This window comes from Pongo abelii, chromosome 6 (assembly GCF_028885655.2).
Source record: "Pongo abelii isolate AG06213 chromosome 6, NHGRI_mPonAbe1-v2.0_pri, whole genome shotgun sequence".
In the NCBI taxonomy this organism is placed as follows: domain Eukaryota; kingdom Metazoa; phylum Chordata; class Mammalia; order Primates; family Hominidae; genus Pongo; species Pongo abelii.
The window spans coordinates 143064825-143641540 of NC_071991.2; the positions used below are offsets into that span (position 1 = coordinate 143064825).

At 37.0% G+C, this 576716-nt stretch overlaps 1 protein-coding gene, 3 long non-coding RNA genes, 1 other non-coding gene and 2 pseudogenes across 17 annotated transcripts; 4 read left to right on the top strand and 3 right to left on the bottom strand.

Moving 5' to 3' along the window:
* Positions 1-73427: 73427 nt before the first annotated feature.
* LOC134761727 (uncharacterized) lies at positions 73428-79523 on the bottom strand. The gene is made up of 3 exons (XR_010140796.1): positions 79242-79523; positions 75996-76110; positions 73428-74443 (listed from the first exon to the last, which is right to left on the bottom strand). It is a non-coding gene; the product is annotated as an uncharacterized LOC134761727 (long non-coding RNA).
* A 15736-nt stretch (positions 79524-95259) lies between these two features.
* On the top strand, positions 95260-352475 carry LOC129060513 (uncharacterized). The gene is made up of 5 exons (XR_008527299.1): positions 95260-95789; positions 286615-286708; positions 292434-292554; positions 313911-313955; positions 352196-352475. It is a non-coding gene; the product is annotated as an uncharacterized LOC129060513 (long non-coding RNA).
* A 1212-nt stretch (positions 352476-353687) lies between these two features.
* On the top strand, positions 353688-354130 carry LOC100442657 (small ubiquitin-related modifier 2-like). Its single transcript, XM_054559959.2, has one exon. The coding sequence runs from the start codon at positions 353703-353705 to the stop codon at positions 353988-353990; it is 288 nt and encodes a 95-aa protein (XP_054415934.1). The 5' UTR covers positions 353688-353702; the 3' UTR covers positions 353991-354130.
* Positions 354131-358237: 4107 nt separating this feature from the next.
* Positions 358238-360780, top strand: LOC134761690 (protein capicua homolog; annotated as a pseudogene).
* A 1759-nt stretch (positions 360781-362539) lies between these two features.
* Positions 362540-364323, bottom strand: LOC129060512 (putative uncharacterized protein FLJ44672; annotated as a pseudogene).
* A 24541-nt stretch (positions 364324-388864) lies between these two features.
* LOC112134445 (U6 spliceosomal RNA) lies at positions 388865-388968 on the bottom strand. Its single transcript, XR_002915875.2, has one exon. It is a non-coding gene; the product is annotated as a U6 spliceosomal RNA (small nuclear RNA).
* A 26586-nt stretch (positions 388969-415554) lies between these two features.
* Positions 415555-446757, top strand: LOC129060514 (uncharacterized). 13 transcript variants are annotated; one of them, XR_008527303.1, is made up of 10 exons: positions 415767-415864; positions 416305-416385; positions 416871-417087; positions 419262-419345; positions 420288-420436; positions 422173-422282; positions 436681-436811; positions 437109-437209; positions 440675-440848; positions 442633-446757. It is a non-coding gene; the product is annotated as an uncharacterized LOC129060514 (long non-coding RNA). The 13 variants fall into 13 exon arrangements; XR_008527313.1 differs by having other exon boundaries at positions 416305-417087; XR_008527307.1 differs by lacking the exon at positions 419262-419345.
* The last annotated feature ends 129959 nt before the right edge of the window (positions 446758-576716 follow it).

The following is a 576716-nucleotide window of genomic DNA, read 5'->3' on the forward strand; positions in this document are numbered from 1 at the left end:
TACACTGTTGGTGGGACTGTAAACTAGTTCAACCCTTGTGGAAGTCAGTGTGGCGATTCCTCAGGGATCTAGAACTAGAAATACCATTTGGCCCAGCCATCCCATTACTGGGCGTATACCCAAAGGTTTATAAATCATGTTGCTATAAAGACACATGCACACTTATGTTTATTGCAGCACTATTCACAATAGCAGAGACTTGGAACTAACACAAATGTCCATCAATGATAGACTGGATTAAGAAAATGTGGCACATATACACCATGGAATATTATGCAGCTATAAAAAATGATGAGTTCATGTCCTTTGTAGGGACATGGATGAAGCTGGAAACCATCATTCTCAGCAAACTATCGCAAGGACAAAAAACCAAACACCACATGTTCTCACTCACAGGTGGGAATTGAACAATGAGAACACTTGGACACAGGGAGGGGAGCATCACACACCAGGGCCTGTCGTGGGGTGTGGGGGACAGGGGAGGGTTAGCATTAGGAGATATACCTCATGTTAAATGATGAGTTAATGGGTGCAGCACACCAATATGGCACATGTATACATATGTCACAAAGCTGTACATTGTGCAAATGTACCCTGGAACTTAAACTATAATAATAAAAAAAATTCAACCATTTAAAATGTATGGAAATTATCCTAAGGGCCTAGAGCAAGTGCAGAAACATGTACTCAGGTAAATCTACTACATCTAAGTAAGAATCACTGAAGGTCTATGATGGTGTTCCCTTCCTCCCCATCCAGCACAGCTTGACAAAACTCTACTCTGAGTGGGTGTGGCCAAGAAGATGGAGCTCCATCTTTTCAAAGCTCTCCATTGAGAACTATGGTGTCTTTCTGGAAGGTTCATGTGGCTAACATCTCTCATCCATCTCCACCCCCAGCTCCATGTTGTAGAGGTTAAATTACGGGTGAGGAAAAACCAGAAGACCAGGGACACAGCTTTCTTTACCCGATCGACATTTGTGTGACTAGCCCCAGCTCTCTCATAGGAAGCCTGTTTCAATGCAAGAGAGATAAACCAAGGAGTCTGGAGGCTGTTCCCTGAGAGAAGCAGGCCACCCTTCCCATTTCAACTCTGGAACAGTGGAACACTACTGATGCCTGGCGCAACATCAATGAACCTGGAAATACTATTCAAAGTGAAAGAAGCCAGTCACAAGGGATCACGTATTATATGATTCCAATTAAATGAAAAGTTCAGAATAATCAAATATATACAGATAGAAAATAGATTAATGGTTTCTTTTGGAGTTATAAAATTATTCTAAAATTAATTGTGGTGATGGTTACAACGACTCCGTAAACATTAAAAAAGCATAAAATTATATATCTTAAATGGGTGAAGGGTACAGTATTGTAGGTGAATTACATCACAAATTTGCTGTAAAAATGTAAATGATATAGTACATGTTTATTTGAAACATTTAATGTAATCGTTAAGCATGTAATTATCTACCAGTAATTTTCTATTTCTTGCAACATATGGACAAAAATAGAAAGGAAATTAAACTAAGAAATTTATACATAAGAGATTAACATAGATTTGAATTTTAGTCATGATTTAGCCTATTTTTTTTTTTTTTTTTTGAGGCGGAGTTTTGCTCTGTCGCCCAAGCTGGAGTGCAGTGGTGCGATCTCGGCTCACTGCAAGCCCCGCCTCCTGGGTTCACGCCATTCTCCTGCCTCAGCCTCCCGAGTAGCTGGGACTACAGGCACCTGCCACCACGCCTGGCTAATTTTTTGTATTTTTTTTTAGTAGAGACGGGGTTTCACCGTATTGGCCAGGATGGCCTCGATCTTCTGACCTCGTGATCCGCCCGCCTCGGCCTCCCAAAGTGTTGGGATTACAGGCGCGAGCCACCGCGCCCGGCCTTAGCCTATTTTTTTAAGATAAGCTATGAGTCTATGAATATATTGACAGTACATTTAGGTGTACCTGAGCATTCCCCAATGTAGAAATCAACTAATTACCTTGGCCTTCTATTGCATTTCTTAGCACTATAAAATGTTCATACTTAAGACTATCTCAATGCCTTTCCTGGGTACTCAAGACTGATTATTTGTAGAATGCCATTCTCCTTTTATCAGAAAAAACACACCCTAACACAATTATGTGTACAATGTTAGAGCTTAGAATTTCTAAATGTGGAGTTGCTTCTATGTTGTATATCTTTTAATTGCAATTTAATTGAAATTTCAAAATACCAGTAGAAAAAATTCATTTTTTTTGGAAGTTTAATTGTCCTTGCTAAGCAATATTCATATATTACCTGGAATTTTTCCAGTGCTCTATTAAAAAATCTTCTGTAACCAGGGTCCTAGATTGTTAGGGGGTTAGAGACAGACACAGAGGCCTTCTAAGTAACAGCTAAGACGCTGAGACAAAATCCTGAGATGTTCCAAGGGGGAGAAATGTTTTGTCTCCATTTATTCCCTCCTGTAGACACAACCTGAGAACCAGTCATCATTTTCTTACATTTCTTGAGGATGCTTCATTGATGCCAACTGATCATAAGTACCTTCCTTCAGGTGAAGAAATTTAGTTGAAGAAAGAGAAATTCCAGTGCTTTCTGTAATAGAAAAAGATTCAAAACAAATGAGTGCTTTTTGAAAAAGGGGAAATCATCAAAGACTTTTGTGTATCTTGTTTCTTCTCTGCATTTGCTGCGGTGTATACGTTTTACCTTCTACTTGTTACATGTAGTTCAACAGCCACAGTTTGTTATCATGTTGGACATCAAAGAAAAATCAAAGAACAAACATTGCATGGAAATATCACGACATGGAGCATTTTGGATCCCTTAAGACCCACTTGTGGATAAAGTCTACTGAATACAGGTCAAAATCCCTGCTGTAATACTTTTCAGATTAGGTTTTCCAATGTGTAGTTCTCTGAACATTAGTTCTTTAAAAGTGTGTGTACATCTATATGAGAATAAAAATACCAACGTAAAGAGCTTCTGTGTCCTAAATTTTTGGACAGTGCTTCACATTTTAGCTCTTTCTTGGAGATTTATGATGAATATTAGCATATTAAAGGGTGATATTTTAATGCTTAGAGTTCAACATTTAAAACATACAATCCCTTTATTCCCCAAAGAACAATATTTGTACTTGTTTGTTCCCCATACCAGAAACTAAAAATCAGATTTTAGGATGAATTACTCTAAGGTTGATTTGCCAATAAAATCCATTAGTAATGAATTATGTAACAATAAGGCACTTTGAGAACAACTTCAGATGACTACTATTTAAAAATGAAGACTTCAGTTATCATAGGTGTCAATTAAGCATGAATGCTATTTTATTTGGGGGATAGAAATACAACACAGAAGAGTCAGAAAATATCAATCTCTCACTAATTTCTAAAACATTCTTATATGTCAGTATGCATGAAGATCTGCCTTTTCTGTTTTATGAGAAAAGCCCAAATCTACTGAATGGGAAGAAACTGAAATTGGAATATTGTTAATTATGCAGTGTGAAAGCATTTTAAAAATGTATGATATTGAGTAGAAAATCAAGAGTGGATAATGGCACTGATAACATTTCATAATTGTGATAATAGACATAGTCTTATTGAGTGATCCTATGGACCAGTGTTGGCATCGTGTAAGGTTTTAAATAATCAATATGAAATATGGATGAAATAGTTGACAATGTCGAAGAGAACTAGTAAGAACAACAGCTATGTCCTAAACGATCTCAGATTACTCCAGTAATATAGTCTTTATGTAGTTTGATAACAGATATTGCAACGATCAGCATACTAAAACAAAGTACGTAGTTGTAAAAGGGAAGACTTTGTACTATTCTTTAAAAATGGATTGAATCTTACTAGGTAGGTTATGATTTTACTATTTATTCTGAGTCAAAAAATAAATACTGTACAGATTGCTTTTCATAGTTTTAGTTATAGACTTAAGGAAGGTGTTTTTTAAAAAAAAAATGAGAACCAAATTACTATTAAAAAACAAATTAGGAAATCTTGATTTTAAAAATTCCATCACCAGGACATACAAAAAAACAAACTAAAATGTTTTCTGGGAAATTATCAGTTTACTTTTAATGAAATATTTGTAATATTTAGTCATCTATATGGTAGTTAATGTCTTCCCAATGCTGCTGGTTTTATTTTGCACTTTTAGTCTATAGCTGAGAAAACACAGATCTTGAGTTTTTATAAGGAAGTTAAAATGCTGTAGAGAATTTCGGGGCTATTTTCAAGATTGTCATGAAAACGGAAAGCATTCATTAAACCAGTGAAATGATGCTCCTTATATTCCCTTGTCTTCAATTTTATTGTCTTTTGTGTTGTTTTTGTCTATTTAATATCTATAATGTCACCCTTATTTCCTTTATTGATAATTATATACTATGTTAAAAATGACACTGTCCAGTTAGGGAATTGGAGAAATACAGTATTTAATCAGCAGAGTAGAAACAGCATTCTAGCCTGAGGACTATTACTGTTTCCTCCTATGATTTATGTGAGACTCCCCATATCTCAAATTGACTGTAAGATAGTGAGAATGGAATTCATACTTGTTGAAATATTGATGCCTATATTACGGGTATATAAGAAAAAAGTTTTATTTCTTTCTTTTTTAGCACATCACTATATGAGTACTCTTGTACTTTCCTGTATTATTATCAAAATGCCATTTTGGTAAATTTTAGATTGTATCCATTGCCTCTACTACTGGATTATATCCACTAGATTTGTGGTATGATTTTATCACATATTAATATGAACATGTTTAAACTAGTTTACTTTAAAATTTCATTAGTTCTATTTGAGAGGATTAAATATTTGAATATTAGAGAAAAATTTCATTGTATTTTGTTCGATAGTTTGCAGTTAAACTTCTTTCAATAGCAATATCTTTAATAGTGATTTAAACATGTGCTACGAGAGTTGTATACTGAATATAATTTTTATTAAATTCTGTATAAATTGTGTTCTTAGAAATACCATCATACTACTCAAATATTTTAATATTTAAAGAATATTCAATTTATTTATTTCTTATAAAGCTATATCAGAGTAAAATTCCAGTTACATCTTATTTGGAAAAGCATTGTCTCAGTGATTAATGTGTAACCCTTCTTCAACCCAAAATAATGGTGTATACCATGCACAACTCAATGTCAGGTGTTTGAATGGAACACAATTTTTAATTGTCTACTATTTGGTATACACTTATCACAGTGTACATATATATCTATTAGAAAACAGGCAATAAATTTGTGTTTTAAAAGATACAAATATGCTGATGACATAGTTCTTTGAAAAGTTTACCCTTTACTAACTTATTTTTTCCTAAAAGAAAAAGAAAATACAAGTTCAAAGCAACCCAAGGAAAATGTTCTTTGTTGAAAGATTTTGCGATTGTCATAGGAAAATAAAAATAATAGAATAGTTAATTGAGAGATTTTAATGTCACTATCTTTTAAAATAATAACAGAACATTCTATTCTAACAACTGATGTTGTTCACTTTAGAGATTCTCTCAACTAACAAGTATGTAATTCTGTGAGCTTTATCTGGTTCAAGTTAGCATGTAATTCAGGTTTAATGACTTCGTATTTGTGACCTTTGCACTGATTTTAAATCACTCCTTAGGAACATGAGATTGTTTCTTTGTGGTGTTTTGGGATCTATCACTTCTAAGCAGCAAATATTTTCATGCTCAAATTATCACTTTTGTTTTACATAACACCTAGTTCTCTTTGCCTTCAAATTTCTGATATTTCCTGAATTTCCTTTCTGTGTATGTCTGTCTTAAGTGAGTTTATGGATGAGAAAAGATCAAACAAGAAATAAAAAATAATTCAGAGTTAAACAAAACATCATGAAGTATTAGGGGTGATAAAGATATATTTGTTAAAAATTTTCAGAAAAGCAAACCAATTTGCAAATTGATAAATATAATAAAAATATTTTGAGTACCAGAAGGCAGTGGAAAAATGCCTTTGAAATTTTTACTAAGGCTAATTCTAACCTAGATTTCTAGACTGTCAAATCTTAGTAAAATATAGTGGTCAAATCAAAAGATAGTTTTAGACACAAAACACAGGAAATTTATCTCTCATATATCTTAGGATATTAATGGCGGATATCCGTCAACAAAACAGGGAAGGTATCTTAGGAAAAGAAGTACATGAAAAATGGGATCCACCTTTGGAAAGCATTAATACCAGTCAGTCTGAGAACAGTCCGACAAAAAGCTCTATTAGAGAGAATTGTAGGAAGTAAAGTAGCAAATAATGCTATGCGTTTGAATATTTGGAATAAAACATTTAAAGAATACTAAACCGGCCGGGCGCGGTGGCTTACGCCTGTAATCCCAGCAGTTTGGGAGGCCGAGGCGGGAGGATCACGAGATCAGGAGATCCATACCATCCTGCCTAACAAGGTGAAACCCTGTCTCTACTAAAAATACAAAAAATTAGCCGAGCGAGGGGGCGGGCGCCTGTAGTCCCAGCTACTCGGGAGGCTGAGGCAGGAGAATGGCGTGAACCCAGGAGGTGGAGCTTGCAGTGAGCCAAGATCGCACCACTGCACTCCAGCCTGGGTGACAGAGCGAGACTCCGTCTCAAAAAAGAAAGAAAGAAAGAAAGGAAGGAAGGAGGGAGGGAGGGAGGAAGGAAGGAAGGAAAGAAAGAAAAGAGAGAAAGAAAGAATACTAAACCAAAACAAAACAAAAAACCACAGTGTTTGGCTAGTTGGAGCATTAACTTCATAGAAATGTATATATTGAAATATGATTAAGTTATTAACTCCTGAGTTTAGCTCCTAAGTTATGTAAGAAAATAAGTATAAATGTAATAAACTATTTTGTACTACAGCAAACCATATTTAGTCAAAATTAGGTAAATATTTATCAATGACTTTTCCATAAATTTATATACTTATATTGGGAAGGTGTAAAGAAGGGTTTTTAGCTTTAAATCTTTTGATAATACTTGACGTTTGAAGAGTTCCACATTTTTTTAAAGGCAAAAAAAGTCCTCATTTTTTTAATATCTCAAAAATTGCACCACCTAAATCTTTGTATCATTCACACAGCAGTTTTCCAACCTTTGTAATCAGCCCTATTCCCAAAAGAATTCATTTTCTTTTCTGATCTTATTTTAATTTCAATTAAAAAATTAACACAAACCTTAAAATATTTGAAACCTATTTGTATTTTGATTAACCTTTAGGCAAATAAAGGCTATATACAATTCATTTAAGATATTTGATTAGAGAGTAGTTAACGGCTTAATATTATAATTGAAAGATTGTGTTTAAATATAAAAAGCATTTTAAATATTTTAACCTTTTTATTTTTCCAAATAAAACTTTTTTCAAAATTAAACTAGAAATAGTTTTACATATGTAAAAACAAGACAATAATCAAAAAACTAAAATTAATTTTAATATATTTACAAAAGCATGACATTCAACTTATTTTATATTTTTTAGAAATATTTTATTTCATAAATATGTTTTTCTGGAATTTTATTAAAATAAATATGTATGCAAAACATTTAAAAAATTGCGTAGAAAATAGATCAGACATACATAAAATCTCTATTGTAGCAATATACTTTACAGTTTTCAGTGATATTTCTAAAAATACAATAAGGCTTTTTTCATTTAGCATTAATCAGCACTTAGAAGGGATATAAAGGGAATTTTTCAGAAAATTTTTTTCTGAAAAATATCAAAATTTGCCTATTTTGGATTTTTTTTCTCAAATAAGCTGCATAGTTTCTCTCTTAATGCAGAAAAATGCTGAACATAATTTATGATTTTTTGATGATGAAAAGTATTTTACAATATAACACAAACCACAAGAATACTGAAGCCTGTAGAACATTATAATTCAATAAGCTTGGAACATTTACTGTGTTCTTAATCATTTTATCCATATTAATGCTTTTTATGTCTTTTTCCTCTTCATCAGTGTGTCAGACATAGCTTCTATTTGTTGTCACTGTCCCTGATTCTATTAGAATTCTAGTCTGCCTTCTAAGTTGTTGGTTATTTCCTAATGTGGTAAAAAGACAAACAAACAAACCAGGTGATCAAATTTTCTTTTTAAGAACTAAATGCAAAACAAATACAGATAATCTTTCAGTGATGGCTTAAGTCTTCTGTGTGTAATTGGCATAAGTTATAGCTCTCTAAGTGAATTATATTTAATAGCAATTTTATGATCAATTTCACTTGTTTAATTTTCTTTTTTTTTTTTTTTTTTTTTTTTTTTTTACCATTAGTGGTTAAACTTGTTGAATAAATGACCTTTGAAGACATTAAAAATTTCAAATTTCAATAAATACCTGGAGCAAAAAATAAGAATAACTATAGACCTACTATATTTTAACATTAAGGAAAAGGTCTATCATGGGCAAAGACATGGCTGTCTCTTCAGTCACTTTCATGGCGGGATGTAATTGAAAGGGTTTTTTGGTGAACCTACTTGGCTGCCCACCGAGTACTCATCCTGATTTATCTTATGTTAACATAACTCTGGTGTTCTTCGAATATATCTACTGAACCAGAATTTCCCAACCCTAACTGTATGTTGGATTCATGTGGGAAACTCTGACACCATAGGAATGCCTCTTCCTTTTCCACAAAAAAATTCTGATTTCATTAATTGAGAGCAAATCCAAGGTACTATTTTGTTTTGTTTTGTTTTGTTTTTGATGGAGTCTCGCTCTGTTGCCCAGGCTGGAGTGCAGTGGCACAATCTCAGCTCACTGCAACCTCTGTTTCCCATGTTTAAGTGATTATCCTGTCTCAGCCTCCAGAGTAGCTGGGATTACAGGCACATGCCACCATGCCTAGCTAATTTTTGTATTTATAGTAGAGACGGGTTTTCACTGTGTTGGCCAGGCTTGTCTTGAACTCCTGACCTCAAGTGAACCACCCACCTCCGCCTTCCAAAGTTCTGGGAATTACAGGTGTGAACCACCACACCCAGCGGGTATTGGTATTTTTTAAAAGCTCCTCAGAAGTTGAATTGCTTAGAAAAATTTGCAGATGAATATCTGATTCATAGCCCAATCTGCTGTCAGTGAAATGCTGATTGCTCAAGCCAAGGTTGTCCATTTGACGTCAACTCAGTAACAGGGTCTTTGTCAAGGCTCCAAAGACTGTGACACTAAAAGTTTTCCCAAACATACTAATTAAGCTTATCAGAAATGGTGCCACTTTGTAGGACATCTTTAGAAACAGGGCATCAACAACCTCTGAAGGAGAGCAGCTATACTTGATTCAATACCGAAAAACGTGTTTAATTTTGGCATTGCTGTAAGCTGATTTTTCAACTTATAGTCCTCACCCTTTCCTAATTTTCTGGGCTCTATCATTTGGGCAGGCGTGTTTCTCTGCTTTTGTTTGTGGTCTTCCTTACTGAGGTGGGATATAATAGAATCAGTTGAGCAGCGTTAGGTACACAGCAAGAATGTGCCAAGAGCCTGGCCAACCTTGACCCTTCCACTAGCTCACTGAATGACCTTTGAACTCATTCTCTTTCATCTCCAAGATCCAGGCCATATATCCAAGAAAAAGGCTTAAAAATTTCCTCGTATGCTCAGTCTGTTATGGAAACAGAAGAGCCTCCATTTCTCTCCATTTTATCAAGAACCTCCAAAATAGGTCTCCCTTTTGTTTGACCACCAGTAGACTCTTTTGGGGAACATTGGCAACCGTACAATACACACCTTCCTCATAAGCAAAGAAAGGGGCATTTGTACATCCCTAAATAGTGATTATTTCTGAAATATTTGTTCTCAGTAACTTAACAAGGGTATTTCACATTTTGTTACAGGTGTCCAACTCACCTACTTTGTGTGACAGTTTCTCTGGATGTGCATGAGGTCATCATACCATCAGCAGATTCAAAAGCACACCCATATTTGTACCCACTTCATAGTGTTGTTGCAAGGATTATATAAAAATGCTTAGAAAGTGCCCGGTACATTGTAAGCTCTATATACATATGTCCTATCATTTCTCTAGTATTATTGTTAATAAGAGGGCCCATTTGCCTATCTGGTGTTTTCTACATGCTCTGATGACAACTATACTAATACTGTCGAAATCCTGCAATGACCCAGTCAGGAATCTTGACTACCAGGATAATTTCAGATTTGTTTTGCTCCAGGGCTGGACAATTTTTGTTTCTGGTTCCTGTGATTAATGGAAACCCTATCTTAGTTCTTCTCACTCCACTGCCTTCATCATTTTCAGTAATTGAAAAAAGTGAAAACAAAGTCCAGTTCTATCAGAATGAGCTTGGAATGGAGTGTCATTCAGCATTGCCTCTGCATATACCTGTTTTAATAGCCCATGTACATGCTTCTTAAATTTAAATATCTCCTTACCAGAACACTCTATACCAACTTTTCCAGGTTAGGTATAAATTCAGTCCCTGAAAGAGATTTACAAGACTGATTTGTAAACCTTTATGATTAAAAAAAAAATTCCTAAAGGCTTTTATAAATGTCTCAGATATGTAGCCACAGTGACATGTCATTCATCTAGCATGAATGTAAGATGTGAAAGGTGCCAATCAGCCATTTCTTCAGGTTTTAATCTCAACATCAAAGCAATATGATTATTGAAGCATCTTGGCATTGTGTCTTCACTGACACTTAAATGCCTGTGAGTCTGGTATCAAATTTCTGGAAAGCATCATTTGTTTCTGATAACTAATTGTTTCAGTTTCGGGAAGGCACAAACCCTTCCCACAGTCTGACTCAATGTTATAGGCTATATCTTATGACACATAGTCATACTGAGTTGCACTGAATTACATTAACCACAATGTCTTTTCTCTACAAGGAGAGGTTAAGTTTATTTTAGAAAAACAGAGACTGGGATAGAAGTCTTCAAAATTACTTTCTACTCCAATCCTTTCTTAATGTTCTAGAAATACCTGATAAATTAATGTTGCAAATTTCACTAAGACTGCACTGGTGTTTGGCAAAGTCTATAAATTACCCTAAAATTTCTTGTGTTTTAAATAAATTTTTGAAGGATTTACATACACACATTTTAAAGCTAAATCTGAGCATGTTTCTTGAGACATGCATTGTGAGCTGCTTTATTACAGTGAAATAAACTGTTTGCCAAGCAATGCACTCTGTAAGCAAATGTCTAGAACTTGCTTCTTTAAATTTATTGATACATAATAATTGTACATATTTATTGGTTACATGTAATATTTTCATATATGCATACAATATGTAATGATCAAATCAGGATAATTAGGATATCTATCACCTCAAAGCTTTGTCATTTCTTACTGTTGAGAACATTACAAATCCTCTCTTCTAGCCGATTTGAAATATAGAAAAAGTTGTTATTAACTGTAGCCACCTTGTGACTAAAATTTATTTCTTCTATTTAGTTGTATTTTTGTACCCATTAGCCATCCTCTCTTCATCTTTCCTTCACCTCCACTCTTCCCAACCTCTGGAAACCACCATTCTACTCTCTACTTCCATGAGATTAATTTTTTTAGCTCCCACATATGAGTGAAAACGTGCTATTTTTCTTTCTGTGCCTGGCTTATTTCACTTAACATTATGACCTCCAGTTCTATTTATGTTGTTGCAAGTGACAGAATTTTATTCTTTTTTATGGCCATGTAATATCCCATTGTGTATATGTACCATATTTTCTTTATTCTTCTGCTGATGGACATTTAGGCTGATTCCATATCTTGGCAATTGTGAATAGTGCCACAATGAACATGAGACTGCAGATACCTCTTTGATATACTGATGTACTTACTGTTAGGTATATTTACAGCAGAGAGATTGCAGGATCAAATGGTACTTCTATTTTTAGCTTTTAAAGAAATCTCCATATTCTTTTCCATAATTGCTATACTAATTTACATTCCCTCCTCCAATAGTGTACAAGAGGAGTTCCTTTTACTCCACATCCTCACCAGCATTTTTCTTTTTTTTTGGCTTTTTGATAATAGCCATTTTCACTGAGATGAGATGATATCTCCTTGTGGTTTTGATTTACATTTCTCTGATGATGAGTGACATTGAGCATTTTTTCATATACCTGTTGACCATTCGTATGTCTCCAGATTTTTTAAAGCTTCTTTGGTATATTTTCAAACTCATTTTCAACTGGGTTTCTCCAAATCATCAGATTTAAAGATTCTCCAAATCATCAGATTTAAAGATTCTCTATATATTTTCTGCCATCCATTTTTTATTAATCTGAAATCTATCTCAAAAAAACTCAATGGCTCAAGTCCTAGGAGTTCCGGTTAGTCAGTGTGCCACATACTTAACGTCAAGGATTGTCCGCAATCTAGGATCACTCCCCTCTCTTAATAAGAACAGGACAGATTTCCTCCTCAAAACTAACGTGTAAGAATTATCTCCTTATTTATTTTCTAAAACAAATAATTTGATTCAGTACCCATTTTCACAACTGAAAAATTCTCTATCTGGACGAGATAAGACTTTTTTCCTCTTCCCAGGTAATCTGGGGCACAGATAATTTTTGCAGTGCAGAAATGCATTCCACAGGCTACATAGAAGAGCATTTTAAGTAAATTGGATTCTAGAACTTCAAATTCTATCCTGCTTTTTCGTAAAATGTTTCAGCCTGAGATTGTGCCATACAAAGAGGCATAATGCTTGTTTCCTTTCCCTTTTTCTCACTTTACAAAAATAAATAAATAAATAAACAAAGTAAAACAAAAAAAGGCTCTGGTGTAAAACAGAGAAACAGGTTTTTTGGTGTTGTTTTTGTTTGTTTGTTTTTTGTCCAGAAAGAATACTTTAATTAAGGCAGCATTGTTTGTCTCTGCATAATATGCCTTCTTGTTTCTAAAACGGCCTTAGAAAGAGTGTAATACGTTGGGATTTGAATAAGCATTACAGTAGGACAGCAGAGAAACTGGCAGTGTTCATTTGGAAACTTAGTTCTTCCATTCACCAGCTATTGTCACAAAATTACTCACTCCTGAGAGAATCCCATGAAGGTGAAACAAAGTACTTTCAGTAAGAAACATTGAAGATGGCAGCACACCATTTCATCTATTGAACATATCATGGGAAGTGTCTGTCTTATCTATCTTATAACTGGAATTCAGAAATGAGATGGTTGTCATAGGAATTCATATTAATATGTTTATTTGAGTTGAGAAATGAAGTCAGACTTTCTGTGACAGAAGGAATTCTGATCTGCTGATTAGTTTGAAAATATTGACTGGCTTTGCCAATTAGGTTATATGACTGGCATTTCCAAATTGAATGAGGTAAATCTGTAGGTCCAGGTTTTGACAAACATATATAATAAAGAGTGTAACAAGATTAAAACATTTTATCTAAAACATTTATTGGCAGAGACATATTAAAATGAACAATATTTCAGTCTTCGCAAATCTTTCTGAGTGTATTGATTTATTCAAGGTGTGTCAAGGTGAAAGATTAACATTATAATTAAGAGGTATATTTGCTAACTCTCAGCAAAGTTTTATGTTATGGGTTATTAAAAAATATTCACTAGAAATTGACAAGTGAATGACTCTAATTACAGAGTAATGAATTCAGTTGCAGGTAGGGGAATGTATGCACAGACCATGTCTAACATAATTTAAACTTGTCCATGTAACTGTCTATAGAAGGTTATTTAAAATATTTATCTCTTACTAAAAAATAATAATACATTGCATCTATTTAAACTGATGATGAATAATTTCCAATCCCAACTTAAACACAGTGCAATTTTTCTTTTTTAGTACAAACTAGCAAAAATATTTGAAATAACACTGTTCTGGAAAACAGAGCCCAGATTGTTGTGGGGGTGAGTGTGGAGCAGAAGACAGGTACGGGAAAATTGCCAAAATAGTTCTCTTTCTTTTATGATGAACCTATAGCAGAAAATAAGATATAGTTATTTTATTAATCAGGTTATTCTGTTGCAATGTGCTACTTAGAAGCATTTTTTGAGTTTTTGATTATTTTGTTCTTATTTATTCACATAAAATAATTTATGTCTTATTTACTTCTTTTTAGAATCAGCTAAGATCATGTTTTCTTAGCATGTATTCTACAGGGATTTTTTTAAATTCATGAAACAAATGATCTTGATTCTTACTAGGTATGAATTATCAATATCTGTACACAATGGTGCACAGATACACCATGTCTGTACATGGTGAAATGTATAGTACATTTAATAAATGGACTAAACTTGGTAGAATACATCAGGCAAACAGTTCTATCAAATAAACTTACCGCATTTGCTATCCTCCATCACTTGGTGATACCTTGGAGAGACCTCATTGATTTCTGCTCAGTTTCAACCACAGGAGGATACACAGATTTACGTATTTGAAGTAAAACAAAGCATTATTGAATTTAATGGAAAAAATTATAAGCTACATCATATGACAAGGTACAAATAGGAAAAATGCTTGCCAATCATACTGTAAAGAGCTAATCTTACTACAGAGAGAACATCTAGGTACTGAGAAGAAAACACTACCAATCCAACTGAAAAACGGGCAAATTTATTAACAGAGAGTTTTTAAAATATATATATATGGCCCTTAAACTATGAAGATGATTAATCTCAGTCTTAATTGCAAAGATGCAAATTAAAGCAACACTAAGATATAATTTCTCACTTATCAAAATGGCAAAAAATCCAAAAGTTTAACATGTTCTGTTACAGAGGCTCTGGGGAAACAGACACTCTGATATGTTATTGTAGGGCAAAGTGGTACTATTCCTATGGAAAAACATTTGGCAATATCTATCAAAATAAAAATTGCATTTACCCTTTGACACAACCATGCCAGCTCTGGGAATCTAGCCTAACTCTGAGACTCAGTTTTGTTGCAGCAATCAACAGGCTGGAGATCTCAGTGGTTTACAACAAACGCATTTATTTATTGCTTCTATTACATGAGGGCTGCAGGTCAGCTTTAGATTTGTCTGATGCCTTCTTATTCCTAGACCAGGGCTGAAGTGGCACCTGCTACCTGGGAAATGCTGTTTTTATGGCAGGAGTCAGAAGCTAAAGGGGAACAACAAGGGCTTCTGCAAGTTTCTGCTTGGCATTAGGACAGTGTTACTTCTGCCCATGTTCCATCAGACAAAGAAGTAATATGGCTAAGACCAAAGTTATCAGGGCAGTGATTTATATTCTGCCCACTGGGAAGCAATGCACAGTAACAGGGGGCAGTGCTTGAGCATCTAATCCTATTAAAGGGAGGAAGCAAGGAATTGGAAACTATGCCTGCCTGCCTGTGGATGATGTGAAATATATACAAGGTGGTTCACTGCAGCATTTTTTGCAATAATAAGAGCATTGATTTATAAACATTTGTTGACTGTCTCTCTCTCTCTATGTATATATATATGGCCCTTAAACTATGAAGATGATTAATTTCAGTCTTAATTGCAAAATGCAAATTTAAACAACACTAAGATATAATTTCTCACTTATCAAAAATGGCAAAAATCCAAAAGTGTAACATGTTTTGTTCTGAGACATATATATGTGTGTGTGTGTCCTGTCTCTTAGAAGAATACGTGGCCGACAGTAATGCTCTCTGTGCTAAGAATTTCTATTTCCAGCAGCAATTGTGCTTGAGTTATTTCAAGATGCAAAGTGATCTTTCCTGGACTACAGACCTTACGTCATTTAAAACATGAAACTGTGCTTACAATGTATTCATTTAATAAATATTTATTGAAGGCCTGGTACACTACAGGCTGATTTATGTTGAAGAAATATGCTAGATCAGATATGTGCAATGGTTAATATTAGGTGTCAACTTCACTGGATTGAAGGATGCCTAAATGGCTGGTAAAGTATCGTTTCTGAGTGTGTCTGTGAAGGTGTTGCCAGAGGAGACTGACATTTGCAACCGTGGATTGGGAGAGGAAGACTCACCCTCAATGCGAGTGGGCACCATCCAATCGGCTGTCAGCACAACAAAAATAAAGTAGGCAGAAGAAGGTAGAATCACTTTGCTTGCTGGGTCTCCTGGCTTCCTTCTTTTTCCCATGCTGGATGTTTCCTCCTGCACTTCCTACCCTTGGACATCAGACTCCCGGTTCTCTAGCCTTTGGACTGTGGGACTTACACCAATGGCTTGCAGAGGGGCTTTCGGGCCTTCAGCAACAGACTGATGGCTGCACTGTTGGCTTCCCCTGGTTTTGAGGCTTTTGGACTAGGACAGATCCACTACTGGCTTCTCTCTTCCTAAGCTTGCAGACCAGTTGTGGGACTTTGCCTTATGATCATGTGAGCAAATTCTCCCTAATAAACTTCCTTTCATACATACATATATCCTATTAGTTCTGTCCCTCTGGAGAACCTTGACTAACACAGTACATATAATAGATACAATTAACCTACAGAGATAAAAAAAGTTAATGTCATTCAATCCCAGCTTCTTCTGATTCTTCCTTTGCCAATCTGCCCTAGCCCAGGTTATAGGCATGGGGATTTAACAGCAATAAAGGGTGGTTAGGCTTTTGACACCAGGAACTGGGCGTTTATGACAAGAAACTCTTTACAAGACAATAAATCAATCTAAAGAGTGTCTCTGAGATGTTTGGGACTAATATTACTTCAGGAATATCTGTGGAAATTCCTATCATCAGAGAAAGGACAGCATAAGCCTTCTAAAGCCTTTTTTTTTGAGAATTCCAGACACGAGAAGGCTCTGAAGGAGTATTCTAATTTGGGAAAATGAGCAGAACATTTGTAAGGGCTTTAGAAGTAGAGAATCGGCAAAATTCTGCTTGTTTAGACATAGTTGGTCAAGGGTGGTTCTTAAAAGAGAGAGAAATTGTGTGTGTGGATTAGAAGCCGCTGTTTGGGTATTTTGTAGAAGAATAATTGGGGGCTAAAGTCATGTTACAGAGCAGTTATGAAAGAAAACTATTCCAGATCAGGACATAAGAGAGACACAATGAAAGGTTCGCATTTATTTAGCATTTATCAACATTTATTAGTATGAGAATATTCATGTTCTCTTGATAATATTAAGAATAGGATTCCAGGTATCTGCTGGAAGCAAATTCTTGAGATTTCTTGATTCAAGGCATTATTACCAAGAGATGGTTTTTTGTTTGTTTTTTTGTTTTTTGTTTTTTGTTTTTTTTTAGTTTTTGAAAATATATTTTTATTTTGAAAAGTAATGTCAAACTGTGTTTGTTTGTTTTTGAGACAGAGTCTCTCTCTCTCACCGAAGCTGGAGTGCAGTGGGGCAATCTTGGCTCACTGCAACCTCAGCCTTCCCAGTTCAAGTGATTCTCCTGCCTCAGCCTCCTGAGGATCTGGGATTGCAGGTGTGTGCCACCAAACCCAGCTAATTATTTGTATTTTTAGTAGGGACAAGGTTTCACTATGTTGGCCAGGCTGGTCTCAAACTCCTGACCTCAAGAGATCTGCCCATCTTGGCCTCCCAAAGTGCTGGAATTACAGGCGTGAGCCACCGCGCCCAGCCAAAGTGATGGTTTTTGAATAGGGGTTAGCAAGCTACAGTCCTAGCCTACTGCCCATTTTGTAATCAAAGTTTTTTTTTCTATAGATTTTGGAGGAACAGGTGGTATTTGGTTACATGAGTAAGTTCTTTTAGTGGTAATTCGTGAGATTTCCCACCTTTTCGCCTGAGTGCCCAAAGTTCATTGTATCATTTTTATGCCTTTGCATCCTTAGAGCTTAGCTCCAAATTATGAGTGAGAACATACGATGTTTGGTTTTCCATTTCTGGGTTACTTCATTTAGAATAATTGTCTCCAATCCCATCCAGGTTGCAGTAAATGCCATTAATTCATTCCTTTTTATGGCTGAGCAGCATTCCATCTCATATATATATATGTATATATATAATGTGTATATATGTATATATATGTATATATATGTGTATATATATGTGTATATATATGTGTGTATATATACACACACACACACACATATACATACACATGACTTTTCCTCTGTGTATATACTATGGTATATACACCACAGTTTCTTTATCCACTCATTTATTGATAGGCATTTGGGCTGCTTCCATATTTTTGCAATTGTGAATTGTGCTGCTATAAACATGCATGTGCAAGTACCTTTTTTATGTAGTAACTTCTTTTCCTCTGGGTAGATACCCAGTAGTGGGATTGCTGGATCAAATGGTGGATCTACTTTTAGTTCTTTAAGGAATCTTCACACTGTTTTCCACAGTGGTTGTACTACTTTACATTCCCACCAGCAGTGTAGAAATGTTTTGCAATTCAAGTTTTATTAGAGCATAGCTGCAGTCATTTATTTACATATTGTCTGTGGCTATTTTCACAATACCATAGCAGAGTTGACTAGTTGACACGTTATCTTATGGCATACAAAGCTGAAAATACTTACCATCTAGCTCTTTGCAGACAGAGTTTGCAGGCTTCTGTTCTAGAGGGCAGTAGGTTGGTGGTTCTATTAGTCATCTCAGGCTGCCATATAAAGTGCCAGAGACTGGGTGGTTCAAACAATAGAAATTTTCTCACAGTTTTGGAGGCTAGAAGTCCAAGCTCAAGGTGCTTCCAAGATTGGTTTCTGGTAAGGCCTCTTTTCCTGACTTGGAGATGGCCTCCTCTGTCTGTATCCCCACATGATCTTCCCTTTGTGCGTGCGGCCCTCTTGCTCTTCTTAGAAGGATACCTGTCCTGTCAGATTTGGGCCTTAGCCTTATGATCTCATTTAACCTTAATTACCTGCTTAAAGGCTCTACCTCCAAATATAGTGTCATCGTGAGTTGAGACTTGAACATATAAATTTTGGGGAAACCACATTCTGTCCGTAACAGTAGTTCTAGCCTCCATTCAGGGAGCACATGGGAGGATCATCTCTGTGAGTATGTCGCATATTGGAACTTGGCTAAGGGTTTTCCAATCCCGAAGAGGTAAAATAATGTATTATTATAGACTCGAGCAAAACTAAAAGAAGCAGGTTAACAGCATTTGACCTGTTCTCTCCAATTTTATCTTTTCCCTTTTGGAGAACTCTTTGAGAACGACCCTTTGGAAATTCTCTTTATGTTCATCTTGGTCTGATTCTCTTTTCAGGTTTGTTTCATAGTTTTTCCTTCATGAGGTACCACTATGTTTCATGTTCCCTCTCTGTCTCTCCCTCTCCTCCCTCCCCCTCTCTCTCTTAATTTGGACTATGCAATTTATTCAGCACTTGATATTCCAGACCACCACTAATTATACTCTCAGCAATGTCAACCTTCTTTTCAGTTCATCTATGGAAATTTTATTTAAAATAGTCAAAAATTCTGTAAAGTCTTTTGTGTGTGTGTGTGCTTTACATATCTAAATGTATCTATACATTTTACACATCTATGCATATCCCTGAATATTCTAAGTTTTATTCAGACTTTTCCTTCAGTTCTAATTAAAAAGGCATCCCTTTGTCCTAGATATTTATCTTGAGTTTCATCTGTTATGTTTCTGCCTTTCTGATGTGTGCGTTTCTCTTTGTTTATCTTTCGTCTTCCTGTGATCATTTTGGTAAAGCGTGTTGATAAGATCCAGGCCATCAGGTGGTGAAAACACCATCATTTCTTCTCTTGAGGGTTATCACTAATTTTGATATGCCAATTTTTCCTACCGTCTTCAGAGACAAAAAATAAAAATCTAGTCTTCCAGGGCAGTTCCTTATCTTAGTGTTCATAGAATTGGGGAGTCATGCTAGAGGCATCAGCGTGAAGGTGACCGATAAAACTCTTTCCCAAAAGGGTTTGCAAGGTTCTCTACTAGACTCTGCAGGAGTTAAGAAAGTAAACCTTCTGCCTTAAGCAGTGGTTCTCTAATTTCTTTGCATGTTAAAATAACCCAGTTATTCTTTAAAATATCCAATGCTCAGATCATACCCAGAAGGGCGATGAAATCAGAATTTCTAGACACGGAACCTAGACATCGGTACTCCTTACAGCTCCCTAGTTGATTCTAATGTGCAGCAAAGTATCAAAAGTTCTGGCCAAAGAGCTCCAGAATAAGCAGTCCCTCTCTTCTGCCACTGATAACCACCTTTGACCTCCCCCTGCACCAATATCTATTCAACTAGTAGATGGCATCAGTTTAGGCTCTTATGTTCCTTCAGAGACAGATGGGGAGAAGGGCTGGAAGAGTGTTTTTTCTTTCTTAGAATTTGACATTCTATAGATATTCTCTCTCTCTCTCTCTCTCTCTCTGACTCTCTGTCTCTTGATTGCCTGTAAAATATGACACACATAATCTCTTTATTAATTTATTTTTGGCAAGCAACTCAGTTTCTCTCATTTAAGATAATATTCTTTGATTCAGTGTTTTCATTTTCTAAGTACTTGGACAGCTTTCTTGCTCTCATGAGATATTTTTCAAGTACACAAAAGTTGAAGAGGAAGCCCTATGATTTATATTCTATATGCCAAAATGTTAGAATTATTTTTTAACTTCTTGTCTAGAATTCTTTTTAATTTAACTTACTTAGTATATTTAATTTATACACACAAATAAAATGAAATAATTTCTCAAAATGACAGTTTGACACATTCCTACCACTTTTCATATCTCGATATACTTATTTCATTCAGTTTGTCATGGAAGCACTTCAAGTATTTTTCTTCATCCAATTTTTTATTTTTATTTATTTATTTATTTTTTGTTTTATTTTATTTGATTTTTTTTTTTGAGATGAAGTCTCACTCTGCTGCCCAGGCTGGAGTGCCATGGCAGGATCTCAGCTCATTGCAACCTCCTCCTCCCAGGTTCAAGCAATTCTCCTGCCTCAGCCTCCCCAGAAGCTGGGATTGCCCGCTACCACCATTGGCTAATTATTTTGTATTTTTAGTAGAGACGGGTTTCACTGTATGTTGGTCAGGCTTGTCTTGAACTCCTGACCTCTGGTGATCCACCCCGCCCACCTCAGCCTCCCAGAGTGCTGATTACAGGTGTGAGCCACCATGCCTGGCCCATCCCCCAAATTTTTAACACTGCTTCTTTTTAAACCTTCTCTAACCCTTAATGAACCATTGCTAGACATACTTTAAGAGTCTGGGAATCTCATTGCTTAGTTTTGTTTTGTTTTTTCTTTTTTTCTTTTCTGAGACGGACTCTCGCTCTGTCGCCCAGACTGGAGTGCAGGGGCGCGATCTCGGCTCACTGCAAGCTCCGCCTCCCGGGTTCACACCATTCTCCTGCCTTAGCCTCCCGAGTAGCTGGGACTACAGGCGCCCACCACCACGCCCAGCTAATATTTTTGTGTTTTTAGTAGAGAAAGGGTTTCACTGTGTTAGCCAGGATGGTCTCCATCTCCTGACCTCGTGATCCTCCTGCCTTGGCCTCCTGCTTAGTTTTTAATTTAAGAAAATATTCAGCCTTTATATTATTATTTCACCTAAATTATTTAATCTCTTGAGGATACATCAAATGAGATATAATGAGCCATTCTCTTTTATTAAACAGTGGTATTGCTTTAGAACTAAAACAATCAGTATGATAGATTTTCCATCAATGATTTGAAAAACATTAAAGTGACAACACATATTTTTTTGTTTTATTCGCAACCTTCTACCCTTAGAGAAATCGACAACTCTTTGCTCCTAGCAAATTTATAAGGTGAAAACTTGGTTACTATAACACAGTGAATTCATCTGTTTCCCAAGAATTGTCTACATTATGAGCACACACGGTATTCTAGAAGCCCAGCAGAGCACATTCAAGCAGATTTCTTGCAACTCATATTGGAAAAGACAATTATCCCTAGGCAGCATAAGGGCTTACAGCAGGGGGCCAGCAAACTTAATGCTACTATACATATGTATTATTTGCTGTTTGCATATCAAAAGCAATTTCTTTGACACATATATTGCTTGTTAGTTGATTTGTTAAACTATGGAATAATTCAATAGAAAAATGGCTAAATGATAGTAATCACACTTCTTTACTTTTTGTTGATTTTAAGCGATCTTATTTAAAACATTTCTTAACAGAGGTAAAAATTCTGGTCTCATAACTTCATATAAATTTGAAATTAAAATACAAGTAAACATAATGCAATAATTTCCAGTGGGGCTTTGAAGAGCCTAGAAGTATTACATTTTTGTTTTGAGAACTACATGTTTAATGAGAAATTATTTTGGAAGCTAGAATGCGCTTTTTTAAAATTTTTTTGTTTTATTTTATTTTTTGAGATGGAGTCTCGCTCTGTCGCCCAGGCTGGAGTGCAGTGGCATGATCTCAGCTCACTGCAAGCTCTGCCTCCCGGATTCACGCCATTCTCCTGCCTCTGCCTCCCTAGTAGCTGGGACTACAGGCACCCGCCACCACGCCCGGCTAATTTTTTGTACTTTTAGCAGAGATGGGGTTTCACAGTGTTAGTCAGGATGGTCTTGATCTCCTGACCTCGTGATCCGCCCGCCTCGGCCTCCCAAAGTGCTGGGATTACAGGCGTCAGCCACCATGCCCGGCCTAGAATGCATATTTTTATTGTCATGTGTTAAGTTGAAGATTGGTTCTCTGTAATCGATACAATATAGTTTTATATATATACAAACTAAACTTTGAAAAGTTTTTAGTAAATAGTGTCATTACAATTGACTCCTAATACATTCAAACACTGATTCATAATAGCCAGACGTCACAATCTTCCAATGCTACTGCTCCTATGCGCTTTCTCAGTTATGATATGCAACTGTCAGTCAGGAAAGTGTGTATAGCAACTGCCCAGGATCCACTTCACTCAGAATAAACAACGCAATACTGGGTCTGATCTTAACTTTTTCCTTTAATGTGGTCACACAAGATACTCCGTTATCATATGTGCTGGCAAGACTGACACAGTAATATAAGGCAGAAATATCCAGGTTCACTCTGTCTCCTCTATTTCCCTTTTGAACAATAATGGAAATAAATAATTGTAGTTAGCCCACATTACCATAAAGAGAAAAGTAAAACCATTTTTCTTTTCTATGACTTCTACTGGGATTAAAAACTACTTTTTAAAAAAAGCATAGTTAACATTTACATCGCATACAAGTCTTTTTCAGATTATCTTTTTCTCTGGATGACCCCTAAAGAAAGTTATCTTAGTTATATAGAGAGAAATTTTCACTTGAGCAGTCATTTTCTGAAGGATATTTCATGCTGAAATGTCTTTGAAATATCATTTTTCATCAACCCTCTAAACCTATTGAAAATGTCTCCACAGTACCTGAAACATTTTCTCTGTTGAAATATATCATTTTACATTACTCAGATGTTCCAAAAATTCATAAAGTAGCAATCACAATTTATTGAAATTTCTTTCTGCCAGTCAGAAATGAATAAAACTATATAGTACATTCAAGAGGAAACAGAAAAGAAAAATGAAAAGAGTAACATCAGTACCTTTGGTTTAGAAGTAACATAAGATTGTTCTTGGTAAACAATCTTAATATCAGCAGTTTTCCATAATTCTAGTTTTTATTTCAAGCTGGTGAAACACTGAGCCTAGGATTGTGTGGCAAACTTTATACTGCAGATCTCTAATAGGCTTGCTGTTTTAATTTAAACAACAATTATTTAATATTTGTCCACTGGACACAATGTCTTGACAGTGTACATACGGCCTGGCTTCCTGAAAGTTACATTAGAAGTTGTCAGAATGGTTTTTTCATCATCATGAAATTTATTTAATAACATATTTTTAATAGCCTTTGTCTTTTATTCTTCTCTCATTCGTAATAGAGTAAATGTTTCTTCTTTTATCAGAGATTGGATCTTGCCTTGGTGGTTAGGCTCTTTTCTTTTATGTCTTCTCAGGAATTTTGTTCACCCTTCTGGTCATCTTTCTACCCTCCTTCCCTCATTACTGAGTTCCCAACAGGGCTTGTTTATTTCCCCTCTGGCTCCCTTTTTTCCTCCTTAAATCTTACTTACTGCCCATCTCCTATATTTACAACCTTTATTTAATAAAAGGTTATGTACCAGAATACCACTTGTTCACCTCAATTTATTTAAAACATCTATTAAAGTTATACATAAATATGGTAAAATATCAGAAAGCATAGGGTAAATAAATAAGAAGCAATAAACCTAAACTTTCCTACCACTAATCCTATATAATACAAGCAAAAATATATATAACAATGTTTCTGTATTTTTTAACAATATGCTTATATGATTTTTAAATGTTCAAAATTTTTTTTGTTATAATTTATAGTAATTCACCTCATAGACACCAGTCCTTAATTAATGATATAATTATAGCACCATCTTTATACTTTAATTCTTTCATGATTTATTTAAACCATTTTCTTATAGCCTGAGCTTTACATTGAATATTTTTGCTCTTCACCTTTTATTTTATTTTGAGACAGTCTTGCTCTGTCACCCAGGCTGGAGTGCAGCAGGCAATCTCAGCTCACTGCAACCTCCACCTTCCAGGTTCAAGGAATTCTCATGTCTCAACCTCCTGGGTAGCTGGGATTGCTGACATGCACCACAACACTCAGCTACTTTTTTTTGTATTTTGAGTAGTGATGTGATTTCACTATGTTGGATAGGCTGGTGTTGAACTCCTGGCCTCAAGTGATCTGCCCACCGTGCCCTCTTCACCTTTTAAAATAAAGGTGCCTCTATCTTTGCTTTTGCCTCTTCTCACTACGTTTTAGCTTCCGTGATTTGTCAGTGGTGCATTTACATAAAATTGATAGCATTTACATTTTCATCTTTAAATATTCTCCATCCTTAGCTTTTATGCTGATAGTAATAGTTGGAAGCCTGCAAAGAAATATTCAGTATGATGACACTATTATTAACGTTTCACAGCCTCTATGTCACATGGTTAGGATGTATTTCTGCTATTAGTTTAAAGTAGGTTATTTTGTCTTATGCTTCACTGGTTACTCAAAATTTTGCCACAAACAAGTTTGTTTCATATTTAAAACATTCTTCTAGTAAAGTATTTGAAACTCACTTGTCGTGGTCCATTTTGTGCTGCTATAACAAAATACCGCCAACTGGGTAATTTGTAGAGAACAAAAATTTATTTTTTACAGTTCTGGAAGATAGGAAGTCCAAGATAAAGGCACCAGCAGGATCGTTGTCTCATGAGGGTTTGATCTCTGTTTCCAAGATCCAAGATGGCTTTTAGAACACTGTATACTCCACGTGTTCGCATATGGTGAGAAGCAGAAGGGGAAGAAAGCCAAAGGCTGCATGAAGCCTTATTTATAAGGGTCTTATTTCCATTCACCAGGGAGGAGTTTTCATGGCCTAATCACCTCTTAAAGGCACCACTTCTTAATACTATCATTGGCCATTAAGTTTCAAAACCTAAATTTTGGAGAGGATATATTCAAACCACAGAGCCAGTCTTCATTTCCATATCCAGTAACATTCTTTATAAATCTGGAATGGTTGATTCATAATTAAACATGACTCATATTCCACCTTGGCAATTTTCTTCCCTGCAATCTTGGATTGATTCTTCTGTTTTTTATTCCATGTCTTTGTCTTTCTTGGGTTAGTCATTTCTCCACCTTCTCCTTTTCCTCCTTCTTCTTCTTTGGGCTATGTATCCTTAAATCACTTCTTTAGAAAAACAGCATGAGAAATACTTTCTAAATACAGGCGTACCTCAGATATATTGGGGGTTGTGTTTCAGGCCACCATAATTGTGATAAACTGAGTATCACAGAAAGGCAAGTCATGCAAATTTTGTGGTTTCCCAGTACGTATAAAAGTCCTTTCCCCATTGCTTGTTATTGTTGACTTTGTCAATGACCAGATGATTGCAGGTGTGTAGCTTTATTCATGGGTTCTCTGTCCTGTTCCATTGATCTATGTGTTTGTTTTTGTATCAGTACCATGCTGTTTTGGTTACTGTAGTCTTGTAGTATAGTTTGAAGTCAGGTAGTGTAATACCACTGGCTTTGTTCTTTTTCTTAGAGTTGTTTTAGCTATTCAGGCTCCTTTTGAGTTCCATATGAATTTTCGAATCCTTTTTTTCCCCTTATTCTGTTAAAAATAATGTTGGTAGGTTGATAGGAATAGTGTTGACTGTAAATTGCTTTGGGCTATTTGACCATTTAAAAAATATTGATTCTTTTGATCCATGAGCAGTGTATATTTTTCTATTTGCTTGTATCGTCTATGATTTATTTCAGCAGTGTTTTATAATTCTCCTTGTAGAGATCTTTCACCTCCTTGGTTAGATGTATGCCAAGGGTATGTGTGTGGCTATTGTTGGTGTGATTGTATTCTTGATTTGATTCTCATCTTGAATATTATTGGTGTATAGAAATGCAACTGATAATTGTATGTTGATTTTGTATCCTGAAACGTTATTGAAATTGTTTATCAGATCCAGGAATATTTTGGTGAAAACTTTAGGGTTTTCTAGGTATAGAATCCTATCAATGAAGAATGATGATTTGAGTTCTTCCTTTCTTATTTGGATGCCTTTTATTTCTTTCTCTCACAACGTAGTACTTCTAGTAGAAGTGGTGAGAGTGGGCATCCCTGTCTTATTCCAGTTCAAAGGGGAATGAGTCCAGCTTTTTCTTGTTGGCTGTGGATTTGTCATAGATGGCTCTTATTATTTTGAGGTATGTTCTGTCCATACCCAGGCTGTTGATGGATGAACATATGAAGGGATGTTGGATTTTTTTTTTTTTTTTTTTTTTTTTTTGAGACAGAGTCTCACTGTCTCCCAGGCTGGAGTGCAGTGGCGCGATCTTGGCTCACTGCAAGCTCCGCCCCCCAGGTTCATGCCATTCTCCTGCCTCAGCCTCCCTAGTAGCTAGGACTACAGGCGCCTGCCACCATGCCCAGCTAATTTTTTTTTTGTATTTTTAGTACAGATGGGGTTTCACCATGTTCGCCAGGATGATCTCGATCTCCTGACCTCATGATCCTCCCGCCTTGGCCTCCCAAAGTGCTGGGATTACAGGCATGAGCCACCGCGCCCAGCCGAAGGGATGTTGGATTTTATGAAAAGCTTTTTCTGCATCTATTGAGATAATCATACAGCTTTTAGCTTTTGCTTTTAATTCCATTTAGGTGGTGAATCACATTTATTGATTTGTGTGGTTTAACTGGGCCTGCATCCCAGGAATAAGGTCTACTTGATTATGGTGAATTAACTTTTTGATGTGTTTCTGGATTTGGTTAGCTAGCGTTTTGTGAATTAGCCTGTAGTTTCCTTTTTTGTTTTGTTTTGTTATGTCTTTGCCAGATTTTGAATTGAGAGTGATTGTGCCTTTGTAGAATGAGTTAGGGAGGAAGCCCTCCACCTCTACTTTTTGGAATAGTTTCAGAAGAATAGGTACCAGCTCTTCTTGTACATCTGGTAGAATTTGGCTGTGAATTCATCTGGTCCAGGACTCTTTTTGGTTAGTAGATTTTTTTATTACTGATTCAAATTCTGAACTTGATTTTGGCCTGTCCAGGGTTTCGATTTCTTCCTGACTCGGTCTTGGGAGATCATGTGTTTCCAGGAATGTATCCATATCCTCTAGGTTTTCTAGTTTGTGTGCATAGAAGTGTTTATAATAGTCTCTGAGGATCTTTTGTATTTCTGTGGGATTGGTTGCAGTGTAACCTTGGTCATTTCTAATTGTGCTTATTTGGATCTTCTGTCTTTTTTCTTAATCTACTTAGTGATCTATCAATTTTGTTGATTCTTTTAAACAAAAAGCTTTTGGGTTCATTGATCCTTTTTATGTATTTTGAGATCTCAATCTCATTCAGTTCTGCTCTGATTTTGGTTGATTCTTATACTCTGCTAGCTTTGTGATTAGTTTGTTCTTGTGTTTCTCATTCCTCCATTAGATTGCTAAGTTTAGGTCTTTCTATTGAAATAGGCATTCAGTGCTATAAACTTTCCTCTTAACACTGCATTAGCTGTGTCCCAGAGATTTCTGTAGGTGTTTCTCTGTTTTTATTTATTTCTAAGTTTTTTTTAAATTTTCTGCCTTAATTTTGTTGTTTACTCAAACGAGCAAGTTGTGTAATTTCCATGTTATTATAGTTTTAAGAGATCCTGGTATTGATTTGTATTTTTATTCCACTGTGGTTTCAGAATATAGTAGGTATGAATATATTTTGAATTTTCTGAGACTTGTTTTACAGCAAAGCATGTGGTCAGTCTTAGAGTATGTACCATGTGCAGATGAAAAAAATGTGAGCTTGGTCTCTTGAAGACAGCAGATGGATGGGTCTAGTTTTCTTATCCAATTTTTCACTTTGTGCCTTTTAAGTAGGGTGTTAAGACCATTTACCTTAAAGGTTAATATTGATATGTAAGATTTTGATTCTGTCATAAACTTGTTAGCTGTTTATTTTGTGTTTCCTATTGTGTAGTTGCTTTAAAGTGTTTGTGGGCTATGCGCTTAACTGTGATTTTGTGGTAGTGGACATTGTTCTTTCATCTCCATGTTTAGAACTCCTTTAATGATCTCTTATAAGACTGGGTTAGTGGTAATGAATTCCTTTAGTGATTGCCTGTCTGAAAAAGATTTTATTTCTCCTTCACTTATGAAGCTTAGTTTTGCAGGGTATGAAATTCATGGTTGAAGTTCTTTGAGGATGCAGAAAATAGGTCCCCTCAAAAGGTCTTCTGGCTTGCAGGGTTTCTGCTGAGAAGTATGCTGTTAGCCTGATGGGGTTCCCTTTTTATGTAGTCTGATCTTTTTCTCTAGCTGCTTTTAAGATTTTTTTAAATTTAGTTTTGACCTTAGACAGTTGAGTGACTATATGCTTTGGTGATGTTTGTTTTGTATAGTATCTAATAGGCGTTATCTGAATTTCTTGTATCTGGGTGTCTACCTCTCTAGCAAAGTTAGGAAAATTTTTAAAAATTATTCTCTCCAGTACATGTTTTGGATTGCTTACTTTTTATCTTGCTCTCTCCCTGTAGTGCCAATAATTCTTAGATTTGGTTGCTTTACATAATCCCATATTTCCTGGATACCTTGTTCAAGTTTTAAAATTCTTAGTTCTTTATTTTCTTCTGACTGGTTTAGTTTGAAAGACCAATTTTCAATTTCTAAAATTATTTATTCTGCTTGATTTAGTCTATTGATAAAACTTTCAATTGCATTTTGAAGTTCCTTAAGTGAGTTATTCAGTTCTGGTAGCTCTGAATGCTTTCTTTATAAGATCTTTACCTCTTCCTTTATTTCCTGAATTGTTTTACAGGTTTCTTTGTGTTTATTTTCAACCTTATCTTGGATATTGTTGAGTTTTCCTGCAATTCATGCTTTGAATTCTCCATCTGACATCTTATGCCTCCATTTAGACTAGGAACCATTGCTGGAGAGCTAGAATGAGACTTTGGTGGTCGTAAGTTCAGATTTTTAATGGTGATAGAATTCTTATGCTAATTCCTTCTCATCTGGAGAGGGTTCTGTTGGGTTGGGTCTTTTAACTTTGCTTTTGTAGTCCTATGCACTTCTATCAGCAGGTTTTGTATTGGGCTGTGCAGTTTGACCTACAGGCCAGTAGATGATATTTGCAGATAAGAGCCAGCTGCCGTATGAGAAGTTGGGTATTGATCTGATCTTTGTTTTATATGAGGCACCTTCTGTTATTTCAGGTGAAGGGCTGGACAGTGGGATGCCCTGTGTCCTGAGCTTTCTGTCCCATGGGGGGGGTGGTGAGGGAGCTGGAGCCCCTGGTTTGCCCATGAATATCCCAATGGAGAATGCGGGCACCAGCCCTAACAAGGGTGACTGGGGGTGAGCTCCTGGTGAAATGTGCTGAGGTGTCTGCAGGAGGAGTGAGGAGGCTGCAATACAATCTGTTTCCCTATCACACCCTTGTTTCAAGGCTTATAACTCCCAGTTCAGACACATATTATAGTCTATCTCTGGTCCATAAGGTGGTTGAGAGCCACAGGAAATGCCTGTTTTGCAGCTGTCTGTGGGAGTGATTTTGGAACATAATCTCGTCACTCAACTTGATATAGATAGGTTTAAATCTCACCTGTTCTCCAACGTGGCGGTACTGCTGCTTTTTGTAAAGCATGGGGAGGGGGATCCACCTTTGGACCCATGTGAATGGGTGTTGGTTGTGGTGGTGTCAGCTGCTTGGGTTGGCCTAACCTCAGGCCCTGAGAAATGTGGTCAAGTGCCAGCAGACTTAGGATGGGGTAGGTAGTTCTCCAGTTCCCAGGCTCCTAGATGGCTCGCTGGACCGCATGTATGAGTCATAAAGGGGCTGGATTGGGGTCAGGCTAGCCCCAAGTTCAGGAGCTGGCTGTGTTGTGGGGGCAGGTGAGCTAGTCCCTGGGTCATCAACCAACCTCTCAGGCAGAGGCAAGTGGAATTCTTAGGTGTTGGGAGTTTATGGAAATACTACATGTTAAATGTTCAGCCAGGTGGTTGTTCTATGGGCCTTTCACTGGAGAGGGCAGAAATCCTCAGCTGCATAATGAAGACTAGCAGCTATGGGGCATGTGAAACACTTGCACTTCTCTCCCATCCAAATTATGATGAACTTCACTGTTTGGATCACTTGAAGGTGCCAAGCATTGTCTGTTATGTCTGGGAGTTTTATCCCAGGGGAATGCAGAGTCATCACCCACTGCAATGTTCACAAAGGGGTGAGACTGCTGAGCTGGAAACCTGAGCCTAGCCTTGCCTGACTCAGAAGTGGGACAGAAGTCTCACTATTTGTCATCTGTAAGTTTCTCCAGGGGAATGTTGGGCTGTGCCCACCAGCAGAGTTTAGGTGGGAGCAAGGTCACTGCAGTGGAAGTCTGAGCAAGGAAGAGCAGGGCATTGTGACCACTTCTCTGCACCATGACTACATCCTCTACTGGGGCTGTGGAAGCTGGTGTCAGGCTGCTCAGGGATCCAAGTCCTGTGGGCTCCACATGCACTTGAGTGGTGCCTATGCAAAAAATGCCAGAAGGGCCAGATGTGGTGACTCATGCCTGTAATCCCAGCACTTTGGGAGCCTGAGGCAGGCGGATCACAAGGTCAGGAGTTTGAGACCAGTCTGGCCAACAGAGTGAAACCCCATTTCTGCTAAAAATACAAGAATTAGCTGGGTGTGGTGGCATGTGCCTATTGTCCCAGCTACTTGGGAGGCTGAGGTGGGAGAATCGCTTGAACCTGGGAGGTGGAGGTTGCAGTGAGCCGAGACCATGCCATTGCACTCCAGCCTGGGCGACAGAGTGAGATAATGTCTCAAAAAAAAAAAAAATGCCAGGAGGCCCTTTGTGTTGGTCTAGAGGCCTGGGGTATGGGGGTTGGGAGATGTGCTTATACCCAGGATTGTGAAGGTGCATGTGAGAAGTGTAGATTTCTTGGGGACTTTCACTAACTCATCCTTTCCCCATGTTAGAGAGCTTCTCCTGGCCCCACGCTGGTTTCAGGTCAGTGACTGCCTAACTTCTCTCTGTTCTCTGTGGGTTCCCCCATTCCATGATGAATTCTGACAAAGTCCCTTAGGTGATTCTCTTGAAGCATTGCTCTTTACTCTCCACTTTGTTTCTTCTCCATGAGATTGGTGCGCACTAGCTGCTTCTACTCGGTCATCTTGAACCTCCCAACTGATGTTTGATTCCTGATTCAAAATAAATGTTTTATTTAAAGTATTCTTTTTATATATAATCCCTGCATTAAATGACATTGTTGAGAAACTTGATGTCATTTTGTTTCTCTTTCATTTCTTTGTTTGGGATTATTTTGGATGTTCATTTTCTGTGGAAGCTTTTAATTATTCAATTTGTCTTTGATTTAAAATTTCAAAACTTTGATTTGGGATTTTGTTTCTTTTTTCTTTCTTAATTCTAATATGACCCTTTGAATTGAAGCACAGGCATATACCTTGAGTTTTTGGAATGTTCTGCTATTATTATATCTGATTATTTCAGCTCTTATATTATTTTAGTTATTCATGGAAAGTTACCCCTATGACTTTGGTTAAGCTTATATGATTATTTTATTTTCCTCTTGATCTCTATCACTTTTGATTTTGCTTGTATATTTGAGATAAATAGTTGACATCTAGGTGATATTCCATTTATTTGTATATTATCTTTGATTATATTGTTTAAACAATTATTTCTTGTGCTATACTTACTCCTTTTCAAATATTTTATTTGTTGTTTAAATAAGCCATTATTTTTTACTTTTATAGAATATTGTACTTAATATTTTGTTTTTCTTGTTTCATTGTCTTGTTAAAACATAAACTTAGGCACATTAAAATTTTAAAGAGTTTCTTTGAGCATAATGTCAATTCACGAACTGGGCAGCACTAGAGCACAAGTGGCTCAGGGCTCCCCTGAAAGTGCACAAGGGGAAAAATTGTACCGTGTTCTCAAAAGCCAGACAAAGAAAATATTTGATTGGTTAAAGTGGAACAGTAGCCTTCTTCAGTTAGATGTTAATTGGAAGTTTCTGATTGGTTAAGCTACTCCGAGTTGGGTTTTTGTTTGTTTACCTAGGAGCACAGAACACTGGAGCTGTCTCGACCTTGTGGGTTCCAATTAATTTTTAAAAAAGTTTTAAAGCTTATTTTCTGCGCTGAATCATCTTCATTTCCTTCAAATTATTGCTTACTTTCCTTTATTTGTCCCCTAATCTTTTAACCGCAATCATTTTCTTTTACATTCCAGGCTTTTGTTAAGTATACTGTGATTATTCATTTCAATTTCTTCATTTTATATTACTTTAGTTTTAGAGCAAAGAAATAATAGAGTTGGTCAGAATCTCTCTAAATGTAGGCTTGTTTTGAGACATGAAAAGCTTTTTCTTATCTGAGTGATGAGAGACCTATAACTTGGCAGAATGAGAAGGGCTTCACTCTGTGGTGCAATCGTCCATAGTTATTTGCCATAGTCTTTCTTGACAACTTGCTTTTCTTTAAACAGAGAAAAAAGACTCAGGTTCTTTGCCTGGGATTAAACACTTTGCATAATTTGACTATGGATACGGAATAATGTCATAAAGTCAACTTCCTATATATGGAATGTCGATCTCACTCTTTTTCACAGCTATTTTTACCTATTTTAAGCCTTATTGCTATAAAAGGTAGGAAAGTTCTCAGGGACAAGAGTTCTACCTGAGCGGTAAGGGGCTCATAAGATTTTAATCTGTAAGATACAGACATGTGTGTGTATATATATATATACACATATATACATATATATGTGTATGTATATGTATATATGTATGTGTGTGTGTGTGTGTGTGTGTGTATATACATTTGTATATTCCAGCTGACTCAGGTATTCTTTATTTATTTTATTTACTTTCTCGAAGGTTGCTAAATAACTTCCTGTTGTACTTTGCCATTTACATTTATGTTTGCTGAACATGGAATGGAGATTTTTCTTATCTATGATGAAGACTTTGTGTTTTCTTTTTGTATTTTCAACTGTTTTTATTTCTTTATTAATCCAATTCCATCCAGTTCACACACAATTGATATTATACTAAATAGCCACACTTTTTACTTTATGACACAGTTAAGAATGCATATACCAACATCAGAATATTGTTAAAGTATTATATAAATTAATGACGGCATAAGTATGGCATAACTCCATATATGTTCTTAGCCTTGTTATCATTATTATCACAACATTTTCTGTCATTTCTGAGCAAAGGTTGAAAAACCGTTAGAATTGTTCCGATATTCCTACCTCTTTTACAATGCTTAGTGTCTGTGCATGTTAGAAATTATAAATTTTAACATGACAGTTTCTCAAAAATAAAATAAGATGGTGATCTGGAAATGACAGTATTCTATTATTAAGCTTGAATGATATGCAAGAAACGTATCTCATTAGATGGATTCTCCATCATTTGTTTAACTAGTCCCCTATGGTAAATAATATTTTTAAATATATTTTTTACTATTATCTAAAATTTACAAGTAACTAACTCATGTCTGGTTCTTTGCAAACTTCTTTAAATCTGTTTATAACGTTCAATTCAAGTAATTGGCCAAGGTAAAGAACACGACACTCATTTTAGATTCATATCATTAAATAGCTCTCTAAAGTGTGTGCCAATTTACATTAGCACTGTGAATGAATGAATTCTCTCTAACACTATTAAACATATTTTTTCAATGTCAACAATTTAGGAGATGATAAATGGCATCTAGTTTTACTTTAGAGTTCTCCAAGTATGATGAAAATCTGATATGGCCTCATATGTTTATTAGCTATTTTTAAGAGGAGTGACTGTCTCAGCTGTTCTTCATTTTCATCCCAAAGAGCTCAGGTTGTCCTCCTGCTCTGAAATTGCTTGTGTCTCCTTTGTATATTCTGCTTCTTTTTTCCTTCATCCCATCTGCTTTGGATTCTCCTGTAACAGGATTCCATCTGTTTTCCTTAAAAGTTCAAGTGCATTGGTTGTTACTATTTGTTGTTTTATGGTACATTTAAAAAATATATGTCTTCATTACATTGGCTGTTGCAGGGACTAGATAAGCTAACACAAGCAGAGATTTGAAACATTGCCTGACTCACAGGCACCGGTCAAAGCTTGATAGAGTATTTCTTTTTTTGTAATTTTTTTCTGTGAGCACCTTATACATATGTTGATTACCATATCATACAAAGTTAAAGTTATTTCTTTTCTATTTGTAAACAGCTGCACTTTATTAAGAAAATTATTGTCATATGTGTTAACTTTTTATGTTTTTCTTCAGATATGAATGTTTATATGCTCAAATTGTACTTTATTTTCTTTAGAGTTTTTACTTATGCAATATTTAAAAATGTCTCAAATAGGGATTTTTTTCCATAAAAAGTGAATATATGCATGTAAATAAGTGAAAAAAATAATGAAAAGAAAAATTGAGAAAGGCTAAGGATAAAATTTTAAAAAGAGAAAAATAATAAAAGTAGAAAAAAACAAAAAATTTGTTTAGTTAAAGTATAAAATGGGTATGAAAAATAAGGAATTGAAAAATGGAAAAGAAATACAATAATTAAAATTAGGGCAGATGGAAAAAATCAGAGGACAACGAGTGAAAAAACAATACAATAAAATTAAATATGACTCAAGAAAAGAAATGAAAAGGAAAAGTATGTTGCTCCTCTGTAGCCATTACAATCAAATTCTTTGTTCAATATATCTAGTGTTACTGTCAACAATACACCAGGTAGAATATCCACCTTTCACACTCAGATCATGTACCAGGAACTTCATTGCTCCTCAACAAAACCAGGAACATATCCAGGTTTAAGGTCCAAAATCAGAAAGCTGAAATTTAAATCTTGACAGCTGAGACAATTAAACCCTTTAGCTGCTAAATCCACCTAAATGGAGACATTTATTTTAGAATTTCTCCAACTCACAGAATGTTAACACTCAAATCTAACTATTCATAGGAAATTTAATCAAAATTCCTCCTCCCCCATAAAAAGTAACATATGGTAAAGAATAACCTTTTTTTCCTATAATTTATTATAATATTTTTAAGAATGAAAAAAAATACAACCTGGGATACCATTGTTAGTTTGCATATTAATGTTTCCAGTTGGGTAACCTCAGGCAGGTTGTTTAATGTCCAAGTGGCTCAGTTTTCTCATCCATAACAACGTCATAGAGACACAAAGATAGAAATAGATAATACATATTAAGTGTGTATTTAATATGCCTACTATCACATAGCTAACATTGGCTAGTCTTATAAAACAATAGAATTTATAAAGTCCATGCAATACCAACCATAATTCCATTAAGTAGTAGTTGTTTTTCTCCTAACTCTCATTCTTCACAGATTTAACTTCCTATGAAGAAGGAAATTTAGACTAATTTTCTTTAAATTTGTATATTAAGATTTTCTCTAACAATCAAGATTTCATGATCAGAATTATAATTAAATTTCTTTGAAGTACAGAGAGATTCTTTCCCATTTTTGAAAATCCTACTTCCTTGTTTGACAAATTAGTAATTGTAGTACAGAGAGAATACTGAGATTCCCCAAGTCTCAAAGCTGCTTCGTAAGTCCCTCCATTCATTCACCCAGTGTGTATGGACTCAGTACTATCAGCTGAGGTAATGTGCTGGGTGCTAGGATCACAATATACTTTCTTCTTCCATTTTACTTAAAGTCTAGTGGAAAAGTAGCGCAACCAGGTATATAAAACTACATCCATAGGCTCCCGTGATAAATTCTGCTTGAGTTGCTCTTACAAGTTAGAGGAAAGTGTCTGTTCATATCCTTTGCCCACATATACACCATGGAATACTGTGCAGCCATAAAAAATGGATGAGTTCATGTCCTTTGCATGGACGTGGAGGAAGCTGGAAACCATCATTCTCAGCAAACTAGCATAAGAAGAGAAAACCAAACACTTCAGGTTCTCGCTCATAAGTGGGAGTTGAACAATGAGAACACATGGACAGAGAGGGTGGGGAACATCACACACCGGGGCCTGTCGGAGGATAGGGGCTAGACAAGGGATAGCATTAGGAGAAATACCTAATATAGGGATGGGTTGAGGGGTGCAGCAAACCACCATGGCACGTGTATACCTATGTAACAAAACTACACGTTCTACACATGTACCCCAGAACTTAAAGTATATTAAAAAAAAAAAAGGTAGAGGAAATTGGCAAAAGCTGCATCTTGCTGCATCTTGTAAGATGTGACAGTGAGTCTTACCCCACCTCTTCATAATATGCATTTAAATATTTTTCATGGAGGTTCATTTTATCATTATCATCCTATAATTTTAACAATGAGTAATAATCCTGAGTATTAGGAATTTGCTTTAATTTCATTAGCTTTTTATGTCTGTAATTTTCAGATTAATTTTATAAGAATTCCTTCAGAAGATTAGTATGGGGAAAGTGATTATTTGTACCTAAGAAATTAAAGCAAAATTTACAGAGAAAAGTTAAGCAAAAGTTTTCATTCGAAATAGATAAAACATTGGACTTTATTTTTTATGTCAACTATGGCATGGTTTAGGAATAGAAGAGTTTTTTTTAACTTAGAAGTATTTATAGATATATACTGCCACTTTCTTCTTGAAGTTTTTCATTTGGGGTACGCATGGAGAAGAGAATATCTGATGTGACAATCTTGTTATATTTGTTCATGCATTTTAATGAGTTTTTGACATGTGCTCTACCAAAAAAGATACCTTGTAGTAAATGACTGAGTAATGAAAGACTGTATTTTAATGAGAAAAAATTCATTTTTTTTTTGTTGGGTGGTGAGTCAGACTGTCATTCTAACACTAACCACCTTCCCTTTCTAAGAGGTGTTTTTTTGTTTTTTCTTTCTATTATAACAAAATGCATTTACTGTTGTCCAGAAAGGGTGTTCCTTGAGAGAAATGTGGATGAAATTAGCATTATTATTTAACAAGCTAAATTAAAAAGTAAAATATGTTGTCTAATTTTTTAGTATACTCATTTAGTTTACATTATGTTTTTTTCCAGATATGTAACATAATACCATAAGTATCCCTTTGTTAGCTCTATGACAAGATAGGAAGGCAGACTTAGCCATAGGTTTTAATTTGGAAAACATAGTGTTGTAGATTTAAATAAAACTGAATTTCAATTAAATTGTATTTTTCTATACTTTAAGTTGTAGAAATATTTTTAACATAGCTCTATTATCTCTTTTCTCTTTCTTTTTGTCTTTGCTCCTTCCTTCCCATCTTCCTTTCTTCAAGGGATCTTCATCTCTAATTATATTCTAACTTCTTCCCAATATATGCCTGCAGCTCAGACCTTCCTCCTGTGTCCTAAATGTCTATAATTAGCTTCCTATCAGACTTCCCCAAATAAATGTGACTCAAAAATTTCAAACACAGTATATACAATACTAAACATATGCATTTTCTGTCGAAACTTCACTCTGTTATTCATCTGGTCAATCCTAACAATACTGTGATACTTCTTCCCTCTCATTTATATGAACAGTTTGTTACTTTTCTTCCTCCAACTTGTTTCTCAATGCTTATGTCTTAAATCTCAACCTTATTGCTCTAATGAAGATCTACATTAGCATTTCTCTTCATAAATAGATAATAACATTCTAATATGTCTTTTAACCAGTTCTTTTTCTTGTTACTAAAGATGTCTTTCCAAATTACGCACTTGATCCTCTTGTCCTTCTGTGCATAAGTCTTGTGACTTTCCATTGTGCACAAAATCAAAAACTACTCTTCATCATCACATTAAAAAACCTTTGTAATTCGGCCTCATCTGATCTCAAGCTCAGCCTCCCTCCTATGTACTTTTAAGTATTAATACTAATACTCCCCGAGTACAACTTGTACTATCACGGACACTGCCTGTCTCGTGCTCTTTTTCCTGTCTAGAAAGTCATTCCATCATCACTTAATGACTTTTCTTATTTCAAGCTGTAGTTGCATTGATGAAGCCTCTCAAAAGATATCTAGGTTATTATATTCATTCTCCAGACAAAACTAACACACGTGTAAAGTGGTGCTTCAACCAAACATACTTACCTACAATAATTACTGCACTTTGGCATAATTATTTCTAAAGAAATTCGCTCTCTACACTGTGGCATTTTGAGTGCGGGATCGTTTGTGTATCCCTAGCAGTGTGCGCAGCTCATAGTAGTCGCTGTTATCTATTACCCAAATGAAGAGAGCACGGCTGAAACAATACTTGTTCCATTTCTGTTTCTAATCATATGTCTGTGTTCCAGTTTTATTTCTTTGGATCTTGTGTTTACAACTTTCAAATATAGAGATTTAGTTAGATTTTAATATTCTTTCAACAATGAAAAATAGTTGATATTTTTTAGTTTTTTCTTTGAACTTTGATAATACTTGCTGTTTAATGTATACAGACAAATTTTTAAAATTGGAATTAAAGAATAGACGCATCGACTTAGGTGAATATTAACACATCTATTTCACTTGCAAGCATTTGGCTTTTGCTTCTTTATTAATAAAACATACTTTAAAGAAGAATATATGATTTTAGCATTAATAGATGAATTTAAAGGAAATTTACCACTTCTACTTGTTACTGAAATCCAAGCCAGAGTACTTGGCAATATTTATTATGTTCCATACCTTTCATGGAACTCAGATGCCTTTCCAAATATGACTTTAATCTTTCAATCTTGCAGTGCAATATCAACAGATTGATCAAATCTATTACAGTCTATGCTCCAGAAATTTCTAAAAAATTGAGACAAAAATTTCATTTTTTTTTTTTTTTTTTTTTTTCTTTTATTATTATTATTATTATTATACTTTAGGTTTTATGGTACATGTGCACAATGTGCAGGTAAGTTACATATGTATACATGTGCCATGCTAGTGCGCTGCACCCACCAACTCGTCATCTAGCATTAGGTATATCTCCCAATGCTATCCCTCCCCCCTCCCCCCACCCCACAACAGTCCCCAGAGTGTGATGTTCCCCTTCCTGTGTCCATGTGTTCTCATTGTTCAATTCCCACCTATGAGTGAGAATATGCGGTGTTTGGTTTTTTGTTCTTGCGATAGTTTACTGAGAATGATGATTTCCAATTTCATCCATGTCCCTACAAAGGACGTGAACTCATCATTTTTTATGGCTGCGTAGTATTCCATGGTGTATATGTGCCACATTTTCTTTAATCAATATCATGAAAATGGCCATCCTTCCCAAGGTAATTTACAGATTCAATGCCATCCCCATCAAGCTACCAATGACCTTCTTCACAGAATTGGAAAAAACTACTTTAAAGTTCATATGGAACCAAAAAAGAGCCCGCATCGCCAAGTCAATCCTAAGCCAAAAGAACAAAGCTGGAGGCATCACACTACCTGACTTCAAACTATACTACAAGGCTACAGTAACCAAAACAGCATGGTACTGGTACCAAAACAGAGACACAGATCAATGGAACAGAACAGAGCCGTCAGAAATAATGCCACATATCTACAAGTATCTGATCTTTGACAAACCTGACAAAAACAAGAAATGGGGAAAGGATTCCCTATTTAATAAATGGTGCTGGGAAAACTGGCTAGCCATATGTAGAAAGCTGAAACTGGATCCCTTCCTTACACCTTATACAAAAATCAATTCAAGATGGATTAAAGACTTAAATGTTAGACCTAAAACCATAAAAACCCTAGAAGAAAACCTAGGCATTACCATTCAGGACATAGGCATGGGCAAGGACTTCATGTCTAAAACACCAAAAGCAATGGCAACAAAAGCCAAAATTGACAAATGGGATCTAATTAAACTCAAGAGCTTCTGCACAGCAAAAGAAACTACCATCAGAGTGAACAGGCAACCTACAAAATGGGAGAAAATTTTCGCAACCTACTCATCTGACAAAGGGCTAATATCCAAAATCTACAATGAACTCCAACAAATTTACAAGAAAAAAACAAACAACCCCATCAAAAAGTGGGCGAAGGACATGAACAGACACTTCTCAAAAGAAGACATTTATGCAGCCAAAAAACACATGAAAAAATGCTCACCGTCACTGGCCATCAGAGAAATGCAAATCAAAACCACAATGAGATACCATCTCACACCAGTTAGAATGGCAATCATTAAAAAGTCAGGAAACAACAGGTGCTGGAGAGGATGTGGAGAAATAGGAACACTTTTACACTGTTGGTGGGACTGTAAACTAGTTCAACCCTTGTGGAAGTCAGTGTGGCGATTCCTCAGGGATCTAGAACTAGAAATTCCATTCGACCCAGCCATTGCATTACTGGGTATATACCCAAAGGACTATAAATCATGCTGCTATAAAGACACATGCACACGTATGTTTATTGCCGCATTATTCACAATAGCAAAGACTTGGAACCAACCCAAATGTCCAACAATGATAGACTGGATTAAGAAAAAATTTCATATTTTTTACAGCATCAACTGCTTTTTGCACAGAATTACCCAGCATGAGATAACATGAAGGGAAAGTTTGTCCTTGGCAACCTATGCAGTACATACAGCATCCACAAGGAGGTCTATGTGCATCTTTCTTATTCTTCTCCCCTTTCTCTTCCCCCTACTTCTTCTTCTTTTTTTTTTTTTTTTTTTTTTTTTTTTTTTTTGAGACTCAGAGTCTCATTCTGTCACCCAGGCTGGAGTGCAGTGGCGCATCTTGGCTCACTGCAAGCTCTGCCTCCTGGGTTCACGCCATTCTCCTGCCTCAGCCTCCTGAGTAGATGGGACTACAGGCGCCCACCATCACGGCTGATTTTTTGTATTTTTTTTAGTAGAGACAGGGTTTCACCATGTTAGCCAGGATAGTCTCGATCTCCTGACCTCGTGATCCACCCACCTTGACCTCCCAAAGTGCTGGGATTACAGGCGTGAGCCACCGCACCCGGCCTTCCTCCTACTTCTTTTTCCTCTTCTCAAAAATTTGCTTTTAAATGATATGTAAAATAATTTTAAGTACGTATTTGAAGTAACTGTATCTGTTTATACTGATATTTAGTATTAATGTACTGCATGTCCTTAAATATATATTTCCATTTATTTTATATTAGATTAGGCTATAGAGAGTTCTTAGAATTTACTGGGTAAATTGTATACGTAAATTGCAAAGCATTGAAATTGTTACTTATATTCCAGAACTAATTTGTGTATTTCATTCGGTCACATATTCAAGTACATATTTTGTTTTGTTTTTGAGACTAGCATTTGTTTTTTCTTTTTGTTGGTTTATTCTGTTATAAACTTTAATTTTAGTGATGATGATAAAATACATGCAATGTATTTTAATGCTTTTAATGACAGAAATGACTTAAGGGCAATTTTTGGATCGAACTGTTCCAGTTAATTTCACAATAAGTAAAGCAGTTTTAAAAAAAAACTCTAGGACAATTTTTTTGATATTTTGCACATTTGGCAATGATGATAAATAAATTAGTCTATATTTTAAAGTACACTTTTAAATTATCTATTAATTAATATATGTGGCAGGAACCCAGATCATGCTCAGTCTTTAAGTATCTTTTGGGAACAAACAAATGCCAAGAAATAAGAAGGTGAAAGATAAAAAGGCTATTATTTATGGACAGTCTAGTCATTATTTTCTTGAAGCAAAAAACTCATTCAGAAAAAATTAGCATACAGACAAAGAAAACCCTGAAAAATAGCAGGAAGGACTGACACTGTGAGATTACTCATTTCCCTACAGAATTAGGAGAAAGGCTCTATTTTTCCTGGTAAAGAATTTTTTGAAAAAGCAAATAAGACAGGTTTAATTAGACAATTTAGAAAACTAAGTACATCAATATTCCTATAAATAATCATGATTTTAGAGGCATAAATTATGGAAGAAAAAGGAATTCAAATGTTATTAGTATTCTTTTCTAAGTTTGATGTATTAGCCAAACCCTAAGGACATGTACTAAGACGTTTTATCACGATGCAAACATTCTATATATTTTTAAACACATTTCCAGTACAATAGAGCATCTCTCCATCAGAAGCACAGTCTAAACCAGGCCCCAGTTGTCTTAAATCCTGAAGATTCTGTATACACAATCAGGGAAGATACATAGAAATGCTTGAGACAGTGGTTTGTATCAGGCCAGCTATATTTTAATTTTTTCATTCCCTCAATTTTTATTTGAAATATTTCAGCAGTGGAAAAAAGAGGAGAAAGACTGATTATAATAATATTAGTATTTCCTCCATCTAGATTTAAGAAGTATTAACTATATGTACCTCTATTTTTCATCTCACTTTCTCTCTATAAATATATACAGAATCATTTAAAAATAATTTGAAGACATCATGAAACTTCAACTCTAAATATCTTGGCCTGTATTTACTAAGAATATAATTGTCTTCTACACCATTACAATACTGTTTCTATATACTTGCAAACTGATAGTAATTTGCCAATATTGACTAATAATTAATTTCCAATTCTATTACATTGTCACCCAAATTACTTTATGTTGTCCCTACACCAACAAGAATCCACACTGCATTTGGTTGCTACAACTTTTAAATCTAGAAGCACTTAATTCTTTCATATAACATTGACTTTTTGAAGAGTACAGATTCATTTTCTTATAACATGGAACAAATTCTTGTGTCTGCTGGTTTCTTCATTTTTGTCATTTAACTTGTTCTTTTATCCTCTATATTTCCTGAAAACTGAAAGTTAGGTCTGTCTTGATTGTATTCAGATTACATATTGGACTGGCAAAAAATTACAAATGGCGTTGCATCACATCTGGAGGCCCAGGCAGAACACTTCCATGCTGACTTCTACATCCTTTTATTATAAATGCAGTAGCCTTAGAGCAATTATTTGCTTCTTGGCACTACAAGATGCCCAAAGCTGACCTTTCCCAGACCTAGAATTATTCATGCTGGAAGAAGGTGAATATGTGTGAACAAGAGGGCATATTTTGATAAATTGGATTCTATTCAGCAAACATTCGTTCATCTCTCCCACTCTCTTTTTCCTTGGATCAGAGTATACTTCCCTGCCTCTGTTACTTTGGGCCTAGCCCTGTGATTTGCTTTAATCAATGGAATGTGGGCAGAGATTATGCAAGCAGAAGCTTTAAATGGAATTACATAATTTAGCTTGTCTACTGTGATTGGTGATTCTCCATGAGAATATGCCTTGGGTAGGTTTTAGTTAATGAAAACTGAAGCACTCATAGACCAGATATAAGCTCAATACACAGCCTGTGCTAAACTGAGAAAATCAACAACTTAAAGATGTAACAGCCACAGCCAATGTACATACTGTGAGAAAAAAATGAGAAAAAAAAAGTTCATTGCTTTAAATTGCGAAGTTTTGCGTTCTTATTGTTAAGCAGCATTGTTGTAATATTAGTTGACTGATGTGTAGATCAAGTTATGGCCACAAGTGATTCTGCTACATATTGCCAATTTCCAACCATTTGGGATACTGTCCTTTCCACTCCTACCAGCAACGTAAGCGTGTTTTTGTTTCCATCCAGTCTTGTAAACAGAATGCATCATCCAACTTCTGTATTACAGTGAAGTAGATGAAAAATACTATGTAGTTTAATGTGCATTTTTCTTATTATAATAAAGGAGAAAATTTTTAGTTTTCTTTTTTTATTAAGTTCCACATTTTCATGCCTTCTGGAAAATGTAGCAAGTAAAACAAAAAAAAAAAAGAAAACTAATACAAAAATTTGGGACTTACATAAGACAAAGCATGTACTTCCATAAAATATAAATAAATTTCAAAAAATCGAGAAGTAAAAATAAGCCTATTAAAATAAAGATATGAACAGATATTCTCAGAAAAAAGTATATTAAATATCCTTAACACATAAAGAAAAGTGACATATATCTAGAGAGTTGTTAATAAAACTTCAGATCACCAAAAACAAATAAGAAGATCAAAGTGACTACAGAGAAAAGATAGATTCACTGTACAGAACTGACAATTATAGACAGGCAGTTGATTTTGCAATGGCAACAAATGAAGTAACAGGTGGAGTCGTACCTGTACATTGTGCTGGCAGAAGATAGCTTTCAAGCCAGCAAAATCAATTTTTTAAGAATAAGTGCAAAATAATGATATTCACAAACAATACATACAGCAAAACTTCAGAGAGTTATATATGTAGAGGCTTACAAATTAAAATTCTCAAAAAGAAGCACTTCAGGAAGAAAAATGATTTCAGAAATAAATGTGAAGTAAAATATGAGGTGAAATGGGGCAAAAGGCAATGGTGGATAAATCTAAACATTGACTGTATAAAATAAGAATAATGATATCTACTTGAAGTACTGGGAAATAATAACAAAGATGAACATATTTCAAAGAATTAGTATCATTCAAACCTGTGTTTCCAATAGAATACACATGGATTAGATTACTTAAATTAAAGATGATAATATTACAACAAAACACAAATACATAGACAGAACTTAAAGTGTAGCTAAATTACCTAAAGTTTAAAAGATTAAAATTGCCTTAGAAAATTAATAAAATTGAACATAGATAACATGAAAATATGCATGTTCATTTAATTTTTATTTCTTAATAATTTTAAGTTATATAAATTTCACAGTTTATAGTGCATTTGAAAATAATTTAAAAAGTGTAATTCATTTATTGTATTTTGTAAATGATAAGTCAAAACTAAACATGTATATTTACATATCTACATATGTGTATATGTGTTTAATGTTTAGATTTTTACCTTAAAAGTGTAGAAAAATACTTTACCTATTATATTAATGTTTAAAACTTTACTTGGACATCCCACTTTTTATTTCCTATGCATTTACCCAGCTATAGCTTAAGTTATTTATTGGGACCTAGAAAAACATTAAAGTTATGAACAGCTAGATGTCCAGAAAGTGAGCAGCTCTTTGATATTTTACCTCCTAGTTAATATTTAGAAATTCTTTATCGATGTTCAAATATTATTCACTACTGTAGATACTCAACAAAAGAATTTTTCTAATGAATATATTTATTTTCTACAGCCAGGCATTATAATCTTTAAGGGCGAATAACTAGGATAAAAAAGCCGAATTTCTCATTATTTGCATTTTTCCCTAGATTTTACATTTTGAAATAAACAATGAAGAATTACAATTACACACATCAAATTTTTATAAGATTTAATATAAACTCATTTTTATGAGCACTAATGAAGTTAGCAATGGCTAGCACACTCTCAATATGTTCCAGATGTCTTTAAGTTTGCTACCTGTATTCATTTAATCCTGAAAAGACTGCTATCTCTTTTTTACAAGTGAGAAAAGGATGCCTCATGAATTAAAGTTCCTGGGAACACCTAGAATGAGGTAGAGTTGGAAGTGAAGCAGATAATTTAACAACATAGCCTGTGTTCCTTGTAGTACTACAATGAAGACAAGTCAGAAAATGTATTTCCTACCTCATAACTAGTCAGGGAATAATATAATGGAGAAAATCAGTAGGACCAAGACACAGAATATAGACTTGAATAAAAGCAAGCATTAAACTGTTTTTAAAATCTTAAGGGCAAATAACTAGGAAGAAAAAAAACACAACAAAAACAAAAACAAAAAACAGGCTGGGTGTGGTGGCTCATGACTGTAATCCCAGCAGTTTGGGAGGCCAAGGCGGGCGGATCAAGAGGTCAGGAGTTCCAGACCAGCCTGGTCAATATGGTGAAACCCCGTCTCTACTAATACTACAAAAATTAGCCGGGTGTGGTGGCGCACACCTGTAGTCCCAGCTAATCTGGAGTCTGAGGCAGACAAATCACTTGAACCCGGGAGGTGGAGGTTGCAGTGAGCCAAGATTGTGTCACTGCACTCCAGCCTGGGCAACAGAGGGAGACTCCGTCTCAAAAAAAAAAAAAAAAAAAAAAGTTGAACTTCTCATTATTGGCATTTCTAATGACCTAATCCAGGGATTTACCATAGAATAAAATCAGAGAGAGAGATTCCAAGATGGCCGAATAGGAACAGCTCCAGTCTGCAGCTCCCAGCATGAGCAATACAGAAGATGGATGAGGACAGACTGCCTCCTCAAGTGGGTCCCTGACCCCCGAGTAGCCTAAGTGGGAGACACCTCCCAGTAGGGGCCAAATGACACCTCATACAGCCAGGTGCCCCTCTGAGACGAAGCTTTCAGAAGAAGAATCAGACAGCAACATTTGCCATTCTGCAATATTTGCTCTTCGGCAGACTCCACTGGTGATACCCAGGCAAACAGGGTCTGGAGTGGACCTCTAGCAAACTCCAACAGACCCACAGCTGAGGGTCCTGACTGTTAGAAGGAAAACTAACAAACAGAAAGGACATCCACACCAAAACCCCATCTGTACATCACCATCATCGAAGACCAAAGGTAGATAAAACCACAAAGATGGGGAGAAGCCAGAGCAGAAAAGCCGAAAATTCTAAAAATCAGAGCGCCTCTTCTCCTCCAAAGGAACACATCTCCTTGCCAGCAATGGAGCAAAGCTGGATGGAGAATGACTTTGACAAGTTGAGAGAAGAAGGCTTCAGACGGTTGGTAATAACCAACTTGTCTGAGCTAAAGGAGGATATTTGAACCCATCATAAAGAAGCTAAAAACCTTGAAAAAAGATTAGACGAATGGCTAACTAGAATGAACAGTGTAGAGAAGTCCTTAAATGACCTGATGAAGCTGAAAACCATGACATGAGAACTACATGACGAATGCACAAGCTTCAGTAGCCAATTTAATCAAGTGAAAGAAAGGGTATCAGTGATTGAAGATCAAGTGAATGAAATGAAGTGAGAAGAGAAGTTTAGAGGAAAAAGAGTAAAAAGGAACAAACAAAGCCTCCAAGAAATATGGGACTATGTGAGAAGACCAAATCTATGTCTGATTGGTGTACCTGAAAGTGACGGGGAGAATGGAACCAAGTTGGAAAACACTTTTCAGGGTATTATCCAGGAGAACTTCCCCAACCTAGCAAGGCAGGCCAACATTCAAATTCAGAAAATACAGAGAACACCACAAAGACACTCCTCGAGAAGAGCAACTCCAAGACACATAATTGTCAGATTCACCAAATTTGAAATGAAGGAAAAAATGTTAAGGGCAGCCAGAGAGAAAGGTCGGGTTACCCACAAAGGGAAGCCCATCAGATTACCAGGGGATCTCTCAGCAGAAACTCTACAAGCCAGAAGGGAGTGGGGGCCAATATTCAACATTCTTAAAGAAAAGAATTTTCAACCCAGAATTTCATATCCAGCCAAACTAAGCTTCATAAGTGAAGGAGAAATAAAATCCTTTACAGAAAAACAAATGCTGAGAGATTTTGTCACCACCAGGCCTGCCTTACAAGAGCTCCTGAAGGAAGCACTAAACATAGAAAGGAACAACCAGTACCGGCCACTGCAAAAACATGCCAAATTGTAAAGACCATCAATGCTAGGAAGAAACTGCATCAATTAACGAGCAAAATAACCAGCTAACATCATAATGACAGGATCAAATTCACACATAACAATATTAATCTTAAATGTAAATGGGCTAAACACTCCAATTAAAAGACACAGACTGGCAAATTGGATAAAGAGTCAAGACCCATCAGTGTGTCGTATTCAGGAGACCCATCTCACATGCAGAGACACACATAGGCTCCAAATAAAGGAAAGGAGGAAGATCTACAAAGCGAATGGAAAACAAAAAATAAAAAGCAGGGTTTGCAATCCTAGTCTCTGATAAAACAGACTTTAAACCAACAAAGATCAAAAGAGACAAAGAAGGCCATTACATAATGGTAAAGGGATCAATTCAACAAGAAGACCTAACTATCCTATATACACCCAATACAGGAGCACCCAGATTCATAAAACAAGTCCTTAGAGACCTACAAAGAGACTTAGACTCCCACACAATAATAATGGGAGATTTTAACACCCCACTGTCAACATTAGACAGATTAATGAGACAGAAAGTTAACAAGGATATCCAGAAATTGAACTCAGCTCTGCACAAGCGGACCTAATAGACATCTACAGAACTCTCCACCCAAAATCAACAGAATATACATTCTTCTCAGTGCCACATCACACTTATTCCAAAACTGACCACATAGTTGGAAGTAAGGCACTCCTCAGCAAATGTAAAAGAACAGAAATTATAACAAACTGTCTCTCAGACCATAGTGCAATCAAACTAGAACTCAGGATTAAGAAACTCACTCAAAACCGCTCAACTACGTGGAAACTGAACAACCTGCTCCTGAATGACTACTGGGTACATAATGAAATGAAGGCAGAAATAAAGATATTCTTTGAAACCAATGAGAACAAAAACACAGCATACCAGAATATCTGGGACACATTTAAAGCAGTCTGTAGAGGGAAATTTGTAGCACTAAATGTCCACAAGAGAAAGCAGGAAAGATCTAAAATTGACACCCTAACATCACAATTAAAAGAAGTATAGAAGCAAGTGCAAACACATTCAAAAGCTAGCAGAAGGTAAGAAATAACTAAGATCAGAGCAGAACTGAAGGAGATAGAGACACAAAAAAACCCTTCAAAAAATCAGTGAATACATATGTAACTAACCTGCACGTTGTGCACATGTACCCTAAAACTTGAAGTATAATAAAAAAAAAAAATCAGTGAATCCAGGAACTGGTTTTTTGAAAAGACCAACAAAATTGATAGACCACTAGCAAGACTAATGAAGAAGAAAAGAGAGAAGAATCAAATAGACGCAATAAAAAATGATAAAGGGGATATCACCACCAATCCCACAGAAATACAAACTACCATCAGAGAATACTATAAACACCTCTATGCAAATAAACTAGAAAATCTAGAAGAAATGGGTAAATTCCTCGACACATGCACCCTCCCAAAACTAAACCAGGAAGAAGTTGAATCTCCCAACAGACCAATAACAGGCTCTGAAATTGAGGCAATAATTAATGGCCTACCAACCAAAAAAAGTCCAGGACCAGACGGATTCACAGCCAAATTCTAGCAGAGCTACAAAGAGGAGCTGGTACCATTCCTTCTGAAACTATTCCAATCAATACAAAAAGAGAGAATCCTCCCTGATTCATTTTATGAGGCCAACATCATCCTGATACAAAGCCTGGCAGAGACACAACAAAAAAGAGAATTTTAGACCAATATCCCTGATGAACATCAATGCAAAAATCCTCAATAAAATACTGGCAAACAGAATCCAGCAGCACATCAAAATGCTTATCCACAACAATCAGGTTGGCTTCATCCCTGGGATGCAAGGCTGGTTCAACATATGCAAATCAATAAACCTAATCCATCATATAAATAGAACCAAAGACAAAAACCACATGATTATGTCAATAGATGCAGAAAAGGCCTTCAAGAAAATTCAACAGCCGTTCATGCTAAAAACTTTCAATAAACTGGGTATTGATGGGATGTATCTCAAAATAATAAGAGCTGTTTATGACAAACCCGCAGCGAATATCATACTGAATGGGCAAAAACTGGAAGCATTCCCTTTGAAAACTGGCACAAGACAGGGATGCCCTCTCTCACCACTCCTATTCAACATAGTGTTGGAAGTTCTGGCCAGGACAATCAGGCAAGAGAAATAAATAAAGGGTATTCAATTAGGAAAAGAGGAAGTCAAATTATCCCTGTTTGCAGATGACATGATTGTATATTTAGAAAACCCCATCATCTCAGCCCCAAATCTCCTTAAGTTGATAAGCAACTTCAGCAAAGTCTCAGGATACAAAATCAATGTGCAAAAAATCACAAGCATTCTTATACACCAAAAACAGACATAGAGCCAAATCATGAGTGAACTTCCATTCACAATTGCTTCAAAGAGAATAAAATACCTAGGAATCCAACTTACAAGGGATGTGAAGGACCTCTTCAAGGAGAGCTACAAAACACTGCTCAACTAAATCAAAGAGGACACAAACAAATGGATTAACATTCCATGCTCATGGATAGGAAGAATCAATATTGTGAAAATGACCATACTGTACAAGGTAATTTATAAATTCAGTGCCATCCCCATGAAGCTACCAATGACTTTCTTCACAGAATTGGGAAAAACTATAAAGTTCATATGGAACCAAAAAAGAGTCTGCATTGCCAAAACAATCCTAAGCCAAAAGAACAAAGCTAGAGGCATCACGCTACCTGACTTCAAATTATACTACAAGGCTGCAGTAAACAAAACAGCATGGTACTGGTACCAAAACAGAGATATAGACCAATGGAAGAGAATAGAGCCCCCAGAAATAATACCACACATCTACAACCATGTGATCTTTGACAAATCTGACAAAAAAAAGAAATGGGGAAAGGATTCCCAATTTAATAAATGGTGCTGGGAAAACTGGCTAGCCATATGTAGAAAGCTGAAACTGGATCCCTTCCTTACATCTTATACAAAAATTAATTCAAGAATTAAAGACTTACATGTTAGACCTAAAACCATAAAAACCCTAGAAGAAAACCTAGGCAATACCATTCAGGACATAGGCATGGGCAAGGACTTCATGACTAAAACACCAAAAACAATGGCAACAAAAGCCAAAATTGACAAGTGGGATCTAATTAAACTAAAGAGCTTCTACACAGGAAAAGAAACTACCATCAGAGTGAACAGGCGACCTACAGAATGGGAGAAAATTTTTTGCAATCTACCCATCTGACAAAGGGCTAATATCCAGAATCTACAAAGAAATTAAACAAATTTAGAAGAAAAAATCAAACAACCCCATCAAAAAGTGGGCAAAGGATATGAACAGACACTTCTCAAAAGAAGACATTTATGCAGCCAACAGACACATGAAAAAATGGTCCTCATCACTGGCCATCAGAGAAATACAAATCAAAACCACCATTAGATACCATCTCACACCAGTTAGAATGGTGATCTTTAAAAAGTCAGGAAACAACAGGTGCTGGAGAGGATGTGGAGAAATAGGAACACTTTTACACTATTGATGGGACTGTAAACTAGTTCAACCATTGTTGAAGACAGTGTGGTGATTCCTCAAGGATCTAGAACTAGAAATACCATTTGACCCAGCCATCCCATTAGTGGGCATATACCCAAAGGATTATAAATCATGCTGCTATAAAGACACATGCACATGTATGTTTATTGCGGCACTATTCACAATAGCAAAGACTTGGAACCAACCTACATGTCCAACAATGATAGACTGGATTAAGAAAATGTGGCACATATACACCATGGAATACTATGCAGCCATAAAAAAGGATGAGTTCATGTCCTTTGTAGGGACATGGATGAAGCTGGAAACCATCAATCTGAACAAACTGTTGTAAGGACAGAAAACCAAACACCGCATGTTCTCACTCATAGGTGGGAATTGAACAATGAGAACACTTGGACACGATGGGGAACACTTGGACACAGTGGGGAACACTTGGACACTGGGCCTGTCATGGGGTGGGGGAAGGGAGGAGGGATAGCATTAGGAGACAAACCTAATGTAAATGACGAGTTAATGGGTGCAGCACACCAACATGGCACATGTATACATATGTAACAAACCTGCACGTTGTGCACATGTACCCTAGAACTTAAAGTATATAAAAAAGAATAGAATCATAGAACAATTTACAGAAATCTTTGCAGTCTAAAGAACTAAAACAACAACAACAACAACAACAAAAACCGAACAAAAAAACAAGTGTTTTCCTTAGAAGAATAGAGATACAAATACCTGTTGCTGAGGAATGAAGAGCAGTTGAAGGAAGTCTTATTGAATACACTTAAAAAATAGGTATGAGTGAGTGACACCATTAGGAAGGGAAGAAACAAAGCTTACATCTAGTGACAACAATGCAAAATTAACAAGACCTCAATAACATTGAGGGGCACGCAAACACATTCACTGAGAGCCAAGAGAAAAGTTAGAGCCAAAGGCTGATTTGCATAAAAATATGTTGGAGTGACTGGAGCCAATCGGTATCATTATAAAACTGTATTTTTCAGAGTGCTAAAGCTCAAAGTAGGAAAGAGACAGAAGCAAGTTTATTTACCACTGTCTAGGGACTGGAAAGATTGGTGCAGATAAGAAAATATATAAAGCATTTAATATTTAAAAGTTTACAGCCAAAGAAACCTTAGTAATGAACTTGGTAGGGCCAGATATTGTAAAATAGTTTCTTCTCTCATTTACTGTGAGGAAGCATTTAATGATAAAAACGTCTTCAAATTATCATTTTTAAATATGTAAGTTATAGAAAAATGTAGGCAATTCAAAATGAAACATGCCAATGAACCTAAGAACAAACACAGTTGGAATACTTTTGGGCTTTTGTAAAATTGGAATTATATCTGTTTCTTGTTTTTATCTTATCCAATTAATATATTTAGGAGATCAGGATTTGGTATGGTTCTGGAAAAAGTGTTGCCTACTGGGATATAGAACAGAGTGCACAGACAGTTTGGACCACAGAGATATAGCTGGCAGCATCAAGCTGTCTTATTAAGTTAAGTTTCTTCTACTTTTTTCTACCACTGAAGATAGAGGCTCAAGAGTTATGTTGGAAGAGGTTGGACTTTGTGAAAGGCTACTAAAAGCTCTTTTGTTTATGAAAGATATTTTGGCTGATTCAACTTTTTTGACATGGTTTGCATTCCATAGTTGAGAAGGAAAACACGTGGTCTTTAAAATCTTCCAATAATCTGTTGGCAAAGTCTGTCTTAATTATTCTTACCCCCGATTTTTATATCAGCACTGTTGTAGTTAGAGTGCAGGCAATGGGTATTGGAAAACACTAACAAATAAAATTGAAAGCAAAAATATTTCAGCATAGTTAGTGACAGCAGATTGAATTTTAATCATCTTGCCCAAGCTAAGTGGAGAAGCAAGTGAATTTTCAAAAGGACTAACAGAAGGAACAAACGGTGATGATGCCAAGAAAAATGAAGCCACAATGAATGGAAAATAATAGAGTTCAGTCTTTGAGGATCATAAAACTTAGATTCTAGGGGATTATGGCTAAAGTTAAGGCTTCAACATGAGACAGTGGCATCAGAGTACATTAGAGTTTAAGTGCTCTTAAGGGGCTACCTCGTCCATTTATCAATGTATTAGAAAATTATCTCTAAAGAAATGATGGTCTAAACTTTTATGAACACCTCAACGGATGAAAACAACTGATGGTGAAGCTTATTCTACAGATTTCCAACTCTAATTGTTAAGGACCTAGTGCCTCCTTATACTAAACCATATTTGTTTTTCTATAACTTGCAATAATTGGATCTAATTTTATTTTCTGGGCCAACCTAAAATACATTATTCTTTTCCTCATATTGTAAAAATTTAAGTATTTTTGGAGATCATTTTCTTCCTTCAAGTATCCTTTTTTCATGAGTTTTCTCATTTCTTCAGCTATTTTTCAATTACATCATTACAAACAACCTCACTTAATTTATTCTCTTCTGTATTTTCTACATTTGCCATCAATTCCTAAAATCCTATAAGCCTAAACATTTAAAATATAATCTAGGAAGTACCAGGAAGAGTGACAACTATTTCTCCTCTTATATACAATACCATCTTCAAAGTGGTCTAAGTTCTATTTGTATCATTTATTTAATATTTTGACCCAAACATGCAGTGAACTAAATTCCCTAAGTTATGTTTTCCATACATCAGTCTTTGCCATCTCGCACTTGAACTTTACCTTCATATCCCTATTAAATTTCGTGGTATTTCAATTTTTATCTGTCTTCTCTGTTTTGCTATCCTTCCCAACTTCACGTCATTTAAAAATTAGTTAAGTGTAAATCAGTGTTATCTTCGAAGGAACTAGATAAAAAGTATTGAAATTATTTGACTCCAGGACATAGTAAGGATAAAATCACCAGGATGTACATGTTGACACACACACAAAAATGAATGGGGTGAAACAATGGTGACAGAGAAGAATTGTGTTGTGTCACAATTCTGACATCAAACATGTCTGTCTACTACATATAGTTAAGCTTTTAGGGAGGGTACTAGAATTAAGATACTGTAACACAATTCGACATATTGGAACTTTGGTATGAATGGATTCCAGAGAGAGAAAAGAGAGAGAGGGGGAGGCAGAAAGTGCTATGCAAAATATGTCAAAATATTTTCATTTTAATTTAGGCTTGCTTCTGGATAGCAGTTTTTCTTTTCAAAGCTAAAGTTTGTGGGTTTTTTGACATGGAGAATTATATATTTGAATCAAGGTAATGCCTGAACTAAGTTATGATAAAACCAAAGATTGACATTAGATAATATAATAGAAATGAAATATAAATCAAAAGTATTCCTTTCTTAAATAATTGAATTCATAACTCATGAGTTTGAAATTCAAATTTTATTCACTTATTTTAGGATGGCTTTCTAAATTGGCTTTTCCCATTTGATATGCCAAAAACACTTGATAGCCCAAACTTTCCCATTATAGAATTACTTTGATAAACTAACTTTGAAGTCAATAGGATTATTACAGACAAAAAAGAAATGATACTGCAATGCTTGAAATTTAGGTCAATATACATTATCTTAAAGATTTTGTAATTTGATGTAGACATTTTCACATTGCTGTGATAAATATCAAGAAGGATACGAATAATTAAAGATCTAGAGTCTCCTCTTTGTGTGTTTGAAATCTCATAGGATAAAAAAGAAATGTAATATTCATTTATTTATTCATTCATCATTTATTTAACAAATATTGATAAAACATATTCCATGTGCCAGACACTTCTTAGGTGTTTGGGAAACATTAGTTTAAAAAACAGACAAACATTATGCCTTCACACGCTTTAATTATAGCAGTCAGAGACAGACAATAAACATAATAAAAAACAGGTAAATTAAATTATATGCTAGAATATATTGTAATTTATTAAATAAGAATAGAAAAGGTGGAGTCTGGGTTGTAGAGGTAAGGGCCTGATGCTCTTTTGTATTTGGTCATTTATGTAGGCCTCATTTAAAAGGAAATGCTTAAGAGTTTGTATGAAATGATGAGGTTAGCCATGCAGATTTCTGGAAGGAGAGCAGACAGAAAAATATCCAATAGAAAAACTCTATGACAAGGATGTGCTTGGTTTGCTCCAGGAATCAATGGGTGACCAGTGTGACTGGAGTAGTATAGACAGCTGGAGATAGGTTGGAGATGAGGTAAGATGGCTCACACAAGGCTATGTAAACTATCGTAAAGACTGTTGATTTTACTGTTAGTGAGATGAGACACTTGGGACATAACATGGTCTGATTTCCACTTTTCAGGAATTATTTTGACTGTGGTGTTAATAATGGACTGAAGGGAAGAAGGTGATAACCAGTTAGAAGCCTATTAAAGCAACCTACATTGGAGATAATCATGCCTTGGATCAAAGTTGTGGTAGAAGAAGATGGTGAGAAATGGTGGTCAGATGTTTCCTTCGTTTTGACAACCAAATTTTGTTGGAGACACCCATGTTTAACGAGATAAGACTTGAGTTAAAAAGTTATATAGTTTGGCTCTGGATCCCCACAAAAATCTCATGTTGAATTATGATCATCAGTGTTGAAGGAGTTGAGTGTTAGAGATAAATGAATTTCTCGGAGAAAAGTTGTGAGTTAGAAAGTGATATGGTTTGGCTCTGTGTCCCCACCCCAATCTCATGTTGAATTATGATCAGGTGTTGGAGGAAGGACCTGGTGGGAGGTGATCAGGTCATGGGGGTGGATTTCCCCCTTACCGTTCTAGTATAGTGAATTTTCATGCGATCTGGTTGTTTAAAAGTGTGTAGCACTTCCCTGTTCTCTCTGTCTCTCTTGTCGCCGTGTGAAAATGTGCTTGCTTCCCCTTCACTTTCCGCCGTGATTGTAAGTTTCCTGAGGCTTCCCCAGCCATGCCTCCTGTACAGCCTGTGGAACTGTGAGACAATTACACTTCTTTTCTTTATAAATTTCCCATTCTCAGGTATGTCTTTACAGCAGTGTGTGAACAAACTAATACAGAAACAAAGAGCCATATCAAAATTTTTTGGATTTTTGTGAGTAGTTGAAGGATGGGGTTGTCTTTAACTGATACAAGGAAGGCTATGGATAGAACACTTTTTAGTGGAGGAAGATCAGCAGTTCAGATTTGAATTTGTTATCTTGTGATTCCCATTCCATATCCTAGTAGAGATATTGAACAGTTAGATAAATAAGTGTCAAGGTTTCACCTAGATGTATCAATTTAGAAATGGTCAGGACCAAGGACTGTCTTGAGGTGTTACAAAATTTGAAGTTGGTGAGTTAGAGGATATTATAGAAGAAAAGGTTAAGGAGAGACTAATGAGAAAATAGGATGTGATGTTTTAGAAAGCAAGTGAGGAAAGTGTATCAAGGAGGAATTCCTAATTCATTATTTGAAATGTTCCTGACAGTTCAAGAAAGATGAAGACTGAGGCTTGACCTTTGGGTTGAGCAACATGGAGAGAACTGGTGATTTTGACAAAACAATTTAAGTAGAATTATGGGAGAAAAAGCCCAATTATTGCTTTCTTTGTAAATGTGTGTGTGTGTGTGTGTGAGAGAGAGATAGAGAGAAATACAGAGAGAGAGAGAGAGAGAAGAAAGAGGGATACATTGAGATTAAACGAATGGTGGGGTAGGTTGCTCCTGACACGGCCCCAGTGATTCTTCAGCTCCTGGCATTTTTTCCCCATGTAATTTCTTCCCCTTGAGTATGGGCTGGACATAGGTCTTCTAGCCAAAAGAATACGGCAAAGTGATGAGATGCCATTTCTATGATTAAGTTATAATTTTGTAGCCAAAAGAATATGGCAGGGGGAGGAGCCAAGATGGCCGAATAGGAACAGCTCTGGTCTACAGCTCCCAGCGCGAGCGACGCAGAAGACAGGTGATTTCTGCATTTCCATCTGAGGTACCGTGTTCATCTCACTAGGGAGTGCCAGACAGTGGGCGCAGGTCAGTGGGTGAGTGCACCGTGCACCAGCCGAAGCAGGGGCGAGGCATTGCCTCACTCGGGAAGCGCAAGGGGTCAGGGAGTTCCCTTTCCAGGGGTGACAGACAGCACCTGGAAAGTCGGGCCACTCCCACCCGAATACTATGTTTTTCCGACGGGCTTAGGAAACGGTGCCCCAGGAGAGTATAGCCCGCACCTGGCTCAGAGGGTCCTACGCCCACGGAGTCTCGCTGATTGCTAGCACAGCAGTCTGAGATCAAACAGCAAGTCGGCAGCGAGGCTGGGGGAGGGGCGCCCGCCATTGCCCAGGCTCGCTTAGGTAAACAAAGCAGCCTGGAAGCTTGAACTGGGTGGAGCCCACCACAGCTCAAGGAGGCCTGCCTGCCTCTGTAGGCTCCACCTCTGGGGGCAGGGCACAGACAAACAAAAAGACAGCAGTAACCTCTGCAGACTTAAATGTCCCTGTCTGACAGCTTTGAGGAGAGCAGTGGTTCTCCCAGCACGCAGCTGGAGATCTGAGAACGGGCTGACTGCCTCCTCAAGTGGGTCCCTGACCCCTGACCCCCGAGCAGCCTAACTGGGAGGCACCCCCCAGCAGGGGCAGACTGACACCTCACATGGCCCGCCAGGTACTCCAACAGACCTGCAGCTGAGGGTCCTGTCTGTTAGAAGGAAAACTAGCAGAAAGGACATCCACACCAAAAACCCATCTGTACATCACCATCATCAAAGACCAAAAGTAGATGAAACCACAAAGATGGGGAAAAAACAGAGCAGAAAAACTGGAAACTCTAAAATGCAGAGCACCTCTCCTCCTCCAAAGGAACGCAGTTCCTCACCAGCAACGGAACAAAGCTGGACGGAGAATGACTTTGACGAGCTAAGAGAAGAAGGCTTCAGACGATCAAATTACTCCGAGCTACGGGAGGATATTCAAACCAAAGGCAAAGAAGTTGAAAACTTTGAAAAAAATTTAGAAGAATGTATAACTAGAATAACCAATACAGAGAAGTGCTTAAAGGAGCTGATGGAGCTGAAAACCAAGGCTCGAGAACTACGTGAAGAATGCAGAAGCCTCAGGAGCCGATGCGATCAAATGGAAGAAAGGGTATCAGCCCTGGAAGATGAAATGAATGAAATGAAGCGAGAAGGGAAGTTTAAAGAAAAAAGAATAAAAAGAAATGAGCAAAGCCTCCAAGAAATGTGGGACTATGTGAAAAGACCAAATCTACGTCTGATTGGTGTACCTGAAAGTGACGGGGAGAATGGAAACAAGTTGGAAAACACTCTGCAGGATATTATCCAGGAGAACTTCCCCAATCTAGCAAGACAGGCCAACATTCAGATTCAGGAAATACAGAGAACGCCACAGAGATACTCCTCGAGAAGAGCAACTCCAAGACACATAATTGTCAGATTCACCAAAGTTGAAATGAAGGAAAAAATGTTAAGGGCAGCCAGAGAGAAAGGACGGGTTACCATCAAAGGGAAGCCCATCAGACTAACAGCGGATCTCTCGGCAGAAACCCTACAAGCCAGAAGAGAGTGGGGACCAATATTCAACATTCTTAAAGAAAAGAATTTTCAACCCAGAATTTCATATCCTGCCAAACTAAGCTTCATAAGTGAAGGAGAAATAAAATACTTTACAGACAAGCAAATGCTAAGAGATTTTGTCACCACCAGGCCTGCCCTAAAAGAGCTCCTGAAGGAAGCGCTAAACATGGAAAGGCACAACCGGTACCAGCCACTGCAAAATCATACCGAATTGTAAAGACCATCGAGACTAGGAAGGGACTGCATCAACTAACGAGCAAAATAACCAGCTAACGTCATAATGACAGGATCAGATTCACACATAACAATATTAACTTTAAATGTAAATGGACTAAATGCTCCAATTAAAAGACACAGACTGGCAAATTGGATAAAGACTCAAGACCCATCAGTGTGCTGTATTCAGGAAACCCATCTCACGTGCAGAGACACACATAGGCTCAAAATAAAAGGATGGAGGAAGATCTACCAAGCAAATGGAAAACAAAAAAAGGCAGGGGTTGCAATCCTAGTCTCTGATAAAACAGACTTTAAACCAACAAAGATCAAAAGAGACAAAGAAGGCCATTACATAATGGTAAAGGGATTAATTCAACAAGAAGAGCTAACTATCCTAAGTATATATGCACCCAATACAGGAGCACCCAGATTCATAAAGCAAGTCCTGAGTGACCTACAAAGAGACTTAGACTCCCAAACATTAATAATGGGAGACTTTAACACCCCACTGTCAACATTAGACAGATCAACGAGACAGAAAATCAACAAGGATACCCAGGAATTGAACTCAGCTCTGCACCAAGCAGACCTAATAGACATCTACAGAACTCTCCACCCCAAATCAACAGAATATACATTTTTTTCAGCACCACACCACACCTATTCCAAAATTGACCATATACTTGGAAGTAAAGCTCTCCTCAATAAATGTAAAAGAACAGAAATTATAACAAACTATCTCTCAGATCACAGTGCAATCAAGCTAGAACTCAGGATTAAGAATCTCACTCAAAACCGCTCAACTACGTGGAAACTGAACAACCTGCTCCTGAATGACTACTGGGTACATAACGAAATGAAGGCAGAAATAAAGATGTTCTTTGAAACCAACGAGAACCAAGACACAACATACCAGAATCTCTGGGATGCATTCAAAGCAGTGTGTAGAGGGAAATTTATAGCACTAAATGCCCACAAGAGAAAGCAGGAAAGATCCAAAATTGACACCCTAACATCACAATTAAAAGAACTAGAAAAGCAAGAGCAAACACATTCAAAAGCTAGCAGAAGGCAAGAAATAACTAAAATCAGAGCAGAACTGAAGGAAATAGAGACACAAAAAACCCTTCAAAAAATAAATGAATCCAGGAGCTGGTTTTTTGAAAGGATCAACAAAATTGATAGACCACTAGCAAGATTAATAAAGAAAAAAAGAGAGAAGAATCAAATAGGTGCAATAAAAAATGATAAAGGGGATATCACCACTGATCCCACAGAAATACAAACTACCATCAGAGAATATTACAAACACCTCTACGCAAATAAACTAGAAAATCTAGAAGAAATGGATAAATTCCTCAACACATACACCCTCCCAAGACTAAACCAGGAAGAAGTTGAATCTCTGAATAGACCAATAACAGGATCTGAAATTGTGGCAATAATCAATAGCTTACCAACCAAAAAAAGTCCAGGACCAGATGGGTTCACAGCCGAATTCTACCAGAGGTACAAGGAGGAGCTGGTACCATTCCTTCTGAAACTATTCCAATCAATAGAAAAAGAGGGAATCCTCCCTAACTCATTTTATGAGGCCAGCATCATCCTGATACCAAAGCCTGGCAGAGACACAACAAAAAAAGAGAATTTTAGACCAATATCCTTGATGAACATTGATGCAAAAATCCTCAATAAAATACTGGCAAACAGAATCCAGCAGCACATCAAAAAGCTTATCCACCATGATCAAGTGGGCTTCATCCCTGGGATGCAAGGCTGGTTCAATATACGCAAATCAATAAATGTAATCCAGCATATAAACAGAACCAAAGTCAAAAACCACATGATTATCTCAATAGATGCAGAAAAGGCCTTTGACAAAATTCAACAACCCTTCATGCTAAAAACTCTCAATAAATTAGGTATTGATGGGACGTATCTCAAAATAATAAGAGCTATTTATGACAAACCCACAGCCAATATCATACTGAATGGGCAAAAACTGGAAGCATTCCCTTTGAAAACTGGCACAAGACAGGGATGCCCTCTCTCACCACTTCTATTCAACATAGTGTTGGAAGTTCTGGCCAGGGCAATTAGGCAAGAGAAGGAAATCAAGGGTATTCAATTAGGAAAAGAGGAAGTCAAATTGTCCCTGTTTGCAGATGACATGATAGTATATCTAGAAAACCCCATTGTCTCAGCCCAAAATCTCCTTGAGCTGATAAGCAACTTCAGCAAAGTCTCAGGATACAAAATCAATGTACAAAAATCACAAGCATTCTTATACATCAATAACAGACAAACAGAGAGCCAAATCATGAGTGAACTCCCATTCACAATTGCTTCAAAGAGAATAAAATACCTAGGAATCCAACTTACAAGGGATGTGAAGGACCTCTTCAAGGAGAACTACAAACCACTGCTCAAGGAAATAAAAGAGGATACAAACAAATGGAAGAACATTCCATGCTCATGGGTAGGAAGAATCAATATCATGAAAATGGCCATCCTTCCCAAGGTAATTTACAGATTCAATGCCATCCCCATCAAGTTACCAATGACTTTCTTCACAGAATTGGAAAAAACTACTTTAAAGTTCATATGGAACCAAAAAAGAGCCCGCATCGCCAAGTCAATCCTAAGCCAAAAGAACAAAGCTGGAGGCATCACGCTACCTGACTTCAAACTATACTACAAGGCTACAGTAACCAAAACAGCATGGTACTGGTACCAAAACAGAGATATAGATCAATGGAACAGAACAGAGCCCTCAGAAATAACGCCACATATCTACAACTATCTGATCTTTGACAAACCTGACAAAAACAAGAAATGGGGAAAGGATTCCCTATTTAATAAATGGTGCTGGGAAAACTGGCTAGCCATATGTAGAAAGCTGAAACTGGATCCCTTCCTTACACCTTATACAAAAATTAATTCAAGATGGATTAAAGACTTAAATGTTAGACCTAAAACCATAAAAACCCTAGAAGAAAACCTAGGCAATACCATTCAGGACATAGGCATGGGCAAGGACTTCATGTCTAAAACTCCAAAAGCAATGGCAACAAAAGCCAAAATTGACAAATGGGATCTAATTAAACTAAAGAGCTTCTGCACAGCAAAGGAAACTACCATCAGAGTGAACAGGCAACCTACAAAATGGGAGAAAATTTTCGCAACCTACTCATCTGACAAAGGGCTAATATCCAGAATCTACAATGAACTCCAACAAATTTACAAGAAAAAAACAAACAACCCCATCAAAAAGTGGGCAAAGGACATGAACAGACACTTCTCAAAAGAAGACATTTATGCAGCCAAAAAACACATGAAAAAATGCTCACCATCACTGGCCATCAGAGAAATGCAAATCAAAACCACAATGAGATACCATCTCACACCAGTTAGAATGGCAATCATTAAAAAGTCAGGAAACAACAGGTGCTGGAGAGGATGTGGAGAAATAGGAACACTTTTACACTGTTGGTGGGACTGTAAACTAGTTCAACCCTTGTGGAAGTCAGTGTGGCGATTCCTCAGGGATCTAGAACTAGAAATTCCATTTGACCCAGCCATCCCATTACTGGGTATATACCCAAAGGACTATAAATCATGCTGCTATAAAGACACATGCACACGTATGTTTATTGCGGCATTATTCACAATAGCAAAGACTTGGAACCAACCCAGATGTCCAACAATGATAGACTGGATTAAGAAAATGTGGCACATATACACCATGGAATACTATGCAGCCATAAAAAATGATGAGTTCACGTCCTTTGTAGGGACATGGATGAAATTGGAAATCATCATTCTCAGTAAACTATCGCAAGAACAAAAAACCAAACACCGCATATTCTCACTCATAGGTGAGAATTGAACAATGAGAACACATGGACACAGGAAGGGGAACATCACACTTCGGGGACTGTTGTGGGGTGGGGGGAGGGGGGAGGGATAGCATTGGGAGATATACCTAATGCTAGATGACGAGTTGGTGGGTGCAGCGCACCAGCATGGCACATGTATACATATGTAACTTACCTGCACGTTGCGCACATGTACCATAGAGCCTAAAGTATAATAATAATAATAATAATAATAATAAACAAAAAAAAAGAAAAAAAAAAAAAAAAAAAGAATTACAAAAAAAAAAAAAAAAAAAAAAGAATATGGCAAAATGATGAGATGCCACTTCCATGATTAAGTTATAAAAAAACTTTGAATTTCATCTTGCTAGTCCACTCTCCCTTCCAGAAATTATTTTCTGCTCTCTTGCTTGTTTGCCCCCATAAATGCCAGTTTCTGGATTGTTAGATGATCTATGGAAAGGCCAGAAGGACAAGGAATTTAAAGAGGTCTCCAGCCAACAACTCATAAGGAAGTAAGATCTCTATTCAACAGCCCACAAGGAACTAAACCCTGCTAACAATGTTGTGAGTAATCTAGGAAACAGTACTTACTACCCTTTAAACCTTGAATTGATTGCAGCCTCATAAGATTGTCAGTTAAACAGATGTGCAGTTAAATTTGACTTTCACATAAACAATAATTTTTTTAAGTATACGTATGTAATATTTGTGTTATACACTAAAAATTATTCATTGTTTGCCTGAAATTCATATTTCATTAGACATTCTGTATTTTCTTTGCAATCTAGCAATCCTACTTGTAAAGAACCCAGAGTCAGAGGACCCAGTGGAGATGTTCTCTGATTCTATGTTCACAGCGACAGAAATAATAAGTGTGTTTATTATTGTGAAATTTAGAGGTCATTTATATTAGGTAACTAATATAAGGTAATTTTGATCCATGTCAAAGGAGAAGATACCTAAGCAGCTTTGAATGAAGGCCAGAGGAGTACTAAGTAAGAAACTGGAATTTGTACTGTTTTAATCCATTGGTAACAATGCTAAAACAGACTAAAATATACTTAGAAGTTTAGGTTTGTTTCTTTTCTAATATGGTCTAGAGAATATCAAGACCCTTCAGTCCCCCAATTTCCTTATCTATAGTAGATCATGAAACATGACAAGAATTCATATCTAACACTAAAAATTTTCTTGGAAGACCCTGGTAATTTATTTTTTTTCCTCTCAAACCACAGTATTCTCTTAATCCTTATTCTTGTTATTGTCTGGGGATTTTATTGCTTCTTTCATTTGCAAATTTATCCCACCCTGACTTCTGTTGCATTATCTTATACTTATACCTCGCTATTCTGTTTGACCCTTCCTTTTTCTGCCATTTTAATAGTATTATTAAGATGAATGCATCATTCACCAAGTATTATTAACCATGTCCTATGGTGGCCATCAGCAGGCTGGAGCTCTACAACCTATATGAATGCAGTCAGAATTTTTTATTGACCCTTTCTGTCTACAGGCATTTTCCTAGGTTCTAGGGATGGATACAGTACTGAATAAAAAGTTGTAGAAACCCATGAATTCATTCTAATAAGTTATTCCACAAAGAAAGAAAAAATATCCAAACCATACATATACCAGACCTATAGGGCAAGGATCATTAGTGGTTACTTAGGTGCCCTCTTGCCCATTTTTACAGTAGGGTAGGGAAAAGATCTGGCCAAGGTGAACACAAGACTCTTAATTGTGGGGATTTCAAACTATGTGCACATCTCCATAGACTGCTCAGGGGCCAGAATATGAGAGCAATTTGACATACCATTGGTTTTACTTCAACCCTCTCCTTCTAAATCAGTGCCAATGATTTCAAAGACAGAGATGGGCAACAATCCCATGTGTGACACAATTGTGGGCTGCAATTCAAGGCTTACTATTTAGCAAGTCTGATTGCTCTAAGCTCTTGAGAAAAAACAGCCTATTGCTTTTCTGGTAGGCCAACTTTCAAGAGATGAGAAGAGACAAAGTAACCCTTACTTTTTGTGGGGAAACAAGATGCATTAAACAAGATGCGTTAGAAAAGCACAAAACATGCTAGACTGTAATCAGTACTCATGGGAATAAACGAAAGAGGGAAAAGGGAGAAGGGAGTAGAGAGGGTACTCAATTTTAGATACAGTGGTCAGGAAAGGTCTCAGAGAGAAGTTTGCATCTGTATCAACAGGAGGTGAGGAAGGAAGCCATATGAGTTTCTGAGAGAAAGATCTTCCAGCAGAGGAATAGCAACCGCAAAAACTTTTGGCATGGTTATGAAATAGGAAGGAGGTCGTTGTGTCTAAATCCCAGTGAATAAGAAGTTAGAGATGAGTATGAAGCAAAAATTAAGACTTAATTCTTCAGGAACCCTACATTCTGTGGGACACAATTGAACTTCCCTTCTAAGTGCAATGATTTTATTCACATTTGTTAGGAGACTTCCTTGGGGTTTTTCACATTGAACACAGCTTGTATAAATTCTTTATTTAAATGTTAATTCACATTTTACTCCATCAAGGATACATCATTTGTGTATTTGAGTCCCCATCCACTTCCACTCTCATCCTTCTCTAAAGTTGTATGTTTTAAAAAATTGTGTCAAACAATTTGACAACACATTTTAAACTACCATTTTAGGTGCCATTTATATGTGAGTATAAATTATACTTGGAATAAGTAATTGCTTGGTGATTTTTCTTGGTATTGATCACTGTGGAAACTGGTCAGCTACACCTTTAATCAAAGACCTGTTCCAGCCAGTCCTTTAATTGGTGCCAGCCATTTGAATCCCTCTCAATGGTTGTTTAGTCCATCAGAAATATCTTAGCTATAGACACAGTATGAGTCATTCTGGAGAGGATTAAACTTAGGGTGTGAGTGCCCTGAGTTAGGTGCTCTCAGCCACAGGCAAATCATGAAGGGCTGGCATCTAGCAACCGTTTCATGGCATCTGGGGGCAGCAAGCCCTGCCTTAAAGGGGTATGAGCAGCATTTCCCACGTCCACTGCAATATGATTTGCAGAGATGCAGACATATTGTCCGCATGGCCATAGATCCGTCCACGTATGTTCCCCCTCCCTAGACCTTGTGTGCAGTATCCAATATTTCTGTGCTTAGCCCCCTTGGCCCAACCAAAAAAGCCATTTCAACACTGCATAGAAGTCTGAATATATCCTGTTTTACAATACATGCAATGTGAATAATCAATGTGCTACTCTGGACTCTGCTAACAGAGAATCTCTTCCTGTACTCCCACTTAGGTTTTGTGTAACCCATTTTTGACTGCCACAAAATATCAAGCCAATTCTGCCATCTGCCAGGCTTGCGTTTATAACTCCTATGTTAGCTGCTTGTGGAGAAGTTTCTATCACGGTCATAAACATGAGTTGTGAGAGTGCATTGATATAGTCAAGGTAGGTGACAGAGGAGGATGGGCCACTTTTTTATTCAATTTGCAACATTCTTCAGAATTCCTTCATCCTTACCTCAAGTGTATCATTTCCATCATTTGCTGGGTGGCTCCTTTGCATGCCTAAGTATATATATTGTTGGATCTGACCCAACTCATGACGTGCAACTCTATTTGCATGCTCACTTTTTAGTTCATTGTCAGTTGCTCTGTCCCTACCAGTGTCCAGTAGCATGTAAGAAACTATTTTTTAAAAGGATTATGTATATATATCTTTTATGTTAAAGTCTAATTCTTGCTTTGGAATTGTGTTCACTTGAACTACAACTCTCCCCTTTGGGCTTTTCAGAGACCTCAAATGGATTCTTTCTCTACCATGAATATGTTTGTAATTATGAAATCTGCAGGTAACACCATTCAAGATGTATGGAAGCTTAATACACAGATCTAATGCCATCAAATCTCTTTCTTGATCTTGGTCCTACTCAAATTGGAAGTCTTGCAAGTTGCATAATAAACGGGTGATATGGTTTGGCTCCGTGTCCTAACCCAAACATCATCTTGAAGTATAATCCCCACATCTTGTAGAAGAAACCTGGTAGGAGGTGATTGGATCATGGGGGAAGTTTCCTCCATGTTGTTCTCATAATAGTGAGTTCTCATGGGAACTGAGGGTTTAAAAGTGTGGCACTTCCCCCACCCCCTTTTCTCTATCTCTCTGTCTCTCTCTCTCCCTTGCCACTATGTAAGATATGCCTTGCTTCCCCTTCACCTTCTGCCATGATTGTAAATTTCCTGAGGCCTCCCCAGCCATGAGGAACTGTGAGTCAATTAAACCTCTTTTCTTTATAAATTATTCAGCCTCAGGTAGTTCTTTATAGTAGTGTGAAAATTGACTAATACAGGGAATTGATACCAGGAGTGGGCCATTGATATAAAGATACCTGAAAATGTGGAAGCAACTTTGAAACTGGGTAACAAGAAGAGGTTGGAACAGTTTGGAGGGCCTAGAAGAAGATAGGAAAATGGGGGAAAGTTTGGAACTTCCTGGAGACTTGTTGAATGGTTTGGACCAACATGCTAATTGTGATATGGACAACGAACTCCAGGATGAGGTGGTCTCAGATGGAGATGAGGAATTATTGGGAACTGGAGTAAATGTGACTCTTGCTATGCTTTAGCAAATAAACTGGCAGCATTTTGCTTGTACCCTAGAGATCTGTGGAACTGTGAACTTGAGAGAGATGATTTAGAGTATCTGGTGGAAGAAATGTCTAAGCTGCAAAGCATTCAAGAGGTGACTTGGCTATTTCCAAAAGTGTACGTTCATATGTGTGAAGAAAGAGATGGTTGAAAGCAGAGCATAACAGTTTGGAAAATTTGCAGCCTGACCACGTGATAGAAAAGAAAAACCCATTTTCTGGGAGAAATTCAAGCCTGCTACAGAAATTTGCATAAGTAACAAGGAGAGAATGTTAACAGATAAGACAATAGGGAAAACGTTTCCAGGGCATTTCAGAGATCTTCATGACAGCCCCTCCCATCACAGACCCAAAGGCCTAGAAGGGAAAAATGGTTTTATGGGCCAAAACCAGGGCCCTGTTGCTCTGTGCACTCTTGGGACATGGCGCTCTGAGACCCAGTTGCTTTAGCTCCAGCTGTGGCTACAAGGGGCCAAGTTACAGCTTGGACCATTGTTTCAGAAGTTGCAAGCCCCAAGCCTTGGCAGCTTCCACATGGTGTTGGGCCTGCAGGGGTGCAGAAGGCAAGAATTGAGGTTTGAGAATCTCCACTTAGATTTCAGAGGATGTATGAAAATGGCTGGATGTCCAGGCAGAGGTCTGCTGCAGGGGCAGAGCTCTCATAGAGAACCTCTACTAGGGCAATGTAGAGAGAAAATGTGGACTTCGAGTGCCCCCCCCCACAACTGGGGCACTGCCTATTGGAGCTGTGAGAAGAGGGCCACCATCCTCCAGACCCCGAATGATATGTCCACCTACAGCTTACATTGTGCACCTGGAAAAGCTGTAGGCATTTAATGCCAGCCTGTAAAAGCAGCCACAGGGGCTGTACCTTGTGGAGACACAGGGATGAAACTGCCCAAGGCCTTGGTAGCCCACCTGTTGCATCAGTGTGCCCTGGATGTGAGACATGGAGTTTAAAGAGATTATTTCGGAGCTTTAAGATTCAATGACTGACAGTGCTGCCAGGTTTTGGACTTGCATGGGGTGTGTGGCCTCTTTGTTTTGGCCAATTTCTCCCATTTGGAATGGGAACATTTACCCAATGCCTATACCCACATTGTATCTTGGAAGTAACTACCTTGTTTTTGGTTTTACAGGCTCATAGGTGGAAGGGACTTGGCTTGTCTCAGACGAGACTTTGGAAATGCACTTTTGAGTTAATACTGGAATGAGTTAAGACTTTGGGGGACTGTTGGGAAGGCATAATGGTGTTTTGAAATGTGAGAAGGACATAAGGTTTGAGATGGGCCAGGGGTGGAATGATATGGTTTGTCTTTGTGTCCCCACCCAAATCTCATCTCAAATTGTAGTCCCTGTGTGTCAAGGGTGGGGCCTGGTGGGAGGTGACTGGATCATGGGGGTGGTTCCCCCATGCTGTTCTTGTGAGTGAGTGGGTTCTCACAAGATCTGATGGTTTAAAAGTGTGGCACTTCCGCCTTTGCGGTCTCTCTCTCTCTCTCTATCCTGCCACCATGTAAGATATGCCTTGCTTCCCTTTCCCCTTCTGCCATGATTATAAGTTTCCTGAGGACTGCCCAGTCACGTGGAACTATGAGTCAGTTCAACATCTTTTCTTTATAAATTACCTAGTCTCTAGTAGTTCTTTATAGCAGTGTGGAAAAGTACTAATACAATAGGTTTTTTCAAGAGTCATATAGGTTGTCTCTAAATTATTCTACCAAACTCTGAACCTCTTTCTTCACTAAATGATGTGAGGTAGGAGATGTGTTATGCATAATTTTGTCCTTAACTTTGGAGGAAATATCTCAGGATACCAATGATTCTCAGAATCTTAAAAATGCACACATTTTGCTATCCAGGACACATGCCATGTTCTGTTTATCAGGCCCCATTATCATCATCTCATTAATACCTAGACCAGCATGAGATGTTGTGGAATATTATGAGGGCCAATGTCTCTTTAAACTGTACTGTGACAAAGGAAAGACTTAACATGACCGTGAGTACAAGGCAGTGAATTTTCACTGCTGTCTTTTTATATAGAAGTTATATGCTTTTGAAACTCTCTATTGATGCTGAAAGTAGCTGCAATACTTCTTAGCTAAGTTCCCAGTCGTTCACCATTAGCCCTCTCAAATCCATGTAGTTTTTTGAAAGGTCTAAACAAGTGAATTAAATGGAGATGTAAGTAAAACTATTACTTTTGCATCCTTTACCATTTGATTGCAGTGTAAACCTCTGTATTTTATCCCAAATTTCAGTAGAGCTACTGCTGATTTGCTATCTTAGATGGAAGCAGGGGATTGACACTTTCAGGCATGTCTTATATTGTTTCTTACTCTAAAGGACAGGAAAACAATATGAATACTTGCCAGCTATTAGGTATTACCCAGCCAAAATATGCACTCAGAGACTGTGTAAAGTAGCATGGTTTGTGGACACAGACTCGTATACATGGTGAGATGGGCTTAGGACTTGCCTAATTTCCATAGTTGGCAGACCATGTTGGTGCTTGGGGTAACCAACTTTCAGGGTAAGCTCTGATCACATATTCAAATATATTCAGGACTGGATAATTCTCATTCTCCAGACTAAAGTTCTAGTTTAAATTTCTACAGATCCGTCTAAGGAAATAATGTATAATGTTTGTAGTATATAATTACTGTGATGTTTTCAACGTCTTTATTGAATGGGATGAGGCTTTTTCCTCAGACAAATATCTCTATGTGAAGGATTGCTAATATCTGGATAATAACTGAAAGCTTATACTTTTCTATTTTATTTGCTAATACCAGCATTTTGGCGACCACTATCATCCCAGGCAGCTCCGTCTCACTTCTATGAGCAGCTACCATCACATCGGTGTGCATCAAGGCATCCTGGTTGCCATTTTTTTTTTTTTTTTGCCTCTGATTTCACCTGGAGAAAATTACAGGGAGATAGGTTGTCTGAGCTCTTGTCATAAGTCAATGTTATCATTATCACCTCATCAGTCTTCCAATCCTTTTCTCAATATTCTTATTAGACAGTTTTGGTATCTTGTCTTCATGCACATTAGACCATGATTGCCTTCGAGCTTCAAGGGAGCCACTGCAACAGGGTCTTCAGACTAATTCCAGGTGTTCTTAGCGGGGGTTTAATCCTGCGTTCTGGGAGAGTGTTTCCCAGTTAATATCCAGGCCTATATTTAACTTAGTACAGTACTCTCAAGATCAACATCCATACCTCTTGACTTAGATCCTCTAAATTATATTAGCTTATTTCAGAAACTCTTATGGTAAGTAACCCAATTCCTCATTAAGCCTAGTATTGATTTGCTGCCCCTCATCTCCGAATCTACCTTCATTTGCCCGTCTTGTGATGCTGGAGCAGGAATCATTAAACATTTCTTTTTGGGCAGCTGGCACAATGTTAACCTTGGTCAGTCAAGTGTGCTGAAGGAAGGATATTTGCCTCCTGGCTCTGGATGCTTGTTCCCTTTATGCTGGGCTGTGTGGCTGCCAGTAGCCTGTATGCCAGGGTGTGTTTGCCCTCCAGCAACCTTCGTTTGACAATCTGCCCCATGGTTTCCTTCTGACCAGCCTTAGCCTGTCAGCAACCAGGTAGAAAGCTTCCTGCTCATCTCGCATTATCTGCTAGCTGTGAGCCAGCTCTAGCAAGGTACAACCCAGGGTACCATCTTTACTATCTCATTGGTTTTCTACTTGTCAGTCTTGGCCCCAGCTGCAGAACAGCTCTGTCCTGGCAATGCAGTAAACGTCTCCAGCATCAGTGGGCTATCACTCACCCTCTCCAAGAAGGATTCCCTCTCAGCCTTGGGAAAGGAGCCTCTTTCCCTTGTTTGTTTCTTCCTTGCGTTCTCTCAGCCCTTTCATAATTAGCCATTAGTAGCTATTCCTCTGTTCCCAATTAGTATTTTTTTATATTAAAATTTTTCATATGTAAGTTACTGATATGGTTTATGTGTCCTGGCTGGATTCTAACTGATGCAGAATTATGTATGAGAGAGAGTATGTAGAGTTTATCACCTGATAAACTCTAAAAGGTGGTACTTTAAAAGTAGTTTAGTCGGCCAGGCATGGTGGCTTATGCCTGTAATCCCAGCCCTTTGGGAGGCCGAGGCAGGCAGATAATGAGGTCAGGAGATCGAGACCATCCTGGCTAACACGGTGAAACTCCATCTCTACTAAAAATACAAAAAATTAGCTGGGCGTGGTGGCGGGGGCCTGTATTCACAGCTACTCAGGAGGCTGAGGCAGGAGAATCCCTTGATCCTTGGAGGTGGAGGTTGCGGTGAGCTGAGATCGCACCACTGCACTCCAGCCTGGGGGACAGAGTGAGACTCCATCTCAAAAAAAAAAAAAAAAAAAAAAAGTTAGTGATTTTTTGCTGACCTCCTTGCCAATGGAAAGTGGGATGCTAATAAACCATATGAACATGTCCAACTTTAGTATGTTAGACCAAGTAATTCTCCAAAGTTGTTATGTAAATTTGCACTGATTAGCAGTGTATTCGAATTTTCATTACATCCTTACAAATACTTGTCATTGTGTGTCATCTTGGTCCTGGCAAATATGTAGTGGTATCTATTTATGGTTTTAATTTTTATTTCCATTAAGACTAATGAGGTTAAACACATTTTCCTATACTTACTGGCCATGTGACTATCCTTTTAATCATTTTCTGTTCAAGTACCTTGCCCATTTTTCCTTTGGCATGGCTGCTTTTCTCTATTCATTTATAAGAATTATTTATACATTCCCTAGACTATATCCTTTCTTAGTAGTAGTCATTGCAATTATTTTTCTTCCAGTCTTTGGAGATACACTTTAGAATAAGAAGAAAACTCATATGCTAAGAAATACATCTGAAATTAAGTTTAGAACACATACACCCACAGCTGTAATAATTAAAGAAAATAATATTATCTATATGAGACATGCTGTGTTCATGGTTTGGAAACCTACAACATGTAAAGATATCATCTTTCCCAAACATTATCTATAAATTCAATAAAGTATTGATCAAAATCTTGGCAGGTCTCTTTTAGAAATTGAAAAGCTAATTCCAAAATGTATATGGAAACCTGCCAATCTTGAAAGAGATACCAGATATGAAGACCTACTCTAAAGCCTCACTAGCTTAGACAGTGTGATTTTGGCATGAACAAATACAAATAGAGCAAGGAAAAACTACAGAGTTTAGTACCCAAGCCAGCACACTTTTCCTCAGAGTAGTTTTCACAATTCCTAGAGATAATTGATTTGCAATTATTTGAACCTCTGTTTATATATAAATATTTGTTCTCCAAGCTTCCTCCAAATTCTGAACTTGTATTTTCTTCTAGTCTGTAATTTTCCCTAAGTAAGATTCATTTAAGGCAGTTTCAAATAGTCCTTTGCATATGCCTATGACTCACAGCAAGGAATTTCTCTTTGAAGTCTACTGTGTAATATTTATTCCCAGAAGAATTTTCATAAATTTTATTTCTTAAATTACTTTAAGACAGAATTTAGCATGCGCAATGTCCAAAATACAGTATATTCTCTCTACTCCCTTGCAAGTAAATTAATTCCCTTTTTAGTCACTGTGATACTTTATCAGAGATTAAATTTTGTATCTTTCTGCTAGTTTAGAGGCATAATTGTAGTGATCAGGTGAGAGGAAGAAGCCGTTTTATAGGATTAGCAGTGTTCCTAATAAAAAACATAGCATTTTGACAGACTTCTATGTTTTCAATAAAGGACATTTTAATTTCCAGGGGCTAATGTTATAGAGAATATTACTGCCCATTCATAGAAAACAGCAGGAACCATTGTTAACAACATGCCTACCTTTGAAGACATTGTTCGGATTTTGAGTTTACTTGGAAAGATCATGCCAGTTTTGGATGGCATTTCCCAACAGGAAAAATCAATAACTCTGTTACAACCATCACTCATATACAGGTCAATTTTGAATACATTTGATTTCCTGCTGATAAATGTAATTAATTGTAAAAATAGTTTCACATTTCTCTTTATAACTAAAGGTGATGTACTGCTTAAATGATCATCAAGGCATGAATTATCTTTTGAATATGCTAGATAGTTTTTAGAGTTTTTTTTTCTCAGCCAGTCTTCCTTTTTTCTGGTTTATGTTAAACTAAAGTGTTTGCATTATATATAAAAAAATAGGTTTAGTTTTCTTCTAAGGATCAAGTGTAGGAACCAAAATGAAAGATGATCCATTCTGAATTACTTAAGAAAAGTGAAAAGATTTTTTACTAACGTTATTGAAATCTGTATTTTATCGATAAGTTTTTAATTGATAAATAAAAGATTATTACAGTTCATGCAAATATTTTATATTTGTGTTAAGATAGTTGTGACAAATTCCCATTATTAACCGCTTTAGGTTTTGCTTCAACAGTTACAAGCTCAAATCTCAATCTTCTTAGGGCACTGACAAAGACTGAATGAGGCAGAAACAGTTGAGGTTTTGCTTTCCCAGGGTGAATTGCAGGCAGTGTCTGAAGGAGAAGGTGGTTGTAAAAGGGCTTGGCCATTTCCATCCAGTGTGGGGCTCCCTTAATGGCTCATATTTACTTTAGAGCTCCCCTTTGGACAAACAGACTTTAGCAGGTTTTCACCATGGTTTAGTATTTCTGCCAAATCCTGTGTCTCCTCTGTGTTACTACTCTCCAATAAATATTTTGTACTCTTAACTTCATTTCAGCATGTACTTCTTAGAGAAATCAACCTGTGTAAGGTAATTTTTAAAATATATATAGAATTATATTACAAATCAGAAAGGGAGACAAGTTAAAATTCAATAATACTACACTTAATCTACAAAAATACATTTAGCTAAGTCATCATAGTTACACTGATTGCTATGAATCCTGCTGAGCATCTTTAAAATGCTTATCATTAGTAGTTTTTAAAATGGGAGAAAAAAGGGAATTTTTCAAGGCAAAACACGTGCATGCTGACTACACAATTTGCAATCAAACAGTGATTGTTACAATGGTGAGATAATAAGTGACCACTGTTAAATATTACCTTTAATGTTGTCAGTTGCCTTTTTGAGTAAATACTCTTTAGAAGAAAAGCAAGTTTATATCTTATTATCAGTGGAACAGTAAATAATTGTATTAGTATGTTCTAGGAATGGTTGATGAAGGAAGGAAGAAAACTTCACAAATACTTGAATTATTAAAATAACTTTCCAAAATTTTTGCTGATAGATTTGACATAACTTTTGCTCAGTGGTAACTGTAAATATGCAACTAAATTTAACTATACAAGCATGTTTAAATTTCAGTATCTTTGATTCAATCACAAAATTCTATAGATAAATCAGCATCCACTCCAACGTATTGTAATTATATACAGAATGTTAATTTGTATGATTCCTGATTTTTGCCTCTTAATATGGATGTTATCTATAGCGTGGTCTTTAAAGTCAGCATTTTCAGAGATCTTCAAATACATAAAATATGTGAGATGCACATATAGCTTTATGTACACACTGCTGCTATTGTTTGAATGTGCCTGCCAAAAAGCATGTGTTGGAAACTTAATCCCCAATGCAACAGTATTGAGAGGTGGGACTTTCAAAGGAGATCAGGTCATGAGGGCGCTTCCTTCATGAATGGATTAAAGTTGTTACTGAGGGAGTGTGTTCCTTATTTTGAGAGTGGGTTTGTCATGAAAATGAGTTCAAGTTCAATTACATTGCTCTCTCTAATGTACTTTCTTGCCCTTCTGCCTTCTGCCATGGATGACACTGAAAGAAGTCCCTTGCCAGAAGCAGTGCCCTGGACATTGGACTTCCCAGAATCCAAAACTGTAAGAAATCCACCTCTATTCTTTGTAAATTACCGAATCATAAGTATTCTGTTATAGCAACAAAAAATGGACTAAGTCATCGCTAACATAAAGCTCTTCATTAGTTTGTTTTGAAAGACTTTAAGAGAATCCCTGGTTAGATCCAGAGGTTATAGCCTACAACTATTACTGTTGTTCCCCCTTCTACCTACCTATATTTTGAGTTCTACAGCACAGTACAGAGAAGTCATCCCAGGGAGCGCTAAATACTTGGTGCTTTAATAATGTCAGAGTTGTTTGAACCAGAGCAACTCCATCTTGAATAGGGGCTGTGTAAAATGAGGCTAAGACCTACTGGGCTGCATTCCCAGATGGTTAAGGCAGTGTAAGTCACAGGATGAGATAGGAGGTTGGCACAAGAACAGGTAATAAAGACCTTGCTGATAAAACAGTTTGCAGTAAAGAAGCCAGCTAAAACTCACCCAAACCAAGATGGTGATGAGAGTGACCTCTGGTTGTCCTCACTGCTACACTCCCAACCATCACTTTGACAGTTTACAAATGGCATGGCAATGTCAGAAAATTATGCTACATGGTCTAAAAAGGGGAGGCATGAATAATCCACCTCTTGTTTAGCATATCAAGAAATAACCATAAACATGGGCAACCAGCAGCCCCCGGCTCTGCTCTGTCTATGGAGTAGTCATTCTTTTATTCCTTTACTTTCTTAATAAAGTTGCTTTCACTTTACTCTATGGACTTGCTCTGAATTCTTTCTTGCATGAGTTCCAAGAACCCTCTCTTGGAGGTCTCAATCTGGACCCCTTTCCTGTAACAATAGGATTCCAAAAAGTTTGTACTTTAAGAGCAATGATTTCTCACGGCTAAAATACTTATTTTATCTTTGCAGGCCTTTAGGATTTACAGCTCCATCTCAGTTTTTCAGCTTCTTAAATGCTCATTATAGTTTTCTACCACCTTCAAGAAGCTTCCTCCTGCAATACCAGGTAGCATTTATCTTTCTCCTAGCTAGTCTTAGAATTTATTGTTTATGATATATACTTTAGCATTTAGTTATATTCAAGTTAATACTTTTTTTCTGTATTTTTAGATTTTTCTGTAATTTTTAAAGTACTCAATGTGTTATTTTTCCTAAAAATGTTGTAACTTTTTAGAGATGAACTATGACAAATATTTATTTTGTATCCATTTTTCCCCCAAAGTATTGTAACTTCTAGCAGGGATGATCCATGAGTATGTTTAAAGTTTTGTAACTCTTTTATTAAATTGAACTGAGAGTAAATCTATTGTGGATAATGCTGTTCTTGGTGTTATCTTCAGTTAATATGGCTGAATGAATGGAGCGAGCCATTCAGAGATAGTGCATTTCAAATGTGTTTGGTTTCCATTAATAAAATTCAATAAGATATGAGACTCACTCTATTGAAAAATCTGAAGATGCAATAAAATAATAAAATAAAACATATCTATTTTATTTTATAGCTTTGGAATTTAGCCATAGCTTTATTAGGAGCTATAAAAAATGGGAGAGCATTTTCAATGTGTAGTTTTCTTTAACTAGGATATAATTTGGTTTCTTTTTCTTGATTCCTCTTCATCTCCCAAAATTACATCAGTGAAACAAATCTGATGTCCTGCATTGCCACACCAGGTTTCATCTTTCAGACTGAAGAAGCCAAGAACATTTGTGTGGGCTTAGTGAAATAAAGATGGATATAATTTGTTTGGCTGTAGCAGGTCTTTGTAGAATCTGTTTGCTGAGTGGTAAAAATCTTCAGATACTGTTCTAAGCGTTAGTAAAGAGACCAGGGGTACTAAAGAATAGTGGTACTTGTACATAGTCTCTCAATTTTATATTTAAATACTAATGATGTGTATGTATTATTTACAGTTCACATCAATATTATATTTAATTCATTGATTTGTATTTTTGTGTAGTAGTTTATGTAGATAAACATGTAACTTAAAAAATTATTCACACTTTGTGTGTGGAATTGTTTACATACTAAACAAATATTATTGAGTCCCTACTACCTGCCAAGCACTGTTCCAAACTTTTGGAATACAGTGGAAAATAAAAGAGAGGGAATAAAACTCTCTGTCTTCAGAGACTTTGATTGTTGAGTTCTTGAAAATCTAACGTTACAGACACTAGCATATAGTATTAATAGTTTTTATTAATATATAAAAATGTAAAATTGACCTGTATGAGCAATCTTGTTGCCATACTACTCAAACAGTGCTAAATGTGAATTGTTTTAATCATCACATAGACATGGCATTTAAAATCCACCTGGTAATAGTTGATGTTTTTTCTTCATGCCTACTATTTGTGGGTAACAGGTGAATAGTACGTAAAAACACTGTAGCATTCCACTGGCATCCGCACCACATAAAAAGTACAAGATTTTCAACAGAGATGATGGATGGATGGATAGATAGATAGATAGATAGATAGATAGATAGATAGATAGACAGACAGATAGATTCCACAATCACAGAAACATAAATATTTATATACTTATATAATCAACTGTGTGTGAATGTGTGTCTTTGTGTCCCACAAGCTGATTGTATAGGAGCACAAACTAGAAACTAGGTGACTATCTCTCTTGGGAGACACCCCACTGATCACCACACAAGTATGCTGGCCTGAGGCATAACATTTTAAGAGAGCTGTGATTGCATACCTTTAGGCAGATATGTGAAAGATGCAATGGAAAAATAGGTGGATTTATACAAATATTTCAAGAAAGTTGTCAGCTTTTCTTTTTTGCTGAGCAGCCTCAGGGAAAAATGGGAAATTACCAACTAAGATGGTGTTGTGAAAATCAACACAAAGGGAAACAAAGAGGGTCCTGCTAATCCGATAGCACACCCGTCTAAACAACTGCATTAATGAGAAAGCAAGGTGCTCAACTGGGAGAGTGGCAGTGTGTTTTGTAAGACATACCTTTCATGTTTAGATTTTCAATTAGCTATATTGCTTAGTTCTGTTTTCTAAGTCAAACAAAAATAATAGAATAATTGAGCTACCCAAAAAATCATTGTAAGGCATTTGGAGACAAGACAAGGTGATAATCCATTAGAGAGAGAAAATTTAACATTTTCTAGCTCTGCAGAAACAGTGGATAGAAGACTAATTAGCAATTTAATACATTAATCAATATCCAAGTTCATTTTATATTGTCTTAAGATCAGTTGGTATCCTGTTCTTTCTTTTCTAACATCCATAATATTTTACGTCAGCCAACACTTGGACATGAGTTTGTTAATGCAATTTTTTCATAAGCGATGGTTATTAGTAACTTGCAAACTGCAAGAACAAAAACTGTCTTGGTTTTTTAGTGTCAGACTGAGAAAAATGCTGAGTATAAAATTTCTGGATGATAAAGTAGTCTCAGGGATCTGTTGTGAGCTCTAGGGCATAATGCAATGGAAAGAGTTTAGGATTTGCTGTTAACAATTTCAGGGCTCAACAGCATATGTGCCACAGTTACTGGTTGTAGTATACTGTACAATGCTGCTTAAATGAAAATGGCTGTACATACTTCAGAATATTTTCTTTTTGTAAAAGTGAGCATTTTATTTTATTTAGGTAAACACTTACATAGAAAAGTGCACATATCATTAGCATAGAACTTGAAGAATTTTACAAATTGATTTTTCTAAAAACCAGTAACCAATTTTAGAAACAGAGTACTTACCAACATCCCAGAAGCCTTTCTTGTGATCCCTTCCAGTCTCTACCTTTTCCCAAGGTTAGCTTCTAAAAGTTTATTCACTTTTTATAATTAAAGTGAAATTTGCTCCACATAAAATCAATCACTTTAAAATGCACAATTCAGTGGCAATTAGTACATTCGCAATGCTGTACTACCACCACCTTTATCAGATGTCAAAATATTTTCATCATCCCCAGAGAAAACCTTGTATCCATGAAGTAGTCACTTCTCATTCTTCCCTCTCTCTAGTCCCTGATAACTACTGGGACTGTTTTCTCTCACTGTGGATTTATCTATTCTGGATATTTCCAAGTTGTTTTCTCTCTCTGTGGATTTATCTATTCTGGATATTTCTCTCTGTTTTCTCTCTCTGTGGATTTATCTATTCTGGATATTTCCAAGCTGTTTTCTCTCTCTGTGGATTTATCTATTCTGGGTATTTCTCTGTTTTCTCTCTCTGTGGATTTATCTATTCTGGGTATTTCTCTGTTTTCTCTCTCTGTGGATTTATCTATCCTGGATATTTCCAAGCTGTTTTCTCTCTCTGTGGATTTATCTATTCTGGGTATTTCTCTCTGTTTTCTCTCTCTGTGGATTTATCTATCCTGGATATTTCCAAGCTGTTTTCTCTCTCTGTGGATTTATCTATTCTGGGTATTTCTCTCTGTTTTCTCTCTCTGTAGATTTATCTATTCTGGATATTTCCAAGCTGTTTTATTTCTTTGTGGATTTATCTATTCTGGTTATTTCCCATGGACTCACACACTATGTGACCTTTCATGTCTATCTTCTTTCACTTAGCATGAAGCTTTTGAGGTTCATCCATGTTGCAGTATTTATCAGTGCAGCAGTCTTCCCTTTTCATATCTGAATAATATTCTATTATATATACAGTTAACTCTTGAACAACATAGGGGTTGGGGCACTGACCCCCTGTGCAGTCAGAAATCTGCATATATCTTTTGACTCCCCACCAAATTAACGACTAATGAACTACTGTTGACTGAATACCTTACTGTTAACATAAACAGATGATTAACACATACTTTGTATATTGTATGTATTATACAACTGTATTCTTACAATAAAATAAGCTAGAAAGAAGATGAGCTATTAAGGCAATCATAAGAAAGAGAAAATATATTTACTATTCATTAAATAGAAGTGGATTATTATAAAGGTCTTTATTCTCATCTTCACATTGAGTAGGTTGAGTAGGAGTAGGAAAAAGAGAGGTTGGTCTTGTTGCATGGGTGACAGAGGCAGTAGAATAGCTGCACATTAGTGGACTCTTGGAGTTCAAACGTGTTGTTCAAGGGTAGACTATATATATCTGTATGCCACATCTATTTATTTGTTGTAGTTATCTATTTATTTGTTGTTGTTATCTATTTGTTGATGGCTATTTAGGTTGCTTCCACCTTTTGGCTATTGGGTATGGTGCTGCCATGAACATTTGTGTGCAAGTATTTTTTGAATCTCTGTAACTAGTTCTTTTGGGTATATACCCATGAATAGAACTGCTGGGTCATATGGTAAATCTATATTTAACTTTTTGGAAAACTGTCAATCTATTTTTCACAGTAATTGCATTATTTTACATTTCTACCAACAATGCACAAGCGTTTAAAGTTCCTCACACTTACCGACACTTATTTTCTGTAGTTTTGTTGTTGTTATTGCTATCCTAAAGAGTATAAAGTGCTGATTTATTGTAGTTTTGATTTGCGTTTCCCTAATGACTAATGACATTGAGTATCATTTTATTTGCTTGTTTGCCCTTTGCGTATGTTTTTTGGAGAAATTTCTATTTAAGTCTTTTGTCTATTTTTAATTAAGTTGTTTGTGTATAGTTGTAAGAGTTCTTTATATATCTAGATACTAGTCTCTCATCAGATATATAGTATGAAAATATTTTCCCCATTTTGTAGGCTCTATTTTCCCTTTATTGATAATGTTCTTTAATTCACAAAATTTTTAAATTTGATGAAGTCCAATTTTTCAGTGATTTTTTTTGTTTATACTTTTGATGTCATATCAGAAAATCTTGTACCAAATCAAAGGTCATAAAAGTTTACTTGTATGTTTTCTTTTAAATGTTTTATAATTTGTTTCTATATTTAAGTTACCAGCCTATTTTGAGTTAATTTTGTATATTGTGTGTGGGCATATATCTATATTTTTTGTATATGGATATCTAGTTGTTTGTCCCATCAACATTTTTTGAAGAAACTATCTTTTCCCCATTGAATTCTCATGGCATATTTGCTACAATCTATTGGCCATTTATGTATGGGTATCTTTCTGAACTTTTAATTCTATTCCATTGATCTATACAGTACATCCATCCTTATTCAAGTACCACACTGTTTGAATTTCTGTAGCTTTGTAATAAAAATGTTGATAGTAGAAAGAATATGTCCTCTAGCTTTGTTCTTCTTGTTCAATATTTCTTTAGCTATTTGGGTCTTCTTGCAATTTCATATGAATCTGAGGATTGACTCTTTCATTTCTGCAAAGAGAAAAAGCTTATTGAGATTTTGGTTGGAATTTCAGTAACCTTGTAGGTCACTTTAAGTAGCATTGCCATCTTAATAATAAATCTTCTAACCCATAAATATATGCTGCCTTTCCACTTATTTAGATCATTAATTCTTTCCAAAGTTGTTTTGCAATTTTCAGTGTAACAGTTTTGCACATCCTTGGTCAAGTTTATTCCTAGAAATTTTGCTCTTTTGGATGTAATTGAAAAAGGAATTGTTTTCTCAATGTTATTTTCAAATTGTTTTATTGTTATAGTTTAAACATACAACTGAATTTTACGTGTTGATTTTGTACATTCTATCTTTGCTAAATTTGTTTATTAGGTGCAATCGTTTGTGAAGGTTTTTTTGGTGAACTGTTTAGAAATTACTGCTGATTTTTAATTCAGTAGGTTATTTAGACTATTTTCGAGCAATAGGTAAATATAGCCTTTTTGAATTTAATCTTACATGTTTGGCATTTTTGTTGAATATTATGTTTTTGAGATTCACCCTATTCCCCTATTCTTTTCTATTGTTTCAGATTGTTACCTTAATTGCTGTATATTTTACATTGCTTCAATATATCCCAATTTATTTATCTAACCTATTGTTGATGTCCTTAAATGGACATATAGTTTTAAGATAATGCTATGTATCAAAATTTCCTTTAAAGTTGCACATTTTGTGCTTTGTGAAATTGTCAATTCCTATGTCATGGGGATGTACTCTATGGATCCTGGGAAGTAATAATTCTGTGGTAGGCTGAATAATGGCACCCAAATACAGTCATCCTCTAATCCATAGAACCCATGAATATTACCTCTGTGGCAAAAGGGACTTTTCATATGTGATTAAGTTAAATATCTTCAGGTTGAGCGATTACATTTGAATTATATATCTCTCATAGAGTTGAATAAACAGTGTAGACCCTAAATGTAATCACAGTGTCCTGACAGGAACCATACAAAGAGAGATTTGATGAAAGTACCAGATATAATGACAGAAGCTAGAAGTTGGGCTAATTTGAGAAAAGAAACATGAGCCAAGGAGTTCAAGCAGCATCTAGAAACAAGAAAAGGCAGGAAAAAAGATTCTATTCCTAGAGCTTCCTGAAAGAACCAGCCCACCAACACTTTCTCAGTCAAACTGATTTTAGACTTCTGGCTCCCACTTTAACAGGACATATCACGTCTGTATCTCCAATTCCAATCCTGCACCTAATCATCCTCAAAATGTTAAGAGTACAGCAATCTAAAAATGACTTTGAGTCTTTTTGGGAAATAACTGAATTCTTCCTTTTGAGGTCTTGGCCACCTCTTCTTTGAATAGGTAATAAGATTCCAAACTAACCAAGGTCTGAGATTTAGAAATCTTTCTGATTCTTGTTTACCTCTTTACCTTCTTTCCATCAGCACTCTTATTAGCTGTCCCTCTATTTTGCCTAGTAATGTCATGTTCTGTTGACTACCTTCTCAACTGTCAGTGTAGCAGAGCTGGTCACATTGGCTATGTGGAGGCTTCAGATGGGCTCAAAAACACAGACTCTCATTTACCAAGTTTGACATAAAAGCTTCTAACTCTGGATTTCTAATCTAACAGTAGCAGAGATTAAAACTGACCCTCTAATATTTAGCTCTTACTCAAAGACCAGCAGTCTATTTGGTAGCAAGCTTGTTATATTGGATATCTTGTATCCTGATAGGTTCACAGGTGTATTAAAAATAGATGCTTATTTATAAAATGGGTTTAACATTTCTGCCTGCAAAGCTTGAGCCAAAACCATTATCTGGATCTTAAGGGGTAACTGAACCATAGGTATTAGAATCCACATAACATCTGACCAAAGACTCAGTTCATAGTGAAGGATGTGTGGGAGTGGGCCCATTACCATGAGATATTTTTTGTATCACATATTTCACTATTTAGAAACTGTAGTCTGGTAGAGAATTGGAATAATCTTCTGAAGGTACAGCTGAAGCATTAGCAAGAATGGAGTGCCATTGTCTCTATGGCATTGTGTTCCCAGTGGGAAGAATGCACAGGTAGTAGAACTAACATGTGAAAGCTGGGGTGGTCCCAGTTATCATCATTAACAATGTGCCAATGGGAGACTTTGTGCTTTCCATCTTCACAGTTCTGGGTTCTGCAGGGTTACATGTCCTGGTCACCAGAAGGTGGTAAGCTGTTATCAGGCAATATAACCAGGATTTCATTGTGCAACAAGCTCTGGCTGCTGAAAGAAAGGTCACAATCATGTAAGAAGTAATTAGCCCTGAATGCAGAAAGAAGTAGGGCTACTGCTGCATATGGGGGTAGGGAGGAAAACAATGGGTATTCTTGGTACTCCCTGGCATGGCTGTGACTGTAAATGCACAAGTGCAAGAAATCTAGTCAGATAAAATCATGTGTTCCAGGGTTACAGATGCCTCAGAAATAAAAACTTTCGGTCATATCATATGGTATTTACCATATAACTGACACATACCAACTGACACAAGTAGAAGTAATAGGATAAGTTGAGTGGAATTCAGAGTGGACAGTGGAAAAGGGAGAATGTGGTGGGGGGTGTAGGGTTTTTTACAGAATTGGTCCACATGATTATGGAGGCCAGCAAGCCCAAAATCTGCAGCATGGACTGGCAGTCTGGATAACTGAGAGCCCATGCCTCAGTTCAAATCCAAAGGCTCACTGCTGGCCGAATTCCTTCTTCTCAGGGGAGGTCAGTCTGTGTTCTATTAAAGCCTTCCACTGATTAGATGAGGTCCACTGATATTTTGGAAGTCAATCTTCTTTACTCAAAATTTACCATGTTGATATCATCCTGAATAAAACACCATCACAGACAATTATCCACAATAATGTTTAACTATCAAAAGGTCTCATCCCCAATCAACCTCTTGGTTCTAAATCTATTTTGTTATCTTCCAAGAGGACCAAGTCAAAACCAAAAGAACAATAAAAATGATTATTATTGGTAAGTGTTCTGTAAGCATAGGTAAAATCATCATAACTATTCCTAGAGAGAGACAACAAAAGGTGATGATAGCCATGCAAATTTATGTTAGAGTTACTAATACTGGTAATTAAAAATAACTGGGAATTAGAGACAAAATGTGGAAAAGAAAGGTGAGACAGCCAAGTAAAAAGGGCTCCCCAGAGAACCTCCAACTGGCCTGTGCACTGGGAAAAGCTATGGAAGTTCACACCATTTGCAGAGGGGAGGAGCCCAGCCTTTTGAGCTCCTGTGTGGTGGAATGAGAGCTGGTTAATAGGTTTCCCTGACACTTTTAACAAAATTTTTCTCCTTTTTCATTTTTGCCCAATAAATTCCATTTTTCTCACCTTTCTATGTGTCCATGAACCTAATCTTTCCACGTCATCTGACAAGAACCTGGTTTTTAACTGAACTCAGGAGAAAGTCCTGAAACATTTTGGCACCCAACATGGGATGTGAGAAAGGGTTAGTGAGACGCAAACCAAAAAACATCTTTTTCTCTTTTGCTTCTAAGCCTCATTTCCCTCGGACTTCTCCTGAGGGTAAACTATGCTGCCACCGCCCATTACCCCTGGGGGTCATGAATGTTGACCTCAGTCCAACCCAGTCTTTCCATGGCTGTTTCTTTCCTTTTTCGGGACAGATGGGTGAGCAGTGGCTCTCCACCACCCTCCCCTCCCTACCAGGGCTGGGACACATGACACAAGGGCCCCTGCAACTATCTGGTGTTTCCCACCACACACTTGGGGTTCTCCCTCTCCCCACTCCTGGGAATTCAGCTCCATCCCACAGCAATTAAGCTTTTCTTCCTGGTAGAGGAACCACTTACATAAGAAGTTCATCCCAAGGTGTCTTTTTCTCTACCCTGTCAGCAGGTAACTTTTAAATGAGTTTTTTTCCTTTGGAAGACATTTTGGTGGGCCAAGAATGATTGGGACCATGGTTGATAGTCTCTGTAGAGTTTTAATTTTAATTGTGAAAAAGGATTTGTGAAGCTGGTCTCAAGGTGTAGCCAACCTCCTGTGCTTTGCCTGTCTTTCTGTATGGTCCATAGCAAACTGCTGCAGGCCTCCATCTTGTTTTACATCCTGGGGGCATGGCCTGTAACCCCGTGGCAAGGCTTTCTTTAGCCGCTGTGTTAGTCTGTTTACAGGCTGCTGATAAAGACATACCTGAGACTGGGAAGAAAAAGAGATTTAATGGACTTACAGTTCCACATGGCTAGGGAGGCTTCAGAATTATGGTGGCAGGTGAGAGGCACTTCTTACGTGGCAGTGGCAAGAGAAAAATGAAGGAGAGGCAAAAGCGGAAACCCTTGATAAACCCATCAGATCTCATGAGACTTATTCACTATCACAAGAATAGCACTGGAAAGATCGGCCCCACGATTCAATTACCTCCCCCTGGGTCCCTCTCACAACACATGACAATTCTGGGAGATACAATTCAAATTGAGATTTGGATAGGGACACAGCTAAACCCTGTCAGCTTCTGTGCATCCAGGATTCAATTCCGGCTTAGAAAATCAGTCCTATCTGTTTTGATATCTGCATGACCTTTTGCTATTTGTTGATTTCCTTCCCCTTCACGAACAGGCAGAAATATTGACAACTTGTTGGGTAATAAGGGAGATAAAAGGATTTTCTTAAGAAGCTCTCAGCTTAATTAGAAGTAGATATCCAAGTTATAGTTATATGTAAAAAGCCTTTATGTTTTCTTTTTATTGGACCTTGTTTTGCTGGAAAAAGGATTTTTTTCAGTCAACGGTATTATTTTTCTCAATTTTTCCTTGCCACTTTTACTGCACACATGAGAGGGAGAGACCTTTGGTTTCCTCATGGAACCCCCAAAATTAAAAGCAGATAGAGCCCTCTCCCCATGATCAAACATCTTATGGCAACTGTTTTAAATGTTTTAAATTAGATTAAATTCTTCTGCCTGTCTGTGTAGTTGTATATGTGTTGCGTATGTGATGTCTATAAAAAGAGCCCTAATTAATTTGGCATAAAGGAAGACAAGTGCTTGGATCAAATATTTTTTAAGGGGAGTATAAAAGCTGTGGTACTTTTCAGTTCATGTGACTTTAATCCTTGAGAAATAAAAACAGCCTTAAAGATTATTGGTAAAATGCAGATGTCATCAAAATATAAATAGGTGGACTAATTTTTGCAGGTCAGATGCAAGATTTATAAGTGTTTCGAGGTTATAAACTGCTTTTTGGTTTTTGAGAACTGTTCAACTTGGTAAGGCCAGGGGACATAGGAAATTAACCACAACCTTAATTATGCTGGAAGGAGTCAAACTTTGGCTGCACCTAGCACACAATCAAAACACTTACTAGGTTTTACATTAAAGTTAAAAATTGCTAAAAGTAACCATTATGACATGCAATTGAGACTCCTGGAAATAGATTTACATGTGAGGTGTGTAAGATCAGTAAAATGTGTTTTTAATAAAAGATTATCAGAAGGCATAAAAATGTGAATACCGGCCGGGCGCGATCGCTTACGCCTGTAATCCCAGCACTTTGGGACACCAAGCAGGGTGGATGACAAGGTCAGGAGATCGAGACCATCATGGCTAACATGGTGAAACCCCATCTCTACTAAAAATAAAATAAAATAAATTAGCTGGGCATGGTGGCACGTGCCTGTAGTCCCAGCTACTCCAGAGGCTGAGGCAGGAGAATTGCTTGAACCTGGAGGCGGAGGTTTCGGTGAGCCGGGATTGCACCACTGCACTCAAGCCTGGGTGAGACAGCGAGACTTCATCTAAAAAAAGAAAAGTGTAAATACTTGCCTAGGGTTTAAAAAATATGTTAAATTAGATAAGATAAAGCTAAAAGTTCAAACAAGTGATGGAAGGATTGTAAAAACTAATCTTGCAAATATTCTGTGTGTGAAAATATTGACTAAATTCAAAAGGGTATTATATGTTTTTTCTGTAAATTGAGCATTAAAATAAAAGCACAAGGTACTCTTAAGGCACTAATCTGCTCTTTGGCAAAATTTGTGAAGGGTTTAAAAGGGTTTTTTTGCTTTTTAAATTTTTCTTAGTCATTATTTTGGCAAAAGAAATAACTTATGGTAATCTGGAATTTTATTTCATGGCACCAAGTGTTTCACAACTCTACCATATTTAACAGGCTTCCAAAAATCAAATTTCAGTTTCAAAATTGTCTTTGCTGACACCTGGCTTTTCAGATACTTCAGGAGGGCCCCCAGAGAATCCAGAAAACAGAGGTAAACAGAATTATATAACATGTTTAGGTACATGGGCCTGCCAAAATGGTGTTCAATATTCTTTAGGCTTTATTTTGGTGAATAATATTAATATATGTTCTATAATTTTATGGGATTTCCAAAATTCTAATGTCTGAGTATATGCTATCAATCATAATTAAGGTTGTTATGTTAATTATTGTAAACCACGGAGATAACCAAACTTCTTTGTCAATTGTGTTTCTAACTGTAACTACAATGGACATTTTGTTATTCACAGACAACTGTTTTCTTGTTTGGATCCTTTTAAAAAGATGGTTTATAATAAACTATAGAACATTGACAGGTGTTCTCAAACATGGATTTCTGATAACTTTGAAGGTTATAACATTGGAATAAAGAAAAAATGTACAGGACTCATGAAGAGCTGAAATGTTCACGAATATCAAGCAAAATAAGAGTTACCTAAATGGACTGAACTCAGAAAGCCAAAGCAATCTTTTTGACGTTTGTTTGGAACATTACTGATCCTGTTTTGTTTTTCAGAGTCAAAAAAACTTATTTTGAAAAATTTGTGGCCTATAATAACTAAGTAAGTTATACTCCTGTGAACAAAATTTGGATCATGTTTTTTTCTGTCTGCCTGGTTCCTCTAGAATTTGAAAACTAAATGTGAGCATTCTTAACTTATGGCAATAGAGTTGTTTGCCGTGAGTGCAGTAAGAATCTACTTTTCTTTTGTAACAGGACACAATTGGAGAAACTGGTTGTTTTACGAAGGCTATGACTAGAAGGGTATGCTTCCCTTTAAGGAGTCAAGCTCAACTTGCAGAGCTGACAAAAGCCACTTGGGAAAAAACAACCTCATACCTTAGCCTATACAGTCCCTCTATAGGGTTTCTGACCTGTAGTCAGTAAAGAATGTCACTTTCTAATAGGCTCAGGAACTCCAAATTTTTCATGAGATCTTAAGAGGGGAGGATCACACAACTCTCAGGTATTGGAGGATACAAACCCATGGCTGGGCTCGGCTTTAAGAGGTCTTATCTGAGATTCCTTGTGAAATAGTGTTCCATCAAAACCAATCTAAAAGGCCTATGTAGAGATAATTATTTTTGCTGCACTTCATGCAAATAATCAGGCCAAGTACAAGACTAAAATCTGTTTTGCAAACAACTCAGTCCTATCATGATATCTTTTTTAGCAAAAATGAGGACTGGAGAGAGAGAGATTTTGCTTCAGAGCTTATTATATAGGTGTCATTAAATTCTAAACTCATTAGTTGTTTTTAAGTTTTTGCCTACACTTTAGACTAACCCTGCTTATCCCAGTGAACCAACCAGCAATCTCTGGCTGCTGGTTGAAGCAGGAAGAAGAGGGATGGGTAATGTAAAAATCTGGATCAATATTCTTGTTTTGAGCAATTATCCTGCAAATCCTGCCAGATGATGGGAATAAATAGGGTGCCATAATCTGGAGGTTTCCTTTTTGGGAAAGTAAGACCAAGGGAGCTAACCAAAGTCAAGATCCATGTACCCAAATCTTAGCAAGAATAACTATAGCCACCAGTTATCTCTGTGTGTCACAAGACATCCTTTTCTCTCTCTTATTGGAAGAGGACTCAATTCCACAGCTTTACTGTAACATTCAGTTTATGATAAGCAGTCCATGCAATCCCCCTGAGACACATTTTTGTCTCAAACTCAGTTCCAAGATTTGGGTCAAAGCCCTAGGAAAGAAAACTGGATCTGAGGGATGCAGAGGCAGATGATAATGATAGTTACAAGGCATTGCACAGTTGAGCATAGCTGATTCCTGCCAATTAAGCCAAGCTTCCTGTTTCATGGATAAAGGCTACGCTCATATCCATGGCATAAATGAGGTCTAGGGAATTCAAGGCTGCTCACAGCAGGTGAGATAGGGCATATGTGAGTAAGAGCAGATACGCCCACCCCCTGTTAACATGAGTGAAAATTGCTTTAACACCCATGGGTGGCACCCTGTCGAGGTTGCCAGGATGGGAGGATACAAAGAGGGAGGAAAGAAAAAGGAGTGCCTCACTTTCCCTCCCTCACATACCCCAGGTATTTGCTAGGGAAAAAAAAGGAACCAGGGATGCCTGCTCTCCTCTTTCTAGATGGGTAGCCATTCTTCCAGTCTGTACTCCTTTCAAGTGTGCCTTGAACCTGTGGGACTCCTTTGAAAAAACACCTTCTTTTTTCCTTTCCCTCTTCTGTCTTCTCTCCAGTTTGTCACTTCTGACTTTCAGGCCATCAGGTTCCAAAGGGTCATGCAACTGGAGCCTTGGACAATGGCCCCTTTTGCCTGAGATCCTTAAATAGGCCTCTTAGAGAACTATGACTGCTGTTTTCCCAGAACAGTGCCCCTTGTAAGCAGGAAGCAGTTAAGATCAGTCTTTGTCCTTATCCTTGTTTGTACTTCTTTAGAGTGGGGAATGAGACAGCCAAGTAAAAATGGCTCCCCAGAGAACCTCCGACTGGTCTTGCCCTGGGAGAACGGGGTGGAGCCAGGGAAGTTCACACCGTTTGCAGAGGAGAGAAGCCTGGCCTCATGCGTTCCAGCATGGTGAGGCAGAAGCCAGTAAACAGGCTTCCCTCTCACTCTGCTGAAAGTTTTTCTCTTTTTCCATTTTTGCCCAATAAATTCAATTTTTCTCACCCTTCTAGGTGTCCACAAGCCTAATATTTTCTGGTCATGTGACAAGAACCTGGTTTTTAGCTGAACGAAGGAGAAAGTCCTGCAAGAGAGGAAACTTAACTGCTTTTATAAAAGCAAACAACAATAACAAAAACGCCCTTCAGACTTAAACAATTAAGCTACAAATTCTGACTGCCATTACTAAATCAATGGTCTTCTGCCTCTCTTACATCTGACAAGATTGATGGCTTTATTTTCCAAGATGTGTTTCTATTTTCAAGACTAACCATGTTATTTATTATTTCTTGAATTTAATTTTTAGAGGGCAGTTTTACCCCGTTTATCTAAATTTAGCTTTCTCTTCATCTCCTCAGTTCTGACCAGATTGGTAAGAAGAGCTGGGGACGGTGATGAGAACAGTCATCAGGTGGGCAGAACCATATGAAAACCTTTCCAGAAATGGGTGGAGATGGCTTTCTGTTTTCTTTCTGTTGTTGCTGTCATGGTGGTAAGAACACTTAACTTGAGATCTACCTTCTTAACAAATTCATAGGTACACAATACAGTATTGTTAAATACAAGCACAAGATTGTACAGCAAATCTCTAGAACTTGCTCATCTTACATAGCTGAATCTTGAAAGCCACTGAAGATCAACCCTCCACCATTTCCCCTCAGCCCTAGCACTGCCAACTGCCCTATTACTCTGTTTCCCTGAGTTGGATTAGTTTACATATCTGATGGAAGAGGAATCATGCAGTATTTATAGACTGGTTTGGAGATTGGTTTGTATTACTTAACATGAGGTCCTCCAGGTTTATTCATGCTGTCGCATATGGCAGGATTTCTTTTATTTTTAAAGCTGAATAATATTTTATTGTAGGTATATACAACATCTTGTTTATCTACTTATTCTATTGATATATATTCATGCCGTTTCCATATCTTGGCTGTTGTGAACAGTACTACAATAAACAGGAGTGTACATATCTCTTTGATATTTTCTTTTTAATTATTGTAGATATATACCCAAAAGTTGGATTACTGGATCCCACAGTAATTTTATTTAAAATTTTTTAGGAAACTTCATAATATTTTCCATAGCAGCTGTACAATTTTTCATTCCTATCAACAGTGTATAAGGATTCCGATTTCTCCTCATCCTCATTAAAACTTGGTATCTTTTTAAAACAGTGGCCATTATAACACATGTAAAGTGTTACTGTGGTTTTGATTTGCATTTCCCTGATAATTAGTGATGTAGAGCATTTTTCTCATATCTGTTCGTTATTTGTATGTATTCTTCAGAGAAATGTCTATTCAAATATTTTGCCAATTTTTAAATCAAGTTATTTTGTTGTTATTGAGTTGCAGAAATTTTTAGTGTATTTTGGATATTAACAAAAATATCCAAATATTTGTTTACAAATATTTTCTTCCATTCTGTAGGTTGCCTTTTCACTTTGTTGATTGCTTTCTATGGTGTACAGAAGCTTTTTAGTTTGAAATGTTGAAGTAGCCCTATTTGTCTATTTTTGCCTCTGTTTCTTGTACTTTTGTGATCATAACCAGAAAGTCATTACCAAAATCAATGTCATAAGACTTTTTCCCTGTTTTCTTCTAAGAGTTTTGCAATTTTAGCTCTTACATTTACATCTTTAATCCAGTTGGAGTTGATTTCTGTGTAAGTTATTAGGGCACATTTTATTCTTTTGCATGTGAATATCCAGTATCTAAATATTTGTTGAAAAGATTATCCTTTTCCCATTGCATGTTCTTGGCTCCTTGTTGAAGATCATTGGCTATGGAGTGCAGTAAATAATGCATTGGGCTTTCAGAAGCTTGATGTGTTCCAAGCATAGAAAGAACATTCCCTCTAGTGTATAGACGTACCATAATTACATAGGATATTTTGTAATATTACATAGAAGACAAAAATATTACATAATTACATAGAAGAGAAAAACTAAGAAATGACCTAGGTAAACGATCTGCAACAACTTTCCCCCCCACTTCTCGTTTTACCACCTGATTAAAAGTTACACCTAGGAAAACATCCACTCTATTAATATAATTATAATGTTCCCCTTTAGGCCATTTAAATCTTCTTGCCAAATGTACAAAAATGACACTTTTTTCATGCAAAAATATAATGTTATAAAAGATATACCTTAAAAAGTGGAAGTCTTTCATCATCCATTTCCCAGAAATAACTACATACATCAATGAACTGTATATTATTCAAGAATTGTATTTATGTGGTAATATAATTTGCATTAATACCTAATTTTATCCAGAAATGAGGACATAAATATATGTATTACTTTACAGCACTTAACTAAAACATACAGGACAATTTGTTTCATGTTAGAAAATGTAAATTTTAAAATTATTTTTTATGAATTTATAATATTTCTACATGTCGATAGAATGCAGTTCCTAAATATAATTTATTATGATCTATGTGCTAGTGGTTTTATATTTCTGGTTTTGTACTTTTACGAACATTTTTGCTTAGAAGCCTTAAAATGTGTGGATGGCCTCATGACTCTGTGCTTGTGCTTGTGCTAGTGCAAAAGTCTTGCTGTCTCTTCTGTATATTATCCATATTTGGTTGCTGTATCTGAGGGAGTTGTACCCAATTTCTTCAATGGCCTCTATTGTAATTATCATAATAATCCAAAACATAGAGAAATCCAGGAGAATGCCTAGAGCCAAACCTCTACTTGATGCCAGAGATCACTGTTCCCCAGTTCACTGCTAGTACTCCAGTTTACTAAAATTTAATTGAGTCTTTTTATCTACATAATGGTGATAATCCTGGCAATTATGATGACAGGGACTATGTATTGAGTATCTAATATATTAGTATCATATTTTAATTAAATATTATTACTTTCTTAACATAACAAACCAATGAAAGGATCTATTACTAACTCAATTTTACAAAACAAAAATGTGAAGATAGAAGAAACTAATGCTGTTGTTCAGGATTAAATAATTAGGAAGTGGTAATACTGTGATTCAAGCCAATAAAATTAGAATTGATAAAAAGTAAAACTTTAGGCCTATTTATAGTTGTAGAGCTCCACAAGGAATCCCAAAAGACTGCATACTATTTTCACTTACCTTTACTATGTTTCACTGGGAGATTTCTTACATTAATTCCCAGATTGTTGGTTGAGACCAAATTATATTGGTTTGGTTAGAGAATTTGACAAGCACATAAATAATTCAATATATTTCAGTTAATAGCATAGCAATGTATAAAGAATTATGAGGCCAAAAGAAGAAAGATCATATTTTATTGAGCCTAGAAAAGTACACACAGTAGTTATACAATATCTTACAAATCAATACTGGGAGATCAGGAAAGATTCATGATAAAGCAATGGTGTTAGCACCACATTAGTATGTTCCAAAAATTCCTGGCAACTCTGGAATGGAAATGTGGTTTGGATTGTGGTGTTGAGATCAGTTACACTGAAAGAGAATCAAATGATCCTAAGGATCTAGAATTACAAATAAAAAATTCTAACTAGCATTTGGAGAAATACAGGATTTTAAAATCCAAATGAATAGGGAATTCCAAGCAAACCCAACCTACCGAGAGCTACTATTAAATACTAAAAAAGGGTATTATAACAGAGGAAGTTGAAGAATTGTAAAAATCTCAGAAAATTATTACTAGACTGGGCAGGGTAGAAACTGATGCTAGAACTGTGTCCGAAATTGGTGGGTTCTTGGTCTCACTGACTTCAAGAATGAAGCCGTGGACCCTCGCAGTGAGTGTTACAGTTAAGGTGGCGTGTCCGGAGTTTGTGCCTTCTGATGTTCGGATGTGTTTGGAGTTTCTTTCTTCTGGTGGATTCGTGCTCTTGCTGGCTTCAGGAGTGAAGCTGCAGACCTTCGTGGTGAGTGTTATAGCTCTTAAGGCAGCACATCTGGAGTTGTTGGTTCCTCCCGGTGGGTTCGTGGTCTCACTGGCCTCAGGAGAGAAGCTACAAACCTTAGCCATGAGTGTTACAGCTCATAAAGGCAGTGTGGACCCAAAGAGTGAACAGCAGCAAGATTTACTGCAAAGAGCAAAAGAACAAAACTTCCACAGTATGGAAGGGGACCCCAGTGGGTTGCCATTGCTGGCTCTGGGAGCCTGTTTTTATTCTCTTATCTGGCCCCACCCACATCCTGCTGATTGGTCCATTTTACAGAGAGCCGATTGGTCTGTTTTACAGAGAGCTGATTGGTCCGTTTTGACAGGGTGCCGATTGGTGTATTTACAATCCCTTAGCTACACATAAAGGGTCTCCAAGTCCCCACCAAAGTAGCTAGACACAGAGTGTCCACTGGTGCATTCACAAACCCTGAGCTAGACACAGGGTGCTAATTGGTGTGTTTACAAACCTTGAGCTAGATACAGAGCGCCCATTGGTGTATTTACAATCCCTTAGCTAGACATAAAGGTTCTCCAGGTCCCCACCAGACTCAGGAGCCCAGCTAGCTTCACCCAGTGGATCCCCCACCAGGGGCCGCAGGTGGAGCTGCCTGCCAGTCTCGCGCCTTGTGACGGCACTCCTCAGCCGTTGGGTGGTCCATGAGACTGGGCGCTTTGGAGCAGGGGGCGGCGCTTGTCAGGGAGGCTCCAGCTGCGCAGGAGCCCACGGTATGGCGGGAGGCTCAGGCATGGCGGGCTGCAGGTTTGGAGCCCTGCACCGCCGGGAGGCAGCTAAGACCCGGCAAGAAGTCGAATACAGCAGCTGCGGGCCCAGGTGCTAAGCCCCTCACTGCCGCTGGCCGGCGGGGCCCGCGAGCCCACGCCCACCCGGAACTCGCGCTGGCCGGCAAGCACCGCGCGCATCCCCGGTTCCCGCCCGTGCCTCTTCCTCCACACCTACCCGCAAGCTGAGGGAGCCGGCTCCGGCCTTGGCCAGCCCAGAAAGGGGCTCCCACAGTGCAGCAGCGGGCTGAAGGGCTCCTCAAGCGCGGCCAGAGTGGGCGCCAAGGCCGAGGAGGCGCCCAGAGCGAGCGAGGACTGAGGGCTGCCAACATGCTGTCACCTCTCAGAACAGTGGTTATATACTGAAACTGTAGGAACAGCAAAGAGATTAAAGATCAAGTAAAGAGCAACAAAGGTAAGTAGGAAAACTCTGTTTCATTTCAGGAAAGAATATATGCTCTGATTGGTTTATTCATTATTTATTTCATTTGTCCAATGCACATTGCTGTGCTACTTAGCGGCATACAATAGTTAACTGCATTTAAACAAGATAAATAAGCGAATTCTAAAATAAATGAAAATGCAGTAAATGCTATCATTGAGTAAGTATAGAGATTCTTCCAGCACATAGCAACAGGATATCAAGTTGGGTCTAAGAAAAAAACCCACAGGTATTGATATTTACAACGATGTTTGAAATATAAAACCTAGGAAACGGAGGGGAGTGAAAACAAGTGCATTGAAGTTAGTATAATCATGGAGGCAAGCAGGCAAGTTGGAGTTCAGCATACCGAACACCCTATGCAGCAGAAGTCAAGCGCAGCTGATTCTGAAAATTACCTGGAACATATTTAGATACACAGACTCTAGGATTTCTGATTTTTAATGTTCAGAATTGGTGTCTTGGAGAATATACATTTTAATAACCCCCAACCTACCTTTTCTGATGTAGTCAGTCACCTTCTCAGTGCATAGAACCACACTCTGAAAGTTCCATCGTGCAGAAATTAACAATTTAGGGCCAAGCATAAACGGATCAAGGACGGAGTAGCTGTAAAGCTAAGTCAGTCTGGAACTTTGAGCAGCCAAAGCATAGGAAGGTGAACAGAGCAGGTGTAAGGAGGTCCTTGGGAGCCTCTCCAGTACTGACTGTCAGGCTCAGGCTGCTTTGTATAAGGTGTCAGTTCTATAACCTGGGTATCAATTAAAATAAGAGCAGATTTTGCAGAAAAGACAATCAATGTCTTTAAGGTGTGTTTTACCTGAATTTAACTGGAGGCTATTTCAAATTAGCAGAGGCATAAAAACGGAAAAAATTACAATGGATAAGGACACAGTAGGCTTTTTGAGTATCCAATTTAAATGAATGCAGCTGCAACTGTTTGTGGAGATGCTGACAGGGTGACATGAATCACTAACTTGCGTGTCTGGGCTAAGTAATAGGGAATGGAAGAATTGACCTGATTAAAGTTGTATTGCCATTGGAATGTTGGTGTGAGATTAGTTTCGGTCATTTCACTTGTGATGGAGTTAACCAGCTGATGTGACTCAGAAGATAGATTGCATCTCAATGTCTTATAGTTTACACGCTAAAGAATTCTTCCTCAGCGCAAGTTCAAGGTGAAATGCCTTCTTAGTCTATAGCTGCAAGCATGACTTGTTTAACTTAGAAGAAACGTATGGAATTGATATCAATTGTAATACTGATGCAATGTGGTTTGACTGCGGCCATTTAAATCATCTGTTCCCTTCACATAACCACCTTTGGGGGCAATCAACTTATTGTGGTGCAAAAGTCATCGCGGTGTTTGCCATTACTTTTAATGACAAAAACCGCGATGACTTTTGCACCAACCTAACATGTAAGCAGAATAACTATTATGAAACCATGTTTGTACTTGTATTGTCAAATTCTGTTGCTTCAGTGGGTTTTCTTCAAGTAATTTTTCTTGAAAAATAAAGCTATTTGACAGTTTTTCTCAAGGACCATGTCTATATAGGCAATGGAAACTGGAGAACTAGACTACTATCCACTGAATATAATAAATCATATTATAAGTCAAGGCCAGCTCTATGCAAATTGAACAATTTGTCCATGTTTCTCCATGAAGCCCCTGATCTCTTCCTGAACAAAGAGCCCACTATTTTAATAGAAGGTCTCTTCTATCCCTAATCAAAACTGATTTCACTGAGCCCCAAACTATCCAAGGATATTATATTTAAAAAATAACAAAGTAAAGTGTTAAAAATTACAAGACAATTATTTGCATTTTAACTAAAATAAAGTATGAGAACGTACGTACATTTTAACCTGCTAGAAAGTGATTTGAGTGGTCAGATTTTGCCTGAATAATTTGCCTAACATACCCTCATTTCCCTAATTTGCAGTATTTTAACCTGAGTCACTTAATTTCTTATATTAGAAACAAATGGTATTCAATAAATGATTCTTCCTGGAGCAGAATAAGCAGATGACTGCCTTAGAGTCAGTCCAGGGCTGGTTTCTCCAGCAACCCAGGCACACTTCATCCTCAGTGCTTTTTGCACTTGCTGTCCCTTCAAAGTTTAGATATCCTTATACCTTTCTCCTTTGAGTGTTTATGCAAATGCTTTCTTCTCAAAATTTTCAGGATGATCTTGAAAGCTTAACCCATCAACTACTCCCTGAAATTCTTAATCCCACCATTCTATTTTTTGCTTAATACTACTCACTAATATAGTGTGTATTTTATACATTGCTTGTTGTCTGTTTCGCTCATTACAATGTGAGTAAGCCTACTGAGAACAAGATTCATTGATTTGCTTATTTCTGTAACCCTAGACCCCAGAGGAGGGCTTGAGATATAGCTGACACTATTTTGAAATGATTATATAGTCACAGAAAGTTACACAGAAGTACATAGAGTTCTTGGGTATGAGACCTCACTCATGGGTTCATCTTGCATAAATAAAATACAGTACGAATACCAGAAAACTGAGACTAGGTATAATGTGTGTATATAGTTCAATGTCAGTTGATCACATGTGTAGACTTGTATAATCACCACCAAAATCAAGATACAGAACTATTGCTATTTCATCAAAACCATGTCTCCCTCCTGCTACCTGTTAATAGTCACTCTTACTTACCCTTACTATTCCTAACACTCAACAACCACTAATATGTTTTCTTTCATCATTTTGTCATTTTGAGAATGTTATATACATGGAAACACGTAGTATGTGACCTTTTGAGGTTGTTTTTTTTTAAAGTTCTATAATGACCTTGAGACCCATCTAAATTACTGCATGAATCAATTGCCTGTTCTTTTACACTGCTGAGTAAAATTCCATGGTATTTATAGAGCATAGTTTGTTTAAACACTCACCAATTAAAAGACACGTTGGTTGTGTCCAAATTTTTGCTACTACAAATAAAGCTAGTATGAGCGTTCATGTACAGGTTGTGGGGACCTATGTTTTCTTTTATCTGGGATAAATGTTTAGAACTATAATCATTGGGCATTGGTAAGTATATGTTCAGTGGTTTTAAGAAGCCTGCCCAACAATTTTCCAGAGTGGCTGTATCATTTTGCATTCCCACAAATAATGTATTAGAGATCAAGTTCCTTTACATCTTCCACATTATTTGGTATTGTATCTGTATTTTATTTTAGTTGTCAGAATAGGCATGTAGCAATATCTCATTATGGTTTTAATTTGAATTTCATTAATGGCTATTGATAATAAAGGATTTTTCATGTGCTTATTTGTCATTTATATATCATTATTGGGAAAATGTCTCATCCTGACTTTTATAATTAGATTTTTTTTTTACTTTTGAGTTTTGAGAGTTCTTTATGTATCCTAGATATGAGTATTTCATTATTTAGTTTGCAATTTTTTCTGTTTTCAGCTTTTTAAAAATTCTTTTAACAGAATCTTTAATGAAAAAGGATAATTTTGATAAAGTTTAACACACAGATATTTTTATTTTATGAATTGTAATTTGAGAGTTATGACTAAAAATTCTTCACTAGGCTGTGTGTTCTAAACTTTTTATCCTATATTTTGTTTTAAAAGTTTTATATTAAGTTTATAATCTACTTTGGACTATTGTATAAGTTGAGATTTAAGTAAAAGCTCACTTGTCCCCTTATGGACATACAATTACTTCAGTACCATTTGTTGCAAAGATTATCTTTTCTTCTATAATTTGCTTTTGAACTTTTGTCAAAAATCACTTCACTTTACTTATATGGATTTATATCTGAATTTTCTACTTTGTTTCTGTGGTCTAAGTATGTATTGCACCATGATTACCAGACAGTTTTGATAACTGTGGCTATTTAATAAGTAGCGAAATTGGGTAGACTGATTTCTTTCATTTTATCCTTCTTTAAAATATATTTTTCTAATCAACTTCCTTTCCCTTTTCATATAAATTTTAAAATAATCTGACTGTACTTTAAAAATCTTGCTAGAGTTTTGCTAGAAATTGTTTTATTCCTGTAAATCAGTTTGGGGAAAATTAACATTTTTACTTATTGATTCTTCAAATCTATAAACACGATAATTCTTCAATATGTATGTTTTCTTTGCACTCTTTCCTGAACATTATATAGTTAAACAATTGTATAAATTTGTATAATTTCTGTATTGTTTCTTAGATTCACATATAAGTATTTACTTTTTGGATAATCGTAAATGTTGATTGGAAATATATAGAAATATAATTTACTTTTGGATATTGATCTTTTATCCAGTGGTCTTGTTTAACTGACTTTTTTTTTTCTTTTTTTTGAGACGGACTCTCACTCTGTCACCCATGCTGGAGTGCAGTGGTGCAATCTCGGCTCACTGAAACCTCTGCCTCTCGGGTTCAAGCAATTCTCCTGCCTCAGCCTCCTGAGTAGCTGCGGTTACAGGCGTGCACCACCATGCCGGGCTAATTTTTGTGTTTCTACTAGAGACAGGGTTTCATCATGTTGGTCAGGCTGATCTCAAACTCCTGATCTCGTGATCCACCTGTCTCGTGATCCACCTGTCTCAGCCTCCAAATAACTCACTTATTAATTTTAGGATTTACTTTTATAAATTCTTGGGGATTTCCTACACAGCTACCTTGTCTTCAATTAGAGACAGTTTTATTTTTCCTTAGAATAATTTATTTAATAGTTATAGAGCTATTTAAAACATCTATTTCATACTGGCTGTCTTGATACAGTTTTTGTTTTTGAGGAATTCATTTATTTCATCTAAGTATTCAGGATGGTTATTTGTGTTATTACCTTATTATGCTTTTGCTACCTGCAGAACCTCTATAGCCCTACTTTCAATCTTGAAATTGTTAATTTCCATCTTCTCTCATTTTTTTGGTCAGTTTTGCTAGACGTTTGGTAATTTTATTGATCTTTTCAAAAAGCCCGGTTTTCTTGTTATTTTTCTGTATTGATTTTAGTTTTCAGTTTCATTGATTCCTGCTGTTATACTTATTTTTTCCGTTCTTTCTGCTTGCTTTGGGTTTATTTACCTCTTCTTTTGTTTGTTTCTTCAAATGCAAGTTTAGATTATCAATCTGAGATTTTTTTCTTGTTTTCTTTTTAGTGTAAGCATTTAGTGCTATAAAATTTCTCTCAGCACTGTTTTAATTGTGTCCCCAAAATTTGAATAGGTTTTATTTTTATTTGTATTCACCTAAGTGTATTTTAAAAATTTTCCTTTGAGACTTCCTCTTTGACTAATGGATTATTTAAGGGTAAGTGGTTTAATTTCTAAGTGTTTGGGGATTTCCCTGTTTTCTATTATTCATTCCTAGCCTGATTCCATTGTAGTTGGAGAGTATTCTCTGAGTGATTTCAAATTTTTTAGAAGTGTTGAGGTTTGTTTTATTCACTAGGATATAGTATATCTTGGCATTTGTTGCATAGATACTTAAACAGAATGTATATTCTGATATTTGTGGTTGCAATATTGTATAATGTTGATTATATACTGTTGGGTGATGATAATGTTGAATTATTCTCTATCCTTACTGATTTTCTTATTTCCAGAGAGATTAGTTTTGCCAATAATTATTGAGAGAAGGGTGTTGGAATCTTAGGTTATAATTGTGGATTTGTCATTTTTTAAAAATTTCTGTTCTATAAGTTATTTCTTCACATATTTTTGCAGCATTTTGGTTCATACACATTTAAGATTGCTGTTGTTTTGGATTGATTTTATTAGGTTTTATGTCTCTTTCTGTCTTGTAATTTTCTTTGCTTTGATGTCTACTTTGGCATTAATACAACCATTGCTATTTCATTTGAGTTAATATTTTTACAATCCATTTTTTATCATATTTTTACTTTTAAGCTGGGTGTATAATTATATTTAAAGTGAGTTTTCTGTACAGATAGCATTTAGTTCAGTCATGTTATTAATCACTGTGACATTCTCTTTTGCTTGAATATTTCTACCATTTACATTTAATATAATTATTGATAATTTTAGGACTTAAATCTGCCATTTTTGTGTTTGTTTTCTGTTTGTTCTCATTGTTTTCCTATTCTTACCTTTCTGTGGGTTACTTGAACAATTTTGGTTTTGAGTGTATTTCTTTGTATAGCTACTTAGCAGTTTCTCTAGGTGTTACATATATACTTATTGCATTTATACACAAACACACATACATAAAATATTATCACAGTCTATTGGTATCAGTATTTTACCTGTTGGAGTAAAATATAGACAGCTTACTTTCCTTTATGTGTCTTTAACCTCTTTCATTATAATATAATTGTCTTAAATATTTCTGCTGCTTATATTTAGAATTCCATTAGGCAGTATTATAATTTTCTGCTTTAACCAGCAAGTATTATTTAGAAATTTGATGAGGAGATTTAGTCATATTGAATTTATTCATATGCTTGTTTTACAGTATTCTTTTTGATTTTCCAATGATTTTATCATTTTCTCTCTGTTTAAATAAATAACTTTTTTAAGCTATTAGAATATATCACTTGGTAACAAATTCTCCTAGTTTTACTTCATTTGATCATATCTTGGATTTTCCCTTTATTACTAAAGTATGTTTTCTGGCTACTGGTAACATATTTTTTTTCATCAACTTTCAGAAGTTGAACAATGATGTGTCTTGCATTTGATTATTCTGTTAGGATTTCACTCAGCTCCTTCACTGGTAGATTATGCACTTTATCAAATTGAAGAAGTTTTAGCATATTTTGAGCCCCATCCTCTTTCTATTTGCCTTCTGGGATTTCAGATTTTTTGTTACAGTCTCACATGTCCCTCAGACTCTGTTATTTTTTTTTTCCAGTGTATTTTCTCACTCTCGTTCAGACTTTGCAATTTCTATTATTCTATTTTCCCGTTCAATGATGCTTTCCTCTGTCTCATTCATTCTGCTGTTTAATCCATCCATTGGATTTTAAAATTTCTATTATTGTATGTCTTCTGTACTAAAGTTTCTATTTGGTTCCTCTTTATATCTTCTATTTCTTTACTAATGTTTTCCATTTATCTTATGACATGTCTGTTATTTGCAAATTTGTTTCAAAGCATGAAGCTGCCTCATAATTTCAAGATGAAAGTGGAAGTCCAGGGTTCCCACTTAGCCTCCATTTATACCCAAAGGGGAAGAAAGGTGGCCCTTATCACTGCTGAGCCTGAGCCGGGGTAACATTTCAGACTCTCTTCTAGGCCTCTTTAGAAACCTCCCTGACTGTGAAGAGGAAAGGGCCTTTCTTTACTTCTCCCACCATTGCCTCCATTGACACTGTAAGAGTTGGGATCATTACTGGTAGAGGTAATGAGAGTTCCAACTTTTCACTCAGTCTCCTCTGACACCACTGAAGTTAGGAAGGGGAGAGTTGCTTCAAGAATGCTGGATGGGGATAGAGTTTAGGCTCCCCACCTAGCTCAAGTGACACCTTGAGGGCTGTGTCATTTTGTATTTCCATGTTCCTGACTTTTCTAGTACCCAGTATGGCTTACATGTGTCTTAATAAAAACTCAGGGTACTGATTACCATATCATTTGCAAGGGCCTGAAATCCTAGTCTCTGACTTTTTTCAGCACCATTCAAATCATCTTACGATTCTTTTGTATATAAATTTGTATAATACTCAGGGTTTTTAGCTGTGCTTAGTAGGAGAAATAGTAAGAAGTACATCTATTCCATCTTTTCCAATAATGGAAAATTTCATAAAACAAATGTTAAGTACCTCACCAAACAACACCCAATGAAAATAGTTTTAAAAATTAAGTAGCATATAAATATTCCATTTCTGAATTTTATCTAAGGTAAACTGATTCAGCTAATAAAACATTCTCAGGATTGAGTTAATTATTTGCATTTAATGATATTTTAAAGTCTTTTGGTTGTTAATTTCTTTTTCAGTGCTTTCTTTGCTTTCCTTCTGTAAGTCTCTGACTCAATAACAATATTGTGCTAACAATTTTTGAGTTTTTAAAAAGTGGAGCTTGTTAAACCAAAATTGCTATTACTCTCATGAATCATAGTCTGCAACACTTTAAGGATTATCCAAATAATGGCCAATGTAACCCTTTTCTAATATCATGTTTCATCTTTTGTATATAAGATAGGGAAAGAAGAAAGCTCTATTATAAATTTGCAGTAACTTAACTAGTTATTAATAATCGAGGAAGTCTTTCCCAAAACACACTTTTAAATTTCATTTATTTGATGTCACAGAGGTAATTTATTTGCCTGGAAAATGAGAAATTAATGAGAGTATCGTGTGTGTGTGTGTGTGTGTGTGTGTGTGTGTGTGTGTGCGTGCATATGCATATTACTGTTAGGGGAACTGAAGTTAAAGAGAAAATGAGAAAGGATAGCTTATATAGTACCAAAAATAATTTATCTAGAAATTCAAAATTTTGTACTTCAGTTACTACAAATTAACCATTTCTAGTACCAGTACCTTAACATCACACCAATGGCACACATCGTGCTGGAAGATCACAATTTAAACAGTGTGCAGTTTTTACTAGTGGAAATAAAGTTGCAATGTTTCTCATTTTTCCACATGATCGTGTGTAAAAGCATTTCTTGGGAGTAATCTAGAAATAAGATTGCTGACAAGTGAGCAATCAGCATCTTTAATATTATTAGCTATTCTCAAATTAGATATTAAAATAATTACAGCAATTTAGGCTCAAAATAAGTATATACAATTTCTCTTTATTTGATATCCAGACCAATGCTTTGCATCAAAAACCTTCAACTTTGCTGGTTAAAATGATGAGCATGAAATAATGTATTATGCTTTAAAACTATTTGCCTTTCTCTAATTGCTCATGAGATTGAACATGTGTATGTATACACACATATATATGTATATATATCTATGCCATCTCATTTTCTTTTAGTTTCTCTTTTTATGTGATTTTTACACTTTTCTATTGGACTGACATTTTCTTGAGAATTTGTCTTTTTTTTTTTTCTGTTTGCCATGTAGTAATACTTTAATGATCTTTTGAAGTAATGTATGTTTTATCTTCTTGCTGTGTATAACTTATTTTTTCACTTTGTATATGGGGTCATTTCTGTGAGATTTTTAATGTAGCCAAATTTACTAGTGATTTTATTTATGGTTTTTGCTTTCTAAGCTATTTCTTTAATATATCTTCTTTTTGAGTTCATAAAGATATATTTTATATAATTTTTTTCTAAAAATTCCAGATCTTTGTTTCTCCACTTAGGTTTTAAATCCACTTTCAATTTATTTTCATGTGTGATATTACCCTGAGGCGTTAGAAATGGTATTCATTCTCTTGTTGCATGACAAATTATCATCAATTTAGCACCTTAAAAATTCATTCATTTATTATTGCACAGTTCTCTAAATCAAAAGTCTGGGTAGCCATTGCTGAGTCTCTATCTAAGGTCTCACAAGGTTTAGAACCAGGTGTTACTGAAGGGGACTCACATCTGGAAGCACTGGGGAAGAATGTACTTCTAGCTCATTCAAGTAACTGGCAGTATCTAGTGAAACTCTGTTATAGAACCAAGGTCCTTATGTTTTTCTTGAGTATCAACTGGGGATCACCCTCAACTTTTAGAGGCCACTCAGGTCCTTTCCATGTGAACTTCATCTTTCAGCCAGCAATGGAATCTCTCTCGGTCTCTGCCTCTCTCTCTCTATCTCTCTCTCTCTCTCAGCATAGCATTCGTGCATATCGATTTTTGATTTCCTTTATTATCATCCAAAGAAAACTCTGCTTTTAAGGTCAATTGATTAGTAACCCTAATTACATCTGAAAAAATGCATTTGTCACATAACATAACCTAATGGTGGATATAATACCAGGGAATGAAGTTCAGTGGGGCCATCTTGGGATTCTGCCTATTGCATAAGTGGGATAAATTTGGGACCAAATTATTTTAAATTTACTCTGCGTTTCCTGTTTGAATCTTATCCACAGGGAGCTGAGAGGGAAATTGAGATAGTCTTAGGCTACATGTTCCTAGAAGCATTTAAAACATATATTGAAATATTTTTAAAATAATGTTTTGGTCTTGTGATAGAGTCAGAAATACAATATTTGAGCATGTTTTTACCTTAATTTTAAAAACTCTCCTCTTTACATGTCTATTATTAGTGTATTTAACTTAATAATTAACACAGAAGTCAATGACATATACTATATTCTTAACTTTTGTTGGAGAGAGAGATGACTTTGAATAAATATACATGCCATACTGAATTTAAGGTAGTAATTCAATTATGAGCATGTTGATAAGATAGGAAAAAGATAGAACAGATGTGCATGTGCATTTAGCGTCTCAGAAATTAAGCTTCTGCAGGAAACTTTAGGCTTTTCTTGTTTTTAGTTCTAACAAATGCAACGAAGTGAATTTTTGTAATGAACTCGTATACCTCTGGAGCTCCTTAAATTATTGTTTTGATTTCATATAAAGTGAACATTGCATGCAAGAGTGACCTTGGGATGTTTTCTCTGAACACGTATCCACAAATCCTTGATCTAATACAAATAATTGAAATGAGTGAGCCATGATTTACTTTCAAATTGAATTATGTGGCATTTCAAGGGAATGGATATAATGTAAATATATATACACATGTGTATGTGTGTGTGTGTGTGTGTATATATATATACACACACACACACACACTTTCTTTTTCTACTTCTTTCTTTGTTCTCAAGGACTTTCTTTCTATAGACTTGGGCCCTAGAGATCAACTAGCTAACGTAATCATTCAAATGTAAAGTCAGTAAAATCTGCCAAGGTAAAATGACTTACCTAAAATTGCACTGAGCTGATTCTCGGATCTAGGCCATGTGGCTTAGCCTTGTCTTCTGTGACATTATTCTGGCTCACCAAGTCATTCAATTTATAACTGTACTTATATAACACAAATTAGACGGTTATAAATCATTTGTTAAATTTCAGAGGACTGAATTAGTGAATATCTGGGGCAAAAAATGTTATGCTGAGAAAATCCTGAATTTGTTTTAACCTAATTTCCCTCTAACATGAATGGAAAATAAATTTGTCTGTAATTAAGTTGATTTTTAGTTCTTTCCTACCTTTTCTTTAGACACATGATCGAACTTTGAATAAGCTTAAGTGAAATATGGTAATAATACAACTGTACTTTTTTATTCTTGATTTTCCTTTTCATAGAATTGATGTTTTTATCTCTCTGATAGTTAAAGCAATGGGATGGTCTACATATTTTATTCATATAATTACTGCAAACAAATATAGTTTAGCCTTTGTTATAAAAAAATCGTGCTCCCTATTACTCTGAAACACTTGCACACTTTTGTTTGTTTTGTTTGTTTGTTTGTTTCACTGAAAGATGACCTTATCATCTTTGGAGGCAATGCATCAACCTTCACTCCTTAACTACAGTTATCCTGCAAACTCCCCACTCCAAGACTTTTCTTACCTTTACAGGCTCATCTCTTATGTAAAGTCATATTTCAGGGTTCTTATTACTTTAGCTGCTGCTTGTCAGAAAAATTAAAAAAGTGAGCATGTTGGTTTAACAGTATTGAGAGCCCACAAAAATACCATGCTGGTGCATGTTAACATGCAATTAGCCCTACTTGAAGCCTAGGCTAAATTACTACTCAATTAATGTGGGACAGACAAGAAGGGGTTGATGGAGAAAAATATTCAAGAGCAGATGTAACCCCATACTCCAGAGTATCGATTTATCCTGCTGAAACAGTTTAATGGAGAAATTTATCACTCACCCCAATTAATGTGAACGTGGTATAAAAAATAAATTAGGAGCTAGAAGCCAGGAGGTCATATGAACATTATAATATAGTTGTATTATAAGGGATAAGAACTTGAACCAACTAATTAGCAATAGGAATGAAGAGCCTGTTTTAAAAGGGAAAAAGGCGAGTCTTAATGATTAAATAGGTAGAGGATTCAAGTAGACAGAAGAGCAAAAGACAAGTATGTTGCTCTATTCTTATGGACCAGAGAGAAAAGTGATGACATTACAAATAGGAAATTCTGAAAAAAAAAAAAAAAAAAAAAAACACGGTTTGAGAGAGAAGAAAGTTTGTTTTAATATATATTCATTAAGGGACATGGTGGTAAGAATGCAAATCTTATTAACCCCTAGTCACTTAGGAATAAAAACAAAAATACGACTTTTTAAAATAAGAATGGCAGGTGGTTTCTAAGTTCCATGCGACTTACAAACAAAACTGAATGTTAAAATATATTTTTTAAAATATACAGCTTTAATTCTTTTTATTAAAATATGTTTCCCTCAACTTGCTGACAACTAAGAAAATTTTCAATTTTCTTCTTTATGTCTTCATTGACCCACTGGTCATTCAGGAGCATATTGTTTAATTTCCATGTGTTTGTATGGTTACCAAAATTCCTCTTGTTACTGATTTCTAGTTTTATTCCATTGTGATCAAAGAAGATGCTAAATATTATTTTAAATTTTTTGAATGTTTTAAGACTTGTTTTTTTGACTTAACATATGGTCTACTCTTAAAAATGATCAATCTGCTGAGGAGAGGAAAGTGTATTCTGCAGCCGTCAGACGAAATGTTCTGCAAATGTCTATTAGATCCATTGGTTCTATAGTGAGAATTAGCTGTGAAGTTTCTTTGTTGATTTTCTGTCTGGAAGATCGGTTCATTGCTGAAAGTGGGGTGTTGAAGTCTCCCTCTATTATTGTTTTGGGTTCTATTTCTTGCTTTAGCTCTAACAATATTTGCTTTAATATTTGCATCACCTTTAGAGGCAACACATCAACCTTTGCTCCTTAACTACGTTTATCCTCCAAACTCTCTACCCCAAGACTTTTCTCACATTTACAGGCTCGTCTCTTACATAAAGTCATATTTCAGGGTTCTCATTACTTTTGCACTAGATATTTTGCCCAGATATTATCTAATAATATTATTAGATATTATTATTTGATAATGGGTGCTCCAGGGTTGGGTAAATGTATATGTACACTTTTATATTTTCTTGCTGAATTGACTGCTTTGTCATTACGTAGTGGCCTTATTTGTCTCTTCTTATAGTTTTGTCTTGAAATCTATTTTGCCTGATAGAAGTACAACTACTACTGCTCTTTGTTTTGGTTTCTACTGGCATGTAATATCTTTTTCCATCCATTTATTTTCTGGCTATGTGTATCTTTACAGGTGAAATGTGTTTCTTGTAGGCAATTGATCACTGGTTCTTATTATTTTATTGATTCAACCACGTGGTGTTTTTTGATTTGAGTTTAGTCCATTTACATTCAATGTTATTATTGATGAGTAAGGATGTAGTCCTGGCATTTTGTTATTTTTTTTCTGATTGTTTTATGGTCTTTTTCTCCTCTGGCATTTAATTTGTTGCTTCTTTTTTTGTGTGTATTCATTGTATGTTTTTTGATTGGAGGTTACCATGAGGCTTGTATATACTATCTTATAACCCATTATTTTAAGCTGATAACAACTTAGCATTGTTTGGATGAAGAAACAAACAAGCAAAAAGAAAACTAATAAAAACTCTAAACCTTAACATTGTACCTTAACATTGTACCTCCAGTTTTTAACTTTTTATTGTTTTGTTTATATCTTATTGTACTATCTATATCTTGAAAAGTTGTTACAGTTATTTTTTATTGATTCATCATTTAGTCTTTCTACTTAAGATAAGACTAGTTAATACACTACAGTTACAACATTATAATATTCTGTGTTTTTCGTGTACTTAGCAGTGAGTTTTGTGCCTTCAAATGATTTCTTATTGCTCATTAACGTCCTTTCATTTCTGATTTACTTACTCCTTCTAGCACTTCTTCTATGACAGGTCTGGAGTTGACCTCAGCTTTCATTTGTCTGAGAAATTCTTTATTTCTCCTTCATGTTTGAAATATGTATTTATTATTCTAGGGTAAACATTTTTTTTCTTTCAGTACTTTAAGTATGTCATGCTGCTCTCTCCTGGTCTATAAGGTTTCCACTGAAAAGTTTGCAGCCAGACCATTGTATGTTATTTGTCTCTTTTTCCCTGCTATTTTTAGAATCTTTTCTTTATCCTTGACTTCTGGGAATTTTATTATTAAATGGCTTGAGGTAGTCTTATTTGGGTTAAATCTGCTTGGTATTCTATCATCTTCTTGTATGTGGGTATTAATATCTTTCTCTAGGTTTGGAAACTCCTCTGTAATTATTCCTTAGGATAAACTTACCACTCTTACGTCTTTCTCTACTTTCTCTTTAATGCCAATAACTCTTAAATTCACCCTTTTGAGGCTATTTTCTGGATCCTGTAGATGTGCTTAATTGTTTTTCTCTTTTTTTCTTTTGTCTCCTCTGACTGTGTATTTTCAAATGGCCTGTCTTCAAGCTCACTAATGCTTTTTTGTACTTGATCAATCCTGCTATTAAAAAACTAATGCTAGCTGCGGTATGTCAATTGAATTTTTCAGTTCCAGAATTTCCACTTGATTCTTTTCAATTGTTTCTATTTGTTACATTTATCTGATAGAATTCTGAATTCCTTCTCTGTGTTATCTTGAACTTCTTTGAGTTTCCTTAAAGCAGCTATTTTGAATTATCTGTCTGAAAGGTCACATATCTCTGTTTCTCCAGGATTGGTCACTGGTGCATTATTTAGCTCATTTGTTGAAGTCATGGTTTCCTGGATAGTCTTGATGCTTGTAGATGCTTGTCTGTGTCTGGGTACTGAAGAGTTAGGTATTTATTGTAGTTTTCACAGTCCTGGCTTATTTGTACTTGTTCTTCTTGGGAAAGCTTTCCAGGTATTTGAAAGGACTTAGATGTTGTGATCTAACTTATAATGGGGGGGCATCCCAAGCCCAGTAATGCTGTGGTTTTTGCAGACTTGTAGAGGTATCACCTTGGTGGTCTTGTATAAGATCTGGGTTACCAGGCAGAAGCTCTTGTTCTCTTCCCTTTTTTTCTCCTAAACAAATGGAGTCTCTCTCTTTGTACTGAAACACATGAAGCTACGGATGGGTTGACACAAGAAGCCCTTTGACCACCACCACTGGGACTGGGCTGTGTCAGGCCTAAAGCCAGGATAGCAGTGGGTCTTGCCCAAGGCCCACTGTAACCACAACTTGGCTATTGCCTGTATTTATTCAGGGCCCTGCGGATCTACAATCAGCTCGCATCCTTCCCTTCAGGTTGACGAGTTTCTCTGGGCCCCAAGTGGGTCCAGAGTTGCCCTAAGGGAGCCAGGGACTATAGTCAAAAGCCTTAGAAGTCTACCTGGTGTACTGTTCTACTGACCTGGTGTCCTGTTGTACTCTGGCTGAGCTGGTACTCAAACCACGAGATGCAGTCCTTCCCATGTTTCCCTCTCCTTTCCACAGGCAAAGGAACCTCACCTCATGGCCACCACCACCACAGACCCACAGGGAGTACTGCCATGCTACAGTCCATGTTCTCCTCAGGCCCCAGGAACCTCCAGTCAGCTTGTAAATGCTACCTCACTTGGGACTCTCCTTTTATAGCAGTAAGCTTCCCTCTGAATGTCCAAGACCCAAGGCCTGGAATAAGGAACTCCAAGAGCCCACTTGGTGCTATACCTGTGGCCAAGCTGGTACCTAATGTGCAAGAAAAAGTCCTCATTGCTTTTCCCTCTGCTTTTCTCAAGCAGAAGGAACTCATCTCATTACTACCACAGCTAGGAATATGCTGAGTCTCACATGAAGCCAGTGAGTCTCAGAGTCTCACCCAAGGTCCACAGTTTACCACTTAGGTATCGATGCTGGCTATTCAGGGCCTAAGAGCTCCCTAGTCAGCAGGTAATGACTCCTGTCTGAAATGGGCTCTTCCCTTCAAGTTAGCAGTTTCCCCTCTGGACCAGGATGTATCTAGAAATTTTATTTGGGAGCTAGGGCCTGGAGAGATGGCTTTACAACTGTGACTGGTGTTCTGTCCTGCTGTGGCTGAGCCAGTATCCAAGATGCAAGACAAAGTTCTCTTTACTCTTCGCTCTCCTCTTCACAAGCAAAAGGAAGGAGTCTCTTTTGGAGCTGTGAGCTGTGCAGCCCCAGCTATAATCACTGTATATAAGTATTTTTTGAGACCTTGCTTTCAATTCGGTATACCTAAAAGTAGAATTGCTGGGACATATGGTAATTCTATGTTTAACTCTTTGGGAAACTGTCAAACTATTTTCCACAGGTACTACACCATTTTAAATTTCCACTATCAATGCATTTTTCATCATGTTTATAGGTTAATTTCATTGGATAGAGCATTCTAGGTTAGTGTTTTATTTTTCTTAAAGCTTTAAATATTTCATTCTGTTCTTTTCTTGTTTGCATGTAATTCTTATCCTTGTTTATCTATAGGTAACTTTTTTTTAGCACCCTGGCAGGTGTCTCAGTAGGTCTTATGTCCCCCAGATCCACCAACTCTGAGCCCAGTTAAGCACTTGGACTTCCCTATGAGTTGCAGCCCTTGTGTCCTAGACCACCTTTAAAGTTTTGTAGTGCCCCAGGACACTTTAGGCCACGGTAATGAGGCTTCCTGGAACTCAAGTTCCAATTGCCAGAATGTGCGATTCCTCTCTAGGCTGGTTTAAATGCTTCCTCTGTTGGTGCACATCAGCTGAGTTCAGCCTAGTTGTGCTTTCTGCTGTGACAGAATAGCATTGAGCCAAAGGTAGTATCTAACAATTGCTATGTTCTCTCTCTCCCAAGAGCACAGATTGTCTCTCTGTGCCATACAGGCACTGTTGCAGAATCAGGGAGGAGTGCTGACAGTGACTGAAGACTCTCTTTCCTACCTCTTTCAGTGATATGAAGTTACTTTGAGTGCTCCTCTGATATTTTATTCTTACAATGGTGCTTTTTTTGTGTAGTTAGTTGATACATTGGTTTTCTGGTGAGGGGAGGATCAGTGGAGGCTTCAGCCATCTTGCTCCTCTGCTGCCTTCATTGCTGACAACTAAGAAAAAGATTTTGGGAGCCTACACTAGTCAGAGAGGGCCCTACATGATTCCTCCTCACTCACTCAAGTCCAGCCACATAAGCCTACTTGGTATTTCTGTATTATATTATGCTTGCTGTTAACACAGGGCCTTTGCACTGGCTTCTTCCTGTGCATGGCAAATTTGCCTGATACCCACATGGCTAATCCCTTCCCCATCTACAACTCTTTGCTGAAAAAACCCTTCTGAAAATATCTATAGTGACCACCTTTTAAAAAATCTCACCCTAGCCCACACCCAGTTCTTAATCTTCATACCATCGGACACCTTAATTTTCTTTTCTATAACACTTGCCACTTTCTGACATGCAGATAAGATAATTATCTTATGTTTATTTGGCATTGTTACCTCACCTGCTCAAATTCAAACTTCATTCCGTCAGGATCTTTGTGTTTTGGCCATTAGAAACCTTACACTTTCCTAAGCACATGGTAGACACAATGTATATTTGTTCAACAGCAATTGAATGGATTCTTTAGGTTTCGATAAACTTTTCTGTTTTCTTGTTCTTTCTATACACATTAAAATGCATTTTGCTTTTGGAAACACTGTTGGTATCTGTATATAAGACACATAACATAACTTTAAATTGCATTAATATTATATTAAAATTATTAAAGCTAGCATAAGTTGACCACTTTCATATGTTCCAATAATTTATATAGAAGGCTTATATGTAATAACTCACTTAATTCTCAAAACAATTGTATGTTAGATCCATATAGGCACTAGGCCTTCAACTTTCCAGAGGGCACTTGACAGAACCAGGCTTGAAACCCAACTCATAGGTACTATGCAACATTGAGATACTTCCTAGAGCATTGGCATGGAGCTACTAACATTTCTTTAAAGAGAAATGGTATTGAATATTTATAAAAACTCACATTTGTTAGGCAACAATACTTCATTGTATACTGTATGAGCAGAAAGATAATTTAATATTTTTCTTGAGTCATAAATATATTCTTTTTTATATAAATACAATCTTAAGGCTTCATTATCATTATTGGTTTTGAGCTATGAGATATTCCAATAGAGATAGCCATTAAGCATCTGGAATTTTAATCTAGAGATTAGATTGGTGTAAGACTAATCTTATACCAATTAAAATTATTTATATTCCTATCACTATTTTAAAGACTCACACATTCAAGAATACATTCTTGTAGTTCTTTGAACACTTACTTATTCAATGGATACTTCTATTTTAAATTCTGGGATACATATGCAGGACGTGCAGGTTTGTTAAATAGGTAAACTTATGCCATGGTGGTTTGCTGCACCTGTCAACCCATCACCTAGGTATTCAGACCCGCATTAGCTATTTATCCTGATCCTCTCCCTCCAGCTAACCTCCCCCAACAACAGGCCCCAGTATATGTTGTTCCCCTCTCTACGTCTATGTGTTCTCATGTGGTGTTTGGTTTTTTCTGTTCCGGCATTAGTTTGCTGAGGATAATGGCTTCCAGCTCCATTCATATCCCTGCAAAGAGCATGATCTTGTTTCTTTTTATGGCTTCATCGTATTCTGTGGTGTATATGTACCACGGTTTCTTTATCCAGTCTATGATTGATGGGCATTTGGGTTGATTCCATGTCTTTGCTATTTATAATAGCACTACAATGAACACACACAGGCATGCATCTTTAGAATAGAATGATTTATATTCATTTGGGTATATACCCAGTAATGGGGATGCTGGGTCAAACAGTATTTCTGGTTCTAAGTCTTTTAGGAATCACCATACTGTCTTCCACAATGGTTGAACTAATTTACATTCCCACCAACAGTGTGAAAGGGTTCCTATTTCTCCACAGCCTCACCAGCATCTGTTGTTTCTTGACATTTTGATAATCACCATTCTGAATGGTTTTGATTTACATTTTTCTAATGATCAGTGATGTTAAACTTTTTTTCATATGTTGTTGACCACATAAATGTCTTCTTATGAGAAATGTCTGTTCATGTCCTTTGCCCACTTTTTAATGTTTTTTTCTTGTAAATTTGTTTAAGTTCCTTGTAGATTCTAGATGTTAGACCTTTGTCAGATAGATTGCAAAAAAGATTTTCTTTCATTCTGTAGGATGTCTCTCCATTTAATGTTAGTTTTTTTTGCTGTATAGAAGTTCTTTAGTTTAATTAGATCCCATTTGTCAATTTTTGCTTTTGTTGCAATTGCTTTGGTGTTTTCATCTTGAAATCTTTGACAGTGCCTATTTCCTGAGTGAGACTGGCTAGGTTGTCTTCCAGGGTTTTTATAGTTTTGGTTCTTACATGTAAGTCTTTTATCCACTTTGAGTTAATTTTTGTATAAGGTGTAGGACGGGGTCCAGATTCAATTTTCAGCATATGGCTAGTCAGTTTTCCCAGCACCATTTATTAAATAGGGAATCATTTCCCCATTGTTTGTTTTTGCCAGGATTGTCAAAAAAAATCAGATGGTTGTAGATATGTAGTCTTATTTCTGAGATCTTCATTCTGTTCCATTTATCTATGTGTCTGTTTTTGTACTAGTACCATGCTTTTTGGTCACTGTAGCCTTGTAGTATATTTTGAAGTCAGGTAGCGTGGTGCCTCAAGCTTTGTTTTCTTTTTGCTTAGGATTGCATAGGCTATACAGGCTCTTTTATGGTTCCATATGAATTTAAAAGTAGGTCTTTTTCTAATTTTGTGAAGAATGTCAATGGTAGTTTAATGGAAATAGCATTTAATCTATAAATTACTTTAGGCAGTATGGCCATTTTCATGATATTCATTCTTTCTATTCATGAGCATGGAATTTTTGTATTTGTTTGTGTCCTCTCTGATTTCCTTGAAGAGTAGTTCGTAGTTCTACTTGAAGAGGTTCTTCACTTCACTTGAGAGCTGTATTCCTAGGTATTTTATTTTCTTTGTAGCAGTTGTGAATGGGAGTCCATTCATGATTTGGCTCTCTGCATTTCTACTGTTGGTGTATAGAAATGCTTGTGATATTTGCTTGATTTTGTATTCTGAAACTTTGCTGAAGTTGCTTATCAGCTTAAGAAGCTTTTGGGCTGAGAACATGGGGTTTTCTAGATATAGGATCATGTCATCTGCAAACAAAAACAGTTCGACCTGATGTCAGTGGGAACATTCCTACATAAGGTGTCTGGCAACCCCTTTTGGGTGGTCTCACCCAATCAGGAGGCAAAGGATCAGGGACCTGCTTAAGGAAGGATTCTGGCTGCCCCTTGGTGGAGGAGGCGCACTATGCTGGAGGAATCCCATTCATCTGGACTGCCTGGATTTTTCAGAGCCAGGAGGGTGAAAGTCTGCTGATTTGCAGAGACAGCAGCTGCCCCTCCCAACAGGGGCTCAGGTTCCAGGGAGCTCAGAGTTCTATCACTAAAACCCTGGCTGGAGTTGCTAAAATTCCTGCAGGGAAGCCCCACCTGGTGAGGAGGGATGGGTCAGGGTCTGGCCTAAAGAGGCAGTCTGGCCACGATTTTCCACAGCTGCTGTGCTGCGCTGTGGGGGACTCCTCCTTGGTCCAAACCATCCAGTCTCCCCAGCACCGGCAGAGAAAAAAACGGCTGACTTGAGCTGCAGTGATGGCTGCTACCCCTCCCCCAGGGAGCTCAGTCATCTTAGGCAGGAAGCAGACACAGCCATGATGCCCATCCCTTCCCATAGGAACTTGGTAGTCTTAGGCAGTCTTCAGCCAAGTGGCTGCCCAGAATCTGCACAGCTCTGTGCTTGGGACTCAAGGTCCTGGTGGCATGAGCTCATGAGGGGGCTCACCTGGTCCACAGATTGCAGAGATCTGTGGAAAAAGCATTATTTCCTGGGCAGGGTAGCACGATCACTCACCACCTCCCTTGGCTGGGGATGGGAGCTCCCCTGGCCTCATGTGGCTCCCAGGTGGGCCGTTGCGCCACCCTGCTTCTCCTCACTCTCCGAGAGTCGCACCAACTGCCTAGTCAGTGCCAGTGAGAGAACCTGGATACCTCAGTTGCCAGTGTGGGATTCACTAATCATTTTCGTTCTTCTCAGTGGGAGCCTCTGGCCACAGTTGTTTCTAGTCAGCCGTCTTGGCCCCTCCTTCCCCAAATATTATTCCTAAAAATGGTTGTGTTTTCTTCATAGGCTAAACCAAGCAAAATAAAATGAAGTACTGTCTTTAATATTTTCATAAATAGGCTAATATTAAAATTATATTATGATTTAAGGCAATATTCAAATGAAAGATTCAGCCATAATCTGGTAAGGTTTCATTGATTGTTATAGATCATACACTATTTTAAATTAGAAATCGGTGGGAATATTTTCTAAATCTTAAAATATTCACTCCCAAGGAAACTTAGATTGAAGTCAAAGTGTTAATATAAAGGAGAAAATTCCCAAAAATCTTATAGAAAGTTCTTTAAGTTTATTTCTCACTGCTCATTTTTAACTAAGTTAAGGAATAGAATATTAAACCCCAGACAGAATCTATTCCTGGGGCTTTTAGGATCTACCTTAAGTTAAAATGCATTAATCATCTTCTGAGAAGTTCTTTTCTTACAAAATAGGACTATATTTTCAAGACCAGGGAACTTCACATAAAGTGTTGAGCTCTGAGCCCCTTGTCTAATAATGTAACGCCTAAAATCAAATTTATTCGTTTGCTCTCAAAATCTCAAGAAATGATAGAAAAAGTGATATATGTTTGTCCTAATGCATAGTCTTTTCTGATTTAGCTATTCGTAAGAGAACTTGGTGGAAACGGTTGTTTTTAAAGTATGTGCATTATGGCTAAATGAAATCCCTATTTAATCCAGAAACATGTTCTACAAGTTCTTTACATATGACTTATTTTAAACAAAGGAAAACATAATTGGTGACAAATGTTCAAAAGACAATGAGATAAGAAACAGTAGACAAGTTCAAAAATACCAAGGCAGGACAATGTATGCAACAAACAACTTTACAACATTGTTATAATGATAGCTTATTAAAAATATTGCTGATATTAAGTCACACATTTTTTATTCATATGGTTTTAAAAAATGCATTAGAATTATCAGAGATATAGAAAGACGTGGAGAACAAAAGATAGGTTTATTTACTTAAATAGTAAAAATTATATGCAGAGATTATATATTATGACCCATACCCCATTAAAATACATTTTTTAAAAATTTCCATTTCCTCCTTTCAATAGAGAGAGAGCGAGTAGGGGCAGGGAAGAGAGAACAGTTAAATGCAACAAAAACATTTTTTTTTTATGAGCACGATTTTTTTTAATGCTGTTTTAACCTGAGTTCTGAAGAAAACTAAGTTTTATAAAGCAGTGAAACAGATATGTCTTATTTTGAGTTTCCCCTAGAACAAAGTATTTAAAAAGGACCATAGTGATGGTAATTTTATTTAGGTGACAATCCCAGGAAGAAGACATGAAGAGTAGAGAAAGTAAGACAAGAAAACAAGAAAAGCCAATGCAGGGGTTTTGAGGAGCGGGAATATTGCTGTGGGGAGCAGGGGCTCAGTTCTATTGGGTCCTCTAAGAAACCACGTGGAGTAAGTCCCAAAATTACCTTTTTGGCTCCTATTTCCACGAAGATTTAGAAAGCTGGAAAGATACTTATTACTATCCTAACAACCAGAAAAAGGCTGAAAAACTACAAAATTATACGTTTTCTTTGACTCATCAGTTTGCCGAGGCTGCAAAGCAGCCAAGTAGCCTGCAATGTTTCTAAACACAAAGCTTGGCTCCTCCAAGGAGAGGGGAAACACAAGCACTGGTTTACCTTGGCAGAGCGTGAGCCAAAGAAACAAGTGCCATTATCAGTAGATAAAAAGGACTTAGCTAAATAATTAAAAATGCGCTAAAGATTGAAAGTGGCCTAGCAGAAGAATATAGAAACCGTTTAAGCTTCTGATACAAAGGGAGTGAGGTCCCCTGTGCAGACTTTCTACAGACTGCTACCAGGGCTCAAGAGAATGACTGGAGATAGGGCAGGGAACTGAAGAAAGCTTTCGTGTGGCACAGGGCTGAAAAACAGAAGGGGATGCCACGAAAGGAAAGACAAATGGCTGAAGACAGTTGTTCTCCACACAACAAATCATTAAGCCACTGAGGAAGGACAGCACTCTCTGTGAGCACACATGAAGATTCCTTGTGGCCAGGAGAAGGGAACTAAAGACAAGAGAGAAGTTGAAACCAAACATTGTTACCACAAGCAGAGAGGCAAGAAAGGATCCTGGGCTGAGGATCTTCTGTAAGTAACCTTAGAGATTTCCTACTCCTGCAGGGAAAGGCAAGAAACCCTCCTCTACACCAGAATTACCAAAAAGGCAAAATTTGGCTCCCATGAGAGGAAGGGCAGTGTATTAGTCCATTGTGCATGGCTGTAAAGGAACACCTGAGACTGGGTAATTTATGAAGAAAACAGGTTTATTTGGCTCATGGTTCTGCAGGCTGTATAAGAAGCATGGGGCCAGCATCTGCATCTGGTGAAGGCCCCAGGAAGAGTACAATCATGGTAAAAAACAAAGCAGGAGCCAGTGTGTCACATTGCAAGAGAGGGAGCAAGTGACATGCCAGGCTCTTCTCAAATAACCAGCTGTCACACAGACTCACTATCACTAGGAGGGCACCAAGCCATTCGTGAAAGATCTGCCTCCATGATCCAAACACCTCCCACTAGGCCTCACCTCCAACATTGGAGATCACATTTCAACATGAAATTTAGAAGGTGAAATATCCAGACTATATCAGGCAGTATCACTGAAAAAGCCATATCCCTGAGACTGAGGCATACGGGTCATGCCAATGACCCAGACTAGACCAGGACAACAAAGAGCCCATGTGACTCCCCAGCATGCTAGTAAATGTGGCCATATGACATGGCAGCAGTCTATCACTGGTGGAGAGGCAAGTACATGGAGTTTCCCTTGGATGCATCAGTACACAGGGATGATTAAAGGTTCACAATGAGACAATAACATTGAAGGAAAAACCTGAAGCAATCAATCCTCCATCCTAACCACAGGTAATGCTGGAAGAACTCATAGTGGATGCATAGAAGTTAACCATCTCCACTCAAATATCAAAGCCAGCTCAACTCTGGAAGAGATTGATTCAGTGACGCACATTAAAAATCTAGGAGAGGAAGAGATACACCCATTTTCATGCACGGATGCTGCATAATTCAGTCTCCATTGTTTTTCACACAATGTCCAGCATTTAATAAAAAAATTATGAGACAAACACAAAAAAGCAAGAAAATGAACAGCCCACTGTCAAAAGACAGACCATAAACACATACTCAGAGAACAGCCAGATGTTGAGTGTATTAGGTATGTTAAAAATAATAGTGGCTAATATGTAAAGAGGTCTAGTGTGAAGGATGGAGAGTCTTTATACATCGATGAAATATTCAGGAGAGAGATGGTAAATATGAGAGAGAGTCCATGGAAATACTAAAAATAGCAAAAGGTACAGTGACAAAGAATGCCGCTGACAGGCTCATCAGTAGATTTTAAGGCACCTAGGAAAGAATCAGTGTACTTGAAGACAGGTCAGTATTAATTATCCAAACTGAAACACAAGATGAAAAAACGATGAACAATTACAAGAACGGAACACCCAAGAGTTGTAAGACAGTATCAATCATTCTACCATGCCTGCAATTAGAATCCAAGAAGGATGAAAAGAAAAGAAAAGAAAAGAAAATGGATTAAAGAAATATTTGAAGAAATAATGGCCAGAATTTTCCAAAATAATGTCAGGCACCGTATTACAGATCTGAAAAGCTCAGAGGACACCATGCAAGATAAATATCACCACCACCACCACAAAGCCCTAAGTACATTATATTAAAACTACCAAACACAAAAGATAGAGACAATTTTGAAGCCAGGCAGAGGGAAAAAAATTACATGAAGATAAACAGGGATTAGAATTACAACAGTTGGGCCAGGCACAGTGGCTCATGCCTGTAATCCCAGCACTTTGGGGGTGTCTAGGCGGGTGGATCACCTGAAGTCAGGAGTTCAAGACCAGCCTGGCCAACATGGTCAAACCCCATCTACTAAAAACAAAAAATTAGCTGCGCATGGTGGCGGGAGCCTGTAATCCCAGCTACTCGGGAGGCTGAGGCAGGAGAATCGCTTGAACCCAGGAAATGGAGGTTGCAGTGAGCCATTGTATTCCAGCCTGGGCGACAAGAGCAAAACTCTGTCTCGAAAAAAAAAAAAGAATTACAACAATCTTCTTTTCTTATCAGAAGCCATGGAGGCCAGAAGACAATGGAGTTGATCCTGGACCAACAAGAATACACTAAGAAGACAACCAGTAGGGTCTGTGTAAGATCTGTAGATAATTTAAGAATACCGTACAAACGATAATGTCTTGGTTTCAAAAATTGTACTGCAGTTCTGAGGAATGTTAACAACCAAAAAAAGGTGGATAAGGGTAAACAGGAACTCCCTGGGCTATTTACAGTTTTATGTAAGTTTGAAATTACTGTAAAATAAAAATTTGTAAATAAAAAATTAAAACTCTTAAATGTAAAGAAAGAATGGGCTGATGACATGATAATGTGAGTGAAACTCAGAACATGATTTTTAGTGAAAGAAGCCAGAACCACACAAATACACATTTTATAATTTTATGTAAACAAAGTTCAAGAGTAGCTAAAGCTAATTTATGTTGATAGAAACCAGAAAAATGTTTACATTTGTGGTTATGGCTTTTCACCAGATACAAATACCTTTCCCTGTAGCTCTCTGCTGCAGAGTTTTCCTTCTCCTATACCAAAAGAATAGAACATTTTCTCTTAAGAAGAGAAAAAACAGACTATTAAAATGGGGCCACCAGCATAGTTGAAGGCATAGATATTATGCTTAAAGTAGAGAAATTAGGGAACTCTAAATAAGCTGCATATGGAGTTTCCTTCTACTCCGCAGCCTTCTTTCTCCACTGAGCCTCTGGAACAACATACACACAATCTTTACTCTGCAGTCAAGAGACTGAAAGTGTACTTTCTGAGGAACATTAGCAGCTCAATAGGAAAGAGTTAAAGACATAGACACTGGAGATTTCCTAATAATTCTCCTACCCAGATCTGCCTGCACTGAGTCTCAACTTTAACTGGCACCTTCAAACCACCTACATACCCATAAAAAGAGAGAGAAAAAAAAAAGCTTTCAAACGTCAGTAGTTTAGTCTTTCAGCTTTGATCATAGACATAAAACCGTGTTACCAAACATCTAAGGGAAGCTTGTAACAAAAAATACCATGACCAAACCATGTAACTGGGGCAGGTGCAGGGGGAGCTTGTGTGAATATCCATAATTATAATTATTAGTAAATAATGCTTCCATAAAACAGAAACAATGCTATGAAAAAAACTATGCAGAAGACAGAGGAGATCATGAATAAACGTGATAAATGAAATTTAAAACTCAGTAGAAGTTTTGAAGTGTAATGTTTAGGAAATATCTCAGAAAATAGAACAAAATAACTAAGATATGAATAATAGCATCAAATAGATAAGAAGATAGGAGGAATAGTCCTTCAGGTCCATTCTCTTGATAGCAGAATTTCCAGCATTAAATAATAGAGAAAATCAAGGGACAAAAATCATCAGTGAAAAAATTCACTGAGAACTGTATGACATTAGTTTTCACATTAAAAGTCCCTGTCAGGCCAGGCACGGTGGCTCATGCCTGTAATCCCAGCCCTTTGGGAGGCCGAGGCAGGCGAATCACTTGAGGTCAGGAGTTCAAGACCTGTCTGGCCAACATGGAGAAACCCAGTCTCTACTAAAAATACAATAATTAGCCAGGCGTGGTGGTGCATGCCTGTAATTCCAGCTACTCGGGAGGCTGAGGCAGGAGAATTGCTTGAACCCAGGAGGCAGAGGTTGCAGTGAGCTGAGATCATGCCACTGCACTCCAGCCTGGGGGAAAGAGCAAGACTCCGTCTCAAAATAAATAAAATAAAATAAAATAATAAATAAATAATGAAAGCCCCCATAAAGTCCCCAGGCTGATGGATTAATATAAATCCTAATAAAGGTGTTTCATTGCAAAATATCAGAGAACATGAGACAAAGAAAATCTACGACCCATGGAGGTAGGGACATTGTTTTCTCATCTGCTGAAAGCTCAATGGAAAAAAAAGTAGGAAAATGGTTTCATGAATATCAAAGAAATTGTCTTCAAAGCTAAGAAGGGAGGTTCTCAGTGTCAAATAGTACTGAAGAATAAGTAAGATAAATTAACCAGGTGAGGAGTGTTCCAGACAGAAGGAAGCAATAGAATGTATGAATGTTCAAAACAAAAAACAGTCTATCATTTTCAAGAAATCTAAAAAGCTTCCTTGAGAATTGAACCTAGTGAGAAAAAGGATGAGCTACAAGATCATGGCAAGCCTTGTGGCCCAGGTTAAGGGAGACTATGTGATCCCATTAAAGGTTTTTGAGCAGGATAAATGATAAAATCTTCCTTTTGAGATCACTTGGGTTGTTTTAGGGAAAGTGAATTGGAAGGTTCACAAATAGCTATTTAAAGACTATTTCAATAGTCATGGGTAAAAATGGTGGCAGCGTGAACTATAGTGGTAGCCACATAAATAAATAGATTTAAAATATTCTGTAAGTAGTATAGTAGTGACATTATTTGGTGATAGATTTAATTTTAAAAGTGGAGAAGAAAAATAAAACATAGTGACCCCCTTTTTTTCTTCCAAAATTAATACAGTTGATTATTTTGCCATTTTTTAAGACATTGAAAACAAAAAGATAATTTGGGAGTTATTTTGTTTTGTTTTTGTTTTGCAAGGTGATCATTTTCATTTTTGTATATATTAGCTCTGAAGTATTTATGTGCAATGCTTTTAAATAATCTTTCAATATATGGTTTTAAAAGTTTGAGGATAGTGGTAAAATATAGATGTTTGGGAGTCACAATACACAAAACAACAAATGAAATCCCAAGGGAAAGAAAATATAGTGAGAAGAATGCAGTCCCTAGGATGTTACTCTGAGGAATTCCAACATTTAGAAGTCAGAAATTCCAAAATTTGTGAAGAAAAACTGTAAATACAGCCAATAGCTAGCTTCAAAATCATGTCATTAAATAACCATTGTTAATGTGGGACAAGAAGAATCTTACAGGGATACAGTAGTTGTCTTTAAATAGTAATGTCTAATGTCAAGAGAAGATAAATTATACATACCTAGGATTAAAAGCAGGATCAATGAGTCAGTGTAACAAAATCCTATTTGCATTCCATATGAAAACAAGCTAACAATTTTCAGAGAACTGATATTATGATTTGGGAAATCTTAAGTTCCCTATCATTGATTCTACTCCACTATTTGACTACATAGTAGAAAAGATGGTCTTGTGATTCAAGTCTGAGTGTTAAAACAGATTAATTTCAAGATAACTTCCATATCTAGGAGTCATAATCTATGAAACATGATTCTTGCAAGAAAGAAGCATCTTCAGTAATTTCCTTATGTTGAATGAATTAGATATGCACCTGTTAATGAGGAGGTCACACTAAATTAATGATACTGGTTTATTTTCAAAAACTAATATTTATTTAAATATAATATTTAAAATATACTTTGCAATAAATACTTGCTCATTTGTAATCCAAATAATGCTCAAAGCAAAAAGAAAATGTAAAACTCAGTGACACAATAGAAAGCCCATTAGTTTGAAAACTGCATTTGTTTTTTATCCACAGTTGCTTGATGGATATATGTTTTGGTCTGCAATTCAATCGTTTCTTTATATTTGGACTATTAACAGAGATAAACAAAAAGTATTCATGGAGAAGAAAGCAATATTAAGTGATATTGTGTCTCTATTAATTTGATAAATTTATATGCTCAAGTTAGTTATAGCATTAAACTACATATAATACCTTGAATTTTTGTTACATCCCTCTCAGGATCCACTCTTCAAGTGATTCAAAATTAACATAAATTTGTAAAGATATCCTGTAAAACAAACAAAGACAGTAGATGAAATTGATCATTTGAAAAAAATATGAAATAAACCCTCCCAAGTACAAGTATGTATCTACACTTTGTCATATTATTTTCTAGACTTAGTACTCAAACAATTTCAGAATTAACTCAAAATACGTAAAATGCATCTTTTCATAACCACCAAATCTAATAAAGCCTTACTTTTTTGAGAATTGATTATCATCCTCAATTTGCCCAGGATTGTATCGGTGCGAGCAACTCCCATCCATTATCACTGATGAAATCACCAAGTGATAATAATTAATTCAGATGTTTTTCGGAAACAGATAATAGATTTAAAGGTTTGATTTTTGTCTGTAAGTGTAGGTATACATGTAACCAAAATTTGCCAAACAATTGTCTTTTAAATATAAATTTGATGAATGATACTTAGTGGGAATTATTTTTTAAATCTTGCTTGGTTTTATACAGCAAATACATTTTAGAAAATATGTCTTTCCTAAACCTCTTTTTCTGGCAATTGTCTTCCTTAGTGGTGGTTCTCAAAGAACAGTCCTTTTGTACAATATATCCGTGGCCTTATTTGGCCGGTACACAAATGGACAAATATTAAAGTTGGCTAAGTTACAGTCCTTCCACCAGGTCTCATAAGAGAGAATGGCAAAGCCAAGTCCCCAGAAAGATTCCTAACGTCTTCAGATCATTGGTTTTAGAAGCTCCTGAGGGACGTGCCATCACTGACATTTTTGAAAATGTCTTAATGCATCTCAATAAGATTTCAGTAATTTATCCCTTTATTTTGGGTTTCCACCTGAATCAGCTAACTTTTTCTGCTTGACAAACACTGCAAACACTTATTGGCTTAAAACAATTTTCCATTGCTTAGGATTCCATGAGTCAACTGACCAGGTCTGCTGATCTGAAGTTACTTTGGCTCCACTGATATTGGCTAGGCACCTTCACGTATTTCTAGTCATTTGCTAGGCTGTGTAAAATGGCTAGACTAGGACAGCTCTAGGAGTATGGCTTGTCTGTGTTTTACATGGTCTCCCAACCTAAGAAAGCCAGTTTAGGATTATTGACACTGCCCCAGGGTAGGGTTCAAGGAGAAGGAAGGGGAGAAAACAAAACAAAACAACCCAAGACCTCCTGAAATCTAGGTGTGAAACTTGCAAACTGTTACTCTGCCACCATTCTCTTAGCAAAGGAAGTCAAAAGGTCATCCCAGATCCAAGGAGTGGAGAAATAAACTCTTTTTAATTAAAGGAGCTACAGAACTACAGTGTAAAGGGGCCTAGTTTGGGAGTGGTGGCGAAGTGTAGCCATTTTTGTAATCCACCACTCAATCAATTACAGTCTAACTTATATTGACTAACATAAGAGCAATATATTCCTAAAAAAGAAGATTCTCTCAGCTGACTCAGGCTCACTTCAGTGAGAGTTTACTAACAGTGGGGGTTTAGTAAATCCTCATTTAATTAAATTATTAGATGATGATAGAAACCCTTTTGGTATCACTGTTTTATCTGATAATCACAATAAAAATTTTGTTGCAAAAATAAATCTACTGAAAATGACTAATATGAATAGTTAATTAGGATTAATAGCATTATTGGTTAATTGAGCTTTACCAAATTGTGTTAGACTATTAAAAAGGCAATTCTTGCCCCTTATATAGATGTGAGGAACATAATCATTATCAGTATTAAAAGAGCAACATGAAGCTTTTGTTTAATAAAGTGCTTAACCCTAAAATACATAGGGAAAGCAAGAACAATTAAACTTTAGGGTATTAAATACATGAGGAACAGATGGAATGAGTAGATAGGGGAATTACAGAATTATTTCTTCATTAGTCAATTGGAGAAGGTAACAGTGAAGACATCTTCCCCGTAATAATGTCCCATCACCATAAAGGGAAGATAAAGTAGGTAACATAAGACATTTGAGTTGTGTTTTTATCTACTGTAGTACTAATTTTCATTTTGATTTGGATGAGAGAGATGGGGATCTGACTTAGTTGAATTTTAAAATATATGTAAAATTATTTTATAGAACCTTTATTCCATCTGTAAAAATATATAGTTCTTCAAAATAAAATATGACTTCAAAATCATACTATTATAATTAAGAAATATTAATAAGCTCTTATAAAGAACAATGCTGGGTACTCCAATCATGAAGTCTTCTGAAATGCATTCTCTGGATTGAAGAATAAATCTAACCCAAACCTAAATATTTTTTAAGTATTCATACGCCCCTGCAAAAGCCACTGCCTACCTCTGACCCCATTTATGTGAAGGTTCTTATAAGGGTTTTCCCTATAATCTGCTGTGATTTATCTCTTCTAATGTTCTCTTGAACTCATTCTGCTTAAACTTTTACTCTCATCACTAAATTGAAATGATTGTTGTCAGGGCTGCTAAATCCAAGGCTCAATGTTCAGCCCTCATCTTAATTGGTCTCTCAGTGCCACGTGATAGAGTTGATTAATTCCTCCCTCTTGAACTTCTTCCTAATTTTGGTGACTAGGTGAATACATTTTTGTTGGTGTTCCTCAAATCTCCCTGACTCTGACTTCTCATCCTTTTTTTTTGTTTTTCTCAGACCACCTTCTCTTTCCAAACTCTTCCATTCAGCCTTCAAATCTAGTATCATCTCCATTTAAACTCCCTGTTCAAATATATCCAGACATGTCCTTAACACCATCTACATGCTGAAAATTCCCAATTTTATATTTCACTGTATTCTTCCCCGCACCTGTCTTTTATAAATTTTTTTCCCACATGATATGTCTACGTAAAATCCTATAGCCCTCTCAAAACTAATATGGCTAAAATTAAATGTTTGACTTAAAAAAAAATTCATGGAAGTCTTGAAGAGAAATGAGTCACCTTGGATTCAGTTACTAGAAGTGAAACATGAGGTTTGTCAGATTTGAGATATATTTTGAAGGCAGAGCCAACAGAATTTGCTAAAGTTTAGATGTTGTAGGGGAGAGAGTAAAATGAGTAGAAATGCTTTATATTTTGTCTGAACAAACAGTGAATGGGAGTGTCGTTCATGTAATAGTGTAGGGGTGGTGATTGTGTGTTGTCAGCCCTAGACATATCAGAAAATATAATTTAATGCATATGCATAGCACTGTGTATATTGGGCTTAAATTTAAAAGTAATCTATGCTTTCAATTGTACAATATTCACTGAAGGCTTACCCTGAGCCATGCCATAGTGAAATTGTTGGAGATAGCACAATAAAAAAAAAGAAATATTAAAAAAAACTTGCCGTTATGGTGCTTAGCTTTTAATGAAGGTGAGAACAATAAAGCAGAGAAACAAAAACAAGAAATTGAGATGTACATAGACTTAAGAGCTCAATGAAAAGTGTGAAATGAGGGTATACTGTGGCATGGTGGGACGGACAAGGATTGCTTTAGTCAAGGTGGTCAGGGAAGGCCTCTCTCCAGAGATGACAGGGCAAAAATTTCAGGGTAGCATGTTCCAGGAAGGAGCAGCAGCAAGAGACGAGGCCTAAAAGATGGGGGGAAAGGTAAATTGTCTCAGAAATAATAATAAAAAAATGTTGGTACGACTGGAAGATGGTGTCAGTGAGTGGATGCCGCCTCTGGCATCAGATATCTACACAGGTGGCAGTCATGTTGAGCCCTGGGGAGCAAGGAGAGGGAACTTTATTCTCAGCGAAATGGGAAGTCACTAAAGGGTTTTAGGTAGAGGAGTGATTGATTGTATATTGATTTTACCAGGAATAATGTGATACTCTGAATTTAAGGAGGCCAAGAATGGCAGTAAGAAGAAAATTTGGAGGCATTGTGGCACCTGTAGAGATAGCAGTGGCTTGCTTCAGTGTGCCCTGGCAGAATGTATATGTTCACAAATATGAATGTGTGGAATTATAAGAGTTATCAATAAACATTTATCTAGCTTTCCATTTTTTGAGAAAGATTTAAACTTTGTTCAAATTTGTTTATTTGTTCAATAAAAATTTGTTGAACATCTACTTTGTGCCAATGCTATAGTCACTGTTAATCACTTTACAAAGTTCAGCAATACTACAACTGGCAAATTTTTGACTATAAAGCAACCATTTGTTTTTCACTGATTATAAGAAATAGGCATAATGTAATCCTTTCCTCTTTTTACTGGTAAGAGCTAGCAACAAGTTTTCTTAGCAAGAGCTAAGTTACTTTATATCATTATTTTACTAATATATATAATTGTGCCTTCTTATATCAATGGCAAATATTTTATTTCCATAACAGTTTTATTAGTAGTTTCTGCTATTTTGTTGGAGATACAAGACATGTAGGCTATTATGCAAGCTCTAGATGCCAGTGAAGGCTAGTATGAATTCTTCTTAACAGTGGGCTTTACAGTCAAGATACAAAGACATAGCAATATTTGTCTCTCCCATCAACCGTTACTTATTTCAAAGCTGTGCAAAGAATGTTTTAGAACAAAAGGATAGACAAAGAAGAAAAATTTCAAGAATTGAAATAACTGCTTTTTACTTGCTAGGATTTGATAAATTGCTTGAAGTCTCTATTGCACTGCAGTTTTGATTTGCAGTCTGACTAATAAAAAATAGGCAATTTTACTGTAATGTAAACTCTGTAACTTTTACATTTACTCTTAATGGAAATGAAAATAGTATCATTCATCGTTGATATAGTTTTGCATTATATTAAGGCTTTTGGCTCATTTATTTTCCGGATACTATTATGTTCAGTGATGAAGTCATCACTTACCATTACCTTTTTTTTTTTTTAACTTCCACTAACTTAGTTCAAACTCTCATCTTGTCTCAAGTAGGTATTGCCATATCCTAACCTAGGGTCTTGAAGCCTCATGTTCCATAGCACTTCCAGAACAAACGTTACTGAGTGTGACAGTAGGCAGAATAATTGTCCCCCAAAAGATATCCACTTCCTAATCCCTGGAACCTGTGAATATGTGTTTTGTGGCAAAGAGGAATTAAGTTTGCAAATGCAATTGAGTTTGCTAATCAGCTGACCTTGAGATGGGGGAGATATCTCAGATTATTCAGCTGGTCCCAACGTAATCACAAGGGCCCTTGTACATGCAAGGAATAAGGAATAGTGTCAGAGTGGTGTGCTATGTAAAAGACTCTTTCAGCCATTTTTGACTTTGAATAATAAAGAGCACATGAGTCAAGAAATGTAGTCAGCCTGTAGAAGCTGAAAAAGGTAAATAAATAAATAAATAAAAATAGAAGAAGATTCTCCCTTAAAGCTTTCAGAAGGAATGCAGCCCTGGCAACACCTTGCTTTTAGCCATTTCAGACACATTTCAGAATTCGGATCTCCAGGACAATACAATAAATAAATGTGTGGTGTTTTAAACCACCAGATTTGTGGTAATTTGATACAGCAGCAATAGGAAACTAATAGAAATGCAAATCTAGGTGTCATACCCTGATTTAAATTTTTTTAATGGCTCCTCGTTTCACATATGATTAAGGAAGTAGAGTGCTATTAGACACATAACAATTGGATCTCTGGGCTAAAAAGCCCTGGTTTGTAGTGTTTGCCGATTCTTGTAGTATAATTACTCCAGTTATGTTGAATTTCAAGCTACCAACATTGCCTAATTAAAGGCCAATTTGGAAAGACATGCACAGAGTTGAATTTCACAAGCTGGTACAAGCAAACTGCTAGACAAATTCCATTCCTAGTGATGTGGCTTTTAAGACCGTCTTTATTCTAACTCTGAGTTGGCAGCTGCAGTTCATACATCTTTCCCTGGTCTCTCATGTTCTTTGAATACACTGGCTTTTTCCCTGGGATACCTTCTTTTTGTCCGTCCTCTGGAATTTCGCTAATTATTTGTAAATCAGCATAAGTGATACCTCCTTTGTGAAGCCTTCTCTAACCATTTTATCCCCTACCCTCATTCAGAATTCAAAACAGCATAGAGATGCTAGATGCCTTTTTTTCTGCTGCCTATAAAGTGCCTTGTCGATTCTTTTACTGTAAAATTAATTCCAAACTGTAGTGATTTATTTTAGTCTCCTTCCCCTGGTGTATTGCAACTCTCTAGCAGGAATGTCTGTTTTGATTTTGTTTAACTTAAAATGTATAATGCCTATCATAACTATAGGCCCAGAATAGATACCTAAAAGTGTTTGTTGTATAAAAAGTATTCATGTGTGTTAAGCTCACGCTGTCAATATACAAGAGAGATTAAAAAAAAAAAAGTAGCTCCACTTGAGAGAGAAATGCTTACCATAGAGAAGCCAGATTTCAGTTTAATAAAGAATATGAAAGGATTAAAACAGATTGCATTTGAAGGGAGTAGTTCTGGTAAATGAACAAAGGTTAAGCCACAAAGGTTTCTCAATTATTTCTTTGGTGCCCGACACTGTGGCAATGTAGATGTAGCAGATGCTGCCCCCATGTAGTCTATGCTACTGAATATAAACTAGCTTAGTGAAAAATTTAGTTTTATGTTCTTTGCAAGGGCAACATCTAAAAAATAGATAAAACGTACAAATTAAAATAGGGAATTTTTTAGAATTGGCAAATAAAAATGAAAGCCAGTATAGCAATGCTGATATCATAATATGAAACTTAAAGTGAAGATTAGAAATAAAGTAAAAGAATCACAACAAAAACACTCGATAACAAAAATGACCTTGTAAACAGTTCAACTAACAAAATGAAATATACAGAGCAAAAGCTGCTGATTTTATTAGAATTTATTAGTAGCTTTACTCATTGGGAAATATGAGTGCATCTCTAACAATCTTACAAATCAAGAAGGAAAGGAAAAATAAAGGAAGAAAGAGAAGAGGAAATGAAGAAAGAAAGAAAAGAAGGAAAGGAAAGAAAGGAGGAAAAACAGATATAATAAAGTAGGTCAGTTCCTATAATATGTGAGATAGGTACATGGGCAGATCTTCCACTGAAAACAACCCAAAATCCTACGCAAAACATCTTTAAAATTTCATTTTTAGGAAAACATTTATAATATAGTAACAAAGTAAGGCCTTATACTTAATGGTATCATTTGTTGAACATCGAATATGTTGGATTATTGTTCATTTATTTAATCATTTGTTGTACACAATTGTTTTTATTATTAATCAGAGTACACCTAAGGATCCACTGACATCACTATTATCCAGTTAGAACCTAGAACTTCATGATAAATAACAGAAAATAATTACATATTGTGGAACTCATTAGTCCATGGGATCTTTTTAACTACCTCCACTATCTTTTCATTTAAGAGCCCAGATTTTCTAATGTTGAGGTCAATTATTATTTTGATAACACTTCGAACTGGATAGTCTATATTGATTAACGGAAGGGAGAAATCTTATTGACCAAGACCTCTTTTAGCAGCCTACTTGTAAATGGCACACTCATTAGAATTGAAAGAAGAATCAGTAGAGCAAAGGAAATTTACAGATAGTGGCCATGAAATCTCCTACTATTCATTATTTTCTTGATTGTCTTTTCTGGAATACTTGTGGTAAGGATCTTGGTCTCTGTTATATTGAGAGAGAGAATTTTTAAAAATAATTTTCTATTTTAAGGTTCATCCCTTTATCCATCGTTATTAACTTAACAAGCATTAACATGTAATTACTACTTACTAGGAACATTTGTAAGAGCTCTACAGACAGTTATTCACTTAATCCTCTTAATACCTCACAATAATGCATCCTAAATTGATACATGAGAAGCTGAGGCACAGATAGATAGGGTAACTCTCTTATAAAACACAGCTAATCTGGATCACACAGCTAATAAGTGACAGAGATAAAATTTGAATCCAGATATCCTATCTCCACAGTCTGCATTTACTATGCTATGCTGATTTATCAGTTCATATTATAAGGATAACAGTTAATTATGTTATTTTTAAATGTTTATATTGATTAACATATTTTAGCTGGGAAGTTTCTCTGGTCGGGGCACTTTTTGTTGCAAGAACCAAAAATCCACATTTGCCAGATAAGACAAGAAAAGAAATGTGCCCCAAATGTCTAACCAAATTTACCTGATACCAGAGCACAGTTTTCACACAAGTCCCACAAGTGACTGATTCCCACTCTTTCACTTTCTCTCTAGGTTATTATTGTTTTTTCATATCTGCTTTTCTTGGTTTCTGCTTCATTTAATTCTTTCTGTACAAACTCCCTCAGTGTGATGTCATTTGTGATTTCCCAATTAGCCTGACTTCCAGATCTTTTTGGCAGAATTATCCAGGTTTCACATTTATGTTAGATATTTCATAACTCTGTGCACCACAATATAAAGAGACAGCTACATGTTTTGTGTGTGATGGGTTATCTGTGATTAGGATGGCACTCTGACCACCATTTCCATCCACGCCTGGACACTCTTCCCTGTTTAGTTCTGAGTTAGATATTTCCATTGACAGGAAATTCCTGGAGATTTGGAAGGTAGAAGTAAAACGTAATTCCTGTAAGGCCATGGGTGTTAGACCCAGAAGCTTCATCAGTGGTTTAACTTTGATGTTTATTCCACAAATTCCCTTAATGCAAAGTCAGCAGCTTTTCAGACTATCTCCTAGCTTCCAGTCTGCCTTGTGGAGAGCATTTCAGATTTTCCCATGAACTCCTTTTGTCTCACATGCACTCCTGGTCCATGCAAAACAGAGACAAGCCATACTCCTAAAGCTGTCCTAGTCTGGTCCAAGATCTACAGGTATGTAGATCTACATGAGTGTAGACTTTGGGAAGCAACTACCCAGATCTGCAGGAGTATCTTTCTTAATTTTCTCTTCTCCAGTTCTTCTAACAGTTGCCAAAAGTCATAATTTCATTTAAGCCCTTTTTAACATGAAAACACATATTTGTTTCCTGAATAAACCTTTAGTGATATATCCTTGTAATATCTTATGCCAGTTTCATTTTCACATGCAATATTTATTTAAAATAATGGAATAATAGAGCCAATGATGTAATTTAAAATATACTGGTTATCCTTAGGAGAATGTCAGTGTACCTAAGGTGGTTTTTTTTGTGCTTTATCTCTAACAATATTTTAATGGCTTAAAAGACCTACATTACCATGTATGGATATAATATTGCTTCTGCTTGAATGCATTTTTAGATAATTATGGAAAATAGAGACTACTAATCCTTAAGAGAACACTAATGCCAGTGTCCCCTGAAATTAATGCACATAGAGTAGACTCGTGTTATTAAGAAGGAATTTAAATTTTTTCCAACTGGATTTAAAATCTCCCTTCATGGCCAGAAACAGAAAAGAAGAGAAAGGCATGAAAATATAGAATGCTACTTGTTAAGGGAAATTCAATACATTAAAAATTTCTGAGCCTGCATACCTAAGTGAAACTTTATTAAAAGATCAATATAGTTGGCTGTGCTTGTCTTTTCAGTCCTACAGGTATTTTTTTCTGTAATAACACTTTAAACTCTTAATGAAAAAGGTATCTATATAAAATAAAAAGATAATCAAACCAGAAAGTAAATCTAAGTCAAGGTTACTTCATAGAGATGTTAGTGATAAGATTAGAAGATGAGTGAGGAGACAGACAAAAGTTTAATGGACCCCAAAATGTTGGGTGCCAGTAATTACTCCCTTCCTCATCACTTTTATAAGACATTGCATACAGAGGAAATAAATATGAGGAAGAGATAAAGCCACTCGAACCACTTTCAAAAATAGTAGACTTCAAAATTAAAGCAATTGTCTTAATGCAATCACTATTTTAAATATTTAAGAAAATTTTTTCTAACTTCATGAATTTGTTAAATTCTAGAACTATATTCAAGATTTCAAAATGAGAATGTTTTATTTTCATACTATATCTATAAAATTACTAAGTAAATGTTCAATAATGTTCTCATTTTATCTTCGTAATGTACTGCTTGAACCCTGGAAGTGGCTGAAAGAGAGAGACAGAGAGAAACAGAGACAGAGAGAGAGAAATTTTAAGCAATTATTTTAAGCAATTAACTTGCATGATTCTGGAGGGTGATGAATCGAAGATTTGTAGGACAGGCCAGTACTGGAAGCTCAGGAAGGGTTTCTATTACAGTCTTGAAGCTGGATACCTCCTTTTCTGGCAAACCTTAATTTTTGCTCTCACAATCTTCAACTGATTGGATAAGGCTCACCTATGTTATGAAGAATAATCCTCATTATAAAGAGTAAAGTCAACTGATTGGAAATGGTAATCATATCTACAAAATACTTTTACAGCAACATGCAGACTAGTGTTTTACCAAAGAACTGGGCCCTGTAGGCTAGCCAGATTGGCACGTAAAATTAACCATCCATAGGCATAACAGAAACTCTCGTCATAAACAAAAGATAGTTCCAGATAGGAAAAAAAAAAAAGGTGATTTTAACATTAAGATGGCTCACAAAACACAGCTTGAGAATGTCTTTTTATAAGTAAATGGATGTATGGACCACACTGTAACACCTGTAGTATAGTGTTTAAAGATATATGTATAAAAGACATTTTTAAGAGTGCTACTTCAGCAAAAGAGACTATCAACAGAGTAAACAGGCAACCCACAGAACGGGAGAAAATATTCAAAAACTATGAATCTGTCAAAGGTCTGATATCCTGAATCTATAAGGAACTTGAACAATTCAACAAGCAAAAAACAAATATCCCCATTAAAAGTAGGTAAAAAACATGATCATACACACACTCCTCAAAAGAAGACATACAAGCGACCAACAATCATGAAGTAATGCTGAAGATTGCTAATCATTAGATAAACGCATATCAAAACTACAACGAGATACCATCTCACACCAGTTGAAATGGCTCCTATTAAAAAGTCAAAAATAACAGATGCTGGTGAGGCTTCAGAGAAAAGGGAATGCTGAGAATGTAAATTAGTTTGGCCACTGTGGGAACCATTTTGGGGATTTCTCAAAGAACTAAAAACAGAACTACCATTCGACTCAGCAATCCCATTACTGGGTATATTATCCAAAGGAAAACAAATCATTCTAGCAAAAAGACACCTGCCCTCACATGTTCATCACGGCACTATTCACAATAGCAAAGACATGGAATCAACCTAGGTGTCCTTCATTGGTGAATATAGAGAAAATGTGATATATATGCACCATAGACTACTGCACAGTCATAAAAAAGAATGAAATCATTTCCTTTGCAGCAACATGGATGCAGCTGGAGGCCATTATCATAAGTGAATTAACTCAGTAACAGAAAACCAAATATAATATGTTCTTACTTGTAAGTGGGAGCTAAACATTGGGTACACATGGACATAAAGATATAAACAATAAACACTGGGAACTACTAGATGGGGAGAAAAGGAGGGGGGCCAAGGATTGAAAAACTATTGGGTACTATGCTCACTACCTGGGTGACAAAGTCATTCATACCCCGAACCTCAGCATCATGCACTATACCCACGGAGCAAATCCTGAATCAAAAATAAAAGTTGAAGCTATAATGAAATAAAGTAGTGCCACTTCAACAGTGTTAGTTCAGTGAATGGATATGCCAGTCTCACCAAAATACATGTCAAGAAGTGGTTATTATTTATATTTGCTGTATATATTTATGACGTATATATGATGTTTTGACATATGTGTGCATTGCAGAATGATTAAATGAAGATAATTAACATATTTGTCACCATACACACTTACCATTTTTTTTGTATGTGTGAAAACATTTGAGGTCTACTGTCTTTGCAATTTTCAAGTACTATATACAGCACATTGTTATTAAATATAGTCACAATGCTGTACAATAGATTTCCAGAACTTATTCCTCCTGTCTAACTGAAGTTATGTGTCCTTTGACCAACATCTCCCCTTCCCCACCCCTACCTCTTGCCAGCCCTGGTAACTACCATTCTGCTCTCTACTCCTATGAGTTCAACTTTTTAGATTCCATGTATAAGTAAGATCATGCAGAATTTTTCCTTCTGTGCTTGGCTCATTTTACATAACATAATTTCTTCCAGATTTGTTCCTGTTGTTGTAAATGATGGGATCATCATTTTTTAAGGCTGAATACTATTCCATTATGTATGTGCACGTGTGTATCTGTGTGTGAGTGGATGTGTGTAATATGTTGTTCATTTATCTGTTGATAGACACAGATTGATTCTATATCTTGGTTATTGTGAATGATGCTGCAATAAACATGAGAGTGCAGACATCTCTTTGACATACTGATATAATTTCCTTTAGATGTATAAGCAGAAGTGAAATTGCTGGATCCTATGGTGATTCTATTTGTTACGTTTTTAAGCAACCTCCATACTGTTTTCTATAGCGGCCACAACACTTTACATTCCCATCAACGGTATATAAGGGTTACCTTTTCTTCATATCTTCATCAACACTTGGTATCTCTTGCCTTTTTTATAATAATGATTCTAATAGGCATGAGTGAGATCTCATTGCAGTTTTGATTTGCATTTACCTGATGATTAGTGATGTTGTACATCTTTCCAGGTACCCATGGCCATTTGTGTCTTCTTTTGAGAAGAGTCTGTTCAGGTCCTTTGCCCATTTTCTAATCAAGTTCTTGTTTTCTTGTTATTGAGTTGAATTCCTTATATATTTTGTATATTCACCCCTTATCAGGTGTATGGTTTGCGGATATTCTCTCCTATACTGCAGGTTGTCTCTTCTCTGTTAATTGTTTCCTTTGCTGTGTAGGTTTTTAGTTTGGTGTAATCTCATTTGTTCAGTTTTGCTTTAGTACGTTGTAATTTGGGGATCCTATCCAAAAAAATATTTGCCAAGACCAATGTCAAGCAGCTTTTCCCCTATTTTTTCTTCTAGTAATTTTTAGAGTTTTGAGTTATCCATTAAGTCTTTAATGCGTTAGGGATAATTTTAGTGTCATGAAAACTGTTATGTAGTCATCAACTTTTGATATCATATTTCAATAAGAGTATGGCTCATGGATCTGCAGCTGGGTAATCTAGCACAAGTAATTAACTTCTCCATGCCTTAGGTTTCTCGTAGGTGAAATGGAGACAATAATAGTACATACCTCATAGGTTTTGTAAAGATTATTAACAATATATAAAGTGCTTAGAAGAGTGCCTACTCATAGGATGTGTCATTGCCGTTATTACCATTATTAAAAACAAAATCCTTTTGGTAAGAACGTTATTTCATAACAGCAGGCATTTCATGATTAATTGACCTTTAAAAATAATTTCTAAATAAACAGTTACTGTTGTGTTTTTGAAACTACCACCACCATTTAACTAAAGTTAAATGATAACTTTAAAATAATGAAAGGTAAACATTTAACATGACAAAAGAGTCATATTTAGTGTAATGTTTAGCCAAACATTTCAAAATTTAGAATAGGCATCGGATAATTTAAAGTGAGGATGGGTTAGAAAATAGGAGCCAAAGAGTATGGAATATTATACGTCTAGACCCATTTTTTTTCAAAGGCTTACAATGTCTCTGAAACTGTTCCCCAAAAAATGAAAACCAATTCTGTTAACGTTTAAGTATCAAAAAACCAAAGGCTATCAACCATTTTATATATATATATATATATATATATATATATATATATACACACACACACACATATACATATATATACACATACATATACATATATATGATGGATTTTATATATATGGATTTCATGTATTATATATACATATAAAATATATGATACATAAAATACATATAATGTGTGTGTGTGTATATATATAATGTATGGATTTCATAACATCATGTGGTTTGCCTTAATTATACACAATAAAATTTATGTTCTAGTACAGGAAATCTTTTGTTACACTGTTGAATACTTACTATTGACTAAAGTCACTGGATATTCACAATTTACCAAATTAGTGCAAGGCAACACAACAGATTATACTTTATCCTGCTGTATCAGGTTTCTTAATATCCAGCATTCACTCAAACACGCAAGTATAAAAAGTTGTGTCTGAACAATTTCTACTTCTGTTGTGAACATTAATGTGGTAATGCATGCATAATATCTCTGTAGGTGCACATAAAATATATAATGCTGGTAGTTAAAAATATAGCATGTTAGATAAACTTTTATGCAAACGAGGCAAGGGAACTGCAGCCTATTATTTTAAGTAATCGTGGATCTTAAACATTATAATAATAGAGATTGAGAATCATATATTGGTGATTCCCATAATGTGAAATGTAAACCTTTACAATATCATGATATGAAGTATCATTAAGTTTAAACATTAGCTTTGCTCTACCTGTGGAAATAAAATTATTTAAGTAGCACTATGGTTATTTTACTTATAAAAGTAGACATCTTCATAGATGTAGGTAGAAGTTACAGGCTACTTTATAGCTAATGCTCTCTTCGGGGTAAAAGAGAACCGTTTATTGAATGAAATAAAATTCAATTTAATCTTAACATAAAACAGAATTGGTATTATACACATAGAAATGGCAAGTTTTTATTTATTTTATATATATACTGTATTAATATATTTACACTGTAATTTTAAAATATTTAATTATTTTTCTTAAAATTTTAAGTTAATATTACCAGGTAAATATTTAAATATAAGAAAAAACATGGGCCTGAATCTTTAGAGCTCTAAAGACCATAAATGCCAGCTCTTTCAGTTTTCAATTAAATTGAAGCCATTGGCACTTGCCTCTTATTCCAACGTCATCTATCAGTCTCACAATGCTTCTGTTTCCAAGCATAAAGAAACAATTTGCTTATTTGGCCCTATATGCATGTATACAACAGGTATTATTTAAACACCTATTATAGGCCAGGCACTGTTCCAGAATCAGGAAATACATGAATTTCTAAAAATCTAGATTATAAAAAGCTTAAATTTGAAAAGGGATAGATGTTGTCACAGATAAATGAGTGTGATAACTTTTCCTAAGTGTTTTATTAGATATATGTATGCAGCCACTGAATATGGAGTTTTCAATTATATCTGAATTAGTGGCCACAGAGTGAGTGTGAAACTTAAGCCAAATATTGAACAATGACTATGCATTTGCTAAGCAATATATAAAAGTACAGTGAATAATGAGAATGGTTGGAACATAGGGTTCAAGTAGACCAAGAGAGGATAATTGGAGAATGAAGTGAGGTGTAGGAAGAGAAGGTAGAGTTGGAATCACGGATGGATTTTTAAGCAATGTGAATAAATGTTGATTTACCATTATTTTTTATCTTACAAACTCAAACAATCTTCTCCCCCTTCTAGCTGTAGCAAACTCAGAAGTACATTTGACAGGGAAGATCACTCTGCATCATTCCCCTAAAAAATTCAATCTTTATACACTAATCTCCATCTCTGTATCTGTCCATGCCAATGCAGGCACGCTCATCTCTCATTCAAATTGTTAGAAATGTTCATAGTAGATTTGGACTATCACATTTGGCAGGCATTTGCCTAATTCTCATTTCCTTAATTGACTGCCCTGCACTCTTTCTTGAAACATGGAACTTACCAACTCCCTTAGTCTCAGGCAGACCATGAGAAGACCTATTCTATTGCTCCCTGCTATCCAGGTTAACAATAGATTTGGGTTCTATGAACTCTTCTTTTTTTAACCACTCTATAAGTCTACTTTCAGAAGTAAACTATTTTTATCACATATTTTAAAATCTCTAAAATATGATTAGTTCTTTATTTTCTTCAAATTTGTTTTGACGGATTTATCATTAGAATTTTTAGTTACAAATAATTTCTGAGAGATGTTATCTCTCTTTATTACCTGCTTCAAAGCATAAAAAGTCAGAAAATCATATTCCCAAAATAAAAGTACAATATTGGTAGTTTGTTTTCAAAAGGTAAACACACACACACACACACACACATACACACAAAGAAAAAACTCAAAAACCACAAGTGTCATCAATGAAATGTTTAATGAAAAACAGCTTCATCTAATATTTCGCTCTGTCCCTTATGGTATATACAGTTAAGAAAAATAAGGTGACAATGTTATTCTCTGGCAAGACATGCTATTAAAGATAGCTGAGGAACCTTCACATATCTTATATGAACACATTGCTGATGTCAACAGAGCAATTTAAAGTCACTTGAAATTTAGGCAACTTTTTAAATGTTAGTGTCAGTGCAGTTTCTGTGAAGTTTTCTTCAGACACCAGCGACTGTTCCATGAGGAAGACCTAGTAATATTTTCATAGATAGCAATGTCCCCATAATGATTTTGATGAAATGTACTGAGGAGTAACGTCCTATTTTAAAAATTAAACCATTGTTTTCTAACAATTGCTAATTAATTTATCTGTTAGTGGTTTATCCCTTATAAATATGAGTACTATTATCATCCCAAGGTATGATTTCCAACTTTCCATGAATCTTAGAGATCACATATATTCCTTCAATAAGAAGGAACAGGCTGACATAATATTTAAGTCTTGAGTAGAGATGAGGTATTGGAAGGGAGGAATTGAAGATAACATGACATTTTATGTCTGAGTAAATAAGAGAAAAACATCTTCATTGGCAGAGAGATTGATTTTCTGTATATGTATATATCAGTTACTACGAGAGAGGTGTTGATGTCTCCTATTATGTGTGGAAAGATCTATTTCTCCTTTCAGTTCTATCAAATTTTGCTGTATATATTGTGAAGTTCTGTGATTAGTTCATTTATGTTTCAGGTTTTTATGTTTCTTAAAGAGCTGATCCTTTTATCATTGTATAGTATTTCTTTTCAGTCCTGGTAAATTTGTCGTTCTAGAGTTTACTTTGTCTGAAATTAATGTAACAGTTTTAGTTCTTTTTCTAAAATTTGCTATTTGAATGTTATATATGTTTTTATCAGTTTTCTTTTAACGAATTTATTATGCCTTCATTTTTAAACTAGGCTGGTTTTGTGGGTAGCCCATAGTTGGGACTTGCTTTTTTATCCCATTTGACAGTTTCTGTCTTTTAATTGGCTATTCGACTGTTAATGCTTGATGTTATTATTGATATAGTAATATTAAAATACCACTTTGATAGTTAATTCTAATTTTTTCTGTTTTTCCTCTTTTCTGCCCTTTTTTGGTTAATAAGATTTTTCAAGATTCAATGTATCTATACTACTGACTTATTCATAGCTTTAAATATTTTAAATATTGTTCTAGGGCTTATCATGTATATCTTTAAACAATTAGAATGTTCCTTCAAGTAGTATTCCATTTCATGTGTGGAGTTAAGTATCTTACAATTGTGTAGATTCACAATACTTTCTTTTATCCTTTATGCTGTTTTTTCATCCATTTTATTTTTACACGTGCTATAAAGATATTGCTACTCTTTTGCTTTAAAAAGTCAGTTTCTTTTTGGAACAATTAAAATGAAGAGATATAAGTTGCATTTTTACCTTTATTTATTCCAGTTTTGTATTTTTGTGTAGATCCCTGTTTCTGTGAAATAATGTAATACATCTGCTTAAGATCTTTCTTAACATTTCTTTCAGTGCATATCTGCTGGTAAAAAAAAAATTCTCTCAGTTTTTGCCTGTTAAAAAAAGAGAGAAAGAAAAAAGGCAGAGTCTTTATTTCACCTTAAATTTTAAAAGATATTTTAATGAGTTGCCAGTGAACACTCTGATATAGGAATAAGAGCAGCACAAGAGCAGATGTCAGTTTTCTGCTGTGTGACAAAAATTCTGGGTAGCAAACAATACCCATGCTGTATTAGACATTATTCATCTGAGGATTAGGAGATATTGTCTCTGCAAATTAAGGTGATGGAGTTAATAAGAATTGGGTAGCTACTTTTAATAACTAGGTCTTATGTAAAAGTCAGTCCATATAAACATAAAACCACATCCCTTATATATTAGCAACCTTAGAGCAAAGGGAGCAGTACAGGGTAGGAGAAATGCAGAAGAATTGACTCCTGGGCTAGGGGGAGTGCTATGGAATGTAGACTGCTTGATTCTATAATGGTTTTATTGAGCTGCAGTTCAACCCATTGGCTTCCACCTCTGCTCAAAAGACACAGCTTTGGAATCTAATAATGATTAAGCCACAGTCCAAAAGTGCCAATATGCACTGTCAATAATGTTCATTGGAAAATGAATTTGCCCTGATTTTAAGACTGGGAAAATAGAAAAATAGGCAACTGGTACCACTATTTATTATTCTACCAATTCTTCTAAAAAGGAGCATTTTTTTTCCTTTTGAGAGACAGGTGTTGACTCATCATTTTCTAGATGTAAAGTTTAAGAAAAATTGGGATAACGTTCATTACCTTGTCTTAATCTAATTCGGGGGAAAATGGAAACAAACGTTTAAAGAATTCTGAAATTTGGATTTATCTATTTGTCAAGATCAAATAAAAATAAATTACCTTTTATTCCACTGGCAATGTGAATATTTTATGTTCTTCCACATGCTTTTAACAGATTTCCTAAATCTGTGATTCTTAGTTTACTTGTGGGTAATATATTCCCAGATTTTAAAAAGTGAGATAATTATTATTTTGCTGCTGAAAGAACATCAGATTACAATGAAACAAAATGCAATGAAACAGCTAAATTTTTAAAAAGAAGAAGAAAATGGTCAAGACAACACGAGTGTGTGCAGGTATGTCTGTGATTGTGATGTTTTTAAAAGAAAAGGAAGCTGGGTAGGGTGGTGTGTGTCTGTAGTCCCAGCTACTCTGGAGGCTGAGGCAGGAGGATCAGTTGAGTTCAGGCATTGGAGGCTGCAGTGGCCTATGGTATAGAAACACTGTATGTCAGCCTGGGCAACAGAAGGAGGTCTTGTAATGACAACAACAACAATAACAACAACAAAACTAATTTTTTTCTCAATAATCTTAAAATCTCTCAATGTACATATTCAAAGTACAATAGGGCCTCTCTTACCATAGTCCATAGGTTCTTGGAAACTGCAACTTCAATGTGAAACAAGTTTTACCATAGGCTAATGATATAAATAAGAGGTAAGTTCTTAGGCATATTTCTGGTCACAAAAATCACTACATTTCTAAACAAAGACCAAAACATAGCGCCACTGCATTCCAGCCTGGGTGACAGAGTGAGCCTCCATCTCAAAACAAACAAACAAACAAACCAAACACTCCTAATGTTCAACATTAAAATAAACTTTAGCTATACATATATTTTAAAAATAACCATTTCAAAATTAGGTAATTATTTTCCTGCTTATTCCACTTCAGGGTGGCAGGTGCTGGAAGCCATCTAGGCAGCTCAGGGTGCAAGATGGGCACCAGCCCTGGAAAGGACACCATCCCATTGTAGAGCACATTCTCTCACACACACACACACACACAGTCACTCACACTGAGACAATCTGTACATGCCAATTCACCTAACTGTGGCATGTGGGAGGAAACCAGAGTACTAGAGAAATGCAGACATAGGGAGAAATGTTTTATCATTCATGATATTTTCTATCAGGATGATACTAAACATAAAATCAACTTCTACATAAACATTTTGACAGTAGTAATGCAAAATAACATTACCTGGGAATAAACATAACAAGAAATGTGCATATCCTATGTAAGGAAATTTAAAACATAAAAGTTGGGCTTTAATAAATGAAAAGGCATACTAAGATTGTGTGTAATTATATTCAACATCATGAAAACATCGATTCTCCTTAATTTAATCTTACTTTTTAATGTTATTTTACATACTGTATCTCAAATGACCGGTTCTAATATGCATATGAAAAAGAAGCATAAAAGGGAAACATTGAAGGAAAAGAAAAAAGAGTAAACATGGGGAGACTAGTCCTTGAAATACCAAAATATATTATTAAGCTTCAACAAAGCAATTTGAATCTGAGATATGAATGGACAAGAAAGAAAAACTAATGGAAAGGGAATCCAGTGATCAAGCCACATATAAATAATAATATGCGACATGGTAGTGGCACCTCTCTAATCTTTTGATAAAAGTCTATTCATTATGTTTTTAAGATCCCAGGGTAATATATCTTTTTATTTTCATTTCTCTGTCTCTCTCTATCATCTCCACATATTATGCTATACAAAATTTCAAAAGTCTAAAAATTTAAAAATCTAATCTTATTAAATAAATTAAAAAATATATGCCATAAAAGTATGTCAAAATGTGTAAAATTATAAACCTTGGAGGTAGGAAGTCTAGTCCAACTGACTCAAGATCTAGAATTACAAACAAATGAATAGGCTGGGCGGGTGCAGTGGCTCATGTCTGTAATCCCATCACTTTGGGAGGCCAAAATGGGTGGATAGCTTGAGCTCAGGAGTTCGAGACCAGTCTGACAAACATGGTGAAACCCCATTTCTACTGAAAATACAAAATTAGCCAGGTGTGATGGTGGGTGCCTGTAATACCAGCTACTTGAGAGACTGAGGCAGGAGAATCACTTGAACCCAGGAGGCGGAGGTTGCAGTGGGCCAAGATTATATCATTGCACTCCAGCCTAGGCAATAAGGGCAAAACTCCATCTCAAATAAATAAATAAATAAAAATATTATCTAAACATAAAATAAATATTTTTGAATGGTTAATTAAAAACACACATAAAAAGTCAAATATAAATAACACAGGGAACTAAATATTTACAATTTATTGGTATAATCTTTCTGCTATATAAAAAGAAAACTATCAAAATTTCAATCAAAAAATGAAGGGTATGAACAAAGTAGGTACAGATCGGAAACTACAACTGGTTCTTAAATGTATACAAATGTCAAAATTTCTAGCCTCAATCGTAATAAGAGAAATAAAAATTAAACACAGGCAGATGTATAGAGATATATTTTAACCCTATCATATTAATGATAATTTGAAAGTTTGATTATATTGTGATGTGGAACTATAAAAAATTAGGTACTATCGTGAATCATGATTGGTACAAAACCCTTTAGATGACAACTTGGTAATTTGGCAAAATTACAAATGCAGAGATTCTAGCAATTTGTTCAAAAGATAAATAACCATTGGTTTATCCAATGGATATACTTATGCATGTTCAAAACCACATGATCTATGTTATGTACTATGAGAGTACAAGAATGGAAGCAAACAATGCAGTCCAAATTGCTGGTTAAATTAATTCTGGTACATTCATATAATGAAATACTATGCTGCAAAATAATTATGAAGCTCTATATACCATTATATGGAAAAAAATCTCTTAATGTTTTTTCTGAGCAAGAGATAATGAGTAGAAGCATACCAGTACTACAACTGACATTTGTGTGTAAAGGAGAAAATAAGAGTTATATATCCATGTTTATTTGGATAGTCATCAAGAAAATTTGGAATTGTTCAGAGAAAAAATAAACAAAACTGAAGTCCCTGGTTTTGGGATGTGTGAAGAAAATATGTCTATTACTTTTTCAAATATAAATTCTGTAATTTGTTCTGTATTCAGAAAGTTAAATACATTAATTTAATTTAGTTGTTTTACAGTTCAAGATATTGAATACTAATGAAAACTTCTGATGGTATGGCCTCAATACAAAGACAAACATTTTTCTTTCGCTAGAATGCTAGTTCCATGAGAAAAGGGATTATCTTTTGCTTACTAATGTATCTAAAGCACCTAGAATATTGCCTGGCACATAATAGAAACTGAATATACATTGAATTAATAAATTAATGAATTAACAAAGCATATGTTAAGAACGATGTGGCCTGTATGTATGTATCTTCTGGTACTAGTTGAATGAAAGAAAGTGGTTCAGTGAGTATTCTCTCTGATATGAACACACTTATAGGTTTCCCAATATCCTAATGGATCAATAATAGAAATAGAGTGTTATTTTTCCAGGCTCATACAGTTTAGAGAAACACTGTTTCAGAAGTGGCAAGCAAAGATAAAATTTTTACATTTCTAATTTCACGTATTAACTATACAAGAAATGCAAATTTATCTGTGGAAGAAAAGAATAATTCAAAAAGTAAGAGGAAGGAAAGTTAAAATCGACCTTACCAGGATGGCAGTGAGTCAGTACTAGTTACACAGTCTGTGATTTCTGAGTTGACGCTCAAGTAGGAGAACTCAGATGTCAGTGGCAATTGATGCTACACTGGAATTTTCAAACCTGGAAGCAATTCAAGATTTTTATCTACTATGCTCTTCAGATAACTCAGGTGACCATATCTTTCAGTTTTCTAGGAGAGACACATTTACATATGTTATTCCAAGTAATTGCAAATAGCACCCTATTTTACTCTCAGAATTGCTCTGGTTTAAATGGTAATGTATTTTGTTACTCTTTCTACGTCCGTAACTTCAAAAGCCATGACCAATCAGAAGCAATGAATTCTGCAAGTATGCTGCTCCACAAATTTTTCATTTCTCAGATTTACATTTCTCCACGCCTTGGTAAAATCTAAATATTCAAAAGACATATATTGAAAAATATTGCTTTCATCTCTCTATTTTCTAATAAAAAAGAATGCCATGATAAACATACTAACCCTACAATCATAGCTGAAAACAGGAGCCACAGTTCTAGAGCCACTTGATAGCAGAAGCACAGAGAGCATAGGTAAAGAGGTTCTGTCTGTTTACAGTTAATTTTTTTTGTTTTGTTTTCGGCAAGATATTTTCCCTCTCCATCAAGAACAATGCTTCTAATAAGTAAATTTTTTTGTGTTATTTAAGATTACCAATAGAGAGTACCCTAATCCTAGGAAAACAATTTCAGGCCCCGGCAAATAGAAAACCTCTTCTGTCTCATTCAGGTGAATAACCTGAACAAGTCTCTTCGAACACAAAGATAACTCCTTTATTGACCAGAATGTGCTGGGCTGGGCAGTGCTTGTTGAGATATCTTCCTGATGTCCAGTGCTTGTGTCTTCTTCCACTGATGTGTTCCTCTCGACGTCCAGCCAGTTGTGTCTCTGCCTGTTAGTGTCTCGGGGTTTTTAGAGGCACAGGATGGGATCATGGTGGGTCAGAGTAGTCTTGGGAAATGCAACATTTGGGCAGGAAAACAGAAATAACTGTCTTCACCTAGGTCTGTGGGCACAGACCTGGGGGTGGAGCCCTAGCCAGGGACCACGTCCTCCCTTTCCCAGCACTTCCCTGCCCCCGGCTCCAGTATCATCTCCCCACCTCTGAAGTGGCACATGTAACTGCTGTTAGAATATGGACGATGACCAGTCTTAGCTGCTTCCTGCTGACAGGTGGCATTGTTCTGGGGAAAATGGCAGTCAGATTCCTCCTGGAGGTCTCTAAGGGTTCCTAGCAAAGACGACCCATCGCCCAAGGCTCCGGTTGCCTGACGGTTTGGAGTATGATGGCTTCTAGGCATGAGAGAAAAAAACAAGTTTTATAAGGTTAAGTATGCATAGGCTAAATATATGTATTATACAAGAAAAGAATTTAGTGCTAAAGATTAAAAAGAAGAAGTGAAATGTACTAACAACAACAATGTACTCCGAGCTGTTTCACTCTGGTGAAAGAAATTAAACCTTGTATGGGAGCACATAACGTTTAGAATGAGATGTTCTTGCCATATCTTTAGCAGTTAACAAGTGTAACCAGGGAATTCTGGAGTTGGTGGGCTTGCCTGGTGGCCATTAAAGCTTCTTTCTCTTTCCTGTATTTCCTTTCTCTTTCCTGGGTCTCCCTGTCTCTATTATAAAAGTCCAAGGTGGCCACTTTCAAGAGGTCTTTAATGTACTATGTGGTCCCAGGGCCCATTTCTGTAGCTTCCTCCTGATGTTAGGAGTTGCCTGAGTAATAAGTGTATCCTTTAGGATTAGCTGTCCCTCGACAGAATCAGGAGATAGAGAGGTGTGATTTACCAAGGCCTCTCTTAGCCTCTCCAGGAAGGCGGTGGGATTTTCATCAAATCCCTGGTTGATCATGGACAACTTAATGTAATTGAGAGGTTTGGTCTTAATCCTACATAACTCCTCCATTATGCACACCTGAAAGTCTCTCCTCTTCCAGTCTTCGAACTCATCACCAAGATCTCATTTAGGGTCATCCATTGGTACTTCTTCTCTTCCAGTTGGATGATATTCGCCCCCTTCCTGGATGCTACATGTGATGCAAAGCTCATCCACAAATCTGTCTGCTGCTCGCAGGGCTGCCTGTTTCTCTGTCTGTCAGGGTCTGATTCAAAAGTAACATAATGTTTCTCCAGGACAGTTCAAATATGTGGGTGAATTTCTGGAAAGCCTCTATATATTTTTCAGGGTCATCTGAAAACTTGCCAAGCTTAATTTGCTTTAAGTCTTGTAGGGAGAAGGGGACCTGGACCTTATTGGGCCCAAACTCGCTGGGCACCTGTTGGAGGGGCAAGATGAGACTGGGGCTTGTTTAGGGTGAGAATTTCTAGGAGGAAGCAAGTTAGAAGCTGATGCTGGATAGGGAGGTTGGGGTGGACCTGGAGGAGCAGGGCTTGAGGGAGTTGGCTCCTCTGCTGGGGGCACCTCTGGGATTTGTATATTTAATTCCCTGGGCTTGCCCCTTGCAACCTTCCCTGAGACAGCAAACAAGAGGACTAGATCAATCCTACATTGTTGACAAAGTTCTTGATTGCCTTGCAAGGTATAGAAAGCTTTCACATATGGGGCCTGAGGTCATCTATCCTCACGTCTACAGAAAAGTTCCAACGGCCAGATGTTATTGAAATGAATGGTCCCTTCCTGTGGCCAAGCCAGTCCTTGCTGTAAAGCATAATTTGGCCAAACCTCTGTGCAGACGGTTGTGAGGCACTCTTCCTCCACATTCTGAGGATCAAAGCCGTCCCAATGGTTCAGGACACACTTCAGCAGAGTATAAGCTGGGGGTGTTGAAGAAAACTGGCTGCCCATTCTGAAAGACAGGAAATATAGGCATTTCTCATTCCCTTCCTTCTTACAGTGAAAATTCAGGGTGTGATGGAGAGAAAAAGTGAGCATCCTCCCTTCACCTTTCACCTCTTATCCCTGAGCCCGGGCGACCTTGGCAGGTGCCGGCTATAGGTACTGATGTATGCACCCATGAAGCAGGGAAAACCTGGAGAATAGGAATTAACCAGCATCACCTGTGCCTCCCTTTCTCCCTGCTGTCAACAAACTTTGAGTTTCCTGGGCCTGTTTATGCCGCGAACCATGGTCTCCTTCCTTGGGGTGGGGTTTTAGTCGGCCGGAATTGGTCCTGCTTATTTACATTGGGCCTGTTGGTTGGCTTTGGATCCCTCAGACCTGGTTTTTCTTTCTAGGGCCTTAGCCTGAAGCTTGAAATCGAGTTTGGGACTGAAAAAGTATTTTTGAGGCTGTTTGTGCCCCATTAAGGTGTCTCAAGTAAGCCCTGCTGAATTTGCAGTTTTCAGCCAGTAGGAGTCATTCCTCCGTTAACTTCCCTATCAAAACCAGAGTTGGGGCTGGGTGGGATGGGGCGGGGCGGGGCGGGGCGGCGAAGCGGGGGGGGGGGGGAGGGGGGAGGGGGAGGGGAGGGGGGTCCGGGTAGGGCGGCGGGGGGTGGGGGGTGGTGAGGGGTCGGGGTGGGGGGTGGTGGGGGATCGGGGTGGGGGGTGGTGGGGGGTCCGGGTGGGGCGGCGGTGGCGGGGAGTGGGTGGTGGTGGGGGGGTCCGGATGGGGCGGGGCTTACTTAGAAAAAAAAGGAGGCCGGGCGCGGTGGCTCACGCCTGTAATCCCAACACTTTGGGAGGCTGAGATGGGTGGATCACGAGGTCAGGAGATAGAGACCATCCTGGCCAACACGGTGAAACCGGGTCTCTACTAAAAATACAAACAAAAGTAGCCGGGCGTGGTGGCGGGCGCCTGTAGTCCCAGCTACTGGGGAGGCTGAGGACGGAGAATGGCGTGAACCCGGGAGGCGGAGCTTGCAGTGAGCCGAGATCACGCCATTGCACTCCAGACTGGGCGACTGAGAGAGACTCCGTCTCAACAAAAAAAAAAGAAAAGGAAAAAGAGAGAAAAAAGTTTAAGGGGCAAAAGTGGGGAGATCCTGTGGGAAGAATCCCTTGCTTAGTGCAGGTGGGTCACTTTAATTATTGTATCCTTCCCCTGGTTGAGACTGGGTTCAATTCCTTGGCCAGGGGAGGAACGTTCTGTTGGCATGGCGGGTGAGAGGCACCATCCACTGGCCCTGTGGTTGTTGGGCTCGGCCTTTGACCTTTGCCTGCTGTCGGCACGCCCAGCAACCAAGCTGGAAGCAGAAAGGTTAATGGGAAGTGCCCTGAACCGTGTGTGCCTGTGGCTGTCGCGGTGGAGGCATAGATGGCACCTCTAGGAACAGTTGGTCTGATTTGCACCTTTGGCGGCTGAGCCAAATGATCATTTTACTTAGTAACATTGCCGCTTTAAATACTCTAAAGCCAGTGAGTTAGGGCAATCATAAAACTCATTTTTTTCTACCTCTTAGGGAGTAATGTCATTTGTTGCCTGATGTGTCTTGAACAACAATATTTTATGTATTTTGTCGTTTTTTTCTTGATTGTTTCAGACAAAAGGGTAAACTTAGATCATGTTAATTCATATTTGCTAGCAAGAATTCCAGATTTCTAAGTCTGGAAAATTTTTTAAAGATTAATGCATATGTATTTTAAAGAAATGTTCTTTATTTTAAATACGATGTATACATAAACTAATACTTGTATAATTATTTTTAAAAATTATAAGTACATAAATTGCCATTAACTACATTCAAGTAATTTTCCAAATTAGATTAAAATATATTCTCTAAGATTGTTTATCATGATTTAGCATGTTATATACAGTTGATGTCATATTAAAGATAACTGAAATATGAATGTTTTATACTAACATTAATTTTTGCAGTATTGAAGATGTGATAATTTTGAGACAAATTTATTCTTAGTTTACTAAGATTTCGTATGTACTTTAATTAAATTCATGCTGGTTATAATTTCAAATGGTATTGAGACATTTAGTAAACACAGCTGTATTCAGTAAATACACCAAAGTGTATATTTTACTAGTAAAATACATACATATTTTCAAAATTAAGCCAACACAAAGAGAACCCAAAATAAACCTCCATATGTATACAATATACACTGTTATAATTCCAGCTCCTGCTTATTTAAATTAGTTTTGTAGTCATCCCTGTTTTCCCAATATTAAAGCTATTCTTTCTGTACTAGTAAAATGCATCTGGAGGTAATAAGATACTTATGTTTGCTTGAAGACACAAATATTATGACTGCTCAGATTCCAAAATTCAATGGCACTTTTGTCACCAATTACTTTAGCAGAACTTTACTGAGATCATTTGTAAGAAATCCTTTGACATACGCATGGGCTTGCTCATTTTCAATTTAAGCAAACAAAACCTACTATCTGCATTTCCATGTAGAGAAAATAATTCTGATTACTCCAAGGGGTTGCAGATAAATATACATAAAGATATAGCCAATTTAAACTTACAAAAAAAAAAGCTCTGATAAGGTTTTACCACAAAGTTTATTTTTAAAACTTATTCACAGAATTCCAAGAAGATAATTTTTGCTAGTCTTAAAATGTTTAATAAGAACAACTATAATAAAAGCTAACACTGAACGCTTACGCTATGCATATTATAGTATAGTTGTAGTGTCTAAGGGTTTTGCATGTTAACTAATTTAATCTAAATAGAAAACCAAAATTATTTATTGTTATCCTCATTTTGCTGTTGCAGAAACTGAGGCATGGACAGCTTTTTAACATGTCATAGATATAATAGCTTTCCATACATGGCATATTTAGAATATGCAGTATTTGGTTTTCTGTTCCTAATAGTGTAGGAAGGATTCAAAGCCAGAAACAACGATGACTCTGGGTCCAGAACCCTATCTGCTAAGGCCTTACTTTTTTTGTATCTCTCTACCTTAGAAGCAAATTAATACTTTCTTTTAACAAGTCAGGTTGATCAACAATGTTAGTCTTGTGCACTTCACATTTCTAATTTACTATACTCTCATGATTTCAAAATGTATATCTTGTGATCCCGAAATCTCTCCTGACATGCATCGAGCCTCTCCACCTAGACTTCAGCATCACTATGAACAAGCTTCTTATTCTCTTACCCTAAATATGACTGTTGCACTTCTTCTATAATGATTGAAATCATTGATTAATTATCGATACTCACTATTTGTATCCTTCCTCTCATTTTTATGGCAAAAAAATATTAAGTTTATTACAAAGTTATAGGTATAATACAAATAATTTCTGAACAATTTAGTAATAAGTTGCTGATATCACTTCCAAATACTTTACTGTGCAGTTTTTATTTTACAAATAAGGACATTCTTATTGTTAAACACAGTACAACCATAAAAATCAGTAAATTTATATTAATATATTGCTAACATTAAGTTCTTTTTTTAACTTTTATTTTAGTTTCAGGGTTACATGTGCAGGTTTGTTATACAGGTGCATTCCGTGTCACAGGGGTTGGTGGGCAGATGATTTTATCACCAAAATAATAAGCAAAGTACCCAATAGGTAGTTTTTCAAACCTCACCCTCCTTCTATCCTCCATACTCAAGTAGGCCCTAGTGTCTATTGATCCCTTTTTTGTCACCATTTGTACCCAATATTTAGCTCCCACTTATAAGTGAGAATATGCAGTATTCGGTTTTCTGTTACTGCATAAGTTTATAAGACAACGGCTGCCAGCTCTATCCATGTTGCTACAAAGGACATGATCTCGTTTTTCTTTATGGCTGTGTAGTATTCCATGGTGTAGATGTACCACATTTTTTAATCCAGTGTTCTGTTGAAGGGCATTTTGGTTTATTCCATGTCTTTGCTGTTGTGAATAGTACTGTGATTAACATACATGGGCACATGTCTTTATGGTAGAATGATTTACATCCCTTTGAGTATATACACAATACTGGGATTGTTGTGATGAATGGTAGTTGTGTTTTAAGCTATTTGAGAAATTGCCAAAATGCTTTCCATAATGACTGAACTAATTTACATTCCTACCAACAGTGTATAAGTGTTCTTTTTTCTCTGTAACCTTGCCAGCACCTGTTATTTTTTGACTTTTTAATAATAACCATTCTGACTTATGTGAGATGGCATCTCACTGTGGTTTGATTTGCATTTCTTTAGCGATTAGTGATGTTGAGCGCTTTTTTGTATGTTTGTTGGCCACATGTATGTCTTCTTTTGAAGTATCTGTTCATGTCTTTTGCCGATTTTTTAATGGGTTTTTTTTTTCTTGCTTGTTAATTTAAGTTCTTTATACATTCTGGATATCAGACCTTTGTCAGATGCAGAGTTTGCAAATATTTTCTCCCATCCTTTGGGTTGTCTATTTACTCTGTTGATAGTTTCTTTTGCTCTACAGAAGCTCTTTAGTTTTATTAGATCTCATTTGTCAATTTTTGTTGGTTTTTTTTTTTGCAATTACCTTAAAGTTTTATCAGTAGTCTCACAATGCCCTTTATAGCAAGAGCATTCAATTCAGAATTACAAGTACTGCTGAATTTTCATGTCTCTAGTTTTTTTCAATCTTGAATAGATGTTCAATCTTTCTTTGAATTTCACAACCACTGTGTATGTGAATATAAAAACAATTATCTTATAAAATGATCCTCATCATGTATTTAATGTGTCCCATGGTTACTTTCATGTTGTGATTCTTTGACTTTAAAAGTGATACTCTGGCAGATCATTTCTGTTTGTTTCCTTACTGGTTATGTTAACTCTGATTACCTGGCAGAATTCCCAGTTATCAGACTTCTTACTGACTAGTCAGTCAATAAATATTTTGTTGGGAACTATGTTGAGACTATGTAAATATCTTGTAATTATAAACTTTCAATGTACTCAATTACATTCAGTATATTCAAATTTATCGTGGCTTCCTTTTTAAAAAATAATTACAATTTGCTACTATTATTATTTTTATAATCAGATTGTCCCTCTTTGGCCAGTGAGGGTCCACTTAAGTTGGTTTCTGTATCCTTTGAACATGCTGTTTTCCACTTTATTGAGTGTCTCTATTCCAGCATAAGATAGCCAAGATTCATCTTGTTTTTTGCCTTCGCTAGCCTTGGAATCAGCCACTTACTAAAAAAGCATGGTACTGATAGAAAAACAGACACATAAACCAATGGAACAGAATGGCTATCTCAGAAATAAGACCACATATTTACAACCATCTAATCTTTGACAAGCCTGACAAAAGCAAGCAATGGAAAGAATTCCCTATTCAATAAATGGTGCTAGAATAACTGGCCAGCCATATGCAGAAAATTGAAACTGGACTCCTTCCTTACACCATATACAAAAATTAACTTAAGATGGATTAAAGACTTAAGTGTAAAACCAGAAACTACAAAAACCCTGGAAGATAACCTGTGCAATTCCATTCAGGACATAGGCATGGGCAAAGATTTTATGATGAAGACAACAAAAGCTTTAGCAACAAAAGCAAAACTTGGCAAATGATATCTAATTAAACTACTGAAGCTCTGCAAAGCAAAGAAACTATCAACAGAGTAAACAGACAACCTACAGAAAGGGAGAAAATTTGTGAAAAATATGCATCTGACAAAGGTCCATTATCAAGCAGCTATAAAGAACTTAAACAAATTTACAAGAAAAATCCTCATTTAAAAATGGGCAAAAAACTTGAACAGACACATCTCAAAATAAGACATACATGCAGCCAACAAGCATGCTAAAAAAAAAAGCTCAACATCATTGATTGTTAGAGAAATGCAAATCAAAACCACAATGAGATACCATTTCATATCAGTCATAATGGCTATCATTAAAAAGTCAAAAAATAACAGATGCCAGCTAGGTTGTGGAGAAAAAGGATCACTTACTCACTGCTGGTGGGAGTATAAATTAGTTCAACCATTGTGGAAGACTGTGTGGCAATTCCTCAAAGACCTAAAGTCAGAAATACCATTTGACTCTATAATTCCTTTACTGAGTATATACTGTTACTCCTTTTTCTAGTCAGAAAAGGTTTCTACCGTCATAGTCTGGTGAAAATTTAGAGTATTTTAGTAAAAATTTTAAAAAGTTTGTACTTCCATAACTACATGTGTTATGGATATGAACATGGTCATATCCATATAACATATTTATATCCATATCATATATGGGCATTAATAACCGCATAATGGGGTTTATATTCTTGCTGTGTCAGGTCAGAAATACCATTTGACTCAGTAATTGCATTACTGGGTATATACTGTTACTCCTTTTTCCAGTGAGAAATCAGGCTCTCATGAACATTAATATGTCTATTTATGGAACTTTTTGTATGTATCTAATCTCTCATAACCACCATTGTCTGCTCCCCTGCATTATTGCCCTCCCAGCATTCTTGCCCTCCCAATACCACTTGACTGGAACTTCCTGCCTGAGCTACTTATATTGCCACAGAATTGGATGTGTGGCAATCCCACCCTAAGCTAACAATCTGTGCTGACTGCCTCTCCTCAGGTATGCCCTCTCTGATGCCTCATGGGCTCCAATATGCTGTACTAGAGAGCACTCCATATGACACCATTCTTTACCCTGATCAGGACCTGTTAAATTCAAAATAAATGCCTAAATATTTACAATAGATCAAAAGACCCCGCAAGATAAGGCTTCCTTGTTCCTAGTAAGAACAGATCATTTACTACTCCCTACTCACTCAGCTTCAGCCACCCACCCTTCTTGCTATTCCTAAAATACACCAGACACTCACTTCTCGTAGGGAATTTGAACTTGTATTCTTTGCACTATGCACTTGTTGCTCTTATTTTCTGGAATTCCATTTCGTCAGACAACTGCAAAGCTAATTACCTCACCTCCTTTCTATTAGTAGTCAAATGCCACCTCATCAACAAAGCCACAATACAGTCTTGTTAACTATAGGAACAGTGCTGTGTAATAAATATCTAGATTTTGATCATCCTGCATAACTTAAATTGTACACCCATTGAATAGGAAGTCCCCATTTTCCCCTCCCTTTATCCTCTGGCAACCACCATTCTACTCTCTGTTTCAATCTATTTGCCTACTTTATATACTTCATATAAGTAAAATCATGAAGTATTTATCCTGTGGTGACTGGCTTGTCTGGTGTAGGATGATTTCCTTTAGGTGCATCAACAGTTTTACATATGGTGGAATTTCTTTTTTTTAATGTTGAATAATATTGTATTATGTGTATATTCATATTTCTACTAACAGTGTACAAGGGTTCAAATGTCTCCACATTTTCACCAACAGTTTTTTAAAAACTATGGCCATCTTAATAGGCATGAGGTGATATCTCGTAGTTTTGATATACATTTCCTTGATGATTAGTGATGTTGAGCATCTTTTCATATACTTGTTGGCCATTTGTGAGTGTTCTTTAGGGAAATGCCTACTTATGTCATTTGCCAATTTAAAAGTCAGATTAGTTTGTTTATTTTTTGCTATTGAGTTGTAGGAGTTCATGTCCTGTTTTTTAAAAATTTTTACAATTTTACTACATCTTATTTTTTTCCATGAAGACCTCTATTATGTATCATTCTTAAGTAGGTTAATCAGTATGAATAATCTACACAAATTAATCAATTGGCACAAATCAATCTGTAGATATTATGACTTTTAGTTGTTCATCCTTTGTTATCCATGACATGCTATGTCCCAGTTTACCTGTTAAAATACTTGTTAATTATCTATAAAAAATTTTTATTCTCTGTGAGGTTATCATTCTTGTTTTTTCTTTCTTTTTTTTGTAATTTATTCTAGACATTTTTTAGCAGGAATCAGTACCAGGAATAAATTTGGTTAAATATTCAGCTTTAATTCTTCCTTATTTTTACCCACTAAATATATCAGATACCCTCATAGTCTTCTGAAACTTTGAGAGTTTTAGGAAAAATTTTAAAAAGTTTGTACTTCCATAACTACATATGTGTTATGGATATGAACATGTCCATATCCATATAACATGTTTATATCCATATCATGTATGGATATAAATAACCACATAATGGGGTTTATGTTATTACTGTGTCCGGTAATTATGGATGTTTTCATTGCTTGAAAACTGAATTTTGTTTTTTTGATACAAAATTAATCATATGCTAGAAAATTTAGCCTAGCAAATTAAACTAATGAATGATATTCCTGTCATGTGTTATGAAATAAAATTAGGAAAATTATCTTTATGGTTTTCTCAATCAAAGATAAAATTTATTCATCCATTCATCACATGATTACTGAGCACCTTCTATAAAACAGACATGGTTCTGCAGTTTGATAATCATTGGAGAACAAAGCAAATAGGTCTGGCACTCATGCACTGATGCTACGTACAATGCATTCTAGAATATTGAAGATGAAAGTCATTATACCTTTATGAACTAAAATATTTAATAATATAATGCAGATGTTCTTCAAAAGTATCAGAGTAGATTATGCAAAAAGAATTTGTACAAATGATTAAAGATAGTTCCACTCATAACTTTGATACCCTGTCAATACCAGTTGGTTTTAGTTTTCCTCCTATACAATGATGTGTGTAATTGGGCATAAAGATGGATGTAGCATTTTAGTCTTGGATTCATCCTTACAATTTCCTTCTCATGCTTTGTTTGGCTGGAATAAATAAGAAATAATTTTTCATTTTTTTCTGCTATTTGCACCCCAAGAGGGCCAACCTAGTTTATGAAAATCAAACTGTACATTTTTATAGCTTCTGTTTTCATGGATGTTTTGCATTGCCACCACAAATCATTGCAGAATCAGATATGGTTTCTATTACCTTACCATTTTGCTTATAATTTATGAAGCAGACAGGATTTGTGTTTGATTTCCTTAAGCTTCACTGAAATTGTAGGTTGAGAATAACATTTATTTTGACTGGAAAGCTGAATAAACAAAATTTCAGAGTTTTAACAAGAATCATTTATCAAATCCATTGAGTTTAAAAAGTAGAATAATTCTACAGATTATTTATGTTTTCTTTTTTCTTTAAATGTTAGTTGTGTCAGTAACATTTCAGAGTATGGATTAGGCTACAGACAGTCATCTTTACATGATAAAATGGATAGGTTTGGCTCTGTGTCCCCACCCAAATCTCATATTATAGATCCTATAATTCTGACACGTTGTGGAAGGAACCAAGTGGGAGATAATTGAATCATGGGGACAGGTCTTCCCTATGCTGCTCTTGTGATAGTGAATAAGTCTCATGAGATCTGATAATTTTAAAAATGGGAGTTTCCCTGCATAAGATCTCCCTTTGCCTTCTGCCATCCATGTTAAGACGTGACTTGCTCCTCCTTACCTTCTACCATGATTGTGAGGCCTTACAGCCACATGGAACTGTGTGTCCAGTGAACATCTTTCTTTTGTAAATTGCCCAGTCTTGGGTAGATCTTTATCAGCAGTGTGAAAATGGACTAATACAGTAAATTGGTACTGCGAGTGGGGTGCTGCTGAAAAGATACCCAAAATGTGGAAGTGACTTTGGAACTGAGTAAAAGGCAGACGTGGGAACAGTTTGGAGGGCTCAGAAGAAGACAGGAAAATGTGGGTCAGTTTGGAACTCTCAAGAGACTTGTTGAATGGCTTTGACCAAAGTGCTGGTAATGATATGGATCATGAAATCCAGGCTGAGGTGGTCTCAGATGGAGATGAGAAACTTGTTGCAAACTGGAGGAAAGGTGACTCTTGTTATGTTTTATCAAAGAGACTGGTGGCATTTTGCCCCTGCCCTAGAGATCTGTGGAACTTTGAACTTGAGAGAAATGAGTTAGGGTATCTGGCAGAATAAATTTCTAAGCATCAAAGCATTCAACATTTGACTTGGGTGCTGTTAAAAGCGTTCAGTTTAAAAAGGGAAACAAATAAAAGTTTGAAAAATTTACAACCTGACAATGCAATAGAATAGAAAAAATCTGGCTGGGCACAGTGGCTCACACCTGTAATCCCAGCACTTTGGGAGGCTGTGGCGGGTGGATCACGAGGTCAGGAGATCAAGACCATCCTGGCTAACATGGCAAAACCCTGTCTCTACTAAAAATGCAAAAAAAAAAAAAAATTAGCCGGGCGTGGTGGCGGGCGCCTGTAGTCGCAGCTACTGGGGAGACTGAGGCAGGAGAATGGTGTGAACCCAGGAGGTGGAGCTTGCAGTGAGCCGAGATCATGCCACTGCACTTAAGCCTGGGCGACAGAGCAAGACTCCATCTCAAAAAAAAAAAAAAGAGAGAAAAGAAAAAATCCATTTGCTGAGGAGAAATTCAACTGGCTGCAGAAATTTGCATAAGTAACAAGTAGCTGAATGTTAATCACCAGGACAATGGGGAAAATATCCCCAGGGCACGTCAGAGACCTTTGCAGCAGCCCGTCTCATCACAGGCCCAGAGGTTTAGAAGGAAAAAATGGTTTTGTGGGCTGGGCCCAGGGTCCCTTTGCTTTGTTCAGTCTAGGTACTTAGTGGCCTACATCCCAGTCACTCCAGCCATGACAAAAAGGGGCAAAGGTACAGCTCAGCCTGTGGCTTTAGAGGGTGGAAGCCCCAAGCTTTGGCAGTTTCTATGTGGTGTTGATCTTGCAAGTGCACAGAAGTCAAGAATTGAGGTTGGGGAACCTCCACCTAGATTTCAGAGGATGTATGCAAATGGCTGGCTGCCCAGGCAGAAGTTTGCTGTAGGGTTGGGCCCTCATGGAGAACCTCTGCTAGGGCAGTGTGGAAGGGAAATGTGGGGTAAGAGCCCCCAGACAGAGTCTCTCCTGGGGTACCATCTAGCAGAGCTCTGAGACGACAGCCACCATTCTCCAGATGCCCAAATTGTAGATCTGCTGACAGCTTGCATTGTGCAGCTGGAAAAGCCACACACACTCAGTGCCAGCCCGTGAAAGCAGCCAGGAGAGGGGCTATACCCTGTAAAGTCAGAGGGGTAGCTCTGCCCCAGGCCATGGGAGCCCACCTTTTCCATCAGTGTGACCTGGATGTGAGACATGGAGTCAAATGAGATCATTTTGGAGCTTTAAGGTTTGACTGCCCCACTGGATTTCAGACTTGCATGAGGCCTGTTGCCCCTTTGTTTTGGCCAATTTCTCTCATTTTGAATGGCTGTATTTACCCAAGACTTGTACCCCCATTGTATCTAGGAAGTAACCAACTTGCTTTTGATTTTACAGGCTCTTAGGCAGTAGGGACTTGTCTTGTCTTGGATGAGACTTTGGATTGTGGACTTTTGAGTTAATGCTGAAATGAATTAAGACTTTCGGGGACTGTTGGGAAGGCATGAATGGTTTTGAAATGTGAGGACATAAGGTTTGGGAGGGGCCAGGGTGGAATGATATAGCTTGGTTCTGTGTCTCTACCCAAATCTCATCTTGTAGCTCACATAATTGCCACGTGTTATGGGAGGGACCCAGTGGGAGATAATTGAATCATGGGGGCAGGTCTCTCCCGTGCTGTTCTTGTGATAGTGAATAAGTCTCATGAGAGCTGATAATTTTAAAAATGGGAGTTTCCCTGCACAAGCTATCTCTTTGCCTGCTGCCATCCATTTTAGATGTGACTTGTGTCCCCTTACCTTCTGCCATGATTGTGAGGTTTCCCCAGCCACGTGGAACTGTAAGTCCAAAGAACCTCTTTCTTTCTACATTGCCCAGTCTTGGGTATGTCTTTATCAGCAGCATGCAAATGGACTAATACTATGGAATTATGCAAAGATTTTCACTTTTTAAAAAATTTGTGCACTTGTTTTGTTTTTATTTTAAATCTCCATTTAATTATGTCAGATAATTTGATTTTGATATGTATCCTTAAACATTATAGTGTATATTTTGATGAAATAAGTCAAATAAGTAACTTGGGGAATTAGAATTTGGGAAAAATTATTTGAGCACCTGATTGTTTTTGAGTTAAAATACTTTTTAATGTTCTTTCAGGAAATGTTTTATGACTTCAAAACTATTTAAAGCCTTCTTAATTTATAGCTCACACAAATTCATACCATTTAATTTTTTTTAAATTTACTGTTTGATGATATGATTTAAACAATATTACATATAAATTTTAAGCAACTCTTGTTTGTTTGTTTTTTGAGATGGAGTCTTGCTCTGTCGCCCAGGCTGGAGTGCAGTGGCACGATCTCGGCTCACTGCAACCTCCACCTCCCAGGTTCAAGCAATTCTCCTGTCTCAGCCTCCCCAGTAGCTGGGACTACAGGCGCTTGCCACCACACCCAGCTAATTTTTGTATTTTTAGTAGAGATGGGGTTTCACCATATCGGTCAGGCTGGTCTGGAACTTCTGACCTCAGGTGATCCGCCCGCCTCAGCCTCCCAACTGGGATTACAGGCATGAGCTACTGCGCCCGGTGCAACTCTTTAAAAGGTAGACATTTCATGAAAGGCAGGCCATAATTCTTATTTCAGGTTCTCTAAAATATTAACTCCTTTGAAATGAATAAAACAATAGTGACTGGTTTTTTTTCTTTTAAAACAGGAACTTGTGGTGAATAACAAATAAGACACTTTTTACACTTTTTGTTTTTTGTTTATTCAAAATGAGTTAATATGGTCACAGGTTAAAGTCCTTTTTGGATAAAATAATTAACAGATTTAGAAATCTCTAAAATTTCTTCTCACAAGGATAGATAATTGCATTTAATGTCAGCCACAGTAAAATTTAGGAGTTGTTATATGGCATTATTTTAGAACACTGTATGGATCCAAAGGCATTGCAAAGAAAGAACAAGGATTTAGTAAATTTAGGCTAAGTTGAAGAAATAGGAGAGCAGAGGAACACAGAATTAGCTAAGCCTAAGGTAGATACCAGGATATGGGTCAAGACATGGTCAAGAGTATGGAAACTTATCAAAACACAGCATTAATCATAGATTTATGTTTTTATTGAACACAAAACACCTTCTATATGCCAAGTACTCTTCTAGGTGCTAACACTGAGATGAGATGCACCAATAAGACTGGGTATCAAGAACAAACATATTAATGACTAAAAAGTTTTCTTGTCTTAGAAGAGGTACATACCAAAACCTGACTGTGTCAAATGTCATGGTAAATATAAAATTAGACATTAGTAAGCGAATGTTCAGATAGCATATTTCATTGCAAAAATGAAAACAAACTAGAAGAGAGAAAAAAAGGTCTACTTTCTTCTCACAATATAAATGTATTCAATGAATGCATCTTCTTTTCATTTGCTCTGGCAAGAATTCTACTCCATATTTTTTACCTTTTCTCCATAACCTCAGAAATAGAAATTAACAAACAGCATTTGTTTGTGTTTATTGTTGTTTATCTTTAGTGTTTAGTGTTGTTATCTTTATTGTTGTTATCTTCAGTTCAGTTTCTCTGGCTAAATGCAAATATCTAGTCTTTCTGTCTCCAATTTTGTCCATTCTCATTGATTCTGAAAATTGAAGACAAGCTGATCTTTTCCACACATACATCTGATCTAAAATATCAAGCCAGTGATGAAGGAAGTATTGGCTAAACACAAATATGAAAAAAGGTTTGCATTCAGAATATATGAGACCCTCTAAATCTCAATAACAAAAAAGAAAATAGCCCAGTAATATATGTAAAAAGACATTTCACCAAAAATATGGATGGCATATAATATATACAAAATATATATGGAAGGAAAATAATACAAACATAGATGTTTAACAACATTAGGTATTAGAGAAATGCAAATTTAAAGCACAATAAAATACTTCTGCATATGTATTGGAATTGCTAAAATAAAAAAACACATCCAAATAAGATAAATGCAAGGCAACTAGAATTTTCATATATTGTTGATGAGAATGCAAAATGGCATAGTGACTTTGGAATATATTTTGACAGTTGCTAGTGAAGGTAAATATATACCTGACATATTACCCACAATCCCAGTCTTAGATAGCTAAGTAAGAGTCATGAAAGCTTCCATTTGCACATGTTTATTGTTATATTTTTAAAAACAGTAAAAAAAATATTAAAGACTTTCAACTGATGAATGGATAAGCAATCTGTGCTCTATCAATACTATAGAATACTTCTCAGCAATAGAAAGGAAGAGAATACAGATACAGCAACATGGATAAATCTCAAATGTTATGCTGAATGAAAGCAGCCGGATTAAAAGTTCACTTCGTATATGAGTCCATTTATATGACATTGAAGAAGAGGCAAAATTATAGTGATAAAAAGCCGATCAGTAGGTAATAGGAACTGAGGATTGGAGTTGGTTTGTCTTAAAAGAGCACAAAGGAATTCTTATGTGATGAGACTTTTGTATATTTTGGTTGTGGTATTATGTCTGACTCAATCCATTTGTCAGACTATAATAAAAGATAATTTTCACTGTATATAAATTATGACTCAATAAACCTGACTTAAGAAATAATACGATTATTCGATTACTTTAAATCCTCAATTATTCTCTTATCCAAAGGTGAAATTCACACTCTATGAAATGACATATATGGCTTTTAGTTTGTTTATTAGTTTGTTAGCTTATAATTTGTCCTAGTTAGCCTTTCCTATGCTCCTCTTTCCATATTCTTTAACCAAATCCCATATTCAGTTAAACTGGCAGGACCAGTTTCTAAAACATGCCAGTCACTTTCTACTTTTTATGTAAGCCATGTGTTTTAAATTTATATGCATTACTACAATGTATAGGGCTGAAATTTTCTTAATTCTTTTTTTATGTAACTGCAATCAGTTTGCTTATGAACTCTCATTTCCACTCAAAAGAGGAAAATGTATTATCTGTCCCAGTAAGGAAACTCTGCTGTTCAAGTTAAATCAGTCTCTTCAGGGTAATTTCTCAGTCAGTATTGCATTTAAGCTTAGTCCATTTCAAATTAAAACTTATTATTAGCGATACTGTCCCCTCTTAATAATCATCCCCCTTTTCCCTCTCTCTGATCTGCGGGGGAAATATTCATAACCTGTGGCATTAGAAAGGGGTGCAGAGTGCTGAGCTGTTGCCATGGTCAGCTGTGGCATCTCTGATGCATCTTGATGCATCTGGTGCAAATCCAGGCTCTGGTTCATGTTCTGTCCTAGCATCTGCTCCGGCTGTAGCTTGCTATGTTCGCTCATTTGAGATTAGAATATATTATTGTTGTCCTGTCCGTGGTATTTGCTGTGCCATCCAATTGTATGGTTCACAAACTATGTCTTCCTTGTTCAGACCACAGCCATCTTCTCAATAGTTTGATGACATGTCTGTTTCTTCTACTGAGTTACAACTTATAAAAAAAAGTATAAGTTCAATCTTCTGAGCATTGATTTTTGTCATTTGAGTTAAGCTTTTAAAATAAAGAACCCATTCAACCTTTCAAGTGCCTGGGTCTTCTCATCTGACAACCTAGTTTATAAGACAGACTCTTTTGGATTGGCTTTAATAAGCTCTTAGAATGTCAAAGCTGAAAATAAAAGTCTCCTCTAATTCCTTTGTATTTCAATCTTTGAAAAATTAAGGTCTCCCTCAATAAAATAATTTTCTCTGGATGAATAAAAAGCAGGAAACATAAGGATATTTTTTAAAGTAAATTTAAAAAACAAGAGTAAGAAAAAAAACAATGAGCTTGCACAAATTCTGCAATATCTGTGTGATGTGTGCCCTATCCCTTTCCTGAGCACTTTCCACCCATTCTTTGGGGATCTTAAGTAATATTTATAAGAAAATTCTTATCTCCAAAGAGTGTATTAGTTGTCACTTCTGTGTCATATTTATGCAAATGTGTTCCCATTGCCAATACTTATCACACTTATGGAAAATCCTCTTTAATTAAAATTTGAATTATGATTTATTTTTGAACTTACGGGGTATTTAAAAGTGTTGCTTTAAATTTTTTCATTATGTGTAATTATTATAATATTTATAGGATACAGAGTGATATTTTGATACATATGTACAATGTGTAATGATAAAATCAGTGTAATTACCATATTTATCACCTCCAACTTTTTTTTATTATTATGAACATTCAAAATATCTTCTAGGCTTTTGGAAATATACATTAAGTTATGGTTAATTATTTTCACTCTACATTGCTGTAGAACCCTATACATTATCCCTCCCAACTAAGTGTAAACGTTTTGAGTCTCACATTTAAGTATTTAATTCATTTTAATTTGTTTTTGCACATAGTAAGAGCTAGGAGTCTAGTTTTATTCCTCTGCTGTAAATATTGTTTTCCCAGCATTATTTATTGAAAAGATGGTTCCTTTTTCAATGAATGTCCTTGCTGCCTTCGTCAAACATCAGTTGGCCATAAATACAAGAATTTATTTCTGGGTTATCTATTATTTTCCACTAGTCTATGTGTCTGTTTTTATAGTGATACTATGCTATTGTATTTGCCATAGCTTTGTAATATATTTTGAAGTCAGGTAGTGAAATGCCTCCAGCTTTACTGATTTTGCTTAATATTACTTTGGCTATTTGAGGTCTTTTGTGGTTCTATATGAGTTTCAGGATTTTTTTTTTCTATTTCTGTGAGGAATATTATTGGCATTTGATAGGGATTGCATTGAATATATGGATTGCTTTGAGCAATATGGCTATTTTAAGACTATTAATTCTTTTACTCCATGAACATGGGATGTATTTCCAATTATTCGTGTCCTTTTAAATTTTTTTCATCAATGTTTTATAATTTTTATTGTAGAGCTCTTTCACCTGTTTGATTAATGTATTGCTAGGTACTTTATTTTTCTGTAAGTATTGTGAATGGGATTGCATATTTCATTTTCAGTTGCTTCTTTGTTGGTGTATAGAAGAGCTAGTGATTTTTTTATATTGATATTGTACCCTGCAAATGTACTGAATTTGTTTCTCAGTTCTAAGAGTTTTTTGGTAGAGTCCTTAGGTATTTTAGTATATAAGATTATGTCATCTTTAAAGGTGGACAGTTTGATTCCTGCTTTTCCAGTTTGGATGCCCTTTATTTCTTTATCTTGCCTAATTGCTCTGGCTAGAACTACGAGTACTATGTTGAATAACAGTAGTGAAAGTGGGCATCTTTGTCTTATTTTAATTCTTAGAAATAGATTTTCAATGTTGCCCCATTCAGTATTAGTTGTGGGTTTTTCATATATGGCCTTTATTGGGATAAGATATAGTCCTTTTATATCTAATTTGTTGATTTTTATCATAAAGAAATGTTGAATTTTATCAAATGTTTTTCTGCAATTATTGAGAAAATGAAATGGCTTTGGTCCTTCATTCCATCATTGTGATGTATTACATTTATTGATTTGCATATGTTAAACCATCCTTTCATACCTGGGATAAATTTCACTTGATCATGTTTTATTTTTTTTCATGTGTTGCTGGATTTCATATGCCAATAGGTTGATGAGAATTTTTACATTTATGTTTATTGAGGATATTTCCCTAGAGTTTTCTTTTTTTGTTGTGCTTTTGTCTTGTTTTGGTATCAGGATAATTCTGGTCTTATGGAATAAATTAGGAAGAATTCTTTCTTCTCCAGTTTTTTTTAATAGTTTGAAAAGAATTGGTATTAGTTCTATTTAAAAAGTTTGATGGAATTCAGCAGTAAATTCGTCTGGTCCAGGATTTTCTTTCCTGGGATTCATTTTATTACTGATTCAATCTTATTATTGGTTATTGGTCTGTTCATGTTTTCTATTTCTTCCTGGTTCAATTTTGGTAGATTTATGTGTCCAGGAATTTATCTCTTTCCTCTGGGTTTTCTAATTTGTTGCTATGGAAATGCTCATAATAGTCTGTAATGATGTTTTTTATTTCTATGGTATCAGTTGTAATGTCTCCTTTTTCATTTCTGAAAGTATTTATTTGTGTCTTCCGTCTTTTTTTCTTAGTCTAGTTAATGGTTTGTTAATTTTGTTTATCTTTTTTAAAAATAAACTTTTGGTTTTGTTGTCCTTTGTATGTTTTTTAAAATTCCTGTTTTGTTTTATTCTGGTCATATCTTTTAAATTTCTTTTCTCCTAGTAATTTGTGGTTTGGTTTGTTCTTGCTTTTCTAGTTCCTTGTTAGGTTGTTTACCTGAAATCTTTCTACTTTTTTGACATAGGCATTTATTATTATGACCTCTCTTAGTACTGATTTCCTATATCTCATAGGCTTTGGTATGTTATGTTTCTGTTTTTATTTGTTTCAATTTTTTAAAATTTTCTTTTTAATTTCTTCATTGACTTAATGGCCATTCGGGAGCTTATTATTTAATTTCCATGTGTTGGTAGTTTCTAGAGATCCTCTGTTTACTGACTTCAAGTTTTATACTGTTATGGTCTGAGAAGATATTTGTTATGGTTTTGATATTTTTATATTTGTTGCAGTTTGTTCTGTGGCCTAACATTTTGTCTATCTGGAAAATGTTTCATGTGCTGATGAGAAGAATGTGTATTCTACAGCTGTTTGATGAAGTGTTGTAAATGTCTTTTAGCCCCTTGGCCTGTAATTCATTTAAGTTGAATGCTTCTTTGTTGTTGTTTTGTTTGAGTGTTCTGTCCAATACTGAAAGTGAGATATTGAAGTCTCCAACCACTATTGTATTGGGGTCTTTCTCTTTAGCCTTAATATTTTTGTTTTATATATGTGGGTCCTCCATTGGTGAGTGAATACATGTTTACAATATTTATATACTTTTGGTGACTTGTTCCCTTTTTTTTTTTTTTTTTTTTTTTTTTTGAGATGGAGTCTCGCTCTGACGCCCAGGCTGGAGTGCAGTGGTGCGATCTTGGCTCACTGCAACCTCTGCCTCCTGGGTACATGCAGTTCTCCTGCCTCAACCTCCTGCGTAGCTGTGATTACAGGTGTGCACCACCATACCCGGCTAATTTTTGTATTTTTGGTAGAGACGGGGTTTCACCATGTTGGTCAGGCTGGTCTTGAACTCCTGACCTCGTGATGTGCCCGCCTCGGCCTCCCAAAGTGCTGGGATTACAGGCATGAGCCACCACACCTGGCCGATCCTTTTTTCATTATATAATAACCTCACTTCATTATTTTTATGTTTTTTGAATTGAAGTCTATTTTATGTGAGATAAGTTTAGGTATTCCTGTGCACTTTTTGTTTCCCTTTGTGTGCAGTGTCATTGTTTTCACACATAAAGAGAGACTTTGTAGGCAGCATATACTTTGGTATTTTTTAAGTCCATTTAGCCAGTGTAGATAGTTTAATTGGGGAATTTGTATCATTTAAATTCAAGGTTATTACTGATAGATGGGAACTTCCTCATTTTGTTACTTTTTTTATTCTTTTGTATATATTCTTCATCATTCTTCTCTTATTGTTTATCTTTGCAATCTTTTAGTTTTCTGTAGTGATAACATTTGATTTCTTTATCCTTCTTCTTTAGGTATCTGCTCTACCAGTTAATTTTATACTTTTATGTGTTTTCATGATAATAAATGTCATCCTTTTTCTTCTACATGTAGGACTCCCTTAAGCATTTAATGTGAGGTCAGTCTAATGGTGATTAATTCCCTCAGTTTTTGCTTGTTTGGGAAAGACTTTTTATTTATCTTCATTTCTGAAGGAGAGTTTTGCTCGGTATAGTACTCTTGGCTGACTTTTTTTTTTTTTTCTTTCAGCACCTTGAATTTATCATCCCATTCTCTCTTGACTCCTAAGGTTTCTGCTCAGAAATTTACCATTAGTCTAAGGGGATTTTCTTATATTTGACTTGCTGATTTTCTCTTGCTGGTTCTAGAATTCTCTTTTGGTCTTTGAATTTTGGCAATTTGCCTATAAAATGTCCTGAGAGGACATGGTCAGTTGAATCTATTTGAGAGTATTTGAGATTCCTGTATCTGGACGTTTATATCTCCTCCAAGACTGTGAACATTTTCAGCTATGATTTTATTATGTAGATTTTCTATGCCTTTTCTCATCTCTTCTCCTTCTGAAACTCCCAAAATTCAAACATTTGTTCACTTGTTGGTGTCCAGTGTATCATTTATGCACCCTTCTTTCTTTCTCTTTTCCTTTTTCTTTTTTTCCGCATTATTTCAAAAGACCTATCTTCAAGTATAGGAATTATTACTTCTGTGTGATCTGGTCTATTTTTGAATCTCTCAATATTATTTTTATATCATTCATTGAAATCTTTGGTTCCAGGATTTTGTCTTTATTCTTTTTTATGATATCAATGTCTGTGCTGAATTTCTCATTCAGAACATAAATTGTCTTCCTGATTTTTCTGTATTTCCCATTTGTATCCTCTTATATCTTGCCATGTTTCCTAAAGAATACTATTTTGAATTCCTGTCAGGAATTTTTTAGGTTTTCTTTTCTTTGGGTCTGAACTTGGAGAATTATTGTGTTCCTTTGTAGATGTTATATTTCATTGCTTTTTCATGTTTCTTTTGTCCTTACGTTGATATCTGCAAATCTAGTATAACAACTGTTTTAGTTTTATGCAGTAGCTTTTGAAGGGAAAGAGTGAAAGAGTGTTTCCTACAGATGTATCTATAGTGTCAGTTGGGTAGGGTACTTTGTCTTTGGTTCTGGGTGGGTGCCATAGTATAGTCCCCATTTGATTTCTTCAGCTGTAATCAATATCAGCAATGTCTGTGAGTTTCTCAGTGGCCTAGGCTGTGATTCTTTCTAAAGGTTGTTGTAAGGCTTTGCTGGAGACTAGGATGCTGCCCATGCCAGTCCTCAGGCACCTGAATGGTTCACTGGCTGTGGCAATGGCAAGACCTGAGTGAACCTCTACTCAGTCCCCTGGATGGCTTCAATGGACACCAATGGTGGTGGCGGCTGGCCAGTGGATCAGTTTTGGGCCCCTGAGTGATGCACATGGCTACCTGAGGCTGTGGTGGTAGCCTGGGTGGGCTAACTTTGGATTCCCAGGCAGCACATGTTGATGTGCAGTGGCACAGGAACTGGAGGGGGGCAGTGTTGCTGTCAGTGGTGGCAGCCTTAGGCAGTTATCTCTCAGGGTCTGAGAGGGCAGTGGTGCACACTTCAGCTCTCTATGTCCTGGGGAAAGCTTCCTGATGTGCTGAATTGCCACTTCCCATGGATGTAGGATTTTGCATGAGCTCAAAGGCCAAGAATGTAGCTGCATCACTGGCTCCAGCTGGTGTTGTGATGCTGCAGTCCTCTGACTGGAAGTGAGGGGTTTGGAGCCCAGGGATTTGGAGTTGCAGAGGTTTTGGGGCTCCATGGAAGAGTATAGTCAGTTTTACCTTCTCTCTAAATGGCACTGTTCTGCAGCAGCCTGGATCCTGGGGAGTGAGTGGGACCCAGTGTAAATTCCTTCTCTGGAAAAAATGTAATTGTGTGGCCTTCAGGCCTTCAGGCCTGTACTGGACTCAGAGTTGCTGACAGTTGAGGGACTCTCACATAGCTAGAATTGCAGGCATCTGTGGTGGGAATGTGGACGATAGGGAATCTCTTGCTTACCCTTGCTCTACAATGGAAAGTCTCTCCTAGCTTTCAGCATATCACAGCTGACTTCTTTGCTTACCTCTCTATGGTGCAATCTTAAGTTCCCATGCCTCACAGGTTCCTGTCAATTTCCTGCTGAATTCCAGTGTTCTTCCTTACACACTCTACTTGATGTGTGCTTATCTACTCTTTTCGTCATTCTTTGTGGATAAGAGGAATGTTGGATTCTTCCAGTCAGCCATCTTGATGGTGTCTCTCTAGAAGTGCTTTATTTTACAAAGTTATTTAATTTTCATTGCCAAATTTATTTCTTATTTAATTGCATTTTACTGAGTATGATCTAATAATATTGATGATTTGACATTGTATTAAAATTTGCTTAATGTGCTAATATATGTGATCTTTTTTTTTTAATTTTTTATTATTATTACTATTATTATTATTATACTTTAGGCTCTATGGTACATGTGCGCAACGTGCAGGTAAGTTACATATGTATACATGTGCCATGCTGGTGCGCTGCACCCACCAACTCGTCATCTAGCATTAGGTATATCTCCCAATGCTATCCCTCCCCCCTCCCCCCACCCCACAACAGTCCCTGAAGTCTAATGTTCCCCTTCCTGTGTCCATGTGTTTTCATTGTTCAGTTCCCACCTATGAGTGAGAATATGCGGTGTTTGGTTTTTTGTTCTTGCGATAGTTTACTGAGAATGATGATTTCCAATTTCATCCATGTCCCTACAAAGGACACGAACTCATCATTTTTTATGGCTGCATAGTATTCCATGGTGTATATGTGCCACATTTTCTTAATCCAGTCTATCATTGTTGGACATTTGGGTTGGTTCAAAGTCTTTGCTATTGTGAATAATGCTGCAATAAACATACGTGTGCATGTGTCTTTATAGCAGCATGATTTATCGTCCTTTGGGTATATACCCAGTAATGGGATGGCTGGGTCAAATGGTATTTCTAGTTCTAGATGCCTGAGGAATCGCCACACTGACTTCCACAAGGGTTGAACTAGTTTACAGTCCCACCAACAGTGTAAAAGTGTTCCTATTTCTCCACATCCTCTCCAGCACCTGTTGTTTCCTGACTTTTTAATGATTGCCATTCTAACTGGTGTGAGATGGTATCTCATTGTGGTTTTGATTTGCATTTCTCTGATGGCCAGTGATGTTGAGCATTTTTTCATGTGTTTTTTGGCTGCATAAATGTCTTCTTTTGAGAAGTGTCTGTTCATGTCCTTCGCCCACTTTTTGATGGGGTTGTTTGTTTTTTTCTTGTAAATTTGTTTGAGTTCATTGTAGATTCTGGATATTAGCCCTTTGTCAGACGAGTAGGTTGCGAAAATTTTCTCCCATTTTGTAGGTTGCCTGTTCACTCTGATGGTAGTTTCCTTTGCTGTGCAGAAGCTCTTTAGTTTAATTAGATCCCATTTGTCAATTTTGGCTTTTGTTGCCATTGCTTTTGGTGTTTTAGACATGAAGTCCTTGCCCATGCCTATGTCCTGAATGGTAATGCCTAGGTTTTCTTCTAGGGTTTTTATGGTTTTAGGTCTAACATTTAAGTCTTTAATCCATCTTGAATTGATTTTTGTATAAGGTGTAAGGAAGGGATCCAGTTTCAGCTTTCTCCATATGGCTAGCCAGTTTTCCCAGCACCATTTATTAAATAGGGAATCCTTTCCCCATTTCTTGTTCTTGTCAGGTTTGTCAAAGATCAGATAGTTGTAGATATGTGGCATTATTTCTGACGGCTCTGTTCTGTTCCATTGATCTATATCTCTGTTTTGGTACCAGTACCATGCTGTTTTGGTTACTGTAGCCTTGTAGTATAGTTTGAAGTCAGGTAGTGTGATGCCTCCAGCTTTGTTCTTTTGGCTTAGGATTGACTTGGCGATGCGGGCTCTTTTTTGGTTCCATATGAACTTTAAAGTAGTTTTTTCCAATTCTGTGAAGAAAGTCATTGGTAACTTGATGGGGATGGCATTGAATCTGTAAATTACCTTGGGAAGGATGGCCATTTTCATGATATTGATTCTTCCTACCCATGAGCATGGAATGTTCTTCCATTTGTTTGTATCCTCTTTTATTTCCTTGAGCAGTGGTTTGTAGTTCTCCTTGAAGAGGTCCTTCACATCCCTTGTAAGTTGGATTCCTAGGTATTTTATTCTCTTTGAAGCAATTGTGAATGGGAGTTCACTCATGATTTGGCTCTCTGTTTGTCTGTTATTGATGTATAAGAATGCTTGTGATTTTTGCACATTGATTTTGTATCCTGAGACTTTGCTGAAGTTGCTTATCAGCTTAAGGAGATTTTGGGCTGAGACAATGGGGTTTTCTGGATATACTATCATGTCATCTGCAAACAGGGAGAATTTGACTTCCTCTTTTCCTACTTGAATACCCTTGATTTCCTTCTCCTGCCTAATTGCCCTGGCCAGAACTTCCAACACTATGTTGAATAGAAGTGGTGAGAGAGGGCATCCCTGTCTTGTGCCAGTTATATGTGATCTTTTAATCCATGTATTCATTAAATATGTGATCTTTGCATATTGGATACAGAGTTCTATATATTGCTCGGAGGCAATGGGCAAAATATTTGAAAACCAGTGCTGTATTGGTCCAGCCAACAGTAACACATGTTCTATCAGTCAGAACAGCTACTGGCACCTACATTTTACCACAGATGGTAGCTGAAATTAGTTCTGTACATATATATCAGTTAGAAAGACTGTGTGAATCCTGTTGTTTGGGTCTTATATATTTTCACTATTTTTCATAGGCTTAGCTTATAATTATAATTGAGGAAATTGGGGTTGAAATCTTTTAATGTGATGTTGAATTTGACAATTTCTCACAAATATGTTTGTCAATTTTAAAAATTATTGTGAAGGTACTTTTAAAATCTTATGTTTGAAACAATTACATTATCTTAATGAATAGGATTCTTATTGCTTGGCAATTTACTTTATACTCAATGGTTTGTCTTTAGTGTACTTTTAAAATGTATTGTCTTTATATGTTTTGTATTTCTGGAGTTTTTTTTTGTTTTTGGTGTTACTCATCTTTTTATTATTATAGATCAAAATTTCACCAGAGTTGTACTTAAATAAGAAAGTTAATATTTTACCATTAAATATGTCTAATTTTAATCTACTTTTTATCCATATCAGTTTTGACCATTGCTTTATAATTTTTCTTAGGTATTACTTTTTATTATTGTGGTAGATATCTCTTTAATATCGTGCTTTTTAACTGATATTAGTTGGTATATATAACATATAGGAATTTTTATATGCCTATTTTATCAATTTTCTATTGTTTAATATTACTACTAGATTATATTGATAAATAAATAGTTTTGTAAGATGTATTGAATAAAGTTAATGATAGAGGGCTATCTTGTGTTTTTCATTTTGCTTTGTCTTTTTTTTATGCTTTTCTATTTTCATTTTTGGTATGGTACAAATAACCTACTAAAGACTTAAATATAAATATATTAAGATTTAAGCAGACATACAAACACATTTTATGGTTGCACATTCCTCCATAGATTCAACATTAATAGTAATTTTGACAATTGTTTAGACAATTATTTTTCTAGTGTGCTTAGTTAAATGAGGCCAAGAGGAATTCTCCGGAAATCAAGACACAATTAATTTTAAAGCATTTGTTTTTGTGTTTACTTGTAAATATAAAACACAAAAAGATCTAATTATATCAAATACACTTGTTTCTCAGGGCCAGTCTGCTTGGCCTCCTAAAGAAAAATGATAAAGTGAGTGCTTCAATGTCAACAAGGTCTATCAACCAGTGTTACAAGCACGTATGTCTAAGACACCTCAAGGTTATAAAACAAATTCTTAAGAGTTCAGGTTTATTGCTTCATACTGAGTCACTTTAAAACCTCTGAATCCCATAGGGAAACTTTTATTTCAAAATCAATGTTGGAGTTGTTTGAAGAGAAGAGATCTATCTCTCACCAATGCCCTATCAGTTAGAGAGGATTACAGGTATTTGAAATAAACTTCTAAGGAGCTTTTCAAAATTTGGAGACTCGTCACAAAAGCTGCCTCTTATGTATCATCCACAGAAATATCTATGAGTTTACATGCACATAATTAGCACACATTGTCATTAAGGGCTTTTACAGACTTTGGGTGAAAGCATTTTTGTTTGTATAAAACAAGGTATCAATTTGTTCTACTTATTCTAGTAGACAGCCAGGAATACCGCATATTCTGCAATTTTGATTCACACTTAGAAAAAGAGGGAGCAAAATTGCTTTAAATCTACCACTGCCACAAATTTAACATTTAAAAAGTAGTTACATACATTTAGGAGGTATCCATACACACTTTGAGGAATAGTAACATGAAGACATCAAAAATACTCATTTAACCTCAATTACATGCACAGGTTTGTGATTTAATATGAGTATATAGTGATAACAAGACATGATGTTTCTTCTTCAGAGATCATCCTTCAGCTAAGATATAAAAACCACCTGTTATGATTGGACTGTTTGTCTCTACCCCCAAGTTTATGTGATGAAATCTCGACCCCCAAAGTGGTGGTATTAAGAAAAGAGGCCTTTGGGAGTTGTTTAGATAGTGAGGAAAGAGCCCTGATGAATGGAATTCATGCCTTTATGAAAGAGACTTCAGAGAGCAGCTTTGCCCTTCCAACAGGTGAAGACACAGGGAGAAGCTATCAGTTTGCAACCCAGAAGAGGGCCCTCCCCAAAATTTGACCATGCTGGCCTCTTAATCTTGTACTTTCCAGCCGCAAGAACTGTGAGACATAAATTTGTTTATAAGTGAGCCAGCTTACTGCTTTTATTATATAGCAGCCTAGATAAACTAAGAAACATTCTGCTTTTTTTCATTAACACTAAATGCTGACTTGGGACTTTCTTAAATGTATGCAGCAATGCTATTTTATCTTAATTTTATTTTTGTTATTTTTACATACTTGATTTAAAATAGTCAATATTTTATTAAATATTGTAAAATAATATGCCGGACATATATAAATGTTAGAAAGAGTAACAGTAATATAAATACTTATTTACACAATGGAGTTTTAAAATAGAACATTGCCATGCCGTTTTCCTGTGACATTCCTTCTGGTTTCTGATTATGATATAAACATGCATGAATGTAATACAAAAAATATAATGTTCAGATTTCTTTTGCCTTTTAACTTTATATAAACAATATATTTGTGAGGAGTTATACTTGCTGTTGTCCTCTTCAATTAAGAACCATGAGATCCATTATGTCATGTGTAGTTATATACTTTATTCATGTTACTGTTGTTTATTATTTCTTTCAATTTTAAATTTTGCCAATATAATTATCATAAAATAATTTCTTATTGTGCTTTAATTTCATTTCTTATTAAAATTCAGTAAAGCAAATTGTCAAATATTTGCTTGTCATTTGTGTGTCATTGTCTATGAAATAATTGTTCATGTCATTCCCTATGTCAGTTCCATGTTGTTGAATTTTTGTAATTGATTTATATATTTGGAGTGTTTTTCCCCCTTGGTAATACATATGGCATGTATTTTCTCTTCATTTGTGGTTTGTCCCTTTTATCTGAACAGAAATTTATAAGTTTTTATTTTCAAATGAGTATTATTCTCCCTAATTATGTACTCTTTTTGTACTTATATGAAACATTTTTTTCTCTTTTCTTAAGTAATAAATATATTCTCATGGTTTTGTTTCCAAAATAATAGATTTGCTTTTTACATTTAATACCTTCACTTATCTAGAATTGCCTTTGGTAAATAGTCACAATCTTCAAATATTTGCTTGGATGTTTCCTCAAAAAATTAAAAAGCTACATACTGCTTTGCAAATTATATATGATGTTTTATAAAGTGTAAATAGCTGCAAAAGATGTTCTGGCATTTTATAAATTTTAGCTTTTAAAAAAATTATGTCAACTTTTAAATCGTCTCCAATAAATCAAAATATTATGGCAATTTAATATCCACATTTATCAAATTACAAAATTAGCAACAAGAGCATATTTAACATTTATATTTTTTTGCCTTGTCTCATGTACTCAGTATTTGATATATCTTATCACTGAAATTATTTTAATCACTGATATATACTGCAACAAAAATGTGAATATTATTTTAAATAACATTTTGAGACATTTTGTTTTACTGAAGCTCTATACAAGTTAAAATGTCTTAGGATGTTTTCACTACATTTGAATTACTATGAGTATAAAAAATATAACAACATAAATCTTGATACTTATACAAATATTTACTAAATATGAGAGGTAAAATATAAAATTGAAATTATCTTTTATGAGTTGAAGGAAGCTTTTATTTAGTTAGTTCATACATCTCTGGGTGATCATTACTTATTGCTAGATTACTGTTCCTAGTTTTCTTCATTATACATGTAAGTGATGGGAAAATTTGTGTATTTAAATGGGGAGATAAAAATGAATGAAGCTCTGTAATATGAATTGTTACTCAATTATTTAAACCTTTTTTTCAAATTATTTACCAAATAACATAGTGGTTTCTTATAAAACCTATTTTTAATGTAATATCAGCTGACAACTTGATTACTTCCTCCTTCAGTTTTATTGATAGCAAGAAATTGGAAATGACCTAACTTTCAAAAAGATTTGTTACCTAGTCATGAAGATCAATCACACTCTCAGTGTCTAGGAATTATACATAAAAGGCTCTACCAAGACTTTTCAAAAGACTATTAATTATTCCCTTAAATTCTTTCTCAACTAGAGGCAACATATTTAACATGATATACTAAAAATGTATCAGAATAAGATAAAAATATAATTAATTCTAATACACTCTTGTCAATACAATATATATTTGAATTAATGCCTTCATCTAATTCCATGTTTTAAATATACTTCAGTCAGAATCATGGAGCCATCATTGAATTCAGCTGGTTTATGGGAAATGATGGTCATATAACCTAACTTGCAAATTCAATCCTTGTCAAACAAGTCAGCCAAATGAGATTTACTTTCTGTCAGAAAGTAACATCAATGTGTTAATAAGCTTCCCCTTGGCACCCGTTAAGCTTCTTATTCCCAATTCTAAGATAGATAAATCCCTAGCATGACTCTGTGGTCTAGATTTTTAAAAAGGGCTACATCTTCATTTTTTTTTTTTTTTTTTTTTGAGACAGAGTCTATTCTGTCGCCAGGCTGGAGTGCAGTGGCATGATCTCGGCTCACTGCAACCTCCGCCTCCAGGTTCCAGCGATTCCCCTGCCTCAGCCTCCCTAGTAGCTGGGATTACAGGTGTGCACCATCATGCACGGCTAATTTTTTGTAGTTTAGTAGATACGGGGTTTCACCGTGTTGGCCAGGATGGTCTCTGTCTCCTGACCTCGTGATCCACCCACCTCGGCCTGCCAAAGTGCTGGGATTACAGGCATGAGCCGCTGCGCCCGGCCTTTTTCTTTTGCTTTTTTTTTTTTTTTTTTTTTTTTGAGACGGAGTCTCGCTCTGTCGCCCAGGCTGGACTGCAGTGGCACCATCTCGGCTCACTGCAAGCTCCGCCTCCCGGGTTCACGCCATTCTCCTGCCTCAGCCTCCCAAGTAGCTGGGACTACAGGCACCCGCCACCACGCCCAGCTAATTTTTTGTATTTTTAGTAGAGATGGGGTTTCACCGTGTTAGCCAGGATGGTCTCGATCTTCTGACCTCGTGATCCACCCGCCTCAGCCTCCCAAAGTGCTGGGATTACAGGTGTGAGCCACCGCACCCAGCCACATCCTCAGCTTATAGTTCTCATCGTCTCTCTCTCTCTTTCTCTACCACCCCCTACAACCCTCTACCACCCCCTACCCATTTTCCCTCTTCCCTTGTTGTTTCATAGGATTTCCCCCGAGAAGTGGTACACAGAGTATTTAACAATAATTTGGAAATAAAAGAACCAAGATCTCCATCATTCCTTTGCTCCACTTGAAATAAACGTTGAAGATCATTTTAATATAGAAGAAAATGTTGTATTTATCATGTTAAGCTTTTTTCTTAACAAAAGCATACATACAATAGAGAAAATAAGACAGCTTTGTGGTGAGATTACCACATGTAGGCCCAGTGACAGCAGCCTTTTGATTTTCTTATTAACCAGGAAGGTAAGTATAATTTCCAAATATTTAAATTTAAATTCTCTGAGTAGCTAACTCTCAGGGAATTTAAGCAACTCTTCAATATTAATTGAAGAGCAGAGGCTGATTTTGAAACATATGACTGACTACTATCAAAGGTAGTTACTTCTTTGACTACGTCTTACTTTCTAGAGAAATTCAGATACATCCAGAGGAGACCAAATGTGAACAAATTACAATTCAGTGTATATAGTGTGAAATGCAGGTTGATAGAACAGTTAGAACCAAGAAGAAGAGATAATTAATAGATTTTCCTTACTTAAGATAATATTTGTTATATATACTTCATAGTACATAGTTACATATTATACTAATTATACTATTTATATATTATATCACACATGTATACATATAAGAAAATATATGTATTGCATTTGCCTTTTCTAGCCTAAGTTTCCAACAGTTTACCAAAAAATTTGCTTTTCTTTCTTTTACTGAATCGCCTTGTGCTTTTTAAAAAATTAATTATTACTATTAATACTTTTTTGAGACAAAGTCTCATTTTGTCACCCAGGCTGGAGAGTAGTGGTGCAATCATGGCTCACTACAGCCTTGAAATCCTGGGCTCAAGTGATCCTCCTGCCTCGGCCTCCTGGGTAGCTGGCACTAAAGGTGTGTACTACCACACTCAGCTTAATTTTTAAAATTATTTGTACAGACGTGGTGTCACTATACTGCCCAGATGGTCTCAAATTCCTGGACTCAAGTGATCTTCTTGCCTCCATCTCCCAAAGTGCTGGGAGAGCCACTGCACCTGGTTTCTTGTGGTTTTATCAACACCCAAAAGACTATAAATCATGCTGCTATAAAGACACATGCACACGTATGTTTATTGCGGCATTATTCACAATAGCAAAGACTTGGAATCAACCCAAATGTCCAACAATGATAGACTGAATTAAGAAAATGTGGCACATATACACCATGGAATACTATGCAGCCATAAAAAATGATGAGTTCATGTCCTTTGTAGGGACATGGATGAAACTGGAAATCATCATTCTCAGTAAACTTTCGCAAGGACAAAAAACCAAACACCGCATGTTCTCACTCATAGATGCGAATTGAACAATGAGAACACATGGACACAGGAAGGGGAACATCACACTCTGGGGACTGTTGTGGGGTTGGGGGAGGGGGGAGGGATAGCACTGGGAGATATACCTAATGCTGGATGACGGGTTGATGGGTGCAGCACACCAGCATGGCACATGTATACATATGTAACTAACCTGCACACTGTGCACATGTACCCTAAAACTTAAAGTATAATAATAATAATAAAAAGAAAGACACATCCATGCTCAAGTCCTAAATAGCTTGCTACCATTCTTTTTTCACTTTGTAACTTAAAACTATTTAGCCATTTGCTCACTGTTGGTGGAATCAACAGTCATATTTTTCATTGTTTGTAAAATTTCTGTGGGGATTCTTATTACCAATTTCTCTGCTTAATCTTACAGTTGCTCCAAATAAATGTGTATGGGGCTGTTGAGCAACCAATTCTAGGCAACTCAGTGGGAATAGTGCTGGTAGTAATTAGGTTATAACTATAGAGGAATGGTTTCAAGAGAACTGACGACGTTTCCTAGTAGCACATTTATATACATGCTAAATTTTTACTAAATGACCTTTTCCCTACCTGTTAGTTTTCTTGTTTTTCATTTGTCTGTTTTTATTTTTCCATTTTTCTTCCCTATATCTTTAACTCTATTGTGTGAGTTATATAATCTCAGTGATCATTTATGTAGCTCTTTGCCACTATCAGTGGACTGTGCCAGGTACTGTTAGGGATAAACAGTATTAAATCACATAGGCCCTGCCCTACAGACATTTTTAGCTTTTTGTTCCTTCCCTTTAAGTAATTACAGGCTTTGGGTAGCCATGGGCAAGAAAGAGGGCAGGTAGTAAGTTTTTTTTAGCCTTTGTCTTTTTTTGCTTTTATGCTGGCTCAGTTATGACAGCTTCTATGTCAATTATGTTCTTGGGGAGTTGACTATATTGGGATATTTTCTTTCAATAGCTTGTATACAGCAAGTGCAACTATGATCTTATCAAATCATATCTGAAGCAATCATTTTGGCTGTATAATACCCTTTTGTAATTGCTTAAAAGAATGGTGAAATAACAGGCTTTTTAAAACATTGTGTAAAAGTAACAATCTTCTCTCCTCTTAAGGTAAGCTTAAGAAATGTCCAGCATATTTTCGCTGTTATAGCTATTGATTTTATCAATGTATATTAGATTGGTTCCCTTATACAATCTATTAATTATATCAATACATTGCCAATCTAATTTGTGTGAACCATAATAATACAGAATTTCTTTTTTCATGTCTCAATATTTCTTATAACCAAAATATTCTTTTCCAAAATAAAAAATAGGGTCATCTGTCTGACCAGATTAGTCCTCATCCTTTTCCTTGTATTGGATTTCCCAGTTACCAATCCAATTTTTCACTGATGAAACACTTATAAGAAATTTCTTTCTTAGAATCTTTAGTACACTCTTGATCTATTAGAGAATTCTTGTAAGAATTCGTTGCTCACAGAGGAATTAATTTCTCAGAAGAAAAACTGTTAAACACCCTGAAGACTCATATCTGAGTCTTACAAACTAAAATAAATGAATATCATAATCAGAGTTTATTATAGTTTTTCACCTTGTTTAAACTTTGTAAGTCCAAAATTTAAACTCTCCTTCATTCTGAGGTTTTCATACCTGAAAACTTTTTTTTCTCCCATATTCTGGATGTTGATAATCGAATTGTATTTTGGACTTTTTTCCCCTATAGCAGTAACTTTTCTGGTTGGAAGAGTTTCTTTTTGTGTTGATTTTTAGTTCATGTTCTTGTTGGGAGTGGTGAGTAGACGGATTAGGGAAGGGGTATGCATTAGAAATAGTGTGAGTAAAAAACAACTTACATATTTGCTAATGCATTCCTGTGGGATGTTAAATATGTGTCTCGAAACAATAAAGCTTGTTGAACTCACATTTTTCACGTATTCTTTGTTTCAGTTTACATTGGCCTAAAAGCGGGTGTCTTTTTTTTTTATAGACACATTTATTTTGAGTTGCATAATATAGAATTGTGGGAAATATTCACAACAGATTTGCAAAACATGTTAATATGATCTTATTTAGAGTGCATCTTAGAAGCAAGTCTTACAATATCTTTATCTTCCTAGATTTCTTCCTGATATTAATATAGTTCCTCTAGTGTTCCCATTGCAATCAAAATTTTTATAAAGCCAAATTTGCTAGCCCTATTTTTAAACTACCTATGTACAATTTAAATTGATATTATGTAATTGATTGGGAGAGCCTACTACTTAGGTTTTTATCCTTTTTTTAAACAAAGTCTAAATGTTGAATTATTTCATATATCACTTTGACAGTTTTAGGATACGTTTATCATCTTACTTGATTCAAAGAATAGATACTATCACCCATTTATTATGGAATTTTATACCTAAGGAAACTGAGGCTTGTTAGGAGACAGTTAATGGGTCTCTCATATTTCTGCATGTCTTGTGAGCAGAGGCACTAGCTTTTTTTTGTTCCAGACCATCTTTTTAAAGATATGTATATAGCAAACATCTTTAAACAGGAGGATTTTTCTTTGGAGCAGAGGTTAGGTTTGTTTACTGTTCAGTATAGTAAAGATCATGTCCCCTCTAAGCAAAGGTCAAACAAGTTTTCTTGCAGCCCATTATAAAAACTTGGAGTTTCCTGAGCTTAGGGCTGCTCAGCTGTGTTGCAAACACACTGCACATGCAGCATTCACCTGGACTGTTCTGTATCACAGGGGAAACTGCAAAGATGGGTAAAAAGTCTTTTGTCTCTGACCAAGGATCTTCATATCATTCACGAGCATTCATAAAACTGTGGCAGGCTTGCAGATCAGGTCAAATATCAGGCCCCTCACAGTATATAACAAGGGTCAGAGAAAATAAGTGCAATTAGAAATACTGGAGCTAATTATTACTATTACTACCCTTGTCATTTTACTATAATTATGTAATCTCATAACTATTGTTTTCTGAAATATATATCTTTATTAAAATAATGAGTTTTTGTACTAAAAAATAATCAATAGTCCAGTAATTTCTTGTGTTTTTAAGACTAATCAAGTGATGAGTGCAATAATTCCTTATTCATTGACTTAAAAACATTGTCTCGAAATGAGTTATAGTTTTAAGGTTGAATGATATAATTCGCTTGTATAGTTTGGTGATAATTTTTTAATAAAAAACTGAAGAGAAAAATTAAAATAAAAGTGATATATCACATATCATTTTTCATATATTTTCATGTAGTCTTTTTGAGCATATTTATTTTCATCTAGTTGAGCTCATGCCTCAAATTGTATTATTAAAAACAATTTATGCCAATTTGGGTCTTAGAAATATATGAGGTTAAATAAGAACTTCGTTAATTTTATGTTTTTTTCACTTACTACCATACCCCAAACATTTTAATATAATGAAATGATTATTAATAAACTTAGTGCATATTATTCTATCAACTGAATACAGAATAATTTATTCAGTATTTTGTTATTAAACATTTTATCTGTTTCATTCTCTACCATAAAAATAATACTGTGATAACACTTTTTGTGCATAAATATTTGTTCACAACTTCATTAAAATTATAGAATACATTCTCAGCAGCAAAATTGCTTGCTCAAATTTTAAATATACTTAGAATTTTTTATGTATATTGCTTAACATTTATTCAGAAATGTACTATTTGACCTTGAGTATGGAAAAATATATATCTTACTAATATGGCAGGTGAAAGGTGGAGGTTACACTTGGCTTCCTTTGGGTTTTTAGTTTGTGAGGTTAAACATGAAAATCATGTTAATCAGCCATTTATTTGTTAGTCATTTTTGTAAATTTTTTGTTCTTGTTTTACCAGCTGTAATGCTATTTTATCTCTCTCTGTTATGATCAATATTTCTTCATCTGACTACATAAATTATTGAAAAGGAAAAGGGATTGCATACTAAAATAAATCCTATTTGTTAATCTCTATAACCTACATGCTCCTTTACAGTATGCACTTTTTGTGTTCAGATAATGTCAGTGAGCTACTTTCATGTTATTGCATATATTTGAAGTTTATTTTTTTATTGTTGAGTAGCCCATAGCATGTACATATCATATTTTTTCAGTATTGGTGGCCATAATGTCAATGTTATAAAAATAACTAGAAGTAATAAAAATTTGGAATGCATTGCCGCAATTGTGATGTCCATAAACAGATAGTTATTTTTAGTTCTATAATTATATAATTCTATAACTTTATTGCATTCTTGAGTCTTCATTTGTGTATGCAGTCAGCACAAAATTTTCAACTCAGGTACAGAGAATTTTCTGCTTTTAAATTCGCTATTGAGTAAATCATCAATTTAAAATTTTTAGATAGATCCAGATTTTACCTGAAGCACATCAAGGATATTTTATTCTCTCTTACGTCATCATGAATAAAAGTGCAGTTTAACTTCATAGCTTTGCATCTGTAATAAAGGCCAATAGTCCTTGTCTGGTCTATAGTTTCCCTTGTATTTGTTTACCATGATGATTTACAAAGATGATTGGACTCATAGTCTGTTTTCTCAGCATAGATAAAACCAAGCATTAGTTCTAGCATGGGATAATGGATGCATGTTTAAAATATTTTAGAAAAGGCCAGGCGTGGTGGCTCATGGCTGTAATCTCAGCACTTTGGGAGACCGAGGTGGGCGGATCACAAGGTCAGGAGTTCGAGACCAGCCTGGCCAAAATGGTGAAACCCCGTCTCTACTAAAAATACAAAAATTAGCTGGGCATGGTAGTGCACACCTGTAGTCCCAGCTATTCAAGAGGCTGAGGTAGGAGAATTGTTTGAACCTAGGAGGCGGAGATGCAGTGAGCCCAGATCGTACCACTGCACTCCAGCCTGGGTAACAGAGCGAGACTCAGACCCCCCACCCCCCTGAAAAAAAATTTAAAAGTTTTAGAAAATATTGATATTAAATATGCAAATGTAAAAATTTTACTGGTTTGACAAATGCGTGAACCGTATAAACCACCACTTATTTCAGATATACAGTGTTTGACCAACCCAGAGAATATTTTCATGACTCTTGCCAGTAATTTCCTTGAAAAGCAACTGCTTTTCTGATTTTTTCTAAATCATAGGTAATTTTTTCCTATTTTATATCTTCATAAATGTGAATTATTCATTATATATTCTTGTCTGAATTCTTTGTCTAGCACATTGTCCATGAAGTGCTTTCACGTCATTGAAAGAATCTGTCACCTATTTCTCATTATTGCTGAGTACTCATCTGCAGTGTGAATATTCCAGTTTGCTCCCCTGGATGGACACTGGGTCATTTCCAGCTTGGGTTAAGAATAAAGTCGGCCAGGTGCAGTGGCTCACGCCTGTCATCTCAGCACTTTGGGAGGCCGAGGCGGGCGGATCACCTGCAGTCAGGAGTTTGAGACCAGCCTGGCCAACGCGGTGAAACCCCGTCTCTACTAAAAATACAAAAATTAGCCAGGCGTGGTGACGGGCGCCTATAGCCCCAGCTACTGGGGAGGCTGAGGCAGAACAATCTCTGGAACCCAGGAGGCGGAGGTTGCAGTGAGCTGAGATAATGCCACTGCACTCCAGCCTTGGTGACAGAGTGAGACTCGGTCTCAATGAATAAAGTCTGTTATGAACTTTCTTACATAAGTCTAGTATGTGTTGCTATGGCTTGAATTCTCCTATAATTCACATGGGGAAGAACTGATGCTCAGTATCTCGGGATGTGACTGTATTTGACGATAATGTCTTTAATCAAGTAAGGTTAAATTGTTAGAGGTAGTTAGGCCTGACGGGGCAGGAGAGGGCTCTTGCCGCCACCCACTAGAAATCTCGGGTGATGGTTCGGCAATTGTTGCATTGCCTCTCTAAAAGTGATAAATTGGCAGCCGGTGCTAGAGAGAGGCCATCCAGTGATGGTCCACACCTGTTAACGTTAAACACTGTTAATTAAAGGCAGACCCCAGGGAGAAGAAACTTCCTGGGCATGCGCATTAACAAACATGGCGAAGTGTGATCTTCGGCGTATCCTCTACCTGAAAAAGGAAGAAAGCCTCAGATAAGCATGCGTACAATTTACTAAACACACTACATGAGCTCACTTCCCATGGGTAAGAAGGGCTCTGGCTGGGCACGGTGGCTCATGCCTGTAATCCCAGCACTTTGGGAGGCCAAGGCAGGCGGATCACGAGGTCAGGAGATAGAGACCATCCTGGTTAACACGGTGAAACCCCGTCTCTACTAAAAAAAAAAAAAAAAAAAATACACAAAAAAATTAGCCTAGTGTGTTGGCGGGCGCCTGTAGTCCCAGTTACTCCGGAGGCTGAGGCAGGAGAATGGCATGAACCCGGGGGGCGGAGCTTGCAGTGAGCCGACATCACGCCACTGCAAGAATCCAATCAAGGGAAAGAGGCTATAAAGGTCATAGCATCACGGTTAAACGGGGCTTTTTACCTTCTTTAATCTTCATGAGCCCTCTTGGATCTCTTCTAAGTGAACTTTCCTTTCTTTCCTGTTCTAAGGCCTTTTAAATAAACTTCCACTCCTGCTCTAAAATGTACCTAGGTCTCTTTTTCTGCTTTATGCCCCTCAGTCTAATTGTTTCTTCTGAGGAGGCAAGATTTAAAGTTGCTGCAGACCTGTGCAGATTTGCTGCTGGTAACTCCTGGTAACTCCAGTCTCTTCCACCACTAACAAAATGAGGTCCTTGAGGTGGGCTCTAATTCAGTATGACTGGTATCCTTACAAAGAGGAGGTTAGGACCTAGGCACACTCAGAGGAAAGATTGCTTGAAGACACAAGGAGAAGATGACACTCTGCAAGCTAAGGAAAGAGGCCTCAGAAGAAACCAACCCTGCTGACACCTGGGTCCTGGACTTCTATCCCCCAGAACTGTGAGTAAATACACTTCTGTTATTTAGACCATGCAGTCAGTGATACGTTGTTATGGCAGCTTTAGCAAACTAATACATGTGAATATACATATATGTTTTAATTTATGAGGAAATATGTAAGAGTGGAAATTGTTGAATTGTATATTGCTGTATTTGCAATTATTCAAGAAATGGCCACAATTTTTTTCCAAAGGGTTTAAACCCTTTTGAAATTCAAGCAGCAATATATGAGCCCTCCAATTGCTCCACATCTTCTGTAATATTTAATACTGTTTGTTTCAACTATAGCCATTTCGGTGTGTGTGTCATTGTATTTCATTGGGACTTCAATTTATATTTTCGTATGACAAATGATGTTTAGAACTTTTCTGTGCACATCCATATATCTTCATTTGGAAGGTGTTTCTTTCAGTGTGCTTCCCACTCTCTATTGGTTTGCTTTCTCTTTTATTATTGAGTTGTAATATTTCTTTATAAAATCTGTATAACGTTTCTATCAGATATGAACTTTACAACTTTTTTTTTCGATTTTGTTGCTTGAGTATTCACTTTCTGAGTGAAAGGGAATGGGAGAAGAAGGCATTAGCCCAGTCTATAATGGCACACAAGCCTCCTGGGCCTATAGCGTTTCTGTATGGCTCTCATCACATCAGACATAAGCACAGCAATTGGAGGGACCACCTTGGTTAGTTCTTCACATCCCATTGTTAAACTCTAGGAATTGTCTGCCTTATGTACTGGTCAGATCAAAATGCTAAACAAGAATAGTGGGAATCCAGACTCTTACCTCAGCTGTTTTCCTAATCAAAGTGGTAATCTTTTGCTGCCTTTGGGAATACTATACTGCTTAATCTTTACTAGCAAGGAAGGTTCATGCAACTCCAAAATTTCCCATTTAACAGGGACAATTAAAACTGGATAAGAGTGGGCTTAGCAGATAACCCCTACGGAAAGAAAACCATAATACACTCCTTTCACACATATCAGCTATTTCAAATACGCATTTAGGTAAAGGCTAATTAATCCCTGAAAAAACCTCTCCAGTCACATTTTGTGGTTTGTACCTTTACGATGCGTTTGTTCCAAGCCTATCTCTGAACCCATCAAGTTCCATGTTAGTACCTTTCAGCGCTCTTCCCATCTTTTGTAGGGTTTGCTGTCCACTGAACCCCAGCATCTTACAATTTTGAGAAGTTTCACATATCACCTCTTGGTCATTTCATCCAAATCATTGAGCATTTCCTATATATGATTAATGACGGCACTAATACATGATTAGAAATGATACTAATTTCTGCAGTTCTGCTGGAATGAAATTGTGTTTCTGATTTCTGACATTGCTAAAGTGGGGAAATTCCAGGGACTTCTACTTCATCATTTCCACCATATTGGCCATTTCTCCATGGATCAGAGAGTCAATGTGGATATTCTGAAAGTTGCCAAATATTCCAATTAATATAACTTTAATGACACATTCAGGAAATGAGGAAATAACCACAGAGTGGGTCCCTACCTGGCCCCACGTGAGTTGAATTTTGACTCAGACTCCATCTATCACCTGACACCAAAAGTACACACTTTGCCTAGTGAACCACACCGGCATTTTTGACATTCAGGAATTAGTGTCAATTCAGAGCCAGCATCTACTAATGTTTGAAAGGTCTGATATCTTTCTTCCCATTGTGCATTCACTCCAGTAAATGGGCCCTAGTTCCTTAAAAGAAAGGGTTAAAGGAAGAATCATGATCTATGCTGTGGCAAGGCTGTCAGGTCTTTCTTTGTATGGACCTGGCTTCCCTTTTACATTTTAATAAACTGTTTTTGAAGTTTTAAATTTACAGAAAAATTACACTTTAGAATTCTCATATACCTCCCACAATTTCCCCTATTAACATCTTAACTGATCTGGTTAACTTGTTATAACTAATAAGCCAATATGGAAACATTAACTAGAGTTTGCAGTTCAAATTTCCTTCTTTTTTAGTTTTGGGATTTTTTTTTTTTTTTTTTTTTTTTTGAGATGAAGTCTCACTCTTCACCCAGGCTAGAGTGCAGTGGTGTGATGTTGGCTCACTGCAACCTCCGTCTTTAGGGTTCAAGCAATTCTCCTACCTCAGCCTACTGAGCAGCTGGGATTACAGGCATGTGCTACCACGCCTGGCTAATTTTTGTATTTTTAGTAGAGATGGGGTTTCACCATGTTGGCTGGGCTGGTCTTAAACTCCTGACCTCCAGTTATCTGCCAGCCTCAGCCTACCAAAGTGCTGGGATTACAGGCATGAGCCACAGCACACGTTCAAATTTCCTTAGTTTTATCCCCAGTATCTTTTTTCTGTTCCATGATCACATCCAAGATGCGATCATTTAAAAGACACGTACATTTAATTGTTACGTGTCTTTAACTCAGTTTCTTAGATTTCCTTGTATTTTATGACACCAGCAATTTAGGGCAGTACTGGTTAGGGATATTATAGAATGTCACTCTTGCCTCTGTTGATTTTTGTTTTTGTTTTTGTTTTTTGATGTTTTTTCATGACTAGATTGACAATATGGGAGGAAGTTCACAGAAGTAAAGTGCCATTTCACCACTCATACCTACATCAAGATAATTTATCAATAGTGTCCTTTATCACTGGACTGAGGTGCTTTTATCAAGCTTCAGTGCAAAGTGTCCCTTTTTTTCTTATTCTACTCAGTATACTTTGGAAAAAAGTAACTATATATAGTTTACACACACACACACACACACACACACACACACAAATACTCACTTTTTATGCTGTGAAGTTCCAAAGCATCTAACAAATGTATAATGTCATGTATTCACTGTTACAACAATGTACAGAACCATTTTACCGCCTGAAACCCCCTGTGGTTAATCCGTTCATTTCTTCTCAATCCCCAAAACTCCTTGGTAACCACTGATCTTTTTCTTTTCTCAACAGTTTTTGCCTTTTCCAGAATGTCATTTAATTGCAGTCATGTGCTATGTAGGCTTTCAGACTTCCTTCGCTTAGCAGTGTACCTTTTTCATGGTTTGATAGTTGTTTTCTGGTTGCTGCTTTTTATTTTTCTTAAAATTTTCTAGCAATGGCTTGGAACTGCCATGTTTTTTTCTAAGTCGGTAGAAGAGATGTAATTTTTTATATCGTATTCTTCAATTAGTTGCATTATTTCCAGGGCCTTGTGCCTTCATCTTTCTTGGGTCCCTGGTTTGTTTTGCTTTTTTCACTTTATATTTGAGAATTCTTTGGGGGTAGATGCCTAGCAGTGGAATTAGGGAGTCATAAGTTGAATACAGCTTTAACTTCATTGAATATTGTCAAATTGTTCTCTAAATCGTCATTCCACTATACATTTCTACCATTAGCACTTAAGAATTCCCATTGCTCATCCACACATGGTATTATTAGATGTTTAATTATTTGCCCATTTAAAAGGTTTGAAATAATCCCTTGTTATTTTAATTTGATTGGCACCTTAGTGAATCTATGCATCATGTTTAAATGTACATATTCACATTTGAGTAATATTGAGTCTTCCTACCTGTGAATATGGAATATCACATTGTTTTGATAGTTTAAATTATTTCATCAGTGTTTTACAGTTTTCTACAAATAGATTTGTACATACTTTTTAGATTTACACCTAAGGTTTTCATGGTTTCCTGTGTGTGTCTATGTGCGTGTGCGTGTGTGTGTGAGTGTGTGCTGTCAATGGTATTGAATGGATGAGACATTCTATAAATATCAATTAGATCAAGCAGATTGATGGTGATATTTCCTTCAGCTATATCTTTTTTTTTTTTTTTTTTTTTTTTTGAGACAGAGTCTCACTCTGTCACCCAGGCTAGAGTGTAGTGGCATGATCTCAGCTCACTGCAGCCTCCACTTCTGGGTTCAAGCGATTCTCCTGCCTCAGCCTCCTGAGTAGCTGGGATTACAGGCGCCCACCACCACACCTGGCTAATTTTTGTATTTTTAGTAGAGACAAGGTTTCACCATGTTGGCCAGGCTGGTCTCGAACTTTTGACCTCAGGTGATCCACCCGCCTCAGCCTCCCAAAGTGCTGGGATTACAGGCGTGAGCCACCGCTCCCGGCCTTCAGCTATATCTTCACTTATTTTCTTATTGCATGATCTGTCCATTAACAATATGGTTGAGTTGAAATTGCCAACTCTAATAGGGAATTTAACTATTTATCTTCCCAGATATATTCACTTATCCCTCACATTATTGACATGCCATTGTTTTATGAATACATGTTAGGGATTGTTATGTCTCATGGAAAATTGACCTCTTTATTGTTATGTGATATACCTCTTTACTCTTAGTAATTTTCCTTGTTTTAAAGCCTTTTTTGTCTAAAATGGTAATATGGCTATTTCACTGTTTTTTCAATTATATTAGCATGGTATATCATTTTTGCCCCTTTGTTTGCAACATTTCTTTGTATTTATGGATTTCTTATAGACAACATAGAGTGGGTTTTGCATCTTACTTTTTGAAATGCACTGTGTCACTGTCTTTTAATTGGTGTATTTGTACTGTTCACATATAAAGAGATCATTGATATATATTATATTAATATCCTTCATGTTTGTAACTGTTTCAGATTAATTTCACTTGTTATTTGTTTTGAATCTCCCACTCTTTTTTCTGACTTTTCTGGTTTTAATTGAGCATTTCCTATAATTCTATTTTCTCTCCTTTCTTAGCATAACAGTTACATTTTATTTTCGGCTAGTAGTTACCCGGAATATATATTTACAACTAATTTAAGTCCACTTTCAAATAGCACTATACTGCTTCTCATGCAGTATACCTTTTAAGAGTATTCCCAAGTCCTCTCTTTAGTTCCTTATGACATGACTATCACATCCAGTACATTATTATTATTATTAACTTAAAGAAACTGTTAGCCTTTATTTAAACCAAAAATAACAAAAATAAAATATTTTATTTTACCTTTATTCCTTCTCTGATGCCCTTTCATTTTAGGTAGATTAGAGTTCTGACCTATATCATTTTCAATTTCTCCGAAGAATTATTTTAACTTTTCTTATGGAGCATGTCTGCTGGTAACTTTTGTCCTTAATTTCTCTTTGTGTGAGGATGTCTTGATTCTTCTCATTTTGAAGGATAATTTTGCTAGACATAGATTTCTACCTTAGTGTTTTGTTTGTTTATATTTCAATGCTTTACATAGTTGACTTTTCTTTTTACATGGTTTCTGATGTGAAGTCTAATGAAATTCTTATCCTTATTCCTCTATTGATAAAGTGTGTATTTTTTTTTCTGTCTTCTTTCAAGATTATCTCACTGTCTTTGGCTTTCTGTAGTTTAAATATGGCATAACTCTCTGCAGAATTCCTGATGTTTATCCTGTTTCTATTAGTTTAACCTGTTTCTCTGCGCTCCTGGTTCAGTGGTTTGGTGTCTTCATTTAATTTTAGAAAATTCTCAGTCATGACTACTTCAAATATTTATTCTGTTCCTTTCTCTTTCGTTTCTCCTTCTGATATTCCCATTACACACAATTATACCTTTAGTAATTGTCCCACTGTTATGGCATATTCTTTTCTTTTTTTAAAATAAAATTTTCATATTAGTTTAGGAAGTTTTAATTGAGTTATGTTGAACTTCAGATTCTTTTCTTGGCCATATCCAGTTTATTGATGAGCCCATCAAATAATTTCTTCATTTCTGTTCCAGTGCTTTTGATTTCCAGCATTGCTTTGATTCTTTTTTAGAGTTTCATGTCTGTGATTACATTACACATCTGTTCTTGCATGGTGTTCACCTGCATGTTTCTATTGGAGCCCTTAACATATTAATCACAGTTATTTATATTCCATGTCTGCTAATTCCATTCTGTGTCATATCAGATTCTGGGTCTGATGGTTGCTTTTTCTCTTTAGGCTGTGTTTTTTTCCTGCCTTTTAACATTTCTTGTACTTTTCTGTTGAAAACCACACAAGATATATAAGGTGGTTGGAAGTGATGTAAATAGGCCTTTAGTATGAAGCTTTTTGTTAGCTGGCTAGAAACAGATATGTGTTTAACATTTGCTGTAGTTTTCGGTGCCAGAAAAAGTTTCTTTCCTCAATAGTCCTTGTTTATTTCTCCTCTGTTCCTTTATGGTTCCCTAAAGAACTCCTTCTTAAATGGAATCTGAGCTGGCAGCTCTTTAAGTTGTCATCCACTGTCCTGGCCGTGGACCCCTGTAGATGCGGTGGTAATTTGTGGAGGAGAGGAAGTGTTCCATAATTTTATGATTACGTTTCAGTTCTTTAGTGGGTTGAGCTCCTGGACTGTAACCTTCAGAACTCATTCTTATCCTTTATTTGTTTCCCATTATCTAATTCAGGATGCTGAGATGGATAGGAGCTGGCTAATGACAGTTTCCCCAGGTAAGAAAAGGCTCTGGTACAGTTCATTCCCTTGGAGGTTAGGTCTTTGTTATGGAAAACGTGCTGGACACATTTTGAAATGGTGACTGTGTCTCTCATCCTGCCAGAAACACAAGAGTATTTTTCTCAGATCGTTACAATGAGAATCTGATTGGGGATCCTGGAGGTAAAGTCTGTGCATGTGTCAGGGCCCTGCTAAGACTAGGCTCCCAGGAGTCTTTCAGTCTCAAGCTGGTCTACATTCAACCTCCAGTAAAACTGCCACTTAAGTGTTTTTGCTAGTTTTGCCTCTGGAAGCTTTAGCTTCGAGTAAGGTGATCTCAGCTGTAACTCTCTGTATTTGCCTGTTTCTTCAGATTCAGGGGTATCAGTGTGTCCAGTGACATCAGTGCTCTGATAAATCTAAGAAAAATTGGTTTTCATTTGACCAGTTTTTTCAGTTGTAAGGAAAACCAGATTTATAAGCTCTTATTATAGGATAGCTAAAACTAGAAGTCCTGGACAGATTCTTTTAAAGAATGAAATAACTCCCTTGCTTCCATTTTAATCAAAGGCTCTAAGTCTGTTAAGTTACTCAGGTCTGAAAAGTGGGTTAGACAGTATAATTCTCTATTACGAAAACTTATGTTGGGACTTGACTACTACATTTAGTCCTCCCTCCCGTTCCACCACTTATGTAGATCAGGCACTATTGTGGCATGATAATCATCCTTTTCCTTCCTGAGGACAATCTGAACAGTTAGCCTGCTCCAGAGATCCCCAAAGTCCCAGATATTCTGATTACTAGTATGACCCTCATGCTGTTTATGGTAAGTGATCCCCTCTTGTGGTTAAGTGGCTGTCATTCGGCTTCTGTAACCTCAAGATCCAGTCATCCCATTGAAATCAAGGAACCCATCTCAGTTGTAGCATCTTCCATGGTCATACCTGACTCACAAATCAGAACAACCACAGGGTTTTTAAGTAATGTCCATGCTTCCCTCACTAATATGTATCTCATCAGTTTACTGGAGGGAGTATTTTCTTGGCCTTCTTTTGAGATGTGATTGAGGTTGATGTGTAAGTTGCAGAAACTAAATACATTCCAACCTTTCTATCTCCTGAAGCCTTATGATCATTTCCTCCTAATCCAATTTCTGTCTGGAAAAGGCTTTAGTACCAACCACATTAAATGTAGGCCACCTTTAAATATAAGTTTCAGTTAACCAAGCAAGTATTTGCTGGAGCTACTTACAGCTGCATGAGCTAACAGACTAAATTCAGAATCTCTAGTAAGTGCACATTCTAATTGTTTAATTCTAATCTCCTTGGTCTAACACCCTTGGAATCCACCCTCATACCTGTTCTCAAGGTGTCTGTTGACATATATTTGCAAAATCTTGAAATATTTTGTGTGTAAGCTGTTTCCTCTTGGGTCATAGTGTGTACCTGGCCTCCAGGATCACGCTGATATTTGATTTTAGCTATGTGTCTGGTGCAAAGAGGAGGTGATAGTGGTGAGTTTGAGAAAAATAAGTATCCCTCTACAAAACATATGCCCTGGTGAGGTTATCAACGAGTTTTCAGGAAAGTAAGACTAGTCTCCTTAGACACAGATGACCTGCTACTTCCACTGTCAAGAGAGGCTCAGAGTGACTGAGTCTCAATTTCAGTGGAGTCCTGTTAAAGCTTTTATTTCAGTTTTCAAGGTCTCATTCCTTTCCAATCCAAACCCTAAATTTCAAATGAGAAACTGGACAATATTATAAGTTAAATCAACATTCTAATTCTGTAACCAGCACGATTAATTTTATGTTTGATAATTAATAATCTTGGCTCTATGGCTGTAGGAAATAAGAGATTAGCCAGGCACGGTAACTCACACCCGTAATCCCAATACATTGGGATGCCAAGGCAGGTGGATTGCTTGAGCTCAGAAGAGACCATCCTGGGCAACATAGTGAGAACTTATCTCTACATAAAACACACAAAAAGTTAGCTGACCATGGTGGTGCAAGCCTGTGGTCCCAGCTACTCAGGAAGCTGAGGTGGGAGGATCACTTGAGACCAGGATATCAAGGCTATAGTGAGCCATTTTCATGCCACTGCACTCCAGCCTGGGTGACAAAGCAAGACCCTGTCTCAACAAAAAGAAAGGAAAGAAAGATGGAGGGAGAGAGGGAGGGAGGGAAGGAAGGAAAGAAATACAAGAAAGAGAAAGAAAAGGAAAGGAAGGAAGGAGAAAAGAAAGAGAGGGGAAGAAAAAGAAAGAAGAAAGAAAAAGAGAAAAGAAAGAAAGAGAAAGAAGAAAAGAAAGAGAGAGGAAAAGAAAGAAAAAAGGAAAGGGAAAAAAGGGGAAGAAGAAGAAAGAAGAAAGAAAAGGAAAAGAAAGAGAAAGAAGAAAAGAAAGAGCAGAAAGAAAGAAAAAGAGGAGAGAGAGGGAGGGAGAGAGGGAGGGAGGGAGGGAGGGAAGGTAGGAAGGAAGGAAGAAGGAAGGAAGGAAGGAAGGAAGGAAGGAAGGAAGGAAGGTTGGTTGGTTTACTGCAGTCCTACCATGGAAGATATCTGGTTCTTAGATCACGATTCGAACTTATATTTTAATAATCTGAACTGCCAGGAACTAACTTGAATTGTCATATTACTATCATAAACCACAGATAATAACTTGATTAATTATGATGCCAGTGTACACCATAGATTATTACTATCCCATTTTCTATAAGCAAGATGTTCAGCAAGAATGTATCAAAACCAATTCAAAAATTCCATAACTGAGGGACAGTGTTCTAGATCCACTGTTGGCATGAATTCTGTATCAAAGTTCTTTTAACAGGCTGAAACCATACTGGTTATACAGACCAGCAGAGATTTGCTAAAATGTAACTTTTCTCAGTTAAGTATTCTCTTTCTTTCTTTCTTTCTTTTTTTTTTTTTTAAAGAGACAGGGTCTCACTCTGTCACCCATGCTGCAGTGCAGTGGTGTGAATGCAGCTCACTGCAGCCTTGAATTCCTGAGCTCAAGCAATCCTCCCACCTCAGCCTCCCAATTAGCTAGTACTACAGGCACACACCACCATGCCTGGCTGATTTTTAAAAAACAAACTATTTGTAGAGATGAGATCTTGCTATGTTGCTCAAACTGATCTCAAACTTCTGGGCTCAAGTGATCCTTCCACTTCAGCCTCCCAAAGCACTGAGATTACTGGGATGAGCCACCACGCCTGGCCTTATTCTCTTAACACACTATTTAAAATTTCAAGCTTTTGCACATGTCCAGGCATCTTTTGATTTATTTCTGTTCAAAATTCTTACTGCCATTTATTAAAGTATATATTATTAGGTGTCACGGGTATTATACAAAAAATACAAGCTCCGCAGTGTCAGAGATGTTGGCCTCCTTTCCTTACTGAATTGTCCCATCTCCAGTAACTGTGACTAGGACTTGGCAGGTCTCAATAAACATTTGTCAAATAAATCTAATGAACTCTATTCCAAATGAATAAAGAGTGACTCCTAAAGAAGGACAAGCTTGGGTTTCCTTCTCAGGATTAGGACAAATTATAATCCCAGCATTTTTAAGAGATACATGTTTTTAGAAGTTTGATGAGATGTTTTACTGAGAGATGAAGCTAAGAAAAATGATATTGCCTGTATGAAAGATTTTTGGCTATAAATATTGAAAGTATTTCTGTGGGGATTCATCAGTCAGTCATTTGAGAAAAAGGAAAGAGGCTTTTTAAAAATCATTATTGAATTCTTCATATTAATAATATTAAAATGTGCTGGTAAAGAGCTGATGATATTGCAATGAGGTAGTACATTTATTGAATGTTTATATGCTTTTAGCTTTGCTAAACAAGCTAATATTTTTGACACTGAAAATTAATATATCCTTAACATCTTGCTTTAGAAAAATTATTTCATCTGCACATTGCTTATATTTGTCTCTTCCATTGATGTCCTGGCCTTGTTGCTCAGGGCAGAAGAAGTAAAATAGAACTAGTAATGGTATTTTTTGCAAAAAGTAATCAACCATAAAGACTATAATTTAACACACAAATATAGTCATTGCATGATTAATTACTTTGGCGAATCAGCCGCCTACATACATCATAAAAATACTCAAAGGTGACTAGAACATAGTGTACCAAAAGCAGACTTGCCATGAGCATAATCATAGCCATCAGTGGTGTGTTTTCTATATTTCTCAGTTTTCACCATTTTTCTCCCTGCTAATCCTCTACATTCACTACATTTTAAGATTAATGTTTCGGTGATTAAGTGGTAGCAAGGCAGACATTAGCTGAGGCAAATGTCTTTTCAAGTTTCCGTCACACACTGTAACAATTAAGCTCAACGATTTATTTGGCAATGTATGCACCTATTGTTGATTGATATATTACTGAGCTCATTTTTATATTTCAATAATGCATCAGTTGTTTAGTAGGTGATATATCAATATAATTGTTTTCTCAAGTTCAAATCCATTCAATGCCATCTATAAGATTCTGGAAAATACTGCAGAGAATGAAATCATACATATGAAATCTGCTTAAAAGACAGTTTCCTTTTTACTCTGATGTTTTTATATCTGGATATGAAGTAAGTAACTTTTGCAGTCATCCTGCAACCTTGATAGAAATCAGCCTGAGAACAAAGCTGACACATTTCTTAAGGCAGATCACAGAGATAAGAATCTTGGTCATGGGTGACATCATTAAACTCTTGAATGAAATAGAGATAGAATGTGCCCTGAATCTGGACTTTACACCTCCACAAGCTTCTTCTCTTGTTCAGAAGCCTACAGTGTCTTTCAATTACACATATGCTCTTATTAAAATCATTTAGATTTACAGTGAAAAACGTTCAATTTACTTCTCACAGTCGAACTCAGTGATCGTTATATGGTGTCAGTACCCCAAACTACTCATTTCAAAATCATGTAAAACTTCTGATATCTTTGTGGGGCAAGAAAATCGGGTCTGGAGGGAGGGAACATAAGGCCGATTCACACTTCAGCTATAACAGGAAGTATCCTCTCCAAAGGGCATACGCCATAAATGACTTTGTACTTTACTTCATCCTCTTCATTAACATAGGACATACCCGAAGTAACTAATGGAATCCCAAAAATTCAGTAACGGGGCTTGAGTTTCTATGCTCAGGCCCACTCTCACTCTGTGGAGTGTACTTTCATTTTCAATAAAACCCTCATTCCTTCCTTGCTTAGTTTGTGCGTTTTGTCCACTTCTTTGTTCAAGATGCCAAGAACCTGGACACCCTCCCCCAGTGATATTTGCTTTGATTGAAACCTCTGTTGGATGGTGCATCCTAAAAGAAGGGAAAATTTTGAGCAGCTGCTTTCATAACACCCAAAACCCTATGAAGTGATGGGAGACACAGGAGTGAGCATCTCCTACAAGCTGGGTCATGAAAATTCCTTCCCTGAACTTTAGAATTGGCTATAAAAAAATTCCAGACTCCGTCTGCTTTTTCCAAAAAATCATAAAGATGTGACTCTGGAGTGTTTGTGGTCGTGATTTTTGACAGAAAGATTTAAGAAACTGCGGAAATTCATTTTCACTGGGAAAAAAAGAAAAAGATAAAAATAGCAGAATTAGCCACTCAGAAAGGAAATCATTCAACAGTTTGAAACAGAATGTTAGACATGACATGTCTGTGTATTGAAATCATGTGATATATTAAGAGAGAGAAGAGAAAGTAGAGCAAACATGAAGACCCTGAAGCCAAATATAAAAACCATTCAATACATCAAAATAACATTTCTAAAATTAAATACATTAAAACCTTCAGTGGATTTGACCAAGAGTTGATCAAGTACAACTAAGACTAGCAATGGTAAATTGGAATATAGATCTGAGGAAGTCACCAAAATGCAGGACAGAAATAAAAAATACAGGAAAATATGGTAAAAAGGAATGAAATCATGTCCCTTGCAGCAGCATGGATGCAGCTGGAGGCTGTTATCCTAAGTTGATTAATGCAGGTACACAATATCACATGTTATCACTTATAATAAATATAAATCAAATATCACATGTTATCACTTATAAGTGGGAGCTGAACTATGGGTACTCGGACATAAGGATGGCAACAATAGACACTGGGGACTACTAGATGGGGGTGGAAGGGTTGAACAGCTAACTGCTGGCTGCTATGCTTACTACCTGGGTGACAGGATTATTCTTAGCCCCCATCTCAGTGACACACAATTTACCCATATATCAAACCTGCACATGTACCCCTTGAAATTAAGTAAAAGTTGGGGAAAAATAGTACTAGTCAGAAACAGAAAGAAATTAAAAATATGAAACAATGGAAGTGTTATAAGATAAATGAAAGACAAAAAGGAATAAAACAAGATTTGAAGAATAGAGAGTGGTGAACCATGAATATTTAAAACAAATTGGTATGTATGAATATTATCAAGTGTTGAAAGAAAAAGAACTCCCAGACTGAAGGAACATACTGTGTCCTGAGCAAAACTAATAATAAGGCATTCACCGCTGATAAAAAAAATAATAATAAATCATAGTAAACCTGAGAAAATTAAATACAAAGTTTAAACAGCTACCACAAATAAAAGACATTCATTTAAGGGAAATAAAGTTGAGACTAACTACAAACATATCGTTAATAAGAAAAGATGCCAAAAAGCCATGAAGTAATATATTCAAAGTACTGTACAAAATTTTAGTGAAAAAGTCATAAAGATGTACTCGGAATTAGAGTGGAGGAATAAACTATAGTGTTCTATCCCATTGTAGGGTGACTGTAGTTAACAATAATATATTATGTGGTTTCACATAGCAAGAATGAGGATATGGAATGTTCCCCAGCACAAAGAAATGATACATGTTTGAGATGATGGGTGTACTAATCACACTGATCTGATTACTATACATTATTTGTATAGAAACACCTATATGTATCCCATAAATATGTACAATTATTATATATTAATTAAAAATAATATATATATTTAGATTGATTTTTTTGCCAAGTGCTAGAAACTTTTCTGGATCTTAGGCAAGCAATTGTCCTCAAAAGCATAAATCAAGCTAGAGAGATAGACCCAGACAACCTAACCCTACACACAGGATACATGTTTTAATAGATGCATTAAAAATAAAATGGGCAGGAAAACTAGATGCATTGATAAGCAAAGAAATTAGCAAACATATTAGTACATCTAAATTGCCATGGATAATAAAATATTAATGTATAATATTGGGTGCTCAAGTTTGAAAAATGTCAAAAGCAAACTTTTTTAACATCATATTCTATATATTATGAACATCCTACAAAAAGTACATAAAATATTGTAACAATTACCTTAAAAAATATAAATTTGTAGCTAAACTTGTAAAAAGAAAAAAAATAGGCACCTAAAGTAAAGAAACATCTGAAATCTGAAAAGTGCATTATCTTTCTTTAAAATTAATAACATATTTAACATACACCATATAAAACATGATCAATATAAAGCACCGACATGTGTCTCCTTTTCCTATGATGATGTGACTTCAGGCTTTATCTGTGCAGTGAGAACAACTACAATCTTGTCAGGGTGTCAGTTTATCATTTTGTTTTATTGTCTTCTCCATATTAATAAATTTCTTTTTAAATTTTAACCATTTTCTAAATTTTTGGACGTGGTCATTGTTGTTTTAAATATGCCATAAATTCTTCTGGGTTTTTCTGTTTTAAAGCTGATGATGTCTTTCCATTAATAGTTTTTTTCAGTAGGTGTTTACTTATAAACTGTTTTCTCATATTTGTATAAAAACTGTATTTCAGATACCATCTCGCACCAGTTAGAATGGTGAGCATTAAAAAGTCAGGAAACAACAGGTGCTGGAGAGGATGTGGAGAAATAGGAACACTTTTACACTGTTGGTGGGACTGTAAACTAGTTCAACCCTTGTGGAAGTCAGTGTGGCGATTCCTCAGGGATCTAGAACTAGGAATTCCATTTGACCCAGCCATCCCATTACTGGGTATATACCCAAAGGACTATAAATCATGCTGCTATAAAGACACATGCACACGTATGTTTATTGCGGCATTATTCACAATAGCAAAGACTTGGAACCAACCCAAATGTCCAACAGTGATAGACTGGATTAAGAAAATGTGGCACATATACACCATGGAATACTATGCAGCCATAAAAAATGATGAGTTCATGTCCTTTGTAGGGACATGGATGAAATTGGAAATCATCATTCTCAGTAAACTATCGCAAGAACAAAAAACCAAACACCGCATATTCTCACTCATAGGTGGGAATTGAACAGTGAGAACACATGGACACAGGAAGGGGAACATCACGCTCTGGGGACTGTTGTGGGGTGAGGGGAGTGGGGAGGGATAGCACCGGGAGATATACCTAATACTAGATGACGAGTTAGTGGGTGCAGTGCACCAGCATGGCACATGTATACATATGTAACTTACCTGCACATTGCGCACATGTACCCTAAAACCTAAAGTATAATAATAATAAGTTAATAAATAAATAAAATAAATAAACTGTATTTCACTCACAGTCTTGTATGATATTTTGCTGGATATAAAATTTCAAGCAGCATAATTTTTCTTCACTATTTTGAAGATACTTTGTCTTCTGTTATCTTCATATGCTTTTCAGTATAAGTGTCTGACACTAATCTAATCATTATCCCTGTCTTAGTTATCTGAAAGCTTTTAAGATTGTATTTGCTCTTGATTATTTCAGCTTCATTATTAAATGTGTAGATGTGGATTTACTTTTACTGCACAGAATTCAAGGTGTATTTTTGACGTCAGATAATTATGAGTCAAATATTTTAAAAGACTTCCAGATTTATGGCAAGTAATTAAATAACATAATTATTGGTTTCTCTATTTTCCCTGTATTACTTTTCCACTTTACCACCATTATTTCCTTTATCTTTCTAGTAAGCTTCTTCTGCCTGAATCTTCTTTCTGAGAAAACTCAGTCAGATAGAAATTGTAATATATAAAGTTTTCTTTGCTTACTTCTTTCTTCCATGACCAGATGATATGGAAGTGCCCCAGTTCTTAGACCTTGGTCTTCTACTCTTTTCTGTCTACACTCTCTTTCCCAGTCAACTTATCTTATTCTTGGCTTTGAATACCATCAAAAGTCAACATCTTTGTGTAAGAGGCACCCAGAGGCAGGGAAAAATTTGAAGTCTGCAAAACTTAAACTCTCTTTTTGAAACCTGGATTCACACACCCTGCTGCCTATATGATATCTCCACTTGGAGATAACATATCCAAAACTGAACTCCTGAATTCCTCCCACCAACAAAATCACCATACCCCTCTTCCTTTTCTAGTTTCTGGCTACTCAATGCTTCCAACTGTTCACCCCTAAAACTTTGAAGACATCTTTTTTTTTTATTTCTTTTATACACCACATACAATACTGTCTTCTCTGCCTTCAAAGTGTATCCAGAATCTGTCCACTTTTCTGCAACTCCTGTTACCACGTTGGTCAAGTACAATATTTCTCCTGCCCACATTAGCATAAGTGCTCCCTAACGTATCTCTGTGCTTTTGCACTTGCCCATCTGAAATCCTTTTCCTGTAGCATATAAAGTGATGCTTCAAAACTTGTCTCATCATGTCATTCCTCTGTCCAAAATACCTCACTGACTTTTTACCTCCCTCAGAAAATCCAAATACCTTACAATAACTTGCAATTGCCCACCAGATTTCTATGACCTGTCTAACCTCCTTTCCTGTCTACTTCTTCTTATTCACTCTAATCTGGCCAAAATGTTCCCTCTTCCTAAAATGTTCTGCACTCAATTACCCTAAATGGTTATTTCCTTCACCTTCTTCAAATATTTTTACAAATGTCACTTTTCTTATGGACCCTGCACTTGTTACCATAGTTAAAATTGCAAACCACCTCTCTCTCAGGCACAAATATTTCTATACTTCTCTCATATTTTTGGTTTTTGGAAACACTTATCACCTATTAAAATATCTTTAACTTAATAATTTTATTATGTCTTTCCATCAACTAGAAGGACAGATGTATTGGGCAGAGATGTTTGTCTTTTTTATTTATAATGTAACTCCAGCACTCAGGACAGTTCACGATACATAGTAGATGCTCAATTAGTATTTGTTAAATGAATGAATGAAGAATGGATGTGTGTGTGTGTGTGTGTGTGTGTGTGTGTGTGTGTGTGTGTGTGTGTGTGTGTTTCCATGAAAAGTTCTGAAAGGATGAATGTGTAGCTGATAATGAGAAAACTGGATATCTTTTAAATCAGGAGAATGAAGTCATAGAGACAAGTATATGAAGACCTAGGAGGGAATGATAGTAAAATAATGTACTAAAGGAAATGGAAAGGGGTCGAATACAGCTCATTGATCCAAAATGATGAAGTTTCAGGCAGAGACACCCAAGTCCAGTTGACAGTACATATACACACCATCATTAAAATGCACACAGTGTTGGATATACATGGACCAGTCAATAATGTAAGTTAAAATGAATAAAATATACTAATGTCATCATCTTATAAATTATGGTGCTGAGTTACAAGTTAAACCAAAAATATTACAAAAGCAACAAAACAGCCTATCTCTTGATTTCTTAGAACTTAGTACCTGAAAATAATATGCATCAGAAAGAAAAAAAAATCAGAACAAATTCTGTAGTACTTCATTGGCTTCATTAAAGTGAATTTAATTATATCATATCAAGGTATGTAAATACGTATTCGATTCCGGATATTTTCAACAAAGGATCTATAAGAACCATGTGAAAACATATCTCATCCTAATTTGTGGTTGATGTTATTTCCATTGATTTCCTTCAAAAACATTGCTGGTGTTTCTTATACTCAATTTTCATCCTGAGGATTTCCCTGCAATTGCACTTGGCGAGAATTTCATATTGAGCAATTATCAGTATCACAGTGCTAAATTTGAGTAGAAAAAAATTGTGTGCATGTTACCATTTATTAATTAAATATACAAATGGTCCCCTTCCAGGTTTTTATGATGATCTGGAATTTACCCCAGAAATTAATTACATTCCTTTCTACCATCACTAACTAAATTATTCATGAAAGCTTGTAAGAGATTAATTCTAAATTATTATATTACCAAAAGAGAAGGCCATATGATCAAGTTAAAATGGAAATGGCAAAAGAAGGGAAATCTCTAATCATTCTGAAACAATTATTTTTGGGTTATCACCTTATTTGATTTTATTGCTTCTATGCAATTATTCCTTTAAAAATTAGATGCAGATGTTTTCAGCAGAAACGGCTGACATAGCTTATCAAAGATGAGATAGCTTCATTTATCCAGAATTTATGCAGAAAAAAAGTTTTCTAAAAATGAAGCCAATAAACATGAAGTAAGTAAACCAAAATATTTCTGACCAGTCCCATATATATATAAACAACAATATAAAAATGATATACACTTATAGAAAAAAACTGTGAATGCATTTAAGGCATTATATGACCAAATGCAAAGTATTGCTATAATTTGAAAGGTTATATAACTAAAACTACATCTTTATTTTTTAATTTTTTTTGTATTTTTTTTCCATGGGAAAATTTCTGGTTCATGGACTTGCAGGCAATACTCAGAAAAACATGTTGAAATAGGATATTTTTCCATGCATGCCTTTGGCAACAGAAGAATTATATGTAAATGAATGTGTTTATGTGTATCTCATGTCTAAAAATGCAAGTTGGGATAGTATTTGGAGCAAAAATAGAGAAATAATGATTTATTGAAATATATCTTGTGGCATATTTATTTGGTAAAGAGTATTTTTCTTTTTCTATTTTTTTTTTTTTTTTTTTGAGGCAGAGTCTTGCTCTGTCACCCAGTCTGAGTGCAGTGGTGTGATCTCAACGTACTGCAACCACTGCCTCCTGAGTTCAAGCAATTCTGTTGCCTCAGCCTCCCCAGTAGCTGGGATTACAGGCACGTGTCACCATGCCCAGCTAATTTTTGTATTTTTGGTAGAGATGAGATTTCACCATGTTTGCTAGGCTGGTCTCGAACTCCTGACCTCATGATCTGCCCCCCTCAGTTTCCCAAAGTGCTGGGTTTATAGGCCTGAGACACTGCGCCCTGCCTTCAATTGATTTTTATTTTATTTCTTTGATACAGGGTCTTGGTCTGTCACTCAGACTGGAGTGCAGTGGTGCTATCAGGTCTCACTGCAGCCTCAACCTCGTAGGTTCAAGAGATCCTCTCCCCTAGCCTCCTGAGTAGCTGAGACTACAGGCAGGTGCCACCATGCCTGGCTATTTTTTTCTTTTCTTTTCTTTTTTTTCTCTTCTACTTCTCCTTCTCCTTCTCCTTTTTCTGTTGTTTGTAGAGACAATGTCTCGCTGTATTGCCCAGGCTGGTCTCTTGCCTTAGCCTCCCGAAGTGGGATTTTAGGTTTGAGCCACTGCACCCAGCCATAAAAGATACTTTTAAATGAGATTCGTGATAAATCAATTGACACGAGAAAGCTTTCAAGCCTATTTATTTTGACTATGAAGCTATTTCGCCATTTTACAACCAAGACCACCGTCTATATTATATATATGAGCCTTGTTTTTACTTGGTGCCCTAGGATGTTTTCTTTTATTTCTTTCTATTTATCTATTAGGTCAGGTCTATTGAAGCATTTGCCAACAATGACATTCACTCTTTTTAATACAATTCAGTGGGTTTTGACAAACACATAAAGTATGTGAAACCACTACAATCAAGATACAGAACAGTTAGATCAATTCTTGAAGTTTCTTTGTGCCTTTTTGTTTGGTTGGATTTTGGTTTATTGTGGGGTTTTTTGGGTGTGTTTTATTTTTGTTTTTGTTTTGTTTTGTTTTGTTTTGGTTGCTTTCTTTCTAACACTCTAGCCCTGGGCAGTAACTGATCTGGTTCCTCTTCTTATTGCTTTCCCTTTTCTAGAAAGCCGTACAAATGGAATCACAGAGTATGTAGCCTTCTGGGTGGGTCCTTTTTCACTTAGTATAAATAATTTGAGAATTCTCCATGTTGTTGCACATGTCAGAAATTTGTCCTTTCAAAATTGCTCAGTAGTAGTCCATTGTACACATGTGTTACAGTGTGTTTAATCTTTAATTAGCTTAGGTATATTAGAGTTGTCTCAATAATTGCCCTTTACCAAGCTACTGTTGATATTTATATATAGCTTGTTTTGTAAACTTAACAGACCATAGCTTGGCAAGGGTTGTCAAGAATGCGAAGTAATGGAAAATCTAATACATTCTCGGTAGAAATGCAAAATTAAAAGCTACTCCAGATAACAGTTTAGCGGTTTCTTATAAAGTTAGACATAACTTACTATGGCATACAACAATCCACTGTTAGGTATTTTTAAAGTAAAATGAAAACTCATGTTTTTTAATATGCTTATTTGCTATTCATACATCCTATTTTGTGAAATCTCTGTTCAAGTCTTTGTCCATTTTTAAATTGAGTTTGCTGTTGTCATTGTTATATATTCTAGATACAAATCTTTTGTCTGATAAGTGTTTCGCATGTATTTACTTCCAGTTTGCGGATGTTGTTTCTCCTTTCCTTAAATGCCCTTGTTTTAAGAAGAGCAGAAATTTTTAAATTTTATGACATACAACTTAATTATTTAATGAATCATGCTTTGTTATCATACATATACCTAAGAAACATTTGCCTACCACCAAGAGTTTTTCACTGTATTTTTCTTCTAGAATTTTAAGAATTTCTTAATTTATGTTATGCATTTAAGCCTTAATCCATTTTGAGTTAATTTTTGCCTAAAGTGAAAAGAATACATTAAGAGTTATTTTTTTTCCATATGAATATCCAATTGCTCCAGCAGCATTTGTTGATAAAATTCCTCTTTGTCCATTAAATTACCTTTGAAGTTTGTAGAAAATCAACTGACCATATGTGTATAGGTTTATTTCTGGGTGCTATCCTGTTTCATTGATTTTTGTGTCCATACTTTACAAATACCACACTATGCTGATGAGTATAATTGGACGTGTTTGTTTACAGGATTCTTTTTCCTTGTCAGGATTTTAATGATATCACTTCATTGTTTTTTGAAGTTTTTTGAAGTTTCCAAGTAGAACTAACAGTTATGTTGAGCGAGATCACTGGCTACAAAGTTAATTTACAGAAAACAATAGTGTTTCTATATAGTAGCAATGACCATTTGGAAATTACAAGTTTTAAATGTTCACACATGCAATTGTGTATACATATAACAAATCTACTAAAATATGTTTACTGCTAACAGGATCCATTGCTAACAAGGCCTATTTACTATAGTAAATCTTAAAATAATAAAATGTGCATTTTCTAACTGTACCTTTTTAACAAAAGTGTTTTTGCTATTCTTGTTTCATTGCTTTCTATATACATTTTAGTATTCATTCATTGATTTTTACAAAACCAATCAAACAAACAAAATGTTAGATGCTGGCATTTTGATTCAGATTGTGTTTATTCTGTAGACTTATTTTAGAAAAATTGATGTCTTACAAGTAGAGTCTTCAGATCTATGAAACTGGCATATTCCCTTTTTTTGGTTTCATTTCTATGATCAGCATTTTTTTGTTTCCAGGAATCAGTCCTGATAGTAGGAAACGTATTTTGGTAGATTTGTTAGATTTATACATAATTGCATGTATGGACATTTAAAACTTTTAATTTCCAAGTGGTCATTGCTACTATATGGAAACAAAATTGTTTTCTGTAAACTAACTTTGTAGTCAGTGATCTTGCTCAGCGTAACTGTTAGTTCTGTTTGGAAACTATGTATATAAAAAAATAAAGTGACATCATTAAAATCCTAACAGGGAAAAAGAACCCTGTAAACAAACACTTCTACATTCAGCATGTTAAGTAGTTCAATTTTATTTTAATGTAGACATGAATAATTAAAATAAATATCATGAACCCCAAGGTAATCATTAATTTTTAAGAGATATAAATAATGAGTCAATGTTGGTGATAATTTGGTTAAAAATAATATAAAACAGTGTAAAAGAAACAGAAACTGAAAGAATAAAATATGAGAAAGATGGTAGACATTATTTCAATAATATCATTAATAATTCAATAAAATTGAAATACACTTGAGCATACATTTAAAAAGAAGACACTTAAATGGCCAAAAATATAAGTAAATGTTCATCTAACTTCTTATAAAAGCTTAGAAGAGTCAGGATTCTCATATACTAGTACCAGAAATAAAAATTTCTACAACTTTGGAAATTTTTTTATAAATTTGAAGATAAATATCTTTTAACTCATTCATCTTACTTTTAGATATATGCCCCCTAAAAATATGTGTATCTGTATTAAAGACAAGCAAAAATATTCATGGCATGAGTATACATAATAGCCCAAATCTAGGAACAACCTAAAAGTTCATCAGTACAAAAACAGGAAAATAAATTTTGTTATAATCACAAAATGGAATACTGTACAATGAGAATAAACTACAACTATATATAGCATAGACACATTTTTAAGTATGTAATTGTAATAATAAATTGGACATAAAAATAACATGTAATGAATGGTTCTACTTATATGGACTTTTAAGTGCGAAAAACATAAACTTAGAAAATGCATAAAGCAACAAAACCCTAAAAAAACAAGGATGTGATTATCAAAAAGTTAAGAAAGTGGTCAACTGATGAGATGAGGGAGTGCAGAGTGAGGAATGCTAAAAAAAAAAAAGGCTTCTAGAATTTTGACATTGACATTGTTTTACGTTGTCATTAGTGTAATGGCTATAGGAATGTGGTTTTTTTTAAATTAGAGCTGTACAATTTTGCTATGCGTGCTTTTTTATTTGAGCATTATATTTCACATACTATATATATAAATTATGTTATGTATCTATATAAATTGTATTATATATACATATGTATATATAGTGGTTCTTGATAAACTTGGCCTTGTAAGCAATAATAAGTAAGTCACACTTTTTCCCCCACATCCTACATTAATAGTCACATTAAAATGCATGACAGACACAAAATACCAAGTCACTGTAAATGACAAATACTCCAATGATCTGACAGATAGCAAACACAACTTTTACACATGAATACATGGAAAGAAATCTGAAGCTGAGCACTAGAGGCAGAAAAAGGGAACTGAAAATGCCTTCTCATTCTTCCCTACATGCATAGACTTTACATGTATATGTTTATTGCAGAACAGAATGACAATTGACATGGAAAATATTTTTGAAATTAACCTGCACCATTATTTTCCATAATGTTAATTTTAACATCTCCTTCAATCCCTTGTCATGAATAGTAATGTGTAAGTAGTAGGAATCTCACCATCATAGAACTAAAACTCAAAACAACAATAACAAAAAACAGTTGATCTTTGGGATGTTTGGCACTCGTGCACTGTTTTGGCAAAATAATAACTAAAATTGCTTTAAACTTCCTCTAAAATATAATCTGATACTTTATAGTATCAATAGATAATGGCAGCTAAATATTCCACTAATATTAAAGTAGTGATAAATTATTTATAACACTGATAAAAGAAATGTAAAAGATCCAGTCAGTCAATTAGTGCTCAAGAGGAATCTGGTTCCCACTATTGAAATAATTACAGACTTCTGCACTATACAAGGTGACTATAGAACTAAAGATTCAGAGAAAATATGCAGTTTTGAAATATACCGTTAAACTGAAATTTTGCTTAGTTATTTGAATAAGTTTATTAATTATTAAAATATATATTCTTTATAATGAGAAATTCAGGATACTTTAAAAAGAAATGTGGATGCAATTAAAAGGGAAATGGATTTTTTTTAAATGATTATTATTATACTTTAAGTTTTAGGGTAATGTGCACAACGTGCAGGTTTGTTACATATGTATACATGTGCCATGTTGGTGTGCTGCACCCATTAACTCATCATTTAGCATTAGATATATCTCCTAATGCTATCCCTCCCCCCTCCCCCCACCCCACAACAGTCCCCAGAGTGTGATGTTCCCCTTCCTGTGTCCATGTGTTCTCATTGTTCAATTCCCACCGATCAGTGAGAAAATGCAGTGTTTGGTTTTCTCTCCTTGTGATAGTTTGCTGAGAATGATGGTTTCCAGTTTCATCCATGTCCCTACAAAGGACATGAACTCATCCTTTTTTATGGCTGCATGGTATTCCATGGTGTATATGTGCCACATTTTCTTAATCCAGTCTATCGTTGTTGGACATTTGGGTTGGTTCCAAGTCTTTGCTATTGTGAATAGTGCCGCAATAAACATACGTGTGCATGTGTCTTTATAGCAGTATGATTTATAATCCTTTGGGTATATACCCAGTAATGGGATGGCTGGGTCAAATGGTACTTCTAGTTCTAGATCCCTGAGGAATTGCCACACTGACTTCCACAATGGTTGAACTAGTTTACAGTCCCACCAACGGTGTAAAAGCGTTCCTATTTCTCCACATCCTCTCCAGCACCTGTTGTTTCCTGATTTTTTAATGATCGTCATTCTAACTGGTGTGAGATGGTATCTCATTGTGGTTTTGATTTGCATTTCTCTGATGGCCAGTGATGATGAGCATTTTTTCATGTGTTTTTTGGCTGCATGAATGTCTTCTTTTGAGAAGTGTCTGTTCATATCCTTTGCCCACTTTTTGATGGGGTTGTTTGTTTTTTTCTTGTAAATTTGTTTGAGTTTGTTGTAGATTCTGGATATTAGCCCTTTGTCAGATGACTAGGTTGCAAAAATTTTCTCCCATTCTGTAGGTTGCCTTTTCACTCTGATGGTAGTTTATTTTGCTGTGCAGAAGCTCTTTAGCATAATTAGATCCCATTTGTCAATTTTGGCTTTTGTTGCCATTGCTTTTGGTGTTTTAGACATAAAGTCCTTGCCCATGCATATGTCCTGAATGGTATTGCCTAGGTTTTCTTCTAGGGTTTTTATGGTTTTAGGTCTAACATGTAAGTCTTTAATCCATCCTGAATTAATTTTTGTATAAGGTGTAATGAAGGGATCCAGTTTCAGCTTTCTACATATGGTTAGCCAGTTTTCCCAACACCATTTATTAAATAGGGAATCGTTTCCCCAGGGAAATGGATGTTATAAAAAGAGTTTTTGAACAAGACAAGAACAATATTTTAGGAAGAATTCAAATGAAACAGCAAAATTTAAACTTTCATTAAAAAACAAAATGAATGCTGATAATATTATTGGAAAAAATTAAACCAATGTCTAACAGCAGAACTTGAGAGATTTTCTCAGAAAAAAAAAAGAAAGTGTTTTCAGAAATGTGTGTGAATATGTGTGTTGTGTGAAACAACATGAATAACAGAGGAAAGAGAGGAGGGCAAAAGAAAGAGATCCTGCATAATAATATTGATATTCTTGAAGACTGCAGAGAATAAACAAGTGGCACAGGAGCAGTAAAAGGCATAGTCTAAGTCTTTTCTGAGGTTAAGAAAGAATATAATATTTTAATCAAAATTGTGCAATGAATAGCAAGAAAATATGTTGAAAAGAAAAAAAGAGGGAGGCAGAGCAAGATGACCAAATAGAAGACTCTACAGATCGTCCCCTTTCCAAGGACACCAATTTAACAACTATTTACACAAAACTGGCACCTTCATAGGAGCCAAAAGTTAGGTGAACACTCACCAGATCTGGTTTTAAATTCATAGTGCTGAAAGAGGTATTACAGGTGGTAGAAATGGTTATTGCCACCGCTTGCCCATTCCCTGGCAGCAGCCTCACAGCATGGAGAATCTGTGCACCCAGGAGAGGGAGAACACAGCAATTCTGAGACATGGCATTGAACTCATTGCTGCTCTGTCACAGCAGAAAGCAAAATCAGGCTAAACTCAGCTGACGCAAATTCTGGCAAGCCTTGCCACCATCGGGGCTAATGTATTCTGGGGCCTTAAATAAACTTGAAATGCAGTCTAGGCCACAAATACTGACACTCCTAGGTGAGTCCTAGTTCTGACCTGGGCTCAGAGCCAGTGGGCTTGAGGAAGGCACAAGACTTACTGGGACACCAGCCCAGGCAGCTAAGTAAGTGCTTGCGCCACCCCTCACCCAAACCCAGGCTACATGGCTTGGGACTCTAAAAGAGACCCCTTCTCTCCCCTGAAGGAGAGAAGGAGAGATGAAAGAGTAAAGAGGTCTTTGTATTGCATCTTTGATACTAGGTCATTCGCAGTGGGACAGGGCACTAGTCAGACACATAAGGCCCCCTTTCCAAGTCCTAGTTCCCAGATGACATTTCGTGACACACACTGGGCCAGGATGGAACTTGCTATCTTGAAGGGAAGGATCCATCCTTGGCAGGAGCCAACACCTGCTGACTGATGAGCCCTTGGACCCCAAATAACCAGCAGCAATACCCAGGTCATACACTGTTGGCCTTGGGTGAGACCCTGAGACTAGCTGGCTTCAGGTGAAATGCAACACAGTGCCAACTGTGGCAGCTATGGGGAGAGACTCCTTCTGCTTGAGATAAGCAGAGGAAACAGTAAAGGGGAGTTTGTCTGCATGCTTAGGTACCAGCTCAGCCACCATGTGTTAGAACACCAAGTGGGCTCTTGCAGTGCCTTATTCCAGGCTTTGGCTCTCAGATGGCATTTCTAGACCTGCCCTGGGCCAGAGGGGATCCCACTTCCCTGAAGGGTGAGTCCTAGGCCATGCAGCACTCACCACAAGCTTACTTAAGAGCTTTGAGCCTTAAGTGAACATCAGTGGGTAGCCTGGGAGTACTCCTTGTGAGCTGATTATGATGGTAGCAATGTGGTGAAGCTCTTCTATATGTAAGCAGAGAACAATCTGAAAAAGAAATCAAGGAAGTAATCCCATTTTCAATAGCCATAAATAAAATAAAACACCCAGGAATAAACTTGGCCAAAGAAATTAAAGATGTCTACAATGAAAACTGTAACACATTGATGCAAGACATTGAAAAAGACACATAAAGATCATGTGTTAGAAGAAGCAATATTGTTAAAATGTCCATACTACCCAAAGCAATCTATAGATTTCATGTAACCTCTATCAAAATACCAAAGACATTCTTCATAGAGATAGAAAAACAATCCTAAAATTTATCTAGAACCACAAAAGACCCAGAGTAGCCAAAGCTATCCTAAGCAGAAAGAACAAAACTGGTGGAATCATGTTACCTGACATTAAATTATACTACAGAGCTATAGTAATCAAAACATCCTGGTACTGGCATAAAAACAGACCCTCAAGTCAGTGGAACAGAATAAAGAATCCAGAGATAAATCCATACGTCTACAGTGAACTCATTTTTCACAAAGGTTGCCAAGACAGTCTCTTCAATGAATGATGCTGGAAAAAACTGGATATCCATATGCAGAAGAAAGAAACTTGACCCTATCTTTTTCCATATGCAAAAATAAAATGAAAATGGATTAAAGACTTAAATCTAAGACCTCCCACTATGAAGCTACTAAGGAAAATATTGGGGAAACTCTCCAGGACATTGGACTGGGCAAAAATTCCTTGAGTAATACCCCACGAGCACAGACAACCAAGGCGAAAATGGACAAATGGAATCACATCAAGTTAAAAAGCTTCTGCACAGCAAGAGAACAATCAACAAAGTGAAGAGACAACCTACAGAATGGGATAAAATATTTACAAACTCCCCCTCTGACAAGGGATTAATAACCAGAATACATAAGGAGCTCAAACATCTCTATAGGAAAAAATATAGCAACCTAATTTTAAAAATAGGCAAAACGGACATGGTGTTGCACACCAGTGGTTCCAGCTGTTCACAAGGCTGAGATAGGAGGATTGCTTGAGCCAGAGAGGTCGAAGATGCAGTGAGACGAGATCATACCACTGCACTCCAGATTGGATGACAGAGCAAGATCTTGTCTCACCGAAAAACAACAACGACAACAAAAAAACCTGAAAGAACAACAACAAAAAAAACTTCCTACTCTTTCTATCCATAATAAAACATTATGTTTGTATACAATGCCATTATATTTGTATACAATGCTCTATCACTTTAAAGGTAAAAAATACTTTGACATCTTATCACATCTCATCACTTGTAATGCAGCATATTACACACATTTTGTTTTCTTCATTTACTAAAGGGAGAATCCTTTTATAGAAGTTAATTTTGTTTCTCTTCAAGCTTGAGATCTTATTGGAAATTGAGAGCAAGGAATTAGTCAGTCATGACCTGGAAAAATACTAGAAGAAATGTGGCATATTTGGCCTCTCTTCATACTTAGCTTTGTGAAAACAGAGAAGCAGAAGGGCACAGAGAAAACAGTTAGCTTAGGAGTTTATCAGATGAAATCCCTAGATCTTTTATTGAAGCTAAAATTACTAATATAGAATTTCTACTCTTGCAATGTCTGAAATAAATGGATTTTTGCTCTACTTTTCTAAAGAAAAAAAAGTTCTTCCTTCCATAAACACACATTCAGATTCGAAATAGAAATTGCCTTATATAGAATCTGGAAGTCAACTTTTCTAAGTTTTATGAACTTATGATTACTTTCCCTTTATTTGTTGCATGTTTTTCTCTTTAAACCTTCAATTAAGTTATGGTAGAAAGCATACTGTTTTATTTTAGGTAATAAAATATTGGATACTATTGAGTTTTGTAGCCTTTTTTTTTTGGTTAAATCATTGTTAAATTACTGACCCATATACAGTAATTTTTTCCCTCATTTTGTCATTTGATGAAAGTTGTAAGCTCTTTAATGAATCAATTTTCTAGCCTTATTGTACTTCTCAATTTTAATGTTTCATTATCTATGGTTTGGCACCCCAGATAGCCCACTTTAGAGGTTTACTTCTCTAAAAAGAAGTGATTCACTTTCATATTATGAAAATTAAAAAATCAATATGGACTTGCTCATACATAGCAAACCCACCTTAATTATGTAGCTTCTGCAAGTGAGGTAACTGAATTAATTCTTGCCTGTCTTGACTCCTTATATAAATAAGAGCCAGATTATCTTATGTATAGATTCAGGGCAAGCCCTTCTTCAATACTTAATTACCTCTCCCATGCTATCTTCCTTAATGATAGTGTATGAAATCAATTCTGCAACATCCTCTGTGATAGCATACATACAAATTATTTAATGTTGTAAAGACTACACATCCTTTGGTCTGGGACTTTTACTTGCTTTGAAATGGCTAGATGTGTTTTTCATACTCTCCCATTTATTGGAAGTTGCAGTTTCCTCTTCACAATGTTAGTTTTCCATCAGAGTATAAGCAAGCAATGAACCGTAGTTTTCTTGTACCGTCACTTTTTCACTCAATTTTTTGGCTTTTTTTTTACATTATTTGTTTCAAGAAAAGGGAGTCTCTCATTGTTATTGTCATTCTTAATAGGTCATGTTATAGGCACATACCTATTAAAAGATTTTGTTATCTCATATTTTTCTATAATCCAGTAACAAATAAGATCAGTCCTTTTTCATTGAGTATGTCACATTTCCTTTTTACCAGATTAGTTCACAATCACATAATCAGAAATCACATAATCAGAATCCCCCAGATGTTATAAATTGTATTAAATGATAAAGTCTGTAGGCATGCAATTAATATTTTCTGAAATATTCAAATTATTTATTCTTAAAATTTAGGTTGTGTGTCATTTATGAAAGATATGATCTCAGCTTCTTAAAAATCAGCTTATTACATTGATAGGATAAGAGGAACATTTTACTAAATCATGTTGATTGTCAGATATTTATTTTCAAAAAGATGAAACTAAATTTATGCCTCACACATCAAACAAAGATAAATTTCAAATAGATTTTATACCTAAATGCACTAGAAGAAAACAGGTAAGTTCCTTTATAATCATAATGCAGGGAGCATTTGAGCTTCAACTTGAAAACTAAAGCCATTTCAAAAATTCAGTAAATTAAACTACTTAATACATCTTAAACATCCTATATTAACACAATAGTAGCCAGGAAGGAAGCACAATTTGCATTCCAAAATGTGGTATCTAAATATATTTTCCTGCTGAAAGCAATGATGATGGGTCTCCAGGGAATCATCATTGTTTTTATTGTGAGAAAGTATTTATGTACCACATTCTAGAATGTTAATATATACGTAATATATGTATGCACACACATAGATATATATCATATATATGATATATATTTTATATATATATAATATTCCTGGAATAACTTGAAATACCAGACTTGAGGGACCAGAAAGAGAAGAAAACTAATGTATCATATCAATAGGATACAAGGACCATCATGAAAGAGATACTACTATCCACAGTCAGGATGTTTTCAACATTAATGTATATAAATCCATAATAACACGAAAAAAGTACAAAAATTTACTTCATTTGTAGCAAAGGGAAGTAGTTATCTAACCAACTTCTTATTGTAAAAGCATTTACTACATTTAGAAAATCAAGTTTTAGCTCCGCATTTCAAATTGGAAGTATATTTTCAATTTGTCCATATATTGTTTTGATTCATGAAAGCTCTTCTTTATAGAATAGTGCTAGCTGATTAATATAGAAGAAATTATAAAATTATAAAATTGTTACTGAATAAGACAATAAAATCAATGGATGCCAAAATTATTAGATGAAAGTTTATGTGAAACTGAGTACATACATAGTGCCAAAATATTAGTTGAAAAATCACATATGATTTGAAAGGAGGACATGGAACCTTTCCACCTGTTAATACTTTAAGGGATCAGTTTAACATCATTAATAGAGGGTCATTCAGACATTGCATGTCTTCTGCTGCATTTGAATGACAAAATACACAATTAGGGAGTATTCTTGTTAAAATATCCAGTCCAAATCTAGTTGATCATTTCAATCTAACTCCCATGTTAAATAAGCAGTGAAAGTATTTACCATATGAATTATATCCCACAAAAAAAAACATGTCTAAAAGTTTTGACTTAAAAAAAATTGACCTTTTTTTTTTTTTAATTCTCAATGCATTTAAACAATAACATAAAAAGGTTCCCAGGGACTGGCATAGGTTAAGAGACATATAACTTATCAAAAACCAAGTCAACATTCAGAACTTACATTTACATTAATCTGATATGATATAGTTTTAAGTAACCAGCATTAAATATTGTCTTTGAGATAACTTTGAATATTTACCTAATACTAGATCAAGTTTTAAAAATATGGTTAATATTTAGTTGTTCAAATGACACTTTGGTTCAGGGGATGAGGCATAATAATGTAGTTTGTCTGAAAATGACATTGAACTCTTTCTCTAGTTGGCTAGATCAAGAGCAAGCTAGAGTCAATGATCCCCACTTCTTTGCAAACTGAAAATATTATGGGACTGATTGTCTTCTTCTCTCTGTGCCTCTATACTAGATATTTGGCATTTTCAGAAAACTCTAATAGTAATGTACAGTGGCATCTAAGTGCAAACTTGTTGATGCATCAATAGTTTTACCTTTACTGACAAGGCTGCTGTCAAGGCTTGCCCTTACAAACAGAATGGACTCTCTTCAAAACACACATCTACGCCAGGTGTTCTTTGTAGCACTCTGCCCACTGCAAGATTCTCTGTAACAATGAGAGAGTAACAGAAACTGTGGCTCTCTTCTTAACAAAACACTGACTTTTTTTTTTTAACTTTAAGTTCTGGGATACATATGCAGAATGTGCAGGTTTGTTACATATGTATACATGTGTCATGGTGGTTTGCTGCACCTATCAACACATCATCTGTGTCTATGTTTTCTCATTGTTCAACTCCCACTTATGAATGAGAACATGTGATGTTTGGTTTTCTGTTCCTGTGTTAGTTTGCTGAGAATGATGGCTTCCAGCTTCATGTATGTCCCTGCAAAGAATATGATCTCATTCTTTTTTATGGCTGCATATATGTGCCACATTTTCTTTATCCAGCCTATCCAGCCTGATGGGCATTTGGGTTGGTTCCAAGTCTTTGCTATTGTAAATAGTGCTGCAATAAACATACATGTGCATTTGTCTTTATATGATAATGATTTATAATCCTTTGAGTATATACACAGCAATGGAATTGCTGGATCAAATGGTATTTCTGGTTCTGGATCTTTGAGGAATCGCCACACTGTCTTCCACAATGTTTAAACTAATTTACACTCCCACCAACAATGTAAAAGCTTTCCTATTTGTCCACAGCCTCTCCTGCATCTATTGTTTCCTAAAAACACTGACTTTTAAGTTTCCCCAACAAAATATATAAACTCACTTTCTGATGTTTTGGTAGTTGCCCCATGTTCTTTTGAATGACAGATGGTAACCATCAAGAAACTTAACCTTGTGAAAGAGTAAGCAAATATTCTTATTTTTTTGTAAATACATTCCGAACTGTTTATGAGTAAGGGTTCATAGTGCCTGTTATATAAAATAATTTATTAAATGGGAAATATAGAGAATATGGCAAATATATTAATTATTAAAGAGAGGTGATGGTTGGATGAATATTTGTTAAACTATTGTCCATGCATTTATATTGTACTAAAGCTAGTTCTAATAAAAATCAACAAAATTATATCTGCTACCTCTTCTCCGTTTCTATTAAAACTGCTAGTTTAGAACAAGTTGCCATTACTGTATTCAGAATGCATCTCCTAAGCTTCCATTTCCATTAATAATTATTATATTGAATGTTACTTTGGGAATTAGATTATTGGGATTAAATTTATGTCAAGATACTCATTTGTGATCTTTAGTATAAGCAAAGTAATAAATACTGCTATTGTTTGAATACCTAAAACATTTTAAATTGCAAAACATTTTGCAATATTAGTTTGCCACTGTACTTGTTTTCAATTTAAAATATCACAACATTAAGTAATAATCCTCAAAATATATAGCAAATTTTATGGAAAAAATCGAAATTGATAAATCAACATTTGTGGTTGGATATTTTACAAATTTACATATGGTTCACAGTATCAGTGAGAATCATACTCTGTAATATCACAATGACCACTAAGTTAATGAATACTAAAACATTGCTCCTAGGAGAAGTACACAGGTATGTTTCTAATAGCCTTTGGTCATAATATTTTTTACCAATCAATATATAACCTTGTTTTATGTGTGCTTCTGTTTAAAGACACCTTATTTAATATATGTTATTGACTCATTAACATTTACCTCATGGCCAGTAGCATTAACATTCAGCACCCCTGAATGAAGCCCAGCTAACATACACAAGGTACATTACAGCCTTCTCACACTTAAGAACACTGTACAACACTTCAGCACTATGCTTGAGAATTATTTTAAGCAGCAAAATCACCAGGAAAAAGCATGGAAATGTGAAAATGTAATGTTAAATAGACCACAAGAAAGACACTTGTTTATAACATGAAAGCTGAGATAAGAAGGCAGAGGATGACTTTGACCTCAGCTGGGAACACACATCTATGCCAGTAGCATCAGTCTTTTTTTTTTTTTGCAGTTCTGTGCACATGCATGTTCATGAGTGACTGTGAAGGTAGCATAAGTATTGATTTGGATGTTACGAATCAATTTTAGTAAATACAAAAATTGCAAATACAAAATGCACAAATATCAAAGATTGTATGTTGGTCTTTGAAAATATTACTATTACTCTTATTATTAATATCAGTATTGCCTATTCAACCTTAATAATAAATTTAACAGGTAACTAGTAGTTTTATTAAAATATGTTAATATCATTTTTCTGTAAACCCAAATGACAGAAATATTGTGAACAAAACAACTAGCAGATTTGATTTAATAGGTCATGTAGAATCCTGTATCTAGCAATTAAAGAATATACATATTGACATTTCAAAAACTGTCCACCTATTGAACCATAAGAAAGCTAAAGAAATGTCATGCCCATGAATTAGTATAATATTTGCTTTAATCCCTGAATATGAAGCAAAAAAATTAAAAATCAGTAATGGATAGGCAACATTTTAGAAGTGTAAATACATTAGATATTTAGAAACCTATCATGGTTTCTGGCTTTAACTTAGAATGCAGAAAGCTGGAAATAGTGTAACTACCACTGTAGCTACAAAAAAGATACAATTTTTCTATTTTTTTAACTTTATTTATTTATTTTTAATTTTTTATTTTTTTTGAGATGGAGTCTTGCTCTGTCGCCCAGGCTGGAGTGAAGTAGCATGATCTTGGCTTACGGCAACCTCCACGTCCTGGATTTAAGCAATTGTCCTGCCGCAGCCTCCCAAGTCGCTGGGATTACAGGCGTGTGCCACTATACCCAGCTAATTTTTCTATTTTTAGTAGAGACAAGGTTTCACCATGTTGGCCAGGCTGGTCTCGAATTCCTGACCTCATGTGATCCGCCCTCATGTGAGCCTCCCCAAGTGCTGAGATTATAGCCGTGAGCCACTGCGCCTGGCCACAGATTCCTAATTTTTCTAGATCTCATTAGAGACATGAGACTGCAGGGCAAACAAATCGTCCAAAAATCTAGGGAAAGTGACAGTTCAAAGGAGTGATGAGATCTGAGACTTGAGCCTTCTGTGTTAGAGCACTGGAGAAAGAAAGAACCATTGTAAAAGCTGAAAAAAAAATTTGTTAAAAAGTGTTTGCCTAATTGATAAACAACAAGTGTGCAGAAAAGAGTTAGCATAGCAGATTTGAGATTGCTGTCATGAAAGGCATGCTTGTAAGGCTGGACTTTGGTGTCTGGGAAGTTGGGTTTGGGGAGTTTCCATAATTTTCTAATAAAAGTGGATCACTGTGCCTGAACTGTGCAGTGTGATTTACGTTGAACACCTGCTTTTCTCCCGAGTGTCTGGCATTTTGATATGTGTTAGTCAGAGGGTGCCTACATAACCCAATATAAAACTTGGGCAGTGAGTCTCTAATGAGCATCACTGATAGATCACATTTCACAGGAGTTATTGGGAATCATTGCTGGGGGAATTAAGCACGTCCTGTATGACTTCAATAGGAGCGGACTCTTGGAAGCTTGTGCCTGGTTTCCTCCAGATTTCACCCATGCCCCTTTTCCTTTTGCTGACTTTGCTTTGTATCTTTTCAATGTAATACATTATAACCGTGGATATAGCTATGTTCTGAGTCCTGTGAGTCTTCCTAGTGAATCACCAAACCTAGGGGTAGTTTTGGGGACTCAATACATGGATATATGAAATTATAAAAGTATAAAATCCCAGGGTTCTATGCACTTGTGGGGAGTTCTCACCTACTTTCAGCCTCTTCTCTAAAGACAGTGACATCAGTTATGAGAAACACTAGGACAGAGTGGGGGTGAGGGGACAGGATTTGATGTCACAGACTAAAGGGAGAAGGTAGCTGTTATCTGTGGGAAAAATAGTAAAAGCAGACAAGATATACTCCCATAGAGAACAAAAACCTTAAGCCTGTGGGAAGACCAACAAATCCTGTCCCTCACAAAACACAGGTAAAGACTTATTAGGCAGGGTACAATGACTCACAGCTGTAATCCTACCACCTTAGGAGTTTGAGGCAGGAGGACTGCTTGAGTCCATGAATTTGAGACCAGGCGCGGCAACACAGTAAGATCCAGTCTGTATTAAAAAAATACAAAAACAAAAATGCAGGTGTGGTGGTGCACACCTGTAGTCCCAGCTACTTTGGAGACTGATGTGAGAGGATCACTTGAGCCTGGGAGGTAGAAGCTGTAATGAGCCATGATCACACCACTGCACTCCAGCCTGGGCAACAGAGCAAGACCCATCTATTAAAAAAAAAAAAAAAGACTAGGAAAAAAAATCTTCCCTTAAGAAGGAAGATTGACTATATCTTATACCCAGACAATTAGCGGTCTCCTACTACTAATGGAGAGGCAAGATCATGCGAAACACATATACACACAAAGAAACATACCTGACCCAAGATCCAGAGGCATGAGACCTGAGATTGGGTCATGGCCACAATGAGAGAAGCACCCTATGTCTAACCATCAGATGAGCAAACACCAAGTGACCAGAAACAGCAAGCTGCCACTTGCACAGGAGGTGCAAGAATATGAATAAAGACCTTGTCTGAGGTACAGGTGCCTCGTGAAGGCCTAAAGCCAAGGGTAGAGCAGGGACTGTAAGAAAAACATTCTAGCAAACTAGCATGCATACCAAGTGCTACGTATTGCTTCAGGAGTTAGATGTTAGTGGTGCACTGAGGGTAATGGCAGCAATAATGAAACACAAACTCAGTTCAATTTAAGACTAGATTGACTCAATTTCTTATGGTAATGCCCTAGTGAAAGAGGATTTCTGCCTATATTTTACATAAATGTAATTTACTTCAATTTCTACTGTACTACACAGGATCTCCCAGTTTCAACCAAAAAAAATACACACAAAAGTAGGAAAAACTCCACACAGTAGTGACAAAACTGTCAAAAGAAACAGACTCAGATATGATGCAAATATTAAAATTACCACACAGTAAATTCAATTAACTGTGATTTATATGTTAAAGACTTCAAAAGAAAAAATGGATAAAATGCAAAAGCAAACGGGTAATTTCAGCAGAGGATGAAAACTATAAGAAAGAATCAAATGGAAATGTTACAAGCAGAAACCCAGAAATACAGGTGAAGAATCACTTTAGTGTACTTATCCGTATGATCAGTACAGTCCAGGAAAAAACAACAGTAGCTTTTACAATAAACTAATATAAATTATTTAAACTGAAATACAATATGAAGTAGTCATTTAAAAAATACAAAAAACCAGCCCCCACCCCCACCCCCCAAAAATAATAGAACGTTCAGGAGCAGTGGGACAATATCAAATATTATTTTTGTGAATTTTGAATCCCAGGAGTGTTGGGGGAAGTCAGAGACCCCAAACAGAGGGACTGGCTGAAGCCATGGCAGAAGAATTTAAATTGTGAAGATTTCATGGACGTTTATTAGTTCCCCAAATTAAATACTTTCATAATTTCTTACACCTGTCTTTACTGCAATCTCTGAACATAAATTGTGAAGATTTCATGGACGCTTATCACTTCCCCAATCAATACCCTTGTGATTCCCTATGCCTGTCTTTACTTTAATCTCTTAATTCCGTCATCTTCCGTAAGCTGAGGAGGATGTACGTCGCCTCAGGACCCTGTAATGATTGCGTTAACTGCACAAATTGTTTGTAGAGCATGTGTGTTTGAACAATATGAAATCTGGGCACCTTGAAAAAAGAACAGGATAACAGCAATGTTCAGGGAACAAGAGAGATAACCTTAAACTCTGACTGCCGGTGAGCCAGGCAGAACAGAGCCGTATTTCTCTTCTTTCAAAAGCAAATGGGAGAAATATCGTTGAATTCTTTTTCTCAGCAAGGAACATCCCTGAGAAACAGAATGCATCCCTGAGGGGAGGCCTCTAAAATGGCTGCTTTGGGGGTGGCTGTCTTTTACAGTTGTAGCTGTAGGGATGAAATAAGCCCCAGTCTCCCGCAGTGCTCTCAGGCTTATTAGGACGAGGAAATTCTCACCTAATAAATTTTGGTCAGACCAGTTGTCTCCTCTCAAACCCTGTCTCCTGATAAGATGTTATCAATGACAATGCGTGCCCGAAACTTCATTAGCAATTTTAATTTTGTCCTGGTCCTGTGGTCCTGTGATCTTGCCCTGCCTCCATTTGCCTTGTGATATTCTATTACCTTGTGAAGCATGGGATCTCTGTGACCCACACCCTATTCGTACACTCCCTCCCCTTTTGAAAATCCCTAATAAAAATGTGTTGGTTTTGCAGCTTGGGGGGCATCACGGAACCTGCCGACATGTGATGTCTCCCCTGGACAACCCAGCTTTAAAATTTCTCTCTTTTGTACTCTGTCCCTTTATTTCTCAGACCAGCCGACACTTAGGGAAAATAGAAAAGAACCTACATGAAATATCGGGGGTGAATTTCACCTGATACAGGAGAAGATGAAGAGAATTGAGAAGAAAACATATTTGGAGAGATAATGAAATATTTTGAAATAATTTCAAAGATAATAAAAGACAAAATACCCATAGTAGAAAAAACGATGTGCAAGATTTTCCTATTAGACATCCATTCTTCGTAATAAGATATAGTGCTTTTAAAAGTGTGATTATGAAGACCAGTGGAACAGGACAAAGAGTCAAGAAACAGGAATGATTGAATAAGTGGTTAACCATATGGGGAAAAGACACATTTAATTTCTACCTCATATAAATTCACAAAATTCATTGTAGTTGATTAAGAAGCTAAAATAATTAAAAAATGAGAAGAAAATATTTATGTATCTATAAAGTATTTATTTCTAGAAGAAAATATTTTTATATCCATCTGGGAATGATTTTCTAAACAAAATGCAAAAAAAATTAATCAAAAAGGAAAGATTTGATATATTAGATTACATTATAATGAACAACAAACTTCTACTTATCAAAAGACACTGTGAATAACTTAAAAGAAAACACAAGAAGATCCATGTGTGATCAATAAAGGATTAATAGCTGAATATATTACATACTTGAAAACACACAAAAATGATGTCAATAGCAAAATGGGCAATTAACAGAACAGAAGCCATGCATAAACATTAAGCCTATTAGGAAACACCCTCAGTAGTTACCACATACAAGCAAATTTATAATGAAGAGATAATATTTGATCCCTACTGGATTGGTAGAGGTCTGGAGAAGAGTTGCAGAGAGTGTGGAATAGCTGTGCTCTTTAAAATGGTGTATGACACTATCTATTGAAACTTAAATAAGTAAATACATTCTTGTTCAGCGATTCCATCCTTACACATACTAGACTAACTCACATACCTATACATTCCTAGATATGTGTGGTAGTGTTAGGTTGGTAATAGCAAGAATTTAGGTGGAACATCATTGACCATAAATAGTGGCAGAGTCATAAAATAGAAAACTATGAACATGTACATTTGATTAGCAAAATTTTACAATTGCTGCCCTGCAGGTAGTTAAGACAAATGCATACCAATTGTAGAGTTAAAGAAAGGTCTGTAAGATTTTTTCAACCCAATACAGTGTCATCATTTGGACATATGTATTACTATTATTTTCTTTCAGTTTGATTTCTATGGTAGCCTTTGCAGTGAGCCAGCATTGGCTCTTCTGATTACACTCTCTTTTACTTTACATTAGGTATTAAATTTATCTAAATCCGATTACCCAATCTGTAGAAAAGAGAATAATAATATTATTTCATAGGTTTTAAATAGTTAATGAGATAAATTAGATAATGCGTCTACACAATGTCTTCTATATAATTAGGCTCATTCTCTGCTACTTTTTCTCTTTCCCTCTTCCATCTTTCTACCTATATATTAATCCTAAATACACACGTGCATTCACACACACAAATGTCTATAGATCTATATAAAGAGATAAGAATATGTATATTTGTATAAATGTATATATCTATATAAATACATGAGTATTTTATAGCAGAAATCTGAGATCATGCTTTTAAAATTCTAACTTAGAATTTTCATTTAACATAACATTTTCACAGATCATTAAATATTCTTTAAAAGCATGACCGTAATTGATAAAATATACCTTAGTACATTGACATTATACATTTTATTTAACCCCAGTCAAAGAGCATTTCATTTTTCTTTTCATTTTGTCAATATTACAAATCAGTCTATGGTATACATTGTTGTATCCTCATCAGGGAGTATCACCTCATATACATCCTCACTCCGTCCTTCTTTCTTTTCTTCTAGTCAAATAAAGAAACATCAAATCAAAACCACAATGAGATACCATCTCACACCAGTTAGAATGGCAATCATTAAAAAGTCAGGAAACAACAGGTGCTGGAGAGGATGTGGAGAAATAGGAACACTTTTACACTGTTGGTGGGACTGTAAACTAGTTCAACCCTTGTGGAAGTCAGTGTGGCGATTCCTCAGGGATCTAGAACTAGAAATTCCATTCGACCCAGCCATCCCATTACTGGGTATATACCCAAAGGACTATAAATCATGCTGCTATAAAGACACATGCACACGTATGTTTATTGCCGCATTATTCACAATAGCAAAGACTTGGAACCAACCCAAATGTCCAACAATGATAGACTGGATTAAGAAAATGTGGCACATATACACCATGGAATACTATGCAGCCATAAAAAATGATGAGTTCACGTCCTTTGTAGGGACATGGATGAAACTGGAAATCATCATTCTCAGTAAACTATCGCAAGAACAAAAAACCAAACACCGCATATTCTCACTCATAGGTGGGAATTGAACAATGAGAACACATGGACACAGGAAGGGGAACATCACACTTTGAGGACTGTTGTGGGGTGGGGGGAGGGGGGAGGGATAGCATTGGGAGATATACCTAATGCTAGATGACAACTTGGTGGGTGCAGCGCACCAGCATGGCACATGTATACATATGTAACTTACCTGCACATTGCGCACATGTACCATAAAACCTAAAGTATAATAATGATAATAATCATAATAATAATAAAAGAAAAAAAAAAAAAAAAAAGAAACATCAAGTACCTGGCATTACTATGTATTTGAAATAAAGTTAGGTTCAGTTACTCTAATCTTTTCCTCCTAGCTCATCCCTCTCCTTATTCTTTTGTCACACAGAAGTACTATCCAGTAGAACTTCTACATTAATGGAAATGTCCTACATTTCTATTATCCATTCAGATAGGCTTCACCTATGTGTGGTTATTGAGCACTTGAAGTGCAGTTAGTGCAACTGAGGAGGTGTATTTTAAATTTTACTTAATTTGAACAAATATCAATTTTAATTACAATAATCATGTCATTACTGGCTACTGTGTTAGTCCATCAAGAAGGATAAATAGATAAGAAAAAAATGAAGAAGGTTGAGTAATAGAGTACTGGGATAAAAAGAAGAAAGGAAGGAAGGATGAAGGAAGAAAGAAAAATAGATGTAGAAATATACTTAAAATCAATAAAATAGGAGATTTTAAAATAGTAAAATAATTTTTAAAATGTTATAATAATGGCATACCATGTGATTCCAGTGCATTAATATGCCATTAATATTGTATAGTTTTTCTATTTATGATTTTAATATGCAAATTCAGAGATGGAATTTTGAACACAAGGTATTATCAGTTCTACCTGGTGTTGCCATTTGTCCTTGAAGAGGGTCTTCAATATGATCTATAGAAAAGACTGACAAAAAGCATCTCACTAACAGAATAAATTTGTGATGAGATATTTAGATTGAACTAATCTAGTATCAGCTCATTACTGGGTGCTTTTTTGTTTTCATTTGAACACTTCATTTTACTAGTTGTGTCACGTAAACAGATGTTAATATAGTGTAAATTATATTAAGAGATACTACTGCTTGTATTGTATTCATTTTGTAATTTAAGATTAGTTGTTGCAATATCTGAATCCCATTCCCAATGGCAATACTTCAACATGAGTTTATAAGGGCCATAACAATCATTCACATTATGTACCAGCATAGGTCACTACTCCTGAAACATTATAACAACTTCATCTGTAGAAAGAAATAGGGAGATTATAAGGCAAGATGAAAGAAATGTAAGCATTCAAACTCCTTCTTTCAAACCAATTGGGAAGTATTTTTTCTCTGAGTTCTTAGTGGGTTAACTGAATTTCTTCTATGGAACTGATAGGGACAGGAGGCAAGGAAATTCTGGGCAGAAGAGGGTGAGTCCCTAGTGAGTGCCTCACCCTCAAGCCTGGAACTGTGGCCCAAAAGGAGAACATGCATTCCTGTTTTCCTGCTCGAATGTTGCCTTTTCTAAAAGCATAAAAGCCCCAGGTTCCACCAGGAGAGAGAGGAGAAGAGGAGAAGTGGGACATTAGAGACTATGGTTGGTTGGATGTTGGAGAGAAGCAGCTTGCTTCAGAGGAACAGCTTGACCACTTGCTTCCAAGAGGAGTCAGGCGGTGGATGGTTAGACTCTGGGAGAAGGTTATTTTCCTACTCCATCCCCTTTTCAGCTCCCCTTCCCACTGAGAATCACTTTCGCTGGCAATAAAATCCCGACATTTACCATCTCTAATTTGTTCATGTGACCTCATTCCTACCGAGTGCTGGTCAAGAACTCCAGTGCAGGTACAAAAGGCTGTCACACTGACGCTCCACTGAGCTGTTAACACTTAAGTCATCCACGGGTGGCAAAGCTAAAAGAGCACTTACTTCAACACTTTTTCTGGGGCTTCAGTGGTTGCAGGCACCCCCCTACAGGCTGCTGCAGGGCTGCACAGAATTTTGCTCCTGCTGGCACCCAAAAGTGTTCGCCCCAGGTCCTGTATTGTGATCCCCCTCTTGCAAGGGGTGGAATGCAGTGGGACCCTAGCGAGTGGAGTTGGCTGCTGCTGGCACAGAAGAGGCTGACTAGTTTTTTTTTTATTTTTATTTTTTATTTTAATATTATTATACTTTATTTTATTTTATTATTATTATACTTTAAGTTTTAGGGTACATGTGCACAACGTGCAGGATTGTTACATATGTACACATGTGCCATGTTGGTGTGCTGCACCCATTAACTCATCATTTAGCATTAGGTATATCTCCTAATGCTATCCCTCCCTGCTCCCCCCACCCCACAACAGTCCCCGGAGTGTGATGTTCCCCTTCCTGTGTCCATGTGTTCTCACTGTTCAATTCCTACCTATCAGTGAGAACATGCGGTGTTTGGTTTTTTGTCCTTGCGATAGTTTGCTGAGAATGATGGTTTCCAGTTTCATCCATGTCCCTACAAAGGACATGAACTCATCATTTTTTATGGCTGCATAGTATTCCATGGTGTATATGTGCCACATTTTCTTAATCCAGTCTATCGTTGTTGGACATTTGGGTTGGTTCCAAGTCTTTGCTATTGTGAATAGTGCCGCAGTAAACATACGTGTGCGTGTGTCTTTATAGCAGCATGATTTATAATCCTTTGGGTATATACCCAGTAATGGGATGGCTGGGTCAAATGGAATTTCTAGTTCTAGATCCCTGAGGAATCGCCACACTGACTTCCACAAGGGTTGAACTAGTTTACAGTCCCACCAACAGTGTAACAGTGTTCCTATTTCTCCATATCCTCTCCAGCACCTGTTGTTTCCTGACTTTTTAATGATTGCCATTCTAACTGGTGTGAGATGGTATCTCATTGTGGTTTTGATTTGCATTTCTCTGATGGCCAGTGATGTTGAGCATTTTTTCATGTGTTTTTTGGCTGCATAAATGTCTTCTTTTGAGAAGTGTCTGTTCATGTCCTTCGCCCACTTTTTGATGGGGTTGTTTGTCTTTTTCTTGTAAATTTGTTTGAATTCATTGTAGATTCTGGATATTAGCCCTTTGTCAGATGAGTAGGTTGTGAAAATTTTCTCCCATTTTGTAGGTTGCCTGTTCACTCTGATGATGCCTTGATGGTCTTTACATTTTGGCATGTTTTTGCAGTGGCTGGTACCGGTTTTTCCTTTCCATGTTTACTGCTTCCTTCAGCAGCTCTTTTAGGGCAGGCCTGGTGGTGACAAAATCTCTCAGCGTTTGCTTGTCTGTAAAGTATTTTATTTCTCCTTCACTTATGAAGCTTAGTTTGGCTGGATATGAAATTCTGGGTTGAAAATTCTTTTCTTTAAGAATGTTGAGTATTGGCCCCTACTCTCTTCTGGCTTATAGAGTTTCTGCTGAGAGATCCGCCGTTAGTCTGATGGGCTTCCCTTTGTGGGTAACCCGACCTTTCTCTCTGGCTGCCCTTAATGTTTTTTCCTTCATTTCGACTTTGGTGAATCTGACAGTTAGATGTCTTGGAGTTGCTCTTCTCGAGGAGTATCTTTGTGGCATTCTCTGTATTTCCTGAATCTGAATGTTGGCCTGCCTTGCTAGATTGGGGAAGTTCTCCTGGATAATATCCTGCAGAGTGTTTTCCAACTTGGTTCCATTCTCCCCGTCACTTTCAGGTACACCAATCAGACGTAGATTTGGTCTTTTCACATAGTCCCATATTTCTTGGAGGCTTTGTTCATTTCTTTTTAGTCTTTTTTCTCCAAACTTCCCTTCTCTCTTCGTTTCATTCATTTCGTCTTCCATCACTGATACCCTTTCTTCCAGTTGATCGCATCGGCTCCTGAGGCTTCTGCGTTCTTCACGTAGTTCTCAAGCCTTGGCTTTCAGCTCCATCAGCTTCTTTTAGGACTTCTCTGCATTGGTTATTCTAGTTATCCATTCGTCTAATTTTTTTTTCACAGTTTTTAACTTCTTTGCCATTGGTTTAAATTTCCTCCTTTAGCTCGGAGTAGTTTGATCGTCTGAAGCCTTCTTCTCTCAGCTCGTCAAAGTCATTCTCCGTCCAGCTTTGTTCCACTGCTGGTGAGGAGCTGTGTTCCTTTGGAGGAGGAGAGGTGCTCTCCTTTTTAGAGTTTCCAGTTTCTCTGCTCTGTTTTTTCCCCATCTTTGTGGTTTTATCTACTTTGGTGTTTGATGATGGTGATGTACAGAAGGGTTTTTGGTGTGGATGTCCTTTCCGTTTGTTAGTTTTCCTTCTAACAGACAGGACCCTCAGCTGCAGGTCTGTTGGAGTTTGCTAGAGGTCCACTCGACTAGTTTTAGTGCCTGTTCACTCCAGTTCCCCTCTACAAAGGGGTCAGGGAAACTTTCCTGCTTCAGAACCATGCAGTTCATTGCAGATACCCATGAACGTGAGTAAATGTCTAAGTGGATCTGGAGACTACAATATTTTGGCCTCGAAGATATAACTTAGACTCACACAAACTCACAAGTTATGTGCCACCAACGCCCCTCGATACAGAGGTGGAATATCAGGAAACTGAAGTAAAAACTCTGATTTGTAGAAGGGAATTTTGGAAAATAGAGTACTTGATCAAAGAAGCAAGACTAAGCACTCTCTTCCCTGCCTGTGGAGGAAAGTCATCACTTAACAAATCCTGTAGTACATGTGTCTGCCTTCTTACCCATTATCCTCTGTGGCTTCTGTCTTGCGCTTTGTGAAGTTCTTCCATGTCTCTTTTCTTTTTTTTTTTCTTTGTTTGTTTGTTTGTTTGTTTTGTGATGGAGTTTCTCTCTTGTTGCCCAGGCTGAAGTTCAGTGGCATGATCTCAGCTCACTGCAACCTGTGTCTCCCAAGTTCAAGAGATTCTCCTCCCTCAGCCTCCCAAGTAGCTGGGATTACAGGCGCCTGCCACCACGCCCGGCTAATTTTTGTGTTTTTAGTAGAGACAGGGTTTCACCATGTTGGCTAGGCTGGTCTAGTACTCCAGACCTCAGGTGATCCACCCACTTCGGCCTTCCAAAGTGTTGGCATTACAGACGTGATCCACTGTGCCTGGCCTCATGTCTGTTTTCATCCATGGTCACATCTGATATGAATATAGGGAAAGATACTTTTTGGAGGACCTGCACATGTCTTCCAGCTAAGGTTCAGGGAATCTTGGAGTCTCTTTAAGAAAATTAAAGCTGTCTTTGCAGTGGCTATACAATACTTGTAAACGTCAGCAATTGTCTGGTGTATTTTGTCCAATCCATTCCATGTGTAAATAACCACAGCTAAACTTCTCATGCAGACATAGTTGTGGAGCCTGAACATTCTCAGCTTTTACTTATTGGCTTTCATGTTCTTCATTCTTCTATTGATTATTTTGAATCCACTTGAAATAACCATCTAGGTGGGAATGTTATACCTTATTCTAACCTGCATCAGTGTGCTTTCTCCTGTTGTGTAGTAAGAGGACGCTTAAGAAAATTGCTTACAAGGGTTGGACCACAGTGTTATCTCTAACTAATGCTGCCCCTTAACAGCCAATATTGATGAATGTACCAGGTTGGAATACAGTAGAATTTGTCTTTTCATCTCTGCTACATTTCAAATTAATGAGCTCACAGTGAAATTAGACTGCGAGCTATTGGCAGATAAATTTCTTAAGCCTTCCTGTTCTCTGCTTACTTCCCTACTGATTCTAACTTCAGTTTGCCAGTCAAAAGCATCAAGATTGAGTATACACTATATTTTAAATTTTTCTACAATTGTAGATCAGGTAGTAATAGTACAACCTTGGTTGGCATGTTATCTGCTTTCAAATATACAGCAGCCAACAGTTTGAACAAGCATTTTACTATCACATAAAGAAAGTGATCAACTCTCCAGCCAGTAATATTGAATGCTTAGTATTTGCCTTATCATCTCCATTGAGTCAATTCTATTGATGTTTTGTTCCTGCAAAAGACATTTCCAGGTGTGAAACTTTATTCTAGTTACAATTAAATTTATCTCTATAAACAACAAAAATAATAAAAACATAAAAACAAATAATAGTTTCTTAAAGAGAGTAGATTTTTAAGTGTTTCTTTCATGTGAAAAGATTCCAGATAGAGCAGGTCAGTGCTAATATGGTGTCTACGAAGTCTCTGCAGTTATCAGCAATCCAACCACTATTTATCTGTTCTACAGTCTTTGTGACAAGTTTCCAAACTCAAGGATTGCCTCATTTTCATGAAACAGCCATTATAACTCTAGTCATCAGATCCATGTTCTAGGATGCCACAAGGAGGAAGGGACAAGCATAAAAGAGAAGAGTACTATAACAGTCAGCCCTTTTTAAGGTGGTTTCTTGGAAGCAAAATCCAATAGTTTCTGTTCAGAAATATAGCTTAATAACCTGGGATATGTCCACATCTTGGTTTAGTTTTCTAAAGAAAACAAAGGGGGAGACAACATGGTAGGCAGGTTACTAGGAGTCTCTACAGTCTAATCATACATTAGTTTTATTATCTGTAACATATATTATAATTTATAAGGCTATTGGGCCCTCAGAATAAAATTATTATAAATAAGAATGGGTTGGTGTTGGCTTTGCCCTCGTCAAACTTTTTGGAAGTTCCATTGAAGTACATATTAGCAAATCTAATAAAATAGTATATGTTTCAATATATTAGTTTCCTGATAGGCATACTTTAGTATCTCAGTATCTGGAGGCCACTGTCTCTTTCTTATTTTATAACATGTAACAAACACATATATGGCTTTAAAAGAAGACACCCTGCAGTTAATTTCAGATTAGATTTTGATTTTTTATTTTCTTGCTCCTCTTAATTTTAATGAAATTTTCTGAGACAACTCACAAGAAAAAGCTTTTTTAATGAAACTGATTTTGTACATTAGAATGAACATATTTTGAAAGAACATTGCCTGTGACTGCTAGAATATTGCTCATTTAGTGCTGCTTTTTGGTGCTACATCAAGTTTTAACTTCCTATAAAACTAGAGAAATATCATATACAGCATATACACAAACAAGCATCACATAAAAAAGCAATACTTTAAAAATAAAAAAAAGAGGACACTGTATTTGTTAAATTGCTTCAACTGTGGCCAAGTACACATATATTGTTTTGCCTTTTTTATGCTTCTAGTTGTGTATTGTTTTGCCTTTTTTATGTTTCTAGTCAACCCCACCATTAGAAGTTAATATGACATTAGATACTTTCCCAATCTTCAAATTTGAAACAGAGAAAAATTTCCATACATAATTTATAATAACAAAACTGACAATCAATTAATTGATGAGATGATTTTGATTGAGGCAAGTTTGAATAATGATTGTCACTTATACATCTCCTACCACAAACTCATTCATCTATACATCTGTGTGGTAAGAGAGTATACATGCAGAATTAGGAAGAGAGGCGCTTTCCTAAGAACAGCATATCTGTAGCCATAGATGTATTATTCACATAGCCAAAAGGTGGAAACAACCCAAATATCTATCAGTGGATAAGTGAATAGGCAAAATGTGTTATATACATACAGTGGGTTATTATTCAGCCTTAAGAAGGAGAGAAATTCTGATATATTCTACAACATAGGTGAACCTCAAGGATATTATGCTAAATAAAGTAAGTCAGAAACAAAAAGGTAAATACTGTATCAATGATTCTTCTTGCATGGGTACATAAATAATCAAACTCATAGAGACAGAAAATAGAAGAATGGTTTCCCAGGTCTGGAAGGGGAGTGTGAATGCAGAGTTGATTAATAAATTTAAGTTCTGTAAGATAAAAGTAGTTATGGAGATTAATTGTACAACAGTTTAAATGTACTTAACATTACTGAACTGTACATTTAAAAATAATTAAGATGGTAAATTTTATGATGCTTAAACATTTTCTGGGAAAATACTTGATAATTGAAAAATGTGTTTACTTTTGCTGGATTGGAACAGGGTGTGATGAATGAGAAGGGTTAATTTTGTTACTTTTTTTTGGATTGTTTTGATCTTTCAGTCATGTCATATAAATATTCAAACTATTCAAAATTTTAATGTTAGTAAAATGTCATGGATGGAAATATAGAGGATTTAATACTAAAGCTGATGAGCATAATTGCCTTTACAAAGTGAAATTAAGGGTCAATAGTAGTAATTAAGAGAAACTATTTTCCTTCTAAACATACCTTATGCAGGCATACCTCATGTTATTGTGCTTCACTTTATTATGCCTCACAGATAGTGAGTTTCTTGAAAATTAGGTGTTTGTGGCAATTCTGCATTGAACAAGTCTATCAGCACTTTATTTCCAATAGCATGTGATTACTTTGTGTCTCTGTGTCACATTTTGGTAATCCTCACAACACTTCAAACTTTTCATTATTATTACATCTGTTATGGTGATCTGTGATTAGTCATCCTTCATGTTACTATTGTAATTGCTTTGGGACATCACCAACTGCACCCATATAAGCTGGCAAACTTAATTGATGAATGTTATGTGTGTTCTGGCTGCTCCACTGACCAGCTGTTCTCCCGTCTCTCTCCCTCCCTCTTTTTGGGCCTCTCTATTCCATGAGACAGATCAACACTGAAATTAGTCTAACTAATAACACTACAATGGCCTCTAAGTTTACATGACAGAAAGAGTTTCATTTCTCTCACTTTAAATCAAAAGCTAGAAATGACTGAGCTGAGTGTTGAAGGTGTATTAGTTTATTCTCACATTGCTATAAAGAACTATCTGAGACTGGGTAATTTATAAGAAAAACATGTTTAATTGACCCACAGTTCTGCAGGCTATACAGGAAGCATAGCTGGGAAGGCCTCAGGAAACTTAAAATCATAGAGGAAGGTGAAAAGGAAGCAAACATGTCTTACATGCTAAGATCAGGAGGAATGTAGAGCAGGGGTGGGAGATGCTACACACATTTAAACAAGTAGATCTTGAGAGAATTCTGTCATGGGTCAGCATTGGGGGATGGTGCTGAAACATTAGAAACACTGCCACCATAATCCATTCACCTCCCATTAGGCTCTACCTCCAACACTGGGAATTACAATTTGACATGAGATTTGGGTGGGGACACAATTTCAAACTATATCATTCTACTCCAGGCCTCTCCCAAATCTCATGTCCTCTTCACATTGCAAAATACAACCATTCTTTATCAAAAGTTCTCCCATGTCTTAACTAATTTCAGCATTAACTCAAAAGTCCACAGTCCACAGTCACATCTGAGATAAGACAAGTCCCTTTTGCTTATGACCCAATAAAATAAAAAAGTTAGTTCCTTCCAAGGTACAATGGGACTATAGACATTAGGTAAATAAACCCTTTTCAAAAGGCAGAAATCGGCCCAAACAAAGGAGCTACAGGCCCCACACAAGTCTAAAACCTAGCAGGGAGGCCATTAAATCCTAAAGCTTCAAAATAATCTCCTTTGACTCCATGTATAGCAGTAGGATCTACCATTCTAGGGTCTGGAGGACAGTGACACTCTTCTCACAGCTCCACTAGGCAGTGCCCCAGAGGGGACTCTGTGTGGGGGCTCCAGCCCCACATTTCCTATCCATACTGCCCTACTATAGGTTTACCTGCAGCAGCCTTCTGCCTGGGCATTCAGGTGTTTCCATACATCCTCTGAAATCTATGCAGAGGCTCCCAAGCCTCAAAACTTTCCCTCTGGATACCCGCAGTGGAAGCTTGTGGCTCACACCCTCTAGGGTAGTATGGCCAGGGGCATATCTAGGGCCCTGTTAGCCATGGCTGAAGCTGGAGTGGCTGGGACACAGAGAGTAGTGTCCTGATGTAGCACCAGAGAGTGGAGCCCTGGGCCCAGCCCACAAAAGCACTCTGTTCTCCTAGGCCTCTGGGCCTGTGATGGTAGGGACTACCCTGAAGTTCTCTGAAATACCTTACAGGCATTTCTGCCATTGTTTTTGCTCCCCTTTACTTATGCAAACTTCTTCAGCCAGCATAAATTCTTCCCCAGATAATGTGTTTATCTTTTCTATTACACGGTTGGGCTGCAAATTTTCCAAACACCTATGTTCTGCTTCCATTTTAAATATAATTTATAGTTTCAGGTCATTTCTTTGCGCATACATACAAGTGTATACTTTTAGAAGCAGCCAGTTCACATCTTGATACTTTGTTGTTTAGAAATTTTTCTGCCAGATACCCTAAATTATTTCTCAAGGTCAAAGTTTCACAGATCTCTAGGACAGGGACAAAATGCCTCCAGTCTCTTTGCTAAAGAATAGCAAGAATGACTTTTACTCAAGTTACTAATAAGTTTCTTATCTCCATCTGAGACCACCCCAGCCTTGACTTCAAACTCTTCAATTTTATGAAGGCTGCCAGAGGTGAAAAATATGCAGAAGAAGGTTATAAGCTAACAAAAGTTGGTCACAAGGTTTAAGAAAAGAAGCCATTTCATAATGTAAAACTTTTCTAGTTAGAGAGGAAAAGTCAATTCTTGGCTTCAAAGCTTAAAAGGACTAGCTGACTCTCTTGTTACGGCCTAATGCAACTGGTGACTCTAAGTTGAAGCCAGTGCTAATTTACAATCTGAAAAATCTTACAGCTCATAATAATTATGCTAAATGCATTCTGCCTGTCCTTTATAAATGAAATAACTATATCTGGATGACAGCACAACTGTTACAGTATGGTTTACCAAATATATTCAACTCACTGTTGAGACCTACTGCTGAGAAAAACAGATTCCATTGAAAATGTTACTATTCGTTGGCAACACACCTAGTCACTCAAGAGTTCTCATAGACATGTACAAGGGGGTGAATGTTGTTTTTATGCCTGTAAATACAACATGCATTCTGTAGCCCATGGATCAAGGGATAATTTCAAATTTCAAGTCTTAGGACACAGGAAGGGGAACATCACACTTCGGGGACTGTTGTGGGGTCGGGGGAGGGGGGAGGGATAGCATTGGGAGATATACCTAATGCTAGATGACGAGTTAGTGGGTGCAGTGCACCAGCATGGCACATGTATACATATGTAACTTACCTGCACATTGCGCACATGTACCATAAAACCTAAAGTATAATAATAATAATAATAATAATAAAAGAAAAAAAAAGAAATATATTTTATAAGGCTATAGCTAACATTGATAGTGATTCCTCTGATGTATCTGCACAAAGAAAATTATAAAACTCCTGGAAAGAATGTAGCATTCCAGATGTCATTAAGAACAGTTGTGATTCATGGGAGAAGGTAGAAATACCAACATTAACAGAAAATTAAAAGTTGATTCCAAACCTCATGGATGACTGTGAGGAAGTAGTTCAACAATTCAGTAGAGAAAGTAACTGCAGATGTGGTAGAAATAGCAAGAGAAACTGAATTAGAAGTGGAGCCTGACGGTGTGACTGAGATGCTGCAATTTTATGATAAAACTTTAACAGCTAAGAGATTATTTCTGATGGATGAGTGATATAGTTTGGCTGTGTCCCTACCCAAATCACATCTTGAATCATTACTCCCACAATCCCCACATGTCATGGAGGGACTCAGTGGGATGTAATTTCATCATGAGGACAGGTTTTTCCTGCTGTTCTTGTGATGGTGATTGAGTCTCATGAGATCTGATGGTTTTATAAAGAGGAGATCCCCTGCACAAACTCTCTCTCTCTTTGCCTCCTGCCATGCATGTAAAATATGACTTGCTCCTCCTTGCCTTCCACCATGATTGTAAGGCCTCCCCAGCCATATGGAATTGTAAATCCAGTAAACCTCTTTCTTTTGTAAATTGCCCGGTCTCAGGTATGTCTTCATCAGCAGGATGTAAATGGACTAATACAGAAAATTGGAACCAGAAGTGGGGTGCTGCTGTAAAGATACCCAAAAATGTGGAAGTGACTTTGGAACTGAGTAACAGACAGAGGTTGAAACAGTTTGGAGGGCTCAGAAGAAGACAGGAAAATGTGAGACAGTTTGGAACTCCCTAGAGACTTGTTGAATGGCTTTGCTCAAAATGCTGATAGCAATATGGACAATAAACTTCAGGCTGAGGTATTCTCAATGCAGATGAGGAACTTGTTGGGAACTGGAGCAAAGGTGACTCTGGTCATGTTTTAGCAAAGAGACTGGTGACATTTTGCCCCTGCCCTAGAGATCTGTGAAATTTTGAACTTGAGGGAGAGGATTTAGGGCATGCTGGTGGAAGAAATTTCTAAGCAGCAAAGCATTCAAGATGTGACTTGGGTGCTGTTAAAGGCATTAAGTTTTATAAGGGAAGCAGAGAATAAAAGTTTAGAAAATTTGCAGCCTGAAAATGTAATAGAAAAGAAAATCCCATTTTCTGAGGAGAAATTCAAGCCAGGTATAGAAATTTGTATAAGTAATGAGGAGCCAAATGTTAATCCCCAAGACAATGGGGAAAATGTCTCCAAGGCATGTCAGAGGTCTTCACAGCAGCCTCTCCTATTACAGGCCCAGAGGCCTAGGAGGAAAAAGTGTTTCTGTGGGCCGGGCCCAGGATCCCCATGCTGTCTGTAGCCTAAGGACTTGGTGCCCCACATCCCAGCCACTTCAGCTATGGCTTGAAGGGGCCAATGTAGAGCTAGAGCCATGACTTCAGAGGGTGCAATCCTCAATTCTTGGTATCCTCCATGTGGTGTTGAGCCTGCAGGTGCACAAAGTTAAAAATTGAGGTTTGGAAACTTCCACATAAATTTCAGAAGATGTATGGAAACACCTGGATGCCTAGGCAGAAGTTTCCTCTAGGGGCAGGGTCCTCATGGAGATCCTCTGTTAGGGCAGTATAGAAGGGAAATGTGGGGTGGGAGCCCCCACACAGAGTCCCTACTGGGCTACCACCTAGTGGAGATGTGAGAAGAGGGCCACCTTCCTCCAGACCCCAGAATGGTAGATTCACTGACAGCTTGCATTGTGCACCTGGAAAAGCCACAAAACACTCAATGCCAGACTGTGAAGTCAACCAGGAGGGAGGCTGTACTCTGAAAAGCCACAGGGGTGGAGCTTCCCAAGACTATGAGAACCTGTCTCTTGCATCAGCACCACCTGGATGTTAGACATGGAGTCAAAGGAGATCTTTCTGGAGCTTTAATATTTGACTTCCCTGCTGGAGTTTGAACTTACATGGGCCCTGTAGCCCCTTTGCTTTAGCCAATTTCTCCCATCTGAAATGGGTGTATTTACCCAACACCTGTAACCCCATTGTATCTAAGAAGTAACTAGCTTGCTTTTGATTTTATAGGCTCCTAGGCAGAAGGTACTTGCCTTGCCTCAGATGAAACTTTAAACTGTGGACTTTTGGGTTAATGCTGAAATGAGTTAAGACTTTGGGGGACTCTTGGGAAGGCAGGATTGGGTTTGAAATGTGAGGACATGAGATTTGGGAGGGACCAGGGGCAGAATGATATGGTTTGGCTGTGTCCCTACCCAAATCTCATCTTGAATTGTAGCTCCCACAATCCTCATATGTCATGGGAGGGATCCAGTGAAAGATAATTGGATTATGAGGGTGAATTTTTCTCCTGCTGTTCTAGTGATGGTGAATGGGTCTCACGAGATCTGATGGTTTTATAAAGAGGAGATTCCCTGCACAAGCTCTCTCTATCTTTGCCTGCTGCCATCCACATAAGATATGACTTGCGGCTGGGCGTGGTGGCTCACGCCTGTAATCTCAGCACTTTGGGAGGTTGAGGCGGGCAGATCATGAGGTCAGGAGATCAAGACCATCCTGGCTAACACAGTGAAATCCTGTATCTACTAAAAATACAAGAAATAAGCCAGGCGTGGTGGTGGGCACCTGTAGTCCCAGCTACTTGGGAGGCTGAGGCAGGAAAATGGCATGGACCTGGGAGGCGGAGTTTGCAGTGAGCTGAGATCACGCCACTGCACTCTAGCCTTGATGACAGAGCAAGACTTTGTCTCAAAAAAAAACAAAATTAAAAAAAAAGTTATGACTTGTTCCTCTCCCTGCCTTCTGCCATGGTTCTGAGGCCTCCCCAACCATGTGTATCTTTAAGTCTAATAAACCTCTTTCTTTTGTAAATTGCTCTGTCTCAGGTATGTCTTTATCAGTAGTGTGAAAATGGATTGGCACAACGAGCAAATAAATATGATTTCTTAAAATGGAATCTATTCTTTGTGAAGATGCTATAGACATTGCTGAAATGATACCAAAGAATTTTGAATGTTAAAGAAACTTAGTTGATAAAGCAACAATTGTGTTTGAGAGTATTGATTCCAATTTGGAAAGAACTACTATAGGTAAAATGCTATCAAAGAGCATCACATGTTACAAATAAATTATTCATGAAAAGAGAGTCAATCTACATTGCAAACTTCATTGTTATCTTCTTTTAAGAAATTGCTACAGCCACCTCAACCTTCAGCAACCACCACCCTGACCATTCAGCCACCATCACAATCAAGGCAAGACCCTCCAGCAGCAAAAATTAAGACTCATTGAAGGCTCAGTGATCGTTAGCATTTTTTAGTAATATGATGTTTTTAACTAAGGCATATACTTTTTTCAGACATAAGTCTGCTGCACCCTTAAGAGACTGCAGTATAGTATAAATAAAACATTATATACTGATCAACCAAAAAATTCATGTGGTTTATCTTATTTCAATATTCACTTTGTTGTAGAGTCTGGAACAGAATCTCTGTGGTATGCCTGTAATTTAATTTTTGCCATCTATTTTGAACATTTTCAAGAATAAAAATACTGCTAGGAAAGATAACATTTGAAGTTATCACCAGTCACTACAGTGCATCAGATAGGTGTAGTACAGTATGGGGAATGGATGTTAAAGAAGAGGGACAAGAGGAGAGAATTAAGCATTCTCCTCTCCACCACATATTTTCAAAACAAAAGTGATAGCTCACATTCTATAGAAGCTATATAGTTATTATTATTGTGTTGTTATAAAACTATTATTTTCTATAATCTTAACCAATGGTAATCTAGAGCCATTATTACCAGTTTACATAAGAACATCAGATGATATTTACTATATAACTACTCTTTCTGGTGTACATAAAGAAAGCAGGTGGTATTTGTAGTTCTATCGTTTAAGAATGTCTTTTTAATTTGTTTTTTATGTTCTCTAACACCGAGCTATCACAAGTAGACTTGGATGTGATTGTTTTATTACATTTACTCACATTAACCAAAATAAGACTTCACTTTATTGTCCATCAACCAGTTAAATTGAATAAGTTCATTGTGATATGTTCATGCTATGTAATACTCCTTGGTATTAAAATATGAACAGAATTTTGATTCATGCAACTACACAGATGAATATCTAAAACCTATTGAGGAAAATAGCCTAGACACTAAGGAGTTCACACTGAATGATTTCAACTATATGAAGATTTTAAATAGGCAATAATAATTTATGGTAATAGACATCAGATCTGTTGCTTAAAGGAGTAGAACAGAATATATCTTATATGTGGCTAAAAATTTTTGGTTAAAGCTCCACTGTTCATATCCCACGTTCCATGTGAACTGTAAGTCAAATAGAAAACACTCCAAACTTAATGGTGTTCTAAACAGGAATCCATAGAATGAAAAAGCAGTCATTAATAGTGGTTCCATATCTGTTCTAGTTGGCTCCAACTCAGAAGACAATCTGGAGCTGAGCTTGCACCATAGATCTAATGAAGGATTCTACTTCCTGTCAGTTTTTTTAAGAAAACTAATTTCAGGGAGTGGCTGACAAGATGACTGAATAGGAACAGCTCCAGTGTGCAGCTCCCAGTGAGATCAACACAGAAGGCAGGTGATTTCTGCATTTTCAATTAATGTACACACCTGATCTCATTGGGAATAGTTAGACAGTGGGTGCATCCCACAGAGGGCAAGCCAAAGCAGGGTGGGGTGTTGCCTCACCTGGGAAGCTCAAGGGGTCGGGGAAATCCCTCCCCTAGCCAAAGGAAGCTGTGAGGGACTGTGCCTTGAGGAATGGTGCACTCTGGCCCTGATACTATGCTTTTCCCACTCTTCACAACCTGCATACCAGGAGATTCCCTCAGGTGCCTACACCACCAGATTTCTGGGTTTCAAGCATAAAACTGGGTGGCCTTTGGGCAGACACCAAACTATCTGCAGGAGTTTCTTTTCATACCACAGTGGCATCTGGAATGCCAGTGAGACAGAACTGTTTGCTCCCCTGGAAAGGGGGCTGAAGCCAGGGAGCCAAATGGTCTAGCTCAGCGGCATTCACCTCTATGGAGACCAGCAAGCTAAGGTCCACTGGCTTGAAATTCTCACTGCCAACACAGCAGTCTGAAGTCAACCTGGGACATTCGAGCTTGGTGAGGGGAGGGGCATCTGCCATTACTGAGGCTTGAGTAGGTGGTTTTCCCCTCACAGTGTAAACAAAGCCGCGAGGAAGTTCCAACTAGGCAGAGCCCACCACAGCTCCACAAAGCCACTGTAGCCAGACTGCCTCTCTAGATTCCTCCTCTCTGCGCAGGGCATCTCTGAAAGGAAGGGAGCAGGCCCAGTCAGGGGCTTATAGATAAAACTCCCATCACCCTGGGACAGACACCTGGGGGAAGGGGTGGCTGTGGGTGCAGCTTCAGCAGACTTAAACGTTCCTGCCTGCCAGATCTGAAGAGAGCAGTGGATCTCCCAGCACAACACTCAAGCTCTGCTAAGGGATAGACTGCCTCCTCAAGTGGGTCTCTGACCTCTGTGGCTGCTGACTGGAAGACAGCTCCCAGCAGGTGTAAACAGACACCTCATACAGGACAGCTCCCACTGGCATCTGGCAGGTGCTTCTCTGGGACAAAGCTTTCAGAGGAAGAAACAGTCAACAATCTTTGCTGTTTTGCAGCCTCTGCTGGTGATACCCAGGAAAACGGGGTCTGGAGTGGACCTCCAGCAAACTCCAGCAGACCAGCAGCAGAGCGGCTTGACTATAAGCAGGAAAACTGACAAACAGAAAGGAATACCATCAACATAAACACAAAGGATGTCCACACAGAAATCTTACCTGAAGGTCACCAACATCAAAGACCAAAGATAGAAAAATCCATGAGGTCGAGGGAAAAAAGGCTGAAAATTGCAAAAACCAGAATACCTCTTCTCTTCCAAATGATCCCAACTCCACACCAGCAAGGGAACAAAACTGGACACAGAATGAGTTTGACAAGTTGACAGAAGTAGGATATAGAAAGTGGGTAATAACAAACCCCTCTGAGCTAAAGGATCATGTTCTAACCCAATGCAAGGAAGCTAAGAACCTTGAAAAAAAGTTACACAAATTGCTAACTACAATAACCAGTTTAGAGAAGAACATAAATGACCTGATGGAGCTGAAAAACACAGCACGAGAACTTCGTGAAGCATACACAAGTATCAATAGCTGAATCAATCGAGTGGAAGAAAGGATATCAGAGATTGAAGATCAATTTAATGAAATAAAGCATGAAGACAAGATTACAGAAAAAAGAGTGAAAGGAACGAACAAAGCATCCAAGAAATATGGGACTATGTGAAAAGACCAAACATACATTTGATTGGTGTAACTGAAAGTGATGGGGAGAATGGAACCAAGTTGGAAAACACTCTTCAGGATATTATTCAGGAGAACTTCCTCAAACTAGCAAGGCAGGCCAACATTCAAATTCAGCAAAAACAGAGAACACCACAAAGATACTTCTCAAGACGAGCAACCCCAAGACACATAATCGTCAGATTCTGCATGGTTGAAATAAAGGAAAAAATGTTAAGGGCAGCCAGAGAGAAAGGTCGGGTTACCCACAAAGGGAAGCCCATCAGACTAACCGTGGATCTCTCAGCAGAAACCATACAAGCTAGAAGAGAATGGGGACCAATATTTAACATTCTTAAAGAAAAGAATTTTCAACCCAGAATTTCATATCCAGCAAAACGAAGCTTCATAGCAAAGGAGAAATAAAATCCTTTACAGAGAAGCAAATGCTGAGAGATTTTCTCACCACCAGGCCTGCCTTACAAGAGCTCCTGAAGGAAGCACTGAATATGGATAGCAAAACCCAGTATCAGCCACTGCAAAAACATAACAAATTGTAAAGGTCATTGACACGATGAAGAAACTGCATCAAATAATGGGCAAAATAACCAGCTAGCATTAATGACAGGATCGCACTCACACATGAAGCTATTAACCTTAAATGTAAATGGGCTATATGCCCCAATTAAAAAACACAGAATGGCAAATTGGATAAAGAGTCAAAACCCATCAGTGTGCTGTATTCAGGAGACCCAATTCACATGCAGAGACACAGGTAGGCTCAAAATAAAGGGATGGAGGAAGATCTACCAAGCAAATGGAAAGAAAAAAAAAAAGCAGGGGTTGCAATCCTAGTCTCTGATAAAACAGACTTTAAACTAACAAAGATCAAAAAAGAAAAAGAAGGTCATTACATAATGGTAAGAGATCAATGCCGCAAGAAGAGCTAACTATCCTAAATATATGTGCACCCAATACAGGAGCACCCAGATTCATAAAACAATTTCTTAGAAACCTTCAAAGAGACTTAGACTCTCACACAATAATAGTGGGAGACTTTAACATCCCACTGTCAATATTAGACAGATCAATGAGACAGAAAATTAGCACGGAGATTCGGGACTTGATCTCAGCTCTGGACCAAGTGGACCTAATAGACATCTATAGAACCCTCCACCCCAAATGAAAAGAATATATCTTCTTCTCAGCACCACATCACACTTATTCTAAAATTGACCACATAATTGGAAGTAAAACACTCATCAGCAAATGCAAAAGAACAGCAATCAGAAAAACAGTCTCTCAGACCACAGTGCAATCAAATTAGAACTCAGGATTAAGAAACTCACTCAAAACTGCACAACTACATGAAAACTGAGCAACCTGCCACTGAGTGACTACTAGGTAAATAACGAAATTAAAGCAGAAATAAATAAGTTCTTTGAAACCAATGAGAACAAAGACACAATGTACCAGAATCTCTGGGACACAGCTAAAGCAGTGTTTAGAGGGAAATTGATAGCACTAAATGCCCACAAGAGAAAACAGGAAAGATCTAAAATCGGTACTCTAACAGTACAATTAAAAGAACTAGTGAAGCAAGAACAAACAAATTCAAAAGTTAGCAGAACACAAGGAAAAACTAAGATCAGAGCAAAACTAAAGAGACAGAGACACAAAAAAACCCTTCAAAAAATCAATGAATCCAGGATGTTTTGAAACAATTAACAAAAATAGATAGAGCACTAGCCAGACAAATAAAGAAAAAAAAGAAGAATCAAATAGACACAATAAAAAATGATAAATGGGATATCACCACTGATCCGACAAAAATACAAAATACCATCAGAGAATAGTATAAACACCTCTATGCAAATAAACCGGAAAACCTAGAAGAAATGGATAAATTCCTGGACACATACACCCTCCCAAGACTAAACCAGGAAGAAATTGCATCCCTGAATATACCAATAACAGGCTTTGAAACTGAGGTAGTAATTAATAACCTAGCAACCAAAAAAACCCCAGGACCAGACACATTCACAGCCGAATTCTATCACATGTACAAAGAGGAGCTGGTACCAGTTTTTCTGAAACTATTCCAAACAATAGAAAAAGAGGGACTCCTCTGTAACTAATTTTATGAGGCCAGCATCATTCTGATACCAAAACCTGGCACAGACAGCCACAAGAAAAGAAAATTTCAGGCCAATATTCCTGATGAACATTGATGCGAAAATCCTCAATGAAATACTGGCAAACCGAGTCCAGCAACACATCAAAAAGCTTATCCAACATGATCAAGTTGGCTTCATCCCTGGAATGAAAAGCTGGTTCAACATATGCAAATCAATCAATGTAATCCATCACATAAACAGAACCAATGACAAAAACCATATGATTATCTCAATAGATGCAGAAAAGGCATTCGATAAAATTCAACACCCCTTTATGCTAAAAACTCCATAAACTAGGTATTGATGGAACGTAGCTCAAAATAATGAGATATTTATGTGAAACCCACAGCCAGTATCACACTGAATGGGCAAAAGCTGGAAGCATTCCCTTTGAAAACGGGGGCACAAGACAAGGTTGCTCTCTCTCACCACTCCTTTTCAACATAGTATTGGAAGTTCTGGCCAGGGCAATCAGGCAAGATAAATAAATAAAGTGTATTCAAATAGGAAGAGAGGAAGTTAAATTGTTTCTGTTTGCAGATGACATGATTGTATATTTAGAAAACCCCATCGTCTCATCCCCAAATCCCCTTAAGCTGATAAGCAACTTCAGCAGTCTTAGGACACAAATTCAATGGGCAAAAATTACAAGCATTCCTATACACCAATAGTAGACAAACAGAGAGCCAAATCATGAGTGAACTCCCATTCACAATTGCTCCAAAGAAAATAAAATGCCTAGGAATGCAGCTTACAAAGGAAGTGAAGCATATCTTCAAGGAGAACTACAAACTACTGCTCAAGGATATAAGAGAAGACCCAAAAAAATGGAAAAACATTCCATGCTCATGGATTGGAAGAATCAATATTACAAAAATGGCCATACTGCCCAAAGTAATTTGTAGCTTCAGTGCTATCCCCATCAAGCTACCATTGACTTTCTTCACAGAATTAGAAAAAACAACTTTAAATTTCATATGGAACCAAAAAAAAAAAGTCTGTACAGCCAAGACAATCCTAAGCAAAAAAACAAAGCTGGAGGCATCAGGCTACCAGACTTCAAACTATACTACAAGGCTACAGTAACCAAAACAGCATGGTACTGGTACCAAAATAGATATACAGACCAATGAAATGGAACAGAAGCCTCAGAAATAATGCCACACATCTACAACCATCTGTTCTTTGACAAATCAGACAAAAACCAGCAATGGGGAAAGGATTCTCTATTTAATAAATGGTGTTGGGAAAACTGGCTAGCCATATGCAGAAAACTGAAACTACACCCCTTCCTTACACCTTATACAAAAATTAACTTAAGGTGGATTGAAGACTTACACATAAGACCTAAAACCATAAAAACCCTAGAACAAAACCTAGGCAATACCATTCAGGACATAGGCATGGGCAAAGACTTCATAACTAAAACACCAAAAGCAATGGCAACAAAAGTCAAAATTGACAAACGGGATCTAATTAAACTGAAGAGCTTCAGCACATCAAAAGAAACTATCATCTGAGTGAACAGGCAACCTACAGAATGCGAGAAAATTTTTGCAATCTATCCATCTGACAAAGGGCTAATATCAAGAATCTACAAAGAACTTAAGCAAATTTACAAGAAAAAAACAACCCCATCTAAAAGTGGGCAAAGGATATGAACAGACACTTCTCAAAAGAAGACATTTATGTGGCCAACAAACATATGAGGAAAAGCTCATCATCACTGGTCATTAGAGAAATGCAAATCAAAGCCACAATGAGAAACCATCTCAAGTCAGTTAGAATGGCGATCATTAAAAAGTCAGGGAACAACAGATGCTGGAGAAGATGTGGAGAAATAGAAACGCTTTTACATTGTTGATGGGAGTGTAAATTATAAATTAGTTCAACCATTGTCGAAGACAGTGTGGTGATTCCTCAAGGATCTAGAACCAGAAATACCATTTGACCTAGCCATCCCATTACTGGGTATATACCCAAAGAATTATAAATCATTCTACTATAAAGACACATGCAAATGTATGTTTATTGCAGTACTGTTCACAATAGCAAAAACTTGGAACCAACCCAAATGCCTATCAACGGTAGACTGGATAAAAAAAAAGTGGCACATGTACACCATGGAATACTATGCAGCCATAAAAATGAGTTCATGTCCTTTGCAGGGACATGGATGAAGCTGGAAACCATCATTCTCAGCAAACTAACACAGGAACAGAAAACCAAACACTGCATGCTCTCACTCATAAGCGGGAGTTGAACAATGACAACACATGGCCGCAGGGAGGGGAGCATCACACACCAGGGGGCTAGGGGAGGGATAGCATTAGGAGAAATACCTAATGTAGATGGCAGGTTGATGGGTGCAGCAATCCACCATGGCACTTGTATACCTGTGTAACAAACCTGCACATTCTGCATATGTATCCCAGAACTTAAAGTATAATAAAAATAAAAATAAAAATAAATCTAATTTCATATTGAAGACAAATTACAATATGTGCCCAGACTCATAGATATGGTTCAGTATCTGATTTAATGAATTGTATAATTATGTGTGTCACATTCTGCAGGAAGCATAGTATAGGAGGTTATGCTTTCAAACTAGGAAACAGGGATATATGACAGGCTTTCATTATCTTTTTCTTGTTCATCATTGCTACTTCATTAGGTCACTTCTATGCTTTGGAGACTGCTGCCATGTTAAAAAGCTCTTATAATTAATTCATCCCCAACAATGTTATTAGTATATTGTTCAAATATTACAGCTGACAAATGTATCAGTGGAGCTAGGAAAATAAACAAACATGAATTTAAGGAGATGTGTTTTGCATTTTAATATTTCAATTTAAAGTAAAATAAAAGTTGAAAAAAATAAAATGAATAATATGCTTGCTACAAAAAATGTAAATATCAGAATTCCATATTATTTTATTAAAATATCACAAATAAAAATATATAAGAAATAACATTTTATAGTTTATTTATAACAGAGTATTTTATCCTGTCTTAAATACAAAAATAAATTTTGTTTTTAATGTTTTTATTTAACTAAAATACAATTTGTGGTGAATAAATGATGTTGAAAGATCATTATAATTAGCATAAATGTTTACTAATTTATATATTTAAAATAAAATATGGACTCTGAATGTGATTATTATTTGATAATCTAATATTTAAACAATTAATGCTTTCACTAGCAATTTTTAATAGAATATATGAATGAGAATTGAATAGATTCAATAGCAGTGTTGATATGGGAATATATTTAGGGTTTTAGAGATTCTGAAATTTATTGCAAAATATTGTTTCTACTTAAGACTTCAGATGCCTATTTTTATCCTAAAAGAGTTTTTTAGCATTAAAAATTTTTTTCAGTCAGGATTAAAAACTTACAAAAGAAACCTAATTTGCCTGGTATAGATACATTTCAAAGATGCTTAAAAAAACATGATTACACCATTTGCAATTCAGTTTGACATCTTAATACAACGTAAACATTATTTGTCACAATTTCTCCATTAGAATTCTATATGCTGACAGCATACACATGAAGTTCAGAGTCTTCAAAAATGTACTTATGGCATAAAAACAAGGTAGAATATCAGAAGATGTAAACACTATTTTTTCTGTTTGACCTTTTGTTTTCATTTTAATGCTACAATGTTAAATTTATAAACATTGTTTATTTACATTGTATGTAGCACTGAGCAGGAGACAGATATATATATATATGGTGTGTTCGGTGAATGATGCAGATTTTGATTTGGTTTGGTTTGGGTTTGGTTTCTCACATTATGAGGCTTGTGTTATAAGTTGGTTGACAAATGCAAGAAGTTTAGGATAAATTATGGCATACTATGAATGTGATGTGGAATATCATAGCTCTTACCAGGCAACATGATGTGTACTAGAATTTTTTAATGAGAAGATGAGCAGTGATAATATTTCAGAAGTCTGTAATTTAATTTACAGTCAAGAGAAGGAAGAGATCCAAAAAGAAGGGGATTTTACAGGTGGGTGGGTGTGAGGGAAGACCAGAATAGATACATTGCAGTATTCTGAGTACAAAGTATTAAGATTCTGAACTATGCCTGTGGCAATTGCAATACAAAGGAAGGGATAGACCCAAGAAATTTTTGAGAAAAAGATAATTTTTGAAGGAATTTGACAACATGTTGGTTAATTTATTACAGGGGTAATCAGAAAGAAACAGTCAATTTTATTTGTGATTTCCACTTTTAGCACTGGGAGACTGCTACCACTAAGAAAAACACAGAAGTCAGTTTGGGTTGGCAGAGTTATCAGGAAACAGGAGCAGATAGGTGGGGTGAAATCTTTGTAATCAACTTAATTTTAAAATGAATTTAGTTTACAAGATAGATGCAAGACACAGATGGAAATGATCACAGAGATGAAATTAACAAAAAAAAGTGTGTAATTGCTTCTTGGAAAAAAAAGTCTCTAAAAATTACATTTGGTGTAAGATAAAACAACGGGTGCTGGAGAGGATGTGGAGAAATGGGAACACTTTTACACTGTTGGTGGGACTGTAAACTAGTTCAACCCTTGTGGAAGTCAGTGTGGCGATTCCTCAGGGATCTAGAACTAGAAATTCCATTTGACCCAGCCATCCCATTACTGGGTATATACCCAAAGGACTATAAATCATGCTGCTATAAAGACACATGCACACGTATGTTTATTGCAGCATTATTCACAATAGCAAAGACTTGGAACCAACCCAAATGTCCAACAATGATAGACTGGATTAAGAAAATGTGGCACATATACACCATGGAATACTATGCAGCCATAAAAAATGATGAGTTCATGTCCTTTGTAGGGACATGGATGAAATTGGAAATCATCATTCTCAGTAAACTATCGCAAGAACAAAAAACCAAACACCGCATATTCTCACTCATAGGTGGGAATTGAACAGTGAGAACACATGGACACAGGAAGGGGAACATCACACTTCGGGGACTGTTGTGGGGTGGGGGGAGGGGGGAGGGATAGCATTGGGAGATATACCTAATGCTAGATGACGAGTTAGTGGGTGCAGTGCACCAGCATGGCACGTGTATACATATGTAACTTACCTGCACATTGCGCACATGTACCATAAAACCTAAAGTATAACAATAATAATAATAAAAAGGAAAAAGAAAAAAAAAGATAATACCTCTCTGTTAATGGAAGGGAAGTCACTACACTTGGGCTAATTGCAGAGAAGACTGTACAAAGTTCTTTCGCCCTCAATGTTAGCATTATTATAATACACAGATGTGGGAGTCTAGGTTGTCAGTGTTAACTAAGACACTATCTACTACTATACGTTACTCTTACTGTCAAGACTGTGCCTCAATCCAAAATCTCACTACAAAACTGGCTGGCCTTCCATTTTCTCCCAAAATGTTACATCAACTGTACTCTCAGCACTACTAATGCATCACAATATGAAATGCTGAGGTCAAGCATACACCTGCTAATAAGAGCCAACTAAAGATTTCTATCTTAACTCAGGGAGGTAGGTAAAATATAAAGAAATTTTATTTTAGCCAACTTTACAACACCTAGATTTAATATGTCAGGCCATCTAAATAATGTTTACCATCTTTTACTTAGATAGCAGAGGAAATATTAGTTATGTATAGCCCAGAAAAAATAGACCCATGTATACATATGTATCCTAAACCTTCACTGAAAATATGAATATATTTTGTGCTATTTCAGAAGATTTTAGGATTACCAAATAAAAGTTTATTAGATAGTGTCTCTTTATAGCCTGTGGACTAAGGCTGCAAAACAAGAGAAAGAATATTATCTGGGAAGACAAATGGAGCTGCATTACAGCTCCTTAATTCTAAAGAAAATGAATCATTATTTATAATAAATTTATGTGGAAAATGTTAACAGTAACAGTTTATTTCAAAAGCCTGATCTGTCTTATTTGACTGGGAAACATAGTTTTCCTCTAGGGCACATTTTATCATTTAAATTATAGAAAAATGTGATGAACATAACACTTGAAATAATAGAACCTGAAATTTATCTTAAATGAGATTAGACTAGGCCATTGTTCCTAAAGGTATATGTCTTTGTAAAACAGCTGTTGGGAAATGAATTCATCATTTCATTATATATTCTAAAACAATCTCTATGAACTTTTTGAGATTAATTGGCTTCTCAAAAATTTCTCTCTACATATTAAAAAAGAAGAAAGCAAAGAGAAACTAACTCTTCTTTATAGCTGGAGTTGTGTATCTGAGAGAGTTAATGCAACTTTGAAAGCATATGTTCACAGGTGCCAAAGGAATATTTAATAATCTCTGTATCCTTCTTCATAAATGTTTAGTTAGGTTTTCATCATAGGTGATGGAGAACCCTTGGCTAAATAAAATATCTCACTTATTTTATCAATATCATATTCATACAGTGTTTTAAAAATAAAACATCCACAAAGAAAATTCAGGGTGAGGCAGAGCCTAAGATACACATTAATATATTAATATTCAAAGGTGTGCCCTGCTTTAGGGTAACTTTAGATTTCTTATTTAGCTTCTCACTTGCTAACATAATATTTTACAAGAGGCAGATGGAATTTAGTGATACTAAGACAAGAAAAATACATATGGTAAGCTCTGGAAAAGTAACTGTTGTCCTACAAACAATCCCTAGGTAAGTAACGATTTGTAGTCTCAGGACACAAAATATGAGTTAACCCTTATTTTTTTTCCTATATAAAATGAGTCATTAAAATTTATTTTATATTTTTAATTCATAATAAATAGGAGGTACTAAGTAATGTATTGTAATTATTGTAAATAAATTGACAAACCTTTATAGTGTCACAGAGTTTAAAGTTGACACATAATATTTGTAATTCCATTTTGCATAATATGATATTGAATCATATATTTCCCTTGAATTCCATTTTCATAATATGATATTGAATCATATATTTTGCTTGAATACATACAGGAAAATATACAAAATCCATCTCTGCCATCATTGTCAATTTTCTTTCATTTTACTGTTTCAATAGTGTTATTTTGACAAAGATTTCTTTCTGCAAGACATAATTGTCAATGGAATTTTAAGTGGCTATTTGGTGACAATGCTCTGATTCTTCAGTATAAGTACAGGAGGATCCAATTGTAATCAGGGCATATGACAACTAAAGAGGAAAAAAAGGAGGTGCCGAGAAGGTAGAATTGGTAGGAAGTGAGGAGAGGAGAAAGGAAATTGAAGCCTAATGTCGCCACCTTCACAATCTTTTTTTTGTGCTTTCACTATTTAAAAGGTACTAGAGCTTTCCTGTTCTCATATTTACATGGAGATAACATCATATCATAACTTGTCTTCATAAGAAAAATACTTTCCAGTTTTTACTTTATTCTCATTCTGAAAAAGCCAAAGTGCCAAATAAAATGATACACATTTTAAAAGTGCCATGTCTTCAAAATTTCTGGCATAAAGTGTCTGTTTCAGCTATGGAAATACTTGAGTTTCATGTCAGTTGTGTATAGACTATTTACTTTGAAACAATATTAAAAAGAAGCAAGTTAAATATGAAAGATTTTTCATAAAGTAAGATAAAAATAGATAAATTTAGTCATGCATTATTAAGGGCATTTCATTTTTTTAATGACTTTACTTTCTCCAAAGGACAATGATCTATTAATGGAAGATTAGGCACTAGAGAAGAAAATATTGGTGACCCTGAAGACATAGCAACAGAAAGTGTCTGAAATTAAACATAGAACAAAAATAATTTTTAAAAAAATATGTAGTAAATTTTAGGACAAATTCAGGTAAACTAATATGTATGAGTGGAGTTCACACAGAAGAGAAGGGAATGCAGAAATAAAATTAAAAAAATAATAGCCAAGCATTTTCCAAATATGATGAAATGAACTATAGTCCATATACCCAAGAGCCTCAACAAAACTCAAGCAAAAGAAACATGAAAACTGTACACCATGGTGCGTGAAAAGTACTGGAACACAGTAATCATGAGAAAATCCTAAAATCAGCTACAGAAAAAGGACATTCAGGTACAGAGGAATAAATATAAGATAGAAGCGATTTATTTGGTTGTGAATACATTAATATGTGCTACAATTTAAATTGTTTTCTATTTTGAGGTAAAGAAAGTAAAATGTATTATGTGACATAAGGTTAATTACTGAAGTTACTCTCCATACAAATATACAGCAAAATATCTAATTACACTAACTAATATACAGATTGTATAAAAAATGTTTTCACAAACTTTTAAAATATACCTCTAGGATATTGTTTTTTATGCAGAACACCATATAAGCTTTATTGCTCATAAAATCAGTAGAGTGTTAACTCACAAGGACTAGGTATTTGGGTGTCTATAGTTTATTACTTTTCATATCTGCAGTGTTCTGATATAATTAAATCTGATTTTCACCAAATATTTACAATTTTTTAAAAAACATACTTTACAAAATCAAACATGTCAGCAATGAAATATTTTCCTTGACATATCTAAAATATATAGAAATCTATATTCAAAATTTAATTTATAATATTTGTTAATCAGGAAGGTTATTTGCTATTTGCTGACATGACTTTCCTGACATGAAGTACTTCATTAATCAATTTGATATGTGCAAATCAAAATTATTGAATTAACATAAAATGTTAGCTCTTACACAGTATATAACCTAATGCCAGAATTGGAATAGAGAGACAGTTTGCCTCATCATTTAAATCTGTAAGACAATTAACTTAGCCTAAATGTAATTTCTAATACTATTTTTTGTGTTACTAAGTCCCTTCTAAAGAACAAAACCTATAAGCTGCCCTAATAACAAATAATATTTTTTTAAATAAGGAAAATCATGAAATTGACCATGTAAATAATTAGTATTCTGAAATTCAAAACCTAACCTTAATAAATGCTAATCACTTCATCATTTATAGATGTCTCAAAAAATAAATAATTTAATAATAAACATGCTAAGCATTGCTAATTTACTTGGAATTTTTCTTAATTGTTTTTACTGTTTTAAAGCTCTGAGCATATTGTAGGGGTTATGGTCCATACACTTTTTTTACAGCACCGTTGAAATTAATTCAGTGTATGTTTACTCGTTATTTCATTTGCAAAATGTTCTAGACTCTTCAAAACTATAGAAGGTAAACAGAGTGTATTTATTTGCCCCTGAGAACTCATAAATCATGGTGGAAATAAGCAGAATATGTAAGATAATATAATACGAATTAGAGGTACCCTAAGATTAAAAATAATTATAGATAAATAATGTGATATCCACAGATGAGAGGGGTAATTTTACGCTGACATTCTTGCTATTATGTTATCTGTTATCTAAATAGAAACATGTAAAATTGTAATGAAAAGGGAAGAAAAAACTCCTATATGCCCATGTATCTACATGAATGCTTATGCGGTAATTTTCAGTACTTAACACTGATTTTGTTCTATTCACCAAGAGATAGCAGGGGACAGACTGCTTGTTTCTCAGCACCTCTCTGTCAGCAGAGCACCCACACTAATACCAACAGAAACTACCAGAGCAATGACAGCAAGAACATCCAAAATAACAGGAGAATTGGCAACAGAAAAATTGTGAATCCCAGTGCAAGCAATAATAGTGTAAATACTCAAATGGATTTTCTTTATTTTTTGATTTCATATTTGGGTTTATTAATTTATTTTTTATTATAAAATTATTTTATTGTGTATATTTAAAGCATACAGTATGACAGTATGAGAAACATATAAATAGTAAAAAGGTTACTGTAGTGAAGCAAATTGACATAATTCATTATTTCACGCTTCGTGTAGCAAAAGCAGCTAAGAAGCAGCTAAGAATTACTCATTTAACATTAACTTCAAAACAGTACAATATAGTCTTAATATTGTATATTAGATCTTTCGTTAAGAGGGGACCTTTAACCCTCTCTGCCTTAGGAGAGACTCTTAACTCTCCTAAGTTGGGCCTCTGACTCAATCCCATTCTTTACCCGGGTACACAACCACTTACCCAAAGTCAGCCAATCACCACTGTAGTCTACTTCCTTTGGATCAGGGTGTTTCTTCATTGTTATCACTTTGGGGTTGGCCAGAAAGATGTTACCAGATGCCACCACTTACCCAAAGTTAGCCTTTGGGTTGGGGGTTTCCTCACTATCATCTCTTTGTGGTTGTCAGAAAGATGTTACCAGGAAGTGGTCCCAATCCAGAACCCAAGAGAGGGTTCTTGTATCTCGTGTAAGAAAGACTTCAGGATGAGTCCATAGAGTAAAGTGAAAGCAAGTTTATTAAGAAAGTAAAGAAATAAAGAATGGCTACTCCATAGACAGAGCAGCCTCAAAGGGCTTCTGGTTGCCCATTTATATGGTTATTCTTTAATTATATGTTAAACAAGGGGTGCATTATTGATGCCTCTGCTTTTTAGACCATATGGGATAATTTCTTGACATTGTCATGGCATTTGTAAACTGTCATGGCACTGGTGGGAGTGTAGCAGTGAGGACGACTAGCAGTCACTCTTGTTGCTATCTTGGTTTTGGTGGATTTTAGTCAGCTTCTGTATTTAACCTGTTTTATCAGTAATGTTTTTATGACATGTATCTTGTGCTAAACTCCTGTGTCATCCTGTGACTTAGAATGTCTTAACTGTCTGGGAATGCAGCCTAGTAGGTCAGTAGGTCTTATTTTACACAGCTCTTATTCAAGATAGAGATGCTTTGGTTCAAATGCCTCTGCCACTAAGAATTCTATTTTTTTATGCTACAACAAATAGTATTTTTTGGCCTGATTTCTTTGTTAGTAAGCTTGTTATTTGTTATAATAATGATATGGATTGTTTTATTTTGATTTTCATGCTGCAATGTCACTAAATTTATGAGTTCTAACTCTCTCTCTCTGTGTGTATGTGTGTGTGTGTGTGTATGCTTTGGGTTTATTTACATATAGGAAATTGTCATCTGAAAAGAGAGTTAATTTTACTGCTTCTTTTCTGTTCCGTATACCTTTTATTTATTTTCTTTTTTTTTTTCTGACTGCTCTTGTTATAATTTCTGGTACTATGCTGAACAGAAGTGGCAAAAATGAACATCTTTGCCTTGTACCAGATCTTAGTGAAAAAGCTGTCAGCTTTTCCCTTTTGATTATAAAATTAGCTGTGAGTTTCTCATAAGTGACCCTTGTTTTGTAAAGAAACTTTCCTTCTATTCAAAAACTGCTTAGAGATTTTCTCAAGAAAGAATGTTGGTCTTTTTCAAATGCTTTTTCCATGCCAATTGACATAATCATGTAGTTTTTATCTTTTCATCCTGCTAATGTGATGCATAACGTTGATTTATTTGCATATGTTAAACCAGCCTTGCATGCCAAAATAAATCCCACTTGATCATGATGTATAATCTTCTTGATATGTTCTTGGATTTGGTTTGCTAATACTTTTTTGAGAATTTTTGCATCAATGTCCATTAAAGAGATTGGCCTGTAGTTATCTTTTCTTGTGATATGTGTCTGACTTAGGTATCAAGGTGATGCTGTCCTCATAAAATGTTTGGAAGTGTTCCCTCTATCTCAATTTTTTGGAAGAATTTAAGAAGCATTGGCATCAATTGTCCTTAAATGTTTGGTAGAAATCAGCTGTCAAGCCATCTGTTTCTGAGCTTTTCTTGTTGGGAGGTTTTTGGTTGTTTTTTTTCAATCTCTGTATTTATTGGTCTGTTCAGCCTATTTCTTCCCAGTGCAATGAATCAATAAATAATTTTCTCATTTTCATTTTTTATTTTATTTATTGGACTCTTTCTTTCTTAGACTAGCTAAGGGTTTGTCATTTTAATTTTTTTCAAAAAACAGTTTTATTGCTTCTTTCTGATTTTTCTGTTCTCTATATAATTTATTTCAATTACGATTTTTATTATTTGCTTCCTTCTGCTAATTTTAGGTTCTGTTTGTTGTTCTTTTTCTTCTTTTTTTAGGCGTAAGTTAGACTATTTGAGATCTTTTTTTCATTTTTCAGGTACAAATTCGTCACTCTAAACTTTCCTTTTAGAACTGATTTTGCTGTGTTGAATTGATTTTGATGTATTGTGTTTCCATTGCCATTTGCCTCAAAATATTTTTTAATATCCCTTTTGATTTTTTTTTACTCATTGGTTATTTAGGAGCATGTTCTTTAAATTTCACATATTTGTACATTTTTCACAATTTCTCCTATTATTGATTTCTAGTTTCATACCGTTGTGGTTTAAAATAATACTAGATATGATTTCAACCTTCTTTAAAGTTTTGACTTGTTTTGTGACCTAATATACAAGGTCTGTCTTGGAGAATGTTTCATATGCTTTAGAGAAAAATGTGTATTCTGCTTCTATTGGATGGTAAGTTCTGCATATGTCTTTCAGTCCATTTAGTCAAAAGTGTAACTCAAGTCCAAATTTTCCTCATTGATTTTTTTGCCTAGTCGATCTATTTCTTGTAGAAAGTGGGATGTTGAAGTCCTCTGCTGTTATTGTATTGCCATTCACTTCTCTCTTCATGTCCATTAATATTTGCTTTATATATTTAGGTGCTTCTATGTTGTGTGCAGATATGTTTACAATTGTTATTTCCTCTTGATTAGTTGACCCCTTCATTATTAAATATTAACCTTCTTTTTCTCTTGTGACAGTTTTTTGTCTTGAAATCTGTTTTAGCACATATAAATATAGCGACCCCTGGTCCCTTTTGGTTACTGTTTGCATAGGGTATCTTCTACCATACCTTTACTTTTAGCCTATGTATGCCCTTAAAGCTTAAGTAGACCTCTTGTAAGCAGAATATAGATGAATCTTGTTTTTTAATCCATTTAGCCATTCTATGTCTTCTGATTGGTGAATTTAATCTATTTAGGTTAAACAGGTTAGGTTTAATTCATTACATTTTTATCCATTTAGTATTTTAATCTATCTAAGGTTATTACTGATGAATAGGACTTACTGCTACCATTTTGTTATTTGTTTTATGAGAATTTTGTAGCTCCTTTGTTTCTTTTGTCCTCTCTTGCCTACCTTTGTTATTGGGCATTTTTTTTTTTTGTAGTGCTAAGCTTTGATTCCTTCTTCTTTATCATTTGAATATCTGCTATAGTATTTTTGTTTTGTAGTTACCATGAGACCTACATTAAATATCTTATAGTTACAATCAACTATTTTAAACTGATAATAACTTCTGCTGAACACACAATTTTTAGATTTTCACCCTCCCCCTCACAATTTATGCTTTTGATGTCATAATTTACATATTTTATATTGTGTATTCCTTAACAACTTATTGTAGTTTTAGTAATTTTTGACCGTTTTGAATTTTAACCTTCATAATAGAAATATGTGTGATTTATACACCACCATTACAGTATTGTAGTATTCTTGTTTTGACTATCTATTTACCTGCACCAATTAGTTTTGTACTTTCATATGTGTTTACAATACTAATTATCATTTTTTCAATTCTGCTTGAAGAACCTTCTTAAGAATTTCTTGTAGAAAATGTCTAGTTGTAATGAATTCCTTCAGCTGAAGGTATCTCTCTTGGGTTCACAGCCCACAGGCAGCTGCAATGGCACTGGATTCCAGGGCACAGATGTTTGGAGCAGCTGTAGAGCCAGGTTTCTGAGTTTACGGGCTTGTGAAATTATTGTGGCATCAGGGACTTGAGGGTGAGTTCACTTTTCAAAGGCTGAGTCGATGCAGTTTTTCCCCTAACCTGGAGTGTGCTGCTCTGGAACATACCCCAGCAGCTTCAGTACAAGGGAGTTGAAATGTGGCTGTGATTCTTATGTGGGGGTCATGGAACAGCACTGGCATAGCTCTGGGAAAGAACAGGTACTCTAAAGGCTTGGGCCTCAAGAAGAGGGCACAGGTGCAATTCAGGACCCAGAGTCAACAGGGCACAGTGGAAGCTCAGGCTCCCAGGGATGTGGGAGGGCAGTGAGGTTACCATTTAATGGTGAGTCTGGGCCCTGGGATGGTGGAACATGGCAGTAGCCAAGACTCCGAGGCCAGATGCAGCAGTAGCAAGTGCCCAGGAATGGCAAGATGGCACAGCATAGGCTTTTCTCTGGAGGCAGCTCAGCATGTGAACTCTGAGGTGCTCCCTCAAGTGGGCTCAGAGCCTACAGGGACTGTGGGAGTTTTCACCGGTGACGACTGTAGTAGTCCACAGTAGTGATGGGGACTGCCAGTGTTCTGTTGCTTACCTTTTCACTGTAGAAAGAAGTGTCTCCTGGTTCTGAGCTGATCCCAACTGGGGGCCCAACTGGGGAGTGGGTTGGCAAAAGCAAGCTGTTTCTGTCCCTTCCCTATGGAGCCATACTGGGTTTCTGTGCTCTACAAATTTCTGTTGCTTCTTTGCTATTCTCCAGGGCTCTCCTCCAGTTCTTTTGGCAAAAATGTAGTTATTTATTCATTTTATGTATATATGTGTGTGCAGTTTTGTTTTGTTTTGCCAGGGGAAAAAGTGCTAAGAGCTTCTAGTTGGCCATCTTGCTGACATCACCCCCAGATTTGTTCCTTAAAAGCATCTTAGGAACACATTTGTTTTTGTCAGGTCTGGCTGCTATAACAATACTATAGTCTGTAGACATAGAAACATTTATTTCTCATAGTTCTGGAGTATCGAGTTAGAAGATCAAGACACCACCAGATCTGGTGTCTAGTGAGGGTAATCTTCCTGGTTTGGAAATAAATGTCTTCTTGCTGTGTCCTCATATGTTGGGGAGCAGACAGAGAAGAAGCAATCTGTCTGGTGTTTTTTTATAATGGCTCTAACCTACCCATGAAGGTTAAGTCACTCTTATGACTTGATTACCACTCAAAGTCCCCACTTCCTAATACCATCACTTTGGGGGTTAGGATTTCAACATATACATTTGGGGTGGATGCAAATTTTAGTCCACAGCAATAATTATTTCCAATCAGATGATGCCTGATTGGTTTACTGTTTTTTCTTTTTGCTTTTCTTTTTTTTTGTTGTTGTTGTTGTTGTTTTTCTTGTTGTTTTTGAGACGAAGTCTTGCCCTTGTCCTCCAGGCTGGAGTGCGATGGCGCAATCTCAACTCACAGAAACCTCCACCTCTTGGGTTCAAGCGATTCTCCTGCCTCAGCCGCCTGAGTAGTTGGGACTACAAGGTGCCCGCCACCACACCTGGCTAATTTTTTGAATTTTTAGTAGCGACAGGGTTTCACCATGTTGGCCAGGCTGGTCTCGAACTCCTGCCCTCAGGTGATCCGCCTGCCTTGGCTTCCCAAAGTGCTGGGATTACACATGTGAGGCACCATGCCCTGCCTGGTTTACTTTTTAAAAACAACTATATAGGCTACAATCTACACATACCATAAAATTCATCCATTTTATTTATTCAGTTTAAAGCTTGTTTTGTATATTTCTGTTTATAATTCTACACTCAATTACCACAATATAATTTTAGAGCATTGCACTAATCACACTAAAAAGATCTTATTTGCCTGATTAGTTATTAGTCTGTCATTCTTGAACTTCTAATAATGGGCATGAATGGGAAATGCTTATGACACATGTCTAAAAATTCTCATAAAAGAGAATAGATGGTTTGTAAAACTCTGAAATTCATAATAGGTACAAAATATTTACTAGCATAGATACTAAAATAATTTTAATAATTGTATTATTCCTAATTTTGAATGTAAGAGGTATTAAATATGCCATGAATTTTCAGTAATATTTCTTTTCAACCATCTGAATGAAAATGATATGCAATTGGTTCATCTTCTGGACAAATATGATTTGGTATTTACCAAATAAACACACTTGATCAAGCACATTTTGTTCATATTACATTAAACAATATTTCTTAATCAAATATCTTATAGCATAAGGTAGTGAATACTGTTAAATTAACACATCTAAAATAGTATATGATTTAAATAACCTTTCAATTTCATTAAAATTTAGATAGACAAACAATTACAATGTTAATTAAAAATTCATCTCTAATATAATTAGCAAATGTAAGATAGCTATTTTTTGCCTCGTCCAACACCAAACATCAATACTATCAACAAGTTCTATTTTATTTTAGTATTTAACCTGTAGAAATAAGAAAGGGTAAGTAATAACATGTTTTAGGCATAATATCTACAATATAAAATTCTCAGCCATACCATATTTTTTTCTTTTTGGATATTTGGAAATGCTCCTAAGTGCAAACTCAGTTATTCAAAATGTATCAATCATTTCTGTTTCTGTAAGTGGATTATGGTATCTTTATTAAAAAGTTTTATCTTAAATTTTATCTCTTGTTTTATAATTTTCTAGTAGTTTACATATATTTAATAACTCCAGTTCATTGTTTCTCAAAAGTATTTTCCTTGAAGTAGTCTTCTGTGGAATATGCTGACAGGAACAATTTCAAAGTCAAACAGCTTTGGGAAAGTGCATATTCTTTAGAAATTTTCATCATTCATGTACATACTAAAATGCCTCTGAACCCCTGCAGCAAGAAAACCTATGGTTTTTGCTTGTTTATAATCCCAGTTCCCCAAAGTCATTTGCTCACAGATTTAAAAATACTATTAGAATGTAACAGCATCCCACAGAGTAGCGTTCTGTGGAGCATTTTTTGGGAAACATTGATTTAAGCCAAGATTACTAGCAACTGAGTGGGTTTGTTGTCTTTTTGTTTATTTTCATTGTAATGACTCTATTTTGGGATCCTTCATTCTGGATATTTTCCTGTCTTTTCGTTCATTCCACACTGTCTCAAGGACTGTAGCATTATATAAAATTTTAGCGTGAAAGACTGCTAGTCTTAAACCTTTGTTGCTCTCATAAGATATTATTTTAGATATTTGATATCTTTGCATTTTCATAAAAATGTTAGAAGCAGCTTGACAATTTATTCAAAAAGCTCCTGAGATTTTCGTTGTGATGATACTTAATGTATGCATCAATTTAGGGAAAAATCAGTATCTTAACAACATTGCATTTATGAAAATTTGTATGTGGTGTAAGTCTTTACCACTCCAGGTCTTTTTAAATTCATCTCAACATGTTTCATTGGTTTCGGTGTACAGTTATGCATCTTTTGTAAGATTTATTTATAGGCAATTGATGTTTGTCGATGCTATTATAAATGTTATTTTAAATTTATTTTACAATCATTTATTGTTACTATATATAAAATCGTTTATATTGCCTTTGTTTCCCATAACCTAAAGTCACGTATTGGCTCTAGGAGCTGTAATTTGTGTAGTTTACTAAGGCTGCTATAACAACATACCACAAACTGAGTGACTTCAACAGGAAAAATTTATTATCTCACAGTTTTGGGGGTAGAAGAAGTCTGATATTAAAAGGTGCTGGCAGGGCTATGATCCCCCCAAAATCATTAGGGAAGGATCTGTTCCAGGCCTTTCTCTTAGTATGTGGTAGCTCTTTGGGTTGTGGCTGTGTAACTAAAAATTCACATGGCATTCTCACTGTGTCCAATTTTTCTGGTTTATAAGGATACCAATCATATTACATTAGGGGCTCAACTTCCTTCAACACAATACAGCTTCGTCTTATCTAATTAATCTGCAATGAGTCTATTCCCCAATAAGTTCACATTTTGTGGTACTGGGAATTAAGTCTTCAACATATTTTTAGGAGACATAATTCAACTCATAACAATGTTTCATATAGATTTTAAAGGATTGTCTCTATAATTATGTAGTTTTCCAATAATGAGTTTTCCGTTTTACTTTATAATTTATGTCTTGTATTTCTTTTTCTCATTGTATTGTGTCTGGCTAGAATTTCCAGTACAGTCTGGAGTAGAAATGGTGAAAGTGCATTTGGTTGCCCTCTTCCCTGTCTTAGAGGAAGACAGTCAATACTTTCACATTATGTTCTACTTTAGTTGTGGGTTTTTCATATATACCCTATAACAGATTAAGGAAATTTCGTTCTATTCTTTATTTGCTACGATCTTTTTAACGATTTGTGTCAGAATCTTCACATGCCTATTCTTCATGTATTGCAAGGATTATATGATATTTCTACATTATACTGTTATCCTGTTAATTTTCAACTGCTGAACCAACTTTGTATTCCAGGTAGGGTTTTTATATATGGCATTTAAATGATGTTGAATTTGATTTGCCAGCGTGTATAGGATGTGTGTACCTATGTTCAAAAAGATGATGATTCTATAATTTTCTTATTTTTTAATGTTTTTTCAGGCTTTAGTATCAGAATAATGAAGCATGTAAAATGACTTGGAAAGGGATCTGGCCTGTTCTGTTTTCTGAAAGAGTTTGTATGAGATTAGTATGATTTCTTCCTGATAGAGTTTGCCTGATAGCCAACTGGGCCTGGAGTTTTGCAGGTAGAAAAGCTTTAATTAAAAGGTCAGTGTCTTTAACAGATATAAGAATATTCCAATTTTGTATTTGTTCCTATTTTCATTTTGTTAAGTTTTGTAATTTAGGTAATTACTCTTTCATTCAAAGCGACATGTTAATTGTCATAAAACACTTCACTGCAGCTCCTTACTTATCTTTTAGTGCTGGGTGGATTTATTGTAATGTGCTATTCTTTGTTCAAGCTTTTGAGAAATTTTGTATCTATCTCTATTATTCTCTTTAGTTCCTGATCAGTCTTACTAAATATTTATAAACTTTACTAAAATTCCAAGGAACAATTTTTGACATGTTTTTTCTCAATAAAACAATATCTCTTTCCTAATTCATTAATGTATTCCCTTACTTTTCTTTATTTATTGTGATTATTTTCTCTTTTTTAATTTTATATATTTTGGGGGTACAAATGTAGATTTCTTACATGCATATATTGTGTAGTGGAGAAGCCTGGGCTTTTCGTGTACCCATCACTTGAATAGAGAACATTGTAGCCGATAGGTAACTTTTCCGCCATTACCCCCATTCCATCCAACTGCCTTTGTAGACTCAATTATCTATTATTCTATTATTTGTGTCTGTGTACCCATTGTTTAGCTCCCACGTATAAGTGAGAATAGCTGTTTTTTTAATTTCTCTCTTTCTGAGTCATTTCACTAAGAATAATGGCTTCCAGTTCCATCCATGTTGCTGAAAAAGACCTGATTTCATTTACTTTTATGGCTTACCAATAGAATACTTTCTATAGTATACAGATACCACATTTTAAAAATCCAATCATCCACTGAAGGACAGTTAGTTTGATTCCGTGACTGCTATCGTGAATAGTACTGTGATAAACATATGGATACAGGTGTCTTTTTGACAAAATAATTGATTTCCCTTTGAGTATATATGCCATGGTGTGATTGCTGGATAGAATGGTAGCTCTACCATTCGTTCTTTGAGAAATCTCCAAACTGTTTTCCTTACAAATTGTACTAATTTGCATTCTCACCAACAGTATTTAAGTGTTCCCTTTTCTCTGCATCCTTGCCAATATCTGTTGTTTTTTGTCTTATTAATAATAGTCATTCTCACTGGTGTAGGACAGTATCTCAGTGTGGTTTTAATTCTCATTTATCTGATGATTAGGGATGTTCAGCCTTTTTTCATGTGTTTGTTGGCTGCTTCTGTTTCTTCTTTTGAAAAATGTCTATTCATGTCCTTTGCCAGTTTGTAATGGGGCTGTTTGTTTGTTTTCTTGTTAAGTTATCTGAGCTCCTTTAGTAGATTCTGGATATTAGCCCGTTGTTGAATGCATAGTTTGCAAATATTTTCCCATTCTGTAGGTTATCTGTTCATTCTGTTGACTGCTTTGCTGTGCAGAAACCTTTAAATTTAATTAAGTCCCATTTGTCTATTTTTGTTTTTGTTGCATTTGCTTTTAAGGGCTTGGTCATAAATTCTTTACCTACACCAACATTCGGAAGAGTTTTTTTCGTTTTTTTGTTTGTTTCTAATATTTTTATAGTTTCATGTCTTACATTTAGGTCTTTAATCCATCTTGAGTAAATTTTTATATATGGTAAGAAGTATGAGTCCAGTTTTATTCTTCTGCATATGGTTAGCTAATATTCCCAGCACCATTTGTTGAATAGGGTGTCCTATTCAATAGAATTTTTATTTCTGTAACCAGTTGTAGGGAGAAGTCCTGGAAATTATCACCAGACCAACTCAAAATTACAAAGTTTTTCTAGAGCTTATATACTTTCTAAACAGTGTGTCTATGTATAAGTGTGCATTCATCTAAAGACATAAGTGATTAACTTATTTTAATTTATAACTAAGGTGAGAGTCCTGAAGACCTTCCTGGACCTGCTGGAAGACCTACTGGAGCCTCAGTAAATTTACTTAATCTAAATGGTGACAGGAGCTGGAATGATTACCCTTATCTCGTCTCCTGCTGAATCATGGAAGTTTGGGGAGTTCCTTCAGACCCCCAATAAACTTGTTTGTGGAGGCCTGGGGAGTTTCTTCAGGCCCCCAATAAAACATATTTAATCTTAAATGGGTTCTGTTAGGAATTCCTTCGTTATCTTGTCATGCTTCAAGGCCCAGGAAAGGCCTAGGCAAACTCTTGGTGGGCTTTTGTTGCATTCCAGCCTTTGTATAAGGGCACTGGTTCTTTCAGCTTTTAATGTTTAACTTAACCATTCAGTCCGTGCTGAAACAGTTGTTATGGAGGCCTGAGTTAGTAATACCAGGCCTGCCACACTATTATAACTTATGTATATAAAATAAATATAATTTAACTTTTGAAAGGTCATTTACATATGGTTAGGTAATTAAAATAGAAAGAGGAGGGATAAAATATTAGATGGGAGGGCAAGGCAAAGTGTGCCAATCCCTTTAAAGAGGCGCCATCATGAGGGAAACACTTATGTTGCTAAGGATTCCTGTAGTCCATCCCCAGCTCCCTTTATCCACTTTTCACCCACCATGAAATTCAGTATCAAGGAAAGTAAACGTAACTGAAAACTTCTTGTTAATTAATTCCTAGTTATTTAATTTTTATCATTTATACAATCATTTTAAGTCTAATTCTAATGCTAACCCTAAAACTCCAAATCTCAAAGAGTTATTTCTATGGAAGTGCCATATTTTTCTCCAACACAATGGAAGAGAAGCGATTATCCTGTTTCTTGCTTCTTAACCATGTAGAGATAGTTCATTAATGCACCATCATCATCTGTGTCTCCTGATTTGACATCTGTTTCATACAATTATTCAACAATTGGACATAATTCAACCCATGTTTTCCCCAGTCACCTTCTCTGTACCTTCAATCTCCATATTGAGGGACCAGGTAGATCCCTCTTTGTCTTCCCTTCCACGAATTTTCTCACTCTCATCTCCTGTACACTTCAGACATCACTGGCCTGTTTTTCAGCTCGGTATTGAATTCCCTGCAAAATCTCTTTAAGTGAATGACTAAGCAAATGCTTTGTTCTCCCCTATTCCATTGTCCATTTCCTACACTCACTCAACCATTCCTGGAAACTTAATTTCTGAACTTCCTAGCACTACTCAATCTTTCACTGGGCATGTTTCACACCACTGCCATCTTTACAGTACAATTTCTCTATTCTGGTCCTTGGCTCACGGGACATTTCTGGAAAGCAGTCATTGAGCTACCTCAAATGGTCTTCATCTCTCTTATAGATCCTCTCAGCCTCATCTCTTTTTTCTTTCAGCCACTGCTGAAAGGAACAACTTTTCTTGGCTCCTGCCAGCCTCACAACATAGGAGGTACTCACTTAATGCCCCAATCACTGATAACTTGTTTCTACCCCAGAGCTTTATGTCTATGCTGCACAGGAGTAAGTTCAGAGAAGTTAATGCCCTATAGAATAAATATTTGACCAACTGGGGATGGAAGCCTTGGGATAAATACTTCCTCTTTTTATGCTTGAGAGTTGAATCAAATCTCTCTCCTTGTCTTATCCCCTCAAACTCCCTTCCACTCCCATGCTCCCAGAATCTCTGTATTCTCTGAAGCCAAGAATAAGATACCCATAGATTCATTTTCTCAAAGTCCAAACAATTCTTTGCCATTAATCAGTCATTTACATTTTATTGGGGGTATAATATCCTATTATCCACAATATCTGTTAAAATCCTTCAACTCCATGCTTCTCTCTTTAAAAAATAGCCTCCCTTATACCTTCTTGAAGAACACAGATGCACTCAGGACTAGCAACATAATTTCCAGGGCTGCTGCAAAATAAAAAACATAGGTTTTATTGTTCATAAAGTAAGAATTTTTAAATGGTGACAGCAGAGCAATAAAGCAAGATCGGAACCTTCTCAGTTGGGGCCTGTGCAATTTCACAGGCCAAACGCCATGAAACCAGCAATCATGCCCTTTAAAGGAGGCTCTATTTCTCCCTTAATGAATCATACAAACTGCACACTAGTTTTGTTCTTTCTCTTTATCCTCCTCTGCTACTTCAAAATAAAAAAAGTTTATCTTTTTCGAAGTTAAATTATTCATATGTTTCTAGATCTCATCTATTACTGCTTCCATTGACACCTCTACCTGACTTTTATCATGGCTTTCATAGCCATTTTAATCTTCTCCATTTCAATAACTCTCTGATTATTTGCTACAGGAAAAGCAGAATATAATTAGGCAAATATGTTGTCACTAGATAGATAGATAGATAGATAGATGATAAGCACAAAGATACTTAGGCTTACAACATTATTACACTTTTTAAATTAGGGAGTGAACAAACACTTTGTTTAGGCAAAAGTCATCTCACGTACTGACATCAAATTATTGGTAGTAGAATTCCCTTTTGGTAAGTATCATGACAACAAATATGTTGTTATTATATATACATATATATATAGGCAAACATGTTGTCACTGTATATATATATATGTGTGTGTGTGTATATGTGTGTGTGTGTGTGTGTGTGTGTGTGTATATATATATATATATATATATAGCCAACTGGGTAATATATACATATATATATATGAAGGTTTAAATCCTGCGGTTACCTTAGAAAAGCTAAGTAACTTTCCCAAGGTATATATAACTAGTGGCTGGACGAGCTGGAATTTATACTGTGACTTTGTGTCCTGCACTCCAAGTTACCATATGCTAATGCTGTTAGCATTAAGCCAGGCTCATTGGTCATAGATTTGAATGTTATTCTTTGCTTCAGGAATGGACTTTCTTATGTTTTACAGCAGCTTGCTTTCCAGGATCCCTGTTCTCATACAATCCCAAGTCAGTTTTCCATTTTTCATGTGGTTCTAATTTGGAGACTTTGAAATCCTTGAGGATAAATCTCATGCTTATTTCATCATTAAAGCCCCTCAGTTACCCAGAATGGCCAACACATTGTAACTGTCAAATACATGGTTCATTCGTCAAATCTGGAATGAAGTTTTTACTGCAGTTAAAATTTAGTGATTACATTTAACATACTCTGTATTAGACTAAAAGTTTTTAATCAGAAGGAGAAAAAACAGATATTTAAATAACTACAAAAATAATTATTTTAAAGGATAAGCACAAAGATACCTAGGCTTACAACATTATCACACTTTTTAAATTAGGGAGTGAACAAACACTTTGTTTAGGCAAAAAAGTCATGTCACATACTGACACCAAATTATTGGTAGTGGAATTCCCTTTTGGAAAGTATCATGATCAATGGGGTTGTTACAGTGGATAGTAATGTCTGCAGAACATGTGACAACTTTTTAAACCTTCATCTGGATAAAGTGTCTTGTCAACATTTTAACTAAAAAAGGCTGTGCGTGTGGCTCGCACTCGGAATCCCTGCACTTTGGGAGGCCAAGGCAGGTGAATCAGTGGTTAGGATTTCTTTTCTTCTCTTTTTTTTTTCTGAGACAATGTCTTGCTCTGTTGCCCAGGTTGGAGTGCAGTGGCACCATCTCGACTCACTGCAAGCTCCGCCTCCTGGGTTCCTGCCATTCTCCTGCCTCAGCCTCCCGAATAGCTATGGTCAGGATTTCAAGAGCAGCCTGAGCAACCTGGTGAAACCTTGTCTCTACACACACACAAAAAAGTACAAAAATTAGCCCGGTGTGGTGGCATGTGCCTATAGTCCCAGCTGAGGTGGGAGGATCACTTGAGCCCCAGAGGAGGAGGTTGCAGTGAGCCAAGATCATGCCACTGCATTTCAGTCTGGGCAGCAGTGAGACCCTGTCAAAAAAGAAAAAAAAAATTAACTAGGAGAAAAATACATGTAGGGACAAGAACACAAATAACTTTTCTCCCCGATGGTTTGTATAAGACATAGCTCAAGTTCAAATTATGAAAAACCCATTTGAAAATACACCTTAACTTAATGTCAATAACTCAGTTTCTAGTAGACAATGAAGACACTTAGACACTTTGCATCAGAAATATTTTCTCAGAACTAAAAGATGGAACATGAAAGGTAATTATAAACTAACATGGGAAAGCAGGATTACTTAGGAAGAAAATGAACAATAAAAAAAAATTAAAATAAAAATTTCATTTTTCTCCTATACTTGTGTGAAAATAAAATGATCTTATAAAAGCTTAATTGTAATGGTAAGTCTGCATGTTGAATGTGTAGAAGTTTAATTAATAAGCTGAATAAATTTGATCATATACATAGATTAGATGCTTCTATATTCAAATTCATAGTTTTAATAATTTGAATTATTTTTCATACTAATAAAAAATGCTTGAATAGTCTTTAGGGTAGCATTCTTAAGCCACAAATTAATGAGCTCAGAAACTCATAAAAATTAAAGAAAAGATATTAAGTTTTAAATTAATAAAAAGGGAGCGTAATTCAGAATCACAAAAGAAAACAGAATTGAGTATTAATGTCAAATGTGCAATAAGGATAATAAAAAAGTAAGAATAAGGGAATAACATTGGCGTGGGGAAATATAATTTTGAATTAAGAGTTATAGGAAGAAAATTAGATTACTAAAATAGGCAAAAAGTCTTCAATTGAAGAATGTTATTGTTTCTAGATTGGTTGTCAGAAGAAATTAATTTCCACAGTAATCAACAAAACCACCAAATATAGGCTCAATTCTCTTTTGTCATTTCATAGAGAAATTTCTTGTGTTTATATTTACTTCAGTTAAATCAGTTTACTTAAACAAAATATTTAATCCACAACACTGTGAAAATAGCACAGTCTACTTTAAATGTAAAGATTAAAATAGGTTAAAAGTAAAAGGATGGAGAAAAATATATCAGAATGCTAATTAGAGGTAAAATCTATACCATTTTCAGACAAAGAAGGACTTAGAATAAGTCTTATCAGAAATAAGGAGATCCGTAAAATAATGAGAAAAATGTCTATTATCCAGGAAAATATAAAAATCTTAAATCTTTATGCACCTAACAATGGAACATAAAAATACAAGGATCAGTACAGACAGAACTGAAAGGAGACAAATAGAGAAATCCACTCTTATAATTCTGTATTTTAGCACCTCTTTTTAATAATTGATAGACCAAGCAGGCAGAAAACCACTAAGGATATGATTGATCTGAAAAGCAGTATCAATCAACTTGATCTAATTGACATTTAAAGAATACTCTACCCAATAATGCCAGAATACAAACTTTACCAAATTTGAAAGAGCAGAAATCATACAAAGCATACTGTGAGAACACAATTGAATACACAATTAGTGGCCTTCCAAAATAGAAAGCAGTGGGCCCAGATTACATCACCTTTGAATTCCACCATTTGCGGAAGAAATGATACTAACCCTCCACAATCTCAACAAAAAAATGGAAGCAGAGAGAGCATTTTTAACTCATTTTATTAGATCAGCACTGTCTGAGTAACAAAACCAGATCAAAGACATTACAAGAAAGAAAAACTAAACACCAATATCTCTCATCAACACAGATACAAAATACTTCACCAAAATATTAGCAAATGTAATGGTATAATTCATAAAAATAACTTTATCACCAAGTGCAATTTATTTCAGATATATAGGACTGGTTCATTATCCAAAAGTAAATTAAAATAATCCACCACATCAACAGGCTAATAAGAAATATGATAATATTATCAGATCAATTCATGTGAAAGAATCCTTTAACAAAAGCCAGTATTCATGCAAGATAAAACTTTCAACAAAGGAGGAGAATTTCCTCAACCTGATAAAGAATATCTACAAAAAACATACAGTTAATTGCATATATAATATTAAGAATCTGGACATTTTCCTCATGTTCAGGAACAGGGCAAAAATACCTTGTTTACTTCTATTCAAAATCCATACTGAAAGTCTAGTTAATGAGAAAATACAAGAAAAGGAATGAAAACATATAGATATTGAAAAATAAATCGAACTTTAATTGTCCAGAGATGACAAGATTTCCTGTGCAGAAACTCCAAAGACCAACAAAAAAAGTGAACCTAATATTCAAGTAAAGCAATGTCATAGGAATCAAGATAAATATACAAAGTCAGTTGCTTTTTGATATACCAGCAATGAAGTAATTGAAATTAAAGAAAATAATACAAAATATAAATGTATCAGAAATATGAAATACTCCAGGATGAGTCTAACACTATATATAATATATATATATATGATCTATATGTAGGATATATCTATATGCACAAATTCTGATGACAGAAGTCAAAGATCTAAATAAATGTAAAGATATTCTGTATCATGGATTGGAAGACTCAATACTGTTAATATGTCAATATTTTCCAAATCATTCTATCTGTTCAACACAGTTACAGTCAAAATCATAAGAAGATATTTTGTATATATCAAAAACTAATTCTAAAATATGTATTGAAAGGGGGAAGACCTACAATAGCCAAGAAAATTTTGAAGAAAAAGAACTAATTTGGAGGCTCACACTGCCCAATTGTAAGACTTGCAATAAAGATACAGTAATCAAGAGCGCATGGTATTGGTCAAAGAATAGACACATAGATCAATGGAATAGAATATAAAGCTCAAAAATACACCCTTACAAAACAGTTGACTGATTTTTGGCAAAGAATCAAAGGCAAGTCAATGGACAAAGTCTTTTCAAGAAATTGTGCTAGAAAAATTAGACACTTCTATGCAATAATTGAACCTAAACACAGATGTAACATTTTAATTGCATTATAGACCCAAATGTAAAATTCAAAATGAGAAAATTCCTGGAAGAAAATATAGAAGAAAGGTGATACTTGGTTTAGCTACATATTTTAAAATAAAAGACCAAATATTTTTCGTGAAAGACAAAGTCGTAAGTTGAACTATGTTAAAAGTAAAATTTATTGTGAATAGTGCCGCAGTAAACATACCTGTGCATGTGTCTTTATAGCAGCATGATTTATAGTCCTTTGGGTATATACCCAGTAATGGGATGGCTGGGACAAATGGTATTTCTAGTTCTAGATCCCTGAGGAATCGTCACACTGACTTCCACAATGGTTGAACTAGTTTACAGTCGCACCAACAGTGTAAAAGTGTTCCTATTTCTCCACATCCTCAAGACTTGGAACCAATCCAGATGTCCAACAATGATAGACTGGATTAAGAAAATGTGGCACATATACACCATGGAATACTATGCAGCCATAAAAAAATGATGAGTTCATGTCCTTTGTAGGGACATGGATGAAATTCATCATTCTCAGTAAACTATCGCAAGGACAAAAAACCAAACACCACATGTTCTCACTCATAGGTGGGAATTGAACAATGAGAACACATGGACACAGGAAGGGGAACATCACACTCTGGGGACTGTTGTGGGGTGAGGGGAGGGGGAAGGGATAGCATTAGGAGATATACCTAATGCTAAATGACAAGTTAATGGGTGCAGCACACCAGCATGGCACATGTATACATATGTAACTAACCTGCACATTGTGCACATGTACCCTAAAACTTAAAGTATAATAATAATAAAAAAAAGAAAAAAAGTCTCCAAATAATAATATAACAAAAACAAGTAAAATTTGCTTTGTGAAAGACACTGTTAAGATAATCAAAACAAAAGCCAAAGAATGAGGAAATATTTGAAAGTCACATGTCTGATAAAAGACTTGTATCCAAAATATACAAATAATGATTAAAACTCAACAGTAAGGAAACAAAAAGTACAATTTACAAGTTTAAAATAGGCAAAAGATCTGAACAGATCTGATCTTAAAATTCAGATATTGTTGAAAAAGAAACAAACATCAAAAATGATTTATCTTTTTTTAGTAATTTTGTACACATAAGGAAATATTTTTGATAACTTTGAATTTCAGAGTGTATAATGACTCATAGGTAAAAATAACCTGTGTTACTATTATAAAAGAGATGATTAAGAACAGGTGAGGTGATTAAGAAAGATGCAAAGGAGTTAAGGGCATAGCTTCGCGATCGAAATTACCTGAGTTGGAAGTTTAACCTGGTAGTTTCTTGCTGTCTAAACTTTAACAAGTTACTTAGCCTCTCTGAAATATAGTTTCCTCATTTAAAAAATGAATCAAAATAACTATGTCTTAATGTTAGTAGAATAAAGAAATATAGAGAACTTAGAACAATGCCAAACACATGGTAAACACTCAATAAAAGTTATCTATTTAACTTGTGCATTTCAAAATCAAAAGGTACTCAAGGTTATAATTTTTAAAAGGTACATCTTAACTGTATCTTCTGTCATTTAGTTCCTTCTGTATTAGGCTTTTTTCAATCAAAGAAGCAAAACCACTGGGATATGGTTAAATACATATTTATTGCAGGGGTCTGACCAACACGACTTTAGGATAAGGTCAAATAGTCTTTGTAATGCTGTTGACTTTGTGACTGACACTGAAGCTTTAAGTCTGTGAGGCAGAAAGGAAAAAAAATGTCAAGTGGCCATCAGCAAGGGCAACGTGGAAGCCACCTGCACCAGCTGAAACTCACAAGGGGAAACTGAAACGCCTGTCAGTTTTCAAAGCCTCTAACTTTGATGATGTGAATGATCTGCAGAAGAAGCTGGAACCCTTCCTTCATCAAGGAGCTAAACACGCACCTGGCCCAAGCATCAGAGAGGCTGGCTGGGGATCCAGGGAAAGGTGTAGCAGTGACAGTCCTGGCTGCTGCCTCATACCCACAAAGGGAGCCACCAGATGGGGAACGATGGGGAAGAATGACAAGAGTCACTGATGACGCTGCTCCAATCTTCCAAGCATTAAAAAGTGACTGCTGCTCTACTTGCACCCTCAAAATTTCACACTCAAATGTCTGTGGTGTCCCATCCTAACCAGAAACATGCAGAAAAAGGAATTCTGGGAAATATAATTCATCCTTGTCAAGAAGTCACAACTACAACATCACTGCCACCCCACCTCTGGGGCAACCAAAGGTATCAGATTGTTTTTATACTTCTAGATGCATTTTATGTTTGTATGAAAAATAAATATTATATAAAAAATTTAGAACACTAGTATAAATATACTTTCAGAGCAATAAATCAACTTTCAGAAATTGGATGTTGTTACAAATAGCTTCAAATGAAATTTGACTTTTTATCACTTGGTTGGTTGGAGTTCAGTAGTTTTTTTTGTTTGCTTGTTTGCTTTTAATAAAAAGCACTGTAATGCCATATTACTCGCATTCATGCATATTTCAAATTTGGATGTTACCTTAACAAGCAAAGTACAAATTAGGTGCATATTAAAATCACAATTCATTTTTTATACCACAACTCTACAGATAGTGTTCCTTTGTCCTTTGGATTGTAGTATACAACAGAGAAGTTTGATTTCTGATTAAGACTTGTAGCTTATCTCATTATTCTGCATGGATTTTACTAGTGTGCTCAGTTTACCCTGAAAATTTTAATTTTAATGAATTTTCTTTAAACTGTAGTGAGTACTTTGATCAGATTACAAATAAATATTTTTTCTATGATATTTAAAAATATGTCTCCTGTTCATGCACCTTTTTGCCACTTTATCTATACCTGTTTTGTTCTACTGTTGTTTCTACAGAAGCTTTCTACTTTTAAAAAATATTAAAACTTCTCTTCAGGTAACCTTTTGGTTAGCAGTACATTATTTCAAGATGTTTTTGTGGGCCTTCTGAGTTAATGCCACAATGTTGTTTAGTATTTGTCTAAGGCCACACGTTAGCTACTTACTCTTTTCTTATGTTTAAAGTAAGATTTGTTCAAACTTAAAAAGAGATGTCTATGTTCTCATTTTATTCCTGCTTATGGGGTGGTCAAATCTGCCTCTGAAACAAAATGTTAACCAGCAGGTTGATGTATAAAATTAACAGTCCAAATACAGACTTTTATTTAGAGTAACTCCATGCACTTGTGGGTTTTCTTCCTCCCACTGCTAATTCCTGGCTTCCTGTTACTCTCGTCAAAATTCGTTCTGAATGTTCTGCCATTTATATCACTTTACTTTAGAGAGAATTGCCTAAAAGACTTCCAGCCACTTCATTTAGTTATTTCACGGTATTGACAATCACTTCATAAAGATACATACATGGGGGTGCTATAGGGCAGGATCATGTAGGGATGAGAGAAATTCATGCTTTGCAAATTTGCCTACTCATCCTCTGATGGGTTGTGGAGAGTGCACGCCCGGTGTTCTTATTTATACTTTAAATTTTCAACCCTTTCTGCCTCAGTGCTTCTAAATGTTATAAAACACTTCTATTAGTAAGTATAGCTCTGTGTAGATAATAGTTAATTATTAATATGGTAACTAATATCTGGTTAACATTTATTGAGGATTTACAATATGTTGAGCACTGCTCTAGGCAGTTTATGTGGATTATCTTATTTCAGCCTCCAAACAATCCAGTGATTTAGTGATTTAGATTCCTGTTTACAGTTGAAGATCCCAAGTTACAGAAGCAGTTTGACTAGTGCTATAAACTTGGTGGAAGAGTCAGGATTCAATGGTACATAATTAGGCTCCTAAAGTAACTCTTGCAGTTGAACTGCCTTGTGGGCAGGTGAGTAAAGTTAGAAAAACAAAACCTCTCAATTAATTCTGGCAGAACCCAAGGCATTCTCTCTCCATGGAGAATCCCTGGTGTAGGCTGTAAATCTCAGCATCAGAGCATCAAAAGACCAATTATAGGGATTTAGAAACTTCTGCATTTCCATGTAGCCTATTTTCAAAAAATACAGGCAAAATTTACTACATATTGAAACCATGAGAATTTACTCAATTTTACTCTGTCTCATTTTTAAGTATTTATTTTAATGGTCGTATGCACATAGTAGGTGTATATATATGAGGTACATGAGATATTTTGATACAGGCATACAATGTGTATGAATCACATCAGGGTAAATGTAGTATTCTTCTCTCCAAGCATTTATCCTTTCTTTTTGTTACAAACAATCCAATTATACTTTTAGTTATTTTAAAATGTACAATAAATTATTGTTCCCTTTAGTCACCTTGTTGTGCTATCCAATAGTAGATCTTATTCATTCTGTCTAACTATATTTTTGTGCCCATTAACCAACCCCATTCCCCAGCTCACTACCCCTTCCAGTCTCTGGTAACCATCATGATACCGTCTGTGTCCATGAATTCCATTGTTTTAATTTTTTAGCTCCCACAAATAAGTGAGAACATACAAAGTTTGTCTTTCTGTACCTGGCTTATTTCACTTAATGCAATGACCTCCTGTTCCATTCATGTTGTTGCAAATGACAGAATCTAATTCTTTTTTATGGCTAAATAGTACCCCACTGTGTATATGGACCACATTGTCTTTATCTATTAATCTGTTGATGAAAACTTCGGTTGTTTCCAAATCCTTGCTATGATGAATAGTAATGCAATAAACATGGGAGTGCAGGTATCTCTTTGATATATTGATTTCCTTTCTTTTTAGTATCTAGCAGTGAGATTGCTAGATGGTATGGTCATTCTATATTTAATTTTTTGAGGAACCTGTAAGCTGTTCTTTATAGTGGTTGCACTAATTTACATTCCTACCAAGAGTGTACAAGGATTCCATTTTTCTCCACATTCTCTCCAGCATTCATTATTGCCTGTCTTTTGGATATTAGCCATTTTAACTGAGGTGAAATATATCACATTGTAGTTGTGATTTTTATTTCTCTGAGTATCAATGATGTTCAGCATATTTTCATTTGCCTGTTTGCCATTTGCGTGTCTTCTTTTGAGAAATGTCTGTTCAGATCTTTTGTCCATTTTTAAATTGGATTATTAGATTTTGTTCTATAGAGTTATTTGGCTCCTTCTATATTCTGATTAATAATAGCTTGTCAGGTGGTAGTTTGCAAATATTTTCTTCCATTCTGTGAGGTGCCTTTTCATTTTGTTGATTGTTTACTTTGTTGTGAAGAAGTTTTTTAACTTGATATGATCCCATTTGTCTATTTTTGCTTTGGTTGCCTGTGCCTGTGGGGTATTAATCAAGAAATCTTTGCCCAGTGCAATGTTCTAGCAAGTTTCTCCAATGTCTTCTTTTAGTGGTTCTATAGTGTGAGGTCTTCAGTATAAGTCCATTTTAATCCATTTGTTTCAACCCATTAGTTTTAATCCATTGTGATTGGATCTTTGTATATAGTCAGAGATAGTGGCCTAGTTTCGTTCTTCCGCATATGGATATCCCGATTTTCCAGCAGCATTTATTGAAAAGACTGTTCTTTCCTCAATGTATATTCTTGGCACATTTATTGAAAATGAGTTCACTTTAGATGTATGGATTTGTCTGTAGGTTCTCTATGCTTTTCCACTGATCTATGTGTATGTGTCTTTGCCAGTAACATGCCATTTTGTTTACTATAGCTCTGTAGTATAATTTATAGTCAGATAATGTGGTTCCTGCAGTTTTATTCTTTTTGTTTAGGAAAGTTTTGGTTATTCTGGGTCTTTTGTGGTTTCATATAAATTTTACAATACCTTTTCTATTTCTGTAAAGAATGTCATTGGTATTTTGATAAGAATTGCATTAAATCAAATACCATTAAAAAGTCAGGAAACAACAAGTGCTGGAGAGGATGTGGAGAAATAGGAACGCTTTTACACTGTTGGTGGGACTGTAAACTAGTTCAACCATTGTGGAAGTCAGTGTGGCGATTCCTCAGGGATCTAGAACTAGAAATACCATTTGATCCAGCCATCCCATTACTGGGTATATACCCAAAGGACTATAAATCATGCTGCTATAAAGACACATGCACACGTATGTTTATTGCGGCACTATTCACAATAGCAAAGACTTGGAACCAACCCAAATGTCCAACAATGATAGACTGGATTAAGAAAATGTGGCATATATACACCATGGAATACTATGCAGCCATAAAAAATGATGAGTTCATGTCCTTTGTAGGGACATGGATGAAATTGGAAATCATCATTCTCAGTAAACTATCGCAAGGACAAAAAACCAAACACCGCATATTCTCACTCACAGGTGGGAATTGAACAATGAGAACACATGGACACAGGAAGGGGAACATCACACTCTGGGGACTGTTGTGGGGTGAGGGGAGGGGGGACGGATAGCATTAGGAGATATACCTAATGCTAAATGACGAGTTAATGGGTGCAGCACACCAGCATGGCACATGTATACATATGTAACTAACCTGCACGTTGTGCACATATACCCTAAAACTTAAAGTGTAATAAAAAAAAAGAATTGCATTAAATCTTTAGATTGTTTTGGGTGGAATAGACATTTTAACAATATTGATTCTTCCAGTGCATGAACATGGAATACCTTTTGATTTTATTGTGTCTTCATCAATTTTTGAATCAATGTTTTATTGTTTTCATTGTAGATATCTTTCATTTCTTAAGTTTATTCCTAGGTATTTTATTTTATTAGCAACTATTGTAAATGAGATTACTTTCTTAAATTTTTCAGATTATTCTTTATTGGCATATAAAATGTTACTGATTTTTGTATGTTGAATTTGTATGCTGAAACTTTACTGAATTTGTTATCAGTTCTAATATTTTTTGGTGGAGCCTAACTTTTTCCAAATATAACATTATGTAATCTGCGAACAAGGATAATTTGACTTCTTCCTTTCTAATTTGGATGCCCTTTATTTCTTCCTCTTGTCTGATTGCTCTAGTTAGGACTTCCAGTACTATGTTGAATAGTTGTGGTAGAAGTGGATATCCTTGTCTTTTTCCAGATCTAAGAGAAAACTGTTTCAGCATCTCTTCATTTGGTATGATACTAGCTGTGAGTCTGTCACATATGGCTTTTATTGTGTTTAGTTATTTTTTGTATTCATTTTTTTGAGGGTTTTTGTTGTGATGAGATGTTGAATTTTATCAGATGCTTTTTCAGAATCACTTGAAATGATCATATGGTATTTGTCCTTTATTCTGTTGATATGGTGTGTCACACTGATTGCTTTGTATATGCCGAACCATCCTAGCATCCCAGGGATAAATCTCACCAAGTTGTAATGAATGATCTTAATGTGTTGTTGAATTCAGTTTGCTAGTATTTTGTTGAAATTTTTTCCATCAATCTTTATTAGGGATATAGGTCTCTAGTTTTCTTGGTTTGATGGGTCTTTGCCTGGATTTGGTATGAGGGTGATAATGTCCTCAGAGAATGAATTTGGAAGCATTCCATCCTCCTCTATTTTTTTGGAATAGTTTAAGTAGGATTAGAATTCATTCTTTGGTTAAATTCAGCAGTGAAGCCATAGGATTCTGGGTTTTCTTTGCTGGGAGTCTTTTTATTTTGGCTTTGATCTCATAACTTGTTATTAGTATGTTCAGGTTTTTATTTTCTTTATGATTCAATCTTGGTACATTTCCCATTTCAAACTACAAGACTACAGTAACCAAAACAGTGCAATACTGGTAAAAAAGAACAGATGCATAGACCAATGAAACAGGTTAGAGAACTCAGAAATAAAACCACAGATATACAACCATCTGATCTTCAACAAAGTTGACAAAAACAAGCAAAAAGGAAAGAAACTTCTATGCAATAAATGGTGCTGGGATAACTGGCCAGCCATATGCAGAAGATTGAGTGTGAACCCCTTCTTTTTGCCATACACAAAAATAAACACAAGATGGATTAAAGACTTAAATGTAAAACCTAAAACTATAAAAACTGTACAAGAAGATCTAAGAAATACCATTCTAGACATAGGCCCTGGTAAAGATTTTATGACAAAGATGCCAAAAGCAATTGCAACAAAAGCAAATATTGACAAGTGGAACCTAATTAAAGAGCTTCTGCACAGTAAAAGAAACTATCAACAGAGTAAACAGACAACCTATAGAATGGGAGATAATATTTGTTAACTATGCATCTGACAAAACTTAATATCTAGAATCTATAAGAAACTTAAACTAATTTGCAAAAACAAGTAACCCCATTAAAAATGGCAAAGGATATGAATAGACACTTCTTAAAAGAAGACATACACATAGCCAAGTATATGAAAAAATGCTCTAGATCACAAATTATTGGAGAAATGCAAATTAAAACCACAATGAGATATCATCTCACACCATTCACAATGGCTATTATTAAAAAGTAAATAAATAATACATGCTATGAGGTTGCAGATAAAAAGAAATGCTTATACACTATTGGTGGGAATATAAATTAGTTCAGCTATTGTGAAAAGCAGTTTGGAAATTTCTTGAATAACTTAAAACAGAGCAACTATTTGACCCAGCAATCCCATAACTAGGTATGTCTCCAAAGGAAAATAAATTATTCCACTAAAATATATATGACTTTGGATGTTCATTCCAGCACTATCACAATAGCAAAGACATGGAACCAACCTAGATGCCCATCATTTGTGGACTGAATAAAGAAAATGTGGTACATGTACACCATGGAATACTACACAGCCATAAAAAAAGAATAAAATCATGTCTTCTGCAGCAACATGGATGCACTTTCAATGAAGGCCATTATCCTAAGCAAACTAACACAGAAACAGAAAACCAAATACCACATGTTCTCACATTTAAATAGGGAAACATTCAGTGCACATGGATACAAGGAAGGGAATAATAGACACCAGGGCCTACTTGAGGGTGTAAGGTGGGAAGAGGGTAAGGATTGAAAAAGTATCAAGTACCATGCTTATCACCTGGGTGATGAAATAACCTCTACATAAAGCATCCACAAAATGCAATTTACCCATGTAACAAACATGCATATTTCTCCCCTGAACCTAAAAGTTGGAAAGAAAAAAAAATCTTGATAGATTGTATATGTCTAGGAATTTATTCATTTCTTCCAGGCTTTGCAATTCATTGGGCATATAGTTTCTCATAGTAGCCTCTAAAGATCCTTTGAATTTCTGCAGTATCAGTTGTAATGTCAGCTTTTTCATCACTGGTTTATTTGGGTCTTCACCCTTTCTTTCTCATTGAGTCAGCCTAAAGGTTTATTTATTTTGTTTCTCTTTAAAAAACAATTTTTATTTTGTTGATTTTTAATTATTTTTATTTCAATTTCATTTATTTTTGCTCCAATATGTATTATTTCTTTTCTTCTACTAATTTGGGGTTTGGTTTGCTCTTTGTTTTCTAGTTCTTTAATATGCATCATTAGGTTTTTTATTTAAAGTTTTTTTGTTTTGTTTTTGTGGTGTAGACACTTATTGCTATAATTTTCCTCCCTTAGTACTGCTTTCACTATATCCATAGGTTTTTGTATGTTGTGTATCCATTTTCATTTGCTGCAAGACACTTTAATTTTTCTTCTCAATTTCTTCATTGACCCACTGGTCATTCAGGAGCATATTGTTTAATTTCCACATATTTGTATACTTTTCCAAATTCCTATTGTTATTGGTTCCTAGTTATATTCCATCGTAGTCAGAGAAGCTGCTTGATTTTATTTCAATTTTTTGAATATTTTAAGACTTGTTTTTGGATGTAACATTGGACTATACTTGAGAAGAATTTATGTGCTAAGGAGAAGAATGTTTATTCTACAGCTGTTGGATGAAATGTTTTGTAAATATCTATTAGGTCTATTTGTTCTATAGTGCGGATTAAGTCCAGCATTTCTTTATTGATTTTCTGTCTGAGAGGTCTGTCCTATGCTGAAAGGAGATGTTGAAGTCTCCAGCTATTATTGTATTAGAGTCACTCTATTTAGTTCTAAAAATATTTGCTTTGTATATCTAAGTGCTCAGTGTCAGGTGCATATATATTTTGAATTGTTATATCCTCTTCCTGAATTGACCCCTTTATCATTCTATAATGATCTGCTTTGCCTCATTTTACAGTGTTTGTCCTGAAATTGATTTTGTCTAATATAAATATAGCTATTCCTGCTCTTTTTGGGTTTCTGTTTACATGGAATATATTTTTCCATACACTATTTTTAGTCTATGAATGTCTTTATAGGTGAAATATGTTTTGCATAGGCAGCAGATCATGGGGTCTTTTTATTTATTCACCCATTCTATGTCTTTTGATTGGTGAGTTTATTCCTTTTACATTTAATGTTATTACTGATGAATAAAGACTTATGACTGCCATTTTGTTATTTGCTTTCTAGATGTTTTGTTGTCTTCTCTTCCTTCTTTCCTTCTTTCCTGTCTTCCTTTTAGTGAAGGTGATTTTCTCAGGTAGCGTGTTTTAATTGTTTGCTTTTTATTTTTTTGTGTATCTGTTGTAAGTTTTTCAATTTCATGTTACTGTGTTTTTTAACTTTTTTCAACTTAACGCTGATTAAATAAACAAGCAAACTACATACAAGCTAAAAATAAAAAGTAATAACTCTACACTTTAACTTCATCCCCCCACTTTTTAACTCTTTAACATTTTGGGGTCACTATGTATATTTTATTATACTGTCTATGTCTCAAAAAGTTGTTGTAGTTATTATTTTTGGTAGGTTTGTCTTTTAGTCTTTCTATTCAAGATATAAGTAGTTCACATACCACAATAGCGAATTTGTGATATTCTGTGTTTTTCTTTGTATTTACTGTTAGCAGTGAGATTTGTACCTTCAGATGGTTTCTTATTACTCACTAATGTCCTGTGTTTCAGATCAAAGAACTCCCTTTAGGATTTTTTGAACGACAAATCTGGTGTTGATAAAATCCCTCAGCTTTTGTTTGTCTGGAAAAGTCTTTATTTCTCCTACAACTTTGAAGGATATTTTCTCTAGATACATTACTCTAGGATAAAAGCTTTTCCCTTCAGCACTTTAAGTCCATTATGCCAATCTCTCCTGTTCTATAAGATTTCCACTGAGAAATCTACTATCAGATGTATTGGAGGGCCTTTGTATGTTATTCGTTTCTTTTCTCTTTCTGCTTTTAGGATTCTTTCTTTATCCCTGACTTTTGGGAGTTTGATTATTGAATGTCTTGAGGTATTCTTATTTGGGTTAAAAATAAGAACTACTTGGTGTTCCATAACCTTTTTGTACTTGAATATTTATATCTTTCCTAGATTTAGGAAGTTCTCTGTTATTATCCCTTTTAATAAACTTTCTTCCCTGATCTATCTCTCTACCCCCTCTTTAAGGCTAATAACGCTTAGATTTGTCCATTTGAGGCTATTTTCTAGATACTGTAATTGTCCTTCATTTTTTTTTTCTTTTGTCTCCTCTGACTGGGTATTTAAAACTGGCCTGTCTTTCAGCTTACTAATACTTATTCTGCTTGATCAAGTGTGCTGTTGAGATATTCTCACACTTTCTTCAGTGTCAATTAAGTTGTTTAGCTCTAGAATTTCCACTTGATTCTTTTAATTCTTTTAATTTCTTTGTTGAATTTATCTGATATGATTCTGAATTCCTTCTCTGTGTTGTCTTGGATTTTGTTGAGCTTCCTCAAAATAGCTATTTTGATTTCTGTATCTGAATGATCACATATATCTCTCTCTCCAGAATTTGTGACTGCTGCTCTATTTAGTTAGTATGGTGAGGTCTTGTTTTCTTGGATGGTCATGATGCTGGTGGATGTTAATAAGTGTCTGGAAATTGAATTTAGGCATTTATTTTAGTCTTCACAGCCTGGGCTTGTTTGTACTTGTTCTTCTTGGGAAGGCTTTCCAAGTATTCCAGAGCACATGGGTCTTTTGATCTACACCATTTGTCACTGCACCCATATCTACTTTAGTGGCCACCCCAAGCCCAGTAATGATGTGGCTCTTGCAGACTCATAGAGCTACCACCTTAGTGGTCTTGAAGAAGGTCTGTAAAAATTCTGTAGATTGCCAGGCAGAGACTCTTGTACTTTCCCCTTACATTCCTTCAAACAAATGGATTCTTTCTCTTTCTGTGCTGAGCTGCTTGGATCTTGAGGAGGGGTGACACAAACAACACTGTGGCCAGCACCACTGAGACTGTGTTGGGTCAGACCCAAAGCAAGCAGAACAACGGTTCTCACCCAGGGCCTGCAATGAATACTGCCTGGCTTGCCTATATTCACTCAGGGCCCTAAGGCTCTATAGTCATCAGATGGTGAATCTAGTCAGGCTTGTGTCCTTCCCTTCAAGGCAGCTAGTCCCCACCCAGCCCCTGGTGCATCTGGGGATGCTGCCTGGCAGCCAGGGTCCGGAGTCAGAAAACTTAGAGATCTATTTGGTGCTTTCTTCTCCTGCAGCTGAGCTGGCACCCAAGTGGCAAGACAAAGTGCTTCCCACTATTCCTTTCCCCTTCCTCAAGCAGAGGAGTCTCTCCCTGTGATTACCAGGCCCACAGAGAGTACTGCCTGGCTATGTCCAATGTTTGCTCAAGGCCCAAGCCTCTTTAGTTAGCTTGTGGTAAATGCTGCCAGTTATGAGACTTTCTTCAGGGCGATGAGCTCCCCTCTGGCTTAGGGAGGGTCCATAAATGTCCAGGAGCCAAGGCCTGCAATTGGGGACCCCAGGAGCCTACTTGGTGCTCTACCCCACTGTGGCTGAGCTGGTACCCAAGCTGCAAAACAAAGTTTTCTCTTCTCTCTCCTTTCCTCAGGCAGAGGGGTTCTCTTCCCATGGCCACCACAGCTGGGAATGTTCTGGGTCACACCTGAAGCCAGCATGGCTCTGAATCTCACCCAAGGGACACAGTGAGTACTGCCTGGCTACCATGGCTAATTATTCAAGGCAGGTGATGATTCTGTCAGGACTGGATCTTTCCCTGAAAAGCAATGGGTTCCCTTCTGGCCCAGGGTACATTTGGAGAATTTGGAGACGTTGAACAGAAACTAGGGCCTGAGATAGGGGCCTCAGGACTGTGCCTGGCACCTATCTTACTATAGCTAAGCTGGTATCCAACCTGCAAGACAAAGACCTCTTTACCCTTCTCTCTCCTTCCCTCAAGCAGAAGGGTGAAGTCTCTCCTGGAGCTGCAAGCTGTGCTGCCTGCAGTTGGGGAAAGGTGGAGCATAAGCATTCCCTTGGTCACCCTGGCTGGTGTTTCACTGGGTCATGTGCCATCAGTCCACTGGCTCTGTGCATATCATAGCATGAGGACTTGCACAGGAATTGCAGTCCCTATGGCCTAGACTGCATTTCAAGTTTTCAAGTTTATGTAGGACCTGAGAGTACTTTTGCCCGCAGTGGTTACGCTGGCTGGAACTCAGGTTCTGACCACTGGGATGCACGATTTGCATCTGGATTGAGCTGGTTTAAATGCTCCCTCCATGGGCACAAGATGAATCCTGTCATATGCTGCTTTCCCCTGTGAAAGAGCAGCACTGAGTTTCAATGCAAAATCCCACAATCACTGCACTCTCCCTCCCCCAAGAACATAGATTCATGCAGCCATTGACAGGGGATAGAGAAAGGGTAGTGTCAGTAATTCAAGACTGTCTTTCCTACCCTCTTCAGTTCCTCTTTCCTTGATATAATTTTAAACATATATAATGATCATTCACCTGCTTTTTGCTTCTTATGGAGGTGTTTTTGTGTGGATAGTTTTTTCAATTTGGTGTTCCTGTGGCAGGGGCAATTGCTGGAAACTTCTCTTTGGCCATGTTTCTCTGCCTCCTCATTCACCATCTAATTTTTTTTTAATTGTTACCGTTTTGAAATCCTGGCATTATATTATCTGAGAATCTCAGTGTCTGAGGTTATTTGTTTTTGCTTCTCTAGTTTTGTTTTGTCATAATGCATAATAGGAAAACTGGGAAATATTTCTTTATGGGCAGTTAGGAATGTGCCATTCTATGCAAAACCTTAAAACTAGTTTTAATTATTTAAGCTAATAAATGTATCCCAAAACAAAGAGTAGATCTTTTTGGAGTTTTCATTTCCTGATTTAATATTTTCAATACTTTTAAACCAAACAAGAGACATTAGGTATTTTGATTTTAGAAGGTTTAAACACTTAATAACTAAACCTTATTAAATTGAGGGGCTTTAATTTCTTGCTCCTCTCCATGAAACATATTCCATATAAGGTAGTTAATAAAGATAAATGGATTGTTTACTGAAGAAAAACAGAGCACTATCCATAGAGTACTGTAATTAAATTACCAACCAAATAAAAATATTGAAATGCCAAGCAGTATTCCAAATTATTTGTTTTTATATGTATATATGATTTGGTAACAAGCAATATAGTCCCATGCTTAATAGCAATTGCATCCTTTTCTGTAAATTTTATGGAATATAAATTTAGGATATAAAAAGACAAATAAAACAGTAAAATAAATAAAAAATACACAATGTTTAGGGGAATTGGGAGTTTGCTTCTGGTTAAGAACTTGTTTATTAATGAGATGAAGTAAAAACAAATTGAGATTTCAGGAGTGGGAATAGGCATATTTAGAAAAATCTTTCAAATTAAGAGTTTTTTCTTTTTTTAATGGCTTATCTATTTTTTAAATTCATGATTAACTTTCTCATTTATTTTAGTCTCCTCCATAAAATGTTTTGATAGAAACATTTTTTAATCTTTCAATTTACATAATTTTAAAATGCCTAGTCCAAACCTGTTCCATTTACTAAGATATATATTTATATATGTGTTACACTAAAATATTGATTACTATTTTCTTTAATAACTGGCATACAAGAAAATTGCACAGAAACTACACAGGAGTTGCATTAAATATACTGGTTAGCATTCCTTACCATGTCGTACATGCCTATTTGACAGTAGGAGTAGTCTATTCCAATAGTGGTGATTCTTAAAATTTGTTGTATTTTAAGCTTCAAAAAAAGCTTCTAGAATAATAGCAATTGAATATAAACTCCAGGCTCAAACAACCCAAAATCATGACTAATATATCAAACAACATTTTTCTTTTTTTTTTTTTTTTTTTGAGATGGAGTCTCGCTGTGTCGCCCAGGCTGCAATGCAGCATGGTCTCGGCTCACTGCAAGCTCTGCCTCCCGGGTTCACGCCGTTCTCCTGCCTCAGCCTCCCGAGTAGCTGGGACTACAGGTGCCCGCCACCAAGCCCAGCTAAGTTTTTGTATTTTTAGTAGAGACGGGGTTACACCGTGTTAGCAAGGATAGTCTCGATCTCCTGACCTCGTGATCCGCCCGCCTTGGCCTCCCAAAGTGCTGGGATTACAGGCGTGAGCCACCGCGCCCGGCCCAAACAACATTTTTCAAAGCCTTGAAGATACACAATTAAGGGCAGTTCTTCCTATGGATGGAAACAAACAAGGTGAGCTTTACTATTGACACGGTATCCTGTCTGTAAAGAATTTCCTGCCTGGGTGCCTGTAATCCCAGCCACTGGGGACGCTGGGACAGGGGAATCACTTGAACCCAGGAGTCAGAGGTTGCAGTGAGCCGAAATAGTGCCGTTGCACTCCAGCCTGGGCGACAAGAGTGAAACTCCATCTCAAGAAAAGAAAAAAAAAAAAAAAAAAAAGAATTTCCTGCCTGTCTGGCAGTGAGAAGAAACCCAGGCAAGCACAGCACTCCCAATGAGTTGAGGAGAGGGGATTAAGAGTCCATAGGAGGAGCGGGTAGAGTTCACAGCCAGTACGCCCAGAGGAGGAAGCTGCACAGAAAAAGCAGTCTGCAGATGTGCAGGGGTCCCCTTGAGTCTTCAGCTGAGTCCTGATCGGTGCCTATTTATGAGGAAACTACCTAACACGTTTCAGAACTCACACGGAGCTAAGTACAGTTCCTAGCTCCACAGGCAGAGTGGAAAACCTCCTGATTCACTGGTTATTTGGTAGAGTTCTCAGAGGGGATTTGCTCAACCACTGGGGAAATGTAGACCCAGAATACATGCTGTTCTGGTCCTGCTTAACAAAACCTTAAAGTAAGACAGGAAATCACGCTGTTTTAGGTAATTTGACTGTTCCAATAACAAAGCTCAACAATATTTATAGAAATGCAAAGGTACAGGCATGACAAGGTAAGTATCGCCTGTTTGTGTCTATTCAAACAGGACCAGGTATGCAAAAAAGCATGGAAATACGACCCACGGTAAAAGGGAAAAATCACCCAATCAAAACTAGCGCCAAAACACAGATTGCGGAATTAGTAACAATAACACTGAAACAGTTATTATGACTGTATTCCATATGCACAAGAAGCTAGAGGAAATGAGAATCTGTTAAATAAAACATGGAAATATAAAAAGATGCAATTTGAATTTGAGAGATAAAAACTACAGTATCTGATATGTAATAGAACTGGTGAAGTTAACAGAAGATTAGAAATTGCAGAATAAAAGATTAAGAGACTTGACAATAGACATAGAAATTATCCAAATTAAGAAAAGAAAAAGGGCTTTAAAATAAATAGTGAATCATTGAGCTGTGAAACAAATTTTGAGCAGTTTACTATAAATGTAATTGGAATCTCAGAAAGAGAGAAGGGGCAGGACAAAAGTTAGAAATGATACTATTAGAAAAAATAATAGTAAAATTTTTTTCCAAATTTGATGAAAGCTAAATCCACAGATCCAAGAAGCTAAGTGAACCCTAAATATAGTGATGACAAAAATTATTTGAAGACACATTATAGTCAAGTTGCTTAAAACCAGGGGTAAATAAATACATAAGTAAGCAGAGAAAAACCAAACAGTGCATACATAGATATGAATAGGTAGATTTCTCAGAGGAAATAAGACAAGTCAAAAGTTAGTGAAGCAATATGTCTAAAATAAAGGAAGAAAAATTTAAAAGAAAATTTTCAAGGAGAAGTAAAATGACACCAAATTGAAATCTGGTTATACACAATGGATTAAAGAGTTTAAAGGGGCAATTATGTGGATAAATATATAAGTTTTTCTTATTATGTAAAAATTTCCTAATGATAAGTGACTCTTTGAATAAAAAACAGTAATATTCGATTGCAAGTTTTATAATATATATGACATTAATGACAGAATGGATAGTAGAAAAAAATGAAAATATACTTCTGTAAGATTCTTATACTATGCACTAAGTGGTATCATATCATTTGAAAGTAGATTATAATAAAAATTTGTAATGTAAGAAAAAGGAAATATTGAAAGCAGACAATCAAAAACACAAGCAAACAAAGAATTATAGCGAATAAGTCAAACAATAAAGAAAAAACGGAACCATAAAATACACTAAATCTAAAATAATACATTAAAAAGTAAAAAAGTAGAGCAGGAACAAATAGGACAAATAGAAAACAGCAAATGGCAAATTAATAACCAACCATAACAATAGTTACATTAAATTATCTAAACTGTTTAATTAATAGGCAGTGATCATCAAAACTGATAAAGAAATAAGACCCAAGATAACTCAGCAACTCAATTAAAAATAGGCAAAAGATTTGAGCAGATAATAGTTTTCTGCTTATTAAGGAAGAATATGTTACAAATCAGAATTTGAAATGTTGAACATTATCATAAAAAATTGTAAGTTAGGTCGGAAGCAGTGGCACATGCCTGTAATCCTAGCACTTTGGGAGCACTAGATGGTATATATAAAGTACTGTTGAAAGTAATTCAACATATATGTGCTAATACACATTATTACTCTCTCTCTCTCTGTGTGTGTGTGTGTGTGTGTATGCAAAGTGACAGAACAGAAGAAGGAACCTAGACTGCAGTGTTTACCACTGCAGAAGAGCATGTGTATTCAGAAGGAAGAGAGGAATATACTGTTACTTTGTTAGAAGTTTTGTGCCTACTTTTTTTTTTTTTGAAACAGAGTCTCGCTCTATTGCCCAGGCTGGAGTGCAGTGGCAGGATCTCGGCTCACTGCCTCCCTGGTTCAAGCAATTCTCCTGCCTCAGCCTCCTGAGTAGCTGAGACTACATGTATGTGCCACCACACCCAGCTAATTTTTGTATTTTTAGTAGAGACGGAATTTCACCATGTTGGCCAGGATGGTCTCGAACTTGTGACCTGTGATCCACCTGCCTCGACCTCCCAAAGTGCTGGGGTTACAGGCATGAGCCACTGTGCCTGGCTGTGCCTACTTTTTAATAATTTTTTAATGTATGGTTTGTGGAGAAAGAGTGGGGCAAACACTGGGAGAAATGAAGAAATAAATGTGTCATGGTTGCAAAAATTAGAAAAATCATCTTTCTAAAGTCCATTGTTCAAAGAAACAGCAACTATTGCCTTTGTTCTTATCTTCATGTACAGGTAAACATCGCTTGTTTTCTGCTCTTGCATCCTGATCTACCTCCCCTTCCTTACCCTAGGGCACCCCCATGCTGATAAGATATGTGGAGATGAAAATGGTAACAAAATTAGATCTATATGAGGCCGTTATATGTAATCTCTAGGGAGATGCATCTCAAACTTTGTAATTTATTTCATATTATCAACATATCATTAAGAATATTTTGAATAATATTTCTTACGGTTTCTGAAACCTTTTTTTTTTTCAGACAGAGTCTCGCTCTGTTGCCAGGCTGGAGTGCAATGGTGAGATCTCAGCTCACTTCAACCTCCGTCTCCCGGGTTCAAGCAATTCTCCTGCCTCAGCCTCCCAAGTAGCTGGGACTACAGGTACGTGCCACCACGCCAGGCTTATTTTCGTAATTTTAGTAGAGACGGGGGTTTCACCATTTTGGCCAGGCTGGTCTCGAACTCCTGACCTCAAATGATCTGCCCGCCTTGGCCTCCCAAAGGGCCGGGATCACAAGTGTGAGCCACCATGCCCGGCCTGAAATCTTTAGTATTGTTCTAAATGGTTGAATAAGCTAAGCCTAGCGCACAATACACATCTCCCTTTTCCTGGGCTCACTCTCCTAGAGGGTTGTTTCTTTGTTTCATTTTGTTGCATTTGAAAATAAGTTAAACATTTAAGGCTTAAAAAAAAAAACATTTTGGTTGTTGTCGTAGAAAATAGTCAACAGATGGTCAATAGGTGGTCACAAAAATATGAGCTATTCCTTGCCAAGATTTCTCTTTGGAGTTGTGTGACACACCTAGAGGACCACTCATGGGGTCTGATGTGCTTGTCTTTATAGGAGGGGGTTGGTGCCACCTGTTGGCCACGGCCAGCATGAAGCAGGTCAGCACTGTCTTCGTCAGCCCAGAGCAAGGATGTTCTTGTCTAACCCTTTAAGAGAGCTCTTTAATTTGAACATTCTTAGTAATGCCTTATGAAAAAGTTATTTTTATTTTAAATATATACATTTTTAAAAACTGACTTACTCTGTATTTTTTTTTTACTTTATCCTGTATCCAAAAGACTTTCTGTGAGAGTATATATCAAAGTATAACGTAGACCAAAGCAACATTATGATTTGATTTACCAAATAGGGGTTTTGCATGACCTTTTAAAGAAATACTCAGCATAAAACGTATTTTGTATCTTTAAATCTAAGATATTAGGCTTACTTTATTAACACTGAATCGCACATGTTGACAGTTGTAGAAATTGATTTAAAAAACTGTATTTTAAAATTACTGTCTGGTTGATCATTCTTTTTGCTATTTTTGTTGCCTCAAGTTCATTCAGGTTTTTCTGTTTGTTAATTTTCATGCTCTTGTTTAAGCACAATAATTTTTGAAAATCATGTTGCTGATTCCATGAAGAAATGAGTGTTTAGTTTAAAATATCATTAGGGAAGTTTTATGGTCTAAAGTATCTTAGACTAGATAAAGAAAAACTGGATTCCTTAATGTAACTTAAATGCATTGTTTAATGGCTGCAATAAATCCTGGTGCATTTTTTCTCTCTGCAAAAGAAGAAAAATAATCATTTAATAGTTAACAAACTTTCTCAATTTACAGTTGAGGTTAAAAGTATTCATTTTCATGTTTTTGAAACATCAACCACTTTATCATACAAAATAGCCGTGAAGAAACTAATTCACTTAATAAGAAATATCGGAACATTCAACTTAGCAACTTTAAGTAAAAAATGCATAATTTTTTTTTGTGGTGTTTCACACAAAACCAAATGCATCAACTAGCTAGCTTTTTAAGCTTTACATGTTTAAAGCTCATTTTTGTGTGTGTGTGGGAAAACCAGCTTTTTAAGTTGAAGTTATATGAGAGGATGAAGTAAGTGCATGAATAAAGAAAATGTTATAAAAATGTATTTTACTTTTTCAAAGTCTTGAGAGGTTTCCACACAGAAGACTGCAATGCATGATAATTTATCACATAATTGAGAAAAAAGAAAACATTTTCCCTATTTTTAGAACTAGCCTGTAAATTAAAATAAACAGACCAGAATAAATAAGGATGATTTGGAAAGAGAGAGAGAGAGAGAGAGAGACATAAATAGTGATGTCTCATCTTTTGTCATATGTACTGGAAAAGGGAGTATAGGAAATGGTTTAGTTGATCCATGTTCTTCTCAGTACTGAAATGCAGGGCTAACAAGGGTGATCATCTGCAGGACAAAATGAGGGTTAGTGAGAACGAGTGGACAGGTTTGCACTGCATTCTAAACAATGCTTACAGGATAATGGACTCTGAGCTATCGGTAATGACCCAGGAAAGACATCATGTAAATAGAAGTCTAGGCAAGAAAGGCTTTTAAATAATAAATAACAATGAGGATTATGTTAGAGTTCTTTTGTTTGAATAAGATTTATTATATAGTGAGGAAATAGGGAATTTTTGCACTTTAAGTTTGGGTAATGAAAAGGGGGAGATGTTAATTAACAGTATACAGGCTTCCAATAATTAGATTAATTTTAGGGATATTCTAGAGATCTCTTGTTGTTTCTCATTTATCTATCATATTCTATTTATACATCTATTATCTATCTACCTATCTCTATCTACCCATCTCTTTTGCTTATTGAAAATTTGTATAGAATCTATCATGTAAGTTCAGAAAATAATTTTTAAAGTATTCAGTATTGAATTATTTAAACTTAGAGCAGGGTCCTAAACCGCAGGCTGGAGATCCGTACTGGTCCACTGCCTGTCAGGAAAAGGGACTCACAGCAGGAGGTGAGCATTACCTCCTGAGCTCCGCCTCCTGGCAGATCAGCAGCAGCCTTAGATTCTCATAGGAACAGGAAACCTGTTGTGAACTGCACGTGTCAGAAATCTAGGTTGCCTGCTCCTTATGAGACTGTAATGCCTGGTGATCTGAGATGGAACAGTATCATCCCCAAACCATCTCTCCCCACCCTCCACCCTCACTTAGAGGACTGTGTTTTAGAATCTAAGTCATATTTGACATACAATAGTGCCTGGATACTCAACCCTATGAGATAGGTCAGATACTACTATTTCCATACAAACAAGGAAATATGAATTGTAAAATGCCTAAAACTCCCTGAAATAATTGGTGTGAGGAAGTGTAATAATTCCCCTAAAACGTGACCGCTGTTTTTTCAACATTTTATTTTCTTCTAATAATTAATCTTATAGTTGGGCAACAATTTGGTTGGCCTTGAGTTTATCAGTCAGCCTTAAAATTGTTTAGTTCACGTATTTACTCATCAATCAGTCGTTTATTCAGAAGAACACAGTACAGTCAAAAATGTGAGCGGTGGCAAAGTGGCAGATATTAGCAGACAACTTAGTTGTTTTCTTTAAGGGACTGACACTTGTTTCAAAGATTCTAACATCTTATGGAAATCATGCTTTTTATTATTTGAATGTGCTAATATAAACAACTTTAAAATAATCAAAATCATATTGTAATACAATGTTTTGTAGGTCTGGAGTGAGTCTGCTGAAGTTCAAATCTCAGTTCTCCCACCGTCTTGTCGGCTACTCCTAGTCAAATAATTTGTCCCTCAGTGACTTTACCTTTAAGAGAAAATGATAATAAAAACACCTACCTCATAAGATTATTGAGAGGATCAAATTGGTTAATTCATGTTAAGAGCCTAGAAGAGTGCCTGGCAAATAGTTAGAATTTGATAATCATCCCATTGTATTACATGTACATGAATCACTCTTTTATATGCTACCCCACTTGTCCCTAATACTGGTCATAGCAAGTGTTAATCTATGCTTTACATATATGTACTTTAAAGTTTAAATTGTACATATATAATCTGGAGAAAACACCTATTCACAACTGTGTCATATATCCTCATTGAATTAGTAGACTTCTTTCCACATAAACTAAACTTTCTGTGATCTCCATAGGCAGCTTTGGGAGATGTGATAAGAGGATGAGTTGCAATGAAGTCTATCCATTAGTTAAGTTTGCTTTATTTTGGGAATTATATGAAACTCACATAGTCGTAGTTTATCTCCTCCTGATCAACACATCTAATTAATACTTGTGAATGTGATTAAGAAAAATGAAGAAGGTAAATATATATTAAAGTTGAGTCTGTAATCTAAAAGTTTCAAGTGTATAGGCAAAACAAATATTAAATGTGGATGCTGTATTTTGGGAAACTTACCTATTACTTTCCTTATAGTTGCCAAGAAGGTAAATACATAGAAATCATTGGAGATTTAAGTCTCCCTTAAATAAAGCCTCAGGAGAATATATTAAGCAAAATGACCTATTACTTATTAATATTTACTCAACTGCTTTGCTGCTTTGAGTTTATTGGTTTGAATTCCAGGCTTATCATTTACTCATCTTTCAATGGAACTACTGAAGTGGCCTCCCCTAACTGGTCTCCTAGGTTTCCTAGTGACTTTTATAGTCTATTATCCACAAGGAAGTTATAGTGACTTATTTTTGCCCCTTAAATAGACAATACCAAACCCTGCAGAAGAACTTACCCATTCCTTCCTATTGCACTTAGAGCCTTAAATGTGAATGATCTAAAAAATTACCACAAACTAGGTGGCTTAAAACAAAAGAAATGTATTCTCTAAGAGTTCTGGAGGCCAGAAGTTCAAAATCCAGGTGTTGGCAGAGCCATTTTCTCTCCAGAGAGTCTAGAGCATAATTTCTTCCTTGCCTTCTCTGGTTTCTGGTAACTACCAAGACTCCTTGGTTTGAGGCCGCATCTCTCCAGTTGTCAATTTCATCATCATTAAATGTCTCTTGTTCCATCTTCACATTGCCTTATTTTATGTTTCTGATGTTCCTCTACCTCTCTCTTAAAAACACATTTGTGATGACATTTAGGATTAATCTTCTTTAGGGTTAATCCAGGGTTAACATCTCGTCTCATGACCCTCAACTTAATCACATTCACAGGCTTCAGGGATTAAGATCTGATATCTTCGGGACCCACCATTCAATCCACTACACCTGGCTTCTTCTGCCTACCCGACTGCAGCTCATCTTATGCCAGTTTCACTCATCATGATAGCCACATTGGATGTCTTTCAGTATCTGTAAAAATGCTGGAGTTTCTCTCACCTCAAGTGGCCTCATTGATGCTATCCCATCACCAGGGCTTATTCTTTCACTCCCTGGTTCCTGGTTAAGGTCTGCTTAGTCCTAGGACACATGGTAAACCTTACCTTCCTGTAGATATTGTCTTGTATCTCACAGTTTAAATAGATCCTCTTATGCCCCTTCACAGAATCCCATTATTTTTGTTCATATCACTTATAATAGTGTCTTACTGGGAAATCATTTCTGTTATTATGTAATAATTTCTGTGTTCTCCATGATAGTAATGCTTCATGAGGACAAAAGAGATATCTATTTTGCTCACCAATGTAGGCCTAGCATCACTTACAGTGTAACTCAATAAATATCTCTTTTTAAATTTAGACAATCTTTATAATAATTATGCATTTATTTGACAAATATAAATGTTCCAGACACAGTTCTAGTACATAATTATATTTTGTTCTATTTAAAAAGTAGCACACTCTTTAATTTACTTTAACTTTTTATATGACAAAAATACTTTAGTGACAATTATAAAGTTTCAAAATGACATTTTAATGTATATTATTTTGGAGTCTGATTTTCAAAATATGCATATGTAAAGTAATATAGCTAGGCCACCATATCTAGACCAAAAAATGGCCTCTTTTACCTAAATTCTGAATCTTGAATTTTTTATTAAAAATAAATTCATTTATCTTCCTCTTACATTTTATTTCTAATGAGCAGGCTGAGCAAAGTGTTCAAGATAATATTTGAAATGTATCAATAAAAGTAATACATCTATAAACTATAAATTGTATTTATTACAAATTAATAAAAAAAACCAAATATGATTCACACTAATTTTTTCTTTTTAAACTTTTATTTTTATTACCAGAGACATTCTAATATACTATCTAAAATCTTTGATCAATAAAGTGCAACTTGTAGTTGTGATGAGCATCTTAAAGTTAATTCATTAGCTTATACCTGTAACTTACTTTTTAACATATGTGTATAATAATAGACTGGAAAAAATAATTAAACTTTATAAAAATCAAAGCCACCACAGTAGCTAATGAAATTCCACTGAGTGATAATTAATGTGCTCAGTAATGGTGATCACTGGAACCATAAGTTTACTCATTTGAAACATACTCATAAGTTCTTGTATTGTTCCCTTTTAAAGGGTGAAAATATTTAAATATAATTTATCCTTAGATTTTTAATACAAAATAAAATTGAAACACATTTTTTCCTGTATCTAATGATGCAATTACCTGTTAGGAGATAAAATCCTCTATGCGACCTGAGCATTCTTTTGTGTTCTTGTTCGATATGTCAAGAATGCAAGGCTCCCAGAGCTCCTTACTTGGGCCATTTACCAGGATCACATCTGCAGTGAGATCCTTGAAGGATGAAGTAACCTTTCTTAGACAAAATGCAAGCTTGCTTCTGTTAACTATAAATCCCCCAGCTCGGTGTTCCTTTCTGTACCTCAACTCACTGTGTCTATAGGCATCCATCTAGGCTTTGTGGATTACTCTTCCCCAAGTGGGAACATGAGAATGGGAAATAAACAACAAATTGAAGCTGTGGACAGGGTTGTTGCTGTGAGTAGTAATGTCTCTTCTTTCTGACCCAATAATCTCATGTCTTCTGCCTGTGTACTCATGGGATAACAGAATGGCTTATGAGCTTTAAGGGGGTAAAATTCCAGGCCCTTCAAAGTTTTTGACATCACCCTAAAACCCTTTTATGAAACAGAGCACTGATGAGCAATTAGCAAACAACAGATTCTCACTATTTATTTTCAGCCACTAAACAAATATTTTGAACGGTAGCATTGCATACAACATCATCCATTTTTAAATTAAAAATCTAACTTTATTGCTTCTACTGTTGGGAGCAGGCCCCCCAAAATCTGGCCATAAAGTGGCCCCAAAACTGGCCATAAACAAAATTTCTGCAGCACTGTCACATGTTCATAATGGCCCTAAGGCCCACACTGGAAGGTTGTGGGTTTATTGGAATGAGGGCAAGGAACACCTGGCCTGCCCAGGGCGGAAAACTGCTTAAAGGAATTCTTAAGCCACAAACAATACCATGAGCTATCTGTGCCTTAAGGACATGCTCCTGCTGCAGTTAACGAGCCCAACCTATTCCTTTAATTCGGCCCATCCCTTTGTTTCCCATAAGGGATACTTTTAGTGAATTTAATATCTATAGAAACAATGCTAATGACTGGTTTGCTGTTAATAAATACGTGGGTAAATCTCTGTTCAGGACTCTCAGCTCTGAAGGCTGTGAGACCCCTGATTTCCCACTTCACACCTCTATATTTCTGTGTTTGTGTCTTTAATTCCTCTAGCACCGCTGGGTTAGGGTCTCCCAGACCGAGCTGGTCTCAGCATCTACTTAAAACTCTTGACTTCTCAGTGATTCTTACTGAAATCTAAACCCCTTTTGATTTACTTTAGATTACTGAGGTTTAGAAATACTCAATACTACACATTACTTAAGTGGAACTCTTCTGTATGCTTTCCAGACCTCATCGTATTTTGCTCTTTTCTTCCTTTTCTATCGTCATCTCCCTGCTGAGATGTCATCCTCACTTTCCTCTTTGGTGAATTACTTCATATCCTGTAAAAAGTTCAAAGGTTCATTCTTACTGAAAAAACTCCCTGACCAGCATGGACATTCTTCTTTCTCCAGCTCATTCTCCAGCCTTCACATGTATTTTATTTTCTGAAAATATATTATCAAAAGCATGATCATTCAGCAGTTCAGGTACTTGAATAGTCGCGGAGGTTTGTCATCCTCTCTTCTTCACTGTGGCCTCACTTCAAATATAACCATCAAGGCCAGCCTGTTAGTGACTTGCAACTGCAGATTTTCTCTTACTCCCAATATATGGGAGCTGAGGATTGACTATAGCAGCTGTGCTTTATGTCTCTGTCATTCTAGGACCCAGGTCAAAGAAGCAGCCCCCGTCTGGGACTTGCTTATCTGGTGAGAAGCTTATCTGGTGAGAGAAAAAGAACAGGAAATCGAAAAGATAATTCCTCAAGCTTTGCTGGGAACTGATTCATTGTCCCTTCTGCTCATACTGGTCAAAACACATATATGAACACATCTGACATCAGTGGAGCTGAGAAATATACATTCTACAGAAAGTTGCCTCAAGTCCCCCCAAAAAAGTGAGAGGTCGTTGTTCTACAGGAAGGGGGCAGCAAAGTCAACTACAGTCTATTAAGACCAATAGCATCCCTCTTTCATTTGTTTGAAAAGAAATTAAGTCACATTTTCTTAATCCAGTCTATCATTGTTGGACATTTGGGTTGGTTCCAAGTCTTTGCTATTGTGAATAATGCGGCAATAAACATACGTGTGCATGTGTCTTTATAGCAGCATGATTTATAGTCCTTTGGGTATATACCCAGTAATGGGATGGCTGGGTCGAATGGAATTTCTAGTTCTAGATCCCTGAGGAATCGCCACACTGATTTCCACAAGGGTTGAACTAGTTTACAGTCCCACCAACAGTGTAAAAGTGTTCCTATTTCTCCACATCCTCTCCAGCACCTGTTGTTTCCTGACTTTTTAATGATTGCCATTCTAACTGGTGTGAGATGGTATCTCATTGTGGTTTTGATTTGCATTTCTCTGATGGCCAGTGATGGTGAGCATTTTTTCATGTGTTTTTTGGCTGCATAAATGTCTTCTTTTGAGAAGTGTCTGTTCATGTCCTTCGCCCACTTTTTGATGGGGTTGTTTGTTTTTTTCTTGTAAATTTGTTGGAGTTCATTGTAGATTCTGGATATTAGCCCTTTGTCAGATGAGTAGGTTGTGAAAATTTTCTCCCATTTTGTAGGTTGCCTGTTCACTCTGATGGTAGTTTCCTTTGCTGTGCAGAAGCTCTTTAGTTTAATTAGATCCCATTTGTCAATTTTGGCTTTTGTTGCCATTGCTTTTGGTGTTTCAGACATGAAGTCCTTGCCCATGCCTATGTCCTGAATGGTAATGCCTAGGTTTTCTTCTAGGGTTTTTATGGTTTTAGGTCTAACATGTAAGTCTTGAATCCATCTTGAATTGATTTTTGTATAAGGTGTAAGGAAGGGATCCAGTTTCAGCTTTCTCCATATGGCTAGCCAGTTTTCCCAGCACCATTTATTAAATAGGGAATCCTTTCCCCATTTCTTGTTTTTGTCAGGTTTGTCAAAGATCAGATACTTGTAGATATGTGGCATTATTTCTGAGGGCTCTGTTCTGTTCCATTGATCTACATCTCTGTTTTGGTACCAGTACCATGTGTTGTGGGGTGGGGGGAGGGGGGAGGGATAGCATTGGGAGATATACCTAATGCTAGATGACGAGTTGGTGGGTGCAGCGCACCAGCATGGCACATGTATACATATGTAACTTACCTGCACATTGTGCACATGTACCATAAAACCTAAAGTATAATAATAATAATAATAATAATAATAAAGAAAAAAATAAATAAATAAAATAAAAAAAGAAAAGAAATTAAGTCTATGTGTGACTGCTTTGCTGAGGTGCAGCCCATTACAGCTTATGTTCAGATAAGTACGAGGTTCCAGTGGCTTTAAGTTTCCCATTAATTTACTTCAGCCCCCAGGAACTTTTTTTTTTTTTTTAACTCCATCTTCAAACCTGGCAGGCTGATATTGTTTCACGGGTTTCTATTCCCTGTATCTACTAAGACTTTCTGTAGAAGATGATACACTCACTCCATCTTCCTTCTCTTTGTAGTTTTTACCACAATAAGAAGACAAGCCTGTTTCTTTTTCCCTGCTAAACATAAGAGGAAAGAGTCAGAGACGTTACAACAATGGACAATGTTGGAAAATTGCTAATGCTCAATGAGCCACATTTTCCCTTTGGTAGCAGCTATCTAGAAGTGTTCAAGCTATCTTTCAGAAGAACAGATGCCCTAATCTCTTCTTCTCACCCCACCTATCTTCCTTCCAAAGGTTTTTTCTAAGACATTAGGCAGAGTTGAATTTACTACAAAGCTAATAAAACATGAGTTTTATGACCCTCACTTGCATGGGCTCCTTTCTAGGCCCTGGAAAAGACTGTAGCAATATATTCACATGGTCATATTGCTGTGGTCTGAACTGTGCCACCCAAAAGTTCATGTTGAAGCCCTAACTCCAATGCAACTGTATTTGGAAATAGGGTCTCTAAGCAGGTAATTAAGGTTAAACAAGGTCATAATGGTGGGGTCCTGTGGATAGGATTAATGCCCAAGTAAAAAGAATAAGAGACAGGGAATCTGCCCCCAATGCCCCACCCTGCCACCAAATGAAGATAAAGCAAGAAGGCAGTTGTCTGCAAGCCAGGAAGTGAGCCCTTAACAGAAACTGACCAAGCTGGCACACTGATCTCAATCTCAGATTTCCAGCCTCTGGAACTGTGAGAAACAAATTTCTGTTGTTTAAGCCACCCAGTCTACAGTATTTTATTATGGCAGCCCAGACTGATTAAGATGTGTTCTGCAGATATTAAGGTATTTTAACTGCATTTAAAAATAAAAACAACTCTCTTGTTCTACTCCAGCTGCCTTTCCATCATATTCCTTCTTGTGTCTGATGATGTTGAAGTACCTATGATCATTTTGGGGACATTACTGAAAGGAGATTGAGCTGGGGATGGATGTAGTTTGGTTTTGTTGTAGTGAGATACTAAAGTATATAACACATGTTAAAATCAGTTCCATGTCTAATGAATTTTTGACTACTGGAAATTGGCTACAAAGAAAAGCCATTGTATGGTTCTCCCAGAATAAGAGATATAGATTTAGATTTAGAAATAAACATGCTCTATGTTACCCAGGCATTAAATATGTGATCAGTGAAACAGAAACAAGGTTTGAAATGTGCAGAGCCAGAGCTTTTCTGTTAAAAATTCTTCCTTTCATCCAGTTTATAAAATGTGTAACTTCTCACAGTTTATAAAATAGTAGATGACGGACGTATTAGTCCATTCTCATGTTGCTGTGAAGAAATACCAAAGACTGGGTAACTTATAAAGGACAGAGGTTTAGTTGACTTACAGTCCCACATGGCTGGGGAAGCCTCAGGAAACTTACAATCATGGCAGAAGGCACATCTTCACAGGACAGCAGGAGAGAGAATGAGTGCCAACAGGGAAAATGCCAGGCACTTATAAAACCGTCAAATCTCATGAGAACTCACTCACTATCATGAGAACAGCATGGGGGAAAACACCCCATTGATTCAATTACCTCCCACCAGGTCCCTCCCATGACATGTGGGGATTATGGGAATTATAATTGAAGATGACATGTGGGTGGGGACACAGCCAAATCATATCAGAGGATTTGGTTCGCATTAATTCCTAGTCTAAGTGGAAGCTCAGTTCTAGTCAAAATACACTCAGTAATACAGTATACAATTATAAGGAGCCAGTAGTTGTGGCTGGTACCTGTAATCCCAGCTGCTTTAGAGGTGGAGGTGGCAGAATCGATCAAGCTCAGGATCCAGGCTGCAGTGAGCTATGATTACCCCCCTGTACTCCAGCCTGATAGATATAGAAAGACTCTGACTCATAATAATAATAAATATTAATTATAACACATTCTAGTTTCTTTTTGGTAGGAATCACATAAAATAGAATTTATCAAAATTCCTGGAATGTAGAAAAACAAAACCGTAACACTACTATAAACATTGCATATATCTGTGTGAGAAGTCACACATTTAGTGAATCCCAACTATCCTTAATTTTTAAAAAATACAATTGTGATAGAGGAAAGAGCAAATTATTGCTGTATTCTCTAAACAGAAAAAAAATAAAAATTGTCATATGAAGAGACAGAGTAGAAAAATTTTTGGAGAAAGTATTATAAAAGAATGTCAGGTTCTAATATAAATACATTTTCTGGATTTGGGGGTCATTTGTGTAATGTAATATTTATAAACTATAATTTTGATTAGCCTCTAATTTAAATAAATATGTATATTTTCACATTTATTTTTGTATTTTTATTTTTTATATTATTTTCCTTAAAGAGCTCCCCTATTGTATAAGTGTGAGGCTCCACAAAACCTGGACCCATCCCTATGTAGTATTTTCCAACCATAGGCTTGCAAAATTCAGGAAGTATAAGAGTACAAACCAGTAGATCAGAGGTCCCCAACACACATGGCCAGTTGTGGTAGGAGCTACAAAGAACTGTAGAAAATAAGTGAGCACAATGTGACCTGTACCTGTGAGGCAGCAGGTACTGATTACTGACAGAGTGCTGTCAATCCAAAAAGACACAAGTGGGTGTGCCAGCTGTCCCAGTAGGTAATTTCTCTACCAGGAGACTTCAGAATACTTCCTCAGAAATAGCCTACTACTGGCAGAGCTCCAGTCTCAAGAAAGGACACATCAAAGCACATTTATTCATGAAACTCAAAGGATTCTATCTAGAGGCCAGTGAATTTGAGAAGTTATATAACACAGTGGTAAAAGCATGGACTCTGCTGCTTGACTGTTGGATTTAAATTCATCCAGTCCCATTACTTACTAGGTGTGTAACCTTGGGCAAATAATTAAATCTCTCTGTGTTCAATTTCTTCATCTCTTAAAAGGTGGTAATGATAATATCCAACTTCATACTTTGAGGATGAAGCAAATTAGAGCTAAGTGATTAGACCAAGTGTGTCACATCATAAGTATTACAAAAATGTTACCTATTTTTTTTCTCTCTTTGGTCAGTGTTTAGCCATTTTAGAATAAGTATTAAATTCATACTACACTTGATTTTAGCCAGTAGGCAAGAAGTGCTAAGTATTAATTTATTTCATGTTGACTGTACCTTGGTCCATACATTTAATTCAGTGTGTATACAATTTCTGATGAAAAGATGGCCTTCATCTTGAAAGGCAATGCTGTGCCATGGTGTTTTTATCAGACACTGAGTTCTTGAAAGTCTGTAAAATACTAGAAGCTAACTGACATTCCTGGAGATTCTTACTCACTAGTATCTAGAGTGCTGATTAGGAATAGATTAAAAAAAATCCTCTGATATTCTATCATGTCTACTAAATTTGAAGCTGTTCTATGCCTAAATGCCTTGTAGATGCATCCCTCACAGCAAGATCAAGCTCATATACCAAGGGCTAGATCCAGTGATTTTTTCTCTCTCCTTAAAATAAGAGTCTGTGTGTTTTTTCCAGTTTAATTTTGCAGGTCTCTGATAAAATAAATTACTTTCAGAAAACTAAAAAAAGGAAAAAAAAAACCCTTGCCTCCCAAAACCTCAGGCTCATTCATATGGAGGGAGATTCCAATCAGGGAACTTTGAACAAGTCTTACAGTAAATCTTGGGAAACTTCTCCGTCCTTTCTTTTAATGGCCATCAGATGGCAAATGCTGAGCTTCTCCAAAAACCTGAAGAAAACTTCTTTTCATCCAGGATTCCCAAGGTTTCCCTATTCTTAAGAAGATCCCACACTTTGGGAAATGATCCAGGCCTTTGCATGTGATCATGCCTTGATTGAAAGTGTCATCCATCCCAAGATACCAAGCACTGAAAATAGAGTGGACTGCAGAGATGAAAGCCACCATTCTAGTCTGTAAGTTGTTCATGGTTTAGTAACAAAATAAGCCCATTCTGAACCAGCGAACTCTCTAACGGGGGTGGTCAGACACCCTATACTGGCATCAGATTTGTTCCCCTTGAGGTCAGAGATCTCAGAAGAAGGAGCAGGCACCCATCTTTGCTGTTCTCCAGCCTCCCTGAGTGACATCTCCAGGCGTGGGAGTGAACCAGATGAATAGGGTCTGAAGTGAACTCGCAAACCGCAGCAGCCCTACAGAAGAGGGGCCTGACCATTGAAAGAAAAACAAGCAGAAAGCAACAACAGCATCATCAACAACAATAAAGACCCCAAGAAAACCCCATCCAAGGGTTAGCAACCTCAACGTGAGTAAATAAATTGTATGTGAACAAATTACTAAGTCTTTCTATGTCTCCACTTCCTTATTTTATAATCAGGCCAATAGCAAAATGAATCTCATATAATCTCAGGTGGAAACATTAAGATGATGAATGGAAAGGACTTTAGCACAGTGTGCTGTTTACAGTCATCTCGAAAAAAATTACTAACTTTTGTTATGGGTTGATATTCTAACATTAACCATGGAGATATACCTCATGTAGCCATTAGTGTTCACTTCTACGCTATAGCACTTAAAATTAGAATGATTAAAACATCTTCTGATAACTCTTTTTGTTACATCACAAACTTTGTTAGCACAATAGAAATCTTTGTGCTTCAGTGAAGTACCATCTCACATGGTTCAGAAGGGCTACTATTAAACAGTCAAAGAGAATACATGCTGGAAAGTCTGCTGAGAAAAGGGAACACTTACTCACTATTGGTGGGAATGTGAATTAGCTCACCCTCTGTGGAAAGCAGGTTGGAGATTTCTCAAATAACTTAAAACAGATCTACTGTTCAACCCAGCAATGCCTTTAGTGGTTATGTACCCAGAAGGAAATAAATCGTTCTGCCAAAAAGACATATGCTGTCATATTTTCATCACAGCACTATTCTCAGTAACGAAAACATGGAATAAACCTAGGTGCCCATCAATGGTGAGTTGCATAAAGAAAATGTGATACATATAGACCGTGGAATATTATACACCCATACAAAGAACAAAATCATGTCCTTTGCAGCAAAATGAATGCAGCTGGAGGCCATTACCCCAAGCGAATTAACTCAGGAACAGAAAACCAAATGCCGCATGTCCTCACAAGTAGGAGCTAAACATTCAGTACACATAGGCAAAGAGGAGAACAATAACAGTGGAGACAATAAGAAGGGGGAGAGTGGGAAGGGGAACAAAAACTGAAAAACAACTGGTTGGGTGCTATGTTACTTGAGGGGAACAAAAACTGAAAAACAACTGGTTGGGTGCTATGTTACTTGAGTGGCAGGATCATTTGTACCCCAAATCTCAGCATCATGCAATATACCTATATAACAAATTTGCACATGTACATACTGAATCTAATATAAAAGTTGACATTTAAAAATAAATTTTTGTGCTAAAAATTTCACTGTCATTATGGCTTAAGTAAATTAAGGGGCAAGGCCAAGACGGTCGATCAGAAACAGCTACTTTTGGAGGCTCCCACTGAAAAGAACCATAATAAGCATGTGAATCCTTCACCAGGAACCATCTTTGCTGTTCTCCAGCCTCCCTGAGTGACATCTCGAGGCGTGGGAGTGAACCAGATGAATAGGGCCTGCAGTGAACTAGCAAACCGCAGCAGCCCTACAGAAGAGGGGCCTGACCATTGAAAGAAAAACAAACAGAAAACAACAACAACAGCATCATCAACAACAATAAAGCCCCCACAAAAACCCCATCCAAGGGTTAGCACCCTCAAAGTCAAAACTAGACAAACTCACGAATATGAGAAAGAATAAACTAAAACAATGCTGAGAATCCCAAAGGCAGAGTGCCTTTTCTCCAGCATCTCTCCAGCAAGGGCACAGAACTGGATGGAGGGTGAGACGGATGAACTGATGGAAGTAGGTTTCAGAAGACGGGTAATAAAAACTACACTGAGCTAAAAGAGCATGTTCTAACCCAATGCAAAGATGCTAAGAACCTTGACAAGAGGTTACAGGAGATGCTAATTAGAATAACCAGTTTAGAGAGGAACTTAAATGACCTGATGGAGCTGAAAAACACAGCATGAGAACTCTATGAAGTGAAGCATACACATGTATCAATAGCTGAATCAACCAAGTGGAAGAAAGGCTATCAGAGTCTGAACACCACCTTGCTGAAATAAGGCATGCAGATAAGACTAGATAAAAAATAATAAAAAGGAATGAACAAACTCTCTAAGGAATATGGGACTTCATAAAAAGACCAAACCTACGATTGATTGGTGTAACTGAAGGAGACAGGGAGAATGGAAAGAAGCTGAAAACACACTTCAGGATATTATCCAGGAGAACTTCCCCAACCTAGCAAGACAGGCAAATTCAGGAAACACAAAGAACACCACTAAAATACTTCATGAGAAGATCAGCCCCAAGACACATAATCATCAAATTCTCCAAGGTTGAAATGAAAGAAAAAATATTAAGCGTAGTCAGAGAGAAAGGCCAGATCACCTACAAAGGGAAGCACATCAGAGTAACAGCAGATCTCTCAGCAGAAACTCTACAAGCCAGAAGAGATTGGGGGCCAAATTCAACATTCTTAAAGAAAAGAATTTTCAGCCCATAATTTCATATCCAGCCAAACTAACCTTCATAAGTGAAGGAGAAATAAAATCCTTTCCAGGCAAGCAAATGCTGAGGGATTTTGTTACACCAGGCCTGTCTTGCAAGAGCTCCTGAAAGACGCACTAAATATGGAAAGGAAAAACTGGTACCAGCCACTGCAAAAACACAAAATGTAAAGACCAATGACCTCATGAGAAAACTATATCAAGTAATATGCAAAATAATCAAATAGCATCATGATGACAGGATCAAATTCCTACATAACAATACTAACCTTAAATGTAAATGGATTAAATGCCCCCAGTTAAAAGGCACAGACTGGCAACTGGATAGAGTCAAGACCCATCAGTGTGCTGTATTCAGGAGACCCATCTCACATGCAAAGACACACATAGGCTTACAATAAAAGGATGGAGGATAATTCACCAAGCAAATGAAAAGCAAAAAAAAAAAAAAAAAAAAATGCAGGGTTTCCAATCCTGGTATCTGACAAAACAGACTTTAAACCAACAAAGATCAAAAAAGACAAAGAAGGACATGCATAACAGTAAAGGGAACAATTGAGTAAGAAGAGCTAACTATTCTAAATATATATGCACCCAATACAGGAGCACCCAGATTCATAAAGCAAGTTCTTAGAGACTTACAAAGAGACTTGGACTCCCACACAATAATAGTGGGAAACATTTAACACCCCCACTGTCAATATTAGATCATTGAGACAGAACATTAACAAGGATATTCAGGGCTTGAATTCAGCTCTGGAGCCAGTGGACCTGATAGACATCTACAGAACTCTCCACCCCAAATCAGCAGAATGTTCATTCTTCTCAGTGCCACATGGCACTTATTCTAAAATTGACCAAATAATTGGAAACAAAACAGTCTCAGCAAATGCAAAAGAATGGAAATAATAACAGTCTCTCAGACCACAGTGCAATCAAATTAGAACTCAGGATTTAGAAACTCACTCAAAACCAAACAATTACATGGAAACTGAACAACATGCTCCTGAATGACTCCTGGGTAAATAATGAAATTAAGGCAGAAATCAAGAAGTTCTTTGAAACCAGTGAGAACAAAGAGACAATGTACCAGAATCTCTGGGACACAGCTAAAGCAGTGTTAAGAGGGAAATTTATAGCACTAAATGCCCACATCAGAAAGCTAGAAATATCTCAAATTGACACCCTAATCTCACAATTAAAAGAGCTAGAGAGGCAAGAGCAAACTAATCCAAAAGCTAGCAGAAGACAAAAAATAACTAAGAGACACAAAAAACCCTTCAAAAAAAATCAATGAATCCAGGAGATGATTTTTTGAAAAAATTAACAAAATAGACCACTAGCTAGACTAATAAAGAAGAAAAGAGAGAAGAATCAAATACACACATAAAAAATGATAAAGGGGATATCACCACTGACTTCACAGAAATACAAACTATCATCAGAAAATACTGTAAATTACACTAATTTTGTTTCATATTAATTAAATTGTAACTAGAGTATCATCTTAATGTTTTCTGTAATAAATCTAGCTCTATATGAACATAAAATTTCACTTGAAATAAAGTAACTTTAAGTAATTTTAAAGTGTTAAAATTATAAAGTGTTAATTGAAGAAACTGTAGAGGGCAATATTTATTTTTGGTGTCCTTAGCATTTGTAATGTGATATGTTATATACTATATTTCACAAGTTAGAATGTACTAAAGACCTAGTTTCAATTTTGCTGTGCGATTGTGCCACATATCTTCTGTTAGTCTCATCAATCTGATATCCACTATTCTGTATATTAGACTCCATCAGTAGACTCCTTGATGGTGCTGGGAAAACTGGCTAGCCATATGGAGAAAGCTGAAACTGGATCCCTTCCTTACACCTTATACAAAAATCAATTCAAGATGGATTCAAGACTTAAACTTTAGACCTAAAACCATAAAAACCCTAGAAGAAAACCTAGGCATTACCATTCAGGACATAGGCTCCTAGCTTCAGTTTGTATTCAGCCATTGGAGACTCTGAGAAGAACATCAGGATGGTTTTTAGTCCATGACTCCTTCTTGGAAAGTTTGCCTCAATGTGGTTGTGTTTCTGGGTTAAAAGTCACCCCTCCTCTCAATCTGACTGTTTCCATCACTATCTCCTAGCAAGTATGGATAACCAAGGACTCTCTTTCCCCATTCCTTCATTTCTTAGATGGTAACAGCACCTTTGCTGTTAGTTCTGTGATACTGCACTACCTGCTGAGGTCTCACTAAATTCTGCCCACGCTTCAGAAATAATCTTTATCTGCTCACAACTGAATATTTGTGTCTTCCCAAAATTCATATGTTGACATCCTAACTTCCAACGTGATCATATTAGCAGGCAAGTCCTTTCAGAGGTGATTATGACATGAGGGTGAAACTCTCATGAAAAGAATTAGTTCCCTTATAAAGAAGCTACAGAGAGCTGCCTTGGCCCTTCCACCATGTGAGGCCATCTATGAATCAGAGAACCAGCCTTCATCAGACATCAAGTCTACAATTGCCTTGATCTTAGACTTCTCAGCCTGTAGAACTGTGAAAAACAATGTTTTTGTTTTAGCATCTGGAATTCACTAAGACAACATTATTTTAAAATTCTCTTTAAATTATCTTAATATAAACCATCTGTTTCATGCTAAAATTACAATAAAAATAGGCGGTATAAAGAATAAAGCAAATAATTAGAGTTTTTAAAGAAACATTTTTACTGAAACAAACTTTTTTTAACAAAAATGAAAAATTATACTTTTAAGTTTTATGGGGAGGCAGGAAAAACAGGGTTAAAAATGCAGACACAGACTATTTATAGCTAAATTCTGATTTGGTGACTTATTGCTTGTTTACTTTATTTATCTAAAATTCAATTTCCTCACCATTCGTTAATGATAGATGGTACATTAAATCTATCATATGTTATTGAAGATGGGATCATATATTTTTAAAAAATACATAAATTGTTTGACACAGTGAATGGCATTGTGGGAATTTTCAATGAAGAGTAGCTTCTACTTTTATAACCTGAGTCTGATACATTGCAACATTAATTGCAAATAGTTAAACATGTATCTAATTGCAACAATTAAATTAGTTTTTTTATTACCATCATATTGGTAAACACTAAGGGAAAAAAATAAGTGTGTGTATTTATAAATAATTTCAAGTTATAACTCCATTATGAAATACAATATGCTCTGAGTGATATTGGATTAAAAATCATTGACTTTTTAATTATCTAAATGTAACCTGTAATTTCTGGCTTTCTATCTCCATACAATGTTATTTTGAAAAGTCAGAGTATTTTTGCCTGCATAAATGTCTTCTTTTGATAAGTGTCGGTTCATATCCTTCGCCCACTTTTTGATGGGGTTGTTTTTTTCTTGTAAATTTGTTGGAGTTCATTGTAGATTCTGGATTTTAGCATTTTGTCAGATAAGTAGGTTGTGAAAATTTTCTCCCATTTTGTAGGTTGCCTGTTCACTCTGATGGTAGTTTCTTTTGCTGTGCAGAAGCTCTTTAGTTTAATTGGATCCCATTTGTCAATTTTGGCTTTTGTTGCCATTGCTTTTGGTGTTTTAGACATGAAGTCCTTGCCCATGCCTATGTCCTGAATGGTAATGCCTAGGTTTTCTTCTAGGGTTTTTATGGTTTTAGGTCTAAAGTTTAAGTCTTGAATCCATCTTGAATTGATTTTTGTATAAGGTGTAAGGAAGGGATCCAGTTTCAGCTTTCTCCATATGGCTAGCCAGTTTTCCCAGCACCATTTATTAAATAGGGAATCCTTTCCCCATTGCTTGTTTTTCTCAGGTTTGTCAAAGATCAGATAGTTGTAGATATGCGGCGTTATTTCTGAGGGCTCTGTTCTGTTCCATTGATCTATATCTCTGTTTTGGTACCAATACCATGCTGTTTTGGTTACTGTAGCCTTGTAGTATAGTTTGAAGTCAGGTAGTGTGATGCCTCCAGCTTTGTTCTTTTGGCTTAGGAATGACTTGGCGATGCGGGCTCTTTTTTGGTTCCATATGAACTTTAAAGTAGTTTTTTCCAATTCTGTGAAGAAAGTCATTGGTAGCTTGATGGGGATGGCATTGAATCTATAAATTACCTTGGGCAGTATGGCCATTTTCACAATATTGATTCTTCCTACCCATGAGCATGGAATGTTCTTCCATTTGTTTGTATCCTCTTTTATTTCATTGAGCAGTGGTTTGTAGTTCTCCTTGAAGAGGTCCTTCACGTCCCTTGTAAGTTGGATTCCTAGATAATTTATTCTCTTTGTAGCAATTGTGAATGGGAGTTCCCTCATGATTTGGCTCTCTGTTTGTCTGTTATTGGTGTATAAGAATGCTTGTGATTTTTGTACATTGATTTTGTATCCTGAGACTTTGCTGAAGTTGCTTATCAGCTTAAGGAGATTTTGGGCTGAGACAATGGGGTTTTCTAGATATAAATCATCACCATCACTGGCCATCAGAGAAATGCAATTCAAAACCACAATGAGAGACCATCTCACACCAGTTAGAATGGCAATCATTAAAAAGTCAGGAGACAACAGGTGCTGGAGAGGATGTGGAGAAATAGGAACACTTTTACACTGTTGGTGGGACTGTAAACTAGTTCAACCACTGTGGAAGTCAGTGTGGTGATTCCTCAGGGATCTAGAACTAGAAATACCATTTGACCCAGCCATCCCATTACTGGGTATATACCCAAAGGACTATAAATCATGCTGCTATAAAGACACATGCACACCTATGTTTATTGCGGCACTATTCACAATAGCAAAGACATGGAACCAACCCAAATGTCCAACAACGATAGACTGGATTAAGAAAATGTGGCACATATACACCATGGAATACTATGCAGCCATAAAAAATGATGAGTTCATGTCCTTTGTAGGGACATGGATGAAATTGGAAAAATCACTCTCAGTAAACTATCGCAAGGACAAAAAACCAAACACTGCATGTTCTCACTCATAGGTGGGAATTGAACAGTGAGAACACATGGACACAGGAAGGGGAACATCACACTCTGGGGACTGTTGTGGGGTGGGGGGAGAGGGGAGGGATAGCATTAGGAGACATACCTAATGCTAAATGACGAGTTAATGGGTGCAGCACACCAGCATGGCACATGTATACATATGTAACTAACTTGCACATTGTGCACATGTACCCTAAAACTTAAAGTATAATAATAATAAAATAAAATAAAGTCAGAGTAATATAAATTAGTAGACCTACATTATAAATAATAAAAAGTTTAATAAACTTTTCTCTATAAAAATGTTACTCTAATTGTTTTATTAATTCTATCCTTACAGATCATATACTTGCCTTGGAGGTTCCTCAGGAACTGCCTGAAGCAGGTATGATAGAACTAAGTTTGTATGATTCAAAGTTCATAACCAGAACAGTATTAATTATTTATATATTTTATATAGTGTACCAGAATACATGGTTTCTTTTGAAAGGAAGTTTTCATAGTAAATTTGACCAGATTCAAGTTAATAGCTTTATAGCCATGAAAAACTGTATAATAGTTAAAAATACATCAGCTCTACCTCATTTCCCTGCCTATCACTGGCATATTTTTTTAGCCCTAAGGTCCCCACAAAAGGTATTAGACTTGAGTAAATGTAATTGACCTTTTATATACATCCTAAATGTGAGTTTATTGAAGTCTTCCAAATTATTTTAATGTAATCTCTTACTGTTTTTGTAACTTTAATAATAATGCACACTGACTGTAGAACACTTGGAGAATAGAAAAGTACACAGAATAATGCATAATCTCATGAGGAGGAAGAAAATTTGTTAATATATTAGCATATTTTCAGCTCATTTTATTTTATAGACAGATTTTAGATTTAAGATGCTCTTCTTTTATTACTGAAATTATTACAGAAATAATTAGATACCCCATTTTAAAATGAATATGCAACAGATGTTTTCCTATGACATTATAAATGTCTTGAAAACACCATTTGATAGTAGAATAATCCTTTTATAAATGCCCATAATTTATTTAAACATTCCTTTATTTTTATAGTTATTTTGTACAGTTCTTGTCAATTTTTTTATTTAACATAGGTATAAAATTATAATCCCCATAAAGAAATATTTCATACTTATTAATCTCCAAGAATTTTAGAGAATAACTGACTTAAAGGATATGAATCTGTTTAGCCTTTTTAAACATATTGCTTTATTTTTTAAAATATACCAGTTTTCTCACATAACATAAGGAAACAATCTTTCACTTGTATTTTATTCTGCTAGTTTAATATATGAAAGATGATGCCTTCTAGATTTATTTGCATTTCCTTTTTATAGTGAGATTCATCATTTTCTCATTTGAGTATGCTATTTGCATTTCTTCTGTGTGTTGTACAGCTACTTTTCTGCAAGTTTTACATTTTTTGAGATACTGATGAAAATAAAAATGATAGACACATTACAAATGATACTTTTAAAGACATCAGAAACCTGTAGAAGCTAACATTAGATCACTAAAATTTCAAACAAAGAGAAGAATTTAGAAGTGAGCTGATGGATAATCAGCTGCTTTTAAGAGTGAAGTAATTTACCAGTTTGGGGCATAAGTTTAGGATCAGAGAATGAACTGCTGATAGAGAAAAGGAAATCATCAAAGCTTTTAATTAATGTGATGAAATGGAATGATAAAATTTGCAAATATTTGAGAAATCGTATATAATATTGGTTTCCCCTGCACAACTGTGGCTGAATTGTCAGACTCAGTATACTCATCTATGGATTTTGGGAGAAAGTTCTGAAAAGGAAAGTAAAATCTCATAAACTTTCACTGCTTGGGAGTTAAAGACCTGCTTTCACCAAAAATAAGTTGGATATAAATGGAAGCAAAATAGACAAGTGCTGAAGATACTAGAATGAGTGAGGAATTCACATTGAGTCTCCAATTATTAGGCAGGGGTACTGAATCAGGGCTCAGAAGGAGGTTGCTAAATCCATTGTAAGTCCCTAGGGGAAGGTAGCTACTCTAGGACAGACAAACCAGCATAGATTTTGACTTTGATCAGATAATAAAATCAGGGGATTGAGCAGCCCTCAAAACTGATCACAAAATTCCCTCTGATTTTTCGAGACACTTCCCTAATTTTGAAGCAGTGTTGAAACTGCATTTACAAAAATTATGACAGTAAAAAAATCTGACCTAACCATCCAAACTTCTAACCTCCAAGCTGCCCCTTGCTCATTCCTGGGCATTGGCCAAGCTAACTATGGGGAAATTTAGTTTATTGTTTAACTTTGAAACAAAGATGGTAACAACCCCTTCCTGAAACAAACCCCCTCCTTGCTTGGGGATCAGACCTCCTTTGTAAAACTAACACATTACCCATAAGATTGGAATGTATGGCTCAGGAGTCATGCTGGCAAAGGCTACAAGACTCCTAACCACCCCAATATTTCCTATAAATAACAATACCATTGTAAACCTAAGAGTAGTGTTTGAAGACCCTGCATTCTGATGGACTAGTTGGTTCCACCCAGGTTGGTAAACTGGTTCATCTAGTCTTACAGGCCCCATTCAAGAACTGACTTAATGCAAAAAGACAGCCTCGACTCTCTATGATTTTATCTCTGACCCAAGCTCTCAGCATTCCTCATTCTCTAACCCGTTGCCTACCAAAATATCCCTAAAACCTCTAGTCTCACTGGGCGCGGTGGCTCACACCTGTAATCCCACCAATTTGGAAGGCCTAGGTGTGGTGGCGCATGCCTGTTGTCCCAGCTACCAGGGAGGCTGAAGCAGGAGAATCGCTTGAACGTGGGAGGCAGAGGTTGTGGTGAGCCGAGATGGCGCCACTGCACTCCAGCCTGGGTGACAGAGCGAGACTCTGTCTCAATCAAACAAACAAACAGGAATGCAGCTACTCCTCTGACATACTTATTTGTTTTCCTTTAAATAAATACTCAGTAATGGGATTACTGGATCATATGGTACTTCTATATTTTGTTTTTGAGAAATCTCCATAATGTTTTTCGTAGTGGCTGTACTAATTTACATTTCCACCAAGAGTAAATTAAGAGTTTGATTTTTCCTGTACCTTTGCCAGCACCTGGTTTTTTTTTTTTTTTTTTTTTTTTTGGTCTTTTTAATAATAGACATTCTAAGGTAAGATTATAAATGTTACTGTCATTTTAATTTGCATTTCTTTAATGAATAATGATGTTACATATTTTTTCATATGTCTGTTGGCCATTATTATGTTTTCTTTTAAGAAATATCTATTCATGTATTTTGCCTACTTTTTTATTTGTTTGTTTACTGTTGAGTTGTTTAAGTTCTTTGTATATTCTGGATATTAGACCCTTGTTGGCTGAATAGTTTGCAAATATTTATTTCATTCAACAGGTTGTCTACTCCCTCTGTTTATGGTTTCCTTTGCTGTGCAGAATTTGTTTTAATTTAACATAGTCCCATTTGTCACTTTTTGTTTTTGTAGTGTGTGCTTTTGAGGTCTTAACTATAAAATCCTTGCCTACCCCGATGTCATGAAGTGTTTCTTTCATGTTTTCTTCTAATTGTTTTATATTTTTAAGTCTGAAGTTAAGTATTTTATATATCTTGAGTTTTTTTGTTTTTTTTGTTTTTTTTTTTGGATGGAGTCTTGATTTATTGTCCAGGCTGGAGTGCAGTGGTGCAATCTTGGCTCACTGCAACCTCCACCTCCCAGGTTCAAGAGACTCTTCTGCTTCAGCCTCCCGAGTAGCTGGGACTACAGGCAGGCACCACCATGCCTGGCTAATTTTTTTGTATTTTTAGTAGAGACAGGGTTTCACCATGTTGGTTAGGCTGATCTTGAACTCCTGACCTCATGATCGACCCACCTCGGCCTCCCAAAGTGCTGGGATTACAGGCATGAGCCACTGCGCCCAGCCTATCTTGAGATTTTATAATATGATGAGAGCTAGGGTTCCAGTTTCATTCTGCAAGTGGATATCAAATTTTTAGCACCATTTATTGAGGAGACTGTCCTTTCCCAATGTATGTTGCTAGTGCCTTTGTCAAAATCAGTTGGCTGTAAATACATGAATTTATTTCTGTGTTCTCTATTGTGATCCATTGGTCTATGTGTCTGTTTCTATACCAAAACCATGCTATTTTCATTACCATGGCCTTAGAATATATTTTGATGCAACCAACTTTGCCTTTTCTTTCTCAGGGTTGTTTTAGGTCTCTAAGATCCTTGTTAGTTCCATATACATTTTGGGCCATTTTTTCTATATCAATGAAAAATGGTATTGTTATTTTGATAGGGTTTGCTGTGAATCTTTTAATTACTTTAACCATTATCATAGTTCTAACATAAATTCTTCTGATCCATGTGCATGGGATTTCTTTCCATTTGCTTATGTCCCCTTCAATTTCTCTCATCATTATTTTGTAGTTTTCCTTGTAGAGAGGTCTTTTATCTCTTTTGTCTAATCTATTTCTAGGTATCTTTTTTGTAGTTCTTATAAATGGTATTGGTTTTTTGACTTTTTATCAGCTCATTCATTATTGGTGTTTAAAAAAGCTACTGCTTTTTGCATGTTGATTTTATATTCCATATGTTTAATGGATATTCTGTATCTGAATGTATTTATTGGACCTAAACATTTTTGATGAAGTCTTTTCATTTTTCTAGATTTAAAATTATGTCTCCTGCAAAGAGGGATATTTTGCTTTCCTTTATACCAGTTTGGATGCTATTTCTTTTTTTTTTTTTTAACTCCTTGCTCTGGCTGGGACTTCTATATACAGTGTTGAATAAAAGTGGTGGCAGCCGGCATCCTTGTCTTAGTCCATTTTTGGGGGGAAAGGTTGATGAAGGTTTGTCACATATGTCCTTTATTATGTTGAGGTGTGTTTCTTTAATACCTAGTTCATTGAGACATTTCATCATAGAGCACTGTGGAATTGTATCAAGTACTTTATTGCAACTATTGAGATGATAATAAGGTTTTGTCCTTCATTCTGTTGATGTGATGTATCATGTTTATTGATTTGCCTATGTAGAATCATCCTTACATCCCTGGGATAAATCCCACTTGATATGGTGTATTATCTTTTTGATGTGAAGTTGGATTCGATTTGCCAGTATTTTGTTGAAGTTATTTGCATCAATGTCCATCAAGGATATTGGTCTGTATTATGTTGTTATTATTGTTGTTGCATCCTTGTCTGGTTTTGGCATCAGAGAAATGCTGGCCTCATAGAATGAATTAGGGAAAATTCCCTCCTCTTCAAGTTTCTTGAATAGTTTGAGAAGAATTGGTGTTTGTTCATTTTTGAAAGTTTGATACACTTTGGCATTGAAGCCTTTCTGTTCTGGACTTTTCTTTGTTTGGAAATGGTTTGTTACTGCTTCAATCTCATTACTCATTTTTGATCTGTTCTGACTTTCTATTTCTTCCTGATTCAACTTTGATAGGTTATACATGTCCAGGAATTTATCCATATCCTCTAGTTTCTGTTAAGCTTGTAAACATCTAGTTGTTAATAGGAATCTCTGTTTATCTTTTGTAAGTCTGTGGTATCACTTGCAGTATTTTCTTTTTCATTAATAATTTTGTTTATTTGGGTCTTCTCTCTTCCTTGCTTGGTTAGCCAAGCTAGCAGCCTATTCATTCTGTTTATCTCCCTGTAGAATTGACTTTTCATTTCATTGATCCTTTGTATTTTTTTCTTTAGTCTCTATTTCCTTTAGTTGTGGCCCAATTTTTATTATTTCTTTTCTTCTGCGAATTTTTGATTTTTTTTCTTGCTTTTCTTGTTCCTTGAGGTATATTGTTAGACTGTTTACTTAAAATCTTTCTAATATTTTGATGTAGGCATTTATTGTTATAAACTTTCCTCTTAGCACTGCTTTTGTTGTATCCCACATGTTGTAATGTGCTGTTTCTCTATTTTTATTTGTTTCAAGGAATTTTTTTAATTTTTATCTTATTGTCTTTATTGACCCAAGTTGTTCAGAAGCATGTAGTTTAATTTCTATGCATTTTTATAGTTTCCAAAGTTCTTTTTATTATTGATTTCTAGTTTTATAGTCTGATGAGATAATTTTCATGAGATATGTTTTCAGTGTTTCTTATTTGATGAGACTTTTTTTGTGACTCAACATATGGTCTATCCTGGAGAATGTTTTATGTCCTGATGAGAAGAATGTACATTCTGTAGCTGTTGGACAGAATGTTCTGTAAATCTCTGTTTGGTTCATTTGGTCTAAGGTACAGTTCAAAAACAGTGTTTCTTTGCTACTTTTCTGTCTAGATAATCTGTCTAATACTGTAAGTGGGATGTTGAAGTACCCAACTATTTTAGTACTGAAGTCTATCTCTCCCTTTAGGTCTAATATTTGCTTTATATATCTGGATGCCTCAATGTTGGATGCATATATGTTTATAATTGTTGTATTTTCTTGCTGAATGGATTCCTTTTTCATTTTATAATTACCTTTTTACCACTTTTTACAGTTTTTGACTTAAAGCCTATTATATTTGTGTAAGTACCACTTCTCACTTTTTTTTCCATTTGCATGAAATATATTTTCCATCTCTTTCTTTTTAGTCTATATATATTTTAATAAAGGAGATGAGTTTCTTGTAGGCATGTAGTTGGGTCATGATTTAAAATTCATTCATTGAAATCATTGTGTTCTATTGATTTCTGGTTATTTTGTATGTCCTTTGTTTCTTTCTCCTTGTTTATCATTGTGGCTTTGTGGATTTGCAGTAACACTTGAGTCCTTGTGGTATTGTGGATTTGTGGTAACATTCGAGTTCTTCTTTGTGTGTTACCTCTACCTGTGGGTTTTATATTTTCTTGCATTGTTATGATGGTAAATATGGTCCTTTGTCTGCTGGGTATAGTACTACAGCATTTCTTGTAGGCCCAGTTTAGTGGTGATGAATTCCTTCAGTTTTCACTTCTCTGGCAAATACTTTATTTCCCCTTCATTTTTGATGAATAACTTCACTGGATATAGTATTCTTGGCTAGCAGTTATTTTTGCTTTTAATATTTGGAATATATCATCCCATCTGGCCTGCAAGGTTTCTACTGAGAAATTCACTGTTAATTTGCTGATAATTCATTTATATTTGACTAGATACTTTACTTTTTGTTGCTCTTTTTATAATTCTCTTTGTCTTTGACTCTGGCAGTTTGATAATAATGTCCCATGTAGAAGATCTTTCTGCACTGTATCCATTTTGGTTATCTCTTAGGTTCCTGTATCTGGATGTGTAAATCTCTTACTGGATTTGGGAGATTTTTCAGCAATTATTTTGTCACTTTTTTAATCCTTTAATTTTCCTTTCACCTTCTGGAACATCAAAAATTCAAGTATTTGGTCACTTTATGGTGTCCCATATGTCATGTAGGATTTCTTTATTTTTTTTATTATTTAATCTTTTTTTCTATCTGATTTGATTGTTTCAAAAGACTTGTTTTCAAGTCCTGAAATTTTTTCTTCTGCTTAATCTAGTCTATTTTTGAAGCTCTTGAATGCATTTTATTAAATGAAGGCTTTAGTTACAGAATTTCTATTTGTTTCCTGTTTAGGATATAGATATCTTTGGTATATTTCTTATGTATGCCCTGAATTGTTTTCCTGATTTCTTTGTATTATTTTTTTCTGTATTCTCTTATACCTCACTGGGCTTTTTCAATATCAATATTGTAAATTAGTAATCCACAATTTTATAAATGAATTTTTGATTGAAATCTGTTGCTGAATAATTACTGTGTCCCTTTGGAGATGTTATATTTCTTTGCTGTTTTGTGTTTTTCATGTCCTTATTTTGGTATCAGTGTTTCTGGCATAATAGTCACTTCTTTCAATTTTTTGAATTTTTTTCATAAGGAACAACTTTTTCCTGAAGGTGTATTTATGATGTTGGTTGGGTACACCACTTTGGCTTTGATTCTGCATGTGTGCAGTAGTGCAGACTTCATGTGATTTCTTCATCTTAAACAGTGTCAATGGTGTCTATGATTTTCTCAGTTGCTTAGGGTAAGTTGTTAATAGAACCTGTAGTGAAGTTTGCTAGGGATGGGGATGCCCAGTGGGCTGGCTTTGGGGACTCAGTGGTGATAGCGGCAGGCAAAGCATGCCTGTCCTTTGGTTTCAGGTTATACACTAACACTCGTTTTAGTGTGTCCAGGTGGGCCAATTATTGTGCTCCCAGGTGGCTTGCTCAGGTGTCAGAAGTGGCAACATGGGATGGGTTGCTGCAAGGGTCATTGGGCTTTTGGGCAGAAGGTGTGGTGTGTGCAATGGCAATAGCACCAGCATGCTAGCCTCTTGGTTTCAAAAATCTGTACTGGTGTTGGGTGTGGCTGTAACAGGCTGGGTGGGACAGTCCCCAGGCCATGCAGGTGGGTGTCCACTGTGATGGTAGAGGCAGGTTGGGTAAGCCTAACACCAAACTCCCAGGAGGAGTGCACTGGTGCCAATGTTGGTGGACTAAGCTGGGCAGTCCCTAGCCTCCTAGACAGCATGGTTGGGCACTAGGAGGATGGAACTGGGCTGGGCCGACCTGTCCTTAGGCTCCATGGTGGTGCATTTAGGAGTTGGCTGTAGTGGCCAAAGGAGAGGTGATCACCAGGCCCAAAGTGGAATGCTTATGCAGGGTCAGCAGCCTGAGAGCAGCTCTGCTACTGGGAAGGCAGGGGTTGCTTTCAGTGGCAGCCGCTGTGTGCAGGTAGCTGGGGAGGCATGTACTTTGTTTCCACTTCAACCAGGGCTGTGGCAGCACACCATGGCAGTTGCTGCAAGAAGGGGAGTTTGTCCTTGGGGCCTAGAACATTTCTTAAATGACTGCTTTGTGTTCAACTATACATACCTGTACTGTCCAATACAGTAGCCATTAGTCTCATGCAACTACTGAACACTTGAAATATGAAAGGCCAGATTGAGATGTGTTGTTAGTGTAATATACACAGCTGATTACAAAGACTTCAGTACGAAAAATGTAAAATAACTCATAAATAATAAGTATATAGGTCACATGTCAAAGTAATTTTTTGTATATATTGGGTTATGGAAAATATGTTATATGTATTTCACCTTTTAAAAACTTTTCCACACATCTACTAGACAATTTAAAATTACATGAGACTTACAATATATTAATATTAGACAAAGCTGAGACACAGATATCAAAATTCATATACTTTGCTTTCAAAAACTGACAACTCTTTCTCATTTCTAATGCTTTGCCCACATGACCTCAATACTGAAATCTCACAACTGCCTAATTATAGAGTACTTAGTATATATTTATTTTTATTTTACAAACTAGTTAGGTGAGGCTCAAAATGGTTAAGTAATTTTTTTCAGTGTTTTACAGCTGTAAACATGGGAACTTTAAACCTAGACCCAGGGAGCAGTCAAAGGCGTTGTTTTCCTCCTTGTGTCTCTAGAAAGGGCATAACCTAAGATTAAAAATAACCAAAATACAAGGCAAAAGATTTTGGCACAGAGTAGGTTCAAAACTGCTTCCTGGAGAAAGTTTTAGCACTACCTACAGTCCACTTTATGCAGAATTGAAAGGCTATTTGGGCAATGATACAAATCTGTTGCTTCATATTTTTAAACTAAAAGTCAACTTTTTATCTGCATATCTGGTTTTTGATAATGTCCTTATGCCTAGGCACAGTGGCTCATGCCTGTAATCTCAGCACTTTGGAAGACCAAGATGAAGGTATGGTTTGAGCCCAGCCTGGGCCAACATAGTGAGACACTGTCTCTACAAAAAATAAAAATTAGCTGGGCATGGTGGCATGCACCTGTCATCTCAGCTATTCAGGAGGAAGGATAGCTTAAGCCTGGGAGGTCAAGGCTGCAGGGAGCTGTGATCCTACCACTGCACTCCAGCCTGGGCAACAGAGTGTGACCCTGTCTCAAAGTAATATCTTTAATAATAATAGCTATGCATACTTGGCACCAAAATCTCACTATTGAGTTATCTTCTGTTTCATGTTTATCAAAAGCTGTGCTAAAAGTATGATACACTACACTTTAATTATTTTAGAATCTCAAAGCTAAGACTTTGCATCACATAAGGCCACAACAATGCTGCATACTTCAAGCTCTCATTATAGAGTGTAAGATATTTTAAGAGTATTTACTCCTGTTTATACCATCTAAATTTACTCCTGCTTATACCACAAATGTTTTAAACTATGTCTATGCACCTGTGAGTATATTTTTAAATTGATGATAGGACAGGTATTACTTTCCCAGGGCTGCAATAAAAAATTACCGCAAACTTGGTGGCTTAAAACAATATAAATGTGTTCTCTTATAGTTCTGAATGTCTAAGTCAACAACCAGGGTTTCTGCGGGTACACGCTCTCTCTTTCTGAAGACTTTTTTGTTGTTGTTGTTCTTCCAGCTTCTGGTGGCTCCAGGCATTCCTTAGCTTGTGGCTGCATAACCCCAAGCTTTGCCTCCACTTTTTTCAGGCCCCCAGAGCATGCCTGCGAAACTCTGTCCCCAACTTCACATGAACTTTTCACCTCTCTGTGTGTCTCTCCTCTTTGTGATTATTATAACGGTCTTTGTCATTAGACTTAAGACCCACTCAGATAATCTAGGTTGATCTCATCTCAAAATCCTTAACTTACATCTGCAAAGATTGTTTTCCAAATACAATCACATTCACAGGTTTTCAGATTTAGGGTGTGGGCAAATCTTTTCTGGCAGCCACCATTCAACCCTCTGCAAAACCCCACACATGAATATCCTGAATTGTAATTTCCAGGAAAAAGCCCTGACAATACATTGTATAGTGACCAATTATCACCTGGCAGAAAAGTGAAAAGGAAAGGCCTAGTACACCCACATTTCTATTAGCAGCTTGACTTAGAAGTTGCTGATATCAATTCTGATCACATTTCATTGCCTGGGTCTTAGTCGTAGGAGTGTCTTATACTCAAAGAGGGGCTGAGAAGTACCGTCTCTCACTGGGTGTCGATATGCCCAAGGATCTACTACTGACAGAAAGGAGATAATTGATAGAGGTTCATAATTAGTGATCTCTACCACAACATACTTGCCTACGTCTTTTTACAAAAGAAGATACCCTACCTTTTCAACCTGGTGTCTATTCTCAAATCCTTCACTTAATCTTCTTTAACTATAACCAAATTGGTGTATCCTCTAAACTTCCAGTTCTTTTAAATATGTAAGATGAGTATATTTCACCCAAGTGTGTTAATATTTATGAGCTATTGGAGGCCTTAAGAATTATGATGTATTGTGAAGGTTGTCAGAAGCAAAATGGAATTAAAACAATGTTAAAACAAAACAAATCTAAGCGAAACTAATGATAATCAAACAAAGAAATCCCAAAGCCCTAACAAATAGAGCCAGAGAGGAGGTGATCCACCCGCCTCGGCCTCCCAAAGTGCTGGCATTACAAGCGTGAGCCACTGTGCCTGGCCAGCTCTTTATAGTTTAAGAGGAAGGATAAACCTTAAGAGATCACAACCCTATATTTGTGTCAGGGGTCCACAAGACTGCCTCCATGTTTGGAGATTTGCCAGAAGGACTCATGGGATCAGCTTAGGGTTGAAATGGCTAAGATTTATTACTGTAACATAGTATGGATATATAGTAGAAAGATCTCAATGGCAAAAGACACTGACAGAGTCTGGAAAAATCCATGTACCGGCTTCCTTATGTGCTGTGCCTTCCATGAGGATCACACAGATTACCTTCTTTCCCCCTTAACGAAAATACAACAACATATGTGACTGCCCAAGAAACACAGTTTTTATCTAGGCTGGTCACGTAGGTGTACTCTCTGCCAGCATGTGTGAAATTTCCAGACTCATAAAAAGAATAGCAGGATAAGCCACACTATTTCCATAGTCTAGATACAGTAAACCATGATTACCAGTTAGGGAGCCCTCTTGAAATTCAAGTTCTCAGAAGCCAGCCTAGGACCAACTGTGCAAACAGACAGGCCCTCCTTCACAGGATAATATAATAGTCTCAGATCTGCTTTGTTAATTTTTGTTTGCATAGAGTTTTATAATTGGAAGGTGTCTCAAATGTTACATATTTCTGTCTAATGGACTATAGTAAGAGTGTTGTATAGTATATAACGTTGAATTATTCTCCATTATAGGCAGGCTGTGATAAGTGTTCTAATGTTTATGCAAAAGAACTTTGTAACTTTGAGCAGAGTAAAGAGGGTGTTAACGATACTTTTGACTGCAAGTAGTGGAAAAATGTTGTGTTTAACTTTGAAATATGCTTTGCCTGATATTAGTATTTCCACTCTAGCTTTCTCTTGACTAGCATAAGCATGGTGTATATTATTCCATTATTTTATTTTAACCTGTTTGCATCTTTGTATTTAACTTGTGTTTCTTGAAGGTGATAGTTTTATTTCTCTGATAAAAACATATAAGAAGACAATCACATTAAATGTATATGGTCTAAAACCTCTGCTTTTTAATTGGGGGTATTTAGACCATGTATATTTAATGTGGTTGTCTTCTTATATGTTTTCTATTTACCTCTATCTGTTCCTTGCATCATTTTTCTTGCATCCCCCACCTGCCAAGATGGGGTCTTGCTCTGTCACCCAAGCCAGAGTGCAGTGGTGTGATCATACCTTACTGCAGCCTTGACCTGCTAGGCTCAAGTGATCTACCTCAGCCTCCAAATAGCGGAGACCACAGTTGTGCACCACCACACCTGGCTACTTTGTTTTATTTTTTTATATATGGGGTCTCACTATGTTGTCCAGGCTGGTCTCATACTCCTGAGCTCAAGTGAGTCTCCTGCCTTGGCCACCCAAAGTGCTGGGATTACAGGTGTAAGCCATTGCCCCTGGTCTTCTTGCATTCTTTTACTTTATTATTATTATTTTTTTGAGATAGAGTGTCGCTCTGTTGCCAGGCTGGAGTGTAGTGGCGCTATCTCGGCTCACTGCAGTCTCCGCCTCCTGGGTTCAAGCGATTCTCCTGCCTCAGTCTCCTGAGTAGCTGGGATTACAGGCGTGTACCACCACACCCAGCTGATTTTTGTATTTTTAGTAGAGACGGGGTTTCACCATGTTGGCCAGGATGGTCTCGATCTCCTGACCTTGTGATCCACTTACCTCGGCCTCCCAAAGTGCTAGGATTACAGGCGTGAGCCACCATGCCCAGCCTACATTATTTATTATGATTCCAGTTTGCCTCTTTTTATTACTTTTACCTATTTTTAAAAATTATTTTTGTGGTTGCTTTAAGATTATAGTGTACATTTAGAGAGGTCTACCTTCAAGTAATATTGTACACTTCATCTATAATAAAAGCATTCCTTCATTTACTTTCTTTTCCTCCCTCCTGCACTTTGTGCTATTGCTGCCATGCATTTGACTTTTATGTATGTTATAAACTCTGTAATATTTTGCTGTTTTTTATTAAACATGTATCTCTTAGAGATTTAAATAATAAAAAATTTAAAAGATGTTTGCTCATATAGTTACCACTTTGGTGCTCTTTATTCCTTCATATTGATCCAGATTTTCATCTGACATCATTTTGTTTCTGAAGAATATCCTTTAACATTTCTTGCAGTGAAGGTCTCCTGGTGATGAATTATTTCATTATTTATGTTTCTGGTGTGCCTTTATTTCACCTTCATTTTTGAAAGATATTTTTGCCAGGCATAGAATTCTAGTTGGCCTTTTTTCTTCTAGAACTTTAGAGATGTACCACTGTCTTCTCACTTGCATTGTTTCTCAGAAGAAATCTGATGTCGTTCTTATCTTTGTTCTTCTATAGGTAACATGTCTTTTTATATAGCTGCTATTAATAACATATCCCTGATTTTGAACAATTTGATTATGTTATCCCTTAGTGTAATTTTCTTCATGTTTCTTGTGCTTGGGGTTTGCTGAGTTTCTTGGATCCGTGAGTTAATAGGTCTTTTTATGGCTAGAACATTTTCAGCAGTTGTTTCTTCGAGTATTTTTTTTCTCTTCCTCTTTTTTCTCCTTTGGGGACTCCAGTTACCTGCATATTATTAGGCCATTTGAAGTTGCCTGACTGCTCACTGATGCTTTTTAAAAATCACTTTTTAAGAATTTTTTTTTCTTTTTGTACTTTAGCTAGTGTCTGTTCTTGTATCTTCAAGTTCGCTAATCTTTTCTTCTGCAGTTTCTAATTGCTTTAGTTCATCCAATGTAATTTTCATCTCAAATGTTTTTGTCTTTGAAAGTTTGATTTTGGCTTTTCTTGTTTATCTCCCATGTCTCTATTTAACTTTTTGATTATATGGGATACATGTATAAAAACAGTTTTAATGTCCTCCTCTGCTAATTTTAACATCTATTTAAGTTCTGGGTCAGTTTTGATTGATTATTTTCAGTTTGCATCATGATTGTCTGCTGCTTTTCATGCCTGGTAATCTTTATTTAGTTGTAAAATTTACCTTGGGTTCTGGCTATTTTCTTTATTCTATAAATCTTCTTGAGCTTTGTTTTGAGATGTAGTTGAGTTACTTATAAACCGTTTCATTCTTTTGGGTTTTGTTTTTATGATTTATTAGACAGAGATGAAGGAGTTTTTAGTCCAGGACTAATTATTCCTCACCACTGAGGCAAGACTTTCTGTGGACTCTGTTGAATGTTTCATGAATTAATAGTTTTCCCAGTTTGGCTAGTGGGAACAAATACTATTCCTGGCTTTGTATGAGTATCAGGCCCTGTTCCCTCCCATTCTTTCTGATGGTTCTTTTTCTGGATTCTCATAGTTTCCTCATATGCATATGCTGATCAGTTATCTGGTGAATGCTTGAGAGAAGATCTCTATAGACCGCTGGGGTTCTTTTCTACGCAACTGTCTCCTCTCAGCATTCTGTGCAGTTATTCCTTGCTGCTTTTTTCTCTCCTGGCTCTTAACTTTCTCTTTCCAACTCAGGAGTCAGCTGAGATTTGCCTCAGTTGCCACTCTCTATGCCATGGCCTGGAAACTCTTATGGTTCTGTGCTGGGGCATATGTAGGGCTCACCTCTTTTGTTTCTCATTTCTCAAAGCTCTACAGTCCTTTGTTGCCTGATGTTCACATAACATATATATGTTCACATATATTCACATGTCTCTATTTATTTATTTATTTATTTATTTATTTAATTTATTTATTTTAGTGGTGATGGGATTTCACCATGTTTGTCAGGCTGGTCTCAAACTCCTGACCTCAAGTGATGCACCCGTCTTAGCCTCTCAAAGTGCTGGGATTACAGGTGTGAGCCACCATGCCCTGCCATGTCTTCGTTTTTTATGGTTGTTTCAGGAGGAACATAAATCTGATAATCCGGTCTCTGTGACTCCATCTTGGTCAGAATTAGAAGTATTATGCGAGTAACTAAGAAGTTCATTATTTCACAATAGAAAATTAGGAGTTAGGGTGATGGATAGTTCAGCAGCTTCATGATAACAAGTTGTCAGGGTCTTAACATCTTTTCTTGGTGCATCCAGAACATATTGGTCTCTTTCTTGGTCCAGTTCCTCTCATGAGCAAAAGATAGTGGGCAGGACATCTAAGCATTGTACTCTCAGGATAGCATTAAGAGGGAGAAAGGAAAAAGGAACCTTTTTAGTATTATGTTAATTAAGGAAAATCCTTGCCAGATGCTTCTCCCATCCTAGCATATTTCTCTGTCTCTTCTCTCTCTTTTTTTTTTTTTTTTGAGATGGAGTTTTGCCTTTCGCCCAGGATGGATTGAAGTGGCGCAATTTCGGCTCACTGCAACCTCTGTCTCCCAGGTTCAAGTGATTCTCTTGCCTCAGCCTCTGGAGTAGCTGGGATTATAGGCACCCACCACCACGCCCGGTTAATTTTTGTATTTTTAGTAGGGATGGGATGGGGTTTCGCCATGTTGCCCAGGCTAGTCTTGAACTCCTGACTTCAGGTAACCCACCCGCCTCAGCCTCCCAAAGTGCTAGGATTACAAGCGTGAGCCACCGCGCCCTGCCCCTAGCATATTCCTCTTAACATCTTATTAGCTAGAATTACCTTGAGTGTTCATATCTTTTTTTTTTTTTTTTTTGAGACGGAGTCTTGCTCTGTTGCCCAAGCTGGAGTGCAGTGGCGCAATCTCGGCTCACTGCCAGCTCCGCCTCCCGGGTTCAGGCCATTCTCCTGCCTCAGCCTCCTGTGTAGCTGGGACTACAGACACCTGCCACCATGCCTGGCTAAATTTTTTTTGTATTTTTAGTAGAGACGGGGTTTCACCATGTTAGCTAGGATGGTCTTGATCTCCTGACCTCGTGATCTGCCCGCCTCAGCCTCCCAAAGTGCTGGGATTACAGGCTTGAGCCACTGCGCCCGGCCGAGTGTTCATATCTTAAACCAATAACTGATACAGAAGTTGAGACAGCCATGACTGGCTTTCCTCTGAGGCTGGGGAGAGTATTTAGCCCCTCTGAAGCGTGTTTCTGCTTAGAGCAGGGTGCGTATCTGAAAAAGTGGAAATCTGTAGGAAGGAAGAAGGGGGAATGGATATTTTATAGTCAATAAACAGTGTCTATTATTGGAAATATGTTTTAACTGAGGGAATCTGAAAATATTTTTAAAGAAGGAAAGATTTAAGGTGGTGCTTGGAGGATGGGTAAGTTTCAGTAGATTAACATAGGGATTCTAGACAGAGGGTCACCCTTTACAGGGTTTGAAACTATGAGGGTATATGGATTTTGGAAAAATGACACATACGTAAGAATGACTGGAGAATAGAGAAACAGGAATGGAAAATTTCCTTGGCTTTGCATGCCAAGATGAGGAATTTCAATAATGTACTTTTTAAATAAGAAGAGCAGTATTAAATGATCTAAATTCCCCCAGCCCTTTGTAATTGAATTGGAAAAGGTTTACTTGAAGACAAACATATTTAGGATTACTGCTATAAATTAAAGGCCAGTGAGTGTAAAATCTTGAGTTTAGGTATTACGTGTAAAACATAAAGATGAAATATTGTAATAGAATGCATAGTATTTGATTCTTTATAAATTAGATGGAGGAACTGCAGATGTCTTTTTTTCAAGTCTGAGTATGTTGGAAGATCACAAGTTTTGTTTGGTTGTGCTAAGCCTGAAACCCTGTGAAATGGCTTTGACACTAAATGTCAGGGTAGGAATCATAGACGGTTTTCCTAACTAGCAATGGTGGCAAATCAAACTGACTTTGGAGAACAAGAAAAGAAAAGAAGATGGAAGATTGATCTTTTGGTCAATGCTCTGAGGAAGAACCAATGAAAAGGTGGATGTTAACACAGAATAAAAGTTACAGGAAGTATCGTAGAAATTATAGTAGTTTGGATTAATAGATTTAAGGAGGTGTGGTCAATAATCTCAAATGCCTCTCAAGTGTGTTTTTGTATTATAAAGTTTTCTAAATAAAAGTTTCTAAATAAAACCTAATAATATTTATTTTTTAAGAGATAGAGTCTTCTATTTTGGGAGTGGCGGGTCCAGCAGAGAGGGATCTTGCTGTGTTGCTCATGCTGGAGTGCAGTGGCTATTCACACATGTAATTATAGTATACTGCAACTTTGAACTCTAGCAATGTTTCCAGCTCAGCCTCCCACATAGCTGGGTCTACAGGTACACGTCACCATACCTGGTCATAATTATTATTTTTAATGGGAAGCAATCGGGAGTCTTCACTTCTTAATCTGTCTCTGACATTGTTAGCTAATGTCAAGTGACATCTTCCCCAAATCATGTTACCTGTCAGTACTCAATCATCATGTGCACAGTAAGAAATTATTTTATCTCTTCACTCTCAAATGCAGGGATAGAAGGAAGACATCAAAAAATTAACAATGGATTATTTCATCACAATGTTAAGTGCAAGGTCTCGGTACAGCAAGATAATCCTAAATATTTATTTGACCTTGGAATGCTGTTAGGCATATATCTACTTAAAAATTGATGTGGCTGGGCATAGTGGCTCACACCTGTAATCCCAGCACTTTGGGAGGCTGAGGCAGGCACGTAACTTGAGCTACAAGTTCGAGACCAGCCTGGGCAATGTGGCGAGACCCTGTCTCTTCACTAAAAGTACCAAAAAAAAAAAAAAAAAAGGCAGGTGTGGTGGTGCACACCTGTAGTCTCAGCTACTCAAGAGGTTGAGGTGGGAGGGATGGCTTGAGCCCAGGATGCAGCAGAGGTTGCAGTCAGCTGAGATTGCACCACTGCACTCCAGCCTGGGCAACAGAGCCAGACTTTGTCTCAAAAATGAATGAATGAGGGAATGAATGAATATGTTTGTTTCCTGTCACCTTGACACCTTGACTTTGGAGCTAAGAGGAAACTGAAAAATTTCCGTTTTAGAAAATTAAGAGTTTTGTATGCCTATTTAAAAACATAGTTAAATTTTGGTAGGCCCATTCAATGAAGATGTCTCAATTTAATTTTAATCTTTCTTTTTAGTATTAAATAAGTTTAAAGAAATGAACTTACCTTTGTGATGAGGTGGGTGGTATTCTTTGATATTGTAAAGGACCCCTTGAATGTAAAGTTTAGGGGAGGGGCGGAGAATAATATGAACTTACATCTGCATAAAATATCTTGTGAAGGTTGCATAGGAAACTGGTAAAATTCTTTGCCTCTAGGAAACTTATTTTATATAGTTGTATACAAGGTGATTTTGTACTGCATACCCTTTAGGAACTTTTGAACCATGGTAATGTATTTATTTCAAAAATTAAAAACCTTTTAACAGTTTCTAACTTGTTTTGAAAATATACTTCAAAAGCTTATTTCTCTAGTTGTGCACTATTGTGTAAGTGTTTTATCTATTTGAAATTGATTTATGTATCATGTGATATAAGGGGTCCAGTATCATTTTTTCACACATGGAGAGCCAATTGTTACTACACCATTTATTGAAACATCTTTTTCCTCCTCATTTGAAATATAACCTATTATATAGCAAATGTTCAATATATTTTAGATTGTTCGTAGGTTTTCTGTTTTATTCTTTGTGTATTTGAGAATCCCAGTGATAATATCATGATGTCATTGTTACTGTAGCTTTATACTAAGTCTTTATATTTGGTAGTATAAGTGTTATTTCCACCTGTTCCTATGGCAGAGATACTTGGTTTAGACTAGCCTTTCCACTGAGAACAATTAGAAAAGCTGTATAAAATGTTGTTTCAAATAAATATTTAAGGGATCAGAAAACTAGAAGAGTGATGAGGACCTGAGGGAGTGAGAACTCAGAGGGTAAGGTTGTGCAGAGTTTGGCCTGACATTAAATTTTCTTTTCCCCTTGAGTTAATTGCTCAGTTCATAAAAATCCAGCTGAGAGGCTGAAAAGCTGAGAAGCTTCTGGCAGTCTGCAGAGCTGGGAAGACAAAAAGGGAATTTAGGGGCCATTAAATACTATAGAAGTTTATTTAGGACCCTGAAGGCTACAGAGGGGTGGATGGAGGTGTCAGCAAATGACAGCCTGTGGGTCACATTCGGTCCTCCAGCTATGTTTATGTGGAACATGAGCTAAAAATGTTTTTTACCTTTTAAAATGTCTGAAAAAAATTTAAAAGGGAATAATATTTTATGACATAGGAAATCATACAACATTCAGGTATGAGTGTTTAAAACTAATGTTTTATGGGAACAAAACCACACCCATTTATTTGGGCATTATATATGACTTCTGTTGCACTACAGTGTCAGAGTTGGTTGCTGCAGAGAGCACATATATTTCAAATTGCTGCTCTGCATGCTACGAATCACAATGACATAGTTACAGTTCGTCAGTATGTGTGTGTATGTGTGCGCCACACATATTGCCCTGGCATCTTATTTATTTCTCTCATTACCAGTGCATACCTACCTATCATGTTAAAACAAGAAAAGGAGAAAAGTGGACTTTATATGTAACACTTTAGAGGCATAGTGGAATGTATATTATTATTAACAAATTAGATAGCAAAGCATTATATTTATTATGCTAGAAGACTATGGCTGTGCTAAAAGAATATAATATATGTCAACATTACCAGACTGGGCACTTCTCACAATATTCCCAACCAACAGGAATAAAACTAAAAGGTCAGAAAAAAAAATAGTAAATTAAAACAAAATTTTATCACAGCAGAATTTCTTCTCAAAAACAAAAAATGGAAATCAGGCTATAATTAAAGTAAGTTTTTCAATGGCTTATTTGTTAGCCAAGCAAGGAAAACCATTACTAACAGTAGTTAATTAGATTATGTTTTATTATGGTAACCAAAGATGTGTCCATAGAAAATAAACTTTAAAAAAGACTATTAGCCTTTCAGCGAGAGTAATTGCTCTAAAAGTTAAGGACACTGGGAGTAATATCAGGTCATTTTGGAAAGAAGGGTGAATGATTTTTCATGGTTTTCTTAGGCTTTTGATGGATAAATAGGTGTTACCAGTACTGTTCAGTTGTTACATATTCCAGAAGTCAGTGCTGAGTTTGAAGTGATTGAAGAATTAGTGTTTATGCATAGTCTATGTGAAACAACTACAAGAGAAAATATTTTCAGAGAAGTTGAGCAAATACTAACTTAGTACAACCTGAAGTGGAATCCGCTAAGATGCGTTACAGTTGATAGTGGCAAAAATAACTGTGGAGCAGAAAGACCTGAGTTGGACAAATTTACAAAGCTTGTTAAATGTCAGGTGTTTAAAGCCTGATTATTTATTGTATTATTTATTAGCAGGTACTTTGCAGAAAATATTTAAATCTGTCATGTTTTAGTGAACTATTATATAATAGTGTCAGAAGTGATTTTGACTTGCGTTTGTGGACTTCATCATCAAATCCTATGAATTTTTGTTAGATATAGAGGCAGAATATACTGAATTGCCATTCTACATAGCAATTTAATGACTTGGCAGTGGTAAAGTTTTATTGCAGTTTTTTGTGCTGAGGAATGAGATTGAAATTTTTCTGAACAATATTGCCCTCAACTATTAAGTCAAATACTTAATAGCTTTGAAAGTTGGCTTTTCCAATAGATTTCATAATATTTTGTAACAAATTCACCTAAAATAACAAGGCAGAACAGTGATTATAAGTGAACCTTATACTGTGGTAAGGTCACTTCTACAAGAATAATGAATCATGAAAATCAAGAGAAAGAACAAATAGTAGGAAAATGTCTTCCAATTCCTTTTGGCCCTTCATGTTTCCACCTAAACTCATAAGCTTTTAAAAAGATAATTATTTTTATTTATATTTAAAAAGATAATATAGGATAATATTTTTGTAGAAGAGTTCTTGAGATACAGCACTGAATGTAAAGGAAAATATTGGAGCATTCAACTACATTTGAGAAATAACTTCTGTTTATTAAAAGATACTATAAGAATGAAAGCACAAGCCCTAATGAATATTCTTGTTTGATACTAAACCAAAGCTTGAGAAGTGGTAGTTTCTCAAGTTTTTCAAGTGGTTTGGTGCAATCTGAAGACTGCAATCCCATCAATGAACTTTATACCTTTACCCTTTAAAATTATAATTTATGGGCCAGGCACAGTGGTTCACGCCTGTAATCCCAGCACTTTGGGAGGCTGAAGCAGGTGGATCATGAGGTCAGGATCTCAAGACCAGCCTGGCCAAGATTGTGAAACCCCGTCTCTACTAAAAATACAAAAATTAGCAGGGCATGGTAGCAGGCACTTGCAATCCCACCTACGGGGGAGGCCGAGGCAGAGAATCACTTCAACCCAGAAGGTGGAGGTTGCAGTGAGCCGAGATTGTGCCACTGCACTCCAGCATGGGTGACAGAGTGAGACTCCATTTCAAACAAACAAACAAACAAAAAATATATATATTTATATAAAATTTATTAGACTACCTTGCAATTTCAGGGGATCTTTTACCCATATATGATTTTATAAGATTACTAAATGGTCTTTGGAAAATATTGGTTTGCTGAGTGATCCAGATATTCCAACTATTGGTACGGTTGTTTTTGTTTGTTTGTTTGTTTTGTTTTGTTTTGTTTGTTTTGAGACAGAATCTCACTCTGTTGCCCAGGCTGGAATGCAGTGGTGCGATCTCAGCTCACTTCCGTCTCCTGGGTTCAAGTGATGCTCATGCCTCAGCCTCCTGAGTAGCTGGGACTATAGGCATGCACCGCCAGACCCAGCTAATTTTCATATTTTTAGTAGAGATGGGGTTTCACTATGTTGGCTAGGCTGGTCTTGAACTCCTGGCCTCCAGTGATCCCAAAGTGCTGGGATTACAAGTGTGAGCCACCTTGCCTAGTCCTACACATTTTTAATAAATAACAAAATTCACATTTGTTATAATCCACTGATTTCATCAGAAAAGTCTTTAAGTATTGGAATTAGTTAAGCTTACATTGTTGGATGTAAGTTTTTCAAATCTTATTGTCCACTCATGTTCTAAGTTGTTTTCCTTTAAGTGACAGGCTCACTTTATTCATTTTTGAAGAAATATGTTAGATAATCAAGTTTTAATAATTGTGATTTGTTAGTTGTTCTTACATGTAAAAACGGTGTTCCATGAAAAAAGCAGTTATTTCAGTTTATAAATCACATGATCACAAATTCTTTCCTCAAGAAAAACTATGGTGTAACAATTATTTTACGCTGTATTTCTCGTTTTGTCACATAGATAATTAAAAGATGTGTATTCATGGATCAAGACTTAAAACATTAATGATTTTTGCCACTTCATCAGTGATATTCTCAATGATACTCTACATTATTTTTACTATAGTTGTAGTGCCAATTGAGAATGTGACAACTTCTAATACAGCTTGGTGCCAACTGCCTTCAGTTTTGGAAATGCATCAACAGTTTTACCCACCATAGCTTTTGCATCATGTAACAATTTTTGCTTCAATTGTTAAACATTATTTTGAAAACTCAAGGAACAGTAAAGTCTGTTTTATTGCCCATATTTTTACTATTTGTTTGTTCTTTCTTCCTTCAGGATGTTCTGAGAATCCTTCTTTTTATCATTCTCCTTTCTGGTTCAATAACTTTTCTCACTATTCTTTTGGTGTAGTTTTGTCTCATGACTAATTTTTAGTTCTCATTCATCTCACAATTTCTTGATTTCCCTTTCATTGCTAGTGGATGTTTTTGCTGGATATAGAATTCTTGGTTGTCAGTTCTTTTAGGACTTGCAAAAATGTTATGCTGCTTTGTTCTGGCCTCCATGGTTTCAGGTGAGAAATCTGCTGTCATTTGAGTTGTTTTTCATCTGTGGATAAGGTGTCATTTCTCTTATTTATCTCAAGGTTTTTTAGTTTAGTCATTAGTTTTCAGAAGTTTGTGATATATATTAGCATTGATTTATTTGTGTGTATCCTCTTAGGATTTATTCACTTTCTTGAATCTGTGGGTCTTCGAATAATTGTTCAGCTGCATCATGTTCCTTTTCTGAGATTCCAGTGACAGGAATGTTGCATCACTTATTATAGTCCCACAAGTGTCTTTAATGTCTTTTTAAAAATATTTATTTATTTATTTATTGTCAGAGTTTTGCTCTTTTGCCCAGGCTGGAGTGAAGTGGTACGATCTCAGCTCACTGCAACCTCCACCCCTGGGTCTAAGTGATTCTCCTGCCTCAGCCCTCTGAGTCGCTGGAATTATAGGTGTGTGCCACCATGCCCAGCTAATTTTTGTATTTTTAGTAGAGACAGGGTTTTGCCATGTTGGCCAGGCTGATCTTGAACTACTCACCTCAGGTGATCCACCCATCTCGGCCTCCCAAAGCGCTAGGATTACAGGCCTGAGCAACCACACCTGGCCCCCTTTTTTTTTTTTTTTTTTTAATCAGTTCATTTTCTTGTTTAGGTTGGGTAATTTCTCCCATTTTGTTGTTCAGCTTAGTTTGTATTTTATTTTTGTTAGCATATTTTTTAGTTTTCAACTTGATATTTTTTTCTTTCTTGATTTCTTTGCGAAACTTTGTATTGTTTCCTTTGTTTCGAAATTATGTTTGTAATTGCTTTTTTCTTTTTTTGTTTGAGGCAGACTCTTGCTCTGTTACCCAGGCTGGAATGCAGTAGAATAATCTCAGCTCACTGCAACCTCTGCTTCCTGGGTTCAAGTGATTCTCATGCCTCAGCCTCCCGAGTAGCTAGAATCACAGTCGTGCACCACCATGCCTGACTAATTTTTGTATTTTTAGTAGAGATGGGGTTTCACGATGTTGGCCAGGCTGGTCTCGATCTCCTGACCTCAAGTGATCCAACCACCTCTGCCTCCCAAAGTGCTGGGATTACAGGCGTGAGCCACTATGTCTGGCTGTAATTGCTTGTTGAAGCAGTGTTATATAGTTTAAAATCTTTGATAGATAATTATGACATCTATGAATTCTCATTGTTTGCACCTTTTGACTATATTTTCAAATTCCTGTTCAGATTTTCCTGGTTCTTAGTATGGTATGACATGTTATATTTGGTTGAATCCTTTGCATTTTAAGTGTTGTGTTATGAAGCTCTGCATTTTATTTAAATCCCCCCTTTTAGTAGGATTTATCTGAAACTTTGCTTTTGGGGTGGAGGTGGGGCACAGCCTTGTTTCTACTCCCAGGTGTATGTGAAGATTCCAGTTCCATAGTAGGCCTTTGTTGACTCATTGATGGAGACGTACACCTAGTAAATGCTGAGTAGGAGTGAAAACTCTGGACTTGCATTATACCTTTGTGAATACCACCCTGGCTCAAAAGGTTCCTGCTTTTCACTTGGCCTCCACTGACACTGGGATGGAGGGGTGGTTAAGTTATCACTGGGCAGTGCTTTGAGTTTGGATTCTCCAGTAGGCCTCTCCTGTCATATCTCTGTAGAGGGAGGGATAGGGATATGTCCTTACCATTGGGTGGTTGTTGAACTCAGGCTCCCCACTTTTTTTCCACCCACACTCTAGAGGGAGGAAGCCGTGTTACTGCTCAGTGGGTATGAATGTCCTGTGTCCCCACTTGGCCTGCTGTGGTATCATGTTGTCTGTGGGTAGGAGTGGGGAATGGCTGACTATGTCCTCCTTTTAAGTCTTTGCAAAAGGTATATGGCTTGGGCTTTTATTTGTACCATTTGGCTTAAACTGGTTTGTTGTTGTCTATGAGTTTTTTGTCTTGGTAGCCTGCCACTTCCCTGCTTTTTTGACAAGAGACAGCAGAATTTTCTTCGAGTTTTACGTATGTGTGTGCCTGTTGGTGTTTCTGAGTTGTCTGCTTCTCTAGCAACTTTTCTTGTATATATGAGTCAGAAAGGAAACCTAGGGAATTCATCCTCTTTTGTTTCTTGGCACCTGAAGCCCTAATTGGTCTGCCCTCTCTCTACATTTTGTTGTCTTCTTTTGTTTGTCTTATGTATCACGGTCAAGGGTTTTTAAAGCTGTATTTAGTGGAAAGAACAGGGAAAAGTACATTTTCTGCGTTTTGTCTGGAAGTGGAAGTCTGCATTAATTTTTGCCTTTTTTCCCTGAATATAGAGTTCTGGGATGATTATGTTTTTCTTCTTCAAGCATTTAAAAGATGTTGCATTGTTTCCTGTCTTCCATGGTTTCTAATGAGAAGTCAGGTGTGGTGTCGGTAGTATCATTATTCCCATGTATATAATAATGTTTTGATATTCTCTGGCTGCTTTCAGGATTTTCTCTTTATCTTTGGTTTTCAGCAGTCTGACTATGATGTGCCTAGGTCTGGTTTTCTTTGTATTCATCCTGCTTGGGGGTTGCTGAGCTTCTTGAAACTGTAAGTTGATATTTTTCACCAAATTTGTGAAAAGCTTGACTTTTATTTCTTATTCTTTTTCTGTCTCATTTCTCTCTCCTCTTCCTCTGTAACTCTAATTACATGAATGTTAGTATATTTGATATTTTGTAGATTACTGAGGGTCTGTTCGTTTTCTTCTCCGTGTTTTTACTTTTAGTTCCTCAGAATAGATAACACTATTCATGTATTTTCAAGGAGATGGACCAATTTTCTACCAATCTCTTGTTAAGCCCATCCACTAAAATTTTCATTGAAATTACTATACTTATTAGTTGTAGAATTTTCTTTTCTTTTCTTTTGAGACAGGGTCTCTGTCGCCCAGGCTGGAGTGCAATGGCACGATCTCAGCTCGCAGCCACCTCCACCTCCCAGGTTCAAGTGATTCTTGTGTCTCAGCCTCTCAAGTAGCTGGGATTATAGGTGCCCACCACCACACCCAGCTAATTTTTGTATTTTTAGTAGAGATGGGGTTTCGCCATGTTGGCTAGGCTGCTCTCAAAATCCTGGCCTTAGGTGGTCCACCTTCCTTGGTCTTCCAGAGTGCTGGGATTACAGGCAGGAGCCATTGCGCCCAGACTGAAACTCTATTTAAATATAGATTTTAGCCAATGATATTCCGCTTTTTTTTCCAAGGGTAAAATGTCCTCCCATTCCAGCCAGTTTTTGGTTATTTACATGTAACTTCAATTAGTTAGCGTTTACATTTTCTTCAGATTTGAGACATTTTAGGAAAGTTATTCTGATATTAGTCCCTATGCTGTTACCCAATAAATAAATAAATTTATGTGTGAGAGTCGTTGTTTTGTTAAGGTATATTTTGCATACACTGTAATTCACCCTTTCTAAGGTGTGTATTGAATGTGATTTGGTAAATATGAACAGTCATGTAATTACCATCATAGTCAAGATACAGAATAGACCCTTTACCCATAAATTCGCTCATGACCTTTTGAAGTTACTGCTACCTCCCACTCCAGCTCCTGGCAATCACCGATCTGTTGCTTTCCTATAGTTTTGCCTTTTCTAGACTAATATATGAATGGAACCATACAGTATAGAATCTTTTCTGTCTGCCTTTTTTTACTTAGCATAATGGTTTTGAGATTGGTCCATTCACTTGCTTACAGTTAAGTTTCATTCAATTTTTGGCCAGTATATAAAGCTGCTGTGAGCATTTATGTAACATGCTTCGTTGTGGATGTATCTTTTCATGTTTCTTGGGTAAATACCTAGGACTGGAATTTCTGACTTCTTGGAAATATATTCTTAACTTTGGAAAACAGTTTCACAGTTTCTTAAAAAGTGTCTGTATACTTTTCCATTTCTAGAGATCTGAGAGTTCCATTTGCTGTACATTGTTGCCAGCGCTGGATATTGCCACTGTTTCTAAATTTTAGCCATCTGGTTGGCATTTAGTGATAATTTATTGTGGGTTTGATTTTGCATTCCCTGATGATTAATTAGATTGAGCCTCTTTTTATGTCTTTTTTTGCCATTTGTATATCTTTGGTGACGTGTCTGTTATTTTGTCTCTACCACCATTTTTTTCCAATTGATTTGCTTGTCATCTTCTTGAGTTGTAAGAGTTTTTTTATATATTATTCACAGAAATCAGTTATTGGAGATGCATTTTATAAATATTTTTGCCTAATGTGTGACTTGTTTTCATTTATTTAGCAATGTTTATTGAACAGCAGAGGGTTTAATTTTGATGACGTTTGTCATTTGTTAATTTTTTGGAAGTTGAAAAAAGTACGCTGTTTATGCTTTATTAAAAAATCTTTGCTTGCCCCAGTGTTACTTGTAGGTTTAAAAAATCCATTTATGGTTAAATTACACATATGATAAGAGAATATGAGATAAGATTCATGTTTCTTTGTTTTCCATACAGATTATTTAGCCGTTCCAGCATCATTCTAAAAGATTATTTATTGCTCTCTTGAATTATCTTGGCCCCTTGGTCAAAAATTAATTGAATATGGAAAAGTGAGTCTATTTCTGTATTTTCTGTTTTTCTGACTTATTTGTCTCTCCTTTTACCAAAACCAAACATAAAAAAGATTTTTTTTTCAAAATCATGAGTTGATATTTATGTTTTCAGTTTAATTCAATAGCACAATTACATATCTTTAAAACAATTTTATACCTGTAGCTAAGCTATAGTTGTATATTTTCTTTTAATATCACTTTCCTATAACTGAAAAAGTCATTAAAAGAAGAAAGGATTATTGTTTTTGTTTCTATTTCAAAGTAATCAAAACTAAGTGTACTAGTATTAAATAGTTAAAGCTAGTAGATCAATAATGAAATTTAATGTTACTGCTTTTTTCTTTGAGTTTACTAGTGATGTAAAAGATTTGAGTTATTTGCTGTGATTATATAAATACTCTTTTGATGCATAATTCAGCTGTTAACATCATGTTAATTTGCAGCATTAATAATTTTACTGATAGCCCTTCTGTGATTCTGATTTTTGGTAGTGGTTTTTACCTGGTAAGTAGCATTTTGTCAGCTGGCAGGTACTGGAAATCTGCTTTATCACTTCTTTTTTAAGAAAAGTGGAAAACACAAACAGTTTGTTCACCAAAGTTATATTTCAAGGATTCCATTCAACCAGAATCTGGTTCACCTTATTGACTCGCCTTGGGGGTATATGTACTAGATTTTTACATACATCTGTTTGGAGAAACTCGTTTTATCTGTGTAATGTTTGTAAGACCAGAAGTTCTTTTACTGTTCTTGAAATAAAACTTTTAAGAAGCTGAGTATTCTTCTGTTAGTTTCAAATTTGGACTAAAATTATACCAAGGTTTTGGAGTTGGTGGGTGCAGCGCACCAGCATGGCACATATATACATATGTAACTTACCTGCACATTGCGCACATGTACCATAAAACCTAAAGTATAATAATAATAATAATAATAATAAAAAGAGAAAGCAAATAATCTGTTCTTATGTTCTTAAAAGACATGATTTAACTGTATCCAACTAACTTGATTCTTACTGTGTCTGTGTTTACTCCTACTCAAATGAAAGCTTTTAAATTTTTTCCCACTTTTTGAAGTATTTAACTCTTCTGTAATATGCAGTGTTTTCTTATTAACTTTAAAGTTGTATTAAGCAAACATGTTTAAATTAATATTTCAATTTCAAAAACCCTAATTTGAAACAATAAATTTTATCATTGTATACATTATGAGCTTTTAAGAATAACCAAAAAAATGGGGGTGGATGTTTTATGTGGAAGTTATGTGTATCCCTTTTCTGCTTTTGGCTAAGGACAGATATCTTAGAATTAGCTTTACGGTGCATTCATCTATCTGATTATTTCAGTTAATATCATCTTAATGTAATACAGGTTATTTGAGAAGAAAACAAACTCAACCCACTATTGGAGAGATACCAGGTAGGATACTAACCTTGATATAGAATTTCATGTGAGAAAGAAAAAGGAAAATATTTTCCATTAAAAGTTGAGTTTTTATCTAAAATTCTCTTAATTTTCTAAAAAAAATTTTTCTAAAAATATGTTGAACAATTATATATAAAATTCACTTTGCTATATATATAGGCTATATATATATACACATACATACATAGCTATATAGCTATATATATATATATATGTATATGGCAAGTGAATAATAGGTACACATTTCTAGGAATACCCCAAATATTAGAACCTATATACTAAAATCACATCAGGAAACAAATAATAGCACCCCAGAAATTCCATTCAAGCCTCCTGTTGGTTATTAATCCTAACTCCCCAAAGACATGCACTATCATCTAGTAACAACATAGGTGAGTCTTGCCTATGTTTGTACTTTGTGTAATTGGCTTTGTACTTCGTATAACTGAGCTACTAAGTACTGTTTTCTGTCATCTTTCACGTATATATTTGTGAGATAAATCCAAATTCTTCCTTCCAGTCGTTTATTTTTCTCATTGATGTATAGTATTCTGTCGTTAAGAGTACTATAATTTATTTATTTTACCGTTGGGCATTTTGACGACTTTCAATTTGAGGTCATTATGAATTGTGTTCTATGAACACTGCAGTACATTTCTTTTGGTTGACACTGAGAGTATTTTATGGATTCTAACCCCAAAGTGGCTACTTTTCTTACTTTCTTTTTTCTTTTTTATTTTTTTGAGACAAGGTCCAGCTCTGTCACCCAGGCTGGAGTGCAGTGGCGCAATCTTGGCTCACTGCAACCTCCAACTCCTGGGTTCAAGCGATTCTCCTGCCTCAGCCTCTCGAGTAGCTAGGATTACAGGCGTGCACCACCACGCCTGGCTAATTTTTGTATTTTTTCTTTGGTAGAAATGGGGTTTCTCCATGTTGGCCAGGTTGGTCTTGAACTCCTGGTCTCAAGTGATCCACCTGCCTTGGCCTCCCAAAGTGCTGGGATTACATGCACGAGCCACCGTGCCTGGCTATATGTTATTTTCTTACAACCTAAATAAAAACCATTATGTAAACAAGACAAAGTACTCAGTACATTTCCATAGTCGGTGAATTTGTCTTTCTTACTTGTATATAACTAATTATGAACTCTTGAGTTCAGTTCCTCTTTCATTTCCTGACTCTATGGGCTTGAGCAAGGATATTTAACCTCTCTGCTTCATTTGTAAAATGAAAAATAGTGATATCTACCTAAAGTGATGGTGGTTAGATGGGAATAAAGTAATTTTTTTTGTTTGTTTTTGAGATGGAGTCTCACTCTGTTGCCCAGGCTGGAGTGCAGTGGCGCGATCTCGGCTCACTGCAACCTCAACCTCCTGGGCTCAACTGATTCTCCTGCCTCAGCCTTCCAAGTAGCTGGGATTACAGGCGCCTGCCACCAGGCCCAGCTAATTTTTGTATTTTTAATAGAAACGGGGTCTCACCATGTTGGCCAGGGTGGTCTCAAACTCCTGACCTCAGGTGATCCACCCACCTCTGCCTTCCAAAGTGTTGGGATGACATGCGTGAGCCACTGTGCCTGGCGTAGATGGGAATAAAGTAATTCTTATAAAGTACTTGGCTTAGCTGCTGGCAAATAATAATGCTTACTGATTCTTGCATATTACCCATAGTTTATTGGCTAACTTTATGTCTTCCTTAAATTATGGAATTCTATAAAGTATCCTTGTCTATTTTAAAATTATACTCATTTTTATAACTTACATGCTTTATTTGTATATATCCAGGATACTAGATATTTGTAATTCAAATTGGAGGTTATTTTTTGTCACTTGATTTTTTTTTTTCTATAATGTGTGTTCTCACCACATAGAAGTTTTTACATTTTTATGTAGTCAGATTTATTCATGTTTTTATTTATGGTTATGTTAAAGATTATAGCTATTAGGGACCTATTTCTTCAGGGTTTATAATTTATGTATGTTGTTGCAAATAGAGAAATTACTTTTTCTTTGACCCAATTCGTAGAGGGCACTTTTGTGGACTCAGAAAGCTTGCCTCTCCTATTTTATTTTAGGAAAATATCTGAGATTCTGCCTCCTCATTTCCAAGCCAGAGTTTTAAATATTTACATTTTTACTTCATAGTGTTAAGACATTGTGTAATGTAAGTATAATGTTTAAAAAAAAAATCTTAAAAATGTAATAGTGATTTGGCAGAGACCAAAGCATGGAGGGCCTTGAAATGCTGCTCTATTTGTTATCTATTATTATAAAGCAATTACCATAAACTTAATATCTTAAAACAGCATCCATTTACTTAGGTCAGAACTCAGGGCAGGCTCAACTGTGCTCTCTGTTTAATGTCTCACAAGATTCAAATCAAGGTGTTACCTGGGTGGAGGCTCTGGGGGTGAATCCTCTTCTAGGTGCATTCAGGTGTGGGAGGAATTTAGTTCTATGCAGTTGTAGGGCTGAGCTCGCCATTTTCTTTCTTTTTTTTTTTTTTTTTTTTTTTTTGAGACGGAGTCTTGCTCTGTCGCCCAGGCTGGAGTGCAGTGGTGCAATCTCAGCTCACTGAAACCTCTACCTCCTGGGTTCAAGTGATTCTTGTGCCTCAGCCTCCCAAGTGGCTGGGATTACAGGTGTGCGCCACCACGCCAGCTAATTTTTTTTTTTCTTTTTTTTTGTATTTTTAGTAGAGATGGGGTTTTACCATGTTTGCCAGGATGGTCTCGATCTCCTGACCTCGTGATCCCCCTGCCTCGGCCTCCCAAAGTGCTGGGATTACAGGCGTGAGCCACCGCACCCTGCTGAGCTCACCATTATCTTACTGCCTATTGGCTTGGGTCACTCTCAGTTCCTAGAGGCCACTCTTTGGTTTTTGCTCCTGGCTCTTTTTATCTTCAAAGATAGCAACAGTGTATTGAAATGTTCCCTTGCTGTGAATTTCCCTTTTGCTACTAGCTGGAGAAAACTCTGCTTTCAAAGGGGTTATTTGATTAGATTAGGCAAATCTCCCTTTTGATTAATTCAAAGGCAGTTGATTGGTGGCTTTAATCACATCTGCAGAATTCCTTTGCCATATAATATATTAATGGCATTATCCTTGCCATGATATTTCATCATATTTACAGCCTCTGTATTAGGGTAGGAAATTTGGTGGGGTTGGTGGCATGTGGGCATTTTAGAATACTGCCTACCACACATTCTGTATTGAGGGGTTTGCGTGTGATTCAGAATATATTTGTATTCCTTTAGAAAGATTACTGTGGCAGCAGTGAGGAGGATGTGTCAGAAAGGAAAGATACTGGCAGGAGAAAAATCCCACTCTTAGCGGTCTCCATTTTGATTTTGTAATGTCGTTTGATGTTATTTTTTTAGCAGATGTTTCAATCAGAAAAGTGTGTTTAATAGTATGCCAACTAGAATGATTAGCCTGGACCAGAACAAGAGTTATGAATCAGTCATTGAACTGTTCATTACTTCAGGTCAATTCATATACAGAATAATTTCATAGATTAGGTTTTATTTCAGTCAGCTTTATTTCATTTTCTAAAGCGAACAGTTGTTTAAACCTCGAATCTCATTAATAGCATTTTAATAAACACAGTATTAGGGTGGGTTTACTTCCCTAGATTGCGAATCTCATGGATTATATGTTGATTCTTATTGGCTTAATTTTTGAATCGGGCATTATTTATTTTAATTCTTTAGTCTTACAGTTTTGCACGTTTGAAGCTATATTTTTTCCTCTGAATACCACATTTGCCACATCTCAGAGATTTTTTTGATGTTTCTTAATCATTTAAAAATAATACATGATTTTTCTTCTTGATTGAAACTCTGCCATTATATAGAAAGGACTTTTAAATTTTGCCAGTGGATAGATTTGGGAGTTTATCCTTATATTGTGAATTTCTAATTTTTATTGTATTAGGTCTAGGGACACATCTGCTTTTACTGAATATAACCTAGGAAATACCTGCTTTTTAAAATATGTGGACATTTCTTTATGACCATACATGTGATTTTTTTTTTGAAAATTCTATGTACATTTGAATAGAATGTTTTCTCTATTTTTGGAATACAGAGATCTGTGTGTATTTTATGTGTCTGTTTGAATCAAACCCGATCATTGTTATTATTTATTTCATATTTACTTAATATCCTGATTTGAGAGCTATGTTAAAGTCTAATTTATGCATGTTATTTCTACTCAGCTTTACTTTTTATATGTGACATATATTAATTAGGTGTATAAACTTTAATGACTATGGCTTCTTTTGGAATTTACACTGTAACATAAAACTTATGTTATTATGAAATATTATCTTTGACTTGTTCACTGCTTTTTAGTTTAAATTCTATTTCTTTGCAATTATTGCTATACCTGCATTTTTTGGATAGTGTTTGTGTTTTTTCCCCTTAAGTCTGTTTTTGAATTTTGTATGTCACTGTGCATTGTGCATATGTATGAATGTATATAGATATATATATATAGATATATATATAGATATATAGATATATATATAGATATATATATAGATATATAGATATATATATAGATATATATATAGATATATAGATATATATATATATATCTGCTCCTGTGTTGCTGTAAAGAAATACCTGTTGCTGGGTAATTGATAACAAGAAGAGGTTTAACTGGCTCACGATTCTGCAGACAGTACAGGAAGTGTGGTGCTGGCATCTGCTTCTGGTGAGGGCTTCAAGAAGTTTGAAATCATTTAGCTGGGTGCGGTGGCAGGTGCCTGTAATCCCAGCTACTCGGGAGACTGAGGCAGAAGAATCGCTTGAACCTGAGGGGCGGAGGTTGCAGTGAGCTGAGATTGGGCCACTGCACTCCAGCCTGGGCAACAGAGTGAAACTCTGTCTCAAAAAAAAATAATAAAAAATAATAAATTTTAAAAAATCGTTTGAAATCATGGTGGAAGGAGAAGGGGGAGCAAGCATCTCAGATAGCAAGAACCAGGAGCAAAGGAGAGGGGTGGATATGCCATACACTTTTGAACAACCAGATCTTGTGAGAAGTCACTCATTATTGCAAGGACAGCACCAAGCCATGAGGGATTTGCCCCCATGACCCAAACACCTCCCATGAGGCCCCACCTCCAACATTGGGGATTACATTTCAACATGAAATTTTAGCGGGGACAAATATCCAAAGTGTTTCATTTATTTTATATTATGTATGTGTACACACACACACATACATAAATGAAGTCTGTAGTATAGTTATATGTAAAATATATATATGTGTTGTTATATGTAAAATATATATATGTGTTACATATATATATGTAAAATATATATGTTACATATATATATGTAAAATATATATATGTATATAAGTAGTATATTTTGCATGTTTTGAAAGTTGCTATATTTTACTAGAGAATTTAACCTATTTACATTTGTTATCCATGGCCTTGAATGTTAGCTTAACAGACATTAAAATTTTGGTTTTAAATAATTTTTATAGACCTAGGAAAATAATGATTTTTGGGGGGTTTCTTTTTAATTCAGTATTGGTAATGAGAACTGATGCCCAATTCTTCTTTTTTTGTAATGATCTGTTTTCTTTTTTATGTGGCTCCAAGAATTTTCCTTTTATCCTTGTTATTTCAAACTTTCTGGGAAGTTTTTACCTGAAGCTGCCATTCAGGGAGTTTAAGGAGACATTGTTACAGATCAAGAGTGGGTATTTTTGTAGGGATATAGAGATAAGTGGAACAGTGATAATGACTCTTTCGGTTTTAGGTTCCTCATCTGTTGAATGAGGATTATGCTTAATTAAATGTTAGCTTTTATTATTAGATATTTACATAACTTTTCCTTTAGAATTTTGGTGATTATAATCCCTCCTATTTTCTCCCTTTCTGGTACTCATATAAAACAGACATTGCACCTTCTGGATCAGATTTTCATGTCATTCTACCTCTTTCTCTTACTTTCCATCTTTGTTCTTTATTACTGCATCCTGGGAGAATCCTAGTTGCCTAATACTAAAAAAAAGATTGGTGAAGATTAAAAACAAATTTGGAGCATGGGGAGCCTTATAATACTTATTTATTAGAGCATGTAGCCTAAAACCATTGCTATAGTTGGTACGGAATAAATACTGGATAATTAATTAAATGAACTGTGGAATATTTAACTTCTTGGTATTTTTTTATGATACAACTTTAATCTCAGAAATTTTGTTCATTCTGTTTTGTTTTATGGATACATTTTGACAGATTATTTCAATCTATTAAATAAAAGTTCTGAAAATTCCTCAGACTCATTCTTAAAATTGGTAATATGAGTTCTCACTGAGTTTTTGTTGTTGTTGTTATTGTGTTCTTGGAATAATATGGGAAAATATTATTATAACATGTTACTTTTTTTCCTTTTCTTACTCCCTGTCTTTTTAATGATGAATAAAAGTAAAAAGAAAAAATGCTGTCTAGGAATTTTCATTATTGATTCAAATAAACCATTTAGTTGATACACCATTTAAGGGCTTTTTTTTTTTTTTTTTTTTTTAATTTTCTAGACAGGTTCTCACTTTTGTTGCCCAGGCTAGAGTGCAGTAGCATGATCACAGCTCACTGCAGCCTCACCCTCCTGGGCTCAAGCAGTTTTCCCACCCCAGGCTTGTGAGTAGCTGGGACTATAGGTGCATGCCACCATGCCCACCTAATTATTGTATTTTTTGTAGAGATGGAGTTTCACCATGTTGCCCAGGCTGGTTTCGAACTCCTGAGCTCAAATGATCCACCTGTCTCAGCCTCCCAAAGTGCTGGGATTTAAAGCGTGAGCCACCATGCCCAGCCAAGAGTTGTTTACTTTATCCCTCCTCCCCAAATGTTAATTAGCTTTGTAATTGTTACTTATGTATTATATATTACTTATTATATTATTAATATTTTAACTTGCTTGATTTCTTTTATGTGTAGTGTATAAGAGTGTTGACATTTGAGAAGTTCCCATGGAAATCCATTCTTTGATATTGTCTACGATTTTACAAGTACTTTTTATTTGGTTTAGGAAGATACATTCCAGACTGTGTATATATAGTAAACATTTTCTTTTAATGCCGAGTGCTCTTCATTAGCTATTTAATTGTAACAGATGGGTTTGAAGTGTTCTCCTAAATATAGTGTTTTATTTTCCTTCTTTTATTCACTGATATCTTTATATGATATTGTAAATTAGTATGTTAGATATATTCCAGTACTTTTCATAGTAGTTTAGCTAATATAATATTTTTCATTGGAGATATGATTAAGAGAACATATTGGTGTTTCTAAAATGAGAAAGACATTGAGAAGCTGGTCAATTTAAATTACTTTCTGTTATTATATACTTACCTCTCATTATATTTTATCTGCCAAGATTATTTTTAGTGCAAAAGGCTTCTGCAAAACTTGCCATATGGTATCAAAATAAGCGATTTTAGATTTTAACAATTTAGCAGAAATTAGTTATGTTAATGAGTTGTTATAAACATTTTTCAACAGATTGTACTTTTTCTTTCAACATTTAGGTGGCCTTTCTATTCGGACATTTAGACTACTGAGGTGTTGTATTTGTAGTTAATTCTGGGTTCTGTTAATGCACTAAACATATTTAGATACCTTGGGAGTTATAAAAAATTACCTGTTTTGTAAAAGCTGGTTATTACACTTTATCAATGAAGACAAATATTTATTTTCTGTGTTTCTAATGCATTAATACCCTTGAGTGCCAAAATAGCACTGAAATGATATTCTGTATACTTATAAATATTATATAAAAGTGTCACAACAGTAATTAGTGTTTATGAGTTATTTAGAAGCTTCTCCTGCTTCAGCCTCCCAAGTAGCTGAGACTACAGGCGCCCGCCACCATGTCCGGCTAATTTTTTGTATTTTTAGTAGAGATGGAGTTTCACTGTGTTAGCCAGGATGGGCTCGATCTCCTGACCTCGTGATCCGCCCGCCTTGGCCTTCCAAAGTGCCGGGATTACAGGTGTGAGCCACCGGGCCCGGCCAAATTTTTGTATTTCTTTCTTTTCTTTCTGATTCAGCCCTCAGGAGTCACTTAGCTTTGTTGTGTTGATTCAGTGCAGTAGACTGATGACAGTGAGGAAGAGTTTGATAGTATGTGATATACAGATTTACACATAAAACATTGAAAACAATTATAATTTTAACTACTGTAGTCCCTGGTTAATTGGCAGAATATAAAGTCAGTGTAGTAACATGTGAAGATATCCACAGTAATGTTAGCAGGGTCCAACTGTCTGTGTTACATGAGGCTCCAGTTATCTCAGCTAAGCTGTTTATGAGCCACACTTACAAACAAGATCACCAAAAGTTAAGTCTTTTTGGTGTAGGTATAGGAACACCTATCTATTAGGGGCTGTTTCAAGCAGCATTTTTGGTGCTTTGGATACAAAGATAGTATGGTGCCTCAATTGAAGGATCTTGGACTAGGATGAGGAAAAGATAAACTGATCATGTAATGGCATAAGCAAGTAAGTACCACGTAATGGTGTAAACAAAAGTTTATGTTAGATAGTCATTTCCCACAGAGAGAGTTCATACTGTATAGTACAGGGCCCATCAAACTCTCTTCCAAGAAAATGATGCTCAAAGTGGACTTGGGAGAATGAGGAAGAGTGTGTGAATCATTCTAAGGGAAAACTGAATAAGGAAATGCAACATTTTACATAATTTCTTCTGACTTCTTATGTGTTCACTTGCCCTAGACTGCCCCTCTTGTTTGGGGCTTATTTCTGTGCGTTTTACCACCTGCAAGATAATGGAGGCAGGTTGAAATGGGAAAGATACCAGATGACTAATTTTTTTTCACACACATTTCCATCTTTTGTTAAGAAATTTGAAGTTGATTGCTACATTGAAGTATGTAGTTTTTGTGTGTGTGTGTGTGAGTCTTTAACCATTTGTGTCCCTGTTAACTTATAATTGATGAGTTTATTTTGTATTTATTTTTAGGCAGGGTAAAAAATAGTAATATGTCTCATAAATAATATATGTTCCTATTACTAGTTTTGGTGGGATTTAAAAACTTTATAATAATCCTCAATATAGAAACATGCCCTTTTAACCATATTACTATTTTCTTTAAAAAAAAATCTTTAGGTTTTATTTCAAAAATGCTTCAAAATTTATTTTTGAAAACATAAGGAATGAAATTCTAACTTTCTAATTTGAATGGAAGGATGAGTTGGTAGCACACGAAGCACTAAATTGAGTAATGTCGATTTTATTATTTTTAACGAATCCTTTGTTTAATATTTTGCAGGTTCAGTTTGTTTTACTTGTGATATACAGAGAGTTTTTTATACCTTCCCAGCTTATATTTGAATATTCCTTTTCAACGTTTTATAAAGAGATTTCTCTCCTTTACCCCTTTCAGCGATGTGCATTTTGTAAGCACCTTGGAGGCACTATCAAATGCTGTGAAGAGAAATGTACCCAGATGTATCATTATCCCTGTGCTGCAGGAGCCGGCACCTTTCAGGATTTCTCAGTCACATCTTCCTGCTTTGTCCAGAACACATTGACCAAGCTCCTGAAAGATGTAAGTTTACTACGGATAGACTTTTAAACTTCAACCAATGTATTTACTGAAAATAATAAATGTTGTAAATTCCCTGAGTGTTATTCTACTTGTATTAAACGGTAATAATACATAATCTTTAAAATCTGAGGAATCGTTGCCAGAGATCGTTGGGGAGGGAAATGTTATCAACGGTTTCATTGAAATTAAATCCAAAAAGTTATTTCCTCAGAAAAATCAAATAAAGTTTGCATGTTTTTTATTCTTAAAACATTTTAAAAACCACTGTAGAAAGATGTAAATAGGGACTATGCAGTATTTCTGATTTATACTATAAAATAATTTATTAAAAAGTCAATCAGTATTCAACATCTTTTACACTAAAAAGCCATCCAGTTGAAGAATTAGAAGACAGTTCACTCAGGTGTTATTTCAGGATTTACGTAAATAGGAACACCAAACACTTCTGAAATTCTTAGAAATTGTGTATCCCTGATAGGTATAATAGAAATCTCTGCTAGCACCTTTTCATGATTCATCTATCTTAGTCATCTGTAATCTGCAGTTGTGCTGTTTTTCTTTCTTTTCCAAATAGTATTTTATAATTCAATGAAAATGTTTAAATGCTTGAAATTTACATTATACAGGAAATTATAACTGTTTACTATTGTATCATTAAATAGAGATCTCTCCTTTTTCTTACTATGTGTTTTCCCAATGAGCATGTATGTTTTGGGATCTTTTTTCTCCTAGTCTATTGAATTTCCAATCTCATTATGAAACCTCCATGATATTTTATTCAATCTTTTTTATGCCCAGCCTCTGCGCTGGGCCCCAGAAATCCCTTTTAAATTACATTTTCAACACATGTATCACCTGAGATAGTGGGCATGAACTCTTCTGGTGGAACGTTTGATGAAATAACGTAATGATGAAGTATACATTATTTACCAAAAAGCCCAAGTGGCTTTTTTTTTTTTTCATTTCTGAGTGACACCAACCCACCACTAAAATAGAAATGAGACACTACAATTTATGAGATTAGACTGCTGTTACATTATGCTATTTTATCAGACATAAACGAGTTTGAAATTACTGTTCTAAACTGAAGTAAGTTATTTGCTGATTTTTAGGCCCGTTTTAATATTATTTAGGAGACATCCATAAGCTGAAATTAAATTATGTGAATGGAATGAAGTGAAATTCTGTAGTGCTTCCCTTGGCCATTTCTAACAAATTCCTATGGCTCGTAAGTCACAATTTATTCCGTATAATATTAGAAAGTACAAATAATGGTGTAAACAACTAAAATGCTCTATGACAACGAGCAGAGGTAGGAAAAACATACACTTCGGCGCTCGCCATGGCCGACGAAAAGCCCAAGGAAGGAGTCAAGTCAGAGAACAACGATCATATTAATTCGAAGGTGGCAGGGCAGGATGGTTCTGTGGTGCAGTTTAAGATTAAGAGGCATACACCACTTAGTAAACTAATGAAAGCCTATTGTGAACAACAGGGATTGTCAATGAGGCAGATCAGATTCCGATTCGACGGGCAACCAATCAATGAAACAGACACACCTGCACAGTTGGAAATGGAGGATGAAGATACAATTGATGTGTTCCAACAGCAGACGGGAGGTGTCTACTGAAAAGGGAAGCTACTTCTTTACTCTAGAACTCTGTTCTTTAAAGACCAAGATGACATTCTCAATTAGAAAACTGCAATTTGGTTCCACCACATCCTGACTACTACCGTATAGTTTTCTCTATTCTTTCATTTCCCCCTTCCCCATTCCTTTATTGTACATAAAGTAGCTGGTATATGTGCACAAGCATATTGCATTTTTTTTAACTAAACAGCCAATGGTATGTTTTGACTGACATCAAGTGGCGACGGGATGGGGAAAAATACTGATTCTGTAAAAATACCCCCTTTCTCCATTAGTGGCATGCTCATTCAGCTCTTATCTTTATATTCCAGTAAGTTATTTTGCTCTCACTGTTTTAACAAAAAAAACAACAACACAAAAATCCTTGCATACCTTGTTCAATTGCAGAATTTTAATGTTTTTCATTTATCATTGTAAAACCAAGGACAATTTTATAACTTTTTTGTACGTAGCTGTTACATGTAGGGCAATCTGTCTTTAAGTAGGGATAAATTACTCTAAAACAAAAAAAAGAATCCTAGATAGTTTTCCCTTCAAGTCAAGCGTCTTGTTGTTTAAATAAACTTCTTGTTTAAAAAAAAAAAAAAGAAAGAAAAGAAACTCCATTGGTAACTTTCTGAGGAACTGCCAAAACTTCACTTTATAGTTTTGTAGGTTGCAAAAAAATAATCTGATGTCCAAGATCACCAGAGGAACAACACCTGTTCCCCCCTCCTATCCAACGGTCTCCTGAGTGCAGTGACTTACTTGTGGAGGAGGAATAAACACAAAAGAAGAAGAAAAATGCAAGTCAAAGGACATAAATATGGGTGAGTAGATGTGGCTCCCTGTGACTTCTCTTATGGAGGTGTGCCCTACTTCAGTCTTTTATACACAGACAGAAGATAGTCATCATTTTGGACTTTATCTTTGTTCTGCTTTTTTGGTTTTGATTTTTACTTTTTGTTACTTTCTTATTTCTTTGTACTGACTCATATTTGTCCACATTACAAATGTAATAAATAAACTAGATGCAACAAGAAACAGACTAAACAGGGCTGAAAGCAAATTAATGGCATGGAAGAAAGTATGATCTGAAGCCAGGTGTGGTGGCTTAGGCCTGTAATCCCTGAGTAATCTCAAAAAAAAAAAAGAAAAGAAAAAAAGAAAAAGTTTGTGATCTGAGACACCAAAATAGACACCACTTTTTCGACTAAGTTGCACTCAAAGCTTCAGGAAATGAAGTTACCTACAGGCAGAGGGTTCAGGGCCTGGGTAGCATGGCAAATGTCTAAATTCCTTTGGCTAAACTCCCTAACAATAGAAGCTATCAATTCTGATTTACAACCCAGACCACTACAACACTGATTGGACAGAGGACGGACCTCACAAACATTCTTTTCTGATAAGCTACTGCAGGCCTTTGGCCAGTTTCAGCAGCTTATAGAGGATTTGCACAAACTGTCTGTGTATCCTCTAGTTCACTTTTTGTTGTAAAGAGCCAAATTCCATCTCGTTTTAATGCTAAAACACAGTCTCAAAGTAAATGTGGGATGTATGTGACATATGTGTTTACCCAATTCCCTTATAAATATGTATAGCATTTCCCTCAAACCTGCTGAATATGATATGGTTTGGTGATATGCTTTGGCTGTGTCCCCACCCAAATCTCATCTTGAATGGTAGTTCCCATAATCCTGACGTGTGGTGGGAGGGACCTGGTGGGAGGTAATTGAATCATGAGGGTTGTTACCTCCATGCTGTTCTGGTGCTAGTGAGTGGGTTCTCACGAGATCTGACGGTTTTATAAGGGGCTTTCCCCTCATTGCTCAGCACTTCTCCTTGCTGCCGCCATGTGAAGAAGGACGTGTTTGCTTCACCTTCTCCCATGAGTGTAGGTTTCCTGAGGCCTCCCTGGCCCTGTGGAACTGTGAGGCAATTAAACTTCTTTCCTTTATAAATTGCCCAGTCTCGGGTATTTCTTCATAGCAGCATGAGAATAGACTCATACAATATGTATGATACTGGCCTTATGAGACTTAAGTCTCAAGCTATCCTCCTCCTCTTCTAAGAGAGTGCATCTTCCAGCCACATCAGAGCCATAAGCCAAAAAAGAAAAAGAATTCTAAGCAATAATAATAAAGAGGACTGCAAAAGGGAGTAGTGGGAGAGAGTGCAACAGTGATGCAGTCCTCACAGACATTCTTGGAATTGGATATCTGCAGCAGTCTATCAAAGAGAAAGTTTTACCATGTACCAGGATATCAATGGATGCTGTAAAAGTGGAAATATGTGGTTAAAACTGAAAGAAACCAAAATATTCTTCTGTAACATACTAGGGATTGTGGAGCTGAAGAAGATGAAAGGGCAGGGGATACTCTACCCTTCCCTCTGCTTGCCTGATGGCAGGACGGCACTTTACAAAGACAAAAGGTCTTCCTGCCTCCTCTCTGCCTTTCCCACCTAAAGACAGGATTTGCAGGGTTTGCTTATAAGCTCATAGACAAAAGCGCCAGAGACTTTTCTCTTCCCGTAGATTTACCTTCCAACGTTTTCCCACCTTTTGGAAACCTGAAGATGCTCTCTTGTCACTATAGGATTTATGAGTCTTTGTTAAAATACTATTTAAGCAAGGCCCCTAAGCCACTGCCTTGAGAAAGAAATCCACTTGAACTGAGAAGCCTTTCCTGTATGATGGGTACAGCAATGACTCAATAAACTGTTTTTTTTTTTTTTTTGACATGGAGTCTTGCTCTGTTGCCCAGTCTGGAGTGCAGAGGCACGATCTTGACTCACTGCAACCTCTGCCTCCCAGGTCCAAGCGATTCTCCTGCCTCAGCCTCTTGAGTAGCTGGGATTACAGGTGCCTGCCACCACACCTGGCTACTTTCTGTATTTTTAGTAGAGATGGGTTTTCACCATGTTGTCCAGTCTGGTCTCAAACTCCTGACCTCAGGTGATTCACCTGTCTCAGCCTCCCAAATTGCTAGGATTACAGGCATGAGCCACAGTACCCAGCCAAACTTCTGCTGACTTTTATTTTTAGGAGGCTATTTCACCTAAGAACCTATGAGGGAAAGAAAATAAAATATATTTTCTCCCCTAGAAAACACAGAATCACTCTTAGAGTTGTGTGTGTGTGGCTGTGTGTGTATGTCTGTGTGTTTGCTGTGAAATATGCCCATTTAGTAGTTTTTATAACCATAATCATTTTTCCTAATGTTAAATGACTCTTTTGGGAATTAATATCTCCAGTAGTAAAAAAAAATAATTTCACAAATATGTCATTTTCTGTTAACTTTTTAAGTAAAATGTAGTAATTTCTATTTTAAGAAGCGTGTGTGAATACTCTCCCTTTCATCTCTGTATTACTCTGCCTATCTATGTCTTTAAAAAATAAATAAATAAAAATAGAAAACAAAAAACAGGGTCTCACACTGTTGCTCAGGCTGGAGTGCAGTGGTGCGATCAAGGCTCACTGCAGCTGTGACTTCCCGGGCTCAAGTGATCCTCCCACCTCAGCATCCCAGGTAGCTGGGACTACAGGTGCGTGCCACCATGCTCAGCTAATTTTTGCATTTTTTGTAGAGATGGTGTCTCATTATGTTACCCAGGCTGGTCTTGAACTCCTGGGCTCAAGCGATCCTGAAACCTTGGCCTCCCAGAGTGCTGGGATTATAGGCATGAGCCACCACTAGGTCTACTTTAAAAGAACTGCTTAACTGAGTTTTTCAAGTAAAAATGAAAGAAAGCAGTTGGGTGTGGTGGCTCATGCCTGTAATCCCAGCATTTTGGGAGGCCGAGGAGGGTGGATCACTTGAGGTCAGGAGGTCAAGACCAGCCAAGCCAACACGGCAAAAACCCACGCCTTCTAAAAATACAAAAAATTAGCCAGGTGTGGTGGCGAGTGCCTGTAATCCCAACTACTCAGGGGGCTGAGGCAGGAGAATCAATTAAACCATGAGGCGGAGGTTGCAGTGAGCCGAGATCACACCACTGCCCTCCAGCCTGGGCGACAGAGCAACACTCTGTCTCAAAAAGAAAAAAAAAAAGAATGCTAATTAATCACATGAAAGCATAAGAAAATATATAATATTCAGCAGTAAAGGTGCATATACTTGGGAGGTTGAGGCTGGAGAACTGCTTGAACCCAGGAAGTAGAGGTTTCAGTGAGCTGAGATGGCACCACTGCACTCCAGCCTGCCAAACTGCATCTCAAAAAAAAAAAAAAAAACTTGAGGCCTGGCCTCGTGCTCCCCTCCCATTCCCCCTTCCGTGGGTCCAAGCTGCCTTGGCTGAGGAGGGGGCTGAGGAGGTGTGAGCCCCTGCCAGGAACCCCCTGCCCAGACCATGTACTTGGCCCACAGGCCCCTGATGTCTGCGTCCAGCGAGGCCTCCGGTGGCGTCAGCATGTTTGTGTGGAGGAACGTGGAACCTTGCTCTGTGGCTGTGTTCTCCTGGTACTCTGTCCCCTTCCTGATCCCTCCCTGCAGCCGCGTGAGGCCCAGCAAACTGCCAGTCACTCAGTGGCCTCCAACCAGAGCAAAGAACCTGCCAAGTCAGCAGCTGTTGTTCCCGAGTGTCCACCAGGCGGGACAGGGAGTGCTGACCCTGGGCGGCCCCCTGGAGCCACCTGCCCTGAAAGCCCAGGGCCCAGAACCCCACACACTTGGGGGGTGGTGGAACCTGGTAAAAGCCCACCTCCCACCATGGAGGAGGAGCCCTTGGCCCCTCAGGGGAGTCCCTGCTGGATAGTGAGACAGAGAATGACCACAATGATGCTTTCCTCTCCGTCATGTCTCCTGACACCCAGTTGCCTCTACCACTCAGATGATGTCAGGCCCAGTCCCTCAGTGCCCTGCGCAAGGAACAGGACTCATCTGAGAAGGATGGACGCAGCCCCAACAAATGGGACAAGGACCACATCCGGTGGCCCATGAGTGGCGGTCATGATCTTCAGCAAGCGGCACCAGGCCCTGGCAGGGCGCACTGGGGTCACCCCAACCAGGATAACCGGACCGTCAGCCAGATCCTGAGCGAGCGGTGGTACACCCTGGGGCCCAATGAGACGCAGAAGTACCACGACCTGGCCTTCCAGGTGAAGGTGGCCCACTTGCAACAAGGACCGAAAGAAGTTCAGCTCAGAGGCCAAGCCCACAAGCCAGGGGCTAGCAGGAGCGTACAAGGGCTCGTGGGAGCGGAGCATATTAGAGACGGGCACTGCCACTGCCCCTGGGGTGTCCTCTGAACTCCTGTCAGTTGCAGCCCAGACACTCCAGAGTTCGGATACCAAGGAGCAGCTTCTGTGGGGCAGAATGGCTGCACATAGTCAGGGAACCTGGCTCAGCCTGGCCCAAGCCTTCTCCCACAGGGGGGTACACAGCCTGGACGGCAGGGAAATAGACCGTCAGGCACTACAGGAACTGACACAGGTGGTGTCTGGCACTGCATCATACTCTGGCCCAAAGCCTTCTACTCAGTATGGAGCTCCAGGCCACTTTGCAGCCCCTGGTGAGGGAGGTGACCAGTGGGCAGCCCTGCTGCTGCCCACCTGAGCTGCTCATTCCCAGCACATGGCCAGTGAGGACATAGCGAGTGCCGAGGAGCACATGGTCATCCATGAGGAGGAGGGGGTGATGATGTCAGTCATTGCTGATGACAGCTTTAGCACCACTGACACTGATCTCAAGTTCAAGGAGTGGGTGACCGACTGAGAGTGGGGACGGCTCTGGGGAGGAGCCAGAGGGCAACAAGGGCTTCGGTGGGAAGGTATTTGTACCTGTCATTCCTTCCTCCTTTACTCCTGCCGCCCCTTGCTGGATCCTGAGCCCCCAGGGTCCCCTGATCCACCTGCAGTTTTTGGCAAAGTCTATGGTCCCACCCCATCCTCCTCCTACACATACTCGGATGCTTCCTCCTCAACCTTGGCACCCACCTCCTTCTTACTGGGCCCAGGAGCCTTCAAAGCCCAGGAGTCTGGTCAGGGCAGCAGAGCGGGCCCCCTACAGCCCCTACCCCTGGGGATGGGGGCCCAGGCACGCCTTCCAAGGCGACCTGTTTCCTCCCAATGGATCCTGCCGCCTTCTGGTGCAAGAAACCTGAAAGTGTGGGCGACCTGGAGCTACCAGGCCCCTCAGTCATCGCGGTCCCTCCCAACACTGAGGCTTTCCTAGGCAGGAGCTGGGCTGAGCCACCCGGCGGGGCAGAGCCTGAAGAGGAGAAACTGACTGGGCTTTGGTGGATCGGGGCAGAGGGAACCCCACGGACAGGGATCCCGCACTGGAGGACCCCACCACGCCCAAATACAAGATGAGAAGACGCTCCAGCTGCAGCCCAAAGCCCAACACCCCCAAGTGTGCCATGTGTGATGGGGACAGCTTCCCCTTTGCCTGTACAGGTGGAGAAGCCGAGGACGGGCTCAGGGAACCGGAGACCGAGAAGGCGCTGTCCTCTTCACTGCACGCGCCCTGGACCAGTGCCGGCCCTGATCATGCAGCTCTTCCAGGCCCACTGCTGCTTCCTGTCCACTAGGCCACAGCCGCCCTCCAGGCCCACTATGCACACATCTTCCCCTCCAAGGTTTGTTCTGCCCCTGCCTTGACTCCCAGCCCTGCGGGGGTCCTGACCCCACCTCACCTGGCTCAGAATCTGACGCTGCCCTGGCTGCCCCACCACTGCCTCTGCCCGAGAGTCACATGAGGCTGAGAGTAGGGGTATGGGCAGCAGTGGTGCCAGCTGGGGGGTGGTCCAGTGGGAGAAGCCTCAGCCTCGCGGGCTGCTCCATGGGACTGATGACTGCATGATCTTCTGGGCACCTCACGGATCTTCAACTGCAGGTGAAACGGATGCTGGTGGTGGGTGCAGGGCCGCTGGGAGCCGCTACATGGGTCCCAGAGGCTGGACTGGGGCAGGTGCCAACTGAAGCTGCTGGGGCAGCATGGGCAGGATGTTCTGCACACAAACCTTGGAGAAGATGATGTGTGCATAGCGGGTCCACTGCTGCTGCCCCTGCCCTGACTCCCAGCCCTGCCTGACCCCACCTCACCCTGCTCAGGCTCTGGCGCAACCCTGGCTGCCCTGCCACTGCCTCTGCCCCAGAGTTGGGGCCTCGACAGCCTGGCTGGAAGGGGACACCCCAGCCCTGCCTCAACACCTGGGTCTCTCCGTAACTACCACAGGCAGGTGGACGACCCCAAAGAAGATCCCAGGACTCACAGTACCCCGAGAACACGGACAGTATGTGGGGGTAGCAATGGAGGGCAGGATGGTTATCTTCTCCCGGGTAAAGCCATTTAATCCTTTCAGTTTGGGACGGAATAAGGCCTGCTTCTCTTTTTTTATTATTATTTTTTTGAGACGGAGTCTTGCTCTGTCGCCCAGGCTGGAGTGCAGTGGTGCGATCTTGGCTCACTGCAACCTCTTCCTGCCGGGTTCACGCCATTCTCCTGCCTCAGCCTTCCGGGTAGCTGGGATTACAGGTGCACGCTGCCACGTCCGGCGAATTTTTGTATTTTTAGTACAGACGGGGCTTCACCATCTTGGCCAGGCTGATTTTGATCTCCTGACATCGTGATCCGCCTGCCTCCATCTCGCAAAGTGCTGGGATTACAGGCATGAGCCACCATGCCTGGCCAAGGCCTGCTCCTCTTATATATACCCCCTACCCCTGCAGCTGTGCCGGGGGAAAGCTGGGCAGTTTCCCTCCTCCGAGCCCCTGTACATATCATGAAGTGTGGGACCTTCAGAGCTTTTCACTTTTTGGAAAATAGCTCCTGCTGGGGCTACAAGATGGAGTGTGAAGAGGGCCTTGGGCCACAGGGAGGCGCCTGTGGAATAGGGGGAGTTCATGCACCCCTTCTTTCCCCAGAGGGGCTGGACTCAGGTGAGTATGGGAGTGGGGGCTCCTGCACTTCGACACAGGCAGCGGGAGGGTTTTCTCCCCATTCCCTCTGCACTCCCAACTTGAGTTGTACTTTTTTTTTTTTTTAATTATTATTAGTATTATTATTATTATTATTATTATACTTTAGGTTTTATGGTACATGTGCGCAATGTGCAGGTAAGTTACATATGTATACATGTGCCATGCTGGTGCGCTGCACCCACCAACTCGTCATCTAGCATTAGGTATATCTCCCAATGCTATCCTTCCCCCCTCCCCCCACCCCACAACAGTCCCCGAAGTGTGATGTTCCCTTTCCTGTGTCCATGTGTTCTCATTGTTCAATTCCCACCTATGAGTGAGAATATGCAGTGTTTGGTTTTTTGTTCTTGCGATAGTTTACTGAGAATGATGATTTCCAATTTCATCCATGTCCCTACAAAGGACATGAACTCATCATTTTTTATGGCTGCATAGTATTACTTTTTAAGAAAGTGATTCACCCTGCCTTTGCCCCCTTCCCCAGAACAGAACACGCTGATCATGAGCGATATTTCTTATTGTGCCAAAAAGTTGCCATGACCGTCATTAAACCTGTTTAACACCAAATAATAAGGAAAATAAAATAAAAAATTCGGGCTTGGTGCAGAAACTCACTCCAAATAAATTACCTACCAAAATATTTATATAATGGTGGAAATATTTCAAAATTCCATATTTTGGGATTTATACAAAAAAGATAAAACAATTAGAGGCCAAGAGGCTGCCGGAAGGGAAAAACGGAGCCTGGAAAGGCCATTGTGAGGAATGAGGCCCATGGGCCCGAAGAGGCCACTGGCAGGCGGGAGCTGGGCTTGCCGAAGCGGCCGAGAGGCAGGAGCTTTGGACTGGGGAGGCCGCAGTGAGGCGAGAGCTAGCTGGGCGTGGAGAGTCCGCTGTGAGGCCAAGGCCGGGCCCGTGCAGGCCTTCGGGAGGCAGGAGGCCGGGCCTGCAAAGGCCGACTGGAGGTCAAGTTCTGGGCCTGAAGAGGTCGCCGGAAGTCAAAAGCAGGGCCTGGGAAGGCCGCCGAGAGCCATGAGCTGGGCTGGGCCGAAAGAGGCCACTGGGAGGCAGGAGGAGCTGGGCCTGGAGAGGCTGACTCGAGGAAGTTTTGCACCTGGAGAGGCCGCCGAGAGGACGGAGCTGGGCCCGGGGAGGCTGACTTGCAGCTCTTCCAGGCCCACTTCCAGGCCAACTTGAGGATGACCTGGGCCTGCAGAGGCCGCCGGGAGGCCAGAGCTGGCCCTGGAGAGACCGACTCAAGGGCAGTCTGGGCCTGCAGAGGCCGCCAGGAGGAAGAGCTGGGCCTGGAAAGGCCGACTGGAGGAAGTCCAGGGCCTGGAGCGGATGCAAAGGAGCAAACACTAGGCCGTGAAACGCCGCCGTGATGTCCCAGCTTGGCCTCCGGGAGGCAGGAGCTGGGCCTGCGGAGGCCACCCAGAGGCGGGAGCCTGGCCCGAGGAGGCCACGGCGCCAGGCAAGAGGTGGGCCTGGAGGGCCCACTGTGAGGTAGAGGCCAGGCCTCTAGAGGCCGACAGGAGACAGGAGCTGGCCCCAGAGGGGCCCTCGTCAAGGACGCGTTGCGCCTGGAGAGGCTGCCGGGAGGCCAGAGCTGGGCCTGGAGAGGCCGACTTCAGGACGATTTGGGCCTGCAGAGGCCACCGGGAGGCCCAAGCTGGGCCTAGAGGAGCCCACCGACCGGAGGCCGTTTGGGGCCTGGAGACGCCGTCGGAGGGCAGGAGCTGAGCCTGGAGAGGCCACTGTGAGGCCTGAGCTGGGACTGGGGAGCTTGGCTTCAGGAAGTTGTGGGCCTACCAGGGCCGCCGGGAGCTGGGCGGGAGCTGAGTCCAAAGAGGTTGTTGGGAGGCCAGAGTCAGGCCTGGAGATGCAGCCGGGAGGAAGAACTGGGCCCAGAGAGGACGCCGGGAGGCTGCAAGTGGGTCTGGAGAGGCCGACTTGAGGAGGCCCAGCCTCTGCCTCCCACATGGCAGTCTCTGCAGGCCCAGCCTCTGCCTCCTGCATGGCGGCCTCTGCAGGCCCAGCTGTTCCTCCTGGCTGTGTCTCCTGGCCCAGCTCCTGCCTCCCAGCAAGCAAGCTCTTTTGGCTCAGCTCCCACGGGCGTTTGTAGGCCCCGAAGTTTCTGCAGCCAAGCTCTTCAGGCCCACGTCCTGCCTCCCGGTGGCCTGTGCAGGCCCAGCTCTGGCTGGAGAAGAGCCTCTGCAGGCCCCACTGTTGCCTCCCAGGGGCCTCTCCAGGCCCAGCTCTCACCCCACGGCGGCCTCCCGGGACCAAGTCCCTGCCTGCCTCCCGGCAGCCTGCGTGCGGCCCAGCTCCTCCCTCACGGTGGACTGTTCAGGCCCAACTCATGCCTCTGGCACCCTGCCCAGAGGCGTGAGCCCCTGCCTCACACTGGCCTCTCTCACGCTGAGAGAGGTCCTCCGTCACGCTGTTGAGGCCCAGCTCATGACTCTGGTGGCCTCTCCAGGCCCAGCCCCTGCCTCGTGGAGGCCCTCCGGAGGCCAAGCTCATGCATCACGGCGGCCTCTCCCGGCCTGGCGTTTGCTCCTTTGCATGCACTCTAGGCCCTGCACTTCCTCCAGTCGGCCTCTCCAGGCCCAGCTCTTCCTCCCGGCAGCCTCTGCAGGCCCAGACTGTCGTCAAGTCGGCCGGTCCAGGGCCAGCTCCTGCCTCCTGGCGGCCTCTGCAGGCCCGGGGTGGCCAACTTGAGGACGACGTGGGCCTGTAGAGGCCGCTGGGAGGAAGAGCTGGGCCTGGAGAGGCCAACTGGAGGAAGTGCAGAGCCTGGAGCGCATGCAAAGGAGCAAACACCAGGCCGGGAGAGGCCACCGTGACGCATGAGCTTGGCCTCCAGAGGGCCTCCGCGAGGTAGAAGCTGGGCCTGCGGAGGCCGCCCCGAGGCGGGAGCCTGGCCCGAGGAGGCCACGGCGAGGCAAGAGGTGGGCCTGGAGGGCCCACTGTTGAGGTAGAGGCTGGGCCTCTAGAGGCCGCCAGCCAACAGGCAGTGGCTGGGCCTGGAGAGGCCACCAGAGTCATGAGCTGGGCCTCAACAGGCCAGCGTGAGGGAGGACCTCTCTCAGCGTGAGAGGTACATATTATTACACTGTAATATATAATAAAATAATTATAGAACTCACCATAATGTGGAATCAGTGGGCGTGTTAAGCTTGTTTTCCTGCAACTAGATGGTCCCACCTGAGCGTGATGGGAGAAAGTGACAGATCAATAGGTATTAGATTCTCATAAGGACAGCGCAAACTAGATCCCTCACATGCACGGTTCACAACAGGGTGCGTTCTCCTATGAGAATCTAATGCTGCTGCTGATCTGAGAAGGTGGAGCTCAGGTGGGAATGTGAGCAAAGAGGAGTGGCTGTAAATACAGATGAAGCTTCCCTCACTCCCTCACTCGACACCACTCACCTCCTGCTGTGTGGCTCCTTATGGCTCCATGGCTCGGGGGTTGGGGACCCCTGCTCAAATGCATCCAGAACAACCCTTCCCACACCAGTCTTCATAGTGGTCAAGTGCAGCAACCACTTAGCTCCCAAGGCATGTGCCTCAGCTGGCATTTTGTCACAATCAACAGTAAGTGGTAGCTTGAGTCATTGTGAGGTCACTTCCTGGAAATCACCAGCATCCCATTTCCCACTGGCAAAGAGCTCAGCACTACCCCCTGGGAAACCAAACCTATGCCCAAATCCCATCTGTGTGGGTTTATCTCCTGGGACCCTTCCTAGCATATTAGTCAGAGTCCAATCAGGAAGCATAAACCACTCAAAAGTTTAAAGTGGTAAAATTTAATACAGAGAATTATTCATTATAACAGGTGAACAGCATAATGAGAGATTGGCTAGCACAAAGTAAAGAGAACTCTAGAGAATATAGGACTAGCCCAGGCCAGGCATGGTGGCTCATGCCTGAAATTCCAGCAATTTGAGAAGCTAATGCAGGAGGACTGCTTAAGGCCAGGAGCTAGAGACCGGTCTGGACAACACGGTGAGACCCTGTCTCTATCCAAAAAAAGAAAAAAATTAGCTTGGAGTGGTGGTGCACACTTGTAGTCCCAGCTACTCGGAATGCTGAAGTTTGAGCCTGGGAGGTCAAGGCTGCAGTGAGGCATGATTATGCCACTACAGTCCAGCCTGGTGACAGAGCAAGACCCTGTCTCAAAGAACAAAACAACAACAACCATTTACAGACAGAAAAGAAATAGAGCTAATAAGCTAAGGAAAGATGTTGAACTGTGACAAGTAAAGTAATATGAGGTATTTTATCTATTTAAAATAATCAAACAAAAAATGAGTTACTAAATTATAATACCCTGTGCTGGCAAAGGTGCAATGAAATGGGCACTTTCTTATACTATCAGGGGTGTTTAAATTGTGTATAAGCCTTCCAGGGTAAAGCTTGTCAATTTTTTAAAATAATAGAGACAGGGTCTCACCATACTGCCATACTGCCTCCTCCAACTCTTGGCCTCAAGCAATCCTCCTGTCTTAGCCTCCCAAAGTGCTAAGATTATAGCTGGGAGGCACCCAAAACCTTGTCAATTTACATCAAGGGTAATGAGAATGTCCATTCACCATGACTCACAGTAATCTTACTTCTGGGGAGACAATTCAATCTAAACAAAAGGTCATCTGTACAAACACAGTAAACATCTGGGAGTAACCGAAGACAGAGTTGGTCAGTGAAATAAGAAACAGTTATAAGAAATTAAACTATGGTATTAATAGGCACCTGGTAAAAGGTCAGTTGATGTTAGCTGCTACTTTTTTGTTGTTTTGAGACAGGGTCTCACTCTGTCACCCAGGCTGGAGTGCAGAGAGGCCTGATCATGACTCACTGCAGTCTCAGCCTCCCTGGGCTCAAGTGATCCTCCCACCTCAGCCTCCCAAGTAGCTGGGACTACAGGAACATGCCACCACACTAGGCTGATTCATGAATTTTTCTGTAGGGATGGTGACTCCCTTTGTTTCCAAGGCCTATCGCAAACTCTTGGCCTCAAGCCATCCTCCTGCCTCAGCCTCCCAAAGTGTTGCGATTACCAGTGTGAGCCACCACACCTGGCCAGCTGCTAGTTGTATCAATATTATTATTATTCCACTCAATTAAAAATTATTATTTTCAAGGCTGTGCAACAGTATGTATCCTACAGGATAATTATAAAAACATATACAGTCGTCCCTCAGCATACAGAATTAGTTCCAGCCCCCCATCTCTGCATATACCAAAATCCATGCTTACTCACGTTTTGCTGTCACCCCTCTGGAATCCACGTATAGGAAAATTCCAAATATTAGTTGGGCATAGTGGCAAGCACCTATAGTCTCAGCCACGTGGGAGGTTGAGATGGGAGGATCGCTTCAGCCTGGAAGGTTGAGGCTGCAGTCAGCTGTGATAGCACTACTACACTCCAGCCTTGGACAACAGAGTGAGACCCTGTCTCAGAAAAAAAACAAAATAAAACAGGTTAGAAATTGTAATGAGGTCTGTTGGGCAAAATTCCATATAAGCAAAGTATAAATTAATAAAGCAAATGGTGATAAATTAGTACGATTGACTTTCTGGAGTTTCTGACAATAAAAGTAAGAAAAATGGAAAACACAAAGACAGAGGGTAAAAAGAGAAATTAGGAAAGCATTCTACATGTTTAACAGGAAGACACTGGCCATGTTCGTGCAGCAGCAGTATGTCATGATATGACATACCTTGGAGAGAAGTTAACAGATGAGGAAGTTGATAAAAATCATCAGAGAAGCAAAATACTGGTAGCGACACTCAAGTAAACCACGAAATTTCCATAACTTATGTCAGCAAAGTGGGAATATTGTACAGTGTGTGTTGAAGTTCCTATACAACATTGTTTATCTGCCTTTCGTTTGTTTGTGAGGAATGTATATACTAAAAGTTCTTCTTGCTGTCAAAGAATATGTGTGAATAAGTCATTTTAACTTATTCTTCTGTTTTTCTTTGATCTTCCTGCCATCATCCCACAGCCTTACTTTAGAAATTTTTTTTTTAGAAAATTGAACAAGTGCTCCTTGTGGTGGCACATACCTCTAGGATGGGAGGCAGGGGTGGAAGGGTCACTTGAGGCCACGAGTTTGACACCAGCCTGGCCAACAAAGTGATACCCCATGTCTACAAAACAATTGAAAACTTAGCCAAGTATCGTCATGTATACCTACAGTCCCAGCTACTCAGGAGGCTCAGGTAGGAGGATCCTTAGCCCAGGAGTTCAAGGCTGCAGCGAGCTGTGATAGCACTACTGTACTCAAGCCTGGGTGACAGGGTGAGACCCCATCTCCTAAAATAAAAAACAAAGAAAAAAATAGTTCAAGTAGCAAGTAGTATGTGGCTTACTCTGAATATTTCTAAACTAGAAATTCTCAATCTTTTGGGGTCTAACATCCCTTTACATTTTTTAACTTTATTGAAGATCTCTAAGACTATTTCTTTCTGTAGATAATTATATTAAAACTAGAAAATAAGACACAAGTTTTTGAATATTATTCATCACATATTAAAGCCATTACATGTTGATATAATAAAAGATTTTAAAAATATTTAATATTCATTACATATTAATAATAAAACCATTACATGTTGATATAATACTTTTTTTTTTTTTCTTTGAGACTAAGTCTTGTTCTTTTGCCCAGGCTGGAGTGAAGTGGCACAATCTCAGCTCACTGCAACCTCCGCCCCGCAGGTTCAAGCGATTCTCCTACCTCAGCCTCCCAAGTAGCTGGGATTACAGGGGCCCACTACCATGTCCAGCTAATTATTGTATTTTCTTAGTAGAGAAGGAGTTTCGCCATGTTGGCAAGGCTGGTCTTGAACTCTTGACCTCAGGTGATCCACCCGCCTGGGTCTCCCTAAGTGCTGGGATTACAGGTGTGAGCCACCGCGCCCACTCCGATTAATATATGTTTTAAAACACTGATTAGTCAGGCAACAACACCGGGCAATGGGTCTCCTCATTCCCAGCGACGCAAACCCCACTGCACGGCTGAAGGGTTGCAAGGGCTGCAGAGCCAAAAGGCTCTGACTTGAGATTTCATTATTTTACTTGTATTTTTATTTGTATTGTGAGACAGGTCCTGCTCTGTCACCCAGACTGGAGTGCAGCTGTGCACTTACAGCTCACTGCAGCCTCGACCTCTTGGGCTCAAGCCATCTTCCTGCCTCAGCTCCCCAGTAGCTGGCAGTACAGTTGAGTGCCACCACGCCTGGTTATTTTTTTAATTTTTTTGTAGAGTGAGGGGCCTTGCCATGTTGCCCAAGCTGGCCTCAAACTCCTGACCTCAAGAGATCTGCCCACTTCAGCCTCCTGAGTAGCTGAAACTACAAGTACACATCACCATGCCTAGCTACATTTATTTAATTTTGAAAAATATTTTTGTAAAGAGCAGATCTTGCTGTGTTGTCCAGGCTGGTCTTGAACACCTGTCCTTAAAAGATACTCCCACCTCTGCTTACCAAACAGCTGGGACTACAGGCATGAGCCACTGCAATGAGCCTGAAAAGATTTCTTTAATCTAGCATCCCATACTTGGTAGGATTGGGAAAGGCAGTAGTGTTTTTTAAAATTACTTCATAATTTCAGTAACAATCAAACTCAACCTTGACCCCTGCCTTCTCTCACACCCCATATCCAGTCTGTCAGGAAATCCTGTTGACTGTCTTCGACATGTACTAAAGATCCCCACCCAGCAACTCCCTGGCCTCCTCCCCTACCTCTCCCCTCTGACCATCTCTCAACACCACATGACCTGGTCAGGACCACCATCATCTCCCGCCTGGATGTTGCCAAAGCTTGGCCCCCATGCTTCTACCCACATCTTCCCATAGTCTTTCTCAACTCAGCAGCCAGAGAATGCTTTTAAATCAGGAGACAGATCACGTCGCCTCTCTGCTCAGAACCCTCCTGCAGTTCCCATCTGAGTCAGAGTAAAAGCCAAAGCCCCAGCAATAACCTCCCGGGGCTTATGTGATCTGTACAGATCCCCACCCAGCAACTCCCTGGCCCCCTCCCCTAATTCTCTCCCTCTCTCCGTCTGCTCCATGGGCCTCCTTCCAGAGCCTCAGACACACCTCAGACACTTTATTCTATTGTTTCTGCCTACAGGCCTCTTCCCTCAGCACCTTGGCCAGCTCCTTCCCCTCCTTCAAGTCTTTACTCAATTTTCACTTAGGAGGCCACCCCTGACCGTTCTATTTAACATTGCCATCTGTCCCCATGCCCAACATGCTCATTTCTTCTTTCTTTACTTTCTTCTTTCTTTTTTTCAAGATCTCACTGTCACCAAGGCTGGAGTGCAGTGGCGCAATCACAGCTCACTGCACCCTCAAATTTCCAGGCTCAAGCGATCCTCCCACCTCAGCCTCCCGAGTAGCTGGGACTCCAGGTTCATGCCATCATGCCTGGCTAAATTTTTTAGTATTTTATTTTATTTTATTTTGAGACAGAGTTTCACTCTTCTTGCCCAGGCTGTAGTGTAATGGTGCGATCCCGGCTCACTGCAACCTCCACCTCCCAGATTCAAGGGATTCTCCTGCCTCAGCCTTCCAAGTAGCTGGGATTACAGGTGCGTGCCACCACGCCCAGCTAATTTTTGTATTTTTAGTAGAGCCGGGGTTTTGTAATGTTGGCCAGGCTGGTCTCGAACTCCTGACCTCAGGTAATCTGCCCGCTTCGGCCTCCCAAAGTGCTGGAATTACAGGCGTGAGCCACCACGCCTGGCCAATTTTTTCATTTTTTTGTAGAGACAAGGTCTTACTATGTTGCCCAGACTGGTCTTGAACTCCTGGCCTCAAGTGATCCTCCTGCCTAAATTCCTAAAGTGCTGGGATTACCGGCATGAGCCATCATGTCTGGCTTCATGTTCATTTCTTCTTGCTGCTGCAACGTAGTTTGCAGTTTCCCACATTTAGTGGCTTAAAACGCCACAAATCTACCATCTTACAGTTCTAGGGGCCAGAAACCCAAACTAGGTCTATTAAGGCTAAAGTCAAGGTGTCAGCAGGGCTGCATTCCTTCTGGAGACTCTAAAGTGTTCCCTTGGCTTTTCCAGCTTCTAGAAGCCACCCCCATTCCTTGGATCATGGCCCCTGACTCCATCTTCAAAGCCGGAAGTGAAGCATCTTCAAATCTCCCTCTCTTACCTCTGCTTTCATCACCACATCTCCTGCTCCAATTCTGAATCTCCTACTCTCTTTTATAAAGACCCTTGTGATTGCTGGGCATGGTGGCTCCCACCCAGAATCCCAACACTTTGGGAGGTCAAGGCAGGAGGAACACTTGAGGCCCGAAGTTTGAAACTAGCATGAACAACATAGTGAGACCCCCACCTCTAGAAAAAAATAAAAATAAATATAGCCCGACATGGTGGTATGCGCCTGTAGTCCCAGCTACTTGAGAGGCTGAGGTGAGACAATCGATTTAGCCCAGGAGTTTGAGATCAGCCTGGACGACATAACTAAATCCCATCTATACAAGGACAAGGTGGGAGGATCACCTGAGCCCAGGAATTCACGGCCAGCCTGGGAAACAAAAGAAGACCCCATCTGGCCAACACGGCCAACCTGGCCACCATGGTGAAACTCTGACTCTACGAAAATGAGCTGGGCATGGGTGACATGCATGTGTAGTCCTAGCTACTTGGAAGGTTGAGATGGGAGGATCGCTTGATCTCAGAAGGCCAAAGCTATAGTGAGCTATGATCACATCACTGCACTCCAGCCTGGATGACACAGGGAGATTCTGTCTCAAAAAAAAGAAAAGAAATATATATTTAATCTCTGTCCCTGGTTCCTGGCACAGAGCTTCTAAAGCTCTCACAAAGATCTCAGTGATAGATGTGACAGGAACATCTTTTGTTTTAATATTTGGTCTTGGTCCCAGGTTTCTAACACAAGAGCCTCTAAGAACTGTGGGATCTCCAGCATGGTAAGAATGCATTTGGGGATGTTGTTGAGATGACTGGGTGACTGCAAGCTCCTAAATTTCTTCAAGAGGAGGGCTGATTACCATGCAACCACATGGTAAGAGGCTTGGAACTTTCAGCCTCATGCACTGAACTCCAGGAGGAAGAGGGGCTGCAGACTGACTTAATCACCAACAGCCAAATATTTTATCAATCATGCTTGCATAATAAAGCCTCCATAAACACCCTGAACGGGGTTTGCAGAGCTTTCAGGGTTGCTGGACACAGGAGATGCTGGGAGGGTCACATGTTCAACAGAGGGCATGGGAGCTCTATGCCCCTCCGAACTTAACTTGCCCTGGGTATCTTTCTTTTTTTTGAGACAGCATCAGGCTCTTTTGTCCAAGCTAGAGTGCAGTGGCACAATCTCAGCTTACTGTAACCTAAGCCTCCCCAGTCCCCAGCTCAAGGCATCCTCTCATCTCAGCTTCCCTAGTAGTTGGAACTCTAGGTGCACAACACCACACCGGTTATTATTATTATTTTTTAATTTTTTATAGAGACAGGTCTTCACCATGTTGCCCAGGCTGGTCTCAAACTCCTGAGTTTAAGCGAACCTCCCACCTTGGCCTCCCAAAGTGCTGAGATTACAGGCATGAGCCACTGCATCCAGCATGCACGTCTCTTTCATTGACTGTGTCTGAGATGTATCCTTCACAATGAAGCAGTAATAGGAAATGAACTGGCCAGATGTGGTGGCTCACATCTGTAATCCCAGCACTTTCAGAGGCTGAGGTGGGAGGATCACTTGAGACCAGGAATTTGTGGCCAGCCTGGCCAACACAACAAGACCCCATCTATACAAAAAATAAAAGAAACTAGCCAGATGTGGTGGTGCAGGTATGTAGTCTCAGCTACTAGGGAGGCTGAGGTGGGAGAACCACTGGAGCCCAGACAATCAAGGCTGCAATGAGCTATGACTGCACCATTGCACACCAGCCTGGGCAACAAAATAAGACCCTCTCTCTCAGAAAAAAAGAAACTTTTTCTGAGTTCTGTAAACTGTTCTAGCAAATTATTAAACCTAAGAAGACAGTTATGGGAACCCCCAATTTGTAACAGGTTGGTCAAAAGTACAGGTGACAACTTAGGACTTGCCATTGGCATGTGAAGTCAGGATGGTCTCGTGGGACTGAGCCCCTAACTTGTGGGGTCTGTGCTAACTCCAGGTAGTGTCAGAATAAAGTCATGGGACACCCAGTTAACATCCAGAGCACTGAAGAATTTGGTGTAGAAACTCCATACATACATTCAGTCGGAAGTGTGTGAGTAGAGACAAACATGGGCTTTTCTGTCACCTGTCTACCTGCTTAACTGCATAGGAGAGGCAATACGTGGTGCTCATGAACAAAGCAAACATTAAAGTCAGACCAGACCCAACATTTGACTCAGTCTTAATATCCAGGTGAGCTTGGGCAAATCATTCATTATTCCTAAGGCTTCATCACTCCATTCATAAGATGGGGATAACTGTGGCACCTACCTGTGATTCTGTGAGAATTAATGAAATATTATGCTTGGGGTTATTGTGATCATTATACCTATTCCAAACTATTTGACAAGGACAGTGATGGATGATGACATCAAAAAATCAGAAACTGCAATGAGGTCTCTCAGGCAAAATTTCATACAAGCAAATTACTGTCTCTACAAAGCATTCCTGCCACACTTAATTCACCATTCCCTGAACAAAATATGCCATCTTCGTTGTTCAGGTCTGTACAGTGCTGGTTTCCCTTCCCGGACAGTTTGCTCTATCCCATCCCAGCCCATTCCCCATCCCTCCACCTCCCACTTCCCTCCCCACTCTCATACAACTCTTCCTCATCTTTCAGGACTTGGCTTCAATGTCACCTTAACCTGAAGCTTCTCTCACTCTCCAGAAGAGCTTCCCATTGCACTTGATGCATGCACTATTATTTGATCATTTTTGAGTTACAGTCCAAATCTTTTTGTACCTGAATAACATGTTGCCCAGTCAGTCTCTCTTCCTGGATTCAGAAGTCTTTCATGGTAGATCCAGCTGGAAGTGACAAAAATACATCTTTTGACATAAAGGGATGACACAGACAGACATAAGTTCTTAAACGTCTTAAATGTTATGTGAAAATTAAACAGAATTCAAAGACTTGTGGGGAACACTTAGGAGGGAAAGTTACTGGGAATGTCATAAAGGGTTAATTTGTATTTTATTTTATTTTTTGAGACAGTCTCATTCTGTCACCTAGGCTGGAGTACAGTGGTGCAATCAGGCTCACTGCAGCCTTGACCACCTGGGCTCAAGTAATCTCACTTAATTTTTATTTGGTTTAAGAAAGTCTTGGTTGAGGGTGGTGGCTTATGCCTGTAATCTCAGCACTTTGGGAGGCTGAGAGAGGTGTATTACTTGAGGCCAGGAGTTTGAGATCAGCCTGGGCAATATATTAAGACCCTGCCTCTACCAAAAAACAGAGTGAATGTGTGGGAGACAATTCTTCCACAGACTGGGAGTGAAGGAATAATTTCAGGATGATTCAAGTGCATTACATATATTGTGCACTTTATGTCTATTATTACTGCATAGTAATATATAATGAAATGATTCTACAACTCACTATAACGTAGACTCAGTGGGATCTCTGAGCTTGTTTTCCTGCAACTAGACTGTCCATCTGGGGTGATGGGAGACAGTAACGGAATATCAGGCATTAGATTCTCGTAAGGAGTACACAACCTAGATCCCTCGCATGCACACTTCACAACAGAGTTTGTGCTCCTGTGAGAATCTAATGCTCCTGCTGATCTGACAGGACATGGAGCTCAGGTGGTCATGCAAGCGACGGGAGGGGCTAGAAATACAGATGAAGTTTCCCTTCACTCGCCTGCTGCTCACCTCCAGTTCTGTGGCCCTGTGGTTGGAGACTGCTGCTCAAGTGCATTCGAAAGGATCCATCCCACGTCATTCTTCAGAGTCATCTTTACTGCTGCAGTGGTCAACTTGTAGCACCCCTAAGCTCGCAGGACATATGCTTCAACTGGCATGTCACAATCAACAGTATGTGGTAGCTTGAGTCATTGTGAGGTCACTTCCTGGAAATCACCAGCATCCCATATCCCATTAGCAAGGAGCTCAGCACTGTTCCTTGGATAACCAAACCTATTCCCAAATCCCATCTGTGTGCGTCTATCTCCTGGTACCCTTCCTAGCATCAATTTTGTATTTGTAGGAGTCCAATCAGGAGACACAAACCACTCAAAAGTTTAAACTAGAATGAGCAAGGTGGCTCACACCTGTAATCCCAGCACTTTAGGAGGCCAAGGTGGGTGGACTGCTCTGAGCTCAGGAGTTTGAGAACAGTCTGGGAAACATGGCGAAACCTCGTCTCTACAAAAAACACAAAAATCAGCTGGGTGTGGTGGCACTTACCTGTAATCCCAGCTACTCGGGAGGCTGAGGCAGGAGAATTGCTTGAGCCTGGCAGGTGGAGGCTGCAGTGAGCAGAGGTTGTGCCACTGTACTCCAGCCTGGGTGACAGTGTGAGACCCGGCATCAAAAAGAAAAAATGTATATATATGTAAATTTAATATAAAAAGTATTAATTTTGGCCAGGCACAATGGCTCATGCCTGTAATCCCAGCACTTTGGGAGGCCAAGGCAGACAGATCACCTGAGGTCAGGAGTTCGAGACCAGCCTGACCAGCATGGAGAAACCCCATCTCTACTAAAAATACAAAATTAGCTGGGCATGATGGCACATGCCTGTAATCCCAACTACTCAGGAGGCTGAGGCAGGATAATCGCTTGAACCCGGCAGGTGGAGGTTGCGCTGAGCCGAGATAGCGCCATTGCACTCCAGCCTGGGCAACAAGAGTGAAACTCCATCTCGAAAAAAAAAAAAGGTATTAATTTTTACAGAGGATCAGCACAATGAGGGACACACTAGCACAAAGTAAAGACAACTCTAGAGAATACAGAACTAGCAGAGGCCAGGCATTATGGCTCATGCCTGTAATCCCAGCATCTTGGGAAGCCTAGGCAGGAGGATCGCTTGAGGCCAGGAGGTGGAGACCAATCAGCGCAAAATAGTGAGACTCTGTGTCTACCAAAAAAAGAAACATTAGCCAGGTGTGGCGGTGGTGCGTATCCGTAGTTCCAGCTACTTGGGAGTCTGGGGTGGGAGAATCCCTTGAGCCTGGGAAGTCCACACTACAGTGAGCCAAGATTGTGCTGCTGCACTCCAGCCTGGGCGACAGAGTGAGACCCTGTCTTAGAAAGAAAAAAGAAAAGAAAGTGTTAATCCCCCTATGGGAATCTCCTCTTCTCCTGCCCTTTCTGGAACCTCACTTCTTCCTCAGTTCTTCCTCCCACTTTCCTGTATCTTTAACCTATCCCCCACTTTTAGCTCCTTCCCATCATCATTTAAATTACTCAAACTTCTTCTGTTTTAAAAACCTCTCCCTAAACTCAGTGAGAGGTCTCCTGCACACCCATTCAGCCATCTGCTCTCCCTGGTGCCTTCTCTACAGCAGCCTGAGCCATGTCTCTAATCCATGAATCTCATCATGTTACTCCCCCATTTACATCACTTCTCCTTGCCTCAGGGATTAAGTCCAAACTCCTTTAACAGCCCCTGCTCTGCCCTGCCTTGCAAGGCAGCCTCACTGCTTGCCCCTCTCCATTTCATCTGCTGTGGAGTCCAACTGAGCCTCATCCGCCCCTTGAACGCACACTCTTTCTCCTCTGGGAGTCTCTGAAGTGGGTGATATCCTCTGCTTATAATACACTTCCCCTTAAACCTCTACTCTCTTCCTAGCTAGCTTTGACTCCTCTGTCACTTGTCCACTTTGGCATCACCTCCTCATGGAAGACTTCTTTGACTCCCCAGATTCTCAGGAGCATGGCAGGTGAGGTGCTCCTCCCATGAATGGGTGGAGATTAGGGAGTGTGTGTTATTCATGTTTAATTCACCAGTGCTTAGCTGAGTACCTGGCATAAAATAGTTACTGTGGTGGCCAAAGTAATAACCCCCACCCCCACCAATTGCTCATGTCCTATGTTACGCAGCACAATTACATAGGAAGGGGGAATTAAGAGTGCAGATAAAATTAATGTTGCTCATCAGCTGACCTTAAAACAAGATTATCCTGGAGTATCTAAGAGAGCCCATGTAATCACAAGCATTCTTTAAAACTGGAAGAGGGAGACAGAAGGTTAAGAACCAGAGATGGTGGGCACAATGGCTCATGCCTGTAATACCAATACTTTGGGAGGCCAGAGCAGGAAAATCTCTTGAGTGCAGGAGTTCAAGGTCAGCCGTGGCAACATACTGAGGCCCCATCTCTACAAAAAAATAACAAAATTCACTGAGTGTCACGATGCTTACCTGTAGTCCCAGCTACTGGGAAGGCTGACATGGTAGGATTGCTTGAGCCTGGGAGTTTGAGGCTACAATGAGCCATGATTGGACCACTGAACTCCATCCTGAGTGACAGGGCAAGGTCCTGTTTCTAAAGAAAAAAAGGACATTGGAATCAGGGTCCTCTCCATCCTGAGGTGCCTACAAGGCATCTCTCTCTGCAAATGAGTAAACATCACCCTCCAACTCCTTACAGAGTGGAGCAGCAGGAAAACTCCTTCACCTCATTTCTGTGCTGCTTGGGAGGCCTGGACAGCCCAATAACCAGCTCCTTGCTGATGAAGCTATCAGGAAATGGCTCGAGTTGAATAAGGAGAATTTGGATCCTTCTTTTGGTTCTCAATAGGCAGGGTAGGGGCCAGGCATGGTGGCTCATACCTGTAATCCTTGCACTGTGGGGGGCCAAGGTGAGAGGATTGCTTGAGGCCAGGAGCTCAAGACCAGCCTGGGCAACATAGCAAGACCTGGGTGGCATACACCTGTGGTCCCTACTACTTGGTAGGATGGGGTGGGAGGATTGATCACTTGATCCCAGGAGTTTCAGGCTGCAGTGAGCCATGATCACACCACTGCACTTCAGCCTGGGTGACAGAGCCAGACCATGTCACAAAAAGTTAGAAAGAAAAAAAAAAGAGAGAAGGAGAGAGACTATACACAGGCACCACCACATTTGGCTAATTTTTAAATATTCTGTAGAGACAAGGTCTTGCTAGGTTGCCCAGGCTAGTCTAAAACTCCTGGCATCAGGTTGGGCATAGTGGCTCATGCTTGTAATCCCAGCACTTTGGGAGGCTGAGGCAGGCAAATCGCCTGAAGTCTGGAGTTCAAGACCAGCCTGGCCAACATGGTGAAACTCTGACTCTACCAAAAATACAAAAATTAGCTGGGCAGTAGTGGCGTGTACCTGTAGTCTCAGCTACTCGGGAGGCTGAGGCAGGAGAATCACTTGAACCTGGGAGGCGGAGGTTGCAGTGGACCCCATCACTGCACTCCACCCTGGGTGACAGAGCGAGACTCTGTCAAAAATAACAACAACAACAAAAACAACAACAACAAAAAAACTCCTGGCATCAAGACATCTTCCTGTCTTAGCCTCCCAATGCCCTGGGATTATACTGTTTCCTATAATTGAAGACACTTGTTCTTATACTGCTTTAAGGTATAAAGGAAAAAAAAAAACACAGATAATGGCAAATGTTGGTGAAGGCCGGGCATGGTGGCAGCCTGTAATTCCAGAACTTAGGGAGGCTGAGGTGGGCAGATCACTTGAGGCCAGGAGTATGAGACCAGCCTGAGCAACATGGCAAAATCCCATCACTACAAAAAAAATATAAAAATTAGCCAGGCATGGTGGTGTACACCTGCAATTTTCAGCTACTCAGGAGGCTGAGAAGAGAATCACTTGTGCCTGGGAGGTCAAGGCTGCAGTGAACTGTGATGGCATCATTGCACTGCAGCCTGAGAGACAGAGCAAGCCCCTATCTAGAAAAAAAAAAAAAATGTCAGTGAAGATGTGGAGGAATTGGAACCCACATACATTACTGGTGGGAACACAAAATCGTGTAACCATTTTGTTTGGGTATTTCTTTTCTTGTCATTTTAATTGGATTTTTTAAAAATCAAGACAGGGTTTCACTATCTTGCCCAGGCTGGTCTTGAATTCATGGGCTCAAGCCATCCTCCTAGCTGAGCCTCCTGAGTAGCTGGGATTACAGGTGTGAGCCATTGCATCCAACTGGTGTAGCCACTTTAGAAAACAGTCTGGCAGTTTCTCAAAAGGCTAAATGTACAGTCATCCTATAATGCAACAATTTCACTCCTAGGCATATATCCCAGAAAAATAAAAATATATGTCCACACAAAAACTTGTACAACAATCTTCATAGCAGCATTATTCATAATGACCAATACATGGAATACATGGAAACAACCCAAATATCCACCAACTGATGAACAGATAAACAAAATGCAGTGTGTCTCTACCATGGAATACTGCCATAGAAGGAATGAAATATTGATACACACTATGACATAAAGGAACTTTGAAAACACTGTGCTAAGAGGGAAAAAAAGCCACAAAATATCACCTATTGTACAATTCTATTTGTCCAGATTAGGCAAATCTATAGTGACAAAAAAATTAATCAATGGTTGCCTAAGGCTGGGGGCGAAGGTAGGTGGGGAGAGTAGGAGGTAGTGGCTAAGGGGTATAGATTTCTCTACAGGGTAATCAAAGGTTCTAAAAGTGACTGTGGTGATAGATGCACAGCTCTGTGAATATTCTAAAACCTACTGAATTGCAGATTTCAGTAAATAAAGTGAACGGTATGTGAATCATATTTTAATAAAGCTATTATTTAAAATAATGATAATAGGGGGCTGGGCACAGGTGGTCATGCCTGCCTGTAATCCCAGCACTTTGGGAGGCTGAGGCAGGAGGATCACTTGAGGTCAGGAGCTTTGAGCCCAGTCTGAGCAACCTGGCAAGATCCCGTCTCTATGATAAAAAATGAAAACATTAGCTGGACATGGTGGCACATGTCTGTAGTCCCAGCTACTTGGGTGACTGAAGTGAGAGAACTGCTTGAGCCCAGGAGTTTGAGGCTACAGTGAACCATGATCATGTCACTGTACTGTAGCCTGAGCAACAGAGCAAGACCCTGTCTCTGAAAAGGAAAGAAAACAAATGCAAGTTTTTATCACTTTGTGAGTGTAGCCAAGTTGGAGAAGAAATAGACAATAGTAAAAGAGCACTGAATAACGAGGGTGAGTGGCTGGTTAGGCTCAGTTGCTAGCTAAATGGCTTCTAAAAAATTCATTAATGAAGTTACAGCTCTGGGGACAGTCATGTAGTCAAAGAATAAATGCTAAATTCATTACAAATACCCATGGTCTTTCTTTACATGCCTTCTAGTGAAAAATTCCTAAGTGCCTAAATAGCAAGTCTGCAATGATAGCAGCTGTTTATTAAAGACTACAAAAAAGAAATGGAGGCCGGGCGTGGTTGCTCACATCTGTACTCCTTGCATTTTGGGAGGCTGAGGCAGGCAGATTGCCTGAGGTCAAGAGCTCCAGAGGAGCCTGGCCAACATGGTGAAACCCCATCTCTACTAAAAATACAAAAATTAGCTGGGTGTGGTGGCGGGCGCCTGTAATCTCAGCTACTCGGGAGGCTGAGGCAGGAGAATTGCTTGTACCCAGAAGGTGAAGGTTGCAGTGAGCCAAAATCGCACCATTGCACTCCAGCCTGGGTGACAAGAGAAAGACTCTATCTTAAAAAAAAAAGAAAAAAAAGAAATGGCATCTTCTTCAAGAATTACATCGTGTTTCATGATAAAGAAGTTCTAATTTTGCATTTGTTCAAGTATTGATGAGATTTAGCCAATATGACACCCAACTTGGATAAAATGCAAACACACAATTTCATTTTCTCATTAACAAAACCGATTAGGTAGTCTAATATCAACTCTGATCTTATTAAAAACTGATCAGATTAAAAAAATTATGGAATTATGGAGCCAATAAGATGTTACAACCTGTTCCAAGGGGAATTCCAAAATCCACACATATCTGAGACCATCAAGTACAATGAAATATATTTGATTACTATATTGAAAAATAAACTGATTACATAGCCAACAATTGGACAGGGGTCTCCTCATCCACAGCCACACAAACCCGATCATGCAGCTATGTGGTTACAAGGCCTACATAGCCTAGAAGGGACTGGTCTGACTTGAGATTTCATGTGTATTTGTATTTTGAGACAGGGTCCCACTCTGTCACCCAGGATGGAGTGCAGTGGTATAATCATAGCTCATTGCAACCTTGACCAACTGGGCTTAAGAGATGCTCCTGCCTCAGCTGCCCCCAAACCTGGGAATACAGGCAAGTACCACCACGTCAGGCATTTTTTTTCATTTTTGTAGAGAGAGAAGTCTTGCTATGTTGCCCAAGCTGGCCTCAAACTCCTAGAATCAAGAGATCTGCCCATCTCAGCCACATGAGTTAACTGGGGCCATAGGTACATACCATCATGCCTGGCTATATTTATTTTATTTTATTAAATTTATTTTTTTTGTTTTTTTAGAGAGGAGGTCTTGCTATGTTGCCCAGGCTGCTCTCAAACTCATGGCCTTAAAACATACTCCCATCTCTGCCGCTCAAACTGTTGGAACTATAGGTGTGAGCCACTGCACCTGGCCTGACTTGAGATTTCTTTTATCTAGCATCCTTTACTTGGTAGGATTGGGAAAGGCAGTAGTGTTTTGTAAAATTACTTCATAATTCAATTAGAGTCAAACTCAACTTTGACCACTGCCTTCTCTCACAGCTCACATCCAGTCTGTCAGGAAATCCTACTGGCTGACTTCAACATGTATCCAGGCTCTGACCATCTCTCACCACCACCGTGAACCCGGTCAGGATCACTATCATCTCCCACTGGGATGTTGCCACAGCTTGGCCCCCATGCTTCTACCCAAATCTTCCCATAGTCTTTCTCAACTTGGCAGCCAGGTCGTGCTTTTAAATCAGGAGACAGATCATGTCCCCTCTCTGCTCAGAAGCCCTCGGTGGTTCCCATTTTAGTCAGAGTAAAAGCCAAAGCCCCAGCAATAGCGTCCCAGGGCTCACACAATCTGTACCAATCCCAGCCCAGCAACTCCCCGGCCTCCTCGCTGACTTTGCTCCCTCTATCTCTTTGCACAACTGGCCTCCTTCCAGAGCCTCAGACACACCAGAGAGTTTCCTCCTTTATCCAACAGGATAAAGATCCTGTTGACTCAGCCTACAATGCTCTTCCCTCAGCACCTTGGCCAGCTCCATCACCTACTTCAAACTTTTGCTCAATATTCACTTATGAGGCCAACCCTGACCACTCTACTTAACATTGCCATCTGTCCCCATTCCCACCATGCTCATTTCTTTCTTTCTTTTTGAAACAAGGTCTTGCTTTATTGCCCAGGCTGGAGTACGCTGGTGCAATCACAGCTCACAGCAACTTCAACCTCCCAGGCTTAAACAATCCTCCCGCCTCAGCCTCCCTAGGAACTGAGACTACAGCTGCATGCCACAACATCTGGCTTTTTTTTTTTTTTTTGAGACAGAGTCTCGGTCGCCCAGGCTGAAGTGTAAGGGTGCAATCTTGGCTCACTGCAATGTCTGCCTTTTGGGTTCAAGTGATTCTCTGCCTCAGCCTCCCGAGTAGCTGGGATTACAGGCACCCACCACCACACCTGGCTAATGTTTGTATTTTCAGTAGAGATGGGGTTTCACTATCTTGGCTAGGCTGGTCTTGAACTTCTGACCTCGTGATCCACCCTCCTCAGCCTCCCAAAGTGCTGGGATTACAAATGTGAGCCACTGCGCCTGGCCTTTTAAAAAAATTCTTTTTAGACATGAGGTCTCATTATGTTGCCCAGGCTGGTCTTAAGCTCCTGGGCTTAAGCGATCCTCCTACCTCAGCCTCCTAAAGTTCTGGGATTACAGGCATGAGCAACTGTAACATGAGGTCCCAGCTTCATGTTCATTTTTTGTTGTTGCTACAACAAAGTACCCTACATTTAGTGGCTTCAAACACCACAAATCTACCATCTTATAGTTCTGGGGGCCAGAAGCCCAACTAGGTCTATTAAGGCTAAAGTCAAGGTGTCAGAGGGGCTGCATTCCTTCTGGGGGAGGCTCTAGACAGAATGTGCTCCTTTGCCTTTTCCAGCTTCTAGAAGCCACCCCCATTCCTTGACTTACCTCGTGACTCCATATTCAAGGCCAGAAGTGCAGCATCTTCAAATCTCCCTCTCTGACCTCTTCTTCCATTACCACATCACGTTCTCTAATTCTGACTCTCCTACCTCCTTCTCTTATAAAGATCCTTGTGATTGGTGGGTACTGGGCCTCCCATCTGGAATCCCAACATTTTGGGAGGCCAAAGAGGAAGGACTGCTTGAGGCCAAGAGTTAAGAGATCAGCCTGGGGAAAACAGGAAGACCCTGCCTTTACAAAATTAAAATTAAAATCAGCTGGACATGGTGATGCACGCCTGTAGTTCCAGCTACTGGAGAGGCTAAGGTGGGAGGATCACTTTAGCCTAGGAAGTCAAGGCTGCAGTGAACTATGATCACATCACTGCACTCCAGCCTCAGTGGCAGAGTGAGACTCTGTCTCAAATATAAGAAAAGAAATATACATTTGGTCTCTGCCCCTGGTTCCTGGCATAGAGCTTCCAAAGCTCTTATAAAGCCCTTCGTGACAGAGGTAATAGGAGCATTTTCTGTTTTGATATTTAGTCTTAGTCCCAGGTTCCTGACACAAGGGCCTCTAAGGTCTTTCAGATCTGCAGCATGGTAAGAATGCATGTGGGATGCTGTTGAGCTAACAGGGTGGCTGCAAGCTCCTAGACCGCTTCAGGAGGAGGGCTAGCTGCCAGAGAAAGCAACCACATTTTTTTTTTTAAACGGAGTTTGCCTCTTGTAGCCCAGGCTGGAGTGCAATGGCACAATCTCAGCTCACAGCAACCTCCACCTCCTGGGTTCAAGCAATTCTCCTGCCTCAGCCTCCTGAGTAGCTGGAATTATAGGGATGTGCCACAACGCCTAGCAAATTGTTGTTATTTTTAGTAGAAACGGGGTTTCACCATGTTGGTCAGGCTGGTCTCAAACTCCTGACCTCAAGTGGTCCATGTGCCTCAGCCTTCCAAACTGCTAGGATTACAGGAGTGAGCCACCGCACCTGGCCCCAACCACATTTTTTGAGGCTTGGAACTTTCAGACTCACCTGCTGAACTCCAGGAGGCAAAAGGAACTGGAGATTGACTTAACTACCAATGGCCAATGATTTTATCAATCATGCCTCCATAAAAACCCAAACAGCAGGGTTTGGAGAGCTTCTGTGTTGCTAAACACAAGGAGGTCCTGGGAGGGTAGTGTGCCCAACAGAAGGCATGGAAGTTCTGTGCCCCTCCCCACTTACCTCGTCCTGTGCATCTCTTTCATTGGCTGTTCCTGAGATGGAGCCATTACATTGAGCCAGTAATAGAAAATAAGGTGGCCAGATGCACTGGCTCATGCCTGTAATCCCAGCACTTTGGAAGGCAGAGGTGGGCGGAATCACTTGAGCCTAGGAATTTGAGACCAGCCTGGGCAACATAAGACCCCATCTATATAAAAAATGAAAGAAATTAGCCAGATGTGGTGGTGGGAACCCTGTAATTCCAGCTACTTGAGAGGCTGAAGCAGGAGAATCACTTGAGCCCTGGAGGTTGAGGCTTCAATGAGCTATGATTGCACCACTGCACACCAGCCTGGACAATAGAGCGAGGCCCTGTCTCTTAAAAATAAAAGAAAAAAACCTGTTTTTCTAAGTTCTGTGAGTTGTTCTAGTAAATAATTAAACTCAAGAAGAGGGTCATGGGAAACCCTGATTTCTAACTGGTTGGTCAAAATACAGGTGACAACCTACGACTTGCAACTGGCATCTGAAGTGAGGGTGGTCTTGTGGGACCGAGCCCCCAACCTGTGGGTTCTGCGCTAACTCTAGGTAGTGTCAGAATGGAATTGTGGGATACGTGGTTGGTATCCAGAGAGTTGGAGAATTTGTGTAGAAACTCCGCACACACATTTGGTCAGAAGTCTGTGAGTAGAGAGAAACGTGTTGCAGGAAGTCAGGGACCCCAAATGGAGGGACCGGCTGAAGCCACGGCAGAAGAACATAAATTGTGAAGATTTCATGGACATTTATTAGTTCCCCAAATTAATACTTCTATAATTTCTTACACCTGTCTTTATTGCAGTCTCTGAACATAAATTGTGAAGATTTCATGGACACTTGTCACTTCCCCAATCAATACCCTTGTGATTTCCTATGCCTGTCTTTACTTTAATCTCTTAATCCGGTCATCTTCGTAAGCTGAGGATGAATGTCCCTGCAGGACCCTGTGATAATTGCGTTAACTGCACAAGTTGTTTAAACAATATGAAATCTGGGCATCTTGAAAAAAGAACAGGATAACAGCAATTTCAGGGAACAAGGGAGATAACCTTAAACTCTGGCTGCCTGTGGGCCGGGTGGAATGGAGCCATATTTCTCTTCTTTCAAAAGCAAATAGGAGAAATATTGCTGAATTCTTTTTCTCAGCAAAGAACATCCCTGAGAAAGAGAATGCATCCCTAAGGGGAGGCCTCTGAAATGGCCGCTTTGGGGACGGCTGTCTTTTACAGTCGTAGATAAGGGATGAAATAAGCCCCAGGCTGGAGTGGCGCTCCCAGGCTTATCAGGACGAGGAAATTCCCGCCTAATAAATTTTGGTCAGATGGGTTGTCTGCTCTCGAACCCTTTCTCCTGATAAGATGTTATCAATGACAATGCGTGCCCGAAACTTCATTAGCAATTTTAATTTTGCCCCGGTCCTGTGGTCCTGTGATCTTGCCCTGCCTCCATTTGCCTTGTGATATTTTATTACCTTGTGAAGCATGGGATCTCTGTGACCCACACCCTATTCGTACACTCCCTCCCCTTTTGAAAATCACTAATAAAAACCTGGTTTTGCAGCTTGGGGGGCATCACGGAACCTGCCCACATGCGATGTCTCCCCTGGACACCCAGCTTTAAAATTTCTCTTTTGTACTCTTTCCCTTTATTTCTCAGACTGGCTGACACTCAGGGAAAATAGAAAAGAACCTACATGAAATATCAGGGGTGAATTTCCCCCGATATCACACAGGCTCTTCTCTCACCTGTCTACCTGCTTAACTGCATAGGAGAGGCAATGCATGGTGCTTATGAACAAGGCAAGCATTAAAGTCAGACCAGACTAACATTTGACTCAGTCTTAATATTCAGGTGAGCTTGGGCAAATCGCTCATTAACCCCAAGTCTTCATCCTTTTGTGCATATAATGGGGATAACTGTGGCACCCACCTGTTTTTGTGAGAATCAATGAAATATTATGCTTGATGTTATTGTGATCATGATACTATCTGACAAGGGCAGTGATGCATGATAACATCAAAAAATTAGAAACTGTAATGAGGTCTCTTGGGCAAAATTCCATACAAGCAAATGACCATCTCTCCAAAGCATTCCTGCCACACTTAATTCACCATTCCCTGAACAAAATGTGCCATCTTCATTGTTCAGGTCTGTATAGTGCTGGTTTCCCTGCCTGGGCAGCTCACTCCATCCCATCCCAGCCCAATCCCCATCCCTCCACCTCCCCCTTCCCTCCCCACTCTCATACAACTCTTCCTCATCTTACAGGACTTGGCTTCAATGTCACCTTAACTGGAAGCTTCTCTCCCTCTCCAGAAGAGCTTCCCATTGCACTTGATGCATGCACTATTATTTGATCATTTTTGAGTTACAGTCCAAGTCTTTTTGTACCTGAATAACATGTTGCCCAGTCAGTCTCTCTTCCTGGATTCAGAAGTCTTTCATGGTAGGTCCAGCTAGAAGTGACAAAAAGACATTATTAAAAAAAAAAAAAAAAAAAAAAAAGAGGGATGACACAGACAGACATCAGCACTTAAAAGTTTTAAATGGTATGTGAAAAACAAAATTTAAGGGCTTCTAGGAGAAATGTAGGAGGGAAGGGGTTACTGGGAAATATGATAGAAGGTTAATTTTTATTTTATTTTATTTTTAGAGAAAGGGTCTTGCTCTGTCGCCTAGGCTGGACTGCAGTGGTGCAATCACAGTTAACTGCAGCCTCAACCTCCGGGGCTTGAGCAATATTCCCATCTAATTTTTATTTTGTTTAAGAAATGCAGTCTTGCTCTTAGCAAAGCTAAAGTGCAATGGTGTGATCATAGCTTACTGCAGCCTCAACCTTCTAGACTCAAGTGATCCTCCAATCTTAGCCTCCCCAGTAGCGGGGACTACAGGTGTGCACTGCAACGTGTAGCTTTTTTTTTTTTTAATTTTTAGTAGAGACAAAGTGTCGCTATGTTGACCAAGTTGGTGGTGATCTCCTACACTCAGGCAGTTCTCTCACCTCAGCCTTCCAAAGTGCTGGGATTACAGGTATGAGCTGCCACACCTGGCTGAGGGGGTTAATTTTTAATTATATAAAGAGCTCAAAGCAAATATTAGAAGGAGCCTAAATGCCTCCAGCAGTTGACTGGTACTGGTAAATTGTGATACATCCATATAATAAAATATTATGCAACCATGAAAAGGATTAAGATAGATCAATAGGTACTGGCACAAATGTCCATGAAATATGAAAATGTGAAGTGATGTTCAATCACCATGTAGGTATCTTGAAGGATATGGCCCATTTTCTCAACAGCAATTATTTCCTGAGATAAGATTATGGGTCTAAAGAGTGAAGGAAATTTTTCACTTATTTAAAAGTATTTACTATTTTTATAATTTAATAAAAGATTAAACAGATCATTGAATTAGTAAAAGACAAAGTAACTCTATAAATAAATGGAAAAGACAAAGATACCCCAGGCATGGTGGCTCATGCTTATAATACCAGTACTTTGGGAGGGGGTGGTGGGGGGATTGCTTGAGGCCAGGAGTTCCAGACCAGCCTAAGAAACAAAGCAAGACCTCGTCTCTAGTAAAAATAAAAAAATGAAAATAATTGGCCAGGCATAGTGGCATGTGCCTATAGTCCCAACTACTGAGGTGGAAGGATCACCTAAGCCTAGGAGGTCAAGGCTGCAGTGAGTTGAGACTGTGCCACTACACTCAAGCCTAGGAGACAGAGCGAGACTTCATCTCAAAAAAAAAAAAAGGACAATAAAGAAATAAAGCTAATAAGCTAACATAAGGAAAGATAAAATATGTGACAAATAGGCTGGGCGCATGGCTCACAGCTGTAATCAAGCACTTTGGGAGGCCGAGGTGGGTAGATCACGAGGTCAGGAGTTCGAGACCAGCCTGATCAACATGGTGAAACCCCATTTCTACTAAAAATACAAAAATTAGCCAGGCATGGTGGCATGTGCCTGTAATCCCAGCTACTCAGGAAGCTGAGGCAGGAGAATCGCTTGAACCTGGGAGGCAGAGGTTGCAGTGAGCCGAGATCAAGCCACTGCACTCCAGCCTGGTTGACAGAGCGAGACTGTGTCTCAAAAAAAAAAAAAAAAAGGGGGGACAAAGTAATAATATGAGGTCTTCATTTATCACACAGAAAATAACTTGTTAAATTATAATACCTGTGTGGGCGAAGGTGCAGTGAAATGGCCATTTTCTTGTAGTATTAGTGGTGTTTAAAATATATATAAGCCTTATAGGATAAAGCTTGGAAATTTTTTTTAAATCATACAGACAGTGACTCATTATACTGCCTCCTCCAACTCCTGGCCTCAAGCAATCCTCCCACCTCAGCCTCCCAAAGTGCTGGAATTACAGTCTGACAGCCACCATGCCTGAAAGCTTTGCAATTTACATCAAGGGTAATAAGAATGCTCATGCCCTGTGACTCACAGTAATCTCAATTCTGGAAATTTCATCTTTGGATATACTTCAACCTAAACAAAAGGTCATATGCACAAACATAGTGAAAATCTGGGCGTAATTTTTTTCTCTTTTTTAAAAAAATATGGAATGCTTCACAAATTTGCATGTCATTCTTTCACAAAGGCCATGCCAATCTCTCTATTGCTCCAACTTAAGTATGTGTGCTACTGAGGCAAGCATGAGTAATTTAAGATAGAGTGGTTAAGTGAAATAAGGAAGAATTATGGAAAATTTAAAAATCTATGCTATTTATAGGCACCTAGTAACAGCTCAGTAAATATTAGCTGCTACTATTATTATTTTTATGGTAATTTCACTCAATTAAAAATTGTCATTAAAAATTACCATTGTCATGGAACATAATGTCTCCTACAGTATAATTGTAAAAACAGATACAATTAGTCTCTTGGTATATGGGGGGATTAGTTCCAGCTCTCCCATTTCTGTGTATACCAAAATCCACGCATACTCAAGTTTTCAAAGTCAGTCCTGTGGAATCCACATATAACACAAATGGGAAAATTAGTGAGGTGTGGTGACAAGCACCTGTAGTCCCAGCTACTTGTGAGGCTGAGGCAGGAGGACTGCTTGAGCCCAGGAGGTTGAGGCTGCAGTGAGCCATAATTGCACCACCGCACTCCAGTCTGGGCAACAGAGTGAGACAGAAGGTTGACTTTTTAATAGAACTTTTCTGTTCACTTGAAGATATGGTCAGGATTGTGGCATATGAAAATTCTTCATAAAATAACTATCTAATCCAATTAATGCTGGAATTGGGAACAGCAGAAGTGTCATCTCAGAGCTACTCACAATGAAAGGTGATGTCTGGGGCTCAGGTGTGTTGAGGTCCCCATGCCTGGACTATGGGTGCTGAGTGGGATTTACTTGTCCATCCATTTTCTATATTCCAGCACTGGGAAACTAGGGTTTATCCACCTTGATAAGATGTCATTTAAATTCCACTTCGCAAGAACCACAAATGGAAGAAAGGCCATGAAACCACAGGACAGTACTTGTTCTCAAGCGAATCTTCAGCTTAGGTGGCTCTGTAAAAGAGAAATTACATTGTTGAAAAATCGTCGCAGATCAGGTGAGGTGGCTCATACCTATAATCCCAGCCCACTGGGAGACTAAGGCGGGGGATCCCGTGAGGCCAGGAGTTCAAGACCAGCCTGAGCAACACAGTGAAACCTCATCTCTACAAAAAATTAGAAAATGAACTGGGTGCGGTAAAACATTCGTATAGTCCCAGCTGCTCTGGAGGCTGAAATAGGAGGATCGCTTGAGCCCAGGAAGTGGAAGCTGCAGTGAGCTCTGATCTCACCACTGCACTCCAGCCTGGGTGACAGAGTGAGACGCTGTCTCAAGACACACACACACACACACACACACACACACACACACACACACACACACACACACACACACACACACACACACACACACACACACACACACACACACACACACACACACACACACACACACACACACACACACACACACACACACACACACACACACACACACACACACACACCCCTAATCTCAGTCTGTCCAGCCTTGACTAATCAAAAGGGCCTTCTGGTTACAGAAGAGGTATGCTCTTTTGTAGGACAGGGAGAGACCAGCAAGCTTGTTCACAGACTTTCCTCATCCTCTGCTTAGTTTTCCAAGAACCCTCACAGTGGAAATGGAGTCTCTCGGAAAATGACCTAAATCTTTGGGTTACCAGGGGAGAAATATGCCTCCTTTGTCAATTAATAAATGGAACACCTGCCTTAAAATCCAGGGAGTTCTGTCAGAATGAATCACTCCCTAAGACCCTGACCTATGCACGGAACATGAAAAACTGAAGTTTAACTGGGAACGGTGGCTCACGCCTATAATCCCAGCACTTTGGGAGGCTGAGGCGGGCGGATCACCTGAGGTCAAAAGTTCTAGACCAGCCTGGCCAACATGGTGAAACCCCGTCTCTACTAAAAATACAAAAATTAGTTGGGCATGGTGGTGGATGCCTGTAATCCCAGCTACTCGGGAGGCTGAGGCAGGAAAATCACTTGAACTCGGAAGGCAGAGGTTGCAGTTACTTCTAGAAGAATTTCCGAAGATGGCCGAATAGGAACAGCTCCGGTCTACAGCTCCCAGCACGAGCGACGCAGAAGACGGGTGATTTCTGCATTTCCATCTGAGGTACCATGTTCATCTCACTAGGGAGTGCCAGACAGTGGGCGCAGGTCAGTGGGTGAGTGCACCGTGCGCCAGCCAAAGCAGGGGCCAGGCATTGCCTCACTCAGGAAGCGCAAGGGGTCAGGGAGTTCCCTTTCCAGGGGTGAGAGACCGCACCTGGAAAATCGGGCCACTCCCACCCGAATACTGTGCTTTTCCGACGGGCTTAGGAAACGGTGCCCCAGGAGAGTATAGCCCGCACCTGGCTCAGAGGGTCCTATGCCCACAGAGTCTCGCTGATTGCTAGCACAGCAGTCAGATCAAACAGCAAGTCGGCAGCCAGGCTGGGGGAGGGGCGCCCGCCATTGCCCAGGCTCACTTAGGTAAACAAAGCAGCCTGGAAGCTTGAACTGGGTGGAGCCCACCACATCTCAAGGAGGCCTGCCTGCCTCTGTAGGCTCCACCTCTGGGGGCAGGGCACAGACAAACAAAAAGACAGCAGTAACCTCTGCAGACTTAAATGTCCCTGTCTGACAGCTTTGAGGAGAGCAGTGGTTCTCCCAGCACGCAACTGGAGATCTGAGAATGGGCAGACTGCCTCCTCAAGTGGGTCCCTGACCCCTGACCCCCGAGCAGCCTAACTGGGAGGCACCCCCCAGCAGGGGCAGACTGACACCTCACATGGCCGGCCAGGTACTCCAACAGACCTGCAGCTGAGGGTCCTGTCTGTTAGAAGGAAAACTAACAGAAAGGACATCCCCACCAAAAACCCATCTGTACATCACCATCATCAAAGACCAAAAGTAGATAAAACCACAAAGATGGGGAAAAAACAGAGCAGAAAAACTGGAAACTCTAAAAAGCAGAGTACCTCTCCTCCTCCAAAGGAACGCAGTTCCTCACCAGCAACGGAACAAAGCTGGACGGAGAATGACTTTGACGAGCTGAGAGAAGAAGGCTTCAGACGATCAAATTACTCCGAGCTACGGGAGGATATTCAAACCAAAGGCAAAGAAGTTGAAAACTTTGAAAAAAATTTAGAAGAATGTATAACTAGAATAACCAATACAGAGAAGTGCTTAAAGGAGCTGATGGAGCTGAAAACCAAGGCTCGAGAACTACGTGAAGAATGGAGAAGCCTCAGGAGCTGATGCGATCAAATGGAAGAAAGGGTATCAGCCCTGGAAGATGAAATGAATGAAATGAAGCGAGAAGGGAAGTTTAGAGAAAAAAGAATAAAAAGAAATGAGCAAAGCCTCCAAGAAACGTGGGACTATGTGAAAAGACCAAATCTACGTCTGATTGGTGTACCTGAAAGTGACGGGGAGAATGGAAACAAGTTGGAAAACACTCTGCAGGATATTATCCAGGAGAACTTCCCCAGTCTAGCAAGGCAGGCCAACATTCAGATTCAGGAAATACAGAGAACGCCACAAAGATACTCCTCGAGAAGAGCAACTCCAAGACACATAATTGTCAGATTCACCAAAGTTGAAATGAAGGAAAAAATGTTAAGGGCAGCCAGAGAGAAAGGTCGGGTTACTATCAAAGGGAAGCCCATCAGACTAACAGCGGGTCTCTCGGCAGAAACCCTACAAGCCAGAAGAGAGTGGGGGCCAATATTCAACATTCTTAAAGAAAAGAATTTTCAACCCAGAATTTCATATCCTGCCAAACTAAGCTTCATAAGTGAAGGAGAAATAAAATACTTTACAGACAAGCAAATGCTGAGAGATTTTGTCACCACCAGGCCTGCCCTAAAAGAGCTCTTGAAGGAAGCGCTAAACATGGAAAGGCACAACCGGTACCAGCCACTGCAAAATCATACCGAAATGTAAAGACCATCGAGACTAGGAAGAGACTGCATCAACTAACGAGCAAAATAACCAGCTAACATCATAATGACAGGATCAGATTCACACATAACAATATTAACTTTAAATGTAAATGGACTAAATGCTCCAATTAAAAGACACAGACTGGCAAACTGGATAAAGACTCAAGACCCATCAGTGTGCTGTATTCAGGAGACCCATCTCACGTGCAGAGACACACATAGGCTCAGAATAAAAGGATGGAGGAAGATCTACCAAGCAAATGGAAAACAAAAAAAGGCAGGGGTTGCAATCCTAGTCTCTGATAAAACAGACTTTAAACCAACAAAGATCAAAAGAGACAAAGAAGGCCATTACATAATGGTAAAGGGATTAATTCAACAAGAAGAGCTAACTATCCTAAATATATATGCACCCAATACAGGAGCACCCAGATTCATAAAGCAAGTCCTGAGTGACCTACAAAGAGACTTAGACTCCCACACATTAATAATGGGAGACTTTAACACCCCACTGTCAACATTAGACAGATCAACGAGACAGAAAGTCAACAAGGATACCCAGGAATTGAACTCAGCTCTGCACCAAGCGGACCTAATAGACATCTACAGAACTCTCCACCCCAAATCAACAGAATATACATTTTTTTCAGCACCACACCACACCTATTCCAAAATTGACCATATACTTGGAAGTAAAGCTCTCCTCAATAAATGTAAAAGAACAGAAATTATAACAAACTATCTCTCAGATCACAGTGCAATCAAGCTAGAACTCAGGATTAAGAATCTCACTCAAAACCGCTCAACTACGTGGAAACTGAACAACCTGCTCCTGAATGACTACCGGGTACATAACGAAATGCAGAAATAAAGATGTTCTTTGAAACCAACGAGAACCAAGACACAACATACCAGAATCTCTGGAATGCATTCAAAGCAGTGTGTAGAGGGAAATTTATAGCACTAAATGCCCACAAGAGAAAGCAGGAAAGATCCAAAATTCACACCCTAACATCACAATTAAAAGAACTAGAAAAGCAAGAGCAAACACATTCAAAAGCTAGCAGAAGGCAAGAAATAACTAAAATCAGAGCAGAACTGAAGGAAATAGAGACACAAAAAACCCTTCAAAAAATCAATGAATCCAGAAGCTGGTTTTTTGAAAGGATCAACAAAATTGATAGACCACTAGCAAGATTAATAAAGAAAAAAAGAGAGAAGAATCAAATAGATGCAATAAAAAATGATAAAGGGGATATCACCACTGATCCCACAGAAATACAAACTACCATCAGAGAATATTACAAACACCGCTACGGAAATAAACTAGAAAATCTAGAAGAAATGGATAAATTCCTCAACACATACACCCTCCCAAGACTAAACCAGGAAGAAGTTGAATCTCTGAATAGACCAATAACAGGAGCTGAAATTGTGGCAATAATCAATAGCTTACCAACCAAAAAAAGTCCAGGACCAGATGGGTTCACAGCCGAATTCTACCAGAGGTACAAGGAGGAGCTGGTACCATTCCTTCTGAAGCTATTCCAATCAATAGAAAAAGAGGGAATCCTCCCTAACTCATTTTATGAGGCCAGCATCATCCTGATACCAAAGCCTGGCAGAGACACAACAAAAAAAGAGAATTTTAGACCAATATCCTTGATGAACATTGATGCAAAAATCCTCAATAAAATACTGGCAAACAGAATCCAGCAGCACATCAAAAGGCTTATCCACCATGATCAAGTGGGCTTCATCCCTGGGATGCAAGGCTGGTTCAATATACGCAAATCAATAAATGTAATCCAGCATATAAACAGAACCAAAGACAAAAACCACATGATTATCTCAATAGATGCAGAAAAGGCCTTTGACAAAATTCAACAACTCTTCATGCTAAAAACTCTCAATAAATTAGGTATTGATGGGACATACCTCAAAATAATAAGAGCTATTTATGACAAACCCACAGCCAATATCATACTGAATGGGCAAAAACTGGAAGCATTCCCTTTGAAAACTGGCACAAGACAGGGATGCCCTCTCTCACCACTTCTATTCACCATAGTGTTGGAAGTTCTGGCCAGGGCAATTAGGCAAGAGAAGGAAATCAAGGGTATTCAATTAGGAAAAGAGGAAGTCAAATTGTCCCTGTTTGCAGATGACATGATAGTATATCTAGAAAACCCCACCGTCTCAGCCCAAAATCTCCTTAAGCTGATAAGCAACTTCAGCAAAGTCTCAGGATACAAAATCAATGTACAAAAATCACAAGCATTCTTATACATCAATAACAGACAAACAGAGAGCCAAATCATGAGTGAACTCCCATTCACAATTGCTTCAAAGAGAATAAAATACCTAGGAATCCAACTTACAAGGGATGTGAAGGACCTCTTCAAGGAGAACTACAAACCACTGCTCAAGGAAATAAAAGAGGATACAAACAAATGGAAGAACATTCCATGCTCATGGGTAGGAAGAATCAATATCATGAAAATGGCCATCCTTCCCAAGGTAATTTACAGATTCAATGCCATCCCCATCAAGTTACCAATGACTTTCTTCACAGAATTGGAAAAAACTACTTTAAAGTTCATATGGAACCAAAAAAGAGCCCGCATCGCCAAGTCAATCCTAAGCCAAAAGAACAAAGCTGGAGGCATCACACTACCTGACTTCAAACTATACTACCAGGCTACAGTAACCAAAACAGCATGGTACTGGTACCAAAACAGAGATATAGATCAATGGAACAGAACAGAGCCGTCAGAAATAATGCCACATATCTACAACTATCTGATCTTTGACAAACCTGAGAAAAACAAGAAATGGGGAAAGGATTCCCTATTTAATAAATGGTCCTGGGAAAACTGGCTAGCCATATGGAGAAAGCTGAAACTGGATCCCTTCCTTACACCTTATACAAAAATTAATTCAAGATGGATTAAAGACTTACATGTTACACCTAAAACCATAAAAACCCTAGAAGAAAACCTAGGCATTACCATTCAGGACATAGGCATGGGCAAGGACTTCATGTCTAAAACACCAAAAGCAATGGCAACAAAAGCCAAAATTGACAAATGGGATCTAATTAAACTAAAGAGCTTCTGCACAGCAAAGGAAACTACCATCAGAGTGAACAGGCAACCTACAAAATGGGAGAAAATTTTCGCAACCTACTCATCTGACAAAGGGCTAATATCCAGAATCTACAATGAACTCCAACAAATTTACAAGAAAAAAACAAACAACCCCATCAAAAAGTGGGCGAAGGACATGAACAGACACTTCTCAAAAGAAGACATTTATGCAGCCAACAGACACATGAAAAAATGCTCACCATCACTGGCCATCAGAGAAATGCAAATCAAAACCACAATGAGATACCATCTCACACCAGTTAGAATGGCAATCATTAAAAAGTCAGGAAACAACAGGTGCTGGAGAGGATGTGGAGAAATAGGAACACTTTTACACTGTTGATGGGACTGTAAACTAGTTCAACCCTTGTGGAAGTCAGTGTGGCGATTCCTCAGGGATCTAGAACTAGAAATTCCATTTGACCCAGCCATCCCATTACTGGGTATATACCCAAAGGACTATAAATCATGCTGCTATAAAGACACATGCACACGTATGTTTATTGCAGCATTATTCACAATAGCAAAGACTTGGAACCAACCCAAATGTCCAACAATGATAGACTGGATTAAGAAAATGTGGCACATATACACCATGGAATACTATGCAGCCATAAAAAATGATGAGTTCATGTCCTTTGTAGGGACATGGATGAAATTGGAAATCATCATTCTCAGTAAACTATCGCAAGAACAAAAAACCAAACACCGCATATTCTCACTCATAGGTGGGAATTGAACAATGAGAACACTTGGACACAGGAAGGGGAACATCACACTTCGGGGACTGTTGTGGGGTGGGGGGAGGGGGGAGGGATAGCATTGGGAGATATACCTAATGCTAGATGACGAGTTGGTGGGTGCAGCGCACCAGCATGGCACATGTATACATATGTAACTTACCTGCACATTGCGCACATGTACCATAGAGCCTAAAGTATAATAATAATAATAATAAAAATAATAATAAAAAAATAAATAAATAAAAAATAATAAAAATAATAAAAAAAAGAATTTCCATTAGCCCTTTGAAATCCTTCAACATTCATGAAGGCCAAAGAGTTTTCACCTAATTTAATCTGATGGGTATGTGACCAGAGTCTTTCTAGGGAATAGAGACTCCCAAACCGTTCAGCTGGGAAGTGACGAGAGAATTTATTACTCAAAATCAAAGGGAAACGAAAAGAGGCCAACATAGAATGTCATTATTCTTTCTTGGTGGGGAATGGATTCCAGAGTCATTCTGTGCCCTTTACATGACCTCCTTATTAGCATCTAAAAGCTTCCAGTGTAGGACGCAGCCAGCTAGGTTCTCTTCTAATGTAATAAAATTTGCTTCAGCAAATCTTATGCAGAGCCATCTCCAGACTCCAGAAATAATAGGCTATAAATTACTGGATCTCCTATTTGATATAATGAAGTATAAGCACGGTCCTGAGTGACTCCTCTACATACTACTCTGGGTGGCTTGAAGTGAATTTGACACAAGAACTGGAGTGAGCGCAAAGCAGAGCTAGATCTAGGATTCATGTGCTTGGGCCCAGCTCCTCACTACTCACCTATGAGTCCAGTTCCAGAACCCAAGTAGAGGGTGGGGAAACAAGGCTCCTGACTTTTTTACCTAATGTCTGCATCTCTTTCACATTTCTTATCTCCTTGCAAAGAAACTAAACAGGCTCAACTGAAATAACTAAATGATTAAACCCTATACAGAGAATCTCCAAAGACTGACAAAATATCATTCAAGACTGTTACACAGACAACCTTGAGGATGACTTGATGTACCAATGATCTACAATATTTGGGATCATTCCAAATTCCCGTCAAGGATCTGCCTATATCAACACAGGAGCCAAGGACCAACCATCCAAATGGGCCCTGCTGCCAAGCCTTTTTTTTTTTTTTTTTTTTTTTTTTTTACAATGCCATCTCTTCATATTGTTCCATTTAACAAAACTGCAGCCCTTCATCTATCCTTAAGTCCCTTGGCCAATGGTACAGAGCCAGAGTATGCTACTCCCTAGCAGGAAATCAACAGGATGACCTACTCAACACCATTCAGAAGATGCTAAGACCCATGAATTGCAACAGGAAAGAAAAGACAGAGAATTAGTCAGACAGGTACATGCTGTGCCAAAAATGCACTACAGCCCCCACCCAATTCTGCCTAATCCTAGCTGGGCTGACACCAACCTGATGAGACAGGCCTATAAGATCTCAAACTAAAACAGAAACTCCTGAACTGGGTTCTTTCGAACCCAGGAAGAAGCAGTAAATCATTAAAGAACAGATAAGTTCTTAAGGTGAGGGAGAGTTTCAGATAAATGGAATGCTGGTAGAACACAGGGCCCAAAGGAGCAAAAGTTAACCTAAGCCCAGGTAGAACCTTGTTTACTAGAGTATTAGGCATGGGTTGGGGCAACTATTCTAACCAGAGAAACTGGCTTCAGGGAGGGCAAGTTGGCAATCCAAGGTATAGCATGCATAGGGCTGGCAAAATTCAGGGTGACTGAAGCAAAAGCTTCAGAATCAGAAAGACCACATCTGGGGGTAGAGCACAAAACTCTCAAGAGATGAATCTTTGTAAGAGTGAGGCAGAACTATATAGCAGTTTTAGGAGATCTGTTGGTGCCTAGCAAGAGCTCCAAATGGGCTATATGCAGGGATGCAGGCTGTAGTCTCAGGAGAGGAGGTTCACAAAAGTCATTCAGTCCAAGACCTCAAACTGTGTTCTCTACTAAAAGGAATCAAGGTTCCCTAGAGAAATGGCTGACTCCATGTATGGTGCAGTGTATTGATCCTGGAACATCTTTTTTGCCAGAAAGCAAGGAAGCCATCAAAGTCCAACAGGATCACGTCAAAAAGACATGAAAGTCAACTTGAAGAGATAATTATTAACCTAGATGAGACAATGTAAGTATCCAAAACAATAAAGACTGCAATGGCCTGAAATACATCAAATGCAAACAATAATCTATGAGTTCATAATGGTATTCAGAAAAAAAACTACTGGTCATTAGAGAGAAGGTTACTAGCTCACTAACTTCCTACTCTGAAAAGTGACTTAAGATGAGAGGTAGGGTGGAGAATTAGCTATTTATTCGGTTTTTCCTGTACAAACATAAATTTTTAGGGAGATCGAAGCAGATGAAACAAATCTGGAAAAATGGAGGTAACTGCTTAATCTGCGGGTTGGGTGCATGGAGGTTCAACATATTTCTTTTGTGTATATTTGAACCCCCTACAAAAAAAGCACAAGACAGAATGTGAGCCAAGCAGCTTAGGGTTTAGGCAAGGCTTCTGCCTACAAGAGACACTAGGATATGAGGGGTAGTTTTAGCCCTGATGGGCTGAGCCAACTGGAGGTATAAAAGAAGGTGCTAAATTGCAGAGGTATCATGTTGCCCAGCACTTGATCAAATCCTAGATCCTAGGTCTGCTTGGTAGCATGCTTCCTAGGTAGTGGATCTGAGGCTACCTATAGAACTTCCTTTGCAGTCATAATTCGCTCAGAAACTACAAAAGTGCTTGCTCTTGAAAATGGAGTCTTTGTCCATTTCATGCTTCTATAAAAGAATACCACAGACTGCATAATTTATAAAAAGGAAAAAAGGAAGGAAAGAAAAAAGGAAGGAAGGAGGGAAGGAGGGAAAAAGGGAGGGAGGGAAGGGAGGGAAGGAAAGGAAGGAAAGGAAGGAAGGGAAAGAGGGAAAGAGGGAAGGAGGAAGGGAGGGAAGGAGGGAGGGAGAGAGGGAGGGAGGGAGGGGAAGGGAAGAAAAGGGAGGAGAAGGGAAAGGAGGAAGAAAAGGAGAGGAAAGGAATAAATTTTATTTCTTAACAGTTCTGGATGTTAGGAAGTCCAAGGTTGAGGGGCCTGCATCTGGTAAGGGTCTTCTTGCTGCATCATCCCACTATAGAAGGCAGAAGGAAAAGAGACTGCAAGAAAGCAAGAGGGCAAAAGGGGCTGAACTCTGTTTTATAATAAGCCCACTCTGTGATTACTAATCTATTACCACAATAACAACATTAACTCATTCATGAAGGCTATTTTATTAGGCCCCACATCCCAACTGTTGCATTGAGGATTGAGTTTCCAGCACATAAACTTTGGGGGACACATTTAAACCACAGCAGAGCACTTATGTTAATTCAACCAAGAGGAGCTGGGAAAATCAAAGGCATGAGAAAGACAGCAAAAGCTAGCAGAGAGAAATGCACAGGTTAAGGAAAAAAGTCACAATGAATCCTGTAGTGCAGGCTACTTTATCAAAAGCACCTAACAAAGATCTCATTAACTCCCCCAGCTCACCTGCACCCACATCTAAAGAGCCACACACAGCACCACCAAAGGCAGCACAATGAGAACAGCATTCTCCTCAACAGACAAGCTGGGAGTATCTAGACACCTGACCTCAATAGCTCCAGAACAGCCCTAAAACAGCTCCTCCCTAACCACCACTCAAGTCACCAGCTTGGAAAGTATTCAGAAAACCCAAATCCTGACACACCACTATGAAACAACTTAAAACAGCAAAGAACAACCCACTTAAACAGCAATGCCAGCTGCTGGGAAAAAAAGGAACAATGAGTAGAGGAGAAACAGACCTCTTGGGGTCCACCAAGACCCAGTCTCTCAGCTTCAGCACTTTCAAATGCAGAATCCATACCCCTCTGGGGCCTGTGGAGCTCCACAAGGCATGTTGTCCTCAAAGATAAATGAGCAGGCAAGCTGGCTAGAAAACCACTAAGGGTACTATTCTTTAAAGAATCTTTATAGGGTCAAAGAGGAATGGGTCTTAATTGGCTATGTGAACTCCCCACAGATTCTGAGGATGATGTCAGTATCCCTTTCCAGATGTGTTTAACACTTTGCAGTCACTTGTATTCCTACCACTGAGTGCCAGTGCTTTGCTAATTTGAAGTGATTCCAGCTCACGCTGACCCCAGCTCCCTGGATGTTACCATTAGCCAAGACTGTCACCCATACTGTACCCTTTCAAAGAGTCCTAAAAACAGCTCTTTACCTACTCTTCCAAGACAAGTAAAAATGTCTGCCAAAGAAATGGGGAAAAAAGATTCAGAGAGTGAAAACAATTAACATACTAACAAGAGAGCAAAAAGCAAAGGGGGAGGAGAAACTAGGAAAATCATATATGGGCTCACACCTATTTCCAAAGCTGGGCTAATGTCCTTTTGCTTGTGTCTGAATAAGGCACCAATTTTAAGCTGCTAATGAAAAAAAAGAAAAAGAGAAAGAAGCAGGCCCAGGCCCGGCACAGTGGCTCATGCCTGTAATCCCAGCACTTTGGGAGGCCGAGGCGGGTGGATCACCCAAGGTCAGGAGATCTAGACCAGCCTGGTCAACATGGTGAAACACCATCTCTACTAAAAATACAAAAAATTAGCCAGGCATGGTGGCGCATGCCTGTAAATCCAGCTACTCAGGAGGCTGAGGCAGGAGAATTGCTTGAACCCGGAAGGCAGAGAATGTGGTGACCTGAGATCACGCCATTGCCCTCAAGCCAGGGCAATGAGAACAAAATTCAGTAAAAACAAAACAAAACAAAACCATCATAAAATAACTCAGACTTAATTAAATACAACCCTAGTGGTGAATGACTAAAGATGGATTACTCGTAACAGAGATAACAGTCCAATAAGAATCCAAGAATCTTACCTTCTAATAACAAAAATATCCTTTCCTTCGAAAGTAATATCCTCTCAAGGCCAGGAATTCCATTAGTAGAAAGCCTTCCTAAAAAACAAAATTCCTGGCCAGGCATGGGTTCACGTCTGTAATCTCAGCACTCTGGGAGGCCGAGGAGGGAAGATACTTGACGTCAGGAGTTCGAGACTGGCCTGGCCAACATGGTGAAACCCCATCTCCACTAAAAATACAAAAATTAGCCTGGTGTGGTGGTGGGCACCTGTAATCCCAGCGACTTGGGAGGCTAAGGCAGGAGAATTTCTTGAACCCAGGGGGCATAAGTTGCAGTGACCAGCAAGGCTGCACCATTGCACCCCAGCCTGGGTGACAAGAGTGAAAACTCCATCTCAAAAAAAAAAAAAAAAAAAAAATTCCTTTGGGAAGGCCTTCTACATAAAAATCTTCAACATGAGACTGGAAAAAAGGGTATGGGATCATCACCGGACCTTTGGCTTTTACAGCTCGAGCTATAAGAACAAAAAGAAAAAGGGATATCATTTAAACACAGTATGTAGAAAAGAATAATTATTGAATCTGTACTGGTCTTTAACTTTTACACTTTGATCTTTAATTCTGTTACTGTGATTGAGTCCAAAGAAAAATAGTATGAGTAAAATAAAAAGAACACCAAAAATGCTAATATTCTGTTTACCAAAGTCTGTAGTGAAATATCCCATTAAATCCAAGTGCAGTGACTCACACCCATAATCCCAGCACTTTGGGAGGCTGAGGCGGGTGAATCTCCTGAAGTCAGGAGTTCGAGGCCAGCCTGGCCAACATGGTGAAACCCCAACTCTACTACAAATACAAAAATTAGGCAGGCGTGGTGGCAGAGGCCTGTAATCCCAGCTACTTAGGAGGCCGAGGCAGGGAGAATTGCTTGAACCCAGGAGGTGAGCTTGCCATGAGCTGAGAGATCATACCACTGCACTCCAGCGTGGGCGACAGAACAAAACTTCAACTTACAAAAAAACAAAACAAAACAAAAAAAAAATAGCTAGCAGGTGACATTTGCTACAGGGAGACTAGGGATATGATCTTGCTGCAATCCTTCCATTTTAGTAAATCTAAACAGTGTGAATCCATTCTGTTTCGTCCCCACTCCACTCCAGAGCCAAAACAAGACAATCAATTATATTTCTATTTCTTTAAAAACATATCTAACTAAATTATCTAATTAAAAGATGATATGCATGGTTCCATACTCTAAAAGAAAACTTATGTCCTGCATATCATGGACATTTGATGAATGCTTATTCAGTTGACTGGTGTAGACTTCAATAATAACCTGTTCAATGCATTATGCCAGATGAATCTTGCATCTCAAAAGTAGAACAAATATTGTTCTTTCAGTTTTGTCTACCCATAAATGCAATATTTACTAATAAAAAGAAAATGAGTTTATTGTTCTAGAGAGTATGAGAATTTTGACAACATGAATTCTCCTGTCCTAGGACATAATTAATACTTAGAGGCATACTATTTCATGTGGAAGCTACCATTAAATCAATGTTAAGTGTTAATTACTTCACATAATCTCCTAATATGATTTAAGACTGAAGACGTACCTCACGAAGCTGATTTATCAAGTTGTAAGTCTTCACCTGTTGAATTCATAAGTTCATGTCTGAAAGGTGAGAATACTTAATATTCACTAGGCAATATTCAGCAAAGTAATATCCACTAGTACATATTTAATATTTCATCATGAACTGTGGGTGTGAAGACAAAAGACAGGCTGGGCACAGTGGCTCACACCTGTAATCCCAGCAGTTTGGGAGGCCGAGGCAGGCAGATCATGAGGTCGGGAGTTCGAGACCAGCCTGGCCAACATGGTAAAACCCCGTCTGTACTAAATATACAATAATTAACTGGGCATGGTGGCAGGCACCTGTAATCCCAGCTACTCGGGAGGCTGAGGCAGGAGAATTGCCTGAACACAGGACGTGGAGGTTGCAGAAACCACGATCACGCCACTGCATTCCAGCCTGGGCAAAAGAACAAGATTCTGTCTCAATCAACCAATCAATAAAAATATAAGGAGGAAGCATTTACTGTGTATTTATATGTCTTGTATTATGTGAAGCACTTTACTATCTTATCAAATCTTCGGGACAGATCTTCAGTTCTCATGACCACAAAATAGGAGACTAAAGCTCAGACAGGAGAAGAGACATGGCCAACCTGTGTCCCCAGGGTCTATGGTCTTACCACTAGGTTACAGTGTTTCCAGGTATCACATGTTGTGAGATTTTTGCTTTAAAATGAACCAAAAAAAACCAAAGGCAAAAAAGGCATAAGCTATTAAAAAGTGGGAGAAACACTAAGAGAATCTTAAGCATGTAACTAAAAATATTATGGAAATGTTATTGAATTCATTAGCAAATTTAATGCTAGGTTTTCATTGAGAAGTAGGTTATATTACTCATGATGAAGAAAAATGTTCATTTTAAGTATATTAACATAAATACCATCAATATGGTTTATCATGTTTAAATGTTCACTTAAAGCAATTCAGTTAAAATTCTGCATATCATACAATTTTATAGTTTGCTAGTAGGTTACAAGTAAATAGTCATCCAAATAAAAACATCATGTGTTTTCCACTGATTGTTGCTCTTTTTAGGTGAGCATTTGATGTATACCAACAGAGACAGGATAATAACAAATCGCTAATTTCTTTCATCATTATATAAAGGTGGCTTCAGGATAAAATAGCATAAGGGCAATGATGAATTTGAAATCTAACATCAATTCAGTGATGCATCAAGATAAAAGTAGAGACAATAGGGGCACCTTGGTGAGTACTGAACATTTTATTTATTTATTTATTTTGAGATGGAGTTTTGCTCTTTTTGCCCAGGCTACAGTGCAATGGTGCAACCTTGGCTCACTGCAACCTCTGCCTCCTGGGTTCAAGTGATTCTCCTGCCTTGGCCTCCCGAATAGCTGGGATTATAGACATGCGCCACCACGCCCATCTAATTTTGTATTTTTAGTAGAGACGGGGTTTCTCCATGTTGGTCAGGCTGATCTCGAACTCCCGACCTAGATATCTGCCTGCCTTGGCCTCCCAAAGTGCTGGGATTACAGGTATGAGCCACCGCACCCAGATGAATTCCAAATTTAACAAAGCAGACTAAGAGAAACAATTCATTTAAAAAAATAATATTTGGCCAGGCATGGCGGCTCACATCTGTAATCCCAGCACTTTGGGAGGCTGAGGTGAGTGGATCAGGAGGTCAGCAGTTCAAGACCAGCCTAGCCAAGATCATGAAACCCCATCTCTACTAAAAATACAAAAATCAGCCAGGCATGGTGGCTAGCGCCTGTAATCCCAGCTGCTCGGGAGGCTGAGGCAGAGAACTGCTTGAACCCGGGAGGCGGAGGTTGCAGTGAGCCGAGATCGTGCCACTGCACTCCAGCCTGGGTGACAGAGTGAGGCTCTGGAGTCTCAAAAATAAATAAATAAATAAATAATTCAATGAAATCCCTAAGATCCAGGGCTTTGCAATAAATATGTAAATAAATTTCCAATCTCCATACTGAAAGTTTAAAAGAAATGCTAACTAATAATTAAAGAAATACAACTTTTCCTCAGCTTTGCAGCAATCTAGAAACAAAGTGTGTAGACACTACAAAGCACCTTACAAGGAGAAACATGTAAGGATGGCATGACTCGCCGGCAGCCCTGGGCTTGTCCACGGTACCCCCATGATGAACAGTAACTCCATTGTGTAAACGCCCATGAACATAAGATTACAGGACTTTTCCAGTTTAGACATACCATATTTTCTTTCAGACAATTCTTCAATTTGTTTACGCAGATCAGCGATACGATTATTCCATTTCTCTGAAAATCAAGCAAAAGTTGATTCTCAATAATACGTCCCTATGTCAGAGCAGCACTAACATATAATGACTTATTTCATATATTTTACATTCTAACAGTCCATATCATTTTACTGCTTTCAAAAAAAATTTTCCCTTTTTTGGTGGTTCTTGGAATTGGTTTAATGGGAGACTATTAGAGAAGCTGAAAAGCAGGAGGGCAGAAAAGTTCAATCAAATTAAACACAACAACAGGGAGGTCACAATGAGGAGGTCTCCAGAGGTCTTTTAGCAAACTTCCTAAAACATGTCTCAGCTGTGTGAATAAGACTTTACAGCAGCCGGGTGCAGTGGTGCAGGCCTGTAATCCCAGCACTTTGGCAGCAGAGGCAGGCGGATCGCTTTGAGCTCGGGGCAACACAGCCAAAACCCCCCTCCCTAGCCCCACCCCCACCCCGTCCCTACCAAAAATACAAAACAGCAGGGCATGGTGGCGGGCGCCTGTAGTCCCAGCTACTCACGAGGCTGAGGCAGGAAAATCACTTGAATCCAGAAGGCAGACGTTGCAGTGAGCCAAGACCACACCACTGCCAGCCTGGATGACAGAGCAAGACTCCACCTCAAAAAAACAAAAACAAAAACACAAGGTTAAGAGGGACCCCAGACCTTACAGATACAAGTTTAAGAGGGACCCCTAAGCAAAAAATGCCAACCCTTTTTCTCCCAATCATTGAAACACCAGGAGGGTGTAACAGTTTTGCAGCCTAGCTGTAGCAGGCTGATGCCCCCAAGATGCCCATATCCTAATCCCGGGAACTGGTGAACATGACCTTATATGGCAAAAGGGGCTTTGCAGATATAATGAAGTTAAGGGTCTTTGGCTTTTGGGGTTGATGTCCTCACCCGGATCCTTATAAGAGCAGAGCAGGTGATGGAGAGGATGGGAGGTGTAGTGACAGAAGCAGGAAACTCCAGTCATTCGAGACAGGCAGCACAAGCTGAGGAGTGCAGGCCACCTCCACGGCCAGGAAACGGATTCTCCCGCAGAGCCTCGGAAGCCACCGACCCTGCTCCCAGCTTGACTCGCAGGACTTGCTGTAGAATTGTGGCCTTCAGACCTGGAAGGGACACATTTTGGTTGTTTTAAGTCACTAAGTGTGTGGTCATTTGTTGCAGCAGCCACAGGAAACGAGTATTGTAGTGAAGCCTCAAAACCCCCCTGAAGGGGCTGGGCTCAGTGGCTCATGCCTGTAATCCCCGCACTTTGGGAGGCCGAGGTGGGTGGATCACTTGAGGTCAGGAGTTCAAGACCAGCCTGGCCAATATGGTGAAATGCCATCTATACAAAAAATACAAAAATTAGCCGGGCATGGTGGCACATGCTGTAAACTCAGCTACTCAGGAGGCTGAGACAGGAGAATTGTTTGAACTCAGGGGGGGCGGAGGTTGCAGTGAACTGAGATTCCACCACTGCACTCCAGCCTGGGTGACAGAGCGACGCTCCATCTTGAAAACAAAACAAAACAAAAAAACCCCACCTGAAGGTTTCCAGTTCTGCCAGCAGTCTCCCACCCAACCCCCAGAAGCAGACATTCCATTGCTGTGGGCCATGGACAGGCAGAAGGAAGCGCCTCCTCATGGCAGAGGCCTACCCAGGAGAAACCCAAGGGAAGGCACTGCTGGGCTGGCCCCTCTCTGCCAAGGCCATATTCTTTTTTTTTTTTTTGAGGCCCAGTTTCACTCTGTCTCCCAGACTGGAGTGCAGGGGCACAATCTCGGCTCACTTCGACCTCTGCCACCCCAGTTCAAGTGATTCTCCTGCCTCAGCCTCCTGAGTAGCTGGGATTACAGGAGTGTAGCATGCCTAGCTAATTTTTGTATTTCTAGTAGAGATGGGGTTTTGCCATGTTGCCCAGGCTGGACTCGAACTCCCTGCCTCAAGTACTCCACCTGTCTCAGCCCCCCAAAGTGCTGGGATTACAGGAGTGAGCCACTGCACCCAGCATTTGCCAAGACCTTTGATGGCAGGCTTTTACCAGGTGATCAGTCCTTCTCTGGTCTGGCTCTGCCCCACTCTCCTTCTCACCTAGTTGGAATCCCTAGCTACTTTTCAGTAGAGGAGAGTGTGTACCCTAATCCCAGCTTGGTTCGGATCTGCATTTAACTCATGGAACCTGGCTGCTCCCCAGGTCCTGAAGAAAAAAAGGGTCTCTCTGTGGGTATGATAAAGGATGGGCCTGTCCCCAGGACCCTGTGAGAGGGAAACCCAATGTCCCACCAGGTTAGCAGGGCTGGGGAAGGGAAAGTGTTATGGTAGCCCCAAGAAAAAAAAGGGGCAGCAGAGGGAGCAGGACAGCGCTCACATGGAACTCATGCCACTGCCTGAGTGAGGGGAGGGAGGAGTGCACGCCAGTGACGTCAGGGGGCAGGGAGGCACAGTTCCAGGGCGGCTTTCCCCCTCACTTCCTGCCGTGTTACTCTGATGGCCTCCAGGTGAGCCTGCCCACTTTGTGCCCAGGGGCCTGTAGAAAACCACAGCTCCCCATGGTTACGGCCCCAGGAGTGGGGCAGAGCAGGGAGGAGTCCTGGACAGAGGAGAGGCAGGGGCAGGAGGCAGTGGGCCTCAAACTCCAGGAGGGGGCCCTTCTCATGGGTCCTGCTTTCTGGCTTCTCCTTCCTTACCCCTGGGCTGATCACTTGGGGAAGAACTGAGACAAAGTTTCTCACCCTCAGGCCCAAGAGGTTTAATTACTGGGCCCTTAGGGAGGTGTGAGCTCCCTGAAAGGATGCAAGGTTTTGTTTTGTTTTGTTTTGTTTTTTGAGACAGAGTTTCGCTCCTGTCGCCCAGGCTGGAGTGCAGTGGCGTGATCTCACCACACTACAACCTGCGCCTCCCGGGTTCAAGTGATTCTCCTGCCTCAGCCTCCAGAATAGCTGGGATTACAGGTGGCTGCCACCACGCCTGGCTAATTTTTTTTATTTTTAGTAGAGACAGGGTTTCGTCATGTTGGGCAGGCTGGTCTTGAACTCCTGACCTCAGGTGATCCGACTGGCTCCGCCTCCCAAAGTTCTGGGATTACATGAGCCACTGTGCTTGGCCACGATGAAAGGTTCTGTGTGGAGAGCATGTACATGCCTTTCTGGGAAAACAGTCCACAGCTCTTATTCTCAGCAGGCTTCATGGTCAAAAAAGGTTAGAACTCTTGCTACAGAGCTGTGGAAGCAGCTAGGTGAGGGGCCTGCCAAGGGCACTCTGGGCACTACCTGGGCACTCTCGAGCCCATCATCCCCTAGGCAGGCTGCACTGCTTGGTATTTGCAGAGCTGAGGGGGTGGGGCATGTGGGGACTGTGAAATCGCCCTGAGATGACCCACAGTCCTCAGCTGGGAAGTGAGCGGTGCATCTCCTGCAGCGTCCTCCATCCCTAGAGCCATGAGGCCAGGAGAAATGGCCCTTGCAGCAAGTGAAAAGCCTATTATTGACTCCCTCCCTAGCCATGTAGACAGTGAACCAAGACACTCATATCAGGTAAATGCCTTGGTCTCTGTCACCGAGGTGACCAGTAGGCATTCCCAGATACAGTGAAGGTCCTCACACCAAGATATGCATCTGGCCACCTGAGGAAACAGAAAGGACTATCTGAGGGGATGGGGCTGAGCTGGGTGTGGAGTGCTCCTTGTGGGTATTGGTGAGTGGGAGGGGGAGCGCATGAGCCAGGCCTCTGGAGGCAGAAGGACAACCAGGAGACAGCCTGGAAAAAGTGCTGGACCCACAAGGGCTCAAGGCTGGCCAGAGGGGAGGTGGGATAGGCTGCAAAGTCCTGAGGTCTGAAGATTGGCCCTGGCAGGAAGAAACCAGGTAAGGTGGGGTGTTACCTACACCCTCGGGGTCAGATGCAGGCCAGAGCCAGCCAATTACCAGGCCCTTAGGGAGGTGTGAGCCCCTTGAAATGATGCAAGGTTTTTTGTTTTTGTTTTGGAGACGGAGTTTCCCTCTTGTCGCACAGGCTGGCACCTTTGCCCAGAGCAGGCACCAAGATTTCTGGCTCTGGGTGTGAACTCAGTCTAGGGAAAAGCCCCAGCCCCCACCAGGACCACCTACCCCCTAGACTACTTCAGGTGCTGAGCCCAAGCCAGGGGCAGGAAGCTAGACTGATGCCTAGGGTAATCCCAACAAAGTCCCTGGTTCCCCGCAGCTATGGGGCTGAAGGGGAATTACAGCCCAAACCCCAGATGCTGGCTCTCAAACTAACACTGAGCCCTCAGTGCCCACAGGGAGATACAATCAGCGCACTTTCCAGATGGGGAAATGGGCTCAGAGAAGTGCAACAGCCTTGCCCAATGCCCCAGACCAGGGCTCCGGGCCCAGAGTGTTCTTTTGTCACTGTGTCCAGAGGGCAGCAGCTGCTGTGATGTACCCACCTCAGCCTGGCAGCTTTCTCCAACTTTGGAAGCCCAGGAGCATGGCCCCTGTCCACAGATGCACCTGGCATGAGGCGTGCCCAGAGGGACAGAGGCAGATGAGTTTCGTCTCCTCCACTGGACTGTGAGGGCCTAGAAGGAGACAAGGGTCTGCTTGAGAAGGCAGTGAATAGTGAGCAACCTGAGGCAGTGCCCCTCTGGATGGATCCGCAGTGCCTGGATGGAACCTGGCTCAGACAGAGCTCAGTTCTGCAGGTCCCTGAGGCTTGGAGAGTTCACAGCTCCCAAGTGTAGGAGTCTGGATTCAAAGCCAACAGCGTGACTCCGAAGTCCCTGCCCTAGCCCCTGGACCACCCTTGCAGGCCCATCAGATGCCCAGGCCAGCAGCACAGCCAGCCAAGACCAGGGAAACTTGGGGAGCCTCAGAGCACCCCCAGGTATTCCAACCTCATCCTGGTACCCCTGCCTCTCACCACACTTCTTCCTGCTTTAACCTCAACCCCTACACAAAGCCTGGGCCACTTAATGTGGCATCAAACAGATGCCTCAATAAATCAGAGTCTAATCTTGAAAAAAAAAAAAAAAAGACTTAACAGATATACAATTGCACGTTAGAATGCTAAAGACCATAAACATATAAAACTTAAAGTACATATAAATTCAATATATATCCAATCATTGTGACTATGACACAGTAGAATATTAAAATACTATTTTCAAAATGTATACACGCTTAATGTTCTATGTATTCAAACTGTTTATTCAAAATACAAATCATCAACATAATTTGCCACTAATATTCAGTCCCTTCACAGGACACATGATTCACTGGGAGTTAATAAATTAGCAGCCGGCAGGCAGTGACACACAACAAAAATGAAAACCAAGAGGTGAAACAGTTCTGAAATAAAGGTTTTAAAGCTAACAGAAATCACTGAATTACTAAGTCATTAGCACTAATTTTGAGCCAACTAACTATTTAATATGAGATGACACAATGTCCTATACTTTGGTAAATACACACTATGTTTAAACAATGTCTGTAACGTGACTTTCAAAATGCTCCTGGCTTTACAAAGATGTGATTAAGATGTAGTAATACATGCTAAACCATTTCCCCCTGCAGAGCATGTGGTAACTTTCATCAGTCACACTGAGAGTCCAGAAGATAAAGGAAAATGTCGTGGATTTCGCTGAGAACTTACCAGAGTTGAACTCCCTCATTTTCCACTCCCCAGCATTGGCGGGTTCTGGGACTGGTGGCTGTGGTGGCTCGTTGGTCTTTGTCTCTTAGAAGGTGGGGAATAATCATCATCTTGAAAAAGAAAAAATGGTCATTACTGAAGGAACCATCTTAGGTTACAGCCACCTCTGGGTCAATTCCCAACATTCAAAAGCTGAGCAGGGCTTTAAAGCTATCTTACTAATAATTATTTCTGTACTGCGAACTTCAGCATACTTTTTTCTAGTTACATTTGAAATGTTATTCTTTTGGGGTGTGCTCAAGTGAATACTGCTTTTTCCTCTGTCTTGCTTCATTACTTTTCAGTTTGCTTCATTTGAATCATCATTGTAAGTCTCCCCTTCTCCTCAAATAACTTTCAAATTGCTGCCAAGAACTATGTTCTATTTTAAGGCTTTTGAGAAAAAACTTTCAATGAAGATAGCCACCTAAAGTTATACAAATATAGAAGAAACGGGATAAAATAAACCTCAGATTGGAAAAAATATTTAAGATTATACAAAATTCAAGCATAAACAAGGGAAGCTGAGTAACTGTATGTTCAAATACTTTTAACAAGTGCAAAACATGTAGGCTTAAAGAAATAGAGCTGGCCAGGCATGGTGGTTCACGCCTGTAATTCCAACACTTTGGGATGCCGAGGCAAGCAGATAACTTGAGGTCAGGAATTCGAGACCAGCCTGGCCAACAGAGTGAAACCCCCTCTCTCCTAAAAATACAAAAATTAGGCCAGGAGCGATGGCTCATGCCTGTGATCCCAGCACTTTGAGAGGCCGAGGCGGGTAGATCACCTGAGGTCAGGAGTTTGAGACCAGCCTAACCAACATAGAGAAACCCTGTCTCTACTAAAAATACAACATTAGCCGGGTGTGGTGGCACATGCCTGTAATCCCAGCTACTCGGGAGGCTGAGGCAGGAGAATCCCTTGAACCCGAAAGGCAAAGATTGTGGTGAGCAAGATTGTGCCATTGCACTCCAGCCTGGGCAACAACAGGGAAACTCCATCTCAAAAAAAAAAGAAAAAATTAGCCAGGCGTGGTGGCGCATGCCTGTAATCCCAGCTACTCGGGAGGCTGAGGCAGGAGAATCGCTTGAACCCAGGAGGCTGAAGTTGCGGTGAGCTGAGACTGCACCATTGCACTTCAGCCTGGGTAACAGAGCAAGACCCTGTCTCAAAAAAAAAAAAAAAAAAAAAAAAAGAGAGAGACAGAAAGAAAGAAAGAAAGAAAGAGGGCTATATTATTTATGAAACAGATACTGTTAACTCAGTCACCAGAAAGCCTGTGTTTAAATGAGCAGTGAGATATTCAAGCACAGCACACACACTTCTCAGGACAGCTGTCGTGAGAGTTCCATGCTCGTTTCCTTCTGGATACATCAGCAACTCACTCTGCTATGATCCTGCAATACATCTCATGTTAGAATTAGAGACATCTGGGCCAGGCACAGTGGCTGACGCCTGTAATCTTAACACTTTGGGAAGCCAAGGCAGGCAGATCACGTAAGGTCAGGAGTTCAAGATCAGCCTGGCCAACATGGCGAAACGCTGTCTCTACCAAAAACACAAAAAATTAGCTGGGCATGGTGGCGGGTGCCTGTAATCCCAGCTACTCGGGAGCCTGAGGCAGGAGAATCGCTTGAACCCGGGAGGTGGAGGTTGCAGTGAGCCGAGATCGTGACACTGCACTCCAGCATGGGTGACGGAGCAAGGCTCTGTAAAAAAAAAAAAAAAAAAAAAACAAAACAGAAAAAGAAAAAGAAAAAAGAATTAGAGACACCTGGATCAAATCAGCTGCCAGTCTCGCAAAAGTGTCGGGTAACATCCTATTAAGATTGCTGCTTAACATCATCACATCATCTATAAAATACTGAAAATATCATTTTAAGAAATTTTGAGACAGAGTTTTGCTCTTGTTGCCCAGGCTGGAGTGCAATGGTGTGATCTCAGCTCACTGCAACCTCTGCCCCCTGGGTTCAAGCAATTCTCCTTCCTCAGCCTCCTGAGTAGCTGGGATTACAAGCATGCACCACCACGCCTGGCTAATTTTGTATTTTCAGTAGAGACAGGGTTTCTCCATATTGGTCAGGCTGGTCTCGAACTCCTGACCTCAGGTGATCCACTGACCTTGGCCTCCCAAAGTGCTGGGATTACAGGTGTGAGCCACCATGCTTAGCCAAGAAACCCTTACATGAAAACAAGCCAGGCGCGGTGGCTCATGCCTATAATCCCAGCACTTTGGGAAGCCAAGGTGGGTGGATCACTTGACGTCAGTAGTTTGAGACCAGCCTGGGCAACATGTTGTAACCCCATCTCTACTAAAAATATATTTTAAAAATTTGCTGGGTGTGGTGGTGGGCACCTGTAATCCCAGCTTCTCAGGAGGCTGAGGCAGGAGAATCACTTGAACCTGGGAGGTGGAGGTTGCAGTGAGCGGAGATCATGCCACTGCACTCCAGCCTGGGTGACAATAGAAAGACTCCATCTCCAAAACAAAACAAAACAAAAAACCACTAAAAAAAAAAGACTCCATTTCAAAAACAAAACTAAAACCAAAAACACAACACAAATGTAGTATACAAACGAAAATAATTACTGTGTTAAACACAGTTTCATAGAAAATAAAAGACCAATCAAATACAATAAGCTGCCTTTTTAGATGGGTATGTTATTCCTCTTTTACAGCTAAAGAAACGGGCTCAGAGAATGTTATTTGATTGGACCGTGTTGCATCTCTGGACAGTGCAGCTGAGATCAGACTTTGTGTGTAACTCCACTAGCCTACCAGGGTGCCTCTCATAAAGGTAAGAAATGTAAATTTGGCCTAATATACAAAGTTGCCAGGGCAGCACTGGGTCAATTCTACATACAGTACTTCTATGTTCATCAAGGGAAACCTTAAGGGAAAGTGAAAATGCTTCTAGAAGGCGACGGACACCAGCGCCTTTGCTTGTTGCCTTTGGGCTCTTCTTCTAAGGCCAACAGTGACCTGAAATTATTGACTGACTTTTCCAATCAAGTGGACAAAATGGTACCAAGGTCGCCAACATCAGACAAATTCACTTGAGGGCCTTATCTATGTGCTTTGAAAGACAAAACTGCTTTTGTAAAGGATACTGTATTTCAGAAAAACATAATCATACTAACAACTAATAACACTGTAAAATGCTGATGTGTTGAATGCTACTTTAGAAAAACGTTCAAATCTAGGGAAAAAATTTGATACAAAACTACGTATCAATTATCTAGCTAGCTAGCTAGCTATCTAGAGACATGCTTTCATTCTATTGCTCAGGATGGGAAGCAGTGGGATTATCACAGCTCACTGCAGCCTTGAGCTCCTGGCCTCAAATGATCCTCCTGCCTCAGCCTCCTAACTAGCTAGGGCCACAGGTGGACACAGTTACGGCTGGGTTTTTGTTTGTTTGTTTTGTAGAGACAGGATTTCACTACATTGCCCAGGCTGGTGTCAAACTTCGGATTCTTGCTGTGTCGCCCAGGCTAGGGTGCAGTGGTGTGATCTCGGCCCAATGCAACCTCGGCTCCCCGGGTTCAAGTAATTCTCCTTTATCAGCCTCCCAAGTAGCTGGGACTACAGGCATGCGCCACCACGCCCAGCTAATTTTTGTATATTTTGTAGAGACTGGGTTTCACCATGGCCAGGCTGGTCTCCAACTCCTGACCTCAGGTGATCCACCTGCCTCGGCCTCCCAAAGTGTTGGGATTACAGGCGTCAGCCACTGAGCCTGGCGGAGCACTTTCTTATGTTATTAAGTAGCCTAACCCAGGTGGGGCGCGGTCCCTCACGCCTGCAATCCCGACAACTCTGATGGCCAAGGTGAGAAGATCGCTTCAACTCAGGAGTTCGAAACTGGCCCGGGAAACATAGCGAGGCCCCCCCATCTCTAGAAAAAATACAGAAATTAGGCCAGGTGCGCACCGCACCCGGCTAATTTTTGTATCTTTTGTAGAGACGGGGTTTCGTCATGTTGCCCAGGCTAGTCTCAAACTCCTGAGCCCAAGCCATCCATCCTCCCGCCTCGGCCTCCCAAAGTGCTGGGATTACAGTAGGGCCCAGCCAGCCTCATGTTTTATTTAGCAGTCCCTCCCTGTTGCACACTTGGATAGTTTCTTAATTTTTTTAGACAGGGTTTACCTCAATCTCGCAGGCTGGAATGCTGTGGTGGGATCATAGCTCACTGGAGCCTTGAACCTTTGGGTTCAAGTAGCTGGGGGGCTGAGGTAGAACTACAGAGATGGGGTTGCGCCATGTTGCTAGGCTGCTCTTGGCCTGAAGGTTCCTCCCGCCTCGGCCGCGCCAGACATAGTTTTCTATTTTTGACCAACATAAACACTGTGCTAGGTCTGAATTTTTCAGCTACCCTTCTTCAGCCGGCAACACACAGGACCTGGCGGGGAGATCGCTGTTACCAGTCCTCACTCTTCACGAGAAGACTGCCCAGCTCCAGGCACTGTAGCGCACCAGTGACGCATCCGAACACCCGCGCCTCTGAGGTCGCCGAAGGCCCACCTCTATGGTGTCGGCGAAGACGCGCCCTTGTGGCGTCACGAAAGGCGCGCTATTGTGACGTCACAGGGGACCGCCACTCACTCGGAGCCAATCGGAACTCGCGGCGGGGCTGCTGGGTCTTCCAGGAGCGCGCATGAGCGGGCGCTGGCTACGGGTGGCCAAGACTCCGTCTAAACAAACAAATATATGTGTGTGTATATATGCGATCGAGCCCGGGAGGTTGAGATTACAGTGGATACGTTAAAAATATGGATACATTATTTTTAACTACAGTCCATAGTTTACATTAGGGCTCAGTATCTCCCATTATAGTATCATATAAAATGGTTTCACTGGCCTAAAAAATCCTCTTTGCTCCTCATCATCCCTTTCCTCCTTCCAGTTCAGCTCTTCTGCTTCCCCAAAAATCTACTACCACTCAACCCAGGAACTATTTAAGTTTATATTTTTATATCTCCCCGTGTGTATGCATGTGTTTGGTATATATATATCATGTATAATGAACGTTCTATCAAGTGGTTAAATAAAACTGTCACCATATGTTTTACAGAGCTGTCATGCCGTTGGGTGGCTACTAAACTCTACCTTCTTTCCCATTTTTAACTTGCATTTTTTTTTTTCCTGAGACAGAGTCTTGCTCTGTCACCCAGGCTGGAGTGCAGTGGTTCGATGTCAGCTTACTACGACCTCCACCTCCCGGATGCAAGCGAGGTGCCTCAGCCACCCGAGTAACTGGGATTACAGGGGTGTGCCACCACACCCAGCTAATTTTTGTACTTTTAGTAGAGATGGGGTTTCACCACGTTGGACAGGCTGGTCTCGAACTTCCGCCTTCCAGAGTACTGGGATTACAGGCATGAGCCACTGTGCTTGGCCCCCATCTTTAGCTTTCTTACTTGGATTTTTTCTAGTCAAGTATAAAAGAAAATAACTTTTCTAACTACTAACTAGAATTTTTTGGATTTGATATGTGTACTACTTTTTAAAATGCTATGGAAAAGTAGAATTCCAAATGTATAATTATTAAACTTAATTGTTCTTATGGGTAATCACTGAATAGACTGTAGAAAATAGATTGAAAAGCTTAGCTTGCGCTTTAGACATAATTTAAAAGCACAAGTATCTATAGTTATCACTTAAAGCAGTTGAATAAAGCTACGTTTCTCCTTCTCTGACTTACATTTCATTTTTACTAGTGAACAGCTCTGCTGTGTGTTACTGTGGGGAAAAAAGTTACTGTGGGGAAAAAAGTTCCTTAGGACAAGGAGACTTAAAACAATTCAGAGTAACGCCTGGATTTATCTTGCCATGGAGAAACCAACCTTCTAACAAGAAGGACATTGATGACAACAGCAATGGAACCTATGAGAAAATGCAAAACTCAGCACCACGAAAACAAAGAGGACAGAGAAAGTAAGCAGTTTCTAATTTAAATGTTGGAATAGATTAAGACTGCATATAATTTATTTCCATTATAATGTTTATAAATTTTCAAATGGGATTGTTCTTGTCGAACAGTTTCTCCTGTTTTCCACATTTATGGGATACTGTGACTCACCATTAACCCAATTAATCCAACAAACTATCCTTTTCACAAATTTTTCTTGTTATTTTTTAAAAAGTTTATATTAATTGTATATGAAAGCGGTGTGATAACAAAACTAAACTTTTGGAAGAAAACTTCAAAGAACATAACACAAGCTGAGAGGGAGGGCGTTCATGGAATTTATAAATGGAAAGAAGATAATAATAAAACAAATCAATGAAGTCCTTCTTTTGTTTCTCTAAATAAGCTTTTAATTGTAAGAATATAACATAATACAATAGCAAATCCAGAATTGGTTTTCACTACTCATGTCTTTTGTGTCATTCATTCATTTATCCATTCAATCATTTAATTTATTTAATTTATATATGTTTGTGTGCTTCAGAAAATGTTGCACTGTCCTATACATTCTTCCCTCCCTCCCTCCCCTGCCTTCCCTCCCAGAAGATGCTTTTTTCTTTTTTAAGGATTTTTTTTTGTAATGATGTGTGTATGTCTGTATTCATGGGCACATTGTAATTACCTAAAGGTCTTGTCTGATATAGTTTAAAATATTTTGTACAGTTGTGTTTAAAGACCATATTAATATGGAGACTTGGCTGTGCTGATTAAGGGAGTAGAAGTTTCTGTAGTTGATGAGAACGTGTAAAAATTAATTTAGCTTGCAAAGCTAACAAACACTGCCTCTTGAGGGTTATGATGTAATCACTCAAGTGCTTATCTGGCTTATATCCAAATTTAAGTACTAAATCATTGTTGTGTTGTACTTATTTGATTGGCTCCTTGTTTTGAACTGCTGCCAATGCCTTGAAGACCTGAAGTAGGAAATGAAACAATAAAAAGAGGGAGAATCTTTTAAAAGAATTTAAGTTGGAACAGTTTAAGGAAGCTTAGAAGTACTATATTTGGAGAGTTGTGATGTTTTGGAGGCTATAGCCTTATCTTTAGTTGTCAGTTGAGTACACACATCTTAATAAAATAATCAAAAGGCCAGCAATGTTAAAATGTCTATTAGCAAATTTAATGGACTGAATCAGGCTGTATCTTATATCCTCATGTTCTGCCTTAAATAATGGCAATTATATAAAATCCTGTCCTGAGAAATAGACTTGGTTTCATTTCCTTGTTTTAAAAGTGAAATTAATTTTTAGTGAAAATTCTTATGAGCTCAGGTAATTATATAAAAATAGCCTTTGTTAAATGAAAGTCTTTATATATACTTAGTGCTTACCAACTTAATAAGTAATGGTAATATGCCAGTTGATGAAGCACACTTCAAAACTTGGCGTCATTGAAGGGCAGGCAATTAATTTAGCTTGGTAACGATTGCAAAATTTACAAAATGTATGTTACTAATGAAGTTTAAATAGCTAGTTAATTTAAAAAACAATTTTACAAAGGAGGTTTTGAAAATGTCTTTCCTCTCATTTTCACTAAATAAAAAAACCAAGAATTTTTTTCCTTTTTTTGTTTTATAACTAAGAATTTTGTGGGTATGCATTTCAGCTGATTCCTCTTGATATCTCTTTCTAAGCTGGGCTGCTGTCATCCTTAGTGTTGACATTGATATCTTACTGATATGGTATATACATACAAACCAGTCTCAAAACTTGAAGGTTGAATTTGATTAAGCTGCTGGTTACGACCTGATTAGTAAGAAATTAGTCATTCTCTTGGTTTTTTTACACCCCTTTCCCTCATCAAATACTAGTGCAAAACAGTATGTTAAAACAACACTTAGTAGTTATAGATGAACTGTTTGTCTTTTTTTTTTCTCCCAATAAAATAACAATGATTTGTAATGGAGAATATATTTGTAGGAATAGAGATTATACTTATAGGAAAGAATTTGTTCTCATTTTACTGTGGGCATTTATTAAAATGAGAATTTAAAGTTAGCATAGCATGCTAAACCTTTTAAAAAAAGTCTATGCATTTCTAATGCTGAACATAAAAACATTACTGGTTATTTTTATATGGTTTGATATTTAAATGTACTTATTGAAATATGTTAATACTTTTTTTCTTTCAATGATTCCAGGTATAAAAATGTTTAGTACCCTGGTCATTGTGCTGATTTTCTCTTAATAGGAATCATGATAAATATCCAGCATACAGAAGTGCAGTGAGTTATGATCTATATTCAATAGTGATTTAATCCAGAATTATGATCAGGTTAAATACTATGATATTAGGAGAATATTTAAGTTTTAGTGGTAGTCATCTGATTTCCCATATTTAATAATTAAGTACAATAGCCATTTTTATTTATTTAATGGTCTTAAATAATACCTAAAGTGTTAGAGCTTGAAAGCCTGAAATCTCCCATATGTTGTTTACTTTATTCAATGTTCTTTTTTTAGACTATAGTTTTTGCTATTATACTGTCTTCTTTATTCTACATGCCTTTGGTAGCTATTTTGCTTTTGCTTTTTACTTCCAATTTGTGACGTACAGTCTTGATTGAGAGTACTTGCAACGTCATGCCACAGACCAGCTGTTGAGATTTGTTGACGGGACCATAAGAAAGCTACAGCTGATACATTCCATTCCTCCTGCCTCTGTTTTCACACTCTGTAGTGGGTTTTCATTTTCCCTGGAAAATATCCTTTCTTTACACAGTTAACTGCCACCTCTGTTGTGGCAGTCCTCAGTTAAGATATAGCAGACTAAACATTTCTGATTTGATCAAGTTTTGTTTTGTAAGTGTTTAAGTAAAGCCATAGGAAATACTCATTTTATGTGTTAAATACAATTCCTGACTAGGATATGAGAGTCGGTTTGAAAAACATTATATTATGGAATGGAAAAACAAATTTACAATTTAATACTTCCCTGTGGGTTTTGAGACTCTTTTTCTTACTTGTTACTTACATTATATAATATGGCAACCCAGTTTAATATTATACCATGGATAATACTAACAGATAAATTCTAAAAGTTATTTTATGACAGTTAATGCCTGATAAATTAAAATTGATTTGGCAGTACATTGCATTTAAACAGTTAAAAATGAAACAATTTTCTGCTTGTTTTCACTTTCACAGCTATTTTATTTTATTTTCAGAGAATGATCTCCTCAGCAGAATATAGTATCTTGTGTAAGTGTAAGCACCCAGACAGCTTCAGATGATCAGGCTAGTAAACTGTGGGATGAACTCAGTCTGGTAGGGCTTCCAGATGCCATTGATGTCCAAGCCTTATTTGATTCCACAGGTATGGGTATGTTTTCAATAATAACTGCCTCTTAATTCTGGAAGCATTTTAATTTTAATGCATTATTATGTCCTCAATAATAAATACCTTTTGTCTAGAAATAATTAGAATCATACTATAAAAAAATCATTATTAAATATGCCTGGTTAGGTAAAAGAAATTGTCTAATAAGGTTTATCTAATTTATTTAAAATCTGTACAGTACCACCACCGGACTGGATCCTTTTTAAAATACTTGTGTTTTTTCTTGTGTAGAAAGCGGTGCCTTGGAGATCTGACAATTGAGAAAAGAGAGAAAATTTTAAAGGGGAAAATTTTAAAGTGAGAACTTGGGGAATGTGGCATTCTGAGTCTATTTTATTTGGGCATGAATGAAAATAGGTCTTAGCCGGGTAGATTATCTTATTATAATAGTATTGTAACTCAGCACTCATGATATGGTGCTACTGGAATTTAAAGTACATCTCATTCTGTAGTTGAACTGCAGATTAACTGATAGTGGTTCAAGTGTTATGTGATGGATAATTTAAAGGCTGAAGTGTTAATAATCATTGATATGTGCTCTCACTGTGGGATGAGGGAAGTAGAGGTGTATGTGTAGTTTATTTTCTATACATTTCCTTTGTATATCACCTCAACAAAGTACTAAGTAATACTTTGTTTGTTTTATATAAAGATATCAGAAACATACCAAATACATATATAATATTTAAATAAAATGACTAAAAACTAATTTTGTTTGTTGAAGAAATAATCACTAATTCAGTGATTCTCAAACTTGTGTGTGCATCATAATAACCAGACGGCTTGTTAAAACACAGATTGCTGGCAGGGCACGGTGGCTCACAGCCCGTAATCCCAGCACTTTGGCAGGCTGAGGTAGGTGGATCGCTTGAACTCAGGAGTTCAAGACCAGCCTGGGCAACATGGTGAAACCCTGTCTCTACAAAAAATGAAAAAAATTTGCTGAGTGTGGTGGCATGTGGCTGTAGTCCCAGCTATTTGGCAAGGCTGAGGCAGGAGGATTGCTTGAACCCTGGAGGTTGAGGCTGCAGTAAGCTGTGTTCATGCCACTGAACTTCAGCCTGGGCAACAAAAAAAGTGAGACCCTGTCTCAAAACCAAAACAAAACAACAACAACAAAAAAACAGAACCAAACACAGATTGCTGGGCCCCACTGCAAGAGTTTTTCATTCAGTAGATCTCAGTTGTGATCTGTGCTTCTGCATTTTTTTGGTTTTTATTTTGAGACGGAGTCTTGCTCTGTTGCATAGGCTGGAGTGCAGTGGCGTGATCTCAGCTCACTTCAACCTCTGTCCCCTGGGTTCAAGCGATTCTCATGCCTCAGCCTCCTGAGTAGCTGGAATTACAGGCATGCGCCACCATGCCCAGCTAATTTGTAGAGACAGGCTTTTGCCATGTTAGCCAGGCTGGTCTCAAGTTCCGAGCCTCAAGAGATCCACCAGCTTTGGCCTCCCAAAGTGCTGAGATTACAGGAGTGAGCCACTGCACCCAGACAGATTCTGTATTTCTAAGAATTTCTCAGTTTGATATTGATACTGGCACTCAGTGGTTGGTCCACATTTTTAGAGGGGCCACTTTACTGGTATCACAAATATAGGATGCCATTGTATATTTACATATTAGAGTTGATTTTTAAGTTTTATGTCTGTATTTATTAGCTTTAATTTTTTTAATGTTTGCTTATTTGCTCCTTTTCATTTTTCCCATTTTAGGCACTTGTTGGGCTCATCAGCGTTGTGTGGAGTGGTCACTAGGAGTATGCCAGATGGAAGAACCATTGTTAGTGAATGTGGACAAAGCTGTTTTCTCAGGGAGCACAGAAGTAAGTAGACAAAGCAAATATTTAAATCATAGTTTTATAACATTCACTTTAATCAGAAGTTCACTTGAAAGGATTATTAAATGATTGCTATAGTATAAAAGCTCTCAAAATAGGAAATTATTAATTTTTATTAAGAGTAATTTTAGGCCAGGTATGGTGGCTCACACCTGTAATCCCAGCACTTTGGGAGGCCAAGGTAGGCGGATCACTTGAGGTCAGGAGTTTGAGACTAGCCTGGCCAACATGGTAAAACCCCTTCTCTACCAAAAATACAAAAATTAGCTGGGCATGGTGGCAGTCGCCTGTAATCCCAGCTACTTGGGACGCTGAGGCAGGAGAATTTGCTTGAATCTGGGAGGTGGAGGTTGCACGTAGCCAAGATTGCGCCATTGCACTCCAACCTGGGTGACAGAGAGAGACTCCGTTTAATTAAAAAAAAAAATTTTATGCAAAAATTAGCCGGGCATGCTGGCGCACATGTGTAGACACAGCAACTTGGGGTGCTGAGGTGGGAGGATTGCTTGAGTCCAGTAGATTGAGGTTGCAGTGAGCCGTGATTGCACCACTGCACTCCATACTCCAGCCTGGGCGTTGGAGTGAGACCCTGCCTCAAAAAAAAAAAAAAAAAAAAATTAATTTGTGTAAGCCATTGGAATGTAGTATGTTACTCAGTGAACTTGAATCTTTTAAAATAAGTAGTTTACGTTTAAATTAGAAATTAAAATTTTAGAAATGAAAATTTTGCGCTATGCTTATACATTCATGTGGTTACTTTTTAAGACAAAACTATTTGATAATGATTTAAAATGAGAGAAAATATTTGAAAAGATTTGAAGGTCATTAGTCCATAATGTAGTACCTCTGTTTGATATTTTAAAAAGTGATTAAAAAATTTTTTTTAGTTCGGCCAGCAGTTCAGTTCATCTTTATTGCATTGTATCAAAGTAATATGTGCATAGTCTGCCATTTTTCAGAGCTTTTCCTGTGATTTTCATGTAATTTTGAAACACATACAAATGAAACAGCTACCTCCCATCTATAAAGACAGCAAACTCTGTGAAGTGATACTGCTTTGCTGTCTACAAATTTCTTTTCTTTTTCTGTTTTCTTAAAATGTAGAGATGGGGTCTCACCATGTTGCCCAGGCTGGTCTCAAACTCCTGGACCCAAGGGATCCTCTCTTCTCTTCCTGGCCTCCCAAAGTGCTGGGATTTTAGATGTGAGCTACTGTGCCTGGCCTTCCTTTTTTTTTTTTTTTTTTTTTTTGAGAGGAGTTTTGCTCTGTTGCGCAGGCTGGAGTGCGGTGGCATGATCTCAGCTCACTGCAACCTCTGCTTCCTGGGTTCAAGCGATTCTGCCGCCTCAGCCTCCTGAGTAGATGGGATTATAGGCTCGTGCCACCACACCGGCTAATTTTTGTATATTTAGTAGAGATGGGGTTTCACCACGTTGGCCAGCCTGATCTTGAACTCCTGACTTCAGGTGATCTGCCTGCCTCGGCCTCCTGACGTGCTGGGATTACAAGTGTAAGCCACTGTGCCCGGCCCCTTTGGTTTTTAACAAGTATATTTGGGAGAAGTGAGGCAGCCCTTCCAATGGAATATTAAAACTGGAAATTTTGACCTTAGAGACTATATGGGCTTTAATAGATAGAACATAGGAAAAGCTTTCAAAAGTATAGTTGAGACAAGGACTTAGATTCAAGTAAAAGTTCAATCATTAGAACATTAGCTTTACTTGGATTATCAAAATGACCTGATTTACATAGATGAGTAAGCATCACCTCAAGAGTAGTGAAGTCAGAGTGCTTGTTTTGGAAATTTTACATTAAAGTGTATATGTCATCAAATTTTGAACAGTTTAATGCATAATAGTATTTTCCCCAGCCTGAACATTCTTAGAGACTGGATTAAGACAATGATATTTCAGTGAAAACCATCTCTTTTATGAATTACTTCATAAAAGTAATTTTTATTTTGGGCTATTTTGTGACAGTGAAAAGTATTACAGGGAAGGTAACAAAGGCTAAATGAGCTTTTTGGTGGTGGATTAGAACCAGAGGAATCAATATAAACTCATAGCGTTTGATGCTTAGTACAGAAATGTAGGTGTATGTATTTGCATGAGTTTGTATGTGTCCATGTATTTCCTACCTCTGTTTGCTAGGAAGGTAGTTAAAAGAAAACTTGCCTCACTCTGTCCCTTTTGGACAGAAGTTACCATTTTTGTTCTTACTGATTAATAATTAAATGGTATTTAGAGATGAAGACTGTGTCCTACCACTGGCAGAGGAATCACAAAGCCTTAGGAGACATTGCATCCCTTCCGACTTTGTTTAGGCATTAGAATTTGGTGGGCCTAAGCAAGTTAAATGCAGATTGAGTACTTGGAGTTGCTAGACCATGTGGGGATTAGAAGGGACCTAGTGGTAACTCTGTCAAACCTTTACCTCTCCACTAGATTGAATCACTCAAAACTCACAGGAGTGTCAGTTTTGTGTTGCCGTTTGTACGGTTTTTTGTTTGTTTTGTTCTTCTTCCTTCTCCCCTCCCTTCCTCCCTCCTTCCCTCCCTTCCTCCCTTTTCTTTTCTTCCTCTTCTTTCCTTCCTCCTTCCTTTGTTCCTTCTTTCCTCTTCTTTCCTTCCTTCCTCTTCTTTCCTCCCTTATTTCCAGGGTCTCACCCTGTTGTCCAGGCTGGAGAGCAGTGGTGTGATCACGGCTCATTGGCAACCTCGGCTTCCCAGGCTCAAACGATCCTCCCCCGAGCCTCCCGAATATCTGGGACCACAGGCATGTGCCACCTCACCTAGCTAGTTTTTAAATTTTTTGTAGAGACTAGGTTCTGCTGTGTTGTCCAGGCTAGTCTCGATCTCCTGAGCTTAAGCGATACTCCCACCTCATCCTCCCGAAGTGCTGGGATTATAGGCATGTGCCACCATGCCTGGCTTTTGTTCATTATTCTTCATTATCAAATAGGCACAAGATGGACCAGTTAGCTAGAACTTTGTCTCAAGAAAGGAAGACTTGTCTCACTGGCAAAAATTCAAACATAAAACAACACATTTGTTGACAAGGCTGTGGGGAAACAGGTACTCTCATTCTTTGCTGCTGCAGATGCAAATTGGTACACATCTTTTGGAGGGAAATTTGGTGATACCTAACAAACTGTATGCATTTACCTCTCAATTATTCTAGGAATCTATCCTGAATATGCCTCTAACAATACAAATTATGTATTATTTAATGTTATTAATTATAGTATTATTTAATTTGCAAAATATTTGAAACAAACTAAATGCCCACACAGAGGAGAATGGTTGAATAAACTGTGTTACATCCATATATCCATATAATGGAGTACCATGCAGATAAATCAGAAACTAGAGATTGGTTACCTATAGGGAGTGGGAGGGAGAAGAAGGGAGTGGAGATCTGTGTAGCATGGATGGAATGTGAGTGGCACTTCTCAGAGTATATATGTCGGTATAACTCTGATTCTTAGAACCACAGGAATGTTTTAAATGCTTCTATGCAATTGCCACCAACCAGGATATGGGAGACCAAATAAGCAATTACCACCAACCCAGATGCAGGAGAACCCAAAAAGGAATAGTAAAATTCACATAAAAGGGGATAGGGAGGGAAAGAACTCACCTAAGTAACTGTAGAAAATGGTGTCTTGATTACATAACATAAAACTAGAGACAAAAAGAACTGTACAGTCATGCTGTAGTGTTGAGATCAGAAGTATGAAAATAAACTCATGGTTTTTAATATTTACACAGACATACAGAAATATAGATGTGTGCATATGTATGAGTTAATTTGAATATGTATATTTCCTACCTCTATCCCCTGAGAGGGCGTAGAAACAATGACACCCCAGGAGCATTGAGAATACCTAGTGCTTAGATCTTGGTCTCCAACCATTGCTCCTCAATGAAAGGAACCAGGGCTCCTTGAGAAGTAGTTCCTTACAGGACTGGTGCAGAGAAAATACAAGGTAAGCCTAGATCATCTTGTGGTGCCAGAAAGTAATGAAGTGCTTAAAAAGATGAAAACCTGTTCAAAGCACGGGAACCTACCTGAAGGAGCTCCTAAGAACTGGACCAATTTTAGCAACCACAAAAATAATGATAATATTGCATGTTCATCCATAGAATAAGTACACGAGTCCATACTGATGTAAATAAATATAGATTGTCCAGTCACATCACTGCTCTACTTAACACTCTTCAGTGACTTCCCATTTTATTCTGAGAAAAAACCAGATTCCTTGCTAACCTGTAAGGCTCTACGTGATCTTCACCACCCCTCACGTGTGCTTCTCAGACATCTTTCACTATAACCGTTTGTTCATTTACTTCCTTCAGCCACACTGACATCATTGGTCTTACTCAAGTACGCAGACGCAGATCCACCTCAGGGCCTTTCATAATGCATGCGTTGCCCCCTCATATCCTTTATGTATTTATTCAAGTGTGACTTTACAGTGAGGCCTTTGCTAGGCTTGCTGCCAAAGATTTCAAATGCCTTCTCTTCCCATAATATCTGCTTTTTTGTTTTCTTTTTCGTACTTATCACCTCTGACAGAGTGTATATTCATGTAATAATCTTACTTATTGTTCATCTCCCTCTCACTAGTATACTAGTGCCATTTGGATAGGATTCTTTTCTGTTTTGGTTATTCCTCAGTGAATATTTGTAGACTAATTAATAGCACTGAAGATCATTTATGGAATCATTCATAGGCAGCAAATAAGTTCGAACTACCCAAAAGTGTTACTGGAGGGTATCAAAAAAGTTTATATACTTAATCTCTAAATAGAGCAAATCTTTACAGTTCTACAGAAATGATTGGGAAGGAGGAGCCAAGGAAAATTTCTGCTATCACAAAAGTTTCCCTAGGGGTGATATAGCTATTGAACTTAGAAGACATTTTTATTTTGCCAAAATGTAGATTTTGCTGACCTTGGCTAGGTGCAGTGCCTCCCACCTGTAATTCTAGCATGTTGGGAGGCCAAGATGGGAGGATTTCTTGAGCCCAGGAGTTTGAGACCAGCCTGAGCAACATAGTGAGATCTCGTCTCTATCAAAATTAAAAATTAAAAATTAAATTTGCTGACCTTTATTATGTAGCTGAGTATATTCTGATACCTAGCTCTATTTTCAAAGAAAACAGACACTTAACCTGCCCCTTCAAGATAAAGATGACGTTTCAATATTGAGAATGCAGTAACTTTTCAAAGAAACATGTCCTGGGGGGTTGAACATTTTGAAAACAGATGTTTTGAACTATTTATATTGATATTTTATTGTCAGAAATAGTGAAGGTTGTAAAAACAAAACAAAAAACTCTCATGTTTGTCACCTTAAAAGAAACTTGAACATGGAATTTTCTGATATGTTTAAAATATTCTAAAGAGCTCTGGTTTAAGGCCATTTATTAAACATTCAATATTTTTATTAGAAAGGGTGAAATTTTATTTGCTTAAATTTTGATAATTTTGGTTGAGATTTAAAAATGGTTGCAGAAATCATGTACTACTTCTAATTAGGTCATTTTACTTTTGGGGAGAGCCTGTTTTTTTAAACCCATGAGAGCCATAGAAACTAGATATTGAAATAAACCAAAGTTAGAATTAGGCTTTTTAATCTAAGAAAATGGAAGGGAATGAGATACTATAAAGCTCAGGTGAGGGGTTGCAGTACTTTGTAAATTTTTTGATTGTGCACATCTTTTAATAAGAAATGTTTGAGTATGCAGCTTTATTATATGTTCTCAGTGGAATATGTATGTCTTCTCTCTCTCTTTTTTTTTTTTTTTTGGAGACATAGTCTCTCTCTGTCTCCTAGGCTGAGATTGCAGTGGCGCAATCTCAGTTCACTGCACCCTCTGCCTCTTGGGCCCAAGTGATCCTCCCACCTCAGTCTCCCAAGTAGCTGAGATCATAGGCATGGACCACCACGCCTGGCTAATTTTTGTATTTTTAGTAGAGACAGGGTTTCGCCATGTTGGCCAGGCTGGTCTTGAACTCCTGGCCTCAAGTGATCCGCCTGCCTTGGCCTCCCCAAGTACTAAGATTACAGGCATGAGCCACCATGCACAGCCATGCATATCTCCTTTATGTAACTTAACAACATCTGCAACGTTTGTTTGTGCGAGTTTTTTTTTTTGTCTGCATTTGTGTATGCGAGTCTTTTTCTATGGATTTTTCCCACCATGGCTGTAAGCACCATGAGAGTGAGGAAAATAGCTGTTTTGCTTTATCATATTTTCTCTGGTGCCTAACAAAGTACCTGGAACACAAGAGAGTCACTAATGGGATAAATACATGCATTGATGGGATTTGTCAGTGAAGGGCAAAATTTAGTGCATTCGCTTGAATGAGGAGGTAGGTCCTACTGGCCTCTTGGGTAGAGGCCAGGGCTGCCACTAAACATTCTGCAATATACAGGACAGCCTCCCACACCAAAAACTATACAGCTTAAAATGTCGATAGTGCTGAGGTTGAGAAATCCTGGTTTGACATATTATTCCTGTGTTAAAATTAATATATTTAAAATAATTTCCTCAGTTGTTAACATGGCATTTTTATCAAAAAATTTTGTTTTCTCTGAAATATACCTCAGATTGTTTTCAGTTTTTCCAGGGGAAACTTTATTCATCTTTTACTAGAGAAAAGAATATGGCAAACAGTGAATCTGTGTTTCAGGTAGGGTAACGTTGTTTTTCTTTTAATTTCTCTTTTGAAGCTCTTGGGGTGCTACCAACATCTTGGAAATCTGGATAATTTGAGTATTACTGAGGGAATATTTTTATTCTACATGCTATAAATGTTTAATCATTTTATTTATCTAAAGCTCCTTTCTTGGCCAGGCGTGGTGACTCATGCCTGTAATCCCAGCACTTCGGGAGGCTGAGGCGGGTGGATCACCTGAGGTCAGGAGTTCGAGACCAGCCTAGCCAACATGGCAAAACCCTGTCTCTACTAAAAAAATATTCAAATTAACCGTGTGTGGTGGTGTGTGCCCGTAATCTCAGCTACTTGGGAGGCTGAGGCAGGAGAATTGCTTGAACCCAGGAGGTGGAGGTTGCAGTGAGCTGAGTTTTCACCACTGCACTCCATCCTGGGCAACAGAGCAGGACTTCTTTTCAAAATGAATGAATGAATGAAAGAAGGAAAGGGAAAGGAAGCTCCTTTCTCTTCTATTCCCAGTATTGCCCCCCAAAAAGAAGTAATCCATAAACCCCCAACGTATATTTCTGTTTTCTTAACTAGTTCTGAGTAAAATGTTCAGTGTTGGCTGGGCATGGTGGCTCATGCCTGTAATCCTAGCACTTTGGGAGGCTGAGGCTGAGGTCAGGAGTTTGAAACTAGCCTGGCCAATGTGGTGAAACCCCCTCTCTACTAAAAATACAAAAATTAGCTTGGCATGGTGACGTGTGCCTGTAATCCCAGCTACTCGAGAGGCTGAGGCAGGAGAATCACTTGAATCCTGGAAGCAGAGATTGCAGTGAGCCGAGATCGTTCCATTGCACTCCCGCCTAAAACTCTATCTCAAAAAAAAACCAGGTGTTTTACTCTTAAAATAAGACATTAAAAAATACTTCTGTTGTCTCCCCTCTTAGAATTGGTAATCTCCTCCTTCTCCACCCTCATCCCCTGCTGTAATTCTATATTGAAATTTCATTGTATTTTGTGCCAGATGTCTTTGTGTAAAACCAACTTAGTTCTGTGAGAAGAGTTGTACGTTTTTAATATTTTTGTTCTTTTTGTAGACTGCAGGAACAAAAATAGCCTTCCTTTAGTAAGGTGGCAATTCACATTAAGAATGTAGATAAGCAAATTTAAACTTTTAAATGTAATTTGTCTAAAAAAATTGAAAAACAGTGTATAGTAAAAGTCTCTCCTCCAACCAACGGAAAGTACTTTTATGTAAGATCCTTTAAGTTACTGACTTGAATCTTTACGTAAGGTAATTTGTTAGTATCTATTTTATAAATAATGTTATTTAATACTGTTTTATTTTCTGTAGAATCGTAGTGTTTTTCCATGTAAATTTTTAGAAATTCTTAAAGTATGTATCCCTCATTTTCCCCTATAGTTGTTTGCTTCTACTTCTGTTTTTAAGAGATAGCATCTCAGTTGTTTAAGCTGGAATGCAGTGGCAAGATCATGGCTTACTGCAACCTTGACTTCTTAGGCTCAAGCAGTCCTCCCGTCTCAGCCTCTAGAGTGCTGGGATCACAAATGCATGCCACCATACCTGGCTAACTTTTCTTTTCTTTTTTATTTTTTTGAGATGGAATCTCACACTGTCACTGGGCTGGAGTGCAGTGGCGTGATCTCGGCTCACTGCAACCTCTGCCTCCCGGGTTCAAGTGATTCTCCTGCCTCAACCTTCCAAGTAGCTGGGATTACAGGTGCCCACCACCATGCCCAGCGAATTTTTAAATATTTTTTTTAGTAGAGATGGGGTATCACCATGTTGGCCAGGCTGGTCTCGAACTCCTGACCTTGTGATTTGCCCACCTCGGCCTCCCAAAGTGGTGGGACTACAGGCGTGATCCATCACACCTGGCCAACTTTTCTTTTTTTTTTTAAGAGGCAGGGTCTTGCTCTGTTGTCCAGGTTGGTCTCAATTCCTGGGCCCAAGCAGTTCTCCCACCTGGGCCTGCCAAGGTGCTAGTATTATAGGAGTGAGCCACTGCGCCCAGCCCTTTATAGTTTTTTTCTTTTTTTTGAGATGAAGTTTCCCTCTGTCACCAGGCTGGAGTGCAGTGGCACGATCTCGGCTTACTGCAACCTCAGCCTCTCTGGTTCAAGCGACTCTCCTGCCTCATCCTCCTGAGTAGCTGGGACTACAGATGTGTGCCACCATGCCCAGCTACTTTTTGTAGTTTTAGTAGAGACAGGGTTTCGCCATGTTGGCTAGGATGGTCTCAATCTCTTGACCGTGAAGAGAGTTTTCATGTTAGTATGGCTGAAAAAAAAATCACAAAAGATGGCAAAAACCACAACCTAGCACAAAAGCCATCACAATCTTACACATAAAAATATTCTGAAGATATCTTAGCAACTGCCTGTCCAACCTCAGATTGGTGTCATTCTTCTATTAATCTTTTAAGACAAGGATAATCATTTCAAAATAATTAGATAAAATTCCTCATTTTTCCTTTAAAACTTTGTGTTTCCTTACCTCCCTTAATATGCATATAGTTTATTATTGCATGCCTATTCCTATTGCAATGTTCTATTCCCAAATATGTATATTTTTAATTTTAGAGAGCTTGCTCTGTTATTTAGCCTGACAGTATAAAGATGCACTGTGAACTATAAAGTTCTAACTTAAATTAAAATAAGATATTATTTGAATATAATAAAGGGAAACTTTATCCTTTAAATACTGTCATTCTAAAGCTGTCACAATTAGGGTTAGGGCATTCAAAAATGATGTAAATGTTTTATTCATAAATTGTCAAAAAGATAATTCAAAATAGAAATTATTTTAAAAATTTAAAGTACTACAACAAAATATTTATATCACAATTTAGCATTGTGATTTATGCATAAAATCACACATACATTCAAACACAGAGATACACATGTATATTTTTCATTTAACATTGAATAAATTGTTTAAGGCAACCCTTCCATTTTCCACATGAAGAACACTGGGGTTCAGAGATACTATGTAACTTGACCAACATAATTTAGCTGGTCAGGAACAGAATGGATACTATACAGTAATCCTCCCTGATTTGCAGTTTTCACTTTTTGCAGTTTCAGTTACCTGCAGTCAACCTAAGTCCAAAAATATTCAATGGAAACTTCCAGAAATAAACAATTAATAACTTTAAAATTGCAGGATGAGTAGCGTAATAAAATCTGACACCATCCCTCTCTGTCATATTTGGGACTTGAATTATCCTTTTGTCTGGTGTATCCCTGCAATATACACTACCTGCCTGTTGATCACTTAGTAGCTCTCTTGGGTATCAGAAAGATTGTCACAATATCACAGTGCTGTGTTCAAACAGCCCGTGCTTTACTTAATAATGGCCACAAAATGCAAAAGTAGTGATGCTAGCAATTTGGATATGCCAAAGAAAAGCCATAAAATGCTTCCTGTAAGTGAAAGGCGAAAGTTCCCAACTTAATTAGGGAAGGAAAAAAAATCATATGCTGAGGTTGCTGAGACCCAAAGAGATAATAAATCTTCTATCTATGAAATTGTGAAGAAGGAGAAAAAATGTGCTAGTTTTGCTGTCACACCTGAAACTTAAAATGCTACAGCCACAGTGCACGGTAAGTGATTAGGTAAGATGGAAAAGTCATTAAATTTGTGGATGAGAGACATGAACAGAAACATATTTCAAATGACAGCAATTGGGTTTGGTACTATCTGCAGTTTCAGGCACCCACTGGCCTCCTTGGGAGGTATCCCTTGCAAATAAAAAGAACTTCTATAATCCATATTTCATTCTAATGCCAAAGATAAAGCTAAAACATTTATTTGCACTTTATAATGATTGAGCAAAATATTATTTTATTAATGAATTTTAGATTTTATCAAAATAAGAGTAAGATTACTACAATGACTTTAATTCTAAACATTACCTCTTTGAAGCAAAGATATTGAAATCTTCAATTAAATTTAGGCAATTACGTAGGGTAAAAAAAGCATATATTTTACTATGTACCAGCTTAATTCACAATAGTAAGATTTTCTAATAAAATACATCATATAGAATTCCTAGCCTGGTGATAGGAAATGTATAATTTATTAATTTTGTTAACTTTGCTAAATATGAGATGCCTAAAATTGGAACCTATCTTCATATGTTGCCATTGAAATTGAAAATAAATTTGATCCCTGATGAAATATTCACATTTTTTTCAGTTCAATGGAAATTAATATTGATTCATCATCTTTAGTACACTGGAGACCACATTAAAGTGTCAAACTACTAGCTTGTCATCTTCATTGACAATTAAATTTCCTTTAAAACAGAGATGTGGGAAATTGAATTTGTTCATTGTAAATGGAAAAAAAAAGATTGAATTGCATACTGGTTCCCAGAATGAGTGAATCCTTTCTGGAGGAAACAGTATTAAATAAGATTATGAACAAGAGAGACTATTTTCTCTTTGATAATGTTAATGGATTGGATTTCAGAGTGATTGCCAGAAGTTAAAATTACTCCATTGGTTGGAAAAGTAAACGGTGGAGACCTTATGGAAAATTAACAATTTTTTAAAATGCCTAGATTTGTACAGAGCCTTCTCCAACTTCTGGTTTTATAGCAGCAGGAAACCAAACTAGACTCAATTCTTCAACCCTAGGTTGTAAAGTTGGACAGAGGAGAATAATATGCCATTGAGAAGGTTTCTGAACATTGCTTGCCCTTCCTCCTAAATCTGTAAACGTAATGAGCAGTTCATACCTGTAATATGGTATTTCTGACTCAGTAAGCACTTAAGGATGTTATAAGCATTCTTTGAATCCTGGGAAATATAAACATCAAGCTGGTCTTATCTGGAACCACGGAGTTCTTAAGTGTGTTTGACAAATATAGATGGTAAATAGATGGGTATAATAAAAAAAGAGGATGACAAAAAAATTAAATCATTTTTATGAAATGTCTGTATATTATCAAGAAAAAAAAATCAAGCTTGGATCACTTTTGTGGAGACCATCACAACGCAGCACAAAAGCATTGATTTTTAGTTTTCAACGAAGTGGCTTTGACATAAAATTGTGAAATAGACACTCTTCACCTCCCTTGATAATCCTTCACTATTTTATTATGAGTCCAATAAACTAACACTCTTTCTCCACATATACTTTAAAAATGTTTTTTAGTCATTTTGCTCCTATGGGCATGTAACTAATAACAGCTTTAAATTACACAGGAAGATTCATTTATACTCTGACACTCGAGGCCCCATCGTTAATTCAATGTTAAGGTACCTAGCATTATGTGTACCACAATATTCCCTACCCTACTGCATACATTCACAAATCTTCTCTGATAGAAAAGACGTACACACTGATATTCGCTATCCTATAACACTCAAATGTTTAGCAAATAAACTTTTGTCTAATATTTTCTTTAAAAATGTGTGCCAATCTCATTTTGTTTTCTTTTTGCAAACTCTTCAAATTATATTGTGCAATATATTTTTCTTAAATCATTTTCCCCTCTACTCTTCAGATTTGGTAACTTACATTGATCTGTCATCCAAAACATTGACATTCCTCCAAATGAGTAAAGTCCATCTACTTCGGTTTTAAAATTTTATTCTTATTTTTAAAATTTCTATTGTAAACACTTTATTGTATAAATCTTATGTGATTTGACATATATGTCACATATATGTCAATAATTTGTGTATCTACATATACACAAATTATTACTGCAGGTAAGCAATTCAACATATTTGTTACTTTCCATCATTACCTTTTTGTTGTTGTTGTAAGAGCACCTAAAATCTACATCCTTGGCATATTTTTACTATACAATGCAGTATTATTAACTGTAGTATTCTTGCTGTACATTAGATCTCTAGACTACTTAACTTAAAGTTAGTGCTCTTTCATCTAATCTTTCCATTTCGTCTCATTCCCCACCTCTGATAAACACCATTCTACTCTCTGTGTTTTTGTATTTGACTTTTTTTTTTTCAGGATTCCACATGTAAGTGAGATCATGATTTTTTTTTCCTGTGTCTGGCTTATGTCACTTAGCATGACATCCTCCACGTTTATTCATGTTGTTGCAAATGACAATTTCTACTTCTTTTTTAAGACTGAATAATATTCTATCGTATAGAGTATAAAATATAAAATTCATTTTTTCACTTAATTCTCAGAACACTTTTACATTTATAGAAAATTTACAAACATAATACCAGAGTCTCATATGCCCTGCACCCAGTTCCCCATACTGTGAACATCTTACATTAGTTTGACAGATTTGTCACAATTAACAAACAAATATTAATACACAAATATTAACTAAATTCCATATTTGATTAAGATATTCTTAGTTTTTACCTAATGTTGTTTGTTGTTGTTTTCATTCCAGGATCTCACCAAAGTTCTTGCATTGCATTTAGTCATTATATCTGCTCTTGGTTGTGACAGTTTCTCAGATCTCCCTGTTTTTGATGACCTTGACAGTTCTGAGTGATACTATTTGAATACTTTGTAGAATGTCCCTCAATTATTATTTGTCTGATATTTCGTCATGTTTATATTGGATTTATGTTTTTTTTTTGGTTGGAAGACCACAGAAGTAAGGTCAATTGTTTTCATATTATAGCAAAGTAAATGCTATATACATGATTAATGGCTATTGATGTTGACCTTGATTGCCAGGCTAAGGTAGTGTTTGTCAGGTTCTTGCAGTGTAAAATTACTTTTTTTCCTCCCTGTCTATACTGTACTCTGTGGAAGGAAGTTACTATGTGCAACTCAAACACAAATATACACACACATTAGTTTGTTTAATTTTCTGATTATTGACCATGGGAGAGCTAGCCTGGTACCTAATGGAAAAGATATTCTCCTAGAAAATGAGTTGAAATCATTTTTTTGTATTTACGAAATAATTATTATAAATAGCTTCTACATTCATGAGTGTGCTTGGAAATTGTACTGTATAATAAATCTTATTCTTCCATTTTCCTTTCATGTAAAATAAAACTTCTGTCAGAGAGTATGAAAATTACCTAATGACATATTTTTCTCCTATTTCTGTAGACTTCTTAAATATTTCTAGATTATTTCCATTGTTATTTCTGGACATCTATTCAGATAAGGATCACACAGTGGTTGTTGTCAGTGGTTTGTATATAATTGTATAACATCTTTTGTAAAACACAGTCAGAATCTTTAAGCGTAATCTGTTAAAAAGAAAACAACTAAAAGTAAACAAAAGAAAAAATTATTTCCTCTTTTTTCCACATAACTTTTACTTCAAGATTCTAAGCTGAATATGTCCAAGTGAAATTACACTGACTTCCTTCTGTATCTATTTTATAACTTCATGCATCTTGAAATGCATTTTTATGTTCATTATTGAATTCATATCCGCAAATTTTATCTACCAAATATTTTATAGAACTGAGGAAGCATAATTTTAATGCCGATATGTGAAGTAGTTATCATTAACAATATTTTTAATAATGTGTTTTTAAGCTATTCCAGTCTTCTGGCAGGATGCAACCTTTAATCCTTTGTCCTCCATGAACTTCCTCCTCAGTAAGCTTGTCTTACTTGTTAAATTCCTATTAGGATGTCTACATGGATTCTTACAGAATGTTTTAATTGCATCATTAATTAAACATCTAGACATTGATTTTACTTACTATTTGATCTTTTACAGATCAGAACTAATTTAAAAAATTATTTCTAGAGCTACTGCATTGCTGTCTAGTGGAATAGATTTTATTGCAGATGGTCCAGAGACTCGACTGATAGCTACAATCTGCCAGCACTGGCTCTTGAAGATAAGTGGTAAGGAAATAATTGCCTTCCTCCTTTAACTCTACCTTATTCACTAGCAATTCCTTATCCTGTATGAGATGACTTTACTTCCAACCGATCTTGAGTGTATGGAAAATTTGAGAACTGCCTAGACATGGCACAAATGCAGAATACATGTAGCCAATTAGTGGGAAACAAATATTAAAATATAAACAGGTAGGTGTTTAAATTAAAAAACAGAAAATCCTAAGAAATTTTTATAAATTAGAGTGAAAAAATTACTAAAAATTTTTTAATTTATCTCTTATCCATTTGACATTATCTAAGAAAGTTTGAAGGATTTTAAAGAGGCAAGTAATGGGATTAAATCTTCACTTGGGTATGTCAGACACATCAGCCACCCAAATGTCAGGAGTGACATTCCTAAGGTGAGATCATTGTAGTTGTCTGTGGTAATTGTGCCCTTTATTCCTTCTCTTATTTCTCTCTACAATCCTTTCTTGCCAAAGCTGCCTTTATCCCCAGGGCCATATATTCAGTGTTCCTTCCCTCATTTTATAAGGAGAGGGTTTAGACGATGTATCCTAGGTTCAGATGAGGATTAACAATTGTGTTATTTTAGCATTCATTGAGAAGATGTATTTGAAAACCTCTTCTAACAGTGATATTTCGTTCATTTATCACTTGAATAGTTTCAGATAAATAATACCTGCTAGAGAAACTTTTGGTAGTTTCCTTTTTTTTTTTTTTGAGACGGAGTCTTACTCTGTCACCCAGGCTGGAGTGCAGTGGTGTAATCTCAGCTCACTGCAACCTCTCCTGGGTTCAAGTGATTCTCCTGCCTCAGTCTCCTGAGTATCTGGGATTACAGGCACGCACCACCACATCCAGCTAATTTTTGTATTTTTAGTAGAGACGGGGTTTTACCGTATTGGCCAGGCTGGTCTTGAACTCCTGACCTCAGATGATCCACCCACCTTGGCCTCCCAAAGTGGTGGAATTACAGGTGTGAGCCACCACACCCAGCCTACTGTTGGTGCTTTCTAATGATACTAAAAGTATAAAGAAAATTTTCTTGGAAGTATAGAAATCACTGGACTTCTAGACAGCTTTTCTAGACAAGGAGAAGAGTTTGGGGGATGACAAATAATAGAAATTAACTTGTGCAACTCTTATTTAGGAATATAATAATGAGAGATTAAATAATAGAAAATATGCATATGCTTAAGTCATAGTTACCATCCATACTTGATTAGCCGTTTGTCATATCCATAATTTAAATTTTGGTTGCTCACATATTTGATGATCACAAGGAAGCTTGATATTTTGCAATAAAAATAATAAAATTTGGGATTTAAGATTGTTCAGCTCAATACCTTTCTTGTGCTCCCCTTTTATTCTATAACCTGAAACTGAGAGAATAAAAAGGGAGAACAAATATGCTTTTTAAAATCCTTTTTAAAAATTTCAACTTTTATTCTAGATTCAGGTTTGTTACATGGGTATATTGGGTGATGCTGAGGTTTGGCCAGGTAGTGAGCATAGAATCTAGTAGTTGGTTTTCCAGCCCGCTACCCTACTTCTCCCAGTAGTCTCCAGTATTTATTGTTCTTGTCTACATGCCAATGTTTGGCTCCCACTTATGAGTGAGAACACATGGTATTTGTTTTTCTGTTCCTGTGTTTTCCTGGGATAATGGTCTCCAGCTGCATCCATGTTGATGCAAAGAACGTGATTTTGTTCTTTTTTATGGCTGCATAGTATTCCATGGTATACATACACCAAATTTTCTTTACCCAATCCACCATTAATGGGCACCTAACTTGATTCCATGTCTTTGTGTTTGTGAATAGTGCTGCAATGAGCATACTAGGGCATGTCTTTCTTTGGTGGAATAATTTATTTTCCTTTGGATATATACCCAGTAAAAGGATTGCTGGGTTGAATGGTGGTACCCTTTTAAGTTCTTTGAGAAATCTCCAAAATGCTTTTCACAGAGGCTGAACTAATTTACATTCCCAGCAACTTTGTATAAGTGCTCCCTTTTCTCCACAGCCTCATCATCATGTTATTTTTTGACATTTTAGTAATAGCCATTCTGACTGGCGTGAGATGGTATCTCATTATGGTTTTGATTTACATTTCTCTAATGATTAGTAATGTTGAGAATTTTTTGATATAATTGTTGGCTGCATGTATGTCTTCTTTTGAGAAGTGTCTGTTCATGTTCTTTGCCAAGTTTTTAATGAGGTTGTTTTATGCTTGTTAAATTGCTTGTTACTTATAGATTCTGGATATTAGACTTTTGTTGGATGTATGGTTTGCAATTTTTTTCTCCCATGCTATAGGTTTTCTGTTTATTCTGTTAATTGTCTCTTTAGTTTTGTAGAAGCTCTTTAGTTTAATTAAGTCCCATTTGTCAATTTTTGGTTTTATTGTGATTACTTTTGAAGACTTAGCCATAAATTATCTGCAAAGGCTGATGTCTGGAATATTGTTTTCTTGGTTTTCTTCTAGTAGTTTTATAGTTTGAGGTCTTACATTTAAATCTTTAATCAATACTGAGAAAATTTTAATATATGGTGAAAGGTAGGGTTCCAGTTTGGTTCTTCTGCATATGGTTAGATAGTTATCCCAGCACCATTTATTGAATAGGGAGTCTTTCCTCACTGCTTATTTTTGTCTACTTTGTTGAAGATTAGATGGTTTTAGGCCTGTGGCTTTATTTCTAGGTTCTCTATTCTCTTCCATTGGTCTATGTGTCTATTTTTATATTATTACCATCTATTTTATAGTAACCTTATAGTATAGTTTGAAATCAGATAGCGTGATGCCTCTGGATTTGTTCTTTTTGTTTAGGGTTGCTTTGGCTTTTCAGGCTCTTTTTGGTTGCAGATGAATTTTAGAACAGTTTTTTTTTTAATCTGTGAAAAATGGCATTAGTAGTTTAATTAGAATAAAATTGAATATGCAGATTACTTTGGGGGCAGAATGGTGATTTCAATGATATCGATGCTTCCAATCCATGAGTATGGAATGTTTTTCCATTTGTATGTGTCACCTATGAGTTCTTTCAGCAGTATTTTGTAGTTCTTCTTGTAGAGATTTTTGTCTTCTTCATTAGATGGATTCCTAGGTCTTTTTTATTTTTGGCTATTTTTAATGGGTTTGTATTCTTGATTTGTCTGTGAGCTTGAATATTATTGGTGTATAGAAATCCTACTACTTTTTATACATTGATTTTGTATCCTAAAACATAACTGACGTCATTTTTCAGTTCTTGGAGCCTTTTGGTGGAGACATTATGGTTTGCTAGGTATATAATCACATCATCAACAAAGATAAATAATTTGACTTCTTCTTTTCTTATTTAAATTCATTTTGTTTCTTTATTTTGCCTGACTGCACTGGCTAAGACTTCCATTATTATGTTGAATAATGAGTGGTGATAGTGGGCATCCTTGTCTTGTTACTGTTCTTAAAGAAAATGCTTCCAGCTTTTGCCCATTTAGTATGAGGTTGGTTGTGGCTTTGTCAGAGATGGCTATTATTATTTTGAGGTATGTCCTTTGATTGAGGGTTTTTATCAAGAAAGGATACTACATTTTATCAAAAACTCTTTCTGCATCTATTGAAATGATCATATGGTTTATGTTTTTAATTCTATTTATGTAGTGAATCGTAATTATTGATTTGCACATGTTGAACTAGCCTTGCATCCCAGGAATACAGCCTACTTGATTGTGGTGAATTAACTTTTTGATGTGCTGCCATATATGGTTTGCTAGTATTTTGCTGAGGAGTTTTGCATCTATGTTAATTCAGTATATTGTCCTATAGCTTCTTGTTAAGTGTTAAGATTTTCACCATGTTTACCATTCTTCCCTGAATAGGCTACTATCAGTCTGTTGTCACGAGATGTTTTATAAGGAAATAAAATCATGTTATGAGAAAAGGGATTCAGATATGAAATGCAAGGCCAATAACTGAAGAAGTTATAAAATAAGAGTCTACCAATTTTAAATTTTTTGGCCTAGTCACATCAAAGGGAAGGATTCTAGGACAAGGTTTGTTAATAATTTGTTTTTTTTTAGCCAGTTCATCTCTACTGGGGCCCTCTAACATCCTTACTATATTTTATATTATTTCCTTTGTGTGTGTGTGTGTGTGTTTGTGTGTGTGTGTGTTTTCACCTTAACATATACAATCACCGTAACATAGAAAATCTTTAGGGGATGAGAGCTGGGAGGGTAGAGAATGCTATCTAACCCTCTCACCATCCTCAACAAATTGTGTCTACTCTAATTTTCTTAAGGTAAACAGATTTGGGGACTTTAAACACAGGAAGAGTTTCCCTAATTTCTCTGCAATTATGCTATTATATCTCTTTTCTGAGACTATGGAAGCATAATGGCTGAGCAATGGGCTAAGGTAGGAGCAAATGAAGTGAAGAGGGAATAAGAGCTTTATTTAAGTTTCAAGCCCATTATTCTGTTACATATATCTTTGCTTTTCTAGTAGTGCTTTTCATATAAAAGGTCCTCATTAAACATTTGGTGAGTGAATGAGTGACCTGGAATGAACAGTGCCTGTACATAAAGTCTGAGGTGACCAGGACACCTTCCAATTTCAGAAACTACTATTAGGCAGCTGTGACCCTTGAAAGACTATGGCTTCAGCTGGAGCTCATATAAATTCAGCATGTTAAAGAATATTAAACTTTTGTTGTTGAATATTCAAAAGTATAGCAAGTTGTTAGAAATGGCCTGAAATTTATTTTTGTTTATAAAAGTGTTCCCAGCTTTAAAATGAGCTGTTCCCAAATTAGTAGGGCAATTTTGGTGAGATTATATTCATGAGGCCTTACACAGAACTGGGAATGAATATGAAAAAAAGCTGAAAGGACTATTTATGTATGGGAAAGTTATAAAGGAGTATGTCTGGATGAGTAAAAGTCTACTTAAAGGATTGCACCACAGCTTGTGCCTGACAACTTTGGAGACATGATTGAGGGATTAAAGTAGAACAGAGTCTTTAATAAAAAGTTGCTCTGTTAGTCAGGAGGGCACACACAGGAATGCTTTGATGGCCATATGTCAATGTGTGAATCTGAATTGGAAGGGACAATTTTTCCTATACATCTGCAAGGCACAGCATTGTTGTGGTGTTTTGGTGCAAAGACTCTAGGGGATTCATTATCAGGACTGATATCATGAACGTTTTGTGATAGCTGCCAGTACCAAAGCACCAGCAGCAATAGCAGTGATGGAGAACCTGGAAGAGACATCACAGGCATGAGCATTAGTAATATTAAGAGCAGGTAAAGAAGAGCATCTGGACATCAGGTGAGAGAATGCTCAAAGTACCAGTCAAATTGAGTGTGATGTGTCTGGGAAGCTACTAAGTGAAGGAGAGTTGTTCTTTATAATGCTGGAAGTATGTCAATAGCATGTAACATCATAAGCCACACAAAGCTGCTCACAGTGAAGCCCCATTTGTGCCCAGTATTGTCTGAATTGATGAAACAGAGTTTTCATGATTAACTCGGACATATTTGCTTGGTTTTCAAAAGATTCTTACAATCACTATCTTGGAAGAGTTAATTTAATAATGTGCCCTCAGCCCAGGAGGACTCTTGGTATGATACAGTTACCTGAGATACAGTTAACTGAGATACAGTTACCAGATTAGAAAAGAAAAGTGCAGGACACCCATTTAAAACTGAATTTCAGAAAAACAGCAAATTTTTTAGTGTAATATTGTTCCAAATAATACCTGGAACATACTTATATGAAAAAAATGTTGTTTATTAACAATCCAAATTCAACTGGATGTTCTGTCTTTCATCTAGTAACCCTACACTGGACCTGTTGCATCAGTAACCTCCATCTGCCAGGTGGCCATCGCTTCTTATTTCTTTACAAAGGTGGAGGCGTGGTGAGGTTCTGCATCATATAAGATTGCACTTGACTCTGACTCTGCAGCTGCTCTGCTTGCTTCCTCACTGGTGTCCCCTGCTCCTGGGTGAGGCACTTCACTGTTCATGGCCTTCCGTCTGCATGGGAGTGGAGCATGTTCCTGACTTGGTTTCTGCAGTCAGCACATCATCATCGATTTACCTCATGGTCTCCTGTGCTTCTTTCTCTCCCATTTCAATAGAAATTCCTTTCTCTGGTCACCTCTTTTAGAAGAATATACTTTAGAAAAAACTGTTTTCATTTTGTACCGTACAACTCTCTCCTTTCCAGGAGTAGGTGTGTAGATGGTGTACAGTAGGTGTGTAGTGATAGGTTGAAGGAACATTCAGGCACAATTAATAAAGTACTAAGAAGCATTGTTTTCTACAGAAACTATGCCCTAGCTCCAAGTTCCCCCACTATGTGGAGCTCCTTCCTTCTTTGTGATAATTTTTGAGTAAGAGAGTCAACTGCCTTTCTATGAAACACATTCCCATGAGTTATTCCTGATCTCAGGTTCTTCGGATATTTGTGTAACTATGTCTACAGTCCTATTTTGACTGAAATCAAGTTCTCTTCCTTGGGATTTCTGGACCTAAGGGAATAAGAAAATACAGTGAAACCTTTGTTTTCATATTCCTACATGAAAATTAAGAAGGCTGTTTTTTTCCTTTTGTTTGTTTCTGGATTTTTGTTTTGTTTTGTGTGGCTGGTTTTGCCTTGTTTGATATTATATAGAAGACACAGAGAAAGTCAAGCTTGTCTTATCCATCTGTTTTAATGAGGTATTTTGAGTATCAGCCCTAGCCCAGATGAAAAACCTTATTGGACTTTCTAGTTAAATGCTTTCTATCTCAGCCCTTGCACAGAAAAAAAATTGTATTGCATTCTCTAGTTAAATACTTTCCATGTAAAGTAGATTTTTTTATTTATTTGCATGTATATTCTTTCATCTTTGAAGAATACACATATATGAGTTTTATCACTTCTTTCTCAAAGAAGAAAGGATTTATGTTTGGTAATATGTAAGATATGAGAAACATCAAGACTCAAAGATAAACTTTGCTCTCAGATGTCTGGTCACTAATTGTGCTACCCATCTCTGTGCTTGAATTTCCTTTCCTGTTAGGTGAGAATAATGAACCCTGCTGTTGTGGATTTTTTTAATAGTAGGGTGCTATTACATTCTGGAATTAATCAAGGAGTTACTTAATAAAATATATTCCAGTGTATTATAAGCACTTTTAGCTTTAAAAAGTGAACTTTTTAGTTGAGACTACAGGATTTTGATCTCATACCGTGACAAGAAGATCTTGCCCATTTGTTTCATATAAAGTGGTTGAAATAATTTAATATTCATCTCACCCTTAAATGACTCTCTTTGATGCCTGATTTTCAGTAAGCCTTTGAATTTCTCTGTTTTCAAAAATATTGCTTCCAGGGGGCAGATTGCCATGGTTTTCTCAAATTAACTTCCAGGCATGCTTATGTAAAGGGGAACTTGGTTAGTAAAATGGACAGGGTTTATTTGTCAGAGGAAATGACTCCAGAAGAAATGTAGACACAAAAGTGCCACTATAGGGAAATTGAAGAGCTGAGCTCTTACTCTCAGCTTTAACAATAAAATGCTTTGTGACACTCAGAAACCTCTTTTGACTTTGAGACCTCAATTTCTTTAAATCTTAAAACATAACAATAGACTACATTTGTGATTCTCAAAGACAGTTGAACAGAATCATCTTGAGGTTTTATCTTTTAAGTTAAGATTCCTAGATTCCTCCCCAGAATTCATGACTCTGGCAACCCTACCTGGGAAATTTCCTTGTTCCAATGATTGCCTTACAAAACAGCAACAGTCAAGGTGCAATTGAAATAGGAGAGTTCCCTGGCCCCCCTCCCAGGATGTACAACAGTAGTGTAGCTTGGCCCCATCTCTGCTTATAGGAGTGGGAGCATGCAGACAGGCAGGTGCAGTAGCCAGGTCCAGTGCTTCTGGGCTCTGGCCCCATGGTAGCATCTAGGGTTGCCTGTGACTCCTGAAGCCCAAGTAGGCGTGTGTTACAGTGCTCTCTTTTAGATTTGCCATCTGTGGATGATTTAAGTGCTAAACAGCTCAGTGGACCCTCTGCCTTTTTGCAAGGGCAGAGGGCCAGTGTGACAGCTTTCTTTATCCCCAGCTCTTGTCTGCCATCCAGGAAAAATCAGGTCATGCACAGACTTAAAGGATGGTGAATACAGGGGTTTTATTGAGTGTTGGAGGTGGCTTTCAGTGGGATGGGTGGTGAGCTAGAAACAGGATGGAGTGGGAAGATGATCTTCCCCTGGAGTTTGGCCATCCAGCAGCTGATCTTCTCTTCAACCCTCCCCAGCCAAACTCCTCTGGATGTTCAGATGTTCCTTCTCCTCTCTCCTTCTCTGCTGCTCTTCTGCTTTTCTGTTCATCTGCCCATATGCTCATGGAGCCTGGGGTTTGGGGTTTATATGGGTACAGGATGGGGGGGTGTGGTAGGCCAAAAGGCAATGTTTGGGCAAGAAGACAGGAATTCCTGTTCCCATTTAGGGCTGTGGGTTTCCAGGCTTGGGGGTGGGGCTTTTGCTGGGGAACCACCCTCTTCTACCCAGTATTTCTGTCTCCTGTCCATATCGCAGTTGGTTTGGTGCCAGAAAAAAAAAATGTGAGTTCATAATATTTGAAGTCAAAAATATGAAGTGTGTTTAAGTTAAAAATACTGTATACAGGCCAGGCGCAGGGTCTCAAGCCTGTAATCTCAGCACTTTGGGCGGCCGAGGTGGGCGGATCACAAGGTCAGAAGAACAAGACCATCCTGGCTAACATGGTGAAATCCCGTCTCTACTAAAAATACAAGAAATTAGCCGGGTGTGGTGGCATGTGCCTGTAGTCCTAGCTACTGGGGAGGCTGAGGCAGGAGAATCATTTGAACCCGGAAGGTGGAGGTTTCAGTGAGCTGAGACCGCACCACTGCACTCCAGCCTGGGCAACAGAGAGAGACTCTCTCTCTCAAAAAAAAAAAAAATACTGTATACAAATAATAAATACTACATATAGATATAAAAATGAGATTAAGAAAGTTGCAACATTAATCTAGGTAGAAATAATAGATGAAAAAATACATTGTGATGAGCAGATCCTGGAAATCTGTAATTTTTATCTGTTCCAGATGGTTCTGAAGATTAGTGATGAAAAGAAATGACTGGGCTCTTTCAGCTCAAATATTTTATTTCATGTAAGGCTCTGATTGCTATCACTGATCTGTAGTTTCCTTCTATAATAGAGATGGATATTAAATAACTGACTACCCTTAAAATGAAATTGTCCTTTATTTGATAGTCATACATGGTGGTCATCCTGGATTTCAAAAACTGCCTTAGCAAACACACAGGAAGGAGGGCTATCTCAAGCAGTCTAATACCCATTGCTCTTCACTAGGCAGAGCATGTCCTCATGAACTCACAGTTCTGTTTGTACTAGAGGGAGCCCGTATAGACATGCTGTCAGATCAAGCCTCTACGTTTCAAGCCAGTAGACAGATGAACTGTGTGTTTAATCCCTCTGTAGAAAGTGCAGTATTCAAGGTTTTATGAGGTGTTCTATTATATCTTTTACCTGAATTTATTGAGCATGTATTGATTATTATTTGTTTAGAACTACACACAAAAAACAAAATCATAATCCTTTTGTTCCTAAAGCTGAAAAAAAGGAGATATAACAAAAGAAAAAAAAGACTGTATATCATTATGAGAAAAAAAATGAGTAAAATAAGCTATACGGATTTTTGAAGAAGGAAGAAATCAGTGGTGGTTAGAACAATCTAGAAAGTCTGTATGATAGGAGATATGCTCTGAGTGAGTAGAATTTGGTTATGCTGGAGGCGAAAAAAAAATACAGATGTTGACCTTAAACAACTACAAGCCAGTCTTTTAATCATTGACGTGCAAAACCCCTGCAAAAAGTTCACCAGGTTCATTACACACTAAAGCATCTTTATTCCATTCCGTACATTCCAGATGTTGTATTTTAATTTTGTCCCTCAATTTTCTATAAGTTATATAGAATCTATATAATATTATATATATAGAAGTCATTTTCTTTCGACATAATTCTTTGATAAAATATTGTTTGGGTTTGGGATTTTTGTTTTGTTTTGTTTTGCTTCCATGAGCACTTTTAGACTCTAATGAAGTTTCACACACTTATTTTCCTAATAACTCTATGTAATCATCATTCCCTCTTCAAAAATATGGAAACCTATATAACAAGTTATTTTTACTTTTTTCCTTGGCCTGCCCTAAAGTTTAGTCATGTTGGCATTATTAGAGCAGAGCAATTTCTCCATGTGCACTGTTCATTCTAGTTTTTATCTTCATTTCAAAATAGTGGAATCTGTTTTATTATAAGTTTGAAAGTACAAGTTTTAAACAATTGCATATTCTCCTTAAAGATCTACAATTTTCATTCTTTCTCTCAGAACATCTGCTTGTCAAGAGGATTTTTAAAATTCCATTAATTCTACCTAGATTAATGTTTCAACTGCTGTAATGTCAGTTTGTCCCAATATATAATATTATTATTTGTATACATAATTTTACTTACACATAATCTGTACTTCTGGCATTAGATAAATGTTATGAATTCATACTTGTCTGTGTTACCAAACCAGTTATTCTTTGAGTGTGTCCATAACGTAAGGTTATCAGTGGCACATGGAAATGTCTCAGATAGGGTTGCCAGATAAAATACTGGATGTGCACATAAATTTTAATTTTACATAAAAAATGAATGAAATTTTGTGAATTATGCAGATATGAGTCATACTTAAAATATATTGGTTATTTTTAATTCGAATTTAATTGAATCTTCTGTATTTATATTTGCCACACTGGTGACCCTACTGATAAATCATTTTATCAGGCTTCTCCAAAGTTACCTGTTTTGTGTTTTTCTTCCTTTACTTTTCCATCACTTTCTTCCTTTTTCTCCTTTGCTCAGTCAACACAGACTTTTTTACATACACTCCTGCTTCTAGTTTCTCAAAAGCCATTCTCATCTGGCATATGTATGTATATGTATCCGAAACTTTTCATACCATTCCCTTATTGTCTGCTCTTAAATCCTCCATTGCTTTCTATTTCTCTTGTGATAAAGTCGAAATTTCTCACCTTCATTTTCAGGCTCCTTCTTTACTGATTGCATGTTCCTCTTTAGTTTCATTCTCAATAAGTCTCAAAATTAATGTCACACTCCAAATGCCTTGAGAATTAACCATGTGTATTGTATATTTTCATCACTCTTCCCAGGTTTCTTCTGTGTCTGCAATATCTTCTGTCTTCTCATCTGATTATCCTGTCAACCTCTGGTACAAATCTTATCTCTTGGATGCTTTCTTGTACTTTTAAGCCTTCTTGCAATTACCCTCCTACTGAACTTATCTGTAACAGTTACTTTAACACATGATTATAATTTGTACTTTTTTTTTTTTTTTTTTTTTTTGAGACGGAGTCTCACTCTGCAGCCAGGCTAGAGTGCAGTGGCACGATCCCGGCTCACTGCAACCTCTGCCTCCCAGATTCAGGTGATTCTCCTGCCTCAGCCTCCTGAGTAGCTGGGACCACAGGTTTGTGCCACCACGTCCAGCTAATTTTTGTATTTTTAGTAGAGACGGGGTTTCACCGTGTTGGCCAGGATGATCTCCATCTCTTGACCTTGTGATCCAGCTGCCTTGGCCTCCTAAAGTGCTGGGATTACAGGCATGAGCCACCACACCCGGCCTTGTACTTTATTTTTAAACAGTGTTATATTCTTTTTGTCTGCTTCATTAAAATAGTATTGTTGTTATTGTTTTTAAGATCAAAGACTATGCCACACCTTTTTTTGAGTGCTGGTCAAACAGTGGGTGTCTTAATATGCTTAGGCTGCTATAACAAAATACAATTGACCAGATGACTTTTTTTTTTTTACAGTTCTGGGGGCTTTGAAGTCCAGGATTTGGGTCCTAACAAAAACCATTTTCCTGGTTTGCAAAAGGCCATCTTCTTGCTGTATTCTCACTTGACAGAGAGAGAGGTCATCTCTTTTGTTTCTCTTCTTATAAGGGCACTAATCTCATTCGTGAGAGCTTGACTTTCATGACATAATTACCTCCCAACCCTCCTCCCTCAATGCCATTACCTTGAGGATTAGGGTTCCAAAGTATAAATTTTGGGAGGACACATTTTGTCCACAGCAGCAGGCATTCAATAAGCATGTCTTCAACTGAATAGAAGATGATAAGGACCTCTTACTCTAAAGCGCATTGATTTCCATTGAGAAAGAAATGATAGAAGTAGTTTGGGGGAATATGGACCCAATCATACATCTGCTTTGAATATTCGCTGTGCTGGATGAAGTTTCAATTTGTTAACAATCTTAGGGGAGTTTAAGAGGGAAACCAAGTCATTATGCTTTCATCATGTAGCTTGTAGGGAAAAGAACCTATGATGCTCTGAGAGACAGCATTTTTGCTGAGTTCATTTAAGTACTTAGATATCTAAAGGCATATTCTCCTTTTCATGATTGCTCATCTTTGTACATGTCAAGTTTGAATATCTGGGATATGTTGTATCATGGCCGTTGAAATAAGTCATTGTATTATATTTGGCACCAGATCAGTAGATGACAAAGTTTATACTTCATTGAAGGCATGACATTAGGAAAGTGGACATTTCAGTAATCATTCTGAACTTAGTATGAAGACAAATAATAAGACAGATACCTTTGATCTACTGACGGGGCCCAGACATGGCCTGGTATCTTTGGCTAGTACTATATCTCTAGAGTTTATATAAATCAATTTACAGGAACATTATTTATTTCTTTCTCTAAGACTGTTTGCTAGAATGAGGTCAGAAAGAAAGATTAATATGACACCTAATACTGCAGCAAGAAGAAAACCATTTTACAATTAGGGTCAAATCTTAAAGAGGCAGGTTTTTTTGCTTTGCCAGAAAATATTAAATTTACAACCTCTCATTAATAATCCTGATCGATCCTGTTTAAGAGACCCAGCAGCAGTGCAGCAAAGTGACACAAGCAGAGACCTTGAGTGTTTGAAGTCCTGGGTTGACAATTCCCTTCCGAAACTTCAGTTTTGTCATCTGAGAATTAGAAAATGCCATGGGGTTTTATGGGAATTAAAACTGAAAGTAGGTGAGTAGTGGTGTTTCTCTAATAGGAGCTCCTTGATGAACGGGTGTGTCTGACTCCACACCTTCCCTTACCTAAGGAACCAAAGTTTAGGTCTGTGTAGGAACTTGTACAGTACTTTTATATTTTAATGTTCTTTCAAGTGTTTTGCTCATGTTCTTTTTTAAAAAATCTGCCTATATAGGCAGAGCTTATATTATTCTCGCTATATTTTTTCAGAAAAAGCAACTGAGTCATAGAAGAATTGTGTGATACCATGGAAAGATGACTAAATGGGAATCACGGAAGTTTGATGAAATTTCCAACTTAGCCACTAACTATTCTATGACCTTGAGCACTCTAGTACTCTTATATTTAAAGTAAAAATGCTGAACTAGAAGTTCACTGTGTTTTCACATAACTCTGAAAGTCTGTAATGCAGCTTAGGCAGAGGCAAAATTATAACAGAATTTGGGTTTTTCTGGATGTTAAGTGGTATAGATTTTCTTGCTTGATCATATTGCTTCTTTTGCAGTTATTTGCAGCATTGATCTTTACATGAAGAAATCTAAATTTCTTTGCCCTTTAAAATTCAATTTAATTTAAAATTTAAATGTATGTGTCTTAGAGTAAATGTTGCTCAACCACCAATGATTTGTTGTAACTGCATGGGGGACACACATAAATCAAAAATGCATTTAGAGCCCTGTCCAAATTATAAATTCAATAACTTGGTTCAAATTATAAATCAAATGACTAGTGTGCAACTGTCAATCAATCAAAATAGATTAATAACCTCAACTGAAGTGATTTGATGAACTATAGACGTTATGGAAACTGCAAGATTTCAGCTCTAATTTGAAGTGCTCTTTACAGTGTTGGCAGAATGCTTCTACACACTGGAAAATAGGAATAGGGAAATTTACAGAACACATTCCATGGGCTTTACTCTGGCAGTTTTTTTGGTCTCACAACTGCCCTCTTCAGAATGTAGTCTTATCGCCATTATCATCTTACAGATGAGGGACTGAAGATCAGAGAGGTGAAGTGGCTTGCCCCATGTCACATGCTGATAGAATACAGAGCAGGGGTCAAACCACCTGGGGAGTCTTTCTCCAGATACTGATCTTATAACAGCTGCATTATACTGTTTCTTATACAGTTCCCAGCAGAGGAGGGTGACTCATCAATAAAATTTCATAGTTAAATTATCTTCAGTTGCAAACCACATCTAATGGTTATAGAATATAAAGATTCTGAGAAATCTAAGGGATGTTGTTTTCATCTTTTTTTTAAATAGCAAAAAGGCAACTTGCATGACTCTTGCTTAAATGAATTATTTTAGCTTATCAGGGCTTTTCATTCCACTTGTCTGTTTTCCATCACTTAATAAAACTACAAGCTTGCTAAAGTTAGCAGAATTAGAAGCTTTGATTTTTTGTTTAATATTTATAATGAGCTGCCTGAACCACTTATCCTCTACCTGTAGCTTCTTCCTTCTGTAGATGCAAGAAATGCCTGGCCATGTTATGGGATTTTGTGAGGGTTATAAACAAAGGATTTCATGCCAATAACTCAGTTTTGTTTCCCATAGATAATACATGAGGTTTTAGTAATTAGATTTTATAAATTCATTTCAGATGGGTACCTACTGCAAGATAGCTTCTGTGCTAGGTATCTTCACAGGCATTATCTGATCTAAGTTTGAAAACAACACTGAGGAGGTGGTTCTTATTAGCATCAAGACGTCTTAAGTCATGAGCTCTATGGAGTTTCTTGGGAAATATAATGAACACGAATGGCCTGTCTGACAGAAACTTAGATGACTCTATTGACCTGATATTCCAACTTCTGAGAGTAGAAAAGGTAAAACCTCAAACTCTTACTTCCCAAAGGAAGTACGGTTTCACAAAAACTTACAAAAGTTAAGCCTCTCCACATTGCAGTAACTTTCAGCATTCTCCGTAATTCTCCGGCCTGTCAGGATTCTAAGGATCCTAATAACCGCAAGAGGATAGGCTATGTGCACCGGAGAGAAAAGAGAATGAGCTTGAAGCTTTTGCCTCACACAGTATCCCCTACATTACATTTAGCAGTACTAGTGCTTTTATCGTTGTTTAGTAGTAGTAGTAGCAGCAGCTGCAGGAACAGCAGCATCAGCAGTAGTACTACTAAATCCTTGGGTTATGTATTTCTAGCCAATAAGCCGTGAACCCTTCAAGGTAGCCTGCACCCCTGAACTCAGGCTCATCTGCAGCTAACACTAACCACAGGCAAAATCAAGTAGCTACTGCTTGGCAAATAGAGGAAGTTTATCCCTGGTACAACAAGAGACCATGAAACGTGATGAAAGTAAAGAGAATATTGGTTATTATTAATAGTAAAGATTCATAGATGCCTTTACCTGTGGAAGACTTTCCCCAACTCCCTACTCAAGGTCATTACTATTCTTAATTTAATGCTAATAATTTCCTTGATTTTAAAAGTTTTTTTAGTTTTTTGTTTGTTTGTTTTAATTGTGGCAAATTGAAAATAGCATTAAATTTACCATCTAAACTATTTTTAAGTGTACAATTCAGTAATGTTATGAACATTCACATTGTTGCACAACCAAACTCCAAAACTCTTCTTGTCATGCAAAGCAAATTCTTTACACAATTTCCCCTCTCCTCAGCCCCTGGTAACTACCATTTAATTTTTTGTTTTTTATAAATTTGATTACTCTAACACCTCATATAAATAGAATTATACAGTATTTTTGTTTTTAAGACTGGCTTATTTCACTTAGTGTAGGATTTTCAAGGTTTATATCCATGTTATACTACAGATCAAAATTTTCTTCCTTTTTAAAGCTGAATCATATTCTATTTTATGAATATACCCTATTTGTTTACCCATTCATCTATCAATGAAAACTTGGGTTGCTTCTACATTTTGGCTATTATGAATAATGTCTCTGTGAACATAGGTAATAGATAATACCTTCCTTGAATTTATTTTTAATTTTATTGTGAACAAAAATATTTCTATACAGTGTATTATTTACTTTAACTTGTTATTGCAGAAAATTATATTCTGAGTTGCATCCATGCTTGCCAAAAAAAACCTTATTTTCATTGTTAACTCGAATTGCACTATATAATGCCATCTATTCTACTGATGATGGACATTGGATTATTTCATTTATTTTCCTGCTAATATGAACGTGCTAATTTGAAAATTCTTCTTCTGCATCCTAATGTGTCTTCAACAGACTTGCTACTCAACAGTGACTAAAGTATTAGAAACATCAGCATCACTTGCTACTCAACAGTGACTAAAATATTAGAAACATCAGCATCACTTTGAGTTTATTTAAAATTCAGAATACCAGGCCTCATCTGACCTCCAAATCAGAATATTTAATTTGTCAAGAACCCAGTGGAATTTGTAGGCATATTAAGGTTTGAGAAACCCTTCTGTAGAGCTGTCCTATCCTATGAGGTAGCCACTAGAAACGTATTCTATTGAGCTCTTAAATTGTGGCTATTCTGTATTGCAATATGCTGTAAATATAAATTATATAATAGATTTCAATGACAATATAAAAATGTAAAATATCTCAATAATTTTTACATTGATAGCATATCAATATGGTAATCTTTTATAAATATTGGGTTAAAGTGTTTATTTAATTTTATCAGTTTATTTTTCCTTTCATAATATTATTGCCAGAAAATTTTTAATTACATATAAGGCTTAGATTAAAATTCTGTAATATAGAGCTGCTCACAAATAGCAGGGGTATTCCTGTGCTATAACTTAGGTATATCTTTTATCTAGTCTGTTTTCACTCAACATAATTTGAACTTCATTATTATTTTATATAGTAATGTGTTTAGAGTTTCCACGTTTCCCATTTTATCGCTTACCATATGATTTTTTAAAATTTTGTGGGTACATAGTAAGTATATATATTCATGAGGTATATGAGATGTTTTGATACAAGCATGCAAAGTGAAATAAGCACATCATAGCGAATGGGATATGCATCCCCTCAAGCATTTATCCTTTGAGGTACAAACAACCAAATTACCACTGTAAGTTATTTAAAAATGTACAATTAAGTTATTATTGACTATACACACCCATATGTGCTATTAAATGGTAGGTCTTATTCATTCTTTATAACTATTTTTTGTACCCATTAACCATCTTCACCTCCACACCCAGCTCCACTATCCTTCCTAGCCTCTGGTAACCATCCTTCTGCTCTCTATGTTCATTAGTTCAATTGTTTAGATGTTTAGATCCCACAAATAAGGGAAGCATGTGTGTTGTTTTCTATGCCTGACTTATTTCACTTATTTCACAACAACATAATAATCCAGTTCTATCCTTGAAAATGACTGAATCTCTCTTTTTTATGACTCAGTAGTACTCCATTGTGCATATGTACCACATTTTCTTTATCCATTTATCTGTTGATGGGCACTTACTTTGCTTCCAAATCTTAGCTATTATAAACAGTGCTGCAACAAACATAGATGTGCAGATATCTCTTTAATATATGCATTTCCTTTATTTGGGGTATATACCCAGCAATGGTATTACTGCATCATATGGTAGCTCTGTTTTTAGTTTTTTGAGGACCCTCCAAACTTTTCTCCACAGTGGTTGGACTAATTTACATTCCTACCAACCATGTACAAAGGTTCTCTTTTCTCCACATTATCACTAGCATTTGTTATTGCCTGTCTTTTGGATATAAGTCATTTTTACTAAGGTTAGATGGTATCTCCTTGTAGTTTTGATTTGCACTTCTCTGATGATAAATGATGATGAGCGCCATTTCATGTGCCTGTTTGCCATTTGTATGTCTTCTTTTGAGAAATGGCTATGCAGACTTTTGCCCATTTTTTGATCAGATTATTAGATTTTTATCCTAGATGTTTGTTTGAGCTCCTTACATATTTCTGTTTATTACTTCTTGTCAAGTAGGTAGTTTGCAAATATTTCCTCCCATTCTGTGGATTGTCTCTTCACTTTGTTGATTGTATCTTTTGCTGTGCAGAAGCTTTTTAATTTGATGTGATTCCATTTTTCCAGTTTTGCTTTGGTTGCCTGGGCTTGAGGAGTGCTGTTCAAGAAATTTTTGACCACACCAATGTCCTGGAGATTTCCTCAATGTTTTCTTGTAGTGCTTTCATAATTGGAGGTCTTAGATTTATTCATTACTTCAGAATCCATTTTGATTTGATTTTTGTATATGGTGACAGACAGGGGTCTAGCTTCATTCTTCTTCATGTGGATATGCAGTTTTCCTAGCACTGCTTATTGAAGAGACTATGTTTTCTCCAGTGTGTGTTCTTACCACCTTTGTTAAAAGTTCACTGTAGACGTGGATTTGTTTTTGGGTTCTCTATTCTGTTCAATTGGTCTATGTGTCTCTTTTTATACCACCACCATGCTGTTTTGGTTACTATAACTCTGTAGTGTAATTTGAAGTCAGGTAATTTGATTAATCCAGTTTTGTTCATTTTGCTTGGGATAGGTTTGGCTATTCTGGGTCTTTTGTGGTTTCATGTAAATTGTAGGGATTTTTTTCTGTTTCTCTGAAGAATGTCATTGATATTTACACAGTGATTACATTGAATCTGTAGATTGTTTTGGGTAGTATGAACATTTTAACAATATTGATTCCTCCAACCCATTAGCATGGAATATCCTTCCTTGTGTGTGTGCATGTGTATATGTGTGTGTCCTCTACAGTTTCTCTCATCAGCGTTTTATAGTTTTCATTATAGGGATCTCTCACTTATTTGGTTAATTCCTAGGTATTTAATTTTATCAGTGGCTACTGTAAATGGGTTTACCTTTTATTTCCTTTTCAGATTGTTCACTGTTGGCATATGGAAGTGCTACTGATTTTTGTATGCTGATCTTGTATCCTGAAAATTTACTGAATTTGTTTATCAGTTCTAATCATTTATTAGTGGAGTCTTTAGGCTTTTCCAAATGTAAAATTATATCATCTGCATACAGGGGTAATTTGACTTCTTCCTTTCCAATTTGGATATCCTTTATATTTTCTCTTGTGTGCTTTATCTTGTGTGCTTGCTAAAACTTCCAGTAATATGTTGAATAACACTGGTGACAGTGGGCATCCTTTTCATGTTCCAGATCTCAGAAGAAAGTCTTCCATCTTTTCCCCATTAAGTATTATACAAGCTGTGGGTTCATCATATATGGTTTTTATTGTGTTGAGGTGTGTTTCTTCTATCCCCAGATTTTTAGGGTTTTTATCATGATGGAATGTTGAATTTCATCGAATACATTTTTAGCATCAGTTGAAATAATCTTATGCTTTTTATCTTTCATTCTGTTGATATGATGTATCACATTAATTGATTTGTATATGATGTACCACATTAATTGATTTACAGATGTTAGGCCGTCCTTGCATCCCAGGGATAAATCCCACTTGTCCATAATGAATGATCTCTCTAATGTATTGTTGAATTCTATTTGCTAGTATTTTGTGAGGATTTTTGCATCTACATTCAACAGAGTTTTTGGCCTATAGTTTTATTTGTTTATTTAATTAATTAATTATTATTATTTTTTGGACATGTCTTTGGTTTAGGTGTCAGGGTAATACTGGCCTTGTAGAATGAGTTTGGAAGTATACTCTACTCCTCTATTTTTCTTTTAGTAGTTTGAGTAGGATTGATATTAGTTCTTCTTTTATGTTTGGTATAACTCAGCAGTAAAGCCATCAGGTCTTAGGATTTTCTTTACTGGGAGATATTTTATTACGGCTTCTATCTCATTTCTTGTTATTGGTTTGTTCAGGTTTTGGATTTCTTCCTGGTTCAATCTTGGTAGGCTGTATGTGGCTAGGACGTTTTCCATTTCTTCTAGATTATCCAATTTATTGGCATATACTGGCTCTTGTTAGCCCCTAATGAGCCTTTGAATATCTGTAGTATCAGCTGTAATGTCTTCTTTATTATTTCTAATTTTATTCACTTGGATCTTCTCTCCTTTTTTTTTTTTTAAGTCTTGCTAATGGATGGTCAATTTTGTTTAACTTTTCAAAAAGACAACTTTTATTTCATCAATCTTTTGTATCTTTTTATTTCATTTTTCTGTTCTGATTTTATTTTATTTTTTTCTACTAATTGTGGGTACAGTTTGCATTTGCTCTTACAGTTCTTTAAGATTCATTATTAGATTGTTCATTAGAAGGTTTTCCTCTTATTTGATGTAGGCACTTTTAGCAATAAATTTCCCTCTTAGTGCCGCTTTTGTTGTATTCCATAGGATTTGGTATCTTGTATTTCCAGTATGATATGTTTCAAAGAATTTTTCAATTCCCTTATCAGTTTCTTCAGTGACTGGTCATTCAGAAGCATATTGTTGAATTTCCATGCTTTTGTATAATTTCCAAAATTCCTCTTGTTAATTTTCTGTTTTTATTCCATTGTGATCAGAGAAGATGCTTGATATTTCAATTTTTTGAATGTTTTAGGACTTGTTTTGTGATCTAAATTATAGTCTATCCTTGAGAATAATCCATGTGCTAAGGAAAGGAGAAGAATGTTTATTCTGCATCCATTTGATGAAATGTTATGTAAGTACTGATTAGATTCATTTGGTCTACAGTGCAGATTAAGTCTGATTTTTTTTGTTGATCTTCTATCTGGAAAACCTGTCCAATGCTGTAAATGGGTTGTAGAAGTCTCCAGTTGTTATTGCATTGGGGCCTATCTCTCTCTTAAGCTCTAATGATATTTACTTTATATATCTGGATACTTCAGTGTTCAGTGCAGATATATTTAAAATTGTTATATCCTCTCACTGAATTGACCCCTTTACCTTTATATAGTAACATTTTTTCTCTCCTTATAATTTTTGTCTTGAAATCTATTTTGTCTAATATAAGTATAGCTACTCCTGCTTTTATTTGGTTTCCATTCACATGGAATATCTTTTTTCATTTTAAAAAAATTTCAGTGTGTGTGTCTTTACAGAGTAAGTGTGTTTCTTGTAAGCACCGGATCAATGGGTCTTGTTTTTTCATCCATTTATCTAGTCTAAGTCTGTTGATTGGAGAGTTTAGTTCATTTACATTCAATGTTATTATTGATAAGTAAGGACTTACTTCTGCTATTTTATTTGTTTTATGGTTTTCTCTTTCTTCTTTCCTTCCTGTATTTTTCTATGAAGTTAATTTTTTCTAGTGATATGATTAAGTTTCTTGCTTTTTATTTTTGTGCATCCATTGTATGTTTTTTGGTTTGAGGTTATAATGAGGCTTGCAAATACTATCTTATAACCCATTATTTTAACCTGACAACAACTTAACACTATTTGCATAAACAGGAAAAAAAGTAAGGAAAAGGAAACATAATAAAAACTCTACATCTTAACTTTGTCCCACCACTTTTTAACTTTCTGTTGTTTCTATTTATATCTTATTGTACTATGTCTTAAAAAGTTGTTGTAGTTATTGTTTTTGATCGGTTCATAGTTTAGTCTTTCTACTTATGATAAGGGTAGTTTACATACCACAGTTACAGTGATATTATATTCTGTGTTTTTCCATGTACTTACTATGTACCTTCAGGTGATTATTTATTGCTCATTAATGTTCTTTTCTTTCTGATTGAAACACTCCCTTTAACATTTCTTTAGGAAAGGTCTGGTAATGATGAACTACCTCAGCTTTTGTTTGTCTCGCAGAGTCTTTATTTCACCTTTATGTTTGGTGGATATTTTTGCCAGATGTACTCTTCTAGGGTAAAAGGTTTTTCTTTCAGCATTTTATATATGTCATGTGACTCTCTGCTGGATTGTAAGTTTTCCCAGTGAAAAGTCTGCTTCCAGGCATATTGATGCTCCATTTTATGTTATTTGTTTCTTTTCTCTTACTGCTTGTAGGATCCTTTCCTTATCCTTAATCTTTGAGAGTATGAATATTAAATGCCTCCACGTAATTTTCTTTGGATGAAATCTGTGTTCTATTCCCTTCTTATACTTGAATATTAATATCTTTCCCTAGGTTTGGGAAGTTTTGAATAAACTGTCTACCCATATTTCCTTCTCAACTTCCTGTTTAGGCCAATAACTCTTAGATTTGCAATTTCGAGGCTATTTCCTAGATCCTGTAGGCATGCTTCATTATTTTGTGTTCCTTTGTCTTTTGTCTCCTCTGACTGTTTTCAAATAGCCTGTCTCTAAGCTGACTAATTCCTTCTTCTGCTTGGTCAGTTGTGCTATTAAAGGACTCTGATGCACTCTCCAGGACATCAATTTCATTTTTCAGCTCCAGAATTTCTGCTTGATTCTTTTAAATATTTCAATCTCTTTGTTAAATTTATCTGACAAAATTCTGAATTTCTTCTTTGTGTTTTCTTGAAATTTTTGTGCTTTTCTAACACAGCTGTATTAAATTCCCTGTCAAAAGGTCTTAGAATATCTGTTTCTCCAGGATTGGTCCCTGATGTTTTATTTAGTTCATTTGATGAGGTCATATTTTCCTGGATGGTGTAGATGTTAGTAGATCTTTGATGTGTGGACATTGAAGAGTTAGGTAATTATTGTAGTCTTCACTGTCTGGGCTTATTTGTAGCCACCATTCTTGGGAAAGCTTTCCAGAACTTGGATGTTGTGATTTAACCTGTATTCTCTTCTGGGGGCACCCAAGCCTAGTAATATGGTGGTTCTTGCAGATTCATACAGGTACCACCTTCATGGTCTTGGACAAGATCTAGGGGAATTATCTGGATTACCATACAGAGAATTTTTTTCTATTCCCTTACATTCTCCCAAACATACAGAGGCTTTCTTTTGCTGTTTCAGCCACCTAAAACTGGAGGCAGAGTGACATGAATACCCCTGTGTCCACCACCAATATGGCTGTCCTGGGTCAGACCCGAAGCCAGCACAGCACTGGGTCTCACCTAGAGCCTGCTGTAATGACTCCCTGGCTACTGTCTATGTTTGCTCAAGGTTCTAGGGCTCTACTATCAGCAGGTGGCAAAGCCAGCCAGACCTGTGTCTTTCCCTTCAGGATGGCAAGCTACCCCAGGCCAAGGGTGGGTCTAGAAGAGCTGTCTGGAAGTCGGGAACTGCAGTCAAAAACCTTAGTCTACCTTGTGTTCTATTGTATTATGGCTGAGCTGGCATTCAAACCACAAGATGCAGTCCTTCCCATTCTTTTCTCGCCTTTCCAAAGGCAGAGGAGCCTCACCCCATAGCCACTGCCACCCTAGGCCACGAGGAGTACTGTAAGACTACTGCTGATATTCCCTTAAGGCCCAAGGTCTGTTAAGTCAGCTTGTTGTGAATACTGCCTGGCCTAGGACTCACCCTTCAGGGCAGTGGGCTTCTCTTTGGCCCAGGGCAGGTCCAGAAATGCCATCCAAGAGTCAAGTTCTTTCATTGGGGACCCCAGTGGCCTGCTTAGTGCTCTAATCCCCTGTGACTGTGCTGATACCTGAACTCAGAGAGTCTTAGAGGCTCACCCAAGGCCCGCAATATAGTACCTGGGTATTGCTGCTGGTTATTTAGGGTCGAAGGGCTCTTCGGTTAGCAGATGATAAATGCTTCCCAGACTATGTCCTTTCCTTCAAAGTAGTGGGTTCCCCTCTGGCCAAGGATGTGTCTAGAAATGTCATCCAGGAGCTTGGGCCTGGGACAGGGGCCTCACAACTCTGACCAGTGCCCTATCCTACTGTAGTTGAGCTGGTGTCCTAGATGCAAGACCAAGTCCTCTGCACTCTTCCCTCTCCTCTCAAGTGGAACGAATGGGTCTCCTTTTGAGCAACAAGCTGTGCAGCCTGAATTTAGGGGAGGGGTGATGCCAGCACTGCCTTGGCTCCTCTAGCTGCTGTCTTAGTCCACTGAGTCCACTGTCTCTGGAGCTAGTTCAGCCCTAAGAGTTGAGTAAGAATTGCAGTCCTTATGGCCTACACTGCCTTTCAAGTTTCCTTGGAGACACAGAAGCTATAGCCTTCAGTGGTGAGTTCAATTTTAGACCACTAGGATCAATAATTTCCCTTTGACTAGGGCTGGCTAGGGCTGATTTAAATGCTCCCTCCATGGCTAGAGCATCAGCTCAGTTTCGCCCAACTCTCCTTTCTGCTCTAACAGGGCAACACTTAGCTAAATGCTTCACAATTGGCTCTCCCTCCCGCAGCACCTAGAGAAGCTGTCCACATCAGGCATCCCACCATATGCATGTGTGCTTGGGGAGGGGGATGGACGTCAGTGATTCAGAAGTGTTTTTTTCTATCTTTTCAGTGCCTTTTTCAGTGATATGAAGTTAAAACCAGGTACTATGAGTGCTCACTTGATTGTTGGTTTTTATAAAGGTGTTTTTTTCTGTGTAGATAGTTGTTGAATTGGTGTCCTTGCAGACAGGACAATCAGTGCAGCTTTCAATGCCACTATCTTTCTCTGCCTCCTCCAGTATCTTATTGCTCACCATTTCTTCTTGTATTTCCAATTCTTCATCTAAGATCACTTTTCTTACATAGTCTATTATTTGTAATTTTTATCTAATTAATAATCAATTAATGGTAAACTCTATTTTTGTTTTTCTGAACATGTCTGTTTTAATCTAATTCTTGATAAATAATTTTAATACAAATAAAATTCTAGGTTGACTTTCATTATCTTTCTAGTTTTCGAGGATATTAGTCCTTTACCTGGTGACTTCCATTCTTGCTAAAAGCTCCGGTTTTTGTTTAAATTCAATTGGTAGTAAGATAACTTGGTTTTAATTGTCCTGTATTGCACAATAATAAATTCTCGTTTCATATCCCTTATATTTTTCCTCAACCTGAGACTTTGGATCTAGTCTATTCTTCCTTGCATAGTTATCTTCTCTTTATAAATGTAAATCCCAACTCTCTCCAGTGTCTTCCCACTCTATACCCAACTTGTTACCTCAGCCACCATACCAAAAATCTGATCTATGTCCATAGAATTTCCAAGTCTCTAGGTTCTAGACTTAAGGCCTTGTTCATTTTGCAACAGACATAATTTCATTTATTCCTCCTCTTCTTTTTCCTCCTCTTGTTCTTCATCTTCCTCTTCTTCTAAAATTTAAGCATTAATTTATGTATGAAAATTTCAATAATTTTAACTGTATAGTTTGATGAATTTGTGTCTATGTAAATATTTTATATATATGGATACATGTAATATGCATATACTATATGCACACACTATGTGTATGAATACAAATACACACATGCAGATATATACATATATAACTACTACCTATATCAAAATTTAGAACGTTTATAACATCCTAACAGGCTCCCTTTTCCCCATATAGTTGATATGCCACAAAGACAAATTTTATTCTCACCTTTATTAAGATATATTTATTTTGCTTGGTTTTGAATTTTTTAATGGAATAATACTATATGTACTCTTTGAATCTGATGTCCTTCTTCAATATTTTATGTTATAAGAATTGTCCATTGTTTTGTATAGTAGGGATACATTCATTTTAATTTATATGTAGTATTCTCTTGTGTGAATATTCCAGAATTTATTCATCAGTTATTCTGTTGGTAAACACTTGCATTATTTCCATTTTCTTGCTGTCATGAATAAAGCTGCTGGGAACATCTTGTATGCTTTTGGTGGGAATGCACATTCATTTTGTGGGGTTATACGGATAGGCAGGAAAGTAATTCCTGGGTCACAGAATATATGCATGTTTAGCTTTGAAAGATGTTGAGAAACAAGTTTTGTTTTCAAGCAATTATATCAATCAGAGTTCCAGTTGCTCTACATCCTTGCCAATCTTAGTATTTTTAGCTATTTTACTATAGCCATCCTGTTGCTGAGCCCTATTTTTAATTTTTTTTGAGGCTGTATGACTGTTTCCAAACTGCGAACAATCTACAGGTAGTAGGTAGAACTTAGATCCTGAATTATTGAAATATACTTTAGCAGTCACAATAATGTAAGCCAAAAAATAGGGATGAAAAAATATCCAGAATAGCTCTCTTGTGCTCTCCCTAGCTCTCTGTCTCTGTTTCTCTGTCCGTCTGTCTCTCTCTCTCTCTCTCTGTGTGTGTGTGTGTATATATATATGTGTGTATATATACATATATATGTGTGTATATATGAGTATATATGTGTATATATGTGTGTATATATGTGTATATATGTATATATACACACACACACAATCCCCTTTGTAAATATATATTTATTTAATTGTATATTACTATATATTATATAAATATATATTTGTTATCTTATTGAGTACAAATGGATTGAAAAAATGGGATAAATGATGTAACTACTTGTATATATGTATTTAATTATATATGTAATTAAATATATATGTATTTAATTATATATGTAATTAAATATATATGTATTTAATTATATATGTAATTAAATATATATGTATTTAATTATATATCACATAGATACATATATATTACATATATAAATATATAATAATTATCTTATTGAAGTACAAATGGATTGAAAAAATGGGATAAATGACGTAACTACTTGTTAATTACTGTAATTTGTATACCAGATAGAAGCCTAGCTGCAACACAGACCAAATTTCCTGGATATCAATTTCAATTAACATGTGGATTTAAACTATTAGCAGGAGACTACAGAGGCACTGTGGGTATAGAAAAACCTGTGAGAATTGAGCAGGCTATCTTCTCCTGGGACTAATACTCACAGATAGGGAGTTAGAACTAAACGTAAATTACTCTGAAAAATATCAAAGAAAGCAGGAATTCCAAAAGAGTCATAAAAATGAAAACCACAATTTTTCCATGAGCTCAACAGAAGGAGATTTTTTGTAGTTTCAATTGTAGGAATCAGAGAGAATGAATAAAGAATATGCTATTTTATTTGTTTCTTCAGGAAAGCAGAAGATTTCAATTGGTAAAGTTAAGTGTTGGAAGTTTGTTTTTTTTTTTTAAGTTGAAGAAACAGCATCAGAAAAGACTAACTTCATGTTATAAAAGTGTAGATTGATTGAGTCATTGATTTTCTGTAGAAAGATCAGTTTTCTTTGGTTGACATAAAAAGTTACTTAATAATAAGATAGATCCTGGCATAGAGAGAGAATAATTACTGACTAAATAGTAGAACAACGGAATAGAAGGATAAAAGAATAAATGAATGAGTCTATTAATGAGTGAATAATCAATAAATTAGTAACAGAAGGTTTTTGGATCACAGTTCTCCAGGGGTCCCTTGCATTGTTGCATGTCTTGTGAGTAAATCACTGATTGCCCTTTTTTCCCCCAAGAACTCTCTTCTCAAGAATGTTTTTATAGTGAATAGCTTTGTAAAATAGATGTTTTTCAGAAACAAAACGAAGTTTTGCTTCCTGTCCAATACAATAAGGAGAATGTCTTCTGGACATAAAGGCAGATTTGTTTGCAGGACATTTAAGAAGCTTCCGATTCCCTGAGCTCTGGGTTCCCTGTGATGCACACTCACTGCAGTGCAGTGTCTCTGCTCCTCCACAGTGAACTTGCAGGACTTTAGGGGCAAGTGCAGATGCAAAAAGGGTGCTCACACTTCTTGCTGTACCATGAGTAAGAAATATCTCTATCTCAAACCCAGATGTTTCATGTATTCTAGCATCCCTGTAACTGGCAGACTAGCTGGTTAGCTTCCAAGTAGCATAAAATCTCAGACTCTTCTTGACAAAAGTAAACTTAAAAAAAATAAAAAGCTATATCAAGAGCTTTGGTTGACTTTTAAGAGGCTGCACTGAATTTAGCATTTAAATTACTTTTCAATGGAAAGTAATTGTTTTGGAAAAGGAGGTTATTATATTTACAAAGGAACAAAAATGCCTGTACCTTGAAATACTCTATTTCAATTTATGAGTTTAAATATACAAACAAAAAGAAACTATATTCCTAAGAATGAAGAAATCTGAATTCTGGACCACTAGGTCTTTGTATAAAACTAATTTTATCACTGCACATCCCTGGGTTTTAGTATTATCATCTGTAAAATGAGTTGCTACACGGTTTCTAAGTCACTAGATCTAAACTTTCATTTGCTCTCATGCTGCTCCTCAACGTCCAGAAAACTCCTGTGTTATACTAAAGACAATCCTCAGTATTTATTGCTTGGACAGTGGTCTAAATTTTTAACAAATGCCACATAGCAGACCTTTATACAAGATACTTTCTCGTAACAGAGGAAATACTCATTTCTATTTATGTTGATCTAGAATGTTGATCTTTTTTAAAAAAAAAGAGAGAGAGAAAAAAATCACCATATACAAGGCACTCTTCTTAGATTGTTTTTCTAATTAGAATAATATAGAGCTGATCGGGTGTGGTGGCTCACGCCTGTAATCTCAGCACTTTGGGAGGCTGAGGCGTGTGGATCACCTGAGGTCAGAAGTTTGAGACCATCCTGGCCAACATGGTGAAACCCTGTCTCTACTAAAAATACAAAAAATTAGCCAGGTGTGGTGACAGACACCTGTAATCCCAGCTACTCCAGAGGCTGAGGCAAGAGAATTGCTTGAAACCAGGAGATGGAGGTTGCAGTGAGCTGAGGTCATGCCACTGCACTCCAGCCTGGCGACAAGAGTGAAACTCCATCTTAAAAAAAAAGAATAATAGAGAGCTATACCTTTGCCCTATTATATTTTATCTATGACATATATAATACGTAACATCTAATATAATGCATGTTTTGTGTGTATATAATTCTATATTTCTCATCTTCTTAATCAGGAAACGTTTACACAGTGCTCTTTTAATCATAGATCTACTAGATCAATAGGGATTTGGCCATAAGAAATATATAAAATGGAGAACACCTGAAGCGTTACCTTTTATTTTTTAGAGTTTTCCCACACAAAATATTCACCTAGAAGGAGTAGACATAAGATAAACTACTAGAATTCTCTCTGTCATTTCAATCTCTGATTCTCTGAAATTTTTGAGGGAATAAAATAAAAGTACAAGCAAACTTATTTACCATATTTCCTTAGAAAGGAAATATAAATTACTTGCCCAAATGTATTCCCTGGAAATATCCCTTCTGGGATAATATCTATTTTAGTTATTTGTTAGAAGTTATTAGTATTCTTCAACATTTCTCATTTGAGCATTTTATCCTAAAAGGTATGGATGCTAACTATACAAATCGAAAACTGTACAGAGAACACTTTATGTTCCATCTATTTGTCACTTGTATGGAAGCTGTAATCTCAAAAAAGGACACAGCAAGGTTCCTTAAATGTTAGTCCTTCATAGATGATTGCTCGTAAATGAAGGCTATTTTAAAATGCCTTGTGCACTAGCATAACTTCAGACCACTTGGCTTTTCTCACAGAAAAAAAAAATGGTGGCAAAGACAAGGGAAGGAAAGAGTCGTTTTATATCATGGGCAAAATTAAGAAATGCAGTGTTATACTCGTACTTCAGATAATTATGGATTTACCATTATTCCAGTAAATTAGAGGAAAAGTTCAGTGGCCATTTCCTGGAGTGTATATCACTTATATCACTTAGTCCCCTTTACTGTTCCAATTTTTACCAGAATAAATTCCTGGATACTGATGGACCATCAAGAATTGTGTGTATATATGTGTTTAAACATGTATTAGCTAGTGAGAGAGAATATGCTAAATTACAGTTTTGAAATTCTTTGTCTAGATTATATTACAAGTCATGGATAACTTTTAGAAGACTCATGTTATAATATGTCTGCCTTTAATAAATCCAGAGTCATTGGGAAAATCAGAAACATTGAAGAGCAGTATAGCAATATATTAATAAGTCTACAAAGATTCTATTCTTAGGTCCATAATAATGTGATCACCACTGTGTATGTGGTAGGAGTCTAAACAGACAAAGATCATTTATGGCTGGAATGATCAGTAGAGCTTAATGGAAAAGCTGAAGCTCAGTTGACCTTGAACGCAGATAGAATTTAAAGAATCTAAAAATAAGCATGTGAATGAATTAATATATGAAGAATGAGTAATGAATGAATGAACAGAAAAGGAAGTGGAAAGGTGGAAGTGAATAGCCAGATAGAAGGCATTTTACATAATAAATATGTATTAGAACATATTGTTGGGAGTTATCGATAAACAAAATGTTTACCATCTCTATTCTCATAGAGCCTACAATATAGTGGCAGACTAATAGGCTTATGCAAGGGATTGAGGCCAGAATGCGTTACATACATTTGAGAGTGTATTGAGAGTAAAAATAAATACAAAAGTCATCATATTAAAGTGAAAAGTAACCTCAGAGGTCACATAGATCAGTCACGTTATATATAAGATATTTGAAGTGAAGAAGTGTCAAGAACTTAACCAAAGTGACACAGATTTTAGTATCAGTGCAAAAAATGGAAACTGAATTATAAGATTTAGTACAGTATTCTTTCAGCCACATCAAAAATCTAAACAGAATGTTTAGGACCAGATAATGGAAAATCTTAAAAGCGAGTCTACAATAGTAGAGCAAATGTAAGTAATATTATACGATGTTTTGCTAAAGAGTATCTTTTGTGTCTTGTAACTTTTATGATTACATTTAGAAATATTAAGTAGCCATTTTCTTAATTTATATTTATATTAAATGGCACATTATGTTATTTTTCTTTCACCTTATTTGATTTCTTTCTAAGTTTATTGCATTGGTTTTTATATAAGGTATTGATCATGCATTATGTAGAATTTGTCAGAACCAGAACCAATTATAGACAATATCAACCATGAGAAATGATCTATGTATACATCTCATATGACACATATTGTGAATATTTTTCACAGACGTATAAATTCTATTTCAAAAGTAACTATAAGGCAAGAAACAAATTGTTTCAAAGACAGAGGTAATTTGCTATGCTTGGTTTTCTTACTGACCCTTATGTGCTCTTGGGGTTCATCAGAGAGACTTCTTTATGAAATAGTTATTCATTGCCCCTGATACATAGGGTATATGCTACAGAGAGAGGATAAAGCAATTATCTCTTTCATGTCTTGTAAGGACAATCAAGGAAAGCAAGATGAATCGTCACAAGTTCAGAAAGAGGAAAACTGAGATTTCTCAGTGATGACTTCCCTGGGGGACCCGCTGGTTTCCTGCTGGCAGAAGTTCTGTTGTCAGAATCTTCCATTTGAGCAGTGCCACTGTCCTATTTATAGAACACTTGAAGAGATCATTCAGAGCAAAGAGAAAATTGTTAACTATAGAAGGAATTTATTAAGTTTTACTAGAATGACTAAACCTAGTGACATAGGAGGGTGAAAAATACAATCATTAAACAGTGTGACATTAACCTCCTTGAAGTCAATGCTTAGTAGAGTATCTGATACAAAATATGCCTCAATTAAATAATGATAAAAGAATGAATTCATTAATGACCTTACAACTCTACATGTAAGATATTTTGTAACTGACTATGTAAAAATGTTTAGTCAGTAGGACACCATTTCTCCCCATACAAAGAGTCATTCTACAAGGGAAAAAAAACACACTGTTTGTTTTTATATTACTGTTAAGATACAGAAACTATCTGCAGATATTAAAGAAGATAGAATGAATAAACATTACACACCAGATTGTTGATACGTTAGAAGCATACACTGAGTGTTAATTTTATTAAAACAAATAATAAATAATATCAGGCTTTAACCTAGCTTAGAGTATTATGATTGAATTGAGGACCAGAAATAATAACCCAGGGAAGTGGGCAAATAGGATTAGTGCAGTCCACCACATAGATTTAAATATTTCAAAATATTAGTGAAAATATTGCCAAATGCAATAAATCCATTAATAGAATAATGTTAGTTGATTTTCAGAATCACAATCTAATGACATCATGGAAAAATGAATCTAAATGTATTAGAGGTGATTTAGCTTACCTCACCTTGATGGTGAATTGTTTCTCTAATTTACTCTATAGTCTTGCAAATAATTTAACTCTGTTTCTCAATTCTTTCTACCTAAAGATATACTAATTTCAGGGAGTTTATGGAAAAATGCAAAATGATGAAATAACTGTTAGGTTTTTAAATGTGGTAGTCAATTGAATTTCTCATTTTATAGATAAAATATAAAAAATCATAACACCATCTGTCTCAATGAGCACAAGTCCAGCAAGCAAATAAAATAAAAATAAGCAAATAAATAAATAAATATATTTTGCAGGAGGGAGAAATAAATATATTTTGCAGGAGAGAGAAATAAATATATTTTGCAGGAGGGAGAAAGATATACCCAATTGCAGGAGGGAGAAAGATATACCCAATTGGATTTCATGGTATGACAGCAGTCATACCAGACAATTAGGGTACTGTGGGAGTTACAGGAGTTAGGGGCCCTAATAATTTTAGAGTGAAGTTTCAAACCAAGAGAAGCACAGGCTTGATTTGTTGAAACAAAATAAAAAACATTGCTTATTACGTGTGGTAACTCACCTACTAAGGAAGGGCACACTAATTTTATGATAATTAGGCAATTGCTGAGAATCTATAATGAGAAAAGTCCTTTAAAGCCACTTATCTCCTGAAATATTGTAGACATTTATTAGATATACACTAGTACATAGAGTTATCGTTCTGTGCTTGGTATACTGAGCTAGGTTAGAGCACACAGGTGTTTCAAATTCAATTGTGGGTGAAAATGACTATAACCTTCACTCAAAGTCACTTTACCTTTGGATTCTTGGAGGTCTTCAAGTAAACAAGTTAAAGTTATAAACCAGGTAATAAAAACAGTGAGTGGAAAAGCTTCCCCATTGCCTACCTTATGACTCAAAGAATTGCATCTGAATCTTGGTGATCTTAGCAGGTTATACAACAGAGTGAGATACCCGTGAGTTTGGAGAATCATAGAACTGTAGGCTCACTGCTGTTACACTTCAGCCATATCAGCACTCCACAACAACTTATAAAGCCCATCCATGAAAACGGTTTTGCTATTCAGACAGTTATGGCATCAAGGAGGCCTCATACGTGGTCACTGGGTCCAGAAAATCTTAATACGAGGACACTGGGGCCATCTCCCACTATCTCCATTTGTACTTGAGAACTTAGAGAATTTTCACTTAGGTATACATAGAGACATTCCACAAGGATCACAGACTATGACCTAACACACCTCCATTTTCACCTTTGTCTTCATTTTATAGATGGAGACATTCAAATTCAAGCGGGTTACATACGTGTTTCAAAGTCATAGAGTTAGTGAGAGTGAGACCCATTTTCCCCTGCAGTTAGTAAGAGATTTGATTTGGCAACCTTATTTAACCACTCTGCAGTACTGTCTTTCCAACAGATACAAAGATTATCTGCCCTGGATAATTGAAATAGCCATCAGACTCTTTGGGCCCATGGAAATGATAGCTAGCCTAATGAAAGAATTCCCTGTATGACTTTAGGAAAGTTCTATGACTTCTCTGTACCTTAGGTTCCTCATTAGTAAAATTGGGAGAGCAATGGTGCCTACCTCAAGGGGTTGCTGGTAAAGTAAATGAGTTAATAATTAGAAAGCAACTAGGAGAGGACTTGGGTCAATGTAAGTTGTCTCATGACTATGTGTAAGTGATTATGGCTATGATTATAATGATGGTGGTAATGATGGTGATGATCATTTTTCCTTTTAGGGATGGAAGGAGAGATTCATTTATCTGTATGCCCAGTCAGGGAAAGCAAATAATAATATATATTGTGTCTCGCATATTTTGGGAAGACAGGTTTTGAGTTCGCCAGAATCTCAGGTTCCAGCAATGACTTATAAAGCCTGTCATCAACAAAGGATATAGTTCTGTCAGTGACTGCTACAAATAACTTGTGTTTTATGTACCAATAACCACTTTCAACCATCCCTACCAAAGTTAAGTCTCTTGTCAAATGCCCTATATTTCCCTAATGTCACGTATCCCTTTTGTGATTTCCTTTTTTTCTTTAAAATCAATATCAAATATTCACTTTACTTGATTACACTTCTATGAAAATAGATGGAGATAATAGAATATGCGATATCTGATGCTTAAAAACCCTTAGGGATTTTTCAGGTCATATTCTATAATCTGTCCCCCCATTCACTGCAAAGGATTTGAAAAGGCAGCATCTGAAGAAAAACTTTGCATATTTCAAATTTTGGCTTAAAGCTAGCCTGCTCTGCTACTGAGAGAATGCTTTGAAGGCTAAAATGTAATCATTCGGGCATAGGCACATATCCAGAGGTTCTAATGTTTCTGTAGACGCCTGCTGCTGATAGCTAATAGGTTCCAGTGTTTATTTGTTTCACTCAGCAAGTTCAAATTTTATAAAACTCAATTTACTTTCAACAAAACAAGGAACAAAATTCTATAAGAATTCTATAAACTATTGGTCTAGTTTTGTCTTTTCAACTATTATTTTATAATAATGACTGTCAGGTGGACATGTACATATTTCCGCTCCATGATTCTGATATTTATTTTCATTTTCATGAAAGATATTTGTTTGTAAGTTCACTCTATTAAAACAATATCAACAAGAAATAATAATACTATTAATAACTGCCATTTATTCAATACCTTCCACTTAATTGGCTTCCACTTAAAGTATTCTTGATTACTTTACATGCATTTTCTGATTTACTTTTTCCGTAAGTTTAATAATCCTTTGAGATGAATATGTATGGTTACTTTACCTTGAAAAACTGAGGTTCAAAGCAATAAAATACTTTCAGAATTACATATTTAGCATGAACAGATATGTCCTCACAACCTCTTAACCAAACCTCTCTACATCTTGTATCCTCAACATTTATTGATATTATAAAGTGCTGTTCCAGTTTCTAGCCCCCATGTTTAAAAATATATTTTACTCTAGAAATCCTCATCAAGTGGTGCCTTTTTTTTTCTTTTTTGAAATGGAGTCTTGCTCTGTCGCCCAGCCTGGAGTGTAGTGGCACGAGCTTGGCTCACTGCAAGTTCTGCCTCCCGGGTTCAAGCCATTCTCCTGCTTCAGCCTCCCAAGTCGCTGGGACTACAGGTGTCCGCCACCATGCCCGGCTAATTTTTTGTATTTTTAGTAGAGATGGGGTTTCACTGTGTTAGCCAGGATGGTCTCGATCTCCTGACCTCGTGATCTGCCCGCCTCAGCCTCCCAAAGGGAAGCCTTGCCTTTTTCTTCCATCGTCACTGCCCTAATTAAAAAAATAAAATGGTTTTATTATTACTAGACTTGGTATGCTATTCATACTCCCCAGATTTATTCATTTCAACTAACTCTGAAGATAATAGGTGCAATCTTTATTAGAAACAATTATGCTTTTCTTACTTATAAGGTTCTTTTCTTCTCTTTAGTTTCCTACAGGATAATAAGAATGCAGATTTCTTAGCTGACTGATAAGCAACTCATCACTTTTTGTGGGAACACATTGAACACTTCTGCCAACCCACCCAGCATCCAAGCTATATTAGGCTCCTCATTATTTTCATTCACACTGCAATCTTTCATGTCTCCCTATAGGGATAGGGAGACACAAAACATTCCTCCTGGCTGGAGTGTCTTTCTCTAGCCTATTCCTCCCATATAAAATATATAACTATTCTTAACCATCAGCTCAACATATCCCTCCATGCTAAAATTTAACTGCCAAGCTTTTGAAATGAAACTGGTTTCTTTCTGGGTTTCCTTAGCATTTTGACACACCTCCGCTGTTTCACTGGTTGTATGACATTAACATTTATCTGGCTATTTATCTGTTAAGTAGATGAATTAATAAAAATGAATGAATCACAGAATCAAACTTTGCATCACATTATCAAGAAAATACAAGCATTCATATATCAGGAGTCTAGAACTCTGGACCTCGTTCTGACATTTCTAGTTTGTAATCTTGGAAAATGTCATTAGACAGTGTGTGGACTGAGGGTATTAATGCATCGCCTGCCTGGGAGCTGGGGTTTGCAACTGATTTCTATTCAACATGGCTTTTAGCTTTAAGACCTATAATTCTATGAAATAGTAATTTGAAATAGTTTCTCAAGAGGTCATTATCCACAGGAAAAGAGTTATATTGAATAATTTTTATCTAAAAACATCTCTCTGCACCCTGCCTCATGATTTACTTTTTGTTTCATCTCTATTCCAACTCTTTCATTTTGCTTGGGGCAGTCATTGTAACATGTTAGGATAGTCACCAAAATGCTGAAAAGAAACACATTTTGCCCCCGGTTAGAATAAGAATCTATTAATGCTTTATCATTCTGGTAGACAAGCATACATAGGCAATGAGTGAAATGTTGAGCCAGTTCTGGTATTAATCATCTGAAACAGCTAAGGAATTATTGCATATTTCACCATACACAGACTCCAGTTACTTAATTCATAATACAATAAATCAGTGTTCTATGAATCCCTAACATTATTCCAACTCACTATCAGATCTAAATGATTGTTTATAAAACATATAAACTCTGCTGATAAAAAGCAAACATAAAATTTCTGGTTTGGAAAATGGCATAACCTATTTGGAATATTTGATTTCTGATTTAGGCAACCTTCCAATTCTATTTAGCTTCAATGTTCCTTGGATTATCTGAGTGCTATTATAAGATAGAGGCCAAAATAATATTTTTTAGGTTATTAGTTCAACTGCATAATTGGGAGACTAAAATTACCAGTGAATTTAATAAGTCAGAAAGTTACATCTGCCCTACCTAAACAGCCTATGTAAATAATCCAAGGCTGGTGGTGCCACTACAATTAATAAAAACCATACCTTTCTATTAAATTGTTCTGCCAAACCCACCTTGAGCTTCCAATTTATAGTGCAAGAGGGTTACTCTGACTTTAGCTAGCCATTCTGCATTGCAGCCATTGGAAAAAGAGAAAAAAGAAAGTGTTGAAAATAACTCAACTTTAAGGACACAACCCAGTAGTTGTACAAATCACTCCTATTCACATCCTATTAGCTGGAATTTGCTGAGCATGTGGCCGCACCTTTCCCTGAGGGAGCCTGATAAATCTAGCAATTATGCAAGAGGGCCCTGGGCCCAGTTAATAATTAATATTCTATTACTAAAGGAAGAAAGGGAGAATGGCAAATAGTTGAGAGTCTCAGTTAAAAGCATAGACCAACAAAACACAAGTGTTCCAAAGTAGAGGCCAGTATGGAATGAAATGAGCAAGATGTGGCTATAAAGTAAACAGGAGACTTTATCATGAAGGGTCATGTAGGCCATTTTTAAAGACTTTGGCTTTTACTTTAAGTGAAATAGGAGAGTAACTGCAGAGTTTTGAACAGGAAAGTAACACAGTTTGACTTACACCTTGAAGGATTTCTCTACTTCAGCTTTTCACTATGCAAAGACCACCGATTTTAAAAGTAACACTTTTGAGATGTATTAGTGATAGGGTCAGAAGGCAGAGAAATTCTAGGCAGAAAAAGGCGAGTCCCCAGTGAAACCCTACCCTCAGCTGAAAAGCCTGAAACTGCAGCCCAAAGCGAGAGCTTATATCCCTGTTTTTTTTTGCTCGAATGTTGCCTTTTCCTAAACCACCCATGGCCCCGCCCTGCCGCATCCTGTGCCTATTGAAACCCCAGTCTCAGTGGGTAGATGGGACTATGGCTGGATGTTGGAGAGAAGCAGCTTGACTTCAGAGGGACAGCTTGACAGAATGACTTTGGAGAAGAATCTAGCCAGAGACAGCCAGACTTCAGGGGAAGATTACCTACCCACCTCACCCCCTTTTCAGCTCCCCTTCCCACTGAGAGCCACTTTCATCAGCAAAAAAATAAAATAAAATAAAATAAAAATAATAATCCCCTGCATTTACCATCCTTCAATTCGTTAGTAAGGAATTGAACCTTACTAAAACAGTTAAAAAGAGAGAGAGAAGTAATAAAGACAAGTGAAGAAAGTGAATTAAGAAAGAGTAATTGAACACCTGTTAAAACCTAATAATTAGCTAAGCAAATAAAAATGAAGGATGGCATTATATTCAGTGGAAATTATTGGCAATCTTAAAGAGCTCAGTTTCACCAGGGTACTTGGTGTGAAAATGATTAAAATGGTTGTAAGTGATATTCAGAAAGCAGGAATTAAAACAGAAATTGTAGAAAAATTTTTGAGGAGGAAGGAAACAAAAATAGATCAATGGCTGCAAGGGAAGTAGGATATATATATATATATAGAAAATAATAGAGAATAAAAAATACATCATGTATTAGTTTTCTAATCATTATTGTGCTGTGGATCTTAAGCACAATAGCAATGAAAGTAAAAGAAGGGAACAAAACAAGCACAAAATTGGAAAGAAAGAAACAATCTGTAACTTTTGAAGATATATGGTTGCCTATAAAGAAAACTTAAGTCAAACATTTTTGTGATTACAGTTATTATTAGCTTATTATTCTCTTGTTTTCTGTTATACTAGAATTAAAAATGATTCATGTACCACAATTTACAATATTATATTATTCTGTATTTGTCTATATATTTTCCTTTACCAGTGAGATTTATAATTTTCTATGCTTTCATGTTGTTGTTTAGCAACCTTTCATTTTAACTCGAATAAATCCCTTTAGCACTTCTTCTAAGGAGGTTCTACTGATGACAAATTACCTGTTTTTTTTTTTTCTTTCTTTTATTCTGGAAAAGTCTTTATCTCTCTTTCAATTTTGAAGGACATTTTTTTTCCAAGTATAGTATTCTTGTTTGACAGGGTTTTTTTTTTTTCTTTTTTTTAACAATTGAATATATCATCTCACTCTTTCTTGGCCTGCATATATCAGTTGTAAAATCTGTGTATATTCTTATGGTGTTCCCTTGTATGTGACAAGTCTCTTTTCTCTTTCTTCCTTCAAAATTCTCTCTAACTTTAACTTTTGACAATTTAATTATAATGTGTCTCAGTATAGATCTCCTTGTGTTTGATCTTTTTAGGATTCTTTGGGCTTTATATGTATGTTTGTATTCCTCTACAGATTTGAGAAGTTTTCATCCATTATTTTACTAAATAAGCTCTCTGCTTTTTTATCTTTCTCTTCTCCTGGGAATTTAATAATGAATTCATTTGATGATGTCTCATGAGTTCCATGCCTCTGATTGGGTAATTTCAAATGACATATCATCAAGCTTGCAGATTCTTTCTTCTGTTTGCTTGAATCTGCTTTTGAAGCACTCTATTGAATTGTTCAGTTCAATCATTGTATTATTTAGCTCCAGAATTTCTGCTTGGTTATTTTATATCATTTCCTTTATTTTGCTTAACTTCTCATTTTGTTCATGTATTGTTTTCCTGATTTACTCTATTTGTGTACCTGTGTTCTCTTATAGCTCACTGAACTCCTTTAAGGCAATTATTTAGAAACATTTTTCAGGCAGCTCATAGACCTCAATTTTTTAGAAATGGTTACCCTGTGCCTCATTTGGGTCCTTTTGCGGTGTCATTTTTCCCCTAATTTTTCATGATCCTTATGGCCTTGTGTTAGTATTTGTGCATTTGACGAAGTAAGAACTTCTTCCAGTCTATACAGACTGGCTTGGAAGGGATACCCCTTTACCAGTCATCCTAGCCAAAGATTTTGGGTAAGAAAGCTCATGGGTTTCATGACCAGGACTGCTGGCAGGGTCTGTGGGCAGGTGGGCCTGGTGTCTGGGTCCACAGGTGGGCAGGCCTAACACCAAAGTCCATGTGTGATAACTTCAGTTGTAGTTTCTGTGGACACGTAGATTCAGTGCCATGGTGCCAGGGACTATGGGTGAGCTGGCTCAATGCTGCAGACCACAAGTAGCCTTGCTGCCCAGGTCCAACTGGGGAAATCCTGGTGCCTGTGTCCATAATAAAGTCAGATACTCCCTTTACTCTTCTTTTCCCTCACAGAGATAACATAGGCTGGGAGATTTTTGGGGGTGCTGCACTGTGCTGCCTTGAGGAAGGGGTAACACGAGTAAAATAAAACCATGTTTTCCTGCCCTTTTCAACTCATTTTTATTCATTTCTGTGTTCTACCCAGATGCTTTAACTTCTCACTTGGATTCAGAATTCTATTGACGGTATTTTCACCTTTGGATGGTTGTTAAATCTGTATTTTGTGGGCATGTGAGGGCTGAAAACTCCCACTGTTGCTGAGGTCACTTCTAAGTTGATATTTGGCTCAATTATGTGCAAACGACTTGACATTTTGAATCTATGTTTTATGTGTGTGGCAGAGACAATGCCAGGTGCTCAAAACTTTTAGTTTATTTTTCTGAAAATGTAGTAAGTCTATATTTCCCAGCACTTCTAGAATCTAGGTGCAGCTATGTAACTATATCTGGCCAAAGTGATATATACACACTTGTGTGTGTGTGCATGTGCGCATGCACGCATATGTGTGTGTGTATATATATATGACATTTATGGCTTCTTGTTCTGATTTCTACTTTCTTTCTCTCTTGTTTTGTTTTTGTTTTTGAGGCAGAGTTTTGCTCTGTTGCCCCATCTGGAGTGCAGTGGCATGATCTTGGCTCACTGCAACCTCCACCTCCTGGGTTCAAGCAACTTTCCTGCCTCAGCTTTCCGAGTAACTGGAATTACAGGTGCACACCACCACATCCAGCTATTCTTTTTTTTTTGTATTTTTAGTAGAGACAGGGTTTCATCGTGTTGGACAGGCTGATCTTTAACTCCTGACCTCAAGGGATCAACCCTCATTGGCCTCCCAAAGTGCTGGATTTATAAGCGTGAGCCACCATGCCCGGCCCTGACTTCTACTTTCAAAAGGTCTTTTTTTCCTCTCTTCATTAATTTTCTATCAAAATATGGGTGAGCCAGTGGTTTATTCTGCAGCAGTGCCACTAGACAGAATGAGTCAAAACCCCTGAAATATCTTTACTGAAGTTTCCCCATTCATGGCATTCCCTACCATTCTGACATGCCAGGTACTAAGGGGTTTCCTGGTATACAGGACTTTCAGTACTAAAACCAGAATAATCCCATGCAAACCTGAACTACTGGACACCCAACCAGGCATACTCTGTAAGAAAACAGTGTAAGGGAGAAATATTATTTCGTTGTATTAAGCCACTGAGATTTAGAGATTTAATTTTGTAACAGAAATTAGCCTGCCTTTAGTAACAGAAATTAATATCTCACAGTGTTATACTACGAAAACAAACACATTGGCTTAGATAAAGAATAATGAGAAAACTGACATCAAGAGCTGGAAAGATGTTGATCCATGCTTTCCCATGGTGAAGCTGTTGATAATATTGGCACTATGTTAACATTGGAGGCAGATTACTTGTATTCTAAGCTATTAACACTAGGATAAGAAATCAGAAGTCACTTGTGTCCTCTGTGGTGGTGGTATGTTTTTAAAAATGTAAAGGGCAACTGTATTACAACTTTTGTGAAATGTAGGAAGCAATTTCATTACAATGTAAAATGTATATTAAAACCACGTTGCAGCTACACAAAAACAGGTATCAGGCTAGATTTGTATGTAGTATTCATATATATGTAAAACAAATCACAGCCTTATATGCGCAGATTCATAAAAAGTAATATTTTTTCTTGCATCTCTCTTCATTTAAAAAAGATTACTCAGAAAATACATCCGTGTGGTATATACAAGATCTATAGGCATCCATGGGTAAAGATATATCTTTCCCTTGCTGTCAACCACTGTTTGTCTTCCCTATTTAAAACCTTGGTGATACATTCCTTTTCTCACTATCTTATATGAATCATTATTAGCTTATCATCAATTGCATTTACATTTGTGGGTCATTAAGCCAGACTCTTTCAACTAACTTTTAACTTTGCCAGCATTTTTACACCAATAGTACGACAATGGAACCACATAGTACTGTCACGGACTTTGTCCCAGTGAGATACACAGAAAGAGAGGACTGGACAATATTAAAAGTGCACAATTAACCCTTTCCAAAATTTTCCTTTTCTATTATTGCACTGTGGCATTTTGTTGCTTGTTATTACCATCTTTGGAAACTATTGCTTGAAAATACCACTTAAAAACCTTTAAGAAAGTTCTATTTATTATTTGAATGTTTGTGCAAATTGAAATAAAATATGCATTTCAATCACTCTTCGGATCTCTATGTTGTTCACCACACAAACCATATTAATGCTATAGCAGCATCTTTCCAATCTTCCTAGGATAGAGTTCAGCAAGATATCTCCTTGATTAATTTCCTTATGATTAACTTCCTTATTGTATTCAAGTCTTTTCTAAATTATTACTTTCTTAAGGAATCTTGTACCACAACCCAACTTAATATTGCAATCTCATCCCTGGGAATTTTGACCCTCTAGTTATCTTTATTTTTTAATTGATTACTAATATAATTTATTATATAAAGAGATAATATTTTCTGCATGATAACAAGTCTTTGAAATATTTTGAGCTTTGCTTTGTACCCCAGTATGTGGTCAATTTTTGTAAGTGTTCTTTATGCTTGAAATGTATTCTGCTATTGTTGAATATAATGTACATTTATCCATAGATCAAATAAATTAATTACATTATTAAAGTCCTTTTATCCTTTGTAATTTTTTTCTGCTAAATTATCAATTACCAGCAGAAGCAGAATAAAAATCTCCCACTCAAACAGGGACTGTTTTTCCTCTTCCCCTGCAGTTATGTGAATTCTTTACACATTTTTGAGACTGATATCAGTTGTATGTAAGCTTTTAGTTTTTGCATATTTGTATTCATTGAACTTTTATCAGCATATAGATATCCTCTTTAACTCTAATAATGTTTATTGCCTTTAGATAAAGTCCAATTTTTATGGATTCAAAACTTAAGCTCATTTGCCTCTGGTTTCTTTTTGTATCTAGCTAAATGGAGGAACTAGCAAGAAATCTAAGGTCAGTGTTTCTCTACCAGAGGCTACAACTTCTGTAGACTCATTCTCTCCTACAGCTGCACGTATTGCTTTTGCCCTTTACTTCTTCAGATGCGGTGTTGGTGATGCCCCACCCTCATCAACTATCATTGCTATTCTGGGGGTGCTTCACATTGCATAGTTAGTTTTCCTTAACATGTTTGTAAATTAGTTCATTCATAAAGTGATCCTCAGTTACTTTGTTTGAGTGTATCTGGCTTATCTGTTTCATGCAGCCCAAGATACAATAAGAAGGAGTTTGACAGAATATTTCTTAATTACATATCAACAGCCACACATTTCCCAGCTGGAATACAGTAATGGCCACCTTAGCTTCCACAAACAACTCCTTCCAGATCTTAAGAGATGTTATCTAAGGTACAGTATTTACATGTATCAATTTTGGAATCAGTTCAGATGCATTTAAATGCAAGTGAAACCAAATTCAAGTGCTTATAAATTAAACCTGTGACATTTACAATTTTTTAACAGAAATCATACAGAGAAATACATTTTTCCTAGGGAACATTATATGAAGTAATATATCCATATATAAACCAAAACAAATGTTACAAAAATTATAGTTGCAAACAGTACCTGTACTGCAATATGCAGTTTTCTATTCCATTCTATGCTTCTCAGAAAATATTCTATTGCCTTCTTACATTTATTTCATGTTCCACTCACAGCCTTGCATTTGAAAAATATTGACTACAACTCTAAGGACATTTACACAAAGCCACTCTTAGATCCAAAGGAGCCTAGGAAAATGAATAGCTAAGCATTTAACCTCTTTAGTAGGATATGGAAAGTGTGTGTGGGGGGGCAGCATTTGAGAAAGCTGTAAAATAAACAATGATTTCTGCAAAAAAAAATACTTACCAGGAAGGAAAAGCAAGTACCATCTTAAGTGGTGAAATATCAAAGCTATTTTCATTAAAATTATGATCAATTCAGAAATCCCCATTAGCATTATTTCCATTTAAATATGATTTTGGGGGATGACTTACAACGAGAAGACAATAAAATAACGTAAGTTATATAAATATTAGAAAAACATGATGTATAACATGACAAAAATTTAAATAAAATGTAGAGTTACTAGAATTAATGTAAAATTTTGGCAAGCTAACTAAATACAAAATAAATAGCCAAAAATTATTTTTTTTACTAAACAAGCAATATCAAGGAAGAAATAAAAAATAAGACAATTCACTATTAGAACATTTGTTTAAATTAGCATAATTACTAATTTTCCAATAATATTACGTATAGAAATCTACCCTACACAATATGGTTACTATCAGAAAAAATGTATTACTAGCAGTGTTATTTATATTGATGCTGCCTCAAAATTTTCTTTAAATCTGAAAACTGACAGACAGTAATTAATAAATCGTGCCATATTTCTACTATGTAAATTCTTATATGCAAATATTTATGCATATTTATACTATATCCATCTAGAAATGAATGAATATAAGGTAATATGTTTATGACCTTGTAATAGGCAAACATTATCTTAAGACACAAACTGCGTAACAATAAACGAAAAAAATTATATTTTATCAAAGTTAAAAACTTTGGTTTAATCAATAACATTAAGAAAATAAAGGAAAAGAAGTAGGGTAAAAATAATCGATACACAGGTATCTGATAAATAACCTGTATCTGACATATTTTAGAATATTAGAATTAGAAAACAGTGAAATTAAATCAATTAAGAGAAAAGACTCAAGCAGCTTACAAAAGAAAATACATGAAAGACTTATAAGCACAGGAAAAGTCGCTCCACAACCTCAATTAGAAACAACTTCATACAAACTAGAATTGAATGACAGTTTTTAAGTTAAACATACCCCTATCTAATGAGCCAGCAACTCATAGGTATTTGACCAATTAAAACAGAAATGTATGATGTCCACAAAAAAGAACTGTGAAAGAATTATCATAGCAGCCTTATTTGTAACAATAACTGAAAACAATTCAACTGCTTATCAAGAGGAAACTGGTTAAGCAACTGGTGGTATATTTATACTACTGAATAATAATTAACAATAATAAACAGGTGATTCTTACAAGCATCATTCTTAAAAGCATTTTATTGAGTGTTAGGAGCCAAGCAGAATAAAAACATGGCTCCACTAACTTAAAGGACAAGAATAGGCAAAAACACAAATCAGAGGTGACTGTCTTCAGGGATAAATAGAAAATAGCTAATAAAGAAGAAAAGAGAGAAGAATCAAATAGATGCAATAAAAAATGATAAAGGGGATATCACCACCGATCCCACAGAAATACAAACTACCATCAGAGAATACTACAAACACCTCTACGCAAATAAACTAGAAAATCGAGAAGAAATGGATAAATTCCTTGACACATACACCCTCCCAAGACTAAACCAGGAAGAAGTTGACTCTCTGAATAGACCAATAACAGGAGCTGAAATTGTGGCAATAATCAATAGCTTACCAACCAAAAAAAGTCCAGGACCAGATGGATTCACAGCCGAATTCTACCAGATGTACAAGGAGGAACTGGTACCATTCCTTCTGAAACTATTCCAATCAATAGAAAAAGAGGGAATCCTCCCTAACTCATTTTATGAGGCCAGCATCATCCTGATACCAAAGCTGGGCAGAGACACAACCAAAAAAGAGAATTTTAGACCAATATCCTTGATGAACATCGATGCAAAAATCCTCAATAAAATACTGGCAAGCTGAATCCAGCAGCACATCTAAAAGCTTATCCACCATGATCAAGTGGGCTTCATCCCTGGGATGCAAGGCTGGTTCAATATACGCAAATCAATAAATGTAATCCAGCATATAAATAGAACCAAAGACAAAAACCACATGATTATCTCAATAGATGCAGAAAAGGCCTTTGACAAAATTCAGCAACCCTTCATGCTAAAAACTCTCAATAAATTAGGTATTGATGGGACGTATCTCAAAATAATAAGAACTATCTATGACAAACCCACAGCCAATATCATATTGAATGGGCAAAAACTGGAAGCATTCCCTTTGAAAACTGGCACAAGACAGGGATGCCCTCTCTCACCACTCCTATTCAACATAATGTTGGAAGTTCTGGCCAGGGCAATTAGGCAGGAGAAGGAAATAAAGGGTATTCAATTAGGAAAAGAGGAAATCAAATTGTCCCTGTTTGCAGATGACATGATAGTATATCTAGAAAACCCCATCGTCTCAGCCCAAAATCTCCTTAAGCTGATAAGCAACTTCAGCAAAGTCTCAGGATACAAAATCAATGTACAAAAATCACAAGCATTCTTATACACCAATAACAGACAAACAGAGAGCCAAATCATGAGTGAACTCCCATTCACAATTGCTTCAAAGAGAGTAAAATACCTAGGAATCCAATTTACAAGGGACGTGAAGGACCTCTTCAAGGAGAACTACAAACCACTGCTCAGTGAAATAAAAGAGGATACAAACAAATGGAAGAACATTCCATGCTCATGGGTAGGAAGAATCAATATCATGAAAATGACCATACTGCCCAAGGTAATTTATACATTCAGTGCCATCCCCATCAAGCTACCAATGACTTTCTTCACAGAATTGGAAAAAACTACTTTGAAGTTCATATGGAACCAAAAAAGAGCCTGCATCACCAAGTCAATCCTAAGCCAAAAGAACAAAGCTGGAGGCATCATGCTACCTGACTTCAAACTATACTACAAGGCCACAGTAACCAAAACAGCATGGTACTGGTACCAAAACAGACATATAGATCAATGGAACAGAACAGAGCCCTCAGAAATAACACCGCATATCTACAACTATCTGATCTTTGACAAAACTGAGAAAAACAAGCAATGGGGAAAGGATTCCCTATTTAATAAATGGTGCTGGGAAAACTGGCTAGCCATATGTAGAAAGCTGAAACTGGATCCCTTCCTTACACCTTATACAAAAATTAATTCAAGATGGATGAAAGACTTAAATGTTAGACCTAAAACCATAAAAACCCCAGAAGAAAACCTAGGCATTACCATTCAGGACATAGGCATGGGCAAGGACTTCATGTCTAAAACACCAAAAGCAATGGCAACAGAAGCCAAAATTGACAAATGGGATCTAATTAAACTAAAGAGCTTCTGCACAGCAAAAGAAACTACCATCAGAGTGAACAGGCAACCTACAAAATGGGAGAAAATGTTCACAACCTACTCATCTGACAAAGGGCTAATATCCAGAATCTACAATGAACTCAAACAAATTTACAAGAAAAAAACAAACAACCCCATCAAAAAGTGGGCGAAGGATATGAACAGACACTTCTCAAAAGAAGACATTTATGCAGCCAAAAAACACATGAAAAAATGCTCACCATCACTGGCCATCAGAGAAATGCAAATCAAAACCACAATGAGATACCACCTCACACCAGTTAGAATGGCAATCATTAAAAAGTCAGGAAACAACAGGTGCTGGAGAGGATGTGGAGAAATAAGAACACTTTTACACTGTTGGTGGGACTGTAAACTAGTTCAACCCTTGTGGAAGTCAATGTGGTGATTCCTCAGGGATCTAGAACTAGAAATACCATTTGGCCCAGCCATCCTATTACTGGGTATATACCCAAAGGACTATAAATCATGCTTCTATAAAGACACATGCACACGTATGTTTATAGCGGCACCATTCACAATAGCAAAGACTTGGAACCAACCCAAATGTCCAACAATGATAGACTGGATTAAGAAAATGTGGCACATATACACCATGGAATACTATGCAGCTATAAAAAATGATGAGTTCATGTCCTTTGTAGGGACATGGATGAAACTGGAAATCATCATTCTCAGTAAACTATCCCAAGAACAAAAAGCCAAACACCGCATATTCTCACTCATAGGTGGGAAATGAACAATGAGAACACATGGACACAGGAAGGGGAACATCACACTCTGGGGACTGTTATAGGGTGGGAGAAGAGGGGAGGGATAGCTTTAGGAGATATACCTAATGCTAAATGACGAGTTAATGGGTGCAGCACCCCAGCATGGCACATGTATACGTATGTAACTAACCTTCACATTGTGCACATGTACCCTAAAACTTAAAGTATAATAATAATAAAATTAAATTAAAAAAAGAAAATAGGTAATAGTTCCATTCTGCTATAATGGAACTATTTTAAGTAGTAAGTGGGTAGTTGCAAAAGTTGTATTTTTTTTTCAAAATTTCTCAAACTATACAATTAAGATCTGTGCATGTTTCTGTAAATATATCTCATTTTAAAATTATCGATTAGAAATACTAAATCATGACCTATCCAAGTTTATTTTTATAGCAGACATGTCTTTTGCAGTATCTTAAAATCCTTATTCACTGATGATATTAATTTTGCTAATTTTTATAAGAAAAAACAAGCAAATTAACCAGTAGCAGTAAAAATTAATTTTAATTTATTGTTTTTTGTATGGTGGTATGGTTTATTGGAAATAGCATTGGCATAGGGTTTAGGTGATGCTTTTTTTTTTTGTCTTGGTCCTACGATTAATCTTCCCAAATACATTAAACACTATGCCATTAATTTTCTTTTCTGTGAAATAAGTTGATGTGCCACTTACCAATGCACTTTCCTTCAGCTCCATGTTTACCCTTCATTGCTTGCTCTGCAAAAATAAAGATGGATCTTTCAATACTTTTTCTTTGCATGATGAAAAGAAAAATGGTGTGATGTTAAGTAGAATATGCTGGATGGACATTGAAGAGGAAATGTATGTTGTCTCTTCCTGGTTCTTTTACATTTTTCTCACCAGGCTCCTACAGTGTGTAGTTTCTCCCGTGTCTGCTTCCTGCAATGAATAGCTTTTCCAGTGTCCAGGTCCTGTGGCATGCAACAGTCAAGGGGACCCAGGGCCCATCAGCTTCTCCCAGTACACACTCTGGCAATGTCAATATGTAGTGCCACCAGTGCCCTCTAAATGGCCTCACTGCATTTCTTCAGGATAATCTGCAGCAAGTTCTGGGCATGAGACTTCTCTGTAGCCAGAAAATGTGGCACATATACACCATGGAATACTATGCAGCCATAAAAAATGATGAGTTCATGTCCTTTGTAGGGACATGGATGAAACTGGAAATCATCATTCTCAGTAAACTATCCCAAGAACAAAAAGCCAAACACCGCATATTCTCACTCATAGGTGGGAATTGAACAATGAGAACACATGGACACAGGAAGGGGAACATCACACTCTGGGGACTGTTATAGGGTGGGAGATAACACCCACCTCAAAGGGAAGATTTTCATCAATTTTCATGAGTATACTATATCAGTGATTTCTTCATCATCTGCTGCATCATGACCACACTCTTCCCATTGAGGTCTTGGTTTTTTCCATGAGTGAAAACTGTGTCTTTCTAGCATCATGTATTAGTTTTTTTCATGGCTGGTTCAAAGGCACCACAAGTTTACTCGTTTAAAACAGCATACATTTAGCTCACAACTTCTATGGCTCAGAAGTCTTGGCACGGCTAAACTGGGTTCTCTGTTCAGGGTCTGACATAACTATAATTAATGTCTTGGCCAAGTTTCATTTTCTTCTGTAGCTCAAGATTCTCTTCGCAGATCATGTGGTTATTGGCAGAGTTTAATACCTTGAAGCTGTAGGACTGAGCTCCCTGTTTTCTTTCTAGTCAGAGGCTGCTCAGCCCTTAGAACCTGCCAGAAATTTCTTGCCATGTGGCTTTGTCCACTTCTTGCCATGTGAAGAAGTATATGTCATGTACTTCTTCAAAGCTAGCCAGGGAGAGTTTCTTTTTCCAGTTTCCTAAGACAGAGTTTCATATAATGAAAAAACAATTAGAGCTGTGATGTCCCATCATTTTTCAACATTCTACTGGTTGGTAGTTACAGGCTCTACCCACACTCAAAGGAATGGGATTTGCATGGTAAAACATCTGGGGTTAGAGATCTTGGGGCTTGCCTGAGAATTCTGCCTATCCCAGATGCTCTCTCCTAACCCAAGTGATAATGGCTCTTTCTGTTTTCTGAACTCCTTAGGGTTCCTTTTAGTCCCTACTAGCCAGTCTCCTGTTACTCCAATATCTTGCTGTAATTAATTCTTCATATCACAGAGAAAGACTTTGTCTATGAAGTGTAAAATAATAAATATTCCAAGCTTTCAGGATAAATATGGTCCCTGTCACACATTGATATAAGAGTTAAGAAGAAATCACTTAGGCAAATAGTGAAGATATGGAAGTCCTTGGTAAGGCTTTTATTTTTAATAAAATGCAGGCCTAAATCGTTTTCTAACAAAGAACATCCTGTAGAGTCGAGCAGCAGACATAAACAAGCAAGCTGGGAGCTTGCACAGGTGAATGCCGGCAGGAACTAAGGACTAGACATGCTCAAGATAGTGGCTCCATCTTCCCTTCTCTGCCAGCCACGTGTACAGTAAGAAGCAGACAAGATGGCCCGAATCAACTGGAAAGCCCATTTTCATAATAAGATTAGGGTGGGGCGACCCACCTTCCCCATGCTCTATATAACCATCATACCTGATCCAACCAATCTGTGAGCCCTATGTAAATCAGACACTGCCTCCTCAAACCTGACTATAAAATTGAGCACATCTGCCACACACTGGTCCTTTCTGCTCAGAGATCCCTGTTTCTGTAGAGAAAACTGTTTCTCTTTCTCTTCTGCCTATTAAACCTCCGCTCCTAAACTCCTTGTGTGTGTTGGTGTCCTAAATTTTCCTGGCCTGTGACAACAAACCTCAGGGTATATACCACAGATAATGTAAATGCTTCAATATGCTATTTTTTTTATTTTTGGTATTTTAACAAAATTTAGAATCTTAAAACTTAAAAGTCATCTCTAGCTCACAGGCCATACAAAAACCATAGTTTTCTCATTTGTTTTATATATTCAATTTTTCCTAGTCAAATAGCTTTTTGTGGTTTCTGTTTCCTGGTTGGATCTGGAGTGAAGGGAGATAGATGCTGAAAGATGAGAGTCTTTGCGGTTTTAGGCTTGACTGCAGTGCTGAGCTAATTGGCAATAAGGAAAAGGATGCCCCTTGGTAATCCATGACATGCAATGGCATCATGATTAAGCAAGTTATCTCCTGTGGTTGATGAAGCCTCAGTGGAAGCAAGTCCCTTGGAGGCTCAAGAGCCTGCTACACTAGACCAGTGTAGTAGTAGCAATGACCAGAAGGACTTCGGTATGAGAGAAATACTTTTTAGTGCACTTGAACAAAAACAAAAAATGAGTTTGGATATTTCAACTTTAATTCAAATGAATATCTTATTTCTTGTAGCTACAAGGTTGATATTGTTTTAAATAAAGCACATTTAATTGTGTAATTGAACTCACAATCTCATCAAGTATCTCACGTGGAAGAGTATTAACTAGGAAAAGATATGATCCTGAAATCTGGAATAAGGATATCTGGTTGAATTTAGATGACAGTCTTGAACCTCCAAGTCACTCTGAGCCTGCCTTAGTAGTGGAAGTAGCTTTCCTTACACTACTAAGTATCTGAAGAGACTAGCCGTCTTCCACATTAAAAAAAAAAAAAAAAAAAAAAAAACTTTGCTAAATTCATCTGACTTTGATGCCTTGAAAAAAGATGATCATTCTTCTTAATATGTGTAACTACTCCTTGTGGTCACTTGACCCCTAACTAAGGGGCAAGAACACATGACATCTAAGAAAATACCTTATACATCAAAGGAATTATCCAAAAACTTTGATAACGTATCAGTAGAAATTTGAAGAACATATGTGAGAGAGGATTCTAAGGGTGTTAGACCAAGGAGTGTGGACTATAACACTGAATTCATTAACATGATACAGTTAATAAAGATTCTGAATTTAATATGTTAGCTTGTTCAGATTGAAGTAGCTCTTACTGCTTACTTGTTTGATTGACTTAAACTTGGGCACAAAGTTTGCCGATATTTAATGAGGATGAGGTGTCAGATTTTCCCTGGCATGATGTAGAGAAATGAATCCAAAAGTTGAATTTATCATGTGTGACATACTAAGTAATAACATATGACATGTTTCTCCCAGATGCAGTCAATAAAAAAATTCAAAAGCTACATCCTTCAATAAGGTGTTGAGAAACGTATTAATGAGGGGAACATCTACATCCTTAGGTTCTTCTTCCTTTTAGGCCAGTTATAATTGTAGGGGATGCCAGCATTAAAATAAGCTCAGTGAGTTAATGTGAGTGATGAGATTCCAGAGTAGCACAGGACAAGTGACAGAACTCAACTGCCAAAGACAAAGTGGCAACATAAAGGGATGCAGGGATGTACTAATATACAGAATGCCTTGACCCTCAGAAATCTTAGGAATGTAATAAATGGGAAAACCACTAGCATATCGCTTGATCTACATAACATTAAAAACTTCAGTTATGGAAGCCAAAAAAATCCTGACTTGATTTGCTACCCTGAATAGTCACATTCTCAGTCTAGTTTCCAGACTTAAGTCAGTCCAGAGACCCAGAGCTTCTTGATTAATAAAGAGGAAATTGTTTCTTGAAGAAGGACCTTGCACTGTTGCTGCAAATACATATCACAAATGTTCTCTAAACATTCCCAAAATGCCTGCAACCATGGCTAGACAGACTATACTTAGGGAAACATGAAATCCCCATACTTCTTGACATAAATAGACCTGGCTTTGAAATGACACTAATTTCTGAGGACCCAAAATGTCACTGTTTCCACAATGAAGTTCTGTGGTGATCAAGTCCTAGTTGTAGTCTTAGCTCAAGTCTGACTCAGGGGTCCTAGTTAGTTCATAAATCCACCCTAATTATTATCCTACTTCCTGAATGTACAAATGAAATAAACATACTTGGGTACTACAGAATTCCCACATTTCCTTTCTGACCCTTGACATGAGGGCAATTATGGTAGAAAAGGCTATGTGATAATCTCTGGAACTTTCATTCCCTGGAAAGAACGTAACAAAACGAATAACACTTCCTAGAGGGTGCTGTGAAGATTATTGCCATCATCAAAGATTTTAAAGAAGCAGAGTGATAAATATTCAGTGAGGCTGTGATGTACTTTGAGTAATACTTAGTATTGCCAGCAATGAATATAATGACTGTTGGGCTATGACTCTTCTAACTTGGGAGTAAATGTGATGACTTTTTCACTTGTAAAAATAGTTGTATCCTATTAGATAAAAATAAACACTTTATTAAGTATTTTATTATTGTATATATTCAAATGTGTGTAGAAGGGTTCATATGGATGGTGACTAGCCAAAGAGATGGACTGTCCTAAATATTAATATTTTAATTATTGTATAATGTTTATGTATTAGTTAATTATATGTAATATATGTTAACGTATGAAATTACTAACATAATTATAATAAATGTTTAAAAATCTGTATTTCACTGCTTCCTCTGGAAAAGTGGAACTGGGCCTTTTAGAGACTGTTCCTTTGTCAGCTGGTACAATATTAAGTATTTTCAATAGACACCACTAAAAGGACACTGAAGGTGGAAGGAGTTTTTCAGTTGCTGCTTCAAGTATGCAGCTGTCACCAGATTCCTATATCATGTGGTTTCTTCAGGGCTTAGCTCCTCACTTATTTCTCTGCCATCCATTGAAGCACAGATAATCCCTCTCCAGAAAAGTATGGATCTCAGCTTATATGGTTTGTCTGTGTCCCCACTCAAATCTCATCTTGAATTTTATCTCCCATAATCCTCACTTGTCGTGAGAGACACCTGATGGGAGGCAGCTGAATCATGGGGTCAGGTTTTTCCCATGTTATTCTCATGGTAGTGAATAAGCCTCATGAGATCTGATGGTTTTATAAAGAGCAGATCCCCTGCACATGATCTCTTGCCTGCCACCATGTGAGATGTTCCTTTGCTTCTCCTTCACCTTCCGCCATGATTGTGAGGCCTCCCCAGCCATGTGGAACCATGAGTCCATTAAACCTCTTTCCTTTATAAATTACCCAGTCTCAGGTACATCTTTATAGCAGCGTGAGAACAAACTAATGCAGTAAATTGGTACTGGTAAAGTGGGGTGCTGTTGTAAATATACCCAAAAATGTGAAAGTGAATTTGGAACTGTGTGACAGGCAGAGGTTGGAACAGTTTGGAGGGCTCAGAAGAAGACAGGGAAATGTGGGAAAATGTGGAACTTCCTGAAGACTTGTTGAATGGCTTTGACCAAAATGCTGATAGTGATATGAACAACAAAGTCCAGGCTGAGGTGGTCTCAGATGGAGATGAGAAACTTTTTGGGAACGGAAGTAAAGGTCACTCTTGCTATGCAAAGTGGCCAGTGGTATTTTGCTCCTACCCTAGAGATTGTGGAACTTTGAAGTTGAGAAAGATGAGTTACTGTATCTGGTGGAAGAAATTTCTAAGCAGAAAAGCATTCAAGATGTGACAGAGTGTAAAAGTTTGGAAAAATTGCAGCCTGATGATGCAGTAGTAAGGAAAAAAACACATTTTCTGGGGAGAAATTCAAGCTGGCTACAGAAATTTACATAAGAAACAAGGAGCCAAATGCTAATCATCAAGACGATGGGGAAAATATCTCTAGGGTATGTCAGAAACCTGTGTGGCAGCCCCTATCACAGGCCCAGAAGCCTAGGAGGGAAAAATAGTATCCTGGACTAGGTCCAGGGCAACCCTCCTGAATGCAGCCTGGGGACTTGGTGACCTGCATCTCAGCCACTCCAGCATGAGTGAAAGGGACAAAGATACAGCTCAGGGCACTGCTTCAGAGGGTGCAAGCCCCAAATCTTGGCAGCTTCCATGTGGTGTTGGGCCTGCGGGTGCATAGAAGAAAAGAATTGAGATTTGGGAACTAATATGGTTTGGCTGTGTCCCCACCCAAATCTCATCTTGAATTGTAGCTCCCACAATTCCCACATGTTGTGGGAAGGACCTAGTGGGAGGTAACTGGATCATGGAGGTGGGTCTTTCCTGTGCTGTTCTTGTGGTAGTGAATAAGTCTCGAGATCTTGATGGATTTATAAAAATCAAAAGTCCTCTCTTGCCCACCATCATGTAAGAAGTCCCTTTGCTCTTCATTCATCTTTTGCCATGATTGTGAGGCCTCCCCAGCCATGTGGCACTGTGAGTCCATTAAAGCTCTTTTTATTTTATAAATTACCCAGTCTCAAGTATGTCTTCATCAGCAATGTGAAAATGAACTAATACAGTAAATTGGTCCAAGTGTGGCACTGCTGTAAAGATACCTGAAAATGTAGAAATGACTTTGGAACTAGGTAACAGGCAGAAGTTGGAACAGTTTGGAGGGCTCAGAAGAAGATAGGAAAATGTGGGACAGTTTGGAACTTCCTAGACACTTGCTGAATGGCTTTGACCAAAATGCTGATAATGATATGGACAATGAAATCCAGGCTGAAGTGGTCTCAGATGGAGATGAGAAACTTGTTGGGAACTGGAACAGAGATGACTCTTTCTGTGTTTTAGCAAGGAGACTGGCTGCATTTTTGCCCCTGCCCTAGAGATATGTGGAACTTTGAACTGGAGGGAGATGATTTAGGGTATCTGGCAGAAGAAATTTCTAAGCAGCAAAGCATTCAAGAGGTTACTTGGGTGCTGTTAAATGCATTCAGTTTTAAAAGGGAAGCAGAGTATAGAAGTTCAGAAAATTTGCAGCCAGTGCAATAGGAAAGAAAACCCCATTTTCTGAGGAGAAATTCAAGCTGTTGGCTGCAGAAATTTGCATAAGTAATAAATAGCCAAATGTTAATCCCCAAGACAATGGGGAAAATGTCTCCAGCATATGTCAGAGGTCTTCACAGCAGCCCCTCCCTTCACAGGCTTGGAGGCCTTTGAGACAAAAGTAGTTTCATGAGCTGGGCCCAGGGTCCCTCTTCTGTGTTCAGTCTAGGGACTTGGTGTCCTGCATCCCAGCTGCTCCAGCTTTGGCTAAAAGGGGCCAAGGTACAGCTCTGGCCTTGATTTCAGAGGATGCAAGCCCCAAGCCTTGGCAGCATCCACATGGTGTTGAGCCTGCGGGTACACAGAAGTCAAGAATTGAGATTTGGGAACCTCTGGCTAGATTTCAGAGGTTGTATGGAAACACCTGGATGTCCAGGCATAAGTTTGCTGCAGAGGTGTTACCCTCATGGAGAACCTCTTCTAGGGCAGTGTGGAAGGAAAATGTGGGATTGATATTCCCACACAGAGTCCCCACTGGGGCACTGACTAGTGGACCTGTGAGAAGAGGGCCACCATCCCCCAGACCCCAGAATGGTAGATCCACCAAAAGCTTGCACTCTGTGCCTGGGAAAGCCACAGACACTCAATGTCAGCTGTGAAAGCAGGCAGCAGGGGGGCTGTACCCTGCAAAACCACATGGGTAGAGTTGTCCAAGGCCATGGGAGCCCACCTCTTGCATCAGCAAGACCTGGATGTGAGACATGGAGTCAAAAGAGATCATTTTGGAACTTTAAGGTTTAATGACTACCCTCCTGGATTTCAGACTTGACTTGCACAAGGCCTGTAGCCCCTTTGTTTTGGCCAATTTCTCCCATTTGGAACAGGTGTATTTTCCCAATGCCTGTGCTCCCATTGTATCTAGGAAATAGATAACTTGTTTTGATTTTACAGGCTCCTAGGCAGAAGGGACTTTCCCTGTCTCAGATGAGACTTTGGACTTGGCTTTTTGAGGTAATGTTGGATTGAGTTAAGACTTTGAGGGACTGTTGGATAGGCCTGATTTGTTTTGAAATGTGAGGACATGAGATTTGGGAGGGGCCAGGATGGAATGGTACAATTTGGCTGTGTCTCCACCTAAATCTCATCTTGAATGATAGCTCCCATAATCCCCACATGTCATAAAAGGGACTCAGTGGGAGGGAATTGAATCATGGGGGCAGGTTTTTCCCATGCTGTTCTCATAATAGTGAATAAGTCTCATGAGATCTGATGGTTTTATAAAGGGCAGTTCCCTACAGTCTCTTGCCTGATGCCATGTAAGACATGCCTTTGCTCCTTCTTCACCTCCTGCCATGATTGTGAGGCCTCCACACCCGTGTGGAACTGTGAGTCCATTAAACATGTTTCCTTTATAAATTACCCAGTCTTGGGTATCTCCTTACAGAAGCATGACAATGAACTAATACATCAGCCCTGTGAATGGCGACCTCTTTTTTGAGCACTCTTCTTCAGTCTTAGGTAGTGTTAAAATCTGTGATTTCTGAACTTTATAGAGTTCCATTTATTTCTTACTATCCTACATCTCATTACTCCTGTTTCTATCATAGTTAATTACTTGTTTTTAAACTTCCCCTGGTTCAATTACTGTGTGTTTTGTGTCACCGGCTTGGCCCTTAACTAATACAGTTGGTTAGACTATATGATGCTTAAGATCCATTCTGGCACTAGATGTAATTATTCTTTCATGATTGCAAAGCAAAACTTCTTATTTTCCTTTGATGAACTACATCATAGGATATACAAAAACAACAATTAAAATACTTTTGATTCATGACACTCATATAACATGTTAGACAACATTACTTTTTATAAATTGGCTATAATGCAGAGCTCTATTTTTCCTAACCATAGGAGAAATTAAAATTGCTTTAACTTATAGTATTAATTATATATTCATCTCTAATTTGTTTTCAAAAAGAAAGAATTGCCAGACGCCTTGGAAAAGGGTCATGTTTCCTAATCCCAGTTAAATATTCTGCATTAGAGTGATGTTTCCTTCTTAAGCGCCATGTAAAAAACATGATATATATTTGCCTCACAGTAGTATTCAAATAGGCTGAATGTAATGTTTCAGTTTATTGTTAATTAAAATAAATTAAGAAAAAATGGAAGCATGATAGCGAACTCATTATAATTCACTTTGAAAGAAATATATTTCACATTGTGAGGAACAGAAAATTAAGACATATTCCACTTAGTACAATGGAGTTTTCAAGGAAGGCTCTATACCCCTTTTGATATTGTGTTCTTATTAATATTAAAATGATGATATCATTGCTATTTTATAACTCCTTCATTTCTCTTCCTAAATACATGCTCCTAAAAGATAATGACAATCATCAAGTTTACAAATTCCATGAGGTCCTGCAAAAGATAAGAATTTTTCATACATTAAAATATGCATTAGCATGAATATCCTGAAGATGAGAAAACACCTTAGGTCCAGACAGAAGAAAAACATTGGGGAAAACAGAGAAAAAATAAACTATAAAATGTTAAGGGAATAAAAACAGTAAATTGATGCCATGGGAAATCATTAAGTTTTTGCAATTTATTTTTTAAAAAATCTTCTGAATATATTGGGGTGTGAATTTAGAGGTGTGAATTTAGAGGTGTGAATACTGTATATGATTAACTCAAATAATTCTGATTGAAGCATATTAAACACTTGATTAACTGCCAAAAATAGAACACTTTTTTTCTGAATTTCCTTCTAACCAGCACGGTTTATAATATCAACTAGTTTAATAAAAGTATTAAGGATGTGATAAGCCTTGAAAATAGTATCCTATAATCTTCGTCTATTTATAGGCATGCCCTTGTATAATCTTCTCTCTTTGAGTGCAAAGAGCTTACACTGACTCAATTTCAATGAATAGAATATGGCAGAAATGGCAGGATATCAATTGTAAGATATAAAATGGTTGAAAATTTCATCTTCGTGCATTCTCTGTCTTTCTCTCTCTCCTTCACTCTCTCTTTTTCTCTCTCTCTCAGAACTCTCACACTAGGGGGAAACAAGCTGTCTACAGGACAAAAAATTAACGTCAAAACTCAAGAGACATGAGAGCTACAAAGAGCCACATGAGTGGATCCTTTCCCATTTGAGCCTTTGGATGACTACAGCCCAGCCAATGTCTTGATTACTATCTTGTGAGAGACCTCGAGCCAGAGGCACCTAATTAAGCCATGCCCAGAATTCTGGCCTCCAGAAACTGCAAGATAACAAATGTTGGTCGTTTTAGACTGCTAAGTTTGGAAATAATTTATTACACAAGATTAGAAAAGGAAATATATGCAAAATATATATCAGAATGGCAGGCAAGAGAGTAGACATATGAATATGAATTATTGATTCAGATGTACAGAATACAGCAGCAATGAAAAATTGAATATTTAAAATATGCAGACAGTCCTTGTTTGAGAAAATAAATTTACTACTTAATCTTGATGAGTTTTTATATACACTTCAAAATCAACACCTTCCCAAAGGTGTTGCTTTATATTTGTATATATCAGTAGTAAGTTCAAGTAAATTATCTATGATTTATTCATATATACAATGAAGTTAAAACAATGAATTGTCATGGTTCTTGTGGGAAATCCATGTGTGAAGCCATTTAAAGTACACTTTAATGGTAACTGGCATATTTTAAGCAATCCAATCACTACATTTTCCACCTCTTCTTTTCCTTACCTTTCTTGAACTTCTTCTTTAATGATCATGCTTATTTCAAGCTGTCCCATTCCTCCTTATCTTCACTCAGACATTTTTTTAAAGACACTATAAGAAAGTCTGAGAAAAATAAAGCATATCTAGTAACCTTGAAATAAGCTAAAAGAGTTTTAAACAACAAAAGCTGGTCCCTTGAGTAAAAAGAAATCTTTCATGGGGGCCTAGAGACCAGCAAGCCCAGACAGCCACATGATACAGCCAATATCTGTGTACTCAACCCTGGAGCCTGGGATCAGTTTACTCACTCCACCAGAAACACCACCAATTCCTGAAAGCCCCATCAGGCACCAGAGGACTGACCTGACATTGCCAGCACAAGCATTTGTGCCTCTTGTTCAGGGATCCAAGAAACATATTACCCAAGGCCTGATGACTCCGCTACTGGCACCTGATTGTGCCACCCAGGGACCCAAGGAGTGCCTTACCTGGCCCACTGGTGCTCACACAGTGCACCTAAGGTAGAAAGACTGGCTCACTTGAGGTAGAACACTAATGGTGCCTACATGTGCCAACTAGGGGCCAGAGGATTGGTTTACCAATGATTATGAAATCACATTAACATACAAAACTCAATGGAAGAGCAGATACACAAATGAGAAAGGGAAAGGAAACAAAAGTTATCACTAAGGAAAGCCACCAATTCATAAAGATAGCAATAATAGAGGAAGAAAGGTACAAAGAATATGCAAAACAATCAGAAAACAATCAACACAATGTCAGGAGTAAGTCTTCCCTGACGGATAAGAACCTTGAATGTGAATGGTTTAAATTCTTCAATTAAAAGATAGGCTGGTTGAATGGATTAAAAAAAAAAAAAAAGACCGAGCTATATCCTGCTAGAAGAAACTCAGTTGATCTGTAAAAACACACATAGACTGAGTCAAAGTTGGAAAAGTATATCCCATAAAAATAAGAGCTAAAAGCATGCAGGAGTAGCTATGTTTATATCTGACAAAATTGACTTTAAGTCAAAAAAAAAGAGACAAAAAAGCTCATTATATAATCATAAAGGTACCAGTTTATCAGAAGAATATATCCATTGTAAATGTATTATATATATACCCAACACTGGAACATTCATTTATGTAAGGCAAATATTAGTATTAAAGAGATAGATGAACCTCAAAACAAAAATATTTGGAGATTTCAACACCCAACTTCCAGCATTGTAAATATCATCTAGACACAATATCAACAAAGTAATACAGGGATTAAACTAAAACATAGACCAAATGGAACTAACAATTACAGAATCTTTTATCCAATGACTGCAGAATACATATTCTTCTCATCAGCACAAGTGATATTCTCCAAGATAGACCATATGTCAGGTCACAAAACGAGTCATAATAAGTTTAAAACAAACAAGTCACAATAAGTTTAAAACAAACAAAATTATTTCAAGTAACTTTTCACACCAAAATGGAATAAAAGTAGAAATCAATAACAAGAGGACCACTGCAAACTAAACAAAAACATGGAAATTAAATAAAATGCTCCTGAATGACGACTGGGTTAATGAATAAATTATAAAAGGAATTATAACATTTTGTGAAACCAATGAAAATAAAAACACTGCATACCTAAAGCTATGGGATACAGCAAGAGCAGTACTAAGATAAAATTTATAATGATAAATGCCTACATTAAACAGTGGAAGGATTTCAAATAATCTAATGATGCCCCTCAAAAAACTGAAAAAGTAACAACAAACAAAACTAAAAATTAGTGGAAAGAAAGAATAAAACCGAACCAGAACTAAGTGAAATAGAGCCTACAAAAACAATACAAAATATCAATGCAATGAAAAGTTGGTTTTTCTGGAAAGATAAACAAATTTAAAAATCATTAGCTAGATTAAAACAGACATAAGTACCAAATAAAATCAAAAACAAAAAAAAGACATTGCAACTAGTACTACAGAAGTATAAAGGATCATTATTAACTACTGAAAACAACTATGCCCCTCGCAGATTGGAAAACCTAGAAGAAATAAACAATTCATAAACATATATAACCTACCAAGACTGGATCAAGAAGAAATAGAAAACTTGAATAGACCAATAACAAATAAAGAAATTGGATCGGTAATGAAAGTGTCCCAGTAAAGAAAAGCTCAAGTCTGGATGGCTTTAATGCTACATTCTACCAAACTTACAAAAACTTAACACCCATTAAAAACAAACAAACAAACAAACAAAAAACTATTCCAAAACATTAAAAAGGAGGGAATTTCTTTTTAGGTCATTCCATGAAACCAACATTACTCCGATACCTAGACCAGGCAAAGATACAACCAATAAAGAAAGGTACATACGGTCCTATATTCCTGATAAATACAGACACAAAAATTCTCAACAAAATGCTAGCAAATCAAATATAACAAGGCATCAAAAGGATAGTACATCATAATAAATTATAATTCTTCCCAGGGATGCAAGAATGTTTTAACATGCACAAATCAATAATTATGATACATAATATCAATATAGTAAAGGACAAAACCCATCGGATTTTCTCAATAAACTCAGAAAAAGCCTTTGATAATATTTAGCATCTTTCATGATGAAGACTCACAACAAATTGGGTATAGAAGGAAAATATATCTAAACAATAAACGCCATATATAACAAACTCACAGTTAACGTCATACTGAACTGGAGAAAATAAAATGAAAGCCTTTTATCTAAGTTCAGAAACAAAACTGGGATGCTCATTTTTACCACTTTTATTAAATAGTGTACTGGAAGTCTTAGTCAAAGCTATCAGGCAAGAGGAAAAATAAGGGGCGTCCAAGTAGGAATGGAGTAAGTCAAATTGTCTTTGCTTGTGGAAAACATGATCTCATATTTAGAAAAACCTAGTGACTCCAACTAAAAACTATTAGAACTGAAAAATAAATTCAGGACGGGCACAGTGTCTCACGCCTGTAATCCCAGCACTTTGGCAGGCCAATGTGGGCAGATCACCTGACGTCAGGAGTTTGAGACCAGCCTGGCTAAGGTGGGGAAACCCTGTCTCTACTAAAAATACAAAACTTATCCAAGCGTGGTGATGCCCGCCCATAATCCCAGCTACTCTGGAGGCTGAGGCAGGATAATCACTTGAGCCTGAGAGGTGGATGTTGCAGTGAGGAGAGATCATGCCACTGCACTCCAGCCTAGACAACAGAGTGAGACTCTGTCTCATAAATAAATAAATTCAGTAAAGCTGTAGAATATAAATATTAACATACAAAAGAAGTATCATTTACGTACACCAACACAAAACAGTGTGGAGAGGAAATTTCAAAAGCAATTCCATTTATAATAGAGACAAAACATAAATAGAATACCTAAGAATAAATTTAACCAAAGAAGTACAAGATCTCTGCAATAAAAACTGTAAAACACTGATGAAAGGAATTAAAGAATACAGATTATTTCATTACCCGGGTATTAAAGCCTAGTACCCATTAGTTATTTTTCCTCATCCTCTCCTTCCTCCTACCCTCCACCCTGCTATTCCCGTCTGTGTGTCCATGTGTTCTCATCATTTAGCTCCCACTTAAAAGTGAGAACATGTGGTATTTGTTTTTCTGATCCTGTGTTAGTTTGCTAAGGATAATAAAAGTCTAAATAAATAAATTAAATAATACACAAAAATGGAAAGATATTCCATTCGTGGATTGGAAGAATTAATATTTTAAAATGTCCTTATTAAACAAAACAATTTACAGTCTCAAAGTAATCTCCATCAATATAAAAATTACATTTCTAACATGAATAAAAAAGCAATCCTAAAATTCATATGAAACCAAAAAATAACCCCAAATAGCCTAAGCAATCACGAGGAAAAGAACCAAGCTGGTGGCATTACACTACCTAACTTCAAAATATACTACTAAGCTATAGCAATCAAAATAGCGTAATATTGGTATAAAAACAACACATTGAACATTGGAACAAAATAGAGAATACAGAAATATATACACATATTTATAGTCAATTCATTTTTTACAAAGGCACCAACACCATGCATTGGGGAAAGGACTGTCCCTTCAATAATTGGTGTTGGAAAGATGGAAAATTCACATGCTAAAGAATGAAACTAAACTCTTATTGCTCATCCCATACAAAAAAATTAAAATAGATTAAAGAGGTAAATATGGTATCTGAAGCTATCATACTACTAGAAGAAAATTTTGAGGAAATTCTTCAGGACATTGGTCTGGGAAAATATGTTTTGGTTATGGGAAGACTGTAAAAGCATAAACAAAAAAGTAAAAGCAGACAAATGGGATTATATCAGGCTAAAAGCTTTTACATAGCAAAGGAAAAGCACAGTGAAGAAATAAACTACAGAATGGAAGAAAAATATTGCAAATCCCAACATAAGATTGGCACAAGAATATATGATGAACACAAAAAAGTGAGCAGCAATAATAATGACAATACTACTACTACTACTACTACTACTAATAATAATAATACAATTAAAATAGGCAAATGATGTGAAGGAGTATTTCTCAAAAGAAGATATCAGTGGTCAACAGGTATGTAAAAAAATGTTCATTATCATGAATCATCAGAGAAATATGAATCAAAACCAGAATGCATTATTATTACATCCCAGTTAAAATGGCTATTATCCAAAATACAATAAACTTAAGGGATTTTAAAACTGATGACTGGAAATATTTTGTACTCATTTCCTCCATTAGAAAGAATCAAAACAAGGACGTTATAATCACACTTTAAATAGATCACCTAGGAGCAAACATTGGAATTCAACAGAGAAATAACAGGTAACTCTAATGTCAAGAAAAGAGAGATAAACAAGGGAGCCTGCTAGGCTAAGATTGACTGGGAGCCCACTGAGTCTCCCCAGTGTGAGCAAATAGTAAAGTGACCAGTAGCAGTCCACATTTCCACCCCAGATTCCTGCTACGGGACAGCCCCTCAACCCACGTGGGCCCTGAGACTAACATGGGAAGATCCCTCAATACCCTATGACATCATTGCTTCAGAGTGGGAGCTCACACTGGATCTCATACACCCCGAGTTCTCAGAAGCTACAGCATGGTGCTGCATTGAGAATCCAGCCACCATGAGACTGCATCTTAACCTGGAGTCCAATAACTCCTTCATCTAAAGATCCTGGAGCCTCATTGACATCCCCAGTCCACAGCAAGTCAACACTGCCAGCTGTTTCTGCCACCATCAAAGCACATGTCATTATAGTTACCCTGCCACCCTCAGTAGCAGGACTGCCTTGCATTTGCAAGCACCCCAAAGACAGGCTACCCTGCTCGCAACCACCAGTTAAAACCAAAACACACACTCCTCATGCACCTGTTTACCACTGAAAGCAATGTTGTCCTACTCAGCAGCAAGGCTATAGCACAACCACTGCTGTCTCCACCTCAGCATTTTGCTGGGTGGCTGGATGTCATCTCACCCCTGCCCCCCAAAGCCAGAAGGCACACTTGGAGGCCTGATGACAGGCCCAACCAGCCTGTCTCCACCCCTGCTCACAGTGCCTGAGCACACTGTCCAAAGGCCTGGGAATTGCTCAGCCTTATACACAACTTTTGGTGCCTGAGCAGTCCTCTCCACCTGAATATGGACCCTCCCAGATGGGCCCTCCAAACCTGCCAGTATCAGTATAGATGGAAACCACATATATCTGCCATCACCAGGCATAGATACTGGCCCAACAAGACTATTGTAGCCACAACCAATACCAGCATGGACCACTTGGGACCCAGATGATTGTCCCTCCACTGCTACTGCCATCACCTATAGCACACCTACTCCTCAGGGTCTCAAGGTCCTATGCACCTGCCCAACCTACTGCTGCCACTGCTGGCCTTCAAGAAGAGCCACCTGAAGGCCAAGAATTGGCCTGCCTTGACACACTAACACAAGTACCAGCATATTCATCCCTGGGACTCAAGAACAGGCATATTTGGCATGCTGCCGCCACCACTGAAGCCTGAGGACAAGCTCATCTGATGTCCTCATTCTCATCAAAATTTTATCACAGCCTCTACTAACCACACCATAAGCCACTAAGGAAATTAGGCACCACTGGTGCTATTTACAACCAAAGTAATCATATGAAGACATAACTATTGCATGCACCCAGAATTGAAGGCAACAGCAGGTTTCTCACAAAAACCTTACAGGTTGGTATAGAATTAGATGATACATTCAAAGTGCTGAAAGAAAACACTGTCAGCCAAGAATACTACATCCAGAAAACATATTATTCATAAATGAAGGAGAAATACAGTTTTTCTCAGACAATCAAAACCTGAGGGAATTAATTACCATTAGACTGGCCACACAAAAAATGTTTAAGAGAGTCTAACACCTGGAAGTGAAAGAACAATACCTATCATCATGCAAATGCAGGAAAGAAAAACCCACTGGTAGAGGAATCACACAAAGAAGAGAATGGACTCAACTATTAGCACTACAGAAAAACCACCAAACCATAATGATAAAAAGAGTGAAACAAATGAAAGATATACAAAACACAACCAGAAACCAATTAATAAAATGACAAAAATAAGATCTCACATATCAATCATAACCTTGAAAATAAAAGATTTAAACTTTTCACTTAAAAGATACAGACTGATTTCTTTTCAATGACCCAACTATATGCTGTCTACAAGAAACTCATCTCACCTGTAAAGACATATATATAGGCTTAAAGAAAAGTAATGAAAAAAATAATCTATGCAAACAAAATCCAAAAATGAGCAAAGTTAGCCATACTTTTATTAGATAAAACAGATTTCAAGTCAAAATCAGTAAAAAGACTTAAAAAAGATCAGTATATAATGATTAGGGGATCAATTCAGCAACAGAATATAACAATTCAAAATATGTATGCATTCAACACCAGACAACTCACATATATAAAACAAATATTAGAGCTAAAGGGAGATATAGACTTTAATATAATCATAGTTGGGGACTTCAACACCTCACTCTCAGTATTAGACACATGAAATAGAAAAAAATATTTATAAAGAAACTAGGATTTATGCCGTACTTTAGATTAAATGCACCTAACAGGCACAGAACATGTCATCCAATCACTATAGAATACACATTCTTCTCATGCACACATGAAACATTCTCTCAGCTAGAACATATGTTAGGACATAAAGTAATTCTCAGCTAATTTTAAAATATGAAAATCATATCAAGTATTTTCTCAGACCACAACAGCTAAAAATTAAAATTCAATAATGAGAAGAACTTTGAAAACTGTACAAATACAGTTAAATTGTACAACATTCTCCTGAATGAACATTGGGTCAAGAAAAATTTAAGGAAGAAATTGAAAAAGTCTTGACACATGAAAATTGAAACACAATATACAAAAATCTTTGGAGTACTGCAGAACCACTGCTAAGAGGTTAAAGTTTATAGCAATAAATGCCTTCATCAAAAAAGTAGAGAGATTTCAAATAAATAACAATGTATCTTAAGGAACTAGAAAAGTAAGAACAAACCAAACCCAGATTTGGAGAAAGAGAGAAAGAATAAAGATCAGAGAAAACAAAACAAAATAGAGACTAAAAAATTAATACAAAGTATCAACAAAACGCAAAATTTGTTTTTTTTGAAAATATAAGAAAATTTGATAAACTACTAGCTAGAATAACCAAGAAAAAAAGACAGATGATTCAAATAAATAAAATTAGATATGAAAATGGTGATCTACAACTGATACCATAGAAATACAAACATTATCAGAGATGATTATGAACTATACACTAAGAAACTTGAGAACCTAGAGAAAACAAATAAATTCCTAAACACACTCCACTTACTGTGATTCAATCAGGAAAATGTAGAAAACTTGAACAGACCAATAATGGGTCATGACATTGAACCCTAATAAAATTGCCCCAGTGAATAAAAGTCCAGGGTCAGATGGTTTTACTGCCAACTTCTTCCAAACATAACAAAAAAATTAATACCAATTTTCTCCAAACTATGACCAAAATTTGAAGAGGACGGAATTCTCCCTTACTCATTCAATGAGTCTAACATTACCCTAATACTAGACAAGTATGCAAGAAATATGTGAAACCACAAAACAATATTCCTGATGAATACAGATGCAAAAATTTCCAACAGAATAGAAGAAAATCAAATCTGCACATCAAAAATGTAATACACCATAATCAAGTGGAATTTATGCCAGGGATGCAAAGATGATTCAAGCTATGCAAAGCAATAAACATGATAAATTATATCAACAGATTGAGGGCCAAAAATCATATGATCATCTCAATAGACACAGAAAAGAAACATTGGCAATACTCAACATCCCTTTATGATAAAAAGTTTTCAACAAACTAGGCATAGAAGGAACAAACCTCAATATAGTAAAGACAAAATATGAGAAACATACAGCTACCATGACACTGAATGGAGAATAGCTGAAAGTCTTTCCTGTAAGAACTGGAATAATACAATGATCCCCACTTTCACCATTCCTATACAACATAGAGCTTATAAGTTCTAGCCAGAGCAATCAGGCAAGAGAAAGAAATAAAAGCATCCTAATTGGAAAAAGAGAAGGCACATTACCCGTCTTTGCAGATGGCATGATCTTATACATATAAAAACCTAAAAACTCCACCAAAACTTCTTATATGTGATAAACAGTTTCAGTGAATTTGTAGTATACAAAATCAACACATAAAATTTGTAATGTTTCAACATACCAATATTGAACTAGTTTAGAAAGAAATCAAGAAGGCAATCTCAAGTATAATAGCTACAAAAAATTTACCTACAAATAAATTTAACTACGAAGGTGAAACACCTCTACAACCTCTACAAGAAAAACTACAGCACAATTATGAAAGAAATTTCACAAGACACAAAGAAAGGGAAAGACATCCCATGATCTTGGATTTAAAAAATTAATATTGTTAACCTGGTCTTATGACATAAACCAATCTATAGATTCAGGGCAATCTTTCTCAAAATAGCAATGTCATTTATTCACAAAAATAGAAAAAATTAATGCTAAAATTTTCATGAAACCAAAATAGAGCCTTGAGTGGTAAAAGTAATACTGAAGGTGATAAAATAGTGGAGGCATTACACTACCTAGTTTTACAATATATTACAAAGCTATATAAATCAAAACACCATGGTATAGTATAAAAACAGACATGTAGCCGGACACGGTGGCTCACGCCTGTAATCCAGCACTTTGGGAGGCCAAGGCGGGCGGATCACGAGGTAAGGAGATCGAGACCATCCTGGCTAACACGGTGAAACCCCGTCTCTACCAAAAATACAAAAAATTAGCTGGGAGTCGTGGCGGGCACCTGTAGTCCCAGCTACTTGGGAGGCTGAGGCAGGAGAATGGCGTGAACCCGGGAGGCGGAGCTTGCAGTGAGCCGAGATGGCGCCGCTGCACTCCAGCCTGGGCGACAGAGCGAGACTCCATCACAAAAAAAAAAAAAAAAAAACAAAAAACAGACATGTAGTCCAATGGAACAGAATAGAGAAGCCAGAAATAAATTGACATATTTACATTGAAATGATTTTTGACAAAGGCCTCAAAAACATACATTGGAAGAAAGGTAATGATGCTGGAAAAATTAGATATCTATATGCAGAAAAAATGAAAATGGATCCCTATCTCTCAACATATTCAAAAATCAACTCAAAATGGATTAAATACTTAAACATAAGACATGAATTTATAAAACTACTGAAAGGAAACATAGTGGAAACACTTCAGGACACTGGATCTAGGCAAAGATTTTATGGTTAAGCCTCAAAAACACAGGCAACAAAAACAAAAAGGAACAAATAAGACTGTATTAAACCAGAACTCTTCTGCACAGCAAAGGTAAGAATCAACAGAGTAAAGAGACAACTAGTTCAATGGGAAAAATATTTCACCTAAGAAGGGACTAATATCTAGAATATACAAGGAACTTAAACAACTCAAGAGTAAAAAAGAAGCCAGAAAAAAAAAAACCCATTTAAAAGTGGGCCAAGGACATATATATTCATTTCTCAAAAGAAGACATAAAAATGGCCAATACCCATATAAAGACAGTGTTCAACATTACTAATTTTCAGAGAAATGCAAATTAAAATCTTAGTGAGAAATACTGTTACCTCAGTGAGAACTGATATTATTAAAAAGTAAGAAATAATGTTGGCAAGTATATGGAGAAAGGGAAGATCCTATTACTGTTTGTGGGGATATAAATTAACACAGCCACTATGGAGAACAGTATAGATATTTCTAAAAAATCTAAAAATAGAACTACCATGCAATCCAGCAATCTCACTACTGAGTATTTATCCAAAGGAAAAGAAATTAGTATGTCAACAAGGTACCTGCACCTCACAATGATTGCAGCGCTATTCACAACATCAGAGTTATGGAATAAATGTAAATGTCCATAAACAGACAAATGAATAAAGAAACATGGTTTATGTAAGTGTCCATAGACAGACAAATGAATAAAGAAACAATGGAATACTATTCAGACATAAGAATGAAATCATATCATTTCCAGCAATATGAATGGAACTGAAGGTCATTATTTTAAGTGAAATAAGCCAAGCTCAGAAAGACAAATATCGCATGTTCTCATTTATATATGGGAGATTTAAAAAGTTGATCTCATGGAGATACAGAGAAGAATGATAGATGCCAGAGGCTGGGAAGAGTGGGGGTCATGTGGGTAAAGAGGGGTTGGCTAATGGATACAAGGACACAGTTAAATAGAAGAAGTAATTGCTAATGTTTGATAGCAAAGTAGAGGGACTAAAGTTAAAATAATGTACAGAATATTTCAAAATAGCTTGAAGAGAAGACTTGAAATATTCCTAAAACAGAAATAATAAACATATGGATACCCCAAATACTTTAACTTGATCATTTACATATTCCATTCATGTAACATAATATTACATTCCTGATAAATATGTATAAATATTAGGTATAAATTAAAAATTTTTAAAAGAAAACAATAACAGATTTGGCAAGGACATGGAGAAAGGAGAACTTTTATAATTGTTGGTAGAAATATAAATTAGTACAGGCATTATTGAAAATAATATGGAGGTTTCTCAAAAAATTAAAATAGAACTACCATATGACCCAACAATTCTACTAGTGAGTATATATCCTAAAAAAAAAAAAAAAAAGAAAGGAATCACTATATTGAGATCTCTGCACTCCCATGTTTATTGCAGCACTATTCACAATATCCAAGATACGGAATCAACATAAGTGTCCATCAATGAATGAATGGATGAAAAAAATTGTGGTATATATACACAATGGAATACAATTCAGTCATAGAAAATAATGAAATACTTTTGTTTGCAACAATATGGATGACCCAAAAGACATTATGTTCAGTAAATTAAGCCAGGAACAGATATACAAATATCACATGTTCTACACCACATATGAAACCTTTGAAGTTAATGATGTGGAATTAAAGTGTAGAATAGTTGTTGCCAAGGCTGAGGAGAACGTGAGTAAAGGAGGGATGAAGAGAAGTTGATTATGAGTAGAAACATATAGATAGAATACATTCTAGCATTCAATAGCACAGTAAGGTTACTATAGTTATCCGTAACTTACTGTATGTTTCAAAATAACTAGAAGAGAAGATTTGAAGTGCTCTCAACACAAATAAATGATAGATGTTTGAGATGATGGATATCTCAATTACCCTCATTTGATCACTACACACTGTATGTATATGTCACAACATCACTAGGTAATTTATAAATATCTATATTATTATGTGTCAATTAAAAACGCCAACAATTCAGGTAAAAGACAAAGATTGTCCTTGCGATAGTTTTCTGAGGATGATGGTTTCCAGCTTCATCCATGTCCCTACAAAGGACATGAACTTATCCTTTTTTATGGCTGCATATTATTCCATGGTGTATATGTGCCACTTCTTCTTAATCCAGTCTAGACAGAAAACCAAACACTGCATGTTCTCACTAATAGGTGGGAATTGAACAATGAGAACACTTGGACACAGGGTGGGGAACATCACACACCGAGTCCTGTTGTGGGGTCGGCGGAGGGGGGAGGAATAGCATTAGGAGACATAGTTAATGTAAATGATGAGTTAATGGGTGCAGCACACCAACATGGCACAGATATACATATGTAACAAACCTGCACATTATGCACATGTACCCTAGAACTTAAAGTATAAAAAAAAAAAAGTTGGATTAAAAAGCAAAACTCCATTATATGCTGTTAACAAGAGACACAACTAAAACAAAAGAGAAGTTGAAAGTGAAAGACTGGTGAAAAATATCCATCCAAGCAATAACCAAAAGTGAGTAGAGCCATATAAACATAAAACAATAATAAATTTTGAGGCAAATAACATTTCTAGAAAGGAAGAAATCTATTTTACGACAATAAATTGTTCAAAAAGAGACAATAATTTAAGATCTGTCTTCAAAGCCTCAGAGTATATAGAAGAAAACTGCCAACTACACAGATAGTGAGAAAAATTCATGATTACAGTGTAAAATGTTCACATACTACTCTGTGAGTGACAGAATAAATATACCAACACTTCAGTAAGTATACAAAATTTGAACAATACAGTGAGAAAATCTGACCAAAGAATTAGTTCAGCCGTTGTGAAAGACAGCGTGGTGAATCTGCAAAGACCTAAACACAGAAATGCCATTTTACCCAGCATTGTCACTACTGGGTTATATACCCAAAGGAATAGAAATCATTCTGTTATAAAGACACATGTATGTGTATGTTCATTGCAGCGCTATTCACAATAGCAAAGACATGGAATCAACCTAAATGGCCATCAATAATATTATAGATAAATAAAATATGGAGCATATACACCATGAAATACTATACAGCCATAAAAAAATGAGATCATGTCCTTTGCATGAACATGGATGCAACTGGAGGCCATTATTCTCAGAAAACTAAGGCAAGAACAGAAAATCAATACCACATGTTCTAACTTATAAGTGGGAGCCAAATGATGAGAACACATGGACTCATAGAAGTGAAGAACACACACTGAGGCCTTTCCAAGGGTGGAAGATAGGAATAGGGAGAGAATCAGGAAAAATAAATAATGGGTGCTAGACTTAATACCTGGGTGAGGAAATGATCTGCACAACAAAGCACCATGACACAAGTTTACTTTTGTAACAAACCTGCACTTGTACCTCTGGACTTAAAATAAAAGTTAAAAAAATAAGGCAAGAAAAAATTCTGATATTTAAACAATAAGATTAAGGCATATCCTATTCCTTGATACTAAAATTAATAATAATAATTAATAGTTATTTATCTAATGCTACATAGTAGTCAGTTATAAGGGCTTTATATGTACTAACTCATTTTATCCTTATATAATTCTATGCAGTAGGCATTAGATTATATGTATTCTATATACAAGAAAATTGATATGTAAAGAAGAGGTCACATAAATTTTCCAAAGGCATATATTTAATACATGACAAAGTCAAGATTTAAACCAAGGCAGTCTAACTCAAAGGGCAGTGTTCTTAATAGAGGTGCTATACTGCTGAGGGTACATGAATTGTTAGAACTAGATTTTTATTTTTTAAGAAATGAATGAATTTATTGAATAAAATTAGTAAATATTCATTTCCAGAGGTTGTGATTGCCTTAAACTCCTTTTAAATTTTCCCCCAGAAGCTTCTATGTCCACATCTTTTTGTAAGCTAGAGAGAGAAGTGAAACCTGTGACTATGAAACAGTGTTAATAAGACCAAACCTTTGACTTTCTCAGATTGTGCTCAAATCAGCCAAAAATCTAGTCCAAGGATCAGCTTGGAACTGAGCACTGTGGCATGAAAAGAAATGCAAAGGGTGCTTCATAGGTGAATTTAGTGATGAATGGTCATACACTGCATTTTAAGGATATTTCTAGTAAGATATATACGGATCAATGCCTGGCCAAGTGTAGTTCAACAGCATTTATAATTAACTGAAACATAAAGTGATGATTAGATTAATGACTCTTATACGTAGTGTTAATTCAGAAAGTAAAAAAGGCATCCAGAAATCAATATGCTAATGTATATAGAAACTGTATATCTAGTTAGTTTCTATATTCAAGCTTATGAGAATTGTATACAAGTTGTCATGAAATAAGGCTCTCATGTTTGTTATTCTCATGAGTAAGATAATAAAACACTGTGACATACATTTACTAAACTTCAGTATTTACTTAGTTGAGGCTTTTAGACATCATATACAGATAAATGAGGTAATCTCAAAATCCTTCAGGCTTGAAATGCCGTGTTTTGCTTTGAACACTTATGCTGTATTTCCCTCAACACTTCATAGATTAATCATATTATCATCACTTCATAGATTAATTAGATGGAACACATTTGCGAAACTGAAACATTGCGGAAAAATGTTTTAAGGAGGAAGAAAGAGGAAAAATTAACCTTAGAATATAGAAAGTATAAAATGTTTCCCTAAATAAAGCTGTTCTGATATATCATTTAAATTCCTCCCTTTAAATTGTCATAACCACAAGCAACAATTCTCATTTATTCCTCTCTTGTTTCCTATACTCATTTTGACTGTAGCTCATAACAAGAATGATAAACTGGAGAATGATAAAACACTGCTTATCTGAGAACTTTCTACAAACTAAAACTGTTTGTAAAAACATTAGCCACTGCCACATTTTGGAGCACTACATAAATTTTCTTTAAAACTTTCTTCAGAGAATTTGATCTTGCTTAATCTTTCTGAATAATATTTATATATTAATTCTACTTTCCCTAAATTATCTCCTTCCACAACTAATACAAGATATAAGCTGTTTCAAAATGTTTAAAAGAAGTTTGTCTAGATCAATTTATAATTATAAAAGATCATATTTCTGATATAGATCTAAAAATGTAAATGAATTGCTCAAAGAAAGTTAAGACAGAGGTGAAAAAAATACCTATAAAATACAATTAATGAATCCTCTGAAACCCAATTACTTGATCTTTTAAATTTCACAAAAATTTTTAATTCATTCTTCTGGAAAATTTTGACACCATTTACATTCTCCATAGTTATTAAAAAAGATTAAATTTAAATTTGTCCTAATCATTTGTATAGGGGTTCAAATTGATCAATTTGCTGTTGTCTCTGTTAGAAAACCGTTTCTGTGATTGGTATGATACTACATATTCTAGACTTCATTTGTTTGTAAATCATGCCATCATAAAAAATAAGGCGTACCTACTCCAAAATTCTATCTGTAATTTTCTCTATGTCAGCATAGCAAAAATACTGATTCAGTTTCTGAATCCATTTCCATTCACCTCGTCATGCGTGGAATTTTTTTCCGATCCTAGTAAGTCTTAGTTTTCAGTTTTACTGTTTATATCTTTTTTTCCAGATTTCTTTAGAGAAATTTTTGTTGGCAATTGGAATGGCACGTATAGAGCTCCTAACCAGCCTTCATTTTAGATTAAAACCCTGTTTTGGCATGGTGGCTCACGTGCCTGTAAGCCCAACTCTTTGAGAGGCCAAGGCAGGAGAATCACCTGAGCCCAGGAGTTCGAGACCAGCCTGGGCAACATAGCAACACCCCATCTCTAAAAAATAAAGTGTAAAAAAATAAAAATTAGCCAGATGTGGTGGGCCACGCCCATAGTGCCAGCTACTCAGAAGGCTGAGGCAAGAGAATGTCTTGAGCCCAAAAGATTGAGTCTGCTGTGAGCCATTATGGCCACACTGCATTCCAGTCTGGGCAAAAGTGAGAAGACCTTATCTTAAAAAATAAAATAAAATAACAATAAATTAAAACGCCAATGCAGTCATTATCTATCATTATATTTACTATGTTATAATGCTGTATGTTTTACTTTACATTGCAATGTGCCATATTTGCTTACTCCAGATAAAACCCTTGCATACTCTTTATTGCCTTATATGTTTTTGAATTACATTTTTTGTTTTAAGGTAATTATACAATAGGCTCACATTCAGTTGCAGGAAATAATGCAGACACCACATCTACTCTTTACCTAGCTTTTGCCAGTGCTGACATCTTGCAAAACCATAGTACAGTATCACAATTGGGATATTGACATAGATACAGTCATGATGTCAACATACAGAACAATTCCAACACCACAGAGATTCCTTACACTGCCCCTTTATAGTTACATCCACTTTCCTCACCTCCTTAATCTCTGACAACCATGGTCTGAAAATCTGTTCTCTTTTTTAAAAATATTGTTATTTTATAATATACAGAACATAATCTTGCAGTATGTAACCTTTGGAGATTGACTTTTTATGCTTAGCATAGTATTTTGAAGAGTCACTCAAGTTGTTGTGCATATCAAAACTTTATTCCTATTTTATTAAGTATTATTCCATGGAATAGATATAGCCGTGTTTACTTAACCATTTATTAAGGGCATATGAATTGTTTCCAGTTCTTAGCTATTATGAATTAAGATGCCATGAACACTCATGTACAAGTTTTTGTGTGAGAAAACTTCACATTTTTTTGGGATAAACGCACACCAATGCATTTGCTGGGTCACACGGTAGTGGCCTGTTTAATTTTAAGACAGTGCCAAACTGTTTCCAGAGTGGATATGCCATTTCGAATTCCTGTTGATATTAAATGAGTGATCCAGTTTTTCTGCAGTTTTATCAGTATTTGTTGTTATCATTAATTTTCATTTTTGACATTCTGATAAGTATATACTGATAACTCATTGTGGTTTTAATTGGTATTTGACTAAAATTGTTGAACAGCTTTTCATGCATTTATTTGCTGTGTGTGTGTCCTCTTTGACAAAATATTATTTCATGTATTGTGCTTATTTTCTAAGTGGCTTGTTTTTTTTTTCCTGTTGAGTTTTGAGAATTCTTTATATATTCTGTCCTTTCTCAGATACGTGATTTGCAAACATGTTATCTCAGTCTGTAGCTTTTCTTTTCATTATTTTAACAGGAGAGTACTTCCAAGAGCAAAAGTTTTTAATCTGATGAAACATAATTTATTCAACTTCCAATTTATAAACTATGCTTTTGGTGTTATATCTAAAAACTCTTGGCTTAGCTTAGGTTCTGTTAAGTTCCTTCTGGGATATTTTTCCTAAAATTTTTGTAATTTTACATTTAAATTGTGATCCATTTTGAGTTAACTCTTACATAAGGTATAAGACTTACATGGAGATTTTTCTTCCCTCATTGGGTATACAATTGCTCCAGCACCATTTGTTGAAGAAAAACCTACTTTTTTTTCATCAAATTGCTTTTGCCCCATATTTCTAGAAATCTGTTACATGTGTGTGGGTCTACTTTGGGTTTTGCTATTCCGTCCCCTTAATCTATTTGTCTAGTGTTCCTTCAATACTATACAATGTTGATCACAGGCAATATAAAACAACTCCTAAAATTGGGTAGACCTATTCCTCCAACTTTACTTTTTCAAAGTTTTGAAAATTATCATATTCTTTTGCACTTCTAAATAAGTCAATTTCATATATCTTGTCAATATCTACAGATAAATCTTGTTGGACTTTTAGTAGGAATTGTGTTAAAGCTGCATGTCAATTTGGGGAGAATTCACATATTTACGATGCTGTGTCTTCATATCCATGAATACAGTATGTCTTTTATTTAGGCCTTCTTTGAGTTATTTCATCAGCATTTTGCAGTTTTTAACATACAAGTCTTATACATGTTTTGATAGGTTTATATCAGAGCACTTCATCTTTTTAAGCAACTGTAAAATACATTGTATTTCTAATTTTGCATTAAATGGTGTTATGTAGAAATACAATTCATTTTATAGGTTTGTCTTGCATTTGTTACATTGGTGAATTCATTTATTAGACTTAGGATTTCTATTTCTTCATTTCCTTTGGATTTTCTACATAAATAATCATGTCACCTAAAAATAGCGAGAATATTTTTTCTTCCTTTACAAACTGTGTATCGTTTAATTCCTAGTCTTGCATATTTTCACTGGGTAGAATTTTCAGCACTATATTGAACAAGAGAGGTGCGAATGGATATTCTTGCTTTGTGCTATTAAATCTCAGGGGTAAAGATTTCAGTCTTTTTATCATGATTATGAGCTTTTTTCATGATGAGTATGGAATTTCATAAAATGCTTTTTCAGAATAAATTAAAAGAATCACAAGATTGGATGATTTTCCAGTATCGACTCACCTTTACTTACCTGAAATGAACCCCTATTGGTCATAGTGCTTAAATTTTTTTTTATATGTTGATGAATTGTATTTGTTAGAATTTTGTTATAAATGTTTACATCTATATTTATGAAAAATATTGTTCTGTAGTGTTCCTTGTCAATGTTCTTTCATCTGGTTTTCATATCAGGGTAATACTAGCTTCTTAAAATAATTGGTTTTGTCCACTCTTCTACTTTCTGGAAGAGATCCTTCAGGTTTGGTGCTAATTCTTTTTACAAGTTTTAGTAGAATTACCCGGTCTGGCTATCTGGGCCTGAGGTCTGTAGTGATATATTCTTCCTGATATTGATAATTTTTTATCTTGTCTTTTTTTCTGTATTAGTCTCCTTATTTTTTTTTTCTGTACTGATATTCTCTTCATTTCATTGATGTCTCATTTTATCTTTATTTCCTTTTGCTTGTTTTGGGTTTGCTTTACTATTCCTTCTCTAGATTTTTGAGGTAGGAGTTTAGATTGTTGAATTAAAACTTTTCCTTTTTTATGTAAGCATTTAATGCTATAAATTTTCCTCTTTGCACTTCCTTAACTGTATTTTCAAAGTATTGAGAAGTTTTATTTTTATATTCCTTCAGGGCAATGTATTTTTGGTCTTCCCTTGAGATTTGTTCTTTGACACATAAATTATTTAGAAGTATATTGTTTAGTTTATGTTTGGAGACTTTACTGTTATCTTTCTTATTGATTCCTAGTTCGATCCCATTGTGTTAAGTGAATATATTCTGTATTAATTGAAGGGAACCCTTGTACACTGTTGGTGGGAATGTAAATTAGTATAAGCATTATGGAGAATATTTTGGGGGGTTCTTCAAAAACTATTTTAAATTTTTTAATGTTTGGTTTATGTTCCAGGATATGATCTATCTTGGTATATGTTCTATTGCACTAAAAAAATGTTTAGAGGAGAAAAAGTTATGACTGTCAGTCAGACAAAATATCCTAACTCCCTATGCAGCTATCTATGACACCATCCCAAGCGGCAATGGAGTTGGTGTGTTTCATTACAGCTTGGTAAAAATGGAAGTCTAGGCTCCTTACTTCTCCCTTATGACCATGAATGTGGTCGGGCTGCAGATTTTTTTGTGCTGTTTGTTTCAGTGTAGAGTGGTTGTTGTCTAAAATTTTTCTGTATTGCCAGGATACCCCTTTCCTGGGCCTTTGTCTAGAGGAAGTGGGCTTTTGAGGTGTTGTTTATTTATTTCTTGATTTTTGCTTGCCCATGTTGGTTTTTCTGGGTTGCTAGCTTCTTCAGCTTCAAATATGGAACATATGAGGGAAATTATAACCCAGAGAACTGACTAACATATAGATTTTAGGCTCCTGAAGTCCCCAAATAGGCTGCCTTCTCTCCACCCTTCAGGGTTTAATAATGTTCATTTTATCTATAAATGTTCAAGGACATTTAGTTGGAAGACAAGGGAAAATATGTATATTCTATTTTCCCTGACGTCTGTATTTTAACTCAGAAAACTGTCCTCAAACATCATCATGCTATGATTATGTCTGTCCTGCTTAAATCTGAGAGGGAATGGTCAACTTTCTATAATTAAAATATTCTACTAGTTTGTGTTGACAGAGTTATTTCTGAATAGTGTCATGGTGAAAGGAGTTTTGAAATTTCTATCCTTTACTACTGGACAAAGAAATAGGTACAATAATACTTCTTTAACAACACCATTAAGCAAATAATCTGAGCCTTAGCTGTAGGTGTTTAGGAGGTGGTAGCTGCTTCAGCATTTCATATCCAATATATCTACATTTTCAGATCTTAGAAAAGTAATAATACCTTGCATGAGTCCAGAGCATACATACATTTTTAATTCAACATGTATTGTTTCCAGAAAATAGAAAAATAAATAGAAAATATCTCCTCTGTTTGGCAAATTGAAATGGCAAAGACATTATTATTTTATTCGTCTTGTCACTGACAGAGAATCTAGAAAGATAACTCTTATGCTGTAACTCACTAACAGCTGATTTTATTGCAAGGCAAGCATTGCTCAATTCCTAGGATCAACAAGGATAGTATTAGAGCATTTTTTCCAATATTTTAATAACCACAGCCATGTTTACTCATGGGAAAAAAAGGGCAGAAGAGAAATTCCTAGAATCTGTGTGATCATCAAAAATATCATTCCTGTGGGTGACCACAATTTTAAAAGCTATCATATTCTGCAGATAAACTGAATAATTAAGGAGATATCTGGCTCCTTTGGTTGAGAAATTATATTCAGAGAAAATTAAATAGCTGACTACTGATTTGGATACTGAGTATGCTTTCTATATATATTGATTTGTATTTTTAAGGATAATAGGGGCCTGAAATTTTCAATTAAATATACAGTGAAGTATTTAATGTATTTTTAAAAGCCAACTTCAAAATTATTATGAATCTAGATCTTTATTTGCTATGCTAAATTAGGCTAATAGAAAAAAAAAATTTAAAAGATCACTTTCAAAATAGAAAACAAATTACAGCTATTTTATCATAGTGATTCTATTCAAGCTTCTTATGTTGATGTTAAAACAGTATTTTAGAGTACTGTATACCTTCAGGCTGATTTTATCCTTATGAACTACAATTAATCTTGGAATTAACAGTCGTTAATCTCTGAGAATGTATTTATCTCTACATATTTTTTAATGTGATGTAACATTGTACAATAAGATAGCACAATAATAATAATTACTTTTTTTGCCTGGTTTTGTTTTTTAATCTTGATTATGCCCACTAAGACATACATGCTTTCATTGATAATATTAATTTAAGGCTAAAATTTCAAATAAAATATTTTTAAAAATCTAAATTTTATAACTGATAATTTCTTCCCTTTAAAATTACTGCCGGGTTAAAATACAATCTTATTTTATACCTACATGTGGACAATGATTGCTCCCTAGTTCCAATAAAATACTTTGCTTCTCTTAAAGTAACTAAAATAATCATACAAATTGGAATAATTAAGCAGCAGATTTTCACAGAATGAAGAAAGAATGATTGGATTGTTTGATCAAAAGTGAATGAAAAACTCATGAAAAAGATAGATTAATGTTATTGGCATAAGAAATATATCATGAAGTTACCACACAAGCTGGTAATTTACAAATATCAGTGTTTATCAAATTTTTGTGTTCAAGTTTCTTTGAAGCAAAAAACGCTCCAAATTTATTAGTGCATATAATTGAGTAAGACATAGATTAATTGCAACTAGGCCTACACACTTCTCTTGTTCCCATTTCTTCACTATGATAAAAGTATGTGTAGTGAAATTGCCATTATAATGTTTTTCATTTTAATTGACCCATAATAACAGTGCATGTTTAGGGAGTACAATATGATGTTTGGCTACAGGTATACTTTGTATAAGGATCAAATCAGGGTAATTAGCATATTCATCATCTCATATGTTCATCATTGCTTTGTAGTGAGAACATTCAAAATCCTCTCTTCTGGTGTCCTGTTGCACAGCAGGGCGACTATAGTTAACAATAATGTTTTGTATACTGCAAAATTGCCATTCTCTTTTGTCAAAAATTGTAGGCAGTGCAACTTTGATTTTGTTTGAGAAACAAAGCCATCATCAAATCAGAAGACTCTGTTGTAAAAATTGGGCTCACTTAATTTTTAAACTCAATTTCATAATTTACACACTTGTTTAATGCTGATATTTATAAGATCCCTATAGCGGAAATAGAACCTTTTTCTTAAGAAATGTTGATTGTTGTACCTACCGAAAGCGGCTGCCCCCCAAGCTTACTTTTCTGAAAGGCAATATATTCATTCTTTTTTTATTTATCCATTTGCTTCTCTATATTATGGTTTAGGTACATCATTAAGCCCTGAAAAAGAATACTAAGTTGAATATGATATGCTTGCTTCTAGCAAATATTTCTGGTCTGGTTAAAAAAATAAGGTTACTATAATACAATATAATAACTACTTTATATACAATGTAAATCAAATGATAATAAAAACAAGCCAGAAAAACTGTTTTCCTGGAAACATCAGGTGACATCTTAAAGAAGAGGTAATATTTTAACTGGGTTTTAAGGAATGAACACAATTTCACTTCACGATAAGAAAGAGAAGGGACGTACCATGCAGATGGAGTGGCCTGTGTGAAAAGACACAAACACTTGAAGAATCATGCTGTAGGTGTTGAAATGGCAAGATTCCAATGTGTGTGTTGAGACTGATACTGAGATTCTGGAATAGACAAAAACTAGATTGCAATGTGAATTCTCTGAGCAATTATTATGATTAGTGACCTACCAGCCACAATCATATCAACTATTTTCTCCTGAAACTCTCCTTATAAAGGTCTCTTCTCTCTACTATTTTGATAGACTTAGAAGGGTCCATAAATGGGATTTATTTTGTAGAATGCTTTCATGAGTCTTAGCTTCCAATGGTATTGTAATTCTTTCAGGTTTACCATATTACTTGAGGTTGGTAGTGTAGATAAATATGATTTCTCAGAAGGGAAGTAAAATGGACCATTAAAAACTTAACACAAATTAGCTTATTCAGTGTAATTGACAGCACACAGAGGGACCATAAGAGATTTGAGACATGAGGCAGACCTATTTTAATGCAAATGACAGGAATCAAAAGTGTGCAGACCTGGGTTGCTATTCAGTCAGGGCAAACCTAACCAGAAAACCAAAATAGACGTTTTGGATGATCTAAGAAGCAAAAAGAGCCTTTTAGGCTGGGCGCAGTGGCTCACGCCTGTAATCCCAGCACTTTGGGAGGCCGAGGTGGGCGGATCACGAAGTCAGGAAATCGAGACCATCCTGGCTAACACGGTGAAACCCCGTCTCTACTAAAAATACAAAAAAAATAATTAGCCAGGCGTGGTGGCGGGCGCCTGTAGTCCCAGCTACTTGGGAGGCTGAGGCAGGAGAATGGCGTGAACCCGGGAGGCGGAGCTTGCAGTGAGCCGAGATCGCACCACTGCACTCCAGCCAGGGCGACAGAGCAAGACTTCGTCTCAAAAAACAAAACAAAACAAAAGGCTTTTAATGATCAAAACTGAGGAAGTCACTAAAGCAGTGATTTTGGAGTCCTAAAACTAAATATTATTCAGTTATGACAGACCTGTCCCAGGCTCTTTCCGATTTAAGACTGGAGAGAAAGACAAACTGCCTTCACTTTGGTTTACTATCATAGTAGCCGATAAGAGGTGCAAAAGAGTCACATCGCATTAAGTTTAATGGAAGTGGATGTGGTTCACTGCTGTTTTCCTTTATTCTTTTTTTTTTGTTTTTTTTTTTTGAGACGGAGTTTCGCTCTTGTTGCCCAGGCTGGAGTGCAATGGAGCAATCTTGGCTCACCGCAATCTCTGCCTGCAGGGTTCAAGCAATTCTGCTGCCTCAGCCTCCTAAGTAGTTGGGATTACAGGCATGCCACCACACCCAGCTAATTTTGTATTTTTTTTTTTTTTTTTTTTTTTTAGTAGAGATGGGGTTTCTCCATGTTGGTCAGGTTGGTCTCAAGCTCCTGACCTCAGGTGATCCACCTGCGTTGGCCTCCCAAAGTACTAGGATTACAGGCATGAGCCACTATGCCCAGTTTTCCTTTATTCCTTATAAAAGCAAGTTTAATTTCTTGGTCAAAGCAGCCCATAAGTGACCCTCGTCCACGGGTGAGGGAGGGCGCCCAGAACTACAGGTCCTTAGCCTCTGATTTTTGTTTTTTGTTTTTTGAGACATATTCTTGATCTGTCACCCAGGCTGCACTGCAGCCTGCTGTGCAGAGGTGTGATCTGGGTTCGCTGCAACCCCTGCCTCCTGGGTTCAAGCGATTCTCATGTCAGCCTCCCAAGTAGCTGGGACTATCAAGCCTCATCTTCTTATGGCTTGATAATGCAGTTCTTTTTAGCACTAAATAATATTCCACTGTCTGGAGGTACCACAGGTTGTTTATCCATTCATGTATTGAGGGACATCTTGGTTGTTTCCAAGTTTGGGCAGTTATGAATAAAGAAACTATAAATATTTGTGTGCAGATTTTTGTGTCAATATATGTTTTCAATTTATTTGGGTAAATACAAGAAACACAACTGCTCAATCATATGGTAAGAGTATGTTTAACTTTGTAAGAAACTCAAAATGTCTGCCAAGTAACTGCATTATTTTGCATTGCCGTCAGCAAGGAATGAGAATCCTTGTTGCTCCAAATCCTCTTTAGTGTTTGATGTTGAAAGTGTTTTGAAACTTGGCCAATGTAATACGTGTGTAGTGGTATCTAGGTGTTGTTTTAATTTGCAGTTTCCTAATAACATATGATACTGAACATCTTTTCATATGTTTATTTGCCATCTGCTTGTCTTCTTCTATGGTGTCGGTTCTGCTTGTTTGCCACTTTTTCTTTTTATTTATTTTTGTATTGTCTTTTTTTTTTGCAAACAAAATGCCACTTTTTAATCTCTTATAACTAATATATCTCAGGCTCTTATGATTTCAATGGTCTCATTTCAGTTTAAATATCTAGATTATTCAAAGTTCCCCTCCCTTTGACAAGATCCTTAATTGGCTCCCAGCTAATTATTTCTCCTCACCATAGAGCATGCAGAAACAGCAAGATTCCTCCGTGTGACCCTGACACAGTAGGAAACTTGTGAAAGCCAGACACCTCACCCCTGCCCTTTGGCTTACCTGTCCATACCCTGTGTCTTCTCTGGGCACCTGGTGCCTGAGGACTGGGGCAGATCAGCCTGAGAGTAGATCTTGCCGAGAGCTGTGAGTGTGAGTGTAGATGCCCCTGCTTTGGGGGCACACAAATCTGCTTACACACCTCTTCATTTGGGAGCTTTGGCCCAAAGAGGAAAGCCTTAACCCAGCCTTTCTATCTGTCAGAAAGGAATGCACAGAGAGGGCAGCAGCCTCTACTTGAGATGACATTATCAGGATAAAAGGGCTTCCAAGAAGACCTTTGATCAAATTATTATTCTGAGAAGAATGCAGCCCAGGGAGGAGGTTTACAAGTAGAGAGAACAGCTAATACAAAGACAAATTTATAAACTGCAAGTTAATTTACATGTTGTTTAATGTTAAGAGTTATTTGTGTATTTTGAATAAAGTTCTTTATCAAATATGTATTTTGCAAGTATTTTCTTCCAGTCTGTGGCTTATTTTTCCATTCTCTTCATATTGTCTTTCACAGAAGAGAAGTTTTCATTTTAATGTAATTCAGTGTCTTGATTGGAGACAGAGCAAGATAGTAATATAGAAGGCACCACCAATTTCTCCCCCAACAAGGACACCAATTTAACAACTATCTACACCACAAAATCACCAACATAATAACCAAAAATCAGATGAGCACTCAAAGTTGCTGGTTTTAACTTAATATTGCTGAAAGAGGCATTGAAGAGGTAAAACAAACTGTCTTGAATGGCTGATGCCACCCTCCCTTATTCCCCAGCAGCCACAGCATGATGCAGAGAGCATTTCTGGGCACTGGAGGAGGGAGAGTGCAGTAAATGTGAGGCCTTGAATTCAGTGCTGTCCTGTTACAGCAGAAAGGAAAACTGGACAAAATCTAGCTGATTCCCATCCATGGAGGGATCATTCAAACCAGCCCTAGCCAGAGAGGAATCACCAATACCAGTGGTCAAAATTCAAGTTCCCACAGGTGGTGCCACCATGGGCTAAAGTGCTCTGAGTCTTTAAATAAACTTGAAAAACCATCTAGGACCTCAGGACTGCAACTTTTTGACAAGTCTTAGTGCTGAACTAAGGGGGCCCAAAGACAGTGGATTTGAGGTCACATGACCTTCTGAGACACCAGCTGGGGCAGCTAGGGGAGTGCTGGCATCATCACTTCTTTAACCTGAGGCTGCATAGCTCGTGGCTCCGAGGGGGGGCCCCCTTCCTTACACTTGAGGAAGGGGGGGCCCCCTTCCTTACACTTGAGGAAAGGAAAAAGTGAAGAGTACTTTGTCTCACATCTTGAATAACAGCTCAGTCAGAAGGATAGGGCACCAGTAAATGTCATGAAGATCTGTTTCCAGGCCCCATGTCCCAGATGACATTTCTAGACATGTCCTCTGCCAGAAAGGAACTCACTGCCTTAAAGAGAAGGACCCAGTTCTGGCAGCATTTATTATTTGCTAACTGGAGAGACTTTGGGCCCTGAATATCCAGCAGCAATACAAAGGGGCTATGTTGAAGGTGTTGGGTGAGACTCTAAGACTTCCGGGCTTAAGGTGAGACTCAGCACATTACCAGCTATGATGGATGTGCAGAGAAGCTCTTTCCACTTGAGAAAAGTAGAGGGAAAAGTAAAGGGGAGTTATCTTGCACTTTAGGTACCAGCTCCTCCATGCAGGAGTACAGCACCAAGTGAGCTCTCGAGGACCCTGATTGCAGTATTTGGCTCTTGGATGGTATTGCTGGAACTTCTCTGGGGAAAGGGAGCCCACTACTCTGAAGGATGAATACTAGGCCAGCCATCAGTCATAACAAGCTGACTGAAGAGCTCTTGGGCCTAAAAGGTACATTGAGGGTAGTCTGACAGTACTCTTCTTGGGCCTGTGGTGGTAGTGCCCATGGGGCAAGGCTCTTCTGCCATTGGAAAAGGTAGGGAAGAGTGGGAAGGGCTCCATCTTGTGGTTTGAGTGCCAGTTTAGCAGTACAACAGAATATTAGATAACTTTTAAGGTTTTTGACTCTAGTCCCTGGCTCTCAGGCAGCATCTCTGGACCTACATAAGGCCTGGGGGAACTCACTGCCCTGAAGTGAAAGACACAGGCCTGTCTGGCTTGCCACCTGCTAAGTATAGAGCCTAACGGCCTTGAGCAAACATAGGCAGTAGCCAGGGAGTCATCACAGCAGGCCGTAGGTGAGACCCAGTGTTGTACTGGCTTCAGATCTGAGCCAGGGGAGTCTTAGTTGTGGTGGCCACAGGGGTGCTTGTGTCACTCCATCCAATGCTTCAAGGAGTTCAGAACAAGGAGAGACACTCTGTTTATTTGGCAAGTAAGGGAAGAGAACACAAGTTTCTGCCTGGTAATCCAGAGAGTTCTTCCAGATCTTGTCCAAGACCATCAAGGCAGTACCTCTAAAAGTCTGCAAGAACCACAGCATTACTGAACTTGGGGTGCACCCTGAAGCAGTTATAGTTTAGATCACAACATCCAAGTTTTTTTTTTTTTTTTTAACATCCAGACAACTTTCTAAAGAAGGGCAACTACAAAAGCCCAGACTGTAAAGACTACAATAAATGCCTAACTCTTCAATGACCAGACAGAGACGAACATCTACAAGTATCAAGACGATTCAGGAAAACACGACCTCACCAAATGAGCTAAATAAGGAACCAGAGGCCAATCCTGGAGAAACAGAGATATATGACCCCTCAGACAAATAATTCAATATATCTGTTTTGATGAAACTCAAATAAATTCAAGATAACACAGAAAAGGAATTCAGAATTCTATCAGATAAATTTAACAAAGAGATTGAAATAAATAAAAAGAATCAAGCAGAATTCTGGACTGAAAAATGCAATTGGCATACTGAAGAATGCATCAGAGTTTTTTAATATCAGAATTGATTAAGCAGAAGAAACCACTAGTGAGCTTGAAGAAAGTCTATTTGAAACTACACAGTCAGAGGAAACAAAGGACAAAAGAAGAAAAAATAATTAAGCACACTTACAGGATGTAGAAAATAGCCTCAAAAGAGTTAAATTAATGGTTATTGACATTAAAGAGGAGGTAGAGGAAAGTATATGGGTAGAAAGTTTATTCAGAAATTTAGTAGAGAACTTCACAAATCTAGAGAAAGATATAAATATCCAAGTAAAATAAAGACATAGAACACTAAGCAGATTTAATCCAAAGATTAGCACAAGGTATTTAATGAAAATTCCCAAAGATTCAGGATAAAGAAAGGACTCTAAAAACAGCAAGAGAAAAGAAACAAATAACATAAAATGGAGTTACAATATGCCTGGCAGAAGACTCTTCAGTGGTAACCTTAAATACTAGGAGAGAATGGCATGACATATTTAACATGTTGAAAGAAAAAAACCTTTTACCCTAGAATGCTATATCCAGTGAAAATAACCTTCAAACATGAGGGAGAAATAAAGACTTTTCCCAGACAAACAAATGCCGAAAGATTTCACCAACACCAGATAGATGTATGTTACAACAAATGCTAAAGAGAGTACTTCAATCAGAAAAAAAAGGCCATAATGAATAATAAGTAATTATCTGAAGGTACAAAGCTCACTAGTAATAGTAAGTACACAAAGAAACATAGAATATTATATCACTGTAACTGTGATGTGTAAAATTACTTTTATCATAAGTAGAAAGAGAAAATGATGAAATAATAAAAAAATACAACAACATTTGAAGACATAGATAGCACAAGAAGATGTAAACAGAAGCAACAACATTTGAAAAGCAGGGGCGTAAAGTGAAGGCATAGAGTTTTTATTAGTTTTCATTTGCTTGTCTGTTTACGTAAACAGTGTTAAGTGACTATCAGCATAAAAATAATAGGTTACAGGATAGTATTTGTAAGCCTCATGGTAACTTCAAACCAAAAATTATACAAAAGATACACAAAAAAGTAAAAAAATAAAACTAAGTTATATTAGCAGAGAAAATCACCTTCACTAAAGGAAGACAGAAAAAAAAAGAAGAAAGGAAAAGACCAGAAAACAAATAACAAAGTGGCAGGAGTAAGTCATTGTTTATCAAGAATGATGTTGAATGTAATGGATGAAACTCTACAATCAAAAGACATAAATGGCTGATAAAAAAAGACTCAAAGATCTGTTGCCTACGAGAAACACACTTCATCTATAAAGACACACACAGACTGGAAATAAAGAGATGGAAAAAGATATTCTATGCCAATGGAAAGCAGATAAAAGCAGGAGTACTTCTATCAGACAAAAGAGATTTCAAGACAAAAACTATAAGAAGAGACAATGAAGTTCCGTTCCAAAATGGCCAAATAGGAACAGCTCTGGTCTGCAGCTCCCAGCGAGATCGACGCAGAAGATGGGTGATTTCTGCATTTCCAACTGAGGTACCTGTTTCATCTCATTGGGACTGGTTGGAAAGTGGGAGCAGCCCATGGTGGGTGAGCTGAAGCAGGGTGGGGCATCACCTAACCCAGGAAGTGCAAGGGGTCGGGGAATTTCCCTTTTTTAGCCAAAGGAAGCCATGACAGACTGTACCGGGAAAATCAGGACACTGCCACGTAAACACTACACTTTTCCAAAGGTCTTATCAGCTACACACTAGGATATTACATCCCATGCCTGGCCCAGTGGGTCCCACGCCCACAGAGCCTTGCTCACTGCTACTCCGAGATAGAACTGCAAGGCGGCAAGCCTAGCTGGGGGAGGGACATCCGCCATTGATGAGGCTTGAGTAGGTAAACAAAGCAGCTGGGAAGATCGAACTGGGTGGAGCCCACCACAGCTCAAAGAGGCCTGCCTGCTTCTCTAGACTCAACCTCTGGGGGCAGGGCATAGCTGAACAAAAGGCAGCAGAAACTTCTGCAGACTTAGATGTCTCTGTCTGACAGGTCTGAAGAGAGCAGTGGTTCTCCCAGCACTGTGTTTGAGCTCTGAGAACAGACAGACTGCCCCCCTCAAGTGGGTCCCTGACCCCCGTGTAGCCTAACTTGGAGACACCTTCCAGTAGGAGCCAACTGACACCTCATACAGCCAGATGCCTCTCTGAGATGAAGCTTCTAGAGGAAGGGTCAGGCAGCAATATTTGCTGTTCTGCAGACCCAGGCAAACAGGGTCTGGAGTGGACCTCCAGCAAACTACAACAGACCTGCAGCTAAGGGACCTGACCATTAGAAGGAAAACTAACAAACAGAAAGGAATAGCATCAACATCAACAAAAGGGACATCCACACCAAAACCCCATCTGTAGGTCACCATCATCATAGACCAAAGGTAGATAAAACCACAAAGATGAGGAGAAACCAGATCAGAAAAGCTGAAAATTCTAAAAACCAAGTGCCCCTTCTCCTCCAAAGGATCGCAGCTCTTCGCCAGCAATGGAACAAAGCAGGACGGAGAATGACTTTGATGAGTTGACAGAAGTAGGCTTGAGAAAGTTGGTAATAACAAACTTCTCTGAGCTAAAGGGGGATGTTTGAACCCATCGCAAGGAAGCTAAAGACCTTGAAAAAAGATTAAACGAATGGCTAACTAGAATAAACAGTGTAGAGAAGACCTTAAATGACCTTATGGAGCTGAAAACCATGGCACGAGAACTACATGACACATACACAAGCTTCAGTAGCTGATTCGATCAAGTGGAAGAAAGGATATCAGTGACTGAAGGTCAAATTAATGAAATGAAGCCAGAGGAGAAGTTTAGAGAAAAAAAAGAGTAAAAAGAAATGAACAAAACCTCCAAGAAATATGGGACTATGTGAAAAGATCAAATCTACATTTGATTGGTGTACCAGAAAGAGACAGGGAGAAAGGAACCAAGCTGGAAAACACTCTTCAGGATATTATCCAGGAGAACTTCCCCAAACTAGCAACACAGGCCAACATTCAAATTCAGGAAATACAAAGAATGCCACAAAGATACTCCTCAAGAAGAGCAATTCCAAGACACATAACTGTCAGATTCACCAAGGTTGAAATGAAGAAAAAAATGCTAAGGGCAGCCAGAGAGAAAAGTCGGGTTACCCACAAAGCAAAGCAATCAGACTAACAGTGGATCTCTCGGCAGAAACCCTAGAAGCCAGAAGAGAGTGGGGGCCAATATTCAACATTCTTAAAGAAAAGAATTTTCAACCCAGAATTTCATATCCAGCCAAACTAAGCTTCATAAGTGAAGGAGAAATAAAATCTGCTACAGACAAGCAAATGCTGAGAGATTTTGTCACCACCAGCCTGCCTTACAAGAGCTCCTGAAGGAAGCACTAAACATGGAAAGCAACAACTCATACCAGCCACTGCACTAGGTACCTGAATAAAGTCATGATTCTCTTAAAAAAAAAAAAAAAAAAAAAAACATGCCACATCATAAATACCATCAATGCTAGGAAGAAATGCATCAACTAAGGGGCAAAATAACCAGCTAACATCATAATGACAGGATCAAATTCACACATAACAATATTACCCTTAAATGTAAATGGACTAAATGCCCCAATCAAAAGACACAGACTGGCAAATTGAATAAAGAGTCAAGACCCATCAGTGTGCTGTATTCAGGAAACCCACCTCACGTGCAGAGACACACATAGGCTCAAAATAAAAGGATGGAGGAAGATCTACCAAGCAAATGTAAAGCAAAAAAAAAAAAAAAACAAAACAAACAACAAAAAAACCAGGGGTTGCAATCCTAGTCTCTGATAAAACAGACTTTACACCAACAAAGATCAAAAGAGACAAAGAAGGCCATTATGTAATGGTAAAGGGATCAATTTAACAAGAAGAGCTAACTATCCTAAATATATATGCACCCAATACAGGAGCACCCAGATTCATAAAGCAAGTCCTGAGAGACCTAAAAAGAGACTTAGACTCCCACACAATAATAATGGGAGATTTTAACACCCCACTGTCAACATTAGACAGATCAACAAGGCAGAAGGTTAACAAGGAAATCCAGGAATTGAACTCAGCTCTGCACCAAGCGGACCTAATAGACATCTACAGAACTCTCCACCCCAAATCAACAGAATATACATTCATCTCAGCAGCACATCACACTTATTCCAAAACTGACCACATAGTTGGAAGTAAAGCACTCCTCAGCAAATGTAAAAGAAAAGAAATCACAACAAACTGTCTCTCAGACCACAGTGCAATCAAATTAGAACTCAGGATTAAGAAACTCACTCAAAACCGCTCAACTACTTGGAAACAGAACAACCTGCTCCTGAATGACTACTGGGTACATAACGAAATGAAGGCAGAAATAAAGATGTTCTTTGAAACCAATGAGAACAAAGACACAACATACCAGAATCTCTGGGACACATTTAAAGCAGTGTGTAGAGGGAAATTTGTAGTACTAAATGCCCACAAGAGAAAGCAGGAAAGATCTAAAATTGACAACCTAACATCACAATTAAAAGAACTAGAGAAGCAAGAGCAAACACATTCAAAAGAGAGCAGAAGGCAAGAAATAACTAAGATCAGAGCAGAACTGAAGGAGATAGAGACACAAAAAACCCTTCAAAAAATTAATGAATCCAGGAGCTGGTTTTTTGAAAAGATCAACAAAATTGATAGACTGCTAGCAAGATTAATGAAGAAGAAAAGAGAGAAGAATCAAATAGATGCAATAAAAAATGATAAAGGGGATATCACCACCGATCCCACAGAAATACAAACTACCATCAGAGAATACTATAAACCCCTCTATGCAAATAAACTAGAAAATCTAGAAGAAATGGATAAATTCCTGGACACATACACCCTCCCAAGACTAAACCAGGAAGAAGTTGAATCTCTGAAGAGACCAATAACCAGCTCTGAAATTGAGGCAATAATTAATAGCCTACCAACCAAAAAAGTCTAGGACGAAACGGATTCACAGCTGAATTCTACCAGAGGTACAAAGAGGAGCTGGTACCATTCCTTCTGAAACTATTCTAAACAATAGAAAAAGAGGGAATCCTCCCTAATTCATTTTTTGAGGCCAACATTATTCTGATACCAAAGCCTGGCAGAGACACAACAAAAAAAAGAGAATTTCAGACCAATATGCCTGATGAACATCGACGTGAAAATCCTCAATAAAATACCAGCAAACTGATTCCAGTAGCACTTCAAAAAGCTTATCCACCATGATCAAGTTGGCCTCAGCTTTGCCATGTAAGGATGGTTCAACAAATGCAAATCAATAAACATAATCCATCACATAAACAGAACCAAAGACAAAAACCACATGATTATCTCAATAGATGCAGAAAAGGCCTTTGACAAAATTCAACAGTCCTTCGTGCTATAAACTGTCAATAAACTAGGTGTTGATGGAATGTACCTCAAAATAATAAGAGATATTTATGACAGACCCACAGCCAGTATCATACTGAATGAGCAAAAACTGAAAGCATTCCCTTTGAAAACTGGCACAAGACAGGGATGCCCTCTCTCACCACTCCTATTCAACATAGTGTTGGAAGTTCTGGCCAGGGCAATCAGGCAGGAGAAGGAAATAAAGAGTATTCAATTAGGAAAAGAGGAAGTCAAATTGTCCCTGTTCGCAGATGACATGATTGTATATTTAGAAAACCCCATCATCTCAGCCCAAAATCTCCTTAAGCTGATAAGCAACTTCAGCAAAGTCACAGGATACAAAATCAATGTGCAAAAGTCACAAGTATTCTTATACACCAATAACAGACAAACAGAGAGCCAAATCATGAGTGAACTCCCCTTCACAATTGCTACAAAGAAAATAGAATACCTAGGAATCCAACTTACAAACGATGTGAAGGACCTCTTCAAGGAGAACTACAAACCACTGCTCAATGAAATAAAAGAGGATACAAACAAATGGAAGAACTTTCCATGCTCATGGATAGGAAGAATCAATATCATGAAAATGGCCATACTGCCCAAGGTAATTTATAGATTCAATGCCATCCCCATCAAGCTACCAATGACTTTCTTGGAAAAAACTACTTTAAAGTTCATATGGAACCAATAAAGAGCCCGCATTGCCCAGACAATTGTAAGCAAAAAGAACAAAGCTGGAGACATCACACTACCTGACTTCAAACCATACTACAAGGCTACAGTAACCAAAACAGCATGGTTCTGGTACCAAAAAAAATATGTATAAACCAATGGAACAGAACAGAGACCTCAGAAATAACACCACACATCTACAACCATCTGATCTTTGACAAATCTGACAAAAACAAGAACTGGGGAAAGGATACCCTATTTAATAAATGGTGCTGGGAAAACTGGCTAGCCATATGTAGAAAGCTGAAACTGGATCCCTTCCTTACACCTTATAAAAAATTAATTCAAGATGGATTGAAGACTTAAATGTTAGACCTAAAACCATAAAAACCCTAGAAGAAAACCTAGGCAATGCCATTCAAGACATAGGCATGGCCAAGGATTTCAAGTCTAAAACACCAAAAGCAATGGCAACAAAAGCCAAAATTGACACATGGGATCTAATTAAACTAAAGAGCTTCTGCACAGCAAAAGAAACTACCATCAGAGTGAACAGGCAACCTACAGAATTGGAAAAAAATGTTTGTAATCTACCCATATGACAAAGGGCTAATATCCAGAATCAATAAAGAACTCAAATAAATTTACAAGAAAAAAACAAACAACCCCATCAAAAAGTGGGCAAAGGATATGAACAGACACTTTTGAAAAGAAGACATTTATGCAGCCAACAGACACATGAAAAAATGCTCATCATCACTGGTCATCAGAAAAATGCAAATCAAAACCACAATGAGATACCATCTCACACCAGTTAGAATGGTGATCATTAAAAAGTCAGGAAACAACAGGTGCTGGAGAGGATGTGGAGAAATAGAATGCTTTTACACTGTTGGTGGGAGTGTAAACTAATTCAATCATTTTGGAAGACAGTGTGGTGATTCCTCAAGGATCTAGAACTAAAAATACCATTTGACCCAGTGATCCCATTACTGGGTATATACCCAAAGGATTATAAGTCATGCTACTATAAAGACACATGCAGATGTATGTTTATTGTGACACTATACACAATAGCAAAGACTTGGAACCAACCCAAATGTCCATCAATGATAGACTGGATTAAGAAAATGTGGCACATATACACCATGGAATACTATGCAGCCTTAAAAAAAGATGAGTTCATGTCCTTTGTAGGGACATGGATGAAGCTGGAAACCATCATTCTGAGCAAACTATCGCAAGGACAGAAAACCAAACACTGCACGTTCTCACTCATAGGTGGAAATTGAACAATGAGAACACTTGGACACAGGGCAGGGAACATCACACACTGGGTCCTGTCATGGGGTTCGGGGATGGGGGAGGGATAGCATAGGAAAAATACCTAATGTAAATGACTAGTTAATGGGTGCAGCAAACCAGCACAGCACATGTATACATATGTAACAAACCTGCACATTGTGCACATGTACCCTAGAACTTAAAATAATAAAAAAGAAGAGACAATGAAAATCACTATATTATGATAAAAGGATCAATTCAGCAAGATATTACACTTTTAAATATATATGCACCCAGTGCTGGAACAACCAGATATATAGAGTAAATAATATTAGAGCTGAAGACAAAAATGGGCCCCAATTTAATAATAGCTGGACACTTTAACACCACTTTCAGCATGGAATAGATGTTCCAGACCAAAAATCAACTGAGAAACATTGGCCTTATTCTGCACTACGGACCAAATGAATCAAATAGATATTTACAGAACATTTCATCCAAGAGCTGCAGAAAACACATTGTTTTCTTCTCACATGAATCATTCTCAAGGATAGAACATATGTGAAGTCACAAAACAAATCTTAAAACAGTCACAAAATAGTGAAGTAATATTAAGCACCTTCTGTGACCACAATGGAATAAAACAAGAAGTCAAGAAAAAGAAGAATTTTAGAAACACTACAAGTACATGAAAATTAAACAATACCCTTCTGAATGACCAGTGGGTCAATGAAGAAATTAAGAAGGTAATTGAAAAAATTGTTTAAACAAATCATGATGGAAACACAACATACCAAATCCTATGGAATACAACAAAAGCATTACTAACAGGTATGTTTATATCTGTAAGTGTTTACATCAAACATAGGAAAAACATGAAATAAACAACCTAATGATGCGTCTTAAAGAACTAGAAAAGTAAAAGCAAACCAAACCCAAATTAGCAGAAGAAAAGAAATAATGAAGATCAGAGTGGAAATAAATGAAATTAAAATGAAGAAAACAATGCAAAAGGTCACTGAAACAAAAAGTTGGTTTTTTGAGAAGTTAAACAAAATTGACAAAACTTTAGCCACAGCAATTAAGAAGAAAAGACAGATAATCAAAATAAATAAAATCAGGAATGAAAAAGGAGATATTACAAACGATACCACAGAAATTTAAATGAGCATTAGTGGCTAGTGTGAGTAACTATATGACAACAAATGGGAAAAGCTAAAAGTCCATTTCTGGATTACCCTGTCTATTCCTTTGAGCTACTTTTGTGTCTTTTGCCAACAATCATACCATTTAGCCAAACACTATACGACCATAACTTTATAGTGAATCTTGAAATCTGCTCTTGTACGATGCCCTAAAATTCTAGCTGCCTTAGCAATTCCACATTCTATTCTGTTTTTCCCATCTAATGAGATTGGTTTTCTTTCTTGTACTTTATTTCTCTACATCATAGTTTAGAAAAAGCTCCTAGGAAAAAAGCTGCAGTAAATGTGGAATGTATGTCATTTCTCTTAAGACTTTCAGTCCTGTACTATCAGCGGTGTAATAAAAGTTTATTAATATATTTTTCCAATTTATAATTGTTCAGTATAGGAGGTAAGTCTACAACCAACTACTCCATCATGTCAGGATCAAAAGTCAGCTTTCAGTTGCTTTTATCCACCAATTATTCTGTTAGAAAAATTTAGGGATATATATAATTTATATATGCATTCAGATATAATGCATATATACAATGTGCATATATTATTTTTACATATACACTCATATATGTGTGTATGTAAGTGTATATATGTATGTGCATGTGTGTGTGTTTGTGTGTGTGTATATATATATATATATATACACACACATATATGTATATTCTGTTTGCTACCTTCTTATCCTTACTTCCTACCTAGAATAACAGCCTTAGAGATTGTCGTTTGGCCTTCTATAGTACTAACAAATGGGTGATTAACTGATGTGTATGACAACAGAAGCTGTCTATAAGAAGAGTCAGTCTAGGCAGATGTGTAAATTATCCAATATTTAATTTATGCGTGCAGAAGCACAACCTTCATGAGCACACCCCATATTGTAGTGAATGTAGAAGACTTAGGCAGAGATCAGAAATTCAATAAACTTGCAATGGCTTCTTTTTAAATAACAGGTTTTCCATGGGTTGGTATCATGATAAGAGCAAGGCTTTGGAGACAAACCCAGAAGAAACTTGGTTTGAGCCCTTGTTATATCTGTAATATAACTACTCCAAGCATCAGTGTCCTCATGGGTTAAAAGAATACCGCAGGAATACCATTTTTTAAAGATTGTTTCAAGGATTTAAACAGTGAATCCATGTAATGTACTTATCAAAGGGTCTGGCTCTCACTTTCTGGTTGATAAATGGCAGTTATTATTATTACAACTGAAAGTGCATACAACTATCTTTGGCTGTATGGTAGAAACCAACAAATGCCATTACCTCCTGGAATATATTAACCAGTGGTCTGACAGCTTAATGATGTGTGCCAGCACATTGAAAGATAACAGGAAAAGATAAAAACAACTCAACCCAGAGGATTACTAGGATGGGGATCAGGGTTGGGGAAGAAGAAAGAACAAAATTCACCTTTGGTCCCCCAAAATCTCAGGCATATTTTAAAAAGATAATCCTTCTGAAATTTATTCTTTTACTATAACACAAATTCCCTTAACATCCTGTATGATTCTAACCCTTCATGAGTATGTGTAATATATGTATGAACAAGCATAGAGTAAATAATGAGTAATATTGTATTTAAGTTGGTTTTGTCAATTTTTTCACTTTGAATTAGTGACATTTAACATTTCTGCATATATGGTGTCTTAACTACAATGATATGTCATGGTTGTGAAAATTATCTATTTCATACAGTAATTAGAAAAAATATACCACCTTAGAATGTTACTGAGATACAAAGAAACAGCAATATAGTCTAAACATGTACCACTCTTTAATAATATTTAACAAATATTTAATGGATATTTTCATCATTCTAGGCACACACACACACATTCACACACACACAGGAGTGTAAGATACAATTCCAGATTCTAAAGACCTCACACTCTTGCAGGGAAACTCATCTGTGAAACTACTGTAAAATATATTGCTACTGTAAAAAACAGTCACTATCTATTTTCTTTTTCAGAAAAGTAGGTGACAGGCTCAGAGGGAAAGAAGCATTCCTGCTGTGTCTTTACTTATCAGTTATATTCTTTTAGAAGGTCAAGTTGGGGAAAGAATCTTCTAGGTCACGGAAAAACTACAAGCAAATATACAGAATTATAAAGATGTATGCCGTGCTTAGAAAATAGCAAGAAAAGAGGTTAACTTAGAACATACATTTATGGGTGAGAGTGACAGAACGTGATAAGAATGTAATATGTTGAGAACATATTATGAAAGGTTTGAATGCCATTTGAAGTGTTAAATTTTCTACTTATGGAATTCAGGAGTGGAAAAATTGTGATCAGGTTATTTTATATAAGTTTGAGATATAAAATATTTTAGAGAAAATATAATATGGCATACACTAGATATACAGTAATACATATGTATTATATATTATAAATATCAAATATATAATAATATTGATAATATAACATTTTATAATATTAAGTAGGTTCAATATTCTATAGATAATTGCTGATATTAAGAAAAAAAATGGCCAGGTGTGGTGGTTCTTGCTTGTAATCCCAGCACTTTGGGAGGCTGAGATGGGAGGATTGCTTGAGGCCAATCAGGAGTTTAAGATCAGCTTGGGCAACATAGTGAGACCTCTCCTCCACCATGTCTCCTAAAAAAAATTTTTTTTTTAATTGTGTGGGTGTAATGGCATGCTTCTGTTGTCCCAGCTTCTCCAGAATTCAAGGCTACAGTGAGGTATTATCATGCCATTTAACTTCAGCTTCAGTGACGGAGAAAGACCCTGTTTCAAAAGAAAAAAAAAAGAGAGAGAGAAAATATTACTAGAATGGGGCTGGGTGCGATGGCTAACGCCTGTAATTCCAGCACTTTGGGAGGCCGATGCAGGTGGATCACAAGGTCAGGAATTCAAGACCAGCCAGGCCAACATGGTGAAACCCTGTCTCTACTAAAGATACAAAAAATTAGCCGGGTGTGGTGGCGTGCACCTGTAATCCCAGCTACTTGGGGGAGGCTGAGGCAGAAGAATCACTTGAACACAGGAAGCAGAGGTTTCAGTCAGCTGAGATCATGCCATTGCACTCCAGCCTGGGCTACAGGATGAGGCTCATCTAAAAAAGAGTTACTAGAATGTGAACAATATGTACTATTTCATTTTATAGAGAAAAACCATAAAATAATCTGACTTTGTACAATTAAAGTAAGACATATGAGACATTATTCATATGTCTTTCTATAACATAAAAATAACAATAACATATAAAAACACTCATGATTTGCCTCTCTGTTTGTCTATCATTGATGTATAGGAATGCTTGTGATTTTTGCACATTGATTTTGTATCCTGAGACCTTGCTGAAGTTGTTTATCCACTTAAGGAGATTTTGGGCTGAGATCATGGAGTTTTCTAACTATAAAATCATGTCATCTGCAAACAGAGACAATTTGACTTCCTTTCTTCCTATTTGAATACCTTTTATTTCTTTGTCTTGCCTGATTGCCCTGGCCAGAACTTCCAATACTATGTTGAATAGGAGTGACGAGAGAGGGCATCCTTGTCTTGTGCTGGTTTTCAAAGGGAATGCTTCCAGCTTTTGCCCATTCGGTATGATATTATCTGTGGGTTTGTCATAAATAGCTCTTATTATTTTGAGATACATTCCATCAATACCTAGTTTATTGAGAGTTTTCAGCCTGGGGAGTATTGAATTTTATTGAAGGTCTTTTCTGCATCTATTGAGATGATCATGTGGTTTTTGTCACTGGTTCTGTTTATGTGATGGATTACATTTATTAATTTGCATATGTTGAACCAGCCTTGCATCTAAAACCATAAAAACTCTACAAGAAAACCTAGGCAATACCATTCAGGACATAGGCATGGGCAAAGATTTCATGACTAAAACTCCAAAAGCAATGGCAACAAAAGCCAACATTGACTAATGGGATCTAATTAAACTGAAGAACTTCTGCACAGCAAAAGAAACTATAATCAGATTGAACAGGAAACCTACAGAATGGGAGAAAATTTTTGCAATCTATCCATCTGACAAAGGGCTAATATCCAGAATCTACAAGGAACTCAAACAAATTTACAAGAAAAAAACAATCCCATCAAAAAGTGGGCAAAGGACATGAACAGACACTTCTCAAAAGAAGACATTTATGTGGCCAACAAACATGAAAAAAAGGCTCATCATCACTGGTCATTGGAGAAATGCAAATCAAAACCACAATGAGATATCATCTCATGCCAGTTAGAACGGCAGTCATTAAAAAGTCAGGGAACAACAGATGCTGGAGAGGATGTGGAGAAATAGGAATGCTTTTACACTGTTGGTGGGAGTGTAAATTAGTTCAACCATTGTGGAAGACAGTGTGGCGATATCTTCAGGATCTAGTACCAGAAATACCACTTGACCCAGCAATCCCATTACTGGGTATATACCCAAAGGATTATAAATCATTCTACTATAAAGATACATGCACATGTATGTTTATTGCAGCACTGTTCACAATAGCAAAGACTTGGAACCAACACAAATGCCCATCAATGATAGACTGAATAAAGAAAATGTGCCACGTATACACCATGGAATTCTATGCAGCCATAAACAAAGATGAGTTCACGTTATTCGCAGGGACATAGATGAACCTGGAAACCATCATTCTCAGCAAAGTAACACAGGAACAGAAAACCAAACATCTCATGTTCTTACTCATAAGTGAGAGTTGAACAATGAGAACACATGGACACAGGGAGAGGAACATCACACACCAGTGCCTGTCAGGGGGTGGGTGGCAAGGGGAGGAATAGCATTAGGAGAAATACCTAATGTAGATGACAGGTTGATGGATGCAGCAAACCACCATGGCACGTGTATACCTATGTAACAAACCTGCACATTCTGCACGTGTATCCCATAACTTAAAGTATAATAATAAAAAATATGTTAATATTTATGTAACTATATATATTTATATTCTTAATTCTACACTGAGGCATTTTTTGTGATTGTAACTTTTACTAATCAGAGGGCATTTTGATATATTTTTCTGCATCAGCTAGAATTTGGTTTCAATATGTTGAATGTACATAGTAGATATTGTTTCTTTGTTTGATCCTCCATGCTGAGTTAACCGTCTACTAATATTTGGGAAATTGTCTGTTTTATAAACTTGACTTTGCCTCCCACTGGCGAAACTACTTCTGCTGGCTCAATGCACATGTGGCCTTGCTCCTTGCCCAGAATATTGCATCTGGAGTCAAGGACCAAAGTATGCAGAAAGTAGGCACTGAGAGGTTTCATTGTTGCCATTATAATTGTTTGATTGTTGCATCTAAAGAGACAGTCACTAATGTAGCAGTTGCAAAAGTATACCAGCAGAGATAGTCTCACTGCACTAGTACCTGTGCTATAATTTTTTGACCATAGATTGGACCTGACAGCCTTTCTTTCCATTCTCAGAGCCTGGTTCTTTCAAGCTCCTAGGCTTTTAGCAATTCTGTCAGCTACCCACCATCTTTTCCAAACATTTGTTTCCTGCATATATCCTTCATAGGCACATTTTACTGCTTGTAAATTAGGTCTATAATGGAAGATGTGCCAATTATTTGAAAGCAGGGGTGATGGCATTTACCTTACCAGTCGTTAGCACAAAATCTGGCAGTAGTCATGCAACCGTTATTGAAAACACATATTTAATAAATTAACAAATAAATGATAAGCATTGAAATGACATTTACATTTTGAAGATGAAGAATAATTTTTGCATGTTGCTTTACTAGATTCTTGGAAAGATTTGAGTAAAAGAATGTATAAAGGATTTTGGGGTCCAGTGAGGTATCTAAAAGCTTCCAAAGTAGAAATAGCAGCATCTTTGAGTGGAAGACTTTTTGACGAGCTATTTAGTTTGATTAGCCTTGTTCTACATAATTTGGGCATCACTGTGAGGAAGTGCCATATGGTGTCAATAAATAAGCCTTTAGTGTGTTTCACTTATCCTCCAAAATGTATATAAAAAGGTCAATTAACCCTAATTAAGTCTCTCTTTTCTTTGGTTAGGATGTACGTGTTTTTCCAATCAAGCACCCAGTGAGATTTTGTAGTGTTTCTACATGGTTGATTAAGGGCATGTCAAATGTATAAGTAAGGAGAAAAGTTTAAATGTCTTTCTCTGTTAAAAACAAACAAACAAAAAACAGTATCAACAACAACAAACATATCGGGATTTTTTTTGCAGGGTATTATCACCCTTTTGTTGCATCAATTCCTTGTCAAAATCTTGTTTTCAAACTCCTGTAACTCACGTCACCTGGGTGGATAGATTATAAGAACACAGGAAGTGGACATCACACACCGGGGACTGTTGTGGGGTGGGGGGAGGGGGGAGGGATAGCTTTAGGAGATATACCTAATGCTAAATGACAAGTTAGTGGGTGCAGCACACCAACATGGCACATGTATACATATGTAACAAACCTGCACGTTGTGCACATGTACCCTAAAACTTAAAGTATAATAATAATAAAATTAAAAAAGAAAAAAAAAGAACAATCCAGAATAGGGACATGCCAAATCTGTTCCTTAAGGTCCACTGCCTGGCATTCCAGGGCTCAGCACAAATCCACAACAGTATACGGTACGGGTTAAGGTGTAGATACAGAGAAAGGACCAAGATGCAGGCTGCTGGGGACTAAATCCCAGCCTGTAAGGTATACAGGATTTTTTTTTTTGATGGTAATCTGAAAGAATCTGGTAGAGCACTATGATCATCTCCTACATTCCCTTTCTAAGATTTTGAGGGAAAAGTCACTTCGCTGAAACATATGCAATAGAAAGCATTATATTCAAACCCCATAATGAATTATTATCAGAAACAAAAATTGAGCAGGAAAATCCATTTATAGACAAATGTGCATCCTGATCTGAATAAACAATTTTTGGGAAGCTGAAATTTACCCAAAGGAGAGTAACTATACAAACGATGATTCACCAGTTTCATATAATATTTTGCAGCCATTAGCAATGATAGTCTGAAACTTAGCCAACAAATTGGAAATGCTTAAGATATTAATTTAGGTGAAAATGATAAGCAGAATGTCTATTGCACATACATATAAAATACACATATTCATGTATAGGTAGATGTATAGTACCTTTCATGTATAACATGTATATGTACATGTATGCTATCTTTTATGTATAATTATGTAATAGTTATTCTGCTTATGATTTTCACTTATTTTATTAATACATTATTTACATATGTATTACTATACATATATATTGAATGATCAAGAATAAAATACTCATTTTTGTAAAGTGATAAAATTGTGAATGATTTTCTTCCTTGTGATTCCTGATTTCATATTTCTGACATACTTTCTTCAATAAAAATGTATTCGTGCAATAAATGATTAATGAATTGACTTTCTTTTTTTCTTTTTTTTTTTTGAGACACTCTCACTCTGTCACCCAGGCTGGAGAGCAGCGGCATGATATCGGCTCACTGCAACCTCTGTCTCCAGGGTTCAAGGGATCATCCCGCCTCACCCTCCTAAGCAGCTGGGACTACAGGCGTACACCACCAAGCCCAGCTTATTTTTGTAGTTTTAGTAAAGACGGGATTTTGCCATGCTGCCCAGGCTGGTCTCAAAGAATCCACCAGCCTGGGCCTCCCAAAGTGCTGGGATTACAAGCATGAGCCACCGTGCCTGGCCTGAATTGACTTTTAAAGTCTTTTGCACCCTGATTTACATTTATTTCGCCTTCACTGGGGACAGTACAGTATAAAAAGGACAGAATTTTAAAAGAGTTGGTTACAATCTCAGATCTGCCATTATTTTAAACCTCAGTTGTGAAAGTCATAATATAATTTAACCTTTTGATCATGATGAGTTTCTGAGTGAAGACATAGTACCACTCAAAATCTTAGGAATTTTTTTACAGGTCATTTTGCATCAAATTGACACAAAATGGTACATTTAAATTATCTTTCTCATATTCTTTTTAAAATTTTTTAAAATTTTCTTAGTCCTCCAATTTTAGAAACTTTATTCTCATTTTTTACCATTTATATAATTATATTAAAAATCAAACCAAAGTATAATGTCTGAGATTTAAGTAAAGCTATTCTCATTCATTCATTTCTTTTTCATTTACAAAATATTTATCGGTCTTTATTACTTTCCATACACAGATTTCTGCAGGGTCTATAATTCATTTTCATCAGATTCTCCTTGCAGTCCTTCTGATAATAGGAAATGGATTAAGAAGAGTTATATCCCTGATAGTCATTTTCAGTGGTGAAAATCCAAGTTGGTGACTAAATATGGTCTTTTTATTCTTTATCATTTTGGTGCTGAGTAAATTACAGCTGTCCTCATTCTTTTGCTGCATTAAAATCTCTCAGCCTGTCTCTTTTAAAGGATAAATGATATTTTGAAACATAGAATTTGCTTTGGCCTGCAATTTAATCAGCTCTCCAAATCCTGCCAATCACCTTAGGACTAAAACAGTTTTTCTGTTCAGAACATAATATAACCTTGTGTCTGTTCATGCCATTATAAGTCAAGACTGAGTCCTTTGTAGCTCTCTACAATAAGAGTACTTAACGGAGATCTCAATTTTATTCTGCATACCTCATTTTAGACAACTTCAGACTCAAAATGACCCCTCACTTTAAACTGGATACAGATATACTCTTCCCTAGACTCTGTGATTGGCTGTCAATAAGCTGAACAGGCAACTCTAAACTCATCCTTATAATCCCATTATCTTCCTCTTCATATTTAAGAGTCTACTTTCAGATCTGCCCGAGAGTGCCATTCTGCTAAAACCCCATACAGTATACACTGCCTCTAATTATATATTACAGCAGAGGAGAGCGTTTCTAGGTAAATCATTGGCTAATGAGTACTGATTACTGCTAATTAAACTAGATGGACATAGCTTTCTTAGCCTACTTCCTACATTTTTCTGAAAAATCTCAGTTTCTAACTAAATTTAAACATCTATAAATGTATAAAAATTAATTTAAGACAGAAAAATGTTAACAGATTAATTCATTAGTAGTCACACTTTCCATGTAACCTACATATCGCCCCTTCAACCCATACTCCAAGCCCTTCTATTCTGCTCCACTTTTTCTCTTTTCCATGGTATTTATCACGTTTAATATTCTAGACAATGTTCTCTTATTTGGTTATGTTTCATTGTATTCTCAATGATCAAGAACTTCATCCCTTTTACTCACTAATATTTATTCATTGATATATGCCAACTGCCTAGAACAGTGCACATAGTATAATGGGTACTCAATAATCCCCATTGCAGAACCAGTACATATGCATTTTTTGTTTCATTTGGTAGGAGGGAGAATACAAAATGTTGTGTTTAGATACTATATTTTCTTTCATTCAGGTTATTTGCATTTTTTCCCTTTGTCCTCTAATTGTCAGCATGTTATGCCCACACATAGTCTAGGACCTAAATAGATAGCTTCTTCACATGAGTTACATGATTCTTAGTTATTGAACCTAACTGGATGGAATAGTCAAAGTGACACACAGTATACCATGTTTATGAATAAAGGTGATATACATCATACAAAGAAGGTGAATAGCTCAAGTGAAGCTTTTAGCAAGATTTTAATGTAAGAATATTTTGTCTTGGGCTTTCTTGTTTTCTCTTTTTCTGGTTTATCGCCACTATGGCAACTTCCATCTTCTCCACACTTACATACATACATTCCATTATTCTCCAGTATAAAAATGGTCTCCCAGAAAATGCTCTTAAACACCCATGGAACACAAGGGTGCAAAAAGTCATAAAATTTTAACTACAACCCCCCTAAGAAGAAACTTCATTTTCACCCAAAACAAAGGCTTAAATCAAATGGGTGAAATGGGAAATGTCTATTGATGGAGCTTAAAACATATAAATGGGGAAACAAAATATTTTGGCAGAATGTTCATATCCTTGACCCTGAAATCATTTAAATCAGAGATCAACTAATTGAGATTCCAGTCCTACCGATTTCCTCACCTCATCCTCAGTGTGATTTGTAACACAGTATTATTCTCCTTTAAATTACTATGGTTCTTATATTTTCAACTGCACTTGGCAGAGTCACTTTAACATAACACTTGAGAAAAGACAAGACATAAGCAGAAAGCTATGTGTCCTATATTGTGCTCAGCATCCTTCCCTCTTTTAATAAACCTAGTTTTCTCTCAGCAGGTTGTCCAGTAATCCATTATTAGTTAAAGGCACTAAACCTTCCAGAGAGTTTCAATTTTATAGAGCACTCGTGAACAAGAAATTGATTTTCAACACTGGAATTTCCAGAAATCGGTGATAATTCAGGATCAGAGTGTCTATAGGAGTCAAAAAGGCTATTAACATTTCTGTCTTCTGCACATAGAGGAAGGAATATTTGGTCAATGTGTAGAAATTCTTCCTATTTTTAAATCAAGAATTGCCTTCAATCTGTAAAATGAAAAGCACTATATACACCCTGGCTAATATTATTAACAATGATTACAGTGCCTCTATGCCTTTGCATATATTATTTTCTCAATCTGGAATTTTCACTGTACCTCTTTTTAACTCTGTTAAAGGGCTCCCTGTTCAAATATTTATTATGGAATAAGAGTTTTCTCAACTGTATACATTGATCTGTCACCCTCTAGCATTCTTATTTGTTAAATAATCCTTTTGGAATTTTATCCTAAGATATTTTTATTGAAACTAATGGTTTAGTCAATGTAAGGATAATGTATACTTAAAATATGTTCATTGCTTCAGGAAAATTATTTTTAACATAATAGGTACCCATAGAGTATTTTTTGATTTAATTACTTCCTGTAATTTTAATTCTTGTACATGTAGGTAAGTTTGTAGTGCATGTATGTAATATGTCATAAGACTCTATTTTATTTCAAGGGCCAGAGACATCTATCTATTATATGTCTTTATATACACTATAATTCCTAACTCAATAATGGATATATAAATGTAATAAACCTCTAGTGAGAGAATGAATCTCCTGAATGTAATCTTTCAGGATGTGGTTATTCCTAAGCAATGTATATCTTTCAATTAATTGTAATGCAATGGGGACCACAAATAGCTACCACACCAGAACTCTGTGAAATTAATAATCTAATGCAGTGCCATGCAGTTCTTTTATGACTTTGTTTACTTTGGGATCCTGTATTACTAGACTACAGTGAATAGAGCTAAATAAGGCTGTGGGATAAATTATGAATATCCTGTCCATCAATTTCCTGTTTGTAAATTGTTTATAATGCCATTGATCTGATGTGCACAGGTTACTAGAATGAATGTCCATAAATCCATGATCCCTGAAACCTGCAGACATTTTCTGATTGAAGAGAGGTATGTACATTGCATGACTGTTCCCTGACCATTTAACACAAATTGGCTAATGATTTTATGGAACCCACAATTTTCTACAAATATCATAGAGACTTTAGATTTTGTGAACCCATATTTATGTTCCATAAAAACACATTATGCTATATTTTATTTTGTGGATCGTACACACAGGTCAATTAATTAAGCATTTGTTAGTATCTAGAGTGCCTTTGTGTCAGATTCTGTTCCAAGCACTGGGAATATATCTATGATCAAAAGAAATTGTTATTCTTTGGGAGATTTAATGTAGGGGAAGGTAAATAACAAATTTAAAATATTATGGTAAATATCACATAATAATAAGCTCTATAAAAAAATAAAGAAAAGGAATGGGGCAAGAACTGGAGATGGGTCTGAGAAAGTGACATTTGAGTAGAAATTTGAATGAATTTAGGGAGTGAGCTAAGTGGAATCTGGGAGGAGAGGGAGGAGAACCTTCCAGCAGAAGAAATAGTGAAGGAATAACTCTAGATAGATTCTTATTTAGAATTTGGTAAAACAAGAGGAGGATCAATGTGGTGAAGCTGGTGTATGATGAATAGCGAAGACAATGTTAAATGGCCAGGCTCAAATCATAGAGATTATATGGGTCATAGATAGGAATTTGGATTTCATTCTGAGTGTAACTGGAATATATTCAAGTAAGAAATCAAGGATGAATTCCAATTATTTTGGCTTTAGCAGCTGGGTCAATGAAAGTGTTATTTACTGAGATAAGAAACACCGTAAGAAGGGCAGGTTTTGAAGGGGAAATCAGGAGTTTGGTTTTGGACATGACACATTTAGGATGTCCATTGGAATTCCCAGTGAAGATCTCAGTAGGCAGATAGTGATATTGCAAGGTTAGGACTATGGTGAAGTCAGTGAAGCACTCACCTCAGATACAAAATTTAAGGAAGCACCAAAAAACTGAGTAATCAAGATTAAAAATATTTCAGTGTGATATATCTTAAAAATCAAAATTAATGCCAAAAAATCCATGGTGAAAAAAATCAAAATTTTCATATATAATTTGTTTGGTAGGCAGGACGTTGGCCCCCATTATCTTTACTCTCTTGTTTTCCATCTGTAAATATATTACCCCACGTATGAAAAGGTACTTTAAAATATTATTTGTTAATCAGTTGCTCTTAAAATAGGGAAATCATCCAGGATTGTTCAGGGGTCCCTTTGCACTATTATGAACTTTAAAAGCAGCAGAGGAAGGCAAAATAGTCAGAACGTGTAGTGGAAGAAAATGCAGGAGAGGTCTGAGAGACTGAAAGATAAAATTGGCTATCTTTGGCTTTGAGAATAAACTAGGATGAGTCATCAGCCAGAGAATACCAAGGGATGACCTCCAGAAGGTAAGAACAACCCCTGGGCAGCAGCAAGCAAGGAAACAGGGGCCTCTGCCCTACAACTTCAGGAAACAAAATTCTTCCAACAACAACCTGAATGAGCCTGGAAGTGGATTCTCCCCTAGAGCCTCCAGGCAAAAAAAACCCAACTGCCATTTTGATTTTAGCCTTGTACCTGGAACAGAGAAACCAGATGAGGCTATTGGATTTCTGACCTAGAGACTTGTGAGATACTAAATTTTTGGTGGTTTTTAGTTTTGTTTTAAAACAGTAAGTTTGTGGTAATTTGTGACAACAACAATAGAAAACTAATACAAAGTCAACATTACTAATTTTTCCTTTTGCCTCAGGCTCAAAGATGGTTTGGTACTATACTTTAAATCTGTCCTAACTGGGGGTTTAAATTTGAGATTTATTTTGTATACATGGTATTTCAAACCAGAACTATATATGACTACTAAGGAGTGAGTGAAGGTAGAACAAAGAAAAGCTCTAAGGACTGAACTTTACACTATACTAAAATGTAATAATTCAGCAAGAGGAGGATCCAGAAAAAAAACAACAACTAAGAAATGTAATCCAAGAGGGCAAGAAAAATAGATTATATTACCCCAGTTTCTGATATCCTATTATAGATCAAATCACCTAATATCTGGTTTCTACCATTATGAATAATGTTTAAATATACAGTTGTGTATTTCCATGGAAGATTAAAATATATGCTATGAATCACTTGATTTTTAACTTATTTTCTAGAGAAAGTAACTATGCATATTTAATTCACCCATCCCTATTTAATTTATATTATTTTGAAAAATTGGTTATCTACTGAACTGTACTCCACAAAAGGTAAAATAGATATGGTTCCTTACCTAGTGTCATTACTCTCCTTTAGAATTTTCTTTTTAACTCATGTTACTAGCAAGAATATCCTTAAATAAACTATTAAAATATTTGTGTTATATTTTGTGGTTTTTGCATTTTAATACATTAATATAATCCATAAAATATGAGGCTTCAGAAGACAACTTTTGAATTAAGGGTATTAAATGCCTCTATGATATTAGATGTAAAAATATTGCAAGGTAAATTAAAGGTAAATCTCTGCAGAGTTACAGCCAACACATGAATTAGTAACACAGAGAAAATATTGTAATAATTATCATTTTAGATCTGGGTCAATCAGGACTCTGCATTCTCACCAGAAACTAAAATAGTATATAAACATCATATAGTGGTGGTATTAGGTAAATCAGAGAGATACCAACAGATACAGTGGCACATAAAAACACCACCACATTTAAAACTCAAATTTAATAATTGTAGAGTACATTGAAGACATAAAGAACCTCTCTACCACATTAGTTTTAGGCAAATTGAAATCAGAGTTAAAGAAAGTGGAAAAATTTAATGGGAGTTGAATTTGTAGAAAATCTACTGCATAGTAAAAACTGAGCTAATCACATTTTACCATATTCAAGAAACTTGAAATTGAAAGTTGGAGAGGGCATTGACGAAGACTGAAATTAGTCTGAAATTATTAGTAAACACCCTGATATAATGAAGGGTGATGACACTAACTGGGATTTATAGAATGTCTAATATATAAGAACCTTAATGGAATCACATAATATGGTCTTTCATGACTGGCTTCTTTCACTTAGTATAATTTTCATGGTTCTTTTATGTTGAAGCATGTAACAGTACTTTTTTTTCTTTTAAGCTGTGATATTTGCATTTATTTATTAATAGCTATTAAAATATTTATATATTCTTTTTAAAATTAGGTTCACAGCAAAATTGACCAGAAAGTACAGAGTGCCCTTATCTCTCTGTCCCTCTTTCTTCTTCACACACAACCTCCCCCATTATCCATATCCTTCACCACATTTGTTACAATCAGCAAACCTGTAGTGACATATTGTTATCACCCAAAGTTCATGTAGTTTACAGTTTGCATTAGAGTTTCCTCTCAGTGTTGTACATTCTATGAGTTTTGGCAAATGTATAATGATACATATCTACACTTGTAGTATCATATGGAATACTTTCATTGTCTTAAAAATCTGTGTACTTCCTATTTTCTTCCTTTAGCCCCCTGGAAACCAGGAATCTTTTTATTGTCTCTATAGATTTGCTTTTTCCAAAAAGTCATATAGTTGGAATCATACAGTGCACAGCCTTTTTAGATTGGCTTCTTTCACTTAGTAGTTCTGTGGGAATGCCGCACATACTGAGTGCACTAGGGAGGCCGCACATACTTAATAGCGCTAAGTACAACTCATTTTCACATAGTAGTACTAATTTAAGGTTTCCTTATCTATTTTTATGGCCTGATAGCTCATTTCTTGTTAACATTGAATGCATACACACAAACACACACATACATCTCTCTCTCTCTCTCTCCATATATACATATATCTATATATATATCCCTCTACATATATATATCTACATATATATGAACATATATCTACATATATATGAACATATATAATCTACAGATATATGAACATATATATTCAATATATACATGAATATATATAAAATGAAATATATATATATATTCATTATCAGTATGCACAAATTTTTTATTCATTACTCATATAATAAAAGATATCTTCATTACTACCAGTTTTTGGCAATTATGAATAAAGTTACTATGAATATTCATGTGCAGATTTTTGTGTAAAAATAAGTTTTTAATTTCTTTGAGTAAATATCAAGGAGTATGATTGCTGGGTTGTGTGGAAAAATATATTTATTTTTGGAATAAATTGCCAAAGTGTATTTCAAAGTGATGGTAGCATTCAGCATTCTCACCATCAATGACAGAGTTCCTGTTGCTCTGTGTCCCCAACAGCATTTGGTGTTTTCAATGTCAGTATTTCTTTTCATTACCATATAATATTCCATTGTGTGGATATACAAATTTTATATATCCATTCATTATTGATGGGGTTTCAGGTTGTTTTCATTTTTGGCTTTTATAAATAAGGGTGCTATGAACTTTCATGTTCACTTATTGCACAGTCAGGTTTTTATTCTCTTGAGTATGCTTCTAGCAGTAAAATTGCTGTGTCATACGTTAACTCTGTTTTTCAAAGTGGATGCCTCTTTTTGCATTCCTGCCAACAGTGTATAAGTATTCAGTCTTGTTTGTTATAGCCGTGATACCGTGTCTGAAGCAGTATTGATTTGCATTTTCCCTGATAACCAGTGATGTTGAACATCACTGTGCATATTTATTGGCAACCTGCATACCTTCTTTGGATAAATGTCTACTCAAGTCATTTTTCCCATTTTTAATTGGGCTTTTTGTCATTTTATCGTTGTATTACAGGAGTTATTTATACATTCTGGATATAAGTACCTATTTCCATGTTATGGATTTTCTTTTTACTTTCTTGAGGGTATTTTTTTCAGAAGAATTTTATTTAAAAGTATGTATACATTCCAATACACCATTTTTTTTTCTGTTGTTCTTGTGATTTTGGTAGGATATGTAAGAAATTATTACCTAATCCAGGTCACAGAATTTATACTTATGATTTTACTTTTAGTTTTATAACTTTAGCTTTGAAATTTCAGTCTTTGAATCATTTGAGTTAATGTTTGCATTTGGAGTGAATATACTATGCACTAAACGTTCATATTTTGCAAAAATTCATGTTGAAATCCTAACCTCCAATGTGATATTATTAGGAGGTAGGGCCATTGGGAGGTAATTTTGCCAGAAATGAAAAGAAATGGCCGCTTGTTTGCACCTGCTTTGGTGACTACTGGCAAGACTTAATTCAAAGACACATGATTATAGGAGTTCTACAGTTCAATCCCAACTGTTAATAAAAGGGTCATTTGTTTTGTTTTGATTTGATTTGGGTTTTTTTCTTTTTTGATAGGTCATAATTTTATAAATTAAAGTCTGAATGGCACTGCTAAAATTCAACAAAATCCCCCAGCACTTCTGCTTCCTCCCATGTATTCTAATAGAATGCTATTCTGATAGAATAACTTATTCTATCAACAGAAGGTTGAGCAGGTTAAGGCAGCGTGCACTTAGGCAATCCTGCAGTGCGGAAGCAATTTTACTTGATGAAATACTGAAGATGCCTCATTCACAGAAAATTCCCCAGGAAAGGTTCTGTATGTTACCCATTGATAATGCGGTTGTGAGTGACCTGTAGTCAGTCCATCAAGCATTCATTTGAAGGTCTACATTTCCACAAGGAATGTTCTTCCTTCTCTTCAAATTGATAATTTGTTTGATGTCTGTGTATTATTCCTTGTAGACCTATTAATTTAAGTTTACCACTACTTAGGAAAAGAATTACTGCCTTTAAAACAACTGTATTAAAATGGGGAGAATAAGTTATTCAAAAATAGAGAATCCCCTAAGGAAACATTAGGATTAATTAAATAAAGGAATAATATATAAGTGCTAGTCAATACTGCATAACAGTGCTATTTCAGACAGTGGGTATTGACTTGTAGGACTGTGAATTCTTAGTTTTAATGTAAGATTTTATACTTCATAAAAACATATATTAACCAACTTTGTTCATTTCTTTCATCTTTGGGACATTCCTGTGATCCTGTCAAAATGTTATTCTTCCCCCTGATTATCAAGGTTTTATCAATACCCTAAAAAATGGGATTGGGAAATACTTTAGGCAGTCAAATGTGACAAGTTAATTTGGTTTTCACATTTAAAGCTATATCATCAAAAAAATAAACCTGCTTTAAGCTGTGAGGAGAATGGCAGTTTACAACTGCATTAAAAATACCGAAACGAATGAATTCCATTACTCATGACACAGTCCTGACAGGTCTGTTGTTGCTATTTTTTCCAAGTGCCTGCCAATATCATCTGTCCTGACGTGGACTCTACTCCTTGTTGTCTGTATTAACTCCTTCAGTGTCCATTCCAAGGAAACTCTGCTTCTAAATAAAAGTGTAACTCAAAATTATAACTTTCTTTTTTAAAAAAAAATTATAGTTGAAAAGCCGTGACTACTCTTTAAGAGACAATTTTCCAATCCTGTTCTTTTCCTTTATGTTTATAATACCCTATGGTATACAGCAGGTAAGTACATACATAAATAAAAGACTTGAAAAATAAAACTTGAAATGTGTCTTTTGGATTGTTTAATGAACAATAAAACACAGCTTTCTGGGAGATTCATGACGATTTGCCCTTTAAATAAATTTTTTCTTACTTTTTTCACGTATAACAGTTTTTAAATTCATCTTTCAATAAAATCTTGTTATGGAGTTACACTCCTTCGTGTTGAATCCTGGACCAGCACTTCTTAACTGTGTGGTTATTGGCATGTAATTTACCCCATAGTCGCTCATATTCCTATTCTGTATACAGTTCTTTCATAGGGTTTTGCTTAAAATATTAAATATTCAATTAATACACCTAGAAGAAGCATATTCTAAACCTCTACATAAGTTTTATAAAATAATGTAATCCGTTTTAGGGTTTATCACTTATAGGGTTCACAAATACCTGTTTTGAATTTTTGGTGTATTTTTTATCCTAAAAAGCCATTTCAGTCTCTAAGATTGGTAAAGCTTTTACAGCTTATACATTGTTAGATTTAATTTACATTCTTTGTAATGTAAGGATTATGACCACTCTTGATGCAGATATTATAATCCTATGTTTAAAAAGAGAAATTTGAGACCACAGGATACTCTAGCATGAAAGTGTATCAAAAACATCCATTCTGTTTGGCACTGGTTGTCCACAATAACAAGCAAATGCAGTGAGAAAGATGAATAATAATTACCACTGACTGAACTAGACATGGTACATGCATTATTTTTCATCTTAGCAGCAATTCAATAAGATTATTTGTTATTATAGTTACCTTCATAGAGATGAGGAACCTGAGGATTTATAGCGAGTAACTATGATACCCAATAAGCGACTGAAAAGGAACAAAAACCCAAATATCTTGATTCCGATGCACTGATCTTTACCTCCATCCACTGAACCAAAATACTTTCTAAAAAACGATAAATGATTCTGTTAAACCAATTGAGCTGCTCTAGTGGCATCACAGCTTATTAAGTATATAGCTTATTAAGCCAAAACATAATAAGCATAATTCTTAGTGACTAAGCACATTTATAGTATATAATGTATATAGATGAATGACTTCCACTATTCTTGGACCTTTATTTTCTGTCACTCTGATATTAATTTTGAGAATTGCGACCCAACACCTTTCTCATGTTTTTTCTAAAACTGTGTCAACCGTTATCTCATGTATACATGCACAACGCGCCATCAGTTAAATACATATATATGTTTAATTGCATGCCATTTGCCATATTATATTCACAATGTTTGTACTAAGAACTTTGTGATACCCTATAGTTGAAGTTCTAGTTCTACGTACATGTAAGCAATAAATTCTGTATTGATTACTTCTTAATATATCATCATATTAACCTCAAGTATTCATTTTTAAGTGATTTTTATATACAAACAATAAATAAAAATTTTAATATCAAATAGTTATAGAGAGTTCTTTTGACTAAATAGAGAATGGTGCTTAAATAAAGGAAACAAATATACTGACACATTTTTGAATACATAAGTTGATATTCATATTGATTAAGAAAAATATTCAGAGCACCTTTTGTTTTAAATAGAGCTATCATATTTCAAATATGTATTGCTTATCAAAACAATTCAAATAATTAAATGAAATAAGTTCTTAGACTAACAATAAAATGTTGAAATTTGACAGTTTAAATATGTAAAATATTATAAATATTGTAAATATTCAGTGCTGTGTGAGAGAACATTTTAGCCAATCCTTTTAGTAAAAGACAGTAACAATGTCTCATATATATGGGTCTAATTGAATGATTGGTTTTGCCATAAGTAAATACTTGTATTACCATAATACCCTTTTGACTGAATTTATATTGTTAGACTTGTCCAGACATAGCAAAGTAAATCTAATCATGGTTAAAGAATAAAGTGTAAGCATTACAAGTCAAAAATCAGTAAAATTGCCAATATTTTAGAAAAGAAGAGCTCAGAAAGAAGTGATTTCTTCATCCTTTCAACTTGGGAGATAAAAACACAATACCTGAAGTTGAGAAATCAAAAAAAAATTTATAATTCATAAAATCTAGTAATAGAATAAAATAATTTCAATTAAAAACTTGGAGTGAATCGATGGTAAAATTGCTTTTAATTCCTATTATTTAAAATGAGGAGTGAATTAAATTCAATTCAAGTAGGTAAATCAAAAAATTGACACATAAGTACATTATTTAAATTTATAAAGGTAAATACTAGAGACACCAAAATCTAGTCACTATTAACAGTGGTTACTTCTGATGAGCTAAAGTGGAAGAAAGGGCAAAGATCAGTGACTATTCAATTAAGATAATTCTAGATAGATTTCTGTTTTGTTCTTGATTTTGTTTTGGATCATAGTAGGTAACGTTAAAATTAATAATAATAACAATTTCTGTTTCCAAATAGCCTTTGTCACAAATTTAAACCACATTAGTTAAGATTGCTTTATAGAAGTTTTCCAAAAATCCCCCTTATTTGGCTTTATGGAGAAAGGCAGAGCAAAATAATAGTTTGAAACAGATCATATACATATATATGTATATATGTGTGTGTGTGTGTATGTGTGTGTGTACACATACACATATATAGTTTTACTGTGTTTTAATTTCATATATACATTCATCTGAATATTAAAGACAAGAATTTGAAGAAAATATATTGTTCTTTTTAATTACCACAAATATATTATTTGATATGTTTCTTTTCTTAAAGTATCCACTGTAGACATATAAAGATATATATATTTGTAATCATATATTAAACATTATTTGACTACGTCAGGTATACTTAAGAAAGATGCTGATTAACATTCCAAAGAAATAATTGCCTAACAAACAATATTTTTTAAACTGAAGTGAAATTCACATAACATAAAATTAACCATTTTAAAATGTACAAGTCAGTATCATTTAGTATTAATGCATCCTCAATTTTATTCAACCACCACCTTTATCCAGTTTCCAAACCTTTTATTCACCACAAAGAAAACCTCATACTCATTACACAGTAACTCTTCACTCACCTTTTCCTCCCAGTCTCAGGCAAAACTAATGTACTTTCTGACTCTATGGATTTACCTACTCTGGATATTTCATAGAAATTGAAATGAATTAATACAGTATGTGTTGCCTTCTCCTCCTCCTCCTTCTTCTTCTTCTTCTTTCTCCTTCTTCCTTCTTCCTTTCTTCTTCTTTTTTTTTAAGATAGAGTCTGGCTCTGTCACCCAGGCAGAAGTGCAGTGGCACAATCTTGGCTCACTGCAGCCTCAACTTCCCAGGCTCAAGTGATCCTCCTGCCTCAGCTTTCCAAGTTAGCTAGGGCAACAAACACACACCACCCCTCCTGTCTAATGTATATTTTTTAAATATTTTGTATAAACGAGGTCTCCCTGTGTTGCCCAGGCTGATCTTGAATTCCTGGCCGCAAGCAATCCTTCCACCTCAGCCTCCAAGAGTGTTAGAATTACAGGTGTGAGCCACATGCCTAGCCTGGCTGCTTTCACTTAGCATAACATTTTAAAATTTCATCTATGTTATAGCATGTATCATAGTACATTGTTTCCTTTGTATTGAAGAGTTGTATTCCATTGTATGTATACACCACATTTATTTATTAATTCATCCTATGATGGATATTAGCTTGTTTCTGCCTTTTCACTATTGTGAATAGTGGTATAATCACCATTTTTGTACAAATATTTTTACTTAGAGGTGGAATTACTGGGTTATATGGTAATTATATGTTTAATTTCTTGAAGAACTGTTTTCCACAATGACTGCACCACTTTACATTTCCACTAGCTGTATACTAGGGTAACACATTTTTCACATCCTCATCAAATTAATATTTGCATTATTTTAAACTACAGGCATTCTAGAGAGTATGAAGTAGTTTCTCATTGTGGTTTTGATTTGTGTTTTCCTAATGACTGATATTGCTGAACATTTTTTCTCATGCTCTTTGGCCATTTGTTTATCATTTTTAGAGAAATGTCTGCTTGGGTACTCTACCCATTTTTTAATCAGGTTGTTATTTAGTTGTAACTGTTCTTTATCTTGGATATTAGAGCCAACCCATTTTGTAGGTTCTCTTGTCACTTTTTTGATACTTCTTTTGGTATAAAAGTTTCTAATTTTGGATGAAGTCCAATATCTCTATTCTTCTTTTGCCCAGTGTGGTTTGGGTGTCATATCTAAGAATCCATTGCCAAATCTAAATCATGAAGATGTACTTCGACATTTTCTTTTAATATTTTTATAGTTTTAGTTCTCACATATAGGTTGTTGATGCCACTTGAGTTAATGTTTCCAAATGGTGTGAGGTAGGAAACCAACTTTATTCTTTTGCATTGGGAAACCAGCAGTTCCAACACTATTGGTTGAAAATCCTACCATTTGTCTATTGAACAGACTTGACAGATTGGGAAAACTTAATTTTTTTTTCTGCTATTTGTTTCTAGCTTCATTCTGTTGTGGTTGGGGAAAATACTTTTTATTATTTCAGTCATTGTAGAATTTACTGTGACCTGTTTTGTAACCTAACATATGGTCTATTTGTGAGAATGTTACATGTGCACATGAGAAAAAATGTATATTCTGCTGTTTTTATGTGCAATGTTCTATATGTGTCTGTTAGACTTCATTGACCTACAGTGTTTCAAGCCCTCTATTTCCTTATTAGTCTTCTGTCAAGTTGTTCTATCCATTTTTGAAAGTTGTTCTTAAAGTTGCCAATTATTATTATAGGACTATTTTCCTCTGAAGTTTTGTCAACATTTGATTCATATATTTTGGGGCTCATTTATTTGGTGGTCATATAAGTATTATATCTTTCTGATGAGTTGAAACTTTTATCAGTATACAACAACCTTCTTTGACTCTTCCACTATTTCGATGCTGTCTCTCTCCACACAGTAGTTTGAGGTAAACAATGGGACGAGGGTAATGAGAATACTTGTAAATATCCTATTTTTTTTCTGGCTATATTTATAACCAACTATTTTTTAGGCTGCTTAGTTTAAATATTCTAACCAAAAATTAGAGAGAACAATATAACTTTCAATGTGGTAGTTCAGAAATAAGTTATTTGATGATATAATGAAAATTTTTTTTGTTGTTATTTTTGAGGTGGAATCTTGCTTTGTCACCAGGCTGGAGTGCAGTGGCATGATCTCGTCTCACTGCGGTCTCCTTCTCTGGGGTTCAAGGGATTCTCCTGCCTCAGCCTCCCCAGTAGCTGGATTACAGGTGCATGCCACCACGCCCATCTAATTTTTGTATTTTTTTCCTGGGAAAATTTTGTGAGGAATCAATTTATGCATTTATTTCGCAAATATTTGCCCAGCACTTATTAACTGGAAATGCATTAATGAGAAAACATCCTTTGTTTTATTTACATTCTAGACATGGGAGACAAATAATAATAAGGTAAAAAATAAAATATACAATATATCAAATTATACAAAGTGCAAGGAGAAAAATAAAATAATAAAGGAGGTTAGGGAGTGTGAGAATGAAAGAAATGCAACTTTCAATCAATAAGAAGGTGATTTTGAGCTGGAACGTGGTAGGTCTGAGTTATACATAAATCTGAGTAAAGCATTTCGGGCTGAGGAAAAAACAAGGGAAAAAGGCCTGAGGCAGCCATGTGCCTGGAGAAGCAGAGCAAGAGTAAGGTGGTGAGTTCCTAAAATATGATGAGTGAAATGTTTTATTTTTTTTCCAGTTCTAAGGGATACATTTAGACAGAAAGAGGTTAGATTATAAGCCATTAAAACATTGTAATACCTTTGGTTTTAATATACATATGAGAAGCCACTTGAGGGTCAAAACTCTGAAAAGATAAGAAGTATCATGCTCAAACTTCCAGTTTTAAAAGATCACTGTAAATGAGCAAATTGGAGGATTCAGCAACAAAAGTGGAAACAGCACATTTCAGAGACTGTTGCAAAAATCCTTAGGAAAACTGATGGTGCTTTGGCCCAAGCTATTAGGACTGGGAATGGAATGAAGTGATCTGATTCTAGATACATTTTTTGAGAGCAGCGGTACAATTTCTTCTGACATAGTATTTCACTTATGGAATCTATTACATGGAAATAATCACATGTCATCAAAAGGATTAGCAGCAAAAGTTTTCCAGGAAGTTCACTGAATTATTATTTGTACTAGTTACTGTGGTAACAACCTATATAAGCAATGCACATTCATTAGTGATAAACTAGACATTTCTAGAAAATAAGTAAATAACTTCTTACTCAACAGTATAAGTTATTCCATTTCATGGGTTACCTTTGATCCATTTTGTACTTACTGTTTGATGAATACAGCTATTATTAAAAGAAAATTTTAGGCCAGGCATGGTGGTTTACACTTCTAATTCCAGCACTAAATGTTTCTCATAAACACTGCATTGATAGATCCATTTCAATATTGGACTTTCCGTTGACTGTGCAAATGGTTACAAGAGAACATGGGCATTTGAAAAATAAAATGTTACTACCATAGATGATTCTTTATATTTAAATCCAAGAAGCAGCCTGTTAAAGATTAAAAAGGACATTTCTGGAGTTTCACAGTGGGATGCTGAAACCAAGTGGAATCTGCTATAGCGAGCCAATTGTTAAATATTCAGGAATGTTTCAAGCCAGTTGGCAGCATTGGTGGTTTAAAATTAACTGTGGTGGGAGTATTTACACCACAGAAATTGGTAAGTGCTACAGATAGGGCCCTCACAGAGCCGTTTTTTAAACATTTATCAGCATACCACTGAATAGAGGTGCTTTATTGTAAATAACACAAAGATTGGAAAAACAAACTTGGCATGTAAGGTACATCAGTGATAGTTCAAATATAGTTCAAAATATAGTTCAACATAAATGTATTTTAGGTAGTTTATGCCTTAAACCAATTTTCTATTTTAATAATGCATTAAGAATGTATAATATTTTTAGAAATACATTAAGTATTTGCTGCCATTCTGCATTTGTCAAACACTTCTCCAAGTATGCCTTCTAATGAAGGAAGAATAAAACTTGCACAAGCCCTAAATATTTAGTGACATGAGAAATTAGCCAAACGAATTTCAAAATAGGCAACACATTTCTTCTTCAAAATATATTACAAGGCAGCAGACAATAATCAAATGCACCCAAATTTTACTTACAGACTTGAATATCTCTGTTCATCTTTTAAAGACCGTGTGGCAAAATTGCTTACGAACAGGATTTGTAGCAACTGAAACTGCAGACACCAAAAAGTCAGATACAGCAATTGTTTTGGAAATATCCATCATAGTCACCTGATTGCTCCTTCTACCACTTTCCTTTTCAGAGTTTTTCTTTCAGAACCTTTATCTGGAGACTTTTCTGTTCAGTAGTAAATTGTCTTTGTTTCATTAAATTTATGAGATTTTCATCACATAAAATAGCCTCAGACAGAATCATTTTTGATCTGTCCACTAGGATTTAGCCAGATGGGTCTGCTGCGATGCCTCAACCAGCCATGCTCTGTTTTGCCAGCAGATCACACCTTCACTACAGGGGGAATAAAAAAACAAATCTCCAATTAGTTGTTTTAATAGAGAGGTTTAAAATATAAATAGTGGCTGTTTTTCAAACCATTTTATAATTTATTTTTAATGATTCTAAGTGCTTAGACTTGCAAATAAACGTATGCCTATTATATTTAAAATATTTTTTAAATGCTTACATTATTTTTGTAGGTACCTTTACCACTAAATTTATAGTAACGTCTTTAAGACAATGCAACTCTTTACAAAATTGTAAAGTCTATCTGTGAGAGTTTTAGGGGTCCTTTCACACTTCAAATAAGGACTGTCTATTCACTCAGCACCGTGCTCCCGGTTAACAGGGAAAGCTGCCTGGTCCTGACACTTATTCTTATAGATAACGGGTGCCAGACTGTTGTGGTTGGGACCATCAATGTCAGAGGCAAACTGGGTTTGAATCCCAACTAGACTTCACTTAAGTTACATGAACGTTGGGGAGTGACACAACTCCTTTATCCACAGTTTCTGCACTAGAAAATCCAAGTAAAAGTGGGACCTACCTCATGGGGGTTTTGTTTATTTTTAGTATTAAAAGATATCACATATATCAACTGTATGCACTATATGCATTTTCTGTTGCTATGATTGTTATCATTAAGATTATTAAGACATTAGAAGCATATTGTTAAGAGAATAAGAATTATTAATTTATTCAATGCACATGGATGCTTATTCTATCTGGATTACTGGATTACTATTACTGTCCTTTCCATCGGTTACATTTTTCACCCACTCACACTCATCCTACTCACTGAGTATTTACTCATTTAGGGGCATAAATGATATCTTATGATTCACTTTTATCCCCTGTGGCAGATAACCCAGAATTTCACATAGTAGTTACCTGTCTATCATGATAAATGTGACTAGAACCAGGATCACAAGTTCCTGAAACACAGAGTATCTTGTTTGTACCAAGCTCTTAAGAACATTGTGAGTAAAGTCACATCTTCATTTAAAGGATTTGGGAGTTAAATCTTTACATCCATGTTCCTGGGTGATCTCAGGACTACCTGAGTCTATTTCACTTGGAATTCTGGTTAAAATCAGATTTTAAGGCTCCATCTCAGATTTACTAAACCAGAGTCTGGAAACCAGAGACCTTGGAGGCATGCTATTCAGCTCCCCTAGGTGGTTATTATTTCCATTAAAGTTTGGCAGTTTGATCTCTCACCTCCTACTTGCTTAACTAGGCTCACCAACTATTGGGTCCCAGGGAACTTTCTTTGCTTGCTTAGAAAAACACAAAAATACTAACAATTGGCCTTTTAGGCACTCCCTAAGTTTCACTTTTTGGATACTATTCATATTATCCTCAAAAATCCTTCCTAGTTTACTGTATTAGTTATGCCACAAGAAGGAGGCTTAACAAACAACCACAAAAATCTTAGCAGTGTACAAAAGTAAGCATTTCTTTAACTCAGACCTGGGTTTGGCTGGGTAGTCTGCCTCCACTACGTGTTTTTCTCATCTTTTTCCTTTAACCAGTGAGTTAGTCCAAAGTAAGTTCTCATAACAATAACAGCAATGCCGGATCCCAAAAGTTTAGGCACTTTCTAATTTGCTGAGTCAAGTCTTCTAATATTCCATTGGCAAGAACAAGCCATACATCCAAATCCAACAGGAACAGAACTTGGAAGTATACATTTTCCATGGTAATGGTGGGAGGTTATTGTCTTTCTGAAAACTGTCCAACTGAACACGTTGGCCTAAGTAGCTTTTCTTTGCTTTATTTTCCTAGTAACCTCTTTGGCCTTCTAGTTTTTCCTACTTAAAGAGAAATTAAGGATGTCTCAAAAAATTAAATTCTAAAGTAAGACAGTCTCACTTACATGACTGCATTCAACAAATGAAAGAAAAAAGGAAAATAACAAAAGTTGCAGTTTTTCTATCATATTCTAGAAAGATGTCTTTCTGGGTTTTTTCCTGTTTGAATTCCTACACCCTACTACATAGTGTAATTGTGAACTTTTTATTTTTCCTAATAGGATAAGGCATGAGTCTGTGAGATTATGTGTGTGACACAGAGCTAAATTATAACTCTTGGTTTCACAGCTGTGCTCCCAATTGCTCTAATACTATTACTATGGCATTCAGTACAACAAATGTTTCAGGAAAAATTTTTTCAATATTGTTAAATTCCAACATTAATGTGAGCATTTGTGATGATTCTCCTGAAACAATTTGATAAATAGAAAAGTAGTGAATATTTTATAGATACCTAAATGGTTTATTTTTAAAATGTTCAGATTAGATAATAATTTTGTGTTTCTTAATTTGATTTAATATGCATTCAAGATTTTAAAGCTAATCTTTTGGCATTTTTTGAGCATTAAAACACTATTTGGAATGTCACATTTTAGACTATTTTCACTGGCTAATATTGCACATGTTTTGGGACTTAAAGGGAAAATTATGACTATGGTTTCAATAATTCAATTCAATTCAGTAATTACTGATCTCCCAGACACCCTGCCGATGTTTGAATGAATATATGATATTCAAATATAGTCTTTTTTAATATTCTAGAAAGACAAAGATAATTTTCAAAGGCAGGGATTTTTGCCTTATTTACTGTTATATTTCCAATACCTGATTTCTAGAAGAGGAGGTACCGTTCACAATTTTGTTGAATGGCTGTTGAAAATGAATGCAATCAAATATATTTAGCAGTATGAACAATGTGTTATGCAATCACAAAATAAATAACTTTTGATGAAAATTTAAAATAGATCTATGATGATTCTAGATCATTAATTTCCTGTAAGTGATATATTTATACCTGAGAACATAAATGTCAAGAATCATTTTGTGTTAATTTCCACTTTTATGTTCATTAGGAAGAGTAATCAGAAAAAAGGGGCGTGTTTTCCTTTGTGATTTGGGGGTCATTACCCTTTGAGAAAATAACTGAGCCTATGGGAGCTTTATCTATAATAAATGCATTTATGTGCAATTTTTATGAAATTCCAGGGCTCCATAAAACTCTGAGCCCTATTCATATGTCACAGTGACTCTAGGTTAAAAGATTTTGAGTCACAGTATTGTTATCCATCCAAAGGATCTAGTGGTATGTAAAACATCTCATAGTCATCCTCAGATTACTAGAATGCTTCAGACTCCCAGAGGAACTGGAGTAGTTACTGTGTTTATATGCAACCCTAGGAGTCTCTATCAGACACAGCGTAGGTCAGGAAGTGCTGTGTGTTATTCAGTTTTTCCCTGAGACAAATGTGCTGCACGTGGACACTCATATTTCAATTACCAGGCTACAACCTTATTTGATAAGCAGGCAGTGAGAAGAGGAAGAGAGCACACAACATGTAAACTACGAAGACCACAAATAGCTCATTTCCCTTAAAAAGGAAAGCTAGAGTGGCTCAGAAAAGAACCACTTAGACCTAACCTTGTTCAGAAACTATAAAGTAATACTACCCTGTACAAATGAGAATACGTAGATGCTCTGCAAACCACAAGTCCGATAAGGGTTTATAGCTCCTGAAGCTCCTGAAAACCTGTGGCCCTTTATACTAATTAGTGTTTGCAGCCCAGAGCGCATAAAAAGCCATCATCAGGCCCCTCAGTGACCTGCTGCACTGTCTGCAAATCTACTTGCGCTCACCTTCTCCTCCATCCCGCCTATTACAGGAGAAGAAATATCTCTTCACCTACCAAAGCCCATCCTTTCTCTCCCTACTTCAAGCTTTCCTCCCCACTGATTCATTTTCCTCACATCATCACTCTCAAATCTCTTCTTTTTGCAGAAAAATTCTGAAGAAAAACAAAATTCATTTGCACATGTTCAAATCCTGTCATCCCATTTAGTGTCCGCAATATTCTTCCCCAGTCTTGCCTCATCAATGATTATCAGTAAACTAATGCCAAGGGAGCATTTTCAGTCTTCATTTCACTTGAGCGCTCATTTATTTTAACCATGGTGAATATTCCCGTCTTCTTGGAACACACTCATACCTCAGTAAGTTAGCACTACTTACTTTTTTTCTCATAACTTTCTAGTCACTGGCTGTCTTCTTTGGAAGAACATATTCTTCTAAGTATAAGAAATCTGGTTTTCTTCAGGGTTTCATCCCTGAACTTCCTCTAGTTCATATTACAATAAAAAATGTCCAAAACTATAGCCTCCCCTCATCTCAATAAATGTCACCAAGAGCCATATATTTCCCTATACCAAAAACCTAGATTCACAGTTGGTTAAAATTTGAAGAAGTTATATGTCACTGTGATAACCCTAGAAGGAAAAAACCTATATGTCAATACTTTCAAGGATTTTTTAGGTCAATCATCATTCTCTTTAATAAGACGAGGGAATGGAGAATATTAGAGAAGATTTATATTTATAAAATTGTCAAATTTAAATTTAAACTTGTTATTTCTTTTGCTACATCCCTTAAATGGAATGGAAAACTTCCGGTAATATTAAAGATTAATTAAAAACTATTCTTGTATTATTCCAATCATTCTATTTGTTTAATTTTCTAGGAATAGAATCCACACTAAAAAAATCTGAAGAACACAAAAGCATATAAAACACAGTAGTTTTTGCTTACTTTATAGAATTTATTGACTGTAGAGATTTTTTATATTGCTGCAATTGTTTATTTTAAAATCTGTTCACCTCTGATTTTTCATTAGTCTGAAAAACTTCAGAAATCGTCATCTAATATTCTTCATGTATGCTATTCAAACATAATTAATAGGGTCCTTATCAGATTTAAAGCTAAACAGAAGTCAAAGTCTGACTTCTTCCCAAATCTCCACAAACAATATCTGTTCCAAGCCGCCACCATCTCAGCCAGGGCTGTTGCAATCTGGTCTCTCTGCTTCCTCTACTGCTTTCTTCTCATTTTATCTTCTCATCTAGTATCCACACAACATGATATTTTAGTGAAGATTAATGGCTGCCTCATATCTGGAATAAAATAGAAATTTCTTACCCTTTTTAGATTCTGAATAAACAGGCGGTGACTACTTTCCCACCTTCACTTTATCCCATCTTCTCCTAGGTCTGTTCGATCAGATTGTATTGGATTTGTACTCAAGTGCAGAGGGCTGAGTTCCTCACACAAAACATCAGTCCATTCAAGACCTTTCTCTGTGTAATTTATAAGTATTTTCTATGTCTCGTTTCTTTACTTCCATTCTATTTGTTTACCAGAAACCCGATATGTTTTTGAAATGTATCACTGAATTTTTAAGTATTCTTGAAAACTGACCTACGTAGTATGTTGTTATGTGTGTATCTTAGTTTAATTAATTAATAAGGTATTATAGAATTGTTTCTTTTTCTCACTGTTGTTATTCAGCCTCATGTTTTCAATATCCATCCACACTGCTGTGTATGTCTGGTCTGTGGCTTCTAACTAAGTTCTACAGAATACTATATTGCGTATAAATATATTTCACTCATTTATTTCCCATTGGTTCACTCATTCATCTAACAAGCATTTCCTGAATGCTTTATAATGCCTCATGTCCTGCATCCAGTGCAGAACATACAGCAGAGTGTGTCTGCTGAGGCAGAGAATACAGACACGCTTAAGTTGCCAGGTTGCTCACCCAGGTGGCCACACTGTACTAGACCCCCATCAGCAATATGTAAGAGCCCTTTGTTCACCATTCCTAATAATACTTGGAAGTATCCAATATCCATATATTATTTCCTAAGAAATTACTGAAAAACTGTTTGGACATTTCTTCATGACCAAAAAAAAAACCAGATATGTAATATAACAACTAATGTAACAAATTATAAGCAAATGTGTTCATAAAAAATCTTTATTCAGCAAGATAGAATACTTATTCTTTATCAGCATGCATTTCACATTAATACAAATGTACACTAATCCACAAAAGAAACCTCAATGAATCCAAAATATCATCCTTATACAGACCATGAGTTCTATACAGGAAATAATAATTGTAGAAAACATTTAAAAAAGAAGAATGGCTTCTTTGCTGTTCCATAAATCTGGAAACTAAATAACTTTAGATTTAAAAAAAAATGGAAATTATAAAGAAAGCTTTGAAATACCTAAAACTGAAAAACAGTGAAGTATAGCACAATTCGTGAGATGTCTAAATTGAATTTTTATGCGATCATCAAGAGTAAAGATTATTCAAAATAAATGAGGTAAGCTCATTTTTACTTGAGAACATGAAAAATGAACAAGAAAGTAAACAGAAAAAAGAAAGGAAATTATGAAGTTAAAGCAAGGACTTATAAAATAGAGAATAAAACAGAGATTATTAACATTACAAACCAATCACTTTAAAAGATTTTTAAAATAGACAAACATCTGGCAAAATCAAGTAACAAAAAATTAGAGGAAAAGATGAAATAAAATACAGCATGAAAGAACAAAATTAGTTCTAATAGCTATTAAATACTAAAATATAAATAATCTCAAATAATTTGAAAGCAGATGAAATATATACAATTCTGGAATTAGAGAAAGCATGAAAATTGACTTTAGCAAAAATATAAATTTCTAATAGAATGATAGCCTTCAATTTAAATACTGAACAAGGAAATCCATCCAACCTTTCCAACAAAGAGATGCACCTCACTCATTAAGCTTCCAGTTGCACTAACCTTCTTGAAAGTCTTCAAACATACTAACCCCATTTTGCTTCAGAGCCTTGGTGCTCTTGTCTCTGCTTGATTTACCACATGACCTGCTCTTCTCACCCAGCCCATCTCTACTCTCCTTCACTGTCACTTCACAAGTTACTTTTTAAGGGAAGCTTCTCTCATTTCCCAGAGTATTCCTTCCCCCTTGCATCCTCCCAAAACACACCCACTCTTCCTCCTCCTCCACTCCTCCCACTCCTCCTACTCCTCCTCCCCCTCCTCCTCTCCCTCCTCCTCCTTCCCCTCCTCCCACTCTTCCTTCTCCTCCCTCCTCCTCCCCCAGCCTCCCCCTGCTCCTCCTCCCCTTGCTCCTCTTCCTCCTCCTCTTCCTCCTCTTTCTCCTCCTCCTCCTCTTCCTCTTCCTCCTCCTCTTCCTCCTCCTCCTTCTTCTTCTATAATTATTATTAAGCATTTATTTGATTATATTTTCCCTGATAATTTTATATTCTTAACAGCTGGAATGTCTTTCCTTGCCTAATTTCTGTCATTTATTACAGCATCTGGCATAAAGCACATGACCAATTAAAACATACTGAATGAATAAATGAATAAATGACTTCTATCATTTTATTCTTTTTCTAGGTGCAAAGTTAATATGCATACATATACATTCGGACTTGCAAGTCATTAATTGAGACACTGAATGATATTTTGTGAACTCTAAGCTATGAGGATACAAAGGCATGAGAATGATACAATGGACTTTGGGGACACAGGGGAAAGGGTGGGAGTGGCGTGAGAGATAAAGACTACACATTGGGTACAGCCTACACTGCTTAGGTGATGGATGCACTGAAATCTCAGAAACCACCACTGAAGAGCTTATTCATGTAAGCAAACACCACCTGTTCCCCCAAAACCCAATGAAATATAAAATAAGTTTTAAAAAATCTGCTTGTGGAATGGATGTCCACTAAACAATTAAGATCAGTTGTAGCTTGTTCTCAACTCTGCTGAAAAGAATGTAAAGGTAGATACATAATTCCACTTCATATAACCTATTCCCTTGCCTTGTGGGTTTGCATTCTGTCAGTCTAATAAAGTTCTCTACAAAACATGTCCTTTACAAATTCTTTGCAAATTAAATGATTGGCTACTCTTTTTGTTCTAGAATATCAGGGAAGTTAATATTAGAGTTATCAGTACGTAATTTATAAACTCGATTTAAAACTATTTGGAAATAAATACACATCTACATTTTTATCTGTAACTTTCAGGACATTTTTATGCCCTCAGTGAGTTGGCAGAAATCATAACTAATGATTCTGCAATAACATGAGCTAATTCTGAAAAGCTTTCAGTTTATGTCATCAGGTTGATTTTGAAAGTAAATTTGAAACGTATTCTGCAGACACTTTCCTTCCCTTTGCCACCTACCACAAGTAATGGGCTCTGATTAAGTGATCATATTTGTAAATAAAATTCTATATCTACTCAAGTAAATAGTTATATGTGATTTCATGTGGCACTGTTGGGGAAATATATCTAAAATTGAAATCTGCTGCCCCTGCAGAAAACTTCTCTACAACACTAGAAGAAAAACGGGTTTTATTATTGAATAAACATTAAACAGCAATGTGATGCATATCACTGACAATCCTCTAAAGAGATGGTCAAGACAGGAAGAAATCTTAGCTGTTTATATAGGCAAGCAAACACAACTCACAAAACACAAGTTCTCAAGATAAACTAGTCCTCAAGTAAGAGAACACAACACTGTGTTATGTTACAGAACAGACACAGCACTGTCTGTCACACGTAATTCGTCCTAAATGCACTTTGTAATTGGGTAGTCACCTGTGTTTGCTAACTGCGTTTAAATGAAAACTAAATTTCTCCTACCTTTATGAGAAGAGGTATGTTTGCCAGCGAAAGTTAGGCTCCTAACATCCCAGGTAACTGGGAGATAGAGCCTCTATCTTCCTTGATGATTATATTTCAAAGAGTTGTCTTTCAAGTCCTTGAGAAAACCTTCCTGAGCTGCTTATTTGCATACATTTCAAAGAGACTGAGAAAAGGACTTACCAGTTTTCTAACGTAAATAAGGAGAAGGGGGTAAAGGAAATCTCTTATTTTATTTTCAACAGAGAGGATTAAGCCCCTTACTTCTAATTTGTATTTGCCCTTATAATAGACTCAAAGTTACAATGAGATATAAGGCATTTGTTAGTTTTAAATAAAATTTTTCTTTCACTGATTTTAAAGGTGACCTCAAAGATAGAACGAACAGGGGCAGATATTGAAAAGAGAAGCCTGATGAAAAATGTAATATCTGTTCTTAATAGTATTTAAAGGGCTTACTCAGAAGAGGGTTTAGATTTACCAGGTAAAAATCCAGGGAGGGCTGGGCGCAGTGGCTCCCGCCTGTAATCCCAGCACTTTGGGAGACCAAGGTGAGTGGATCACCTGAGGTCAGGAGTTCAAGACCAGCCTGGCCAACATGGTGAAACCCTGTCTCTACTAATAATACAAAAAATTAGCCGGGCGTAGTGGTGGTGGCTGTAATCCCAGCTACTCAGGAGGCTGAGGCAGGAGAATCACTTGAACCTGGGAGGCGGAGGTCACAGTGAGCTGAGATCACGCCATTGCACTCTAGCCTGGGCAACAAGAGTGAAACTCCGTCTAAAAAAAAAAAAAAAAAAAATCAGAGAGAAGAACTAAAAACAAGTAATTAAAATCTGTAGGGACTCTGCAGGGAGACGAGTTTTACTATGACAATGGGAGATGAACAGCCAACAGGCTGAATGGCAACAATATCTCCTGCTTGGTGTTTGCTAGAATTCTCCAAGCACTGGCAGAACTTTGCTCAGTGAGGGAAGGGCTGAAGTGATCCAACATTAGTTGGGTGATTAAACCTCAACAGGATAATATTCAGGGCTTCTTCCAACACTGAAATTCTATGATATATTTGCATATTTTATAGATAAGAAATGTGCCTATATTCCTGAATGTGTAGTCAGAGAAATTGTTGATACAATAAAATAACCTAACATCTTTGTATTTCAGTTTGAAACCACTCAGCCTGAGAGATTACCCTGTAGAAAGGTTTGTTTTGTTCACAAGATTAGTCAGGCTAACTGCTTTAAAGGCCAGGGTGCAGAAAATGCTTTATTTAAAGCTTATTTTATTTAGCAGGTTGTGCAGGCTATTTCTAGAATTCAAAAAATGTTTAGGCCTGGGAAAAAATGCTGTAGTGTGTAGGGAGAAGGATAGGAAATAAAGCAATGACGGAGAGAAATGTTTGCACCGAAATGAAAGAAGAGCAGGGAGATGGGATAAAGTCTAGGTTCAATATGCCGTGAAAGTCATATAAGAGAATAACATTCCTGAAAGAAATGAACTGAGCAGGGAAGGTGAAAAGCATCTTAAGAAGAAAAGGGCTTCTAAATATTCTGAAAGAAACCATAGTCAAAGAGGTTACTTCAGGGCCAACAAAAATCGAAGCAGGGAAGATCTTGATCAAAGGATATTTGAACTGCTGATCAACAGAGTGAAGGATTAAAAGAATTGGGTGCTTATGTTTGGAACATGCCCAGACAATTGTCTTATGATTTTTCAAGGCTTCAGTTCATAAGTTAGACGGCTGGATAGTTAATTGTATTATTTGGTTATCAGATTTTATTTTTATACTTTTTTTCTGGTTATTAAAATTAAAACATGCTCGTTCTTGAAAACATTTTCAAATGCATCAAAGTTTTAAAGTCTCTTGCACTGCCACTACTTTATCATTCTCAGTCTTTAAATTCTGTATTCTAAACTTTTATATAGGACTTTTCCTTCTGCTTCTAGTGCACTATATTTTAATAGCCTATTGCATGGGCTCAAGATAGTTTTAAATCCCTGCTCTAGCACTTATTGGTTGCATTATACACTATGGAACCTCTCTCAGTTATTTCTTCTTTATAAAAATGGAAGAAATTATATTTGGTAGGTATGTTAGAAGGAATAAATGAAAAAAGGCTGTAAAAGTGCTTAGCACAAAGCTTAGTGCCTATTAAACATTCCATAACCAATAATTTATAATATAATTATACTACACTGACAGCGTATTTGTCAAAATCTTATTTGAAACTCTGCTTTTCAGTCATTGTTGTATACATTGCAGTCCAAACTATGGGAGCATATATCTCCTATAATTCATAATAATACTACCCATGTTTGGAACATCTTGCAGAATTCAACAATATCTATATATCATTTTATCTTTTTTATTCTATATTTTTAAAGTTTAGCTCTTTTGTAACACGTCTTCACCATTTTCATTATGCCCCTCTTGGACATTTCTCAGTACGAATTGAACAATATGTCACAAAAAGTATGTTCTTAAGTGTTACAGAGCTATAAAGGAAAGGGGAGAGAATATGCCTACTATGTGCCAAATGCCTTAAATATAATTTTTTCTTTCATTTCATTCTCATGGAAGCATTTACTTTCTACAAATGAGAAAACTGAAGCTCAAGAGATTAGTTGATGTTAAATTTGTCTTAAAATACTTTGAGGAAATGAAAATAATAAATCACTTCTTATAAGTAATCCAAATGGTCATTCCCACAATACACTTAAATTTTGCACAGGAAATTCTTTGAAGCAAATTTTATTGTTATCTGGAATAACACTAGAAAACATTAAAACTGTCCTCTCAAACTGCTCTTCTGAACACCAGCCTTAATCAGTGGATAGCATCTTCATTCCTCACTAGCTCAGAGAAAAAACTTTGGAAGGCTTCCTTGATTCCAATACACCAGCAAATCCTGCCAGCTCTACCTTCAAAATGTATCCTGGATCCTCCTATTTATCCCCGCTTCTAGAGCCACCTGCCCAGTTAAAGAACCATCATGTCTCACGTGGACATCACTTTCCAGCTGTTGCCATTGATTCTTCCCTTAGTCTCTACTTTGTCAGTCTGTTCTCAACACAGCTTATCTAAATGAAAGTCACCTTGTCACTCCTTTGTTCAAAACTTTAAAATTGCTTCTGACTTTCCGCAAGGTTAAAGCCAAATCTTTATAAGGGCTTACAGAACCATTTTCCCTGGAACCCACTCTCTTTACGTCTTTTTTTTATTATGTCAGTAGGTTTTTGGGGACCAGGCAGTGTTTGGTTACATGAATAAGTTTTTTAGTGGTGCTTTTTTTTTTTCCCAAGAGGGAGTCTCGCTCTGTTGCCCAGACTGGAGTGCAGTGGCATGATCTTGGGCTCACTGCAACCTCCACTTCCTGGGTTCAAGCAACTTTCTTGCCTCAGCCTCCCAAGTAGCTGAGATTACAGGTGCCAGCCACCATGCCCAGCTAATTTCCCTATTTTAGTAAAGACGGGGTTTCACCATGTTGGTCAGTCTGGTCTCGAACTCCTGAGCTCAAATGATTCACCTGCTTTGTCCTCCCACAGTGCTGGAATTACAGGCATGAGCCACCACACCCTGCCTTTAATGGTGATTTTTAAGATTGTGATGCACCCGTCACCCAAGCAGTGTAGACTGTGCCCAATGTGTAGTCTTTTATTCCTCATCCCCCTCCCACCCTTTCCCCCAAGTTCCCAAAGTCCACTGTGTCATTCTTATGCCTTTGTTTCCTCATAGCTTAGCTCCCGCTTATGAGTGAGAACATAACAATGTTTGGTTTCCCATTCAACCTGGATGGAATGGGAGACCATTATTCTAAGTGAAGTAACACTTACGTTTTATGGTCTGTTCTCTTTTCCTTTAAGTTTCTGATGCATGTCACATTCTCAGCGAGGTCTTCTCCAAATATGCTTATTAAATCACAACTCCACACATCAGCCCACATCTCCTAATTCCCTTTTCTGTTTCACCTCTCCATAATACTTATCATCCTGACTTATGATATTACTTATTAGAAATATTGTAAGTTTATGTGTTTCCCCAAAGAGAATTTAAACTTCATGAAGACGGGGGTGATTTTCTGTCTATTTATTAATGTATCTATATTACTTAAAACAACCAATCTAATGGGTGGTAGTCGATAAAACATATGTTAAATAAATGAATGGGTATTCATTTATATGGGAATCGTTTTAGTTGTCTAAATGCTGTAACTGAACACATTCACCCAATCATTGAGGATCAGCCACACCACTTCATTAAAACCATTTCAGTTGAGGCTAAACCAAAACACTTGAAGTTTTGCCTTGTGCCCGCCATGTTAAAATGAATAGCTAAAAACAAAGACAAACCACAAAATAATGTTAGCACTACTGTAAACCTAGCTACATCTCAGTTACCCAGATCATGAAAGCACCCAGAAAAAAACATACTAAGCTCAATTAAGGGAGCTTTGTGCATAGATAGAGACATAGATATACACACAGATACACTATATATAAGATAATACACTACCTATAAACTAGAAAATGTTAGCAAAGCATCTGCATGATCATCTTCTTCCTGAAGAGTATCTTCCAGCATTTTTTTGGTATGTTTCTACTGATGACAGATTCTTTAAGCTTTTCTTTTCTGGTCTAAAATGATCATTTCATCCCACTTTATTCTTTTTTTTATTGTTATTATACTTTAGGTTTTAGGGTACATGTGCGCAATGTGCAGGTTAGTTACATATGTATACATGTGCCATGCTGGTGCACTGCACCCACTAACTCATCATCTAGCATTAGGTGTATCACCCAATGCTATCCCTACCCCTTCCCCCCACCCCACAACAGTCCCCAGAGTGTGATGTTCCCCTTCCTGTGTCCAAGTGTTCTCATTGTTCAATTCCCACCTATGAGTGAGAATATGCGGTGTTTGGTTTTTTGTTCTTGCGATAGTTTACTGAGAATGATGATTTCCAATTTCATCCATGTCCCTACAAAGGACATGAACTCATCATTTTTTATGGCTGCATAGTATTCCATGGTGTATATGTGCCACATTTTCTTAATCCAGTCTATCATTGTTGGACATTTGGGTTGGTTCCAAGTCTTTGCTATTGTGAATAATGCTGCAATAAACATACGTGTGCATGTGTCTTTATAGAAGCATGATTTATAGTCCTTTGGGTATATACCCAGTAATGGGATGGCTGGGTCAAATGGAATTTTTAGTTCTAGATCCTTGAGGAATCACCACACTGTCTTCCAAAATGATTGAATTAGTTTACACTCCCACCAACAGTGTAAAAGCATTCTATTTCTCCACATCCTCTCCAGCACCTGTTGTTTCCTGACTTTTTAATGATTGCCATTCTAACTGGTGTGAGGTGGTATCTCATCATGGTTTTGATTTGCATTTCTCTGATGGCCAGTGATGGTGAGCATTTTTTCATGTGTTTTTTGGCTGCATAAATGTCTTCTTTTGAGAAGTGTCTGTTCATGTCCTTCACCCACTTTTTGATGAGGTTGTTTTTTTTTCTTGTAAATTTTTTTGAGTTCATTGTAGATTCTGGATATTAGCCATTTGTCAGATGAGTAGGTTGCGAAAATTTTCTCCCATTTTGTAGGTTGCCTGTTCACTCTCATAGTAGTTTCTTTTGCTGTGCAGAAGCTCTTGAGTTTAATTAGATCCCATTTCTCAATTTTGGCTTTTGTTGCCATTGCTTTTGGTGTTTTAGACATGAAGTCCTTGCCCATGCCTATGTCCTGAATGGTAATGCCTAGGTTTTCTTCTAGGGTTTTTATGTTTTTAGGTGTAACATGTAAGTCTTTAATCCATCTTGAATTGATTTTTGTATAAGGTGTAAGGAAGGGATCCAGTTTCAGCTTTCTACATATAGCCAGCCAGTTTTCCCAGCACCATTTATTAAATAGGGAATCCTTTCCCCATTGCTTGTTTTTGTCAGGTTTGTCAAAGATCAGATGGTTGTAGATATGTGGCATTATTTCTGATGGCTATGTTCTGTTCCATTGCTCTATATCTCTGTTTTGGTACCAGTACCATGCTGTTTTGGTTACTGTAGCCTTGTAGTATAGTTTGAGGTCAGGTAGTGTGATGCCTCCAGCTTTGTTCTTTTGGCTTAGGATTGACTTGGCAATGCGGGCTCTTTTTTGGATCCATATGAACTTTAAAGTAGTTTTTTCCAAGAAAATCATTGGTAGCTTGATGGGGATGGCATTGAATCTGTAAATTACCTTGGGCAGGATGGCCATTTTCATGATATTGATTCTTCCTACCCATGAGCATGGAATGTTCTTCCATTTTTTTGTATCCTCTTTTATTTCATTGAGCAGTGGTTTGTAGTTCTCCTTGAAGAGGTCCTTCACATCCCTTGTACGTTGGATTCCTAGGTATTTTATTCTCTTTGAAGCAATTGTGAATGGGAGTTCACTCATGATTTGGCTCTCTGTTTGTCTGTTATTGGTGTATAAGAATGCTTGCGATTTTTGTACATTGATTTTGTATCCTGAGACTTTGCTGAAGTTGCTTATCAGCTTAAGGAGATTTTGGGCTGAGACAATGGGGTTTTCTAGATATACTATCATGTCATCTGCAAACAGGGACAATTTGACTTCCTCTTTTCCTAATTGAATACCTTTTATTTCCTTCTCCTGCCTAATTGCCCTGGCCAGAACTTCCAACACTATGTTGAATAGAAGTGGTGAGAGAGGGCATCCCTGTCTTGTGCCAGTTTTCAAAGGGAATGCTTCCAGGTTTTGCCCATTCAGTATGATATTGGCTGTGGGTTTGTCATAGATAGCTCTTATTATTTTGAGATATGTCCCATCAATACCTAATTTATTGAGAGTTTTTAGCATGAAGTGTTGTTGAATTTTGTCAAAGGCCTTTTCTGCATCTATTGAGATAATCAAACTGGAGGCATCATGCTACCTGACTTCAAACTATACCACAAGGCTACAGTAACCAAAACAGCATGGGACTGGTACCAAAACAGAGATATAGATCAATGGAACAGAACATAGCCCTCAGAAATAATGCCACATATCTACAACCATCTGATCTTTGACAAACCTGACAAAAACAAGCAATGGGGAAAGGATTCCCTATTTAATAAATGGTGCTGGGAAAACTGGCTGGCTATATGTAGAAAGCTGAAACTGGATCCCTTCCTTACACCTTATACAAAAATTAATTCAAGATGGATTAAAGACTTACATGTTACACCTAAAACCATAAAAACCCTAGAAGAAAATCTAGGCAATACCATTCAGGACATAGGCATGGGCAAGGACTTCATGTCTAAAACACCAAAAGCAATGGCAACAGAAGCCAAAATTGAGAAATGGGATCTAATTAAACTCAAGAGCTTCTGCAGAGCAAAAGAAACTACCATCAGAGTGAACAGGCAACCTACAGAATGGGAGAAAATTTTTGCAACCTACTCATCTGACAAATGGCTAATATCCAGAATCTACAATGAACTCAAAAAAATTTACAAGAAAAAAAAACAACCCCATCAAAACTGGGCGAACGATATGAGCAGACACTTCTTAAAAGAAGACATTTATGCAGCCAAAAAACACAAGAAAAAATGCTCACCATCACTGGCCATCAGAGAAATGCAAATCAAAACCACAATGAGATACCATCTCACACCAGTTAGAATGGCAATCATTAAAAAGTCAGGAAACAACAGGTGCTGGAGAGGATGTGGAGAAATAGGAACACTTTTACATTGTTGGTGGGACTGTAAACTAGTTCAACCATTGTGGAAGTCAGTGTGGCGATACCTCAGGGATCTAGAACTAGACATACCCTTTGACCCAGCCTTCCCATTACTGGGTATATACCCAAAGGATTATAAATCATGCTGCTATAAAGACACATGCACATGTACGTTTATTGTGGCACTATTCACAATAGCAAAGACTTGGAACCAACCCAAATATCCAACAATAATAGACTGGATTAAGAAAATGTGGCACATATACACCATGGAATACTATGCACCCTTTAAAAATGATGAGTTCATGTCCTTTGTAGGGACATGGATGAAACTGGAAACCATCATTCTCAGCAAACTATCGCAAGGAAAATAAACCAAACACTGCATGTTCTCACTCATAGGTGGGAATTGAACAATGAGAACACATGGACACAGGAAGGGGAACATCACACTCCGGGGACTGTTGTGGGGTGGTGGGAGTGGGGGAGGGATAGCATTAGGAGATATACCTAATGCTAAATGATGAGTTAATGGATGCAGCACACCAACATGGCACACGTATACATACGTAACAAACCTGCACATTGTGCACATGTACCCTAAAACTTAAAGTGTAATAATAATAAAATAAAAAAAAAAGAAAGACAGGTGTTAGGGAGGCAGAAAAGGGAGGAAAAAGAAAGAGTGGGAATGTGTTAATTGGACACCTACTATGTTCTGTGTACTACTGTGTGCTATGCTACATGATTTCGTTCATGTGTTTTAAGAAGCTTTGCAACAATTTTGAGAGGTAGACATTACCATCCTAATGTATGAATATGAAAAGTGAGGTTTTGGCTGCCTAATTAACTTCCCAAATTCACGAGGCTCACATGTAAAATATACAGTTATCTGGAGCCAGGTCCATCTGATTTCAATGGAGAAGAGAAGCTTGTTCCCTGATTGTGGGCATTCCCTTTATCCACCCTCATTGTAGTGTATGTTATTCAACACTGTTGCCATATTCTGAGTGGTATTTTGAGTTTCTAAAATCAGGAGCACAGATTTGTCTTCCAACATCAGGCTAAAAATGCATTTAATTAAATTTCTCTTCATTTGAAACAAATGTTTCTTAAATAAAAAAAAATTGTATTGTTAATTTTTTGGATTTTCCATTTAATATTTTCGGACTATGGTTAACTTGGGGTAACTGAAACCACAGGATGTGAACTGCAGATAAGGAGGTTACTGTATTGTGGTTATGCAAGGGAACATTGCGTAGGAAATATATACTGAAGAATTTAAGAGTAAGAAGCAATTATATGTGTTACTTATTCTCAAATGGTTCAGAAAATACTACATATATTTATGTATGTGTGTGTCTGTGTTTACAGAGGGAAAGAACAATAAGCAAATGAAGTAAAATGTTGGCAATAGGTGAGTATTGGTAAAGAATATGTGGATGTTCTTTGTACTAATTTTATTTCTGCAACTCTTCTGCAGACTAAAATGATTTCCAAATAGAGAATTTTGTAAAAATTAGTCCTCAACTAGAAATATATTATTTCTATCTAAACAAAATAAATATAGTGAAAGCCTCTAATTCAGCATTTTCTGGTGTGCTTATTTTATTGTTGTTTTTTTGGGAATGGCCTACAGACATTCATCTTGTTATCCAATGGAAAAAAATATTTGAAATCATGAAAGTGGGGGAAAATTTCTTTGCTTAGTCTGTGAACCAACTTTCTTGCTTTTCTCACATTACTTTGTCCCTTCCTTTTGTTATTCTAGTTGCCAACCAGTCAAAAGTGGCTTGTTTTTATGAACAATAAATTGCGTACGAGTTTTACTTTCAGATTTTATGGAAGAGAAGTAGCTAAGGGCAGAGACCATGTCTTATAAATTTCCTGAGTGTTTTTATTGAATTATTTTAAAATTCACCTTTCTAAAAGATTTATAGCTTGGAAATAATGTACATAGATTACTTCTGCTTTTTACTACACATGTAGATTTTGTGGGAATCACATATTATACGGTTTAGAATCTGTAAGAATTAACAATTTCACATATTTTAATATTTGGGATTCTTACAAAGGTGCAAGTTAAAAATATCCTCAAACTTTCAAGATATTTCTTTAGGGAATATATCTATTCTGAGAGAATATCAAGTTCCTCTGAGCTGTTTTTAAATTTTTAGATTTTTAAAACTGTATAATCAGTAAATTCCTTGCTGATGTCATCATAATTTATGCTTTTATTATGAATTTAATTGGAAACTTACAAGACAACACCAAAGAATTGATAATAACTACATCAAACTGGTGATTATAAATAAAATGATAATTACAGCTTCCCTCAGAAAACACA

Coding starts and splice junctions, on each gene's coding strand:
- LOC100442657 (XM_054559959.2), top strand. CDS start 353,703: ATGGCCGACGAAAAGCCCAAGGAAGGAGTCAAGTCAGAGAACAACGAT.